This window comes from Brassica rapa, chromosome A06 (genome assembly GCF_000309985.2).
Source record: "Brassica rapa cultivar Chiifu-401-42 chromosome A06, CAAS_Brap_v3.01, whole genome shotgun sequence".
In the NCBI taxonomy this organism is placed as follows: Eukaryota; Viridiplantae; Streptophyta; class Magnoliopsida; order Brassicales; family Brassicaceae; genus Brassica; species Brassica rapa.
In genome coordinates, this window is record NC_024800.2 from 27,624,323 (window position 1) to 28,131,141 (window position 506,819).

A 506,819-nucleotide genomic window follows, 5' to 3' on the forward strand; every position below is an offset into this window, starting at 1 on the left:
TAAACATGGGATAATTTGTATCTCAGGGGGCAGGGCTCATACCGGACATGTATAGCCTAATAAAATTTATATAAAAAATATTTGATGACTTCCAAAATTGTAGGATTGCTTTACTCAGACTACTGTGTGGGCCAACTAGCATAATATTTGTCCACCCATCGAGATAAGTTAGAGATAACCTAACAGGCTAACACCAAAACATCAAGAAAGATGGGTACGTTAGGAACGTAACCAGGATCAAAACATGAAGGAGAGGGGGGCCACTGTACCGAGGGACACGGGAGTGTGAGGAAGGATTAATCAAGTGTCATTAGTCCACGAGACACACATAGAAAATCCATCTTGTGTTTGTTTGTGTGTTTCTTATAGTAAACCAAAATCCACAAATAACCAGCTAGATTCAGCTTCACCACGTGGAGACCTGCTATGGATTCCTTTTAATCGACCATCCAAATGTTTCCAGTCTACTCAATATCTAACGTTTTGTCATTTAGACGGCCGATTTTTTTTATAATGATAATAACTAGAAAAATATACTAGGAGAAAAAAGAAAGATTATATTCTTAATATGTTTACTTAGAAAAATTTCTGATATTATATTTTTATAATAATAATATGGAAATGCAAATCTAAGATTAATTTCTGATGAGAATAAATTTACTTAGAAAAAAATCTCATTGGTTAAAACTAGTACGGAATTTGCCAGATCCAAAATAATTTATAATATATACTGAACATAAGAAAGCTAATGGTTAAAATAAAATGAAATCTTCTAAATAAATCATATATTCTAATATCTCAGCATAAACAAATGAATATTTCCAATCATAAACTGATAAAAGATACATTGATTATTTACTATAAGTACAAGTTCAAAATCTAAGAAGAGAAATTAGGGTATTCAACGTACGTTAACTACAAGCAAGCAGATATAGCTAGAGTTATTAACTCCATTTCTTTACTTTTACTATTTAATCTGTGATCTTTTGTCGTTGCAGTATAATAAAAATCAGTTTTATTTTACCTGATAATATGGTAAGTATGTATGAACGATTGTCGTAGTCCGTAGACTAATGATTAGGTTTGAGGATGAGGAAAAAAGAGAAGATACACTTCAAAGAACAGTAGAAGAAGAGAAAATAATTTTGTTATTCTGAAAGAAAAACTATATACTCTGGCCCCTTCAATATTCTGTCAAAATGCCATTTTCTTTCTTTAATTTCCTTGCTTGGTCCCATATCTTGATTCTCAAAATGAACACACCATCATTTTTCATGGCCATTTGGTCCTCCAATTAACACACACCAAACACCAAAACATACCTTCTTTCTCTGTGTGTGTGGTATGTCTATATATCACTCCCACCATCAAATGCTGAGAAGGTGTATTTCACACAAGAGTCATAACTCTCATCAACTAGAAATTTCCCAAAACCATATTGCGTCTACTCTTTATAGAATCACAAACTCAATAATAAGAAGTCCTTCTCTTATTCAATCAATCACAAATCATAAAGTCACACCTTATGCATCACAATATGCATTCATATATATAGGGACTAACAATTTCCTATTCCCATTATATTTCCTAATCCTTAAGATAAACACAACATAGAAAAGGAAACTTTCATCACAAGTATTATTCAAGCTTATCCAACATTCTCCCTCTTAAGCTTGATGCCATCTTCACTCACATCTTGTACTCCAATAAGCTTTCTCATTTCCTTAAACTTTATTCTTCCAAGCGACTTCGTAAGGATATCAGCTTTCTGTTCACTACCCGGGACATGTTCAACTTCAACTTGTTCCTTTTCAACACACTCTCTTATGAAGTGAAACCTCCTGTGTATGTGTTTACTTCGTCCATGGAACACTGGGTTCTTTGTAAGTGCAATAGCAGACTTGTTATCAACCATGATGACCACCGGTTTACTTTCGCTTCCAACGGCTTCACTTAGCAACTCCTGAAGCCAGATAGCCTGCTTTGCTGCCTCAGTTGCAGCCATAAATTCAGCCTCGCATGACGACAATGCTACTATCTCCTGCTTCGTTGAGCTCCATGTAATGGGACTCTCCCCAAGATAGAATATGTGTCCTGAAGTGCTTTTGCCGTCGTCTGTATCCACATTGTGGGAGCTGTCACTATAACCTACCAGCTTAGCTCCGCTTTGTCGTGAGTAGTGAAGCCCAAGAGAACAAGTTCCTCGCAGATACCTAAGGATCTGTTTCATAGCTGCTGCATGAGAGGCTTTAGGTTCGTGCATATATCTGCTCAAAACCCCAACGCTATATGATAAATCTGGTCGCGTATGTAGCAGGTAGCGTAGGCACCCAATGCTCCGACGATACTCTTTTGCATCAGCCTTTTCTTCCTTAGGAGCTTTGGAGAACATCGCATTTAACTCCAATGGTACTTGAGTCGGATTGCATGAGCTCATGCCAGTTTCTTCGAGTATTTTGCGAGCATACCTATCTTGTTTGAGTAAGATTCCTCCTTCATATTGTATAACCTCAATACCCAAATAGTATGTCAACCTTCCGAGGTCACTCATCTCAAACTTTGTAGCCATCTCACGTTTGAATTCAAGTATCGCATCAAGGGAGGTACCAGTAACCAGCAGGTCATCAACATAGACCACCACGACAAGAACTTCTCGACTTTCTTCCTTCCGATAGAGTGAGGGCTCTTTCGAGCATCTTGTGAACCGCAAGCTGCGCAATATCTCATTAAGCTTTATATTCCAAGCTCTTGGTGCTTGTCGTAGACCGTAGAGAGCTTTCTTAAGCTTGTAAACCTTGTGTTCTTGTCCATCAACGATGAAACCCTCTGGTTGAGTAACATAAACCTCTTCCTTTAGTTCTCCGTGCAAGAAAGCAGTTTTTACATCAAGGTGGTGTATTTCCCAACCGTGTGATCCAGCCAAAGCAATGATCATCCTAATAGTTTCAATGCGAGCCACCGGAGCAAATACTTCTTCATAATCCACACCATGCCGTTGAACGTAACCTTTGGCTACTAGTCGTGCCTTATACTTACTTATTGTTCCATCAGCATTACGTTTGATCTTGAACACCCACTTAAGGCCGATAGGTTTGATTCCTGTAGGTAGTTCCACGAGATCCCAGGTTTTATTTTTTTCAATAGATACGATCTCATCTTTGCAAGCATCAACCCAAACTTTCAGTTCCTTAGCATCGCTGAAACTCCATGGTTCCTCATTTATGAGCATCAACAATTGCTCACCCTCAAGTTCTGCGAGCAGAACATAGTCATCGAGGTAGGTTGGTTTGTTAGAAACCCTCGTTGATCGTCTTGGCTGAAAGTCGTTTTCATCGTCACCCCCAACTTGATTTTCATCATCATGATTATCAAGAGCTTCATGATAATCATTATTGTCGTGATTATCATCATCTGTATCAGATGAAGCTTCGAGTTCGTGATCATCTTGGCCCAAGCCTTTCACGGTGAGCTCAAAGCCCTCACTATCGAGTCTCGTTGTCACACTTTTATCACTCCATCTCCATCGCATTGCTTCTTCGAACACAACATCACGACTTATGACAATTCTCAAGCTCAGGGGATCAAGTAGTCGGTATGCTTTAGACCCCGGCTCTGTTCCGAGATGGACCAGAACTCTGGATCTATCGTCGAGCTTCTTTCTTCCAACCGTTTCTGTCCTTGCGTAGCACACGCACCCGAACACTCTTAGGTGAGACAGGTTTGGTTTTCTTCCTTTCATCACTTCGTACGGAGTTTGTCCTTCCAAGGACCTCGTTGTAACCCTATTAATCAGATAGGTTGCATGTCGTATGGCTTCTCCCCAGAGATGATTCGGCATGTCCATATGTTTTAGGATACTTCTAGTCATCTCCAAGAGTGTTCGATTTCGTCGCTCAACTACACCGTTTTGCTGAGGTGAATATGGCGCAGTCATGTGTCGCTTAACACCATGTTTCTCGCAGTAGGTTTGGAATTCGTTGGATGTGAACTCACCCCCCCTATCTGTTCGTAATGTCATTAACTTAGTATGTGTTTCTTGCTCCACAAGGTTCTTGAAGCGCTTAAATTTCTCAAAGGCTTCACTTTTGACCTTTAATAGTACTGTCCACATATAGCGAGAGTGATCGTCAATAAGAACAAAGACGTATCTGTTGAGTGCTGGTGTCGTCGGGGAGATAGGTCCACAAAGATCCGCATGTACGAGTTCAAGAAGTGATGAAGCTCGATAGCTCGTTGCTTGTGGGAACGGTTTTCGTGTTTGTTTCCCGCGCAGACAAGATACACAAGCTTCTGTGTCGCGTTTGATGTTCGGTAATCCCTCGACATACTCCTTGCTAGCCATCATTCTCATTGTATCTTTGTTGATATGTCCCAAGCGCGCATGCCATAAGTTTCCGTCTCCAAGGCTCTTAACCTGAAGACACTGCTGCATTTTATCAACCTGTAATGTAACCTTATATAATCGATTCTTTGTCCTTGTAGTCTTGATCATCAACTGTCCTTCACGATCGAATAAAGTTAGAACGTCTTCTTTCATTCGAACTTCACAACCCACTTCAGTAGCTTGACCCAAGCTAACAATATTACTTCGAAGAGCCGGTATGTAGTAGACGTTATTTAACATCTTTTTCACGCCTCCTTTGCTGATAAATCGAATGGAACCTTTACCCATTATGTCAATCCTTGAATCATCGCCAAAACGTACTTTCCCAGTGATAGTATCATCTAGTTCGTAGAAGAACATACGATTACCACTCATGTGATTACTGGCTCCATTATCAAGATACCACACATCTATCGTATCTGTATCAGCTTCAAACTTCTTTGGATCTACCTTCTTCTCGTTTAAGTAAACTACTTCATTCATCATGAGGGTATCCGCCTCGTGTGTATCATCATCTTTCTTCTCTACAGTTTCTTGAAGCTTTAGAGCTTTATCGGGACAGTCTGTGGCGTAATGTCCAGTTTTATCACATTTAAAGCAAGTGATATGAGAGAGATCTCCACCACGTCCTTGTCTATACGCTTCTCGTTGTTGTAAGAAAGTTGTGCGACCGCGGCCTCTTCCTCTCCAGTTTGATCGACCGCTGCGTCCTCGACCACGGTTATTGTAGCCGTAAGTTTCGCCGCTTGAATCTGAGTTAGCATACATTAGCTTCCCGGAGCTGTCATCGGTTTCTTCTTCCTCTTCAGTGACTCTTTCTTCGTACGCCTTAAGTCGTCCTACAATGTCCTCAAAGCTCGTTGAGTTAAGGTCAAGAACTTGCTCAAGCGAAGCTACAATATGAATAAATTTTTTTCTTGGCAAGCTCTTTAAGAATTTCTTAACAAGCTTTGGTTCTTCTATCATCTCTCCCAAAGAAGCAGATTTAGAAGAAATTTCGGATATCTTGCCAACGAAGGTATCGATTGTATCTTCATCTTTCATCTTGAGTCTATCGAAATCCGCCATCAAAGTTTGTAACCTAGCTTCTTTTACCCTCTCAGCTCCAACATATCGTGCCTTTATCGCATCCCATACTGCCTTTGCTGTATCTAAGTCGCCTACTTGTAAGATCAAGGCCTCCGGTATGGACTGGAACAGGTATGCGATGGCCATGTTATTCTTTTTTTCATCCTTAGCTCCAGGTTCTATAGCTTCCCAAACTTCACTAACTTTAAGCGCTATCTTCATTCTCATGGACCAGACCGTGTAGTTCGAGGAAGTTAACATTGGAAATTTGATGGTGGCTGGTCCGGTTTCTTTGGTCGTCGCGATCTCTTCTTTGACGTCGGCCATGGCTGTGTAAGATTGTCGAGGTGCTTATTAAGCTCTGATACCAAATATAGAATCACAAACTCAATAATAAGAAGTCCTTCTCTTATTCAATCAATCACAAATCATAAAGTCACACCTTATGCATCACAATATGCATTCATATATATAGGGACTAACAATTTCCTATTCCCATTATATTTCCTAATCCTTAAGATAAACACAACATAGAAAAGGAAACTTTCATCACAAGTATTATTCAAGCTTATCCAACACTCTTCTTCTTCTTTATGTTGGATATCGAATCTGTTTCCGTTCAAAAGAAACAAACCATGAGCATTATTTCTTCCACAAAAACCCAATGTTTACCACTTAAATTCTGTCTCATCTCTTAAGCTTTTTCTGTTTCACACACCATTCTGTTCCGTTTTTTCGGCTTCTTGCTCACCATTGTTGCTTCTTGCATTTAAACCCTTTTGGACCACTCCTCTGAAAAAGAGAAGATAAGCAATTGGGTCAGAGCAAGTTGCTATAAAAGGTCCTAACAGAAACTTTCCCGTGTTATTCATCACAAGCTTCATCACTATTTATAAACTACCACCTTGCCAAGAAAAAAAATCCTTCACCTGCAAGAAACAGCCTTTCACATAGCATTTTTTTTCTTATAAAAGAAAAGATTAACAAGATGCCAATCTCTTGTACCAGAAACTTCTTTGAAAGATTCTGCGTAGAAGATTACAATATTGACAACATTAAACAGAGTAGTTTCCTCTCCGCCGATCTTTTGCCATCTCTTGGAGCTAGAATCAACCACTCAACTAAGCTCCGTAAACATATAATCTCTCCTTTCAATTCAAAATATAGGCAACTTTCTACTCTCTACTCTTTTTAATGTAAATCTTGACTAACCAAGATTATGTTCTATTTTTTTTAATCCTCTGTTTCATTACAGATCATGGGAGATGTGGCTTGTCCTTCTAGTTATTTACTCAGCTTGGATATGTCCCTTTCAATTTGCCTTCATCACCTACAAAAAAGACGCGATTTTCATCATCGACAACATTGTTAATGGCTTTTTCGCCATTGATATTGTCCTCACCTTCTTTGTTGCCTATCTTGATAGCCACTCCTATCTTCTAGTGGACGATCCCAAGAAAATAGCAATAAGGTGACAAATTAACTTAGCTTGAAAAACCTTTTTTTATAAGTGAATTAGATTCTTGAAAAAAAATCTTGAAAAATGTAACGTTTTCAGATACCTTTCTACTTGGTTCGCCTTCGATGTGTGTTCCACTGCACCGTTTCAGCCACTGAGCCTACTGTTCAACTACAACGGCAGCGAATTAGGCTTCAGAATTCTCAGCATGCTCAGGTTATGGCGGCTCAGACGAGTTAGCTCGCTGTTCGCAAGGTTTATTTCAATGTTTAAAGACCATATTCTTCTTAGGGTTTGATCAAGAAGGTGTTTACTCAACTTCTCTAACTCTCCAACTTCACTTCAGGCTTGAGAAAGATATACGTTTCAACTACTTCTGGATACGATGCACAAAACTCATTTCCGTAAGTCAAATATATATATTTTTTTCCAAAGACCAAGAAGTTTTGGGTTCAAAAGCCGTACACACAAATCATATTAAATTAGTTGTTATTTTAGAGAGCAAAATTCCTCCAACAAAAGTTAAATAATGCTATTCTTTAAACATTTAATAGGTGATCCGAGAGTTTTAATCTGCAAAACAGAAAGTATTTTATTTGTAATAATAATAGTAACTCTCTTAAAATATCGATCTCCGGTCTTTTTTTTTGACTGACAGGTCACTTTGTTCGCTGTACATTGTGCTGGATGTTTCAACTACCTGATCGCAGATAGATATCCTGAACCAAGAAAGACCTGGATTGGAGCTGTGTATCCAGATTTCAAGGAAGCAAGTCTCTGGAATAGATATGTGACTGCTCTTTACTGGTCTATTACGACGTTAACTACCACTGGATATGGAGATTTGCATCCTGAGAATCCAAGAGAAATGCTCTTTGACATCTTCTTCATGATGTTCAACCTCGGCTTGACGGCTTACCTTATTGGAAATATGACCAACCTCGTCGTTCACTGGACTAGCCGAACCAGAAGCTTTGTAAGTCTAATCCTTTGATTTTTATTTAGGCATGTTCATTTCAGAACAAAAAAAGTTGGGTATAGCGAATAAAAAACTTTAAAATTAAGTTAATTTTTTTTTTTTGAAACTATAAATCCAAACAAGTTATTCGAGTAGCCAAATAATCTAAATTTAAAATAGACCATTTAAATTATTTTGACCCTAGCAGATCATTTCTATTTAGTTCATTTATTCTCTAACACACTTTTATATTTTTCCTCAAAAATAGAAATGGATTTTGAGAGAGCGTATATTTTTAAAGTGAAGGAATTATATAAATAGAAAAATAATATGTTCCATAAATAGAATAGAGGAAAATAGCATTTTCTGTAAATAGATGAAGAAATAGCATTTTTATTTTAAAGAAATACACGGGAGCAAAATCACCACCATTTATAGAAAATTTAATTTGTGAAGAAAAACATAAAAATTGATTGTAGAAGGTATTACATGACAATCTTAGGTAGTATGTCTATTGTTTAAATTGGTAGTGGTAGGGTTGGGTAACCTGATCCGAAATGCACATGCATATGTTGATTCTCCCTCAAATTAAATGTTCAACCTACTGAAAGTTAGATACACAGTGAAATATTTGACTTGAACTATAATCATCTTCAATATTAATTAGTTCAAACTAGACAAATACTCATTCTTTTTGTTCAACAGAGAGATACGGTGAGAGCTGCTTCAGAGTTTGCTTCAAGAAACCAACTCCCACATGACATACAAGACCAGATGCTCTCACACATTTGCTTAAAGTTCAAAACAGAGGGCCTGAAACAACAAGAAACCTTGAACAATTTGCCAAAAGCAATCCGGTCTAGCATTGCAAACTATCTCTTCCTCCCCATTGTTCAAAACATTTACCTTTTTCAAGGAGTTTCTCGTGATTTTCTCTTTCAATTGGTAAAATTATATTCTCTAACTTTTCATTTAAATTTAATATCAATGTAAACCTAAGAGGTTTCATGAAGTTACCTTTTTATGTTTAAGGTTTCAGATATAGATGCCGAGTATTTCCCACCTAAAGAAGACATAATTCTACAGAACGAAGCGCCTACAGATCTTTACATTTTGGTCTCAGGAGCAGTGGTGAGCAAATTATATCGATTTATAAGTTAAAATGTAAAGAAATGGAATTAAAAAAAGTACCTTCTAACATTTGTGTTTTATTGTTACAGGACTTTGCATCTTATGTTGATGGTCATGATCAAATTCAAGGGAAAGCAGTTATTGGAGATACGTTTGGAGAGATTGGAGTTTTATGCTATAGGCCACAACCTTTTACGGTAAGAACAACAGAGTTATCTCAAATACTACGCATAAGCCGAACATCGCTGATGAGCGCGATGCATGCTCATGCTGAAGATGGACGAGTTATAATGAACAATCTCTTCATGGTACGTGAGCTAAAACCAGATTCTTGAAATTTATGTATATATTTTAAAAATAATAAACAAACCCATGTTTTTTCTTACAAAACTTGCAGAAACTTAGAGGACAACAATCAATAGGAATAGACGCTACAAATAATGATCAAGAAAACAGAGATTTCCAACGAATGGGATGGGAAGAGTGGATGGATTCAAGAATAGATTGCAAGGGTTCAGATGTTTCAAACTCGACTTCCGATAATGGAGAAAAGGCTCTGATGGATGCAATACACAAGGGAGATATTGAAATGGTTAAGAAGCTACTTAAACGAGGGATTAACATAGAGGAACCAAAGGTTCTAACAGAAGCAAAAGGAGGAAACTCAAATAGCGAAACCAAACAAAGAAGTAACGATTCAGATCAATGTTGTAGCTCCAGCATCCAAGCTAAAGTAAAAGATAAGAGGGTTACTATTCACATGTTGTCTCAAGAGAAGGATCCACAGCGCCATAACGGGAAGTTGATACTCTTACCTACATCCATAGAAGAGCTTCTAGGTCTAGCAGGTAGGCTCTGAAAATAATCAAAATGAAGGTAAAAAAACTCTCGTGAAAAAAGTTTCTAACCAAGAAAATATGGGAATTGTGTAGGTGAAAAGTTTGGAGGATGCAGTTTCACAAAGATCACCAATGCAGAGAATGCTGATATTGATGATTTATGTGTCATTCGGGACGGTGATCATTTGTTTTTTCATCAAATTGAGTTTGAAGGTAGACATTGAAACTTGTCTTCCTTCATTAGAGCACTGTATATTTGCGGCAATATAATTTTACCCTGTTTCATAGAACAATTCGATTATCATAAGCATAGTCTCAAAAGTCAAAACTGATATTGATTGACACTAAAATATGTGTAACATCTATTTTTTGAAAAAAAAATAGTTATGTAAAACAAGATAGGTAATGCGTGAATAAATTTCGTACATAAATTATTATTGTTTGTTGTTCTTCTTTTCTGAAACAACTGTACATTAGTTTTGGAAAATGAATTTAAGAACAGCAAAGAATAACCTTCTTTAATCTAAGCTTGATCCGCTCATCCACGCATGTTTATTTTTATCTTTTTATAAATTAATATTTATTAAGCGATAATATATATTTTTAAATTTTAATTTACCCATTTTAAATAATTTTAATATGACATTTATGTACATAATATTTTTATAGTTTATACTGAGTAATTTTATTTTATCTTGTAAACTGTCAAATGTATCATTCACTTTTTTATAATATGACCCGTACGTCCGCGTAAATGTATTTTTTATTTTTTGATCAAAATTTTCTGATAATGTGTATAATAAAAAAAATTTATATACTATTTGAAAGATGGTGCACTCTTCAACATTTATCTACTGAATTCACATTCGGCTATTATTTATATTAAAATATAAATAAAATATTAGATTTATATATTAATTTATATTTTAGTTATATATTATATAAATGTTCTTTTTATGTGACTTTTAATTTTTAGCTATTAATAATAAATAATGAAAAATATAACTATATAGCTTAAAAAAATATTATATTCTAAATTAATAAATTGATACCTAAATCGATTTAGGTGGTGTTGTTTTGTCATGTTTATTAATTAATTATTTGTAATAAAAAATTAATATATATTCTGTCAACTTAACATTAATATATCGAAATCGATTTTTATGGTTTAAGGTCATTTCCGTGATAAATATATCAATATTTTTTCATGTTTATTAATTTTTTAGTTTAAGTTTATGTTTTAACATTAATTAGTTTGAAAATCAATCTAAGTATATCTATGGTTGTTTAATTTGAAAAGAAATAATACATGCTAAAATTTAGGATTATGTAGTTTCTCAGTAGCATTAAATTGTAATTAAATAGTTGTTTTAGTTTAAGATCAATTTAGAAAATTATTTATTAAATAAAGAAAAGACAAAAAATACTTAAAGGTTGGCTTATTAATTATTTTAGTGGTATTTCCTTGTAAATAAATTATAAGTTTTAGGGTTAGTTTTTATTTATAATTATACTTTAATAACATAGATAGAAGATAAATGTTTAAAAGTAACTACGCTCTCGCTAAATGATTATCTTAGTGATAAATTGTGATCACGAGGGATGTCATGGGTTCTCACAATATACTAGATGCGAATCCTTCTTGATCATAACACACCAGCAATAATATATAGCCACTAAAATTTAAATCGTTAAAATATGTATAGACATTCGGTCCTAAAATTTGATTTAAAGTATGTGTTGATCATTTAGTTGTTTGTATTGAGAAACCCAAAGAGGTTACGGACTTAAGGTGTGCTTCCCTTCCGATTCATGTTAACAATTGAAACCAATCAAGCCATCTACACGACATCTTCTTCAAGCTTAGCTAAGACGATTGCATAGGGTGCAAGTCTAGTCGATGTTCACCTCTTTTCACTAGAGCGTATTGAATGCAAGTCATTATTGGGCCTAAAATGCGATAGTCTTCAAAACATGCTATTAAATTGTCGGGATACATCTGATTCGAGTAATCTACAACTGCTATAGGCCACCAACAAAAATTAGAACCTTTGAAAAATCTAAAAAATCAATAGTTATGTTACAAATCAGTTTGTCTTATTAGATTTTGGTAACTGACCTTCACCGACCGCATGCCCGCATTTTGGCGTACAATTTTGTAAAAGGAAACAACATTTTTTTTTTGCTAAATTGTAAATGTCATTCATGAAAATGAAATGAAGGTTTGGTTACAATGTGAATTGAAACCAGAATCTGCTATAAAGCAATTCTGTTTCTAAAGACTGCAAAAAAGTTTTAAAAAAGTCTTTAGAAAATATAAAAATTAGTCCAAGACATTGATGAACTTGGAGCTAATAGAAGATAAGATCAATCAACTACATTACTTCCCACACTAAACACTTCTCGATCCGTAGTGGAACTAGCAAATCAAGAGAATAGCTCATACCAGTAGCTCAAACCCTCACCCGAAAGTGGCTCCCAACGGCTTCGACGGAGGCGACAGGCAACGGCTCCGGTACACCAAAGGAGGAGGACGTCAAGTAACCAGACACGAGCTATCTCGACGGAAGGCAAACAGAGAATCCCCAACAAAGCCCCGATAAAATGAAGAACATAATCAGGTCAAACGCAGGCGGTCTTTGGCTCCTCATCCGGCCACGCGACACAAACAGACGATGGCGACATCAAGGGATTCAAAGAAGATTCGTCGGAGTTTAGAAAAGGGATTGAAGCACAAGAGGAGACATGAGTCACCTCAATAAGCAGGCGCAGCTACAGGACTCGAGGGCTCTGTTTCTCAGCGGTAGACATGGCGCGTTGGGTCGTCCTCAAAACCCTAATCACCAAAGTCCGAAAGTGAGGAGACGAGCCACCAAATAGCTGCTGCTGAACACCATGGTAGTCATCGATTGAACTAGAACAGAGGTCCTCCGAGCAATGGGCCTAGACACCGCCGTTTCTCCTAGACGGAGAGGAGAAGCTCACTGAGACCTTGATACAAGCTGAAACCCAGAGACACACAGGTACAAGCCATAGACCAGAGAGGTAGGAGAGGCAGCGACCCACCACCATCCTCACCGGCGGAGGCAAGATCAGATCTGACCCAGATCTGCTCTGTATGACAGGGAGAAGCTGAAACGAAAGCTCCTTAGGCTCACCAGCAAGCCCCCACCTCGTCAGTGCTCCAGAGAGACAAACACACACATGTGTCTCTGATTAGATCCGATGAAACTCGGAAATCCAGAGAACTGAGCAAGAAAGAAAGGGTAGAGAAGGAGAAGCTAAGGGAAAGGCCGGTGGAACAGCGACAAACGGTGGGGGGTGACCGGAGGTAGAGGAACCCCCAGTCACCGGAGGAGAAGAGGCTTGGCGGATCTAGGGTTAAGGCGGCTGCGGGGGAGAGACCAGAGGGAGAATCGCTTCTCTCTCCTCTCTCTAGGCTCAAAAGGAAACAACATTGCAAAACGAAAAGTCTTTTTTTTTTTTTTTTTTTGTCAACTTGTGGTTTCATTAACCAGAAGCCCATTAGGCAAAGATTACAAACAGACTCAATTTTTGTCCAAAGCCCAAACACCACAGATAACTATTACATGCTAAAAGACACGTGTGAAGACTCGTGGCGTTATCTCCTTTGCCGAGGAAGAAGAAAGGCGGTGCCGGATAACTCGCCGGTAATCCATCCATCTCCATCTCCGTTCAGTTGAGGCTGTTTGCATGTTCTTCGTTCCTTCAATCTTCAGCGAAAGAGAGATCTTCAATCCCAATTGGTAGAGTATGAGTCCAAAGAACACTTCAATAGAAACGAGCACAGAATTTTATTGGAACACTGTCTATATGGCAGCTCCAATTCATCTAAATTCCGGACCGGATCTCGAAGCTTATTCCAAACCTCAGATCTTGACCTTCATGGAAACTCCTTATGACTGAAAGTGGAGCTTTATACCATCTCCGAATCAAAATCTAAGCTTTTCTACCCAAGAAAGAAATCAAATCTCTCAATCAACCGACATCTCTATCTACCCAGAAGAAGAAGAACTATATCTGAAACTTTATTTAGGTTCAACACAAATCAGAGCGAAGATGAGATTGGTAAACGGCTCTGATTTGGCTAACCATAACATACCAAAATCGCCTAACGAAACAGAAAATCGCCAAAGCGAAAAAACACAGTCGATCCTTATGATCGAAGTTACTTACAAAACAAAAACAAAAAGTCAGTAACCGGCGACTATAGAGCCGCCGGTCACCGGAACGTTTCTATGGTTGAGTGTTTCTAGTGAGAAGTCGGAGAAAACGAAAGGAGAGAGAGTTTTTGACTTCTAACCTACAAAACGAAAAGTCTATTATTAAAACTCCTCGTATAATATAACCGTCTTAATTTAGTAAGAATAATTATTCGACGTGATCAGAAATTAACAAAAAAAATGATATATTACACACACGAACACAAAGTGCCACATACGCAGTAAGCGAGCATGTAGATTAACCTACGGTACGCATCTGATTTTCTCTTATTCCTATTGTCCCGTCGCTTTCTTGCTTTGTTCCATTCGTCTTCTAAAGTTCGACTGGTAAAGATTGTAGTTGTTTTCTATCCAAAACAAGAAGAAGATTTTTTTGCTATTTAAATTGTCATTATTAACTTTTAACCGTAAATATTTTGTTTGTTACTTAAGACTGTAATTGTTATTTTAAATATAAATAATAATAATAATAAAAACTGTATAAACTATGAATATTATTTTAAATGCTTTATTAAAACATAACATTACATAAATAACAAAGATATGAAAAAGAAGAAAAAGATATTTCAATAAAAGAATAGAAAATAGAAACTTATTGTTTTGAAAGTCACATTTATTAAGATTTAGAAAATAATTAAAAAGAGGAGGAAACAATAAGAAAAAATGGCTCTTACAAATTTAGAATGATAACGGTTTTTAAAAATCTGGTTGGTAAAAAAAACAGTCGTCTAATCCGATAAGGCTTGACAGCACTAATGCATATCGGGGCGCAAATTCCGTAACTTCATCCAGAAATATTCTCTACCTATAAAAACCATTAAACAATCTTTCAAGTCACATATCACAAATCACAAATCACAAATCTCATATCACAAAACTCATAGAATCAAATCCAATGGCGTCTCAAGAAACCATGACCAACCAAAGAGAAGGAGCTGAGATCGTTAATGGCGCATCAATGTGCAAGCAAAAAGCAAACGAGATGTTATCGTCCATGAATCTACCAAAAGGACTTCTCCCTCTAGACAACATGACAGAGATCGGTTACAACAAATCAACCGGTTATATATGGATCAAGATGAACAACAATGTTCAGCACCAGTTTAAAGCCATCGGCAAAAACGTATCGTATGATGCGGAGGTCACTGCGTTCGTTGAGAACCGTAGGATGCGTGGTCTCACAGGAATCAAGAGCAAAGAGCTTTTCATTTGGGTTACGATCACTGAGATTTATATTGATGATCAAGATACCACGAAAATCACCTTTGCTGGTCGCTCGGGTTTGTCACGTTCTTTTCCCGTCTCTGCGTTTGAGGAAGAGGAGAAGTGATATATGTCTATGGTCTGAAAACTTTGCTTCATAAACTATGTATTGTTTCCCTTCTTTTATTCCATAAATATGTAATATGTATTATTTATCTGCATCTTTCCGATCAGAAATACTTAAAACTATAATTTTATAGAAACTTGTTTATCAATATAATTATTATTTTCTATTTTGAAAATTTAATTCATTAATTTTCCATAATTTAATTAAGTGTGTCCTTTGGTGTTTAAAAAAAGGAAAATTCCTTTAAAATATTTCAACTAAATTTTGTTAAGCTTTTTAATGCCCAAACTTTTTTGCTATCCAATTTAATACCTCAACTAATTATTTGGCCATTTTAATATCCAAACTTTTAAAACTGTGTTCATTTTAATACCCAAACTTTTTTTTATTTTAATCAATAATATCAATAAGTTTCAAACGAAATTTTAAAACCTTTAAAATTCACAAAAAATCTTAAAAAATCTAGTTTTATTTGAAGTCTTATAAGTAAAAGTAACTAAATTGTGGATAATGTTAAATTGTATAAAAAAATTTAAGTTTTAAATGTCAAATTTGTTTTTTTTTTGGAAATAGTGAGATTTAAAAGATTTTTTCTTAGATTTTAGAGGTTTTTTAAATTTTGTATGAAACTTATTAATATTTTTAATTAAAATAAAAATATTGGGTATTAAAACGAACACAGTTTTAAAAACGTATGTATTAAAATGAGCAAAATAATTAGTTGAATTATTAAAGTAGGAATGAAAAATTTTGGGTATTAAAAAGTTTAACAAAATTTAGTTGAGATACTTTTATAGGATTTTCCTTTAAAATAATAATATGTGTCTTTTTAGTTTTGGAATTATTTGTGAGAATCATGTCTATCATGGTCATGGTCATGGTCATGGTCATGGTCATGGTCATGGATAGAAGCACTAGAATTGTTTTTAAAAAACAGGATAGAAGCATTAGAAACTCGTGCTTTCAGCTTTGTAAGAAAAAAACAATAATTTGGTTTTATTATCTTAGTTGGTTTTCAGGCATGAGATAATTTATTTATGAACAAGGTATAGCTAGGGACGCTGATACTAGAATTTAAAAGAAAAATGTGTTTCTGTGTTTCTCTTGAAACGGCTGATTTCACTGCTATCTAAGAACAGCCTTATTGGTATAATATCTTAAGTGGAGTTCTAAAGTACACAAAAAATTTGGAGTTTACTTCATCAGCAAGCTCCAATTGTCGACTGGCATAAGAGCTTATGGTTCAAACACCATACTCCAAAATTTGCTTTCTTTACTTGGTTAGCTATTCAAAACCGTCTAACAACTGATGACCGAATGCTCCTATGGTCTTCTAGTGTAAACCCAGCGTGTGTGTTTTGCAACCAGCTGGAAACTAGAGATCAAGTTTTTCGTATAAATTGTTTAATATTAAAATATGAAAACATGAATTGCTGTGACGAAAAATCTACGACTAGTCGATTACAGGTAAAGTATAAACACACAAAAATTATTAAGGAGGGACATAATATACATATGTATGGGATCTTGGGGTCGAGTAGTAAGGAGAAAGACTTGGAATGCAACACGTTTCAGGTTCGATCCGCCTGTTACGTTAAACTAAGTCATATTACTCATGGACATTAACATGAATATGAGTTTTTGCTTTCAACCTATTTGAATACCAGAGAAAGAATCTATCCATAAGCTGCACCTTTCCAGTATGAGTTATTCTATAGGTTCATAATTCATGTTAATAAAAAAGAATGTATAGTTTAACTCTTTGATGATAATTTTCATTTTAAACAAAAAGTTTAGGAGTTTGTTTTTATTGAAAAAAAATGTAATGTAAACTGATAAAAAAAGTGTCAGTTATCGAAATTTGAATGTATTTGTAACAATAATCTTAGTCTTTTTTTAAATAATGATTTAAGATAAATTTGTATTTGATTAGATTTTCTATAATAAGAAATCTTCATATTATACAATATAATTTACTAGAGAAATGATTTATACCAGAGAAATGATTTACTTTGTGTTTAAAATTATAAAATATGGCTCTAAATTTTAATGTTCACTAAACATAAAAATATTTAAATGCTGCTTTTTAAATCAGATGTTTCAAGTTATTTTTTTATTAATGAATGTGTTTGACAACAAATTTGTCATAAATTTAAAGATATATTTTTATTCATAATATTGTTTTGGTTGTTTGGCAACTCATGTAAGTTTGTTTATGACTATTTTTGCCATTATTTACGATTTTATAAAATCTTTTTTTTTGTAGCGTAAACTGATATAAACAAATTTCAGTTATATAAATTTCAATTTATTTATTCGCAATAATATTAGTCATTTATTAAAACTGATATAGGATAAATTGGTATCCCATTTGATTTTCTATTATAAAAAATATTCAAATATATTAAAAGCTATACTTAAAAAAAAGATATAATATGGGTCTAAGTTTTGAATGTTCAAAAATGTAAAATATTTTAACGCTTCTTTTTAAATCGGATATTTCAAATTTAATTTTTACTATAGAATGTGTTTGACAACAAATCTATCATAAGTTTGAAGATTTATTTTTTATTTATAATATCGTTTTGATTGTTTGACAACTGATGTAAATTGGTTTATAGTTATTTTCATTTTAAATAAAATTAGAACGATCTTTTTTTATCTTTGAGATTTTTAGATTTTTTTTTTGAAATGATGACTTTGTGAGAAACTAATATTTTGCGATTGATTATGATTTATAACAAATTTATAACCTCTTATAAAAGTAGTTTATACATTTATAAAATAACTTAAAAGTTATAGGAATTTTAACTCTTACAAAATTTTTTAAAGAAGTTTAAAATCATTATAATATATTAATAATCCTAATAAATGGTAAAAATAATTTATTATCTCTTATAAATAATTTATAAACTTTCACAATGATTTAAGACTTCATAAAATAGTTTTATAAATACTATTGATGTTTTTCATTTTAAATAATCTACAAGCATGTTAAACTTCATAAATATATTCATAAGCTTCTCTAAATGAGATATTATTCTTTATAAATGGTTTTATAAATCTTTATAAATTATTTTTTAAACTATTATTAATTATAAAATATTCATTATTGTTAATTTAAAAAAATGATTAGATATGAATTGGTATAAATAACTTCTTAGTATTCTTATAAATGATATATTAATCATTATAAATTATTTTGAACTCATGTAAATAATTTATAAACCCGTTTTATAGCTAACATATTGAAATATATATATATATATATGAATATTGCGATTTATATAGGAAAATAAAGCTATTTTAACACTGATTTGCAATAGGGAAACAAATCTATTATATTAGCTTTTATTAGTTATTATTTAAATGATATTAATGGTTCTATATTGCCTTTTTAAAACATGATTAAAATAAATAAAATCTAAAATCATCAATTAATTAAATTAGAACAACTTCTTTAAATTTACCTAGGATTTACAACTATGCAAAGTTACTTCAGTGACTTTTCGTTTAATATATAGGAGAATTGATGTTACAACTTTTTAAAAGATCATCAAATAATATATTGGGGATAAGATAAAGGTAAGAATACAAACATCTTATTCAACTGTATTAAATTATCTTATATAAATTTCAGATTTTGGTTCAAAAAAGTTATTTCTTTTTGACAATACATTAATACATGGGCAGTTTGGTGTGATTTCACTGCTATTATCTAAGCATCTTCATCAATTCCATTCCCCCTTTTATCAACCATCAGTCTTACCTTCCAATAAGATAAAGGTAAGAATGCAAATATCTTAAACTCTATTAAATTATCTTCATTAAATTTTAGATTTCAACGAAAAAAAGTTATTTCTTTTTGACAGTACATTAATACATGTGCAGTTTGGTGTGGTTATATATATGTACAAGTAAAATCACATAGATATCCAATACATACCAATTTTCGTATAATTTCATTACCATTTACAAACAATGATAAAAGTTTATCTATTGTTAAAAGTCATTTTCATAATTTTATCTGTCATTGCGGTGCATCACCTTCCTGTAGCATCCTCTAAACAATGGTGCATAGCAAATTCGACGGAGACAGATGCAGGACTACTATTAAATATATATTTAGGGTGCGGACATAAATTCGTCGATTGTAGACCAATCTACCATGGTGGATCTTGTTTCGAACCTGATACTCTCATTAGCCATGCGTCATTTGTGATGAATGCTTTTTTCCAACTCCATAATCGCACCAAAGAATATTGTGGTTACAACAGTACTGGCATAATCACTAGCACTGACCCAAGTTATGGTTCATGTGTGTATTATGTATCTTAGAAATATACAATTAGTTTTAATAATTTATCCCTAGAAATCTTTGCGGTGGGTATGTGACCAACATAATTATGTAATGTTGCAATATGGAATCAAAATTAATATAATTTAATAAAATAATGATGATGATTTCGTATTTTCTATGTTCCAAAATTTTTATTATTAAAACGTACCTTACGACTCGGAGGTTACTGCTCTTGGTCGGATGCATAGTCTCACCGAGTCACCGGTATCAAGAGCAAAGAGCTTTTCATATGATTTTTGTTGATGATCAAGATTCAAGACCCGACGAAAATCACATTTGGCTGGTCGTCGGGACTGTCACGTTCTTTTCCCGTTGCTGTTTTCGCCGAAGAGAAATGATTTGACAACGGTGTACGTTGAACTTTTTATTTTTCAACGTACGTTAGCTGAAAATCATCTCATGTAATAACGTTTGTATGATTACTTCTGATTTCATATTTAGTCAATCTACAATGACTTAGCGGGTCGAAAATCATAGTATTGACTAGAACTACTTTAAAATGTTAGTAATGAAGAAAAAACCTCAACATTGAACTTATAGTGAAAATAAATATTAACAACTTAAAATACCAGCTCAATACAAAAAAGTAATCAATGGTGATCATCCCACATCTCCATGAGATAACTCTTACAACTACTACCGTTGAGAGACCAAGATCCATAATCTAACCATCTTCGTTTCTTCTGTATTATCCGTAACGACTTTTGTTTCTGTTCTTCTTCTTGTTCCTCGTACGAAGATGTCTTTATCTTCTTGAGATTGTGTCTGTATTCAACAACTATTTGTTCAAAAACTTCGACCTCAAACATGTTCATTTTCACCATTGGGTTTATGTGATCCCTCACAAATGCAAAGGCCAACTGGTCTCTCGGGTTAAACGCTTCTAACTCGTTGAACATGAAGCACGAGAATAGGTCGCTTCTTATTCCGTGTTTTCTCAGTATCAACGCACTATCTGGTACATCTACAAATGTGAACATCAAGGCAAATTGTAAATTCGCTGATCACTAAATATAATATGACAAATCTGATTTTTTTTAAGAACTTGAAGATCCAATAAATATAAAACTTGTAGAGATAATAATATTAGCATCCACATATAAGAAAAGGGAAAATCGCAATTTAAACCATGAGAGTGTCACATTCTCGCATTTTAAACACTCAAGTTTTTTACTAACATATTAAACCTTGAAAATGATATTTTTATCATAATAAACCTCCAATAAAGTTTACTTGTTTTTCAAGTCAAGTATGTAACCAGCACTTTTCATTCCGATGACATGTCAGTTTTTTTTAATAATAATAATAACTAAATAAATAATAAATTTATCAGAAATTAGAAAAACTGGAAAATTCTAAAAGAATCAAAAAATTAAAATTTCAAAATTGACAATAAAATAAAATATTTTTTAAAATATGTTATTTTTACATTAAATAATTTTTTTTATCATTTTCTATATTTTAGAAATATTCATTTTATTTTTAAGTTTGAAATTATAATTAACTCAGAAATATATTTTTTATGCTTAAAGGCTTAAACTCAAAAACATTATTGAAGAAAGCTACAAAATTAATCCAATTATAAACCACTAAATAATATCAGAATTTGAATGGTGATTCTAAATTCTGTTTTTTGGTTTTTGATCTTCTTTTTTTCAATTTTTGATTTATTAATACTTAACTTATTAACCCTTTTATTGAAAAGTGGAAACAATTTTATTGTGAAACTAGAACAAATCTTATAAGCCACGTAAAATGATTTTGACGGTAACTAAAATATTGTAAGTTAGTTTGAAGTATAACTAAGAGATATACATGTATGCCTCTAGATTTGTATATGTTAGGTTTTGGTGTGAGCGGAGCTTCTTAGATAAGTAAGATATATTTTAGTTTCTCTAAAGTTTGATTAGTAATTTACATAATTTTAAAGTTATTTATTATTTTTAAGAAGTTCACTTATAAGTTAATTTCTTTTTAAACAAACTTAAAATTACTAAAATAAATATCATTTTAATAAATAATACCAATAGATCTCTTAATAAATTGTAATCATTTTTTCTTTTCTTTATTTTTAAAATATTTTATTTTATTATTAATTTTGAAAATTTTAATTTCTAGATTTTTTGAATTTTTAAATTTTTTTGTGATTTTTTTTAATTTTTTATGTTTTTTTTTAAACGACGTATCATCACAAAATAAACAGTTCCAATCACCTAGTTGACTTGAAGAACAAGTAAACTTTATTGGAAGTTTGTCAAGATAAAAACATCACATTCAAAATTTAAAATGTTAGTAAAAAAATCAATGTTTAAAGTGTGATAATGTAACACTTTCATGATTTAAAATATAATTTTTTCTATAAGAAAAGGAAAATATGCTTAGTCCAGCTCATTTTTTGCATCTAAATGCCATATATAAGAATTGATCCCAAAAAAGACATACAGTATAAGAAATATATATTGGATCGACAAAAACCATAGAACAACTTGCGTTTTGGGACCCTCACTTCTATCTCTATCACATATTCTCATTGATGTTGTTACATGGGACCACGTCGTGATTCTTTGATTGCAACTATGATTATATATTTTTATTTCTAAAGGAATATGTCCAAGTTTCCAACAAACAAACAAATATAATCTATAGCTAGAACTTAAGCAAGAACACATATTTGTTATCCATTTTAATCTAAATTTTTGTTGTTGTTTATAACCGTATTATCTTATTATATTCCACAGTGTCTATATAATGACCTACATAATAGTATTAATAATTCTCGATTACTAAAAGATCAAGTTATCTCTACAACTTGAATCATTGAAAGTATGGTTTTGATGATTACCCGTGACTCCATTTTTGAAAAGCCACAATTAAAGAGAGCATAACCTAACCGACTAAAAGCCAATCTTCATGCATAAGACATGACTCTTTAGCCTTTATTGCCAAGTAATATATTAGAGTAGACACCAACATTCTAGACAAAGAAAGGTATCTGTATTTCTAAAGATGATTACCTTAAGATCATTAAGACACTTAAGAGCACTATAACTATATATCATACATAAATCAACATTAGGCCAGATATTATTATATATATATAAATAATCAAAATATATATGTGAAAGAAAATCACTGATTTGAAAGATAATATTTAATTTTGAATATGATCTTCGATTTGAAAAGTAAACTAATAAAAGAAGTCACTGGGTTTTATTGAAAAGCAACTTAATAAAAAACAAAGTTTAAGTCTAAAATCGTACCAACATTAAATTGAAAATAGTTATCAGCATAAGCTTGCACAACTGATTCCACTATCAAATTATGTATGCATATAATTGTACGAAAATAATTGTTCGTACTTTGAGATTACTGTATTAGCTTTTTCTTTGAATAAAACCTAACCTAACCTTCCTAAATACATGTAAAGACAACTAATATCTCATTCATTTTGCATTAAAGATGTTTTAAAGCTTGTTCGTTATGATATACTAATTACTACTAGTGAAGATTTTATTACCTGTGGGATATGGCAATTTATGAGAATTCCAAGGCTTCAAACCATGCTCACAATAAGTCTCCATCTGCATCCTTAGCCCATCGACATCTCCCCATTTATTCCACCTCGCCGTAGCCATAGCCTCCTCCATCGTATTTACAAAAAAAGGATGCTTAGATATCGCCATATCAACATCAGGCACTACTAACATAGAATGAATTAGAAGAAGCGGATCGATCATGAGCTGGATTTTGGCGTCAATCCAAATGCTGAACTGTGAGTTTGGAAACAATCTATGTATAAGATACTTTGGTATAACACCGTTCATAGCCGGATTGAGGTATAGATTTTCGGATTTTGAGATTTTGATGATTCTCCATGCGCCCACTCTGTAATCTCTTGGATTGTTTTTAGGGATGACATTGTGGTGAAAGAGAGAGTTTAGTGTTTTGTCGTCAATGAACATGTAGAAACAAACGGTTTCAAGGGTTTTAACTCCAAGTCCCACTGGTTGTCTGATTTTGTCATGGTCGTTAAAAATGGCTGATGCAACTACTAGTCCACATTTCTCCATCTCAGCTCTATCTACCAAAACATATATAGAAAATAGTTAAATAAAACATAAATTATAGATAAAATTTAATCTATTAATAACCAGGAGATGTTATTGAGCTAAATCACAGTCTCTATTAACCCTTTAGACTCTCAAATGTGACAACAAATACGGATATGATTACACCATTTAAAATGCATGCTTAAAATTGTTATATATAATAATAATAATAATAATAATAATAATAATAATAATAATAATAATAATAATAATAATAATAATAATAATAATAATAATAATAATAATAATAATAATAATACAAACAACCATAATTTATGATCCTGTTTTTCTCCAGTTTACTCGGTGTTTTGAGTTTTGACTAAGATAACTGATTTATAGCTCATAAACAGGTTACTGGTTCAACCGGTTAATTAATATCTGGTTTAGTTAAAAGGATGATATCTCACCGGAGTCGCTGACCGGAAAGTCTCTGAAGAAACCACATGGAACTTCGACGTCATTGTCCGAATGATTGAAATAAGAAAATCTCTTCTGTGTACTGAAGTTTCCACCGAAAGATTCGCTATTTCCATTAATGTATCTCAACTTCTCCGACGATGATGAGTCGCTGCATATACTCTGTATCTCATTCAACACTGTCCAGTAATCTGATTCACATAAAAAAAACAAACACAATGTCCAAATAAAAACATTAAATACCCATCTTAAAGAAAACAAACGGGCATTTTAATGATTTTTTAAAAGCTAATAACCTGAAAAGAAAACAGGGGAAGAGCAAGAAGATCTGTGGGTGGGAAGAGCGTATTTGTGTTCACCGTAGGAAGAAGGATAAGAGAAAGTATTTGTTTGGACCGGATCAAAAGGTGAATATCGAAAGACGCATTGGTTTCTTGAGAGAGAGACGTAGAGGAACAGAGAAAGTGTGGTGAAGAAGTAGAGAAGTGAGAAACAGAGGAGCTTTGATCGGACGTAGAGAGGCGGAGACGCGGTGATACTAATGAATTTTCCCATCTGAAGGAAACATTTATGGTTTATTCATCATTCTTGGTGATTTGTTTCTTGAGAATTGGTGTTGATGATGGAGAAGGAGGAAAGGGGAGGATCTTTCATTTAAGTTTGTGCTGATGAACTAACTGGAAGTTAGAAACTTTAGCAGCTTTTTATGGTGAAACGTTACTTAAAAAATATATATTTTCTTATTTATAAAGGCCGAAATTCTTTTATAAATTAAATTAAAATCCTTGTTTCTATATCTTGCATACGGTTTCTATAATTTATGATGTACATTTTGGAAAGAAGAGATTACAGAAACAAATATGGAAAGATGAGATTTTCGAATTTGTTTTTTTTTCTTTCATGCCGGCTAAAAATTTCATTTACCACTTGTCCAGAAATTCTGGACACTGGTGATAGATTTTCAAATTGGTTATTACATTTTTAATAGTTGATACTAATTTATTTATATTTATAATAGTTATAAATTACAGAAATAACAAGAATATTATATTTAAAAAAATGATTATAAGATTTGGATTTCTATTGTTCAAAACAAATTCTTCTTTTTAGTTTAATTTATCTAAGAATGTTATTTATTTTCTTTTATTTTAAAATATTTAATTTTTATATATGATGTTGATATAAATCAATTTATTTATATGATAGTTAGTTTAATAAAAAATATGGTATATGTTTATATGTACCAATTTATTTTTCTAACAATTTTAAGAATCTTTTTCGTGATCATACGTGACTATGAAAACATGTTGTAATGTTCCAGGATTAATATATAGTACTAGATTTCTACCCGCACAACCGTGCGGATATAAATTTTCACATTTATATATATAGATATTTGTTTTATATAATTATTATATATATTTTTAACGTTACTCACATATTTAAATGTTTGTATAACTATGCCAAATATAATAATTTTATAGTTTTCATGCTGTAAATTAAAATCATCACATATATATGTTGCTTATTATATATTTGTCCTATTGAATTTGCGTTTGATTACTAAACTAAATTTTTAATGCATGAAACAACATATATGAAAACAATTTTGTATTTAATTTATTATAATCATGATCTGTAATTCAAATCGCTTGATTTTTTAGTAATTTTTTAATGTTTATTAATTTTATATAATAAATTACTGTATATTAAAAAGTTTAAGATAAGAATTTTTTTTATACATGTATTATATAGTTTACTAATATTAATCCATTCTACCAACATATTATATATTTAGCATAAATATTTTATATTTATGAAAATAAAATATGTTAACTTATCAATTTAAAATAATTTTATCATATCTTGTTCAATATAACGTTTTTATTTTAAAATGATAGATATTATTATAAAATTGATAAAATAAGATATAATTTTATTCTTTTAGTAACATTTCATAACTAATTACAAAATTAGTTAAAAATATTTATATTCAATTTATGACAATTAAGATCTTATTATAATCTTTTTCAAGAGATTTGTTAGAATTTTAATTTTTTTTAAAAAATTAAAAGATATAAAAGATATTATGAATTAAGTAGTTAAAATATTATATATATTAGCATTAGTGATATAAATTTAATAGAAAATTTAAATGATGGTCTAAATAAAAATATTACTCATCAAAAAATCATGATTTTTATTTTATTAGAAAACAAATTTGAAAAAATTAAAATAGAAATAAATATTTATTTCTAAGAAAATCTTTGAAAATTATTAGTAAATGTATTTTTGAAATTAATTAATTTCATTTTATTTAAATTTTCGTTTATAAACCAAAACTATATTCAATTTTAATTTCTAATTATATTTTATGATAATATAAATTAAAACTAACTAATTTTTGAAAGTAAATTTAAAAAGCTTCTAAGAAAGATTTTAAAAAGATTTTGTTAGAACATTTTAAATATATTCATTTGTATTTCAAATAAAAAGTTAAGGATATTAAAAGATATAATAATGAACTTATATAAAATATGATATTTTCTAGGAATTGTCCAAACTAAAAAAATCACACATGAAAAGAAGTCATGACTTTTGTTTTAATATATTAGATAGGGGATTTTTTATTGAACAGTTTTTTTTTTTTGACATCTTTTATTGAACAGTTTATGTGGATGTCTATGAAAGTTTCCCAATAAAATGCATAAAAGATTATACCGGTTTACATATGTCTATGGACAGTCCCTAGTATTCGTAAATTTCGGGTAGGTCCGAGAGAGAGCGCACACACAGTGTGTTAATTTCTTTTTTTTCATTGAAAGGGTTAATAGGGACATCTTCTTCTTGATTTCACTCACCTCTCCCTTAACTTTTCATGTCTCTTCCAACCAAACGCTCTACTTGCTCCGCCGCTTCTACCGACTCTTCTCTCTCTTCCCCGCCCATGAAGAAGTCCAAAAACGGCCTCCACGCCTCCGACAAGGTTGGCTTCTCCATGGATGAAGATCCAGCTCCCTCCTCCGCCGCTAATCTCTCTCGCAAGAAGGCCACTCTCCCTCACCCCACTAAGAAGCTCGTCATCAAGCTCAATAAAGGTCTTCCATTCTTGATCCTAATCCCATGATGTTTCTTATCGATTAAGCTTAGGATTCTGATTGGAAATGACTCTCTTGTACGCTTAATTGATCTCTTAGCTTAGGCTTCTGGATTTTTTTAGGGTTTCATCCGGGCCGGCCCTGAGAATTTGGACTCTAGAATTTTTTTTTAACAAATCCGGAATAGACCATCTCCAATGATTTACTCTATTTTTTACTTTAAAATAGAGTAACTCTATAATAGAGTTTGAGTTTGCTCCAAAGAAAAAACAAATTACTCTATATTTGGAGTATAGAGTGAGAAATAGAGTACCATTGGAGCATTTTTTACTCTAAACTCTATTTTAGAGTGAAAAATAGAGTGATGTTGGAGATGCTCTTACATTTAAAAATTTTGGGGGCCGAGACAAATATTTCATTAGGCTTGGCCCAGGACCGGTCCTGGGTTTGATATGCTATGTAGGTTGGTGGAATTCACTGTTGATTTTTTGATCTTGATATCTGATAATGCCGTTTTGTGGTATGTGTGTATATGTGAAGCGAAACCAAGTCTACCTACAAACTTTGAAGATACTACCTGGGAAAATCTCCAGTCAGCTATCAGAGCTATATTCCTTAAACAGCCCTTTCCTTTTGACCTCGAGAGGCTTTACCAGGTAAAATTTTCTACCTTTCTTTGTTGGGGTGATATAATGTCTTACTTACCCCCTGATGAAATTGGTTTGTCAGGCTGTTGATGACCTTTGCTTGCATAAGCTGGAAGGGAAGCTTTACGAACGGATTGAGAAGGAGTGTGAAGAACACATCTCTTCAGCTTTACAATCTTTAGTTGGCCAAGACACTGATCTCTCTGTTTTCTTGTCGCTCGTTGAGAAATGCTGGCAAGATTTCTGTGACCAGATGTTGATGATTCGTAGTATAGCCTTGTCTCTGGATAGGAAGTATGTGATACAGCACACAAATGTACGTTCGTTGTGGGAGATGGGCCTGCAGCTTTTTCGGAAACATCTTTCTCTGTCCCCTGATGTTGAGCAGAGGACAGTTACTGCTCTCTTGAGAATGATTGAAAGGGAAAGGTAAATTTTTAATAACTCTTGTCTTTCGATAACATGAGAAGCAATGTTTATTTGTCTTTCTTCTGACTGAATCATTGGAAGTTTTGAATGGTTTATGAACTATGTGAGCACTATTGTAAGTCCTTTCTTGTATGACACTGATTGTGCAGGTTGGCCGAAGCTGTTAATAGGACACTACTAAGCCATCTCTTAAAGATGTTTACTGCACTGGGAATATATGCGGAAAGCTTTGAGAAGCAGTTCCTTGAATGCACTTCTGAGTTTTATGCTGCTGAAGGAATGAAATACATGCAGCAGTATGACGTTCCCGAGTACCTGAAGCATGTCGAGGTGCCTTGCATGAATTCATATAGTTTCTCCTTATGATAAGCTGCCGCAGAGGTTATTAGTTGATATTGTCTCTCTAAGGTTTCTACTGGTGATTGGTGCAGGGAAGGTTGCATGAAGAGAACGAAAGATGCATACTGTATATAGATGCATCAACCAGGAAACCATTGATATCAGCTGTTGAAAAGCAACTTCTCGAGCGTCATATACATGCTGTCCTTGATAAGGTTTAGTTCCTGTCATTCTTGCGTATATTAGCAACCTTTTTTCGTTTTCTCTACGCTTATTCTATCTCTGAATATTTTCCAGGGTTACACACCGTTGATGGATGGGCGTCGTACCGAGGACCTCCAGAGGATGTACACCCTGTTTTCTAGAGTCAGTGCACTTGAGTCTCTGAGGCAGGCCCTAAGTTCCTACATTCGGAAAACTGGGCAGAAGATTGTTATGGATGAAGAGAAAGATAAAGACATGGTACAATCACTATTGGACTTCAAGGCTTCTCTTGACATAGTATGGGAAGAGAGTTTTTGCAAGAATGAATCATTTGGCAACACCATTAAAGATTCGTTTGAGCATCTGATAAATCTTCGCCAGGTATTGAAAACTTATTTATTGATTAAAGACTAATCTTTTGCTAACGATTTTACTTTCATCTAAAAGCTACATAGTGATTATTCTGGAAATGTCAACCTTAAACTAAAATGCTCCAATTTGTGAAACTTAGCAGTCTAGAGATTTTCAATGCAGTTTACGTAATGTATTACTATTAAAAAAATCTGAGACATTTTTGGGCACGTTGTATAAATATCGTTTCGGTAACTTGCTTCTTTTTGGGTGCTGGACCCAGTAACAGTAATGTTGTTGACTCGTTGACCACTTGTTGAGCATGATTTTCTTATGTATATATCAAGAATCATCATGAAGAAATTCACATTAGCATTCTGCTCTTTAGTAATTCACCATATTAAATCTATAGGTTTGCGCGTTAGTATGAGCTCCTAATGTATTCTCCTGATATTTTGCAGAATCGTCCAGCTGAACTTATTGCCAAATTTTTGGACGAGAAGCTCCGTGCTGGGAATAAGGGTACTTCTGAAGAAGAATTGGAGAGTACCCTTGAAAAAGTCTTGGTTTTGTTCAGATTTATTCAGGTTATCTCTGATTTCTTACATCTAGTACTTTGTTTGTCTCTGTTTCATTACTGCATTCAGGCCAGTGCATGGTCTGAAAACCAGCTATTTGACCATCTAGACTGAGTTTTGCTAAATAATCTGTATTTTTTTCTATGATCGAAGGGTAAAGATGTGTTCGAAGCATTTTATAAAAAGGATCTTGCAAAGAGACTTCTGTTGGGAAAGAGCGCTTCAATTGATGCTGAGAAATCAATGATCTCTAAGGTAACAAATGGATATCACAAACTCCTGTTGACTATAACTCCTTCTCACTTATTTTTTTCTTATATTGGTAAGTTTTACCCACTGATCCGACCTTGTTGACACATACAGCTTAAGACTGAGTGTGGTAGCCAGTTTACAAACAAGCTCGAAGGAATGTTCAAGGTCCTTTTTCTTTCTCCTTCTCTATTTTTGCATAAAATGTGGGTCTTTTAAGTTTTCTATAGAAACATAAGGATCCTTTTTTATCATCTTACTTTCTGGAGCGTTATGCTTACAAATATATCCTAGTATGCCATATTCTTTGTTACTTTATCCCTGACAATATTGTTGGATGTTCTTGCAACATTCCTACTTTAAGGAACCTGTGTGTATGTGCAACATCTATAATGAGCTTGTACTCTTTGCTTCTTTGAAATTTCTTCAGGATATTGAATTGTCAAAGGAAATCAACGAGTCATTCAAACAGTCGTCTCAGGCCAGGACAAAACTGCCATCAGGAATTGAGATGAGTGTTCACGTTTTAACAACAGGGTATGTGCTATGTATCAAATTGATTCAGGATTATACAGGATAGCATGACACAACTGTAAACTTCTTTAACCTCCCATGCGTGATGCAGGTACTGGCCAACATATCCACATATGGATGTCAAACTTCCTCATGAATTAAATGTCTATCAGGTTTCACCAGAAGTTCCGATATAATTTTCCTTTCCGCAATGGTCTTTTTTCTTCTAATTAATGTGTGTTGTTTCGTAGGATATCTTCAAAGAGTTTTATTTGAGCAAGTACAGTGGAAGGAGGTTAATGTGGCAAAATTCATTAGGTCACTGTGTTTTGAAGGCAGGTTTCTCCAAAGGTAAAAAGGAGCTTGCTGTTTCCCTGTTTCAGGTCAGTAAGATTTTCTCCTTTTTTTTTTTCCTTTTCAAGTTTTTCCTGTCATTCATTTTGACTTTTATTCGTCAGTGCAAATCCATTGCTCAGAAGATGTGTTGTCTTTGATTGTCTCAGGCTGTTGTGTTGATGTTATTCAACGATGCAATGAAACTTAGCTTTGAAGACATTAAAGATTCCACTGGCATAGAGGACAAGGAACTGAGAAGGACTCTGCAGTCGCTTGCTTGTGGGAAAGTTCGTGTCCTGCAAAAGGTTAGGCTAAAAATCTGAACTCTGTTAAACTCGCCTTTCTATTAATGTAAAAGCTACTGAACTCGTGGCTTTGCTTTTTTTTTTCCATATTGATGCGTCCTATGTAAATGTTGTTGCAGTATCCAAAGGGAAGAGACGTACAAGACAGGGATGAATTTGATTTTAATGATACCTTTACAGCTCCTCTGTATCGCATTAAGGTACATGCATTTTTTCTTTTATTTTGGTGAGGCCGCACTTCTAGGTTTTCTACAATCTCACATATATAAGAAAACCAAAATTTTATATATTTTCTGGGTGCAGGTGAATGCAATCCAGATGAAAGAGACAGTAGAAGAGAACACGAGTACAACAGAGAGAGTATTCCAGGACCGACAATACCAGGTTTGATTTCTTCTCTCTTATTTCGATTTACCATATTGTTCTGTAGGAGAGAAGATTTGACATAAGTGACTTTCCCCACTGCATCCTTCTCTTATTACAGATTGATGCAGCCATTGTTCGAATTATGAAGACGAGAAAAGTCTTGAGCCATACTCTTCTAATCACTGAGCTCTTCCAGCAGGTAACTTTCATCATCTCTTTCCTCACGGTATCAGAGTATTCAGCCATATTCTTTTCGTCTCGACCATTGTGCCTATGGTGGGGAGTTCTCTCAGTACTATGAAATGTTTTGTGATTTTGCAGCTAAAGTTCCCAATAAAACCGGCTGATCTGAAGAAGAGGATCGAAAGCCTGATCGATCGAGAGTACTTGGAGAGGGACAAGAGCAACCCTCAGATATACAATTATCTTGCTTAGAATCTCTCTGTTGAACGCCTTTTACAATGTTTTTGTTTCTTCTCTGTATATTTATTCACAAACAATGGCCGACATTGCATTACAGCTTAGTTCGGAGTTTCCGACATAACAATGATAAGTTTCTAAACAGTAAACATCACATAACTGAATGAGAAGAGACAATCAGATACTTAATCGAGTTAAGTCCAATGTCTCTACATGTGACTTTGGCTCGGAAACTAGGCTTTGTAAACTTGTTTCGACGCCCTTTCTATAAATGGAAATATTTCTGGGGTAAAATCATGAAGACCAAGAAGCGGTAATATTAAGATGCAGTCAAAGCGAATTTCCATATTGTTTATCAAGTAGAAAACAAAGTTGAAAGTTTTAGTGTAGCACCAGTGTGGTCTACTGACCCAAACTCTACTTGCGACAAGGCAAAAAGACTTTTCAAGAATCCTATCACACCAGCAAATAATGCAAACTGTAACTTGGAAGCACAGAGACTTTTCGGGAATAAGCCAATGAATGCTGCCTTTTTTTTCTTTTACCTCCTAGTAGTAGTATATGAATTTTTTTTTTTTTTTAATTTGATTCTAAGCAATTGTAGTTCCATATATTTCCAAATAACACGATGATCTGATTCAAATATCTCTCTGTTTTTGGCTGAATTGAAGCTCCTGTTCTCAGGCACACCATACAAATTCAGATGCCAACTTGATTTTGGTTCAATTGGAGATCTTTACATCTCAAATAAACCAGCAAACGTTTGAACATAGATAAGTTTTGTTTTCTTTTATGAAGTCATGAGAAACCAAATTGTAGCGTAGACTACATTTGTTTGGACAGTCACAACCGATGTTATTAGTGTTAAGAAGAAGGATGTGTTGTAAGAAAGTAGTTTTGTTGTGTTTTTACCAAATTACAGCATAACACACGACATATCGTCATTGTTCATTCGAGTGGCTTGAGGAAGAGAATGACCACTGGTCTTACTGATGGTAAGAAGCGTTCAATCCTGATTCTAGTATTGGGTGGTATAAGTGTATAACCAACTGCACCTCCTAAATCTGTTTTTCTTAATTCCAATTTAACTTGATTTCATTATAAACGGAAAATAAATAAAAAAACTTTACTTGTTACAAAAAAGAAAGAAAAACTTTATGGGCCTAATAAATAATAATTTTGAGAGAATCGGACCAAATACCAAAATCAGAAACAAAGTAAGGTCCTGCCTTGATAATTAAAAGTGACCCCACAAAGGAAGTACTATAACCGAAGAGATCATCAAAGTATCTTTAGAACACGTCGCCGTCTTCTTCTTCCTCTTCTGGTACAGACAATAAATCTCCATCTCTCTCTCTCCTCGTTTTCACAAACAGTTAGTACAAAACTCTTTCCTTCAAGTTATCAAAAATACTTTTGTTTCTTCCTCATCTTCAATCCTCTCTCGTATGTTCGTTTTCTATTGAATTGATTTCATATCTGTTTCCTTTTTTTTTAGGGTTCTCTCTCATTCAATTGCATTATTAGGATTCAATTGAATTTCAATTTAACAAAAAAAAAAAAAAAGATTATCACTTTCCTGTTTCAGGGCTGTCTAAATTTGCAAGAGACACAACAATGGTTGAGCGTGGTAATAAGAGAACTCATAACCGTACTGACAACAACAACAACAACAGGAACCAAAAGAGAAGACTTTCACACCAAACCGAAGAAAAACTCAACAACAACAACAAAGACGATCTCGTCGTCTACAGAATCCTCTGCCCTAGTGTGGTCATCGGAAGCGTGATAGGCAAGAGTGGCAAAGTCATCAACACGATCAGACAAGAAACCAGAGCCAGAATCAAAGTCGTTGACCCTTTCCCAGGCTGTACCGAAAGAGTCCTAACGATCTACTGCACGGTCAACGACAAGAAGGACATTGTGGATATAGAGAACAGCGACCACCAGATCACCCCTTTGTGTTCTGCTCAAGACGCTCTGCTAAAACTCCATGATGCTATTGTTGCTTCTTTAGCTACTGCTGCCGAGAACAGTAAGATAGGTAGAGATGATATTAGAGAGTGCCGGCTTTTGGTTCCCACTAGTCAGTGTTCTAATGTGATTGGTAAAGCTGGCTCGACGGTTAAGAAGGTTAGGAGTAGAACCGGAGCTAACGTTAAGATTGTGTCTAAAGATGTCTCTGATCCTTCACATGCTTGTGCTATGGATTTTGACAACATTGTTTCGGTTAGTGTCTTGAAACCTTTATGATTATTCTTATCTTTTTTTGAAAGGCACCGTTCCTGAGATTTTGGAGGCTGTAGGCGATTTAGTAAAGATTTCAATAATAATTTTATATTTTTTACAAATTTGGGGGTCTATGTGGAATGTTTCATTCGGCTTTACCCAGGACCGACCTTGTCTCTTTCTTTCGCTAATGTTTTGATTACTGTGTGATTAAATTATCTCAGGAACGGTACCTTTCGATATCTTTTTTTCTAAAGATATATTTTTTCGAAAGGCACACTTCCTGAGATTTTGGAGGCTGTAGGCGATTTTGTAAATATTTCGATAACAATTTTATATTTTTTACAAATTTTGGGGGTTTATGTATGGCCAGAGGGAAATGTTTCATTCGGCTTTGCCCAGGACCGGCCCTCCTGTCTCTTTATTTTGCTAATGTTTTGATTAATGTGTGATTAGATATCTGGAGGGGCTGAGTCTGTGAAGAAAGCACTGTTTGCTGTTTCTGCAATCATGTACAAGTTCAGTCCTAAAGAACAGATTCCTCTGGATGCAACTGTTCAAGAAGCTCCTGCAAGTATTATAATCCCATCTGATCTTTCCATCTATCCGCAAACCGGTTTATACCAGAGTCAAGATCCTATCTTCCAACATGGAGCCAATGTTCCATCCTTTATAGGGACACTTCCACAGGGCTATGGAGAAACCGCAACGCCGGTTTTCTCTTCCTCCGCTCTTCCTGTGGTTCATCATGGTACTTTTGGCGGTGTGTCTTCTTCTTCTAGGCAAGAAGAGTTGGTTGTGAAAGTTTTGTGCTCTTCTTCCAACATCGGTCGAGTTATCGGGAAAGGAGGTTCGACCATTAAGGGGATAAGACAAGCGAGCGGGTCTCATATCGAGGTGAATGACTCGAGGGCGAGGGCGAATCATGATGAGGACTGTGTTATCATTGTAACGTCCAAAGAGTCTCCTGATGATTTGAAGTCAATGGCGGTTGAGGCTGTGCTTTTGCTTCAAGAGAAGATAAACGATGAAGACGAGGAGAAGCCTAAGATGCAGCTCCTTGTGCCTTCTAAGGTGATTGGATGCATTATAGGGAAGAGTGGCTCGATCATAAGCGAGATTAGGAAGAAGACAAACGCTAATATCTATATCTCGAAAGAGAATAATAAGTGTGCTGATCTAAATGATGAGCTCGTTGAGGTATAAACCATTCATTCAGCTTTTTTTGCTTTTACTTGATTGCTCTAATAATATTTTGGTTTATAAGATATCTGGTGAAGCAAGCAATGTGAGGGATGCGCTTATTCAGATAGTTTTGAGGCTTCGAGATGATGTTTTGAGAGATAGAGAGACGAGTGGTTTCAGGAACCAACAACCTCCTGCAAGATCTGAGAAGAGTAGTAGTTACTTCTCTTCTTCGGAGAGAAGTAATGCTGCTGCTGCTCTTGCACTAACTCCATCTTTCATGTCTTCTGTTCCGCAAGTTGCTTCTGTGGATTATGATAGGAGACCAGAGACTGGCATGAGCGGTGGACTCTATGGTTATGGAAGTTTTCCGGTAACATCTAAAACCGAAACATCTCATTTTCTGTGTTGTATAGTGTAGCTCATAAGTGTTTTTTTTTTGTACAAACAGGTGGGGGATAATAGTTATGGATCCAACTCTTCTTACTCATCCAGTAGATATGGAGGGTAAGTCTGCAGCTAATATGAAGAAGTTTGTTTTGTTTTGTGTTTTTTGGTTATTACGTATTACAACTTATGTTGTGTGCATTCACAGGCTGCCTCAGTCTTCTACTACAATAATGGAGATTCGAATCCCTTCAAATGCAGTGGGTAAAGTAATGGGGAGAGGAGGAGGCAACTTGGACAACATAAGAAGGGTTTGTTTTAATTTACATTTTTATTTTATTTGACTTCCTCGTTCCTCGCTGATCACCATCATATAGCCTCGGTCACCGTCTAACATTTTTCACATGATATGTGCCCTCTTTGCTCTCTCTCTCTCTCTCTCTATCAGATATCAGGAGCTATGATAGAAATATCTGATTCGAAATCATCTTCACATGGTGGTCGCATTGCTCTCATTTCCGGAACGCCTGAACAGAAGCGTACCGCAGAGAACTTGTTCCAAGCTTTTATCATGTCCACTTGAGTATGTGTTCCTGTCTTTCTAGCTCCCTCTCCTTCCATCAAGCTCGTGTTTGACTATGGTTGGATCTGTATTCTATCATCCAGACATTCGATATTTCACCATCCATCCGGTAACTTTTTATAGTATCTCGTGCTATAGACTTTTTCAGGACCATTCTTTCTCCCTTCCCTTGCGAGCTGTTCGCTTAATAAATGATTATATTATCTCTGTGCAATAAAAAAGACAAAATCGTTGTTATTTCAATCAAGCTTTGCCTATTCTCTCTGCTCTATGCTTTAGTCCAAAGCAGTCCCTATCAGTTATGTGTTGGTTTTTCTGTCTCAGCTTATTCAAATGTGATGCCAAGTTATACTCATCACATCTCATCAAATCAAATCAAATCATGTTCTTGTGTGTTTCTCTTAGAAATTTCTGCAGTGAACAAACCATAGCTTTTATAGCCTAGTGAACTTGAGTATTGCATCTTTTCTCCTTACAGACCGTTATCTTAGAATCTGATCATTTCAAAATGCAATGGCTTTTGCCAATGGATAACTTTCTTCCCGTTCTCTGCTATAGTTTACAGCCTTTTTTTGGCTATACCTCCAGTTCATTGATTCATCTTCTTTGTCTCTAGCTCTGCTACCGTTTCTGATTCACTCTGAGCATCTTTTGTCCATACTTGATCATGATCCATCCTTTAGTGCTTGTAGCATACTAGGTTATGAGTAGAGGATTTTAGCAGTAGAACCCGCAACAGTAAAGCTTCACTGATTGTGTTGTGTGTTTCACTCTAGCTTTTGAGGGTCTTGTCTTGTCACTCCGCACTGCGTCTTTAAGATTCCCTCATTAGAGTCAATGTCTTGAGTTTTCTGATTGTGTTGAGGTTTTTGTTTTAGCATTTATGCAGACAAACCCTGGGGTTCAACTTAGTAACTAAAGGTTGCTAGAAACCGGCAACAATTTTTTTTTGTTTTTGTTTCTGCTTTTAGCTTTTGCGGTTTGATCGTTTTCGAATAGGCCCTTTGAACATTCCTAACCATTCTCTGTCTCCACGTTTCTTCTTCCCCGCTTAATCCCAACAGTCTTTCATCAATTGTGACTATGTGTGTATATATTGCTTAGTTCTTAGTAAATAATAGTCTTAAGCATTTTTTTTTTCTATAAAGCAAAAGTTGATAGATTATTAGAAACAGATAGATGTTGATCCCTTTGGAAGCTTTTTCAGAAACGTATATGGTCATTGTAGTAGTAGTCGATGATTACGTTACGCAATTGTAAAGTGAATTTTCCATTTGTTTGTAATAATATATAATGTGATTAATATCAACCCAGCTGGATTTTCTATTCTTCTCATCTCTACTGGATAATCTAAAAACTACAGAATGAACAAACAAAAAAATGATGGTATAGTTTAATGGTAAATATAGTTGGGTTTAAGGCCGATAGACCAGTGCTCTGTTGATCTAATTTTTTGGTGAGCATGGTGTATCCTGCTTTGCTGTTGTAATACTTTGTCATGATATATACATATTTCAATTTGGAAAAGAACAAACAAAAAAATAAGGATAAGAACATGGGAATGTGTAAAAGCTTAGGAAAAGAAGACAACAGATTGTTATTGTCGTTTTCTTAAAACTATCATCAAAAAGCACACACCTCCTTAATTTGGTTTGAGCTTGTGTATTGTACTCCCTCTTTTCAACGAATATAACAAATATAGACTTTTTTAGTATTTTTACGGTATATTAAGAAAACACATTAAATTACCATAATAAATATATTGTTTTTTATAATTTTCAATCTTTAATCAATAATAATTTAATAAAATTAATTAATTTTCTTAAAATTTATAACTTTTTTTATAGAAAATATAAAAAGTATATATTTCTGAAACAAATTTTTTTCTAAAAAATCTATCATTGAACAGAGGAAATATATAAAAAGACCAAAAGAAATCAAACCGAACTAAACCATAAATCCATTAATGAATTGAACCATTTTTTTAATGTGATATGCATCCCGAGAAACAATCACTTTCTTGGAAAACGAACAAACAGAGCAGAAACAGAGAAAAAAAAAACATTTGCGTCCATTTCTGAAAGACTGTAATGGCAGCAGCCACGAGACGATTGATTCAGCGTGTGTCTACCACCAGACTTTCTACCGCCGGAGCACGGCGGAGTTATGGAGGAGTGCCGGAATCGAACTCAAAAGCTCCGTCGTCATCTTCTTCTCAGCGATTGATGGAACTGGAATCCGAATTCAGCGCCCACAAGTAAAGCCTCCGTCTTTTCTTTTTATCTCTTCAAAGGTTTCCTTTTTTCTCCGATTTTGATATTATATCGTCGACGACGTAATCACTTCTGAAATTTCCAACTTTGTCCTCTCTTTTGGGTTCTGGATTTTGCTCCCTTTATATGTTTGTTTTGAAGCTTTAGTTGCTAACCTTTGGTCTGTTAATTCTATCTTTGTGTCAAAAAAAAATTGTAGTTACCATCCAGTTCCGGTTGTGTTTTCACGCGGAAATGGCTCAACAATTTGGGACCCTGAAGGCAAAAAATACATCGACTTTCTTGCTGCTTACTCCGCTGTTAATCAGGTTAATCACTCCAAAGGCCTCACTCCTCATTTAAACATACAACAAATAAGTGGAAAATTTCTTACTTTTTCGATTCTTTTTTTTTTTTTTTTGGTATTTCGCAGGGACATTGCCACCCTAAGATCATCAAGGCACTGCAGGAACAAGTGCAGAAGCTCACTCTAAGTTCACGAGCCTTTTACAACGATAAGTTCCCGGTCTTTGCTGAGCGTCTCACTAACATGTTCGGTTACGAGATGGTGCTTCCTATGAACACCGGCGCTGAAGGTGTCGAAACCGCTTTGAAAGTTGCGAGAAAATGGGGTCACGAGAAGAAACACATCCCCAAAGACGAGGCTTTAATCGTCTCTTGTTGTGGTTGCTTTCATGGCCGTACGTTAGCAGTTATCTCCATGAGCTGTGACAATGATGCTACTCGAGGGTTTGGACCATTGTTGCCTGGGAATCTTAAAGTTGATTTTGGTGACGCTGATTCACTTGAGAAGATCTTTAAAGGTATGCATGCTTTAAGATTTTAGCTTAATGAGTGGATCATGTTATTGTTATGATGATTGCAGAGAAGGGAGATAAGATAGCTGGATTCCTTTTTGAGCCTATTCAAGGAGAAGCTGGAGTAAGTTCCTTCTTTTTTCTAGCAATAATAATCATTTTAGAGGATGAATCACATTGGTTTTGGTTTGGTTATAGGTTGTTATTCCTCCTGCGGGTTATTTGAAAGCTGTTAGAGAACTCTGTACGAAACACAACGTTTTGATGATAGCTGATGAAGTACAAAGCGGTCTAGCGAGATCTGGAAAGATGTTAGCTTGTGACTGGGAAGAGATTCGTCCTGACATGGTGGTATGTTACTTTAGTTTTCGTTATACTTCCTGGAGCAAAGCCATTACATAGATTATCCAAAAAAAAAAATCATTTGAGTTTGCGTTTTTGAAAGATACTTGGGAAAGCATTAGGTGGAGGAGTGATTCCAGTTAGTGCAGTGCTTGCTGATAAAGATGTCATGCTTCATATCAAACCTGGCCAACACGGAAGGTTTGCACAAGCGTTACATCAAATATGTTCTTAGTAACATAACATTTATCAGTCTGTTTGGGATAAAGCTTGTTCCTTTTTTTGTTATCAGCACATTTGGTGGGAATCCTTTAGCTAGTGCTGTAGCTATGGCTTCTTTAGATGTTATAGAGGAAGAGAAACTCGTCGAAAGGTATACCTACTTTTACTTTCTAAGTCGGCTCGGGTTCTTTGGATTGACATTTCTCGGTTCTTGAATCTTGTAGATCAGCAAGTCTTGGAGAAGAACTGAGGATTCAATTGAATAAAATCAAGAAACAGTTTCCTGATCACATAAAAGAAGTACGAGGAAGAGGATTGTTCAATGCGGTTGAGTTTGATAGCAAAAGCTTATCTCCTGTTTCAGCTTATGATATTTGCTTGAGCTTGAAGGAGAGAGGAGTGTTGGCTAAACCGACTCACAACACCATTGTCCGGTTAACTCCACCACTCTCCATCAGGTAAATTAGATACAGCTTAACCGGTCTGGTTTATTGGCGGTTTTATCATTGGTTATCGACTGATTCAATTACTTCTTTTTCTTTTGGCAGCTCTGATGAACTCCGAGAAGGCTCTAAGGCTCTTCGTGATGTTCTTGAGGTCGATCTTCCAAAGCTGCAGAAAATCAATGCTGGTAAAACCCCGGTTTCTCACTTGACCGAGTGTGATCGCTGCGGAAGAAGCCTCTATGCTTGAACCAGACCGGAACTTGATTAGGATCTGGTTTAATTTTATTGTTGTTATTTTAAAGAATGTGTGTATCTCGTAATTTCATAATACACAACACTGGATCGCTATAGCAAAGATAAATCCGTCTAAAGCCGAACCGGGTTGCACCGAGCCCGTAGAGATAACTTTGGCTTATTTCTGGTTTGGCAGTGAATAAAACCGAGTTGGTTGTTTCGACATTTATCGGTTTGGCAGTTATATTTCTGTTAAGATCTCAGAAGAATAATATACTTATATATTAAATAATTCCCATGGCCCTTTATTTTGTTTTATTTTTCTAAATTTGTCTTCCTTCCCTAGTAATATTAAAAGGCCATTTTCAATGTATTCTGAAAATAAAATCCTTTTTAATCTAGATATATTTCTAAGACTTTGGAATTAGAATAATATTATTTGGATGAAAAGTTTGTTGTTTAAAATTATTTTAGTTTTCTAAATAGTGACAAAAATCTTGTATTTTCTTCAGATTATTATGATCATATTTCCACTGCACTGCCTTGTATTCATAATTTTTCCGTATTAATGTGTATGTCCACGTGTTGGCATGTGTATGTGGATATTGATATGGGACATGAAATCATGAATACACATATGCTTGTCTTCTATAATTGCCCAACCCAAACATGTTGAGGCGTGAAGACCCATATGTGGTTGGCTCTCGAATATTTAATTACAATATCATGACCTGATAGCATATGTAATGTGGATATTGATATGGGATTTGCAGAGGTGGGATAAACCATTTTGATACTAACCAGTAGCATAGGTAAAATATTATCTATATTTTTTTCTTTCTTGCAGAAAAAAATACCGCCTACATATGTATGTGTTTTTATTATGTCTAGTAGAAAATCTAATTCTTGTAGACTTAAGTTGGTCTAGATAATCACAACGTGATAATCTAGTAGTATAACTTTGGAAAGCTAAACAACATTGAATGCATTCCATTTGTTCAAGTAGATACGAAGTTATGATTTAGATTTTATTTAAATATCTGGAAAGATGATACATTCATATAATATATATCTATTTAAAAAATTAGTCTAGATTATTTCATAAATCATAAATATATTTAGATTAATAATAAAAAAGTTTAAATCCCATAATTTTATAAATACATCTATTAATTTCGTTTAAAATTTTACAAAAAAAGATTCACGTAAATCTCTCATAACAAAATTATATTAGTTTTTAATTTTAAAATAAAAATTTATAATTATACTGAAAGATATCTTAAAATTTCTTCCATTTGATAATTTTAGCATAAATTTCTGAAGTTTCTAAAATATTATTAATAAAGTTATATTTTTAATATAATCTTTTGTTGAAAATTTTATTTGGAAATATTACTTCTAGTGATTTGGCCCATGTGGAAATGGAAAAGCTAAATGATGTTAAATCAAAAATGCCATTTTTCTCTTCATAAAGACAAAAAACCTCGTGGAATCTGCCTCCTCCATCCATTTCCATCTGTTCCTCTCTCCCGAAACTTCGTCATACGATTCTGATTTCGAATCCTTCCTCTCAAAACCCTAGAAACAAACTTTCCCCCAAATCGAAGATCCGATTCCATGGCCCGTTCAGATCCACCTTCCCGGATCCACCCCGAGCCCCAACGAATCGACCACTTCGACCACCTTCCCGACTCGATCCTCCTCCTCGTCTTCAACAAAATCTCCGACGTCAAATCCCTCGGCCGCTGCTGCGTCGTCTCCCGGAGGTTCCACTCCCTCGTCACCCAGGTCGAAAACGTCCTGATCCGCGTCGATTGCGTCATCTCCGACGACGATAACTCCTCCCTCTCCTCGATCAAGTCCCGCTCCGCCGCGTCGGGGCCCTTCTCCAACCTCTTCCGCCTCGTCGTCGGCGGCATTGTGAAGCCGTTGCAAGCGTTGGGGCAATTCCTCGGCGCGAGGAGATCGTGCGGCTCCTCTTCTTCTTCTTCGTCTTCTCTGTCTATTAGCGGAGACGAAGGTGGAGAGATCGAACAAGGAGGAGTGACGCATCACTCTCCTACGCAGGTTCTGAAGAACTTCGAGGAGATTCGTTACTTACGCATCGAGTTACCTTCCGGAGAGCTCGGGATCGACGACGGAGTCTTGCTGAAATGGAGAGCTGAGTTTGGCTCAACCTTAGATCACTGCGTCATTCTCGGCGCTTCTTCAGTGATTCAACCTAATCCGATTCGAGTTTCTCAACCCGTTGAATCTTCCGATGATACCGGGAGTATACCGGAGTCTTTTTACACGAACGGAGGCTTGAAGCTGCGTGTAGTATGGACAATCAGCTCTTTGATAGCTGCATCAGCACGACACTACTTGCTACAGCCGATCATAGCCGAGCACAAGACGCTGAGGAGTTTAGTGCTCTCTGATTCCGATGGGCAAGGTGTGCTTTGTATGAATAGAGATCAGCTTGAAGAGCTAAGGGTGAAGCCACTGTCGGCTTCCTCGGCTTCTAAGAGGACTCTCGTACCTGCCTTGAACATGAGGCTATGGTATGCTCCTACCTTGGAGTTGCCTGATGGGACTGTGTTGAAAGGTGCGACTTTGGTGGCGATAAGGCCGAGTGAGTCGAAGAAGGAAGTGTCTGATGTACTTTGGGTGTCTTCGGCTGCTTTTGGGGAGCCTTATAAGGCAGCTGTGAAGATGCTGGTCAAGAGAAAGACTTATTGTTTAGAAATGAACTCGTTCTAGCTTGGAATGTTTCAGTCTGAATCTGAGGTAAGTTGGTGTCTGTATGATCTGATTATGAAGTGATTTGAGCATATCCTTTGTGAATGTTCTAAGATGCTCAACATTAGGAAACTTAAACTGTCACTATCTTTTTACTGTGTTGCAACTGATGATTATTTAAGCATTTGTAATCATAGTTTGAATGTGTGTTATCGTCACAAAATTTTCTTTGCTGTTCTTAGAAAGCACATAACTTTTTTTCTCATTGTTATGATTTCTTGTGTGCTAGGGAACCAGATGGCGATTCATGATGATTATTACATATAAATGCTATAATGAGAGGAAGCAGAGAATGAGCCAGTTTTGATGAATACATAAATCAGTTTTGCTGCCTGCTGCATCTGCTAGCGAATTTTTTTTCTTTTAAGCTTTCGCAGGATCTCTCAATCATATAAATACCAACAAATTACTTATTATCTTGTAAGGTTTGTTGTCTGTCTTTGTTAGTTACAATGTCTTGAGCTTTGCTTGTTCTTCTCTCTTATGTGAATATTGTAGTTATGAGAAATACATTTGCTTGTTATTATTAAAGTTAATTTAAGAAAAATAAAACAGAGCAGCGTATTCTGTTTATATTAGAATTGTATAAAAGCAACTTGATGTTTGAATGTTTATATCATAATTGAGCATTCTCAAATTGCCGTTTGTTTAATAATAGATTGTCATGTACTCATGTGCTAAGAGTGATGATATGTATTATCTTATATAACACGACATTAGCTTACAGAAGCATAAGCCTTATTATATTCAAAGTATACGGTGATATGGATAATGTAAACAAGCTGGACCCAATTTGGAAGGCATGAGGGGTGGACAAGTTACTTCATTATTGTGTTTGCATATCTTGGCCATAATGATTATGTCTTAACCTTAGACTTCTCACTTTACTGTCAATTGTGTTTACTCACAAAAATCTGAATAAAGGAATTTAACTTTCCGAGGTACTGTTGAGTTCTTCGCTCTCATCTGAATAAAGATTTTTTGAGATTTTGCAAACGTTGAGCAGCATCAGAAACTTGGGGTATAAGTATGAAAATGAGATGTTTGACCAAAAAAAAAGTATGAAAATGAGTTTACGACCGTCTTGTCTAATCGGCCAAAGTCGAAACTCAGAATCTAAAATATTGCCCAATTGAACATCTCGAATGCATAGATTTTTGATGAGGATCTTAAATAATAAAATAAGTGGAGAGTGGGGCATGGTCATTTGTTTTAATACATAGGAACTCCAAAACCTTTATGGTTTTTTTCCTTTGTTTTAAGATGGTGCCGAATACAAAACACGCAATGCTTATATTCAGTACATTTTATGGTTCACCCAAGCCAATTTTCCAAACAATAAATATTCTTCAATCTTCTTTATGAAATATTTCCAAATCTTTTGTACAAAACTTTTTGAAAATCCTTTCACAATGATTTTTCCTTTCTCCAAGATAAATCTTCGGTTGCTTAGCTTCCAAATAAACTCTAGTTCAACTCTAAATCGGCTTCAATTCCAATTTTCAAATTAGCTATTCAGCTTTTCTTTATGTATCATTTTCGTACTACTTTATGCAAATACTTTACAAGTGGTTGATGAACACTTCATAGAGTTGTATTTATTCAGTTTTTAATACTCAGTGTTCACTTCAAGGCACTAACAAAACAATTTATTGCAAAAATGTCTTAAACCCTTTTGTCAAAAAAGAAAAAAAAATGTCTTAAACCCGTTTTATTCAAATGGGAACGATTCTAAAAGTTGCGGCGGACAAAGGAGCAAAGAATTATTAGAGCCCAGGCCCAATGTGTACAAGCATTGACGAGAGAGAAAGCAGCGAAACTCAGCGACGCAATAGTTTTTCTTTTCTTCTTGTTGCTTAAAATAGCCATACCCGACCAGAAGCCTAACATTTAAATGTTCGGACCGAAAGTAGAAACATACCGGATTACTAAATGTATGTTACTACGGTTATACCCTTTGACTAAACCTGGTATTTACATTTTGTTGCCACTCTTAAACCTTTCCCTATATCCTCCGCCTCGCTCTCTCTCTCTCTCTCTCTCTCTCTCTCGTCACTGATCTCGTTCTTCTGCAACGAATCTGTTTTTGTCTCCATCAACGGCTCGTAAGTCAGCATTTATACGAATCTATTTATCTTTCTTTTGATAATATACTATTATTCTGTTATTATTTTATGATTTTGACATTAAGATCGAAACTTGTGGTTGTAGAAATGGCGGCAGCTTTAGCTTCAAGAATCTCCCGTGGTAAGCGACTTGCTCCTTCCTCATCGTTCTATTATAATTTTATTCGTTAAAGGTTTTGACTTTTGAGGTTGCAACGTTCGATCTTGAGAAACTATTGGGGTTTCTTTTTAAGTTATGACGAAATGAGATTCAATCTTGTAGATTCTGATGGGTTTGGATCTTGATTTCGAAAAATCAATAAATTTAAAGTCAAATGTTTCCAACTTTGTAATTTATTTTGAAAGACAGATTCAATTGATTGAGCATTTGCTGTTGATGTTCTTACCAATCCATGCTCAAAATTTATTTTATTTTTTTCTTTTTCAATTTGATTTATACACTAATAATGAGCAGGAGGACGTTCATTGCTTGGAGGTGTTAAGAATGATTTCTCCGGATCGATTATTTCTTCCAATGGAATGATGAACGAAAGTATCCTCCTCTCTCAGGTCAGAAACCTTCTTCATGTTTAAGTATTTGTTTGGTTTGATGTCTGAAAGATTATTTCTTTTGTTATTTGTTAATAAGCAGCAGCAGCAACAGAGAAGGACATTTATTCAAATGGGGACGGTTCTCAAAGTCGTGGACAACTCTGGAGCCAAGAAAGTGATGTGTATTCAAGCTCTCAAGGGTAAGAAAGGAGCTAGGCTTGGCGACACGATCGTTGCTTCGGTGAAAGAAGCAATGCCAAACGGTAAAGTGAAGAAAGGAGCGGTTGTGTACGGTGTGGTTGTCAGAGCTGCGATGCAGAGAGGTCGTGTCGATGGAAGCGAAGTTAGGTTCGATGATAACGCGGTTGTTCTTGTTGATAATAAAGACAAGAAGACTAAAACTGATCGGCAGCCAATTGGGACTCGAGTGTTTGGTCCTGTTCCTCACGAGCTTCGCAAGAAGAAACATCTCAAGATCCTTGCTTTGGCTCAACACATTGCTTGAGACAACCAACATAAACCACCACCCTTAAACCACTTAGTGTCATCTTTTTCATGTCCTTCTGTAAACTCTCTCATAATTATTTTATTTTGTTTTTGTTAAGTCTTCGTTAAACCCACCGGTTATATCTTTTTTCTTTGTTAATTTTGGTTTATTAGTGATCTTAAGTATGAATCTCTAATAGACCTCTTTACTTATAACATATTTTATTTATATTTTGTATTATTTGTTATGCTGCTTAAGATTATTTTCAAAATACATGTTTATCTTTTTGAAACGAGACAGTAAATTTTGGTTTCGATTTTTTAGTTTGTGTAACCACGTAGTCCTCTTACGCACACCTGTGCAAATCAATTACCTCTCTAATAATACACAATCATTCAGTCCAACTTCTAAAGGTGTATCAACAAGAGCTTTAGACACCTAAAATTCACTGTTTGATTGATGTATGTAAGAGAAGAGATTTTACCACGAGGCATGTAGCTGGCAAACTTTTTTCCAAATAATACCCAAATCTTAAATGGTAGAATCGGCAATACTGAAGTATATTTATGATTTTAAGCAAACAGAACTGAAACTGTTACATGCCTTTTGATTGAAGCACTAATAAATGGACTTTATGAGTGTTGTGGGATGAAGGCGTTGAAGATAGAAAACTGAAAGATAGAAAATGGCTGGCTGAGGAAGACGAAAGCGAAGCATAAAGTTGAAGATGATTATGATGAATTGTATTTGAAAGAGATGTACTAAATATCAAGATGACCTTAAAAATGAATATGAACCCCATATGAATACTAGAAATATAATATATTAATTAAGAGTCTTATTTGAAATTTACCGCGTTATGTTTTAAATTTGGAACAATTGTATATGTTATGACTAAATATTAAAACACAGTAATGGGATGTGATTGTTAAAATTCTTAAATTCTAGTTTCATTGGTTAATGAATTCTATCATTCTTACTAAAATCTAGTGTTATTGGTTTTATGATTGTTTAGTGACTTACAAAATTCCAAGTTATTCAAAAAGTTTAGTTTTTAATGATTCTATAATTCTATCGAATTTAGTGTTATTGAGACTTGATAGCTTCTATACATCACCAGCTACGGGTTAGAAACGCCAAAAAGCTTATTAACATGAAAAATAAGAGAAGTGGAAAGACTGTTACATACAAGGGATTGGAACTTGGAAGTTGTTGTTTGCGAAGACGCTTCTGAGAAGTCTCAAAAGGCTTTTTGGGCATTTTCAGATTGAGTTACGTTCAGGTGGTTAGTTATTCTCTCTGAAAATTTGTCTTTTGATATCTTCCCTGTTCATTTACGGTTTTGGATTGTGTCGCAGCTTCATCGGAAAAAGTGGTCTGAAGATGTTCAGAGCCTTCAACATGTAACTAGAGGTATCCTACCATGACTGGCCTGTGGGAAGTAATAGTCCTTTTCTATTTATGATGAGTTATATCAACTAAAGGTACTTTAGTTAAGAATTTGACAAGAATCATTTTGGGTTAGTATTCATTCTCTGGTCCCGAAAGGCCTTAACTTTTATTATGTAATGCACATAGGAGTAGAAAAGCTATTGAATTTTAGGTGAATGATCTCTGCATACTGAGACAACTTGTGTAGAAAACAATTCTCATGTCAAATGTTAGATTCTCTAAAGCTTTTTCTCTTTTCAGAAAAAAATCCCAACATGAAGAGGATTACACAACAACATGTTTTGCTAAGAAGCCATGACATACATGAAAGCTGGATCGTTGTTTTTAGGTTTTTCTTTGACGTGTTGGTCTTTAAGGATGACAGGTATTATGAGATCAATTATTTATGAAATAAGTTGAGAAACTATGAGTTTGCTTGAGATGAAAATCTTTTTACCTTATCAATTTATCAATAGTCTTAAGTGGCATTCTATCCGAGCGATATTTCCCTATTCAAATCTATGCGTTCCAGTTGAACTCTAAACTTTAACGGATTACTAGTATTTTTATTTGAACCAAACAAAAAATCAAAATAACTAAACCAAACCGAACTCATATTCACAAATAACTGAACGGTTCATATATTTCTTGCATCAAAAACAAAACTGAACCACAACCAAGCCGAAATCCATAAATATAATTTAGAAGTGAACCAAAAAAATTATAAAAAGTTGTTAAATTATAGATTTTTAACTTAAAACCATAACAATTAAAAATATTACCGTGCGGTTGCGCGGATCAGAATGTAGTCTTGGTTTAAAAGTGTGGTTTATTGAACTCATATGGCTTGTCACATATAGTTAGCTGCCAACTCTTCATTAGATAGAACTTACGTTTTGACGGATATGATGTGAAAGCTTTAAGTTAGTGATTTTAATATAGTAGTATTTTTATTTTGTTGTCTGAAATAAATTTTAATATAAAATATGAAATGACTATAAGATATTTCTTTGATAGACAATATTTTTCACAAAGATCTTCAATAAACGGAAATTTTCTACATCATAACGATGATGAATTACTTTTACTCTTAATATGTAGGATTACGACAAACAAATATTTTTATACTTGACCAGATATTTCATGTTAATTCGTCTTTATTAATTAATCCTAAAGAATCACATTCTTGTAGATTAAACCTTCATTTTTTAAAGTAGTAACATTAATAAACTATTTGGTCTTTATAATATGTGTTCTATGGATGCATTTATTAATTTGTAAAATATTAATCTTTAAATAATTGTAGTATGATAATATGGAAATTCTTTGCATCTTCAACCATGAAATGCACCATAAATTCATAAATTCAATAGTTATAATATTTCTTATATCTTATACAAAACATCTTCTTGCATCATTATTTTTATTTTTATTTAATGATGCTACGAGCAATAAATAAAAATACATACTAGGAGGAAAGTAATTATTGCTCTTTATTAATTTAGACATAATAGTTATAGCTTATGCTCTTCTAGTCTTCTTGCATGTCTCGGATATTTTTCATGCATGTTTCATATTCTCGGCGCCTATTGTTTCAGCCGAAAGATCTCGCGGAGAAAAAGGAGATTTATACTGAGCTGGAGGAGTAGGGGTAGATGCAACATGTCTACGTCCACTAGAGGTTTCAAACAAGGGACGATTTGCCTGAACTAAAATGTTCTCTGTTCCCGTTATTACCAGCATCATCATCATAAACATTGCTATATTTTTTGTGTTCATCATTTTTTCAGAAATTGTTTTGATATTACCTGTGCTTTTTTGTTACTATGAATTGTAAAAGTTGATGTTTTATTGTTTTGGTATGGGTGTATATATAGGAAGATGTGAGGGTAAGTTTGTGGTATAGGTGATATATGATATTATTAAGGTAAAATGTCAAAAATAGTTTAAAATCTGGGTACTATTCCAATTATGGGATGTCCCATATATTTAATATTCATTGTTATAATTACTATTTTGTAAGATATATATATATATATATATATATATATATATATATATATATATGTCAATGCCTTTATTATTAATTGGATCTAAAAAATATTAATATAAATCATGAAGATATAGTTTTTTTTTAACTAAATCTCGGATAACATCACATTCATTGTTCCACTAAATTTCTTTATAACATTGTCCTAGTAAGATTTAAATTTATGGAAATCCATTTTTTATTTAAATTAATAAATAAATCTGTTTTTTGTTTATTATATTTTTCCCAAACTTGTAATTAATAATTTTCTTTAAAGTAGTCCAATATCTTTGTCAATTTATTTCTTCTCTTTGTTATTGCAATATTTTCTGTTATGTATCCTGGATAAATTTTAAAGAGATTTATAATATAAAAAAATGTTTTCTGGGTACTATCCCAATTATGGAATAACATATGTTTTATATTCATTGTTATAATTTACTATTTTGTAAGATATAAATATATATGTCAATGCTTTTATTATTAATTGGAACTAAAAAGATTAATATAAATAATGAAGATATAGTTTTTTTTAACTAAAACCCGGATAACATCACATTCATTATTCCACTAAATTTTTTTATCAAACATTGCCCTACTAAGATTTAAATTTATGGAAATACAATTTTACCTTTAAATTAATAAAGAAATCTGTTTTTTTTTTCCAAACTTGTAACTGCTAATTTTCTTTAAAGTAATCCAATATCTTTGTCAATTTATTTCTTCTTGTAATTACTAATTTTCTATGTTGTGGTCAATTTGATGAACAATTACAATACTTATAGCTTTAGTAGACAGAAGAAGCTTATTCTCTCCATCTCAAGTTGGTTAGGAGGAAGAAAGGACTTCCTCGGTATCACATATCTCGTCGTTGTTACCTCTTCATTTATCATATCCATCATCTTCATGCTGCTCCATTTGAAAAATCCAAGGTAAAAGATACACTTGGAGACGAATATGATCTTGTTTTTTTTATTTCACTTGCTTATATGCATCACTGTCAATCTCAGACCTTATGGGGACAATTCTTGGAACAAGAAGAGTCTTTCGGGTTAAGAAGCTGTTGCATTGTTTCTCTGATACATTCCCATTCCAGGTTAATATTATATTCTTGCAAACTAAAGAGCTGTTGTATACGTGATCATATAGATATATAGGAGTATAACCAATTTATGAGCCTATAGTTCTAGAAAACTGATAAGGTTCCTCTGTTTTTTCTATGACCGTTCTGTTTTTGGGTTCTAAAGATAAACTGTTTTGACCCTTTTTCAACTCTTAAACCTCTAATGCTATGCATTTGTTTTGGATACTATCTGTTTTTAGAGTTTCTAAATTTAGCTAGCCTAACAAAAGCATCGCATTGGCGATCTGCAAACCGCACATATTGTTCTTCTGACATCCCGAAAAACATTCATGTTTTCTTCTCATTTTCCATATTTGTCACCTTTAGTCTTCTCTATTTAACCTCTCCCATTCGTCTCCTCCATTTCATAAGCTCTCCCGTCGAAAGATCTTTTCATTTATTAAGTCAAAATCACCTTTCTTCCCTCCTCAGCCGCAAAAGAAACACACCGCTTCTTATTCTTTCTCAAACTAAACCTGCGGTTTGCTTCTACATTGTGAAAAGAAAACTAGGTGAAAGAAGGGGGAGAAAAAAGATGGCCAAGGGAATGAGGTTTGTTCAAACATGGGGAGAGGTAGCACCAAGGCTTATTGTGTCTCACAAGAAACAACAACAACATTTCTCAAACTTGCCAAAGCTTGAGACTATTGTTGAAGAAGGTTGCTGCATTGATAGTTTTGCTGTTAGGGCGCCTAAGAGGATTGTGATCTTTCTTCCTCTTGTATTATCATTGATTATGTACATTGTGTTGCACAAGAGTATCAAAGATTATTGATTCTTAACTGTCTTCCTTTTCTGTTGGTTATGCGACTTTTTAATGTGTGATGGTGAGAAGAAGAGAATGTTCTCACTTCTTATAGAGAGAGATTCAGTTCTCCGGTAAAATAAAAATTTTAATTTAATAAACAAGTTGTAGTTTGGGTTTCCCAGTTTAATTTGAGTTTGCTTTTACAATAATTTGATATAGAATTATATAAATCATTGTTTTGTGAATAAAATTACCAAGAAAAACTAATTACAGAAATAAACAAATTTAAGTCGAAGATGATGGGTAAAATGCTCCAAGAGAATGAGAAAAGAATAAATACATTATTATGCTTTTCATCTGCTAAGATAAGGCAATGCATATTTTCAAAAAAAAAAAAAAAGATAAGGCAATGCATAAGAAATGGCAACAATGTTGTCCACTGGAAGAAAAGACGCAGAATAAAAAAATAATATATAAGCTTTATAAAGAAGAACAACGAGAAGAGAAACTCAAAAACAATGTTTGATTTATACGATACAAAATACTATTGCATTTTTGGTTATTTTATTATATAGATATTCATCGGAGGATTTGTTTACGCAACCGTTGACCGCCCTCGGCCGTAGCTCTCTACGCCGTCTTACCTTGCTGTAAGGAAAAAAAAAAGACATATTAATCATCTAATTACCTAAAATTACAATATACAAAATACTTTTGTTATTAATTTTATAAGAAAGAGACAATGAATAATGATGAACTGACCCGTTTCTCTTCTTCGATCTTGGCCTTAATGACAGAGTAGAGTGCAACTCCAGCAATGGCTATTCCAGTTCCGATACCTGTCTGCGTCGATATCTTGTTTCCTGCAAAAGATAATAATTTTCACAAGTTTATTTAATTTTTCACCATCTATGCCTATAACACCAAAGATGAATGGAGTTGTAGTTTTTTTACCGAAGATAACGATGGAGAATCCGATCACGAAGACACGTTTCAGAACGTTTCCAACAGCGTGAGTCAATGGTGCTACTCTCTCCAACGTGTTAGTAGCCAACTACAACCATACACATGATTTTCTTTAGTTTTACTTCTTTTTTCTATATATTAAACACTAGTTTAAGCTAGTTTTGTAATAGTTTGACTTTGAAAATTTTGCTCAAAGCTCGTTTGTAACCAGATTTAATTTCCGATTGTTAGGGTTGAATAAATATTTATTAAAAAAAAAAGATGGAAACTCTGAAAACTGAATTTTGCGTAACCTGATTGTAGAGATGGTAAAACATTCCAACCCAGAAGAGATCAGAGATGAACTTAGTCATTCCCACTTTAGCAATCGCGTCATTGAAACCGTGCTTCAACAGTTGAGGCCCTTCGACCTACCATATGATAAAACCAATAACCCTAATAAAATTACTTGTCTCTCACGTAACTAATGAGAAACACAATTGAGTATTCAAAAGACTTAACGATGATGGCAGGAGGAAGGCAGACGAAAAGAGCGATGATGGAGATGTAAGCGTAGACATTTGTACTGTCCATATCAGTCTGCAAAAGAAAAAAAAAACACAATCCGATTCTCAACATCAAAACTTCAGAGACATAGTTAAGAGCGTGGAGAAGAGATTCAAGAACCATGGCTTTCTTGGAGAAGATGCTTCTGTAAGTGAAAGAGATGTTTGATATCATGGCGCTGATGAAACCAAGCCAGTTGAATGACAACTCAGTGAGTGAAGCCATTGCAACTCCTGCAATTTTCCTTAAAGGTTAATCCAATAAACTTAGGACAAGAAATGAGTTTAATTAGAGTGGTTACCGAGTACAACAGGAGCTAAAGACAACCATAGTGTTATGGGGATCGGTTGTCCAAGAAGGAATTGAGAAGCAGACGCATTGAAGAATGGCTCCAGTGCTGCGTTTTTGGACATGATAAAATGTTAGGTTTTGTTATTATGTATAAATTAGTATTAAATGGGTTTTGCAAGAAGCTGAGATACCTTTGATGGTGTGAGTGAAGGAGACAGCGACGGCTGCGAAGGACACGTTGCTAGTAACATGGCCTATGGCGTGACACACTGCAACTGGTATCAATACCTTGAGGATGTCCGAGTTAATTGGCTGCGATAAATCATCACGAAAATAGACACAGACACAAGTTAAATACATACAACATAGACAAGATAGCGAGTGGGCGAGAGGTCCCAAATAATAACCTAATGAAAAAATGTAGTGATGAAAAAAAATAAAAAATGTAGAACTTACAGCCCGTTTAGGAAGACCCACGGACCAGCTCACCAAGCAGTAGACAACTCCAACGAACAAGTGAATAACCGATACAAAACTTCAAAAAAAATTTGTCAAAAAAAAAACTTAAAAAAATAACAAATATTAATTTATATTTAAATACAAAAGAATAAATGGATTCTCTTTTTTTTTTAAAGAAAATTACTAAATGTATTCTCTTTATATAACTATTCAGATTCGATTCTTCACTGGACCAACAGAATATGGTTCAATCATATTTAGCCATAAGTTTAATCTAAAAACATTTATTTACAAATAATTAAAATTGAGACAAGATATTAAGCATGTTTGTGTTGTATGTTTGGTCTTAAAGATTAAACATTAATGTAAATGTGTTTTGTTAATGTAAGAAAAAGCTAAATGTGTTTACTTACTAGGGGTAAGGGAAGTAATTGTAGATCTTCTTGTTAAGGATGTTGAAAATCACGTTCAAGAAGTACCTGCATATAAAATCAACAAGGGTTACACTAACTCGATACTAAACTTTGGCGGTAAAACCACATGAAACTGCTATAGTGCGCCTAATAACGTGCGCATGTTATGGGGAGAGGATAATGGCACGTACCACATGAAGAAGAAGAATCCGGTGACAAGCCACGGATACTTCCCGAGGAATCCAACTTTCGTCTCCCTACCAAAAAAACGAGTCAGACCACTCGAGTCAAACGAGTCAACACCGAGTGAGCCAGAAACGGACCTCATTGCTTACCCAGCTGAATCACCACCCTCGGCAGCGGCGGCTCTAACCGGCTTGAGAATCTCTCTTTTCTCCGGCGAGCTCTCGAGAAGGAGCACCGGACGGAGCTGACGACCGGAGATCAGGTTCCCTCCCTCTCCGATGGATCCTATCGGCTTAGCGAAAGCCGTGAACGACGACGACGCAGTGCTGAATTGGCGGTTGATCGCTCTGATCGGTCGCCTCAGCTGCGGGACGCCGGTGACCGTTGCGGTGGCGCGTAGCAGCACGCGTGACTCCATCTCGAGATTGGTTCAGTGGTTTTGCGACGATGAGTTGTGACAGTGAGAGGGAAGGAAGCGGAGTATGAGGCTGTCGCGTATTTCAAGAAGAGACACTTCGTGATCTCGTGCTTCGCGGTCTATTTTGTTACGGTGGAAGTAATAGTGTGATATGATCCAACGGTGGAGAGTGAAGATATTAGATAAGAATCTTGAGATACTGGCGTAGATTGGATTAGGTAGGACCCATCTTATCTTGAGGTGGATGGTTTAAGACAAATAGTGAGTATTGTCCAAGCGAAGTTCCATATCATCATCATCTGTTTCATATTTATTTTGTTCTTTTGTTATTTTGAGGATAATAATAGTGAAATATTTTGTAGATTTTTCCTCTTTTTTACCTTGTGTTGAGTGGTCTTCAAATTATTGAACGTGAAAAAGTCACAAGAAAGTATATTTTTTATAAATATTACTAGTTCAACTGCATGATTTCTGTTAATTTATTTGTTTTTAGTGGTGGCATGTCGGCATTTGGTTTGCAACTTTAGTATGTCTAATATTTTTCCAAATTTTAATTATATAATCAAATTAAATGCTTTTAGTGATAAACTTTTGTAATAGTCCAAAATATAGCTTTTTAATATATAAAAAAATATAATTATGTTCTTTTAATTTTAAAAGATTTAATATAATCTAACATTTCAGCTAAAGCAGCTTTATTTCTGTATTTTTCCAAAGTTTCACTACATGTACAATAAATTTATTTTTGGTGATAAATTTTTGTATACATTAAACAACATGATATCTTATGTTAGATAATGACAAGACAAAAAATCACATATTTTTGTGTGCCCCTCTGCTTGTATGGTCTGGTTAGGAGTCATTGGCAAACTGCCTGGTTAGTTCACTTTGCCAGACTGGTATGCAACTATGCACTCTTCACTCTTTTCAGATTACAAGATTATCTATCGTCCATTGATCCAGTGCAGGTTCCAATGATTTGCAAAACAACTATCTAACCACATTTTGAAAGAAATGAATGGTCAAATACACCATCGAGGATGGACTACTATCGATCAACTAAAGAAACATAGAGCATAGCAATTCGCAGAGTGGTCTCACTCAACTGCAAAATTTCCCTAAGTTCGAAAAATGCTTTGAAGGGGTTTAAGGCATTTCTTTTCTGATTGTTTAAACTTAAACTTGACTTACAATATGTATGTTTTGGATGAATTCTGCTGATGTTTGGTTTTCAAACTTGCACATATTTTTCTTTTGTACATATAGCATCCTTTAAATTGATCAATAAATTTGATATTTTACCCAAAAAAATTGTATACGTCAAAAACTAAACAACATAAGTATAAATAACGAAAAATAGCGGGTTTTGGATATTATAATTTGTAAAATAGTTTCAAATTCATAAAGAAACTTAGAAGAAGGCCATATAGATTTTTTAGGTAAATACATATAGACCTGATATATGTTCATTTGGGTGTTGAGTCATCCTTTTTTTCTGAAACAAATTTTTTTTTTTTTTGAAACAAAAGGTGTTGAGTTATCCTAAATTTGAAAAATACACACAAGATTTGTTTAACATTGCTTGATTACATATTTAATAGCTGTAGTAGAGAGACCCTCTAAATCAGCTAGAGAGACTCAGCCAAACACTTCCCATTGTAAAAGCCCTTTTTGTTTATTTTATTCCTTCCATAAACCCTCATCAAAGTCTCCAAACTGGTTAAGGATTCTTCTCCAGCGATTGGATTCAAGTTCTATCTCGCAACGAGTTTTATCGCTGCTTCATTCGATTTTGGTTAGTTCCCGAGAAGGGTTATATAACTACGAGAAATGTTTTATTGATTTGGGTTTGAAACACTAATGCGCACAAACTGTTCGACGTAATGCGTAGCTGAGATTTTGCAATTCGCCATCTTTTTGTTTATCTTATAATCGTTTTATTATCTCTCTTTATTGTAGAAAGGCGTCGTTTTGTAAGTAAATGGGAAGCAAAGCGAAGATGTTCAAGTGGTCAAAAGACATCACACCTTCACAGGTTATCAAACTGATGCGAGCTGAAAAGGACGTGGAGAAGCTGATCTCTGTTTTTGATTCCGCAACAGAAGAATACGCAAATGGGTTCTTACACGACCAGAGCTCTTTCAGTTACATGGTCTCTAGGTTGGTCTCCGCCAATAAGTTCAAAGCAGCTGAAGACCTTGTTGCAAGAATGAAGGTTGAGAACTGTGTTGTTAGTGAAGATACATTGCTTTCGATATGCAGAGGGTACGGTCGAGTTCACAGGCCGTTTGATTCTTTGAGGGTATTTCACAAGATGAAGGATTTTGACTGTGATCCTAGCCACAAGGGTTACGTGACTCTTCTTGCTATTCTCGTTGAAGAGAATCAGCTGAAACTGGCTTTTAAGTTTTACAAGAACATGAGAGAGATTGGTTTGCCTCCCACCGTTGCCTCTCTCAATGTTTTGATCAAAGCTCTTTGTAGAAACGAGAAGACGGTGGATGCTGGTCTTAAGATATTTCTTGAGATGCCTAAACGAGGGTGTGAACCTGATTCCTACACGTACGGAACATTGATTAGTGGTTTGTGTCGGTTCGGAAGGATTGATGAGGCGAAGAAGTTGTTTGAGGAGATGGTTGAGAAAGACTGTTCGCCAACTGTTGTTACCTATACTTCTATGATCCACGGGTTGTGTGGATCGAAAAACGTTGAGGAGGCAATGAGATATCTAGAAGAGATGAGGAGAAAAGGCATTGAGCCGAATGTTTTCACTTACAGTTCTTTAATGGACGGTCTTTGCAAAGATGGGAGACCTTTGCAAGCCATGGAGTTGTTTGAGACGATGATGGCTAAAGGATGCAGGCCAAACATGGTAACCTATAGCACTTTGATCACTGGTCTCTGTAAGGAGCAGAAGATTCAAGAAGCCGTTGAGCTTTTAGATAGAATGAATCTTCAGGGTTTGAAACCTGATGCTGGATTATACGGGAAAGTAATCAGTGGGTTCTGTAATGTCAGTAAGTTTCGTGAAGCTGCCAATTTTCTCGACGAGATGATTTTAGGAGGAATAACTCCAAATCGTTTGACTTGGAACATCCATGTTAAGACAAGTAATTATGTAGTCCGAGGTCTTTGTGCCAGTTATCCAACTCGCGCGTTTACTCTTTATCTAAGCATGAGGAGTAGAGGCATCTCTGTTGAGGTTGAGACCCTAGACTCTTTGGTGAAGTGTTTGTGCAAAAAGGGTGAGTTTCAGAAAGCTGTTCAGTTAGTTAATGAGATAGTGGCTGATGGGTGTATCCCAAATAAAGGAACATGGAAGGTACTAATAGGTCATACATTGGATAAAACGATTGTAGGAGAAGCTTCAGAATCTCTTCTCAGAGATTTGGAGATCTAAATACAAGAAAGATTAGATGAAGACAGCTGAAACAAACAAGTCGAAGATATTACATTTAGAATCAGAACATCATTTAGCAATGGGCAGAGAGTGGAAAGCCAATTCCATGGCGTGTAGTAGGAAATGTAGCAAACATCATACTGCAAAAGACTCCTATGGCTACGGGCAAAGCTGTGAGAAGCTCAGCTACTTCAGCTGATGGTTTGGGGAAGAAACAGTTGACCACATTATGATCAAACATAACCACGGCTCCAAACACTAGAAGCGTCATAAAGGCATGTGCGAAGTCTATAAACTGTAGTCTGTAGCTTTTGGAACGTTCTTTAGGAAGAACAGCTTTGCCATCGATTATCCAGAGGCCGTTGGTCGTGGCGAATCCATAGCAAACAGTTCCATTCAAGTCCCTGTAAGAGTCAGTGAAGCTGAGTATGAAGCAAGTGAATGCGCAGATGGAAACCAGCATTTCTGTCATGTATCTGCTAGCGAAATCGCAGCGTCCACCGTTAGTGAGAACTGGTGATAAGACCTGGTACGCGAGAGCTGTCCCTGTGGGTAAGTGGTTAGCTAGATGAGCTGTGGTCTGAAAAGTCTGACCTATTGCCTTGTGTATCCAGTTGTTCCTTTCGACTTCAGGAAATTCTTGAGCTTTCAAGAGTGGAGCTTTCTCTTCTTTGATGGCGCCACCAGCACCATTGACCCCAGCTTCTTCATCTACCTTAGTCTCCATGACACTCTCCAACTCTGTTTCTTTCTTTTTCTTAGGTGCTTTGTTGTTTCTCTGTGTGAGCAAATGTGCGAGTCTAATATAACAGTGGCTGCTTACTTAATTATGCATAGCAAGGAAGCAAACCTAAGTGTCTGTTTAAGTGAAGTGTAAACTTTGCTTTTGTTGTCTATTTAAAAAGGATTGTAGTTTTCAGTTTTGGTTTGCATTAGATAATATCTTTTTCTAGGTCGATGACTGTAAGGACCATCTTATCTTGAAGTGGATGGCTTAAAGGGTACCTTACTATTGAGTGGTCTGAAAAATATTTACGATACAGTCGCAAGTAAAACGTGTGACAGTACAGTGACAAGGAAGTGAATTTTCTTCTTGTTTTTTTGGTAAAACTATTTTTTTGTTAAATTTTCAATATGTTTATTTAATTTTCTTTCGGTTTGCTGGTTCAGTGCTTGATATATTTCTTTCATAGTTATAAATGCTTCAAAAAAGTTTTTGTAGTATATGTTCTTTTATTGGAGAAGTTTGACAAAATAACTATTAAAAAAAAAACAAATGCATTTGGACTGTATTCTGTGTGGTATTATAATTAAGGATTATAGGTTTGTAGGAAGAATATATGTTGTTCCTGAACCTTTTTTTCAAAGATTTTTTTTGTGTGATTCTGATTTGAATATACTAAAAAAAAGATTCTGATTTGAATATTCCTAACAACTTGTTTTCTTAAAATGTTTTTTTTTTCTCACAAAAGAATGTAAGCTCAAGCTTTATGCTATATTTCTTTCATATTTAACCAACTATATGTTGCTTCTGAATCATTTTTCAAGGTTTGATTCTCATTTGAATATTTTTTTTTTTTTGACTGGATTCTCATTTGAATATTCCATGAACAATTTATTTGAATCACTCTCTCTTTTGATAAACCAATTTTTTCTTATCATAAAACTTTTGTTTTCTTAAAATGTTTTATTTAATCACAAAACAATGTAATCTTAGTCGGATTCTTTCTATACGAAGACACCTGAAAATGAACATGCCAGGTGGAACAATTTACACAAACATTGAGATACTCTATTAAGATGATCATCTCAGATACAACAGAGAATAAGGTCAGAATCCAAAGAAGTTCCAAAAGATTTTGACATTTTAAATGAATGAACCAGAACATCATTTATCAGAGAGGGAGAAACCAATACCATGACGTGTAGTAGGAAATATAGCAAACAACATACTACAAAACACACCTATTCCTACGGGCAAAGCTGTGAGAATCTCAGCTTCTTCAGCTGATGGTACAGGGATGAAACACTTAACCGCATTCTGGTCAAACATAACCACAGCTCCAAACACCAGAAACGACATTATAGCGTGTGCAAAGTCTATAAACCGTAACTTATAAGTTCTGGCACGTTCTGGAGGAAGAGTAGCTGAGCCATCGATGATCCAGAAGCCATTGAACGTAGCAAATCCATAGCAAGAGTTTCCATTCAAGTCCTTGTAAGAATCTGTGAAGCTAAGTATGAAACAAGAGAAACCGCAGATGAAAACTAGCGTTGCGGTCATGAATCTGCTAGCCAAACTGCAGCTTCCAGCGTTTGTGAAAATTGGTGACAAGATTTGGTATGCAAGAACGGTCCCGGTAGGTAGAAGGTTAGCTAGATGAGATGTGGTTTGAAATGTTTGACCTATTGCCTTTTGTATCCATGTGTTTCTTTCTATTGCAGGAAACTCTCGAGTTTGGATTAGAATTTTATCATCCTCCAGAAGTGGAACTTTCTCTTCTTGGATCACGCGACGAAGTTTCTCTGCTTCTATCCTGCGACGAACTTTCTCTGCTTCTATTATCCGATGAGCATCATCGATCCCAGCTTCTTCATCAACCTTGATCTCCATAACACTCAAGCCGTTTTATCAGGTTCTATGTTTTTTTTTCTATGTTTTGATGAGAAAATGTTTGTGTTTAAATATATATATAAGACTGGATGCGTGCTTTGTTATGTATTGCAAGCAAGTCTGAAACCAAACCTAAGTATTTGTTTATGTGAAGGATAAGCTTTGACCTTGTGTAATGAATTAAACTAATGTGATTCTGATTTAAATGTTCCAGGAACATTTGCTTCAACGACTTTCTCTCTGTCGCTCTAGTCGTTTTGTATCATAAAAGATTTGGTTTTTATTAGAAGCTTTTCACAAAAAAGAAAGTAATGGGTTGTGTGGGATTCATTTTAAGAAAATGATGTTTACGTTAATCTGATAAATGTTCCTCTGACGCGTTTGGTTAGTTTTGATTAGTGTATTTCGTGGAGGCCAAGAAAGACTATTATAATTTGCCAACTTAATTATACCTTTTTTTTTTTTTTCTTAACGTAATATATTAGTATACGATTAGTTAAATGATAACTAACGTCAAAATCAGATTAGTTGCTTCCTTGGGTGTGTCATTGAGATTAGACTTGCACGTTACAATTTTTACATTATGATATTTCAAATATCAACGAACTAATGAACGAAGAAAAAAAGAAATGCGATATCGTTGACAAACAGAAATTTAAACAAGTTGCTCTTCTCAATCAATTTTCTTGGAACAGTTAGGCTAAAGTGAACAAAAGCCCATATAAAAATTATTACAAAATTGGGCTTCAGGCCTGTTAATTGAACAATGATGTAGGAATAAAATTCTCGGCAAGTCCTATAACTCAACTCTATCCTAACGCTTTCGACTCTATTAAACAAGATTCTTGTTTATGTTGCCTCAGATCACTTCAACTGCTCAATCTTTCCCGTGTTGTATCTAAAGACGAAGATGGTTAAGATAGTCTTCTATCGAGCTGACATGTTCTCAAAGACTTGTTTGTGCGAGTATGATGATGACAATAAGGTTCAGTGTGAAAATTGCATTCTTTGGAAAGATTAATCATGGTGTCCAAAAAGGAGATTCTCCTAGGCTCTTGGTTATAGAGTCCCACGGGGATTAAACCACGTTACCGTTAATGATTCTTTTTGGAGACAGATTCTGTTGTAATTGTTTTCACCGAGGTTATTTACCATTTTGATATTTATTCTTCTCTCTGTCTTCTGTTCGTATATGTGATCTCTTCTTCTATATATTTCTATATCCTTCTTATGTTTCACTCGATTGCAGCTTAGGTGTTGTTGCGTAACCGGTTGAAAAGTTATTATTAGTAGTGTGACTGTACACTATATAGTTTGTACGTTAGATATTTGTATCCACATAGGCACATACTATACATAGCTTCTAAATTAGTTAATGATATATCAGTTTTTAATCTCTATGATCTCTAAACTTAATATCGTATCAGAGTTCTAGTAAACTTCGTTCTTCCACATTTCCTTCATTTTCTCATATTAAATAATGAAGAGTATTCTAAGATAATACAGTGTATGTGCCTTCGTTTTGCAAACACAATTCATTACTCTCCTTTTCCTTAAAAAAAGAGAGAATCTACGAACATATTATATACCACAATTCCATTGGCAGTGGTGATCATTGAGCATGGGCTTTATAGATAACAAAACAATTGGTACAACTTATCATATAACATATGTATATTATATCTGTTTGTATTAAGTAATTTCTGAAATTAAGAAAACTTGATGGTGTAACGAACGTACCATTATTCATACGAGGGTCATCAATAAATTGTTAATTTATTAAAAAAATTGCAGGATTTAAGGAGTTTTGTAGATATGAACAAACGTAATATACAATCATTTTTGGTTGGTACAGTTAATAAACATATATGCTATTCTTAAAATGACAATATATTTAAGATCATTTCCAACTTTTGGTCTTTCAAATCTGTGACTGATCTTGACTTTTAACATATATTAGGTTAAGATCCGCGCTTTGTGCATATATTATTTTATGTATTATATTTTTTAAATATATTATAAAATAAGAAATATATATTAAATAATTAAAAAATCAGTAACTATTACTTATATAATTAAATTGGTACACCCATATAATAAATTTAATAATCTAAAAAAATATTTTTCTATTTGATATGATATATAATTAAATTTAAATGGTAGTAACATATATATAGTATATTTTAATATTAATATCTACTAAATAATATTTCTACTCATATGTTTTTTTATCATTTGTATCTGTTATATCAAAAAAATTAAATTACGTATAACAAAATTTTCATTGTGGGATTAATTGTTTAAATAATTTACAATATTTTTACAAAAATAAAATTATATATATATATATATTTATCAAAAAAAATTATTCAAAGTAAAATTCAAAATTAAAATATTTATGCATTTTTATATGACATATAGTTTAATTTAAAATGATATATATATATATATCTTTTAATCTTAATACTTACTAAATGAGACGTTCGACTGATATGATTTTGTAATCAATTGTATCATGTCATAACAAAAATTTTAAATCATGGATCACAAAATTTGAATGTGAAACTTTTAACAGTTTTAGTAATTTATACTTGTTTTTAAAAATTCAAAATATAAAATATACAGAAAATTTTAAATTTTTATTATATATATGGTTAATTTGGTTGTTTAATTTATTTTAATAGTTTAAAATTAAACAAATATAATATAAGATACACTTATTTTAATTAAATCTTTATTATTCAAAAACATTAATTGTCATATACTTCCTCTATTCCTAAAAGATCCATATTCTTGTTTTTTCACACATTTTAATAAAACACATTAAATTTGCATAATTTTTTTGTGCTTATCTTCTTGAGAAAAAGACCAAAATAGCACTACATCAAGTTTTTGTTCCCAAACTAGCACTCAAGGCCAAAAGTCACAAAAATAGCACTCAAGGGGTGGGGTTTAGGGTTTATAATTTAGGGTTTAGGGTTTAGAGTTTAGGTTTTAGGGTTTAGAGTTGAGAAGTGAGGTTTTGGGGATAAGATTTCAAATTTTGAAAAATAAAAAAATTTAAATTTTTCAAAAGATAAAATGCTATTTTGGTCATTTTAGTTTTTGAGTGCTATTTTTATGATATAAACTTAGAAAGGTGCTATTTTGGAGATTTGCCCTATCTTCTTTCCACAATTTTAAGCCAATAAAAAATCAATTAGTGCAATTAAGATTTTTGAAGTTTGCAATTAATTAATAAAACAAGCATTAAAAATGTAAAAAATGAATCTTTTAGAAATAATTTTTTTTCTCTATAATATGTATCTTTAAGGAACAGAGAGAGTATTATTTAACTACATTAGGCAATTCTGTAATTTTATTTAAAAAAAATAATGAAGCAGATTAATAATATATTTATTGTTAATTTAATAAAAAGTTTATTATATATTTAGATAGACTAACATATTTCTCTAAAGATTCTAAGAATCATTCTAGTGATGTCACGTGACTGCAAAAAAAATATTGTTATGCTTCTCAATTAATATATAAGGATTCTTGTCATAGGTTATGTTAAACAATTAATTAGTACATACCTAACATAAAAGTAAAAGAGGGTTTCCTTAACTAATTGAGTTAGTAATATATGTATTTTTTTATAAATATACACTACTAGTTCAAACTGTTGAGCTTCTAAACCATAATCTCTCTTCCACAGAAAGACATCGAGGATGAGATATGAGACTAGTTTAGCTTGTTTTAATCTGAAAATATTAAATATATACAATTTTTATGAAAGAAAGTATACAGTAAGTATATCTTAGTAAACAGCATTAGTTATTCATTAGGTGCAAGTTTCACCTGCCAAAGTTAGATGGGTCCATCTTGAATATTTGGATCTCATAAAATTCATTATAGTTTTTATAACATATTTTGGTACTAATTGGTGACGGATTGAATAATTAATTAACGTTGAGCCATAATCTGGGGAAAGTACATTAACACATCTAACAATAACTAATGCATTTTGCAACTATAACAAATTGAAGACAGTAACGATGATTTGTCTGGGACCTTGTGGTTAGATGGTAAAGAGTTGGATGGTAAAGCGATGGGTTTAAGACGTCAACACGTTTTAAGTTCGATCAACTTGCTTCGCGAAACTAAGACACATTATTCTGAACGCACACCTAGATATATATATATATATTTGCTTTATGTTCATTTCAACATCCAAAGAAAAAAATGTATCCATTACACTTCACTTTGAAAATTAATCTAGGCCTTTCTATAGACATGAATACTTCAAAGTTAGTCAAAAAGATAATGTAAAATATATTGTAATAATATGATCTTTCATATCTAATCATTGTTTAAATTCAGCTATATCATATACTCCCTCCTTTTTTAATATAAGCCGTTTTAGAGAAATTTTTATGTTCTAAAATATATGACGTTTTCGATTTTCTATGTAAAATTTATTAAAACTTAATGTTATATGACTAATGATAATATACTTTATATTTTATTATTGGTTGATTTGTGGTTAGACAAATAATTAATAATGTTTTTGTTTAGAAAATATAAAAAATTAATGATTTTCTTAATCTATGTGCATAATTCTAAAACAATGTATATTAAAAATGGATGGAATATATATGTCATTAAACTAATTATCTCTAACAAATCTCTAGCTAATTTTATTCGTTGCATAGATATTATAGACGTTTATGTTTTTTTCTTTCTCAAAATTGATTGAACACAAATGCATTCTTTATGTTTGTTTTCATTGGTACTTTTTAAACACAAATTCTCAGTAATAAAGATCTTTTATCTATACTCATTAATTGAATTGTAGAAATGCATAATTAATGACATTTTGAACTAAGCAGTTAAAGGAGCGACATTATGGATAGAGGATCAACCAATAACTGAAAATGTCGACATTTGGTAGTTAGTTCCAAATCTATCCTACCTAAAGTCCAACACGCTCATTAATTTTGATAAGCAATTAATAATTATCATTCCGCACCTTTTCTACAATTTTATTTTTTTCATGTTTTTCTTATTCATTCGTATTGTTCTTCTGATGGCTATCAGTTAAGCCTTAAATGTATTGTTAAATACTAATATGAATGTCATGCATGTTTTTAAAATAATCATGTTACTAGGTTAAAAATGAACATTGCATATATAAATTATTTTTACGTATTATATGTTATTTTAATGATAATAAATATATATTGTATAACTAAAAAGTCACTAACTATTACGTATACAATTAAATTGTTGCGAAGACGAAAATAAATTTATTAATTCAAACAATCATTTTTCAATTTTATATAGTACATAATTAAATTTAAATGATATTAACATAGATATATATAGTATATTTTTAATATATCTGTTAAATGATGCTTTCTAGTCATATTGGTTTTTGATATTTTGTATTTTTTATAAGGAAAACTTCAAAACACTAATATCTAAATTGTCATTATGGGATGTTTAATAGTCTTAGTAGTTTATAACTTTTTAAAAAAATTCAGTGCAAAGTTTTAAAACTTAATATTAATTTGTCAATATTTGTTCAAAACTTTTATCCAAAAAATAATTTGTTCAAGAAAATTTTGAAACTAAAATATTTATGTATTTTTATATGGTATATAGTTTAATTTAAACGATAATTACTTCCTACTTACACGATTTTCACCTTAATATTTATTAAATGAGACTTCCTACTTATATGATTTTGTAAATCATTTACATCTTGTAATAGCAAAATTCTAAAAAAAAAAACAGTGTGAGACTTTTAACAATTTAAGTAATTTATAGTCATTTTTAAAAATTCAAAATATAACATATATGGAAAAATCTAAATTTTATTATGTAGATGTTTAATTTATTTTAATAATTTAAAATTATACAAAAATGATAGAGGAGACACTAATTTTTATCAAATATTTATTATTCAAAATTATTACTTTCTTATGCATTGATATATTTTTTTCATAATTAGTGTTATATATTTTAGATTTTTTGCCATATAGCTAATTGTCTTCAAAATACTTGGACCAAATCGTGTAATATGGCTATTTCTGTACAAATATCCGAACTTGTTTAAGATACAATGATTATTTGAATATTTTTAAATTCATATACATCAGAACAAACTCATCCAGACCTGAGATAACCCACCTCGAAACCAACCCAACAAAATTTAATACCCGAGCGGGACCTAATTTTAACAAAAAAAAAAACAGTACCCGAAATAAACGATATGTACCTCAACGGATACCCGAATGTAAATGTCTAACTAATTCTATAAACAAATTAAAAAAAAAACTCTTTGTTGACTGTTTTAAATTCCTGTTACAAGCAAATTTATTTAAACCAGTCAAATTATTATGGTCAACATATAAAATAAATGATGTTAAATTATTCTGGTAAAAATAATTAAAGAATTAGTTATGAAGAACAAAAAAAGAAAGTAAAAATGTAATTAAACACTTTAAAATAGGTAATTTCTGTTTCAAACTTCTGTAATAAATATTGTCAAAATATTTGGAAAAGAATAAATGAAATGGTTAGAATGTGTTAGAAAAGGAAATAAAAATTGTAAGAAAACACCTAAATTTAGGAAAGTATTTTTTGTACTTCAGTGGTATAGTGCTTAATAAAATATAGTTAAGAGTATTTTTGTATAACTTTCCCAAGTATTTGTTGTTAACGTTGGTTCTCATATGGTTTTCCCTAGCAACACTGTTTCTCATTCTATTACTAATTTAATTGGATCGTGAATCCTCTTGTGACCTAATTATTATTTTAAATAAAAATGAATTAGAAAAAGCTCTTTGATTGTAACTAAATATTTTACCATTTCTGATATACAAATAAGCTATTGCTGTAATATATTTTTGTAACTGTAATATTTTGTCAAGTTATAATATATTTTTTTCAGAATTTTTTAACGTTCTCATACATATATGATCTACAAAATTTTAATCCTATACAGGTTTAATTTATGCATAATATTTTAGTTTTATGACAAGTAACGCACCTTCATAACGTACAAATAATAACAAAAAGTAGCATCTTTTTTAATTTAACAAATATGAAATCTTACTAGGCAACAAAATACCTAAACAAATAGTAGTTCTTCCTGCTGTAAGAAAACAAATATTTTCTTCATATAATGAAAAGTAAATATTTTAGTTTATGAATAATATATTCATTTTATGAAAAGTTAATGCATCTTCATAATTTTCTAATGTAAAGAAAATAACAAAATAGCATTTGTATAATTTGACGAATTTAGTAATCTTACTATGTACATAAATACCAAAACAAATACTCCTTCTGTTTTATTTTAATTCTCATTTTAGACTTATGCATACAAATTAAAAAAATATTTAATTTGTATATTTACTAAATAAAAACATCATCATCAATACATATAGCCACAGTTTAACCAATAAACAAATAGATTTGAATATAAAATCAATAAATTTTGTATTAAAATTATAAAACAATACTTATTTTAAAACAAAATTTTAATTCTACAATGACAAAAATATTTCACTCATATATTAGCAAAATGAAAAGTATCTATTTTGGTTTCCCTAAAATAAAAAGACCACAACCCAATATTTATTGACCATTCAGACGTAGTATTCCTTACTTTGTCATTTTGACCTTTATTTTATTACATTTTTCTTCACCTATATACACGCAAACCCCATAATCATAATCAGACATCCTTGAATAAGTTTTTTTTTCTTTCCTGAAATCAAATGGACAAGTCTGAAGAAATCGCTTACGCTTCTGTTCTGTCTATTCTCTCACTCTTTCTTCTAATCCTCCTCATCTTCCTCCTCTTACTATGCAGAAAGAAACCAATCCGGTCCGACGAATCTCTCCTTCCAAAAACCAAACCGGCGGGAACCACTTACCCTTTAACCGAACTAGATTCAGCAACCGACGGATTTAGCCAGCGACGAATCATCGGTAGCGGCCGGTTAGGAACGGTTTACGCAGCGGTTATCCCGTCCCACAAAAACCTCGTCGCGGTCAAAAGAATACACCCCGGTTTGGTTTTAAGCAAACCGGGTTCCGGTTTCACCACGGTTCTCAAAACGCTCTCTTCCTCTCTCCACCCCAACGTCGTCTCGATCCTAGGCTTCTCGGAAGCTCCCGGAGAGAGGATCGTCGTCACGGAATTCGTCGGAGAAGCGAAAAGCCTGAGCGATCACTTACACGGAGACTCCGACTCCGATCTCGAACCGGCGGTTACAACCGTTTTCGACTGGCGTAAACGTTTCAGAGCCGCGGCGGGAGCGGCGAGAGGCTTGGAGTATCTGCACGAGATCGTGAACCCTAGAATCATCCACGGGCGCTTCACGTCTTCGAATGTTCTCTTGGATGAGAAGTTCATGGCGAAGGTCTCAGATTACGGATTCGCGTTCTTGATTCCGCGCGAGAACTCTGAGGTTTCTTGGTACGTTGAAGAAGGGTACTGCAAAGAGAGCGATGTGTACGGATTCGGCGTCGTTTTGCTCGAGATTCTGAGTGGGAGAAGAAGCGAGAACGGGTCGATCGTGAAGTGGGCGACGCCTTTGATCAAAGAGAAGAGATTCGCTGAGCTTTTGGATCCGAGGATTGTTGTTGAGAGTGAGATCAAGTGTTTGGTGATAAGACTAGCGAAGGTTGCTTTGGCTTGCGTCGGGAATTCGCGGAGGAGTCGGCCGTCGGTTTCTCAGGTGGCGGCGATTTTAAACAGTTTGGAGAGGGAAGGAGGGGGAATTTGAACAATTCGGGAAGTTTTGGGGTTTTACGGTGAATATTGAGAATATATTAGGGGTAAGTTAGTTATTAATGAAACAGTTCTGTTAATGCTACTTAGGCCGTGTACATTAATTTTTTTTTACTTTTGGGGGTATATAATCGGTTTCGTATGATTTAATTAATGCTTTTATTCACATCAATCTATAAAATTGGGAATATTATAATCGAAAAAAATAATTTTCGTATGCTCTGTCGGAAACAATTATAGATTACGAGGATTTATAATTAAAATATGGTAAGTGTGTACGAAAGATTGTTTAAAATTTACTCGGGCCCTTCATAATTTGACGAGACTTGGAAGGTAGGTTATCGTCAAAATTAGACGGTGGACCTAATCTTTGCACCTTGTGCTTTGTGGAACAAGTCAGTTTTGTTCTTTAATGGTAAAAAATTTTGGTAGGTATTTATTTAACTTTTGTTCGGTTTAATTTAGTTTTGCTTCATTTAAGTTGGCTGAGTGGTTGATTAAATGTAATAATTGATATGAATTATCAATAGTTATTTATTTGTTTATGTAACATTCACAGCATTTTATTTCTAAACTGGAATTTTTGAAAATTGACGTACACGGCGGTTGCTGTAGACCAGTTAGACTTTTTTTTTTTGAACTGAATAATTTGTTTAAATTTCAACATTTATGAAAGTATGTTTTTTTCTAGAAACAGGAAGAAATGACATAAAAACCCTTCAAAGCTAAGAAAATTATTAATTAAACACTTTAAGAATGCACACACGCCTTTCTAAAACTGAATAAAAACATAGATTGATACTTTACCCTGGATGTACATTACTGCAAAGAACCGTTCTACTTCTTCTGACAACATGCACGTAACATAATTCAACAATAATCTATCAACGATGACTTAACTAAGAGATTATCATATTACGCTAGTACACATATGACATATTAATATATTATACTATTATAGCCTAATTAACTGTAACTGTAGTTATTCAGCTAATTAAGAATATCAATACTGATAAACTCTAAGAAAGGTCTCTTATGAGTTATGAATAAAAATTACCGAAAATTAGAAAGGACGTAAAGAATCATTTAATATATGTCACAATTTTAAATAGTTAATTTTACTTCATATTAAAATTTCATTTAAATAATTTAATGTGTTTCTCTCTGATGATCTAAAATATTTTTCGGCGTCACATCGCATAGGTCCGTCTGGTCATGCATTGATGCATAGAAGACCATATCATGAAGTTTTTTTTTTTTTAAATCTTAGAATCAGTCCATCAAACCTAATTAGTCAATAATGTTGACTGAGAATTAAAGAGTAAAATACCAATATCAAAAGCAAATAGTTGAACAAGATCAAGACAATTCTGAAGAAAAAAAGGTCGACGAATCAAAATGTCAAAACACTAAACCGACTGAAGCCAAAACGCAGCTTAGTACACACATTGACACCCAAATATTTTAAAAATTATAAACATTTTAGTATGTCTTTAAAAAAATTATTCCGAAAACTGAAAACAGTACCAAAAACTAGTTTCCGATTAATCTCCGCGTAAACTCCGATTTTTTGGTAACTCGCTAGGTCCGGACCAACCGCCCGACTAACGCCTAGCATAGTTTCAAACAGGGATTGATATTAACCATTCCAACTTTTAACGTGGGAGCTCGAATGCAACAAATCAATTCTTAGATAATAGTATAGATCTATATACTTGACATATTAATATATTTAATATAATTTCTGTAAAAAGGTATTTATACACATTATTTTGTATGCTATAAAAACATATAACTACACTTAAACTCTTATATAAGTTATATTTTATATTATATTATTTTTTTATTTTATTTTTATATCATTTTTATATAAAAATTTATAATTTTTTTTATAGTTATACATATATATAGTTACTTAAATTAAAATTTATAGTTGAATTATGTCCGACCATTGACCCAATTATAATAATGAGTCAATGTCTGGTTCGGATTTCAAAACTTTGCATTCGTTCAAGTATGATAATTCGATAAATTAGTTTAACAAGTTTGATTTGCATTTATTATGTTTAATCTGCATAATCTGCATTGTTTTGGTTAATCTGCATTATCTGTTGATCTGCATATTTTGATTTGCATTATCCACTTGAAGCCTAAAAACTAAAAGAAAATTACCAATCATTTGTCCAAGTAACAAAAATGTTAGACTTGATGTCACATCAGACATACAAGCCCTCCGTAGAAGAAGAGTAGATAGATCCCCGAGAATTTATCGGTTGGATCTCGGTCGGCCTAATATTCCAGGTCATTAAAAAAAATTGTTAACTGAGAGATGAAAGACAAAAATGAAATCCAAAGCAAAACGGTCAAACTCAAGCTCAACAGAACTCTGAGAACATAAAGTCTACAAATTTCAAAGTCCAACACCAAACCGACTCAAGCTCCCACAACATTAAATACCACAAAAACACTCACAAACCCTACACCTCAGTTTTAATACAACAATGCTTAACTCAGAGCCTTGCTAAAGCAAACTCTATACTAATCTCTAAAGATAGAAACTTCGAGACTAAAACATGTTTCTCCCCTCACTCTGTACAGAGTTCGTCCCACGAAGTAGCTTGTCACTGTCTCTTTCTCTCTTCTTTCTCTAACGCTTTCTTGGGAAGAACATGAGCTTCATACAAAGCGAGAATCTCTTTCTTGCTCTGATGGCCTTTGTTCAGTATCAAATGTCCGCAATCATACTTCGTCAGTTCATGCTTAAGATTCTGCACTGTTAGCTTCCTGTAATCTTCTGCTTCCTCCTCTTCTTCGTCTTGCTGGTTTTGAGTGTCCTGATCGCCTCTAGAAACTGAAACACCATCCTCATAACCACCATTATCATCTCCTCTGGTGCTTCGAGATCGTTTGTTAGTCCTCAAGATTCTATCACTTGTTTCTCCAATGTCCATATCAACATCATCTTCCATTCTGGACCGTTTCCCACGAGATGAACTCGCAGCTCTGATCTTGTTGTCCAATGCAGTTTCTTTCAACCTAGCTTGAGCTAGTTCTTGCTGAAGATTATCAACAGTTGCCTGTGCAGCTTGCAGCTCAAGAGAAAGAGCTTCAGCTCTTCTGTTGGCGGCTATATGAGCCGTACGCTCTTCATCCAACAGCTTCTCCAACGACTTCACGTTATGCGCCCTCTGTTCGTTGGTTAGTTTTAACAATGACTCGATCTCTTTCTCTCTTTCTCCGACTCTTGCTTCTAAGACTGTAACCTTGGACACAGCCTCCATCTCAGACACACGAAGTCTGTGCAATTCATCTTCCAAGTCAGTCTTCTGCCTCTCCAAGTTCTCGATTTGTCTCTGAGCGCGCTCGATCTGAGCAAGTCTTTCCATTGCCAAGCTCTGACTCTCACTTTTCTCCTTTTGGGAAGTGACGGCATCAGCTCGAGCTTTGTCCGCCAGTTCAGTAGCACGTTTAGCTTCTATTTCAGCTGTTTTGCATCTCTCTTGTACTTCATCGAATCTCTCAAAGTCAGATCGGTACTTTTGCTCTAGACGGATTTTCTCCTGTTCCAACTTGTTTGCCTCTTTTTCATATGTCAAAGCCTTCGTGTTGGCACTGTCTAACCTATCAATCATTTCCCTTAACTCCAATTTCAGTGATGCTGTTTCCACGTCAAAGCTTCTGATTTTAGACTCTGCTGCCTGCAAAAGACACCACAATAGCTTAGATCCAGATGCTCAACTGACCAACTTATCAGAATGTACCACATAGAAGGATAGGAAAACAAGGCAAAGCTAAAATAGAAAGCTCACCTTTAACTCTGATCTTAGAACCGTTAGAGACTGCTCTGCCTTCTCAATTTTTGTAGTCTTCTCCTTAATTTCTTCATCCTGAAATCAGTTAACACCTCATATTGATGATTAGAAATCTTAAAGTCATCTCTTTAACAAATTGGGACAAAGAAAGATACCTTTTCAGTTAAAGTCAATGTAAATTCCTCCCTAAGAGCATCTTCTCTCAATTGCGTTTCCTTGCCTGAACGTTCTTGCACCGAAGCAGCCTTTTGAAGAGCCGATCTTGCCTCTCCCACAGCATAATCATACTTTCTTTTCCATTCCTCGGTCTCTTCCTGAGCGGATTTGGCTTGTTCTCTAGCTGCAGAGAGCCTAGCTTCAGAAGTAGTACTTCGTGTCCTAAGAACTTCCATATCAGATTTAAGCTGATCTTCAACAGCTTTCTGTTTCAAAACAAACTGGTCGTACTTTCTTTTCCATTCCTTGATTTCTTCTTGTTTAGATTCCAATGTTTTGACCAAAGTGGAGCATCGCTCATTCAGCGAACTGTTCTCCCCCTGTAGTTTAGTTATGCGTTCTCTGTATATATCTTCCAGCTTCTTCTTGTCGATGTTGGATTCATCATAACGTTTCTGGTATTCCAGCTTGTATCTCTCGCTATCATCCAACTGCTGCTTCAGATGCTTCATCGCATCTTCAACAGAACGGAATTTCACTGCCAGTGAGTTCTTCTCTATAGCGATGTTATCTATAAGCCTTTTGGTGAGATCATATATCGGTCCCTCCAAGCTGCATGATTAAAATTCGAGAATTAAATGGGTAAAATATATGAACAAACCTTTAAAGAAACATACACCGATACACGTAAATCTAAATCGGAGAGGGGGACTAGTAGTAACTACCTTTGTTGCAAGAAAACAGAAAGTTTCTGCCATTTCCCTGGGCCATGACATGATGCTTCGTAGTCTGACAAACGAGCTTCTAGAACCTGATACACAATCGATCCATACATAAGACAATCAACAACCAACTAAAACCACGGGAACTTCCATCCTTGGTACATCTAGTCGAAAAATATATATCCATAAGTAACCAACCTTGACAACATTATCCATATTCGCATTAGAGGCATGGCAAGCTGCTCTCAGCTGCTTCTCCATACTTTGGATAGCACTCGTGCATCGCAAATCTGCCTCCATGAATGCATTTCTTTTGTAATCCTGAATCAAGAAAAGATAGTCTACATCAGCATAACGAAGTGAGAAGAGAAAATTCATGTGGAGGTTGAGGAAACGAGAAATGTAACTAAAACAGTCGGATTTTAAAAACAAGTACTTTATTACTGCATAGCACTGGTTTAGAGTCCATTACCGCAAATTTTTTCTTCAAGTCCTTGTGAAGAAGATCCTCGTATCTTTTTCTTGCTATACCAGCCCCTACAGCATTGGCGTTAAACATAGCCAAGGCTTTTCGAACTGCTTCTTCATGTTCTTCCCTCAGTGCACCCTATATATAAGAATTGGTATGAATCATAACATAAATTACAAATAACGGGAGGCTAAAGACAGGTGCTTACTTCTTCAGGAGCTTTTGATTGGTCAAAGGCAGCCAAATAAGCTTCTATACCAGAATCATATGCTCTTCGACACTCAGTTTCTTCGACATTCTACAAGAACATAATCAAGAAAAATCAATTTATGAAGTATTTGAGGGAAAATAAGTAAAAGGATGCATTAGTAAAAACATCCCAACTAATCCCCGCGATGGTTTCCAAGTACACAAATGTCTGAACGCATTAATCAACCATATGTTTACATTATGTAAAGTGAACCCCGCCCTATCTAGTCAAATCCTTCAAGTCTCAGGTTTTTTTAATCCTTCAAGAAAAGGAATGGCTTTTGACTTTAAATGTATCAAACATCCACGAAGGCAAGAGATCTCAAACCTGCCAAGCTGAGGTTATCGTTGGCACAGCACCATTGTTCAACGCATCCAGATAAGACTGTGTAATAGCAGCAAGTACAGGACCCGTCATCACAGTACCCCCTAACTGCTTGGGCCTCGTCTTCTCAAAAACAAACTTGGTAAATGCATCCAGGCCAGCGGCAAACTCACCTCTCAAATCTTTCAACTGCATAGACACAATGGAATTTATGTAACCAAGTATTATACAAACCTTTAAGCGTAGTATAAGAAGTGAAGGAGCGTGCAAAAAATGATACTAACCGGAATTTGGTCAAGTCTCTGGAGGTCCTTTTCATTGGTCAAAGGCCTTACAAGGGTGAAACATTCTCTGTCCGGAAAAAGTGCACGGATGGAATCTCGGATCTGCAAAACCATTGCTCTCGTTAGCATTGACTCCCAATTGTGCTAGCAAAGAAACATTACACTTGATCACCACACCCAGATTTCTCATAGAGTGGACGACTATCTAAATGAACTTACAAAAAAAATCAAAGCACATGCAACCATTACCTCATTTTTAGCAGCAATATCTCCTCCACCACCTTGAACCGGCCTTAACGCAATTTCTAAATAGTCACGCGGAGTAATCTTGCGGTTATCTTCTTCTAGGTCCAAATAAAAGTCCTGCAAGTAGGCATATCCAAGGTTAATATATAAGACATGGTATCGAAAACAAATTTACATTAAAAAATAGCAGAGAGGATTACCCTAAGGAGCCAGACAAAGATGGGAGAAAACTGTCCAAGTTCAGAACGTGAGCTCGTTCCTTCAGACGCTTTCACACGGATATGCTTTGTCATTTGAGTGACAAGAGAAAGGCGATCGAGTGAAGCTTCGTCAATACCACCCATCTGAAAACACACGAAAGAAAACAACACCTAATAAGCACAAAACAACATCTAAGGAAGAGATACGCACAAAAAGAGAAGTGGAAATTAAACAAACCTGATTGTATACGAACATGCTTGACAAAAGCACAGCTAATGAGAATATCTGAGTGCTGTAGGTACCCTGTGGGATTACATTAGAAGGAAAGTGAATCAGAACATATAAAGGAAAGTGAAGCAATTTCACTGGTAAATTACAAGTTTTTACTCACCGTTTGGTCATAAGCATCAATGCCTTCACTATCTAAGAGCAAAAGATTATACTCAGATCCATCAAGAGCAGTTCGTTTGATAGGAGAACTCCACAACCAAAGCCCCTTTGTACAAGGCTTGTGCGTTGACGCTACTTGAAATCCGTTACTTCGCCCAAGAAGCTACAACAAAAAAAAAAAAATCACAAAATCAATTGAATTAAACAAACTCTAAGATCAAAAGGAGAAAAAAAAAACATTACCTGATTGAGAATAAAGCTCTTGCCTTGACGAGCCCTACCACAAACCGAGACAACGCCGATGGGCTCCTTGACGAGTAGCAGAGTCGCAACTGCTTCAGGGTCCATCCGGAACTTTCCTTTCTCATCGCAGTACACTAGCCGAATCGGTCTCGGTGGTCCCGTCGCAGCAGACGACGAAGGGTATGATCTCGGCGACGGGGAAGCGGAACTAGACGGCGAATCTTTGGCTCCTCGACTGAAAAAGCTCCTCATCTCCGCAAGCTTCGAAGTTCGTGAAGATTCGTCACTTGAAATTTCGCTCGATGTTTGGAGATTTTTTTTTCCTGGATATTAGTGTGATTTTGAAAAAGAGGGGAAAGTAGCGTCAAGATGACGAAGTAGAGACCTAAGATACGTTCGAGACATGATGGATAGCTATATGTGGGCCTTACAGGGCCTAAATGTGTATTTTTCGAGCCCAATGTAAAATAGGTTATTGTATTTTAATGGATTTGAAAATCCGAACTAAATTTATGTTATTGGTTTTATGATTTTCAAATTTGTATTAAAATCGTGTGTTATTAGTTTAATGATTCATAAATTTTGTATCAAATCAAGTGTTATCCAATCTTACGGATTTACTAATAAATTTGATTTTCTAATGAATTTGAATGGATTTATTTGGATTTTTTGTTAATAATACAAAATAGGGTTATTGGTTGTCGTATTTTAATGGATTTGAAAATCCAAACTAAATCTAGTGTTATTGGTTCTGTGATTTTTAAATTTGTATTAAAATTAGGTGTTATTGGTTTAATGATTCATAAATTCTATATCCAGTCAAGTGTTATTCAATCGTACGGATTTATTAATATATTTGATTTTATAATGGATTTGAATGAATTTGTTTGGATTTTTTAGTTAAAAATATAAAGATTCAAATCCGAGGGAAACCTTTGGATTTGCATATTTTACTTGAATTTATAAATACTATATGGATTTCCAAATTAATCAAAATATATAAACCAATAACAACTCCAAAGAAGAAAGCCGAGGATAAGCGACGTTTAAGGAATTTAGTAGGGTAAAAAAGTGTTTTTGGATGAGCCGGTCCTCGGCATATAGAAGTGAGCTGATCTCTCCCTTTTGGTAAAAGAAGAAATTTTTGTATTTTATAGGAAAACATAGCAATGAAAATTATTAAAGAAAAAAAAAATGGATTGGAGATGCTCTAAGCTTAAAACCAACTAGTAAGCGTACAATCAAGATGGTGCATTTTCATAAAGCTTTAACTACATCTCAAATCCCGCTCACGACTGATTCGGTTCTAAACTTGACTAACCTCATCTTCTTATCGATCTTGGTTAGGTTTTACGTGTACAGAGCTGAGATTACTGTTTCAGTAAATGTAAAACAAAAGGAAACGAAGGTGATAGGTAACAACGAGTGTCAGTAGATATTACAACATAAGGGAAATGTCTAAAAGGACTTGCATGGTTTTCAATAAAAAGATCAATCGTCTCGGTAGTTAAACTTCCTTTTAACAGACACACGTTCATCTTCATCATCCTCTTCCTCCACTTCTTCTTCTTGTTCATATACTTCTTCTTCCTCTACTTCCTCTTCTTGCTCAACATCATCTTCCACAGTATTGACCCTCTCGCACTCATCAATCCATTCGCTGTAGCTGCATTAGTTTCACAGAGGCTTAGAAAAAAAACAGGGTGAAAGAAGAAGAAGAAGAAGATAGTGTACTTACATGTCTATAGCTTCACTCAAAGCTGCAAGAAAACAAAAGATTGATCAAATATGTAAAGCAAAAAAAACTGATTATATATAGCAATGTCACGATTAGAGAGCAGCATGAAAAGGAACCTGTGATAGTAGTGCTAAAGCTTTCTTCACAGATTCTACAAGTGGCAATACCAATCATCTCCTTCATATTACTGTTAAGAAAAACGAAATCTTCAACAAATATGTCGTAGCTCATTAAAGCTATAAGAAAGAAGGTTACATTTGGCATTCGACACTAGAGCCGTGATTGCAAAAAGGACAGCTGAAGACAGTGTCAAGCTTGTCCATTCGCTTCGTTGTAGCCGGCTTTGCCCTTGACTTCCTCTTCCCCATTGCTTAACCACCCCTTAGGCCACAATCCAAAAAAAAATATAAAAATCAATACTTTAATCTCTAGATTAAGAAAAATACCCAGAAGGATCCAACTTTTAGAAAATAAAATCGGAAACCCATAACTTGCGAATCTATAAAAATTCAAAAGAATCAGAGCCAAGGCTCAAGAAAATGCCCTAATTAAGATCAAATATTCACAAGCCCAAGTTTGATAATTTGGTAAAGACAAAGGTTGCTGTTCCGAAGCAAACAATGAATTGAGAAACTGACAAACCTGTTATTATTGCACAAGATCGATTCCTCGAAGAAGAGCGAGATACGAAACCCTAGAAAGATGTCAATTGGGGGAGAAAGGGAAAAGGAGTTAGATGCAATTTTGATATTTTTTCTAGACAGCAACGACGCCGTTTTTATCATAACTCAGTGTGAGAACGGAGAAGTATACTGCGTTTAACATAAACGACATCGTTTAACAGTTAACACCAAAAGAAGCTGATGACCGTTCGATCTAATATAGGTTCACGGATCCTTAACTACACCGCGATACAGAGGAACAAATCGCAATTACACACTGAAAACGAACACAGAATCCCCCAAAAGAAGCCACCTTTAGGGTTCTCGTCTCCAAATCGCTTTCGAATCCAATCCCCTGGGTTTCTCTCCTCCAGTTTTCGATTTCAATCTCTTTGTCGTGAGAAGCGATGGGAAGAGGCAAGTTCAAGGGGAAACCTACTGGCCAGCGCCGATTCTCAAGTGCAGCTGATATTCGTAAGATATTTATCGAATTTGCAGTTTCTGATTGTTATATGTATTTTGCAATAAGATCTGGTCTTTAGCGTTGCTTTAGCTTTTAAATTGGATGTGTTGAATTGACTTGTTACTTGTTTGAGAGAATCATGTGTAAAGTCTCTTTCTTGGATGATCTTTTGGTCTTGGGTTTCTCTTCAGATGTGTGATGTTTAGTGTGATGTGTTCTGTTCTGTTGTTGCTTTAGCTGCGTGTTTGAGAGAATCGTGTGTAAAGACTTTGTATTGGTTTGGATGGTCTTTTAACAGATGTGTTCAATTTAGTGTGATCTTTTTTGTGTGCTGTGTAGTTGCTGGAACTTCTGCTGCGCGTCCTCGGTCATTCAAGCAGGTACTTTGGTTGTTTTCTCTTACATGTTTGTTGACTTGTGTTGGTTAATGAATTGGCCTTTTTTTTATGAAATTATCAGAAAGAAGCTGAGTACGAGGAAGATGTTGAAGAGGAGTCTGAAGAGGAATCTGAAGAGGAATCCGAAGATGAATCTGATGTGAGTGTAAAACCCACCCTTAGAATCTTATCTGACCTCCTTCATCTATTCTCATCATTACTTGGGTATAATAATATCAGGTGAAGAAGAAAGGACATGAAGCTCTTATCGAAGTTGACAATCCTAACAGAGCCAAACCAAAGACTTTAAAAGCTAGAAACCTTGATGTAAGCTTTCTGTGTTGGTCAGTTTCTGTGAACCTACTTAAATATGTTTGTCTTAATAACTTTGTGTTTTTTTTGTTCTTTCTCTGTTTCTCATTATTAGGCTAGTAAAACCACTGAACTCTCAAGGCGTGAAAGGTTTGTTTCTGATTTTCTCTCATTCAACATTTCTTATTTAAGGAGCTTCTTACAGTTCCATCTTATATGGTGTTTTGCAGGGAGGAGCTAGAGAAGCAGCGAGCTCATGAGCGTTACATGAGGTTGCAGGAGCAAGGCAAAACCGAACAAGCAAGAAAGGATTTGGGTAATCTACTATGAATCTCATCTTGTTCTCTCTCACTTGTTTCTTTCTATGTTACCAAATGGGTTTGTCTGTGTGTGTATAGATCGTCTGGCTCTGATTCGCCAACAGAGAGAAGAAGCGGCCAAGAAGCGAGAAGAGGAAAAAGCAGGTAATAAACCTCTTAAACAAACCACCTCTTACGGTTTCAAGAAACAGAACGATTTCCTGTTGTTTCTGATTTTTCAATGTCTCTGTTTATTGTAGCGAAAGACGCCAAGAAAGTAGATGCTCGCAAATGAGACAAGTGTTCACCCTTTAAAAAAGCAACCTACCTAAAAAAAAGAAGAATACTCATCGAATTTTACTTTGTTCTTTTTTTCTATTGGTAAACAGATCATAAAACATTTGCCTAATACTTACTACCGTGGGGATTACTCCATCTTAATACATTTGAAGTTAATAATCTCTTTGTCTTGCTTTGTTTTCAATTCTTTTAGTTTGGTTTGCAAGAAATCCTAAACTTAAGCCAAAACTTGCTGTAGTTTGATAAAAAATGTTTGGAGTTAGTCTGCGCCTTCGACTTCTTGTAGTTGGATCGTGCTTTGTTTGATGTCCGTTCAATGGGTTAACCGTACCACTGAAGATGAATTGGTAGAAAATTCGATATTTATTTGGTTTTCCATTCCGGTTAGAAATAATTTTTCGAATTAATTATGTAACTGAAAATTTTAAAGAGGAAAACTGTAGCATTGGTAACTCGCAGGACCAGTTTGCAATTATTTAAAACAAGATTTGTATTTAAATCCAACTTAAAAAAAAAAAGTAAAACAACCAGTGCCACTCCAAGTAGAATATTGGAGAAAGACAAATTTTAAAGAGGAAAAATAAAAAGTCCTTCAAACAGATTTAGTGATACAACCCTTCCATGGTTACCAACTTGCCAAATCGATACCTTATAGATCGATAATGGCATGAGAAAAGAACAGATCCAAACATAGACTATCACCGTAGTTAACCACCACTTGAGCTTTGTTCAAAACAGTTTACCCGCCCTCAAAGCAGATAGCTTATTAGAAGCTCGATGGTTCGTGCAACTCCATCACCCTCTCAACAAATCCCACACCATACCAACACCGACAGTCGAAAACCTCACTAAAACCAGTGAAAACCCCAAAAAGAGCGGCAAATCCTGACTTGAATCTTCAACGGACATCTTTGAGAAAGAATCACCAGATCATGTCCTCTTAAGTCCAGATCTGCGTAAACGTGTTGCTTCCAACCACCTTACAACGCACATAGTAACCACCAGAGAAGAAACGGTGACCCGCCATAAGATCAGTAAATATAACATCACAAAACCAAAGTTTGAAGAACTGGAGCAAAGAAAATGTAAAGAGAAACAACTTTAGGTGTTATACTCTCAGCATTTGAACTGTTATATCGTTCTGTATAAACTTTAATTCTAAATATAATACAATTGTCCAAAAAAAATAAGTTTGATATATTGATAAGTAAAAACAACATAATATATTATTTTTAATTTGCAAGCTGATCAATTATATGTGTGGCATGCAGTGACTGATCCAACTTTATATTTTAAAAGGGTTCACAATTTGATTTTAGCCCAACCTCTAAAATATATTAGAGAAAAGAGTAAAAAAGAATGGTATCAAACAGACTAGAGAAAAGGTGGATCACTATGGGGAAAAAGAAACCAACAGAGCTGCTGAATAAAAACTGATGAATGGAAAAACACTGACATATATATATATATAATTAACCTCTGTCATGTGATCCATTATTTCTCAGCGTGAAACAGCCTCTGGTGGCATGAAATTGTTTATGACGAATAAATCCCTTTTGTCATTACAAAAAAACAAAAAAAAAACGAAATACTTGTATTATTTAAATTCGGAAATATTAGAGGAAAAAGCATGTTCTTGATCTCTTGGTCTTTAAGGGCTTTATCTTCTTCTTTGCCTTTGGTGGCCTCAAAGCTACCCGGATCGCTGTATCAAACACTGACTTCACATTCTGACAAAGGAAAAACCAGAATTCAGCTTGATTATATTTTATTTCAACCTAATGTTTAATATAAATGTACTCATATGAAATCATATACCTGTTGGGTTTTGGAGCTGCATTCTAAGTACCTGACGGCTCCAATCATCTTTCTTAGTTCTTCTCCCTGTTACTCAAATTCATCATACTATTACAGCCACAGTTATGACTTTTTGTAACATATAGACATATATATATTTGTATTTGTAAAAATAAATATGATATTTTTATAAGGATACCTGAGCAGTTGTTATAGAAGCTGCTCCTGGATGATCTTTCAAGAACTGCTTGTCATCCCTCAAGTCTGTAATTTTTCTTTTCAACATTACCTCACTAATAAAAATATACTTTAATGAACAAATATCAAAGGCTAAATAAACCAAGGAAAGTGTATAAATAACACTGGGCTATTGATTATTAGCTCATTAGTAACCGAAAGTGGGCAATGTTAGTTTACTGCATTCTTGTATTTTCCTGTTATCGGGTTTCAATATATAAATGAAAAATAATATATTAATATTTATTGGAACTACTAAGCTAGAAAACTTTATCTAGCAGAAAAATAATCGAATGATAAATATTTTAACATATTGTTTTCACTAGAATTGAATAAAAGGATATACAATATAAAATGATTACATATCGACGAAATATTTCCCTATGTAAATGTTGATGAACTTCTTTATTACCTAATTTGGTTCCGACGAGCACAATGGGGATGGTAGGCGCATAATGTTTCAGCTCCGGCAGCCACTATTATTCAAGAAATTAATATAAATAAAATAATCTTGAAGACAATTAAATATTTTTCACCACAGTCATTTCAAAACAGATGCAAATTTTAAAATGCTACCTTTTTGTAAATATTCTCGTAACTGGCTTTGCTAATTAGGGAAAATGCCAATAAAAATACATCTGCACCTCTGTAACTCAAAGGCCGAAGCCTGTTATAATCCTCCTGCCCTGATAATTACACATTAAAACTAATTATTAATACTAATATATGTACTATTTGTCCATTCATCAGTTTTAGTAATAAACTAAAAAGTTTTATTTTTCTGAAAAAAACTAAAAAGTTTTAACTATTTACCGGCAGTATCCCAGAGGCCGAGGTTGACCGTACTTCCATCGACCACCACGTTCGCACTGAAATTGTCGAAAACTGTCGGAACATAATCCTGTAAATTATATACCTTTTAAATCATTTTTATCCCAAACATATATATAAACAAACATATAGAAAAAAATTAAAATACATTTTATGTAAAATAATTAAAAATACATTTGTTTAGCTTTAGTTTCGGGTTTACGTCCAGTAGTTTCAAATGATTTTTTTTTTTGAACTTATTAAATGAAAATATTCAAGTATCATTGTAAAAACAAAAACCTTAGTACGAGAAATTTCCATGAATATGTATCACAGTACATAACCAGGCTTTGTCAAAACTAAACGTAAAATCTAAATAACACGAAAACATTAAATTACGTAAAAGCCAGTAAAATTCTTCAAGAGACCAGCATAAAACTCTTAAAACATCAGTTTGAAAGTCTTCATGGAAACAAACTGTTTAAACCTAAACAATAAATTAATTACCGTAGGAAAAGTATTGCTGGTATATGAAATTAACATACAAGTCTTCCCCACGGCTCCATCTCCGACAGTCACACACTTGATGAATCTTGCTGTGCTCATTTTTTCTTTTATCTTTCTGTTTGTGATTTTGTGTGTGTGTGTGGTTTCTATGTTCAGAAGAGAAGAGAAGTGGTCGAGGGTTCTTAAGAAGCTTTTTGTGATGATTATAGTTGTTTATTGGTGGAGAGGATGATTACTACTCTTATTGTTAATTTTTATCAGCTTATTTGGTACAGGAGGAAATTTGAAGCAAAACATACAAAACAAACCGAACAAATACCGAATCAATTAAGGAACTGTATAGATAAATTGGTTTATATATCCTCAAATCAAATAAACCAAGTACGCCAAATAAACTCTTACATCCGTCATAAATTAGAGAGAAACGTTAGAATATTTTTAAAATTATATTCTATAAAATAGTTGGATAAATATTATTATAAAGTTATTCAAAAAAAAATTTGGTCTATCTGATTTTCTGAATCAAGTCGACAGATCAGAATGGTTTCCACGGAATTGAACCAGATCAAGCCGAAAAGTGATACTCTCTCACCTTTTGCCTCTCTTATTGTTTAAATATATTAATTAACTTACATTAATGACTTAAAATGATGAGGAATTGAGTATTTCTTTTACTTCAAGTGCAAGATCTTGTGGTCGGCCAAAGTGATGTAGCCGTTTGGTGTTGGTTGTGAGTGGATATTTTTAAGTTTTGGAGAAGGAACTCTCATCTTACTTTCTTGAAGCTTTATTATCTTATATTATAATCATCTATAGTTTCTGTTTGTCTTATTTGATCACATATTAACAACTTTGGATATTGATAGGATTGACTTAACTAGTACGATTTGGATTTTGTTGAAACCGTGTGCTATTAATTCTACATTTCAATAAGATCTTGTGTTCTTATAAGTTTATATATGAATGAATAAAGAAATAAAATTCATGTATATATATTTTTCTTTTTCTTTTTTCAAAAATATATGAAACTTTGTTTTCTGTAATATTATGTGTTTCTGATTTTGTATAGGTAGCTTGGTGTTTTAGTATCCTGTGCAAATCACGTCAAATGTAGTTATCATTTGAGGGTCTATTGCGTAAAACACAAGTTTTTGGATCGAATGATACGGACATCCTCAAAATACAAAGTAATTAAGGATATATTCCACTTGCTTGTAGATGTGTTTATTGTAAATAAAAAAAAAACTAAAATGGACGACATTTATTAACACAAATTAAAAATGAATATTGTTTTATCAAATTATAATTAAAATTTTATTAATAAAAATCCTGCAAAGCGCTGGTGAACCGATAATCTTGTTTCTATTAAATTTGGACGAAAAGATTAGGAACTTTTAGGGATGTAAAGTAAGTTGGAAGCCGCTTGGCTGTATTACATGCATAGGATTGTTCCTCTGTTTGGAGGCATCTGGTTTCGGGTCGTTCGTACGTTAACTGTAGGGGATTGTGCTTTTGACTCTCCCTGAGCTCTTTAACACAGCTTTCCTCTGCTGAATTTTGTTTCTCGAGTTTACTAAAGCTTTTGACCGTATTGGAACAGGACACTTGTTCCTATTTCCATGACTAGTACTCTCGGTTGATGACTGTTCATCATCTGATGTAGGCAATGAGTCTGAAAGAAGAGTCAAATGGTTTGAGACTTGTGGATGAGAACATGGGGCATAGTAACCTGCAGTTTCCAATCCAAGAAAAAAGATATTGAAGCTTATGATAAGAGAATCTGATTTCATTATGATAGCAAACCCCATATCAGTTATACAATGAAGTTCTCAACTTTTACTCAAAGTATCAAATCTTTTGCATCACATAAACTTACCATTTCACAAATTACATGCAACAGAGTCTTAAATTATAACCAACACACACATTTATTCTAAAGCTTAACCGGATATTGAACCGATTTTTTCACATAGTTGGGTACGAAGCATTCATGGCAAGACCACATTGTCCGTGTTTAGGCTTGATATCTTTTTTGATCCTCATGTATCCACGTTCTCCCCATTTTGGTCCCCATGAATTCTTGAGGATCCAGTACTTTAATCCGTTTTTAGATCGGCCGTATCCAACCGCAGTTACCCCGTGATCAAGATGAGTTGTGCATTCTCCGCTGAACACACCGGACGAATAGAATTGGAAACCAATATCTCCTCCCGCTATTCCAATGCTAACCGGGTGGTGTGCCACTGCCTTCATTAGGGCTTTCTCATCGTTAGCCGGGACATCCTCAAAACCTATGATATGTGTAGAAGAGATATAATTTCAAAGCATGAGAACTAGTATCTTCTCATTTCAAAAACCAAACCATGAGCACTAGTATTTAGACATTTGCGTATTTCGATTGGTTTGTTTAGTTATGTTTCGTCAATTTTATTATTTTATTATTTTGATTTTTGTAATTAGTTTTTTGTTTATTCGGTTAACTTTTCGGATTATTATATGAATCTTTTTCTACGACTTTTATGAGGGAATTATTAAAGGGAAACCTTTGATAGAAGTTGCTATCTGTTTAGTTTTATTGAAGTTGCAAGTGCCGTTTGTGCTTTTATAAGGATAATTTGATTCAGAGGTTAAGCCGCCAATAGTTATTGTGTAGTTAAACGCTGTATCCATCAAACCGCCCATGCAGCCACCATCGTTTGTGTCGCAGTCGACAAGCTCTTGTTCAGACAAAGAAATGAGTTTCCCTTTCTTTATCTGTGCTACTCCTTCTATAGCCGCAACAGCTGAAAACGCCCAACAAGATCCTACGGAAAACATTCACTCGTTAGTTTCACTATCCAAGCAACTAACTCTTTGGGTTTGACAATCCATAACCGGAATTCTACAGTTCCTTTTAAAATTATCGGTTCAAATCAGTCTCGGTTTTGGAGCAGAAACTACTAAAATATTCAAAATATTTTTCCATCAGAACTTAAAATAAATATTTCATTTTGTATACAGTATAACTAAACAGATACTTGTAATTAATTTGGATTGGTTTAGTTACACTAGACTTCGGTCTTTGTTCGGGTTATATTCTGTATATATTAACTATTAAGAGATAAAATCGTTCGGGATAAGGAAACCAAATTGTTCGATTATCCCGGTTCAAAATTTAGCTTGGTTTAGTTTATACATATACAAACGAATAAAGCTTTGGCATTATATTACCGCATAAGCCTTGATCCTTGATAGGAGTCACAGCTCCTTTCTTCCTCCAATCAACAGAAACCGGCAACGCATCAGAAGAAACGTTTTGGTACCTAAACGACGTTGGTTTAGTTCGACTAGACAACACAGAGTTTCCTTTGAAACCAGTGTACATAGAACGGAATTCTTCGTTGGTTAGATCAGCAAACTGGTTCACCGCGAGTTTAAACGTTAGTCCGGATTGAACGTCATTTAAGCGTTCAATGCGTTCCACGTTGCGTTTGAAAACAGCGTAGCGGTTGTTTTTCTCGTTCGCATCTGCGTAAACACGGCCGTGTTCGGTCATCCACTCGGCATGTCTCTTTTGCATGGCGACTTCATCGAGTAATGGACGAGAAAGAGTGATCGATAAACTGAATGATGAGACTAGAGAGACAATGAGAAAGATTTGGATCTGTGTTAAAGCCATTTGGTTTAGAAAAGTTGAAGGATATTGATACTAATTTGATTACTCCAAAAGGTTTTGGAAGTGGGGTTTTATAGTGAAAAGGTTTGATGTTATTGGTAATATACCCATGTAGTGATTAGGACAAAGTATTTTAAGTTTACACGTAATGATCATCTTATACATCCATGATCCATATATACATAACCAGATCGATCATGCATGGCTTGTTAAGTTTATTTATGGTTGTTAAGTATTTTTTCTACATCAAAGATCAAACTGAGATACACTCATCCTCTTCACTTTCAGCTTGGCTGCATTTTTCGTTACAGCCGCGGTTTAAGTTTGTAAACAAATACATTTAATAACTAGAAAGTTGAACTTATTAGACTTTAATCTCTCTAGGCTTATGATATTCGAACTTTGAAATCGAAACTGGTTTTAGTTTTGGACAAATATATTTATTTATTTGAAACTGAAAGTTCAAAATTAAGAATGACATGTGGAACAAAAAAAACTGCAAATATAATCTGAAAACATATTTGTTAGAAACTAACCAATTTCAGCTACTCAATGTATGTATGAAAAAAACGTATTCATTTGGTTTTCACATGTTAAATATACTTCTGATGCATCAAAATTATTAATCTCATCAAAACATGGAATCTTCTTTTGTCTTTTAATTAATTAATTAATTAAATTTAAATTCAAGAATTAGATTTCCTTTATTCATAAGAGAACCATCCGTGCAAGTTATAAGCTTAAAACAAAGGGAAAAAAGATTCGACAAATTAATTTCGAATCATAGTCACTCACAACAAAAGTGAACTTCATTGCACTAAGTAGTAAGTATCTGTAGATAAATCTTAAACCATGTGCCCAAAAGTTTCCTGTTTCCCACCAATTTCATCTATTCGAATTTCTATGAACTTTTCCATTTTGTCTATAAAATACAATATAATTGGTAATAAGTTTTAGTTAGGGACAATAGAAGTAAAATTATAAATCGGGCGCTAACACAGATGTTTACGGAATGTCATTTTTGGACATAAATCCATATTATAATTGGCCGAAGCGAGAACGATGTCTAAACGACTAAATAAAAAAAGATACATATGTGGAACTATCATTAATAATAAAAAGATACATCATACATATATACATAAATTTTTAAAAAAATGTTTTACTGAGTAATATAATTATTATCAGACAAAATTTAACTATCATCAAAACTTATTCGTAATTTGTACATACAAGAAATGATTTAAATTGTTGTTTCTAAATTAGAAATCAACTAAACTTAACTGTTTTGATGTCATGAAATGTATCAAACTTTGTCCTAACTTTCAACAGGAAAATTTGAACTACATGCCAGCATAAAAAAATGTTTTATAAATCAACTTAATTTACTTGCTAAGGAGGATTAGAAGTCAAATTGTAACGGCAATAAGAATAGTGATAAGTGAACATCCCAAAATTAAAGCTTTGGGCTGAACACCTTCCACTTAATCATTTTGGAGATATGTTAAGAACATCTCTAGTGGGGAAGGTTATACCCGTTAGAGTTCTAAACAAACATACAAATATATTTATAATAGTATTTAACTATAGAGTTCTTAATTTTATGGAAAACTCAATCTAAATTTTTAAAATCATTTGAGTTGGTTCTTTTATAAAATTAAAGGCCCAAAATTAAATATTAATATTAATATATATACATATATGTTATATGTTTTAAAATTTCAATGGGTAGAACCTCACTGTAGATACGTATCCAATAGCAAGATGTGTATTTTAAGGCCCATGAAATTTATGAAGCCTAAACCAAATAATACTATATAAAATCTATTATGATAAAGATTAGATGATTTAGATATATGTTATAAAATTTAAATAAATTTTATTTTTAATTGAGATAGCTCTATATATTGTGTCTATATATAATTCTCATGTAAGTTATTAAAACACAACACTAAAATATATTTATATTCTCCAATTTTACAAATCACTAATTTGGACTGTTAGCACTAGGTCATGTAGAAATATGCAGCAAGATTTCATGTGGAGTAGGGATGTTCCAAAGAAGGAAAAATAAGCCAGGAGAGACACCTTTATTAGAGTGCGATCATATCTAAACATATTTGGAAGAGAAATGTATATATCAGGAAGGGTGACATCCCCCTAAATATTTGATTTGACGTAGGTTCACCCCTATGATGAATGGTTAAATTCACTCTACTCTTTTTTCTCATAACTTAAACAGACTCTATGAAGACTATGCAAACTAAACTGATGCATTTATATAAACAACAACAGACATTTATTTTCTCGCATTCTACGCCAAACTGTCTATCTTTGTATTCACTTCACTCTTTATAACCAACCAAAGTATCATGTACGACTAATTAAAAAAGACAATAAATTATTTTAAAAAGATGATATAGCTGAAAAAAATGACATCGATATTAACGCCGTCTGCAAAACTATAAATTCTAAAAGCCTAAAGTCTAAAACAATAAAACCTAAATCCTAAACTCTAAACTAAAAACTCTAAACCATAAACCATAATCCTCAAATCTTAAACCCTAAACCCAAAACTTTAAAAAATAAACCCTAAATCCTGAAATCTAAACCCGAAACTCTAAACCATAAACTCAAAACTCTAAACCACAAACCCTAAATCCTAAAATATAAATCCTAAATCCTAAACTCTAAGCACTGGAGTGACGTTACAAAGAGTGGAGTGACATTACAGCCATAAAAAGAGTATAATATCAACTTACCAATGCACTTTAGTTGGTTATAAACATAGATGATGCAAAAAGAGTATAATATCAAGTATGTGTTTTAATGGTTTTAGAGCCAAATTCCTGAATATAAATTTGGTATTATTCACTTGGTTCGAAAAATCAGGTTTATTCAAGTTGAATGAGACAAATGTTGTTTAAAAATTATCAAATCAAATATTATATAATTTAGATGAATTTATTGAATCAATAATTAGTTTTTGTTAAAATTTGAATTGTTATCTTTAAGAATACGTTTTTCATTCAATCGTCAAATTAAAATCTCATGTTGAAAATTTTCTTTTCTCATGGTACTGGATTTATATGAGTAATATAAACAAAATAATTCAACATCAACTGTTCATAAAAGAATTCAAGGATCCTAAAACGAACCTTATTTCCAATAACTTAAATTAAACAATCTTAGAAATATTTTGTATGCTACTCTATTATTAATAAAGGAGAAAAAGGTGGTAAAAAAATAGAAACCTCTGCTATAATTAAGCTTTAATAAACTTAACATTCTTATATTCAAAACCCTATTGAAACTAATTTTAAATTAACAAACAAACGACTTACATTTAGTTCTAGTCTAAAAATAACAATCGGGTTTCTAATATAAAACAAACTCGGTGCTCCACGAGAAAAGTTGTCCTCTTCTCAAACATAACTCAACTTACCGTTTGAAACTAAACTATTATAAAGAGAAACCAAAAAGAAGAAAAGACCACCAAACAAAACACAAAACAAAGAAAAAAAATATTTTAACAAAAATGGCTGCCAAAGCAATCGTCTTCTCTCTCTTTATCGTCTCCACCGTGTGTTTGTCCTCTCTCGCCGGTTTTACTGCCGCAGATGCTGATGATTTTGACATTTTCCAGATTCAGGGATCAGTTTACTGTGACACTTGCCGTGTCCAGTTTGTTACCCGTCTCAGCCAATTCCTCGAAGGTAAATTAAACAATTTATCATGCATGAATGTGTGAATATATTTGAGCCTGTAATAAAAAAAATAGCACATCAAACATACGTTTCATAAAAACATTGTATAATGAAATAGTTTGGGACGAGTATGTGTTTGCGCACTCTATCTTGCATATTATAATTAAGAATGTATGCAACGTCTTACAATAATATATCGGTTTCTGAATCCGAATGACTTGATGCAGTTTGCAAATATTGAATGTTCAAAAAAAAAAAAAAGTTTGCAAATATTTTTGAGCGTAGCCCGACCACAGCTTAAAACTAAATCAATCTCATATTATGTTCAAACATTTAAGTAGTATTTAATTTGGTTTAACATTTTTTTCGTGTTTGTGAAGGGGCGAAAGTGAAGTTGGAGTGCAGAAGCAGAACAAACGGAACCCTAACGTTGACCAAAGAAGCCGTTACCGACAAATCAGGAAGCTACAAGATTGAAGTAACCGGTGACCACGAAGAAGAAGTTTGCGAGCTCGTGTTGGTCCAATCACCGGACATTGGTTGCAGTGATGTCAGCAAAGAGGCTTATTTACGTAACGCCGCTAAGATCAGTTTAACGGCGAATGACGGAATCGTCTCTCACGAGACACGTATCGTTAACCCTCTCGGTTTCATGGTTAAGACCCCGTTAGCTGATTGTCCCGCTGCTTTCAAGGAACTCGGTATTGTCCCTGACGTCATTTTCTAAGCGAATAAACAAAATATATGACGTGAGAGATTTTTATTTTGTATTTGCTTCATCTTCAAGGGGTTTTCGCCAAGTTTAACGATTATTTATTATTATGAATTAATATCCTCCTGATTTGTTGATGTTAATTTCTCGTTTTTGTGTTTAATTTGAATGGTACCTTGTTGTTCCATTGAAAAAAAGGATGTGGCTATTTTTGGGCATACAATGCTGAAGACACTATCTATTATTAATCATTAAAACGGTACGGAACCAAAACCTCCGCCGCACACAAATCACAAAGTCAATCTATTTATAAATGATAAACGATTTTATATACGGTTTCACGATGGATAGATAGATCTCTCTTTCCACAATATAAAGAAAACAGTTCTACATGTATTACACCTACAGTTACCAATTTGTAGCTATTAGCTGTATAATACATCATGTCGAGAGAGAAAAAGAAGAGTCTCCAAGTTCTTGTCTGATCAAATCAAGACTCTACAACTTTTTGTCTAACTACTATCCAATTTCTATTGTTCTATTTATTTTTAATAGATTATATGGTTCCTGATTATAGATACAAAAAACGTTAAAAGAAAAAAGAAACTGGAAAATTTATAGTTTCAAAGAAGTGTTTTTCATAAGTTTTTAATCAAAAAAAACAAAAGATGTTACTTCCACTCAAAACACTGAATATGAAAATATAGAAGATATATGAATAAAAATGATGATAGTGTTAATGTTTGTATTCCTAGAGATGATAATGATTGTGATGATGTTTGTGAGAATGATCTCAAAAATGCTGATTGTTTGAATTCAGATGATGATGATTTAGAAAAAGTAAATGATTATAAGTTTGATATTTTTGATCCAAGAAATTGGAATGTTTTTGAATCTAAGATGATTGATATTTTAGTAGAAAACAGTCCTTAAAGAGATATGTCTATTAAAAATGGTCCAAAAGATAAATTCAATAGATGCTTTTCTGCAAAGTGGTATAATAGAATTTTATTGAATGGAGAAAAATGCAAAAGAGATTGGTTAGTCTACTGTAACTAAATTGATAAATTATTTTGTTTTTGCTGTAAGGTATTTAAAAAATCTGTTGGAAAATGTCAGTTCAAATGAAGGTTTTAAAGATTGGGCACATCTTAGTTCTAGGCTTAAAGAGCATGAAACAAGTGTTGCACATGTTAAGAATATGACAATTGAGTATGATATGCGTTTAAGATTTTTCTCAAACTATTGATAAAGTGGCTCATACACTAATTTTAAAAGGAAAAAATCATTGAAAAAAAGTTTTGTTTAGAATTATTTTGTTGTAAAATTTCTTGCAAAGCATAGTCTTGCATTTTGTGGTACTAATGCTAAACTGTATGAAAATAACAATGGAAATTTTTTAGGATTTATTGAATGTTAGTTGAATTTGATCCAGTTACCAAAGAGCATGTGGAAAGAATTATAAATGATGATATTGATTTTCATTATCTTGGTCATAATATTCAAAATGAATTGATAATTTTGATTGCTTCTGCAATTAAATCTGAAATTTTAAGTAAAAATAAAACAAGCAAAATATTTTCTTGATACTTGATTGTACTCCTGATAGTGGCCAGTGGCCACCAAGAACAAATGTCTATGATATTGAAGTATGTTGATTATTCTTCTCATCGTATTAAAATTGAAGAATCTTTTCTAGGATTTTTACATGTGAAAGATACAAGTGGTCAAAGTCTTTTTGAAGTCTTACAAAATGAATTATTTTATTTGGATTTTAACATACATAATGTACAAGGTTAAAGTTATGATAATGGTGCAAACATGAAAGGAAAACATCAATGAGTACAAAACCAATTTTTAGATGTAAATCCAAGAGCGTTTTATACTCTTTGTAGTTCTCATAGTCTTAATTTAATGTTATGTGATATGGCTAATACTTGTGGAAAAGCTAAAGATTTTATTGGAGTGATACAAAGAATATACACAATATTGCTAAATCTACTAAGAGGTGGGATATTTTAAAAGATAATATAAAAGACCTTACGCTTAAGCCATTGTCATCTATGTTGGGAGAATCGTGTAAATAGTGTTAAAGCAATTAGATTCCAAATTTTAGAAATTCACGAGGCTTTACTTCAAGTAACTGAAAGTGATAATGATTCTATGATTAGAAGTGAAGCTAAATCCTTAGCGACAAATGTATATATTTTTTTAGCAAGAAGTTATTAATATATTCTAATTAATTTATGCACTGAAGCAACAATGATATCCAGACTTTTCAGTACATCGTTCAATGTGTATATTTTTCCTAAATATATTTTTCCTAAATGGAACTTTTTATAAAAAGCTTATTGTCTACTTGTTTAGTGAATGATATGCATAATGAATATTGTAATAATATTATTCTAGTACTTGTGTTTTTTAGAGATCATGTGATGTATAATATTTTTTTTACATTTTAAACACTTTTAGTGGAAAGATGTTAAAAAAAACGTTTTTAGTGGAACAGAGGACACTCAGCATAGTGCTTCGTGTGCATGTTAAGTCAGCTAAGACGTGAACCATTTTAAATTTTATTCGAATTGGATGTGTTTTAATATTGTTTCACCATGTAATAGCCTTTGGACTTTTCCATAAATGGAAAATGTTGTCAAACAAAAAGGTTCTCTCCCCTTTTCTATCATCTTCTTCCTTTCTCTTCTTCTTTGTTTATTCTGTTTTTCATCTTATTTCTTTTGTTTCTTATCACTTTTTCGACACAATTCCTTAAGCACAACATGAGTTTAATATATCTCTTTTGATCACTTTTTTGTATTGTTTATTAAGAAAAATGAACTGATGATTTGTTGGAAGAAAACTTTCATATTTATAATGGAGGATTAACACAAAAGAATGAATGAAGAGATTCATTGAATGTGAGATCCTGTGAGAAGTGGAGAATAGGTATTAATGCAAATGTTAATGAAGATGCATGAACCAAGTTAATTTCCATTACTGCATCAGATTAAAGAAGTCTATTCGCCAAAAATGATGGCTTCCAACTGACATTTATCGGAATCGTTCGTCACCGTTGAAACCGTTGGATTTCTATTGACAATTGACTGAACGGACAATGTTGCACAGCGGCCACTTTCCCTAGGTTTCTTATACAGTTTTTTAGAGAAGATGTATTTGGATTGTAAAGACACATAAAACCCATTAAACTCAAGAATAAACGAAACATTGAGTTTTGATTGACCGTGACACGTGTCGCCATCACAAATTTCGACTTACTGACATGGAATCTGACGTGGATGGCCTAGGAATGAAAAAAATTCTTTTTATGTATATAGATTTTAAGAAATGTAGGGATTATTTACAAGGACAATTACGAATTAAAGGTTTTTAATATAAAACTCAATGCTATAACTTGTTAAGTTTAAGCTTAATCTCAACCTATAAATTAACTTAGTTCCTTCATGGTGTGTGCAGTGTATATAGCTCAATTTATTTTTAATAATTAGATATAAAGCATTATTATCCGCTTGTTCCTTAATTAGGCTATGGATTGTACCATATGGTGTATACTTGTTCGGTAATTGTTGGTATAATATTCGTAGCTTTATATAGCTTCAATGTCAGATCTCTTAGAAACACAAAGAGTTATAAGAACAACTTTTCTTATTAGCTTTAGAAACTACTCAAAACTAAAGCTCTCAATATGTTTCACTTAGATCATATGGAACACCTCTCCATTAGACCTATATTTATATGAAAGACAATTCCCTTTAACATGTGGGATATGGAAAACACAAACCTAACCTAAATAGAAACTTCCTTTTCCTATTTCTAGGTTTCCTTATTGTGTTTATCTTAACATATTAAACATCTAATAATATGTTAAGTTTCCACAAGCTTGGAATTATCCAACATTCACCCCCTTAATTCCAACTTGAATTAGGGAGATCAATTTCTTGAACTCCGATTAAGCTCCTCATTTGCTTGAACTTAATCATCAAGTAATCATCCTCCACCACACCATGGTGTGCGAATCCACCCATTGAATTCACATCTTTCTCAAGGTTAGACCGGATGCTCTCCTTGCTTCCGTACCGCTTCTTCTTAGAATCGGCCCAGTTCTTGTATAACCTTCTCATGACCTCTTCACTTAAGTTGCGATGAGTCTTGTGGCTGAAGCTCACTGCGATGATAACTCTGGTCACATCCGCCATCTTGCGTACATGAGCTCTGGGAAGGATGTCGGCCTTCTGCTCAACACCCAACTGATTTATCTCTGGTTCATCTTCATCCTTTGAGAACCTTGACTCCATTGGTACATGCGTTGTGTCACACGCTTCCACCTTTGTGTCACACACTCCTCCGTGAGTCGTGTTGCACACTCCTACGTGAGTCGTGTTACACACTTCCATCTTTGTGTCACACAGGATTCCTTGAGCATACCTCTCTTGCTTTATTCTGATTCCGTCTGCTCCTTGAATCACCTCTATGCCAAGGTAGTACGTTAGCTTACCTAGATCTGACATCTCGAACTTCTTAGACATCTCCTCCTTGAATTGCCTAATCACCTTAAGCGAAGTTCCTGTCACAAATAGATCATCAACGTAGATGGCTATGATCAAGACGTCTCCTCCTTGAGTCTTGCAGTACACTGATGGTTCCTTCGTGCACTTCTCAAATCTCATCTCCTTGAGAACCTGATCGAGTTTTACACTCCATGCTCTGGGTGCCTGGCGTAACACATGCAACGTCTTGTGTAACACACAAACTCGATCATCTTCTCTTTTCTTCTCAGAACCAGTCGGTCTATCTACAAGCTCCCATATCTTGTTTCTTGTGATAGACTCCAACTCGTCTTCCATAGCTTCAACCCAATCTTCTTCACAAGATAGGTTGAACTCATCTGAGGCAATCTCTCCTCCTCTATCGGTGCATCCTAGATTGAACACATCTGAGGCAACCTCTCCTCCTCTATCGGTGCAACCTAGATTGAACATAGCTGAGGCAAGCTCTCCTCCTCTATCGGTGTGAGATCTTTTGAACCGATAGAATGCCTCACGATTATCTGTTGGCATTGGTGGTGCGATTCGTCCACTCAAATCTCCAAGCAATAATCCCAATGGCTTTGATGTACAAACCATGGCCTTAGTCGGGAATGAATCTCTGATTTGCTTCCCTGCAAAACATGTGTCACACACGCCTTCTTCGTGTGTTACACTCGGGAATGAGTGTCTCGTTTGCTTCTCTGCGAGACATGCGTCACACACGCCTTCTTCGTGTGTTACACTCTGCATTCCTACGACCATCTCCTTCCTTACCATGTTGTTCATCACTCCATAGCATATATGTCCTTGTTGAGTATGCCACCTCCATGTAGCATCTACGTCCCTGACATGTAAACACTCCGGGTAGCTTATCTCCATAGGGGTCTTGTAGAGACGGTTTGGAGATCTTGTCACACGAACTAGCAACCTTCCATGCGAATCTGTGAGCGTTAAGTAGACATCTTTCATGTTAACCTCACATCCGTTCTCTGTTGCTTGCCCAAGACTCAATATATTGTGCTTCAGATCGGGTATGTAGTATATGTCCTTGAGTGCCTTCTTCTCTCCAGTCTTGCACACAAAGGTAACCACACCCTTTCCTACAATGTCAACACACGATCCATCACCAAACTTCACCTTCCCTTTGGTGTTGAGATTCAAACTCGAAAAGAACTCCTTGTTCCCTGTCATGTGATTGCTCGCTCCATTATCCAAATACCAGACACTTGCATTGCCTTTGTCGATATCAAGATTCTTCGGAATCACCTTATCTTCATTCAAAAACACCACCTCGTGTACATAGAGTGCATCAGCCTCTTCTGTCTCGTTTAGGTTAGTTTCTTGATTCTTCTCTGTCTTTTCGGGACAGACAGTTGCGTAGTGACCAGGCTTGTCACATCTCCAACATATCAGCTTTGAACGATTCTTCTTCGAGTTGTTATCTTCGGTGTGTGACGCACGGTTTTGGTTGTGTGACCTACCTCGACCTCTGCCTCTACCGTTCCGTCCTCTTCCTCTACCACGGGAATTCTCATAGCCCCTCTGACTATGCTCTTCATTGTTCGAAAACATCAGCTTCCCTTGGTCTTCTTTCTGAGTTTCTTCTCCTACACGCTCCTCGTACGCCTTAAGCCTTCCTACTATGTCTTCAAACCCCGTCGAGTTGAGATCTAGGACTTGCTCAAGTGATGCTACGATCTGGATATACTTGTGTCTTGGAAGACCCTTCAAGAACTTCTTGACCATCTTGGATTCTTCTATGTTTTCTCCCAACGAGGTTGCTTTGGATGATAGGCCCGATATCTTCCCCGTGAAGTCATCGACCGTATCTGCATCATCCATCTTCAACCTATCAAACTCTGTCATCAACGTCTGAAGTCTCGCCTCCCTTACACGATCAGCTCCTAGGTGTCGTGACTTAATGGCGTTCCAGATCTCTTTTGATGCGGTTTGTTCTCCCACCTGGAGAATCAATGTTTCGGGAACAGATTGAAACAAAAGAGCTATCGCAACATCGTTCTTCTTTTGATCATCTGAACCAGGTTCGATTGTGTCCCACACTTCATGAACACGTAGTAGAACCTTCATCCTCATCGACCAAACTGTGTAGTTTGTCGATGACAACATCGGACATTGGATGGATGTAGATCCAAAGTCCTTCGTGCGTGGAGCCCTAGTCACGTCAGCCATCTTGCCGTCGCGATCTCTTGTTCACAAGCACCAGGATCTTAAGCTACAACTTAAGCTTAGATCGAGTCTCCAACCTGAGGCTCTGATACCAATTCAGATCTCTTAGAAACACAAAGAGTTATAAGAACAACTTTTCTTATTAGCTTTAGAAACTACTCAAAACTAAAGCTCTCAATATGTTTCTCTTAGATCATATGGAACACCTCTCCATTAGACCTATATTTATATGAAAGACAATTCCCTTTAACATGTGGGATATGGAAAACACAAACCTAACCTAAATAGAAACTTCCTTTTCCTATTTCTAGGTTTCCTTATTGTGTTTATCTTAACATATTAAACATCTAATAATATGTTAAGTTTCCACAAGCTTGGAATTATCCAACACAATGGTCAGTGTCGTGATTTTCAAAGCTTTAATGTTTATAATATATACTGACTGAAATTTAAAAAAAATTGAAATAAAGATGTCAATATTTATTTTGCGATCTTAGATAAACATAAACTCGATAATTTAATATGCTTAGTTATTAAATACTATCCAAAATGCTTCACTCTTGGATGGAATTCTGAGATACATGTAAGGATGCCTTGTCCAAAGTTCATTTTACTTCACACTGCAGTTCCTAGTTCCTACATCGAAGGAGGAAATAACCTTTTGAAGACAAAAGGTATTGCCCTTTGGCATAAAAACAATGACTGAAAACACATTTCATCGTGCCTTTATCAAACTAGGCTTGACAAAATTGTATCATCCGCCTAAAAGACCAAGATAAAGAATGGGCTGGGCCGTTTGACGTCAAAAAAAAAAAAAAGAATGGGCTGAAATAGAAAAATAAAATCACAACATATTATTTCCAAAACATCTTTACCACATCAAACCCCACAGACTTTAAGGGTGAGGCTTTATTGGGCTCAAATGGATCTTAATTTTACGCCATCGGGCCTACATCAATACTTTCCGTTTGAAATTAGGTTCTCTCCTTCTAATTCATCTCCCTGTTTTTACTTTTCAGTTGTGCTATTTTTTTTTGGTAAATTATGTGTTTCTTATAATATTGTACAATATCAATGTGTGAATAATAAGTGTGCATCGTGTAAAGGAAATCGACTACGTGGATTCATTATTTGCCACTAACTTCACCACATATATGTCATAACCTTCCAAATTTGACCGCAACATATTCATTACAATGACGTTACAAAGCAAAGTTGTTCCCTACATTTTGATAATTAATAACTATAAAAGTAATCATAATGATTACTTTTTATAGTCATCATAACCAGTAACGTTTAAAGTATTTTCTTTTTAGTAGTGTAGGTTACAATACAACGTAATCTTTTATTTCACATAAAAGTTTTGTTTTCATACTTACATAATACAAGGAAGACAATAAAAACGTAATATATATCTTTTAGTCGGCCTTGTTCTTTAGATATTTCTCATCTTTTCATGTCGACCTAAAAGATATTTCTCATATAAATACTCAAACATGTCGCTTCAAAACGAAGATACAAAGATATTATTCTTAAGTTCTTATACGAGACCATACGAACAACGGTCGATAAAAGGGCACAAGCGTAAAAAAGCAAACAAATGAAAACATCTCAACAACAACATCGTTGCGGTTCGACACTAGTACAAACCATCAATGCTCCATTGCCTCTGGTGTGGTCAATACTACGACGTTTCGACTACCCGCAAGCCTATAAACAATTCGTTAAAACGTGCGATCTAAGCTCCGGCGATGGAGGAGAAGGCTCTGTCCGTGACGTGACGGTGGTTTCCGGTCTTCCGGCGGGTTACAGCATAGAGAGGTTAGATGAGCTAGACGATGAGTCTCACGTAATGGCGATTAGCATTATTGGCGGTGACCACCGTCTCCTTAATTACCGGTCTAAAACAACGGCGTTTGTGGCGGCAGAGGAGGAGGAGAAGACGGTGGTGGTGGAGAGTTATATGGTGGATGTGCCGAAAGGAAATAGTGTGGAGGAAACAACGTCCTTTGCTGATACCATCGTTGGGTTTAATCTTAAGTCATTGGCTAAGCTCTCGGAGAATATATGGCACCCAAGCGAAAATCGTAGTTCTAAAATTTGTAGTAGTTAAGTTATAGTTTTTAAGTTGTAAGAATTAAAACCCTTATTCAAGGAGAGTTTAGAACTTTAGATAGTAACGAAGGTACTTTGTATAATACAGTACAATCTCTATAAATTAATAATGTTAAAACTTTAAAATTTTATTAATTTATAAAAATATTAATTTATAAGTTTCTTTATTTAAATTTTTTATTTTAAAATATTTATTTTAAGAGAAGAAAAATATTTTATTTTAGTGTATAGACATTAATTGTTATTTTTTAAAAATTTGACATTTATATAAATTTTATTATATTATTTGGTGTATATAATATATATTTCATAGAACTTAAATGTATTTTTAGATATATAATTACTAAATCCCATCAAAAATATATTAAGTGTTAAAAAAATAAAGATAATTTCATTGTAAAAAAAATATAATAATATGTATTATTTATATAAAATATATATACATATAAATTATTAATTTATAATTTTAATGAGACCATATATTTATATAAATTTTCTTTTAAAAAATTATTATTTTATTATTCTATCGATTTTGTGTCAAACTTTGATTTTGTGTCTATAATGTTCATGTTGAATGAAGGGTCGAGCCTGAATTATTATTATAGTATAATGGTGTGATTTATATGATGACATAATCGATAATTTGACCACTGTTAAAAAAAATCCCATACAATTTTAGAGATTATTTATTATGTGTTTGTTTTTAAAACAATTATCATGTGTTGTTTAATATCTTTTGTTTATCTGTATATATTTCAGAACTTAGTTGCTTATTGAAGTGAATTATACATGGCATCTAGTCGACAGGCAACAATTACTGTTTCGATTTTAGAAGGACAAATGTTAGATTTTGGTGGCGTTTACTGTGCGTCACGTAACGGAGTAATGGGCCTTGTTATATTCTGGGGCATTCTATATGTGACAAATTTTATATAGTTTTCAAAGATCAATACGATTAAAAAATTATTAAAAGGTAATAGACACACACATATATATATATATATATATATACACGATTAACTAATCTACATTTTAAAATAGTTTCAGCAACAGTTTTTGAATTTCAAAATAAAATTTGAAAAGTTTGAATTCAAAAATATATTATTCAAAAATAGTAAAAATTATTCTTGTATTTTTTATTTTTTATTTGATTATTTTTATTATTTATTTAAATAATTATATATATATATATATATATTTAAATCTATAAAATAAAAATAGAAGAATCTTTTATCTGAACTTTTTTTATCATTTTCTTCTTTAGTGTGAAAAACCCTAAAATGTCATTTGAAAGAATTGCCTTCTATATTTTGTTAATTTGGCTTTTTTCATTTCTGTTTTTTTTTCATTATGTTCTGCCCTATCCTCGTTTGGTGTGTGTTTTGTTTGATCGGTGGTCCGTAGGAATCGCTGACACATGCTCAATTACCAACGAGCCACTTGCAGCCATCACTTGCTTTTCATTCTGTCTAGCACGCACACTTTTGTAATCTTACAACTTTTTTTTTTTTCCATCTGAAATTTCCATTAATATCAAAAATTTGAAGAACCGTTACAAAGGAAAATCAGATCATAAAACTATCTACAGTCACGTTCCATTTCAAACACACCCGAAAGCCACCTTGGTTGCCCCAGCGCAACATACGATTGAAACCTATTCTGATTCACAACACTCTGAGCTATTAGTCGCCCTCCCCTATTAGCTGCCGGGAGTTCTAACATAACCTTGCACTCCAAAAAATTCACGAACAGCATCATAATCTCTTTCACTTTAAAATTGAAGGAAGGCCAAGCTTTTGGTCTATTTATTGCATTAACCAAGACTCTTCCTTCAAACGCAAAGTGAACCTTGAGGATCCTATGTTGTAATCTTACAACTTATATTTGGAAAACTATAATATATATTTTAATTTAGGTAGAAAATAAAAATATTTTTAAAAATGATCACTTGTGAGTTTTTTTTTACTAAAAAATAAAGTAAATAAAAGTGTTAGTTTATATTTGGAATAACACTGCTCACATTTTAATCATTAGTGTAATATATAATGTACGATTGAAAACATTTTTAATTTACTCAATAAATATAGTGTTTAAAGAGAAAAGTAGAATACCATCATCATACATGTTTTTGATAGACATATTACCTTTTATGAGTAAGGATGGACGTTCCTCAATATCTAAGAAAATTATCACGTAAAATATACATAAATTTTCTATGAATTTATATTCATTAAATTATATATCAATAAATTTTATCATTTAAACTGAACCACAATAAAATAGACAAAATTTGATAAAATCATATAACAAAAATAATTTTTCACTTAAATGTATACTGTTATTAGTATCATTAATTAATAGTTATATAAACTTATGCACATAAAATTAGTACATAATATACTAAAAAAAATTAGTACATGATATATACTAAATATAATTCTAGTGTTGTTCTTTATTAATAATTAAAGTGCGTTAATTCTATTTTTATTAACTATCATATCAAATAAACAATTTTGTTCTATATGAATTTTGAATTTGTGGAAAAATTAAACGTGATAATCTTTTGTTTATAAACTATTTTATTGGGCTAAGAGTTACAAGCCTCTCTTAGGTCATCTGCAACGGTAAAAAAGTCTTCCAAATTTCTGAAAACATACTTTAGCATGTAAATTATAATTTTTACTTAAATGATGACACCTAGGTCAAATGTTTCTTTATCATTTAAGAAGAGCTTATTGTTCGTTTCTCTCTTCCTTTTTACTTAAATGGTAACTATTATTTATTAATTTATTGTAAGAAACTTGATCAGAGACTTTAAGATGTGCATGCCCTTAAACCCCCAAGTCCCAACTAATAATTGATCTGACGAAATTCTGGTTAATTCTTAATCAAGCCCAACAAATCCCAACAATTCTTACCAAGAGGAAAAGGCCAAACAGATGAAACATCAAATTCAGTAAGTCACTCTTGGCGATTCCAACTAGTAGCACCAGTATTTAATATTTTAATTATCCAATTAAACCGTAAATTACTCTATCGAGAAAATAACTAAGGTTGATTAATAAAATAAGAATTAATCCAAAAAGGTAGTGGCTGGCATGTACTACTGTTAAGTATCATTCACGTAACTGCGTTCACTATATATGCCAGGTCACTAAACTTCTAACCGTTGGTCACTACATTAAGGAGTAATCCAACGGTGCCAATTAATTGACTTCCTGAATCCTGTGAGCCTCTGGCACGTTGTCCCAAGTCAACGTTTGATTAAATGAAAATAAAATAGTTCCAAAATGTATAATTTTGAAGATAATGGGACCGCCATATATATGTTTACTTGATCAACCGTAATAGATCTTTGTTAATTATCTAGTAATCTTTCCCGCCATATATATGTTTACTTGATCAACGGGGAGGAACAAACGCAAAAATGAATGATTTTCTAATGGAAACATGATGTCAATAATTGTATTTATGAGTAGACACATTTTTATAATTATGAAAAACCTAAAGCAAGTTAATAGGACTTACTCATTAAAGGAAAATTTCAAGAAGAAAAAAAAAACAGAGGCAGTTTTGTGGGGGAAAATTGTTAAAAAAGAAATAGAAAATAGGAAAAAAAAGATTTCAAAGAGAGAGAAGAAGAGAAAGGAAAGGGGGGAGGAAGAAGAGAGAGAACCCACCACCCTTTGGCCCTGGAGAGACCAAAGATGGTCGAAGAGAGAAAACTCTGAGATCATCATCATCATCCTGCAAAAACGAGGGCAAGTTCAAGAACAAACAATACAATATAATTCAATATCTATTAAATTAAATTCTACCTTTTTTAGTTTTTTTAAGAATAATTTTCGCTTTGTGGGGATAATTTTTAGTTGTTGATTTCTCAAACCCTAGCATTTCTTGGTTAAGAAATTTCTTCTTTAAGGTAAATTTGTTTTCTGATAATTTGTTTGGTTTTGTGTACGTAATATTCTGTAATGTTTGGAACTTTTTGTGGGTTCCATGTTCTCTTCACATTGCTTCCTCAAGAGGGTTATTCTTATTCCTTTTCTAAAAATAATTATTGTTGCATACTTTTTGTTCAAATTTTATTTATGTTTCTTGTTGGCTTTTTTCCAGGTATTAAAAAGATTGAAGAGAAGAAGAGAATTTCACGAGTTTTTAATTTTTATTGAAATAAACACTTCTTTGATGATTAGGGTTTCGTGCAAACAATGAGAGACCCTCATTATTCAATCATCAACCTCGTCGTTCTCCTCTTCCCGAGGATTCTGTAAAGTTTGGAATATTTTTATTATTCCTTTATTTGTTCATTAGGAAAAAAAAGTCTGGCTATTTTGTATAAGCTAAAATGGGTTGTCGATGGAATCCTATTGGATTTCAATTCTCTTGCTTCATGTTCTTGATCATTACCCTTCAGTCTCGTTCCTCGTTATCCCTCAACTCCGAAGGTAATTCTCAATATATTAACAATTTTGTCTTCTTTTTGAATTTTTGTTGAAGGGTTTTTCAAATGTTGTAGGATTTGTGCTGTTGAAATTCCTGGAAAGAGTGGACTCTGATCCTCATGGAACTCTTGCGAATTGGAATGTTTCTGATGATCATATGTGTTCTTGGTTTGGTGTAACGTGTGTCGACAATAAAGTCCAGATGGTGTAAGTTCCTGTTTTCTTATATTATGTCTTTGTGATTCTTATCGCAATTTCTGATGAATATTTTGGTTTTGTTATGTAGGAATCTTAGTGGATGCTCTTTGGGAGGAACTTTAGCTCCTGAGCTTAGTCAATTAAGTGAATTAACATCTCTGTAAGGGGTTTTTAAGTTACCTTTTTGCTCTGTTTCCTGAAAGAATGTGAGAAAAAGAAGCTAATTCTTTTTTTTATAGAGTACTATCCAAGAACAATCTCTTTGGTGACATTCCAAATGAATTTGGGACTTTTCCAAAACTGAAGTTGTTGGATTTACGGGATAATAAGCTAAGCGGAGTAGTTCCACCTGAGCTAAACAAAATGTTGACACCAGAGAACTTGTGAGTTAAAGATTTATCAAGCCAAATCAATGTGTCATGACAAAATAAAATAACGTTGGCTTTTTTTTTTGGTGGATTCATCAGGTTGCTTTCTGGTAACAAATTTGCCGGGTTTATGAAGATAAAGTTCCTGAGACTTCAATCGCTATATCAAGTCCAGTTAAACAAGCATAAAGAGCTGTCTTCTGCTTCCAATGCTGTCTTCGGCTGCGTCAATAGAAAACTTGGATACTGGTAATCACCTTTTTTGCATTAGATATGTTAAGATGGTGAAATATTTGAACAATGTTCTTACATTTTTTTATCCATTTTAAAAGTGTTTCAAGGAGAAGATTGTTAAGACTAAACAAAGCACAAGCTTTCGTATTGCGGATTAAAGCAACTTCAAGAATGTAGATAAAAGTTTTTTTTTTCATTTTTTTTCAAAATATAAATTCATTTTGGTTACATTTTGTATTTTTTTATCATTAGTGTTACTGATTTCTATGTTTATGTCTCTTCAGGCTTCAAAGGGAACCTCAAGGGGAGAACTATGACATGAATTATCCCCCAAGTAAGCGCATTAAAAAAAACGGTTGAAACTTGAAACGTATACAAACTAACAGTGTTCCTTTTTGTAGGTTCTTTACAGAATGAAAGTAGTGTCCTCAGGAGGCGTGAGTTACTAGAGGGAACAAGTAATTTAGCAGCTATGCCTGCACCAGATGCTCCTAGTCCTTCTCCTGACACTATAACCATAGTGTTTCCTCGAAGCAGCGGGTCTTTTCCCGCGTTAACCACTGCAAAGAAGAGGATACCTCAATTGATCCCTCCTTCTCTTCCTCCAACAGCTGAGTACAACAACAATACAAGCTCTGACCCTCCAAGGCAATTTGAAGAAGAAACAAAAGGGTCTACTGCTGTTTGGTTGTATGTTGTTATCGGCGTTGCTGCTTTTGTAGCGGTGCTGATAGTAATAGGGGTTATATTCTTCTGCCGGAAAAGAGCTGTCAAGAGTATAGGTCCATGGAAAACTGGTTTAAGTGGACAGTTGCAGAAAGCTTTTGTTACTGGTAAGAAAAATGGTCTTAAATTCTTTTTATTTGGTTCTGTTTTCGGTTTGACATAATGTGAGAAATGTTTTTTCAGGTGTACCGAAGCTAAACCGGTCTGAACTAGAAACAGCTTGTGAAGATTTCAGTAATATTATTGAAGCATTTGATGGGTACACTGTCTATAAAGGAACATTGTCAAGTGGTGTTGAGATTGCTGTTGCTTCAACCGCTGTTTTGGAAACTAGAGAATGGACAAGAGCTATGGAAATGACTTACCGCAGAAAGGTAACTCTAAATATTCATTTCTTTCGCATTTTTTTCGAGAATATTGAATTGACTTTTTGGAGAGCTCAAATTTTCAGATTGATACAATGTCAAGAGTCAACCACAAGAACTTTGTGAATCTAATTGGATACTGTGAAGAAGCTGAACCATTTAATAGGATGATGGTTTTTGAATATGCTCCAAATGGAACTCTTTTCGAACATTTGCACGGTAATAAACATCTTAGTTTGTCTTCATATCAAGATTACTTTAATTTTTATTATTATCTTAAACCTCTATATCTTCATTGTCATCTTGTTCAGACAAGGAAATGGAGCATCTTGATTGGAGCGCGAGGATGAGGATAATAATGGGAACTGCTTATTGTCTGCAATATATGCACGAGCTTAATCCGCCGATCGCGCATTCTAAATTAGTCTCATCAAGAATCTACTTAACCGATGATTACGCAGCCAAGGTTACTTGCTCTACAAGAAAACTGCATTGATGATTTTCGTTTTCTTGCGTGACAGGAAAACTATTTCAATGGTGACCTAATAAAGACTTTTTTTTTGCAGGTCGGAGAGGTTGCTTTCAGCTCACAAACAGGGCTAAAATCGAGAAAACCGATGAGTGGTGATTTAGATCAATCTTCATTGCCATTACCAGCTGAACCAGAGACTAATGTCTATAGCTTTGGAGTATTAATGCTTGAGATTATATCCGGAAGGCTCTCCGAATCAGATGAAGAAGGATCAATTCTGAAATGGGTAAAACTAAAATTCAAAATAAAATCCATTTTCTGAAATTTACATTACTAATGTAACCACTTTTTTTTATGTTTTCTCATAGGCATCAAAGTATCTGGAGAGTGATCATTTGAAAGATATGATTGATCCTACATTAACAACGTTTAAAGAAGAGGACCTTGAAGTGATCTGTGATGTGGCAAGGCATTGTCTGAGAAATGACCAAAGTCAACGACCAACGATGAAAGATGTTGTTGAACAACTGAAACAAGTAATCAACATTTCTCCAGAACAAGCTACACCGAGACTCTCTCCTCTTTGGTGGGCAGAACTTGAGATCTTATCCTCTGAAGCTACTTAACCTGTAGAACGATTCTCTCTCCTCTCTCTCTCTCTCTCTGTCTTCGAGTTATGACTCGTGTCAGAGGTTCACGCTCCTTCTCACTCTCAGTCTTCCCGGTGGACGTCGTCGTGCTGAAAAGTTGTTCTTTTATTTAATTCATCGTATTAAATTTGTTTCTTGGTTGGTTTTGATAGTGTATTTGGATCCAGATAATGTAACGATGTGTTTGTAAAATTATATACTATCATACATATACCTATATATTTGTACGTATTTTGTGGTGAAAAGTTGTTTGTAACTATTAACCTCAGCTTTTAAAAACCATTATGTGATATTTTGTCGTTTTTATGCAAAGTCTGTTCATTCTTCCCCCTTTTTTTGTTGCCATTGCAACAAATAGAGGTAATCTGGCAACAAATAGAGGTAATCTTGATTGGTTTGTTCAATAACAATGGAACAGAAGAAGAAGAGCACTAACATATGTTATGTATTTTCTAATATACGAAATTATATAATCAACTTGATCTTTCTTCTTCCGTTTAGAATCAGAATTTCTTATAGGTGTTCTGTTTAGTTTAATTACTGTTCTTCCGCTACTTGTCTTCTTCGTTCTTCTGTAAAAAATTAAAAATTTGGTATAATAAATTTAACATTTTACCAAAAAAAAAAAAAAAAAAAAAAAAAAAACTTGAACGGACGCGACGGATTCGATTGCAAACCGACTTAAACAAAATTATCCAGTTTAAAAGAGTCCTACCTAACTTCGCTCGACCTATCGCTTCCGATGTGTTTTGCTAACCGAAACATAAAATTTTAAGTATCAAAAATCGTTTTCAACTATTAACGGTACTAAATTTACTTTGTTGCTTCGAATATGCATGGGCGTTCGGAAGCTCCGTTCGGTTGATTTGGATTTTCGGTATTATGCTCATAAGTTTCATTCAGGTTTTATTAATTATCGGATCGGGTTCGATTCGGTTATTTTCGGGTTTAATTTGGATTGTAATCAATGTCTGAAAGCCTAAAATATATTTTTTAAACTTGAAAAATTGACAAAAAAAATTTAAAATATATAAATTATTCATAAATCTAATTAAAATTAGTTAAACTATCTAAACTAACTAAAAAGTATTCAAAGTAATAAATAAAACAAACTACATAAATCTTTAGAATACTATAAAATATCTTAATTAACATATATAAAACCATTAACATATTTAACTATCGGATATCTTATGATCCTAGTTCAGATTTCAGTTCGGTTTGGGTTATATCAAAACCTTAAAGTACTGAGTTCATAAACCCCGTTCGGATATTTTGTATAACGGTTTGAATTGGGTTTGTTTTTTTATTCGGGTTTAAATAGATACTTTGGCTTGGGTAAAAACATTGATACCTAGCTTCGAATGTCAAGATTCCTCGTGCCGCCTCCACACTCTGAAGTAGCTGGTTTCCGATAAACTCATCGAATTGATCTGCATTGAAGCTGTTATGTTTTGATTTTTTTAATTAATGTTAAATTTATTCAATAGCGCTTCTTTACATCAAGTGCAACTTTTGTTTAAAGAATTAAAAAATCAAAAACTAACTGTTCTTCTACTCTATACTTGTGCCAAACTAGTATCTTAAGCCACCTTCATATCTCATGTCTCCCACCATCACAATAGAGCTAAAACGGTTTCTAACTCCCTTATCAATGAATTTAACTAGCTGCACTGGTGTAGAATGAGCTTCCCCATGCCTCCTTTTATTTCTTTCTCTCCATATGCTATGGACAGTTGCTTGAAAGATATACATGATAGTAAAGCAAGTCAGCATATCTCCATCTGTTTCAGATATCAGCTCAATAATATCAGGCCAATCATTTGTGTATCGATCTCCTAGAATTGGTCTCAGAAGTTTCTTCCACACCTCCACTGAGAAGGGGCACTTGAAAAAAAGATGATCTCGTGTTTCAATAGGATCTTGACAGAGGGTACAGCTCCCATCAACATTTTCTCCCCATTTAAGCATGCGGTCCCCTGTTGCAAGTCAATTTTTCAGAGCACACCAAGTGTAGAATGTCGAAACCACACTCCTTTGCTCCATTGACACAGTGGTTGTTGATCTCTGAGTAGCATCCAAGTGGTTTTTGTTGAAAACCTCTTTTTGTACTTTTTTCCAATATCTTGTCACATGTTAACATCCTCTGCATTATCCGCATTTGCTCTCCTCTCGTCAATTTCATCCTTAATTCTATCAAAAATTGTTGTTTTGTGCCTTCTTCTTTTGTGAGACATCATAGTTTTTTGAACTGTAGCGTGAGTAGAAAGACCAAGATCAATTACTCCTCGCTCTCCTAAAATATCTGAAAGACAATCCAATGAAGACCAAGTGTCATGCCAAAAAGATGTATTCTTTCTATTTCTAACTTCAATTCGATGAAAACTTCTTGCTAATCTTTTCAGTTTCAATAATTTAATCCACATCCAAGAACCAGATTTTGTTGTTTCACTTACAGACCAGAATGACCCTTTCCTTATGAGATATAATCTTGATCCATTGAAGCTGTTATGTTGCTACAAATATTTTGCACAAAAATATTTCTCTCACTTGGTCATTTTATTTTCCTAAAGAAAACATGATAGTATTTACTTGTTTTTTGGTAATATGGCCGATTTTTAATCCTTTCATGTGACACAGAGTCGAACGTTGATGTCATACCCATATCACCGGCTCACTTTGGCAACACCGCTTCTTTTAAGTTAGTATAGTCGTGTTCTCTCATCTTCTCGAGGATATTTTTTTTTTAATAAAAACATCTTCTCGAGGATATGAGGTAGAACCGTAGAAGTTGGTCTCTTATGTGTTATCGGACGTGGTTGGGCAAAATCAGAGCAAATAACGCACGAACCGTTTCGACATGCGGTGAAGAAGAAAAAGGAAAGACCTTTTTCCAAGAAAGAAAAAAAAAACTATACGCGTAAGTGACCAAAAACGTAACTTATGAACATATGATCGTATTATCTGTGACCTGAGCCTACACAGACACAGATAGAAAACGACAAGCGTCACGTACTCTTGTTTTAAGCACACCACACGGAAAAAGAGATACGCATAGCACGTGTCAATATTTTGCATACGTGTTGCTACATATAGAAATAAAACCAATTATATCGCTGAAAATGATTTCTGTTTTTGAGAAAATTGAATATTTTACTTAATCTGTGATTTCCATTATTTTCTTTCGAAAATGTGTTATTTTTTTTTCAGAGATTTTTAGATATTACAATTATAAAAAAAATTACAAAGACGATTCGATAACCGACAATACTACTTGCCTTACAATCTACGCCTAACTGCATTATTTGAGACGTCCTATGAAAATCATGCCTGACCGGATTTACTTGCACTATGTTGAGAAACTTCTGTAAACCTTTCGTTCGTAATCGCATAATTGTTGAATAAATCGCTTACTCCGGAAATTGAAACCTAGATTTCCTGTGCAATCTGTAAGAAATTGCATAGTCTGAGATTTGAATCCAGGATCTGGATGTAGAAACCTTTAAACTATAACCAGTAGGCTACGGTGCTTCCACCATGTGTTATTTAGAAAATAAATTCCTCCTCTCTCAAGTTTCCATTTTATCATGCCTTGTTCATTTGATGATGCCTTTGAATAATTTTTTTATTATATGTTCTTTTTGGGCATCATAGTAAAGAGTTTCTGACCGATTTTTTTCTGTAGTAAAGACAAATTCTGGTCGTTAAAATTCATACTTCAAGAGTTTTCTTGGAGAAGAGGACTTATTTCCAATATATTCTACACCTCTTTTTATATCTCACGTTCCAAAAAATGAAAATTAAAACAAAATTTCTAATACTGATTAAAAAGTCACATACAAGATAACAATTTAATACGCCTCCAAGCTAGATATTTATATCAGAAACACATTTATGCAATCCGATTTCTTTCTTTTTTGTTGAAAAAAATCCTATCTATTGTCATTATAGTATTTTATAAGAAAATATTATTGCTGTATATTTTACAGATTCTATTTAATATTAAAAAGATATCTCCTCAAGCTTTCTTTCTTCTTTGAAGAGGCAAAGTTGCCACTTGGAACATTCGATACAATTCTGAATTTCTGATCCCTGAACTAATTTTTGCATGTTCTCTCCTGGCGTAAGTATTAAATTTAGAATGTAGAAGAATCATAACGTAATTTTATCTGAATATATGTATGAAGCATCTTGATTTTTTATCCGGGTCAATGTAAATTTATATATCCTTGTTTTCGAGTGAATGTGTCGGCTTCCGTTACTTAGATGAAAGGGTTTTCACTTTTCATTTTCCCGATAAGGAAGAAGAATATACAGTCAAATTAATCAAAATAATGGAAATTAGCTATTTTTGGAAGGACAAGTTGCATTCTCTGTTAGTCCTACACGTAATGCATGCAAGTATTGTCTTCCAACTTTCAATACTAATATTCGTTAATCAAATGTGTTTAAGATACTATTTAACCGTAAATATTTACTAGTTTGAATAAATTTATAAAAATTGCATGTCCATTTCTGGTTATATATATTGCTCTGTTTGAACTATATCTTTCTTTTTTTTTCTGTTTGAACTATATCAGTTTTTTTTTAAAGTGGTTTTCTGATTTAAGTCTAAAACAGTTAACCGGATTCGAATTATACCCATTAATATTATTGCTATACAATACGTTTAATCAGAGAAAAATGACACTGTTGCATCTCTTATATATTAATTGAGGAACATTTGAAAAGATGTAACCTCAATTTTGTATTAATTAAAAGAGGCCCCAATGAATAGGTGGCACTCAATTAGGTAGTCAATTACATTCAATTGAAAAATAAGTAGGTCCACATTCGATTTTTATATGTTGTTAGATACATAAGTTGGTCAAACTATATGATATAATGATATGATATGATATTTTCTTTCCTTAAATAAAACCTACGGAATTACCATAAATGACTAATATATATATGACAATTAATGAGTTTAATAATAAAGATTTGATAACAATGTATATCTCCTCCATCATTTTTTGTTTAATTTTATATTATTAAAATAAATTAAACAATCAAATTAGCTATAAAAATAAAATTTAGATTTTTTCGTATATGTCATATTTTGAATTTTTAAAAACGACAATAAATGACTAAAACTATTAAAATTATTATGTTAAAAATTAATGATCAATGGTTTAATATTTTTATTATAAGAAGATACACATGATTTTAAAACCATATGAGTAAAAAATATCATTTAATAATAAAATAAATATACACTATATACCATAAGATTACATAAATATTTTAATATTAAAACTTTCAATGAATTTTCAAGAACATTGAAAATTTTGTTATCGATGATTTAAATATTTTGTTATAAAACGATATGAACGATCATAGAACCGTATGATTATAAATTCTTATTTAATAAATAACTATACAAAATATACTATTCCTAGAAAAATAGGTTGGTCCATCTTAACTTATATTACACTTTTTATTAAACTAACTACCGAATTTATAAATAATGTACCAAAAATTGTTTTGCACTTTCCTTAAATAAAAACTACGATACCTAATATGATTAACGTATATGTGAAAATTAATTATAATGAATAATAAATATTTGATAACAATTTTTGTATCTTAGTTCTTTTTTTAATTTTATATTATTAAAATATATTTAAAAATCACATTAAATATATAATAAAAAAAATTTATAATTTTTCTTATATGTTATATTTTGAATTTTTCAAAACGTCTATAAATTATTAGAAATTTGAAGATCCCCACTCAGAAAATTTTGTGATCAATAGATTATTTTTTTTGTCATAATAAGTTACAAAGGATCATAAAATTGTATTAATATGAACTTTTATTTAATATTATAAGAAGATACACATTATTTTAAAACCATATGAGTAAAAAATATCATTTAATAATAAAACATATATATTTATATATATATATATATAGATTATACTATATACCATAAGATTACATAAATATTTTAATATTAAAACTTTCAATGAATTTTCAAAAACATTTATAAATTATAAACTTATTAAAGATTTCACATTGAAAATTTTGTTATCGATGATTTAAATATTCAGTTATAAAATGATATGAATGATCATAGAACTATATGATTATAAATTTTCATTTAATAAATGACTATATAAAATATACTATTCTTAGAAAAATAGGTTGGTCCATCTTGACTTATATTATATTTTTTATTAAACTAACTATCGAATTGATAAATAATCTACCAAAATTGTTTTTGCACTTTCCTTAATTAGAAGCTACGAAATTACCTAATATGATTAACATATATATGAAAATTAATTATTATGAATAATAAATATTTGATAACAATTTTGGTATCTTAGTTCTTTTTTTTTAATTTTATATTATTGAAAGATATTAAAAATCACATTAAATATATAATAAAAACATTTATATTTTTTCTTATATGTTATATTTGAATTTTTCAAAACGTCTATATATTATTAGAAATTTGAATATTCCCACTCTGAAAATTTTGTGATCAATAGATTATTTTTTTGTTATAATAAGTTAAAAATGATCATAAGATATAACGCATATGAATTTTTCTTTGATAAATATTCAAACTAAATAATATATATATATATATATATATATAATATACACTAATGATTTTTTTTTTTAACAGAAACACTAATGATTTAAAGCAACAAGATTGACTGATCAATTTAGTCGTCCAGTTGAAATCTTTCAAAAGTATGTGAAAGACTAAAGTCAAAGTAAATATGGATTTAGAATAGTAGTTATATTTTACTAACCAAATACCAAAAAAAAACGAACCGAACCGAAACCAACCCGATATCCGGATTGAACACCCGTAATCTAAATGAAGCCAGACTATTGTTTCATTCTCCAAAATATAACAAAAATAATAACTTAATCCCGCGCAAGGCGCGGGTCTTATCCTAGTTATCTTTAAGATTCAATGACTGTATATAAACCCCTCGAGATTGAAACAGAAACACACAAATACCTCTAAAACGGTAACATATAATATCATTACTTATACTACAAAAAAAAAGATGGAGGACAAAGGGAAAAACATCGAACAAGCTCAACAAAGTTGTTACCTAGGGTGGATGAGTTTACAATCCCAACGTGTCCTTGACCTTAAACAAGCCTTAGCTCAACGACGATCTCACGAAGGCACAGCCGACGCTGCCGCGGATGATAAGAAACTCCGTGAATTAACACAAAAGATCATTGGAGACTTCAAAGATTACGCCCGAAAAAGAGCCGATCTTTCACACCGATGTAGCTCGAGCTATTATGCGCCGTCGTGGAACACTCCTTTGGAGAACGCTCTCATTTGGATGGGTGGCTGCAGACCATCTTCTTTCTTTAGGCTTGTTTATGCTCTGTGTGGGTCCCAAACTGAGATCCGTGTGACTCAGTTTCTCCGCAACATCGATGGTTACGATGCTTCAGGTAACTTAAGGGTTTGGACATTATCAGTTATTTGGAATTTTACTTCTTATTTTCACTTAGTTTGGTCAGCTCCGGTTCCAACATCCGAATAAAACATTCTTCTTGGTTCCAAAATTAAAAGTTATTATACATACATTTTATTGCTTTTAAACTGTCAATATTTTATTAAAATTAATTTAACACTGTTTATGGTCTTTTGGATCTGGCCGGTCCTTGTTTAGTTTGGTTTCAATTTAAAAATTTTGTTTTTGGTTTAAGAATTTTTAGGTCTAGTTTAGTACAATTCGGTTTGATTCAACAGGTAGTGGTGGCGCATCGCTCAGCGATCTAACGGGGGAGCAGCTGGCGAAGATCAACGTCTTGCATCTGAAGATCATAGACGAAGAAGAGAAGATGACCAAGAAAGTCTCCAGTCTGCAGGAAGACGCGGCTGATATTCCTATCTCCACCGTGGCTTACGCGGAGGAGCACGTTGGAGAGCCTAACTTGGCGGTAGATCAAGCTCTCGACAAGCAAGAAGAAGCTATGGCCACTTTATTAGCCGAGGCCGATAATCTGAGGGTATATACTTTGAGTAAGATCATAGAGGTTCTGGCGCCTATGCAAGCCGCGGATTTTTTGCTGGCCGGGAAAAAACTTCATCTTTCAATGCATGCGTGGGGAGCGCTAAGGGATCGCCGCCGTCGTGAATGTATAATAGACGCCGCAGATGATGCCGGAGGGAAGGAGGGGAAGTAGTCGTTATAAAAGTAGAGATGATATAATACTATAGGTACGTGTCAGCTATGAAATTGCATGATAACAAGATTTATAGCTTTACGATATAGGTACGTGTCCTTATATATATGTCAATTTTATTTTCCCCAGTGTGTAATGCGTTTCGATTTATTTTATAATTACAAATACTCTATATTTTATAGTTTATGATTTTGTTATAAAATAGATGTATCTTGTTAGATGATTATACTTATAAATATACTATTATCTATATATAAACATTGCTTTGTTACGAAACTGTTATAGTTTTTAAGAATAAATCATTAGTACATTTTGATGTTTTAGAGTACTTTAATAACTGGAATCTTTGTTGACAAAAAAAAACTGTAATCTTTGTTGACAAAAAAAATCCGGAATTTTTTCTTTCTTTATCGAGTCCATCCACGTGGTTTTTTTTTCTCTTCAGAAAGACCGTATACTACTCGATGCATGTACAACTGTGAGTAATGGGAACACAGCGACTACAAATAGTTAGAGAAAATGATTTTGGTGTGTTTACGTGTCAGTAAACATGCTCTTTCTCGACAAGTCAGTATAGCATGAGTCTAACGTTTGTATGAAAGATCAGTAACAAGAATTTGCTCTCTTATTAATCTTAAGGAAATATCCTCTCAAACCTTAAGCTCTCTCTTTCACAAATATCAAAACTCACGCTTGGTTGCAACAACCCTGCAACTCCTTTTAAACAAGATTTAGATAACTCCTAACCTTATTTTTCTTTTAGATAACTCCTAAAACTTCTTTAGATAAATCCTAATCCTCATATCTCGGTAGATTAGGACAAGCTTGATCTCCAAGCTATTTCAAGCTTACTCCAACATTCTCCCCCTTAAGCTTGAACCCATTTCTTGATAAGTCTTCAACACCCAGTATACTCCTCATCTCCTTGAATCTGATTCTCGCTAGTGGTTTTGTTAAAATGTCTGCTCGTTGTTGACTTCCTGCGACATGATGAACCTCGATCAAGTTGTTGTCCACACACTCCCTTATGAAATGATACCTCCGGTGAATATGCTTGCTTCGTCCATGAAACACTGGGTTCCTGCTGAGAGCTATGGCCGATTTATTATCAATGTAAATCACTACTCTTTCGCCTTGTCTGCCAACTATCTCGCCAAAGAGATCCTGAAGCCAAATAGCCTGTTTTGCTGCCTCTGTTCCTGCCATGAACTCTGCCTCGCAAGATGATAGGGCCACTGTATCTTGTTTCTGTGAACACCAGGTGATAAGTGACTCAAAGAAGTAGAAAACGTGTCCAGTCGTACTTCTCCCATCGTCCTCATCTACATTGTGACTTGCATCACTGTAACCAGTCAACTTCGCATTCGTTCCTTGTTTAAATACCAAACCATAAGATGGCGTACCCTGCAAGTAACGAAGAACTTGCTTCATTGCAGCAGCATGCGAGGTCCTTGGTTCCGACATGTACCTACTCAGCACGCCGACTGCATATGAGATATCAGGTCTGGTGTGAAGAAGGTATCTGAGGCACCCTATGTTTCTTCTGTACTCCTTTTCATCAACTCGTTTCTCATCACTGGCTTTCGACATAATGAGACTCGGGTCCATTGGCACGTGAACCATGTTGCAGTCCTGCATCCTTGTCTCTTCTAGTATCTTCTTTGCATATCTCTCCTGCTTCAGAGTAATCCCTTCTTCATGCTGATGTACCTCAATGCCCAAGTAATAAGTGAGTTTTCCTAAATCACTCATCTCAAAGCGTGCAGACATCTCTTCCTTAAAGCTTACAATCAGCTTCAAGCTTGTTCCTGTTATAAGCAGGTCGTCGACATACACAGCTACCAACAGAAGTTGTTCTCCCTCCTGTCGACGATACAGAGCAGGTTCCTTGGAGCATCTCACAAAGTTCAACTTGCCAAGCACTGAATTCAACTTCTCATTCCATGCTCTCGGAGCTTGACGTAGCCCGTAGAGTGCCTTATTTAACTTATACACTTTATTCTCATGTCCTTCAATTATGAAACCCTCTGGCTGTGACACATATACTTCCTCCTTCAGGTCGCCGTGGAGGAATGCCGTCTTCACATCTAGATGATGCACTTCCCAACCTTTTGATGCCGCCAGTGACAATATGAATCTAACAGTTTCAATGCGTGCAACTGGTGCAAACACCTCCTCAAAATCAATTCCATGTCGCTGGATGTAACCTTTTGCAACTAATCTCGCCTTGTACTTGTTGATGCTTCCATCAGAGTTACGTTTGATTTTAAAAATCCATTTGAGACTAATAGCTCTAGCTCCAGCCGGAAGCTCCACCAAGTTCCATGTCTTGTTCTTAACTATTGAGCTTATCTCATCCTCACAAGCATCTCTCCAGACTTTCTGATCCTTTGCCTCATCAAAATTCCATGGCTCATCATTGATGTACTGTAGTAACAGCTCTCCTTCGATCTCTGCACAGAGGATGTAGTCATCCAAGTAGCTCGGCCTTCTAGTTTCCCTCTGTGACCTTCTTAAGCCATTGTTTACATCATCATCATCTGACTCTTCTTCAGGATCCTTCATATCACACTGTTCTGCAACTACTTCCTCGGTTTGATTTGCTGGCTCATGATTTATCTCGTCGCTGTCTATCTCACTGATCCCATGATTTCCATATCCCCCAAACTCAACCTGAAACGTAGCGTCAGACTTCTCACACTCTTGCCAATCCCAGCTTTTGCCTTCCTCAAATATTACATCTCTGCTCACTACCACTCTTCTGTTCACTGGATCCAGTAGTCTGTAGGCCTTAGAACCTGGTTCTATACCGAGATGCACCAGTGTTCTAGATCGGTCATCAAGCTTCTTCAATCGATGAGTATCAGTCTTAGCATGAGAGACGCACCCAAAAACACGAATGTGATCAATGTTTGGCTTCCTTCCCTTGTATGCTTCGTATGGAGTTTGAAGCACTAGTACTCGTGTGGCGACTCTATTTATGATATAAGTTGCATGTCTCACCGCCTCACCCCACAAGTAGTTAGGTAGATTCATATGCTTTAATATGCTTCTGGTCATGCCTAGAAGAGTTCTGTTTCGTCGCTCCACAACGCCGTTCTGTTGAGGGGAATAAGGAGCTGTGAGCTGTCTTGTGATGCCGTTTGTTTCACAGTAAGATTGGAACTCGTTTGAAACAAACTCTCCTCCTCTGTCGGTCCTAAGCATTCCAATAGAGACTCCTCTCTCTCTTTCGACAGTGGCTTTGAACTTCTTAAACTTCTCAAACGCCTCCCCTTTTTCACTGAGTAGTATCGACCACATGTAGCGAGAGTGGTCGTCGACGAGTACAAATATATATCTCTTCTTTGATGGCGTGACAGGTGTTATTGGGCCACAGAGATCTCCATGAATGAGCTCTAGTATTTTCTTTGCTCTGAACGTAGTTGCTTGCGGGAATGAATGTCTTGCCTGTTTTCCACGCAAACAGCTTGAGCAGGTATCCTTGTCAATGCTAATCTTTGGTATTCCTACCACAAGTTCCTTGGAGATCATAGTTCTCATTGATTCTTTGCCTATGTGACCCAGTCTAGCGTGCCATCTTGCTGATTCACTTGTCGTCTGAAGCTGCAAGCACCTCTCACTGACCACATCGATAGTAACCTTGTACAGCCGGTTCCTTGATCTCTTAGCCTGTGCTATCAGTTTACCATCCTTGTCTCTCAGTGTGAGATACTCGCCTTTCATCCTCACATCACAGCCAGCCTCTGTCGCTTGTCCAAGGCTAATGATGTTGCTTTTCAAGTCTGGAATATAGTAAACCTCTGCCAAGATCTTCTTTCCTCCATCGTTATTGCAGAACAAAACAGAGCCCTTTCCTTTGATATCGATCCTGGAATCGTCACCAAACCTCACCTTCCCTGTGACAGTTTCATCAATTTTCTTAAAGTACTTGAGATTTCCGGTCATATGGTTGCTTGCCCCGTTATCTAAGTACCACACATTGTCTGTGTTGGTTTCAAAGTCCTTAGGATTGACGTTCTTCTCGTTGAGGAAAACAACCTCCTGCATCATCAACTCCTCCGCTTCCTGTGTGCTTTCATCTTTGGTCTCAGTAGCTTCTTGCAATTTCAATAAACGGTCTGGACATGTAGAGGCATAGTGACCATACTTATCACACCTGAAGCATTGTATCTTTGACACATCAGTAGTATCCTGAGGCCGATCATTGTATCTGCCTCGTCCTCTACCACGGTTGTAGTAGCGTCCACCACGACCACGATCTCTGTAATAGTTGTTGTGATCACGATTGTATGAGCTTGAGCCAGAGTGAGTCTCATTGCTTGCATACATGAGTTTGCTTTGAGTCTCATGTGTCTCTTCTTCTTCTTCCCTCACTCTTTCTTCAAACACCTTCAAGCGACCAATGATGTCCTCGAAGCTCGTTGTCTTGAGATCGAGGACTTGCTCCAATGATGCAACCATATGGATGAACTTCTTTCGTGGGAGGCTGGTCAAGAACTTCTTAACGAGCTTAGATTCCTCAATGGTTTCTCCCAGAGCAGCTGATTTGGATCGAATCTCTGTTAGCTTTCCCACAAATTCATCTATGGTTTCGCTATCTTTCATCTTCAATCTCTCGAAATCACTCATCAAGGTTTGTAATCTCGCTTCACGCACACGTTCTGCCCCCACATACCGAGACTTTATTGCATCCCACACCTTCTTTGAAGAATCCAACTCACCTAGTTGCAGTACGAGCGTTTCAGGTACGGCACCAAAGATTAAGGCTTTAGCCAAATCCTTCTTGTCTTCTTCATCAGATTCATTCTCCACTGCATCCCAGACTTTGTGTACCTTCAACAACAGTTTGATCCGGATTGCCCAGACGTTGTAGTTAACCTCCGTAAGCATGGGACAGCTTACTTTGGTTCCTCCACCTTCCTTTGGTTTCGCCACAACAATATCTCCCATGATGTTGATTTGATCACACCTACAGCTCTGATACCAAATATAGTATGAGTCTAACGTTTGTATGAAAGATCAGTAACAAGAATTTGCTCTCTTATTAATCTTAAGGAAATATCCTCTCAAACCTTAAGCTCTCTCTTTCACAAATATCAAAACTCACGCTTGGTTGCAACAACCCTGCAACTCCTTTTAAACAAGATTTAGATAACTCCTAACCTTATTTTTCTTTTAGATAACTCCTAAAACTTCTTTAGATAAATCCTAATCCTCATATCTCGGTAGATTAGGACAAGCTTGATCTCCAAGCTATTTCAAGCTTACTCCAACAGTCAGCTTAGAGATTTTGATCCAATACTCCATTGGCTTTTTGTGTGCTAGGGAACAGGCAAAAAGAAAATTGTTGGAGTATCTAGTGTGACATAAATAGATAACTATGAACGACCTTCGAACCCCACCAGGTGCAACTTCATTTTCGTGTCACTTTATACTTGGTATTGCAACATACGTGATACGCCGATCCTTCCATATATCTTTTCGAAAATCTTGAAAAATACAGGATTTTATTAAAAGAGAGCCTTCGGATTAGAAACTGATTAGTAAATTTCAGCAATACTAGCTCAGTTGTTGGCTAGGATTAATACTAGCCACTTATTTTGAAATGAAGACATGTTATGTGGCAAAGTCACAACTGACAACTCTTTTAATATTTATCAATTTCGAAAATCTAAAACATAACCACAAAAATGTATTTTGGGATACGATTAGCAATCCTCCACAATATCTATATTTAGTAGAGCATAAAATTTTGTATACCTATTTAGAGCACTCTCAATGAAGTTTCTTGTATTGGGGTCCAAAATTAAAAGTACATATGTATATATGTAAAAATACATAATATACACATATATATATATATATTTTAAGATCCCAACACTTTTTTTTTCCGTCTAAAGTTTATTAAAAGGCAAAGCCCATAAAAACGAAATCACAAGGTTACAAAGATAAAGCCCAGAAACACATGGACGAACCAAACCGTAAACCATTTTTGGGCCGCAAGCCCATCATCCTAAACCCAAAGGCGCCGCTTCATTCACTCAAGGTTCGTGAACGGGACGCGTGTCAAGATCCTCACTGCGAGGGACCACGCATCACCCGGCCGCCACGTGTTGACCGAACCACCATCAGAGAGACACGCGTCGAAAGATCGAAACCCCACGACTTCACCGGTATGCAAACCACCGTCGCCACAATCCTCGGAAATCCACCGGAAGTCGACAACCGCTTCCGCCAGGATCAAAGAGAAAGCGCGACCAAATCTTCACCCTGGAGCCCAAAACCGTCGAAGCTATTGATCTCGAAACATCGATCTACGCTTTAAAATACATCAAACGTCTACGATCGAACCAAAAATCAACAAGGATATTCAGAACGAGAGTCGATTGGACAAAGGAAAGCAAAAGCGTAGATCGAGAACTGATTCCGGATCAAATCGGAGAAGAAGCCGGAGAAAGGACGGTGCTATCAGAGCCACCGCTTTCCCGGAGACGATAGCCGGCGAAATCCGGTGCTGTTAGAGCCACCGTTTCCCGGAAACTAAAGCTGCCGACAGCGGTGTAAAAGGTATCACCGCTTCCCAGAATCAAGCTCGCTAACCGGAGATAAATTGAATGAACCTCCGGAAGAGATTTCATCTCGATCCTTCATCATCCTAAACCCAAAGGCGCCGCTTCATTCACTCAAGGTTCGTGAACGGGACGCGTGTCAAGATCCTCACTGCGAGGGACCACGCATCACCCGGCCGCCACGTGTTGACCGAACCACCATCAGAGAGACACGCGTCGAAAGATCGAAACCCCACGACTTCACCGGTATGCAAACCACCGTCGCCACAATCCTCGGAAATCCACCAGAAGTCGACAACCGCTTCCGCCAGGATCAAAGAGAAAGCGCGACCAAATCTTCACCCTGGAGCCCAAAACCGTCGAAGCTATTGATCTCGAAACATCGATCTACGCTTTAAAATACATCAAACGTCTACGATCGAACCAAAAATCAACAAGGATATTCAGAACGAGAGTCGATTGGACAAAGGAAAAGCAAAAGCGTAGATCGAGAACTGATTCCGGATCAAATCGGAGAAGAAGCCGGAGAAAGGACGGTGCTATCAGAGCCACCGCTTTCCCGGAGACGATAGCCGGCGAAATCCGGTGCTGTTAGAGCCACCGTTTCCCGGAAACTAAAGCTGCCGACAGCGGTGTAAAAGGTATCACCGCTTCCCAGAATCAAGCTCGCTAACCGGAGATAAATTGAATGAACCTCCGGAAGAGATTTCATCTCGATCCTTCATCATCCTAAACCCAAAGGCGCCGCTTCATTCACTCAAGGTTCGTGAACGGGACGCGTGTCAAGATCCTCACTGCGAGGGACCACGCATCACCCGGCCGCCACGTGTTGACCGAACCACCATCAGAGAGACACGCGTCGAAAGATCGAAACCCCACGACTTCACCGGTATGCAAACCACCGTCGCCACAATCCTCGGAAATCCACCGGAAGTCGACAACCGCTTCCGCCAGGATCAAAGAGAAAGCGCGACCAAATCTTCACCCTGGAGCCCAAAACCGTCGAAGCTATTGATCTCGAAACATCGATCTACGCTTTAAAATACATCAAACGTCTACGATCGAACCAAAAATCAACAAGGATATTCAGAACGAGAGTCGATTGGACAAAGGAAAAGCAAAAGCGTAGATCGAGAACTGATTCCGGATCAAATCGGAGAAGAAGCCGGAGAAAGGACGGTGCTATCAGAGCCACCGCTTTCCCGGAGACGATAGCCGGCGAAATCCGGTGCTGTTAGAGCCACCGTTTCCCGGAAACTAAAGCTGCCGACAGCGGTGTAAAAGGTATCACCGCTTCCCAGAATCAAGCTCGCTAACCGGAGATAAATTGAATGAACCTCCGGAAGAGATTTCATCTCGATCCTTCCTCTGTGACTGGTTTTAGAGAGAAGACAGAGCAAAAGGAGAGAGAAATCTCATTTTAAATTTTACTTAAGATCCCAACACTAGAATCTCCATTAAAAGTGTTCTTAATAAACTGACTCCAAACATCACCACAACCACACGAATCTTAGATTCTTTCTCTTTGTAGTTTTTTAGAATTACAATTTTTTATATATGCCGAATTTGAGAGGCAAAGAAAAAAAACAATAAAAATTTGTTATTTTTACCTTCTTTCATGAACATTCCAAGAACCTAATCTCTCTCTCTCTCTCTCTCTCTCTCTCTCTCTCTCTCTCTATCTCTCTCTCTCTCTCTCTCTCTCTCTCTCTCTCTCTCTCTCTCTCTCTCTCTCTCTCTCTCTCTCTCTCTCTCTCTCTCTCTCTCTCTCTCCAAAACGAAGTTATTCAATAGCTCATCCTCTATTTAATTTATCAAGTTCGCTTGGTCTTCAAAAAACCCGTTAAACGACTCAAATCAATGGATAAAAACGGTATTGTGTTGATGCAAAGATACAAATCAGGTCGTCTCCTAGGTCAAGGCACATTCGCAAAAGTTCACCACGCACGTAACCTAAAAACAGGAGAAAACGTAGCTATCAATGTAATCGACAAGAAGAAAATTGCAAAAGTCGGATTAATCAACCAAACCAAATGAGAAATCTTAGTAATGCATCTCGTCCATCACCCAAACGTCGTCTTTCTCCACGAAGTCATGGCGAGCGAAACAAAGATCTATTTCGTGATGGAATATGTTAAAGGCGGTGAGCTTTTTGACAAAATATGTAAGGGACAGCTGAAAGAAGACGTTGCTTGAAAATATTTCCAGCAATTGATCGGTGCAATCGATTATTTCCATAGCCGTGGTGTTTACCACCGTGATCTCAAACCAGAGAATCTACTTCTAGACGAAAATGACGATTTGAAAATATCTGATTTTGGTCTTAGCGCGTTGAGAGAGTCTAAGAAACAAGATGGCTTGCTACACACGACATGTGGAACACCTGCTTACGTGGCGCATGAAGTGATCTCCAAGAAAGGTTATGATGGTGCTAAAGCTGTTGTTTGGTCTTGTGGAGTTGTGTTGTACGTATTGTTAGCTGGTTTTCTTCTGTTTCATGAACAGAATCTTGTTGGAATGTATCGAAAGATATCGAAAAGCGAGTGCAGATGCCCTAACTGGTTTCCTCCTGAGGTCAAGAAGCTATTATCTAGGATCTTGGATCCTAACCCTAATTCACGAATCAAGATTGACAAAATCATGGGGAACTCTTGTTTTCAAAATGGTTTCAAGAAGATTGAAGCGCCTAAATCGCTTGATAGTCATCAGATAGAATCTCTAATGAGCAACGTGCATACAGCATTTCCAGTGCAGCCGATGTGTTACAACGCATTTGACCTAATATCTTCGCTGTCTCACGGGTTTGATCTCTCGGGGTTGTTTGAGAAAGAAAAGAGATCAGAATCAATGTTTACGACAAAGAAGGAACCGAAAGAGATAGTGTCGAAGTTTGAAGAGATAGCTACGAGTAGTGAGAGATTTGATTTGAAGAAGATCAATGTAGGAGTGATCAAGATGGAAGATAGAAGAGAAGGAAGAAAAGGACAAGTTGCGATTGAGGTTGAGATATTTGAAATGACAAAGCGTTTTAATATGGTTGAGTTTAATAAAAGTGGAGGTGCTACGATGGAGTATAAACAGTTTTGTGATCGTGAGCTTAAGCCTTCCTCGGAAGATGTTGTTTGGAAATGGCAAGGAAACTAGCAACAAGGAGAAACATTGTTTAATGTGATATCTTTCCTATTTGTTTTTCTTTAGTTTGATTGCCTGCTTTTATTCATTGTGTGTGAAATCTGTGATTTACGATAATGAATGATGCAATCATATCAAGATTTTAGTGTGTTCAACATGGACATAAAAAAATAAAAATAAAGGATAGTAACAGAAGACAATATATTTTTTGGTCCAAGGAGATTTTGATCGCAAAATAATGAATTTGATCACGCTAATAAGATTTTATCACGATTAAGTCCTTCAAGTCCATGTTTGATTGATAGGGACTGATTGGAATCAAATAAGGCAAGTCACGGACAACAAACCTACCATGGGTATGCAGTCTTAGAAACTCTTGAAACATTCACGGAACCACCATAGCTGAGTTTTCATATTCATTCTTTCGGTCGTTTGATACGAGAAAAGTCCGCTCTATGGCTTTTGAATACGTACTTTATTTTTGTTTTTTTTTTAATTATACAGAGGTATCCTGGCCCCACAAAAGAAATTCAGACTAGTCACGTGTTGCCACGTGTCGGTCCTTTGTCCCTGGCGATGCCGAAATGTTAATTTCCCAGTGGTTGGGATTCGAATCCAGATGGCGTTACCCACAGCTCTGTAAGCCTTTTATTTTTGGGAATGCATAAAAACACTTTTTGATTAAAATGTGTGTTTACGCGTTTGAATTTCTACATCGAAAATGCATCAATTCCAACCCCACACCAAAATACGAAAAGATCAATACGCGAAAAAGTAACGTGTTTTATTCGATCTTTATACATCAAGACTCATATATCTCACCACTCTCTTTAGCTCTAAAGTCTGATGTCTCTTACACCAAGCAAAGAACAAGAAGATCACAATCTCGAACCAAAACCTAAACCAATAAGCAGCTTCAAAAATCCAGTTGAAAAAATAAAAAAGAAAAAAGAAAAAACAATTTTCATCTTCCTAATCAGTATTAGAAAGCATATAAGCTGGCAAAGAACGCGACTCAGAAACCGCTTCTCCATTATCCGCACTCAAATTCTGCAACTTCGGTTTCACTTCCTTATTACAAAACTCATCATACTCCACTTTATCACCACCCTTCTTCTTCATCTCAACAACAACCAAAGCTGGAGTCAACTCAAATATCTCAGCAGCAATAGTCAACGGACCATTCACACTCCCTTCTCTCGAACCTTCAAGACTCATTCTACAATCCTTCTTCCTCACGGTAAAGCTCACAACCTTCGCAATCTCCTCCAGCTTTGATATAATCTGGTTAACCGGAGCCCCAGACACAAACCTCGACCCTTCGCCATCATCATCATCAAACAAACCGGATAGATCAAAACCGGGTGAAAACGAAATGAGATCAAAAGCATTCAAACTAGCCGGTCTAGGCATCAACGGCATTGATCTTCTCCTAGCGTCAACCGACTCAAACTCCGACTCAGACACTGTGGAAGACCGTTCGGACACCGATTCGACCGACTCAATATCATCGTCAGCGCTAGAGAGCTTGTGATCATCCTCAACGTAGAACTTAATATGTTTAAACCCTTTCTTGAACCAACTAGTCTCCATAATCTGCGGCATTGTAAACCGTCTCTCCGGTTTAGTCTCGAGCATTCGAATCAATAACCGGTTAATCTCAACCGGGAACCATCTCGGACACCTGAAGTCTCCTCTGTAAATCTTCTTGTACATAGCCATAACGTTCCGATCATGGAAAGGGAGGAACCCCGCCATCAACACGAAGAGGATCACTCCGCACGACCAGATGTCCACCTTAGCTCCGTCGTAGCCTTTCCTCGCGAGAACCTCCGGTGCCACGTAAGCAGGGGTCCCGCAGAATGTGTGGAAGAGACCGTCTTGTCGTATCTGATCAGAGACCGCGCTGAGACCGAAGTCTGAGACCTTCAGGTTCCCGTGCTCGTCCAGGAGGAGATTCTCCGGTTTGAGGTCGCGGTGGTAAACGCCGCGGAAGTGGCAGAAGGACACGGCGGAGATGAGCTGCTGGAAGTATTTACGGGCGATGTCTTCTTTAAGCCTCCCTTTGGCGACTTTGTTGAAGAGCTCGCCGCCTCTGACGTACTCCATGACGAAGTAGATCTTGGACTTGGTGGCCATGACCTCGAAGAGCTGGACGATGTTCGGGTGGCGGACGCGGCGGAGGATGGAGATCTCGCGTTTGATGTGTGCGATCAAACCGCTTTTGAGGACTTTCTCTTTGTCGATCACTTTGATCGCGACGCTTTCTCCGGTGGTTGCGTTGCGCGCAAGGTACACCTTGGCGAAGGTTCCGTGGCCGAGAAGTCTTCCCATTTCGTATTTGCCCAGGATTAGAGCTTGTGTGTTGCTCTTATCCTTCTTCTTCATAGATTTTACTTTTCTCAGCAATTCCGCCATTTGAAACGAGAGGTTTTTGGTCTCTTTCGTTGTGAAATGGTAGAAGAAGATAATCTTTCTCTCTCCCTCTCGCCTTCCTTTGCGTATTCTTTGCTTTGTCTATGTTCTGTTTTTAGGAGGTTTACCAGAAATAGAATTCTTCTTTGTGTATATTTGGAAACTTGTTTCCGAATTGCTATGCAAATTAATCTCGCTTCTAGTCCCGACACCATCTATGTATGTAGTAGCCAATAGATCCATTTGTTTACTTTTTTTAGTTAATGCCTTTAATTGGCAAGAACATGTTAGAAAAGTTCATTTTGGCCAATGGATGGATAGAAAAAAAAAATATAAATTTTATATTGGATTTATATTTTTCTTAATACAGGTTATGATCGTCGGTTTTTTTATATATATTTTTTATTTGTGTTGTAAGCTTAATTATAATATTGTTGACCTTATATATAGATTTATGAATCTAAATTAATAAAGAGTTAATGTATGATTAATGGAAAAAACATATCAATAATGGCTAAGAAGCGTGTTTTAAAAGATGGGTCAGACTGATTATTCAAAGTGGTAAGAATTTTTTTTAAACAGTTAAAGAAATCACCAATCAAATCAAATGTAATATTCGAGTTGAAATTAAGAGACACAAATAAAGATAAATTTGAATTTCTAAATAGCTTTTTAAAATGGGGGGGGGGGGGGGGGGGAGCTTGACACATGCATCTAGTGTCAAGTTAAAGTTAACAAATTAATGAAGAAAAAAAGGTTAAAGTTAATGAAGAAAAATATATATAAAGAAGCAATAGAAGGGGAGTTTAGGTTAAGCATTTGCACTGCTACTGACCATTTCCTAATACAATTTATTAAGGAGTAGAGAACAAAAATGATCATCATAACTTGGTTACTAAAATCAGGAATTGGCGCTATAAAATGTATTCAGTTATAATAACTTACTAATATTTTCTTTGGAAATGAGACATGGTTTATGTCACTATCATTGTAATGGTATCAAGTTTATATCTTCTATGAGTTTGCTTACACATTTTGTCAAAACAAATTAACAGCTGTGAATAAATGTAGCAATCAGATGCGAGATAATGAACGTGTAGATCAAATGGCAGTTTTCTATTAAAATTTAACACCACACAGTAGAAAATAGCAATGATGTACTAATTGGTAGAAAGGTGCTTAGTCCTATTCCACATGACTAACTCCGAAATTTAAGTAACACATTATAATTAACAAAAAAAGTTAATCAGAATACTTAACGTTGCTACATGTTTATTGCCGATAAAGGTCCGTGATATCGTAAGTCCACGAAACAAAACGATCAAAATTTAAAGATACACAAACTAAAAAAGCTTTCACTTGTCGTGAAATTGAACTAAATGGTGTTTCTGTTAGTTTACCAAACGCAACTAACAAAATCGTATTAAACATCATTAAGAATACCATAAATATTTAAATCGGTGGTTTATATGGACCGTACATTTCGATAATAACGTGCACGTATCAGGTCACGCTGGTAGTTTAGCCAGGTGTGATTCGTGTGAACCAGAGTAATTACTCGCAATTTTATTCATGTAACCTTTTCTCGACTGACACTCAAGAAATGATCACACATACACGCACACACATAATAAATCATGTAAGCTTTTCTCTTTTGAGATTTGGGCTCGCCATAAAAAGGGAAGAGATTCAGGTTAATGCATGAATCATTTACGTGAATACAGAATTATGGACAATTGGGCTAGACTCTATTTTCTTTCATATGGGCCTACAAATTCCAGATAAATGAATTAGGCCAGTCCTACAACTGTTAAGCTCCAGTCAAAGCTCCAGTCAATTTAGATGTAGTATTACATGAGAATAGTAACCAAAATTCAATAAAACAGAACAAGATCGCACACACATATAAGCACATGGGCCAACCTTGTTGGAGGTGGGGTGAGAGTGGTTTAAGGGATAAATGATAAAAATAAGGAATGTGGATTAACTTTTAGGTTGGGTTGCTCAAGGAGAATGTGAATATGTTAGATACTTTGTGGAATATTAGTTGGCATTCTATGGATCTTTTTGTCTTGGGATTTAGTGGATTTGTTTGGAATTTCTCGATCTCATTCTTTCTTTAGTTGTTATTCCAAGGTTATTTTAGTGCCATTAGTTTATACTTTACAAAAAAAGTACATGTTTTTAGACTTATAATACTCTCGACTTAGTCTTGTGAAGAAGGGGAGACCAAGGCAAAGAGTTTTCAGCAAATTCATTACTTACTAATCGAAAACAAAACCCCAGGATCATAAATTTCGTTGTTGTAAGATTAATAATATGGTCATAAACCTAAAAATGGATTAGTAATTAACCGCGTACATATATGTGTTATATGATCTAAAACTTCTTTTAAAAGGTCGATAAATAATTTAATTAAGATGTTACGGAGCCCGAATTATTAACATATTATTGGCATGTGATTAACGACTGTAGGGGAAATAACTACAAAATATTAACACTAGAAAATATTACAAGAAAATCTGAGGCAGCCGATTCCTTTGTTGCACAGTTATCCGAAATAAAAAACCGAACAAATACCAAACTGATAAATTGTAATCAAACCAAAAACTAAATGAGTATCCGGATTTTTAAAACATAGATTTTGTGCCTAATCTTTTCAGTTATTAAAAAAAATCAAATATCTTTAAAATACTATTTATTAACCGTATTACCAAAAACTTTTTTTTATCCAAAATAGTTAAATTATCCGAATTAGATAACATTTCAATCCAAATAATCTGAATTATCCAATATTTGATATTAAATCTGATCATTGTTCAATGTTTTTATCCATATTATCTGAAATTATTTGGAAAACCGTAACCAAACCAAAATCAATTTAGACCTAATTTTTAGATATTGGTCAATTCTCAATTTTGTTACCTAAACCAAAACAAAAGTTAAAATAAATGAACCAAATTATATCAATAATGAATGGTTCCTAAATAAATATGCCAATCAAAATCGCATCAGAGCGCCCATGCCTAGTTGCATGTACCATATATTATGCACGAAAATACGTCCACTATAACATTAAACTATAGTCTTTCTCCGGCGGACTTTTTTCCTTAATGTCATAAAAGATATGCAAATGTTGAAATTTATAACACTAATATTAAATTCACATAATTCGACGCACCTCAGAATTTGTGTTGTTTCTCATGGGAATGTTTTGGACCGCGATACCACCACGATTGTCAATACAATCAAACCCCCCCCCCCCCCCCCCCCCCCCCTCCTTTTTTTTTGAGAAAGGGCTTTTCACAGTCGAACTATTTATGTCGTAATTTTAAAAACGTTGTACGTAAAATAAGTTAAAACAGCTAACTGTAAGTTAACGTAAATTCTGATACTTCAATAACCCAAAAACTAGATCACTGTGACTTTATTTAGACGTCAACTACTGCACCATTATTTACTTTCAACAAAACCATCAACAAATAACTGATCATAATAAATATAACCATTTATTACAAGGCGAATAGAGTAATACTACTCCATTAGTATATTCTGAAAACACTTTTTAGTAGTAAATTTATATGATACCGAACTCACAACACGAATGAAATTAGATAGTTAAATGAATTTTAAAAAAATCATAGGGTCCACCGTCCACGTTTCTATTTCTCATCAGCATATGCATCAACTACCCACACAAAAGATGAGGCACCAACCAATACCCATTTGCTTACTTCACTTGAGTTTCAAAACCATATACGTCAACAACAGAGTTAAAATCCCCAAATTTTAGCAAAAAAAAAAAACAGAGTTAAAATCGAAGTTTAGTTCTATTGTAATATTAAAAATACGCAATTTTGTTTGGCGTATAAATTTAAACTGTCTTATTACATACACTACTAGGTTTTATTTCTGAAATTATATTTTATGAAGTATACAGATTTGTCTCTGATTGGAAAAAGGTGAATTCCATATTTTCAAGATTTCTCTTTTGATTTATCGGATACCAATCATGTACTTATCATCATTATCTTTACGAGGTTTATTTTTGCCTCTCTTTACTTTTGAAAAAGTGAAAGGCAAACTAAAGTTTCTAAAGATATATAACAATCATCTGAATCACTATAACTAGTTGATTATTTGATTCACTAATTTGAATATTTAGTTTCTATATAATTTAGTTATATATATATTTGTTGTTGTTGTTTTTGCTAAATTTTTGTATTATATTTGTTGTTGTGAAAATAGTATAATTCTACCCACTTAATCCAAGACTTGATTAATTAAAATAATTTATGTCATGTATGAACTTTAGTTTAACTTTCTCTTTTTGTTAAAGAGAAAAGAACCTTATAAAGACAATGATGGTAATAACCATGATTACAGAATCCTCAATAATCCTGTAATCGAAAAGATAAATCATTCAGTTTACCTTTAAATTAAATACTAAATATATAAGTAACTCAAAAATCTTAATTGGTTAATTCAACTAACTTATCGCAGTTACCCTTTCTAAGAAAAAAACTAACTTATCTCAGTTGCATGTTAGAGTGATAAAAGAACAGAACAAAACCGTTAATTTTAGATATTTTTCATTTTACATCATCAAATAATGTAAAACTCGTCTCATTTCTATATAAATAATTTATGAAACTCATCATCAAATATAGTGCACAAAAAAAAAAAAAAAAAACTCATCATCAAATATACGAAACCAAATTTCCCACAGCTAATGTCAGCCGCTGCAACACTCACCAAATCCAACACAATAAATATAAGAGTGTAAATCCAACACAATAAATACAGTATAAGATTGTAAATAGGAGTATAATAAATCGAGTAATTTACATAAAGAAATTGACTTTTATTTTTCTGTCACAACCCACGTCATCGTTGGCATTTTATCAACCGTATGTATCTTCATCTCTCTCTATTCTCTGATAAACCTCACCAGCTCCTCTCATATACAGAGAGCAGAGGATACAACCAAACCTTCTCTCTCTCTCTCCCCCCCCCCATTTTTAACTTCCATGGAAGAACAATCATCAACATCAAAATAAGAAACCGAGAAAAAAAAAATGTTTTCAAGACTGCTTCTTATTCTTCTCTTCTCTTTAGTCTCTCTCTCATACTCTTCCACCGTTTCATGTCCTAACGGCACAGACTTCCGTCAGTTAACAAGAGCTTTCCGTTACGTCTCCGGTTTCAACTCCTCCTGGTTCTCTAACTGCTCCGTCGTCGTCACTCACATCGTTCTTCCGTCAAGAAAGCTAAACGGCACCGTTTCATGGACTTCGTTGCGGAATCTCACGCACTTACATGTCCTCGATCTCTCCAACAACTCTCTCGATGGCTCTGTCCCTACTTGGCTCTGGTCTAAACCCGGTCTTGTCTCAGTCGATCTTTCACGGAACCGGTTTGGTGGTTCGATACGAGTAATTCCGGTTAGCGGTTCGGTTTTTTCATCAGTTAAGAAGCTGAACCTCTCGTACAACCGGTTCACTAACGCGATTAACTTAACCGGATTCGTTAACCTCACAGCTCTCGATCTCTCTCATAACAATCTCCGTGTTTTGCCTCTTGGTTTGGGTTCTCTCTCCGGTTTACACCACCTCGATATCTCGAGATGTGAAATCAATGGCAGCGTTAAACCGATTTCCGGTTTAAAATCGTTGGATTACTTGGATTTATCGGAAAACTCAATGAACGGTTCGTTCCCGGTCGATTTTCCTAATCTCAACCATCTCCGGTTCTTGAATCTATCTGCAAACCGGTTTTCCGGTTCGGTCGGGTTTGACAAATACAGAAAATTCGGCAAATCGGCGTTTTCACACGGCGGCAGTTTCGTCTTTAACGTCTCCAAGATCCCGACTCGCCACCGTCTCCATCCTCTCCCTCACCGGAATCCGCCGCCACATCATCGAAACGTCAAAGCAAACCGTTTTAAACGCACTCCGTTGGTGATTGGCTTATCTTCTTCGTTAGGAGCTCTGGTTATTCTAGTCTTCGTCGTCTCTTTGATTTTAATCCGCCGCAGATTGAGATCGGCGAGGACGAAATCGAGATGGGCGATTTCGAGTCCTGCACCGTTGGATTTCAAGATGGAGAAATCTGGACCGTTCGCTTTCGAAACGGAGTCTGGTTCGTCGTGGGTGGCGGATATAAAAGAGCCAACGGCGGCGCCGGTCGTGATGGCGTCTAAGCCGTTGATGAATCTGACGTTCAAGGATCTGATTGTTGCCACGTCACATTTCGGGACGGAGTCCGTTATATCCGACAGCACGTGTGGTCCTATTTACCGTGCCGTTCTACCCGGAGAATTACACGTGGCAATCAAAGTGCTTGAACGAATCAGAGACGTCGATCAAAACGAAGCCGTTACGGCGTTTGAAGCGCTTACACGGCTTAAGCATCCAAATCTTTTGACCCTCTCCGGTTACTGCATCGCAGGTACTATTTTTAATTATTTCCCGGTATTTGTTTTTGTTTTTGTTTTACTCATTATGACATAAGGTTTCGAAATTGACTTTAAAACCCCAGCAGGAATCACTAAGCACTGACCAAGTAACAGATGTAGAAAATAAGTACTACTATATTTTATGCATGTACAATATATGGTTTTCATATACGCTGTATGCTGTAAATGTAACAAAGTATTTTTCTTTCTTTTGACCAAATTTCTAAACAAAGTATTAACGCTAAAAACCTGACAGATTTTCTGGGCAGTAAAACTTCATGCACAAAATTAGAAAGAAACAGCTGACTTTTTTTTTCTGAAAACAATGAATTATTGAACTCATATATAAATTTCTAAATTTTATCAGTATCCTCTGAATTTATATGGCTTATTAGTTGCTGGATTAAGTTCATTTAAACCAAAATATTTGGAGAATTGGAGTTGCTGGAAAATATCCTAACATTATTTTTTAGCTGGGTGTTGATATTTCAAAACAACAAAATATTGAGGCGTAGACGTCACTTAATGAATTTTTGTCTCTACTTTCACGGGTTTCTGGAAAAAACCATTAATGAGGCATTAAATGCTGAACGGTGTCGTATTCATTAGGAGTATGTATGTGTAATTGTGTGTGCTGTACAGACGAAAAAGGTCAGTTGCATGATAATGATACGTCACGTTAAAAAATCTAAATATTTTTGCGCCATGATTGCAAATTTTATGAATTTTCGCGACATTGACGCAAAAATGTATAATTATTCCAAAAAGTTACTCAGAAATAAAGTAATGTTTGTGAGATAGATTTCTTATGACTTATTTTTAGGGTTTATCATTTGGTCTTTTTATGATTTGACTGAGACGACTTTAGAAAATGTGCAGACAAGTCACATCCTTGGCTTTGGCACTCGAAGAGATTATGGCTTGTCCGATTATAGCGTTTTTCTTTTTTTTTTAAATCTTTTATCTTAAGAAATATGCTAGTATAATTTTTGTCCAACTATAATTATTTATTTTCTGGTCTAACTTAAGTTGCAAATTAATACTATTAATTGAGTAGAAAACATAGAATAACAAATTTTTTTTGCTGTTGTTTCAGGAAAAGAGAAGCTTATATTGTATGAATTTATGGCTACTGGCGATCTTCACCGATGGCTACACGAGCTTCCGGCGGGAGAAACCAACGTGGAAGATTGGAGCGCCGATACATGGGAGAGTCACGTTGGAGATTCATCACCGGAGAAAACAAACTGGTTGATACGTCACCGTATCGCTATTGGAGTTGCACGTGGTTTAGCCTATCTACATCATGTTGGTACCACTCATGGTCACTTAGTTGCTACCAACATCCTCTTAACCGAGACCTTAGAGCCAAGAATCTCTGATTTTGGGTTCAACAGCATCCCAAAAGCAGAAAAAGATAATAATAATAACAATGTAGAGTTCGATGTCTATTGTTTTGGGGTGATCTTGTTTGAGCTATTAACCGGGAAGCAAGGGAGTGAGGAACATGTGAAATCAGTTCGACGGTTGTTTAAGGAAAGGAGAGGAGAGGAAGCTCTTGACTCGAGGTTGCGGTTAGCTTCTGGAGAATCGGTTAATGAGATGGTCGAGAGTCTTAGAATTGGTTATTTTTGTACGGCGGAAACGTCAGGGAAACGGCCGACAATGCAACAAGTGTTGGGTCTGCTTAAAGACATTCGTACCGTCTCGCGTTGAGTTAGGAAACAAAGTTTGTATTAGGTTCCGATGTTGTTATGGACATATGTGCGAGATAATGCGTTTTTTTTCTTTGATGGGGAGATAATGCGTTTTGTCAAGTTATTATATGTTTTTGTTTGGAATTATAGGAAACGAATGTTAAAAGTTACTAATTCTGTTCATTAATGTGAGTGTTTTGTTAAAAAAAAAACAGAATATTATATCAAAGCTTATATGTTTTCATAATAAAATTTTAAAGGTATTTATAAATGTTCTTGTCAATATTTAAGTTCTTGCTTAAATAGTTTTGCAAATTGTACAGATAAATTATACATTTTGGTCAGGAAACATGAACGTTTGATAGCGAAGTTATAATATGGTGCTAATTACGAAAGGCAAAAAAAAAAAAATTACGAAAGGCATTTTTTTCATTTTAGCCAAAACGTACTATATATTTGTTTTGTTTTCTATGATCAATCTTGTAAGACTTCGCTCATGTATTTGGGTGAAAAGAATACATTAATGTAAACCTTTCTTGTATACAAATTATAAAATATATAGTTTCTAATGGAAGTATAAAAATATACACTATTTGTCCATAGGAAATTATTAAATATAATATAAATTTATTAAATATATCCACAAAGTTTCTTAATTTTGTATTCAATAAATGAATTTTATTGAAGCATATTAAAATGAATTAACTACTTATCTAACTATTCAATAGTTGACAAAAAAATCTAAATATTCAATAGAAAATTACTAAATATAATATAAAAATTATGAAATATACCCAAGGAAGTATCTTAATTTTATATCATTAAATTAATTTTATTGAAGCATATTAAATGAATTAATTATTTCCAAATATTCTACTCCTAGAATATATATTTTTGGACTCGTACTACGCCACGTGAGAATAATATAGAGGGAAAAATGTTATATGAGGAAGACAAAACGAAGTGGGTAAGGTGGGAAAGTATTTGGTAAGACCATTTCCGATGGATTACTCTATTTTTTACTCTAAAATAGAGTAACTCTATAATAGAGTTTGATTTTGCTCCAATGGTACTCTATTTTAGAGTAGAAAATAGAGTGATGAACAAAAAAAAACAAGTTACTCTATATTTGGAGTAAACCTATTTTTCACTCTATTATAGAGTGAGAAATAGAGTACCATTGGAGCATTTTCTACTCTAAACTCTATTTTAGAGTGAAAAATAGAGTGGGGTTGGAGATGCTCTAAGATAATAGATAATGCTCCTGAGAAGCTGTTGAGTTTAGTTGTTTTTTTGTTAGTTTTTTCCAACGACGTGTAGCGTATTTTTTAGTCTAACCACAAATTAAGTCGCAAATATTACTAGCGTCAGTAAGACTTACCCAACCATAGTCTATAGATAACAGACTCTACTGTAAATTCAATAAATAGAGATATGTTTCTTCTGTTGTTTACAACTCATTTATTGAAAACATGAGTAATGATACAACAATAACACAATCACAAACTACTAATAATGTGCATATATTCGCAAATAAAGTTTATACTATCGTATGAAAATTTATGACTTAATTGGAAGAAGACTCTTATCTTGGCTGTCTTCATTTTTTTTTGGCCGTCTTCATTTTGTTTTATATATTCCACAATTTTTCTTCTCTTCTCTTTGTTTTGTTATGAATTCCACTTTATTCCGCTTTCAATGATTTTTTTTATAAACTAATATTTTGTTTTCTTTTCATTATTATCATGTTTCGATGCGGATATTCTTCTCATTCACCAAAAGAGATAGTATAAAAAGTAAAAACACTTAATATATTCTTAGCACTTCCGTCACGTCTATTTCTTCACATCCTTTCATTCTCTTCTTGACTTTCTTTTTCACCCTTTGGGATTTGATTAAAACTTTTACTTTCTCTTTGAATAGTAAATAAATTATTTGCTTTGATTCTCCTTTTCTTTATATGGTATTTAACTTTCACATAGATATTTCTTTATGTTCTTTAGTCATATAGTTGCAGGTTTTATAAGAACAAATATTTTTAAAGAGTAGAGAATGGAGTTACTGAGCTAACTATAGTGCTTTTGGTCTTATAAACACTTCCAGAATTCTATTTACCAAGTAAAATGCTAATAAAGCTTAGGGCTTTCTCTATCAAACATAACTTTGATGATATCCCCAAGTTGTAATATAAGCTACAATTGGGCCTTCACAAATACGAGCCCACACTAACACTGTTTATATGTGTAATGAGCCCTTTTGGGGTTCTTAAGCAGTACAAAACGTTAGTTACTGAAAAGTTTTTGTCGGAAGAGAAGTATTTTTCCTTCTACTATTTTTCTTCTGTTTAAGAAATAAGAACTTAGAAAAATCTTCTCAATGTCTTAAACTTTTCTCTTATTTGCTTTATTTTTATTTTTCAGCTTGAAGCTTGTGCACATCACCAGAGTCAGTTAAAAAGTTGATACCAGACCATATCAAGAGACAGTTAGGTCTTAGTTTCTTGCATTAAACCGGGACATAAGATATGACAAGACAGGCAACATCAAGAAGGTAATTGCACCTGTATGTGTACCATTAAAGGGGTAGATGAGAGTTAAAACAATGAATTTAAAGCTCTCACAGTGCGGAAAAGAGGGTAAAGGTATTGCATAGAGTGGTCAAGTCAAAGCATAGTTGTGGCCATGTATTTCATCAATCTAGACCACAAGCAAAGTAGATGCATGTGTTGGAGTTTTTGCAGTTACTTTGGGTTCTTACGGTAATTTTGATGTAATCTTCACTCTGTGGATGTTATTACTAAGTTTGTTTATGGCTTTGTTTTGGGTCAAAACGAAGTTTGTTTATGCCTTCTCAAACAAAGCCAGTGAATTTCTGATGAATTTCCATGAGTGAGGAACTCAAGTATTATTTTTCTAAAAAAATTCTTAGATCAAAATTCATCAAATCTTGTTTGCTACAATTTCATCCACATCACACTAATGGCTACAAAACTAATGTGTGTGAAGACATAAGACAGGAAAGATCATTGGGCCAAGCTACCTCTCTTTTGCAGCAGACACTAAAAGCCAAGGTAACCTCCACAAGTAATCTTCTACTTTCTAGTTACATTCCTCTGCCTCTACATAGAATGTCGGCTGTAAGAACATTTCTTACCTCTCACAACAGTTTCTGAGACTCCTGCCCACATCAGCATCATTGTTCTCCACTTCCCTCCAACCTTCTTTCTCGAACGGCGTCTCACAAAACCAACTTCAATCTGATTTCACTTGAAAATTCAATACACATGATGAGACTTTTGCACAAACTCCACTGCATCATAGCAATCATTTCTCCAGAATTGGCAAGACCCAGTCTCCATCTCTCTCTCCTTCCCAATCTTCATCATACCTTACCTCAACATCTCTCTCCTCTTCACAAGTTTGTAACAGTTCCTTAGAGTGACGCTTTTCCAACAACACAAGCTCCAGCATCTTCCTCCGCACACTGTAAATCCGATTTGGCTCAATCAAACAGCCTTTGCTATAAGCTTCCCTAAGAAACAAAGTCTGAGTACTTCCTTTCGTGGATACATAGAAAATCCCCGGATGCTTCAGTATCACTTCCCTCAAGTTCACTTCGATCCCAAGATCCTTACGAAAATGAGCTAGTCTCTCAACTTCAACCATCTTCTCAACAGTCAAGCTCAGAAGCTCGTGGATAACCGCAACAACTCGCTTCTCGAACCTCTCTACGCTTCTTGAAATCTCCTTTCTCTCGTAAGGCTTTACATAAGGGACTCTCTGCCAGTTCCTCAACTCTTCTCTGAACCCTTTCTCAATCTTGAACCCTGTGGGGAGATTAATAGGAAACGCGTAGTTCGTCTCGAACTCACTCAACCATTTCTCTCTGTACTCAACTTCTCTCCATTCCTCAACTTTAGCCACACACAAACTCTCATCATCATCATCTCTATCAACTAGCTCTAAAGTCTCCAAATCAACTAACCTGAACTCTGTACTATACTTAGCTAATACCGAATCTCGAAAATCCTCAGGCAATCCTAACTCTTTCCTCATCAACCTTAAAGCATGAACATTCAGAACACCTTTTCTAGACATCAACAACAGCTTCTTCACCCTTCTTACAGCATCAACCTCAAACTCTCTTACAACACTCTCTTCTTCCTCAATCAAATCCCTCAGTTTCTCACTAACCCTACAACACAAATTCCTCCGACAAGGATGTGTGAAGATCTCAAAGGCGTGAGGATACTTACCCACAAAAGCTCCAACGCTTACATTCAAACCGACGATGTTCTTCCATCGAGACATAAGCTGGAGAGAGACGAAAGGACCACGCTTTTTGTTACCCATGAGTTTTGTTATCTCGAGGATGATGTTTAGCTTCCTGATGTGGACAATGAGCTTGTCTAATCGGTTGTCTCGTGTTCGGTTCTCTAACCTGGTTTGCGCTGAATCCACAGGCTTTAGCCATCTCCTCTGGTTATAAGAGTAGAGAGGAGATAAAGATGATAGCTTTGTGGGAGTTTGATGAGATAGAGCTTCTATGCTACTGTAGCTCAAAGATCTTAGAGAATTCATCTCTTCTAAATCGACAAACACATCACCATTTTTCCAAGGTTGGATTATTGAATTAGGGCTTCACTGACTAGAACAAACGGCAATTTGAGAGAGAGAATAATAATCACGTAGCAGAGGAAGAAGAAGAAGAGCTGTCGATACGGGCCATAAACCGCAGGATAGGCCCAAATAAATCTACCATGGCCCATTAGATTCAAAGATAGTATAAGTTTCAGACATCCAAGGAAGGATGAAAGAAGCAGCATAAACAGACATTGAGCAACTTCTTGTTACACACTTCGCAAAGGATACTTGTTAACTTTCACACACGACACGAATAACAAGGCAGTTTTATCGGAACTAGATTACATTATATAGTACTTAAGTTAACCCTACACAAATCAACAGACGAAAAACACACACAGACATAAAAGAGACGCAGGCTCTTTCAGACCAACTTTCGATTGTTTTAACTTCCACAAGAGAGACACTCCTCAGGGTTTGTCAAAGAGCATACCATTTGTGCCATTTTCGTCTCATTGTCTTCTTCCTTTGTTCCTTCATCCTCTTCAGTTACATTAAGCTTCTCCTGCAGTTATCACAGGCGAATGTCAACTTCGCTCACTACTCACTAGTAACTAGAGAATCACACAGTCACACAAAAGTGTTGGTTGTTTTACCTTTAGCATCGCTGTGTCTACTGTAAACTTTATTGCATCTGCTGCAGCACGTGATCGCAAGTAGTACATCCCCGTTTTCAATCCCTTTCAATTTTCACAAAAATAACAATTTTGTGAGCTCGGGTTATACCGCAAATCAAGACTGAATCTGAGCAAGTGAAGCGAACGCAATCATATTGAACAAATAACTTTTTCAACTTACAACTGATGCAATCATTAAGTCAAGCTTTAAGATAAGTTGATACCTTTTTCCAAGTGTGGAAGTGTAAGGAAGTGAGTTTGGCAAAGTTGGGTTTGTCCATGTGTATATTCAAACTTTGGCTTTGATCTATAAAGCATCCACGATCAACCGCCATATCAACCACTGTTCTCTGCTTAATCTCCCACACAGTCCTGAGTCATTTGCATACAAATTTAAAAAATTTGAACACATGTAATCAGAACATAAAAGAATTGAGGAAAATCTATACCTATAAATTGCCTTCAAGTCATCAGGAATCTCCGGGACATTTATAACAGAACCATTCTCATGTATTATCTTGTTTTTGAGCGTAGGAGACCACAGTCCCATATCCGTCAAGTCGTGAAGAAGATGCTTGTTCACAACTACGAACTCACCACTGTAAACACAGGAAATAACAAAGACTAAGCGAGCCTATGGAGAAAACCAAAAACATAGCTTTATGGAGCCTTCTTGCATACCTTAAGACTCTGCGACTATAAATGTTTGAGGTATACGGCTCAAAACATTCATTATTCCCAAGAATCTGGCTGGTTGAAGCAGTTGGCATTGGTGCTACTAAAAGAGAATTTCTAATTCCATTCTTCGAAATCATATCTCTGAGAGCAGCCCAGTCCCAGCGATCCGAAGGAATCACATTCCACATGTCAGGTTGTAGAATACCCTAAAAATCATAAGACACGCCAACCAAGCAATTAGCTCCAAGAGTTTATGAAAATGTTGAACAGATATTACAAAAAAAAAATTGCAGGTTGAGATACATACCTTACTCACAGGACTTCCTTGGTATGTCTCATATGTACCTTCCTTAGTAGCAATCTCCGAAGATGACTTAAGTGCATGGTAGTATATGGTTTCAAATATGCCTTTGTTCAGTTGCTGAGCCTGAGATTATTCCAAAAAAAAAAAAGCTGCTCAGACCAGAGAACAAAGCCGGTTTGAAAGGTTGATTCAGCCATGCCAAAAAAGTTTACCTCAGGGGAATCAAATGGCATTCCCAGAAGAATAAATGCATCTGCAAGACCTTGCACACCAATACCAATAGGCCTATGACGCAAGTTTGAAGTTTTAGCCGTCTCCATAGGATAGTGATTCACATCAATTATCTTATTGAGATTAACAGTAACGGTTGCAGTCACCTGAAGAAACAGAATATATGTTTTATTAAAATCAACATCAAACTGCAGACATGGAAACTTATAGAAATGAGCTAGTAATTAAGCGCTGACCTCTGCTAGCTTGTCGAAATCAAAGTAACGATTCTTTGAGCCCAAACTGCCTACAATCTTAGATGGATGTGAGTCCAAGGGGACATCCTGTTGCGAGGTGTAAGACATGTCAAGAGTTATGCACCAAGTCACAAAGCAAAATCAACCACTGTAACACCTTTTTTAACTCACCTTCTCCCTAACGAATCGGGGTAAAGCAATAGATGCAAGATTGCACACAGCAGTTTCTGTTGGACTTGTGTATTCGATGATTTCAGTGCATAAATTGGAAGACTTTATGGTACCAAGATTCTGCTGGTTGCTTTTCCTGTTACATGAATCCTACAGTAAATATCAAAAATGAAGAGTGAGAAGTTGAGGTTATATAATTATACCGAGTGGCTACATAGTTACGAGGGTTCCTTACCTTGAAAAGCATGTATGGTGTCCCTGTTTCAACTTGGGATGTCAAGATTTCGTACCAGAGCTGTTGTGCCTGGACAACCTTCTTAGCCTTGCCCTAAAGATAAATACAACAGAACTGGTTCAAATTCATAGAAAGGGGGGCATAGCCGGTATTATGATAGCAAGAGTTTGAATTCTGGAAGTGAAGAATCACTCACCTCGTTCTCATACTTAGTGTAAAGTCTCTCAAAATCTGCACCCCAACAATCTGCCAAACCTGGAGCTTCATTAGGACAAAAGAGTGACCACTGCCCATCACTCTGGACCCTTTCCATGAAAAGATCTGGTATCCAAAGACCATAAAACAAGTCTCTTGCCCTGTGTTCTTCCTGAAGATGAAGTGCATGTCAGAGTGTATGAAACAAACTCCAGATTATGTTGTAGGGAAAGTGAGTGATCTCGAGAGGGTACCTTCCCATGATTCTTACGGAGCTCCAGAAACTCAAAAATGTCAGCATGCCATGGCTCCAGGTATACAGCAAAGGCTCCTTCACCAATTGCAAATAAAATATATATAAGACAAACAGAAGTAGCAATTCAGAAACAATCATGAGCAATGAAATGTATACCCTTTCTCTTGCCACCTCCTTGGTCAACATAACGAGCAGTATCATTGAACACCCGCAGCATTGGAACAATACCATTAGATTCCCCATTAGTGCCACGAATGTAACTTCCAGTAGCACGGATGTTGTGAACAGAAACACCAATACCCCCAGCTGACTTACTTATAACCGCACACTCTTTCAATGTATCATAAATCCCCTCAATGCTATCATCCTTCATGCAGATCAGAAAGCAGCTGCTCAGCTGCCAATCCAAAACCGCACATCAGTAAAACGAATGCAGATGCGTCCAAAAAAAAAACAGAAAAAATAGGGGAAACATTACTTGAGCCCGTGGAGTTCCAGAGTTAAAGAGGGTCGGAGACGCATGAGTGAACCATCGCTGAGACATTAAATGGTAAGTCTGGACAGCTGAATCAATATCCTGTTTATGAATGCCAACAGAAACCCTCATGAGCATGTGCTGAGGCCTTTCAACAACTTTCCCATGGACTTTCAAGAGGTATGATCTCTCAAGAGTCTTGAATCCAAAGTAGTCATATTCAAAGTCACGGTCGTAAATGATTTCACTATCCAGACGAGTAGCATTCTGAAAAAAATAACCAAAAGAAATGAGTAAAATTCAAAAGCAAACGTTCCATCAAAAGACAAAGCTTTATTTATTATACCTTCATAATGATCTCAAAAACATCATCAGCAATAAGAGGAGAGTCAAGTCCAGATCTCTCATTGACATGATTGTACATATCCTTAACCCTGAAGATACCCCAAAGTCAGTTCATATGAATACATAATAGATTAAAAAAACAAGACTCACGTCTCTGAAAACGATTTCTTAGTGTTCTTGTGGAGATTAGAGACAGCGATCCTTGCAGCCAACTGAATCACATAAACAATCAAAAGCTTAAACAACGCAAATTGAGAAGGCAGTTCAAAAAAAAAAGGAATTAAGAAACCGACGGAGGCGTAATCGGGGTGGTTGGCGGTCATAGCGGCGGCAGTCTCAGCGGCTAACTCGTCGAGCTGAGTGGTGGTGACGCCTTTGTAGACGCCGGCGCAGACTTTCTGGGAGACGAGGACGGGGTCGCAGTGATCGACGCTGAGGCCATAGCTAAGCTTCTTGAGACGCGCGGTGATCTTGTCGAAGCGGACGGTTTCCTGCCTTCCGTCGCGCTTCACCACGTACATCTTCGGAGTTTTTTCTTTGGGGAATTGTGTCGAACAGTTGGTAGGCGTGTGAGTTTGATGAAATAGATTTAAAGTGAAAGCAAAGCAGAAATGGGCTTTTGGATTTAGACTTTCACCTAGCGCGCGCGTAAGTTTTAGATTTTTTCGCGCCAGCTTCCGAGAGAAGGAAGTTGAAGCGTTTACCTCGCTGAGTGTGGGTGGGCCCCAGCTCACGAGAAATGTGATACGTAGCCCGATTCTTTGCATGGGCCCATATTAGAAGTTGGCGTTTACGAATTATCATATGTAGTAACTAAAAGCAAATCAAGTGGAGTAATTAGGAGGGAAAATGAAAAACAAGGAAAAAATGAAAAGTCAAAAGAATTTTTTCAGATTTCAAAAAGGGGAAATTGTACGCTATAGTGTCCAACAAAATTATACTTCATCCGTTCCACAAAGTTATATTTTTTTAGTATTTTCACATATTAGAAAAAAACATTAAACTATTATAATAAATGTATCATTTTTTGTAATTTTTAATAACTTTTAATCAATAGTAATTCAATAAAATTTAATTATATACTATAAAAAATAAATAAAATGGTTGTTTTGATTTATTAACTTTTCAATATATTTATAAGACCAATAATTCGTTATTTTATAATGATAAAGATTATGGTTTTGTAAAATGTTAAAACTATTTAATTAACTAATCCTTCGCGTAGGTTTGATCACAGAGGATCTACTCTCACTCACACTGTGTCAGAGACTCGAGATTCAGACAGAGAAGAAAAGAAAGTCATAAGACAAGGGAACAAACCTTTGACAATCTCGAGGATATCTCGCTTCCATAACTAATCTTCAATCTTATTTCATTTTGTCTTCTTCTTCGCTCGAATCAAACTCATAACTCAGAAACCAACCGGGCCACCAAATAATTTAATGAATTAAATGTATTTTAAAATGTTAGCTTCATTGATTTTAATGGCGCTATTGATTTGCCCTAGACAATGGGGCAAAGAACCCATCAGACAAATAATTGCGGCAAAACGATAAAAACACTGAACAAAGTAAAAGAAAGAAAGAAAACTTGTTATCTCTCTTGAAATGGAGATTGTGATGATGAAGTTCATGTTTTTAGGCTTCTGGGCTTTTGATTCTGTTTACGCCATGGACAGTCTCTTATCTCCAAAGGGTGTTAACTATGAAGGTAATGTTTTCATTTTCAGGACAAAATCAATAGTGAAAAAATGTTTTTAACCTTTTTTTTTTGTTTCTTCTTGTAGTCGCTGCGTTAATGTCAGTGAAGAACAAGATGAAAGATGAAACAGAGGTTTTGTCTGGTTGGGATATAAACTCTGTTGATCCTTGTACTTGGAACATGGTTGGTTGCTCTGCTGAAGGCTTCGTTGTTTCTCTGTAAGTATCATCTCACACCACACCAATGTCTCCTCTTCTTCTTATTATTATTGAATCACTTTATGCAGAGAGATGGCTAGTAAAGGGTTATCAGGGACAATATCAACAAACATTGGAGAATTTACTCATCTTCATACATTGTGAGTAAAAAGTGTTTGATCTTTAAAGATGAATGAGATTATTGTATCCAATGCCTTATAACTTGGTTATGTTCGTAGGTTACTGCAGAATAACCAGTTAACCGGTCCAATACCTTCCGAGTTAGGCCAACTCTCTGAGCTTAAGACTCTTGATCTCTCTGGGAACCGGTTTAGTGGAAAAATCCCAGCTTCTTTAGGATTCCTAACTCACCTAAACTACTTGTGAGTTTGGTACAATGATTCTTGGTTTAGTTACACTTGTGGTTTGTTAATATCTTACAAGTCTTGTAGGCGGCTCAGCAGAAACCTTTTATCAGGGAGAATCCCTCAGCTTGTGGCTGGCCTCTCAGGTCTTTCTTTCTTGTATGTCTTGCTCTACCTAACATTGCATTTTATCAGTATACTATTTTGTACAATGTATCTTTAAGACTAATGTTTCTTATGAAAAACTTTGAATAGGGATCTATCTTTCAATAATCTAAGTGGACCAACACCGCGTATATTAGCAAAAGACTATAGGTAAGATTTATCGAAAAACCGCACATTATAAACTGTGTGAAAAGATCCTTAATGAATTGTACTTGCTGTAGGATTGTAGGAAACGCATTCCTTTGTGGTTCAGCTTCCCTAGAGCTTTGCTCAGATGCTGCTACACCTTTAAGGAATGGTATGTTGTCTTGAAAATAAGCTCTCTCACTGTGAAACATAAATAGTTTTTTAACTTGTGGTAATTGATCTGCAGCATCAGGGCTGTCTGAAAAGGACCATAGCAAACATCACAGCTTAGTGCTCTCTTTTGCATTTGGCATTATTGTCGCCTTCATCATCTCTCTAATGTTTTTCTTCTTCTGGGTGCTATGGCATCGATCACGCCTCTCTAGATCATATGGTACACATCTCTTACTCTCTATCTTTGCGTCTCTGTCATTGTCAAGACTTTTCTAAAACCTGTTATCTTTTATGGATGTTATAGTGCAGCAAGACTATGAATTTGAAATAGGACATCTGAAAAGGTTCAGTTTCCGCGAGATACAGTCCGCGACAAGCAACTTCAGTCCAAAGAACATTCTAGGACAAGGAGGATTCGGGATGGTTTACAAAGGTTACCTCCCAAATGGAACCGTTGTAGCGGTTAAAAGGTTGAAAGATCCAAACTATACAGGAGAAGTTCAGTTCCAAACCGAAGTTGAGATGATTGGTTTAGCTGTTCATCGTAATCTTCTACGTCTCTTTGGTTTCTGTATGACATCAGAAGAGAGAATGCTCGTGTATCCCTATATGCCTAATGGAAGTGTCGCTGATCGCCTGAGAGGTTACAAATTATAACATTTCTCATTATGTTTTTTTTTTCTATATGAATAATTAGAAAACGTTACTCATATGACATTTTATTCAGATAGTTATAGAGATAAGCCGTCTCTAGATTGGAACCGAAGGATATGCATTGCACTAGGTGCAGCTAGAGGACTTGTTTACTTGCATGAGCAATGCAATCCGAAGATTATTCACAGAGACGTCAAAGCTGCAAATATACTACTTGATGAAAGCTTTGAAGCCATAGTTGGTGACTTTGGTCTAGCAAAGCTTTTAGACCAGAGAGATTCACATGTCACTACAGCAGTTAGAGGAACCATTGGACACATTGCTCCTGAGTACCTTTCCACAGGACAGTCTTCGGAGAAGACCGATGTTTTCGGATTCGGGATACTGATTCTTGAACTGGTTACGGGTCATAAGATGATTGATCCGGTCAATGGTCAGATTCGAAAAGGAATGATATTGAGTTGGGTAAGTAATCTTTCTGTTACATTCTTTGAGTTGCATATTGCATTGAATCAAAGTCTTTTGGTTGTTTTGGATCAGGTAAGGACGTTGAAAGCAGAGAAGAGATTTGCAGAGATGGTGGACAGAGATTTGAAGGGAAAGTTTGATGAGTTGGTGTTGGAGGAAGTTGTGGAGTTGGCTTTGCTTTGTACACAGCCAAATCCGAGTTTAAGACCGAGGATGTCTGAAGTTTTGAAGGTTTTAGAGGGTTTAGTGGAACAATATGGTTATGAGCAGACACAAAGTGGGTATGAAGCTAGAGGTCCTAGTGTTTCTAGGAATTTTAGTAATGGTCATGAAGAGAATTCGTTTATAATTGAAGCTATTGAGCTCTCTGGACCACGATGAGACTTAAAAAGAAATGACTATAGCGAAAAAAAGAAGGGTAATTCATTGGGTTTTCCTAGTTTTGTTGTCATTATCGTTCTCTGTAAATTATTTTTTTTGTCTTTCTTTGCAACTTTTTTCTATTCTTTTGGTATTTTCGTCTAAATGGTTACTGTACAGTACAATCAAGGAGAACTTTGTTATCTACCATGGTTTGCATGAGCTAATTTGTCAGATCTAAGAGAACCTCTAACTCATGTATCTGTTTTATAATAGTGTTAGGAGGCAAAACTATTTGAATTTTCTTTTATTTATTTAACTAAAACAGAAATTATTATTTTCACTCTTTGTATAGGACAAAATACATTCTTTTATTTTTTATTTTAAAATTGATATTTTACGGAAACACATCGGAATAAATCTATTTTCTATTAGAATTTTTTCCTTTTAGAGCAAGAAATGGTATAAACATTTTTACATTTAAAATGTTATTCTAGTACCAACAAAAAACAAAAAGTAAATTTGGGAAGTCAGACCGAAATAAAACAACCGATAAAAACAAATCAAGTTGAAACCATTTACCAGTTTTAACTAATGAATCATCAATTTTGTTTTGAGCCCGAAGGATGTAGGAGATCTTGTAGGATTAAAATCTTCTTTTGAGTGATGCTTGACCACATCTGAGCCTTCTGCCATATTAGATGATACTAGATAGATCGACTACTGACTTCGACTTCACACATTCTTTTAATAAATACCCCGGGTCGAGTCGGTATTTGAGGTGAGTGTACTGGAGTACGAGGTTATTAAAACTATTGCGAATGGGTGTTTTAAACTTGAATAATGTGTGTGTGAATTTTGCTTAAAATATCCTTATTGTAACGCTACGGAGTGTCACTATTTAGGCTCAAATTTCATTACTAAAGTTACAGTATTTTTCAATTAATCCGATAAAAATTGTTTAATTTTTACTTAAAATTTTCAACATCTTTTCAAAGATTTTCTGATCGGTGCGTTTCATATTTCTCTCGTTGTACGTAACTGTCCTTTAAAGTTTGCAGAAGACGTGGTGATCTCTTGGTTACTGTACTCGTCACTAGAAGATAATCAAGTAAATTGCATATTTCATGATGCAGGAATTCATGTCCATCATTATTTATGCTTTTAATCTTTCAAGTCTATTTTAGTGTTTGGGTCTTATTTTATCTATGCTTTGGATACTTCAATCTTCTACTCATATTATTGAACTCTAATATTAATTTGGAAGTCATCAAATAGTCAACCCAAGTCAACTATGAATCATAAGCAAATATTAACTGTTACACAAGAATGATAAGAACATAATCTTTTGATTCCAAACGCATAGAGTGTTCCAGTTCAGCTACTTAGAGAGTTAAACTACGCATAAAACAGGAAAAATAACTAGCTGGCTCTTTTGATAAACAAAGTGCAAAGTAAACCAAGAGCAAACATGATTGGCCAAACCGAGAACTTAATGGGTGAATCGTCATTATGTGTGATGAATGAATAGTTAACGGCTGTGAGAATGGTTTGGCACAAGGCGCAAATTAACCCAACAATATCTGGAAAGCTACCAAACCTGTTTGATCTTTGAGTTGGATAGTGAAACCAAGGAACGGGCAAACTCCACCTCCACACAACTCTCTCAACTCGGCCTTTATGAAAGAGATCTACGAGGCAAAGTAGACAAGATAAAAATGACATTGACATTGCAGCCAATGCATACAAAGGTTTTTGAGTAGAAGAGATCTGGTCGAAGACACATGAAGGTATTTCCAACATGAGGTTGATAATGACTAGAGACCATTCAATTATGACCTGTATAAGAACAAGACAAGATCTTAATACAGATCTCACATCTGTGAAAATAATTAAATGATCTAAAGTAATATCGAATAGCCATACATCAAGCTGATTCACTCAATCTCAAATATTTTGACATGGATTCAAATCATTTTGGCCAACGATTGTGAGCTACAAAACCTTTAAACTTCATATTAAAATAACCTTTGTTCTTGACGCTCTTAGAAGTTTGCTCTCGATGTCAAGAGCTATTCCATTCACCAACATCTCCTCATCCCTGGCAAAAAAATAAAGGATATCTATTAAAGCCTATAACGCATTTTAATGGAAATATGAATTGGAGTTATACCTCAAGTGGGAAGTAGACCATCCGGGGAGATTAATGGCTTCTGTAAAACCATCTTTCCATTCTTTAATCTGATCGGCTTTATCCTGTCGCTTAGCAAAGGCTTCTCCAAAGCTTCCTGTCTGATTTTCAATGTCCACACGATCAACATGGTAAAGGACAGGTATAACAATCTGACCGAACCTCTTTTTGCATTTCAAGATAGCTACAACTTCATCTAAACAAAACTTCGAATCCCCAAAGTTTTCCGAGAACACAATCACTGAAACTCTTGATACTTCGATTGCTTTTAACGACTCTTCATATCTCTCTTCGTATGGTAGTTCGTCAAACAAGTAGGTTTTGATCCGTTTTCTACGTAGACAGCCGCATAGATGGCTAACGAAGTTGTCACGAGTGTCCTTGACCCTGAAACTTAAGAACACATCATGTTTCATTTTAGGATTTGAATTCATCACTGAAACTTTCTTCTTCTCCAACCACCACTTTTTTCTCTATCATTTATCTTTTTCACGGACCAACCACCGCTTTTTCGTTTTTATAAATAAACTGGAGGGAGGTGACAGGCTATACATTTTTACGTGCACGACCCGGAGAGAAGTCAACAAAATAAGATATAAATGAATTGAATACAATTTTTGGCCCGAAAATGTCTGGGGTAGACGTAAGAGACGGTTGTTGCCAAAAAAAAAAAGACGTAAGAGACGGATTATAGTAATGGTCATGAAGATAATTCGTTTATAATTGAAGCTATCAAGCTCTCTGGACCACATTGAATCGAAACAAAATTATAAACCGGAATGGTGAAGGTTATTCTGGAATCAATTTCTTTTAGTAACTAAAAAGGCCACATAGGCCTATGGGCTTCGTAAACTTGGCCCATTATAGTTCCAAGAAAGAAACCCTAGTTCCGTCCCATATAACTCATTTCACTTCCCACTCGACGCAGCTTTCGTTTCCGCAACTCTCTTTGCTTCTTCTCTCCTAACTCGACTTTGATCTCCTTACAATGGTATTTTCACCCTCTTTATGGATTCCACGAATCAAGCTCTTACTTTGTGTTGTGTCTATATCTATCTATCTATCTATGATTGTAGGCGTCGGAGAAGAAGCTCTCGAACCCAATGAGGGACATTAAGGTCCAGAAACTTGTTCTCAACATCTCCGTTGGTGAGAGTGGTGATCGTCTCACTCGTGCCTCCAAGGTCCCCTTTTGTTTTTCTCTGATTTAAATCGTAGCCATGTTTTTTTAGGACAGTGTTTGTGAATAGTTGTGTTTGGTCTTTATTAGGTTTTGGAACAGCTCAGTGGACAAACCCCTGTTTTCTCCAAGGGTATGTTCATGTTGTTAGTTTTCATTTTTATTATTTGTTAATAATATGTTTTATTGATTTTGTGTAATAGCGAGATACACTGTGAGGTCTTTTGGTATCAGGCGTAACGAAAAGATTGCGTGCTACGTCACTGTGAGGGGTGACAAGGCAATGCAGCTTCTTGAGAGTGGTTTGAAAGTTAAGGAGTATGAGCTTCTTAGGAGGAACTTTAGTGACACTGGTTGCTTTGGTTTCGGTATCCAAGAGCACATTGATCTTGGTATCAAGTAAGTCTTTTTTTTTTGTTAATTTGAACTACATTGATTATTTTGTTTGCATATAGGTCTGCATGTAATGAATGAGACTAGTCTCCAACGATTTTCCGTGCTATGTAGTCATGTGGAGTGTTAACGTTGTGGATTTGATTATAGGTGAAGAGTTCATGGTTTGCAATTTTGGATTCGGGTTTTATCAAATGTAAAGAATTAATTGGTTTTGTATAATGATATAGTTTGGATTTGATAATATATGACGACTTTCTAGATATTATAGAATTTTTTGGCTTGAAAATGATGAGACTTGCTGGTTTTTGTGGAATCGATGTTAAGTTTAGATTTTGATATAAGATGATAACTTATAGGTTACGAAGATATACTGTTTTGTGGAATTTTCAGATTAGTTTTTATAAATTTAAAGACTTTAATGTTTTATTTGTGGAATGGCAAATGCTTGTTTTTGTGATTCTTATCTCTATTCATTTCGTCTGTTTAGGTACGATCCATCTACTGGTATCTACGGAATGGACTTCTATGTTGTTCTCGAACGTCCAGGATACCGTGTGGCTCGTCGCCGTAGATGCAAGACTCGTGTTGGTATCCAACACAGAGTGACCAAGGATGATGCAATGAAATGGTTCCAAGTCAAGTATGAAGGAGTTATCCTCAACAAGTCTCAGAACATCACTGGCTAAACCAAACTTCAATCTTTATTGATTTTTGTTTATTTTAGCTTTGTTTCAAAGTTTCAGTTTTTACTATTTTCTGGATGTTAAAGAATTTCTTGTTGTAGTAAAACCTTTTTTGACATCAGCATGGTATAATCTAAATTTCCAAGAACGTTGGAAGTGTTTTTTCTTCTTCGAATTTAATGTCTTCATTTACAATAAAATCGAAGCAGCTCCCTTGACTGAAATCTCGCATGTTTTTTGAGCTACGTAACTTGCTAATCTCAATTCTTAACAGCCAGAAAATTATGGTCAGCTTTTGGTTTAACTAAAAAAATTCATTTGTTACAAATCCCAGTTCAAATGAAATAAATTTATGGAATTCTAACTAAGTTTGACAAGTAAATATATTTGCCTAAAGAACAAATTTGTGGAAAATTTAGCAAAGTATAGCAAATTTGATTAAATTTGTGGTTCAATTTTTTTTTTTTGTGTTTCAAAAAAAAAAAGAAGAAGCAAATTTGAGTAAATCTGTGTACAAACAAATATGTTTAAAATAAAATAAAATTGCGGTAATATATTTATATTATAATAATTACATATTTATTTATTATGCAAATTAGGGATTCAACTGAAACATATTGAAGTGTGTCAACTTTAATTTTATCGGTCGCAAAAAACAAAAATATGAAAACAATTTTAGTAAATTTATGGAAAAAATAAATAAATCCATGGTTAATAAGTCAACTATTTTATGTGACTTTTTTAGCAAAAAAAAACTATTTTATGTGATTTTGATAGAAGAACTTTTTTTATGATAAATCATAACTTTTCATTTCTTTCTGTTCAACTGAAAATACAATAATGATAATGTTCTAAGTGAACTTTTTGCAAACAAATAAATCATGGATTAGATAGACATCAAACCAGCACTTAAAATAATAAGATTTATTATAGTAATAAAATTATAAATTTCTAATTTTTTTATTAATACTAGAAAATATGAGATTTGGAAGGATGTGAATTATATGATACGTTTTAAATTCATTTATAATAGATTTTTATATATAGACATCATATCTTCACATATTGTAATTTTATGATTAATTTTATATTTAAAATTATATTATCTATAATGTATTTAGTTATTTAGATTGATTTTAATTATATTAATATTAAGATTTTTCTTACTATTGCTAATATTAAAAAATATTAATTAATGCATGTTAATATATTAAATAATCTGATATGTTTTAAAACAATATTATGAGAAATCTTCTAATTAATATGAAAGTTAACATAAGTTTTTCAAATAAACAACACTAAAAATTAGTATATGAGGAATGCAATGGGTATCTGACTAATATTAACAATTTCTCAAATTAATGGACATTAAATTAACTTCTATTGGATAACTAATTGGTATTTCACTGTTGTGGATTCTCTTACTTTTAAAGCTGGTTTCTTGCAGTATATAAACCCTATGCCTCCTTATATACATCTAAGCAGCCACGGGCTTACTTCATACTTAATATCATTTCTGAAATTCTCTGATAAAAACTCTAAAGACCCAACAATGGCTTGCAAACTCCTTTGCCTCCTCATCCTCGTGACCTTCGTTTCTCAAGGTATTTATAATTCTTCATGCATTTATATCTTCTTCTTTTCGGGTGCACTTCATGCTATATACCATATCAAACTTATTATAGCAAAATAGTGTTCATTAGTAAGTTTTGACCCATGTAATGATATTATAACGTCATTCTAACAAAACTCTAGTTTAGATGTGTTCATATATCAAATCAAATTAGGACTTCAAGAAAAGAAACAAATTAATATTTTTCTTATACGATTTTTGCTTTAAACAGAAGAAAATGATAAAATATATTGCCTTTGAAAATTTGGAAGGATATGGGTGCGACCGTAGCAATCTAACTCTGAAACAATCAAAGACCGGCAACTTGTATAAGGACGTAACAGAGTGGGAAGTGAGAGTGACGAACCCATGTCCATGCGATTTCAAGAACGTAAAGTTGACGTGCACCGGTTTCAAATCGGTCTTACCCATCGATAAATCGGTGTTGTCGAAATCTGGTAAAGACTGTCTCCTAATCAACGGACAGTCTGTCGGGTATAAATCAGACTACGTCTTCAGATATGTGTGGGCCACTAGCTTCAACTTCAAGATCCTCGATGCCACAATCGCTTGCCCTTGAATTTGTTTTTAGCGCATGAAAATGATGATTTTGATATCTAATCCAATATTATCCACATCTTTAACTTGAGATAATTCTTTGACCAAAAAAAAACTTGAGATAATAAAGAATTAAAATAAAGCAATGAAGATAAATCCTTAAGATGAACTAAGAAGAAGACAAAATTTAAGTTTTTTTAATAGTTACACTGAAGCAAAGTTAAAAACAGAACCAAATCCTCAAAATCTATCTTTATGTCTCTCCCTTTTTTAGATAATAGAGTTATGGAAATTTGATATCAGAAACAAAATCATTTTCAAGCAAGAACACTGATAGATTTATATAAACAGAAATACATCAAAAGGACATTGAATCAACCACAATAATTTTTCATATTCGATTGACTGAATAAATAAACCATTAACACAAATAGATCTTATGGTAACATTATTTTTTTTTGTCAGCGGCAACATTAAAATTATATTTTGATATTTTATTAAAATTGTTTTATAATATAATGTTATATAGGCTTTATATCATCATAATTTATAATTTTATAATTGCTCAAAAAAATGAATTATATTTAAGAAATTTAGTCAAAAATTTCTGACATTTGTATTATACATATATCAAAATTCTAACTATATTAGATAAACTCAATCCATATAAATACTCAAGTTTTGACTGATTTTGCTGTTACCATCCACAAATACTAGATCTATGAATAATAGCGGTTTTTGGCATTCTACAACAATCACAAAAAATATTATAAATTCTTTTATATTGTTCCAAATCTTGCAAAATCAAAAGCTTGTTCCAGCTAAGCTAACGTTTTCGGTGATAAATAAAAATAAAAATTTTAAACTATATAAATATAAAAATAAAAATATTTTAAATGAGATAAAACAAATAATAATATATGTATATGTATATATATATATTAGATTTTAATTTTATTATAAAACTTTAAAACAAAAGTATTTGCTATAATTTTTAGACATTAATATATGTATACATATATATACCCAATATTCTTTTAAAAAAATTTGATACTATGATTTTATAAGTATAATTTTTATATTTATTATTATAATATAATTTAAATATTTTGATAATTATATAAAGTGTTAACATTGTTAATTTATTATTAAATTGTTGTTTTATTTGGTAGTCAACCAATCATAAGTACATCGCTTTATAACCGCAAACTCTTGCAGCCGTATGCATTTACACTAGAGACCCTCAGTATCACACCTTAGCAGCTGCAGTCTCAGTTCATACTTAATACAATTTCCTAAATCCTTTGATAAAATCTTCAAAGACCCAACAATAGCTTGCAATTGAAGGCAATTTCAGAACTTAAGAGTGCAATTATGAACATAATATATAAGACTGAAATCTAATATATAAGACTGAAATCTTAACTGATGGTTTAGCCGTTAGGTGAAAGGGATGTCAAATAGAAGAAGTTCCTTGGGCGTAGAATAAAGCTGCGGTAGAGGGTGTAAAGTCAAAGCTCTAGCCGACAGACTCGCTATTTTAGACCTAATAAGAGTTGACTAAACAGAGTATAACGATCCATACAGTATCATATACCGTTCACGATGGGCCGTTATTGCCTTCGGACCAGGATCACGTCGTCCTTTAGACCCCTAATTCACTGACCGGCTAACAAGGTCATGGTCTAACTAATGCTACCAGACCAGAACAAAGTCAAAGCATTTTAAAATAAACATTTCATATATATATGTGTATATTTATGTTGATTGATATGCACAAATTCATGTGTATATTTATGTTGATACATATATGTATTGAGTTTTGTCATCAACGAAATCATTTTTCAAGCAAGAGCATTGATAAATTTATATAATAAACAGAGAAATACATGACAAGGACATTTTAATAAACCTAAAGCAATCTTTCAATATTCGAATGACTTTGAATAAATAAACAGTTAACAAAAACCGAGATCCTCCGGTCGTTAACATTAAAACAATAACCACTCACTCACTCTCTTATTAGTTCGAACAACATCCAGCTTTCTTGACAGCAGAAACATCTTTACCAATTTCGATCTTGTCTCCTCTCGACGGGGCGTTAGCTGACTCGCTAGCTGCTTCCATGGCCTTTTTACTCACAATACTGTGGATCTGAGTGAGGACTTGCGCGAAAGCGTCCTCGACGTTCGTGGACTCAAGAGCAGAGGTTTCCATGAAGCAAAGAGACTCTTTCTCGGCGAATGACTTGGCGTCGTCTGTCTGAACAGCCACGAGGTGGCGGAGATCAGATTTGTTGCCCACGAGCATGACTACGATGTTGGGATCAGTGTGGTTTCTGAGTTCTTTGAGCCACGTCTCCACGTTTTCGAATGTGGAGTGTCGGGTTACGTCGTAGACAAGAAGCGCTCCAACAGCTCCTCGGTAATACGCGCTAGTGATGGCTCGGTACCTATTAAAATGAATCCATTAGAAACATTAGAATCTATTTAATTACACAGACCAATCTAGCTCTCTTACATAACTAATCGTTGGATCTAAGACAGAACCCACATGTTTGTTTGTTTTTTTTTCTAGCTGTATAAATACAAATCCAGATCTGTAAAGCCAATGAATGAATCTACTATGACCAATTAACAAAGATCTAATCGAATCCAAGATAATGAGGACAATGGAGAAAGAGAAGAGACCTTTCTTGACCAGCAGTATCCCAAATCTGGGCTTTGATGACTTTATCATCAACATTCAAACTCCGAGTCGCGAACTCGACTCCGATGGTGGATTTGGACTCGAGACTAAACTCGTTCTTGGTGAACCGTGAAAGCAGATTAGACTTGCCAACACCGGAATCACCGATGAGGACAACCTTGAAAAGGTAATCGTATTCATCGTCTGCTTTGTAACCAGCCATTTGGATTCGATTAAGGCAAAAGCAACAAGAGGGAGATAGATCAGAATGCTTTTTTTTTTTTTTTCAAAAGTTTTAAAACCCTTCACGAGATTTACGGCTTCGTTGTATCTCTGAGATCTTTTCGATTTCTACAGAGAGAGAGAGAGACGCGGAATTGAAACCGAAACGAGAAAGAGATAAAGCCTAAAGGACTTGTGTTGTGTCTTTTTAGAAAAGTTTGTTGAATTAAATTTACTAAAACACCCTGCTCACGCGTTTGGATCTTAATCTTTAGCTAGTTGCTTCATTGGAACAATGACTATTTTCGTCATTTCATCAGATCTTATCTTTTATGTTTTTTTTTTTGAAAAAACTTCAAATGTTAAAAATGAGTAAATGCGTCTGCCGGGAGTCGAACCCGGGTCTATTGCTTGGAAGGCAATTATCCTAACCGTTGGACTACAGACGCTTTTGTGCTTCTTGTTTTTTAATCTTACGTCAAACTAATAAGTGTAATCTTAATTGATACCTTTTCTCATTTCCTTGTAATTTTATCTTTTAACTTTCTTGCATTTGTTAAAAGACACCTAAGATTGTGGTGGGATGAAAGAGGTTTGCAAAAAAACACCTAAGATTTTACTTGGAAATTCATACCTGGACCTATTGAGTACTCTGTGACCAGTTTGTTTCAGATCCAACCTGAGATTAGATTTGAACCCAACAAATTTACCCTTTGTTATTTAATAAAAGTAACTTAACCAATCACACAAGATACTAAAGAGAATATATATGTGTGTTCCACAAAAAAAAGAAAGAGAATATATATATATATATATCAAAAAAATTCAAATAGTTTTAAATTTTACACAGAAGGTTGTAAAGTTAATTATAAAGAAAAAAACTAAACAGTTACTATATGTTGAAAAAGAGGGAGTATTTTTCCTATGATCAAAATGAATAGCTCTTATTGTTGGTTAAAAAGGCTAAACATAATTGTCAAAACTGAATACCTTCTGGTTGGAATAGAGATAGTATAAAACTGAGTAGCTTCTTGTTGTTGGTCAAAAATGCTAAAACATAATTGTCTTTTTAACTTTTTAACTTTTGACGAGTACACAGAAGATTCGACTTGCTTTTCAAACTCTATAGTCTATAAGATTCCGAACAAATCACACAAAAAAAGGCTAGCAAAATTCAAAGGTCTCGAAGTCTTTGGTCTCAGATTTTGTCAAATACCAAACAACATTTTATTTTATTGAGTCAATTTTTTTTTTTTGTTAGCCTTAATTGCTTCTTTATTTGTTGTATTTTATTGTTCCACTCCACGCAAACAGACAAAACCGCTTTATTTGGCAATGTGCTCTGCTTCCTCTCAGAATGCCTCTGAGTTCGTGTCTGTAAACAGATCTCAAAAAACCCTTCACTTTTCTCTCTCTAGATTCGCACTCTTTCTCTCTCTCTCTCTCTCTCTCTAAAAGTTAAAAAAAGACACAACCCATTGAAATCACTCTGTCCCTCGCTCTCGAAGACAGCGTATTTCTTGCTTTCTTACCCATCTGACCAAAAAAGAAAAAACTATCGCTTTCTCCAGAGAAACTCTCTCTCAGTTTCTTCATGTGAATGTTTGGTTATAGGAAAAGTAGAGAGACATCCGTGACTTCTTTCGGAAACGGTGTCGTTCTCTTATTCCCTTCTTTTCACTGCTCATTGCTCTGTGGTGGATTACCACTTCAGTTTTGCCTTTTGTCTTCGGTCTCAATTATAAATGAATCTTCGACTGATTCTCTATTCCTCCAAGCTGTTTGTTTATGGTAAGTTCAGCGAATCTTGAGGGGAAACTAGAGCTATTATTACCAAATTCGGAAAGATCAAAGATTTTTTCAGACAAGAAAAATGAGATACAGTTCGGTTCGGTTCTTCTTCTGTCAAAGAAAACAGAACAGTCCTTCTTCTGATCAATGACTACTACGACTAAGGTTGAGCATCTTCGTAACCATATTCATTTAACCAACTGTATCCACTTGAAGAATCATATGCACAACAACAACAACAACAACAACAAACAGAGTTCGGTTTTAACAGACCGGTCTCTTCTCATGAGAGACCTCGTCCTTCTTCAGAGGTCAAGGTCACTCAGAGACCCATCAGCAAGCCCGAGGATGAAAGAAGATAACAAGGAAGGAAAAAGATGATCTACTTATAAGAATGTGGTTAGTAAACCTGGTCTTAGGTTGTGTAGTTCGTCTCCAATAGTGAGTTTTGGTGGTGGTGGTGGTACATCTAAAGTGACTCCTTCTGTTGAAAAGCTTGATGGGTTGAGTAGGAAGAAGAGTTATCGAGTTCAGAAGTACGAGGAAGAAGGAGGACATGGAGAACAGAACATGGCTACAGCTGTTCCTAGACATGGTTGTGGACTTCCGTTTAACTGGTCTAGGATTCATCACAGAGGCAAGACTATTCTTGATATAGCTGGAAAGAGTTTATCTTGTGGAATGTCAGATTCAAAAGGGAGGAAAGGGTTAAACGATACGCCAATCTCCTCTTTGCCTCTTTTAGTAGATAGTGAAGGGTGGCAGCATGATTACACAGGAGAATTAGGTATCTTCGCTGACGATCTGCTCAACAATGGAAAAGATTCAGACTTCAGTGAAAATAGCAGCCGTAGAAACGCTCGTCTCCATCAGAGTTTTACTCAGAAGTATGGACCAAGAACTTTTAGTGATCTCGTGGGGCAGAGTCTGGTGGTGCAAGCTTTGTCTAACGCTGTTGCTAAACGAAGAGTGGGACTTCTCTACGTCTTCCACGGTCCGAACGGAACAGGGAAGACCTCATGTGCTCGAGTTTTCGCTAGAGCGTTGAATTGTCACTCAATGGAACAGTCAAAGCCCTGCGGTGTATGCAGCTCGTGTGTTTCGTATGATAACGGTAAGAACAGGAACATTCGAGAGATGGGTCCTGTGAAAAGTTTCGACTTCGAGAGTCTGTTCATAAAGAAGAGGCAGAAGCACCACCTTGTGTTGATATTCGATGATTGCGATACTATGTCGACGGATTGTTGGAATGCGCTTTCGAAAGTCGTGGACCGTGCACCTCGCCGTGTGGTTTTCCTTCTTGTCTGCTCGAGTCTTGATGTGTTGCCTCACGTTGTTGTGTCGAGGTGTCAGAAGTTCTTTTTCCCTAAGCTTAAGGACGCTGATATCGTCGGTTCTTTGCAAGGGGTTGCGTTGAAGGAAGAGATTGAGATTGAGGAAGATGCGTTGAAGCTTGTTGCTTTGAGATCAGATGGTTCTTTGAGAGATGCTGAGATGACTCTAGAACAGCTGAGTTTGCTTGGGACGAGGATCTCTCTTCCTTTAGTTCAAGAAATGGTAATGATCCTAACATTTTTTCTAAAGATTCAAATTTATTTCAATAGTCTTCTTTGTCATATACAGTATAATCTCTTTAAATTAATACTCTATAAATTAATATACACTAAAAATCTCTATAAAATAATATAATTTTATAGTCCCAAATTGAATTTTTGGTTCAATTAGTATATCGATAAATTAATAAAAAAATTATAGTTTTGATGTAAAAATTTATAGAGCTTTCGCTGTATGTTTTTTTTATACATTATATGTTGTTGTTTTTTAAGGTTGGTTTAATCTCCGATGAGAAGTTGGTAGATCTTCTTGATCTAGCTTTATCCGCGGATACTGTGAACACAGTGAAGAATCTGAGAACAATAATGGAAACTGGAGTAGAACCGTTAGCTTTAATGTCGCAGCTCGCAACAGTCATAACCGATGTCCTTGCCGGAAGCTATGATTTCACTAAAGAAGAGTGTAAAAGAAAGTTTTTCAGACGACAACCATGTGAGTTTCAAATCTTGTCTTCATTTTCTAAATGGGAAGTATAATAACTAATTTTGTTGTTGTTGTTGTAGTGAGTAAAGAAGATATGGAGAAGCTGAGACGAGCTTTGAAAACGTTGTCTGAATTAGAAAAGCAGTTGAGAGTCTCAAACGATAAAGTAACTTGGCTCACTGCTGCATTGCTCCAGCTAGCTCCTGATCAACGCTACTTGGTTCCGCCTAGTCCTTGTAACAACGCTGCACCTAGACCTTCGGTTGAAGATATTTGGTTAGCTGTGATAGAGGATGTCCGAGTTAATGGTTTAAGAGAGTTTCTTTATAGGGAAGGGAAGATCTTTTCTATTAGTATCGGTTCAGGTAAAAAAAAGACTTTTCTTGAACTGTGTTATGTTTGATAATGATTATAACTTTCAAGTGTGTTTGCAGCTCCTACGGTGGAGTTAATGTTCAACTCGCCTGTAACGAAATTAACGGCTGAGAATTTTAGAGATCATATTCTGAGAGCGTTTGAGGCTGTTCTTGGTTCTCCTGTCACTCTAGCGATAAGAATAGAATCAAAGAAAGACCTGAAAAACGTTGGTTCGTCGTCGTTAAGAAGCGAGATCGTTGAATTGGAGGATGAGACTGAATCTGATAGAAGGAAAGACTTGGAAGCGAGCCAGAAACAGAGCATTGTGAGAGGAAAAGCGTCGTTGGGTCAGGTGATAAAGCAAGCTGAAGGAAACAGTTGGTCGAAACGCAAAGCGATGCTGATTGCAGATAAGCTTGAACATGAGAATCTGTAAGAATATTATTAACCGACATTTGTTTTTTTTTTTGAACATTTGGTAACATTGTTTAAGTTTTGTTACAGGAGACTTGAATCCAGTTCAAGAAGCTTGATATGTTGGAAATCGTCGAGAAGCGTACGTCGCAAGGTAATCAAATACACAACTTAGGCCTCGCATTTTACCCAGACATGAACATCCGAACTGAAACTGACTCGAAAATACCTGACCCGAAACCGAACAAAAAATTTATAAGTATCTAGTTGATCCAAAAGAATTGGAACAGAAAGAAATGATCCAAATAGATCTCAAACCAAAAAGAACCGACCCAATAAAAATCTATTCATACCCGATCTAAAACCTTATGAACTTAAAAATTACATGTATTTTTTACTTATAAACCCGAACCGACTCAGACTCAAGAGGAATCATGAACCGAAAATTTCCAAGTATTTAATTAGGTCCAAATCTCTAACTTCCGAAGAACCAATGCAAACCTAATTTGAAGATTCGAACGTCCATGCCTAACACAACCTTTATTGTCTCAATACGTAATTTTTAATTTTTTTCTTTAAAGTTTTCTAAAATGAAAATTATTGAATTGTAGGTATCGAGATTGAAGAAGGTGAGGAGAAGAAGAGTACGACTACATTCGTTGTTGAAGATTGTCATGTGTGGGAAAAGTTTATCAACGGCATCCCCTTCTAGGTTTTAAGATGGGTTTTTTTCTAGTACTAGTATGAAGATAAGCTGTTCGTCCTTCGTTTTTCTTATCTTCTTTAGGCAGATATTTAATGTAATTTTTTGTATTTTTTCTTGTTTTGGGTAAGTAATCTTTGTAGCTGTATTTTTTTAAAAAAGTATTTTCTTTCCACAACTATAAGCAACGATTCGGATGTGAATCATAGTGGATGGTGATTTCGGATATGGCGCACCACTTTTTATGACGATGGTAATGATTTTTATGATTATGTATATGATCAATAAGTTATCCAACAAAAGTCTCTTGACAAACAGGGAACTAAACGAAAATATCGAACGCTTTAACCCTAGAATTTTGCTTTTGGTTTGTGTAATGATTTACCAAATCCGTTTAACGTGGGAACGGTTCGTTTCTCTCTTTTAACGTTTAAGTATAACTATGTGGATGTCGGCGAATTCACGAGACACGAGTATAAATATTCTTTGAGAAATATCATATTTTGTATTTAAATTTAATTATAAGATTAAATATGTTCTTTAACATCCAGATATGAGATATGCTTAGTTTTTTTCAAAAATTAATGCTAAAGAAAACACAGAACACAAGACGATAAATATTAACTATCTCATGAATATATAAATGATTTTATTTTGAACTTGTATGCAAATACAAATAATTTTATCAAAAAATACATATAATTATGTCATAATATAGTTAAGCCGGTGATAACGCTTTTGAAACAGACACACAATGAGCCCATACTTCATCTCTTTTCTGTAAATATTTTGATTCGTTTCCAATTAAACTAGGTCTATCCGCGATATATTTGACAAGGGTGTCGTGACACTCTTTTCCTTCTTGTATAAGCTCCTGGCAACAAGGAATGGATACAACTCCATTACCAAAAACTTGAGAAATGATATTGAGCGCACACTTTGGACTGATTTTAACAACACATTGATCCCATAATTTTTTGGGTTCATTTTCTTCTAAGGCTAATGAAGGAATACATGTACTCGCCACAACAAGAACAACAAAAGACATCATAATAATGTTAAGCTTGGCCATGGTTTTTTGGCTATATGGGGAGTTAATGTTTAATTTTTCTCAATATAGAATAAGAAAATAGCTTTTAAATTTATGATCTGGTTTGAATAAACGATGATAATCCTATTTATAGATATGAATAATCAATATTAAACATTTATTGTAGAGAAATAACTTTGCTTTTGACGGTTTTAGTTCATTAAAATTTGTTAAGTTACATTTTTCTTGATGAAGTTATTAATTGTTTAAGTTAATCATTTATAAACAATTAAATTAGAATTCTTGTAATATAGAAATAAAGACACAAAAAGAAAGTGTTTAAATCAAATAACAAAGCAAAAAACACTTCCTTTAAACTTTTAAAATACTTAGAAAGTGTTTAAATCAAGTTATTAGATAGTCAATAAACACATATAGCTCAAAAAAAAATTTTAATAAAGAAAATAATATTTCAAAATCAGACCCTAATAATACCACAATACTATAACATATGTCACCAAGCTCTAAGCCAATGTCTATCATGGGTTAATCTACATTTACTCATCTATGTTGAAAATAATTCAATTTTAGTAAAACTAAATTTACATCATTTAGAAATGTTTATTATTACATGATTTCAATTTCTTTTCCATCAAAATATTTTTATAAAAACTTTAAATTATTTTAAAAATCTACTGAACAAGAAGACTTACAAAGAAGTCTTCTCAGAGAAGAATTCTTCGTACTCACACGGAGGGTTGTAATAGTAAAACTCAATACATGTTTTTTGTTTGGTCATAAGGATGTTGTTTTTATTTTACTAGCCTTTTGAGTAACTTTAGCATTTGATTGAATTTAGGGTACACTTTTGTATTGAAAATAAAGTTTTGAGTTATTTTTGGTAATTTAGCCTAATTTTATTTTATCTATTTTATAATTTCAATATGCAGAGATGGTTATGACTCCATTGGGATAAAAAAAAAATACAAATTTCAGTTTTTATACAAAAATAATATGTAAAATCTGTATAACAATTTCTTTAATAAAAAACCAAAATAAAAATGAAAACATTGATTCAAAGTTAACCTTGCGATATTAGATTTTATCCGTTTATAACCTACATAATAGTTTAATTACTAGATATATTTCGAAAGAAAACTTATGTCTTTCATATTAAACATATAAATAAAATACACATACTTACATAAATTAATTAATTGAAATATATATTCTTGAAGATATATTTTAGTAAAGAAGAGCCCTTTTAAAAACGCTTTATGGTACTGTTTTGAGGTGCGACTACCGTTGTATTTGGTTCATCTTTCAATCATAATTAAAAATATTTTTTATTAATTATTAAAAAAACATATGTAAATCTTTTTGTAAACTCCAATTTTTTTAAATGGAAAACGTTGTGCGACCAATTGCAAGAGATATCTTAAATGTAATAAGCCTGTTGCGATCTTTTGTTGTCGTGAAAGGCTAGAGTCTTATGATTTCAAATAAAATATGTGTTTTCATATTTTGCTATTTAAGTTAATTAAAATTGTGAGTACATAAAAAATTTAAATAAGTTTTTTTTTTATAATTTGGGATTACACCTTTTTATTTTGTATTCAAAAGTGAGAAAAGAATGAAATAATGGTAAAGAAATCATGCAACACAAGACGATAAGTTTAAATATCTCATGAATATATAGATTATTTTATTTTAAACTTGTATGCAAATCCAAATAATTTTATCAAAATTATATATAATTATGTCATAATATAATTAAGCCGGTGATAACGCTTTAGACACAGACACACAATGAGCCCATACTTCATCTCTTTTCTGTAAATATTTGGATTCGTTTCTAATTAAACTAGGTCTATCCGCGATTTATTTGACAAGGGTGTCATGACACTCTTTTCCTTCTTGTACAAGCTCCTGGCAACAAGGAATGGATACAACTCCATTACCAAAAACTTGAGAAATGATATTGAGCGCACACTTTGGACTGATTTTAACAACACATTGATCCCATAACTTTTTGGGTTCATTTTCTTCTACGGCTAATGAAGGAATACATGTATTCGACACAATTAGAACAACAAAAGACACCATAATAATGTTAAGCTTGGCCATGGTTTTATGGTTATATGGGGAGTTAATTTTTAATTTTTCTCAATATAGAATAAGAAAATAGCTTTTAAATTTATGATATGGTTTGAATAAACGATGATAACCCTATTTATAGATATGAATAATCAATATTAAACATTTATTGTTGAAAAATAACTTTGCTTTTGATGGTTTTAGTTCATTAAATTTGTTAAGTTACATTTTTCTTGATGAAGTTATTAATTGTTTAAGTTAATCATTTATAAATAATTAAATTAGAATTCTTATAATATAGAAATAAAGACACAAAAAGAAAGTGTTTAAATCAAATAACAAAACAAAAACACTTCCTTAAACTTTTAAGATACTTAGAAAGTGTTTAAATCAAGTTAGTAGATAGTCAATAAACACATATAGCTCAAAAGAAAATTTTAAAAAAGAAAATAATGTTTCAAAATCAAACCCTAATAATACCAACAATGCTATAACATATGTTACCAAGCCCTAAACCAATGACTATCATGAGTTAATCTACATTCACTCATCTATGTTGAAAATAATTCAATCTTAGTAAAACTAAATTTACATCATTTAGAAATGTTTATTATTACATGATTTCTATTTTTTTCCCATCAAAATATTTTTATAAAAATTTTAAATTATTTTAAAAATCTACTGAACAAGAAGACTTACAAAGAAGTCTTCTCTAAGAAGACTTCTTTGTACTCACACGGAGGGTTATAATAGTAAAACTCAATACATGTTTTTTGTTTGGTCATAAGAATGTTGTTTTTATTTCACTAGCCTTTTGAGTAACTTTAGCATTTGATTGAATTTAGGGTACACTTTTGTATTGAAAATCAAGTTTTGAGTCATTTTGGATAATTTCCCCTAATTTTATTTTATCCATTTTATAATTTCAATATGCAGAGATGGTTATGACTCCATTGGGATAAAAAAAAATACAAATTTCAGTTTTTATACAAAAATAATATGTAAAATCTGTATAACAATTTCTTTAATAAAAAACCAAAACAAAAATGAAAACATTGATTAAAAGTTAACCTTGCGATATTAGATTTTATCCGTTTATAACCTACATAATAGTTTAATTACTAGATATATTTCGAAAGAAAACTTACATCTTTCATATTAAACATATAAATAAAATACACATACTTACATAAATTCATTAATTGAAATATATATTTTTGAAGATATCTTTTAGTAAAATAGAGCCCTTTTAAAAATGCTTTATGGTACTGTTTTGAGGTGCGACTACCGTTGTATTTGGTTCATCTTTCAATCATAATTCAAAATATTTTTTATGAATTATTAAAAAAACATATGTAAATTTTTTTGTAAACTCCAATTTTTTAATGGAAAACGTTGTGCGACCAATTGCAAGAGATATCTTAAATGTAATAAGCCTGTTGCGATCTTTTGTTGTCGTGAAAGGCTAGAGTCTTATGATTTCAAATAAAATATGTGTTTTCATATTATGCTATTTAAGTTAATTAAAATTGGGAGTACATAAAAATTTCAAATAAGTTTTCTTTTTTAATTTGGGATTACACCTTTTTATTTGGTATTCAAAAGTGAGAATATAATGAAATAATGGTAAAGAAAACATGCAACACAAGGCGAAAAGTATTAAATATCTCATGAATTTATAAATGATTTTATTTTAAACTTGTATGAAAAAACAAATTATTTTATCAAAATTACATACAATTACGTCATAATATAATTAAGCCGGTGATAACGCTTTTGAAACAGACACACAATGAGCCCATACTTCATCTCTTTTCTGTAAATATTTGGATTCTTTTCCAACTAAACTAGGTCTATCCGCGATATATTTGATAAGGGTGTCATGACACTCTTTTCCTTCTTGTACAAGCTCCTGGCAACAAGGAGTGGATACAACTCCATTGCCAAAAACTTGAGAAATGATATTGAGCGCACACTTTGGACTAATTTTAACAACACATTGATCCCATAACTTTTTGGGTTCATTTTCTTGTACGGCTAATGAAGGAATACATGTACTCGCCACAACTAGAACAACAAAAGACACCATAATAATGTTAAGCTTGGCCATGGTTTTTTTGGCTATATGGAGAGTTAATGTTTAATTTTTATCAATATAGAATAAGAAAATAGCTTTAAATTTATGATCTGGTTTGAATAAACGATTATAACCCTATTTATAGATATGAATAATCAATATTAAATATTTATTGTTGAGAAATAACTTTGCTTTTGACGGTTTTTAGTTCATTAAAATTTGTTAAGTTACATTTTTCTTGATGAAGTTATTAACTGTTTAGATAATCATTTATAAGCAATTAAATTAGAATTCTTGTAATATAGAAATAAAGACACAAAAAGAATTTATACAAGTATTTAAATTCCAACTAATAAACTACTGAATATTATTGTTGTCAGCAACATATATTTTGGTGGTTTTATATCAACTTACTAACAAAAACCAAAAGTACAGTCTAACATGTGATAAGTCTCAAAAATGATTGTAATATTAATGTTCGAGTATATATGAACATATATCACTCTGGGGTTAAAAGAAAGAGTTTCAGATTTTATATTTTCCTTATTTCGTGATGTAGGATGCTTGTTAATAATTTTATATTTTCCATTTTATAATTTCATTATGCAGAGATGGTTATGAGTTAAACATGATTCCATTAGGATAAACACTTTCAAATATCAATTCTTCATACAAAAATAATATGTAAAATCGGTATAATAATTTCTTTAATAAAAAACCAAAATAAAAATGAAAACATTGTTTCAAAGTTAAGCTTGCGAAATTAAATTTTATCTGTTTATAACTTACATAATAGCTTAATTACAAGATATATTTCGCAAAAAACTTATGTGTTTCATATTAAACATATAGAAAACATATATATATACTTTGGTTCATCTTTCGATTATAATTCATATAATTTTTTATGATTTTATTAAAAAAACATATTTAATTTTTTTTTGTAAACTCCAATTTTTTTAATGGAAAACATTGTGCAACCAATTTCAAGAGATATCTTAAATGTAATAAGCATGTTGCGATCTTTTGTTGTCGTGAAAGGCTAGAGTCTTATGATTTCAAATAAAATATGTGTTTTCATATTATGCTATTTAAGTTAATTTAAATTGTGAGTACATAAAAATTTCAAAAAAGTTTTTTTTTTTAATTTGGGATTACACCTTTTTATTTGGTATTCAAAATTGAGAATATAATGAAATAATGGTAAAGAAAACATGCAACACAAGGCGAAAAGTATTAAATATCTCATGAATATTTAAATGATTTTATTTTAAACTTGTATGAAAAAACAAATTATTTTATCAAAATTACATATAATTACGTCATAATATAATTAAGCTGGTGACAACGCTTTTGAAACAGACACACAATGAGCCCATACTTCATCTCTTTTCTGTAAATATTTGGATTCATTTCCAATTAAACTAGGTCTATCCGCGATATATTTGATAAGGGTGTCATGACACTCTTTTCCTTCTTGTACAAGCTCCTGGCAACAAGGAATGGATACAACTCCATTTGCAAAAACTTGAGAAATGATATTGAGCGCACACTTTGGACTGATTTTAACAACACATTGATCCCATAACTTTTTGGGTTCATTTTCTTCTACCGCTAATGAAGGAATACATGTACTCGCCACAACTAGAACAACAAAAGACACCATAATAATGTTAAGCTTGGCCATGGTTTTTTTGGCTATATGGAGAGTTAATGTTTAATTTTTCTCAATATAGAATAAGAAAATAGCTTTTAAATTTATGATCTGGTTTGAATAAACGATGATAACCCTATTTATAGATATGAATAATCAATATTAAACATTTATTGTTGAGAAATAACTTTGATTTTGAAGGTTTTTACTTCATTAAACTTTGTTAAGTTACATTTTTCTTGATGAAGTTATTAATTGTTTAGGATAATCATTTATAAACAATTAAATTAGCATTCTTGTAATATAGAAATAAAGACACAAAAAGAATTTATACAGGTATTTAAATTCCAACTAATAAACTACTGAATATTGTTGTTGTCAGCAACATATATTTTGGTGGTTGTATATCAACTTAGTAACAAAAACAAAAAGTACAGTCTAACATGTGATAAGTCTCAAAAATGATTGTAGAATTAATGTTTGAGTATATATGAAAATATATCACTCTAGGGTTAAAAGAAAGAGTTTCAGATTTTATATTTTCTTTATTTCGTGATGTAGGATGCTTGTTAATAATTTTATATTTTCCATTTTATAATTTCATTATGCAGAGATGGTTATGAGTTAAACATGATTCCATTAGGATAAACACTTACAAATATCAATTCTTCATACAAAAATAATATGTAAAATCTGTATAATAATTTCTTTAATAAAAAACCAAAATAAAAATGAAAACATTGTTTCAAAGTTAAGCTTGCGAAATTAAATTTTATCTGTTTATAACTTACATAATAGTTTAATTACAAGATATATTTCGCAAAAAAACTTATGTGTTTCATATTAAACATATAGAAAACATATATATATATATAAATATAATTTGGTTCATCTTTCGATTATAATTCAAATAAATTTTTATGATTTTATTAAAAAACATATGTTAATTGTTTTGTAAACTCTAATTTTTTAAATGGAAAACGTTGTGCGACCAATTGCAAGAGATATCTTAAATGTAATAAGCCTGTTTTGATCTTTTGTTGTCGTGAAAGGCTAGAGTCTTATGATTTCAAATAAAATATGTGTTTCCATATTATGCTATTTAAGTTAATTAAAATTGTGAGTACATAAAAATTTCAAATAAGTTTTTTTTTTTAATTTGGGATTACACCTTTTTATTTGGTATTCAAAAGTGAGAATATAATGAAATAATGGTAAAGAAAACATGCAACACAAGGCGAAAAGTATTAAATATCTCATTAATATATAAATGATTTTATTTTAAACTTTTATGAAAAAACAAATTATTTTATCAAAATTACATATAATTACGTCATAATATAATTAAGCCGGTGATAACGCTTTTGAAACAGACACACAATGAGCCCATACTTCATCTCTTTTCTGTAAATATTTGGATTCATTTCCAATTAAACTAGGTCTATCCGCGATATATTTGATAAGGGTGTCATGACACTCTTTTCCTTCTTGTACAAGCTCCTGGCAACAAGGAATGGATACAACTCCATTGCCAAAAACTTGAGAAATGATATTGAGCGCACACTTTGGACTGATTTTAATAACACATTGATCCCATAACTTTTTGGGTTCATTTTCTTCTACGGCTAATGAAGGAATACATGTACTCGCCACAACTAGAACAACAAAAGACACCATAATAATGTTAAGCTTGGTCATGGTTTTTCTGGCTATATGGAAAGTTAATGTTTAATTTTTCTCAATATAGAATAAGAAAATAGCTTTTAAATTCATGATCTGGTTTAAATAAACTATGATAACCCTATTTATAGATATGAATAATCAATATTAACATTTATTGTTGAGAAATAACTTTGATTTTGAAAGTTTTTACTTCATTAATATTTGTTAAGTTACATTTTTCCTGATGAAGTTACTAACTGTTTAGGATAATCATTTATAAACAATTAAATTAGCATTCTTGTAATATAGAAATAAAGACACAAAAAGAATTTATACAGGTATTTAAATTCCAACTAATAAACTACTGAATATTGTTGTTGTCAGCAACATATATTTTGGTGGTTGTATATCAACTTACTAACAAAAACTAAAAGTACAGTCTAACATGTGATAAGTCTCAAAAATGATTGTAATATTAATGTTTGAGTATATATGGACATATATCACTCTGGGGTTAAAAGAAAGAGTTTCAGATTTTATATTTTCTTTATTTCGTGATGTAGGATGCTTGTTAATAATTTTATATTTTCCATTTCATAATTTCATTATGCAGAGATGGTTATGAGTTAAACATGATTCCATTAGGATAAACACTTACAAATATCAATTCTTCATACAAAAATAATATGTAAAATCTGTATAATAATTTCTTTAATAAAAAAACCAAAATAAAAATGAAAACATTGTTTCAAAGTTAAGCTTGCGAAATTAAATTTTATCTGTTTATAACTTACATAATAGTTTAATTACAAGATATATTTCGCAAAAAACTTATGTGTTTCATATTAAACATATAGAAAACATATATATATATATATATATATATATATATATACTTTGGTTCATCTTTCGATTATAATTCATATAATTTTTTATGATTTTATTAAAAAAACATATGTAAATTGTTTTGTAAACTCCAATTTTTTTAATGGAAAACGTTGTGCGACCAATTACAAGAGATATCTTAAATGTAATAAGCCTGTTGCGATCTTTTGTTGTCGTGAAAGGCTAGAGTCTTATGATTTCAAATAAAATATGTGTTTTCATATTATGCTATTTAAGTTAATTAAAATTGTGAGTACATAAAAATTTCAAATAAGTTTTTTTTTTTAATTTGGGATTACGCCTTTTTATTTGGTATTCAAAAGTGAGAATATAATGAAATAATGGTAAAGAAAACATGCAACACAAGGCGAAAAGTATTAAATATTTCATGAATATATAAATGATTTTATTTTAAACTTATATAAAAAACAAATTATTTTATCAAAATTACATATAATTACGTCATACTATAATTAAGCCGGTGATAACGCTTTTGAAACAGACACACAATGAGCCCATACTTCATCTCTTTTCTGTAAATATTTGGATTCATTTCCAATTAAACTAGGTCTATCCGCGATATATTTGATAAGGGTGTCATGACAGTCTTTTCCTTCTTGTACAAGCTCCTGGCAACAAGGAATGGATACAACTCCATTGCCAAAAACTTGAGAAATGATATTGAGCGCACACTTTGGACTGATTTTAACAACACATTGATCCCATAACTTTTTGGGTTCATTTTCTTCTACGGCTAATGAAGGAATACATGTACTCGCCACAACTAGAACAACAAAAGACACCATAATAATGTTAAGCTTGGCCATGGTTTTTTTGGCTATATGGAGAGTTAATGTTTAATTTTTCTCAATATAGAATAAGAAAATAGCTTTTAAATTTATGATATGGTTTGAATAAACGATGATAACCCTATTTATAGATATGAATAATCAATATTAAACATTTATTGTTGAGAAATAACTTTGCTTTTGAAGGTTTTAAGTTACATTTTTTTTTGATGAAGTTAATAACTGTTTAGGATAATCATTTATAAACAATTAAATTCGCATTCTTGTAATATTGAAATAAAGACACAAAAAGAATTTATACAAGTATTTAAATTCCAACTAATAAACTACTGAATATTGAGAAATAACTTTGCTTGTGACGGTTTTTAGTTCATTAAAATTTGTAAGTTACATTTTTCTTGATGCATGAAGTTATTAATTGTTTAGGATAATTATTTATAAACAATTAAATTAGAATTCGTCAAATATAGAAATAAAGACACAAAAAGAATTTATACAAGTATTTAAATTCCAACTAATAAACTACTGAATATTGTTTTGTCAGCAACATATATTTTGGTGGTTGTATATCAACTTACTAACGAAAACCAAAAGTACAGTCTAACATGTGATAAGCCTAAAAATTGATTGTAATATTAACGTTTGAGTATATATGAACATATATCACTCTGGGTTAAAAGAAAGAGTTTCAGATTTTATATTTTCTTTATTTCGTGATGTAGGATGTTTGTCAATTTTTTAATGTTTAAACATATAGATAACATACATATACTTTGGTTCATCTTTCAATCATAATTCAAAATATTTTTTAATGAATTGATTAAAAAAACATATGCAAATTTTTTGTAAACTGCAAAATTTTAAATGGAAATCGTTGTGCTATCAATTGCAAGAGATATTTTAAATATAATAAGCCTGTTGCGATCTTATGTTGTCGTGAAAGGCTAGAGTCTTGTGATTACAAATAAAATGTGTGTTTTGATATTTTTCTGTTTAGTTAATTAAAATTGTGAGTACAAAAAAATTTAGAATAATTTTTTTTTTCGGACTACACCTTTTTATTTGGTATTCAAAGTGAGAATTGAATGAAATAATGGTAAAGAAAACACACAACACAAGACGATAAGTATTAAATATCTCGTGAATATATAAATGATTTTATTTTAAAATTGTATGCAAATACAAATTATTTTATCAAAATTACATATAATTATGTCATTATTTAATTAAGCCGGTGACAATGCTTTTGAAACAGACACACAATGAGCCCATACTTCATCTCTTTTCTGTAAATATTTGGATTCGTTTCTAATTAAACTAGGTCTATCCGCGATATATTTGACAAGGGTGTCATGACACTCTTTTCCTTCTTGTACAAGCTTCTGGCAACAAGGAATGGATACAACTCCATTACCAAAAACTTGAGAAATGATATTGAGTGCACACTTTGGACTGATTTTAACAACACATTGATCCCATAACTTTTTGGGTTCATTTTCTTCTACGGCTAATGAAGGAATACATGAATTCGCCACAACTAGAACAACAAAAGACACCATAATAATGTTAAGCTTAGCCATGGTTTTTTGGCTGTATGGGGAGTTAATGTTTGATTTTTCTCAATATAGAATATGAAAATAGCTTTTAAATTTATGATCTGGTTTGAATAAACGATGATAACCCTATTTATATTAATGAATAATCAATATTAAACATTTATTGTTGAGACATAACTTTGCTTGTGACGGTTTTTAGTTCATTAAAATTTGTAAGTTACATTTTTCTTGATGCATGAAGTTATTAATTGTTTAGGATAATTATTTATAAATAATTAAATTAGAATTATTGTAATATAGAAATAAAGACAAATAAAGAATTTATACAAGTATTTAAATTCCAACTAATAAACTACTGAATATTGTTGTTGTCAGCAACATATATTTTGGTGGTTGTATATCAACTTACTAACGAAAACCAAAAGTACAGTCTAACATGTGATAAGCCTAATAATTGATTGTAATATTAACGTTTGAGTATATATGAACATATATCACTCTGGGGTTAAAAGAAAGAATTTCAGATTTTATATTTTCTTTATTTCGTGATATAGGATGCTTGTCAATTTTTTAATGTTGAAACATATAGATAACATACATATACTTTGGTTCATCTTTCAATCATAATCCAAAATATTTTTTAATGAATTGATTAAAAAAACATATGCACATTTTTTGTAAACTCCAAAATTTTAAATGGAAATCGTTGTGCGATCAATTGCAAGAGATATTTTAAATGTAATAAGTCTGTTGCGATCTTATGTTGTCGTGAAAGGCTAGAGTCTTGTGATTACAAATAAAATGTGTGTTTTGTTATTTTTCTGTTTAAGTTAATTAAAATTGTGAGTACAAAATTTTTTTGAATAATTCTTTTTTTGGACTACACCTTTTTATTTGGTATTCAAAGTGAGAATTGAATGAAATAATGGTAAAGAAAACACGCAACACAAGACGATAAGTATTAAATATCTCGTCATTATATAAATGATTTTATTTTAAAATTGTATGCAAATACAAATTATTTTATCAAAATTACATATAATTATGTCATTATTTAATTAAGCCGGTGACAATGCTTTTGAAACAGACACACAATGAGCCCATACTTCATCTCTTTTCTGTAAATATTTGGATTCGTTTCCAATTAAACTAGGTCTATCCGCGATATATTTGACAAGGGTGTCATGACACTCTTTTCCTTCTTGTACAAGCTCCTGGCAACAAGGAATGGATACAACTCCATTACCAAAAACTTGAGAAATGATATTGAGTGCACACTTTGGACTGATTTTAACGACACATTGATCCCATAACTTTTTGGGTTCATTTTCTTCTACGGCTAATGAAGGAATACATGAATTCGCCACAACTAGAACAACAAAAGACACCATAATAATGTTAAGCTTGGCCATGGTTTTTTGGCTATATGGGGAGTTAATGTTTGATTTTTCTCAATATAGAATATGAAAATAGCTTTTAAATTTATGATCTGGTTTGAATAAACGATGATAACCCTATTTATATTAATGAATAATCAATATTAAACATTTATTGTTGAGAAATAACTTTGCTTGTGACGGTTTTTAGTTCATTAAAATTTGTAAGTTACATTTTTCTTGATGCATGAAGTTATTAATTGTTTAGGATAATTATTTATAAATAATTAAATTAGAATTCTTGTAATATAGAAATAAAGACAAATAAAGAATTTATACAAGTATTTAAATTCCAACTAATAAACTACTGAATATTGTTGTTGTCAGCAACATATATTTTGGTGGTTGTATATCAACTTACTAACAAAAACCAAAAGTACAGTCTAACATGTGATAAGCCTAATAATTGATTGTAATATTAACGTTTGAGTATATATGAACATATATCACTCTGGGGTTAAAAGAAAGAGTTTCAGATTTTATATTTTCTTTATTTCGTGATGTAGGATGCTTGTCAATTTTTTAATGTTTAAACATATAGATAACATACATATACTTTGGTTCATCTTTCAATCATAATCCAAAATATTTTTTAATGAATTGATTAAAAAAACATATGCAAATTTTTTGTAAACTCCAAAATTTTAAATGGAAATCGTTGTGCGATCAATTGCAAGAGATATTTTAAATGTAATAAGTCTGTTGCGATCTTATGTTGTCGTGAAAGGCTAGAGTCTTGTGATTACAAATAAAATGTGTGTTTTGATATTTTTCTGTTTAAGTTAATTAAAATTGTGAGTACAAAAAATTTTGAATACTTTTTTTTTTGGACTACACCTTTTTATTTGGTATTCAAAGTGAGAATTGAATGAAATATTGGTAAAGAAAACACGCAACACAAGACGATAAGAATTAAATATCTCGTGAATATATAAATGATTTTATTTTAAAATTGTGTGCAAATACAAATTATTTTATCAAAATTAAATATAATTATGTCATTATATAATTAAGCCGGTGACAACGCTTTTGAAACAGACACACAATGAGTCCATACTTCATCTCTTTTCTGTAAATATTTGGATTCGTTTCCAATTAAACTAGGTCTATCCGCGATATATTTGACAAGGGTGTCATGACACTCTTTTCCTTCTTGTACAAGCTCCTGGCAACAAGGAATGGATACAACTCCATTACCAAAAATTTGAGAAATGATATTGAGCGCACACTTTGGACTGATTTTAACAACACATTGATCCCATAACTTTTTGGGTTCATTTTCTTCTACGGCTAATGAAGGAATACATGAATTCGCCACAACTAGAACAACAAAAGACACCATAATAATGTTAAGCTTGGCCATGGTTTTTTGGCTATATGAGGAGTTAATGTTTGATTTTCCTCAATATAGAATAAGAAAATAGCTTTTAAATTTTTGTTCTGGTTTGAATAAACGATGATAACCCTATTTATATATATGAATAATCAATATTAAACATTTATTGTTGAGAAATAACTTTGCTTGTGACGGTTTTTAGTTCATTAAAATTTGTAAGTTACATTTTTATTGATGCATGAAGTTATTAATTGTTTAGGATAATTATTTGTAAACAATTAAATTAGAATTCTTGTAATATAGAAATAAAGACACAAAAAGAATTTATACAAGTATTTAAATTCCAACTAATAAACTACTGAATATTGTTGTTGTCAGCAACATATATTTTGGTGGTTGTATATCAACTTACTAACAAAAACCAAAAGTACAGTCTAACATGTGATAAGCCTAATAATTGATTGTAATATTAACGTTTGAGTATATATGAACATATATCACTCTGGAGTTAAAAGAAAGAGTTTCATATTTTATATTTTCTTTATTTCGTGATGTAGGATGCTTGTCACATATAGATAACATACATATACTCTGGTTCATCTTTCAATCATAATTCAAAATATTTTTTAATGAATTGATTAAAAAAACATATGCAATTTTTTTGTAAACTCCAAAATTTTAAATGGAAATCGTTGTGCGATCAATTGCAAGAGATATTTCAAATGTAATAAGTCCGTTGCGATCTTATGTTGTCGTGAAAGGGTAGAGTCTTGTGAATACAAATAAAATGTGTGTTTCGATATTTTTCTGTTTAAGTTAATTAAAATTGTGAGTACAAAAAAATTTTGAATAATTTTTTTTTCGGACTACACCTTTTTATTTGGTATTCAAAGTGAGAATTGAATGAAATAATGGTAAAGAAAACACGCAACACAAGACGATAAGTATTAAATATCTCGTGAATATATAAATGATTTTATTTTAAAATTGTATGCAAATACAAATTATTTTATCAAAATTACATATAATTATGTCATTATATAATTAAGCCGGTGACAACGCTTTTGAAACAGACACACAATGAGTCCATACTTCATCTCTTTTCTGTAAATATTTGGATTCGTTTCCAATTAAACTAGGTCTATCCGCGATATATTTGACAAGGGTGTCATGACACTCTTTTCCTTCTTGTACAAGCTCCTGGCAACAAGGAATGGATACAACTCCATTACCAAAAACTTGAGAAATGATATTGAGCGCACACTTTGGACTGATTTTAACAACACATTGATCCCATAACTTTTTGGGTTCATTTTCTTCTACGGCTAATGAAGGAATACATAAATTCGCCACAACTAGAACAACAAAAGACACCATAATAATGTTAAGCTTGGCCATAGTTTTTTGGCTATATGGAGAGTTAATGTTTGATTTTTCTCAGTATAGAATAAGAAAATAGCTTTTAAATTTATGATCTGGTTTGAATAAACGATGATAACCCTATTTATATATATGAATAATCAATATTAAACATTTATTGTTGAGAAATAACTTTGCTTGTGACGGTTTTTACTTCATTAAAATTCGTAAGTTACATTTTTCTTGATGCATGAAGTTATTAATTGTTTAGGATAATTATTTATAAATAATTAAATTAGAATTCTTGTAATATAGAAATAAAGACATAAAAAGAATTTATACAAGTATTTAAATTCCAACTAATAAACTACTGAATATTGTTGTTGTCAGCAACATATATTTTGGTGGTTGTATATCAACTTACTAACAAAAACCAAAAGTACAGTCTAACATGTGATAAGCCTAATAATTGATTGTAATATTAACGTTTGAGTATATATGAACATATATCACTCTGAGGTTAAAAGAAAGAGTTTCAGATTTTATATTTTCTTTATTTCGTGATGTAGGATGCTTGTCAATTTTTTAATGTTTAAACATATAGATAACATACATATACTTTGGTTCATCTTTCAATCATAATCATATACTGAGGTTGTAAGGAGTGGGTGTGAACAGGTTTGCGTCTATGGATGTTCTTCATAAGGTAAGGTTGGCCTCTAACGAAATCATCATTAGCGAACTCCCATTTGTCTGGATCGATTTTTCTACAACTCTATGCAAAACACGCAAAAGGTTTAAGCCTAGGAAGTATCATCAAAGAGAGGAGACGAAAGGCAAAAGACTTTACATAAGTATATATGAAGAAATCATCTACCATCTCATATGTTTTGGTTAGGAAAGGTGGGAGTGAGCTTTAAATTCAACGATAAAAGCCTCATAAAGACACATTTTTAATTTCCATCCATAATTTAAATTTCAAAACCTTCATTAGACCTCCTTTTGTTCAGCCACGGAGAAAACACTAATCAAAACAAATGAACAAATTGCTTTTTTCAAACGAGGAGGTTTTACACAAGACAATTGAACAAACAAAGCTATTGGTTCAATGCCTTTCATAATCAAATCCTCTAATTAATCAAATCAACTAATCAACTTAACCAAAAATCATTCCTCTCTTCCGACAAACTCCTTCAGAGCAACTCTCATGTCTTCACACTTCTCACAATCTCCATCAAAAAACTCACCGACCTTCTTTAGCTCAACATCGCTCAAATCATCGTTGAACGGTTTGATCGGAAACGCATTCTCTGGCTGAAGCGCGTAAGCGTTCGGATTATCATCAACAATCACCACGCGCCTCAAATCTCTCATCACAAACCCTAAATCCTTCACCAACCTCCCATCGATCTCGCTACACGCGTCCCTATAAAAGCTCCGCGAGATCACGCGCCGCTCCGGATCCAACTTATCCAGCACCAAAGAAGCGTACTCTCTCAGCCCCGCCGTGAAAACAACGATCTGGTACTTCTCTCCTACCTTCTTCAAGAAGTCATCCACTCCTGGCCGTTTGATCACGAAGAAGGTTAAGATCTGACCGTCTATCTCGGGCCTCACCACGAAATCGTACGGAACTTCGGGTTTCTCCATCGACGAGTGGATAAGCGTTTCGTCTAGGTCTAACACGATCGTCTTCTTCGTCTCGTCGAAGGATTTGCCGGATCTATCGTGAATCAAGGAATAAGGAGTTTTGAGATTGTGAGCGGATCCGTGAGATTTGAGGATTTTGAATCCTCTGGTTCCTAGACGACCGTCGACGCGTGAGAATAAGCAGAGAATGCTTCGTTGACATCTGTAAATCGATTTGTTGATGGAGGCGATGACGGCGGTCGCCGCCGGCGATGTGCATCCGATTTGAGTTTTCCGGTGACGGCGGAAGCAGCTTCGTTGGTGACGGTTGATTGGTATCGCTGATTTCTTTATGATGAGTTTCGTCGCCATTGAAGAAACAAAGAGAGAGATGAGTTTGTGAGATTTAGGACAGAGATAAAGAAGAGGAGAGTGATGGTGGTATTTAAATTAGGCCTGGTGTAACGGTCATGTGGTTGTTTTTAGGTTCGGTCCGAAGCTAGTTTGGGAAAGGAGTGACTTTTTTTTTTTTTTTTAAGTTTGGACCTACAACACAACACGGTGTTTACGTTGTATTATTACCGTTGTGAGTTCTATATTAATTTCCCCAAATTAAGAAAAATATTATATATAGATGGTAGAGAATAGACAAAATAATGCAAATAGACTCATAAATTTCTGTAATGGTACATTATGATACTGGAAATCGTAACTTGATTTGTTTTTGTTAATTATTACTGCATAAGTTCAACAAATTAAACTATATTTATTTTGATCGAAAATTGCCAATGATTAGTTGGTATTAACATTTTACACTTGGAATATATAACTCATACTATAAAATAGATAAATATTTCAACTCATAGAAACAAAATAATCTAGCCCACTTATAAATAAATCTCTTAAAACTTAATTAAGTGAAAAAAAAGTCGTTGATTAATTATGTTATTAATTTGACTGCTAATGATACATATTTCAATTAATATATTTTCAAATTTGACAAAGAGTTTTATGTTTAAACCTAAGTTTGGATCAAAATGGCCAAACCATAACTCAACAAGCAGTCATTCTAAAAAAGTGTGTTATATAATAAGTTATATTTTGAGGATTGTTTAACATAGTCATTTTAGTTTAGGAATTCTAGATGAACATTTATGGATATTTTTGTCCTTTTATAATGAAACAATTGTTTGCATTTATTTTACATCTTTTTATCATTGTTTTATTGAAACTGATTTGCAACATATTACATCACAGAAAAATATGATGATAATAATGAAAAACTAACGGTCTTTCCACACTAGAAAATAGTAAAATCAGACATGATTGATAATTCATTAGCAATACCGAACTAACTTTATTTTAAAAATAAGGTGAATTATGTGTTTTTGTTCCAACAATATCAGACGGATTTCTAAAACCTTCAACAAAATCACGACAATAATTCTCATAGTTTAAATATGTTTTCTTCTTCAATTGTCTTAATCAATGTTGCTCCAATTAGCTTCAGTAAACTATTGTTGAACAAACTTAAACTACCAAGTACAAATTATATAGATAACTGGGATTGTTAGTTCACATCCCAAAACACCAAAACAAAACACACAGACCAAACAAAAGGGACAATGGAAGCGGAATCAGTTTCATCAAAACTAAACATAGAATCAGTTTCATCAAAACTAAATATGATCCATTTTCGAAAGGAGGTTTTACTATGATATCGAGAAGAATCGATATCTCTCATTTTAACAACACTGCGAATAGATCCAGAAACAACATAAAGACGAGTAACTAACCACTACACAATCCAAAGGTTGAAACATAGCTCAGAACTTAAGCAAAACAAGTCCAAATCTAGTTTTTCCACAAAAGTTTGGTATAATTTAAAAGTTCGTGTATGAAAAAACTGGAAACAATTAATTCATTGAGAAACAAACCATTTTCCCAAAACCTGGATAGACAAAAGTTGACGACATAAAAAAGACCTGAGAACATACCAAAACGAGATTTGAGTCTAATTCAAGCATCTCATTTTATAACATTAGTCATAATCGAATTAATAGTGCCAAGTGTCAATAGCCTCATCCCCATCAAGAGCATCATTCACGTGTCAGCTCAATCTCACAGCTAGCCTATTCTTGCCACATCACCACTAAACTCCGATGACGTGTCCCCTCCAAGCTGTCCACATCGCATTTTTCTCATGCAAACAATGACACCAACACACTTACATCCCACCAATATAAAACCAAGATGAAAAGATACATAAAAATTTGTATTATACAGATCAAATGGCGTCGAGCGATGAGCTTCCGGGACCGTATCCGGCACGTGATGGAGGAGACATACCTCCGGGAGATCCGACTACGATGAAGACGATGATGATTGACAAAGGAGCTGCGATGCTTCAATCTTTGAAACCAATCAAACAGATGAGTCTTCATATGTGTTCCTTTGCTTGTTACGGTCACGATCCTAGCCGTCAAATCGAAGTCCATTTCTATGTTCATCGTGTCAACGAAGACTTTCTTCAGTGTGCTGTTTACGACTGCGACTCCGCTAAGACCCACCTCATCGGTCCGTATCTTAATTTACACATATTAATTTTTTTTCTCTAGTATTTTCGTTTTAAACAAAATAATCTTGAACTCGTATAGTTACTCGTTCATTTGAATGGTTCTATATGCATGCGAAATTATGTTTGAAGAGGCATGAGTTATCTTATCTGAAACAAGAATTTAGAAATTTTGACTGTCTTATTATGATTATGATTGTGATTTGTGCATGTACTTGTTGTGATTACATCTCTCAGGGATCGAGTATATTGTGTCCGAGAGGTTATTTGAGAGCCTTTCCTCGGAAGAGCAGAAGCTTTGGCATTCTCATGACTATGAGGTAAATTTCTCTATATGTTTTAACTAAATAACTCAAATCTTATATGATTATTGACGTAGACTGAGATGTCAATCCATGCAAAAGCTTGACTGTATTATTTGTTATTGTAGATCCAAACAGGTCTTCTAATGACTCCAAGGGTCCCTGAGCTTGTAGCCAAGCCAGAACTTCAAAATATTGCCAAAACTTATGGAAAGTTTTGGTGCACTTGGCAGACCGATCGTGGTAACTAATTAGCTCTTCGTATTCTTATGTCGACGTTTTCTTTGTGTGACAAATATGGAATCTGTATATCTAGTAGAAATCTGTTGAGTAGATTGAATATTTTCAAATCGCGCTCTTGATGATCTACTTTTGTTCCCAGGGGATAAATTGCCACTAGGTGCGCCAGCACTAATGATGTCACCACAAGACGTGAACATGGGGAAGATCAAGCCAGGGCTACTGAAGAAACGAGACGACGAATATGGTATCTCGACGGAATCATTGAAGACATCTCGAACTGAGATTGTAGGATTGGAGAGGAAGAACCCGATGGCTGATTACTGGGTTCATCATGGAAAAGGGTTTGCTGTCGATATAATCGAGACGGATATGAAGAAGTGTGCTCCGTTCCCGTAATATAAGTTGGTGTTTAACGAACAATAATATATAATGTTCGTATGTACTATGTGGACCGTTTAAGTATATAATGTAAGTTATAAATAATGATGTGTAATGCTAGGGCATTACTACATCATTGTGGAGGTTGTTTGTTTGTTTTCTTCGTGTCATTTTCTTTCGTCTGAGAAACTATAAGCTTCGTACGTATATAAAATACCGGTTTAACATATTAGTATTTTTGTACAAGAATGAAGAAACAAGATGATGGCTCACAGAGGCAAATACAAAACGAAAAGCTCTATCCAGCTTTAACTATTACCTCAAATGTCAAAGAGAAGAACCGAAGATGGAGGGATAAGACATGAGCCTTCGCAGTGTATTAGGTTTCACTAATTTATCAAAAAGATATTGAACAAAAAATTTAGTAATGTACACTTTAGCATATTTTCCTTCTCAATTTACATCCTTTGCAACCTGCGCCTGAATCACCATATGCCAGTTTGAATCTTCAGTGTCCGTTTCCCACCTGAAGAGAACAAACCAAGACAAAAACTAGTTCAGAAACAAGTCAACGATGATACCATAATAATTATAATATTGAAACAAAATAACTTGATTTTTTGTCAATGATTCGATCAGACCTTCCTTAAATTTATTCCAATGTCTTGTTACCTTGAAAAACAGTGGCCTAGATGAAGAAAATTTAGGTTTGCCGTAAATAGTTAAATTCACCTCACATTTTATAACCAACTAAAATACCATGTAAGATTAGTTAAAAATAAAATAAAATTAAAAAATAAATGGCTGAAAAAAATAACGCCGATGTTATTCTGCAAAACCTAAAACTCTAAAAATTTAAAATCTAAACCCTAAACCTAAAATCTATAATTTAAACCCAAATTCTAAATTCAAAATTCTAAATCTTAAATTCTAAATCCAAAATTTTAAATCTTAAATCCAAAATTCTAAACCATAAATCCTAAACTCCAATCCTAAATCTTAAACTCTAAAGCATAAATCATAAACCCATTGTTTATCACAGATAAAAATATAATTTTATTTTCTGTGATTTTTTTTAATTCAAGAAGTTATGAGTCTAAATCTATTGATTTGTTTAGGCAGGGACAAGAACCGATTGTTTATCTACTCTCCGCAACCACCGAGACTCAAACCTACACTTCTACCATTTAAAAAAACGCTTTAACAGTAGAACTATCAGCTCCGGATAACATTAAACTTTTACTCTTCATCAGAAACAGAAATTTCTACGCAACAATGATCAATTGTTGATCATTATCATCATAGAGTTTTTCTGGTCGGTCCATCAAAATTTCAGATTCGGTTTTGAAAGTATTAAATAGTTGTTTATGGGCATGAAAATTTCTATGAAATACGTGTTGATGAGATAACGTAGTTGAGATATTAATTAGAAATTAAAAAAGAACAAATGAATTTTTACATTTACTGGATTAATTAATCAATGTTTTGTTATAGTTTGTTGTACAACTATGAGAATATATAGGGATTTTTTGTTACCCATGATTTAATAGGTAGATCAGTAGTTGAGGTTGTGTACCTGATAGTAACAAGAAGTTGATTGAACAAAACTCTAACTCATGATCAGAAACTTTTTGTTTGCTTTTCAAGTTAATAGCATCTGCCTTGGTTAACAACAAGATATCTGCATTTTCTTTGCTGAATTGGAGGAGAACATGACCCAACAGTAAATCATAAGGAGCTCAATATCTTCTCTATCCAGCAAAAAATATTCTGAAGGAGATAATAAAAGATTTGTATAAGAATTGACATCTTTGGATTCTTAGTCATCCCTGCTGGTAAACAAAGGAACCACGCAAAATAGGCTTTATTTTCAGCTCATTCTCAACATTAGAGGCCTAATATGAACAAAACAAGAAAGTTGACAATATGAGATTCTTATTAGTTTCATTCCATTTGTTGTTCCATTGATTTTAACAAATGTGTTTAAAGAGTTATAGATTTCATCCTATTGCTGATTTTAGCCTATTGTTTGGTTTCACTTTCTTAAGTTTAAACACATTGCGCAAAAGACTAATACATAAGAAACGAAAGAATCAAATTTATAATAGAGTAAATAAAACATAAAAGATGAAACTCTAACTCCAAATCATTACATAAACACTTATCACATCAAACCATATAGGACATCACTTTTTCTTCACGAGTCCAAACTCAGTAACCATTATCAAAACACTTATACAAGCAAAAACAACAAGTTTCTTTATCTTTCTGTCACTCTCAGCTTAGAGAGCTGCTAGCTGCTGAATATCATAAGGATGAGCATCAGAAGCAGCTTCTCGCCTAAACGATCTTGTTCCAATGATAACATTCGCAGCTTCACCGGGATGAAAGGCATCCCAAAACACATACTCATTCCTATTCAAACATGGGGCTTGACCAGGAAGACAAGTTATCTGCCCATTGTTCCTCCCAACTCCGCAACACCCTGCATTTGTCACTGTAAACCCTACAAACACAAACAAACAAATTTAGAAAATGATCATGAAAAAGAATGTTATTATACTTTGATAACAGTTTTGAAGACTGGTTTAATACCGTAGCGAGCAGGGTTTGTAACGATGTCTTGGAAGATGCCGTATGCGTTGATGTAAGTGAACTTAGCATCAGGAGTGTTTTGGTTAAAACTGTCGACTATTGATATGAGCTTGCTGTTGAAGATTCTGTTCGCAGAGTTGATCCTTTCGTCACATGTTCTCCCATCTCTACTGTTCTGAGCTAGCTCGTTCGGGCTGCAGCCAATAGCACCGACTCCTATCAACGCAAACTTCCTTGCGCCATTATTGTACAATATCTGCTCCGTTAGAAACCAAAAAAAACATCGAATACTTCAGCCTCACTCACAGAAGAAGTTGAGAATATAGAACTTAAGGGAGTGTGTTACGAACCCGGAGTTGCTCGGTGTAACGGGCAATGAGATCGTCGCTATAGGATTCAGGCGAGAATTGGTTACCGGTAGAGTAAAAAGTGGGCATGAAGTAGTTGTTGAGGTAATCGTTACTGCCTAAGCCGATAGAGTAAATGCATTTGCTGAGGTAACTGGAGGCTTGGTCCTCATCGCCGAGTATGTTCACTACTTGTGACACCGTGTTCACGTGATTTGCTACTTGACCTGCAAATGCGATTCTACCTCCCTGAAGACATAACACAACACAAGGTAAATGTTTTAGAAACTCTTAGAACAAGTTGTTTCTTCTCTCGTGACCAAACACACACAAATCTGGTTGTTTTAGAAGTGTTTAACAAAAGAAACCAATTGGTTCCATATTTTACCGAACAAAACCGAAACAAAATTTAGTGTAATTAAACCAAACCAAATATACCAAAAGTCATCTTTCAAATACAGATCCACGTACGTAAAAATAATATTTAATGAGATTAAAGTGTCAAACCTAATCGATATTGATGAAGATATGATTTATGTATAATACTTTGAGGTACTTTTATCCAAAAAGAAACCAAATCTAGATCTTAAACCAAATTTAACCGAACCAGAAATCAAATTATAGTTTGGTCATAAATTCAAAAGAAAAAAACGAAAATAAATAACGGATCCAAACCAAATAATAGAAAGCTAGTCTCTAACTGAAATGATTATAATTTATAAATTTACCAATTGTCTACCGGTTTCTTCTCGGATTCCGGCAGCAGCAGAAGCATAGTTGACTCCACGGAGGATATCTTCTCCTCTAGCGGCGGCATATGGTGTAATGTAGTCGTCAAAACCCAAAAGCTCAGCTACCCAAACGAAACAGGGCACATTAGTTACCTTCTTTGTGTGTTTAAAGTGATAAAAGGAGTGGAAAAGCAAAGGAAAATATGTAGTTAGTTAGACTTACTGATAACATCGACAGTAGTTTTGCCGTTGCTAAACCGACCGGTTGGACCTTGAGAGAAATCAATACCATAAGGAAAGTAATTGGCTCTAGCTAGTGAATTAAGCTGATTATTGTTGCCGTTATCAACCAAAGAGTCACCAAATATGAAGTAACACGGTGCAATTGGATCACTAGCAACCATAGTAATGGCCACAGCAACTATAATCATCATTAAACACATTTTCGCCATCTCTCTCTAACACAAAACTACCAAAAGGAAGAAGAAAGAGAGATGGTTTGATAATGTGAAGAACGAGAAGTGGGTTTATATAATACGGTTTGGAGAAAATGAAGAGAACGAGAAAACGTTATTTTATAAAGTTTTTAACGGTTGAGGAAGCATTAAATGTCCACGCGGCGATGATGTTTGGATGTGTAAATGTGAAAAGAAGAGTAAATGAATGTGTGTTTATATATGTGAAATAATTTAGAGTGTGGTGGATCCACGATCTAGAGACATAACGAAAGATGGTGGAGTAGAGTTAATACTCTCTGTCGATGTTTAAATTTTCTTTACTGTGACCAACTTGCAACGTGACCGGTTCGATTTTAATGCTGTGCTTTGGAGTTTGAGCTCTTGACTTTTCTAAAAGTCTCGAGAAAGTTACAAAACTTGTCTCGGCATGAAAACTAAAGACACTTGTGTTCAACTAACACTCGGATCACTCTTCTTCTGTTCTTTGTTATAACTTCAAAGAAGTCTTTTGCAACGTGGAGCTTAAATCCATATTCATTCCTTCATATTCTCCTATTCAAAAACAGTTTCAACATGTGTTACATATCAAAGTTTGATCTCTAATCTCGACCAATATAGTCACTAACCACTAGACAATAACTGAATAACCTCTTCAAAAAAGTATACAACTCATCTTTGCTTGCCTTATTCTAGCACACTGCCTTTGGAAAAAAAAAAAAGCAACATGACTAAATCTTGACATGAAAATGGCATAATGTAACAAACATGGCAACATGAAATGAAGGGTCCGGTCCACACATGGTCCCTCTTTCTCAACAATACTCAAATCTAACTGCTAATATCAACCTGGCTTGGTCGAATCAACGGTTGAAGAATGATGTAGAGGATATGCCATGTGTTAGGATGGAAGTGAACATTTAATGAAAAAGACAGAGAGTGAGTTCCATGTCATGATGATGTAGATGATTATCATAACATGACCATAAGAACTAAATGTTGAGTAGTTGAAAGTAATAAATTCTCATTTGTTCTGCTGCTTTGCAGTGTTTCTTAAACTGCAAAATCTACTTCGGGACCCAATACAATTTATCAAACCAAGATTCAAACTTTCTGATTCAAGCAGCTACACCCAAAATAACTTAATAAGACGAGGGAAAGAGAAATCTAATAAGTTTTGGTACTAGAGAAATTGATGATGACGTTCATCAATAGATTTGGTTGTGACAGAGCAAATTAGTTATAAAAAGCAAACATGTCCAAAGAAAGAAATATCACTGAGTTTTCAGATCTATTCCACCATTCACCAACCACATGGTTGTTGTATTTATGAACTCTACCAATACTCTAGTGTCAAAAATCCAGCAATGGGAGCCATAAAACACTGAGAGTTTTCAGTTGTTTTATCAATAAAATATTCACTCACTATGAATGGAGCGAACTAACCAATCAAATGATATGTTGGATACCTACAAGGGCTTTAGATATCGATAGACTTGTGTGTTTTCAAAAATCCTTTGTAACGACCTCGACTTTTTCAGTAATATAAAATGGGTTAAATTGATGAAACTATAATGGATGCAATGGAGACGAACCTTGACTTACTATTCTATTAATCTCTTAAACATATATAACTAATCTCTTACGAACAAACCGAGTTACTAGTCTAAAGAATCTCTTACACACATACTACAGACGAACAAACCGTGGTTCAAGTCTACGAATCTCTTTAACTTATCTAGCAAAAAAAATGTACCGAACAAAACGGTTTTGGCGAATTTCCCAGAAGATTTTGGCTTAATGCCTACGTCTATACAACATGGCAAACAAGTCACATTCCATGAAAAAAACACGATGGAAAGAACTCAGATTCAAAGCAGAAAAAAACGTATAATCTACTAATAATATTGTTTACAACAAAAAGAAGATACGTACATGAAAACTCTTCATCTCTGTAGCTATAACTCATCCGAGGAACGGCTTGTAGAAGAAAAGTATTGTAGAGCCATGTCTTTCGCTATTTGAAGCAAACTCTTAACATCGCTACTTCCCACTTCAAGACAGTCATGTAATAACTCTCCATCTACTACTTCAGCTTGCACCATCTCCCAAAACTCCCTCAATGCACCCTACCAATTCATTACACAACAATGCACACAACCTTTTTCAACCTCTAGGCCAAAAGACTAACTTCAATAGCAAAACTGTCCGTTTGATGGATTAAATCAGATCAAGAAACAACCTTTTTTTTTTCTTTCTTTCAAGAAACAACTTTTATGAATCTTCCAGAAGAAACAACTCTTACACTTACCTACTCTTAACAGAACAACAACTAAGCGAGTTATCACTTAAAGTCACTTTCTTTATGATTAAAGTATCAACCTTTAGAGTGTAATGAATCTAAAAGATCGATCTTTTCTAAAAAGGGTTCTTGAATCCATACCGATTTGCCAAAGATTCTAAGGAGACGACGAAGCAACTGCTTCGAGACACGAAGAGCTTTGCCATAACTCCTGGCAACAGAGCTCGCTTTCTGAGCGTTCGATTCAGCTCGATTGAACTCCGTAACAATACTCATAAGCTCGTTGAGATCACCGATCGTACCGTACACCTCACCGTAGTCGATCCCACCCTTTCTCCAAGCGTAGTTCCACACGTAATCCCACCCAACGGACCACGCTCTGCTCAGGAACCCTATCCCCAACCCACGATCGATCTCCTCAGCCATTGCGCGTACCCGAGACGACCCCGACGCGTCTCCGCGGGAGGCGCGAAGGTTCGCGACGCGGAGGAGGAGGGATCGTGAGGTTGAGATTAGGGTTTTGTATTGGGAGAAGGAGGTGAATGGGAAGGAGAAGGCTTTAGCGAAAATGGGTGGTGGGGGTGAGATTGTGAGAAGGAGAAGTAGAACGGAGAAGAGCTTGATCGTTGCCGGCGAAGAGTTTATTCCGGCCATCGATTTCAGTTTTGACTTTTAAGTCAAATGTCAACGTCGAGACTCGACAGATGAAGCAGTGAATAATCGTGCGGCTGACGTGGATTACTTCCCGGTTTGACTTGGTTTTACCGGTTTATAATGATATATCACGATTCAATCCGAATGATAATCTCCCTTTATTTATTTTTGTAGTCTAACTTAGACCATGATTAACGATTCTTAGTTTCGGGTAAGAGACGGTTCTTAACTTTTCTTAGATTTTAATTAAGAAAAATTAAGAACCGTTTTTTAAATAAGAGATATAAGATTATGACTAACTTCAGTTTCTGGAGTTTTTAACTTTGTCTAAGAAACGTTTCTTAGTTTTTTTTAAATTTTAATTAAAAAAACCAAAACCATCTCTTAAATAAAAGATATAAGACTATGATTAACCTCAGTCTAGGGTTTTTAGTTTCGTCTAAGGGATGATTGTTAGCTTGTCTTAGATTTTAACTTAGAAAAGCTAAAAAACTATTTTTTAAATAAAAGATATAAAAATATGATGAACACTGATTTTTTAGCTGGAATTTTTAATTCATGATTTGACACTTTTTTTTTTATATATTTTTCGAATGTAATATTTTCTTCTTGCGGGTTATGATCAAACTTTTGAATCAAAAGAATGACTCAACCGGCAGCGGGCGGGTCAAACCGGGTTGACCCACTTCCCAGCATTACTTGAGCGGACCCAACTTAACGCCTGGGTTTGTGTTTCTGTATCAAACACGATGATCATGTTCACCCAATTCACATTCTTTGGTGTCATAATCTTCTCATCGATCATGTCGGCAATAAATATAATAACCATAGACCTAGGAATATCAGAAACGGGATGCACCATGTGGGATGCACAATCGATGCTTAACACATTCTGATAAAGTTCGGGTACTTATCACATTCATTGTCGCAGAATGAGCTCACTGGGACAAACTATCCTTCGAAAGGCAATTGAGTAAGCAAGGGGATAAGGACCAATCAGTAACCCCCAACAGTGATCGTCTTTTTGTAATATTATAGCTAAAACGGGTTAAAAAAAAGGAGAAACTTGAAAATGGAACAATAATCCAAAGCAACTGTAACTTCAAACACTGCAATCGCTAATATTCTCGCATCTTATCCCAGAAATAGAGTTATAATCAGCAGCTCTAAAAGGAAAAAAAAGGTAGGTTTTTCTTATGCCGCAACAAGATCTGGTGTCTCAGCTTCAACAGATAGCAAAGTGGTGTGGACTTTGTCGACCCAACTGTCCAATTGATCCCTCAAAGACTTGATCTGTGGAATCCCCAACACTCTCGGTTGCGCCCATGAGATGTAAACTGTTCCATTCACTTGATCTATAATCCCCTCAATCAGATGCACCTGAATCAAGAATTCCACAGACTCATAAGCATACACAAAACACCATCCTTCTATTTCGATACGTCAGGAATGTTCCTAGCCCTTTGTTAAACATTGGAAAGACTATATAATGATGTTTCCTATGCAGTTCCTAAACTAGGGATGATTACTATGTTAGTCATTAGACAAAACTCTCCTCCTTGCCCATAGCAAAATGCAAATGGTAACTGCACGAAACGAGGGAAAAAGAGACGAGAAGAAACTACTTACAGAAAGACTCTTCATGAGAAGGTGCTCAACATCTTCAATGGAAAGTTTAGTACGCTCAGCAATGACAGTCAAAGGAATGGTCCTATCTTCAGCAGGTCGGCTGCAATAGAGAGAGATTTTTTATTTATATCAAATTTTGGGAGATACTACAATGCGTAGAGAGAAAGTTACCTGAAGATGATCTCGATCAGACAGAGAATGTTGATCTTCTCCAATAGTTTCTTCTCATTCTCAACCAGAGCTGGCTGGGCAATCAAGGATGCATGGTGCACACGGCACAGTTCTTGATACTGAACTAAGTCACCATGGTTGAATGCTTGGAGAATGTGGTAAAGCCATTCCACATTTGTTCCAAGAAGACTTTTCAACTGTCATAAACGAAATACTTGTAAGATACCCTCTACATGAGAGTTAGAAGCTGTTCTCTATGTTCCCCGAGCAACAAGAGATCAACAAGAAACCTCTAATATACAAGGAATAGTGTGTAGTAGCTTATACGAAGGAGAACTTACAATGGGATGGGCCAAGAGCTCTCCAAAGTTGTAGATGTTCTCTCCAAGTAGAGCTGAAAGTGACAAATCGAAAGCCAAATCCTGAAAGACATAATACGATATGAATTTAGCAACTTCACCGGTGAATACAGGGAAGCTACAGTAGTAAGCACTTCTTTCGCAGAAATGAATTTAGCAATTTGACTGGTGAATACAGTAAAGCTACTACGGTTGGCAAATCTTCTTATCCAAAACATTAGAACAAGATATAAGCACGATTACAAGAACACACCAGCTTAAACGAGTCTGAGAGCGCCTCCACAGAGGTATACGCGAGATAAAGCAGAGCACTTTTGTAGAAATCAGAGAACTCCTGACGGCACTTATGGTACTGAGAAGACACCCAGTAGAAGTTAGCATACACGGAAGGATCAATATCAGTCATGCTATCAAGAGAGGTCTTCGCATCGTCCAAGACCTTCTTGCACTCCTTCTGATCACCTTGCTCAAGCTTGAACAAAGCCTTTTGCGTCTCAATGTAAACGATAGGTTCAGTGATCCGAGGCTCCTTAGTAGCTTTAAGCTTCTCAATCACGCCTTCAAGATAGCTAACCGCAGCTTCTTTCTCAGAGTACTGACGTGAGACCACCACAGCGAAGTGCGCGAGCTTGAGGAGGTTGATCTTCGTCTCGAAGTCGGTGATGAAGTTGTGGTAGAACTGTATCAACGCATCTCCAGCCTGTAATTAATTACAAAATCTAAAAACCCTAAATCGGATAAACCCTAGCTGATCGCTAGATCTATGAACGCTAGATCGATAGGGAACACTACGGAACGAAAGAGAAAGAGTACCTGAAAGACGGAGAGAGCGATGAACTGCTCGAGCTTGAGGGTGAGCTGATGCCATAGCTTTTTCTGATACAGATCTGATAGGGAATCGTACCATTCGTTGAGCTCTGGGTGAGAGCTTTTCAGAGATTCCAAGTATTGAAGAGCTGCCATGACGGAAAATGATTTCGCTTCGCAGAAGAAGATGAAGACGTAGTGTTGTGGTGGATTCAATCTTATATCAGAGCTGTGCGTAAAGAAAAAGAAAAGGGTTTTGTGAAAATAAATAATAATCTTCAAACAAATGGTTTTGGTTGCAATTTTACTCTTTGTTTATGGAATTTGCAACTTAAACCAATAAATCCCGGTTATATCATATTTTTTTGGGCAAATCTTCTGAAAAGCCTACAAAAAGAAATTTGTAACCAAAGTTGCTCACAAAAGAAATTAACCAAAGGCTCACAAAAAAAACAAACAACCAAAATATAATTTATTAAATAGAATGAGCAAGTTATCACTAATGAATAATATATTTAATATAAATACATAATTTTTTAAAAAATATTAAAAATAAAATTATTGAATTTTATTCTTTAAATAATCTTAACCATCATTTTTAAAAACTAAATTCTAATTCTAGACCAATTAGAAAACTATTTTATGTTATTTCTCTACAAATTTAGTAATGTATAATATATAATGTATATTTTCAAAAATTTAAAATTTACCATAATATAATATTTAAGAAAATAAATTATTATGTATTGCTTCGGATCAAATAGTTCAACAACTTCAGTGTTTTACATTTTAATTCTTTTTTTTAAATTACAAATTGATTGTTTGACAATCTGTTTATCAAAATAATTCTCTAAACTTCATCTCTACTCTCTGTTTTATTTTAAATAATCTGTAAAACGGAGTTTTAAAATATATACATAATTTTATATAAATTATTATAAAATTGATCAAGGATAGAATTACATAACGAAACCAACTATGCAGAAAACTATATGGCGCTATATCTAAAGGTGTAAAACTTTAAAGGACTTTATGTAAGATAACAAAATACTAAAAGGGCCCGTTTGTGCATTTAGGGCCCAGTATTAAGTTCGGGTTACGATTATTGGTTTATTGGGTTTCAGGTGTTCGGGTCGGGTCATCGGCAGCGGTACCGCCCATACCCCCCCCCCCCCCCCCCCCCCACTAGCGGCGTTTTAATTTCTCTCTCTCGCTCTCGCTTTCTGACAATCTTTCTTTCAGGGAAAAAGAGAGAGAGATGGATGAAGACGACGAGCTTGGGGATTGGGGCATAGATTTTCTCGACGAAGCCATCAAACTCGAAGAGAGTTATCTCTCTACTCAGCCACCTCCGCCTGCTCCCCCGATTGTTCCGCCTCCGGCTCCGTCGTCGGAGAATGTGGAGTTACATTCCACGGGACAACAACGGCATAAAACTCCAGCTCGCGATCCTTTCGCAAGCTTCTCTCCGCCAAGAGTGCTCTCTCAGAGAGTAGCAGGCGGTTTCAATGACGCGGTAACGGATTACTCTTCGGTGGCTGCCGTTAGACCAATCTCTCCGAGCTCTTCGACTCGTCGTTACGATAGCGAGAAAGATCTCGAAATCGAGCGCTTAAAGGTTCGCTGTGATTACGAAGAGATTGTTTGTGAAAAAGATCTCATGATTGTGTATTGGTGGTGTGTGAATTGCAGAAGGAGCTGGGACGTGTCTCGAAGCAGCTGCTTGATATGGTTCGTTCGTTTTTATCTTGGTGATCTTTGTAATCTTGAAAAGATCTTTGATGGTTTACTACATTGTTCCCAGGAGCAAGAGTGTTCGAAGCTTAAGAAGGGGAAAAGCAAAGAGACTGAGCTCAAAAACTTGCATTCTGAGATTAACGGGAGTGGTGCTACAGTTTTTGCGTCTAGGAGAACTAAGTTGTGAGTGAATCTTGTTGTTTAGTGAGATGAATCATGACTTGGATCCGTTTCTGAGTTAGTTTTGTAGAATATAGCTTGTTAGGTTCCATGTTTTTGGTTTGCATTCTCATCATTTTGACAACGGTTAAGTAGTGTACTGCAATGCTGGAATCAAACATCTATGGTGCATGGTCAGAGCTAGCCATTCGTTACTTTGATTTGCTCTTACAAAATCATCAGTGATGGAGTCTTGTGAAACAGGGAACCAGATGCTCCAACTTCAGTGAATGATGGAGGAATCGATTCTACTACTGGTTTAGATGATAAAAGAAGTATGTGAATTTAGTTGTGCTTGTAATAACAGTTTTGAAGTCTTCTTGTACTGATTAAATACTCATAATTTCTGCTTTGGCATAAGTCAGGCTTCAAGGCCACTGGTGTTCAAGCGGATCTGGCAAACCATTCTGACATTTCAAAGAAGCTGCTTGATATCTGGCGCACCTCAAATTATCAAGACCCTAGGAGAAATCTTATCTCAGAGCTGCTATTGGCTTGTTCAACAGATCTCCAGATTCTCTTTGGTTTCATGAACACTAGTACGCCTCCCCAAGAAAAAGACAGACAAGCAGCCAAAACCTTGTCCAATGAGCAATCATCTAAAGCATTAGAATCTGAGAAAGTATATCATTTATACTCTGCTGTAACAAAGGTACGGCTTTTGGTTCGACATTATACTTGTCAGTATGTATATTATAGGTCATACCATATGATCAAACTGCCTTTCTCTGCTGCAGATCAGCTATGGGCTTGTAAATTTGAAGACCTTGGTTGAGCCACTACTTGATCTTTGTAAGGCGGAAAATGTAAGTCGGATTTATATGGATCTCTTTTGTGTTCTCCCTTTTTAGTGAGTATATCCATTTGTCTGTTCTGCAGGCCATTCTTGTTCATAGATCTCTGCATGTACTACATGTGCTGTTGGAACATGTATGTGGTGTTGAAAAGAAGTTTGATGTCAGGTATCTACTATCTACTATCTCTATCTGCGGTTAGTTTTCCTTTTTTCTCCATTGTCTTGTTGCTTGATATTCGTACGTTTGACACAAAGCATTGGTTGTAATAGTTTTTCCTTTTGTTTCATGATCCCTTATTATATAAAGTTACTATTAAGTTCCAGAAATAGGTTCTTGAGTTGTCCTTCTACAAGATACAGTCTTTATAGCATTCTTATGAACTTTGATTTGATTTTTTCCAGTGCACTCTATCAGGGACAATATCACAGATGAGGAGTCAAGCTCTTGTGAGGTTGCCGAATTTCATGGATACAAAGGAAGGAAGACTAACTTGAGCATTGGAGAGTCAGAAGGAAGGAAGACTGACTTGAGCGTAGGCGACTCAGCTTACTCCTCAAGTAGTATCCCATTACAGGGAAGAGCTGACTCAGAGTCTAGTAAGAAGAGTCAAAAAATTACTGATAAAGCTCAGCCAAGTTGGGATGCAAACTGGTATTCTCTGTTTGAATTGATGAATCAAATCGCTTGTAGAAGAACCGAAGAGAATGTGAAACTGGAAGCAGTGTCGATAATGAACATAATCCTGATGAGAACTAATGCTTATACCGAGAGAGAAACGTAAGCACTTTTCTTCATTCTGGTCTCTGCTAAAATCTGCATTTATATAACGATAATTCTTTTCGTTGACCAGTTTTGTCACCAAGGAAGTGTTTGAGAGCATTTCGCTACTTTTAAAGAAAGAAGCTGGCTTACGTGTGCGTAAAGGAGCTATTCATCTTTTCTTCCTGCTGCTCAACTGTAAGTTTGAAGTTTATTAGTTTATGATATAACCATCTTCATAGAAGTTGGTCTATCTTTCACTTCTGGCCTATTTATCTATCCTAAACGCATTAAGTATCTTTATTGAAGGTCCTAAAGTGTTAGCTAGATTTGACTCTCTCCATGAGGAGAATAAATCTTCAGCTTCTGAGAACAACAGCCAAGGGAATCTGTTTGCTTTGGGAGCATTTCGTAAGATCTTTGAAGGTCTAGCAGATTGTTTAACTTCTCCCAGAAAGACATCAGAGGTACAAAGAACAAAAAAAACTCCTCATGTCAAGTAGTTTAATGTGATTGGATTAACACAGCCTTTCGGTTGATTTTGAGTTTCAGGATCTGGAACTCTGTCGGAATGTAATAATGATCTTGGCCTTAGCAGCTTCTTCAGGAAACTCTGGCTACGTACTACTCTCAAGTCACAACTTACCTCAAGAAACCAGCTTTCTAATGTTGATACTGCATCTCTTAGCAGCGGAGATAGATTCGGAATCAACCGAGCTTCATCCAAACGCAGAAATATTCAAAGCGAGGTATGTATGCATATACATATATTCCCACTCACACTGTGATTTACAACTTAATAACATGATCTGCTTTTTGAACAGGACGCTATTGATGAGAGAGATACTGATATTACTAAACAGACTTGTCTCTGGTTCTTCAAGCTCTTGTACAATTCTGAGGGAACTAACAAAGAGCAGAGACATGGCGAGTCTAACGGTTGATGCAGCCACAAGATTGTCCCGTAAAAGTAACTTACTTGGACAGCTTGAAAGCAGTGTTGAAAGAATGAGGGGTTCGGAGATCACAGATTTAGCGCGCATTTTTAAGAGAAGAGTTTTCGCATTCTTAGGAGACAACAGTAGTTGATAAGCTCTCAATCTCATCATCGGGAGTTTCCTTGTTTTTTTTTTGTTTTGGTGAGCATGATGTATATGTGCAAAGTTTTGATTGAGGGTGCATCTATATGATGTTTTCGGCTATTACAACTGTTGTATTTTTTTTTGTCTGAAACACTTGTAACAAAGGAAATCGACTACTCTAAAAGTACAAGCAAGAGAGACCATGAAAGCTTGGAAGTATAGTTCACTTGACAAATGCTGTTCTTGAGTCTTTGTTCGATTCTGAAGAAACTTGACGAAAGCATGAATCTAAGAAACAAGAAAGGTTTACGAGACTTGAGAAACCCTCTGTTCTGCAGCAGAGGATCCCCTAGAACTTCTGTTTGACGTATGTTGTAGCCCATAAACCTTTATCTTTGGGTTTTCTTATTTCTAGAATAAGATTAGTGTTTCTAGTATTCTTGAGAAAAACAAATAATAATCAAATTTAACTTATCAATCGAAAGTCAATCAAACACAGCAATTAAAGTCAAAAACACAAGTAAGATAAAAAAGAAAAACATAACAAAAAAACCCTAATAATTATCACGCACGATATCTATGAAGATACATAGACACATTTAGGTATCCCTTAGCAACTACACATGGGTCACTATTCAAACCAATGAGGTTGGCCTTAAAAGCGAACTTGTTGCAACTGTTCCAAGGAGGCAATCGAATCTTGGCTCGACCCATCACAACAGTACCATTAGATGTTCCAGGATCTTTAAAACAAGCCCCTCTTTGCAACTCAATGTAGATATATTTGTAATCAAAAGAATGTAAATCAATCACTAATCTTTCATTGAATTGATGGAAGCCTACAAAAGACTTGACCACTTTCGTTCCGTGTACATCTTTTCCGTCTATCCATACCAAAACTCTGTAGTACCCAGGATCCTTGCTAGGTTGTGTAAGGTCTCTTTCATCTATTGTGAATCCTTGATAGATATCAACGACTAACTCTGTGCTTGCTGCTTCCTGAACTCTTTTCCCCTCGGCTTTTCCCTCAGCATCCATGATGTAAGAAGAGAGAGAGAGCGTAACTTTCAAGTTTGTTGTGTTAAAGAGTTTTTAAGAGATATCTCTTGTGTATACATACTTGAACAAGTTTATATATTATTTTTATGTTATGTAAGATATATACAAATACACACGGATATTTATCATCAGAAAAGTATTTCTAAGATTTTCTCGAAGTATTTTAGAAAATATCCTAAACATACCATTTTAAATTTTGGTAACAAATCTAGACTTACTAGTTATGAAAAATTCATTGAATAAAATGTTTAGTAAAAAAGGGAAGTTCCCTTACTAATATACATTGACAATTCTGATAGCTTAATCGTTGCCATGGAAGTAACTCTATCGCCACCATCGCAAAAACAACAGATATAAACAAAAGATCAAAGTTATTTTTGTATTCAAATAGATGCAAGATTTTTTCAGAAAAGTTACATTATGAATTAAAAAATATATATATATATATATAAAATAAAAATATATATTTGCACAATGTAAAAGTAAATGAAAATAAAATATATATATTTGCACAATCTGAACTAGGGATGCAAATATGACCAGATTTACACCGTCGGAATAAAGCATAACAGAGGTCATTAAAACCATTGAAATCGAATTATAAAATTTAATTAATCACAATATAATTTAATTTGATATATTCCAGATAACAATATTTTTTAAAAAAAATCACGAAAATAATGATTCACAGAAAATGTATAACCAGACACTTTCAAATAAAAATATATCTTATTATATAAAATACACAAATTTCTTTTAAACTTTTGTTGTCTCTTGTTTTTTGGTTTATCTCACCGAAAACATATTAAGTTAAACCCGATTGCTATGTTTAATATTTTATTTACATTCAATTTATCGCAGTTTCTAATTTATGGTGACTTCAACCAGAAGATATTTCGGCTATAATATGGAACTTAGTCAACAGTCCGAGAAAACTGATTCTTGGAGAGAATGTATCAAGACTGCAAGAGAGGATCACCCTAGAGGGTGTTTTCAACTGATCTTTTTTCATTTTTATCAAATACAAAATGAAAGGAATGGTACGAGCTCTAAGCTAATACTGGTACACATTAATGTTACAACAAAGCAACTCAATGGAAACTGGCAACAACTTCACGGATCAGAACCTGTTTTGATGGTCTGATTCTGTCCCTCAAGCAAACTTATTTGTCGCCTGAGTTTAGCAATATGAGCTTGAACCTATCCAACAATAATGAATTTAAAAAAAACGAAACAAATCATCAAAACATACACCAAGAAAAATGTATCTTTATTCCATCTTTGTTTAATTAATTAATTAATTAATTAATTACCTGTTGACGAGCAGCCGCAAGCTGTAACAACTCATCAGCTTCAGAGAAGCTCGTGAACCATTGTCCCAAGCTATGATCTTTAGTATCGCCTCTCTTCTTTTTCCCGTTATCATCAACTTGCACTATTCAAAAAATTCAGAGAAGTCATTTTACAAGAACATGAATCAAACTAAAGTAGAATGAAGAGAAGAGAAAGCTTACTAGGAGCAGGCAAGTTGTAACCAGAGGGTAATCTAGGAAACGTCAAAGCGGGGTGATTCTGAACTCTAGCAAGAAAACTTTCACAAGGATCAGGAAACACAATCTCGTCGTAGTGTTCCACAACCACAGGCTTCTTCATTGTCAAAGGACCTGACTCATCCTCTGGGTATAACTTTAAGTGATGATATCTGTTTTTTTATTTTGTATACCAAAACTCGTAAGTGATGTACTGTGTTTCAATCAATGGCATGCGGTAAATAGAAGGAGACTTACAAACTCAATGGCTTGTCACAGACGTCGCTGTGGAAATGCAAAGTAATGGCAATCTCGAATTCTCCCCAGCCAGATTCGGAGACCTCGAACGGAGGCTCCTCGATGACTCTTGTGGGGTTGTTGAAACTAGAGTGGAGCTGGAAGACAACTTTCTTTATTACAACACTGATGTCTTCGTTTGTTGCCCCACGAACATATACAGTCCATTTGTGAGATTGGTATCTGCAGAAACATCCAATTCAGTTGAAGGGTATTGTCAAAAATATAAACTTTTCTTTTGGAAATTAAGATACAGACAGAGAAGAGAAGACTTACTCGCTAGCCTTCTTGCCGAGCCAGTAAGCAATGTTGCCATACACAAGTGGAACGCTTATCTCAATGTCTTTAAGCTTCTTCTGTCCATTAAATAAAACATTACCAAAACAACAACAATAAAAAAAAAAAGATATGATTTTTTTTTAAAGTCTAGAGACAAGACAACACCTTTTCGTCGGATTTGGTCATCTTGGTTCTGAGGGATTTCAAAGTGGGTTCGGAGGTTTCAGGCGGATCTTGAGCTTGTTTCGTCATTCCTTTTGGGTAACTAATAATTTCATTCGGACATAAGTACAAGGTTGGAAAGGAGAGAAACTCAGTTTTTGTTCTTCTCTCTTCAGATCTCTTTTTTTTTTTTCTTTTTAGTTTTCCGATGGGTTCAGAGAAACCCGATCCAAACGGCGATCTCAACAATTCTTTCTCCAATTTTAGGGTTTTTATTTGTTTTTTTTTATTATTATTATTACTATTTTCACTATTTTGCGGCAAGAAGATAATAATCGACTCCTATCTAAAGCCAAGCCCAGTTCGTTTTTTCTTTAGGGTGCAAGCCCAGTGAAATGCCCCGGTCCAAGTGAACAAAGTAAAACATATGCATATTTAGCGGATATAACAGTATAACCACGAATCAAACGGTATACAATATTTGTTTAAATAAAATGTAAATTATAATTAATTTTTATTACTATTTTCTTTAACAAAACATTAAATGAAACAATTCTAAACGTAAACAAACACAAAAGGTTGCAACAGAGGAGGGTCAGTGACAACCAGAATTAAAAGTTAATAGAGAGTGTAAAGTTTTTAGCGGAATATTAAAAACCATTTTCAATCCAAACATATATTTTTTTTTATAATTCTCACAGAAAAAGAGTAATTTTATTATAGAATAACTTTTACTCTACTATAAAAGAAAAATAGAAGGATTTCATTTTTTCATTTTATATTTTGAGTGAAAAATTAAAATTCTTCTATTTTCTCTTAAAGTTATTATACAGTAAACTATTGGAGTAAAATTTAAAATAAGTTTGGGTTGGAGATAGCTTAACTATGCTTGGGATAACATTTAAAGTAAAGACGAATATAATTATCCTAACGCCCAAACACTCCCTAAATCATTTCACAAAAGAGATCGCAGGCAGCTCCGAAACTCAGCTCAGGCGGCCCTTTCAATCTCAAAAAGAAAAAAACAAATCGTCTTGATTGGAGACGACGACAATGCAGAGGCTTTGCACTAAGCTCCGTTCCATTTCACTCCGTTCAAATCGAAACCTCTCTTTAATCGGCGCTCCTCACCGTCTCATCCACCATTCCCCGACTTCTCAGCTAACCCTAGGTTTCGCCACGCCCACGCCGAGCAAATGGAGCTTCCTCCCCGCCACCTCGCTCGCCGGAGCTTCTCCCTTCGTTCCTCATCATGTAAGTCGAATCCTTCGTTTAACTGGAACGCAACCGATTTAGGGTTTAAAAGTGCTGATTGAGAACAAGATCTGAATAGTTTTGATTGCGTGGAACCTTAATGGATCATGTGAAATGGAGTCGCACTGGGTCTGATTGATTATGCGTTGAACCAAACTACTATAGTCATGTTCGTTTGGTTGCCGTAGTTTTCGGCGTAAGCGTCAATAAAAATAGTTGTCGTTCGTAGACGCCGACGCAGTGTTAATCGCAGATGCAGATTTTTTCGGCTATTGATACGCAGCGTTTAGACGCAGACGCAGTACCGGTTTCAATGAAACGAACAAGAGTTTATTAAAAAAATTAACGTCGACGCAGCCGCAGGTAGCTGCGTCAACCAAACGAACAGCACTTATCTCATTTAATTAATACAAAAACGAGTTACTTTGGAATCTAAAAGATTCGAGTTCTTAGTTTAAAGCTGTTACGTTTCGTGTCCTGGCTCTTATCGTGGGTTATAAGTAGCTCTTCTTGTATTTTGATGTCATGCTTAGATATCTTCAGCCTCATTTTATATCTTAATTTTTTCTTCTTTCGACACTGATCATCTCTCTTGTTTGTATTCAGTTTGTTCAAGTACGGAGCATCACTTCCAAGGACAAGATGGCAAAGTGGAAGAAGAAGTGGAGGCCTAGGACTCCAATCACCTCTAAAGTCAAGAAAGTCAAGATCAAGTTCTATTCGTACGTCTTCTTATTATTCCAATACTTTGATATCATCATTAGTGTTTTTTTTGTTGATTTTTTTTTTTTGTTGAATTCAGGTCATACAAAGACAGGTTTAAGCCACTGAATGATGGTACCATCCGTCGTTGGAAAGAAGGCAAGCGCCACAACGCACACCTCAAGGTTACTTACCTATTACACCTTATTCCTCATTTTATAATATGAATCTATCAGTTTATTTATTCATTCCGCCAGTGCCTCTAGAAGAAACAGGATGATAGTAACTAGGATCTAACTGATCAGAACTTGGCTTTCATCTGATTGTGACAGTGAAAGTAAGTGTGACATAGAAAGTGTGATTCCTTGTTTAGCTAGATAGATAAAAATGGTAGGCAACGTTGTATTACAAATACCATCTCTATTGTTTTGAATATTTGTTTCTGGGTAATGTGTTAAAGAATATTTGTTTCTATTTACTTGTATGCAGTCAAAGAAATCAAAGCGTAGATTGAGACAGCCTGGACTAGTACCACCAGCATATGCCAAAGTCATGAAGAAACTCAATTTCTGCAATTGAGGGATAAAGAGCAAGAAACAGTTCAGTCTCTTCCAGATTTTTCCTGATATTTGCTCACTGGCAGTGGCACCTAAAGATTTGATCAAACTTTAGTTCTTTTTTTTTGTTTGTTGTTGTTCAAGTTTTAACCTTGTCTCCAAGTAATAAATTGGTATTTTGCTCATTTTCCTCAGGGTTTTGATATATGTTAAAACTTTTTATACCAATTTATGAAGATTTTAAGTGATTTCACTGAAATGAAGAAGAATAAGGTTTTAAGACTCTTCTACATCTCATTTCTGAACATGGTAAAACCGTAGAAGATTTACGCTTACCATTTAGTTTTAATTGATTCGAAAATTTAATTAAAATTAGACCACTAATAGTTATGTGATGTTAATATTAAATAATAAAATCAATTGGTGTATTGTATACTAGGAATTTATCTGCGCTTTGTGCCGAATTTTTTTACACTTATTTTTAGTTTTAAGTGTTCGGTAATATACTAATATATCATGTGTGAATTTTATATCTATTGATTCTCTTCTTTTTTTTCTTTAATGCATGAGGTTCTAATTTCATAATCGCGAATATATAATAACTTTAGAAAATCATCATACTCTCATGGAAGTATCATCAACATATAATACTAATATGTTTTTAGTTCTATCACTAAAATATAAAATATAAAAAATTAAATTAATAAAGAAAACACATCGTTGAAGTCTTAGAAACACAAATATGTAGTTTTAAAACATTTATTTACTGTGTGTTCTACCTTAATTATGATAATAAATAGAATGAAGTATCTTACAAACATAAATCATCGATTGCTTTTGATATTATACGTTTGTTTCTTGAATCAATCGGTACTTTCTTCTATATAATTTCTCTTAAATTTTGATACACGCATACTGCATACATAATATTTTCAAATAGTATATTTCATAACTAGTTTCATATATGCATATATTGTAATTTGTAAATTTTATACTTGCTATAATTTTTGTTCGTAGTGGTTCTTATATTTTTATACATTGATATTTGTTTTTCACAATTAGTGTTATATATTTTAAATGTGTTATGATATAATTAACTGTATTCAGAATATCTGGATCGAATCAGTTAATATGGATATTTTGGTACAAATATCTGAATCCGTATTAGATATATTTGTTATTTAGATATTTTTATGTTTCTATATATCGAAACAGAACTTATCAAAATTCTTAAGGACTCAACTCAAAACTCACACATAAATTTATAATATTCAAGCGGAGCTTAATTCCAAAACGACATGAAATAAACAATTTATACCTAAATGGGGGTGTCAAAGTATGGGTATTTTATGGGTATCATCTGATGTCTATTGGACCTTACTGGGTCGCTGAGTGAAGGAATCCCACTGAATCATGGTCAAAACAAAATGGGGGTGGCGACTGGCGATAGTGAATCTCTCAAAGCGGTCATCGAGCCACATGTACTCTAGTGGGTCCCGATCCAACAAACGTAAAGACAAAAGACAAAAGAGCTTGTCTACGTGTTCTTTATGAATTTACAGTTAGGCCCCCACCGTCGAACATGTGACTTTCGGATTATTCTATTTTCCTTGTCGACCGGCGAATATTCCACGCTGGCAATCTACGTGACATGCTCGCCCCATGCACTCACTTTCTTTTCGTAAATCATTGATTGTTTAATTTTTTGGTAAAAATCATTGATTGTTTTTTTTAAACGCCAATATTTCTTTTTGAACGACAATGCCAATCAATTATTACTATTATTATTTTTTTATATCCAATCCATTAAAATGAAAGCTTTGTGTCGCTCTCGTTCCGTGACGCCGCTCAACATGCATTGCTGCTCCTAAATGATTTATTTCATTTTTAGTCAACAATAAAATGATGTTTAACCAGAAAAATAAACTTGTATAATGCGAGTTACATGATTGAACTGAACTGTTATGTTTTCTCAAATTTTCTTTTTTTTTTTGCTGTTAGAAAACTATGATATTCATGTGTGTTCTGAAGTTCAAGAAGAATAAAAATCAGATGCCATTGCCATAGATCCGAGTCCGACAACACATAAGAATATAAATATATATGATACCTAAACAAAGGACCAACGTGGAGAGAGATTTGATTGTATGGGAAGGAGACAAAAACTTTAGTCATAAGTTATATATGACTTTTAAATACCGAAATATAGCATTTAACTATTCAAATTTCAAAATTATAATTCCCGAAAAACTATATTAATTCCTTGGACATCATATAATAATCTAGTAGTAAACAAATATGCATGATGCGGGCCATGTTCCTCTCTTCCATGTTACTTACGCTAACTAAAAAAATACAAATACAAATTTATTTTTAATTTTTTAAAAGCGAAGGTTGACGTTAGATGACGAATCATGTCTCCACTTCTCCTCCTCCACCATCATCACCGCGACGACTTTTTATTCTCTCTCCCTTTTTCTCAGATTTTCCCTTAAATGGTTTCTTGATATCTTTCTTCACCACCTGCTCTCTCTTTTCCTCTCATCCTCTCGTTTTCGATCTCTTAACAATTTCTTTTAACACCTAGTTTCCACTTGCATTCCCATTTTTTAATCTTCAAGGTTACGCTTCATCCTTCCAGTCTCTTCCTCAACGTTAGATTCCTTCTGCGTTTCCCGCCATTGTCTATATTTGATCGGAGAAGGAAATGGAGAGAGTGAATCTAGGAGGTTTAGGTTATGAAAATGGTGGAGTGATGATGACTAGAGATCCTAAACCGAGGCTGAGATGGACCGCCGATCTCCACGATCGCTTCGTCGACGCCGTCGCAAAACTTGGTGGCGCAGACAGTAAGCTTCTCTTATTTCTTGTTTTTATTTTCCCTTTCTTCTTCAATAAATTGAGATAACCGGTTTCCCATTATGATTCTGATTTACTCCGGTTTGATTAATATAATTTTTATCTTCTCTGTTATATAAAGGAATATACCGAATTAGGAAAAAGTTATTTCCCTAATTCATTCCTGATAACTTCCGTCGTTGTTTAAAACTTAATTGATTAGATTATTTAATCAATGTAATTATCTGGCTCGATTAGTGATAGATTTATTTGATTTGATCTGCAGAAGCAACTCCTAAGTCGGTTCTGAAGCTGATGGGATTAAAAGGCTTAACATTGTACCATCTCAAAAGTCATTTACAGGTTTAATTTCCATTCACATAGACATATACGAAACTTAGTTATATAATAGAGTAACATGTTGTACACTTTACTATGGTGGCTCTTTTACATAATTCATATACAATGTGTGATTATGTAGAAGTATAGACTTGGTCAACAGCAAGCGAAAAAACAAAATCGAACAGAACAAAACAAGGAAAATGCTGGTATGTTATGTATCCTATGTATGACTAAATGATCATATACAATAGACACACATATTGCATAAGAAAATAAATTAGTTATATAGATAATAGATATAGAGGACTTGGAAGCAAAGGAAGAATTTGATTCTAGTTTACGCTAAAACGTTGCAGGAAGTTCATATGTGCATTTTGATAATTGTTCTCAAGGAGGAATCTCGAATGAATCAAGATTTGATAACCATCTTAGGTAATTGATGCCACTTTCAATGGACTTGTAGATTTCTTTTGTATATATGGTTTGACAATATGTTAACAAACACGCGCAGACAAAGTGGGAATGTACCTTTTGCTGACACGTTGAGACATCAAGTCGATGCGCAACAGCGGTTTCAAGAACAGCTCGAGGTAACTAGAAAGATAACAAGGAGGCTCTTCTTTGTTCTCTTTAAACAATCAAGAATCAATTTGAATCTGTGTTTTGTAATGTATAGGTGCAGAAAAAGTTGCAGATGAGAATGGAGGCACAAGGAAAATATTTGTTGACTTTACTCGAGAAAGCACAGAAGAGCATGCCTTGTGGTGGTAATGGAGCAGAGACAGACAAGGGTCAATTCTCAGACTTCAATCTCGCACTTTCAGGACTTGTAGGAAATGATCACAAGAGCAATAAGGCGGGTTTGATTACCAATATCTCACACGTTAATGGTGATTTGACCGATAATTTTCGGTTATGTGGAGAAAGAGATACAGGAGAAACCGAAGATGCATGTGTTAAACCGGAATCCGGGTTTGTTCATTTTGATTTGAACTCCAAAGATGGGTATGATCTCTTGAATTCTGGGAAGTATGGGATTGAAATGAAGCCAAATGTGATTGCAGATAGACATCAATAAGTCAAAGAGACACTTTCTTTAATTTATTTCCTTTTTCTTTAATAGAATGTTACACATACTGGCTTCAAGTTTTCGTCACTCAAATATCAGAACTCTTTGAAGTCTGGCCAATGAATCAGTGTGTAAAAGACAGATAATTACCAAATAATTTTCTACGTAAATGTCATCAAAAACATGTCTTTGAGTTTATAGCGAGATATTTAATTGGTAGATTAACTTATTTATTAAAATGCTTTCATTTAAATAAATTAATCTCATCGTTAAAAATCGTAAGTTATTGTAATATTTTATGCAATAATTAAAATTATTAACATATGTTAAACATTTATTTACAACTATATATTATCTTTTTGTTTATTTTGAAACCCAAAGCAATATATTATCTAAAAATGGTTATATATGAAATTTAATAATACATAACTAAAATTTAGTTCATTTAATATTTACAAAATATATTACTACAAATAATGAAATTTTAATAATTATTTTTTATGATTTATATATTAATCATGACGAATATGAAGCCTAAATAATAAAATTATAGAATTATACAATATATAACACTACATGTAAATCAAATATTTAAAATGTTTATGATGATATCAAAGTTATACATTTGTAAAAAATGGATCAAAATTTTAGTATTAGTTAAATCCTAATAGCTTTTAATTAACCCAACATGTAATTTTCCTAATATTTTATTTGTAAATTTAGGCTTCATGACATATTAAGAAAAATAATAATATATATTAATCATGACGAAAATTTATTGAATGGGAGACTTCTTCATCTATGTGTAGCCATAGAGTAACCACATGAAATTTTTTGCTAGCGTTTTTGTTTATAAGGGCTTATTAGTTTATTTACCACACTTATTAGCTTCATGTTTTTATGTTTTTCTGAATCAAGCAAGGTAGTATGTAATACTCATGATTTTATTATTGCTGAAAGTAGTAATGCTCTTGCGATATTTATTAATATTTTTACATTTATAAGACCTTATAAAATAATTGTATAAGATTCACTATACAATTATTTTATATACCTGTTGTGCTTACTTGATATCAAGAATACTCTCTTAAAATTGTATTATCTTAGTTCTTAGGCTTTTTTTTCTTAGTATTCATCACATCCATTGCTAATAATGTTACTCAAGTCCAGCAAACTATTTTTTTCAAATCTGCTAACAATGATCATTCCTACCGTTTCTTTAAACCTAGCTTTATTTCAATTCTGATTGGGTTTTAGCTCCCACATTAATTTTTTTATATGAATGGTAAGAAAAGTGTTGATAGTTTCAAGTAAAAGCTCCTGACTTTAACTTTAGAATTATTTATTATATTAAAACTGAAGTACAAAACAATATTTACCTATTTTTAAGTGATTTCTTACATCTTCTTCCTTTTTTTTAACTAATTTAAACTATTTTATTTATTATTATTTTCAAAATTTGACTTTATTTATTACAGAATTCAAAATAGAATTACATCTTTTATATTCATTTTTTTCACTCTTTCGAATTACTTCATTAATTATATTTACTATAATAATTCGACAACAGTTGCTTTACGTGTTAACCAAAATAATTTTACAAGTTTGAATGAAATTCATTCATTCATGGCAAGAATTCAACCGGTTAATAATTTTTATTTGTTTACAAGATCAGTTAGACATGGACATCAAAGTATCAGTTCGGGTATACGAATCGGTTTTTTGGTTTAAAATTAAACTTTGTTCAGATATTATAAACTTTTGGACGGGATTCGGACTCGGATCCGGATAGATTTGTATGAACTTAAAAGAATCCAAATAACTCATTTGTTTAAAAATTTCATTAAACAATTGGTAAAAACATGAAGATTAACACCTACACGGGTGTGCGGGTCTAGTTGGTGTTAAACTAAAATTATATATGCTCAGAAACTAGGAAGTCTAATTTTCCTTTCTTAGTAGTTACTTATGCTCAAAAGAAAAGAACAAAGACGAGCGAGGAATAAAGAAAAGAAGAAAGGAGAAAGATATTATATTTGATTATAAGCAAGGTATAACAAACCTGTAGTATAACATTATCGACACTTGGTGGTACCACCACATATACTTTAAAAAAAAAAACTTTCACTAGCCTAGAACTGTCCCGTGTGAATTAAACTAGTTTCGGTTCACGTGAATCTCTCTCTGCTTCAACAGAAGAAGACAAGATGGGTGATATGTTTCCACCACGTTTGAAGAAGTTTTGGGACAAATGGAACATTCGTGGAGTCATAATGCTCAGTCTATTCCTCCAAACAATCCTTATCTTCTTTGCACCGAGCCGGAAACGCACAGCAAAGAAGCTCTTCCTCGTGCTCATATGGTCAGCTTATCTTCTTGCTGATTGGGCGGCCGATTACGCAGTGGGACAAATCTCAGACAGTCAAGAAGAAGCTGCTGACAAACATGACAAGACCCGTGAGCTGTTAGCTTTCTGGTCACCTTTCCTTCTCTTGCACCTTGGAGGTCCAGACACCATTACAGCACTTGCCCTGGAGGATAATGAGCTTTGGAACAGACACTTGTTCAGCCTTGTCTGCCAAGCGGTCGCTACTGTCTACGTGATCTTGTTGTCCACACCCAACAGGCTTCTGACTCCGACGGTTATCATGCTTTTCGGCGGAGTGATCAAGTATGTCGAGAGAACATCAGCCTTGTTCTCAGCGAGTCTTGACAAGTTCAAGGACTCTATGCTCGAGGATCCTGACCCTGGTGCTAACTACGCGAAGCTCATGGAGGAATATGCTAATAAAAGGGATATGAATATGCCAACCGAGGTCATTGTCGTGGAGGATCCAGAGAAAGGGCGTGAATGCATTACTCCGGTTAGACCCAAGGATGATCTCACCAACCTTCAAGTCGTTCAGTATGCTTTCAAGTACTTTAATATCTTCAAAGGTCTTATTGTTGATCTTATCTTCACTAACAAGCAACGCGACGAGAGCAGGAAGTTCTTCGACTCTCTGAAACCAGAAGAAGCTCTAAGAATCATCGAAGTCGAGCTCAGCCTCATCTACGAAAGCCTCTTCACAAAAGCGGAGATTCTTCATAACTGGACCGGAGCTGTGTTCCGGGTTATAGCTCTAGCGTGTCTTGTCTCCTCACTCTGTCTCTTCAGTCTTAAAAACGAAGCTGAGTACGAAGGATTCGATGTTGCTCTTACTTACGCGCTGCTCATATGTGGAATAGCTCTTGATTCCATCGCTCTTCTCATGTTCTGTGTCTCTGACTGGAGCATCGCTAGACTGAGGAATCTCAAGGAGGACCTGGACGAGAAAGACCCTTGGGCTTGGGTGGACAGAGTTCTCAACTGGATCCTCGGCTTCAGGACGCTGAGGTGGAAAAGATCCATATGTTTCATGGATGGACATGAAGTTCTCGACAGGAACTTTATGTTTCGCAGATGGTCTGAGTATGTTCATGCGTACAACTTGATCGGTTACTGCTTGAAGATACGTCCCAAGAGATTCCATCCTACCAAGGGTATGATACACAGTTTCATCCCATGCTCCGGAACTCGCCAGTTTTGTAGCTTGATCCACCGTACTCTAAGCAACTTGAGCAAGTGTAACTGCATCATCCTTCCAGTTACTTTACTTCGTCACCAGCTTGGACGTTTGATCAGGTCCGTCCTAGAGTTTTTCGGTCTCACCGAGTTGGTTGAGGAGATAAGATTCACAACCAGTGATCGTCTCACGAGAGAGCTGTGGGAGTTCATATTCAAACAGGTGCAACACAAACATCGTTTTGCTGAAGATCCAGAGAGTGCCAAGAGTATATCTTCAGCTAGAGGAGACTGGACTTTAGTTGAAACATCAAGCAAAACGGCAGAAGGAGGACCAGACCATGCGAAGCTTCTGAGATATGTGACGGAAAAGGATTACGACCAGAGCATTCTCATGTGGCACATCGCTACAGAACTTTTGTACCAAAGCCCTGAAGAAAAAGAAGGCATCACAAAGAAGGAAGAATACACTAACCGAGAGTTCAGCAAAATCCTATCTGACTACATGATGTACCTCCTTATCATGCAGCCTGCGCTTATGTCAGCTGTGTCCGGAATCGCAAAGATACGTTTCCTTGACACATGCGCAGAGGCAAACGAGTTTTTCGAGAGGAGGCATATCAATAAAACAAGGCAGGATGAGAAAGAGAACCTGGTGAAAGAAGCTAGCCGAGCTATTCTCTCTGTCAAAACATATGTTGAGCCTATGGATGTGAAAGGAGACCGAAGCAAATCTGTGCTGTTTGATGGAAGCGTGCTTGCACAGGAGCTGATGAAGTTACAAAAGGGAAGAGAGAACATGTGGGAGGTAGTGAGCAAAGTGTGGGTTGAGTTGCTTTGCTTTGCAGCAACTCATTGTGACTCTCAAGAACATGCCTCTCAGCTCAGCAAAGGTGGTGAGCTTATTAACTTCGTCTGGTTGTTAATGGCTCATTTTGGACTCGGAGACCAGTTCCAAATCAATAGGGATGATGCTAGAGCCAAACTGATCGTGGCCAAGTGATTAGTCCAAAAAGAAACTACACAAAAATCATCAATAAACTAGTTTCTTTGTGTGTGTTTTGAATTTGTACTTCCTTGAATAATCTGCACTTGTAGTGTAGTCAACTTATTCGATGTTTATTGAAAATGAAAATCATCTCTTTTGTTAGTTTATTGCCATTGATAATGAACTTGCCATTTTTTGCGTGTGGCATCTGTTTTCATATTAACTAGATTTTGACCCGCGCAGGCGCGCGGATGTACATTTTGAAAAATATGTTGATATTTGTTTTTCATGTAATTATTAAGGTTTTACAAAATGAATCCAAAGAACAGAACCGATACCGATCCGAAAATATAGTACCAAACCCGAACATAAATTGATTAAATATTCGAATTATTCAAAATTTTGTTATTTAGAGAACCAAATCTGATCCGAACCAAAGTATTCGGGTACCCGAATTTATCTAAAAATAGATTTATATACTTATATATATATATTAATTATTTTTAGATTTAACGTATATAAAACATTAAGAATGATACTTTTAAATTGGTTTAAATACTTGAATATATATATATAGATAGTCAAAAGTAAATATCTGCAATAGTTAAAGTATACTCAAATCACCAAAAATACTTCAAATAATTATTGATTCCGTATCCAAAATTTTAAATCAAACCAATTGATATGTTAAGTTTAGGTATTCTGACATATGTTATTCAAATTTATAGGTAATATATTATTTTATTTATAGATTTTGAGAAATTTAAAATAGATAATGATTTAAAACTTTAAAAATAATTTAAATGGGTTATCCAAACGCGAACCAAACCCGCAAAGATCCAAATCAAACTCAAACCAAAATTTAGAAACATCCTAACAGGGCTTAAATCTTTGACTCCGAAAACCCGAAACACAAACCGATCAGAACCAAACCCGTATGGGTGCCCGAAATCTCATCCCTATTCATTATTATATATCGTATACTGTCATCATATAATTAATTGTATTTTATACGTACCATCATATAAGTAATCATATAATTAATAGTATTTTATACGTGCCATCATATAAATAATTACATATATTATATTTATAAAACTTAATAGGAAATATAAAAACGATAATTTGAGTTGGTATTTCAAATTGGGCTTTGTATTGTATTTTTATTATATATATTGACAACATTTTTGTATAATGGTTATTGAAAAATAGTTTAGTAAAAATCCATTTTTGAATATATGTATTAGTTTTTAATCAACTTTAAATTATTATTTTGATTTGAAATATGTGTATAAAGTTTAATTTTGTTTTATGGTTAGTTTAGAAAAGAAAAAGTTTTAGGCGATTAGATTGACCCGTTTTCGTATATTTTAAATCTCGCCCAGATAGATAGTTTTTTATAATATGATGGACTTTTAATTTTTCTTAAAAACATAAGCCCAATACTTTTTTTTTTCTTAATACTACTATCCTTGTTTCCAAACAAAATTAATTTTTTTTTAAAAGACTACAATTTATGTTTCCAAACACTCCAAATGTTTTTAATAGTCCTATTCAAGTCTCCAAACACCCCAATTTTGTACTTGAGTTTTAATAAGATAGATAGATGGATAATTATGATACAATAGTAACAAAAATAGGCCAGGATAGTTAATAAAAATCATTTAAGCCTAATTTGATAGGCAAACAGTTTTTTTTCCGGTGAAAGGATTAGTTCCTTAGGAATAGGTATGTGGAATATTTGTTTTAAATGTAATTGGAATTTTGGATTAAATCGACACATTTCCAATTTTTATAGTATATAGAAAAAAAGAATATTCCATGAATTAGGCAAGTGCAGATTTTTTTTTTTTAAGATTGATATCGTATTAGTTAATGTGATTGCTTAAATATAGGAGTTGCTATTGAATATCATTGATTTTAGTATTATTCTTGCATTAACGTTATATATATACCGGAAATATTTTAAAGCTTAGGATACATGCATTGCGATTATTCTCGGTTTCGTTTGGTAGTATTTTATAGAATACTGAGATCAAATTCCATCACAGAAACAAACTTTAGACATAAACTTTTACAATTGATTGATTTATTGGTGGTTATTTAAACAGTATTTAGATGAATCACATTACTAACATGAAAATCCTTAGAATCAAAGTAATCATACATTGCACTATCGTTTAAAAATGTGGATAATATTATGCTTATTTATTTTGGTTGACAGGTTGGTTATATGTTATAATTAAAGATTTAATAAAAGTTATAGGTCCAACTTAAACAAAGATCAAGTTTGGTAAAAAGAGGTTTAATTTTATTAAGGTAAACGAATTTGGATAAATTAGGAAAGTAGTTAAATGTCAAAAAGGGTCAGTGGCATTATCTTGTAATTATTGAGGAAAACTCAGGGTTAAGTACTATTTGTACTCCTGTTTTAATAGTTTAGATATTTAGTGTATTTGAGATATGTTTCATGCTTTTAGATATAGTTTTACTAAATATTTTGAAGTGGTAAGAAAAATAGAAATAAACTTTATTTTGAATATAAAACTAACAATACAGTGGTTTGTTTGATACTTATATAAACAGTATATACATTATCAATTTATTATTCTAATGGGACTATATAATAAAAGAGAGTATTCTAAAAATATTATTTAGTATTAGCAGAAAATTAGAAAATTAGCGTTTTTAGGAAAAGAAGATGATCCTCCTAAAGAAATTGCTTCATTCAGTATAAATACTATCTATTATAAATCCACAAGAATTATTGATGTTTTAAATATTGTTTTATAATATAAATACTATTATAATTTAAAAATAATTTATATACTTCAGGTTAAAATTAGGACAATTCTCTCAAATAGTCATTTTTAAGTTTTTGTCACCAAAATAAATTTTTTTTTTAAATAACTAAAATAGCTCTTTTATTTTGAGAATTTTATTTTTATTTTTTATTTTTATTTTTTATTTTTTAAATTTTGAAACTCCATCCTCAAAATCCCACCCTTAACTCTGAACTATAAATCTAGATTAGTTAACCATATGATATAAATATATATATTTACTCTTTGATAAAATATTTTTTGGTCATTTTCTTTTTGAGGTCTATTTTGTGAAGATAAACTAAAAACTGTTATCCTAGAAAATTTCTCTTAAAATTAAGTTGAATTTCAGAACTATTTTATTTATTAGTAGTTTTTCAAAATGTCTATTTGCTATCAAAATCATTGGTATACATAAAACTGTTCACAAGTGGCCAAAAAGTCGGTACTATTATTAGTCTTGTTATTATTAATTATTTTAGTGATTACTTTCTATCACGATACTAGTATACTTTTATTTTATTTATTTAGATTATTTATGATTAAGAACATTTTTCACTTCGCTCATGCGTAAAAGTTAAGTTGTTGGACAGAAATAATTCTTGCACCATTTAAGTAACTTGTGTTCGAGACTAAAGTGTAAATTTCTTGATTTTATTATCAACAAGGAAAGAATATTTTATTCTGACACAAAAAACAATGATTAAAGTTAGCGTGGAATATAAGAAAGGAATGCAAAAAGGGTGAAAATATTCACGTGGTATTGAATAGCTTCATTTAAAAATCTCCAGTCAAATATTTAAATATTTACTAACAATTATTCTAATCCTCTAGTATAAATTATGTACCCTGAGTGAAAAACATGGAACTTAAATTTGATACTTAACTAGCTCAAGTATTTTCAGACAACAACAAAAAAAAAGAGTAAGAACAGTATGCGAGTGATACCACCAGCAGTCAAAGAGATCTTAGACAAATGGAACATCAGGGGACTTGTAATATTGTCTCTGGTCTTCCAAACGTCTCTTATCTTCCTTGCACCGCTACGAAAACGTACATCGAAGAAGCTGCTCGCTATGATTCTATGGACAGCGTATCTTTTAGCGGATTGGACAGCTAATTATGCGGTGGCTCAGATCACGAAGAACCAAGGAAAGGAACCAAAACCCGATGATCCTCCGAAGAACAAGAAGCTTCTTGCTCTGTGGGCACCGTTCTTGTTGTTGCATCTTGGTGGTCCGGACACGATAACTGCGTTGGCCCTAGAGGATAATGCCTTATGGGCACGTCATTTGTTTGGCCTCGTATCTCAAGCACTTGCTGGTAAGTATGGTTGGATAAGATTTGAATATCTGAATATGAAATTGTATATGTCCATTGCATATTGTATAACAGTAGTTACCAAGTAGACAAGTAACAAATCACAAATGCAAAATAGGCGTACACAGATTTTTTTTTTAATGCGTATACAGTTACATTAGTTATATATTCCTGTAATAGTGTAGGTATTGTGAGATTTCACTTTTTAACTGATACTATTCTGCAGAATCGTGATTTTAGGTAAATTGATTAAAAAAATAAATAATATCACAAATCTGTAGTAAGTTTTTATTGGAATCTTAAAGCATTATTATTCATAAGAACATCTCAGTAGTGTAGTATTTCCGTGACGCGGAAAAGGTGACGAAAAAAATGTATATCAAACATATCAAATGCAAATCAAACCGCATATCAACTAAATTATACAAAACATATATTTATCAAATGAATTGTCTAAATTATCATATTTGATAGAATGGTAGAAAAAAATAATAACTAAAATTAAATATCTAAACTAAAGTTACAAGTTCTTAAGTACAAATAAAAATATAAATTACCATATTTTATAACTACATTAAATATATTATGAAATAACAATTTATAACTACATTAATTTATTTTTAGATTATATTACTTATTATAAAGAACAAAAATACAATAAATTATAACATATTTTTTCTTTACCATTGTAAGTGTTATATATGATTTTGAGTGACACAAAAATATTAGATGATACAAAAATAACATGTTAAATATTATACTTTTATGTATATAATATAGCGAAAAGTATATAAAATTATTGATACGTTAAATATATATAATTTTATGTAAATGTTTTAAAAAAAATTAGTGACCTAGTGGTAATCAGAGTTGATAAATACACTTGCCTTATTAATAATATTTATTGGCAAGTCTCTCAAAAATATTAATATGGCAAGTGTAATTAAAAATTTAAAAGACTGTCCATATTAATATTTAGTTGGCAAGTCTCTCAAAGAGTGTCCATATTAATATTTAGTTGGCAAGTCTATCGGTTCCAACTTGAATTACTCACGCAAAAAATCTCTTAATTTAAGAAATTTTAGTGTGAATTTTCAGTTATTAATTATTTACCAACAAAATTTCAATTGATTTCTGTACTCATATTTGAGATATTCTATAATCATTCAAATTATATATTAATATAATTTTGGATTGAGAGATAATTGGTGTTCTAATTAAACTAAACTTAATAACTATATATGCAATAGTTATGAACGGTTACTAAATTTTTATAAAGACTTCTCTTACACCCTAAGTTTGTGCTATTATTTGAGACATTTCAAAAAAGATATCGTTTGGTACTAAATTGACAAAATGATCCAAAGCTCGAGATTAATGGTGAGACATATCACATGCAACTTCTATCTGAATTACTCACGTGGACGCATCAGATAGTAATAAATTATCAAAACTCATGATAAAAATATGGATGATACTAAACAAAGAATTGCTAAGTTATGTCTTATATATAAGTTTTCTTGTTAATTCTGTTTTATGATTCATAGGTGTTTATGCGGTGGTGCAATCAATGGATAACCCTTTATGGCCACCAATAGCGTTACTATTCATCACCGCAGTGATAAAATACACGGAGAGGACACGTGCATTATACACAGCGAGTTTAGACAAGTTCAAAGACCAAATGCGTAAACCAGCAGACACTGGTCCTAACTACGCTAAGCTCATGGAAGAATACGATTCAAGAAAAGACTCCAACCTCCCAACGGACATCGTCCTCATCGACGAACCAGACAAGCACGATAGACCCCCGACACTTAAACCGGGACCAGATCCCTTAACCCATCTCGAAATCGTGCAGTACGGTTTCAGATTCTTCAACACTTTTAAAGGACTCGTTGTTGACCTAATTTTCAGCTTCCGTGAGCGAGACGAAAGCAGAGACTTCTTCAAAGAGTTGGCTCCCGAGGACGCTCTTAGGATAATTGAATCCGAGCTAGGGTTTCTATACGAGTCCATGTATACCAAAACCGCGATTCTTCATACGCATAAGGGTACGGTGTTTCGCGTTATCGCGTTTGGATCGCTTCTTGCTTCCTTCCTTGTCTTCCATTTTAGACCTGAAAAATCAGTGGATTTCCACGGAGCGGACGTTGTGATTACTTACACTTTGTTCATCGTCGGTATCGCTCTTGAACTCTCCTCGCTTGCCATGTTCTTGCTCTCTGATTGGATGTTCGCGGTATCGAGCAAGCTTAATGATGATCAAGTGAAAGACAAGAGTTGTATCGACTCTTTTCTCAACTGTTTACTCGCGTTTAGGAAGCCGCAGTGGACGCCGATGGATGCATGCAAGACGATGCATGCATGCAAAGGAAACCGTACGCGCGAAGTGCTTACGACGCCGTTTTTGTTGCGGAGATGGTCAGGTGTGATCTACGGTTTCAACTTCATCGGATATTGTCTGAAAGCTAAAGTCTCAAGAATCAACCGGAGGAGCGAGTTTGTGTGGGAGTTTGTGGTGTCCATGTTCGATTACGTAATCAGAAGATTCCAGACCTTGTCTGGATGGATCAAGGATCTTGAGAGTTCAGTCAGAACCTTCATCAGGAGATGGTCAAAGAAGAACCATATGATTTATTGCACTGTTTATCCGTTGTACCTCGTGTTCTTCTCGGTGATTCCTTGGGCGTTCAGTAAGCTTTGGGGTTACGTTGATCGAATCTTCAGTGTTAAATCTCATATAGACCAGATCAGATTCGTATCGAGCGAGCCATTGACGAGGAATCAATGGGAGTTTATATTCAGTGAGCTGAAACAAAAGTCCGAGTTCGCGGAAACACCTGAACGTGCAAAGAAAGTGTCTTCGGCGAGAGGGGAATGGGCTTTACATGATAGCAAGTTGAAGGAGGTTGAGAGGTTGATGCGTTATGTAGCGAATGTTGATTACGATCAAAGTCTTCTCCTTTGGCATATTGCTACTGAGCTATGTTTTCAAGACGAAAAAGATGAGGAGGTGGAGAATAGGAGTGGAGAGAGTTGCGATGACCGCGAGTTCAGCAAGATTATTTCGGATTACATGATGTATCTGTTGATAATGCAACCTAAGTTAATGTCGGAAGTTGCTGGAATCGGAACTATAAGATTTAGAGACACTTTAGATGAAGCTAAGAGGTTTTTCAAAGGAAGACATTTCAAGAACCTGAGAGATATGAAACGAGGGAGCAAGATGATTTTAGAGGTTAGTAACGATATTGAGCCGATGCATGTGAAGGGAGACCGAAGTAAATCGGTTCTTTTCGATGCGAGTATGTTGGCAAAAGAGCTTAAGAGACTGGACGAGAGTAGTAGTAGTAGTAGTGCTAGTCATGGAGATGGGAAATGGAGGGTGTTGAGCAAAGTGTGGGTTGAGTTGCTATCTTACGCAGCAAGTCACTGTAAAGCTACAGAGCAGGTGGCGCAACTTAGCAGAGGTGGAGAGCTTCTTAACTTTGTTTGGTTGTTGATGGCTCACTTCGGTTTAGCTGATCAGTTTCAGATCAATAAAGGAGATGCTAGAGCTAAACTCGTTGTAGGCGAGTGATTGCTTCTTTTTTCTAAATAAAGGATATGTGTGTGTGTGTTTGTTTGTAGTCTCGTTTGCTCTATTTCAAATTTAAAGCAATGTTCTTTGATTTCTTTGGATTCAAACCTTGATTAAGACTTCAATTCGAAGAAAGGGGGATTGGCTGGTGAAGTGGTTTGACTTCACTTTTCTAACACCAGAAGGAAAAACCTCTTTCATATATTTGAAATTTTGTTTGAAAAGTATTATATCCACTACTGAAACGAAACATCATTTTCGCCGAAAAAGAACAAAACATTTTTTTCATCAACTTAAACAGATTCAATTAAGACTATGTAAAAAATGGTAACTATATGTTCATATGAACGATGTAGGACGATTGATTACTACCACTGCGTACAAGACTGTATGTCTTTGTATTCTACGTTCGGGGAACGTATAGATCTCCAAGTGACTTTAACTCTTTTTCAGGAGGTATGTTTTCCAAACAAAACGTTTTTTATTTATATATAATTTTACATTTAATTCAAAAATGGTTAATAAAAATTCTCCTATCATTGCAGGTTTGTTTCGGTTATAGAATTGTATAGGTGTTTGAGAAATAGGTATGAACCACAAACAAATTCTACTTCAATTTTGTTTCAAAACTTGGTTATGCCTTTTACTTGATTAAAATGACAAAACTAAAAAAAAAAAATTTAGTGGAACCTCATTATTCCAGTAGTTGGGTTAAGTATTTAATATTCATATATCATATATTTGGGTTTTCGAGTCCAAAAAAATATAATCTAGCATCATTTATACAATTTAATAGAGAAAAATTTATTTACGATTTTCCAATATGGTGCAAGCAAAACCGCTTGATATATGGATCTTCGTTAGTCAACTATAATCTGGATTTTGAGCTATTTGGTTTGCTTCATTCGGTTAAATAGAATCTGTTTTTTTTTTTTAGTTCAGCTCAGTTAATTTGAAATAATAATTTCTTCAACGTTTGGGTTTGATAAGTTTGGAGGAAACCTTTGAACTATAATAGCTTCTCTTTTTATTAACTTAGCAAAGTACATAACTTGTCTAACAAATTCCTTATATAATAGAATATGAAATCTAACTTATAAATTGATGCTAACTTTCCTAATAGTTAAATGGAAATATGTTCTAGGTAATCTCCTAATTGTTGATCAAAAAAAAAGAAGGTAATCTCCTAATCACCGAGATATCCTAATAGGGTTACACATTTGGTTTAGTTTAAGGTTGATGAATTTCAGTTCAATTGTTTTTTCTCAGCCCATATCAAATGACCAGATTCCCTATTGCTTACCAGAGAGATTAGAGTCTGATTTGCGTGAACCTTAACCTACACGAGACAATCTAGGGTTTCATATTAACTTAGGGCTTCAAAAAAGTAGTTCGGGACTCGGGAGACTTTTATAAGCTTTTTGAAGAAATTGGTGAGAAGTCGATACGTCGATACGATCTATTAAAGTTTTTGTTTAACCGTGCACGGGCTATGTGAGGTAATTACAACCTTGTGTTTTGCATGGATATGGATACTTTGCTTCTTCCACATAGTGAGTTTCTTCTGTTCCCCTTCTTGGAAACAAAGAACAACTGTATCGGATGCTTTCTTTATTGTTTCTTGTTTCAGCCTGCAAGCCAGCTTCGATGCCACGAAGTAGTAATATAAAGCAAGATTTCTCTTTAGTTTTTTTATTCAGAAACAGAGGATCACACCTGAACGTCACCTTTTAATTAGACAAAAGACTTTGTAAGGTACATTGTTCTTTACCTTTCGCTTTTCTTTATTTTTTTTTTAAACCAGATTAGAGATTGTATATTCTTTCACCTACAAAACTATGGAGTACCAATTCGGGTTAATTGGTAGTTAAAAATGCATGAGACCCATAACTTAGGAGTTAGGATATCATTTTCTTTACCTGCACAAATCTACTTAAAATACTTTGCCAAGTATTACAACATGTGATATATGTCACGCGTCATTCATAGAATAATTTTAGAGTCTTTAGAGAAATATATTTAAACTACTAGAATCATAACAATTCATATCATTATTTACCTAATGTGATTAATATATATATATATATATATATATATATAAATTAATAATTTTGAATAATAAAAATTTGATAACAATTTGTATATCATATTTCATTTTGTTTAATTTTAAATTAATAAAATAAATTAAACAACCACATAACTATATAATAATAAAATATTTTTTGCATACGATATATTTTGGATTTTTTAAAACGATCATAAATTAAGAAGCCTGTCAAAAATCATGCATTGAAAATTTTGTGGTTAATGGTTTAAACTTTTGTTATAACAAGATACATGATAATAAAATCATATGTATTTTAGTATCTTTTAAATTAAACTATATACCATATAAACAATACATAAATATTTTAAATTGAGATTTAAAAAATATATATTCTATTTGAACTGATAAAAATTAAATATTTTTACTATTTTGGTTAATATTTAAAATATTAATATAAATAATTTATTAAATATTATTTTATAAAATCCCTTATATATTAATTGAGAAGCATTAAAAAATTTTTGATGAAAAGTAAGTTGTTTTATCTAAACATATAATATATTTTTAATTAAACTAACTATCAAAATTGATTATTAGTGTACAAAATGATATTCTCGAATCTTTCCAGAAATAAAAGCTACAGAATTACATAATATGATTACTATATATATGAAAATCAATGATTACGAATAATAAAGATTTGATAGTAATTTTTGTATTCTCCTTCTTTTTGTTTAATTTTATATTATTTGAAAAAAATAAAACAATAGACTAACCACATAACTAAAAATTAGATTTTTTCTTATATGTTATATTTTGAATTCTTTAAAACAACTATAAATTATTAAAAATATTAAAAGTTTTACATTGAAATTTTGTTATTAATAATCAATATTATTTCTTATAAAAAGATACAAATGATCATAAAAGCGTATGAATATGAAGTTTCATTTATTAGATATTCATATTAAATATATATATATATATATAATATCGTTTAAATTAAACAATATACCATATAAAATACATAAATATGTTAATTTCAATATTTTCATTAAAAAAGTATTGAGACCTTAATATTTTAATTTTGAAATTTACATTTAAAAAATTTCACATTGAAATTTTTGTGATTAATGGTTTAAATTTCTTGTTACAATAAATATACAAATGCTAATAAAATCATATGAATAGAACGTCTTAATAATAAATATTTATATTAAACTATATTATATATATGGGTCGATATCTTTGAAATTTAATCATATACAATATAAAATAAATAAATGATCTTTTGATTTATTTACCAAAATATTATCGTAAATAAACAAGAGGTATTGTTTTGATTTATTTATTTATTCTATTTAATTATATACATAATATGTAAATGAACACAAAATAAATTATAATAATATGTAAAAATCATTTGTATTCATGATGTTCATCCCGCGCAAAACACATATTTTAACTTAGAGTCTCATTACTCGTTATTACATATTGATTATTACTAATAAAACACATACAAGACGCCAAAGCTATCTTATGAAAAGTTAACAAACCCATGATCCATGGTTTTAGGGTTCTAACCCTGAAACACATGGGTTTTGTGGATTTTTTTAGGGTAGTTTTGGGCTTCTTGTATATGCTTTAAAAAGTATGTATAGAAAGTCTTTTGCTTTCGCTTCATCGGTCTAGTTTTTTTTTTTCAACAGTTTGTGCATATGCTCGAGTGAGACACGAGTTTAGGTTATTTAAATACATGGCTCGCAAGTGGAACTGTTTTCGAAATAAACTTATAACTTCATTGTCTCTATATTTTTTTTTTACTTAACAAGTACTAACATAGAAGGCTCTTTGAGCATATCATCAAACGCTGAATTATACACATCAAATTTAACATTCTTTCTAGAGAATTTGCAGGTGTTTGTTTGTTTCCCATTGCCATTGCCATTTTGACCATGGCGCAAAAATGTACTATCGATCAGATTAAAGACGTCCTATCTGGCCTGCAGTCTCAGTTAGATGCCATACAAGAATCCAAGAGAGATACCGTTCTTGACTTACAGTCTGAGCTAGATGCCCCAACCCAATCCAAGAAAGATAATGCTGTTGAAAAGAATGAGGAACCGGTTGAAGAGAAGAGACCTCAAACATCATCTTGGTGGGGTCGGATCAGAGAAGCAGTTAAAAAAGGTTTTAAAGTGAAGAAAGAGAGCTCAGCCTATGCAAGTGACAGCGTCGAAGGCAGTCAAGGCGGAAGCAGAAAAAGCAAGAGAAACCCCCGCCAAGATGAAAAAGATGCAAACCTCCGCCAAGATGAAAAAGATGCAAACCTCGAGATCTTGAAACTGCAAATCGACATTCGTCAGATGAAGGCTGCGTTTGAGAAACTGGCTCATTTCCAAAGCAATATTAGCAAGTCGTTGGAGATTGAAGTGCCTTCAAATAAACTAAGAGCAATACTATTGAAGACTGATTCAGCCAAGTCCCGGGCTCGGGATCTCAAGGAAATCAGAAGAAAGGTTCTCAACTTGAAGAGTCAGATCCCGTTGTTGCTCAAGAAACAATCATCCATAGGTTTAAGCGTTACAGATTCTCAAACCTTTGAGGAAAATGGTCAGATCATTGAGACAGGGAGCGACATATTCTTGCCTGGCCTCCACGTTTCCGATGATTTCAAAGATTCTTCAGCATTTGAAGAAGTCGTGGACAAGTTTGAAGTACTTGAGTTCACATACATGCTATGTTTGCTGTCCTTCGCCGTGTTCCCGGAGAACAAAGAGGTTGAAAAGACAATGTTGATGTACTGGTGGATTGGAGAAGGTTACATCAGGTACGAAGATTCCGAAAACACAGTAACTAGAATTCTTGATGAATTCTCAAGAAAAGGGTTGGTGGAGCCGGTCGAAGATGAGAGGAAACTAAAACCAGGTGGTTATAAGATGGATCCTCATGTGCACGCTGCAGTTATCTACCTAGCCAGCCATAAGGGGCTAGGGCTATTTGATCTCTACTCCAAAAAAAAGAAGCTTAAGATGCAATCCTCAGAAAGTCATAACGTGTGCCTAGTAAAACGTTCGTCGTTACAACCAGAGGCTAAAGCATCTAAAATGCCACTGAAAGATTTGAACTCGGTTTTCAATTCCTCGGAAAGGTACCCTGATTTCACATTCAAGTGGTTTCCGGAGATGGATTCACTCAAGGTGCTTTATTTAGGAAGATGGGAACGCACTGCAAAGCGTCACATTGAAGTTGAGAGCACAGAGTTTCTCAAGGATATAAAGTCTCTCAAGAGTCTCAGGCTGGCAAGTTTTCAAGGGATCTCGAGGATCGAAAACCTCAAAAAACTCCCATGCTCGCTTCCGAAGCTAGTGATATTGGATCTAAGAGCATGCTACAATCTAGAGGGTCTTCCTGAAGACATAGGCTCGCTTGAGAGTCTGATATACTTGGATGTATCAGAGTGCTATATGCTAGATCGCATGCCTCGAGAGATTTCGCGTCTTAAGACACTACAAGTTCTTAAGGGCTTTGTGATTAGCCAGTCGGATAATGAAAAAGAGTGTGCAGTTAAACACCTTGAGAATCTAAGGAAGCTAAGCGTTACAGTAAACAAATACCAATTCAAGGTGGAGGATTTCATGGAGTCGTTGAAAGACCTCAAGCAACTGGAGAGTCTGAAAATAGCATGGGGAGCTCGGTTCCCGTATGAAGAAGGAGGAGGAAAAATGGAAGAAACAGATGAAGCAAAGGGGAGTAAAGAAACAGCAAACGAGGAGAATCCTCCAAAGGAAGAAAAAGATGAGAAGAAGGGACAGACAAACGAAGATATTAATGAAGAGAGCTTGAAGGCTGATAAGGTCATTGAGGGAGACAATGGGAATGCTGCTCAGGAGGAAGGAAAGAAGCAAGATAAGGTAGATGCAGAGAAATCAAGATCAGAAGATGGTGTTATAAAGGCGAGTACATCGTCGGAATCAACAAACACGATCGAAAACAAGAAAACAGATGACAAACAAAAAGAGAAAAGGGAGAAAGTTAATCCAGAAGAAGGAAAGAAGAAAGATGAGGTGAGCTCGAAACCAGACATGGTTACTGAAGGAGATGAGAAAGACACTGTAAAAAGCAAGCCAGATGATCACCAAAGTGGTGACAAACCAGAAGAGAAAAGAGATGGGGAAGAGGATAAAACGGAAGGAGAGAAGAAAGCAGATAAGGTAGATAAGAAGACAAGTCCACCACAAGAATCCAAAGACACTGTCACGAGCAAGCCAGATGATCATCAAAGAGGTGGCAAACAAGAAGAGAAAAGAGATAAAATAGAAGAAGCTAATACCAAAGATGAGGTGAAAGCAGAGAACTCGAAACTAGATGAGAAGACAAGTCCACCACAAGAATCCAAAGACACTGTAACGAGCAAGCCAGATGATCATCAAAGAGGTGACAAACAAGAAGAGAAAAGAGACGAAGGAGAAAAGGATATAATAGAAGAAGAAGGAAAGAAGAAAGATGAGGTAAAAGCAGAGATGTCAAAACCAGACAAGAAGACAAGTCCAGCAGAAGACACGATCAAGAGCAAGGCAGATGATCACCAAGAAAACAGTAAAGATGGAGAAAGGATCAAGGCTGCTTTAAAGAAGCCTGATGATGAAGGAGAAGCAAAGACTCAAAAGTTAGACAAGAAGAAGCTTGGTAAGAAAGTAAGTTTTTCAGAAGAACCGAGAGCTCCCGTGCAGAAGAAGCAAGCTACCAAGGAATCTGGACCAAGAAAATCAAAACTGTTCACCATCACGAGAACCGAAACCAAGAAACATGGGAAAGGAAGGCAAGAAGATTCGGGGATAGGTACCTCTAAGCTTCCTTCTAGCTTGAAGAAGCTGGAGCTAGAATGTTACCCTGAAAAGGAACCTCCGGTTTGGTTAAACCCCAAAACACTTGACAAACTTGAAAAGCTCTCAATCAAAGGAGGAAACCTTAGCAGTTTCAGCGACCACCCTTCAAATGCAGAAAACAAATGCAGCGTTCAGATCTTACGTTTGAAGTATTTACATGAATTCAAGGCTGAGTGGAAAGATTTGCACACACTGTTTCCACAACTGAAACTGTTGGAGAAATTTAAATGCCCGGAAGTTGCATTCTGTCCCACAGATGGTAATGGAGTCTGGAGATCACAGCCATAGACATCACCAAGTATTTGCTAATTTGATATAACAACTCCTTGTTTCAATAAGGGGAAGAATAGCCTTTGTAACTTCATTAGAGCTTATGTATCTATCTCTCCCACACTCTGAATAAATAAACATTCCTACTTATTTAATCAAATGTTAACGTTAACTGACCCTTTAAACAAGACTGTTATACTAGTATTTGAGAAAGCAAAACAATCATAGCAAAAAAGGTCTAGTGCACCTCCTAGACAGGAATAGAACACCATGCATCGGATTCTACTTCATAAAATATCATATAAAATAGCCTAAGCGACCGTCTAGAACGATTTTTAGAACACCGGAAAATATCATACAAAATAAACAGAAAGAAGGCTGGTAAGATTGATGTTTCAAAGCCGGTCCTTATTCAACAAGCGCAGCAGTTCAGACACACACAGAAGAATACGTAAATAATTACAGGCAACAACGATCCAAATTCTTAGTGCAGAGTGAAGTTGCTCCATCTACTTTGGTGATCTTTTTTCACTCTTGTGGTGATATTTCAGGGGGCTCTACCATAACCCAGTCCTGCAAATACACAGTGTGTAAAATGCTAAGATGAACACTACTAAAAATTGGCAAAAATGATATGCAAAACATAGAATGCGACTTATTTTTGAGACCATTTGGATTCGGAACTGTTCCTTTCCTGATGAATTTTGACATGTGCTACAACGGTAGGCACGCAAAAGAGCATTGACGGTCATTGGTCCTAAATGCTCACTGGAGAGGTGATCAGAATAGAAAGGTGCAACTTACAGTTTCTTGCAACTTTGGGCAATTCTTGACTTGCAATTTCAGGCTACTTGACAGTTCGACTCCTTCAACAACTTTCTCAAGCTTCTCACAATAGTTTATGTTTAGCTCCGCTAGGCTGCTAGGCATCTGTGATGCCTCCGGGAAAAGCGTTTTTATTTTCGGACAGCAATCTATGCTTAGCTTCTTCAGATTCTTGAAGTTGTTACCACCCCAGCAGATAGTCTCTAACAATGGAAAGTTTGAAATCGACAAAGTCTCCAGTGTTCCCAAACTCTCCTCGTCCACTTCAACGAAAAGGTCTTTTATATCCATGCACATCCGTAGCGAGCAAAACTTCACCGATTTGGTCTCGTTAAAGAATGATTTGAGCTTTGTTGAGTCAATGTCCACAAAGGACACAAACTTAGCTTCACCTTGTAGGTCTTTAGATTCATGGATCTTCATCACTTCCTGCTGACTTGCGGAATCAAAACGTGAGAGTATCTCCTTATACATCTCCCTCTCAATGGGGACGTTTCGAAGACGTTCCTTGATGACATCTCTTTTCTCAGTACTATCACTGGCCGGAACTTTATTCTGTTGAACCTCCTCTCTTATCTCTTCACTTGAAGACGTTGCCTCGTCAGATCTCTTACTTTCAATCTCATCCCTTATCTTGCTCCATTCCTCACCTTCGAAACGCCTTCCATCTGCCAGAATAATATGCTTTAGACAAGTGATTTTTGTCTCTTTTGGCAACTCTGGTGTCTTCACTTTTGTTCCAGAGAGATTCACTTCACACAGGTAAGACATATCCTCAAATGATCCTTCGATCGTATGCAACTTACTACATCCTGAAACATCAATGACATCGAGCTTTGTGAGTTTTTTTTATGTTTGGGAGAACTTCTAGGTTGGTGCAATCCTTTAGAAGCAGTTTGCTGAGATTAGACAGCTCCTCGATGGTCGTCGCCAACTCGTTAAGATTGGTTCCCGAGAGATCAAGAGTTTTGAGTTCTTTCTTATCTTCAAAGCACACTTCAAGCATCTCCACTAACTTTGTAGTACCCGAAAGATCGAGAATCTGCAGACCTGACAAGGGCTTCAAACTAGGTAACCTTCTCAGCTTGCTACAGTCACGCAACAAGAGCCGCTTAACGGAGTGAAGCTTGTCGCCCACGGCAGAGTCTTGAAATATCGGTAGCCGCTCTATTTGGCTCTCGGAGAAGTCAAGGAGCTGGAGTCTTGTCAGATGGTAGAAGTTCTTGTTCTTGCTTTTGTTTTTCTTTTCTCCTTTCGTGTTGTCGAAGCAAGTCTGAAGCCCGCGAGCACCGGAAACATCAACAACCTCAAGCTTAACGAGTTCTTGTATATCTGGCAAATCCTCCAGGAGAGGGCAGTCCTTGATGATGAGACAGTGAAGCTCTTTCAGCTCAGAGATGCTGGAAGGAGAAGTAGTGATCTGAAGCCCAGAGAGATGTAGACTTTGAAGTTTAGACAGTTCTTTAAAGAACTCATCAGAGATTTTATTCAAGGAGCTAGCACCAGAGACTTCAAGAGCATTAAGCTCTTTAAGAGCCTTAAGCTCTTCAATATCCGTCAGTAAATCACAGTCCCTGATTACAAGAACCCTGAGTTTGACAAGACTCGAAAAGGCCGAGACAAAAGGGTCCAGCGTGGGCTCGAACAGGCCAAGTACTTCAAGATCACTCAGCTTCTTAAAATACTTTTCAGGAGTCTCACGACGCAGACGGTCTCCACTAACCAGAACGGTGGTAGCCTTGTCTCCTTTCTTCGCTTGCACTGTCTTGATCATATCATCTATCTGTGTGATTTTCCCTATACCTTTCTTCTTGTCACCGCAATAGACTCTAGAGAATCTAAGCCGTGATCTACCAAGAAGCCCGCGTCGTCGAGGATCAATCAAAGTGCTCATGGCCCTCTCTGGTACCACCACATTGTTTTCTTGTATCTTGAGCATCCCGCGGTTTATAAGCTCCATCAAGATTAAGTGACCATCCTGGTACGCCTTTTCAACCGACCTAACGGGATCAAAGTAGCCTTCGAGTATCCATTGTGTGATCAGGTCACGGTAGTAAACGCAGCCACAGTGCTCAAAGAAGTCCAAGCTATGCCAAAAACAGTCTTGGATAGCATCTTTCAACGGGAACCCAATTTCCAGTAGCTCATATGAAAGACACAGAAGTGGATTGTCAGACCTGTCACTGTCAGCAGCTGAAAGAACTTTCTTTATCAGTTTTTCAATCTCTTCTTTTCCTGGATTGGTGCTGCTCTTAGTAATCTGCTCGAGGGAATTGGCTAGCACGGCAACTGCAGCTGGCGATTTCTTGCTTTGTTCCACCATGTCAGATATCTTTATCCACTCTGCTGTGCCAGTAGACACAAATAAATCATCCATAGACTTTTCGATTGAGTCAAGCAAAGCCTTTGTCATCTCGGTTGGCTTTGTAGTTTCCTGCAAGTCAGTAGTTGGGACATCTTTCACATCAACCTCCTGAACCTGTGCTTTGTCCGTGGCTGGGGGTTCACTTCCCTCTTCAGTTATTTTGTCTACTGACGCACTACCATCGTCTTTTTTTACTTCCTCTTCCACGGATCGTGACCCACTACTACCCTTTGTGTCTGTTGCAACATCAGCTTTTATGTCCTCTGACGAACTATCATCGTCATTTGTGTCTTCATCTTCCCCGGACTGTGAGCCATTACTCTTTGTGTCTGTTGCATCATCGTCATTTTTCACTTCATCTTCCCCGGATTGTGACCCATTACTACCTTTTGTGTCTGTTACAGCATCAGTTATTTTGTCTTCTGACACACTATCATCATCACTTTTTACTTCATCTTCCCCGGATTGTGACCCACTACCCTTTGTGTCTGTTGTTGCCACATCAGTAGGCTCCTCATCTTCTTTTCGTCTTGTAATGAGAATTTTAAGACGTGTGTGATCTTTAAGAATCTCATCTATAAGAAACCTCTCAAGCTTCAAATCCTTCATCACCACATCTTCTTTGGTCATGCTTCCTTCATCATCAAGAATCAACAGAAGATATCTCTCCTTCTTTGCTTTTTTCTCAGCAAGCTCCTTTGCTTCCTTCTCAGCCGACTCGTCTTTTTTCTTTGCATTTTCCGGGGCCTCCTTCTTGGGTTTAGCCGCAGCCACCTTAGCCTCTATATCTGCTGCCACCATCTCCCTCTTTGCTATTTCTTTGATGATATTCTTCTTCAGTTCATCCAACAACTCTTTAGGCTTCTTCTCTTCCTCCTCATCCTCATCTCTATCATCCACTTCAGTCTCTTCGAAATCAGAGTGAACAGATAGTTGGGAAGCTATGTTCTCATAAAGCGACAACTCATCCTCCTCCTCGAACTTGTTGTTGAGATGCAAGCAGAGGGTCAGAAAGCAATACCCATTGTTAGCCTCGTCTCTGTAGATGCTTGCGTACTCGCCTACCTTCTTTGCTAGCCTCGTCTTCCCGATTCCAGCTCTACCAGCCAGCAAAACTCTTTGAGACCCATCTTCTCTCAGAACGTTGAGTATCTCTTTACACAACGTCTCGTCCTCCATATCTTGGCGAGCTTGTGCATTATTGGAATCTGGAAAAAGATACTGCGTTAGAGCTGCTTGTCACTCAAAGAAGACACAAATCCACCATCTCTGAAACTTTTTGTAAATAATAATACTTCATCTGTCTAGACGACATGTAAAGGCTGCAAATACGACACAAACTCAACCATGTCTGAATTTTTTTAAACATGAAGCACTTCCAGACTTGTAAGAATCCAACAGAAAGATCTGAAAAATCAAATACGATTTGACTGTAACACAGTTTTATATTGTTGAAATTCAAAAATCAGATTAAGGTAGATTATCAATCCGTACACATCAAGCTCGATGAAATCACACATAGACACACAAATCCATTAAAATACATCAATCAAATTAAAATATTGAAGTAACCTGGGCGGCGACTCTCCGACATGATGAAGATGAGGTTTCTTTGGTGGTGAGTTAGTGTTCGCTCTTGACCCTTTTGCCTTCGTGACAAAGCCAAGTCAACATCTTCTCTCTCACACACACACTCTCTCTCTTATCAGTTTGCAGTACATTATCATATTTATATTTTTTCCTCTATATTTAAAAACTGATGTTCTGATTTTTTTTAACATGATTTTAAGAAACAATAAATATTTGTATTTGTTTTTTTTTCAAATAAATATTCAACAACTCATATTTTACATTTTAAGATACACAAGATTTATATCTTTAAAAACAGAAAATTATTATTTTACAAATTTAATTTAATAGAAAAGTATAATTGTTTATATGTTTTATGTTTTATAAAAGAAATTAAAATTTTATTGGGGAGTTCAAAATTTCAAATATTTTAAAATACCGTTTCACCGTAAATAATAAAATTATCTAATTATATTATGATGTATTTATAATAATACGATAAATATATATAAGATATTATTTAATTTAAATTTTGACTTGTTTTATAAATTATGCATATTTTATTTTTGACATTAAAAAACTATTTTATTATTCAAAGTTAAAGTGGTCCGTGAACTCAGATCAGAATATAACAAACAATAAAAATTAAACTTTTATGAAAACACGAACTATCTTAACTTAAACCATATGTTGTTTGGTTATGCTTCATTGATATGTACCTGATTATAAATTATGCCATGAAAACGAAAAATATCAGAAAACATTAGAAACAAATTATTTATTATTATTTAATTAATGATAAATTTATTGACATTATTATTATTATAAATTAAATTAATTATAAGAAAACATGAAAATTCAGTACCATATTTTTTAAATAACACATGAGGTGAATTTATTTTCAAAAAATGTCTATTTTTAATAAAAATATATTTTAATATTTCTTTTGAAAAATACATTAGATTACAACATAATCTTTAAATACTTGTGAAAATATAAAACATCTGAATTATATTTAGTTATCTTAATATGCTTAGTTATTTACATTTTATAACTTGGGAAATTAGGCTGAATAACAAAAAAAAATATTATAATTGAAAATCTAACTAAAAAAAAATTCTTCTACAATGTATATTATATACCCTTTTATTTGTTTATTTCTACTAGTAAATTATAAAACATTCCTTCAATTATCTTTATCAACAACAATCTACCACCGCAGTCACTTCCATGATCACCACCACCTCCATAGTCATCCTCACGGTCACTATAATGTTACGGTAGTGATGGTTTTGGCTTCAAGACGGTGATCTTTGTTACGGAGTTTTTTTTTTTTTTTTTTTTTTCGTTGACAAAAAAAAAAACTCCGTAACAAAGATCACCGTCTTGAAGCCAAAACCATCACTACCGTAACAACTACCACCATAGTCATCACAACCACGGCTACCACGACCATCACTATCAGATCTGTAATGTGTACATTGTATTTCAAATCCATCTCCGCTTCCTTCATAATCATCACCAAACTCCGTTATGTTCACTTCCAGCGCCGTTGCGGTAACCACTATCGCCATTATAACTTTTGTCTGTACCACCGCTGCTTCCTCTGTAACCACAATCACATCCAGGTCTTGTGAATTAAAGTTAGTCTATACTATTTGTTAATTTAGATAGACTTAGTATAGTATATTTAGATCATTTTCTAATTTTATCAATATGTACTACCATTTAATATGCTCTAGTTATTTATGTTTAATGACTCAAACATATAAATAAACTAGTGGTATTCCGGCGCTACGCGCCGGGTTCATATGTTTTGTTCTTACGTGAATTTACAATTCATTTTATGGTCTTAATAAAAGAAGTATATTCACAGAAATGAAAATGAAAATGAAAATACGTCAAAAAAATGATGCATTTGATAGTGATTAATTAGCGACTGTATTATATTCCTTTGTTTTGAAATAGCTTTGTTCAAATGGAATAGCATAAGTGATCGTGGACAGTATATAGAAAGAACGACATTTGAAATTTTATTTTAGAGATTAATCTGAATTTATACATGTGTAATAAATTTTTGTTCATATATTCTTCTTCTTTTTTTTTTGGGTAAGAAACCAATTCTAGCAATGGAAAATATTAGGAAATGAGGAAAAAACATTTATATGTTTTGTTTAAAAATTAATACAAATATCCAAAACAGTATATTAATGAAACTGAAAATTAGAACATAAGAGACTTCTTTATCAATTGTAATAATGTTGAATCATAGATGACTTTTTTACATATGGGACAACTTATGTTTGTACGAAGCCATTAATCAATGCAGCGGAAATAGAAAGTATGACTGCAAGTAAGAGAGCATAGATAGGTACCATTGTTGTAATTTTCGAAACATACAATGCATGCATCATTTTCTTCTTCTATAGTTGGAGGCCTATTAGTTCACTCAAGATCGGTGATGATAAGGTCAACGTCAAGTCTTGCAGTCGCGTTTTGGTTGTAATATGTGATCGTAAGAGTAACTTCAAGATCATCAGTTATGTTATTGTCTTCGGGTGTTATTTTTAATATTGACGTTTCATTTTATTAATAATATAACTATTATTTATAATTTGATCAGGATTCTTATTTTTTAATTAAGAAACGATATTTGTATTATTTATTTTAAAGTTTTCTTAGGATGCTTACTTTTTAAACCAATTGAATCATATAATGAAGCTTCCGCTAATTTAACTTATTTTTGTTAGGTTTAGAAAAAAACTTATTTTTGTTTAATCGGTAAGAAATTTAAGTCAGGTTTTCGTTCTTATGATCTTACTGGGGCCCATCCTTTCCTCAAGTTCGTTTGCAAACTCAGCATCTGTTTGTCATTTGAAAAATAACAATGCAGCATGTTTTTTGGCCTAAAATGAAAGATATACTGAGATTTCATAATTATGTTTTTTTATAAATTAAGATTGGGTGGACTTTTAAGTGACCAAGCAAAGCAAAATGAAAATTTTGAGAAGATTAAACATAGAAAATATTCCGAAAAGTTGAGCACACAAAAAAATTCAGAGAGGAAGGGACTTGCTAAACATGTTATTCAAACTTAGAAGAAAATTAGAAACAAAAGGAGCATGAATGGGCATTAGGCTTGGACACTCCCAATGATGTGAAGCTAACCATTGTGAGGCTTCTTGACGGTGCAGACATCCTTAGGTACCTGCGTAACAGTGTTGATATTGTTTGGTAGTGGTGAGTTTAGAACCTAAAGTTTGATAAACTGAGATCCCCCAACTGCGCTGGCGTTATGGCACAATGAACATGTGAAGGAAGAGAATCCACGGGCAGGCACCACCCATTAGGAGTTTTAATTCTAACAACTTCTCCAGTGCCAAGGAAATCCACAATCTGTTATAATAACAAATGAGATAATGAAGATATACATGCAGGTCTTTAGCTGATTGATGTGGGATCATTAATTGAATATCAGTCTATGTCTTGAGATGGAACCTTCTCCAAGCTAAGGACCAAATTAAAAGTCCCACAGCTTGCATCAACTCTAGATATCTCTGCTGTTGCAATGGCATTGGCTGTGATGTGGCCAGGACAGCCATAACCTTAATAAGCCCGACCAAATTAAAAAACGAATCTTCCATCCACATATAAAAAAAAAAATAGAAACAAAGCATTTCAACATACCTTAATAGAGCCACCAACAACACCTAAAGCTCCAAGCTTTGGAATGATATGGAACGGAAACTCTGCCTTCTCCCAGTATTGATGAGTAAAAATCAAAGAAAGAAGGATGATGTCACGCAATGATAATATCAAAGTAAACAAACAAACACAAAGATAGACAAACCTCTGTCATAATGGGGGCAACTTCTTTCTCCATGAACTCCCTCACTCTCTTCCGCACAGCCTGCTCCTCTGGAGTCAATAGTTCACTGAAATGATAATAGTCTGAAGCTGTAATAAAGTATACAAACACACAGATTGAAGCAAAAGCACAACAAAACATAACAAAAAAAATGTATATTCTCTGAAAAAAATCCTTACTGCACGTTGGGAACTTAGAGGCTGGAGTTGCTTGAGGAAATGCAACGAATACGTTCATAGCCGGCAAATCAAAATACGAACTCTTCACCTTCTTCTCAGCGTTATCTACAATTCATTCACAAACTCAATAAGATTTCATTTCCTATACAGTTCTGATTCCATAAGTCTATGCAATAATGAATCCCTTGCATGATCTACAAATGAAAGCAATCTAAGAATTAGAAATCGCGAAATTCTCGGAATCAAAAACACAATTTCATTGACAGAACCAATCATATTACTTGGTATATCAGGTGATCGACGAATGAAAACTCAACCAATTCTCCAGAAATGAAACATGACAAGATAACAAAAGATCAAACCAGTAAGCAAAAATAGATGGATCATGAGAACGCAACATGCAAACCATTAGAGAAAAGAGATGATAGCGAACCTCGATCTGTAGATGATAGCACAGTCATGGTGGCGATGATTGCGATTGAAACCTTTTCGTTGGTTTCGTGATAGGAACGAAAGTTGATAATGGAATTAATATAATAACAATCAGGAGTTTTGATCAAGGATCAGACCTGGTTACATGGAGCTTATTGTATTCAGATACTTTATCAAGATAACCAAAAAGTCATCCTGCCTCGGGGAGACGTTACAGATTTCGGATCGACGCGGAGGTCGCATGTGAAAGAGGAAGACGACGACGAACCTTAATATCAATTGAGTCTCTAAATCGGCTAAAGGTACGGGCCTAACCTATTCATTTTAATAAAAGCCCAGCTCTCAAACACTCAATTACAGAACAGCTGAAGTAAACAAATCGCAGAGGCTTTGGTATGGCAACACGTGTCGGGATTTGCCCCTCCCTCTGTGCTGACGTGGCGCAAAGAGGTGAGAAAAAACCCTGTTTTATTATGTAAGAAGATAAAGAGTATTATTGTTTTGTTTATTGTAATGACTGAAACAAACAAATAAATAAATAATATTAAACAATTATTATAATTAAGTTTCTCATAGAGTTTATATATGTCTACTAGGTGTTTTGCCCGCACATGCGGGCATAAACTTCTTATGAATACTTATTAGTTTATCTTTTAACTTATTATGTTGGTTTTAAATAGTTAAATCAAACATCAAAGTATTTATATATGTCAAATATTTTTTTTATCAAAATATATACTTACTATTGTGTTAATTTTTTTTAAAACACTAATATCTTAGAAATAATTTAGAAAATATATTTATATAATTTTTTTGCTTGACTAATATTTAATTATCAATTGTTTTTTTTATCTTAACTTTTTTAACTTTTATAATAAAATATTATTTTCAGATAGCAACACAATATATATAAGAATAATCTTATTTTTATAATCAATTATTTAATGTAACATATAACATATAAACTTTATACTATTAAAATAAAATTCATTTTAATTATATATAAAATTCAGTAAAGATATTGTTTAAAATTCGTTTTTAATATAACATAGAAATTTAATATTATTAACATTCATTTTTAATTATATACAAAATTCATTAAGGATAATTTGTAATTAATATATTAATGACTCATCTAATAACAAATAATAAATCAATGATTTAGTTAAAACCTACTAATAAAAACATGACAAGTAATCAAAATTACCTAAAATCATGGAGAACATGACAAATAAGCAAAATCACTTCATAAATAATAGTATAGATGAGCTTTCAAATAAAACCGCTTAAACCAAATACTTAAATTGGGCCCGGTTAAGGTAGTAAACCGAAAATCTCGTAGCCACTGATAGGGCTGGGTTCGCGGGTCAACCCGCCCCGACCCGCCCTGCCGCGGATCAAATCATTTTTTCGATTCAAAAACTCGATCCGCATAATCCGCAAACAAAAACTTTTATATCCGCACATGTCCCGTCAAAACCCGCGGGTAACCCGCCAAACCCGCGAGTAATACTAATTTTATTAAAAATAGTTATTTTAATTAAAAATGATTATTTTCTAATTATATAATAATTATTTTTTATTTATATAATAGTTATTTTAAAAAAAAAAATACTATTAAAATAATATATTTATAATTAAAATTATATAAATATTTATTGTTTTTTATATATTTTACGAAAAATATTTTTTTTTGAAATTTTTTTGTTTAATTTACGGATTGGCAGATTCTCGCGACTCAAATTCGGCTGATTCACATCTGTCTAGCTCAAAATAATCTTGATCCAGACCCGCATCCATGATTTAAAAATTTCAAATGGTTCGATCCGCATCCGCCCCGCATAGAATCAAACGGGACGGAGCCCGCGGGCAATGATTAAAATTTCCGAGCCCTAGCCACTGACATAGTTGAGCCAAAAATTCATATCCGTTTTTGACAGTTGACTTGAAGTTGCAAGGGAGACGCTTCTTCTCCGGTGAAACGGGTAAGATTCTGTTCCAACGCTTTCTACAGAAAATATATTTCTCCGATCGATTACTGATTTGGTTATGGAATCGCTTCGATCTACAGGAATCTTGAAAAAAAATCCATTACTGTTTTACATATTTTTTCTTTCTTTCTTGATTTTGCTTCTTCTATTTTGTTTCATAGCTTGAGTTGACTTGAGAAAGAAAGAAAGACAGATAGAGAGAGAGAGAGATGGTAGTAAGATTCTCTGTAGAATTTCAGACATGAACTGTGTTATGAGTTGTGCTATTTTCTTGGATATATTTCCTTCTTTTTTTTTTGGAAAAAAATGATGACTTGTTCACTGTTATAACCAACCTTTCTTGTTTTGGTTATTTGTCTGTTTGATTTAGCTTAGCTGAGAAGAAAGGTCGTTGACCACTAGGTGCTCATGGCTTCTGAGGAGCCCTCGAATCAGCAGACAGTGATCTTACCACCGAGGACAAAAGATGATCCAACGCCAGCCATCAGAGACATCCTCGAAATCGTGGATAATTTGCATAAGAAGTTTGTCCCTCCATCCCAAAACGAACAAGTTCTAATAACGTCTAGAAGCGATGTTGCTCATCTCACCAACCCCTCACAAGTCCCTGAGAAAGAAGGGCTGAAGAAAACGACCAGTCTCCCTGTACCTTCTTTAACCGAGCAGGACGATACCGAGCGTTATATCCCTAAGCTGAGACGTAACCTACGTCTGCTCAAGGAGGACGTGGTGAAGCTGCAAGACCTTCGCTGCGAAGTTGCAGATGAGGTGGGGAAACATATCACTCCACTTGAAAAGCTGCTTAAGAAAGTTGAGAAGGTTTCTTCAAATGCTGTGTTGACCAAGGGTATGAAGAAAGATCTTGAGGATATCAACAAGAAGATCTTTAACTTGATGTGTCAGGTCCCTTTGTTGCCCAACAAACGCAGAAAGCCTGGTGGGTTAGACTCTGAGGGTGGCGACGGAGAGAACAACGGCAAAGGTATTGAATGCTTGCCTGCTATCCATGTCAATGAAGAAGATCTCAAAAGACTCGCAGTTTTCAGACATGTAAGAGACAAATTCAAGAACCTTAGTAGTAACCACAAGAAGATCTGTCTGCTGAGCTTCGCTGTGTTCCCTGAGAACCAAGAGGTGAACAGAACGATGCTAATGTACTGGTGGATTGGGGAAGGCATTCTACCTGAAGAGAATGTCAAACCCAAGAAGGGCACTCAACCTGATGATGAGAGGCCTGAAGATGTTGTGAAGGCCATTCTTGACGAGTTCGTTGAGAAAAGGTTGATTGAGCCTGTTGAAAACAAACGCAAAGAGGAGCCAAATAGCTACAAGATGACTCCCTTTGTGCATTCTTCAGTGGTTCTCATCTCAAAGGAGATCAAACTCTTTGATATTTACCGTAAAGGGGAGAAGCCAACCATGCACAAATCAGACTTAAACAAGGTCTGCCTTGTGGAGGGGTCATCAAGCCAACCAGAAGCAAAAGCTACTAAAATGCCAGACGTGAATCTCATCGAGACAGTGTTCAATGTCTCCGAGAGGTTTCCTGATTTCGCGTTCAAGTGGTTCTCTGAGGACCAACCATCAGCCAAGAAGAAGTTTGGTCCCATGTCAAAAACTGTGTTCAAGTCCCTCAAGGTGTTTTACTTGGGCAGATGGGAGAGAACGGCCAAGCGGCACATCGAGGTTGAGAATCCAGAGCTCATGAGACACTTGAAGCATATGACTAAACTAAGACTCTTGAGCTTCCAAGGGATCTCGAGAATCGAAAGGCTTGACGACGCTGTCTGTAAGCTTCGTGAGCTGATCATCTTGGACCTTAGAGCATGCTATAACTTGGAGAAGCTTCCGGAGAAGATAGATTCGCTCAAGGCGCTGACTTACTTGGACATTACGGATTGCTACATGATAGACCGCATGCCTAAGAGGCTGTCTTGGCTGAATAACTTGGTGGTTCTCAAGGGGTTTGTGGTGAGTGATGCTAATGATGAGGAGAAGGTCTGCACGTTGGCTGAGTTGGTGCACTTGGAGAAGCTGAGGAAGCTGAGCATTACGATAAACAAAGGTGATTTCAGTGTGAATGATCTGTTCTTGGCTGTTGAGGAGTTCAAAAGTCTTGAGAAGTTTAAAGTGGCGTGGGGAGGTATTAATGAACATAAGAAAGTGGAAACTACTGGTGGGGTAGTAAGAGAGTTAATAAGAACGATGACATGGGCTCCTCCTAAGGGACAAGCTTCCCAAGAAGGAAAGCTTCCCAAGGTTTCAAAGCAGATTCAGCTTCCTAAGAACCTGAAGAAACTGGACCTGCAGTGTTTTCCTGATAGGGATCTTCCCCCATGGCTTAAGCCACATAAACTTGGTGGTCTTGAGAAACTCTACATTAAAGGAGGAACCGAACTTACTGGATTTGGAAAGTTTGAGACTGAGGAGACAAAGGAGTGCAAAGTCAAGGTCTTACGTCTGAAATTTCTTCCCAGGTTTAAAGTGGAGTGGAGAGAGCTTGGGGAACTCTTTCCAAAACTGGAGTTCTTGGATAAGTATCAGTCTCCTCAAGTTAGTTTCTGCCCCTGCGATGGAATTGGAATCTGGCGCAAAAAAACTCAAGTCTAAACTAAGAGTTTCCAGCTGTCAAAATTGGAATCTGCTATTGTGTGTTATGTTCCTTTTAATTCTCATTGTTGTTGTTGTGTTTTCGCTTCTCATTTTGTATTTGATGTTTTGCTTTCAAGTGGTGTTGTTTGTGAACTGTTTAATAAAGGAGCTTGGTATGTTTGCTTTGCTTTGCTTTTTTTTTGGTGATGCTAGCTACTCTAAATGAGCTATGAAGCATTTTTAAATGCATTATAATTAACTGAAATGATCTACCATATCTCTATCTACATGTGTTGAGAGGCTAATACTGTACTTAAAAACTCTCATAAACTGCAGATGCAAGCGTAGGTAGACAAGAACTGTGTATCTCTCAAGGTTTTGTTCAGTTAAAAGAACAACACTTTCAGATACTAACTTAAGAAACATATCATTCAGTCGCATGTTGCAAAACGTTTATATACATGGCCGAGTCGAGATTACATATATAGCTGTTTTACTGTCCATCGAAGTTGATGAAAACAAGGTTTGGTCCAACGTCTATGAGCTTTGTTGCGAAAAGAAAAGAAAATATACAGAGCCAAACCATGACCGAAACATTAAAACCAGTACAAGGCAGAAGAATAAGCTCCATGCACAAGGAAGAGAGTTTTTGGAAAAGGAAATCAAACATAGCTGTCTTGAAATGACCATGGACCCTCGGGTAGTAGAAGATGATGATAACTTAAAAGAGTGAGTCATCCTTTCGGTTTTAACCAGCGATTCTCCTAGAGTAAGGATTTGGAGGCTGTATAGGTCTAAGGAACATGTCACCACTTTCTCCCACCCACCCTGCCTTCATCGCCGGCCTCCATCTTCCTCCGCCCACCGCTGCATTTGCCACTGCAGTCTCTGATGACCCGCGAGGAAAGACCCACTTCTTGTTCATCGATGCTGCAAATGTGCACCATTTGATTTCCCTTCAGATGAGTAATCAAACTATGCCAACAAAAGAACAAAAGTTTGATGTGAATTTTTTTTACTTACAAGGACACTTCCTTCCAGGCGGTGGTATATACCTAGCATCTCTAACATGATAACTTCCGACAGCCTTCTTGTTCCATGTTGTGTCCTGGTTAATCTTATTAGACATCTCCAGCTTCCGCTGAGCCTGACAAGCACCAAATGGAGGAGCATAACTGTTGAATGGCGCCTTATTAGTCTTGAGGGATTGCTGCTGATGCTCGAGAGGCCCTCTCTCTCCAACAGACTGTTTGGCACGGAGAGATGGTGGAACATAGTAGTAGCAACTCTGGAAGAACGGATGCTGCAAAGCCTCTGCAGCCGTCGGCCTATTGCTGGGATCCCACGAGCAGAGGCGCTCAACAAGGTTAACCACCTCTGCACTAGCATACGGCATCAAGCTTGAAAGGTGTACACCGGGAAGCTGCAAGATAAACAAACAAATCGTTACTAGTGAAGCTTTTATTTTCTCCAGAAACATTGAAGAATTGGGCGAGTGTTTACCTGAGGGAATTGGTAATTTAGTACGCTAGCTAGATTAAGCCCCTCCAACCATGTATGTTCAGTTGGGCTGCCTATCACACTGCAGATTTTATGTATCTCATCTGCTTCACTGCATACATAAAAAAAAAGAAAGAGATTTTGGTAGCTTAACATCACATCCGCAGCATTGTTTATTAAGTAAGGAAAGCTGTAATGCCAAGTACCTAGCTCCAGGAAAAAGAGGGCGAAGAGACAACAGCTCAGCCAGAATAGCGCCCATAGCCCACATATCTGTAACACAAAACGTACACATTGTTAACAAATGGACCAATACCATATGGAAAGACTTCTTTTATTGGTATATTGGGAGTACTAACCAACTTTTGACGTGTATACATATGACCGTAGCAGTACTTCAGGTGCCCTATACCTGTTAGAAACACACTTTTTAGCATATATATATATATCATTGAACTACAATACAGATTGATTTTCTTAGAAAAGCAGCAAGGAAGTGAATCTCACCAGCGTGTAGAGACATATTCTGTATAAGGTGGACTTGAGTTAATCTCCCGGGCCAGGCCAAGATCGGCAATCTTTATAACATCTTTAGAGACTAATAGATTCTCTGCATCAGAAAAAAAATACACATGTTGCACTGACAACGTCTTGAACTACAGACTGCGGTAGAACAACTTGGAAATTTTGATTTGAAAAAGTCGAACTATGTGGTGGTGTTTATTGGTAACTCAAGGCTATCAATGACCTGGCTTAAGATCTCGGTGAAAGTATCCACGCTGATGCATGTACCAAAGACCTTGAAAGACTTGAAAGCACCAATTTCGGATATCAGATTCTGCAAAGAGCTTAGGGCGATCCTTCATAAGCTGGTAAAGATTGCACTCCTGATCGAGTAAGAACGGAAAGAATGTTTAGGGAAATGGAGAGTAAAAAGGCTATAGCAAACAGATCAAACAAAGAAGTAGCAGAAGTATACCATGTACTCGAACACAAAGTATAGAATATCATTTTCCCGGATGACTTCCTTCAGCTTCACAATGTTTGGATGGTTCATTCTGCTAAGCGACTAATATGAGAAAAGAGAGGAATCAGCAAACATACAAGAAGAAAGACTGAGAACATTTTCGGTGAAGGAGTAACAATACCTTCACTTCTCTCAGATTAATACATTCTTCCCACGAGTAATACTTCTTCTTCATCTTTTTAATCGCAACCTGTTCATAGAAAAAACTTCAGTACCATAAAAAGCCTTGATATCTCAGAGAAAACAACTACTTACCACTTCACCCGTCTGCTTATTGACAGCTCGCCAAACATTCCCAAAAGTTCCATCACCAACTTCTTTGATTAAATTATACCTATGGTTGCATAAGGCATCGAAAAGTAAAGAGGTAATATATAAATCAAGGGTCTGCAGCCAAAGATAAGAGAAAAACATGCTAGAAATCAAACCTACCTCTCCATCTCCTCTACAGTATATTATCTCCTTTGGTTTTTGTCTCTAGAGAACTGAAATGTTTCTATAAGTTCAATCTTCCACTTGTTCGTATGCCAGGGAAACTCGAAGATTTTCCCGCTGGGTAGGCTGGCCGTTATTTACTTATGAAAACCAATTGGTTGACCATCAAGGTAAAAGAAAGACAGCAAGAGAAGAAGACAAAACATGTTGAGAACTGAAAGACTCAATGAAGAATGAACCAACAAGTAGGAATGTTGAGAACAATTCACTCAAGAGGTTCGGAGACTCAGAAGACAACACTATCAAAGCTACCACATGTCAAAACTTGAAAAGAAACTGATACGTCCTTGTTCAGTCTTTTACAAGAACCAGATATGGAATAGGGACTAACAGGATCTTTTTTTGACTCTAGGGACCAGGTTTAGATGAGAGACTCTAGGCCTATTCGAAGGAATGATAACTTGCAGACATCAACCCTGCACAAAACAAAGGTGCCACACAAACAATCTTAGTTTCAACAAATATATGGGGTGAAGGAAAATTCAGCAGTGATATAATAAGATGTAAGTTTGGAGTATATGATAATATCCTTTAACTCTATCATATAGTATTCCTTTTTGAGATTTCCTAGATTCTTCATAGCACTTTTTTTCCTTCTCTAAATTTCTTTCTTTTTTTTTCACTAAACTACTAATATTCCAATAATATTCAATTTTTTTTTCTAAGATTTTTCATATAAAAGCTCCATATTTGTTTCAGGAATAGTTGAATCTCAAGAGAGATAATCTTCAAATTAATCCAAAAACACCACGTTTCAAACTGAATTGGGAACGATTGCAACTCTTTTTTTAATACTCTTCTTTATATTGCTCTATTGAAAATAATAGAGTCGAAGAGAAAAAAAGACATACCTGACTCGCACCTTCCATAAAGATGGCGGAGAACACTAAGTGCAGATGACGAAAGAGCCAACAAGGAAGTCTGAAGGCGCAAGAAACCGCAAATCGAGTGCTTCTTGCAGTGACAAAACCCGAAAGTGGTAGCAGCCAGAGCACATGTAATCTAGTTCCATGTCTCAAAAAGAAGCAAATCCACTACAAGTGTAACCTGATAATGAACACAAACAGCAGTAAGAAGAATCAATATCAGAAGCTACATGGAATTAGAAACAATAACGATTTAATAGCAAATGAAATCCAGTTCCAATAGACTCCTAGGAATATCAGGAAACACAATAACAAAACCATAATTGCAAGCAATGAAGAACAGAGTATATCCCACAGAATCGTAACCCTAAAAATCTATTTAGAAACAATTCGCCAAGATCTTTGATTAACCTCAAGGGACAATAGGCATAAGCTCCGTCACGGGAAAAGACTTTATCCAGAAAGGTTCTTGTAACAGCCCGATTCCCCGGAGTCCGACCGGGGTTATCGAAGGGGCGTTATGGACACGTGTCTACTCATCTAGACAACCCTACGTGTCCCGTTACTGGTCCCGAGAGACGAGCGCATAACCTTCTTTGAAATACCGTCATACCCACATCCATATACTTCTACTTACAGTCCTGCGCACAGGAAAAATGGAAATGGAGGGGTGAGCAACAAGTTACTCAGTGAAGTGGTTCTAGACCAGCCTGCCCGCATGACACTCTATACTACTCCATGCGGGAACTAGGACTGACTAGCCACTACAATCAGTTAATGCATTTTCATCATTTCCTAATGTTATCTGCAATTTCCACAATCACTTCCATTCATTTCTAACAACCTAGCGATCAATCAATACAATGATCTCACTCATTGCCACACGCGTCAAACCCTAGACTTAACCGACTCCTCTTGTCCGTCCGACCCGACCCTATGACACCTTTAACTCCCCGTTACCCGACCATGAGCTAAAACCCTACAATGCACATCCTTTTCAACTTTTCATCTTTTCCTCTTTTCCTCTTTTCCTCTTTTCCTCAGTGGGTAGCCCCCCACTAGGCTTCTACCCCATATTCATGTGGATTCGCCACATCTCCTATGGGTGCTTCCATATTCATGTGGATTCGCCACATCTCCTATGGATACCTAGCTTGGACCACTTACCCCACCTACAAACCTTAGACTCTCTATATGCTTTCCCACCCATGCTTAACCTTAACATCCTTCTTTCATACTTTTACTTATCATTTCACTTCCTTATCGTTTTCACTTAATCCTCCCCATTCCCAATTACTTTCCCTTTTCATTCATACTTGAACTTGGACTAAATCACTAGACGCCACCCGTTATCGGTGTCACACACAATACACATCGCATTCAAGTTCTACTTCAATAACGTTTATAATCATTGCTCATCTATCATCCTAGCATTTGTTCCTCTCTAGCATCCTAACTTCAATCACAACAACACATGGGACAACACAACCAAACATACAAGTATCAACTACCAATCAATCATTACCACGACAATTCAATTCAGTTCATCAAGTCCCATTTATCAGTATGAGGGTTCTTATGCATCATGATTCATTCATCTATCATCCTAGCAATACCATGTCCTATCAACCTAACTCCCAATCAGGGTCTAATCAAGCCTAACTCCAACATAAAGGAGTATACAGAACCATGAAAGAAGGTTGGGTTCGAAACACTCCACCTTAGCCTAGATCTGGATCTGGATCTGGAACAGGAGACAAAGGGGATGAGATCTGAACAGATCTGGAACAAGTAAACAAGAGAGACGAGATCTGGTCACCACCACAACACCACACATCCACCACCATCACCACACTCGGACGATCACCCCATCACCACTTGGACGACCACCACCACCACCACCGGCGGCTCGGCTTGCTCTCGGGGGACTCACGGCGAGGAGAGAGGAAGAGAACCAACGGAAAGAGAAAGGAGAGGGAGAGGGAGAGAGAGGAGGCGTGAGAGAAGAAGAGAGAAGAGGAAAAGGGAAGCTTGACGGCTAGGGTTTTCTAGTCTCTCTAAATCTCTGCAGAGCTTCGCTCTAGTTTCAGAATGAGAGAAAAATGAGAGGAGGCAGCTTTATTTATAGGAAAAGGAGGGAACCCTAGGTCATTTACCCTAATGGGCTGCAGTCTTAACGGGCTCTCCTTAAGAAAATTTTTGGGCTAGGAACCGGGCCGTTACAATTCTCCCCTGTTAATCGGAATTCGTCCCCGAATTCCAAGCCCTAGACTTCCAAACTTAACATCCGATAACAAAAGGAACTCACACAATCACACATCATACAAGGGAGGCACACAAGGCGAGAACAACTTTGCTCGGGGATCTTTTAAAAACCAATGAATGAATTAAGCTCAAAAAGAAATTTTGCAAATACAATGGATCCGATCAAAATCATAATAACGTATAGATATAATGGGTGGTTTTGAAATCATTTCCAGGAGTGTTAGAAGAAACAAAACTTTTACAAACTCTTTTCTTTTAATGAAAACAAGTTTTTTTTTTTTTTTTTTTTTTTTTTTTTTTTTTCGAAAACGTCGGAAATGCTGATCCCTTAGGACAGAACTAAGGGATCTTAACCCGCTCTGATACCAATTGTAACAGCCCGATTCCCCGGAGTCCGACCGGGGTTATCGAAGGGGCGTTATGGACACGTGTCTACTCATCTAGACAACCCTACGTGTCCCGTTACTGGTCCCGAGAGACGAGCGCATAACCTTCTTTGAAATACCGTCATACCCACATCCATATACTTCTACTTACAGTCCTGCGCACAGGAAAAATGGAAATGGAGGGGTGAGCAACAAGTTACTCAGTGAAGTGGTTCTAGACCAGCCTGCCCGCATGACACTCTATACTACTCCATGCGGGAACTAGGACTGACTAGCCACTACAATCAGTTAATGCATTTTCATCATTTCCTAATGTTATCTGCAATTTCCACAATCACTTCCATTCATTTCTAACAACCTAGCGATCAATCAATACAATGATCTCACTCATTGCCACACGCGTCAAACCCTAGACTTAACCGACTCCTCTTGTCCGTCCGACCCGACCCTATGACACCTTTAACTCCCCGTTACCCGACCATGAGCTAAAACCCTACAATGCACATCCTTTTCAACTTTTCATCTTTTCCTCTTTTCCTCTTTTCCTCTTTTCCTCAGTGGGTAGCCCCCCACTAGGCTTCTACCCCATATTCATGTGGATTCGCCACATCTCCTATGGGTGCTTCCATATTCATGTGGATTCGCCACATCTCCTATGGATACCTAGCTTGGACCACTTACCCCACCTACAAACCTTAGACTCTCTATATGCTTTCCCACCCATGCTTAACCTTAACATCCTTCTTTCATACTTTTACTTATCATTTCACTTCCTTATCGTTTTCACTTAATCCTCCCCATTCCCAATTACTTTCCCTTTTCATTCATACTTGAACTTGGACTAAATCACTAGACGCCACCCGTTATCGGTGTCACACACAATACACATCGCATTCAAGTTCTACTTCAATAACGTTTATAATCATTGCTCATCTATCATCCTAGCATTTGTTCCTCTCTAGCATCCTAACTTCAATCACAACAACACATGGGACAACACAACCAAACATACAAGTATCAACTACCAATCAATCATTACCACGACAATTCAATTCAGTTCATCAAGTCCCATTTATCAGTATGAGGGTTCTTATGCATCATGATTCATTCATCTATCATCCTAGCAATACCATGTCCTATCAACCTAACTCCCAATCAGGGTCTAATCAAGCCTAACTCCAACATAAAGGAGTATACAGAACCATGAAAGAAGGTTGGGTTCGAAACACTCCACCTTAGCCTAGATCTGGATCTGGATCTGGAACAGGAGACAAAGGGGATGAGATCTGAACAGATCTGGAACAAGTAAACAAGAGAGACGAGATCTGGTCACCACCACAACACCACACATCCACCACCATCACCACACTCGGACGATCACCCCATCACCACTTGGACGACCACCACCACCACCACCGGCGGCTCGGCTTGCTCTCGGGGGACTCACGGCGAGGAGAGAGGAAGAGAACCAACGGAAAGAGAAAGGAGAGGGAGAGGGAGAGAGAGGAGGCGTGAGAGAAGAAGAGAGAAGAGGAAAAGGGAAGCTTGACGGCTAGGGTTTTCTAGTCTCTCTAAATCTCTGCAGAGCTTCGCTCTAGTTTCAGAATGAGAGAAAAATGAGAGGAGGCAGCTTTATTTATAGGAAAAGGAGGGAACCCTAGGTCATTTACCCTAATGGGCTGCAGTCTTAACGGGCTCTCCTTAAGAAAATTTTTGGGCTAGGAACCGGGCCGTTACAGTTCTCCTTCCCAAACTCCACCGCTCTATCTCCTCGCCGCGTATTTTTGTGAGGTTCTTTCGTGATAGTTACTGATAATAAACAAAACGAAACCTACTTTTGGAATATCTCACCGCTCTATCTCTCGTGATAAAAGGAATATTTTATCGTTAGTCAGCAATGTTATGGTCGTGTCTTGTGGGTTGTAGTTCATCTCGACCCTACATTAACAAATTACATGCAAACCGTTGATTTAATCGTTGATGACGTCTTCACTAATTTGAACCGTGAGATTTTGAAAATTTTGATGACCGGCTTCTCCAAACATTTATCCCTTTTTTTTTCCGCTGCCCATGTGAACTAGATTAAGGGCCTGACTTGTTTAACCGCAGCGGTTGCGGTTGCGGTTGCGGGAGTTTGCGGATGCGGGTGGTTGCGGTTTCTAGCGGTTTTAAGAGATTTGTACGACTGGTTCTGCGGTTAAAAATTGGTGCGTTTGCGGGATACTTATGACTGGTTAACTACCAAGTGCAACAGCGGTTAAATAATAAATTAACAATATTTACATTTTATACAATTATAAAAATATCAAAAATAATAATATTATAATAAATATAAAAGTTATATTTAGAAAGTTATAGTTTAATTTTTTTTAAATATAGAAAATATTTTTATTTTAAAGTTTTATAATATTAATTAAAATTTAATAGATATATTTTAGCATTTTTATAATTCTAATTTAATTTTTTTATTGAATATTTTTATTTTTGTATTTATATTGTTTTGGAAAAAAAGAAATTTTTTTTATCCTCCCGCAACCGCCCGCAACCGCAAACGCTAGCTGTAACCAGCTTTTGAATTTATGAGGTTCGGAGCGATTTGGAGCGGTTTGGAACGGTTTGGAACGGTTTGAGCGATTGTTGCAAAACGCCAACAACCGCTACCAACCGCAAAAGCTGCGTTTGCGGGTGGTAGCGGGAAAACCAGTCATGCCAATAGCGATTCTCCGAATAGCATTTTTTCTGTCCGAATTTGATTTATATGAGAACAAATATGTTTTCTATTTTTTGCATCTTTTACTAGCCCGTTCGCATGACCGAATATAAGATAGCCTCACATCTTCAAAATTTTCCCCTGGTTTTCACAACACTTTAATTTCTGTCGCAAAAATTAACCAATTCATCAGGTTCGTGGTCATATCCTCCAAATCCGAATAATCCGTCTCGAACCTTATCGAAAACATCTTCCTGTCTCATATATCCTTTTGTTATTCTCTCTGCTTTTCTTTGCTTTGCTTTCCTTTTTTATTTTTTTTTCCTTTTGTAACATGCTTTGCTTTCCATGCCAACAAGTTGTTACACGTGATAAACATGAAACCTCCTAATCTGAGTTATCACATAATAAGCCTTCAACATCGTAGATTTATAAAATCAACTTCGTCCAACTATATGGGCTTTAAATATACGAAAGCCCAATCTAAAAAGGCCCAATACTAATTTCCAGCATTGTTTAATTTCACCTCCTCTACACACAGAAGGAAGAGTACGAGACAAATCGGGAGAGGAGCAATGGAGTTTTACGACGAAGACAAGCCAAGATTCGTCTTCCAATCTCGTCCTTCCTCTTCTCGCCGCAAGACGGATGACGAGGAGGAGGAAGATCATAAAGCCCCTAGCAAGATCTTCATCTCAATCTCCGTCGTTATCTCCCTCCTCACTCTATCACTCTCCTTCTTCTACTTCGAATCCGAGCCTGCCCAATCGCTTCTCTTATGGCTCGCAATCTCCTTCCTCGTCGGTCCTTTCGCGCCTCCTCCCCTCACCGGTGGCAAAATCCGCGTCGGTTACGGTCAGATCTTGGAGCCGGAGGAGATCAAGGAGGAGCACTCGACGGATAACGAACGTGAATCGAGGAGGAACAAGCGATCTAGTAAAGTGACGAAGAGCGAGAAACCGCCGGAAAATCCACATCCGGTAAAAGTGGATCGCGATCGGAGTGAGATTCATGGATCTGTGAAGGAGTGGAGTGAAGAAGAGATGGAGATTCTGAAGAAGCAGCTGGTAAAGCATCCGGCGGGGAAGCCTGGGCGGTGGGAGGCGGTGGCGGCGGCGTTTGGAGGGAAGTACAAGACGGAGAATGTGATCAAGAAGGCGAAAGAGATTGGGGAGAAGAAAGTCTACGAGAGTGATGATTACGCTCAGTTTCTGAAGAACAGGAAAGCTTCTTCTTCGGATCCGAGATTGGGTGAAGAAGAAGAAGAAGAAGACGCGGGAGGAGATGAGGAGACTTGGAGTAATGGAGAAGACATTGCTCTGCTCAATGCTCTTAAAGCTTTTCCGAAAGAAGCGGCCATGAGATGGGAGAAGGTTGCAGCTGCTGTGCCTGGGAAGAAGTCCAAGGCAGCTTGTATGAAGAGAGTTACTGAGCTTAAGAAAGGGTTTCGGAGCTCTAAGTCTGGAGCCAATTAGTTAGCGAGAGAAGTTGATTTTGAGAGACTCTTGTTGTTACATGTTTTCTGAATAATTGGAAGATGATAATCACTATTCTTGGGTTAATGTTGTTATGTTGAATGACATGTTCTTGGGATAATGTTGTTATCTAGAATGAGAGTAAGGAGAAGAAACTCTAGTGAAACCTACTCTTTAGGTTATGGCTCGTCTACTTTTATCCAATGGTTGTATGATTGATGGTTGGTAAAAGTGTTTTTTATTTTCTTTGGTTTATTGAAAGGCATACTATAGTGGTTTGGGGAGAGGGAAAAGGGGTGTGAACTTGGCATGAAAATGGTTTAGATGTTCATAGTTGTTTTCGGTTTATGATTGATTTCGTACCAAATAAAGGAAAACTCATTAGCCCAGTTCACAAACAAATCTATAATGTCCACTAATCTTGTGTCGTTGGATCAGATAATAAACGACAAAACGGCATGTGATCCCATCTCCATTACCAAATAGTCACGGTTTTCGGTTTGGTTTCTCACCGAATACAACCACGTGCTTCATACAAAAAAGTCTACAACAAAATACTTTAACAACCGGCAATCACTTATCAAGTTCTCGCCTTCTTGGTTTGTAGCAGTTCATGCTGGCGTGCCTTTTATAGCTATGCTCAGGAAGTCTGTGCTGATGCCGAAAATTGCCGTGGCTTTGACCATTGGAGCTTCCATCTTGGGACAGGTCATTGAGTCAAGAGCTGAACGTTACCGTCTCAGAGCGTTAGCTGCGAATACAGTTGCTGAAACATCTACTGTTACCGCGGGTTCTGGATACAACCAGATCTCTGATGATTCCGGCTTTGCTAAAGGACATTATTGGTTTGGTTTGGTTTGCTGAAGTAATCCAAATTCTCTGCGTAGAACATCCAATGAAGAGGTGTCTCTGCTTCCTAACGTTTCAATATCGGAGTTAGATGAACCAGACTTGTCACTGGAACTCTCTACGTTTATTGTGTGAGAATCTGCATCTTCTGTTCGTTGGTTAATTTATTGCCTCTAGTAGAATAGTTCAGCTTTTTAGCTTACACAACTGTTCCTTTAACACGGGGTTCATCACTATAAGCTTCTAGGGAGTGCGTAATGAGCGAGATTAAGATAAATGAAATGAACAACTACAGCTTCTTTAAGTCGTTATGCTTACAACAGAGTCTTTAAGAACAATTATCTTTCTGAATAAGCAAAAATATGAGATACAGAGGCAACTTCCATTTCGTAAACCTGGCCGCAGAAGTTATCGAGCTTTTTCCTCTAAACTTACGACTCGAAGATCCCTGGAAATAAAATAAAACGATGAAGAAACATTAGATTACACTTCAATAGACAACAAACGAAGAATCAATGGCTAAACATTAACCAGAAACTAGCTATAGTCTCTCATACGGTCAATTCACCTGGTTCTGGACGAGGCTTGGCTTTTCAGTAAATCTCATCATCAGGTATCTCAGGAGTCAAGAACTTCATCGGATCTTTGCTAATCTCCTCATAGTTCACCCTCGGTTTCACCCTATCAGGAACAGGCTCCAGAGGAATGATGCTGTCTCCATCAATAACCCCATCGATCAAACCATACTCCACCGCTTCAATCGGAGACATGTACCGGTCCCTATCAATATCCTTCAGAACCTGCTCAAACGAACGGCTAGTACACCCAGCAATAATGCTTGTGACATTGTTCTTGTTGTGCATAACTTCTTTAGCTTGGATCTCAACATCAATAGCTTGACCACTCGCACCTCCAAGAGGCTGATGAATCATTATCCTCGTGTTGGGCATCGCAAAGCGCTTGCCTTTAGTTCCCGCACCGAGAATGATGGAAGCTGTTGATGCAGCAATGCCGAGAGCAATCGTGGAAACATCAGCTCTCACAAGTTGAACCACATCGTATATAGCCATCGTTGCACTACACAGATAACAAAGGGACATAAAGTTAGATAACTCAACGCCAATCAAACAAAGTCACCGAAAAGGTTTGAACTTTCGCATCACAAAACAGCAAAGAAGCGAGGGCAAAGCTAAGAAGCTAAAGACTGAAACTTTTGGTACTAAGGAAGAAACCCAGATCGAGAATTAACCTGAGGGAGCCACCGGAGGAATTGATGAAGAGTTTTATGTCTTTCTTAGGGTCTTTAGCATCTAAGAGCAGCAACTGACTCATGATGGCGTCGGCGACGAAATCGTCGATACTGCTACCGAGGAAGACGATTCGTTCCCTGAGGAGAAGACCCATGACGTCGGATTCGGCGCCGCGAATAGCTGACTCCTGGGTCTGCGACATCTCGATTGAAGCGTTCGCGAATCTCACTGGAGTTCTCAAGGGAGGCGAAATGAGTTTGGTGGGTTTGAGGGAGAGGTTGTTGGGTTTGGAGAAAGAAGAGTAAGAGGCGGAGGAAGATGAGCTGAGTCTTGACGAAACGAGGGAAGGTTTGAAGGAGGAGGAGAGAGATAGGGTTGTCATGGCTGAAGCGAGAAGAAGAGTTTTGGGAGAGAAATTGGGGAAAGTGGATTTGATAAAACTCTCGAGGAGGAGGAAAGAGACACCCGACTTATCGACCCGGTATATGTTGGGTATGGGCCAGACCCTCCCAAAAGGCCCACAGGATAGCTGCGGCCCATTAATGAAAGCCTCAGCTATGAGGCCCATTAATGAAAGCCCGCTCGGCCCAAAGGCATCTCCAATCTCATCGCCAACCCTCTCTCATCTCTCTGTCCCTTCCTTGGCCACATAAAATTAACCGTCGTCACCGGAGCTCCGATCCTCGCCATTCGACAACATGTCTCTTTCCGATGACGAAGACGAGTGCTTCGCCCGCTTCCTCGAATCAGAAGTCTCCTCGGTATTTTTTTTTCTCAATTATCATTTTATTTTTTTCAGTTTCATGTAATAAGATTGCAAATCTGATGTTTTTCGTGTAATTCATATTATCTTTGATTTTATTACATCGAATCTGGGTTTGGTCTGTCTTAATCAAGATCAGATACATCTGGTTCATGTTTTCATATGAAAGGTTGATTCTTTGTGTTTTTAATAGGTTGAGGATGAAGAAAAAACGAAAGAACCTGAACCAAAACGACAACGTATTGACAAGGACAAAGCAAAGGCTGTAGAGAAGGATGGAGATCAAAAGGAAGATCGTAGCAACAGAGATAGAAATGTTGTAAAGAGAATAGAGAGTGGAGTTTTCAGCAAAGTTCCTACAGAGCTGTTTCGTCATATCTTCAAGTTCTTATCCTCTGAGGTGGTACTTATTGTTCATTTGTATTCTCAAGCTATAGTTTTGTGATTCGTTTCTTGATAATCTTGAGGGTTGCGTTTGATCCAAATTGTTTGAATGTGATTATTACAGGATCTTCTATCATGTTCTTTAGTGTGTAAATTTCTCAACTTTGCTGCCTCTGATGAATCCTTATGGCGTCGCCTGTAAGCTCTCTTGGATCTTTCAAAATCAATCCTTTGTACTCAAAAACGTACACCTTTGATTGGTTTTGTTTGCAGGTACTGTATCCGGTGGGGTTTAATGCCTTCAACGAGAATGTTACGTGAGTGTGCTTGGAAGAAGCTTTATATTGATGTGAGTTGTTTTGTTTACATTTTGTTTGTGACATTGTTGAAGAGTACATAAAATAGTGCTGTGAGTTGGTATTAGAGGTGTCATTCTTTTCTCAATGTTGAAATTTAGCGTGACGAGAAGGACATGATTGAACTTGTCAGAAGCTGTCCGACGGATTTCAAAGAGTATTACATTCAAATGCAAGCAGCTAAGCGAAGCCAAGCACCTCTTGCGGCCCAGGTAATTTGTGCTTTTCATAGTTGTTGTTGTTTTGTTTTCTTCAACTACGAATCATAGTTTGATGTATTCTCGCAATGCTTTAGATGGTGGATGACCAGATAGTTCTTGACAAAACTGTACTTGACAAAGTATCTATGTGGAAGAAAAGCAAAGGACTTCCCGATAAGGCTGTTGTTGGCCATGTTTGTTTGGGAACAAAATGTGATTACCATCAGATCGACGACGTTTTCATATGCCAAGAGACTGGAAATGTTCATGGTATGAAATGAAAAGAGCGCTGTAAAAAAATATGAATTTGCTTGTGTTGTTTAAACTTATCCTTTTGTGTTTTGTGGTCTTGTAAACAGTATGTGATGACAACTGCAAGGAAGTAATATTTTGTCGGGAGAGTGGGAACATGGTGTGTACTATCTCAGGGCTTTGTTCTGAAAGTTTGCTCGTACAAGATGATTCAGACGCAGATGAGGAAGAAGCTGAACAAGAAGCTGAAGTATTAACAGGAAGAGGCCGATTTGGTACATATCTGTCTCCTTCTGTTCTGTTTATACTCTTTATCTCCAACATATAAGTGAACGGTGGTGATGTATCTACTTAGGTCGAGCTTTTGAATTTGGATACAACTGCGAGAGTGAGCAGGAGTTAGATCGCTCCTTTGGGTTCTGCTGATCAAAAGTCTCAGCCTTTTCGTTCAGTTTCAGAATCTTTACTGTCTCAATACCAAGTCTGCATGTGTTCTTCACGGTAAAACATCTGTGGAGTGCAATGAATCAAAAGTAGATGATGTTTTCTTTGTAGTCTTTATGTTTCTTTGTAATTTATGCAGATCTGTCTGTAATTTGCTATACAATCGCCCTTACAAAAATGTTTACATGTAGTGATTAAGTTCCATCTTTCTCCAGTATATGATGTTGGTAATTAGTTGATTGATTCCACAATAATGCGTCAACTAAATTTCTATTATCATTTTAATATATCAATTTTTATACATCTGACATTCTGACATAATATATTAACTTAATTTTCTGATTTTCATTTGACTCTTAAACTTCATTTTTTATCTATTAGAACCTTTTTTTTGAACCGCATATCTATACTATTAAAGCAGGATCTTATTGTTCTTTTTACATTAGCATGCACTTTCCTTTACTAACATTGCATGTTTCATTAATGGCAATCAAGTAATATAAATAACACATCTATATTGGGTCATTATTTTCGGATCCAGTCCACATCAGATCTCTCTTGGACCATTTGGGCCGATTAAGAAATCAGATATAATTCTCACATTTTTTTCCTTTGGCCATTGAGTCCAAGTTCGAATAATTTTTTTCAACTATTCTTAATTATTATTATTTTTTTTCTTAATATAATTTAAGCATTCATAAAAATAATTGAATTTTTTCATTGAAAAGTATAAATCTTTATTAAAAGTATATAATTTTTTTAATTAAAATATTAACCAGATAATAAATTAATTTATCAGAGTTATACCAAATTAATTCATTAAAGAAATAAAGTTTAATTTTTTAAACATAAATAGTCATTTAAAATGAAATACGATAAATAAAGATAAAAAGTTTAAGTCTTTTATAAAATAAAACACAAATATATGAAAATGTGACATTTACTAAATATTTGTCAATTGAAAAAAAAAAAAAAAACCTCCGCGCTTTGAAAGCGCGGATCAAAATCTAGTCTACTCTATTAAAATAGAGTCCTATTTTTTATCTACCATACACAAGTCTATATTAGACTATTCATTAAAAATTTAACTAAACATCCTAAAATTACTCATATATAATATTCTCCTAACAAAAAAAAACATCTAAACAATAACATTTCTAAAAAAATATAAATATATTGTCATTAGGTAATTATCATTTGACTGTTTATCATATTTAATATTGACCATATTTTATATATTTCAGTAACTAATTTTGAAATTAAATAGTATAGCCCAATTCTTTTTAAACTATCAAATTAAATTTTTATGTAAAACAAAATAAATAATATTTTATTGGCTGTAACATTTTATGTTTGATATTTTAGTAAAATAAAAATATTAAACTGAAATATAATATATTAAATAAAATAATATTTTAAAATATAAAATAATAATTTCATTTATTCACATAAAAACATTTCGAGAATAAGTATAAGTAATATATGTATTATGTATATATGGATATATGTATATATATATATGTATAATTAATTGTGGAATTTACAATTTTTGTGGAACCCCATAGATAAAGATTCTTAAAAGAAGGTTTTAAGAATTCTTAAAACCCCTTATTTATGGGGTTCTACAATAATTGTGGATTCCATAATTATTTACATATATATATACACATAATACATATATTAAGAACTCTAACAGGAAGAACCTCAATCGAAGATGGTCTTACCTTTTGATGTTTCTCTCTGCTAATGTTTAGCTGTTAATTAATTTTTGCAGCAAGAGATTTTTCCAAAAAAACACCGATGCTGGTGCTCCAAGAGCATTATTAACCCAGCACCCCATTTGGGATGTTTATTTTTCTCTTTTTTCTTTTTTTTTTCTTTTTTCTGATTAAAAAAATTTAAAACCACTCAATATTTGAAAATAGTGGGACCCACTCATCCATTATTTTATTTTTATTTTTAAAGCTCCCATGGTTAAGCTTCCATGGTTAATGATGGCCTAAGAGCAGGTGCTAAGAGGAGTGCTTAAGGGTGGGTTCCACCAAAAAAGGAGAAGCAGCGATGCCAAAAACGCCAGATCTGGCGCCGGTGCTTGAGCTGTATCGCGGGCCCCACTGACACGTGGCGGCCCGCAATTTGTTCGTTTTATTTATTATTTTTTTTAAATCAGAGAAAAAACCAAAAAAAAAAAAAAAAAAAATTAAGCACCCCACTTGGGGTGCTAGGGTTAAAGATGCTCTAAAGAGCTTAAAAGTCAGAAGGGTTTTAATGTGGGATAGTTAGTTGAGAGGGGTGTACAGAAGTCAACCCATATTAATTTGCATATTAATTTTGATAACTCTTTAGCTTTGTATTGATCTCGATCCAATTGGAATCTTATTTTACTTTGTATTAATATCCTAATAAATATAGTCAAAAGAACAGATCTCTTTCCCATCTTCTTAAAAATTATGAGCTCTGCCTTTGTAAATATAGTAAATCATAATCTTTTAGAACCATCTTTTTGAACATCTATATGATATAGAAAAATTATATGAATACTAGCTAATACACATTCATAACAAAAATACACTTTAAAAGATATTACTAAGCAAATAACAAATAAGGAAATTTCAACAAATTTCTAACAGTTAAAATTTAAAATAGATTATAAATGATTATGTTATGCATGAAATCTACTAAAAATTTTAGAATCAATTATATCAAATTTGTACCATATCTCAAATATTCTCACAGTTTTCATGTAATAAAGAAAAATAAATGAAAGTTAGTTACTTTACTTTTTTGAACGAAATTAGATAATTTACTATAGATTATAACTAAAAGCTTCGTCAGAAAAATAAAATTTTTTTTTCATGTATTATACACCCATATCAGCTTCAGTACTACATATTATAGTCAATTAAATCAAGTTTTATAAAGTTTTAGATTTTTAAATAAATCAAATATTAATTAGCATTAGTACAAATCATCATCTTAATTTATTGTACCTATTATTAATAAAACTATTTGATATTAGTCAGAATTCATCGAATATTTACAATGTTTTTTAAAATATGAATATTTTTTTATATATCTTCTCGGTTGATCCAGTCGGCTCCGGGAGGAACACACTTAATGCTGTGAACTGGCTATCACACTATCAGCTCAGAGTTCGGAATAATCTTTCGACTAATATAAAATTATCTTATACAATTTTAGAAAACAAAAACAAAAATTCATTCTGATACAAATATGTTTCTAGTAAATAACAATTATACATCCAATAAGTCACTGATAAGTAAAAACTAAAATTAAATACTAAACACATAAATTAATTGCTTATGTCACTCAAATAACGATATAACTACGAAATATGATTAAAAAATTCTTAATAGTATTTATATGCATCTAGAAATTTATACAACAATAATTAAAAAATATTATATTTACAAATACAATGTTATACTTTATAAATCTATATTATTATTTGTGAAGTGCTTTCGTATTCGAGTTCTCACGTTAAAAGTTAGATTGATTAATATCGTTTATACATTTAGTGAATAGAATATAGTATAAATTAGCCATAAAATAAAAATGAATTTGATTTTTTGATTAGATTGAGTGATTAAAATTAATAATAATAATAATTACCCAAAATCTAAAAATATATTTTAATATAAAAACATAATTCATATATAATATATTGTGCTGTTATCTAAAAAATATTTTAATAAAAATGGTTAATATTATAAAAAAACAGAAAACATATAACTAAATATTAATCGAGTAGAGTAAAATTATTATTAATTTTGTATAATTGAAAACAGAATATTGACTGATTTTTAATATTTATTTCTATATAATCTATATAGTGTACAATCAAATTTTGAAGAAAATTATAATATGTAAGAATTTTCAAATGAAAATGTAGATAATAATATATCATTATATTTTTTAACTATTGATTTATTAACAAATAATTATAAAATATTTATGGACCCAAGCGCTAAGGAAAGGAAACACCTGCTAAACAATATAGAGAAAGTTTTTGATGCACCGAATGCAGATAAACACAAACAGAAAAGAAATGTATTAAATATTACAACGACAAAAATGGTAATAAATCTAGAGAACAAGTTTATATACAGACATAATACAGCAACGCACTAGACTCACAAAGGCCAAAGCTGCAAAACTAGGAAGAGAGATGGAAAACAACAAGTCCTCCGGCGACAAGTCTTCACTTAAACCGATCCGTTGCAAAGGTTAGTGTAGAGGAAAGAAAGGCCCTCTATCTATAAGTGTCGTTCATTGACTAGCGTTGACTTTTATGTTTCTATGGCAGCGGCGGTTTGTAGGAAGGCCGGAGAGCCACTAGTGATGGAAGAAATCCTGGTTGCGCCGCCGCAGCCTCACGAGGTTCGGATCCGAATCATTTGTACAGCTCTATGCCACAGTGACATCACCTTCTGGAAACTCCAAGTATTCTCTTTTTTCTTCTCTTCTATGGTTCATGATTTTAGCTATTATTCTCTGTTTACATGAAAAAAGTTTATTTAAAATCATTGAAGACATCAAAAACGGAAAAAATGAATTTACATGATGTTATTTCTTGATAAAATGTTTCAGTATTTCACGATTTTCGGTAGATCCAAAATTAGTTCTTTAACGTATGTATCAGACTCAGTATTGACCCAATGACCATTGATAGTATTTTTAATTTTTATTGAGTAAAATATTATCGGATTAATATATTGTGGTCGTTGTTACTTTACAATCAGAGTTATAACGTCTTGTGATTGGCTGTTTACGCAGGTTCCTCCAGCCTGCTTTCCTAGGATTCTAGGCCACGAAGCAATTGGGTTAGTCTATACTATACCCATCCAAATTTTATCATGTTTTAAACCTTTTAAAGATGTTACTGATCGAAAACTTTTTAAATATCTTATTGAGATAATATGTACTCTGCATATTTTATGACCGCTAGATTTCAAGCTTTTACAGAAACAAACAAATATATTTGCAATCCTGTGTATGAAATTGAAAACGTATATTCGGTCTTTTCCCAAAAAAATATTTAGGTCAACTTCTCTTCATAATAAATTATTATTATAGGACAAGTAGCAAAAATAAAATTCTCTATGTCAATCAAATACGGTGCTTCATTTCAAACCTCACACGAGAGGTTACAACAAGTGGCTTTTGGACTTTTAAGGACTGGGGTGCTAACGTTAATAAACTTTCGTTGACTGCGATAAAGATGTATAGAGACATCTATTATCGCTATTCAATTAACACAAACATAGATATTTTATTCTTTGAAAATTGTATGGATAGCCAATCATAGATGTTTTTCTGCATGTCTAGCAAGAATAGACAGAAGGTTTTGAATAATCATTGAGACAACTAGACCACCCAACCCAATCAAACAAACTATGTTTTTTAACAGATCATATACATTCATAATATCCACCAACACTGAACCGATCTTCCTTGACCTCGTACCACCTAGACTTCAACTCCAACCCCAATCACTCCCGTATGTTTACGGATTATATTCCCCAGTTACTCATAACTTCATGTTTAAAAACAATTATTTAGTCTGACGCACAATAAATCAGTTTCCATAGGGCTTGATAAGCATGTTGCCAGTATCAACCAAATATTAAACATTATACACTTCCCTTAAAGACTTACGTATTGTTTAAGATCACAGCTCCTAAACCAATTGTTGCAAAGTTTTTTTGGCTTTTTGGCTACATTTTGACTAAGCTACCTAAACCAATTGTTGCAATTTTTTTTTTTTGCAAAGTTATGCTTCAAAGGGTCTAAAAACGCAACTTATTTTTTTGAAATGGAACACAATTTTTATTTTAAATAAATTTATGTCGTGGAATTGAAATTTGAATATACAGAGTTGTGGAGAGTGTGGGTGAAAACGTCACCGAAGTAGTAGTAGGAGACACTGTACTGCCAACATTTATGGCAGACTGTGGTGACTGTGTTGACTGCAAATCTCCAAAGAGCAACTTATGCAGCAGACTTCCCTTCAAGGTCTCACCATGGATGCCAAGATACGAAAACTCCAGTAGATTCACTGACCTGAATGGCAACACTCTGTTTCATTTCTTAAATGTCTCGAGCTTCAGTGAATACACTGTTCTTGATGTCGCTCACGTGGTTAAGATCGATTCTTCTATTCCTCCTAGCCGTGCTTGTCTCCTCAGCTGCGGAGTCTCCACTGGTAAGTCAATAAAACTGTAACAGAGATTTGGCATTTGTTTGATTTCTAATGAATTTTTATTTAGGTGTTGGTGCTGCTTGGAAGACTGCCCAAGTTGAACAAGGATCAACTGTTGTGATTTTTGGACTTGGTTCTATCGGTCTAGCGGTAAAGTCGCAAATTTCAATAAGTTATTTTAATTTTGAGGTGCTGAGTTTGGTTAAGGTTTGTGCAATTTTAGGTTGCTGAGGGTGCAAGACTTTGTGGTGCCTCTCGAATCATTGGTGTCGATATAAATCCTACAAAATTCGAAGTTGGTTAGTGATATTTTATTTTGTCTATAGCTTACCTTGCAAAAATCGTATTAAATCATAATTTGTTTTTTTAGTAAATTAATCATAACTGCTATAAAATCATCATCTTTTTGTAGGCCAAAAATTTGGAATAACTGAGTTTGTAAACTCGATGACATGCGGAAACAAGCGTGTGAGCGAGGTAATGATACTTCGCAGTTGCGTCCATGGAAATGGATAAACATCTATATATTATACGTTTGATTTATATCTTTGTGTTTAGGTGATCAATGAGATGACTGGTGGGGGAGCAGATTATTGTTTCGAGTGTGTTGGAAGCAGTTCTTTGGTTCAAGAAGCGTATGCATGTTGCAGAAAGGTATGATCGCTGATATACGCCTAGAAATAAATTATAAGGTTCAGAGTTTTATTTTTTGGTTGAATCAACGTTTAGGGATGGGGAAAGACGATAACGTTAGGGGTGGACAAGCCAGGTTCAGAAATTTGCTTAAACTCGTCCGATGTTCTTCACAACGGGAAGACTCTAATGGGCTCGTTGTTCGGTGGTTTAAAGGCTAAATCACACATTCCTCTTCTTCTTAAACGCTACATGAGCAAGGAGCTTGAGCTGGATAAATTTGTGACACACGAGATGAAATTTGAGGACATCAATGATGCGTTCCAGCTACTCCTTGACGGGAGATGCATCAGATGTGTGTTGTGGATGGGCTAATGGCGTTTTACCTATTTTCTATCTCTTCATCTTTTAATAAATTTCATATATGTTACATGTTTAAGTTTTTCTTATCATGGTTTGTTATAAAAACAAAATCCAAACAATAAATATAGGGTAATTCTCTCGAATAGCTATTTTTAAGTTTTTGTCACAAAAATAGTTTTCAAAAAAAAAATGACCAAAATAATCTTTTTTATTTTTTAAAATTTTAATATTTAATTTTTATTTTTTAAAATTTAAAACTATATCTTCAAAACCCCACACCTTAATTCTAAATCCTAAGTCTAGATTAGTTAATTCCAGGGTAAAAATATATACCCTTTAATAAAACTTATTTTAGTCATTTTCTACTATTTAGAGCTATTTTGTGACAAAAACTTTTAAAAAAGCTATCCTACAAAAAATTCTTAATAAGATAAAGGTTAAAGCTCGAAAATAAGGATTATTAATCATATGTTGAATTATATAAACTAATGAATAAAAATATTTTGCCTAAAACTTTTTTTTTTTTTTTTTTTTGAACACTGAATAATATAGAAGAAACCCAAACCAAACAAACTAGTTGGTGGGAGCAGAGTACAGAGATGATTTTGCAAGGGCGTCAGCAGCCGAGTTCAAGTTTCTGGAAATGAAAACAAAGGAGATACAATCAAAAGAGAGAGATAGAAACTCGATATCCCGAGTGATTCCGTGGAGATCCGCCGGGTGTTGTTTCGAGGAGATAATAGCAACAAGTGCTTGACAATCTGATTTAATACAGATTCTGGTATAGCCCGCTTCGAGGGCATTGAGGAGAGCTGTTCTGACGGCGAGAGCCTCAGCCATCAGTGGCGATGAAGTGTAGTTGAAGGTACTCGTTCCCTGCTTCAACCACGCATCCCGGTGGTCCGTGAAGATCCATCCACAGCCTGCCTTCTTTGATCCAGCCTGCCAAGCTGCATCAGTAAAACAGACTACAAATGGGGATGTCAGAGTTGGTGGAAGCGTTCGGCTGAGCTGTGGCGAGGAAGATGAATATGGAGATGTTTGCGCGATGCTCCATTCTCTTGCCAATCTGATAGCATTCGCTATGATTTCCTTAGGTGTGAAGACTCTATTCTCAAAGACATAGTAGTTTCTTGCTGTCCAGATTCCCCAAGTAATCCAAGGAAAAAGGTTAGTCGCTACTCCTAATGGTGGCAGATTAGTGGCCGCTGTTGAACCGATGAAAGCTTCCGCAAAGGTGGCATGAAGCCTTGGGTCAAAGGGAGAAGACCAGATGTGTGAGCTCCATATCTGTCGTGTGAAGACACAGTGAAGAAACAAATGATCTGTGGTCTCTGGTTCTCCGCAGTGGCGACATGAGATGTTGTTGAGGATGCCTCGCCTAGCCAAATTTTCTCCAAGCGCTAGTGCTCCTTGCATTATCTTCCAGAGAAATAGATATAGCTTTGGTGGTATTTTACTAGCCCAAATGGATTTGTAAAGGTTCTGATCTGGTAGGGGTCTCGCCTCAACTCTGTTAGCAGCTAACTCCATTGATGCAGCAACATAATATCCAGATTTCGCAGTGTAAACTCCTGACCTCGATGCTAGCCAGACAAACGAGTCCGGAACTCCCATGATGCTCGGTTTTACATTCAGTATGTCAGTCAGATAATTAGGTAGCACTTCCTTGATTCTCTGAATGTTCCAATCTGTATTTCCTCGACATAAAAAGTCCGCCACAACTAGGTCCTGATGTTCTTCATTTGCAGGTCCTATGGGTCTGGTCGGAAGAAGGGGACTCAGCCAAGGATCCTTCCAGATTCTAGTGCTTTCCCCATCACCAATGGCTTTACCCAGGTTAGTTGCCAGGAGGTCTCTGCCTGCAAGAATTCCCCGCAACCCATGGGATGCGGACTTCAGAGGTTCTACCTCAAGAAAAGACACCTTGCTGCAGTATTTGCCTCTAAGAACTCTGGAAAGTAAACAATCAGGTTTCGAGATGATCCGCCAAGACTGTTTTGCGAGTAAGGCCGTGTTAAAAGCTTGGATATCCCTGATACCAAGACCTCCCAATGCTTTAGGTGCAGTGAGTGTTTCCCAAGCTACCCAACACATTTTCCTTTTTTCCGGGGACTCATCCCACCAGAATCTTGTGAGTGCGGATTGAATGCGCTTACAAAGACTCACTGGCAGTTGGAAACAAGTCATCGTGTATGCCGGAGTGGCGGTTAGGACCGACTTTAGCATAACAAGTTTACCGGCTGGAGAGAGTTGTCGGGAGGACCAGCACGCAGCCTGTTGTCTTATACGATCCACTATACCAGTGAAAAGGTCTCTCTTCCGTCGACCGAAATGTTCCGGGAGTCCTAGATACTTTCCTACTCCGCCCTCTTTCTCAATCCCGAGGTGTGATTTAACACGTTCCCGTATTACCTGCGGGGTCATGGCTGAGAAGAAGATGGAAGATTTAGAAGCATTAATCATCTGTCCCGATGACCTTCTGTATTTGTGAATAATTTCCATCAGCGAGATACAACTAAGGTCGTCCGTGCCAAGGAAAAACATAGTATCGTCCGCAAAAAAGAAGATGATTTATTCGCGGTGCAGGTATCGCCACTCGCAGTCCTGAAAGATGTCCGATGCGCTGAGCTCTTAAGCACAGCCCAGAGAGCACTTCTCCGCATAAGATGAATAAATATGGGGACAGCGGATCTCCCTGACGAATCCCTCTAGACGGGATGATCTTGCCGTGGACTGAGTCATTGATTAGGAAGGAATAGGCTACTGAGGTCACACATTGCATGATCAGGTGCACAAAGGGGGCTGCGAAACCAAAACGTGTCAGAACCTCCTCGATAAAACGCCACTCTAAACGGTCGTAGGCTTTGCTCATGTCTGTTTTCACGGCCATGGAACATCGGATAACGGCCTCCGATGTTTTGAGAGAGTGGAGGATCTCGTGGGTTATAAGTACGTTGTCAGATATGGCTCTCCCTGGGACAAAGGCCGACTGTGTCTCAGAGATGATATCTTGGAGAATTGGTTTCAATCTGAGAGAGAGGATTTTTGTGATCACTTTGTAGGCAACGTTGCAAAGAGCTATCGGTCGGTAGTCTGAAACGAGCTTGGCGCCTGTGGACTTTGGTATGAGCCTGACATAGGTAACGTTGGTGACAGTCGGTAGAAGGTCTGTTCGGAAGAAAGCTTGGATTTCCCGGATCAGTGAAGTGCCTACTGTACTCCAGTTAGAGTGGAAAAAACTTGCTGAAAATCCGTCCGGCCCAAGAGCTTTATCCGGATGGATGAGAAACAAAGCGGTTTTAATCTCTGCAGTGTTAGGTATGGCGCTTAGTCTCGCATTTGCTGACTCTGAGACGCTTGGCCTGATGGCTGAGCCTACAATCTCTCTCGTGTCTCCTTCAGTAGCATCACTGTTGAGCGAAGAGAAAATCTCTGTGAAGTAAGCAGTGATCTGGCTTGCGATTTGTTCTTCTTCATAGTAGGCAATGCCATTTGAATCTTCTATTACCGACATTCTGTTACGGGCTTTTCGTCCTTTGGCCACAGCATGGAAGTAGCCAGAGTTTCTATCTCCTAGTGAAAGCCACATAATTCTACTCCGTTGTCGCCAGAATTCTTCTTCCGCTTTATACGCCAGCATAAGTTCAGCATTTAGTAAGGCGATGAGATCATCATTACCCTGGGGGTCAGTCATGGCCTCGTCCAGATTCTGCTTCAGCTTGTTGATCTTCTCCTTACTGTTGAAATGTTGTTCTCTTGTCCAGGTTGATAAGGCTCGACGACACTGAGCCAGTCTTGAGTTAACGGAAGCCTCTGGGTTGGAGTTCCAGGTATTCGCTATCAGTTCCTTGACCTCTTCATTATCTCGGAGCCTACGGTCGAAGCGGAACAGACGATTCCGCCTGCGCTTAGCTGAATCAAAGACCGTGATTAGGGGCCTATGATCAGACGCTTCAAAACCTAGATACTGACATCTTCCGGAGGGAAAGCTATCCGACCAAGCCGGGTTGACAAGTGATCGATCTAATCTGCAGTACACCAGGTGAGTCCGCCTTTTGCCTCTCCATGATAGGCTAATTCCTGAATGTTGGAGATCGAAGAGGTTGCAGCTGGCTAACATGTTTCGGAACGCGCCAAAAGAACCTTCAGCCCTCTCCGGGCCTCCGGATTTCTCGCTGTTATCTACTATTTCATTGAAATCTCCCGTTAAAAGCCACGCAGAAGTTCTTGTCTGAGCTAGATCAATCAGCGAATCCCAAATAATATTTCTATTAGATACTTCAGGTTCACCATACACGAAGGATACATAGACTGTAGCGCCTTTATACGAAATTACAGTATCAATGAGGTTCTTAGAAGAGGAGATAATCTGCAGGTCTATGTCTTGTCTCCAAAATAGGGCGAGTCCTCCGCTGTTTGGCCTGGCTGGGGGGACAAGAAAATGGTGATCAGGATCGAGGAAGTTCAGTTCTTTGAGAACAAAGGGATCCGGATTCTTTGTCTCCATGAGGAATATGATGTCTAGAGATGCTTGCTGACGAAGCTCCCTAATATGCTGGACTGTCATTGGGTTCCCCAGCCCCCGACAGTTCCAGCTCAGTATCGCTAAGGAAGATCGGGAGTTAGCAGAGGAAAATCCGTCTGCTGTCTCGAGATAGCTGGTATTAAAACGATCGGGGGAGCATTACTTGTCGTTGATGCCCTGTTCTGTCGAGTAGAGGTTCGTGATTGGCGAGAAACTCGCGACGTCGATCCTGGAGAGGCTTGGAGACGAACCAAGTTTCTTTTCTTTGAACCCATGCCAGAATACGATTTTGGACTAAGCCTGATCACATTTCTATTGTCTCGAACTTTCGGAGGGCGGCCCCGTTTCCTTGTATGAGTTTCTGGAACATCCGCAGGACCCTCTTCATGGATAGGGATTTCTGAAAGATTGAGTGTTTGTGGGGCAGCTAAGCTGGCTAATGCTGCGGATGTTGAAGCTTGCAGTATGTGGGTTGCCGTTTCCTCCACGACTCCATTTAGCTCACTCTGTAGGACCCTTTGCTTCCTTGCTTCTCTCTCTACAGGATCTGGACAGTTCATGTATTGGAGAGTGACAACTCGAAGCTCTTCCATGACCTCTTCCCTTGAAGGGATTACCGGGAGAGGAGGAAAATCTGCAACATCCAAGTTGCGCTCTACAGAGGTATGTGGGATGAAGGGGGCACTAGGTGGAGTGACCTCCTGGTTGAGTACCGGTGATTTGGGTCGCCATTGCAGGTTAGGGGATCGATGGTTTTGCTCCCTACGGTTATCTCTCCTACGATCAACAGCTTGGCTGGTTCTTCTCCTTGTGTATGGTGGAGAGGTGTAGCTTTGTTCATTCTGTTCTGCGTCTGGCGTCTTAGCACGTTCCAAAGAAGGTCGAGGTTGGTCTAAGTTTGCAGCGATTTTGTTTCTCGGCCCCGGGGGGCGAAGTGAGGCAGAAGAGACCCTATCTCCAAAAGGTTTGCCATGACGGTCAAGCCTTTGTTGGAAAGGTCTGTAGTAGTTAGCAGCAGGGGCACTTTGTTCCTGGGAGGTGCGTGAGGAAAGGTCGAAATTTCTTGTCTATGTGAATGAGTTGGCAGGTTGGAATCTGTCTTCTCATTAGTAGCTGGAGGGGGCCTCTCTGGGCATTGAGATTGGAGGTGAGATAGTCTGTAGCAAATGGAGCAGTGGTTTCCAAGCTTTTCATAGTCTAGAGTGATGATACTTTCCTCTCCGGAATCAAAATCCATAGCAGCTTCCATTATCAATGGCTTCAAACCATCGACCAGTACTTTGACCCGAGCTGAGGATCTTGTAACTTCATATGTTTCGAGTTCCCCAACTCCAAACCTATGTTACGGACGACCTTTTCGTGCCTAAAATTATATATTTGACGTAAAATCAGGGGAATGAGTATCAATCTTCTCATGTGGCTATTTTTAATTTGTTAGTTTGTTACCAAAAAAATAAGAAAATCATAATTAATTTCGTGTAGATTCGATCCTTTTGGCATTTTTCCATTAAAGTGCAACTGAAAAGGCATTTTATTATCCCTACGTATGTGTGTTCGTAGAATCACGGATCCATTACGCGTTCTCGCAACGCTAAAATAGTACGTAACACATATATTCTTATCTCTGTCTCTTTGACCCCTATATTTTAGTTATAATTCACAAACGCCCCTATAAGTACTGAAAAATCGCTCTAATTGAAATCAACTGTTCAGTTAGCCATTCATTTCACTTTGATATTTCAATATATTTTCTAAATTTTCATTAATAACACCAGTACGTGTCGTTATTCTTGTTGAAAATGTGTACCTCATTAATATATATAAAGAATAATTGTCAGATTATATTCATCCTCAAAGTACGAGGACTAAATATGAAATAAACCTTTTCAGAAACTTTGCCGCGTAAGGAATTTTTTTTTCTTTTTTTGCTAAGAAGCGTAAGGAAATATTTGTACGTGTGTAAAGCAAACTCATCAATATATATCTTCAAACACCTTCGTTATATTTTCTATCTTCCAATTCAGTTTCGACATTTCTCGCTATTCGTCTCGGGTAAAAAAGCTCTCATCTCTTTCAAGTTTTATGTCTACTTATTGATTACTCTGATGTATCTGTTTCATACCATGATGAAAAAGCTTGACGTTAATGCCTCTTTTTATGCAATTTGATTGGGAGTACTTACGTTGATCTCTAAGCTAATCAATGATTCATTACATTCCTGGTTTAGCTCGTTACTTGAATCTTGTTTTTCTGCTTGATCGCCTGATGAAAGCTTGAAGTTCACGCTTTGTTTTTGCAAGTTGAATGGGGTTGGATTATGTTGTTGTTTTGGCCTAAACCAAGTGGTGTTTATTGTCTTTTTGTGTAGGTTTTGTTTGTTGATTGAGAGAACATGGGAGGTGACAAAGACAGAGGGTTTCATGGGTATCCACCCGCTGGATACCCGCCAGGTCCTGGGGCTTATCCACCAGCTGGATACCCACCACATCAAGGTTACCCTCCACCACCTGGTGCCTACCCTCCAGCTCATGGTTATGGAGGTTATCCTCCTGCATCTGGTCATGCTGGTTATGCTCCTACTGGCTATCCTGCTCATCACTCAGGTACTGTATCGTCTGTATTGCCTCCTGCTAACGACCTTTCTAGTCCTCCCCTGTAGCTTGACAGTATCTTAAATGTTTTAAATGTCTCTTTGTTAAGAAGTTTAAAAATAATTGAAGTTGTCTTAGATGAAGTAAGCGTAATAGAGTCTTAAATTTAGTATCATATATGTGGTAGATTTTAACTCAAGAAGATGTTGAAAATGAGTGTTTGTATATATGTCGTTACGATAAACAAAGATTTGGTATCATATTTGGTGTTAGATTTTACTTTAGAAAGAAACAGGAACAAAGTATTTTCTGATATCTTTTCTATTAATAAAGATGTAATTTTAAAATTCATATCTTACTATCATGTGGAATTTTACAATTTATGCCACTGATTTTAAACTAAAACACAAGATCTTATGAATGGCATTTTTATAATTTGACAATCCCCTAGAAATATACACATTTCATCCACCTATTATAATTTATATAGTTTAAACTACAATAATCAACACTAACCGCATACATCAACTAACATATATAACCGGGATACAAAAACACTCATAACATAAAACATTAAAGGATCAGTCTAACACGTTTACCATTTTGTCAAAATAACCCATCCCCAACAAAAAGTGCTTCCACTATATATAATATAAATATATAACCATGTTAAATATTTTTAATTTTAAAGTTAACCTTTTCCCATATATATTAAAGAATATGATAATATAGAAAAGGTAATAATTTTCATAAAATTGTGAGACCTTTTCATAAAATATAAATTATTTTTTGCCAAAAAATATTTGGTAAAATAAATATATTAATATACATACTAATTGTTAGATTAACTCATACAAAATATAATATATAAATGATTTATACAATGATAGATATCGAATAAGAAATAACTTATTTATCATATATTTTTGATTTATTTATCAAGATACAATACAATATGAAAAATGTCACACATATACAAATAATTAAAATCATTGAACAACTATAAATATTTGACACTACAAATTGAAAAACATTATTATTTAAAAATATCCACACAGCTGTGTGGGTCAAAGTCTAATTGTATTGTTTTCGTAACGATAGCTTTGTAGATTTATGCTAACTTTATCTGATTTGTCTTTACTCTTGTTTCAGGACACGCAGGAGGAATCGGGGGTATGATTGCTGGTGCTGCAGCAGCCTATGGAGCTCACCACGTAGCTCATAGCTCTCACAGCCCTTACGGACACGCTGCATATGGTCACGGATATGGCCATGGTCATGGCTATGGTTATGGTCATGGTAAGTTCAAGCACGGGAAGCACGGGAAGTTTAAGCATCACGGAGGCAAGTTTAAACGTGGGCATGGGATGTTTGGAGGAGGTAAGTTCAAGAAGTGGAAGTGATGTAAAAGCCCCTTTGATATGTCTCTCTGGACTGACCAGATGTTTCAAATAAATCACAAACATTATAAGTTTAACTTTCGTCGGGTTAGAGATCGCTGGTTCGAATTGCGATAATTCAGGCTTAATAATGAACATGGTATTATTATATGGACGTGTACTATGAAACTATCTATGGCTTTTCTAATGACATATTCTGTTTTTATAGATTTTATATATTATGTTCTTGTATATATTGATTTTTACTTTGCTCTATAGTAGAAGTGATGAGTATGATCAAGGTGACCTATATAATAGTTTCTGATTTCTTACCCAACACTATCGGTGTATTCAATCAGCAATTTAAAAATGTGAATTTCGATACGTACATAATTTGGGTGATTTTATATATATAATTGTTATAATTTATTACTAATTCTTTAAGTATTATCATTTCAAAACCATGAAATTCTATTTTTCAAAAATAAAAACACCTTAAATCAATGCCTATTAATTTTCAACAGTGGTAAATTTGATGCCACTTTCTAATAGGTCGTTCAATCCATTTACACTAGTGTTTTTAAAATCAGACTGGACCGACCGGTTAAAACGGTTCAACTGTGACTCCTTTATTTAGCCTAGTCCGTTCCAAAACCGAATTTCAAGTTGAACCAGTAAAATCAGCCAAAAACCATTGAAAACCTTAGAACCAGTGACCCGGTTTTGCTGTAAAACCCAGTTTGATATTTCAGTTATATCTCAACTATTGTTTTCAGTGGTTTTCACATTAAAGAAGCATCAGTGCATCACTGTCCTCGAGCAATGTCCGGAGCCACCGGACTCTCCGAAAAAGATGCATGTCTCAACCTTGGAGTGACAATCACCCCTTGCTTCAACCGGAGACCACCCCTCAACATTATGGAGAAAGTGAGGTCACCTTCAACCAGAGCCGTGCTTGGTGAAGAAAATTTAAAGCACTTGCTTAGGGCATCAGTTTTATGTTTGTAGGGCACATTTATACAAAAAATATTTTTTATGGTCAATTGGTAAAACATTTATGCGTGACTTTTTTCTTAAACTTAAACCTAGATGACTATTAATATTGTTAAGATTTCTTTTCTACAATCACAATTTAGTTTTTAAAAATAATTAGTTACAATTATATCTACATTTAGTTTTTTTTATTTTATTTTATTATCTCTATATTTTTCTGAGTTTGTTAATTACCTTTTATATTTATAAAGTGTTAAAATAAAAAGGTATTTTGAATCTAAATCACTATTAATATCCTTAGACCACTTTCTTTTTATATATCATTATTATTTATTTTAAAATTGTAAAGTAAGCTTTGTTAATGAAAATTAATATGATTATTACTGTTAAAGATGATATATATTGTGTGTTGCAGCTTTTACAAACCATAAAATAACAAGTTTTTTGGGTAAACTTTTATTTTATAAAAAAAAATGTATTATTTCATTGCAAATCATTCTGGTAAAATTTTAAGAAAAAAAATTCGCCTATGGCATAAGAATCTCTAGGAACGGCTCTGCCTTCAACCATCGCCAATTGCTCTATTCCAGGGAGATAGAACGATTTAACCCTTTCATACCAAAAATTAGAGAAGCGACGAAAAGAAAACAAAAAAACAAATTATGCAAACTTTAGGAGAGAGAATTTTGGCTATTCAGTGGCTTAACCTCTTTATCTTTCATTTGATTCCATATTTTTAGTCATAGGAGAGAAAAAGAGAGAATTTTAGCCTCTTTATCTTTAATTTGATTCTATAGTTTTTCAGTTACATCGTAAAATATATACATAGCGGTATATTTTTTGTATGTACAGTGTATATCAGGTACGATGTGATGTATGCATACGTACGTAAGCTGTTGGTATATATATTTGATATACAAGACCAGCTTTCTCTCTGGTATTAATGTATGTCCTTTGATTATTAAAATTCCAAATGTCCAAAACTGTATCACAGTTAATAACAACAAAAATCTTTATATATGCATATGTATTTATATATTTTGTTTTTATTACGAAAGCACTGCAGTTGTTTTGCATGTTGCAATTCAGATCTTAAGTTTATTTTAAAAATATTTAGATTAACTCTGTATTTATAGGAATATGGTTATATATAAGACATATTTTTAGTTTTGTTAACTCTGTCTGTTATAATTGTTTTAGCTGTATTACATCATAAATGCATAATATATATCAATTAACAATTGCTAGATTCAGGAGTAGATTCATGAAGACAAAAGAAATATTTTCACAGGGAAAAGATATCTTGTATAAATATGGTTCATATTCACAATTTCATCTAATATATAAAATTATTTCAATATTACTGAACTAATCTAAATATGCTGTGCTGAAATGTTTTGGAATATTTCATACGTATGTATTTTAGTTATGATTTGTTACCGGTGGCAGAACCGTAAACATTTTGTACCGGATCAAAAAAAATTAGTCAGGATAACTTTTTATTTTTAGTGGTACAATTTTTTTTTTTTTTTTTTTTTTTTGGTAAAAATGTTAAGATTATCATTACCAATTTTAAGTTTTTGACAGAATACAGAGATAACAAGAATCAGAAAATTTAAAAGCAACTAAACAACAACTCAAACCGAACCAAGAAGTGGAAGGTACAACCAGCAAAGAGCCCACACGAAAGACCCATCAGAAATGGTACAAGTCGCTTGCCGCAAAAGGATGAACCGCAGAGAATTACGAGATCTTGAGCCCGGGAGAAATTGGCGAACCCGATGAACAAGTCTTAATGATAGGTACAGCCAAGAACAGCTCGCTAATGACCATTAAATCCAGTTCCAACACGCACAAACCACTAACTAGAGACCTAAACTCACCTACTAGCCAGCCGAGCCTTATTCCAAACACCAACAAACAGGCTGCAGATAAACAAACCCTGAAAACAACCACGGGAACTGCACAAAAAAGGGTTGAGAGACAGCCGCCAACCCACACGAAGCTCTCCAAACCTACCAGCCTAATAAGCCGGAAGAGCACATCCACCGGAACTGCTTCGCCATGGCGAAAGGTTCCAGAGCAGGGATGATGTGATCAACACATGGAGACACGAGCACCTACCCAAACCGAATGACCACGCGGAGAAGATAGGACTCACCATGGACAGATTCTGAAAACCAGAGGACTGACCGGCAAACGGAGCAAGAACGAGACAAAGAGGCACAGCCGCAAGGAGAAGGACCGGAGAAGACTCACAGCGGAGAACCACCACAAGCGCTTCAAGAGAGAGGCCGCGAGAGGAGGAAGACAAAGAGGAATCACTTGAACCAAGCCGGATCCAGAGCCATAGACGACTCGTTGTCCAAAACCAGGTCGACGGTGAACGCGCTGAACCAGGAACCGCCGGCTCGCCACACGACGAGAACCAGAGATCCGAGGAACACGCCGACGTGGAACAAACGACGCCGCAACCTCCCGAGCAGAAGCAGACCGAGAAACCGCTTTCGACAAGACACCAAGTGAAAGAGAGAGACACGCGCCGCCGCACCACTTCGCCGGGATAACGGAAAGGGAAGAGCAGGTAGACGAGCAGATCCAGGGCGAAGGAGCCACCTCCTGAAGTCACGCGCCGTCAAACAGAGGGAACCGCCGTAGATCTAAAGGAAAAAATGAACGTCCGGCGAACCCAACCCGAAAAGCCGACCACAACCTCCAACCTGCCACTACACACCCACCTCGCAGAGTCACCAGAGACCAAACCAGCGCCGGAATCAGCCTAGGTCTTCCGCCGGCGAGAGCTCAAACCTCCAGAGACGACCACATATCGGCGGGGAACCAGAGGGGGAGAGAAGGGCAAAAAAGAAGACGAGATAAGGGTAACTAGGAGGAGCCCTCCGGCGTCGGAGAAGGCACGACTCGCCGGAGGCAAACGGCAACAAACAAAGGATCGAGCGTTTAGAGAGAAAGTTAGAGGAGAGAGAAAATCGAGCTTCGGATGGTTAAAACGTAGGGTTTTTGTTGTGCATGTGGTACAATTTTTATTATATAAAAACAAGTATTTTACAAATTTATTAAGTAAAAACAAATATTTTTCAAAAAACGTGGAGCAGCTGACCCCATTCCTTCCTAATTGCCTCCGTCCCTGTTTGTTGCCTTGCTTCGTTTATAATTTTTAAAATTATGAACTCATTAATCCAGTTTTATATAAGAAAACAACATATATAATTTGTTTTTGTATCCGGATAAATTCTACACTGGAGAAATATAACTAATATAATGCTAAATTTGATTTGCTTCTTTGTCAAAAAAAAAAAAACTAAATTTGATTATCTCCCTAACCTAAGGGGAGAAAAACGCTACTGCTACACCACACGCTTGGCTTAAAGCATGTAGGTTAGTATATTAATTTTATGAAATTGTCCGTTTGAATATTCTCATTTACGATGTAATAAACCCAGCATGATTGCACGCCATGTTTGATACTAATTAAATTCAGTAGAGATATGAGATATCATATAATAGTTCAGTATATAATTATAATTAAATTAAATTGAGAAGTCGTACCGCGACTACGTACGACGTACCACGAGCAGGGAAGACGCTATCTACGGCCGCGTAACGATGCATCATATTTATTCGACCGCGTATATGTTTCTTGTTGAAGAAACATTAAATTTGTAATGGGTCTATGATCAGCTTCCCCAACCATAAGTCCCTACTCTACTTTTAGAGTTTATGAGTTTTGTAATTATTAAACGATACGTGGAGATGTAGATATTTCTTCAATATGAAAAAGTCACATATCCTTATCTTGTAAGCGGATTAAGGAGGCCACACAACCTTGATAAGACAAATACCACTGAACTCTGTTTTGATCATAAGTTTATTGATCTGATCTGATTTTGACTGTCTCAAATTCAAACTTAATTTTGCGTCAAAGTGTGTGTAGTTTTATATATATAGTGTTCGTGCGGTGCTGCTTTTTAAGAAAAAAATAGGTTTATGTTTTATTTATCGATTATAACATGATCACATATTAGTTTAGATTTCAAGAACCTATTTATAAAAGTTAGAATTCTTTAACTGATAAAAAAAAAGTCGTGATTTACACAATATCTGGTGTATCAAACTGTTATCCATGGTGGGACATAAATGGTGTAACTAGTATGTTTAAAAAATATTTTAGTTACAATTGTTGTTAAAATAATACTACTTCTGAATATATGTATTAATCTTACAAGATATTTGGTAATAGTTAAAGACTAAATTTTAAAATTTATAAGTAGGCAAATAAATACTCAAAGTCTTTGGTCATAGATCCTCCAAGAAAATAGTTATGTTTTTATTTTACAGGCACAAAGTCAGTTGACATTAGATAGAAACAAAACAAAAGTCAATGGATATTAAAACGTTCTCAAACCTAAAATACTTAATGAAGTTGATCATATTTCTATTTTAAACCTACTTGTATGATGAAAAAATAAAAGTCAAACTTAATTCACATATAATATAATTAAGTTCTTATCACATAGGTTTTGAATAATTTGTATGTCAACCACGTAGGTTTTGACTAATTCGTATAAGGTATTAATAAACTAACTATTTTAGCAAAATAAAATAAAACAAAGAAAACTAACAATATATGGCTGTAATGCACGGTGAACGTGGGAGAGAGATTATTATTTATGAATAATCAAATTAGTAACAAGTGGGTTTACTGTTAGTGATATATGATCATGAATATTTAATCCTGAATGTTTTGTATTGTGTCTTTTGTTTCATGACCACATGGTTATTCCATTCACTTCTTTTATCATATTAAGGTGATGATTGTTTTACTGATTTTTAGATTTTGGTTTCTGGTTTTTAGATTTTGGATTTTGGTTTTTAGATTTTATTTTTTGATTTTTGGTTGTTGTTTTTGCAGTAGATATTATTTTTGAAAAACATGATTGGTTGTTTTAGATTTTGATTTTAGTTTTGGGATTTCCTTTTAAAATTAATAAAATAAAAATATTAGCCAAATGTTTCTTTTAAAATAATAATAATACTGTCATAAAAAGACATATAAATTGTTTAATAACATTATAAAAAATATAAATACAAACTAAAACTATCGTAATTCCTACATAGATACATAAATTTGATAATACATATATTTATGTCATAAATCCATTTTAAAATGAAAATTAATTCTATGTGTAGACTTAATTTTTATACGTGAGTATATTTTTATATTTTATTAAACTATTATATATAAAGGTAATAGCTAAATTTTGTAAACACAAAAATAAATTAAAGTGTAACAAATTTACAATATATAGACTTAAAAAATTAATTAATTTTCTATAACATTTATGTCACAAAAATATAACTAAAATTATTGAATTTTTTTTAAAAAGAAAATTATTTTTTGGTCGTAGAGAAAAACCAAGAGACTTTTGATTTGTTTTTTAAGAAAAAATAGATTATCAAAAAAACATATAAACCTTACATAAAAATAAATTTAAATAACTAATTTTATTTTATTTACAAGTTTTAAAATTGTTCGTAATAGAACTTACTTTTGTATTATATTATTAAACAAAGACTTTTACTATAGCTGATTTTTTTTATAGTAGTTATTGTTTTTATTTCTTTTCATGTGTTAATGCATAAATGTAGAAAAAGTTTAAATTAAAAAAAAAATTGAAAACTATCGTTGGATTTTGAAAAAAACCATAAAAACTTCAGAGAAAAACAGTTATTTGAAAAAACTAGTTTCCCTAGATTATAGGAAATCTATTTCTTTAAAATCTTGATTTTGGTTTCAAAAACCAAAAACTACTTTAGAATCTGTAAACAATGAACCTCTTGAGATTTAAGGTATCGGCTAGAGCCAGAGGTCTCGGAGACACGTACATTTGGGCTTTACTGTCCCCTCGGCATTGCAACGAGCCAGCTCACTCCGAAAGGACAAGAACTCCGCAATGTGAGCTGGAACCTCTCCGCAATAAGGAGAACTGATGAACTTCTGCCGGCGACAAAGTATAAAAAATAAAATTACTAATTACAAAAAAGTTTTATTATTAAATAACTAAAGTAAACGAACTTTTTTTCTTGAACATAGCATCACCAGTTTATTTTTAGTATCATAAATTTCATACCGATGAAATCAAAACCATTCATAATGAAATAATCTAAACTTTAAACTAATTTAATTAATACGGTTTGATTTTATTACAAATTAATTTAAATTAACAAATATTATGTATAATAATTTATGTTATTTTGAAATGTTAATTTATATGTTGGAGTTAAAACAAAACTATTTTGTGCTATTTTATACATGTGGGAAGATTTTTACCATAGAGAAGTGTTTATGTTTCAATTTATGGCTTTTATTGTACTTTTATGGATTTTTTTTTTGCTTAACTGCTTTTATGGATTATTACTAATAATTAACATGAAACAAGTTATAGTACGATTAGGTCGGGTGTGTTGATTTTTTTCTAGTGTGATTTTAACCAACTATATCGTTCTTTTCGTCAATATAAATATGTTTATGTAATATATTATTTTATAAATTGATTTTTTATAGTTTTATTCATTCCAAATAAAGTTTTATTTTTCATATTTTACATTTTTTTTTTTGCTAAAACCAAGATTTGCAGTTGATTTAATATATATATATATATATTATATTTATATTATATACACAATAAAGCATATCAAACAGCAATACTAAATTTGGCATGAATCTTATGATATATTGAGTGATACAAACATTTGAACTTAAAAGAATATGTTTAGTATTATCCTTGTTTGTCAAGTATTTTTAGTATTGGACTCAAAGGTGGTTTATGAGCTTTATCAAACTTAAATGAGCTTTTTTATCAAACTTAACTAGTATGCGTATTTTGTTCAGAAAAAAAAAAACTAGTATGCGTGTATGTAGCGCGTGTGGTTATTTGCATATACCATCCTTCAACTTGCATATACCATCTTCAACAGATTAAAAATAGATAAACACTACTAAAACCAAACATTAGAAGTACATGTATCATCAACCATTTCTATTCTTTATGCTTTATCTCAATGATTATTTTTACTTCTAAAAATATCTTAAGTACAGATAAACACAAGAGGTTACTACTTAGTTGGAGCTACAAATTAAACTAGTTATATAATCCTTGAAGTGTAGGTGTAGCCTTCAATAAACATGGCAAACATTTAATTAAAACCGCCCATTACCTCTCCTTTGTCGCTAGTTAAGAGCCAAATTGCCCCTTTCCTTGACTTTATTCTAATTAAAAAACATATTATAGTAATATAAGTAATTAACGATGGCTAATTCTGGTCAAAATCTCACGCGCTATTATTTTTTTTTCTTCTCCTGCATGCTCTTCGACACGTGCGCTCGTCACTCTTGTTCAAATGAGCTGGCTCGACAAAAAAAAAATTCCTTTTAGGAAACTCCCAGTCCTCTCTCCCCTCCACTGCCTATAAAACCAAATCATCTCTCCCACTTGATTCTCCATTTCAAACAAACCTCCATTAGAGAAAATCCACAAAGATATTTCAAGTGACGAATTGGGTTTTGATCAAAAACTTATATTAATGGATTTCTCCAGCATGTTCCTCACTCTCTTTGTGGCGGCTCTGTTTCTCTGTTTGCTCCGGCTAATAGCCTCCGTCGCCGGATCCCGCCGTAGCTCCTCCTCGCAACTCCCTCTTCCTCCGGGAACAATGGGTTATCCTTACGTCGGAGAAACATTCCAGCTTTACTCGCAAGACCCTAATGTGTTCTTCGCATCAAAACAAAGAAGGTCTAACTTTGCACACAATTAAAAAAAAAAAAAACTAAATTTAAAAATTTGCTGTCTGAAACAGAAAAGTTGACTTTTTATTTATTTATTATATGGTAAAACAGATACGGTTCGGTGTTCAAGACTCATGTGTTAGGATGTCCATGTGTGATGATCTCGAGCCCTGAAGCAGCGAAATTCGTATTGGTTACCAAGTCTCATTTGTTTAAACCAACTTTTCCGGCGAGCAAAGAGAGGATGCTTGGAAAGCACGCCATCTTCTTCCACGAAGGAGACTACCATGCTCAACTCAGAAAGCTCGTCTTGAGAGCTTTCATGCCTGATTCAGTCAGGAACATGGTCGCTAACATTGAATCAATCGCTCGAGAATCACTCAGTTCTTGGGATGGAACTCAACTCAACACTTACCAAGAAATGAAAACAGTAAGCCTCCACATCTTTCGTCACTCTTTGTCTTAAAAACAGAGCTTCCCCTGTTTCTGTTTCTGTCTCTGACACGATCTTTTTGTATCAACAGTACACTTTCAACGTGGCGTTGATCTCGATACTCGGAGAAGACGCAGTCTTGTACAGAGAAGATCTGAAACGATGCTACTACATTCTTGAGAAAGGTTACAACTCGATGCCGATCAATCTCCCGGTAACACTATTCCACAAAGCCATGAAAGCTCGCAAGGAGCTAGCTCAGATCCTCGCTAACATCTTATCTAAAAGAAGACAAAACCAATCTACGCACAAAGATCTTCTCGGATCATTCATGGAAGACAAGGAAGGGTTAACCGATGAGCAAATCTCCGACAACATAATCGGAGTTATTTTCGCGGCAAGAGACACGACCGCGAGTGTGCTGACGTGGATCCTCAAGTACTTAGCAGATAATCCAACTGTCCTAGAAGCTGTCACTGTAAGTACATGTTTTTTTAAAAAAAGGACACTTATGGAAAGTCTCATAAAGGAGTGGCAATTTCATAAGTTGATGAGGTTTTGTTGGGTAAAACAGGAAGAACAAATGTCGATAAGGAAAGGGAAAAAGGAAGGAGAGGGTCTCACTTGGGAAGACACAAGGAAGATGACACTTACTTCTAGAGTCGTCCAAGAGACAATGAGAGTTGCTACAATCTTATCTTTCACATTTAGAGAAGCTGTAGAAGATGTCGAATATGAAGGTATGTAACAAGCATAATATTAGATCATGTCTATACCAATGTGTTACTTACATGTGACTTATGCTAAGTAACATGGTTTCTACAGGATACTTGATACCAAAGGGATGGAAAGTATTGCCGCTATTCAGAAACATTCATCACAATGCTGATTTCTTTTCGGATCCCGGAAAATTTGATCCATCGAGATTTGAAGTTGCGCCGAAGCCGAATACATTCATACCATTTGGGAATGGGATCCATTCTTGTCCGGGAAATGAGTTAGCTAAACTTGAAATCTTCATTCTAATCCATCACCTCACCACTAAGTACAAGTTAGTTGCAAATTGTCATTTTTGACGTAGACTTGAAACATAGTTGGATTAGTCTTCTTTTGAAATTTTTTTTCTTCTTCTTATGAGTGATATTTTTGGTAATTTTCAGGTGGTCAATCGTAGGACCAAGTGAAGGAATTCAGTATGGACCGTTTGCTCTTCCTCAGAATGGACTGCCTATTGCTTTGGAACGAAAACCAGAGGTTGACATGTGAAAATAAATTACAGGAATACCTTTTAGCCTTCGAAAGCTAGAAAGTAATGAATTCTTACCATATTGAGAGATACAATCTATACTAATAAAAGGGACCTTTTGAGGCTCCATAGAGAGTCCACATCAGCGGTAAAAACTTCTCCCAAAAAATGACACGTGGCATAAAATATAGTTTTATATTTTAATATTACTAATTTTCAAAAATTATAAATAACATGTAAACATACAGCATAAAAAATAGAAAAACTACATTAAACATATATAAAATTACCATTTTTCACTTAAAAAAAGACGGCTTATCTTCATAATGTAACATTACCGTTTTATAAAAAAAAAAACATTATATATAATTTCAAAAATAATAAAATATGTAAACATACAACATAAAAAATGGAAATACTACATTAAACATATGTAAGATTACCATTTTACATTTTTATTTTTAAAAAATAATATGTAAACATTAAACATATGTAAGATTACCATCTTTCACTAAAAAAGACGGCTTATCTGCATAATGTAACATTACTATTTTGTAAAAAAACATTATATATAATTTCGAAAATAATAAATAATATGTAAACATACATCATAAAAAATGGAAATACTACATTAAACATATGTATGATTACCATTTTACATTTAAAAATAAAAATAATATGTAAACATACAACATGAAAAAAATGGAAAAACTACATTAAACATATGTAAAATTACTATTTTTCACTAAAAAAAAACAGTTTATCTCCATAATGTAACATTACTATTTTATAAAAAAAAAACATAAATATAACTATTTGACTATTTGTCCAAGTTTTTCTATAAAACATTGCCGTTTTACATTAAAAATGAAAAAATACATTAAGATTTAAACATCTATCTTAAAATATAAAATATAGATATTAATAAAATATAAAGTATAAGAAAGATAAATACATAATATATAGAAAAATAAATAATAAGTAAATATTATAAATATATAAATATACGAATTATATATACAATAATAAGTAAATGCACAATTTTAAAAAAATGGAAAGAGTACATTAAATATTAAACATCTATCTTAAAATGTAAAATATAGATATTAAGTAAATAGAAAGTATAAGAAAAAGAAATACACAACTTAAAAACAATGGAAAAAATTATATTAAGATTTAAACATCTATCTTAAAATATAAAATATAGATATTACGCAAATAGAAAGTATAACAAAAGGAAATACACAATTTAAAAAAATAGAAAAAGTACATTAGTATTTAAACATCTATCTTAAAATGTAAATCTATCTTAAAATATAAAATTATTAGTAAATAGAAAGTATAAGAAATAGAAATACACAATATAAATAAAAATAAATAATAAGTAAATATATAATATAAGTAAATACCCAATTTAAAAAAATGGAAAATTACATTAAGATTTAAAAATATATCTTAAAATTTAAAATATAGATATACGTAAATAGAAAGTATAACAAATAGAAATATACTTTTTAAAAAAATGGAAAACGTACATTAAGATTTTAACATCTATCTTAAAAAGTAAAATAAAGATATTAAGTAAATAAAAAGTAAAAGAAATGGAAATAAACATTTAAAAAAATGGAAAAAATACATTAAGATTTAAACATCTATCTTAAATGTACATATATCTTAAAATGGTAGTAAATTATATAAAAATGAAAATACCACATTAAACAAAACAAAAATTAAAATGTACTCCCTCCGTTTCAAAATAGATGATGTTTTAGAGAGTTTTTGATGTTTCAAAATAGATGATGTTTTCATATTTCAAGGTATCTTTTAACTTTATCAAAAACTGTGTAACCAATTATATTTTCTAGTATGTTTTGTGATTGGTTAAATAATTTTTAATTTATATTTTAGTGATACTTTTTAGATAAAAAACAAGTTTTTTAATATTTGTGTCCCAACCTAAAACTTCATGTATTTTGAAACAGAGGGAGTCAAGAAAGTCCATATAAAACTCATTATTCCATCAATATCAACCTCACATATCAAGGAAAACTTCAAAGCACTCGAGCAAAAAAATGGTTCTACCATCAACTATTACCGTCCCAAAAACCCTTAATGACTTTGAAGGAGATTTTTTATAACAACGAACTTTTTGTTAGGTGGATTCATTGTTGGGAAACCCATAACTTCCAAAAGCCAAACTTATTCATGGGAATTGAATTGCTTTCATAGACTCAAAGGTATTCTTACAAATTTAAATTAATCTAATCCATCATTTTATTGTTAATATTCATACTAACTATTTCATGATCAAACTATTACAGTTAATAACCATTCAAGCATTTATCCCGAAACACTTCATTCCACGCCGAATCAGGTATTGGTTCATGTTGGTTTAGTATTGTTTTTGGTTTATTAACAGGTTTAGGATGGTCCTATTGTAAATATAATTTAAGTTAGTTTAGCATATATTATGCTTAAAATAACTTAAATTAAATAATAGTAATATTATGCTTAAAATATAATCTTAGAGAGTTTTCAAATATAGTTTATATAACATTATAGGTGATGAATTTAATTATTAAATTCGTTTATTACTTAAAACTAAGTTATTTTAAAAACATACTGAGTTATAAATATCAATGATGGATTGGTGAGTATAACATGAAGACAAAAATATAAATATTTGATTTTCAAGATAAGAAATTCAGCTTTTACTCAGTTACTCAATATATAATATCTTAAATTATTTTTTTAAAAAATATACATAATTTATATATATAGATTAATCTTCCAAACTTAAACTATTATATTATATATGAATAATGTTTTTAAATAAAAATAATTTCTGATTTAAAAAGAAAATAAAAAACAACAAATGGTTATTTTCAAATAATGGATATAATTTACATTATACTATCATTTAACAAGTATTAGATACGTTTTGATATATCATTATTTTCTATTTCCAGAAAACAATAAATTGTTAAACATCAATATCATCTAGATTAAGTATACGAACAACACAAATTCAAACATCACAAAAAATATTTACATAAACATTATAATACAATAATTTGATCAAAAAATACAATTAAAACAATATTTAAAATAATAGTTATATACTTAATATCTGAAAATCAAAGATATTTTTGCTAAAATTGTACTTACCTGGCCAAGGAGATCGACCATCTTTTTACGGATCGATTGATTGTTGAGCATGTGGTCGATCCGAAAATACTCTACAGTTTAATTTAATATCTAAAACATTTATGTTAACACTCAAGAGATAGTTTTGCTAAATATGATAATTAGATAGCCAACAAAATTACAAAAAATATTTAAATAGTAAAAAATATGTTAATTTAACGTGTTAAAATTTAAAAATAAATTTTAATTATGACATGCATCTTAACATTTATATAAATATATATCATAACCTAAATATAAATAATTTAACAACTTAAATTAGAAAAAAATAAAAATCCCGGGCGTAGCCCGGGTTAATCCCTAGTATACAAAATGAGAAGGGAACAAGAAAGAAAAAAAATACAAACGGAACTCTCAAGTGTACATAGATTTCAGTTATATTCTATCTTTATAGAAATTTTTGTTTAGGTTTAGGAAATGTAGAGGATTAAATAGGTTACAGAGAATTTTAATGTTATTTTGTTCTTTTATGTCATTTCTCTCAATTGTAAATTCTTTTGTTATCGATGTAATGTATATCGATTTATGGAATTAATAATGTTCAAGGCAAGTTTCCAACAAAATTTGCAGTTTGTCAACAAATTCTTGTTTAATAACTAATTTTGTTAACTTCTTTTATCATTTCGTATAACAAAATACTAACTAAATTTTCCATGTATGATATTTGGAGAATTTTCATGTTTAGTACATTGTTGATATTATTGTTCATGTTTATCATCACTAAAGAGACATTTTAAAAAATACATACTTTATTAAAATGTAAAAAATTCTTATACTCTTGTTCTATATATATATAATAAATAATTATTTAAATAAATAAAAATATTTAAAAAACATTTTTAATGTTTCTGAATTATATTTTTTCAAATTCAAACTTTTTATAATTTGCTTTTTTGAAATTTGTTTTTTGAAAGTTTTTTTTTTAATTTCTTAATGAAATTCGAAAATATTTTTGAAACAATTTTTAAATTTTTTAAAGTGTTTATTTTTATATATATTAGAATACTAAACTCCACATTCTAAAAATCATATCATATACCTCAACTTTAAACCCTAAGTCTAGATTAGTTTACCCTAAAGTTATAAATATTTTTTTTTCTTTATAAAAATGAAGATAAAATAGTTAAAGTAAACATGAAAAGTGGTATTATGAATGTGATATTTTTGGCAATTTTCCATGATATTTTGTGTACAAAAATCATTAAACAAAGTTATGGACCTTTTTCTTCTCTTCATCCTTATTTCAGGCATTTTGTAACCATTTCCAAAGGCAATTTCAACCAGGTCAAGGTGCACATCTCGCTGCACAAACAAACTACAGCGGCGGAACCGCAGCTACTACCTAAACTTGGATTATGGTTACTGTGGTGGAAGAGGCCGATCGAGGAAGTTCTGTCTCCCTTAAAATGGTGTTGTTGGTCACTCGCATTCTAGCACTCTGTTTTGGAGTTTAGTTCTTTCGGGTAAAGAACAGCTTTATGGTAACCAATATCTCAAGATTTGTAGGCATTATCATATTGGCTAGTTCGAAGTTCCTTGCTTAAGCCTCAGGAGAGAATGTTGGTTCTCCATGTAGAGCGACACAAAAGTAACATGAACCTTTTGGTATATGCAAACCATTAAATATAGATAAACTTTGTTATTTAATATTCTAATATACATATAAACATAAAGCAAATTTTTAACACTTACAAGTTAAGAATTTCTCTCTTTATATATAACGAAAAAGCACATAAGGCACTATATTAGAAGATTCCTTAAACTCTTGATGACTACAAGCTTTATACAATTATGTAAGTTACTTGCAGAGCCCATCTTCGCCTTTACACCAAGGGAAAGAAAGATACCAAGGCTTTCTCCACCAATTAGTGTTAAGTAACCTATATCCTCTCTCATACCTCTCACCAAAAGAGCCAAGAACTTGGTCCCAGCCTGGATGCTGTCTCATTAAATCAACCAAAACCCCAGACCGAGAGCCACATAATAATGCCAAGATTGTCATCTACCCATGCTACAAGCCCTTTCATCTGGTGTGCCGGCATCATCTGTGCCATCATATCTATTGCTGTGATAATTGGTGGCATTGTAATCTTCGTTGGTTACATGGTCATTCACCCGCGAGTTCCCATCATTAGTGTTGAGTATGCTCACCTCGACCTCTTAAAGTAACGGGTTTCCACAACTCTTCCTCCTTTTCTTTTTTTTTTCTTGAAATCTTGAGCATTAGCGATCCGTTTCTTGTGTTCTTTGCTTTTATTGAACCAGGTATGATATAGTTGGAGTCATGCAGACGCAGTTGACGATTGTGATTCGCGCAGAGAACGATAATGCTAAGGCTCCTGCTTTGTTTGATAAAACCAATTTTAAGCTAAGCTATGAAGGTAAAATAATAGCGTATTTAAAACAGGATGAGTTCGTAGTTGCTAAAGAGAAATCAGTTTTCTCTCATTACGTGGTTCAGTCATCTCCAATACCATTGAGTACACAAATGAAGCAAGCCATAGACTACGCGATTAAACAAGATGTGATTGTTTTCGAACTTAAAGGTGGGTCAAAGGCTCGATGGCGAGTCGGGCCAGTAGGATCGGTCAAGTTCGAATGTAACCTTAGCTGTGAGCTTAGGTTTAGACCGTCTGATCATAATTTCATCCCATCTCATTGCACTTCTTCTCATAAGCATTAGGAACTCTCTTTGTCTCTCATTTGATTTTTCTTTTTAAACTTAGTTAATTAGTTTTAAAAAAATATTTTTGGGGCCGGTTTTTTATTTTTCTAAAATAAATGTAATAAACTGTTTCATAATATTATCAAATGAACAATCTTGCCCTCTCTCCCAAAGATGTAAATATAGAAGAAAAATCATGATATTGGAGTTTTCTTGTCACGAAGGAAGCTTATTTTTCATCCTTACAACATAAAGTTACTTTATCGAAACTTTATATTCTTTTAGCCGTGGAAAGCATAAACACTTGCGTCACGGCACTTACCTACTAACTACTTTTTGGGGGAGGTAAATTGTACTATATTTTACATGTAATTAGGAGTTATTGTATCTTGGACTTGGAAAACGCTGGACTTAACGAAGTTTTGGGCCTTGACCAGAGCCGGGTCCTAAGGTTTGGCATGATAAGACTACGTTGAGAATAATGCTTGGAAACGAAATTTTTATGAGAAGTCATATTTCTTGTGAAAGCAACCTGAAGTAATTGCTTTTGTCATGATTAACATTTTTACTGGATTATTTTTTTGACTTAACACAATAGGATATAATTTACAAAAGAAGATTACAAACTTAAACAAACCAAAACAAAGTTCAAACAACGGTTCCACGTGAGTAACGTGAGAGTTCGCGTAATAATAGTACTTACTTTTCTTTTCACTCAAACCAAATCTAGTTAAAATCTCGGGAAACACGACTGGTGCGAAAGGAGAAGACTTTTCCAAGAAGACACGCGTCTATAGATGAATGGTCTGTTATTCTCATTAAATACACATCAATGGAGGCTAACCTATCCACGATATTTAGATTTAGAGAGAACAAATCTTTGCCAGATATGGTAACTGTTCTCTCTCTATCTCTCTTTCTTCTTTCTATCTTTTCAATTGAGAGAGAGAGAGAGAAGAGAAGGTCCGAGGAGGAGGACTAAAAAGATGTTACGGCGGCCTCTGACTCGCTTGGTGCAGGTCGGGAACTGATTGGCTGACACCGCCACGTGGCTTTCCATGGTTGGCTTGTGAGCAGGGATCGGATCCCGCCTTGTATCAAGTGAATCCGAGTCCGACGTGAAAGAAAAAAAAAAGTCCACAGCTTTCAGATCTGACACACTCATCAAATATCTTGTAATTGGGGATTTATTCTTCTTTGTTAATCTTTTAATTAGTTTTCAAGCATGATGATTAATGGCTATGTTCTTGAAATTTCAGGATCTAAGGTGTTTCTTAGCTATATATAGATCTCGTATTTGAATTCTTCATAGGTTAAAGATTGGTTCATTGAGTTAGATTTTTGTGATGCACACTCATGTGTTGATTCTGAATCTCGAAGCTTTATGCTTAATGGGGGTGTTGAGACTTTTGAATCTCAGGTAAGTTCCTTCTATTGAATCTCTGAGTTTACCTTGGTCATCTGAATCAAAGTTAATGATGCTGTCGGATTCGAGTTTATCATGGATCAGAATAGGAGTTTTTAGCAAGTTTTGAAGAATCTTTTAATAGAAATTAAAGTTGATTTCCATTTTTTTTTTCAGATTCGTTTTGGTTTCGATAATGGTTTATTTCGAATAATATTAATAGTTTCCTTTTCGGATAGTGTAAATATAGAAACAAAATGATGCACAGAAGCATATAGTGTTAACGTGTCTGTGTTGGTTATTGTGAAGGATTATGATTGTTGCTAATGTATGACCGAGAGAATCTTTTTGGTGAATGACATAATAAAGCTGGATTGAACAGAGGTGGAGAAAGATGTAGTTGCACTCGAAATACTTTATTTGAAGTTGAGAGTATGGGTTTATTTTTGTCAATCTGATTCTTTTTTCCTTTACCCTAAAATTACTTTAAACCTTTGTTTTAATTATAAAAGTCACGCATGGCTAAACGCTTTAATCCTCTAAACCCCTGGTTTCGTTTATATACTCTCTTCTCTGATGTCAACACACCGTTAGTAGTAGAGTTTCCTATAATTTGAATAATCTTCTTTTGGTGTTGCTTTAATCACAGTTGTGGTTTAGGAGTTCTTGCCTGATCGGATTTAACAACGCACAATTTTTAAGGTTAAATTACTAACGATCCATTTCTAAGTTCTTCTATGCTCTTCTAACTTATCAGAATACAATGCTGAAAAATCTGAATCTTATCAGAATATGTCTGTAATAGTACAAGAAAAATATGTAACTTTGGACCAAAGTTAAATGACATCATTGAAATCGGATTCGAGCAATTTAGTCAAAAGGTTTTAGGTGCAACACTTCCTGCCCCGTCAATTACCCATTAACTATCTTCTTGTTCTTTTTTTTTCTTCAAAATATACTTTACTACTGACTAAATTCGGTTTAATCCTTTAGTTGTTGCCATGTACAAACAATGATATTCAAGGACAGGACCGAACTCCAACCTAAAGGCTTAGTATTAGATTATTACATTGTTTTCTATCTCCTCTTTACCTGTATTATTTTTGAGGTAAAATACATTTTTTTCATTTTATTATTTATAATTAACAAAAAAACGTGTGCAAGAGAGCATCTTATTTAAAAATGGACTCTCTGTACCTACCAATGACTGACTACTTGTAAGCATAAGTTGCCAATATATATCTGAAAAAGTAGATGCTCTACTTGAGTGGGTTCAGAATAATTGCATTTAACTATTTAAAAATTAAAACCAAAACCAGTATAAGACTCGCCTGTATAATTTTAAAAGTAAATAAATTATGAATGAGGTTTAGATTTTACCTAAACATTTGCAATGAAAAATGTGATAATTAGTTACTCGTATAGAGTGTAGGGGTTTACATATCTAATATCAAATTTAGTCCCTGTGAAGAAGAGGTACATTTTTTTTTGATGTTTCAAAGTTCAAGCAACGACTTGCTTTAAATCCCCTAAAACCCTACAACTTCTATCACTCAATTTTGATTTCTACTCACTCTTTATCTCTGTATATGTCACCTGCAAAAACATACAAATAATTTTAAGAACCACAACTTTAGCAATGTAGACATGCGAGATTGATTGTATGTTAAATCTCACCATGTATACGTTTTATAAAGTAGTCCAAGTCTGTAAAGCAAATAGATCCTTGAACAAGAGGAGAAGGTTGGCTATAAGTGAATAAATATAAGTGATAGCTATCTGGAGGGGTTTTTGGTTTAGCCATTTCATTTAGTCTCATACAATCTTCTCTATCTAAAGAAGTTATCGCATTCTCTCCACCAAAAAACAAGTCCCTTAGTTAAGAAGAATAAGCAAATTTGTCCACTAATCTTTATGGTTCAGTTGTTATAAAGCTAACCTTAGACAATGTCAATTAGGCCGAATCTCAGTGCCCTAAACCCGTCCTATAAATTATTGAGTTTGTGCTTAGTTATAGACGCTTAAAATGAACTTTTCGGATTAAATCCGTTTGGGTTTAAGCTCGTTTAGGATAAAACTGGTTCGCAAAACCTAAAATTTTAATTTTAGTTAAGCTTTGTTGTTGTAGTCGAAACTATTTCTGATATTGGCATAGCGTTTTAATATTTTGATCCAAGTACTAGCAAAGAAAATGCGAAAGATGTGAATTTACCTTACTACTCTTTAATCATTACATTAATCACATTTCAAAATTTTAAATTGTATCTTTTTCTTCATGTAGACATACGTCGTTAAGTATTAGTGTTGTTTATCTATATATTTAGTTTTAATTATACATCAGATTATTTTAAGTCTTGTTATATCTAATTTGATTTTATATTTGAAAGAAAATAGTTCAGAAATTATTGTTTTTATGAAAATTTAGATGCTTAGAATGATAAAAATCTCAGCTATACTATTAAATAATAAATTATTCTAAAAAATCTAGAAAAACGGACTCGGCTTCAAGTATGTAAGCCTAATTTTTTTTTAGTTTGGATTGGATACGAATTGTGTGAATGTTAGGCTGGGGTAGATAAAACTCAAATATTTACAGATCTTATGGATTTTGGACTGTACCGGCAAGGCCATCCCGATTAACATCGCTAACTAACCTCTTGAAGAAAAAGTTCAATTTCTTGTGGGGATGCAAAGTCCTATATTTAAACTCTGAGTGAAGATAAAGTGGATATGTGGGTTTAGATTCTCGTTTGCGTGTTTCTGTTTTGATGATCGTAGTAGGATTCGTTCTTCGCAGGAAAAGTTTCCAGCTGTATTCCCGTCTGGTTGCAGTCCCACGTCTGCTGCTTCTGTTCCCCCACTCTTTGTTAATTTCGAGTGTTTTCTTTATTTTCTTGTATTAGAAAATGGTAGATATCCGTTAGTTTATGTCTTGTTGTGTTCTTTGCCTTTATATTTTGTTTTGGTTTTCAAGAAGTAGTTCATGCTATTGCTTGGTTAATTGGTTTGTTTTTTTTTTTTTGTCAACTTATTGGTTTGGTCTTATAGCTAAGTTTTTTTTTTCCACTAGGTAGGGGTGGGCGTTCGGGTACCCGTTTGGGTTCGGGTCGGATATTTCGGATTTTCGGGTATTTCGGTATAGAGGTCTAGAACCCGTTTGGGTATTTCTGTACTTCGGGTCGGGTTCGGGTATTTTTAGTTCGGATTCGGTTATTTCGGATCGGGTTCGGATATTTAGATTTTGAAAAAAAATATTAAAATTTTCATTTCTCGAGTTTATTGTATTTAAAAATATAACTTTTAGTTAACTAATTTTTTATTTTTAATAGATTGAATGGTTAATAGATTTGGACATAACATTTTAAAACTAAAAAGACACTAATTTAGTTTTTTTTTTTAATTTTGGATATAACTTTTTGTTAATTTTTGAAATAAAAAACTTGACATGCATTTTAAGTGAGTAGCAAATCATTTTTTCCGGAATTGTATGTATATCATATGAACTTAAATTATGTGTAGTATCAATATAAATATTTTATATAAAATGAGAGATATAAACTAGAAATATAAGGTTAATTATACATATGTTCGGTTATCTTCGGATATCCATTCGGGTTCGGGTATTATCCGTTCGGGTTTGGGTATCCAATCTCTCCTTATTCAATACCCGTTTAGGTATTTTGCTACTTCGGTTCGGATTTCGGTTTGGTTTTTTCGGATCGGGTTCGGGTGCCACTTCGGATATCGGGTAAAGTGCCCACCCCTACCACTAGGGGTGGCAAAAAAAAAGACGAACCGAACCAAGTCAAACCGAACCAACCGAACCAAGTCAAACCGAACCAACCGAACTGAAACCGATTAAACCGAACCAAAATCTATTTCAAACCATTCGGTTGAAGATTTCTCCAACCCGAGTATTTTTGTAATTATTTAAATTATAAATATTAGTAATAGCAATATACTAAAATTCTAATACCAAACAACATATTTTCCATTTTTCATTCATTAACATATATTATTCTAACCTAATATGTAATCATCAAAATATTTAATTTAAAAAAATAGAAAACTCTGTACTTTTATATTTTTATATATGTAAACGTGGATATTAAATCTAAATCTTAAACCTAAAGCAAATTTTATTAAAAACAAAAATTCTTCTCCATAGCGTCACATGGAAGATGATTCAGTGCATGCTTTTTAATAATGATATAAGAGACATTACTAATGATGTTGGATTTTTTTTTAGTTAACTTTCATTTGTTTTAATTTTTATATACTTTTTATGACTTTTTAAAAGGTTTTTGTTTCAGTTTTATATTTAATTTAGTTTACATACACAAGTTATGTTTTAAAACATAATTTTTTAAACAAAAAATTAAACTAAGGAGAACTTAATTAAACTGATGCAAAAAACAAACCGAACTAAACCGAATACAAACCAAACCGAACCGAACACAAACCGAACCAAACCAAATTATGGTTTATTTCAGTTGGAAAAATACTAGAACCGAACTAAACCAAACTAAACCGAACCCGAACCAAACTGAGATAATAACCGAAGTGCCCACCCCTGGTGTCCACCACTATGACCGTTTCAATAACTTTTTTTTTAAAATTATAGTAGTCGTTAATCGATTCCAATCATGATAGTAAAAAGATAAAAAAAAAAATTCAAAAGGCAAGAAACGTTAAAAATAATTTGAAAAAAGGGAAAAAAAAAAGAAAAAGAAATGTGGAGGTTGGTTTTGTGTTCCCTCTCGTTCGAACAACAACACTCGTCCCGTAAAAGTCTCTCTCTCTCTCTCTATCGCAGATAGGTGCTTCGTCTCCTTCTTCGATAACTCCGATCACCTAAAAACGTTTCCTTTCAATCAAAGCATCTCTCTCTCTCTCTCCCTCCTTCATTACAAACATTATATCCTCGCATTTCGAGGTACTTACTCTCTCGATCGAGATTCAGATCTAAATTTCAATAATTAGGGATTTCGATTCTCCATCGTCAATGTCGAATTCGAGCTTCGATGTGGAGAAAGTTTCGATCTTTATTGGATTCTAACTTGGAGATTTCGAATGGCTGGTTTTGATTTTGATGATTGTGGCAATGATGTAGTTTTAGCTAAAAGTTGTTTGCTTTGAAGAGGGAAGAAGATGGGATCTGGGCGGAGCAAATCGTGCCGAGCCTCTACGGAACCTGGTGGTGGTGGAGGAAGGAGGAGAAAACCAATGAGTCTCCTTTGCTCTCTTCACTCTTCTTGCCTCGCTTCTACTTCTCACGACAGTGACGATGACGTTGATCATCAGGTTTCGTTTTCATCCTTAGTGCCTATCAATATCTTGATTTATAACTAAGAGTCTTGATCTCTCCAGGTATGTAACGGAAGGAGGAGGATGGAATCTTTGAATCAGGGAGATGCACAAGATTGTTATGATGATGAAGAACTGAAAGATAAAAACGAGCTTGAGCTTGATGATGATTGTGGTGTTGTTGTTGAAGAAGAAGCAGCTGTAAGCAACGTTGGCGGTTCGGTTCAAGAATCTTCCACTCCAAGTCGAGTTTTCTCGCATTTCAAATTCCTTCCTGGTAACATAAGCTCCAGACTTAGCAGAGCTTCAAGCTCTAGATCCTTCAACACTACTTACCCACGAGAAGTATCTGTCATACAACCTGCTAGAGTTGAGTCTCCGAGGAACCCTGTGATTGACAATGTAGTTAGAGACATTGATGCAATGAGATATGGAGAAGATCGTTCTTCTTCGAGAGTAGTAGGTAATGGTATGGAAAGACAAGTTGTTCGTGAACCTTCCGTTGATCGGAATGTTAGTTTTAGCAGGACTCTGAGTGTTGGACGTCTCCGTGACAGAGTTCTTCGCCGGTCTTCACTCTCTGATTTCACATTCCGTCCTTCACATCAAGGAGAAGATGATACTGATCTCTTCTCTGCTGATAACACTGCAGCAGCGGAGGACACTCCTGTGACTTCAGCGTCGTTACTAAACCGTTCTGCTTCTAGCATTAGAAGAACGTTATTCGGAGTTCAAGATCAACAGACGACAAGTCCTCTTGTCAGAGAAGGGAGGTATCAAGGTTTATTAGAACACCGATCAGATTTCCTTGAGAGAAGGAGGAGAATAAGATCTCAGGTTTGCAAACTAGTTTAGTTGTTTCATTCTTTGATGCCTTCTCTGTTCAACTAAAAAAATCTAATCAACTCATGTAACAGGTTCGTGCTCTTCAAAGATTGGGTAGCCGGTTTGAGAGTGTCACAGGCCATCATGATAGGGCTTGTGTCTTATCAGGTCTAGACCAAGCAGGTCGTTGCACATGCCGTGCAGGTACTAACCGTGGTTCCACTACAACAACAACAACACCAACAACCGATGAAACAAACGCTAGAGCTAGCATCTCAAGGATAGTATTGCTAGCTGAAGCTCTCTTCGAGGTATATTACATGTCTTCACAGTAACAACTTCTTGCCACACGGTTCTCTCTCGCTATATGCTAAGGTTTTATAGTGTATTCATTTTTAGGTTCTTGATGAAATTCATCAGCAATCTGTTGTATTATCCTCTCAACAACCATCAGTATCATCAATAGGATCTGTTCCTGCACCTAACGACGTTGTGGACTTGTTACCTATAAAACAGTATACTAAATCACAAAGCGAAGATTCCTCACAGTAATATCTACTAACTGGTTCTTTTACTTACTAATATGTCGAGTCATTATGGTTAAAACATTTTTTTGCCGTAATTTTTCAGATGTTATATATGTCTTGTGGAGTATGAAGAAGGAGACACTATAAGGACACTTCCTTGTCATCATGAATTCCATAGAACATGTGTGGATAAATGGCTTAAAGAGATTCACAGGTATGAAATCTGGATTTGTGATGACAATGTTTTCGATTTTTTTTTCGTGATCTGATGATGCTTTCGCGGCAATGCAGAGTATGTCCTCTATGTCGTGGAGACATTTGTAGACATGATCCATCACCTGAACTACACTGATTACAGTATGAGAGTTTCAGATTCTGCAAAAGATCCAAAAACATTCATTGGGTTTTGTCTGGAACTGAATCTAAATGTTGTATTTTTGCTTGTTGTTTGTAGCTTTCAATTGAAAACAAAAAACAACAAAATTCAAACTTCCTGTATTTTAAACTTCTGTACTTAATTGATTAATTTATTGATGTTGTTGTGTTCCATGATCATCTTTGCCTCTGATTGCAATTTTGGCCGATCTTTAAGAGCACTTGAAAATGGGATTCTAAACAAAATAATAGTATATTAATATAATGTAATTATTGAATTAAAATCTAATACTGGAAAAATTAAGCCATATAATGCAACCTGTGTAATGAGAGTAACTCACCTTTTCTTGTTGAGTATCTCAAACAAAAACTTTAGTGTTTTTTTTCTCTTTCTCTCTCTTATTTGTGTTTTAGTTTTCAGTTTTTAATTACTTAAAATAATAAATATGATATCAGATACTATACAATGAAAATTCCCTTAGGTCAAAAATTGAAAGCTTAATGTTCCCGGTCTATATATATAAATAATTTTTTTTTCTTGAAGCCACCTAAACAAGTAGTAAACCAAAATTAACGGATCATCATTTAATTTTATTGACTAGATTTTGACACGTACTTTTAAATATGTGTAATATATATATAGTTGAGTTAATAATTATATTTTAATACACAAAAAGTAACTCATATAAAAATTATATTTTATCTTAATAATTAAATGGACAAATCTTATTAGTATAATTATTTAAATTATTTAAATAATTATAATAAAATAACAAAATAGCTTATAATAAATTATTATATGAGTTAATAAATATAGGTAAACATTTAATACACAAATACTCAAACTAATTTAAATAATTATACTAAAATAACAAAATAGCACTAACCTGTTCCCGGTCTATATATAATTGTATTTTAATCATAATTTATAAATCATTTAATTATTTACAAATTTACATTTTCACTAGTGTCATTGACATATTCTTTATGTATCACTTAATATCAATATTATTCTAAAAGTAATGCTTATATTTTAATAGTATAAATTCAGAACATTTGTCAAATTACATTAAGATAAAATTTTAGAAATATATATATTTTCGAATTGAAAACCATATTTTGAAGTTTCGATTAGTTGCTATAAATATGGTAAAAAAGGTTTTATTATAATATTATGGAAAATATTAACCACTAAAAATAATTAATTAGTATATATGACAAAATAATATGAACTAAATATATGTAAATAGATAAAATGTGTTTCTGTTTTAATAGTATAGAATTATAGATTCTTTCAATTTTTTCATACTCTTATTATTTATTCCAAATATGTTAAAAAACCACTAAATAATCTACAAGTTTTTAATTATCTTCTAATTAAAAATATCTCTTTTAGTGATGACTAATCTTCATCTACAAATATACCATACTATTTAATATCTAAAAATGAAATTTGCTCTTCATATAAATATTTTCAAAATGAATATAAAATACCATTTGCTATTTCCAATTATTTAGATATATTAACATAAATTTACATGAATACAATATTTTTATTTTTATTTTTTAATTTACAAACTAAAATTATTTGGTTATGCTAATAGTATATATATAGTTAGTTTTTTTCTTTTTTTGGTGAATATTATGACTTGTAATTTAATTAAAATATAAATATGTTTAAAATAATTAAGAGATGTCATTTATCATTGTTAATAAGTTATATTAGTAGAAATATAAAAAAAATTCAATTCCAGTAAAAAAATAAATATATTATACCAAAAAGTAATGGTAAAATATCATTTCACCAGTCAAAAATAATAATTTGTGACAAACAAAGGGATCAATGTTAAATATATGAGATTCATTATAGGAAAAAATCATTTAACAGTTCAAGGCAAGATAATTCGCAATTCATATCAAATCAGCGTATCATTAACTAACATATCTGTTTTAATTTGTGTCTAAAAATAATGGGAAATGTCTTTAATTAATATATGATACGATTAACTCGTTCATTATTGGGAGATACAGTCTGATCATTTTCGTTGACTCATTGTTAGGCTCCTTAATTGATAGAACAATACATGATTTTATATATAGTTTATCATTACGTAGACTGAGAAAATAGTTTCAGAGTATCGTTAGAAAGATTATCAATTACCTTGTTAAGTAGAAATTCACGAAAGTGAAAACACAAAATGAAAAACAGTTGTCCAATTCTTGGTCCCCGATGTGACTTTTGTGATTGTGCTGGTAGGGCATGCCAGTCTCACTTCCCAGGTAATGTTCATGTATCTTTTATAGTATTTCTACTCATGATAATCGAACAATTGGTTTAACATATCAATATCACACCGTAGATTTAATTAGTATTTGTGTTCCAAGTCGAGTCAGTTTCATTTGGAGTACTAAGTTTACAATTTTAGTAAAGAAAAGAATGTTGACAGTACGCATGGGCATTCGGGGTCCTAATCGGGTTTCGGTTTTATCCATTCGGGTTTCGGTTTTTCGGGTTTATCAAAATCAACCCCATTCGGGTTATATAAAAGTTCGGTTCGGGACCGGTTCGGGTTCTATCGGGTTCGGGTCGGGGTTAGTAAATCTTCAAAGAACCGGTATAACCCATTGTACTTTCGGGTTCGGGTCTCAATCGGTTCTTCGGTTTAAAAATACCTGATTTGTACCTATTTTGTAACTAAAATATAAATGAAATCGGTTCTTCAGATTTAAAATACATGATTTGTACATATTTTAATAGCCAAAACATAAGTAAAATCGATTCAAAAATAAGAAAAAACATCAAACGTGATCATTCAAAATCAAGCGAAAGATAAATATAGTTAGTGATAGAAAGAAAACCAGATAAATGAAATCATAAAACAAAAAATAAGTTCTCATGAAATGAGAAACATTATTCAATAAAAACAAAACCAAAATCTAAAAACTTCAGGCATCAACCGCCACATTCCACAATCAACCTTCATGTAACATATAATTATTTTAGAAGTTCAATAATATCTTAAAGTATTTTGGATACATATTAATAATTAAGATCATATTTGGTAGAAGTTCTTTTTGTAATTTTAAATGTTTCGGGTTCTATCGGATATCCATTTAGGTCCGGGTTCGGTTCGGATAATACCCATAACCCAAAATACCAAAAAACAGGATCCATTCGGTATTTATGTCGGGTTCGGATCGGTTCGGATTCATTTTTATCGGATCGGGTTCGGTTCGGATTTTCGGGTTCGGTTTATTTGCCCAGCCCTAGTTGACAGTATTCAATAACAGTAATAGCGGTAAACTATAATTTGTAAACTTGTGATCGTAATTTTTATTTTAATAGTATCAAATATGAAACCAAAGTTAGTATAAAATAATTTTCTACAATTTTCCTTTCTTTTTCCTTTTATTTTTATTTATCCAGTGTTAATAAAAAAATGTATTATTTTTCTTTCACTTTTATGTTGTAACTCAATTTCATTTTAGTAACATTATTGAACTTATAAATATTATATGAATTTCTGAATGAATAAATTTTTATTAGACTAGATCATATCAATTTATTTAGGCAATGGTCCTGATGATTTAATATGACTTTTAATAAAAAAAAATAAACATAATGATTATGAAAGGTTTAAAACTTTATAAAAATCATTTCTTAGTAGAAATATTGAAAAATAACAAATAAAAGTATTTACCAAATATGTATTTACCAACATGAATACCATCTTTTTCTCAAAAAAAAAAAATTAATACCATCTGTAATACAAAATATTAAGCATTTGTAGTTGGTGTTTGTAGGAATGAAGGTGGAGTGGCCAGAGCTAAAAGGAGTGAGCGGAATCGAAGCAAAGAAAAAGATAGAAAGTGATAATCCACATGTGACTGCTTTTATATATCCTCAAGATGTCTATCTACCATCCATCAATTGTTGTAATCGTGTTGTCCTCTATGTTCCGAGCGACAATTGCCCCAACGGTCCAGTCACCAACATACCTATTATTGGATAGTCTCATCCTTTATGCTTTCTAAATTTCAACAATTTTCCTGAATAAAACAGAAATATAAGAGATATTTCTACTATATAATCTTGTATCATCAAGTTTATAATATGTTTCTATTACTGAACAATAAAAAATTTGTTGTGTTTTTATCTTTTACTAATTTTATATCTTTTCTAAACTACTCTTCTTATCTAGACGGGCACTTTTTAAAATATCTAAAATACGTAAAAGAAATCTTCAAAAAAAAATTGTTATAAAAAAGGAAAATTCCATAAAATGCCCTAAATAGATTTTGTTAAGTTTTTAATATCCAAACTTTTTGTTTTCTAGTTTGATAACTTAACCAATTATTTTGCTTTTAGTACATTAACTTTAAACAGTGTTAACTTTAATATCCAATTTTTCTCATTTTAATCAAATATTTATAAGTTTCAAAGAATTTTTTAAAAAATCTCCAAAATTCAGGAAAATCTCTTTACAGTTTTTAATTTTATTAAAGTTTTAGGTATAAGAGTACCTAAACTATAAATAATCGCAAAATTTTGGAATAATTTTTAAGATTTTGTTTTCTGAAATTTTAAACTAAATTATATTTTCATTCAAAATCAAGCTTTTATGAATCTTAAAATTTTATGACAAAAAAATGAATCTTAAAACTGAAATATTTTATTTCCTAAAACTTAAACTAAGACTAATTTTTTTAAATATTTTTCTTTTAAGTTTTAGAGATTTTAAACTTTGTTTAAATTTATTACTATTTATTATTAAAATCAACAGAATTTGAGTATGAAAATGAGTATATTGTTAAGTTTTAAGTATTAAAATGAAAATAATTAGTTAAGGTATTAAACCAGATAGCAAAAAAATGGATATTAAAAACTTAATAAAAAATTAGAGATTTAAGTGGAATTGTTTCTAAGTAAAATAAAGAAATGAACCTCTTTGTATAAATAAAAGTATTTTTGTAGAGTATATTAATATATGTAACATATATATAAAATTATCTGGAAATAATCAATTTTCAATAGGCCACCACCACATATTTACACTGTCAACATTATAACTAATTTTTTTGGTTCAGTTTCATACTTTTTATTTATCAACGTGATGACAAATAGGTCTCAGACTCTCAGAATTCTTTTTTTGATCAAGCAGAAAAGCTTCAATCTCTCCATGTTTTGCCTACAAAAACCGGAGGAGCATCTTCTCCTGTATAAGTTGAAGCTCTGCTTGTCCAATGTGAAGCACCTCCCTTCCATTATCAGACATAACCATAGACGACCAGGGAGGATCAGAAACACTCAACTCTTGACTTGGTCTGACGAATACACATCCATTTTATGATTTATGGTATGCCTCTTAACCTCTAAAATTCACATAGGCGAGAAAATGACATTAAACCACCTACTTTTTGAGTCTGCTCTGCACGCCACCACACATGACCCTCTACTTACAGATTCAAGTACCAAGCCGCCATTCCGGTCCAACTTCTAAATCTGCAAGCAAAGTGATAAGAAATATAACTACCATGTCGTAGTTTGGGAGCCGACGAAACTAAAGAGATAACGGTCTTTTTTTTTTCAATATCTGAAAACGAAATTCTAAATGCTGGCCACCCTTTATACTTCTACTTCACACGATTTGTTGCTGTTCGAGATCCACCTTTAGCCTAATTAGTTTAGGGTAATTGCATCCAGTAAACACAAAAAAAAAAACAAAATTCACTAACTAACTAAAAACACCCTCTCTCTCCTACTTTCTCTTCCTATTTCTCTCTACTCTCTCTCTCAAAATCTAATTTTTTTTTTGGCTATTTAGCAAATAAGCCCATTAATTTAAGTATTATATTTCAACTATAAATCATTATCAGTGTTTCAAAAAAAAAAAAAAACTATAAATCATTATCCTCCAATACTTTTTAATATAATACCAAACCGAAAGAGAAAAAGACTAGGATAACACCAAACCAAGTTTTTATTCCCAAAGTAGCACTCAAGGCTCAAAGTCACAAAAATAGGTTTCATTAAAGAGGTAAATATACATTTATTCCCCTTGGGTTAATTAATCCAAACCTTAGGGTTTAGAGTTAAGGGATGGGGTTTTGGAATTAGGGTTTAAAATTTTATAAAAAATAAATATTAAAATAAAAAATAAAAATTTTAAAAACAGTTTCAAAAAGTATTTTTAAATTATAAAAAGAAAATTTGAAAAAATAAATAAAAAAAAATTCAAAAAAAAATTATAAAAATTTCGAATCTGAAAACATATAATCTGAAACTATAATTTTTTTTTTTAATTTTTTTTTATTTATATTTATTTTTATTTATTTTTTTAATTTAAACCAGGGGTATTAGGGATATTTTACCCTTTAATGAATGTCATTTTTGTGACTTTCTCCTTCTAGTACTATTTTTGAGACATAAACTTCAAAAGGTAAAATGTGCTATTATTGACATTTGCCCAAACCGAAATCGTAGTAGACATTTCGAAACCAAAATAAAAAACCAAATAAATTCGATTGCCGAATAAAATTGATTCCAACTCGGTTTACACCTCATATGAAATACCGCCACGTAAGCCAATACACAACACTCTTGTCTGTATATGATGATTCGTTTATTCTGTTTTGTTTTGTTATAAATATATTTGAACCGTCTGTTTTTCTCAGATTCTACAAACCAGCTAACAAAAAATAAAAAACAATCATCTCCAGTGATTAAGGAACCAACCTCGGAGATTACCAAGACGACGGTGGTGGTAGTTGAAAGAGATGGCGGGACAGTCGCGAAAATGGATGATTCTGGTGGCGACGATCTGGATTCAAGCCTTCACTGGCACCAATTTCGATTTCTCGACGTACTCGTCGGATTTGAAATCGGTTCTAGGGATATCTCAGGTGCAGCTGAACTACCTCGCCGTGGCTTCCGATCTCGGGAAGGTTTTCGGCTGGTCGTCGGGGCTCGCGCTTTTGTATTTCCCTCTCTGGACGGTTCTCTTCGCTGCGGCGACAATGGGATTCGTTGGGTATGGTGTCCAGTGGCTCGTCATCACTAACGTTATCTCCTTGCCGTACATCCTGGTAAAATCATTTCTTCTTTTAAGCATTTTTTATTATATGTCTCTGTTGTTTTAATCGGTGAATCAATTCGATTTTTTTTTAGTTATTGTTATAAGCTAATCTTGATTGTTGAAACATTTATTTGATTCTTCAGCGTTAAGTAATGTAGCCTTTTCTTCAGCTTTGTAGATAGATGATTAATAAAGAACATCATTTTTCTTGACAATATTTACAGAAATATAAGAAATTTATCAAAGATAAATACTTCCTCAGTGTCGATTTAGAGAATTTTTTTCCCTACAAAATAAGTGTCTTTTTCGATTTTCAATGTAAAATTTATTTTTCTATTGGTTGAAATATGGTTAGTTGTATAGGTAATAATGTTTTTTTATAGGAAATGTACAAAATTAATTGTTTCTTTAATCCGTGTGCCGAAATCTAAAACGACACTTATAATGAAACAGAGAGAGTAATTAATATGAACCATGTTGATGAAAGACTCTTAGCATTATGATAAAAATGATTTAGTGTTTTCGCAGATGGAATGAGTTTGATTGGGAACATGTTTAAAAGCCTCTTATATCTTTGAAACTCTTCTGTGTATATATTTCATTTTGTTTCAGTTGTTTGTGACTTAATATATTAAAATCAGAGTAGTGTTTTTAGTAGTTTGCTTCATGTTAACTACGTATTATTAGAGTATTCATATTTTTATATTATAATTTTTTTTTGGTTGCACATGAGACGAAAACAAGATTTGGAAGTTTCTGAAGGTTTGTTGATAGTTGACTGGTGGATTGGTAGTTTAGAAGTTAAGTTGCGTTTGACTGTTTGCTGGCACGTGATTCTCTTTGGTCTGTTTCGGCTTAATCTTGGATTTGATGACTATACAGAGAATTTTTATAGTTTCCTGTGATCGGATCTTAGTTTTGTTTTGTGTATATATTAATATTTTTTCTCTTTGTCGCCAAAAAATACTTAAATACTGTTTTTCCTTTACAGTGGAGGATCTCTGTCTTGTGATGAATATAATATTGAATTCGCATAAAAAGTATTATTGCTGTAGGAAATTATTTGAATTATCTAGCCGTGAGCCTAGCCAATTTAAGAACTTTTTACTTTCTTGGGAGAAATGATTTTTAACTTTGTGACATGGTCTCAGATACTCCTTATGGCTAAGTATGGTTTCTGTAATGTTGTGGCAGGTGTTTCTGTGTTGTTTACTAGCTGGGCTAAGTATCTGCTGGTTTAACACAGTCTGCTTTGTGCTCTGCATCAGAAACTTCCCTGCAAACAGATCACTTGCACTTTCTCTCACAGTCAGCTTCAACGGCCTTAGTGCTGCCTTATACACTCTTGCTTACAACGCAATCAACCCTATCTCCACACAGCTATACCTTCTCCTAAACGCCCTTATACCTCTCATCGTCTCCTTCGCTGCTCTCATCCCTATTCTTCGCCAACCGCCTCTTGAGCCTCTCCCACCAGACGGAGTTCGTAGAGACTCTTTCATGTTTCTCTTGCTCAACATATTAGCGGTTTTGAACGGTGTTTATCTGCTTCTCTTTGGTTCGAAGACTTCTGGTGTAACCTCAGCTCGTCTCCTCTTTGGTGGATCGATTCTTCTCTTGATTCTCCCTTTATGCCTTCCTGGTCTAGTCTACGCTCGTAACTGGTATCTGCACAAAGTCCACTCCAGTTTCCGTTTAGAAGGTTCTGGTTTCATTCTTGTTGATGTCGATGAGCTTGAGATACATAAAGGAATGGTCACACGTGAAGCTAGCTTCGACGGTTATCAGTTGCTGAACGATGATGTAGTACTGCGAACAGCCATTACTCCTGTTCAGAAGAGTTTCATTGAAGATGAAAACAACAGATCCTGTTGCAGTAATCTCATTAGAAGAAACCAGCTTGGAATGCTTGGAGAAGAACATCCTCTGTATCTGCTCTTGTGCAGATCAGACTTCTGGCTTTACTATATAGCTTATTTTTGCGGTGGCACGATTGGACTTGTCTATAGCAACAACCTCGGACAGATTGCGCAATCTTTAGGACAAAGCTCTGAGACAACAACTCTTGTCACGCTTTATTCGTCTTTCTCATTCTTTGGTCGGTTGCTTTCAGCAACACCAGACTATATCAGAGCGTAAGTCCCTTTTTGCACTCCTCTGTTTCTAGCATCTTGAGAAGATTTATGATCTTACTGAATTGTGCAGGAAGTTTTATTTCGCTAGAACCGGGTGGCTAGCCGTTGCTCTTTTCCCAACCACAGTCGCTCTTTTCTTGCTGGCATCATCAGGGAGTTTGTCAGCGTTACAAGCAGGAACAGCTTTAATCGGTCTAAGCTCCGGTTTCATTTTCGCAGCAGCTGTTTCCATAACGTCTGAGCTGTTTGGACCCAACAGCGTCGGGGTTAACCACAACATCCTCATCACAAACATACCGATAGGATCGTTGGTGTACGGTTTCTTAGCTGCTTTGGTCTATGAATCCCATAGCACGGCTGGGTCAAAGACCGGGTCCGTTATATGTATGGGGCGAGACTGTTATTTCCTAACGTTTGTGTGGTGGGGATGCTTGTCGGTGATTGGGCTGGGCTCAAGTGTTGTCTTGTTTCTGAGAACTAGAAGAGCCTATCAACGTTTTGAACAAGATCGGATAGCTTCAAGCATGCTCTATTCTTGAAAATTTGAACTTCAATCGTGTTATATTGAAGGAAAAGCTGAAAATGACGACAAAAACTTGTGCAGAGCTTTGTTAGTGCACACGAGTTTTGATATTTTTATTTTTGGCAGCAATAATAAGAAAGAGAGATCTTAGGGACATAAAGAAGGCTTTCAGTTTTGTGTTTTGTGTCAGTGAATCAGTGAGTTGGAATGGGGAATTGTAACTTTGAGGGCATTGGAAGCAACATGTAATACTTACTTCTGAATTAACCTGACGAATGGAGAGATAGTAAATAAATCTTTGAAGTCCTCCAAAATGTAACACACCGACTTCTTGGATGGAGTGAGACCCACGAACCAAGAAAATAAGCATGCGAGTTCACTCGCTATGCCAGTCCAAGCCTTATAATTCTAGTGATATCCATCTTCGCTCTAATCTTGGAAAGAAATTCTATAACTTTAAATATGAAATTTTTTGCTTTTCAAAAAGGAATTTCAAAACTTCAAATTTTGGATTTTAGAATATCTTTAAAAATACTCTCTATTTTGAAGTTTCAAGTTGTTTTTCTCCAAAAGCAAAATTTCAAATTTAACTTCAAAATTATTATAATTTACACTGCAATCTTTATATTTGTCATCATAATGATAAATCCAAAATTTTTTTATAAATAACTAGCACATATACAAAATACTACACTAATATTAATTAATAAAATTTTACACTAAAATATAAAATTATAAATATAAATACAGAATTAAATATTAAACTACAAACAAAATACCACAGTATTCCATAAAAGTATTTTTGTATTGCTCCATCTTCGGTGACAAACAAAATTTTGACAATATTTTAGAGGTTCCGGAGAAAATTTGTTGTTGTAATATTTAAATTTGTGTAGTAATTATGTTTTCATGTATCTTCTTAAAAAGTTTCTTATTAAGTTTTTTTTTTGTAATATTCTTGTTATCTAATTCTAGTTTTAAAATATTATAAATTTTATTTGAAAATTTTCATTTAATTTTATGTGTAAAATTTGAATTTATAAAAATAAATTTAAAATATTTATGATATACAAAAATTTTAAAGATTAAAACGATAAATAGAAAATATTTAAGAATCATATATGTGGTGTGTAATTAATTATAAGGACCAAAATGCAAATAAAAGATGAAACTTTAAATTTGGAGTTTTGAATTAAGAAACTTCAAATATGAAGTTTCACTCCTTCAAATTCTAAATTTAAAGTTCTAAATTTTTTTTAGAGCAAAAAACTCTATATTTGAAGTTATAAAGTTCCTTTTGTAGATCCTCTTAAGAAGTAAAATTTTGTATTTGAAGTTTCACTACTCAAAACTTCAAATTTGAAGTTTCATTTTTTTATTTGCATTTTGGTTCTTATAATTAATTACACGTCACATTTATGATTTTTAAGTATTTTCTCATTTGTCATTTTAAAATTAAAACTTTTGTATATCAAAAATATTTCAATTTTATTTTCATAAATTCAAATTTTACACATAAATTAAATAAATTTAAAAACAAGATTTAATATTTTAAAACTAGAATTAGACAACAAGAATATTAGAAAAGAAACTTAATAAAAATAACTTTTAAACAGATACATGAAGATATAGTTATTACATATATTTTAATATTAAAACAACACTAAAAAACTAGTAAATTTGCTCTAAAACCTCTAAAATATTTTGCAAATAAATTTTCTGTAACTGAAGATGGAGCATTACGAAAATCATTTTATGGAATGATATGTTATTTTGCTTATAGTTTGATATTTAATGATGTATTTTTATTTATAATTTTATATTTTAGTGTAAGATTTTATTAATTAATATTACTATAATATTTTTAAATATGTACTAGTTATTTATAAAAGTTTTATAAATTTATATTAATTATGACAAATACAAAGACAAGTGACGCAGTGCAGGAGCTAGACTTTCTGATATGTAAGCGTATGGAGCTAGTAAAACATTACTTTATATAATAAGAAGATAAGATTAGAGATGCTGTAAAGAAGAAAACGATTAGGTGATTAGCAACCCCGAAAGAAAATGATTATTAATTTCCTTTATTCTGAAAAAGGAAAGAGTGAATCTGTCTCAGCTTCTCTGGGTCAGTCAGACTCTTTGATTTCAACCCTATCCTTCGTTTATCGCGACTTCTAGGGTTAGGGTTCGTTCAATTCACGTCTTCTTCGTCTCCTCCTCCTGCAATTCGATAAGTAATTTCATCGCAGGTTAAGGTAAGTATCTACCATTCATTCCTTCGTTTACTCACTCTAATTGAATTTTTTCTTCTATGGATTTGGGTCTCTTTTGTTTCCCACCATCAATTGAATTTCCATTTAAATTTTCCCTTTGGATCTGATTGTCCCTCCTCAATTGCTAGTTCTATCGGCATGGTTTCGTCTTCTGAGCATAAAAAAACACAATAAAGATTGAATTTTTACTCGAATGTATCTAATTAGTGATGAGATTTTGCCTTATCAAGTTCTTCACACATCTTTTAGTCAAAGCTAATTTTTCTTAGTGCAATTGTGAAGATTTTTTGCCAGGTTTGGGATAATAGTTGAGTTTAGAAGATACAATAATGGCTGGAGTACTAGCTGGGGAATGTTCGTACAATGAGAGTGGAGTTTCATCTCACTCCAGGAACTCTCATGAAAAGCAAGACGAGGGTTCCCGCTGGTACTTTGCAAGAAAAGAAATTGAAGAAAATTCACCCTCGAGGCTGGATGGTATTGACTTGAAGAAGGAAACTTACCTCCGTAAATCCTACTGTACATTTCTCCAGGACTTGGGCATGAGACTCAAAGTGTAAGTGCTCTTTTTCTTTCATCTTACTTTTGTTTTAAATTGAACTGCTTGGCATTATAATTGTCCCGAGTTGTCCATCAACATTGTGTTCAGAATATAGTTACTTACCCCTTTACACTTAGGTTTAATATAATTGTAATTTGATGTTTTATTTTATCTTAGCGTGTCTTTGACTGACATGAATACAAGGGAAAAGATAGTGACTATTGTTTATTTTATCTCAATGTTTCTTTCATTGACATGGTGAAAACATTCCTGTCACATTTGTCTGAATTTTACTCCCGGTAGTCATGATTTCTGTACTGTTCAAGGCTTTCAAATTACTTGCTTCTCATTTAAAGTGGCTGATATAGTTTTCCGAACAGTCCTCAGGTTACAATAGCTACAGCGATTATCTTTTGTCATCGATTCTTCTTTCGCCAATCACATGCAAAGAATGACAGAAGGGTGAGTTTATTGTTTTGCACCTGAGGCTTTTAAAAATGGGCTTTAGTCTGTGTTATTCCAATCTCTAGGCTGTAGTGTGGAATCCGAGGTATTTCCGTTTCTTGGATCCTTGGTAGTCTTTTGTATATATTGGCTCCATCTCCTTGGCATTTTTCTTGGTAGTTCTAGAGGGTACACTTCTCTGTGAACAGATAGTTTGGCTGTGACTTTGATACAGATTTAGCTTGATTCTTATCCTATGCATGGTGTATGAATTGTGATTGTCAGTGCTGATTTATACTTTTAGAGCAGGAAAAAAATACATAGATTAGATACTGAGCAATTTTTTCGTGTTGGTTTCACAGACAATTGCAACCGTATGTATGTTCCTTGCTGGAAAGGTTGAGGAAACTCCACACCCCTTGAAAGAAGTTATTTTTGTATCCTATGAGATCATAAACAAGAAGGATCCTGGTGCTGCACAGAAAATCAAGCAAAAGGTAATCATCACACTAATGAACCTTCTCAGATCTTTTGCCTCCGTTTAGCTAAACTAAAAGTATCTGGGATTTCCCCATATCTGATGTATATCACTTCTGCAGGAAGTATATGAGCAACAGAAAGAGCTTATATTAAATGGAGAAAAAATAGTACTCTCTACACTAGGCTTTGACTTCAATGTTAATCATCCTTATAAACCGCTTGTAGAAGCAATAAAGAAATTTAAGGTTGCGCAGAATGCTCTTGCCCAAGTTGCGTGGAATTTTGTTAACGATGGGTACGTTGAAGTGCTATTTTCTTCTAAAGCTTCCATTACTTCTATGTGCTTTGTATTTTCCTCTTCATACAATGCAAACTGGCTTGCAGTCTGCGGACATCACTCTGCCTGCAATTTAAGCCTCATCACATTGCGGCTGGTGCAATTTTTCTTGCGGCTAAGTTCCTTAAAGTGAAGTTACCATCAGATGGAGAGAAGGTTTGGTGGCAAGAGTTTGATGTCACACCTCGACAATTAGAGGGTATGTAGATGATGAATATGACTGCTCTTGTTTCATTGTCTGACTTGCATTACCTGTTTGTAATATGATTTCAAGAGTGATCGCCTTTTGTATCTTTCAGATGTTAGCAACCAAATGCTTGAGCTTTATGAGCAAAACCGTGTCCCTGCATCTCAAGGAAGCGAAGTCGAAAGTAGTGTAGCTGGAGCGTCAGCTCATCGGCCAGGCTCCAGAAATGGAGCGTCAACCGATGATCATGTTGGTTCTAGGCAAACATCAGTACGTTCAACCCACGAACATTCAAATTCTGATAATCATGGGGGTTCATCAAAAGACGGCTTGAGTCAGAACAACGATAATAGGGGTGGGGAGGCAGCTAATGCCAGTATTGATCACAAAGAGGAGATCAAGAGAGAAATAAAAGAAAGCCCGCATCATGAAAATCATCCAGCTCATGACTCTAGACCTTTAGCTGATGGACCTGGGAAGGAGAATTCAGAAAGAGAGAGTGGAGAGCTTCAAGATGATGGCGCTGTTCCTAAATCTAGAAAGGTTGAAACAACAGGTGATGCCCCAATCATCCAATCGCCAAAAGACTTGAAATTGCTTCGGGATAAGGTGAAGGCAAAGCGAGAAAAGGCTAAGAAGTTGCTCGGTGAAAGAACGAGGGAAAAGGATGTGATGGATGAGGATGATCTGATTGAAAGAGAATTGGAAGATGTGGAACTAGCTGTTGAGGATGAAAAGGCGAAGCAAAGGAATGCACAGAGCAGGCCAAAGGCAGAGAACTCTGATCTCATGGGTGCAGAACATGGTGAGATTCGAGATGTTAAAGGAGTTAAAAATGCAGAAGAAGGTGAAATGGTAAACGATGTCTCCCCAGTGCATAGCAGAAAGAGAAAAATGGAAAGTAGCCCTCCTGAAAAGCAGACAGAAGGAAAGAGACGCCACAATAGTGAGAACGGTGAAGAAGACCATAAGAGGAGCAGAGGTAGTAGTCATCATGGTGATAGAGAGCACAGAAGACGCTCACAAGAGAACAACCATTCATGAGAGGTAATGATTATTAAAAACTGCTACTCTTGATATAATCTTATGGCCTTTCTAAGACCTGTGGCACTTTGATGCCCAACCATGTGAACTTGACTTCTCTACATGGGTCGGTTCAGTTGTTGGAACCGTGGTCGGTGTATTTTAATGTTTGATTATATATCTATTTGTGGCATTTTATAAAATCCAACGGCTTGAACGAGGACTCATCATCCTAAAAGGATGTTGAGAAGCTAATCAAGCTTCCTTCTAATAAGTACGCTCGATGCTATTGAACAAAAACTATGCATTATATCACCTGCATTTTTCTTTCGCTGGGCAACTCTATACTTCCATTTGCTTAAGTATAGTCATCGTGATAAAGTTTCCTCCACTATGGTAAGATGAGAGTTGTCACTGTCTGAGATACCCCTATCAGATGAAGTGTAAGTTGTGGTCAAGGCCACAATCGCTTTGATTAACATCTTTGTTGTTTAACTGATTTTGCTTTTGATAGCTTCTCCAAGATTTTGTTATTACAGTATCTTTTTAAGTTGTATCTCATGTTAAATAGAAACAGTTGTACGCTATTGAAGCGAGTTATGTAATGAATCTATCAAATTTTTCTAAATGTGATTTGAGTTTGGTCTGAGTGAATACCATTAGTCAACCAGGGATCTGCTGCAGTATACCATTTGATTATATTGGATAAAAGACATCACTTTTACTAGTAAAGTGATGTTGAAAGAAATAATATATCATTCGACTTAGCATTCAAAAAGAGAAGAAGATAAGACCAAAAAGTAGAAGAATCATAAAATAAAAATAAAATAAAAATCAGTGATTTATTTTTTGCTAAGAATAATAATAATAACAATAAATCATTGAATGGTATGAATCAGCAGAAACACAGAGAGAGAAGAAGAAGGTAGCCATGGAAATAGCTGCTCGTTCGATCCTTAACAACCTCCAGCTTTCTTCTTGCACAAAGTCTCCTCCTTTCACTATTCACTCGTCACACGACACTGGAAGAAGACCACGACCAAGTTCCTTGGCTTTTCTTGATTGCCCAGAAAGATCCCAGATTCTCGGAAAATGCCTCCGACTGCAGAGACAGAGATCCTCCGCGCCCTGCTTATCAGCCAGCCGAGATGATGTTAACCCATCTGAAGAACTCGCCGTGATACTTGAGGTTGATGGGTAAGTTCCCATGAAGAAGCAAAGCTTCAAACTTTGTGATGATGAGATTCTATGAACTGGAGCAAGTTCTTGTTTTTGATTCAGTTCGGTCTTTGTTTGGTTCTCAGGGTAATGATTGATACATGGTCTAGTAATCGCCAGGCTTTCAATGTAGGTGCGTCTTCATTTTTCTAGTATTCTTCAAAATCGTCAGGCATTCAATGTAGTTATGATTTGTCTTCTTTTTTTCCTTTTCTTCTGATGGTGTTGCCTCTCTCTTATTTGTGAATTTACAGCTTTTAAAAAGCTTGGCCTTGACTGTGCTAACTGGCCTGAACCAGTTTATGCAGACCTTTTGAGGTATATATAACACCTATGTGACTTGTGTGTTCTTCTAGTTGGCTTTTTGTTTCTTGAAGTTTACTTTTGAAATGCTTAAGATTTGATTCTATTCTTGCATATGTGACCTTAGAGAACCAAGTTGTTTCTTATCATATCTGTTTCTAGAGGGTCTTAATCTTTATACAAGTCTATTAGATACTAAGCTGAATGATTGTGCTGTATTCAAACTGTTTTAGATTCTATTTTCACTTGGACATGAGCCATAGACGATTAGATTTTCATTGTACAATTGCATTTCCTTGTCTTAAAATTTAGTTGATTATTTCCAGAAAAGGTGCTGCTGATGAAGAGAAAATGTTGGTTTTGTATTTCAACCAGGTGAGTTAATCAGTTATTTTGCTTGAGTGTCATTAGCGTAATGCGACAGCTTACGCTTCTTTCTTCTCTCTTGTATAATATCTACTACCTCTTTTCAGATTGGATGGCCTTCCTCCTTGCCAACCAATGAGAAAGGCACTTTTGTAAAAAGTGTATTGCGAGAAAAGGTTGCACTAATACTTTGAACATGATGTTATTTTCAGCTAAGTATTATTCTCTTGGTAATTAAGGTCTGATAACTCCACCAATTGCTTAACTTCAACTTGTTTTGCTGACAGAAAAATGCCATGGATGAGTTTCTGATGTCGAAAAGCTTACCTCTGAGGACTGGAGTCCAAGAGTGAGTCTCTTTAGATATGCCTCTTTTAGATTGAAACAAAAAAGTAGAGACTCTTCTTTACTTGTGCTTGAATCTTTTTGTGTAGGTTTATCGATAATGCATACACAGAGAAAGTACCCATTGCTATCGTAACAGCCTACTTCAAGAGTGGAGACAAAGTAGCCTTGTAAGTAGCTAAGCTCCCAAAACAAATTCTCTCTGGAATTTTAGTTAAGCTCATTAGTCTCCTATACATATTCTCCCTCCTGTCTTTACAAAACAATCCACTAGCATAAGCACAATCCTACGTAGAGTTTTACTCGGTTATGTTGATTGTTATTCTGTCCTTTTGATGTGAGTATTTAACAGATCCATTGTCGAGATGCTTGGCGAAGAAAGACTTCCAAATGTGAAGGTTATCGGAGACAATGAGGTGGAACAGAGTATGTATGGACAACTTGTTCTAGGCAAAGGAGTTTCTTCAAGTCTAGAGGAGCAACTAGTCAAGGAAGTAAAAAAAGCAGGTATAGATAGAGCTCGGAGACAGTTTGCAAGTACTCTTGATCTAAGATCTTGTCTTGTGATTGCAGTAAAAATCTCATGCTATTAAACTTTTTTTTTTTGTGACTAGCATCCGCTGAGAAACAGAGGATAGCAGAAGAAGTTGCATCGATGCTAAAGCTAAGTGTGGACATTGACACAAGCTCATCTGAGAGGTGGAACTTTCTCTTCTTATGTACAAAAAAAAATTAAATTCAATTGAATACTTCAACATAAACAATAACATAATTTCTCGTTTTCTTTATTTGTTTATTTATTTTTCTAGATTGGAGAAAATTGTTGTTGCTTTGCGTGCTGCTGCAGAGTATACTGGGTTACCTGTTAGAAACTGTGTACTTGTTGCTGGTAGTCAATCTGGAGTTTCTGCTGCAAAGATGATAGGCATGCCTTGTGTGGTCATGAGAAGCAGGTTTGGTATTTGATTTGGATGTTCCTTTTATTTCTTTTGTTGCTTATTGGAGCATTATTCATTTGCTCCATTTTTTTTTTCTGCTAGTTTAACTGCAAGAGGTGAGTTTCCATCGGCAAAAGGTGTAATGGATGGGTTTGGAGGTGCAGACTTGACTATTCAAAAACTTAGGCACAAGATCAAGTCTTGAAGAAACAATTCAAGAAAGCTATCTCAGATGATACCGTCGTGTGTTTGTTTATTTCTGGTGAAGTTTTCAGGTTGATGATATTTTATCTATTGCTGCTACATGCTGCTGTAACATATTTGATTCTTTGTAATGTACTGTTTAGGTTAGTTTTCAGACATCAACAAGCTTCTTCTCAAACTAATGTCTATTTTAGATTCCAAAGCTCTACTATTTTTTTTTTCCTTGTCTAGCGTAAGAAGAATGCCAGAGAATATACAAATTGAGCTTCAAGGAAACATAAGTTGGTTATATAGCTAACCAAGATTTTAAAAAACTTGAGTTACTTCTTCAAGGTTTTGTTCGATATGATTACGTTTCCAAGTCTCGACATCAGCTATATATAAACTACAGTACCGACCCATACTCTTCTATGGTAACTCTTTCACTTCTAAGTTGGTTTACATTTCAGAGATCTCTGTTTCTCGGACGTTGCTGGTGTTTCGTCTCTGAGCCAGAGCAGGGCTCGAGTATTCTGCATCATCATCAGCCAATGATGATATGTTTGATGAGACAGATTCTGAGATGGAGTGCGAGGGAGATTGGTGTCTGTAGCTTTGGGAAGCTGAGTATTCTGGTACTCCTTGAGTTGTTTTTCCTTGAGCTTCTTCCGCCAGCTTTCTTAGAAGATTCATAACAGTTGGAAGAAACTTTGATGTGATGGAGAGTACTCCAGCAAGCTATCATAACAGGAAACCTGCTGTTAAAGATAATGTCTTGTGTCTGAAACAATTGAGAGTAATGAGTGCTTACTGCGCCATGTTGAAACTCTCTAGGAACGTCAAGCTGGACCCATAAGGCTTTGCAGAGTAAAAACGCCACAAACAGGCCTAAGAGGTACAAAGGATTCCTGTTCCACAAAAATGAAACACGCCAATGAATCTAACAAGTAGCTGAAACACTTTTATGGAGAATCTGGAATGAAATGTGAAGGAGTACAAAGATAATGGACTTTACTTCAAGAGCATCATTAATTCATTGAAACCAAGGACGAACATCAACACGATCGCCCAAGCAGGTGGAAGCCAGTTGTTATTCCGCTTGTGAGCTTCCTGTATACCAGAAATGGATAAAAAATATACCGTTGATTAGATTATGTATAGAACACACAGAAATTCTGAGGTAGACTTGCAAAATCACCTGTGCCGAGATAGCTTGGGTAACGGTATACTCGGTCTCAGATTTGAACTGTCTCCACAGAGACTTACACTGTACTGGCGACAATAGCACATCTTTTGGAGGAACCTGCATCCACAAAACCAAACATTGGTAGATTCTATCTGACTACAACCGGAAGCGGCATCGGTATTACCATATCATGTGCCACAATGCGAATAAACTTTGGTTAAGTGGACTAATTAATATGTTCAATTATGTATTCCATTTAGTGTGATGCATCAATAATAATGGCATATACATCAACCAGACTGAACTAGAGGTCACTGTATCATGCTGTTTACCTTCTCCCAGGAGCTAGACGCAAGCGGATCAGTAGAAGCTCCCAAGCTTCTGTTGTGGGAAGATGAATCGGATACAGTTCCATCCATGAGAGAAGAAAAAAGAGTACTCTCAATTTTGTCTGGTCTTTCGTCTAAACGTATCGCAGCCATCACAGAGAGAAGACTCAAAGCCTATGGGATAGTAACATATAGAGTGAGTTTCATCACATCAACTTAGCCCCCTTGGCTAGTAAATCTAAGAAGTTACCTCTGCGCGAGCATCTTTTGTGATTGCTCTAATATCCTCTTTTCCAGTCCAGACCCGTGGCATTGAGTCTTTGTCATGACTGAAGACTGTTGAGAACCTGCAATATGTTTGGAACAATTGATATCAAGCAGAGATAACTTACTAAAAGGGCTACTAATAGGAGGCTACTCTCATCTTTTTCTTACCTGTCTTTCATTCGGATCAGAATTTTGGCAGCTTCTTCTCTAGCCTTTTTCTCCACTAAACTCCGAGAATAGTCCTTTAGATTCTGAACCATATCATCAATTGTAGCGTGATCTAGCTCAAAACCAGTAACCACATCCAGAAAATCTGTAACAGCTGCTTCAGTCTCCCGTTTGAGAAGTGTCCTTATGGAAGGCCACGTCTCTTTTCCACCAGCTTCAAACAAAGACTCGACAGGTTCACTCAGTGCTTGAGTTAGCCGTTTCTGAAAAACCCCATGACGCAAAACAAGTATTAATATGACCACTTGACAGCTAAGAAATCAGATGAAGAGGGAACCAAAGCAGAACCTCGTAGTTGGCAGTTAATTCAGATAGTCTAGCAGTCTGTGCAGAAGATGCGTGGGAATCAATATCACGACAAAGCTTCTCTCTGACTTTTGATGCATTCCAAGTTGCTTGTGTAACCGCAGCATCTGATGGGAAACACAGTTTATAAAAGGAGGTAGTCTAGTCCAAAACGTTATTGTATTTTTGGCCAAAACAATTTTTTTCTAACAAGGAGACTCTACTTTTGAAGCAAAACCTGAAATAGGAACCCTCACCTTCACATCCTTTGTCAAACACAAGTAGACAAGACTGCTGGGAGTCCCGCACAGCATTTGCGAATCCTTTTCCTTGATTCAGAGACTGTTCCAGTCGGATCTTGAACGATTCCAGTGCATTGGATCGTAAATGTCCCAACATGGTAGCATAAGCAGAGTACACAAACTGAAAATTTGGATTAAAGTTGAAAATAAGAGACATTAACTATCTTATGTAACCAGTTCCTGAGTCAACGACACTATTAAAACCCAAATACGGAGGAACTCTTACATCCAAAGCTTTGGATTTCAACTGTAGACGCTTTTCTTTTCTTACTCCTTCATCAAAGTATATTGCCTCTGCGTCGTATCTAAGAAGTGTTAAGCGAAACAAGATTACGTTAAATCTCTTTCCTATGGGTTAAATACTTCACGAATCAAAACAATATGAGCTTACTCTGATAAGTATTTTTCAAGGATAGAGGTAAGCTTTCTGCCGAAACCAGGAACCAGACCATCTTCAGCGGCTTTTTGCAACTCCAACCAAGTCTAAATAGAGTCTACCGTGTTATGTCTCACAAACCATTTAAATCAGCAAGATAAGTTAGCGTAGGTAAGGAGGCCACAGAAAAATACCTCATCCGTTGCCAAGTGATGTAGCTTCTCATTGGCTATCTCTTCACACCGAACAGTGGCAACCATTACCTTGCAAGCATAAACAAAACAGTATTAGGTGACAAGACCAGAAAACATGGTTTAACCACATAGAATTTAGTGAATGGAAGACCTTGTGAGCAGGAAGGTCCAAATCTCTATTCTCTTTTATAACTTTCCAAATCTCCTGGGAGCTGAAAGAGAACCCTGAAGCAGGAACTACACCACGTCTATCACCCGCAAGTCCCCCAGGTGAAATGGAATGGAAAAACTTCTGCCTCAACTCAGCAACCTATTTAGAAGTTCGCATGAATCAAGGGAATCAGTCTTAAGATTACTTTGATGCTTCAAAAAGAGACGTGTTTTAGATATAAGAATAATACCTCTTGCTTAAACACTTTTTCTTTATCTTCATAGCTGGATAAGGCAACCACCTCTACCTACAAGCACATATCGAACCAATTACAGAATAAGGAAAAGATAGAAAATTTGGTAACTATACAACATTAACTAGATAGAAGCATCGTCTATGTGGGAAGACTATCAACTTACATTGAAGAATTCACTTAGAGGTGTATTCTTGTGTGCTTCAGGCTTGCGAACTAAATCCCATATCTGCAGTATAATCGGTGCTCACATGAAAGAGGGCGAAACTGAGGGAGAGAGAGTGTCTGTGTGTGTTACCTTCTGAATATCTTCTCTTAGAACAGGCTCAAGCAGCTCCATTGGAGTCTAAGAAAAATAGCATATGTTAATCAAAGAAGTATGACTTCACAGTCAAGAATCATATTCAATTGCATAATCTAAACCTTTGTTTTATCGCGTATGACAAAAAGAAGAGTTGTTTTCCGAGGGCTAAACAATCGCAGCATGACCTATAAAAGCAATAAAGACCATGTTATCGAAGCCATTGATTGAAGATAAAGTTCCAAGTGTAAGCACCTGGAAAACTGTCTTCAGTAATGGTTTGTTGGCAGCTTGTTCCCTTCCGATGTCATGGCACCACCTACGGAGTTCATTATTTCATTAATAATCTAACAAAAATGTTATTAATGGCCCAAACCTTGTATGTTGTGTTGGTGGATCTTTACTAAGCTCACTCAAATCTAACTTTTAACATAGTACTTAAGAGCTAAGATTCAGAAAGGATATCAAATGCACAAGTAGTGAGTGGGGTGATCAATCTGAAACTATATCTATCTTCTACTAACACTGAACGTTAACTTTCTACTTTCATGTAATATATATATACCATCACTCATCAGCAGCAGCAGTTATCAGAAGAAGAGCCAAAAAAAATATGGAGACTCACATGTTTATGAGCACAATATCAGCAACAGCAAGAGCAAAGAGGGCACTTTGTTTCTCAAATGTAGTGTCATCCTGAAACCATTGACAACAATAATAGGTAACCAAAATTATAAAAGTATCTGCAAGATATCAAGTCTCCAGATACTTAGCAAGTGAAACCTTAAACCAATCGTACCTCGCCTCTTTCTCTACCATCAGTACCCTCCAAATCCATGACAAGTGTGAAAGGCACAATCCCAACACACTTAGCCATCCAAATACCTTTGGTTGTTTGACTCCTGTGAAAGAAAAACGAAGGCAAAAAAAAAAAAAAAACAGCAAGTCAAACAAATTTCAACTCTAAAAACATGGCATTGACACATAAAGAAAAGACAAAAACCTTCCGGCAAAAGCATCCATTTCCCTAAAGCTGGTTTTGAAAAGATGATTCAAAAGTGTACTCTTCCCTGTTGATCACCCAAAATCAAAGTCAAAACTTCAAAAAAAGATTCAAAGGCAGTATCTTTAACTGGAGTTAGCTATAATAAGAGAGGAAGAAGAAGAAAACAAAAGTCAATACCGCTGCTTTGAGGACCCATGATAGCAACAACAGCGTAAGAGAGTCCAGAATCAGAGAGCTTGGTCTTGTTCACGAAAGTATCCAAACCCTCCACGTTGAATTCACCCTTCCCATCGATTAGCTGAGTCGGGAAACAATCCTCCTCCTCTCTTTCCCCCATCCTTATGATCTACAACCCTAGAGAACGTCATACAAATTCGAAAACAAAATCATGATGGTGCTTTAGATGATGTTGCATGCATAAGCAGAGTATAAGCTAGTAAGGAGTTTTGGTTTTCTTACAGGCGATTTCGGTGTTGGTAGTTCACAACTGTTGCAGCAGCTGAAGAAGATTAAGAGAGAAGAAGAAAGAGATAGAAGAAGCGCCTAGATTGCAGGTAGGAGGAATATACGAAGCCTTGTTTCTCGAGTTTCTCTGTCTCTTTCTTTTCTTTGCTTTGCTTTGATTTCCTTAAAAAGAATAAACTTTGATTTTTCTACTATTTTTTGAAGATTATTTTATTTGGCTTCACGCCTAGAAGATATGTTTCCAGATAGGTCCGGGACTTCGGATATTTGGATCAAACCTCGGGTAAAATCCACTCGAATCCGGATCTTTCGGATAAATGAATTCTCTATCCAATATGTACTTAGTAGATTTCAGTTTGGATTTTGGTTCGAATATCACTGGTTCTGAATTGGTATCGAGTATCCATTTATTATGTAAATCACATACATATTTACTAAATACAATGATTTATGCGTAAATTGAAGTGATTCAATGGTTACATACTCTATTTTTAGTGTGGCCAACCCGGATTCGAATCTCTAAAATATCATAAGTGATCTGGTGGTAACATAGGCAGGTGATATCATAAGCACTTTTCCAATCTGGATTTGAGTTAATATTCTGGATTTTATGATATCTATTTCGGTTTAAATGGGTATCCGATACCCACATGTATAGAAGCAATGACCCATCGGATAATATGGCCATATTTGAAACCGAACCGGTCCATTTCGGATCAGATCCGGTTCGGTAAACGGTTCCGGTTAAAAGTTCCGGCCCTATTTCCATATTTCTCTTCTTTTTTTTAATTAATTTATGAAAACACCTAAACGTTTCAATGAACCGATTCTTACCAGTATTCCAATTTAACTAAACCGATTCTTACCAGTATTCCAATTTAACTAAACCGAATACAAAACCCCACTCACATTTTTTTTTCTGGGCCTGTAATAAAAAAGTTGGGCATAAGTAGCCACCGCAGGGTTTTATTCATCTCATCTCTCTCGCTTCTCCGACTCTACCTCTTTAAAGAAGCCGACGCTCTGTTAGTATCTCTTCCCATCACCTCTTTCACAGATCAATTGCTTGTTTTTCTTCTAACAAAAGGTGTATGTTTCGGCGGTGCTTATCTTCTCTTTGGTCCAAAAAAAAATGCAACTTTGTTTCTCTTTGGTATCACTTTGAGTCACCATTGTAAAAAACTCAATTTCAGTGAACTTCTCTTAGTCTAAGCTTCTATTTAAACTTGTTGATTATGCTATCTTTTGCATATTATGCTTGGTGTCTCCCTTACCTTTTTATTTATATTTCCTCCATGGATTATTTCAGATAATTGACAGCTGAACTGCAAGCTAAAGAGTGATGGGACTCAGTCACGAAGATCTAGAGTACGTTGCTTTGGTGCTTTCTTCGTTTATGTTATTAAATTGTATGTTCATACATTTTATTCCAATGTGACTCTTTGCAGCTTGACCAACGATGACCATTTCGTTGACAAGCAAAAGCTTTCAGCTCCTATCAAGTCTACAGCTGATAAGTTCCAGCTTGTTCCCGAGTTCTTGAAGGTACACAGGACACAACAATCTTTCGTTTATGGTTTATACGAGCCTGGTGTGTGACTGCTGCATTCCTAAAGAGTTTTGGCTTTTTTTTTTCTAGGTGAGAGGACTTGTGAAGCAACACCTGGATTCATTCAATTACTTCATCAACGTCGGGATCAGAAAGATTGTTCGTGCTAATTCTCGTATTACATCCACTCTGGACCCATCGATTTATCTAAGGTCTAACCTTCTTATCGTCTTATCTGTGTTATGAATATTGTTATGGAAAGAAAAAGCAGAATACTTGATGGCTTTTCAGTCCTTCTCTGACTCTATCCCACAAGATTGCGCGTTAAAAAAACTGAACTTTTTGGTGCAGGTTTAAGGATGTCAGAGTTGGTGAACCCTGTATTTTAAGCATTAGTATGGCGGAGAAACTCAATCCACACATGTGCCGATTAGCTGATATGACGTAATGACCTTCTTCTATTTGCTATTTGAGAATATGCTACATTCTTGACTGTTTTAAATGTATTGTAACATCTTCTTTTACATTTCAGATATGCTGCCCCAATCTTTGTCGACATAGAATATGTTCATGGAAGTCATGGACAGACGACAATAAGTGCAAAGGTAAAAATGAAAAATAAATGTATCTATACTACATTATGCTGCTGCTTGTCAACAACAACTCAGGCTGAAAACAATGTTTGTTTCAGGATAACGTTATTATCGGAAGGATGCCTATTATGTTGCGGAGTTGCCGCTGTGTATTACATGGAAAAGATGAAGAGGAACTTGCAAGATTGGGTTTGTATTTCACCTTTATTTCAAGCCTTGCTTATTTTTGTTACATCACATTTATTGTATTCCGTTTTGGATTCCAGGTGAGTGCCCACTTGATCCTGGAGGATATTTTGTCATCAAAGGAACCGAGAAGGTAACATTACTTCATGCTTTGTATACATAATCTTCGTACAACTATCTTATGGAGTCTATATGTTGGCTACTTGTCTGCACTTTGACTTTTGGATATCTGTTGTGTTTTATATCTCTCTTTAGTTCATACTAGATTTTGTGTTTATTTGGCCATTCAGCACTGTTTTTGTTCTAATTGGTAGTTGACGTTCATTTTTTATGTGAATGAAATCATCCCATATTTCCTTGGAATCCTTTCTTTTTCTCGCGTGACCTGAAGCCTCTATTGATTGTGTTGGTGTTTGCTATTCATTTCAGGTGTTGTTGATACAAGAACAACTTTCGAAGAACAGAATCATTATTGATTGTGATAAAAAGGGGAAGTAAGTGATCTCTTTATTAATTCAGTCCTTGTTGTATTTGCAAGCATCATTCCTCATAACTATTATTAACTGTCAAGCCAAATAAATTTATCATAATTCACGTACCCAAGTTTCATTGTTTGCTGATTCTCTCTTTTACTGCTTGTTCACAGCATAAATGCATCTGTCACAAGCAGCACTGAAATGACGAAAAGCAAAACGGTTATTCAGATGGATAAGGAGAAGATATATTTATTTCTACATCAATTTGTAAAAAAGGTGAAGATACGTCATCACGTCCTCCTCTGTAATTGTAGATCTTCCAGGATTGGACTATTTTCTGAGCGTGTATTTTGTCGTAGATTCCAATTATAATCGTCCTCAAAGCTATGGGAATGGAGAGTGACCAAGAGATCGTACAAATGGTTGGAAGGGATCCCCGTTTTAGCGCGTCACTACTACCTTCTATGGAGGCAAGTGTTATAGCTACCTGCTTTTTCTTCCATGTCATTTTGTTCAACCTGTGGTTCTGATGAACCTTGATCTGTGAAGCGTCATATTTATCCATCGAAAGGCTTATCTATTTTCAGGAGTGTATTAGTGAAGGCGTGACTACACGACAAGAAGCACTGGACTATCTTGAGGCAAAGGTGCAGTATTTTATTCCTCTTAGAGAGTTGTTCAAAAAATTTCCTGTTGAATGATTCACATATTGTCCACTTAAAAAGTTACCTAGAAAACAGAATAGATTTACTGCCCTGTCAAAAAGAGCTCTTTCTAGTGTTTTAAAAGGGCCATAGCTCGTTCTATCAGTATTGAAAAGATATATACAGACTTTTTGTGGTTGTAGTTAGTTGCATCCATTTCATTTTGTGATGTAACGAGAGAAATAAACACCCACTGAAGAAAAGAATAGACTATCCTTTAACAGTAGTTTCTGATTTTTGTCAATTTGCGGCAAGATTGACTGACATATTCTTTTATTTATTAATTTCTGTAGGTGAAGAAATCATCGTATGGACCTCCTGAAAAGGTTTTTATTCTTTACTCCGCTATTAAACTCCTGGTTCAACTTCAGACAGATGGATAAATATGCCTTTGATCCTATAAAATTTTAATATGAAAGCTTTCTTGCTTAGTAAAGAATTTCACATTGTATATTTACATGATCTGCTAGGATGGCAAAGCTCTATACATTCTCAGAGCTTTATTCCTTGCACACGTACCTGTAAGTATCTCAACTTCTTTTGGTTCTTAATATTTTAGTATTTGCTTACTGATTGCTAAATCCCCTTAAGGTGCGTGACAACAATTATCGCCAAAAATGTTTCTATGTTGGGGTGATGTTGAGGCGAATGATTGAAGCAATGTTAAACAAAGATGCCATGGATGACAAGGTAATACCATAACCCTTATATCTCGAAAGTTCTTTTTCTGTACATGTGGAATATATTTGAATTCTGGTTATTTACTTTTAGGATTACTGCTATATAACATGTTAGATTACCTAAAGAGGACAAGTTTAAAATAGGGAGGGACATGCTGAAATAGCTTACAAAATGTCACTAATTTTTTAGACTTACGTGATCATGATGGCTGACTTGTTAGTCTATCATCTGAGAATAAACTAAGGATGATCTGGAGACAAGTCTTATTATAACCCGACAATTTACAGAGCTTTTATCTATGTTCTCAAATGTGTCTTCATGTAGGATTATGTTGGTAACAAGCGGTTGGAGTTATCTGGCCAACTAATATCTCTTCTCTTTGAGGTATCACTGGAACTTATCACCATACGCAGTGTTTACTTGTGTGTACTCTATTCCTTACCTGTGGTTTTCCTCCTTAACGTTGCTACAGGATTTGTTCAAAACAATGACCACTGAGGCCATTAAAAAGGTAGATGGTATCCTTCAAAAACCGACCCGGGCAAGCCGTTTTGATTTTTCACAAGTAAGTGTAGAAATATACTGCCTTGCTAGTTCATGTCTTGCTTTAGCTATGAACGGTCTTCTGTCATAGTTCTGAAGTAAAACGTATTGCTATTTTGAGTAGGCTCATAATGGGTTGATGTTAGCTAGGTGTTAGTGCTATTATGTCGATTGGCAATTGCTTTATCAACTTACATCTCCCTTCTGTATTCCGCTACTACTTGAATTGCTACAGTTAGGGTATTTACTGTTCTATGTAGCTTTTGGCCTAGGAAAACATGGATGGAATCGATTTTACTTTAATGAAACGAACTGATCGTACGACTTCAATTTTCTTTTGTGGTGTGCTTGTAGTGTCTTACTGGAGAGAAGAATCATAATATTTCTTTTGGACTAGAGAGAACCCTTTCAACGGGAAACTTCGATATTAAAAGGTTCAGAATGCATAGGAAAGGCATGACACAGGTCAGTCTCACTCTCTTTATACACATCTGTGTGTATGTCTCCAGCCTCTTTCATGCTACAATGTTCTTAAAGAAATATTTTTATATAGGTTTTGACAAGGTTATCTTTTATTGGGAGCATGGGGTTTATTACGAAAATTTCGCCACAATTCGAGAAGTCTAGAAAAGTTAGTGGGCCTAGATCTTTGCAACCCAGCCAGGTAATGATGCCGTCTTTATAAGCCTATGAGAATTAGTGCCTTCTCTTTGAACTTTCATTTAGTTTGATCTTTTGCACTGTGTTTGCTCTATTAGTGGGGCATGCTATGCCCGTGTGATACCCCAGAAGGCGAAGCTTGTGGTCTTGTCAAGAACTTGGCGTTAATGACTCATGTCACAACGGATATAGAGGAAGGCCCATTGGTTGCTATGGTATGTGGTTGTTATTTTATCAACTTTAAGTCAATTTACTCACGTTAATCGCCCTTTTCTATGGCTTTGAGATGGATACCTCCGGAATCACTATACCCTTCTCATTATCTTTGCCTAGTCATCTGGTTTTGAATCCTTATGTTTTAATTGATTTTCCGGAAACAGTGCTACAAATTGGGTGTCACAGATTTGGAAGTACTATCAGCAGAGGAGCTGCATACTCCAGACTCATTTTTGGTCATATTTAATGGGCTAATAATTGGCAAACATAGAAGGCCACAGGTACCTTTTTTACAAATACACGGATCTGCACTGAGCATTTTACACATCTTTGCACCTCTTCACTAGCTTCTATTGTTTCAGTACTTCGCCAATTCTCTTAGAAGGTTGCGTAGAGCTGGGAAAATTGGGGAGTTCGTCAGTGTGTTCATAAACGAAAAGCAGGTACTTCCTCCAGTTTTCATTTTTTTTCTTCTGGTAATCCAAGTATTTTAAATGCACGTTATAGCTTGTGTCCGTTAAAGCTTGGAATTAAGATTAAGATTTCTGAATTAAAATAGACTCAGGAAGCTACATAAATATATTTGTTGAGTCCTCAGCAGCCTCATCTGAGTGATTTTCAGAGTAGAAATACAGTTGACGAGTGATGATCTCATTTAGAATACTACAAACTCGTAGATTTAGGGAATAATAATAGGGAAACGATTATTCCCTAAATCTCTGCCAAGTTTTTCTCTTGAATACACAAATGTTAACTGGGACTGACTCCGAAGAATTTTTTTTAATCAGCATTGTGTTTACGTTGCTTCTGATGGTGGGCGGGTGTGTCGTCCACTTGTTATAGCCGATAATGGAGTATCAAGAGTTAAACAATACCACATGAAGGAATTACAGGTACATGTGTTTTACTCTCCCAGATTCATGCATACTTGTCTTAGTGGTATAAGTTAATGACATCGGTTGACTAATTTGTATTTCCTTGAAGGATGGTGTTCGCACCTTTGATGACTTTATTCGTGAAGGTTTGATCGAGTATCTTGATGTCAATGAGGAAAACAATGCATTGGTTCGTGCCAGTCTTCGTTTTTTCTAGATGTATTATATTCTATTGCACCATATGCAGTCGAAAATCATCACTGTTCCTTTCCTTGTTTTTAGATTGCTTTATACGAAGGTAGCCCCAAGAAAATGAAAGACATAACTCACATTGAGATTGAACCATTCACCATCTTAGGTGTTGTTGCTGGTCTTATCCCCTACCCTCACCATAATCAGTCACCTAGAAATACGTATCAGGTTTGTGTGCCTCTGACATAAGAAGCAGAGATTTCTGTTGGTTTGCATCGGGTTAATAGTCCTGTTACATTGCGTGCAGTGTGCTATGGGAAAACAAGCTATGGGAAATATTGCTTACAACCAGGCAAGTCCATTTATACTCTCCATATCATTCTTTGAGGCAAAGCTTACTGCTTCCCAGTTTTGAGGACTTAATTAGATTACTTGTTGCCTGTTGTTCTTTATAATGATTTGCTTAATCAGTTGGTTATGTGAACTCCAATCACTAGCCTCTGTCTTCTCCATTGCACCATGTTCTATTATATCTTGCTTTCTCTCAGGCATTGACTTTACCTTTTACAATCTGTGTATATAGTTAAACCGGATGGACTCATTGCTTTACCTATTGGTGTATCCACAGCGACCTCTGTTGACAACAAGGACCATTGAATTGGTAAGTGTCTTTACTCTAATAGGAATGGATTAATAATTTGGTACTAACAAAAAGTATGCTTGTTAACAGGTTGGATACGATAAACTTGGAGCAGGTCAAAATGCAACAGTTGCTGTTATGAGTAATACTGGATACGACATTGAGGATGCGATAGTGATGAACAAAGCTTCCTTGGATCGGGGTTTTGTTCGCTGCATTGTTATGAAAAAGTATGTAGGATTTCTCTTTGAGGCAAAAGTCGGTTCCTTTGAGATATCGTCTCTTACACTAACTATTATTGCTTCTCACGTTTGTGAAACAGATTTGTTGCTATTTGCCAGAAGTATGGTAACGATGCAGTAGACAGAATACTCAGGCCACAAAGAACAGGTCCAGACGCGGAAAAGATGCAGGTACAGACATATCCTAGACTTGTCAAGTCAAATTCAAAGATTTTGCTTTTAGAATTAGTTTCGTTGCAAATGCTTATTCTTAGTGGATATTTTAGATGATGTAGAAATAGTCCTAGGTAATCCACTGAGCACATAATACATATTCCCATTTCTGATTGGAGGGAGCAAACACTATATTATTGTTGCTTTTTTAAATTGTTCCCTTTTTTCTTTCTCAAAATAGAGACTTCATTAGGAAAATTTTGACTGCATAGAAGTTATGACATTACTGGCGTAAACTGTACAAGATGGTCTTATAACATTCCTATTCCGTGCTTTCCATCTGCTAAAACATGGTGGATATGTTTTCATGGTGACTACTATTTTTTCTTTTAGATACTGGATGATGATGGAATAGCATCTCCAGGAGAAATTATTAGACCGAATGATGTCTATATAAATAAGCAAGTCCCTGTGGACACAAGAAATAACATTACATCTCAGCAATCGGATAGGTATTCCACTAACTTTTCCCCACATCATGATTGTTTCTTATAACTCTAAAGGCAAACTGACAATATGTTGTGCACTTTCAGTCAATATCGTCCGGCCCGAGAGTATTTTAAAGGTCCTGAAGGGGAAACGCAAGTGGTAGATAGAGTTGCTCTTTGTTCTGACAAGAACGGCAATTTATGCATAAAATGTATCATCCGGCATACTCGTCGGCCAGAGGTGAGAAATTTTATGCTCAGTACTATTTTCTTTTTAGGCGCCATGTTCTACAATGTTAACCGAGTGTGCCTTGTTTAGCTTGGAGACAAGTTCAGCAGTAGACATGGGCAGAAAGGTGTATGTGGTACAATCCTTCAGCAGGAAGATTTTCCATTTTCTGAGCGTGGAATTTGCCCTGATTTGATCATGAATCCTCATGGGTTTCCAAGGTTATAAAATATTCTTCGTAGCCCCAACTATTAAGAAGTTTTCATGGTACCAAACAAGTAAAGTGGTTCTATCAGTTGGGACAAATTCGTTTTCTGTGTTGGTACCCAACTTGGAACGTTTATGTTAATCCCTTTAATTCAAAAAGTTTGAAGTGTCATTTGAAGTTTTAGATTACTTGAGATCTGTATTATAACTGGGGCGTTTATAAAAACGTTGTTTTTGTCACAGTCGTATGACAGTAGGTAAGATGATAGAGCTCCTTGGGAGTAAGGCTGGGGTGTCTTCAGGTAGATTTCATTATGGTAGTGCTTTTGGAGAAGAAAGTGGTCACGCTGACAAGGTTGAGGAAATAAGGTACAGTTTCTTATATATGAGGCTTCTTCTTGTCTGTTGAAACTTTTTGTTTAATGTCGTTTTAAGTTGCATCATTTCAGTAAGACCCTTGTGAAGCATGGCTTTTCCTACTGTGGGAAGGACTTGTTATACTCAGGTACCGCTTTATGATTCTTCACAACATTTCAGAATTGCAATAATATGTTAAAACCCATTCTAGTGTCGGTTATTATATTCTTTGAATAAAAAAAGTAGTTTAGATTCACTGAAATTGAACAAAGACAAATGAGATCCAAACTTCTTACTACAAAGCCATATAAGGTATTCTTCCTTTGTACATCACACCTGACGATCTTGAGAGTCTCGCAGGTCTCAGTGGTGAGCCATTACAGACATACGTCTTCATGGGGCCAATATATTATCAGAAATTGAAACATATGGTGAGGTTCCTCTAACCTATTTAAACGTAGAGAGTTTGGTTTGTCGGAAAAATAACATTATATCTGCTTTTGTGTACTTATGTTTTGAATAGGTCCTGGACAAAATGCATGCACGAGGGAGTGGACCCCGTGTGATGATGACAAGACAGCCAACTGAAGGGAAATCTAAAAATGGAGGTAAGTTAATATGCCACTATGGTTAAGATAGATTATGATACTTTACACTAGGTTTTGGTGATTTTCCATTTAATAATTAGTTTTGAAGTTTTCCTGTTTTGTATCTTCACTCTGGATTTAACCATGAGTTGTTTGTTTTCTCAATTGCATCTCTAATGCTGTCACAGGTTTACGAGTGGGAGAGATGGAACGAGATTGCCTTATTGCTTATGGAGCGAGCATGTTGATCTATGAGCGGCTCATGCTTTCTAGTGATCCTTTTGAAGTTCAGGTAAATATCATTCATTCCAACATTGTATGAAAAATAAATATGTGTGATACACTACTAACAAACATTTTTAAATGCAGGTTTGTAGAGCTTGCGGTTTATTGGGATATTACGATTACAAGCTGAAGAAAGCAGTTTGTTCAACATGTAAGAATGGTGATAGCATTGCAACTATGAAACTCCCTTACGCATGCAAGCTCCTCTTCCAGGTAAAAACACTGTTTTTTTTTCTTGTTTTGCCTGTCAAACTGAAACTTTCTACTTGGTCCACATTCGTAAATGATAAGATAATTTTGAACTTGGATCAAAATGCAATTTCTAACTGAAATTAGTAAAGAAGCAGTGGTGTTTCCAGTTTTACTGGTGTGGTATTTGATTAGTCTATCTCCACTCAACTCTTTACAGTTTTCTTCTGGCTTGTTTCAGTTGTCATAACTCTTTTTCTCTCTGCTTTATACAATGGTTACAGGAACTCCAGTCGATGAATGTTGTTCCCCGTCTGAAACTCGTGGAGTCTTGAAGAAGGTTTTACTTTTATAATAGTATCGATGGCTTTTGATATTCTGAGGTTGGATCATATTAATTTAAACATTCTGCAATTTTGTTCTCCTTTTTGGATGTCAAGATGTTTTGTTGTCGCTGTTTCTGAAACTTTTGAAACATTATAAACATTGTCTTCATCAAGAAAAAGAAAACCTTAAAAGAATTATACAGGTTTTGTTCTCTATGTTTCTGAAAACATTGTCTTCATCAAAGATAACACAACCTTAGAGAATATTTTCATCAAAGATAACATAACCTTGGAGAATATTAACGCAATGAAAAAGGATTTTAGTGCACAAAATATATAGAAGCGATCACACGCATAGTAAGTTGTGATATCTAATTACAAATAAGATTCAAACCTCTTCAAATACAAGTATCTTTAGATTTCCACAGGGTTGGAAACATCTTGATATACAATGCAAAGCGAAGTAAAGCGACAAGAAGAAAACACATAAAGAGTCTCGATGTTTCTTGCTACTGTGACTAACCAAGAGAGAGGTCTCTTAAGCACAACATGATGAACTCACTGCAGTAGCTGCTGGCCCACTGGGGAGAACCATTCCTGCTGGGTTTTCTGTTGGCTGTACACGTGGTAGCCTTTTTGCTGTAAGAAAAAAAAAGTGGAAAGGAAATGAGTCAAAAGCAAGATACTCGTTTTGAAATTGGTTGCTTGAATGTAAGAAAGACTCACCGATTTCATAGAATATGTCTTTGACATTTGTTGCAGTCTTGGCTGAAGTTTCCATGAAGAAAAGGCTGTTCTCTAGAGCATATGTCTCTGCCTCCTGCAGGTGAGAGACAAATAATATAACTATCATGAACTACGTAACAACACAATTCAGAAATTCCATCACTCGAATCTCTGTCCCAAAAGTGTGAGTTAGCATTTTTCCATCCACTTTGAATTCCAGGAGAGGAAGATTTGGTTTACCTCTGGAGACACTTTCCTTGCATCTAATAAATCAGCTTTGTTACCAGCAAGAGCCATCACCATATTAGGATTACCTATTGACACACACAAGAATATATAGTCAAATCCCCATTATAGCAAATACGCTTCACTAGCAACCCTATATGATGAATCTAGACCGGAACCTTGAGCCTGCAGTTCCTGAACCCATTTCTTGGCCCTCTCAAATGAGCCCTGTGACAGACAATAGCAAAAAAAAAAAAGAGAGTTAAAGTAGGCCCACAGCTGTAAGTTAGCATCAAGGGATAGAGAGAATAATGGGGGTACTTGATTAGTAATGTCAAAGACAATAATGGCAGCAGCAGCACCCCTGTAGTACATAGGAGCCAAGCTATGGTAACGTTCCTGACCAGCTGTATCCCAAATCTCAAACTTGACAGTTGCATCATTCACAGCCAATGTTTGAGAGAAGAAAGCTGCACCTATCGTTGATTCCTGTTCACAACAAGTATCAAAACCTCCTCAAGAATCTCTAGGAAATAAAAAAAACTAATGGCACCAACCTGGAACTCAACAAACTGATCTTTGACGAACCGAAGCACAAGACTTGATTTTCCAGCTCCAACATCCCCAAGCAATACCTGAAGAACTCCAAAACAGAAAAAAATAAAGGAATGATACAGAAACTATCTTCTGCTGCAGAAGCTAACATAGAGAGAGATAACTTAGTTAAAGCGATGATCTTAGATGATAAATTGTTAACAATCAAACCTACTAAGATCATTCCAAGTAGAGATACAAACAAAGAAGCTAAACGCAATCTGCCATTTGAGATCTGATAATCTATGAAAAGATACAACCTTTACTCCAAACCCTAGCTTTCTACTGATAAAACATGCAATCTACGAAACTATGAGATCGGAAGAAGCTCAACTTCCCAAATCGGAAATCAACGATCCAATCAAAATTCTCCAGAGAATTCACGATCCGAGTGTACACAGACAGAATCTATAGCTTAATAAGAGAATCAGCACACTAACCAGTTTGGCGTTGATGTTCTTGTTTCCAGCGGTGGCCATGATTGTTGATCAACGAGATCGCAGTTGAGATAGATAAACGCGTTGACAATCGAAAGACGGAGAAGAGAGAGCTAAGCAGCTTCCACAACAAACAACCGATTCCTCTTTCTCTCTCTCTCTAGCTCTTGACGACGATAGCAAAAAGCAGCAGAGAGAGAGAGAGAGAGAAATCAAAGGAACAAATATTATACTGCTTGTGAATACGCACTTCGGTTATTTTTTCTCGGTTCGGTTCGGGTTCGATTAGTTCAGTTCTAGTATTTTTCTATCTTTTCTAACTGAAATAAATTATAATTAGTTTGATTTAGTTCGGTTCAGTTTTAGTATAATGGCATTACTAACATTTTTAGTTTAAATAATTACAAAAACATATCGGTTTTTCGGTTCGGTTCGGTTCGAACCATTCAGATTGGAGAAATCTTCAACCGAATTGTTTAAAATAGACTTTGGTTTGGTTTGAATCGGTTTCGATCGGTTGGTTTGTTTGACTCGGCTTGGTTCGGTTTTTTTGTCCACTCCTAATTATACGACACAACAAGTATGAAATTACGGAAAGATCCGTATATTTATCTTTAATTCCAGACAACACCCTTAACAAATAGAGGTTAACGAAGAAGTACTAAACTATAGATTTTTTTTATTAAAAAGTTTGTAGTTTCGTATTGCAAAGAGGAGACTGCCTGTTTTTTACATGTTATGATACCCCGTACTTGGAAGATATACACTTCAAAACGCATTAAACTTCCTTGTTGTCAAAAAATGTACATTTTGACAAATGGGGTTGTACAACATTAGCTACAAAAGTTTTTTATACAAATTATTTCTCTATTTTTTTATTTCTAAAAGCCAAACGTTAATATTTGATGTTAATTTACACCATTATTAATTTGAGGGGGAACAAAACAACAGTTGGTCGCCTGGTCGGTCATATTAGTAAGAAAATGACAGTTCAAGGACCAATTAGCAATTTACATCTCTTGGTGTCGTGGTCGCCCTAACAGAGGTTTTAGCAAAGTGTGTGTGAGAGAGAGAGATTTTGAGCGACGAATCAGGTGAAGATGGATGATTCAATCGCGTAATGGTAAATTTCAATTCTTTCGATGAATTGCTAAGAAAAAAAAACCATTTTTTTTAATGAATCTTCCACCCTAGTCTCAGGTTGCAATGATGCGTTTCAGAGCTCAGTTTCACATCGGCGTTGCTCTCTCCTCCATTGCTCATCGAACCCATGTTTCAAAATCCAAACTTTCTACCGTTAGATGTTTCCAAAGTGGTAGATTTGTCTGCGGGGGTGATGAGTCTTCTTTAAGACACTGGTCTCAGTCACCCACACGCGTTTTCGGGAACCGTGTTTCGCGAGCTATGAAGAACGAAGCTCAAAAGGCTCTCTTTGATTACTTGCATCACACTAGAACTCTCAGCTTTGTTGATGCAGAGCATATAAGTCACAACTCCCCTCGGTTCATCTCCTCTTTGTTGTCCAAGGTCGATACTAGGAAAGAGGATATATCTCAGTCTTTGACTAAGTTTCTTAGGTACAATCCCATCAACGAGTTTGAACCCTTTTTCGAGAGTCTTGGTCTGCGTCCTTCTGAGATCTCTCGGTTTCTCCAACGGGACCTTGTGCTTTTGAGTGATGACAGTGTCCTCTTTGAGAATTTCCATGTTCTTTGCAACTATGGGATTCCTCGTAGCAAGATTGGTTGTGTGTATAAAGAAGCTAGAGAGATTTTCGGATACGAGAATGGGGTTTTGTTGTCGAAACTTGAAGCTTATGAGAGATTGGGTCTTGGGAAGCCTATAGTCATTAAGCTTGTAACTTATTGCCCGTCGCTTCTGGTCGGTGGTATTGATAGTGAGTTTGTTGCTGTGGTTGGTAAGTTAAAGGGTTTAGACATGGCATGTGATTGGCTTGGGAAGTATTTGTCTGATAGAAAAACATATAACTGGGGGAGTGTTCTTGAGACGCTGGAGCTTCTTGAGAAGATGGGGTTCAAAGAGGAGAAGCTGAGTGGTCTTTTGAAAACATATCCAGATTTGGTGGGTGAAACTTCTGGGAAGAAAGCTTATGTTATGTTTGATAAGCTGCTTAAAGTGGGACTTCAGATGAATGAAATCGATAAGTTAGTGAGAGACCACCCAGAGATGTTGCTGGAGAAGTCTGCAAAAAGCATTTTGGCGGCTTTGAAGTACATGATGCGTATCAGAATGGAAAAGGAGTTTATCGTTAGTATTTTACAGCAACACATGAAGCTTATCTGTTCATCTTCTCTGCTAGGACCAAAGGCTGTTTGCAGTAAACTGAAGATCGGAAGAGAAGAGTTACATCGGATCATTAAGGAAGAGCCTTTGAAACTGTTCAGTTTAGCTTCTAAAACAACAAACAGAAGGATCGAACTTGATTCTTTAGATTTTAGGAACGCTGAGAAGAGAGCCTTCTTGTTGAAGATAGGATATGTAGAGAACTCCGATGAGATGGTGAGTGCCCTGAAGAAGTTCCAAGGGAGGGGAGATGAGCTACAAGAGAGATTTGATTGCCTTGTGAAAGCTGGTTTGGATTATAATGTGGTTACAAAGGTTGTTAAGAGGGCTCCTCATATACTCAGCAGACCTAAAGATGTCATTGAGAAGAAGATCAACCTTCTAAAAGATTATTTAGGTTATCCAGTGGAATCTCTTGTAGAGTCACCTACGTATTTGTGTTATAGTATAGAGAGAATAAATCAGAGATTCTCAATGTATATTTGGCTGAGGGAACGAGATGCAGTGGTGCCGAGGCTGACACTAGGCACCATTGTGGGTATTTCTAATACAAGGTTTTTGTCATACTTTGTTAATTCCCACCCTGAAGGTCCAGCTACTTGGGAAAGTATAAAGAAATCATCTACCTGAAGAGAGGGTTAGAGAGAATATATGTTGACGCATCTTGAAGTATTATCGCCTTTGAGTTTGACTGAAGCGTTTGTTCATCAGTATAGTGATATAAATGCCCACAAATGGAACAAGGAAAGACTTGGTTGAAAGCGGAAAGAACAGAGATCCTCCTGGATAGCTAATGTTGATGCACTACTAAACTCAATGAAGTGGTTCTTCGCCTGGACTGAAAAGCTCAACAAATTGTTATCAACCTATTGGCCTGTGCTCTGTTGATACCATTTCTTCTGTGGCTACTGAGAGGAGGAAAGGCACACATCATGATGCCAACTTGAAACGCTTTCTTTGTTGAAAGAGACCAAATATTGATGTAGACCAAAGCAACCAGCTAATAACTATTTACTGGGACATACCTGCCACAGTTCTTGTCCAGGATGCATTATTGCAGGTTATTTAGACAATTTGGTTTTGTACTCTATTATTGTCCTCCATTAGTCCATATCTTCCAACTATGTAAAGATAGCTATGACATGTGATCATGTCTCTCATCTATGTTTTATGGTATTCCTTGTTTTGATTTAGTTTCAGGTATCTGAAGAGTCTCTCTTGTATAGTCTGAAACTGAAAGTATATACCAAAATATTAAAATTTAAAAGGTTGCATACTTGCATGTAGTTAGAATGTTTTGGGTTAGTAAGTAATTTTACTGTTGTAAGACTAACTACCCATCCCTCTTTTATTTAAACTGAACCTAAAGTATCTAAACAACACCCAAAACAAAAAAAAAAAACTTTTTCAGCAAAGATATCAAACCACATTGAACTTATACTACAGTTTCATGTTGAGTTCTTCAGTCCATCTCTTAAAGAAGACGAAGAAGAAGGCGAGGAAGAGGCAGAAAGACAAGACCGTGCAATCTTAGACTCTTTGTCTTTGCTATACGCCTTTTGGACATCATCCTTAAGCTCTCTATATCTCATTCTTTTCAATCTTCTCTCCTGTGGAGATCCCTTCTCAATCTGTAGATCATCTAGAATGTCGTCGTCTATGTACTCCTCCATGTACTTATCTAGAACTCCAGATCCATATGGAAAGTACCTACGACCGGTCTCAACTGCATTGTGAAACGAGTAATGAAGTCAGCCAAGAGAAAAGAACAAAAGAAGAGTGAAGATTGTCTTACCTGTTTTCATTAGAGCCTCCATACGAGTAAGAAGTCTTTTGGTTTGCATATGAGGAGTTTCATTTAAATCAACCTGACTCAAGTTTCCAGTTAACCCATTTGAAGGTGGTGGAAGACCAGTGAACTCGCTTGTACCTTCTACATTAGCAATGTCCATAGCCACTTTAGCTTCTGTTGGAAAGAACAACTGAGCAAGCCCCACTGCAAAATCAAATTTGATGCATTAACAAATATGTCATAAATTATCAATAAGAATTCACTAATTATCAGTCCATTACCTCTCTTTTCTAAGTATAACAGTCTCATTTGGAGATCTTCAGGCATAGAAAGGGAACACATTGGTGAATCAACAACCATAGGGTTCCTCCTTACTTCTCTTTCCAAGAGATCTATACATAACCGTGCTTTACTAGCTTCCCTCCCTTTCGCAGCTGTTTTCGTATGATAATCCTTTGGAGTTGTCAATCTTCTACATATATTAACCGCACTGCGTCCATCACACGTGAAGCCAGACGCATTGGCACCTCTCTTGAGAAGAGATATGATGATGGACGGCTCTTTGCGCATGGCTGCGAGATGAAGAACCGTGTAGCCACGTGAGTTTCTGTGGTTGACATCACCCATATCAAGAGTAAGAATCTCGGCAACAACTTTGGGATCACTATACACCACTGAGTAATGAAGACCATTGGCTTCATCTAGAGTGATATCTGACTCAGTCAAAAGCAACTTCACAAGCTCAACGTCATCTGAATCCAACGCCTTGAGGATTTTATCCGAAACCTTGGGACTGTTTTCTTCTTCTTCTTGTGGAGACTTGAGACGAATCTGTTTGATCTTCTCTGCTACTTCTAGAGGAACCTCCTTTTCAATACAGAACCTGTAGAGATCTGACCTAGCCACTCTCTCAATACATTGATCAAGAAGCTGAGTCAGCTTACAGTTGAAAGCTACCAAAAGAATGGGAAGAACATTCTCAACAAGTGACTTCTCCACAAAGTTACAAAGCCGCCGCTGCAACACACACAACATGAAAAAAGCAGAAACTGTTGAAATGAAACAATCACTGAATCAAGAAGACAAAGAAGAAAGCATTTTTTACACACCAGAAAAGACGAAACAAGCTCAGGCACTTGGAGAATAGATGCAGCATACATCAACTCAACGACGAAATCAATAGCAGGTCGACAAGAATCATGAGCACAAACAGAATCAACACAAGTGGAAACCTCCAAAGGGAATGGCTTTAACCTCCCAGTGTAGATATAACTAAGGAAATAAACAAAAGCTTCATGCCCAACAGCTCCATAAGGCAACACCTCTTTCAAATGGTACTTTGGTTTCTCAATCTTGCAACTTTTCTTATCTTTCTTGAACAGCTCCTGGAAGAACTTGCTTCTTGCAGATAAAATGCATCTGTGAACACCAACAGGGACACCATCAACAATGATCTCTGCATCTGTGTAATCACAATCAGGGTTACTACTTAAAAGCTGCTCAAGATTGGAGCTGAGTTTGCTTAGACTAACAACTTCGAGGTTAGAAGCTGAGCTTGGTGAGAAATGGTTAGACCCAACAGAGACATTAGAGAAATGAGAAGACGTGAAGCTTAAGGATGATGATGGCTCAGTTAAAGTAGCCATTTTTTTTTGTTCTTTTTGCAGAAACTTTAACTCAAAAAGCTCCTAACTTTGATCCATGGAGATCAAGATTTTTCAAAGTCATAAACAGATTCAAAGGCCCTAACTTTACATTTCAAATAAGGAAAACAAATCAAACCCAGGAAGAAAAAAGACAACTTTGGAATTTGAGGAAGAAAAAGAATCTGAACAACGATGGAGAATAGATCTATTGAAGAATCAAAACCATGGCTTTGTGATCTGCATCACGACCGCAAGATTAAGAGATCAAAGAGAAGGCAAATGGAGGGAGGAAAGAACCAAATTGGAATCTATTTATCAAGAAAAAAAAGGGAAGAAAGAGAGAGGTTGAGGAAAAGTCAAGATTGAAAGGGATATTATTTAAAAGGATATATAAGAGTTTGAGAAGAAAGAGGACACAAACAGGTGAAGTGACGGTGTAAGAAAGAGACAGCTGAGGGAAACAATTATAAAAGAAAAATATTTAGTAATTCCAAATAAATCAATGATGACGTAAGCTTGGATTGAAAAAATGGTCGGAAATCCTTACTAATAAAAGGGACCTTTTGAGGCTCCATAGAGCGTCCACATCAGCAAAAAAAACTTCTCCCAAAATATGACACGTAGCATAAAAGATAGTTTTATACTTTAATATTACTAATTTTCGTAAATTATAAATAATATGTAAACATACAGCATAAAAATAGAAAAACTACATTAAACATATGTAAGATTACCATTTTTCACTTGAAAAAAAGACGGCTTATCTCCATAATGTAACATTACCATTTTATAAAAAAAACAAAAAACATTATATATAATTTCAAAAATAATAAATATATGTAAACATACAACATAAAAAATGGAAATATTACATTAAACATATGTAAGATTACCATTTTACATTTTTAATTTTTAAAAAAATAATATGTAAACATACAACATAAAAAATAGAAAAACTACATTAAACATATGTAAGATTACCATTTTTCACTAAAAAAAGACGGTTTATCTCCAATTTAAAAGGGACCTTTTGAGGCTCCATAGAGCGTCCACATCAGCAAAAAAAACTTCTCCCAAAATATGACACGTAGCATAAAAGATAGTTTTATACTTTAATATTACTAATTTTCGTAAATTATAAATAATATGTAAACATACAGCATAAAAATAGAAAAACTACATTAAACATATGTAAGATTACCATTTTTCACTTGAAAAAAAGACGGCTTATCTCCATAATGTAACATTACCATTTTATAAAAAAACAAAAAACATTATATATAATTTCAAAAATAATAAATATATGTAAACATACAACATAAAAAATGGAAATATTACATTAAACATATGTAAGATTACCATTTTACATTTTTAATTTTTAAAAAAATAATATGTAAACATACAACATAAAAAATAGAAAAACTACATTAAACATATGTAAGATTACCATTTTTCACTAAAAAAAGACGGTTTATCTCCAATTTTAAATATATATAAAAATAAATAATAAGTAAATAATATAAATATATAAATATACGAATTATATATACAATAATAAGTACATGCACAATTTTTAAAAAATGGAAAGAGTACATTAAATATTAAACATCTATCTTAAAATGTAAAATATAGATATTAAGTAAATAAAAAGTATAAGAAAAAGAAATACACAACTTAAAAACAATAAAAAAGTATATTAAGATTTAAACATCTATCTTAAAATATAAAATATGGATATTACGCAAATAGAAAGTATAAGAAAAGGAAATACACAATTTAAAAAATGGAAAAAGTACATTAGTATTTAAACATCTATCTTAAAATGTAAATCTATCTTAAATTATAAAATTATTAGTAAATAAAAAGTATAAGAAATAGAAATACACAATATAAAGAAAAATAAATAATAAGTAAATATATATTATAAGAAAATACCCAATTTAAAAAATGGAAAATTACATTAAGATTTAAAAATATATCTTAAAATTTAAAATATAGATATTACGTAAATAGAAAGTATAACAAATGAAAATATACAATTTAAAAAAAAAAAGGAAAACGTACATTAAGATTTAAACATCTATCTTAAAATGTAAAATAGAGATATTAAGTAAATAAAAAGTACAAGAAATGGAAATACATATACAGGAAAATAAATAATAAGTAAATAATATAAATATATAATATATGAATTATATATATAATAATAAGTAAATACACAATTTTTTAAAAAATGGAAAAGTTCATTAAGCATTAAACATCTATCTTAAAATAAAAATATATGATAAAAGTAAATACACAATTAAAAAAAAAATGGAAAAAGTACATTAAGATTTAAATATCTATTTTAAAATATAAAATATAGATATTACGTAAATAAAAAATATAAGAAATGGAAATAAACATTTTAAAAAATGGAAAAAGTACATTAAGATTTAAACATAGATCTTAAAATGTACAACTATCTTAAAATGGTAGTAAATTATATAAAAATGGAAATACCACATTTAACAAAAAAAAATAAAAATGTATAGTTTTACATCAAGAAAGTCCCTATAAAAACTCATTATTCCATCAACATCAACCTCACACTATCAAGGAAAATTTCAAAGCACTCGAGCAAAAAAATGGTTTCACCATCAACTCTTGCCGTCCCAAAAACCTTTAATGACCTTGAAAGAGATTTTTTATAACAACGAACTTTTTGTTAGGTGGATTCATTGTTGGGAAACCCGCAACTTTCAAAAACCAAACTTATTCATGGGAATTGAATTGCTTTTCATAGACTCAAAGGTATTCTTACAAATTTAAATTAATCAAATCCATAATTTTATTGTTAATATTCGTACTAACTCTTTCATGATCAAACCATTACAGTTAATAATCATTCAAGCGTTTATCCCGAAACACTTCCTTCCTCGCCAAATCAGGTATTGGTTCATGTTGGTTTAGTATTATTTTTGGTTTATTAACCAGTTTAGGATGGTCCTATTGTAAATATAATTTAAGTTGGTTTAGCATATATTATGCTTAAAATAACTTAAATTAAATAATAGTAATATTATGCTTAAAATATAATTTTACAGAGTTTTCAAATATAGTTTACATAACATTATAGGTGATGAATTTAATTTATTAAATTCGTTTATTACTTAAAACTAAGTTTTTTAAAAACATACTGAGTTATAAATATGAGTACAACATGAAGACAAAATTATAAATATGTGATTTTCAAGATAAGAAATTCAGCTTTTATTCAGTTACTCAATATATAAAATTTTAAATTTTTTTTTAACTATACATTTTTATTATATAAATTAATCTTCCAAAATTAAACTAATATATTATTATATGAATAATGTTTTTAAATAAAAATAATTTCTGATTTAAAAAAATAAAAACAACAAATGGTTTATTTTCAAATAATGGATGTAATTTACATTATACTATCATTTAACAAGTATTAGATACTTTTTGATATATCATTATTTTCTATTTCCAGAAAACAATAAATTGTTAAACTAAACATCAATATCATCTAGGTTAAGTATACGAACAACACAAATTCAAACATCACAAAAATATTTACATAAACATTAATAATACAATAAATTAATTAAAAAATACATTAAAAAACATATTCAAAAAAAAGTTATATACTTAATATTTGAAAATCAAAGATATTTTTGCTAAAATTTTACTTACCTGGCCAAGAGAGATCGTCCATCTTTTTACGGATCAATAGATTGTTGAGGCATATGGTCGAACCGAAAATACTCTACAGTTTAATTAAATATCTAAAACATTTATTCAAATACTCAACAAATAGTTTTTGCTAAATATGATAACTAGATAGCCAACAAAATTACAAAAATATTTAACAGTAAAAAATATGTTACTTTAACGTGTTAAAATTTAAAAATAAATTTTAATTATGACATGCATCTTAACATTTATATAAATATATATCATAACCTAAATATAAATAATTTAACAACTTAAATTAGAAAAAAATAAAAATCTTGGCGTAGCCCGGGTTAATCCCTAGTGCTAATAAAATGACCTTTTGAGGCTCCATAGAGGTCGCCACATCAGCAAAAAAAACATCTCCCGAAAGATGACATGTGGCATAAAATATAGTTTTACACTTTAATATTACTAATTTTCGCAAATTTATTAAATAAATTTGATAATAAATATTAGTAAACATAAGCGAAAAAATAAAAACTACATTAAACATATGTAAATATTACCATTTTCACTTGAAAAAAAGACGGCTTATTTCTCGATAATGTAACATTACCATTTTATAAAAAAATATAAAAACATTATATATAATTTCAAAAATAATAAATATACTGTAAACATACAACATAAAAAATGGAAATACTACATAAACATACGATGTAAGATTACCATTTACATTTTAATTTAAAAAAAATAATAATATGTAAACATAACAAACATAAAAAATAGAAAAACTACATTAACATATGTAGATTACCAGTTTTCACTAAAAAAGACGGTTTATCTCCATAATGTAAAATTACTATTTGTAAAAAAACATTATATATAATTTCGAAAATAATAAATAATATATAAACATACAACATAAAAAAAATGAAAATACTACATTAAACATATGTAATATTACCATTTTACATTTAAAAATAACAATAATATGTAAACGTACAACATAAAAAAATAGAAAAACTACATTAAACATATGTAAGATTTCCATTTTTCACTAAAAAAAAAGCGGCTTATCTCCATAATGTAACATTACCATTTTATAAAAAAAAAAAAAAAACATAAATATAACTATTTGACTATTTGTCCAACTTCTTCTATTAAACATTGCCGTTTTACATTAAAAATGTAAAAATACATTAAAATTTAAACATCTATCTTAAAATATAAAATATAGATATTAACTAAATATAAAGTATAAGAAAGAGAAATACTCAATATATAGAAAAATAAATAATAAGTAAATATTATAAATATATAAATATACGAATTATATATACAATAATAAGTACATGCACAATTTTTAAAAAATGGAAAGAGTACATTAAATATTAAACATCAATCTTAAAATGTAAAATATAGATATTAAGTAAATAGAAAGTATAAGAAAAAAAAATACACAACTTAAAAACAATGGAAAAGTATATTAAGATTTAAACATCTATCTTCAAATATAAAATATAGATATTACGCAAATAGAAAGTATAAGAAAAGGAAATACACAATTTAAAAAATGGAAAAAGTATATTAGTATTTAAACATCTATCTTAAAATGTAAATCTATCTTAAATTATAAAATTATTAGTAAATAGAAAGTATAAGAAATAGAAATACACAATATAAAGAAAAATAAATAATAAGTAAATATATAATATAAGAAAATACCCAATTTAAAAAATGGAAAATTACATTAAGATTTAAAAATATATCTTAAAATTTAAAATATAGATATTACGTAAATAGAAAGTATAACAAATGGAAATATACAATTTAAAAAAAAAGGGAAAACCTACATTAAGATTTAAACATCTATCTGAAAATGTAAAATAGAGATATTAAGTAAATAAAAAGTACAAGAAATGGAAATACATATACAGGAAAATAAATAATAATTAAATAATATAAATATATAATATATGAATTATATCTATAATAATAAGTAAATACACAATTTTTTTAAAAAAGGGAAAAAGTTCATTAAGCATTAAACATCTATCTTAAAATGTAAAATATATGATAAAAGTAAATACACAATTTAAAAAAGGAAAAAGTACATTAAGATTTAAATATCTATTTTAAAATAAAAATATATATTATATTACGTAAATAAAAAATATAAGAAATGGAAATAAACATTTTAAAAAAAACTCATTATTCCATCAACCTCACACTATCAAGGAAAACTTCAAAGCACTCGAGCAAAAAAATGGTTCTACCATCAACTCTTGCCGTCCCAAAAACCTTTAATGACCTTGAAAGAGATTTTTTATAACAACAAACTTTTTGTTAGGTGGATTCATTGTTGGGAAACCCGCAACTTTCAAAAACCAAACTTATTCATGGGAATTGAATTGCTTTTCATAGACTCAAAGGTATTCTTACAAATTTAAATTAATCTAATCCATAATTTTATTGTTAATATTCGTACTAGCTCTTTCATGATCAAACCATTACAGTTAATAATCATTCAAGCGTTTATCCCGAAACACTTCCTTCCTCGCTGAATCAGGTATTGGTTCATGTTGGTTTAGTATTGTTTTTGGTTTATTAACCGGTTTAGGATGGTCCTATTGTAAATATAATTTAAGTTGGTTTAGCATATATTATGCTTAAAATAACTTAAATTAAATAATAGTAATATTATGCTTAAAATATAATTTTAGAGAGTTTTCAAATATAGTTTACAGAACATATAGGGGATGAATTTAATTTATTAAATTCGTTTATTACTTAAAACTAAGTTTTTTAAAAAACATACTGAGTTATAAATATGAGTACAACATGAAGACAAAAATATAAATATTTGATTTTCAAGATAAGAAATTCAGCTTTTATTCAGTTACTCAATATATAATATCTTAATTTTTTTTAAATATACATAATTTATATATATAGATTAATCTTCCAAACTTAAACTAATATATTATATATGAATAATGTTTTTAAATAAAAATAATTTCTGATTTAAAAAAAATAAAAACAACAAATGGTTATTTTCAAATAATGGATGTAATTTACATTATACTATCATTTAACAAGTATTAGATACTTTTTGATATATCATTATTTTCTCTTTCCGGACAACAATAAATTGTTAAACATCAATATCATCTAGGTTAAGTATACGAACAACACAAATTCAAACATCACAAAAAATATTTACATAAACATTATAATACAATAATTTAATCAAAAATACAATTAAAAAACAATATTCAAAAGAATAGTTATATACTTAATATTTGAAAATCAAAGATATTTTGCTAAAATTTTACTTACCTGGCCAAGGAGATCGTCCATCTTTTTACGGATCGATAGATTGTTGAGCATGTGGTCGAACCGAAAATACTCTGCAGTTTAATTAAATATCTAAAACATTTATTCAAATACTCAACAGATAGTTTTGCTAAATATGATAACTAGATAGCCAACAAAATTACAAAAAATATTTAAATAGTAAAAAATATGTTACTTTAACGTGTTAAAATTTAAAAATAAATTTTAATTATGACATGCATCTTAACATTTATATAAATATATATCATAAACTAAATATAAATAATTTAACAACTTAAATTAAAAATAAAAATAAAAATCCCGGGCGTAGCCCGGGTTAATCCCTAGTGCATAAAGAAAGACTCGAATGAAAGTTGTCAAAAGAGAAAACAAAGACTTGGAAAATCCGTGTATGAGGCCAAAAGGTTTCATGGACAAGTTGCTAGGAATCATGGATGGCTACGTTTCATCTTTTTAAGCGTTTACGGTGTAAATGGGAAACACTAAAGTAAGTAAAGTAATTAGGTAAAATGGGATATTACAACAGATAAAATAAAAAACTATGACAGAATAAAGTTAACTGAATTGGTTCTCTGCCTCCGGCGTCGCATCTGTTCCACGGTGGTCGTCCGGCTTTTGCCTCCGGCGTTCTCATCTTCATCTCCGATGAAGACGGCTGGCTATAGTCTCCGCGTCTCACTAGCTTTGGTGTTGACGGCGGCTTTCATCGGATTCATCCCGTTTTTGTTTCGATCTATGGTTCTCGTGGTTTCTAATCCGACCGATTCTCCTTCCTCCATCCGTAAGTCTACGGTTTGTTGGATCGATTGACGTAGGTTGAGTATCTTCTTTGAAGCATAGATCTGAAGTGTCTAGGGTTTCTGTGAAGAACGAGTCTCTGATCCGTTTCTTCGCCGGTTATGCTCCGCTGGCGGCGGAGGTCAATCCTGCCGCTTCTCTTTCGCCGGATGAAGTGAGGTGTCCTTGCCTTGACGCGTGTCCATTGGTTGCAGGGCAACCGAACACGTGGTGGGCTGCTTCATCTCCTTCCTCAACGGGTTTCTTCTATGGGCTTGCGGCCTTTAGAGTTTTGTATAGTTGGGCCTTAGGTTTGGGCTTTGTGTTTTACTGTTATGGACTTTGTCTTGTTGGACTTTGATCCATTAATAAAAATTCCAGATGGCAAAAAAAAAGTTAACTGAATTGGTTAAATATGGAATATATTCATTCTGTTTATTCTTTTTTTTTTCAAATTGTAGAAGATTACTTTGGTATGTTTTCTTTGTAGTTTTTTTTTTGGAATAGTTGTGAAATTGATGTTATGAGAATTTTATGTCATTCAAATCAAGTTGTCAGAATATTATAAGATATAATTAACCATCATTTTATTCCAAAAACTAACAAATCCCGCAGTCTATAAGAAAATTCATTTGTCACTCATGAACTGGAACTAGGTTATTAATTTGTAGCTAAAATATAAAGTGTTATTTGTGATATACAATCACTTCTGAATCTAATTTAGTCTATATTTTTCATTTTTATCATGAAATTTATAAGAAATTTTTTTTACCATTTTCTTGAAAAAACTTATGAAAAGATTTTCGAAAAATATATATTAATAATTGACGTGTAAGTACGAAGAGAAAATATTTTAAGCATTTTTAGTTTTTAAAATATCCTCAAACTAACTAAACGAGTGGATGTTCGTTTTCACTTTTATGCATATAAATATTTGTTTTACATAATTATTGACATATAATTCATTTACCATATTACTAATGGTTTACTATAACATTTACAAAACATAACAATTTATAATTTACATATTATAATTTAATTTATTATTTTAAATTGTTAGTAGTATCTCTTTATTAAAACATGAACATTAATTAAACTAATATTGTCTCTTCATGGTTTTTTCACTTTTTTATGATTCTGGTATCCAAATGTTCCCTTGACCGTCCATCAGAAATTTAGGTATAGTCCGCCGAAGGCATCCATGAGGCTGGTAATCACCCCATGTTAATCTACCAGTGATCATGTGTAGTTTGAACATAGAATTCTCCGTATTAAGCCCAAAGATCTTTCAAAATAATCATCACAAATCCACCAGCAGCTATGCTTCAAACCATTTACCTATCGGATAAGATGCTTAAGTGCGGTCCGTCCACTTGCCACCAGACCATTAACGCGTGGTTTCATGGTTTCTTTATGAAATACCACTCAATTTAACACTAACATTGGACATGTAGTTAAGGGTATAATTGTATTTAAGGTTTTGACCTTACATGTTTCTTAACCAAACTGTTTATATGATTTAGATATTTGATTTAATAGCCTATAATACATCTAATTTATAAAACACCCATTTAACTCAAATTATCAAACCGAAAATTGCAATACACTGTATCTATTTTCCATCCTTTTAAAGTAATATCTCAAATTTTATGCATAATCATAATGAATTTAATAATCATTACAAATCAGTTAAACATTTAAGAGATTTGTTTTAATAAAAATATATATTTGTATTTTAAATAAAATATGAATTTTTTTAAATTCAACGGTAATTTAGAAAAAATATGAGAATATTATTCAATTTGTCAATTTGTTTATTTTAAAATAATTCAAATATTTATACAAAAATTAATTAAGCACACGTAGTGGCGGAGCCACTTTGGGTTGAGGGGGGTCAGTTGACCCCTATGAAATCTATACAAAATTAGATTTAGGCTTGTTTTCAGTGTTATTCTTGTGGTGAGATGGCCAAATTCTATTCCTTTGACCCCCATGTCTTCGGTTCAAAACCCATGCATGATTATTTTTCCTCTAATAAAATAATTTTGACCCCTATAAAATCTACATCTAGCTCCGCCACTGAGCACACGTGATCTAAATAAACATTACATACGAAAAAGTTTATGACTTCTGTTATGATATAAAATACAAAATCATTATTACGCGTTATTAGTGTAAAAAAGTTTTAGATAGTAGGTTTATATCTTGTTTTCACGTGTTGTTTACGTTATTGGTTATAGCGAAACCAAGAAAATAGTATTAAAGAAAGTGCGATCGTCATGAGTGATGACGGAACTGACGTATGCAAATGCGAACGGCATATGTGATGCGGTGGTGCTGTGATGTGCTGACGTGGTAAATTATGTCAGTTTCGAAAAAGTTGTAAATCATAAAATTATATTATCAAATTATTGCTAGTGGTGTAATTTATTGATTTTATAATATTGTTATGAACAAAGTCTTTATTTATATAATTTCATGTGGCTCTACTCTAATATCCGAAGACAAACGTAAGTTTCAGAAAAAGTTGTATGAAAGAAAAGTAAAAAGTAAAGTTCAAAGGAAAAAAAAGGGAAATTGTCATTTAAATCATAAACTTTTAAATTTAGTTAAAAAAATATATAAACTTTTTATTGGACCATTTAAAACACTAACTTAGTTTGAATAATCACTTTAAACTTCAATTTAATTTGGTTTAATTTGACTAAACCAAATTAAAAACAACATTAATTCGGATAACGGATTGATTACACAGCGTTAATCTCCGTTAAGTCTAAAACAACATCGGGGGTGATTGGTTGGGTTGTAGGAAGTGACTTTAGCTTTAATTTTTATCTACAACCTTAAATAAAATCAATCATGCTTTATCTTAGTTTTTAAAACTACAACCACAAAACTAAAGTTACAGCAAAAACATACAAAAAAAAATGGTTGTAAAAATTCTATTTTCTAAAGCCCTATTTTTTTAACTGTAGGAAATTTTAAAGCTACATCTCTTAAAGTTAAATCAAAAAATTCTAGAGACTAATTTCTAAAGTAATTTTTCTACAGTTACAGCCTAACCAATCACCTCCATCATTTTGATTTAAATAATGCTTAACTGTAATTTAAATAACAAAAATGAAAAATGTGAGCATGATGGTGTTCCAAATGAAAAGAATGCTTCTATTTTAAAATTTATTTTTATTGAAAAATATGGATGAAAATAAGGAAGATGAAAGGGAAAAATGTATTACTTGTGTATAGTGAACCAGACCGGAAAAGAAAAACTAATATAGTATAACTCCCTATAAAAAAGATATTCGCTAATGTATCAGACAATACATTTTCAATAAGAGGAATAAAAACAGTTGAGAACATATTCTTTAGCTTTATTAGCTTTTTAAGTTCAGTGGAAAAGATAAACCTTGCTTTTGGATCTTGAATAATCGAGACTAGATCATTACAATCCGTTCCAAAAGCTTAACACATCGATGCCTGTAGCATACATTCCATTACCCATGAAAGAGTTTTGAACTCCGAATGAAGTGGTGAGATTCTTCTTTGTTGGTTTCTTGTTCCCAATAACTGAGTTTCTCCTTTAGAATTTATTCATCTACATCCGTAACCAATGAAGAGTATGTCATGTGTCCATGATCCATCTATCGTATATCTGATATCTCCCATAGATTGTTACATGTTCATGTATTTCCGCTGGTTAATAAGAACTTTTGAAAGTATATATTTCGATCAATATTTTTGTCCTAAAACTCATAGATACGTTGAACCAGTTCATGGACCCGGGATGTCGATAGAGTTAAACGACCAATTCAAATTTCTTCGACAAGTTGTTGACATGTTTTAAAAATTATACATGTTGACAACTTAAATATTAACGTTACCCAACCTTTTGATTATATTAAGACGTTGGATAATCCTTTTGCGTTCAAAACAACTTGACAAAACACACAAGGTCAACCAACACTCAACAAAAACTCTGTTTCTGCTTTTTCTTTCCCCAGAAGCTAGCTCACACATGGCTGCTTCGTCATCAGTTGCAACCCGAATAGGGCCTCAAGTGTTCATCAGCTTCCGGGGAGAAGACGTGCGCAACCACTTCGTAAGCTTTCTCGACCCTGCTTTGAGAAGAGCGAATATAAATGTTTTCTTAGACGAGAACGAGTTATTGAACACAGACCTAGCTAGCCTGTTGACGAGGATAGAAGAGTCCGAGATCGCAATGGTAATCTTCTCAAATAATTACCCCGACTCAGATAGGAGCTTGGATGGGCTGGCCAAGATGAAGGAACTTAGGGATCAAGGTCGTCTCATAGTGATTCCCATATTCTACAATCTTGATCCTTTGGTTGTGAAAGAACTTAGAGGAGACTTTGGCGATAAGTTTAGAGATTTGCAGCGCATACATCTACACCAGCTAGAAAGAACTCAGAAATGGGAGGAAGCTTTAGTTACTATTCCTGACATAAGAGGCATGCCCCGAGCAGAACAAAGGTTGATTTTTTGTTTTTTCTTTTCTTTTGGTTCCTTATATTTTGTGTTTTATTCCTTATCAGTTGTAGCTGAAAATTTTAGTCTAGAATCTAAACTAATAACCCCCCTAGACCATAGTTAAATAAGTCAGTAGCCGACTAGGCAGTTACATCTAGAATCTTATGTTCTTGGTATGTCTTAAGCATGTTACTAGTTCAAATTCTAATTTCAGTCAGAAGCGGATAACTGTTTGAACAAGCATGTTGATATCTCTCACTTGTATACGACAGTGACACTACAGATTACCATTTCATAGAGTCAATGGTTGTCCTGATACAAAGATTTCTGGATCATGTGGCCGTGAGAGGAAACCCAAGAGAAGTGATCCTACAATGAGGTTTCACGGTCCCTGCAATGCAACTAGAAAGAGGATATGAGGGATGTATGCAAGCTTGGTTGGCAACGAGATGAGGAGCCTTTTATTTTTATCATCAAATTGTTTTTGTTTTGAATATTTAAGCAACTCAGTTGTGCAAAAACGTTTATTTTTCTTTTGAATCAACTTAAAATTCATTAAAAAAAAAAATTTAAGTGGAAAGTGAAGCAAATCGTCAAGCAGTGGAATCCAGAAATCTCTTTAAATAACAAATTTTCTCATATGCAAACCAAAAAGAAACACTTTGTAAAATTTATTTTATTCAATTTACAATTTTTTTTTCTAGTAGTGTTGTTTTCATCTTTACCGAAGTTTAGTTTTATAGTTAAAATAGTTGTTCTGGTCATATACTCTCATACTGTATTTTGGGTTACATATAATATTCAGTTCCATATGCGAAACATATTAAGACTAAAAAAACATAATTGTTGTTCACAATGCAAAACATAAACCAATAGGTCAAATGTAAAAAGGGGTTTCTGAAGAGAAAGAGAAGCACACTCTTGAGGTAGTCGATGCTGTTTATTAGGAGAATCTATGTCGGTCGTGAGACAAAGAGTAATCAATGTTTGGTCCATGAGCTACAATCCCAAGAGGGTTTATAGAAGGAAAGCTTCCATAGTAATTTTGCTTGACATGGTCCATCTTCACTGTACTGCTCAACCCGGGGATTTGGTAAATATCTTTCGTGTAGTTAAAGAGATTTGAATACTCCCTTATGAGTCTTTTATTGCATTTGAAGATCACCGTGTAAGCCTACAACACAAACATACGGTAAATTCAACAAACCGTAGTTACAAACCCAAAACATAACAACTTGTTGAGAGCATAAACAACCTCGTCAAATCTTATGAGAGTGACGAATAACCGAATATCTGGTTCAGTCAAAGTGTTTCCACAAAGAAACCGCTGTTTTTGGAGTATCTCTTCGCATTTGTCCAATGCATCGAACAATTGCTTCACTGCCTATAAAGAGAAAACAAAACTTGTTGGAATCAATCTTTTTTAATGCCATATCGATATAGTAAACTGCAAAGTTGCTTTACCTCATCATATGCTGTTTGAGTTGTAGCAGAACCACATTTGTAAACACCGTTATTTATCCCATGGTGTACCCATTCGTTTGTCTCATTGATTAATGATCGGAGGTTGGGAGGATAAAGATCAAGACAAGGGTTTTCCGCAAAATGATTGAACTCGGTGCTGAACATTCGGAGTATCTCAGAGCTCTCATTGTTAACTATTGTCTTAAGTTTCTTATCCCAAAGAACCTACCTCAAACAATGAAACCAATAAAGTAACAGAGCTAGACTTAAAATAAAGACACATCAAGTATATGAAATAATAGTGACTTACAGGAACAGTGTATTTGCCTGTGTAGTTCAAGCTAGCAATGTCATAAAGTTCTCTAACGCTTTTCGCACCATTGATGTGGTCTCGCTCAGCTCCAGGAACCTCCTTATCTGAGTCGGGAAAAACCCATCCCATATGCTCATCGTTTTCTTTTGTGTTTCTCCAAAGAGGTTGAACAGACTAATAAAGAACAAGACCGGTCACATCATGTTTCGTGAAAATTTTAATGGGTATGTCTAGAAAAATGATATATAAACTGACCGTGAAGGTTATTGCTTTATCAAGTCCTTTGAGTTTTAATACTGCGAGGCATCTAGAAGCCCACGGACAAGCGTAAGAGATGTACAAATGGTATCTTCCTGATTCTGCTGGAAACTGAGAATCATGATTCTGTGAAACAAAGTTGCGGAATGATGTTACGGTTCTTCTAGGTTTATCCGAATTCTCGTTAGCTGATGATGCAGCCATTGCTGATGTTCACTGGAGAGTAGAAAACACAATTGTTTCAGAACATCTAAACATTATAAAATTACAAGTTACTTAAATCAAGGTGCAACAACATCGGACAACTTCAGCTGTTGATGATCTTACATCTGTGATACTTATTCTACAAACCAAAATTAAGTGACAAAATTGATCAAGAATGAGTAAATAAATTATATAAAGGGTGAATGTAATAATGAATGTAAGAAAATTGACCAGTGATGTAGCGAGTCTTCAACTGTTTTCTTTGATGGTAAGTAATAAAGGATTACATTGAGTCAACTTTGGCTTGCACAAAAAGCTAATTGGATTAGAGTGAAGAAAGAAAAGTCTGTCTTTTGACAAATATTGGTATTATCTTAGATATTTTTGACATCTTTCTAGTTATAAGATAACATAGATCATAGAAAGTCAACAACAATACAGTAAAATTGGCTTATCTAGAGACTAGACTTCTCAGCTCTCACATACGACAATTCGTCAAACACGTTATTTGCATATTCGATCACGTGAATTTTTTTACTGAAACGGAGATTGCGATCAAAGGATTCAAAGCATGCATTAATCTGACTTTAATTCATGGATGGTTAAACAATCCAGCTTTGTACAGAACATTAACACCTGAAGATTTTTAACATAATTAATGAACCATGAGAAATTGTAATTCATTGTTTTTTTTTTTGCAAAAGGAATTCATTGTAATTCATGATCTTTTTAAAAAAAAAAAATTGTAATTCATGGGAACTTGTTGGAGACAGGTTTTCATATTTGTCAAAACCTTTAATAAAATTCAAATCGGCGTATTTTTAATAAATGAAAATTGGCAAAGAATAGAAAATTAACCTTTTTTTTGGAACTCCAATAGAAAATTAACCATAGAAGATAAAATTAGTACAAAAAAATCAGCGATAAAAAAATAGTTTTAAAGACAAAAGAAAATGTCTAGACGGAAAATGAATAGACACTGATTTCAATTTTGTAAAAATAAAAAAGCTACCCAAAAGGCTAAGAAGGCAAGAAGTAAACCGGGTTTGTTGTCACTCACGGCAAACCTTATGTCAACTCGGTTACATTAAGTATACAAAGAAGCATGAGTCATTGACAGAAAATATTATATAACTAGTAAGAACAAGAGTGTGATTTACTCATCAAAATGTCCAGAAACCTACGAGAGACTAGGTAACTGCGATTTACTTCACATTTTTCATTATTACAACTTTAGTCACTTATTTTCAGAAAGAGGTTTATGCACATTCCTCCTTGTTTCTAGCCATTTTCATGAGCTTACTGTTGATCTTCCCCATCACGCTCTTGTTGTTCTATTAATTCCCAAGTTCAAATCCTAATAAACCTTACCAACGAAATGCAGTTTCACGAGAATTGATCATTCCCTCCTCAAAGACAAATGCTCATGTGCCCACCAGCATCATCAGCTGATGAAAACTTGACATATGCGAGAACGCTTTGTAGATGTGAGAAGCTCCTTGTAGGTATCTAAATCCTCGTCGGCCATAGGAGAATCAGTGAAACTCACAGAAAGTTTCTTGAGTACTGCTGCATTCTCAAGAAAGTAATTCACTAGTTTTATCCCAGTTTCTTCCTTCGTAATCAGTTTGTTAATCTCAACACACTCCAAAGTCGATGTTAAACAACGAGGCACATTGGTAAGATTGATCTGCTCTGACTCCGCTGAAACAGAAAAGTCCTGCAAACAACAAAAGATGAGTTTACCATAGTTCCATTCAAATCAAAGAACAGATTCTTACCAAGACCAGGCTTTTCAGATTCGGGCAGCTCTCAAGAAAGGCTGGCAATAACTGTAACGATGAGGTCGAAAACGCAGCCTGCAAATGATATAATCTCTGAAATTCAGCAACCGGTACCAGTTCGGAATAGCGATAAAGAATCTGCAAGAAGAAACACAAGGCTACATGTGAGAATCATTTCATAGAAAATTAGATAATCATCAAATACTTATATACACCTCTAGAGTAGGCTGAGAGATGATCATCTGTCTTACACTAGAAACCCCCGTGAAAAAATCACGGATAGTATCACTCTTTATAAGATCCTCACTGTCACCAAACTTAACATTAAACCCACTATCAACATCAATCTTCACCAATGAGTTCAAGTTCTTCACCACAATCCTATCAGACTGACAATCTTTAAAACTCATATACTCAAGCCCAGGAGCATCAATCTCAACACCACCGCCCATCCCCGAACGAAACTCTAAACGAAACATCTTCAAACTCTGAGACCTCACACGCAGAGTCTTCACCATATCATCACACTTCCTCACCAGTTCAAGATCTTCAAGAACGGGACAGCCTGAGATAAGCTTCTCCACGCACAAATCACCTTCTTTACCCAGAGGCGTACCTACAATGTATCGAAAAAGAATTTTTTTAGAATCCTAAAATTTAAAATAATTTATAATCTAATAGTTTAAACTTATTTTCTTAAAAACCCTTTCCATATATTAGACTAACTAACCTTCTGAATTCATGTATTTTTTTTTATATGACATAATATAGTATAAATTTATTCTTTTACAGCATTAGATTTGTGTATTTGGTAAAAACGATATATCATATTGCAAATTGTTTTTAATATAGTTGTAATAAGTTTATTTTTAAAATTTGCCTTAAGCCTGTAAGACTCTTCCCACGGCACTGTCTTTACCGTAACAAACGTTCTCTAGAGACATGAGCCTAAGACAAGGCAGAGAAACGACTTCCATCAGATTCCTAACCCTCACGTGGCTAAGTTTCAACGACACCAACGTCTTGCTCTTGTAAACGCTCGCGGGCGTGAAGTCAACGACGTGCATCGGATTCTGAATCTCGACGTCGAGATGGTGGATCCCGCGGAGATCAACGGCTGTGGCGATCCACTCGCTGATCGGGAAGAGGTTCACGTTGCACTCGTCGTACTTGATCTTGAGGCTTTGGAGGAGGGGTGATTCGAAGTTGTGGTCGAGGAAGGAGTCGATGAAGGTCGCGAAGAGTTTCTTGTAAGGTGGAGCGATGTCTCTGTCGTTTAGGTCGAGTGTTGAGACGGTGAGCCAGAGGGACTCCCATCGCTTTGAGAGGACGCTTGTTTTGACGGAATCGATGATCGGAAGGTGGGAGAGGATCTGAGTTAGCAAAGGATCGGGCAAGTCGCTGAGTCTGTCGGAACTCATGGCTAGAGGATGAGGGAAGAACTTGCCGGCGATGTGGCTTTAGGGATAACTAACCCTTTCAGCCTTTCGTTTGTTTCATTCGCTGATCAAATTGTTTGGTGACCAATTCTTCACATTTCGTTAAAATTATAACTATATGTTTTTTTCTTTGAACACCAAAAATATATTTGTTTTTCGGGTTAAATAAGTCGGTTTCAAATCGTGTGTATAAGATCTAGTTATTAGGTCAATTAAGTCGGTTTATATATTTTAATCGGGTCATTTTAGGTTTAATTTGATTATCCATTGGTTAATACTAATATCAAAGAATAATAAACTAATTGTAAATCGCTCTGTATCGGATTTATTTCATATCTTAACTTTTAGGTAGATTCAATTTTCGATTTTCTTATTAGGGATAATAAGTTTTGATATTTATAAAGTGTGCAAATAGATTCTTAACCCTTTTACATAAAAATTCAGACTTTCTATTATTTATCAAATTTAACTAAAATATGTATTTATTTAGCTAAACTTTATAACTATAAGATTTTTTTCCAAAAGTATAGTTGTGACTTGTGAAATATGAGTATTGTATGACCCTCTACTAAAACAAATATATATATATATATATATATATATATTTTTTTTTTCTAATTTTGTATTACAACATAAAGAAAATTTAATTAGTAGATTTTTAATTTAAAAAAATTAGTGAACTTAAATGTTTCTTTGACCCTATATTGTTGGTGTCGTGTCTTTAATCCTAATTATAGAAAAGTCATTTTCTCATTTCCCAAGAAAGAAAGAATTGTTTTAACCATGAAGTAACATTCCTCATCCTCCTCCCTCTCTCTCTCTCTCTCTCTCTCTCTCTCTCAAACTCTCTCGTCAACAAACAAAGGTGCCACCTAATGGATCTCGCGGCGGAGGAGCTACAGTTTCTCAGCATCGGAGGCATACTCCGTGAATCCACCACGATCCCCAAATTCTCCCCGAGAACATTCTACCTCATAACCCTAACCCTAATCTTCCCTCTCTCCTTCGCCATCCTCGCTCACTCCCTCTTCACGCAACCCATCCTTAACCAGCTCGACGCCGCTCCTCCCTCCGCCGACCAGTCCCAGACCAACCACCAGTGGACTCTCCTCTTCGTCTACCAATTCATCTACATCATCTTCCTCTTCGCCTTCTCCCTCCTCTCCACCGCCGCCGTCGTCTTCACCGTCGCCTCCCTCTACACCAGCAAACCCGTCTCCTTCTCCTCCACAATGTCCGCCATCCCTCTCGTTCTCAAACGCCTCTTCATCACGTTCCTATGGGTTTCCCTCTGTATGCTCCTCTACAACTCCGTCTTCTTGATGTTTCTCGTGATCTTGATCGTGGCCATCGATCTTCAGAGCGTGATCCTCGCTGTCTTCTCGATGGTTGTGATCTTCGTTCTGTTTCTTGGTGTTCATGTTTACATGACCGCTTGGTGGCATTTAGCTAGCGTTGTCTCTGTTCTCGAGCCTGTCTATGGGATCGCTGCTATGAGGAAGAGCTATGAGTTGCTTAAAGGAAGGACTCACATGGCGTGTTCTATGGTGTTTATGTATCTTGCTCTTTGCGGGTTCATCGCTGGTGTTTTCGGAGGTGTGGTGGTTCGTGGAGGAGATGAGTTCGGGTTGTTTGCGAGGATTGTTGTTGGAGGGTTCTTGGTTGGTGTGTTAGTCATTGTGAATCTTGTTGGGTTGCTTGTGCAGAGTGTGTTTTACTATGTCTGCAAGAGCTTTCACCATCAGGCGATTGATAAGTCGGCGCTGCACGATCATCTCGGTGGGTATCTTGGTGACTATGTGCCTTTGAAGAGCAGTGTTCAGATGGAGAATTTTGACATTTGAATAATCAGATGAAAGGATAAGTTGTAATGTTTTGTAATGCTTTATAGTGTTTGTTGTTATAGCTTTTATCTTTAATTAATCTGGGGGATAAGACTGATATTACAGATGTGTGTCTGTTCCCTGTAATCTTTGTAGTGTGTTTTTGTTCCAAATTGGAAGGTTAATGAAATAAAAGTTGTTACTAGACAGTTCCTTTTAACTTTATTACTTGATTTGCATTCTAGTTTGGTCTGTTACGTTGAAGCATATATTGTATGTATATGTTTTAGTTCAAGCACTGTCTTTGGTTACAATACCTATCAATATCATTATGAAATGACCAATTTTAACAGAGCCGGTTAGCCCTTCTCAAGAAACTGAACAACGAATAGTCAGGAAGCTGTGACTGTGAGAGTGGATATTGCAGGTACAAACACCTCATCTCCTGGGCAAGTTTTCACTCCTGGAAGAGATGAATACATGAATATCTTTATGTTTCTCTGTATCAAACTGTTTCAGAAGGTAATTACAAAGGTAATAATTGATCTTAACAATCATGTTGTCCGTTCAAACGCCTGCCTAACGAAGAACAAGGGAGGGGTTTTATCAAGCATCTGCTTTTACAAGAATGATCTGGCCCTGAAGAACAAAGATGAAAAGAAAACAGCTATTTGTTTCGCTGCCGCCTCGGGATAATCATTATAAAATTAGTGGAATAATCATTATAAAATTGTTATTTTCTAAAGATATCGAGATAACAAAAGTTTCAAAACTCTTTGACGATCATCGTATATTAGTACATGAGACAACTATGAATTAAAGCAATATTGTTATATTTTTGGATTTTTCTCAAAATCTATGTTTTAATCCATACAAAAATATTGAGTTTTACGTTAAACGCTCTATATACTGAAACTTATACTCTTTTTGTTGTTTTAAATTTTCTAACGACATTCTAAATTATTATTAATGTATGTTAAACTTTTTTTATGGTATATGGGTATCGTTATAATTTCTTATCAATTAATTTAGTAAAACTTCATAATACTATCTTTATTAGTGGAATAACCACTACAAAATTGCTATTTTCTTGGAAACGGTGACATCAAAGGCTCCAAATCTCTTTCAACATCATCATATGTTAGTGCATGATGCAATTATGTATTAAAACAATATTGTCATATTTTTTGAAATTTTTTCAAAATCTATGTGTTAACAACCCCTACAAAATATTGAATTTTGGTTAATGCTTTATATACTGAACCCTATAATCTTTAGTATTGTTTTAAAATTTTTAACCACACTCTAGATTTGTATTAATGCATGCTAAACTCATTTTCATGGTACATGAGCATCGTTCAATTTTTTTATAAATTAATTTAGTAAAACTTCATATACTCCCTAAATTAGTGGACTCACCATTATAAAATCGCTATTTTCTAGAGAAATGAAGACAACAGAAGTTCCAAACTTCTTTTTTGACCATCATCATATATTAGTACATAAGGAAAACATGCATTAAAGCATTATTGTTATATTTTTTGATTTTTTTCTCAAAATTTATGTGTTAACCCCTACGAAAATATTGAGTTTTATGTTAAACGCTCTAAATACTGAAGCTTATACTTTTTAGTGTTGTTCTAAATTTTCTAACCACATTCTATATTTGTATTAATTTATGTTAAACTATTTTTCATGGTATATAGGAATCACTCTATTTCTTATCAATTAATTAGTAAAAAGTCATAATACTATCCAAATCAGTGGAATAATCACTACAAAAATCGCTATTTTTTTTTTGAACAACGGAGACAAAAAAAGCTCCAAACCTCTTTCAACATCATCATATGTTAGTGCAGGATGCAACTATGCATTAAAACAATATTGTCATATTTTTAAAAAATTTCTCAAAATCTATGTGTTAACTCCTACATAATATTAAATTTTGGTAAATGCTTTATATATTGAACCCTATAATCTTTAGTGTTGTTTTAAAATTTCTAACCAAATTATACATTGTATTAATGTATGCTAAACTCTCTTTCATGGTACATGAGCATCGTTCAATTTTTTTTATAAATTAATTTAGTAAAACTTCGTATACTCCTAAAATTAGTGGACTAACCATTATAACATCAATATTCTCTAGAAAAATATAGACAACAAAGGTTTCAAACATCTTTGACCATCATCATATATTAGTACATAAAGCAACTATGCATTAAATAAATCTAGTCAAAATGTGTACTTGCTGGTCTAATTTAATTAATTAGATAGTCTACCGAACAGGATGGTTTTGCGTTTTTTAATAAAGGAAATAAATGGATTAAAGAGAGTGTAAAACTAGGGTGTTTAGATCAGTGGCATATGATTGTAATTATAAAGGAAAGTTTAGGGTGAAGTTTTATTTGTATTTCAGTTTTAATAGTTTAGATTTATGATTTTAGTGGAACTATATATTACATAAGATTTTCTAAGAAAATAATATCTTACTAGGTGGATGCCCGCGATTTCGCAGGTTTGAATGTTTTGTAACAATATTTTTATTATAATTTTTTTAATTAAAATATGTTTTTAACATTATCTGTTTTTTTGTTAAATATTTTTCTAAGAATAATTATTTTCTAAAAAGGATAAATATGACTATTTTAAATACTTTTTGATATTTTTATTGATAATTGTACTAAAATTTGTTATATATAATATTCATGATTCAATTTTTAATAAAATTGCTTAAATTTTGAAGGTATATAATACTGAAACTTTTGAAATATTTTATATAGTTTAGATACACTTGATTCCTAACAATTATTTTATGAAAAATTACATATATTATATAAATCAAATATTTAATTACCTTAAATTATTTTGTGGATTATATTTAGGTCGTTTGGATAATGATAAAACTTGTTCTAGAACTTATTTTCTTACTCATAAGATAATAATATATGAAAGTCATTAATAGATCAAGTTATAATATTATTTCTCAAACTCTCTATTTGATCGACACCTAACAAAAAAATTAATTAAGTGATTTCTCATTTTAATATAAAATGAAATTTCAAAATAGATTTAATAAATTAATTTATAAGCTTGTATAAATGACTTAAAACATCTTATCAAAATTTAAAACATATGATTAGCTAAGATAAAAAAATTATAAATGTATTTATAATTTTTATAAATGATTTATAAAGCTTGTATGAATTTTATTAGACATTAATAGTTATTATAATACTTTATATACAAATATAAGGCTTTATATAAGAATATAAAATCATTATATCAATTTTAATAAAAAAAATGGTTTATTATTTTATGTAGTTTACAAATATATAAAAAAAATGATCAAACATTATTATTCTTTATATATTTTCACCAAATAGTTACCATAAATAATTATTTGTAATATTGGGTAGATTTTTGGCAAATGATATTAACTGTTTATAGACTTATTTTTTATTATTAAATCTAATTAAAAATAAATAAATATTAAAATTTATCGACTAATCAATTTATAACATTTTTTAAAGATTCATAAATGATCTACACAAAAACAAAAATATCTTAAGTGACTTCTCAATTAATGTATAGTAGGATCCCTGTTCGGAATTACGCTAGGCGTAACGCGTGTGGCCGGTCCGGGCCTAGCGAATTGAGGGAAAATCGAAGATTAAGCGGGGATTGATTTGTACAGTTTTACATATATATATTGTTAGCTTGAACTCAACATATGATTTTCAAACCAAATTATACAAGTTTTCTGAAACTCAAACAACCGGAATTCTTTAAAAACTTGCCGACGTTTGCAATAAATCGGTTAACTCGGACTTTACTCGCTCGTCTGCGTTACACTTCCGAACAGTCTCAATTCGCCATGGCGTGCCTCCGGTTTGCGCAAACGCGGCCGCGTACTTGGAGGCTACTCGCCCGAGTTTTAGAACGGGGAGTAGGAATTTTAAAAATTATTTTATAAATTAATTTATAAGCTCTTATAGATGACTTACAAACTCTTATGATAAATTAAAATATACAATAAGCTAAGATAAATAAATACGATAAATTATTATTTAGTCTTCACAAAATATTAGGTGTAATCCTTTTACAAATATTTATTAGTTTAAATTAAACCAATACGATAAGTTATTATTTAGTCTTAACAAAATTTAAATCAAACAATTAATTATTTATATTCAATAAATGTTTTCATTAAAAACACTCAAGTATTAAAAATATTTTAGAAAATATCTTTATTCAAATGTTTTTACTTGATTAATATTTTATTACTAGGTGTTCTGCCCGCATATGCGGACATAGTGTTCTTATAAATATTTATCTATTTATAACTATTAAATCAAAATCAACATAAGAAATTGTTAATTATGTTTTTAAAAAGATAAATCAAACACTAAAATTTATATTTTATAATAAAAATAAATATTTTCAGATAAGACACAACATATTTAGGAATTATCTTATGTTTTACAAATATATTTCATTTTTGTGAATTATATTATATTTACTTATAGTCAATTATCTGATATAACATATAAATAATATATTATTAATATATATTCATTAGTTTTTATCAAAATAGATAAATGGTTATTGTTGTGTTAAATTTTAAAAACATTCACATATTAGAATTATTTTAGAAAATCATTAGCATTTAATTATAAATTGCTTTATATCTAACTATAAATTTTATAATAAAATATTATTTTCAAATAACAACATAATATATCAAAGAATTATCTTATGTTTTAAACGTGTTTTTATTTTTGAAAATTTTATTATATTTATTTATAGTCAATTATCTAATATAATATATAAATATAATATTATTAATAGAAATTCGTTTATAATTATTTATATTTTAGATAATTCTTATGGTTATTAATTTTAATCCCTTATTTAATCAGATGATTTGTTTTTATTTTTGGCTAATTTATATAATTTTTTTATTAAGGGTATAAACGATTTATTATTAATTCTAATCACTTTTTATTTAGATAGATTTGAAATTCGTTTTTATTTTTTGATTAATTTAGATAGTTTATTCATTAAGGGTATAAACTATATTAACCGCTTTAACTTTTAACGTGAGAGCTCCGTTGCAAAAATTTACTTCTCAAATAATTGTACATATTTAATCAGATAATTTGCTTTTATTTTTGACAAATTTATAAAATTTATTTATTAAGGATATAAACTATTTATTATTAATTTTAATCACTTTTTATTCAGATAGATTTCAAATTTGTTTTTATTTTTTTATTAATTTAGATAGTTTATTCATTAAGGGTATAAACGATATTAACCGCTCTAACTCTTAACGTGAGAGCTCCGTTGCAAAAAATTACTTCGCAAATAATAGTATAGATAGATAATTTTCTTATATCTTAATTTTAAAAATTTATAACAGAAAAATATTATTTCAAGATAACAACACAATACAAAAGAATTATTTATTTTTTAAATATGATATTATTAATTTAAAATTCGTTTTTAATTATATAATATATATTTATAAATTCATTAAGATAACAACACAATAATTATCTTATTTGTTTTTAAAAATGATATTATATGTATTGATTTATTTTAATTATATAGTAAAAATATAAAAATATTTATTAAGGGTAACAATGACATTAACCGGTCTAACTTTTAACGTGAGAGCTCCGTTGCAAAAAATCATTTTGCAAATAATATTATAGATCATAAGGTTAAAACAATCGGATTATAATATACACCCAAATCTAATTCTACTTTAGAATTTTTCAGTGCATTTTTTTTTCTGTTTATGTATTTTCATCTCTGTTGCAACTCATATTCTTAATTGTTTCTATAGTATTTATTTCTTAAATTTTAGAATTAAGATTTTTGTCTAAATCTAATAATCTAACTGGATATACATCTAGTTGGATAAGTACATGCGTCCCCTATATGTATAAACTTTTAGAATTAAGATTTTTGTCTAAATCTGGATATACATCTAGTTGGATAAGTACATGCGTCCCCTATATGTATAAACTTGTTGAGTGTATTTTAGGTATAAAATCTGCGAATTTCAGAACAAAATATATGATTGTAAGTATATAAATGTGTCATAAATAGATACAGACACAATACCTTACATTCAATCATTTGACCATCATCTTTTTTGTTTGTTTTTTTAGCAAAAAAATCGTTTTCTTTTGTTAATGAAATCATCGTATCTTCGTCACAGAATGGTACATATAATGTTAAATATATTTTCTCTTTATATAATATATATGTGTATATATATATTTGGATTAAAGTATATATATATATATATATATATATATATATATATATATATATTGTTTCTCTTTGACTTAATATGTTTATTTCAATCTTACCTTGCTTTTGGATATTGTAGGAAATCATAGTACGTGTTGTGTTCGTGTTGACGTTACTCAATTTTGGATTTGTAAATAGTCAAATTTATGATGTCCTTAAATTTGGTGCCGAGGGAGATGGTACAACCGATGATTCAAAGGTATAGGTTGTGATTGTATAGTCACTCTAGCGTAACGTTTTACTCCAAAGTATTATTTACTCTGTGTTTCACTAACAAGTCACCAATCAGGTAGAAATCTTTTTTTTTTTTTTTTTTACTCTACTCACTATTCAAATAAAGAGAAATGCACATCCAACTTTACTCTCTGTTTTTCTAGAGTAATACAGTTTTTTTTTTTACTTTATTGATTTCCACCATTTTAGTTTTACTCCATTTTCCACCTTTAATTTTTACTCTGATTTACTCTAAAGTTACCAATCAGACTCAATATTGCAAAACGCAATCTCGATTTTTCCATTAAAATATTATTTAATTTTTTTAAAAAGAATTATTATAACACGACTCTTTAGTTTGAGCTCTATCAAGGGAAGCTATAATCAAATTTCCAGGAAAAAGAAACAGAAGCTATGAGCCTGTAAAGTTTAGATCACGTTTATTTTTAGAAACAAAAGTGATGACATTGAAATTTTGGTATAATTTTCTTGCAGTAGAAATAATTTTGAATCACAATTCTATTCATTAAATGAAAGTGCTAAAGGATTGGCGATTCCCCAGCCATGATTGGCGCCATGTTTTTGTATAACGGTTTTCTTGTATTAAAACTTTGTGTAGTCACCAAGAAAAAATAACCTAGTCATATGTTTACTATTTATTTTCTATTGTTGTTTGTTCCTACAACTAGATCATAATTGTGTTACAAATATTTAGTTATTTATCTGCTAATTCGTATAAATCTTTTTTTTTTGGTAAAAGGCTTTTGTAGCAGCATGGAAAGCTATGTGCAGTAGTGGTGGGAGTAATAAAACACTCCTTATACCTTCAGATAATACCTTTTTACTACAACCTCTAGTGTTTCAAGGTCCTTGTAACTCTCCATCTGTACAAGTTCAGGTAACACTGAAAGACTAATATTTTCAAGATCCATTTGAAAACTTATTTATTGAAAAAAATTATGTGTTGATTAGAATGTATTTGTGATCAACTTTACAGTTGGACGGAAAGATTGTCGCCCCTCTTAACAAAGCAGCATGGTCAGGCTTGAAGTCATACGAATGGGTCAGTTTTCATAAAATCATCGGCCTAACGGTCCTTGGTTCAGGAACAATCAATGGACGTGGTTCATCTTTCTGGGAGGTGAAATGTTTTTTTATATATTAAAAGAAATGAAATTTGTTTAGCTGTATTTATAATCAGAAAATGTGGGTCTAATGTTTTTTTCTCATATTCATTCAATCCAGGCCAATATGCCAGCATCTAAACGCCCTACTGTGAGTACATATAATTTCTCTATTAAATTGACTTCAAACTCTGCTACAAAAAGCTCGTGGCGAAAGGTTTTATTTTTTTTATTGTAGCAATTGCATTTTAAAGGATGCAATAATCTTGAAATAAATGGAATAACCTCATTCGATAGCCCGAGAAATCATATCTCAATCCGCGATTGCAGACAAGTGAAAATCACGCAGATAAAACTTATTGCGCCTGGTGATAGTCCTAACACCGATGGAATTGATATTTCAACATCAACTAATGTAGAAATATATGATACTATAGTTGGAACTGGTACGTAGTTAGATATCTATCTTTTTGGAATCACTAAATTTCCAATTTCAAATGGTATAATATGATTATTTGTATTTCAATATGTTAAAACATTGCAGGAGATGATTGTGTAGCTTTAAACAGTGGAAGTATAAATATCAACATCACAAGGATGCAATGTGGTCCTGGACATGGAATAAGGTATATCTTTGATTAATTTTTTTTTCCAACTTGTATGTGATTTTGTTAATGCCATCAAATATATATTAAATTTTAGATTTTATAACAAATTTTGTTCTTTATGTTTATATTAGTGTGGGAAGTTTAGGAAGAGATGGAGAAGAATCTATAGTTGAGAACGTCCAAGTGACTAACTGTACTTTCAGTGAGACGACCAATGGAGCGAGAATTAAGACATGGCCGGTAATAAATCTTTACTTATATTTGTCTATATAAGAATTAAATGAAGTTTTATAATAATGATACGATTTGTTTTATTTTTTTGTCAACAGATTTGTTTTACTTATTTGTATTTAATTTTAATGTTTAGAATGGAAAAGGATATGCAAGGAATATAGTTTTCAAGGATATCACGCTCACTGAAACCAAAAATCCAATTATAATCGATCAACACTATATGGACAAGGGACATATCCACGTAGAGGTAAATTATTTTCTTTCTGTAAAATATAAAAATTCTAAGTAGAATTTAAGTTATTTTTATTTATTTATTATTTTTATGTATCTTTTACTTAATAGGAATCATCAGCAGTGGCGATAAGCAACGTGATATTCACAGATATTCATGGAACGTCACAAAAAGATGAGATTATAAAGATAGATTGCAGCGGAGTCACATCTTGCAAAGATATTGTTCTAGATAGAATTGATATTACTACGGTCGATGGAAATAAGCCAATAATTGAATGCAGTAACGCGTATGGAAAGTCGACGAATACTTATGATGGTTGCTTGAAGACAAAGTAATATATCTTTATATATCAAATTAAATTAATTTATAAATTGAGAATAATATATCAGATGAATGTAATAGTATATTATCATTTATCAACTATTATGTATTCATGATTGAATAATTTTTTTGTGTGGAAATAACTCACAAACATGACCGTGAGAATTTGTTTTCTTAGTTAAAAAAGAACACATCAGTTCTCCAGAGGTTTACTAATGATGGGATTAAATGGTTCTATCTTTTAATAAATTAAAAATTTCAAAAATTTCATAAAATATTTTCTAAAGTTCTATATAAAATAAGTAATAATCATGACACTGAAGAAAAGAAGAAAATTATAAATAATAATATATTCAAATTTAAAATTAAAAGTTCATTATATTTATTTACATATTTATATTAAGATTATATTTTATAAACACTTTCTATTCTTAAATGTTCACATATACTGGGAACTTATATGAAAAATCAAATGATGACTTTTTCCTTTTGTTGGTCTAAAATCTAACTGTTAATTTTAAAAATAAAATGGACATATAAAAAAAAACAATAATAACCATTTAATTTTACTAAAAATTTATTTTATATAATTCTAAATTCATAAATTTTCAAATCATCGACAGTAAAATTAATGCACTTGAAATGTGACTCAGATATAAATGTAAGTATTTTGAATAAATTAATGTAGGACCATTTTAAAAAATATTTTGAAACTTTTATAAATGAAGTAGTTAATGACTGTAGGGAAAATTGGCCCAATAACCAAAACAATTATAGAGAAATTTGCTAAAAACAACATATTTATTGATTTTAACAAGTAAAAGTAGGCAATCAAAAGGGGTGGCCGAGTATTTAATCAAATGCAAAACTAATCTAAAGGGGTGGTAAAGTATTATTAAACCCTTATGACCAAAAAAAAAAAACTAAAACGTAATTTTACGATTATGTCTTTCGTAAGTCTACACGTAACAAAAAGTCTACATATATATATACCTCCTAAGAAGTTTACTATCTAGACTTATTTTGTAGTCTACATCATAATTTAATCTAATAATTTAATTTAAAAAATGTATTATAATTTCTGTTAAATTTTTAGTTAATCATCAATATAAGGGTTAATATGAAGTTTAGAAATTAAAATTATTTTGTAGTCTACATCATAATTTAATCTAATAATTTAATTTAACATAATTTGCCAAAAAAAACATATTTATTGGTTTTAACCAGTAAAAGTAGCCTGAATATTCAATCAAATGCAAAACTAATCTAAAAGGGTGGTAAAAGTATTATTTAACCCTTATGACCAAAAAACCAAAACAATAATTTACGATTATGTCATTCGTAAGTCTACACATAACAAAAAAAAGTCTACATATATATAAACCTCCTAATAAGTCTGCTATTTAGACTTATTTTGTAGTTTACATAGTAATTTGATCTAATAATTTAATTTAAAAATGTATATAATAATTTCTATTAAAATTTTAATTAATCATCAATATAAGGGTTAATATAAAGTTTAGAAATTATAAATATTTTGTAGTCTATATCATAATTTGATCTAATAATTTAATTTAAAAATGTATAAAATAGTTTTTGTGAAATTTTTAATTAATCATCAATATAAGGGTTAATATGAAGTATATAAATTAAAATTTAATATAATTGAAAAATTTAGAAGAATATATATTGATTTGGTAACCAAATGTTATACAATGTTTATGGTTCAACAACAAAAGGTTCTAACATGTTATGTCTTTAATGGTTAGATTCTAAGGGTTAGATTTTAGATTGAGATTTTTTTTGTTTTACAATGTTTAAATTTGCATATACAATGTTTAAATTTGCATATTAGTATTGAGTAGTTTATATTTTGTATATTTTGATATTTAATACAATTGAGACTTTTTTATCATCAAGCAAACATTTAGGGTTTGAGTTTTGCATAATTTGATCTAATAATTTTAATTTAACATAATATAATATAAGGATTGAAAATATTTAAATTTGACATATCTTTGTTTAGTTTTTTTATATATTAAACACTTTATAAGTTAATTTTATGTCTAATGAAATGTTTGTTTCTATTTAGTTAGTTATTTGATTGATGAACATCTAATCCTATTGCAACGATTTTAGGGTTTAGAAGACTTCTTGGAAAGTCTTCATGGACGAATAGTAAATTTAGAGTTTAAAAGACTTCTTAGGAAGTTTTCAAGTGCATTTTATGTTAGAAAACTTACCAGAAATTTTTCCGAACAAAAAATATATAATCTAATTGAATTTTTTTTGTTTTCTTATATAAAAAAAAATTAACACATTCTCCTTCTTTCTCAAATGGATGCAGAAAAAATGTAATGTTTAGCACTCTAAAATTCTCCAACTTCTCTATAATCTCTTTAAACTAAAACACCAAACTTTATATCAATTTTTCATCTTTGTATCTCATGTTTTTCTTACTATTTATCTTGTTTTTGCAAACTTTTCATTTCATGGTTTTCATTTTCCACTCTTTGAAAGGTAGGCCTATAAATTAAGGATATATATTTTTGTGTGTTTTATATATTTGATTTGAAAAAGCAAAAGATTCAACCTAATGTGATTTTTTATTTACTTTTAAGCATGAAAATTTATTTTTAAATTTTTTTCTCTGGTTTGAAGTCATTTAACGTTTTTGGATATTCAGATTTTTAAGATCAGAGGATAATATCGGACTTCAGACTTCCTTACTAGACTCTATAGAAGTCTAGTAGAGAAGTGTGCTATGCAAACTGCCAAAATTGTTAAGATTTTTTCTTCACCAATTTGTTTTTTTGTGTGCTAATTCTAAACAAAGTTATAGATTCAACTTAACGTGATTATTTTATTATTATTTAGCATAAATTTTATTTTTCATGGTTTGTCTTTCTTTCTAAAAATAAAGATATAGATTATTAAATTTTTGATATATTCTTTTCTTGTGAAGGTTAAAACCAAATAAAAAATAAATTCAAAATCATTTTGATTTTCTATTTTTATTATTATTTCAGTTGCAAAACATCTAGCTTAAGATAATATAAAGTACAGTTTTGTTTATATATACTAGATGCAAATAAAAATATATATTAAACATATTGTAATTGTTTCTTCTTATTTAAGCTTAAAAGTTTTATTTTTGAAAGTTTTCTAACATTTTTAGATATGCAGATTTTTTTCTCTTTCCAAAACTATACTAGGTGTTTTCCTGCACCATATGCAGTGATAATATTTTTTTAAATTAAATTATATTTAAAATGAAATTTATTAATATTATGTATTTTATTATTTTTGAGTAATATTTAATATAAAGTTGATTATTTAAGCATAAAATTAAGAAAAAAATAATTTTGTTTATTTTAAATTATATTTAATAATATATATGTAATATATTTAAAATTTGAATCTTAGATAAATTTTTTATCTATTTATTTTGGTCAAATGTATTAAATCAACTTGTATAAAATTACTAAAAATCATATAGATTAAGAATTATAACTAAACTATATTTATAAAATTTGTAGATATCTAAAACAAACTAATAAAATTACTATTAACAATTTATTAATTTTTTTAAAAAAGATGTAGAAAATTTTGAAAATATTAGTAACAAAAATTGTATAATTATAAAAATATAATTAAATAACGTATTTCGAAATTTATAATGCATATTTCAATATATTTATTTTAGTGATGATTTATGAATTATTACCATATTTTAAGAATTTTAACAAAAATATAAACCAACATTAAATATAAAGTATTAGTTATTGTCATATTCTATAAAGTTTATCAAAAATATATATAGTAATAAATGTGATTGTCTATGTCATATTAACTATAAGCCATGTCATCAATCTTGATAGCCATGTCATCATTTTTTTGTAAAAATGATTATAGAAAAGAGATGTGGCAAAATTACTTCGCAAATATAGTTTAGGGGATATCAAACTTCACACGAATAAAGCGGAAACTTCAACTGGGGCTCGGTTATTGTCGACTGGGGCTCTCCAATGGTGTGTATGTTGGATGAAGGTTCTGATGAGTGTGTGTGGCTTGTTGGATGAGATCTCGGTGGTCAGGCGATGAAGATGTAGGCCTGAAGTGGTGTTGCCCTAGCTCTGGTTCTGTTCCCGGTGTTTTTCCGGACATGCCCCGTGGAGTTACGGTGGCGATTTGCACGCTGGTGAAGACGGTGGCGATTTGCAGGTAGGTGAAGATGGTGGTGTTGTTTCCAAGCACATGTCCCATCTCTCTCGTGTGATTGACACGTCAATTCGTAGTCACTGAGTTATCTTTAGACTTGGGTTTGATTTGGGCTGGTATTGAGCCTTAGTAGTGTTGTTGTAGGCCTTGTTTGTTTGGGTCTTGTTGTCCATTTGTTTTGGGCTTTTCTTTTGTAATAAACTTTGTTTAATATAAAATACTAGTTGGCAAAAAAAAAAAACACTTGTTTCATATAATGTTATAAACACATAAATAGTTTACAAAAGTCCCTATCATGATAAGTTAAAAAAAAAAAGTAAATAAACGTGAGGAAAGGTCCTATCATGACAAGTTGACAACCACAAACATTTTTGTATTACTTACTATTAATACAAAACACCCACGCGTTTACACTCTACTGGACAATCAGTTTTAGTCAAAGTATTGTATAGTCTTCTATTATTATTTAACTATGATAAGATATACGCCTTGCGCAAAGTTAGTTTATTTGTATATATAATCAATAATTTTTTAATATATTTGATCATTTTATTTATATATATACAACTTTTTTATTGTTATTATATAAATTCTTTCCGATAGACCGGATCAATTTTTATTAAAAATTATGGAACTGAACTATAATTAATATATCATGGGTTGATCGGATTGGACATTAACCAAATTATGACACAAAAATCTTTTTTTTTCGCTGAACACATTCTTGAAAAATATAAACAGTATTGTTTCCACAGTTGAATTATTTTGACTTTTATCTTCCATATGATTTTGAAAGGTTTCCAGTTAACCATCGAATTGATACATGTCATTTTAATATTTTTAGTCGTATACTTAAGAAAAACTTACATTTTTGTAATTTAAAGTCGTTTTAAAAAAATCAAATATAACATATAAAAATATAACATATAAAAAAATATAACATATAAGGTTTTCCTCATTTTTCAATTTAAAGTTATTTCAAAAAATTCAAAATATAACTTATAAGAAAAAAAATATAATTTTTATTATATGGTTAATATGATTGTTTAATTTTTTTAATAATATAAAATTAAACAAAAATGAAGAAAAATCTAAAAATTGTAATCAAATCTTTATTATTCATAGTCATTAGTTGACATATATATATTAATCATATTAAGTAATTCTGTAGTTTTTATTTAAGAAAATAATACATGCTTCTTATATTTTGGGTTAATATAATGTTTCCTAATAATTGAATCTGAACCAATATTTTTTTTAATTGAATCTTAAGCTGCTACGTAACCTAAATTGACATTATAATTAAGTGATACTTAAGCAGTGTTTTTTTTTTAATTAATACAAACTTAATGTTACAATTTTTTAAATGATCATCGATTGATATATAGGGAATTATTATAATAATCAAGCCGACTTTATGAGCTTTCTGGAGACAAAAATCTGGAAAAAAAAATTAAAATTTCATGAACACATTAAATCAACATTTTCGTTGATCGTTGGTTATAACTTATAACCAGAGCCCAAAAAAAGTTAAGTATTGATTGTTCGTAGACTTTGGATGAAGTTTGTTTTTGTTTTTCAGCCTAAAATTAAAAAAAATAAGAGCTTTCTTGAACGAAATCCAAACATCAGAATATATAAGTTTTTCTCTTAAAATGTCTGCAAGTTTTTCTTTTGAAAAAAAAAGAAGTCTGTAAGTTGGCATTTTTTTCTTCTTACAAATGCTACTTTTTTCATCGACCATTGGCAATGGCCGACAAAAAAAATTCAACCATTAGATTAACTAAATGTTATTTTATAGAGTGGCAAAATGCTCATACAAACTTATACACAAAACCCTTATTTTCATAATTGTGTGAAACATTTGTAATTATATGAAATCAAATATATTTATATTTTTTGTCAATTATTTTTTCTTTTATTTTTTAAGTCATTACTTTCTGTAAAATACTGTTTAAAAATATTTTTTTGTAAAATTTAGTTTAATAAATTCTTAACTCAAAAAAAGATTTATAAAATAGTATATTAAAATACAAATACCAAACAAATTTGTGTTTGAAAACTAATATCTACATAAAAATCAAAAACCAAAAATTTAGAAACAAGAAACTAAAAGTCGACAACTAAAATCCAAAAAATATGCATTAGTGTACTACTTGTATTTATATGAAAATAAATTTTCTAGGATAATTTGTTTGTGCTTCAAGAAAAAAGTGTTTCAAAAAAAGAGAAGATAATTTGTTTAGTTTTTTTCACCTCCCAAAAAGAAAAAAGACCAAAAGGGATTTCACTACAATGTAAATAGACATTTATATACATATAGTTAACTAATCTATTATTAGAGTTTAGAGTTGAGTGGTGAAATTTTGGGGATGAGAATAATAATTTAAAAGAAAAAATATTACAAATTTCAAAATAAAAATTTTTAAAACAGTTTCAAAAACATTTTCTAATTTTAAAATTTTGAAAAATTGAAAAATTGAAAAAAGAAAATTCTAAAAAAAATTAATTTATTATTTATATAATTCGAAAACTATACACAAAATTTCTTATTTATTTAAATAATTATTTATATTTATAAAGCCTTAACATAAGAGTCTTTTGCCTCTTTGATGAAACATCTTTTAGTCTTTTTTTTAATAGCTCTTTTATTGAAAAAAAATAAAAATTAGTATTCGAGAGAATTGGTTTATATCAAGGGCAATTTCTTAATAGCAAACTTTTAGTTTTTGTTACCAAAAAAAGCTTATGAAGAGTAAAATGACCAAAAAAATTTCATCAAAGAGATCAAAGATTTTTTTACCCATTGATTTATAGATATGTAAATATAAATAACTATTTAAATAAATAATAAAAAGGGATTTTTTTATAGTTTCAAATTATATATTTTCAAATTTAAACTTTTTATAAGAAATTTGTTTATAAAAATTCAGAAAAAAACTATTGTAAAGAATTTCTCATATATCAATCTCAATATAAAAAAACTCAATAATTAATTAACAATAAAATACAATACACGATTCGACCACTTGTGTTTCTTTTCTTCTGGAATTAGTCCATCTTAACTAGAAGTAAAAAATTAATAAACAAAACAAACAAATAATAATGAGCATTGCTGTTACAAAAATGCCAATCATGACTTTTGGCTTGCTCGTACGTTATATAAGAATTGACAAAACCGAAGACCAAGAAGAAGAAAAAAAAAGTTAAACAATGAGTTCTTCGTCTTCGTCTTCCTCTTCCTCTTCTTCTTGGTCTCGCAGTAAATTTCTTGATTCAGTATTTATGGTCGGACAAAAGGAAGTAACAAGAATCTTGATTCTGTTTCTTGGTTTGACTGCTTCATGTCTTTTTTTTTTTTTTTTTTTTTTTTTTTTTTTTTAAGAAACAACTCTTTATTTATTTTGCAAAAACAAATTACAAACCTTTAGACCTACCTTTACCAAAAAAAGAAAAGGTGCAGGGACTTAACAATGCCCTTAAAAGATACTTAACCAAGTACCCAAATAAGTGAGAGAGGAGCTGCTTGTGATTCTCATGTTCCTAGATAGGGGATCAAGCTTCAGTCTGATGGTTTGTTTAACCTCTTGAATGATGGCTTGAGGGGGTCTACTCACGCTGGAGTGGAGGCGACTATTTCTTTCCTTCCAAATCATGTACACAACCGCTTGGAAGACGAGTTTTATGATCAAGAGGATGTTAGGATCTGTTGAAGAAGTCTTTAGCCACCTGAGACAATCTTCAAACCCTGTGGGAGGATTAACTTGGATGCGTGAGCAGAAGTACATCCATATCTCATAACTGTATACACAATCAAAGAACAGGTGCTGTCTAGACTCTTCACAACCGGAACAAAGGAGACAGTTTGGAGGTACTTCAAGACCCCAAGCTCTAAGCCTGTCTCGAGTTGCCAATCTGTTCCATGCCACCAACCAAGAGATAAACGCATGCTTGGGTATTCTTCCTGTAAACCAGACTTGAGAGTGCCAAAAAACCGGAGGATTTGGAGGGTGAAGAGTAGACCACGTCTTGGCAGTAGAGAAGACGTTTCATGTCTTGTTTTATACAAAACAGCTTATCCTCTGCAACGACTTAACGTCAACAATCTCAGTTCTCTTAACGCTTCTCCATCTTCACAATTGCCAAATATCAACTCATCAGAGATTTCTCAAGAAACAGTAAGTTCTTATACAAAACTCTGTTTCATCTGATCTTTAGGGTTTGAAACCTTAGTTTTTGGTCTAATTTGTTGTTGTTTGCTTCAGGCTAAACCAATGATCAGTTTCAAGGAGATTTTGGAGAATGCGTCGAATGAGAACAATACAGTGATTATAACGACACTGAATCAAGCTTGGGCAGAACCAAACTCTTTGTTCGATCTCTTCTTAGAGAGTTTTCGTATCGGACAAGGAACACAACAACTGTTGAAACATGTAGTAGTGGTTTGCTTGGATCGCAAGGCGTTTGAACGATGCTCACAACTTCATACTAACTGTTACCAAATTGAAACCTCAGAAACTGATTTCTCCGGAGAGAAAGTTTACAACACTCCTGATTATCTCAAGATGATGTGGCGCAGAATCGAGCTTCTTACACAAGTTCTCGAGATGGGTTTTAACTTCATATTTACGGTATTGATCTATGGTTTTTAACTCTTTAATCCTCTGTAATCCTTTTTTTTTTAATGAGTAGGTCAAATCATGTAGTTATAGTATTGATTTAACGGGACTTGATTTAATGGTTTTGATTTGTTTATGTAAATTTATAGGACGCAGACATAATGTGGCTTCGAGATCCATTTCCTCGGCTATATCCAGATGGAGATTTTCAAATGGCATGTGATAGATTCTTTGGAGATCCTTTCGATTCAAACAATTGGGTCAATGGTGGCTTCACATACGTGAGATCAAACAATAGAAGCGTTGAGTTTTACAAACTCTGGCACAAATCTCGTCTAGACTATCCAGAGTTACACGACCAAGATGTGTTCAATAGAATCAAGCACAAGCCTTTTATCACTGAGATTGGGATTCAAATGAGATTCTTTGATACCGTTTACTTTGGTGGGTTTTGTCAAACGAGCAGAGACATCAACTTGGTATGCACGATGCATGCAAATTGTTGCATCGGATTAGAGAAGAAGCTTCATGATCTGAATCTTGTTCTTGATGATTGGAGAAAGTATCTGTCTTTGTCGGAACATGTGCAGAACACGACTTGGAGTGCTCCTATGAAGTGTTTGGAGGATTAAGGATATGTTTAATATAGATATGGATGAAAATTGTATAAAGAATGAAGTGTCTTTAAGGACTCTAATCTAATCACATTGGTTTTCTTTCTGATTTTAGTTCTCTGAAACTTCATAAATGCTAAATTCGTTTTGAGTCGCAATTCATAAAAGTTAAATTGTTTTTAGTAGCAATTCAATTTTATATACGTGTAGGTTGGTACTAATGGCCTGATGGAGGGTGATACCAATACTGATGACAAACTTGGGCTGAGTTGGGCTAAACTCAAGTTCAGAACTGTTTGAAATCCAAAACATTGAAGGAGTTCTGCATTTTCAAATATAAGACTAGGCATGTCTTAACTGACAATATTGGAGAATTATTTAATGAAGAATAGTAAAATTCTTTGCATAATTTGGTCGGAGATATTGGGAATCTGTAACGAAGGGTAGTAAAACCCTTTACATAATCTTGGAAGGATCTTACCTTTCTGTCAGAGTTCCCTCGATATTAGAGTTATTTTTACATTAAATTTATAGAAATTTTACGACTGTTTTTCAAATTATTTGAAATTAAAAATTATCCTTTTAATGTTTCAAATTATATGGCATTGTATACTTATATCCGACTGTATACATAATATATATATATATTTTTTGATACAATACTTATATTCGTGAATTCGCGGACAATCACCTAGTTTCAGTTATATATTGATGGCAATCATTATTTGAGTTATTTTTACATTAAATTTATAGAAAACTTTACGACTGTTTTTCAAATTATTTGAAATTAAAAATTATCCTTTTAATGTTTTAAATTATATGACATTGTATACTTATATCCGACTGTATACATAATATATATTTTCATACAATACTTATATCTGCGAATTCGCAGACAATCACCTAGTTTCAATTATATATTGATGACAATCATTTTAGATGTATTTTTAAATCATTATAAATTATTATAACGTTCTAAATATTATTATATATGGACCAACCAAAAAAAAAAAAAAACTTAAAAGGAAATGGATAATGTGTCAATTATTATGGTCCAGCCCGTATGAATATTCAAATAATTAGATTGTGACATTGTGCATACTGAGTCTCTGGTGCCTTTTTATCAATAAAAATATCCATTTAATATTTTGTCTTCTAAATCTGCCTATGACGCCACCAACTACACAACTTAATATGTCACCAAGCTAATAGAAACCTCAGAGAATAACATAAGTTATTGTGATGTGATAATACAACACAAAGATTCCAGTGGATCATCGATCGACTGCGTCAACCTGATCTTAAACTTTCTCAACACAAATATCTGGGTGACTATTAAAAAAGAAGCTAAAACAAATATATGCCGGCTTGAATACGTGCCCAAAAACAAACAATATGCTTATGGAAGTTCACATGGACTTGTACATATATATAATATGAATGAGCTAAACTCAAATGCCTGGTTGTAAATGCATATGGCTAAGATTGAGGATGGGGAAGTAACATGTTCCTAACACAATATGTATGCACTGTAACAAGCAATTTGGAAATTTAAAAACTTTTATCAATGCAGAAGTAACATGTCCCACTTCTCGCATAATGTGGAAGATGCGATTAAAAAGAGATTCAGAGTGTTCCGTGGATTTGAAAAAAAATTATTTACATTTCTCCAACTCTCACCTCTTTGGTCTAGATTGCTTACATCACAAAGCAACATATAAACATCAATTTTTTTTGTTGGTGTCATGCTAAAATGTGCTTAGAAGATTAACATTTTCTTTGTCGTCAAGGTAATATAAGAAACCATTTCATTCAGTTTGAAAACTAACGAAAATATTAAAGAAAAATCAACTATTATTCAAGATCCATAAACAATGGAATATTCTACCACCACTTGTATTAGTTTTTAGTATACAATATATTACAAACGCCTCAATATATAATGCACGTTTCTGTAACAAGTATACCAATGACGACTTTTTACCTTAGGGTGTTATTACAAGAAGCAACAAAAAACGAAGAAGAAGAAGAATAATTCCAACAAAAATATGAATTCGTCTTCCTCCTCTTCATCTTCTTCTCGCAGGAAGTTTCTGGATACAGGATTTGCGATCGGACAAAAAGAAATAATAAGAATCTTGATTCTGTTTCTTGTTTTGACGGCTTCATGTCTGTTTTTATACAAAACAGCGTATCCTCTGCAACAACTTTCTTTCAACAATCTCACCTCTCTACTCGCTTCTTCATCTCCAGAAACGGTAAGCTCTCATCAGCATTCAGATCTGATTCAAATATTTTACCCCTTAGTCTTCTGTGTATCTGTCTTATCTCATTTTTTTAACTAATAAATTTGAATCTACCTTATTTTGAACCCATTTGCACATGTGGAATCCAGTTGTTTTGATCGATATACTTGTTTAGATTTAGAGGAGCTATCATATTTGGATTATAGCCCTTGAATGTCTTTTTAACTAGTTTAGTTGATTTAGTCGGCTTCATCTGTATAGTTTCCTGTATGATTCAACGTTGCTAGTAGTGGGTGCAAAACTTTAGCACCTTATAATAAATCAAATATTGAAAGATTTTGCAACGCCTAAAAATTTTCAGTTTCATATTCTCAAAATTCTTTATGTCTTCTAAAAATAGTTGGCCATCTGCTTTACTTGTTTTTCAGATAAAACCAGATATCGCTTTAAGGAAGATTTTGGAGAATGCGTCGAATGAGAACAATACAGTGATTATAACGACACTAAATCAAGCTTGGGCAGAACCAAAATCCATATTTGATCTCTTCTTAGAGAGTTTTCGTCTTGGACAAGGAACACAAAAGCTTCTGAAACATGTGGTAGTGGTTTGTTTGGATCCCAAGGCGTTTGAACGATGCACACAACTTCATTCTAATTGCTATTACCTTAAAACCACGAACACTGATTTCTCTGGGGATAAAGCTTACAACACTCCTGATTATGTCAACATGATGTGGCGCAGAATCGAGCTGCTTATTCAAGTTCTCGAAATGGGTTTTAACTTCATATTCACGGTATCAACCTATGATCTTAACTCTTCATCCCTCTGTTGATTTTGTTCAAGATATATACAGAATCAATTGCTATAATTAGTAATATGTTGAATAAAAAAATAGCATAATGGTCAAACGGTCAGTATGCTTATACGTTGTTATTAATCTGAGCTAATCACTTAATTATATATATATAGGACACTGATGTAATGTGGCTTAGAGATCCATTTCCCCGACTATATCCAGATGGAGACTTTCAAATGGCGTGTGATAAGTATTTTGGAAACCCTACCAGTTTTGACAACTGGGCCAACGGAGGTTTCGTATACGTGAGATCAAACAATCGAAGCATCGAGTTTTACAAATTCTGGTACAAATCTCGTCAGAATTATTCATGGTTGCATGATCAAGATGTGTTCAACAGGATCAAGAACGACCCTTTTATATCTAAGATCGGCGTCAAGATTAGATTCTTTGATACGGTCTACATTTGTGGGTTTTGTGAACCTAGCAAAGACATAAACTTGGTTTGCACAATGCATGGTAATTGTTGCCTTGGTCTGGAGAAGAAGATTCATGATCTGAATCTTATTCTTGATGATTGGAGAAAGTATATGTCGTTGTCAAAGCATGTGCAGAACACGACTTGGAGTGCTCCTTTGAGGTGCCTGGAGAAATAATAATTTATTCGATGAAAACTAAGAATGTGTTTTTTGTAAGGAAAACTGTTCTACATTGTAATTTAACAACTCGTTTTTGTTATAATCTTCGAATTTTGATGCATCTTATTTGTCTGAGTCGTAGATTAATTTTTATGTGCTAGAAAATAAAATGATTTTTTTTGTTCTTTGTTGAAGGATTATGTTTAGAGTAAGACTCGGCAATCGGGTTTTGCTTCAGTTCCTTTGAGTTTTAGTTTTTTTTTGAGTTCATGAATATCAGCTTCATTTGGATATTATAAAAGTTTGGGTAAGATTTAGCTCGGGTGTAGTCGGATTCGATTAAGGTTTAGTTACAAGCCCAAGATACGATTTAACCTGAAATAATTTTGATTTTGGATATTAATTGAGTTATCGATTCCAAAATATTGATTTGTACTTGATTAAAGTCAAAATATTTCCAATAGTTTCAATAAAATTTTGTATGTGATCTCCTCAAACCATATTGTTGTCCTTCAAAATCATTTCGGGAATTCTTCCTTGAATTATATGTGACAACATCAGACATATCATAACAAACCAAATATTTAAACTTTAAACAGACAACATTGTTTAAATTTCAGAAGCAAACTTATTCATAATTGAACTTCAAAAGCAATTGTTAAACATACAAACATCATTATTGACCAAATACTTATATATATATTGAACTAAGTATTTGGATTAACTTTTTTAGAATTTGATTTAATTATTCATGTAATAAATAATTATTTTATGTACTCAATAGTATCTTAGTATATTTTAGTTACATATTAGGGATTGATAATGGGTTTGATACAAGTTCTTGTTTGAGATTTTAAAATATTTGGATTTTTTCGGATATCCATTTGGGTTTGGGTACAGTTAGGGTAAAAACTCATAATCTGAAATACCATTAAAAACAAGATCCATTTGGTATCTATGTCAGATACAGATCAGTTCATATTAACTTTTATCATGTCAGGATGTGAAGGATGGAAAGTCTCTGAGTAGTTTAGAAGGTTACCTTTTCCCCAACATTTAATATGCTTTGATGATCATGAATTCCACAGGTTGACTGTGGCTGGAGACTTTACAGGTCAAAAAACAACAGCTCAAGAAACTGACACACTAACCATGTTCGCTCAACTAAACCTATATCTTTGTTCAACTAAAACATCATTCATCTCAAGTTCTGGAAAAATACTAGATTGCCCCTAACCATGTTCAACGACTTGTTGACTTTTACTTTTATTCTCCTTGTTTGCGGTTAATTTAATGTAACGCATGAACATATATAAGCTGGCTTTTAAGACATTAATCAAGAGCACTTCAACGGCCTTCTGGTTCTGGATGTGATATACCTAATACCTAATTTCTATAACATCATTATTGTATAACATTACTTGCCTTTGACTTACGAAAACTTAATTGTTTTATTCTGTATTAAAGTATTAAACTCATTCTTATTGAGATAAAACGATGCACACGAGATTAGAAAGGAATTTGCATTAAAATAATATTCATTTGGTTGGTGGGTCATGCACCAAAGTGACCAAACAAAGCTTTTGATAATGCGTGTTTTATAATTTTTGGTCTGATATAAATCCTTTTTTAATAGGTAACTTTTTATTTGAATTATTTTCAAAACTTGGAAACGAGCGAGAAATTGCTTTCAGAAGAAAAGGAAAAGTGTAGAGAACAAAAAGAAAACAGCGATAAAAAGAAATGAAAGATACTTTTAATAATTTTAAACGCACATAATTCATGTCGTCGGTTATTTTGATAAACAATGCATTTTTGGTTATAAAGCTGAAAAGATATAGTGATTTCTTTGTTAATACAGTAGTATTGTATTATGTTTAAATCTTTTTACCGTTCTGAAGTTGTGTTTATTTACTTAAACTTTACGTTTATGCGAAAGAAAAATATGAATAATACATTCTAAGTTCGTTTTATGATTACTTAAACTATACTTTTTAGGTCAAAGCTTATCTCTTGACCAATAAGTGGAGCTGTGGAAGTTTCCAATGCTATTATCTTTTCCTTTGTTTTTCATAGAAAGCATAATGATGGAGACAGAGAACAAGTATATTTGGTGTATTTGCTTTCTGATCAGTGGAGTGGAAGTCACATTTCCAATAAAAGAAAACTCACTATTACAAAATTTACTTACTTTTTAATGTTTCAGAAATTTGGTTGTCTATAATAATTCCAAATTGAGTAAAGCAACCCCTTCTATATTATAGCAAAAAGAAGAAAGAGAAAAAGAGTAACTCACATATATCCATATGAATGCATTTTAGAAATACAGTGGATATAAAATGCTATATAATGGGCATTTCGTTTTGAATTCAGGTTCAGTTTGGTTTATTTGATTTTGAAAAAAACTTCTACTAAAACCAATCGAAATTGGTTTGTGTTTGGTTTGGTTTAGTTTGGTTTCGTCTATTGCCGTTTTAGTTGAATTGATTTGCTTTTTTAATTTTGTTTTAATTCATTTAAGAAAATGTAATTTATAAATATAAAACAAATAATCATTAATCTTTCAATAATAAAGTTCACAATAAAAATGTAAAAAGTGAACCAAATTTTTAAATCATTATCTTCAAACATAATAATATAACTATCATAAATTGTTTTTGGTTTTGACAATAGCATTTATTGTAGTTCTATTAAACATCAAGATATATCCCATAAGTCCACCGTTAGTTGGAATCGCAGTACAACGAACCACTAAAAAGTAAGTAGTAGTAATTAGCCGTGGAAATAATAGTAGTTGTAATAGTAGTAGTTTTTAGTTTACAAAAAAATAATAATAATAGTAGTTGTAACTAATTTGCTATAGAAAAAAACTTGAATAGCTATGTGCCAAAAACATTTACCACCATGGTGTTTTTTTCTTCTTTTTGTTCGTCTACCTCTATGAATCTATGAGATGTTGAACATAGGAAATAAATCATGATTTAGTAGATGACGACGTCAAACAACAGTTACGCAGCATACGTGTTGTGAAAGAGTACATTATCTAATAACAAACTCAACAAGTCCAACTGTAATCAACAATAAATGTCATTTAACATGTTTCTAAGAATATTTCAACAAACTCGCATACAATTGGATGAGGTTCTAGAAGCTCTTCCTATCATTTTCACTTTCATTTATGTTCTACAAATAATAATTTGGAAAGAAATTATTTTATAAAGTTCCATGGATTAAAGCTTTACGACATAAAAATTGAAAACAAAGAAAATTCAATATTATTATGGCGAAAAATTCAAAATTCTCTAATGATAACATGTTGCATACCAATATAAAACAAGTAGCAATAGAATATCAAAGCCGTCTTAGCTCAGTGGTAGAGCGCGTGACTTTTAATCCCGTGGCCGTGGGTTCGATACCCACAGACGGCGTCATGTTCTTTATTATTCTTAATTTTTGTAACCCAAATGATACTCATGTAAGCCAGTAAAATAAAAAAAAGATTTGTTTTCCTTTCTTTTTACTTTTGATCGTGTGCGATGACGACAGCAAGAATCTCATATACATACATGAAATCAACACAATGGCCAGGGGTAAAATCGTCAAAATTAGGTGCGTGTTTTAGTTGACAAATTGCTTTCTCCACCTTCCTTCCTCCATCTCTCAAAAAGAAAACCAAACCCTCCATTATTATTATTTCTTCGTCTCTACATAAGAAGAAGGATCCAACAAAATGGTTCTCTGAGATTTCAATCAAAATCCATTCTCTCCGTCATGGCGCCGAGTAGACGGGATTTACAGCTTACTCCCCTCTCCGGAGACACTGCTGCGGAGATCGGTGCCATGGAGGAAGTGCGTCTCCTCGATTCCTATGACGACAACGATGATTCTCTGAGTAAGATCGAGGAAGGAAGCGGCGGTTCCGGTTTACGGAAGATTCAAGTGGGAATAACCGGTATGACTTGCGCCGCTTGTTCTAATTCCGTCGAAGGTGCTTTGATGAGCGTTAACGGCGTCTTCAAAGCCTCCGTCGCTTTATTACAGAACAGAGCCGATGTCCTCTTCGACCCTAACTTAGTCAAGGTTTTGCCTTTTTGTTTTTTTTTTCTTAAATAATTTTTTTTTTAATTTATTGTCTGAAAAATCTTAAGCTGTGTTCTTGCTGGATTGAAGCTTTTTTTTTTTTTTAATAATTGTTTCCAAATTTAGATCTTGGATTAAAGATTTGATCTTTATAGGAAGATGACATTAAAGAGGCTATAGAGGACGCTGGATTTGAAGCCGAGATTTTGGCTGAGCCTGTTACTTCTGGGACCAAGACGCAAGCTACTTTGGTGGGTCAGTTCACTATTGGAGGCATGACTTGTGCTGCTTGTGTTAACTCTGTTGAAGGTATTCTAAGAGATCTCCCTGGAGTGAAACGAGCTGTTGTGGCTTTAGCTACTTCGTTGGGAGAAGTTGAGTATGATCCTAACGTGATCAGTAAAGATGATATTGTGACTGCGATTGAAGATGCTGGCTTTGAGGGTTCTCTTGTGCAGAGTAATCAGCAGGATAAGCTCCTTTTGAGGGTTGATGGTGTGTTGAACGAGCTTGATGCTCAGGTTCTTGAAGGTATACTTACTAGATTGAATGGGGTTAGGCAGTTTCGTCTTGACAGGATAACGGGGGAGCTTGAGGTTGTGTTTGATCCTGAGGTTGTGAGTTCGAGATCTTTGGTTGATGGGATTGAAGGAGAAGGGTATGGGAAGTTCAAGTTGCGTGTCATGAGTCCTTACGAGAGGTTGACTTCTAAAGATACTGGAGAGGCCTCAAACATGTTTCGTCGCTTTATCTCAAGTCTTTCCCTCAGTGTGAGTAAACTTATCTCTGCTTCTCATCCTTTATGGAATGCACACACACTCACTCATTTTGATTCTTTTGAATACAGATTCCACTCTTCTTCATTCAAGTGATCTGCCCCCACATTGCTCTTTTTGACACCGTGCTGGTATGGAGATGTGGACCCTTCATGGTTGGTGATTGGTTGAAGTGGGCCTTGGTAAGTGTGATTCAGTTTGTTATTGGCAAGCGTTTCTATGTTGCTGCATGGAGAGCTCTTCGAAATGGTTCAACTAACATGGATGTGCTGGTCGCTCTGGGCACGTCTGCGTCTTACTTCTACTCTGTTGGGGCTCTTTTATATGGGGCAGTCACTGGGTTTTGGTCACCAACTTACTTTGATGCAAGTGCTATGTTGATAACATTTGTCTTGCTGGGTAAATATTTGGAATCTCTTGCAAAGGGGAAAACCTCAGATGCTATGAAGAAACTAGTACAACTTACTCCAGCAACAGCGATTCTAATCGAAGGCAAAGGTAGTTTATCATTGAATTTCTCCTTAACAACATCAATTATTCAGCCTTTTTTTGAGGCTCAGTTCTTTCGTTTTGTAGGAGAAAGAGAGATAGATGCATTACTGATCCATCCTGGTGATTCATTAAAAGTTCTACCTGGTGGGAAGATCCCTGCAGATGGTGTTGTGGTGTGGGGTTCAAGTTACGTCAATGAAAGTATGGTGACTGGTGAATCAGTTCCTGTATCTAAAGAGGTTGATTCACCAGTGATCGGTGGTACTATTAATATGCATGGTGTTCTTCACATCAAAGCTACAAAAGTGGGATCTGATGCAGTTCTGAGCCAGATTATTAGTTTGGTGGAGACAGCCCAAATGTCCAAAGCTCCTATCCAGAAATTTGCAGACTATGTAAGTAGACTATATAAACATGTCACAAATGTGATATAATCTTTAGCATGTGAATAAATGTATCCTCATTTTTTCAGGTTGCGAGTATATTTGTTCCGGTGGTGATCACTTTGGCATTGTTCACTTTAGTAGGCTGGTGAGATCTTGTTCCTTAGCTGATGGAAGACATGTGGGATTAGTTTATTCTCATTTGCTTGAATCAAATGATAAGTGTAGGTCAATTGGTGGAGCTGTTGGAGCTTACCCAGACGAATGGCTACCCCAAAACGGAACTCACTTTGTTTTCTCGCTTATGTTCTCAATATCCGTTGTGGTAATTGCTTGCCCTTGTGCACTCGGCTTGGCAACACCGACGGCTGTTATGGTGGCAACAGGGGTTGGAGCAACTAATGGTGTATTGATCAAAGGAGGTGATGCATTGGAGAAAGCTCACAAAGTGAAATATGTGATCTTTGACAAGACAGGAACCTTAACGCAAGGGAAAGCTACCGTGACAACCGCTAAAGTCTTCTCGGAGATGGACCGTGGAGAGTTCCTCACACTTGTTGCTTCCGCTGAGGTAAGCTGAATCCTCTTCCCTTAGCTTCTTACATTGTTAGTGAGGTAACTAAAGATATTCATAGCATCTTTCACTTTCCATAGGCTAGTAGTGAACACCCGTTGGCAAAAGCTATAGTTGAGTACGCTCGTCATTTCCACTTCTTTGATGAATCTGCCGAGGACGGCGACACAAGTAACAAAGTCTCTCAAAACGCTGGATGGTTACTGGACACATCAGACTTCTCTGCCCTTCCTGGGAAAGGCATTCAGTGCTTAGTAGACAACAAGCTGATTCTGGTTTGAGTTTAAAACTCCATAACATGTTTATATCAACTTCTTGCTTCTGGTCCTGTTCTCGCAACTGTAATAAAGTTTTTTTATCTTTCTCATTGATCAGGTGGGAAACCGTAAACTTATGTCAGAAAACTCCATAACCATCCCAGACCACGTCGAGAAGTTTGTTGAGGAGCTTGAAGAAAGCGCAAAGACAGGAGTCATTGTAGCCTATAGCGGCCAATTAGTAGGGGTGATGGGAGTAGCTGATCCGCTAAAGCGAGAAGCTGCTGTAGTCGTGGAAGGTCTCCTTAGAATGGGGGTTCGACCCATTATGGTTACAGGTGATAACTGGAGAACAGCAAGAGCAGTCGCCAAAGAGGTAAAAGAAATTCATTGTGTTTGGTTTGGTTTGGTTTGGTTATTCTGGTTAATTACATTACGGTTCGGTTCTGCACGAGTGCAGGTTGGTATCGAAGACGTGAGAGCGGAAGTAATGCCAGCAGGAAAAGCTGAAGTGATCCGTTCACTGCAAAAAGACGGAAGCACGGTGGCGATGGTTGGAGATGGAATCAATGACTCGCCGGCTCTAGCCGCTGCAGACGTGGGAATGGCCATTGGTGCAGGGACCGATGTAGCAATAGAAGCAGCTGATTACGTTCTGATGAGAAACAACTTAGAAGATGTTATTACAGCCATCGATCTCTCTCGCAAAACCTTAACACGAATCAGGTTGAACTACGTTTTCGCCATGGCTTACAACGTGGTGTCGATACCGATAGCAGCAGGAGTGTTCTTCCCGGTCCTGAGGGTGCAACTGCCGCCGTGGGCCGCAGGAGCGTGCATGGCACTCTCTTCGGTGAGTGTTGTTTGCTCGTCTTTGCTTCTTAGAAGATACAAGAAGCCGAGACTTACCACTATTTTGGAGATCACCAAGGAGTAAAAGTCTTTTTTCTTTTTTTTTCTTTCTTAATTTGAGTGATTTACTTTTGTTTTGGTTTGTTGTTTGTAATCATGTAACGACGATAAAAATGGGTCTTGCGATGTTTCTCGGCCTTCGTTGTAAAAAATGGCTTCCTTTCTTGTGATCGATTGATGTACAATGGCAAATTAGTTAATTTTTATTTCTCCTACAAAACGGTTAAGTTTATCGGTCTTCGTTGTTAAAATTGGTTTATATAGCCAAATGTGGGTTTTAAGTGAAAAAAAAGTCTGAAGCTAAAAGATGATTTGGACAAAAACTTTTTCTTTTTGATAAACGATTTGGACAAAATTTTAACCAAAAATTCAGTATAAAAATCTTTCAATATATAATCATTTTGAAAAATCTTAATGTGAGACTTTTGATAGTTTTAGTAATCTATAATCATTTTGAAAAATCAATGCAAATTTCTGAATTAAAATAACATGTATTTTATATGGTATCTAGTTTAATTTACACAATATTAAATATATATATATATACATATATTTTAACCTGAAAATTTTATGATCATTTGTATCTTGTATAACAAAAAGTTAAACCACTGATTAAAAAAATTCAATTTGAGATTTTCTTTCATTTTTAGTAATTTATAGTCGTTTAAAAAATTTAAAAATATAACATGTATGGAAAAATATAAATTCTTTATGGAAGTCTTCTTGAGAAATCGTTTGAGTCAAATAGTAAATACAAGGTTTAGAAGTCTTCTAGTACATTTTATGTTAGAAAACTTTTCAAGAAGTCTTTTGAACCAAAAATATTTAACTTAATTGAAATTTTTATCTCCTTATATAAAGAAAATCCATACGTTCTCTCTTTTCATATAAAATGGCTGCAACAAAAAAATATAATGTTTTCCACTATAAAACTCCACAACCTCTCTTCAATCTCTTTGAATTTGAAAACACCAAGCTTTATATCAATTTCTCATATTTTTGTCTCATGTTTTTTCTCAGTACTTTATCTTATTTTTGCATGTTTTTAATTTCATGGTTCATCTTCCACCCCTTTAAAGGTAGATCTATAAATTTTAGATATGTATTCTTGTGTTTTTATATGTTAGAGTTAAGAAAAACTATAGATTGAACCTAATATGATTGTTTATTTATTATTTAAACAAAAAATATGTTTGAAATGTTTCTCTCTTTTGAAGCCATTTTAATGTTTTGAATATCCATGTTTTTCAGATCTGAATCGGACTTCATTAGTAGATTTCTCCAAAATTTTTCTTCACTTCTAGAGAAATCTTCTTGGGAAATCTTTTGTGACGAATAGTAAAAATAGGGTTTAGAAGATTCTTTGAAAGTCTTCTAGTGCATTTTATGTTGGAAGACTTTCCAAGAAGTCTTCCGAACCGAAAATATTTAACCTAATAGAAATATTTTCAATATAAAGAAAATTTACTCATTCTCTATTTTTTTCTCAAATGGGTGCAACAAAAATATAATGTTTCATATTCGTTTTACTACTTTATCTTGTTTTACATGTTTTCTATTTCATGGTTTTTATCTTCTACTCATTTAAAAGTATCTACAAATTTGGACATATTTCTGTGTTTTTATGTTTTTGTAATTGTTTTTTTTCTTATTTAAGTTTAAAATTTTATTTTTTGAAATTTTTCTTTGCATGAAATCATTTTAAACATTTTTAGATATGCAGTTTTTAAAGATATGAAGATTATATATCAGACTTCATATAAGACTTCTCGAAATACTTCACGAGCAGACTTCTCAAGTAGACTTCTCGGAAGACTTCACGCAAATTAAACGGAATACTAAAATTTAAGCAGAAAACTCAAGTTCTCTTTTATGGTTATGAGACTCTTGTTCTGATAGTTTATATAGTATTGTAAATAATATATTCATTTTATCTCTAATATATTAAAACAATATTTTAATGTGTGTTTCATTTATTCATGTTCTTGTAGTCATAAAGTATTGTCTTCACTGTAAATCTTTTGTTAAGATTATGGTTGTGAACAATTAAAAAAGAGCCTTATAATAATACAAGAGTTGACACAAGTTCAACATAACAATAAGTTCATAACTCAATAATATAAGTTTCAAAACATAACAAACATAAAAATACGTTTGTAACACAATGATATAAGTTCCAAAACATAACAATCATAAAATAAGTTCATAACACTAAATATGTATAGATATATGACTTCGAAGTTACTTAAATCTCATGAAAACTAAAAAGTATATCTTATGATCTAAGAATACACATTACACCACATGACTTGATATTCTTGAAATTACTTAATATTTTTGAAAGTTTAAAAATATATCTTGTAGTTATTTAACACTCTTGAAAATACAATTTTTCCAAAAAAACTAACGGAGAAAATATTTTTAAAAAAATTCTTCTCTCAGTAGGTAGAAACATTAATAAACATGAATGTTTGTAGCCTCATAATTATAAACCAATTAAGTTATGAATTTCATTCATGAACCCTAATTTTGACTAATACAGTTGAAATAACATGAGAATTTTAAAATTCATTTTAAATTATAAGAAACGTAAGTTTATTTAAAATATAACTCAGAAAGAAGTCTTCTTTTGCAGTTGGAAATTTACGAAGAAAAAATCTTTCTTTGTAAATCTATGAAGGAAGAGTCTTTCTTTTTAAATATTAACTTACATTTTTCTGAATTTTTTTCGAAAATACAAGAGAAAATTTGTATAGAAGTCTTCTCTAATAATCAAGTTAATTTTTCAATTGACCAAAATTTTCAGATATTTGACTTTTTCAAAGAAAACTTTCGTAGAAGTCTTCTTACCAACACATGAAGTCTTCAAAATATTGCAAAAAGTCTTCATAGATTAGTTTTGCACTTGACCATGTTTAACTTTTTGAGAGAAGAGTTTTATAGAACTCTTACAAGAATCCATGAATAAAACAAAAGAAGACCGCCAAAAGACTTCTTAAGAAGTCTTCTAATTAATATTAAATGTTCAATTCTTTATGGTCAATTGCAATATTAATATATGCAGACTTCTTGCGACACATCGAAGATTTCATGTGACGGTATTAAGACTTCTATAGAAGTCTTTCCCGAAAAGATTTATACAGCAGTTTTTTTGAAAAGTTAAAAATCTATAAAACTTCATTCAATTGGGAAACTAATATGCTTATTAGAAAAAAACTTCTATTTTTTTGGTTATAAAGAAAAGTTAGAAGACTTTCTACAAAAACACACAAAATAGTCAATTACAAAACTAACATACCATGACCAGAAAAGTTATAACATATTTTGATCGCATCAACCATCATCATGAATAAACCAACGTGATCTAACACATAAAACAATTTTATTCAATCATGAATTTATAATGGTTGATCAATGATAATATACTATTACATTCATCTGATATGTTATTCTCAATTTATAAATTAAATTAATTTGATATATAAAGATATATCATTGTGTCTTCAAGCAACCATCATAAGAATTGGTCGACTTTCCACACGCATTACTGCATTCAATTACTGGCTTATTTCCATTGACCGTAGTAAATAATCTCATCTTGTCGTGATGTTCCATGAATATCCTTAAATTTCACGTTGCTAATCGCCACTGCTAATGATTCCTATTAAGTAAAAAATAAAATAAAAACTAAATTCCACTTAAAGGTTTTACATTTTACAGAGAGAAAAGAATTTACATCTACGTCAATCTGTCCCTTGTCTATATAGTGTTGAATGATTATAATTGGATTTTTGGTTTCAGTGAGCTGTGATATCTTTGAAAACCATATTCCTTACATATCCTTTTCCATTCTAAACATTAAATTAAATACAAATAAGTAAAACAAATCTTATCATTATTATAACACTTCATTTAATTCTTATATGGGCAAATATAATTAAAATTATCCATCTGTTGTACAAAAAAAAGGACAAATCCTACTATATAAAAGGGACTAAATTCAAGGCTTTTGACACTATCCACCTCAACCAAAATATTCTCATCTAAAAAGAATTAAAAATAAATATCATTTAGAAAATAATTAACTAACATACAACTTTTGATATTTCTAGAAATTTCAAATTTGTAACTGCTAATTTATTAATAGAATCATATATCTATATTGAATTATGTTATATTTTAATAGTTAGACTTTAAGGGTAAATAAATTATTAATTTATAATATATATAATTTATAACATTATATTGTAGTTATAAATAAAGAGAAAATAACCGGGAAGGATGAAGAAGCTCATGTAAAATTATGTAATTAAAATGGTAAAATAGTGAGTATGATGAGGTGAATCTAAGAAAATTTGTTGTACAAATTATGGTGTTTTATTCGTCCACTATAATGATTTAAAATAAAATATATATTCACATAAATAAGTCAATATTTGTTGTTTTTTTTTGGTAAGATGTTAAGATTATTATTTTCTAAAAGGTTACATTGTTGTTTTTAAACAACTTATTACAGCAAGGAAACAAAAACAACCAACAACAACTCAAGGTAAAAAAAGCCTTAAGGAAGTCTTATACAAGAAATATAAAAAGAAGTAGAGAAGATGAGAAAGAAGAACTTACCGGGTAAGAGAGGAGACGGTCACGCATCATACGGTCGAAAGAGGCAAGGATGACTGATGAAGGTGAGGAGACATGACTGAAAGTAGAGCTTGATGACTGGAGTAGCATGTGCATCTACGTTGACGCGAGGTTGATTGATCTAGGCTGCAACAGAGTGTAGATCAGCCGGAGGAGAAATCCAAACTTCAGCAGCAAAAGGCTCCCATATCAAGCGAGAGAAAGAGCACTCAAAGAAGAGATGATGGTGAGTCTCTATTTCCAGATTACAAAGGGCGCACGTTCCTGAGACATTTAATCCCCAACGCCTCAAGCGATCCTTGGTTGGCAGTCTTCTCCGCAAAGCCAGCCATGATATAAACGCATTACGTGGAATATGTTCCTTGAACCAAATATTCTTGTGCCAATATTTATTGTTGATAGTGTTTATATTCTTTTCTGACATTAGTATCCATATTTTTTGATAAACTGATCCAAAGAGATTAGTTTGTGGAGCTAACCAAACGAGGATTATAGTGTTTACTTTGGAAAAAGTAATAGGTTGAATGATAGATGGCGTGCGTGCCTTTTCACATGGAAATCTGCACATATATTAAAATTATAAGTTTTGAATCATAGAGAAAATATAGTGTATATGACTGAAGTTGGTACATTCCGAAACTAAAGATGGCTGAAATTCTTCTTTGTCAAAATGCATAGATGTGAATCTTATATGAATAGAGTTCTACATTGCTTATAGCAGTGTAATAAACTTCGTGTGTAAAGGAGAAAAAATGTTATATAAGTGAAAACAAAAATTATGATTTTTTTCTTGTGCCTATAGGCTCTTCGCAATTTGAAGAAGAAAGAACATATTGTGTGAAAATCTTTGGCTCGGTCAAATTTTATCCAGTTGTTTACAAAACTGTTGTTATCTGATTCATGTAATTTTTCAGTGTTGATTTAAAAGCCCAAAAAACCTATCTATACTGACTTTTTTATATTTTTTCTGTGATTTGAATTTAAAAAGAGATAAAACTTTCGATAAGTTATGTAAACTCAGAACAAGTATTTAGCTTTAGAAAGCATTTACATGTTTCAAACTTATAATATATACATATATAATGTTTAAAATTATGCATATAAAACCTGTGTAAAATGTGTCTGAATATGTTTCTCTTCTTTAATGTGTTAACCGTACTATATATAATATTATTTTAAAATTTCAAAAAGTTTATGTCACTATCACATACAAAAAACCATCAATAAAAAATATAATTCTCCATCTACAACAAAAAAATGAAAAGTTATTAACATATAAATTTAAATTAAGAAAAACTAACATTGGAAAAACAAGAAGTTAATATAAAAGAAAAAAATTAACAAATAATATTATAAATAAAATAAATTTATAAGACATAATCCGCGCGAAGCGCGGAAAAAATCTCTAGTATAATTAAAGATTTATTACCGGCCATGTCTTAATTCTCGCTCCATTGTTCATCTTATTGAAAGTGCAGTTGGTCACTTGGACGTTCTCAACTATAGATTCTTCTCCATCTTTTCCTAAACTTCCCACACTATATATAATCATTAAAGTAAAGATTATATATAGATGACAAATAATGATTTAAAATATAAAGATTTGATAACATACAAATGTTAATAAAATTATATGAGTAGGAAGCCTTAATTAATAATTATCCATGTTAAAATATACTATATATCTATGTCAATGTCATTTAAATTTAATTATATAACATATTAGATAAATAAAATGATTATTTTTATTTATTTACCAATAAACATTATTCAAAAATAAACAAGAGGGATTATTTTGATTTATTTGATTACTCCAATTTTATTATATACATAATATAGTTACTTCCTTCTTAATTATTCAATATATTTATAATTTTATAATATGTAATGAACACAAAATAAATAATAATATGTAAAAGTAATTTGTATATATAATATTCATTCTGCGTCTTCATCCCTTGCAAGGCGCGTATCTTCACATAGTCATGATATTATTAGATAACCTATCTTGTTGTATTGATAGTCCGGGGTGGGAATCATAAGTCCATGATGCCATATTTATTTTATTTTGAAGATATCTATTTTATTTTAAAAGTTAAAAATTAAATTTTTATACCAACAAAAGGCAAAAATCATCATTTTATTTTGCATATAAGTTCCCATTATATGTGAACATTTAAGAATAAAAAGTGTTTATGAAATATAATCTTGATATAAATATGTAAATAAATATAATGAATTTTAATTTTAATTTTAATATATTATTAATTGTCTTTTTTTCTTTTCTTCACTTTTATTTAAAATTAAGAAAATATTTTATGAATTTTTTAAATTTATTTAAATAAAAAAGCCTAATTTTTGTTGACCAAAACCATTTTAATCCCATCATTAGTCACCTATACAATCATATGGAAGTAAACCTCCGGAGAATGAATGTGTGTTTCATTCTAAAAATATTACTCGCGGTCATGTTTGCGAGTTATTTACACTTGTCTTTTGATTTTAGTTTCCTTTTTCTTCATCTGGTTTTATAATTTTCTACACACCAAAAATTAGAATGCTTGATCGCATCAACCATCATCATGAATAAACCAACATGATCTAACACATAAAACATTTTATTCAATCATGAATACATAATAGTTGATAAATGATAATATAATATTACATTCATCTGATAAATTATTCCCAATTTATAAATAAAATTATTTGATATAAAAAGATATACTATTGTGTCTTCAAGCAACCATCATAAGCATTGGTCGAATTTCCATATGCGTTACTGCATTCAACTATTGGCTTATTTCCATCCACCGTAGTAATATTAATTCTATCTAGAACAATATCTTTGCAATATGTGACTTCGCTGCAATCTATCTTTATAATCTCATCTTGTCCTGACGTTCCATGAAAATTCGTGAATGTCACGTTGCTAATTGCCACTGCTGATGATTCCTTTTAAGAAGATATACAAAAAATATAAATAATAAATAGAAATAACCTAAAGTCTGCTTAGAAGTTTTATACTTTACTGAATGAAAGAAAATAATTTACCTCTACGTCAATACGTCCCTTGTCTATATACTGTTGATCGATTATAATTGGATTTTTGGTTTCAGTAAGCGTGATATCCATGAAAACTATATTCCTTGCATATCCTTTTCCATTCTAAACATTAAAATTAAATACAAATAAGTAAAACAAATCTTATCATTATTATAACAATTCATTTAATTCTTATATAAACAAATATAGTTAAAGATTTCTTACCGGCCATGTCTTAATTCTCGCTCCATTGTTCGTCTCATTGAAAGTGCAGTTGGTCACTTGGACGTTCTCAACTATAGATTCTTCTCCGTCTTTTCCTAAACTTCCCACACTATATATAATCATTAACATAAAGAAAATATTTTGTAATAAAAATTAAAAATTAGTATCTATTTGATGGCATTAACAAAATCACATACAAGTTGAAAAAAGAAACTAATCAAAGATATACCTTATTCCATGTCCAGGACCACATTGCATCCTTGTGATGTTGATATTTATACTTCCACTGTTTAAAGCTACACAATCATCTCCTGCAATGTTTAACATATTGAAATACAAAGAACCATATTATACCATTTGAAATTGGAAATTTAGTGATTCCAAAAGGAGAGATATCTAACTACGTACCAGTTCCAACGATAGTGTCATATATTTCTACATCAGTTGATGTTGAAATATCAATTCCATCGGTGTTAGGACTATCACCAGGCGCAATAAGTTTTATTTGCGTGATTTTCACTTGTGTGCAATTGTGGATTGAGATATGGTTTCTCGGGCTATCGAGTGAGGCTATTCCATTTATTTCAAGATTATTGCATCCTTCAAAATACAATTGCTACAATAAAAAGAGAACCTTTCGATATGAGCTTTTAGTAGCAAAATTTAAAGTCAATTTAATAGAGAACAACTATATGTACTCACAGTAGGGCGTTTAGAAGCTGACATATTGGCCTGGATTGAATGAATATGAGAAAAAAAAACATTAGACCCACATTTTCTGATTATAAATACAGCTAAACATTTTTTTTTCTTTTAATATATAAAAAAATATTTCACCTCCCAGAAAGATGAACCACGTCCATTGATTGTTCCTGAACCAAGGACCGTTAGACCGATGATTTTATTAAAACTGACCCATTCATATGACTTAAAGTCTGACCATGCTGCTTTGTTAAGAGGGGCGACAATCTTTCCTTCCAACTGTAAATTTGATCACAAATACATTCCCAATGAACACATAATATTTTGAATAAATAAGTTTTCAAATGGATCCTAAAATTATAAGTCTTTCAGTATTACCTTAACTTGTACAGATGGAGAGTTACAAGGACCTTGAAACACTAGAGGTTGTAGTAAAAATGTATTATCTGAAGGAATAAGGAGGGTTTTATTACTCCCACCACTACTGCACATAGCTTTCCATGCTTCTACAAATGCCTTTTCCAGAAAAAAAAATAAATTTATACGAATTAGTGGATAAATAACTAAATATTTGTAAAACACTTATGATCTACTTGTAGGAACAGGTAACATAGAAATTAAATAGTAAATATATGGCCTGGTTATTATGTTTTTTAGTTTGACTACAAAAAGTTTTTATACAAGAAAACTGTTATAGAAAAACATGGTGCCAATCATGCTGGGGAATCATGGCACATTCATTTAATGAATAGAATTGCGATTTTGAATTTTTTTGTTGGCTTTTAACTACAAATTATTTCATATCTTAATTTTTAACTTTATAATTAAAATATTATTTCTGGATAATAGCACAATATATATAAGAATTATCATTTTTAAAAAATGTTTTTATTTTTGACAATTTTATTGTATTAGTGCATAACCAATTATCTAATATAACATATAAATTAATATTATTAATACAAAATTCGTTTTTAATTATATAATAAGTTATATATAAAAATTCATTAAAGGTCAACAACATTAACTAGTTTAACAATTTTAAGATGACAGGTTAACTACAAAAAATCACATCACAAATAATAAGTATAGATTTCAAAATTGTTCATACTGCAAGAAAATATATCATTATTTCAGTTTCATCATTTTGTTTTGTAAAATAAACGTGATTCTAAACTTCATAAGCTTCTTTTGATACAGCTCAAAATGATGAGTTGTGTTATAATTTTCTTTCTTTTTTTAAAATAGAATATACTATAATGGAAAAATCGAGATAATACCTCTGAATCATTGGTAGTACCATCTCCCTTAGCACCAAATTTAAGAACATCATAGACTTGGCCATTTAAAAATCCAAAATTGACTACCGTCAACACAAACACAACACGTACTATGATTTCCTAGAACATCCAAAAACAAGGTCAGATGGAAATAAAAATATTAAATAAAAGAGAAACTATATATATTTGACATCATATGTACCATTATGTGAGGATGATAAGATGATTTCATTATCAAAAGAAAAAAATGTTGATATCAGATGATTGATTGTAAGTTATTGTGTCTATGTATGTGTTGTTTATGACATATTTATATACTTACAAATCATAGATGTAGTTCTGAAAATCGCATATAGGGGATGTACTTAATCCAATTAGATGATTATTCTTAGAAGTAAATCTTTTCAAAAATTTAAGAAATATATTCCTTCAAAATAATCAAGAATATAAGTTGCAAGCTAGATAAAAATACATAAACAGAAAAAATAAAATGCATAGAAAAATTCAAAAGTAGAATTATATTGGATGTATATTACAATCAGAATGCATTAACCTAATGATATTTTACAATCATCATTTATATGAAACTTAATGGAGACTGACATCGAAAATATACATATTTATATTTTAATATTTTTAACACTTTAATATATAAATTATTATTTAAGATAAGAGAAAAAAATTGAAATTATATGATAGCCCATTTTATTCTTATACTGACTTTACTTTCTAGAAAATTTTATGAAAGATAATATTAAAAATTATCTTTTTGATTTTTAGTAATAAAAGCAAAGATTTATTATTCATAAGAAAACATGGGATAACTCAGAAATGATCTTGACCATAACGAATAAAAATTTAATCCACTGAAAAGTAAAGAAGGATAAATGTTTTTTTATACTGGTCAAATAGTTAATTACATCATTATATTATTTTAATTTTTATATTTTATGAAGATCAACTACTTGTAAATATGCGATATTGACGAATAAATTCACGGACCACGATTTCATGGTGTAATTTTCTTTGTAACACTCAGATCGATGGACGGTTTTGCATGTACAACATTTTTGATGAACATGATTTCTTCATAGCACACAAAAATTACAAACGGTTCTACCTATAAAAATCTAAAACTTTCGATATGTTGTGTATCCTACAATATTTTAAAATTTTACATTTTCTGGAAATCGAACCCCAAAATATCATAAAAACATTTAAAATTTGATCACTAGGTTACACTACTTCGGAAAAAAAATGTATTTTGAAGAAAATGTATTTTGAAGAAAATAATCTGGCCAGATGGGATCACCGGATATAACATAAGATATATTCTGATTCTCAATCTATTAAAACATTACTATTGTTAGATAGTGAAGACAGTACCTTATAATATCAATTATCTGAAAAAAATTAGTTCAACCTTTATTAATTTATTTCTAGATTAGCTATAATTTTATTTACTTGTTTGATTTTCATGTTGATTATTTATTTATTTCTATGGCATATTGATGTAACACTTTAAGATCGAAACAGACTTGTATGCCTTTTCTTGCAGTCTGTTTTTATTTCTTATTCCAAATGTCATTCGCCAGTTGTTGTAAAAAACCAAAAAAAAAAAAATTAAATTTCGCGAGTGACATTTGGAATAAGAAAGAAAATGAGAACAACACGACTCCAAATTCGAAAATGGCCCAATAATCTAAATTGGCCTCTGGATCTAAAAATGTTAAAAGGCTTACGAGAATTAAATAATAACAATATCAGCTCGCAATTAAATTACATTTATGATCGAAGTAAGAATAAACTTTCCAATTTGGTTTCCCTTAAACCCCCTTGGCGCCGATAACTAGGGCTTTTCATCTTCTCTCCGGCCACACTTTCAGCGAACCTCGGAGACGTCACCAGATTCGTATGAAACCATGTATTTGGTTTCTCGGACGTTGACAAGAGCTCTCTGCTCCTCACTTCACCACTCGAGAGCTGCCAAACTCCCTACTCGAAAATGGGCGATCTCTCACCAAATCCGCTTATACACAGCCATCCGCGCGGCGGAATCATCGGAGGATGTTACGGCGGAGAAAGAGTTGGCTCGGCCGACGGTGATTGAGTACAAACCGGAAATAGCGAAACAGGTTAACCTAACCGGGTTCGTGGATCAACCGGTTCAATTTAAGTGTTACTCCGACGGAAAGTCCTGGGCTGGGACGGTTATCTCTCAACGCTCCGGTTTAAAATCATCTGATTTCTGGTAATTTTTTTTTTGTGAGTGTTGATGAATTGAAGTTGAGATTTTTTATTTATTTATTTTATTTATTTGCAGGATTCCGATTATATTCGAAGGTGAATTAGCTAAAATAGCAGCTCACCATGTAAAGAAAGATGATCGGATTCATATCTCCGGGAAGCTCTTTATAGATTCACCTCCTGCCACTGTCACCTATCCTCAATCCAATGTCCAGGTGAATTTTCAAAATAAAAACAAGAACTTGAGTCTAGATTCTTATTAGTGGTGACTAGATTCTTTAGTCTCCTTTGTCATCCCTTTTATATGTATAGTTGCTTGGTTTCATAATAATAACGTATGAAGGTTGTTTCTTTATAACAGATTATGGTTCAGAATCTCAACTTTGTAGAGGGTGCGATCCCACCCCAAATAGAAGAAATGAGCTTCCCACCATCTGATATAGAAGAACTCAGCACCAAGAAACAGACTTGTATGCCTTTTCTCCAGTCCTTTTTATGATGTTGTTTTGCTTGAACTTGTTATAGTCCTTTTGTTGCTTTAAAGTGGTGGTGGGTCTTGAACAAGTCAAGCTTTTCGATACAATGTTCGAGTTAACAGGTTTGATTATATTGTGTTTTTTTTGTTTTCAGCAAGAACAATGAAGGTTCAAGTCATGGTTGAAGAAAGCTCTGATGATTTGAAGCATCTACTTCAAAATCCTAAAGAGTTGTTGGATTTGGTAAACGCACCTGAGGCAGAAGAAATCAGCATCCCATTGCCTGAATTAGAAGAACTCAGCACCAAGAAGCAGCCTGGTATGTCTTTATGACGTTTTGTTATACTTAACGTTACTTCTTTGTTGCTTTCAACTTGTAGATACATACTGATCGACTCTCTTATGAGCTACCTTTGTTTTTTCTCATGATTCTTTTTTTTATTGTATGTTCAACTAACAGTTTGATTCTTTTTTTCAGCAAGATCTAAGAAGGTTATAGTCTTGGATGAAGGGACCTCTAATCCTTGGAATCATCTACTTGAAAATCCTAAAGAGTGGTTGGACTATCGTGGGAGTAAAGCCAGCGGATTGGTAAACACACTTGATTTGGATTCATTTCTGCCTCAGTCATGATATTCGATAAGATCTTTTCGTTTATTGATATTCTTCTGCGCAGGTGAAACCTAAACATCCTGACTTTAAGGGCAAGGTTGGTGGTGGTCTTTCTCTGTGGCTTAACGATGCTCCGGATTGGGTTTTACAAAAACTCAATGAGCTTGAGTTTGATGTTTTTCTCCCTAAAGGAAAATTGAAACAACTTAAAGGTAGTCAGGTATGTGGCATTTTGTTACGATCTCGTTCTCCTCAAACGATCTGTCCTGCAATATAGGTGAGGAATTTTGGAAGGACTTGGTTCAGAACCCCGATAAATGGTATGACAACAGATCAAGAAAGGTAACATATATGAAGACACTAGTCTCTGCACATATCCCCCTCATGTTTATTTTCAGACCTTTCCCGGTAATGTTTTTAAAACTACGTGTAGACAAACATGAAAGCCCCTGACTTCAAGCATAAAGAGAGTGGTGAGGCACTGTGGATGACTGACTCTCCTACTTGGGTATTGTCAAAATTGCCGCCTCTAAAGAAGAATCAAGAACAACCTCTCATGCCTAATACTATCTCAACGCCAACATCCAAACAAGTTAAAAGTAAACTTCTCCTTTTTATCAAGTCTTAGGCAGCTATGTAACATGTTGTTACTGTCTCGTTTTACTATAACGACATTGTCTTGAGATGCAGGAGAGGAATCTTGGAAGGACTTGGTTCAGAACCCTGATAAATGGTATGACAACAGATCAAGAAAGGTAACATATTTGAAGACACTAGTCTCTAATGTTCATTTTGACATTCCCCAATAATGTTTTTGAACCAAGCGTAGACAAACGCTAAAGCCCCTGACTTTAAGCATAAAGAGAGTGGTGAAGCACTGTGGATGACCGACTCTCCTACTTGGGTACTGTCAAAGTTACCACCTCTAAAGACGAATCAAGAACAACCTCTAATGGCCAATACAGTCTCCCAGCCAACATTGAAAAAACAGAAAAGTAAGTTCTCATTTAACCAAGTCTTAGGCAGCAGCTATTTGGCGCTTACTTACTGTCTCAGTTTTGTAAAATAAGCTGTCTTAATATATGTAGGAGAGGAGCTTTGGAAGGACTTGGTTCAGAATCCAGACAAATGGTGGGACAACAGATTAAAAAGGGTAATCAATAATAAACTTTGTTGCTCGTGGCATCTTAGAAACCTTGAAGATCTCGTCTCTTCCCATTTCGCTTCTTTGTGTTCATTTTCTACTCTCATTAACATTTTGGAAACTACGTGTAGACAAACGCGAAAGCTCCTGATTTCAAGCATAAGGAGAATGGTGAAGCTCTGTGGTTGGACAATTCTCCAACTTGGGTATTGTCAAAGTTACCACCACTAAATGAAGAAATACCAGACCGGACCTAAGTTCGTTTTGCATCCTTATTGAAACATACCCCCATGTTGATTTTGGTGACCCACGATGTAAAAAGGGTGTTTGACTTTTATTTCTACATATTTAAATATGAACATCATGATTTGGGCCATTTTGGGCTCATTTTTTCTTAGTTTTTTAATGAATTATTCAGTAACAAAAAAAAATTGATTAATTCCATTTTTTGAAACAAATAATGTGGACAACAAAAACTAGAGATTAATGTAAGGGTCGCTCAACAAAAAAATCGAGTTAGCATTTCAAGTTCAGAAAATTGATATTTTGATAATTTATGATTTACATAAAATAGGAGAAACCCAACAATGTAGCTTTTTGGTAGAGAATCGGCGCCAGAGACGACGAAAACTTAAGTATATTTTTTACCATGCAAGCTAATACTTAAGTATATTTTTTACTACTGTGGACCCGCCCATATGAGATTAATCTCGCAAACTCCAAAGGAACCCAACGGCTACTTTTTTGAAAATGGGCTAAACCCAACGGCTACTTCTCCGTTTGTAACGGCTCTCTGCTTTCAAAATTTCATTATATAATCTGAGGGAGAGTGAGAGAACTTTTCTTCACATCAAAGTAGCTACATAACATTGCTCTGGTCTCTCCCCGAGCCCGATGAAATTTAGATCTTTCCCTCTCCTTTGCCAGAACCATGGATTCTTCGGCGACGGCTAGTGAAGTAAACGGCGAGTCCGATGAGTTTTTAGCTCTTTCCCTCGAGCGGTGAGGTAACATTCTCCACTCTTCTTTTTTTTTTTTTAACAGAATTTATAAAACCATGAATTTTAAAATAGTATACAAACTGTTTTTTTTTTTTGTGTCAAAGATCTTTGTTTGCAAAATTTTAAAGGTTTTTAGGGGAAATTATTGATTACTTTTGATTGAGAATGGAAAAAACTTATGTGTAATTTGTGAAAAAAAAAATAGAACATGTCTCCGGTCCGAGATTGTTAGAGATGGTTATGTTTCATTTGTCTTGACGCTTAAGATCACTTAGTTAGTCTTTATCAAATCTTGTAATAAATTGTTTCCCCTTGCGTATTTTCACATTATAAGTTTTTGGGGAAAATTCTATATTACTTTATTGATAATGAGGAAAAACTTATGTGTAATTTGTGAAAACAAATAGAACAGTCATCCTGTCAATCCCTCATTGATCGTTAGAGATTGATATGTTTTATTTGCGACACTTATGATCACTTAGTTATTTTTCTAATCGATCTTGAAATAAAAGAGTTATCCCTCTCGTATTTTCCACAATGTCTCATTTGCTTTCTTGTTTTCTATCTTTAAATACATACCTTCTTACTTTTTTGTTTTTTTTTGTTTTTTTGATGATTCTTTTGCTTGTTTTTGAATTTCTTGTTGTGTTTCTCTGCTTTGATAATTGGTGGAGGAGATGAGAAGTCTGCGAGTGGGAAAGATGCAACAGAGAGAGATACATGCAGCGATCATCTTCCACGGACATTCCGATATGCCAGACAGTGTGTGATCCGAAAAGATGTGTACGTTGTTGATTCAAAGGCTGTTTTGTTTGTGTGAAGATAAGAACTTGATGAGCAAGTCTTAGCAATATTCAAATGCTAACCAAAGAAGAACTCAGGTTAAAGTAAGGTTTACTTGGGGTTGAGTTAGCAGACTTTGGACCACAAAGAGAAGGCTGTTTGGCGTTTGGCCTTATCACAATTGTAAGGGAGAAGTCTTTTGGCGTTTTGTAGCTGCACAAGACCAAGGTTGCTTCATCCATAAATAGAAGCATTGGTCCAGAGAGAGAAAGTAGAGTAGAAGCGAGAGTGTTGAGCACACAAGAAGCACTGTAAGGGTGAGAGAAACAAGCTGTAAAGGCGTAAGCCTTGGGTAGTTTCTAAGGGGTTTTACAGAGTGGTTTCCTTAGCAGAATCACTTGTAACCTCTTGTAATCCCTTTGTTCTAGTGGATTCCGAGCATAGTCTCGGAGAGATGTAGCGACCCTCGTTAATGGGCGTGAACTCGTTAAATGTCTGTGTGTTCTCCTTCTCTTCTCTCTCACACTCTCTTATCCAAAGTCCTCTCTCTCTGTTTCATTCATCTCAACATAAATCTGTTCTGTATCTGTAAGTTAACACAAACATCACTGTGAACTTATTTCTTATGTAAAGTCTTTTGTCTGTTGAAGGAAAATCCTAACAGTTTGTTTGTGTCTCGGAATATCAGTCTCACTCATCTCGAGTATTGTTATATTCTATCTTGTGTCTTCTTAGTCTGTTGTGTTTCATCAGTTTATATGTAAATCCCCTTCGTTCCCAAACTTGTAAACTCTGTTTCTCAAATTGCCTTTGTTTAGATTTTGCTCTTGAGTTTCTTGAAAGATGAAATAAATTTTTTAAAGTAAGTTATATCTTGTTTAGTTTATCTTTGCTTCGAATCAATCAAAGTCAACTTGTACATGAAGCTCTGATCAGGCTTTGTTGTTCTTGCATCTTCACCTCTCTATGCATCTTTTTCATATACTCGATAACAGACACTGATAATGGATTCATTACCTCACTACTTTACACATGAGAACTTGTTGGATGAAAATGGTTCATTGCTTTAGTACCAACGGCTCTATGAAGAGTCTTGAGACAAAAATTTGAATCTAGACAAGGTTAAAACCCACAGCTTTATGAAGTTTCTTTAGACAGAGACAATACTTCTTACCCACGGCTTTATGAAATTTCTTTGTGAATCTAAAACAAGATGTATTGACTCGATACTCACAGCTTAAAAAAGGTCTTCGCACAAAGACAATATTTGGACTTGTTGGGATTGAATGGAGAATACAATCAACGACTTATCAGAGAAGTCAGTCTTTCGGCAAAGACTGTATATCTAGGCGAAAGAAGATATCTATGGATCAGACGACCAACAAGTCAACAACTTACAATTAATCATTTAGACAGAGAAAGACTATGAATGGATAAAACAACTTACATCAAGTCATTGCCTGTGAAATCGTATGCATTACCTCTCACTACCTGCAGCTGAGACAAAGTCTTTAGACTAAAACACAACTTGTTAGAAAAATCCTTACCACAATGACTTTGAATTGAGACAGGCTCTTTACTTTTACTACTACCCATTTCTTATGTAAAGTCTTGAGACAAAGACAAAGACTGCGAATACCCACGCTGATGAAATGTATATATAGTACACACGGTATTATGAATATCCTACCAGTTCCAAATCAGTAGCTCTCGTGCTTGGGGCCACATGTAACCCCAGTCCAGTTGCAGAGGACGACAACTCTTTTTTCTACAGAAGCTTGAGACTTCAACTGGAGCAAAACTTGCACTACTTTTCACGTATGTATGTTTCAAGTAAAAGAAAGGGACGAACTAATTGCAAAATGCCTCTTTGCCTTGTGATGAATGATATAATGTAACTTAAAAAATGAAAATACAAGTAGTCAACTGTATAAAAGGACAAAAACCCATGTCACTAGTCTTTAGACTCTTTACTGTCTTTAACACGTACGTACATCATGTGCTTGTAAAGAGACAAAACAGAAGCTGAGACCTAACTAAGTTCAAAATGCCGAGTAATGCTCGACGGCCACAGAAAAACAGCTGCTAGCTGGGTTGTGAACATGAACTTATTTTACTCAGGTCCCCCAAAATCATCACTAGTGGTTGGTTATACCCGTGTAGCCTAAGACCAGCCTGCAGATACCACTGTAGTTAATTGTACAAAACAGAACTTCTCATTGATGGCCAACTCTAATCAGAAAGATTCATGCTCGGCTGCCAATTTCATCATTCCTCTCTTCAGATAGATCTTAATCAATGCGGAATCTGAAACAAAGGGAACCATCGAATAAACATATATACATAACAATAATTGAGACAAGGACAATTCTGCTTTATAGAGTTTTAAGACAAGAAATCTGTATAAACGCTTATGTTCAAGAACTTACTTTGCCGGTTTCAATTGGGTCTTTAGGATTACTGTTGTTGCTCCAATCACCTGCTACATTTCTTTGATTCTCCTGTCGAAATGTTTGATTCTGTCCTTGTCCAGAAAACCCTGCGGATCCATGTGTATTAGTAATACCATAGCTTCCTCCACTTTGCAGATTGTAATTCCCTTCCCCCTTTTGGTTATAGTTCACCGGAACCCCTTGGTTGAAGTTTGCAGATGTCCCTTGACCGGAACTGCTTGGTGTTCCTTGGTGTGGAGGCACCGATGCTCCTTGGCTGTGACTATAACTCGCTTGATATGAAGGCATTTTTGCAAATCCTTGACCTTGCCATTGTCCATGATTTGGTGTGCCTTGGCCTTGATTATAACTCCCCTGATACAAAAGCATTCCACATCCTGGACATTGCCATTGTCCAGGGAATGGAGTTCCTTGACCTTGATTGTAACTCAACTGATATTGGGGCATTTGATTTCCAAACTGTGGAGGACCATAGTTTACACCATTAGGTGGACTGTAATTCCACTGACCTCCTTGGTTGTAATTTTGATGTGGCCCTTGGAGAAAGTTACAATGTGGTGGCCCTTGGTTGTAGTTCACAAACGCCCATTGACCATTATTTCCTGGTGTTCCATGGTTGTAGTTTACTTGGTATGGAGGCACCTGAGCTCCATGGCCTTGGCCGTAACCAATCTGATATGAAGGTATTTGACCTCCTTGCCCTTGTCCTGACATTGGAGTTCCCTGGCCTTGGTTGTAACTCCCTTGATATGGAGACAATAACTGACCTCCTCCTTGACCTTGCCCGTGTCCAAATCCTGGACTTCCTGCTCCTTGTGAAGGACCATAGTTTCCACCACTTTGCAGAGTGTTATTCCCTCTGCCCATTTGGTTGTAATTTTCATGTGTCCCTTGGCTAAAGTTTCCTTGTGGTGGCCCTTGGTTGTAGTTCGCCACTGCTCCTTGACCGTAACTGCTTGGTGATCCTTGATATGGAGGCGCCTGAGCTCCCTGTCCTTGGCTATAACCCATATGATAGGAGGGTGCTTGACTTCCCTGACCTTGCCCTGACATTGGTGTTCCCTGGCCTTGGTTATAACTCCTTTGAGATGAAGGCGTTTGACTTTCTTGATCTTGCACTTTTCCTACGAACGGAGTTCCTTGGCCTTGATTGAAACTCCCTTGAAACGAAGGTATCTGATTACCTTGAACCTGCCTTTGTCCTAAGGTGGGATTTCCTTGATCTCGATTGAAACTCCACTGAAATGAAGGCCCTTGTCTTGAGGTTGACACTTCACCTCGACCTTTCCATTGTCTTGGGGTCGGTCGCCATTGTATTGGAGTCAAAGTTCCTTGGTTTTGTTTGAAACTCCTCTCTTGCTCTGGAGGCATTCGACTTTCTTGATCTTGCTTGAAAAATCTCTGCTCTGGAGGCTTTTCACTTTCCTGATCTAGCACTTGTCCTGAGGTTAGCTCCTGATCTGGCTGCTTTTGAGCTTCCTGAGATTTATCTTCTTCCGAAGCACTCTCCTTCTCTAAAGAATCAAATCCTTCTTTAGTGGGGACAGGAACTGGACCAGGTGTAATCACACCATCCTCGTATTTGTCTCCTGAAAATTGAAAACACAGAGCTTAATAATTACAAACCAATACTCCACAACGTTACAGACTCTAGAAACCAAACAACTCACCTCCATACACCTTGTTCTCAACATCAACATAAGAATCAGGAATAATATACTGAACCCCAGGCAAATCTGTTTCATAAAAACACCAATCAAATCAAAGATCAAATCCAGTCCATTCTAATGCTTCTCTCCTAATCATTACCTCTAAACTTCTCAACTTCTCCTATAGACATAGTCGCTTGAAAGCCTTGGTAACTAGTTGTGCAAATTGCATATATCTTCTTCTTAGCTTCTTCCAAGCTGAACAAAACACACACACACAAAGCAATCAACTTTTAACAAACATCTTACAAAAAAAAACTGAAACTTTCTTGTGATTCAGAGATTCGAACCTTAGACCAAGCCCTTTAGCGCAGGTCTGCTCGAAGATGGAGATCATTTCTTCTCTAGACGGAGGATTCTCCTTTGGGAAGTCCATTGTGATTAGCCAATGGTTGAAGTCGCATCCTTCGTTATCTGGCGTGAACGAGTCTTCTCCGGTGTAAGGATCGTACTGATACTGTGTCGTTGAGAGCAATCTCGCCGGAGATTGAGTAAGCTCCGTTGGTTGCTTCACCGCCAGGGTTTGCCGTAACAGAGACGATACGTGAGGGAAATGGGAGGCGCGAGTTGGAGTGAAGGATCGATGGAAAGAGGAAGGTAAGGCGAGGAGAACTCGCCGGAGACGGTGGGAGAGCATGGCGGCCATTGATGCCGATGAGTTTCCTCTACACGGTGATGGGTTTAGGGCTTTCGTGTGTGTTTTTATTATTTGTTATTTAGTCTAAGACCCTTACATTTTCCAGGTATTATGAAAAATGACCCAACATTTCATAATTATCAATTTAACCACATTTATTGGGCCTAGAGCTACACAGTAACAGTCGCAAGCACTTGTATCATGAGATGAGAGGGATATATAAGGATAATAATAAACTCACGCAATGATGAGCCCAAGAGTGGTTTTTGCTGATCTCATATGAATCCTGTCCTACCACGCTTTTCCTCAACGTCTTTAGACATCTGATTAGTTGTTGTGTCCTGGTTCAAGTTACCAGCTTTGTCATCTTCTTGATCTTGCTACATTTCTTGTTTAGCCAAGGCATATTGTAGTGTTTCCACTTGGCCTTTCTTCTAAGGAAGTTTCTGTGATGAGGAGACATCCTAAAAGATATCAGGTTGGAGGAAGAAGAGACGAATGCTGAAATAACTTTGAGCGATGGTGAGGATGATGCTGATGTCGAAGCTGATGGGTTTTACCATTTTAACATCCTTACTTGTGAGGCTGGTGATACCTTTGAGGAAAATCATTATGCAGCCCTTTTGCTAACCCTAACTTAAAATATGAATATCTTCAACTCTTCATATATAACTTTAAATTATATATAAAGCTACAAATATACAAAGGAGTGTAGTTAATTTACACGAACAACGCTATACTTGTAAAGTGTGCTATTAAATACAATGGGGGTGTTTGTTTCTTGAATGTACCTCCTGTTAACAGGAAAAAGAAAAGAGAGTGGCGGCTCTGATCTTTAAGGTCTGAATCACTTCCCTACGACTGTTAAAGCTGCTTCATGTGCATTCACCACGATTCCCTTAAGGATCCACATTCTTCTGCAATGTCCAAATTCAAAATTCAGTTATATTCATAGCTTTCTTGGTTGGCAAGGAAGGTAACAAATGAAACCTGATGGTTAAACAGGAATGAGAATGTACCTGCAAGTATGCATTCTTCAGTAACATCCAGCCAAAGAGCAATTTTAAAGCATATGGTTTCTTTCAGGAAAGACATTTCAATGTATGCTCAAGCTTCCTCCATAGTGTTCACTGATCAAAGCCTATGTACAGAGAGAAGTCTGTCATTATACAGATATTAACAAATGATTCAATTCATAAATTAGCTTATCCAAAGTGGAAATTCAGTGATTTTTCTTTACATAATGATTTATAATGTAGAAGGAAAACTTCCACTGACCTGAATAAAGGGAGACACAATCTCATAGACTTGGTGGAAGAGTTGGCTCCTCGCTGCTAATCTGAAGGTAAAGTATAATCATCACCAAAAGTGGTAAGAATCTATGAAGAACAACACAAATCTTTGAATCGAATGAAAATAGTCGAATGCCAAAAATGCAATGGCATATCCATGATTGACCACAGCAGTAAGCAAAATCTATGAAATAGAATTTTACCTTTTCAGAAGGCGGAAGCAGAGATATATCTCCTCAATATCACCTTCAACCTTGATCTTAATATACTCTTTAAGAAATTCCCACACATCGTCAACAGTTTTCTCCAAATCATTGATACTTGCATCATGAAAACTCCCCACTTCTGAAATAACACGCTGGAGCACCGTGGATAACATAGGTCTTGACTGAGCCACATTGCAGTATATCTCTGAAATTTTCTCCAGAGTAGAATTGCCGCTAACTTTGAAATTCTCTACCCACAAAGGAGGATTCCCAAACCAGAGAGAGCTACTTGAGAATCCAATCTCATTCTCACCGTCATTTATATATGTTGTCTCCTTATCTTGTTTCTTACAAGTCTCCATGGGAGCATCTGACGATGACTGTTGTCTCGGGTGAGCAGGAAATGCTCCCAATACATCAGCTCTCAACTCTTCAGGTAATTCTTGTAACACAGAGACGTCGACTTGACTAAGGGATAACGGCATCAAATCATTCGTCTCGATGGCACGCTCATTAGGTGCTCTTGCAAAGGGAGGATGCGCTACATGAGGTTCATCCAAGGAGACGTGTGAAGAATCGCTGTTGATTTTTCTTTTGCCTCGTTTTTTCTCAATCAACTCAAACAGCTTTCCGCCGTAGGTTCCATCTAATTCTGTAAGGAGCTCTGGAGGAAGGTTTTCTAGAACTTCCATGTCAAGGTGACACATGGGCGGCAAGGACGAATTTGTATCACCAGACTGAACTGAGGGTTCTGCTGAATTACATTCTCGGAGACTAGAAACTCCACCAGTATCACGCCTCTTACAATCTGCTACAAGATAGTAATTAAGGAAGCAGCTTTCACAGCTATCAACTTAACCAAGACATTGTGTGGACTAAAAAGGAGTATTTATTACCTGGGATTTCTCTAACTTCTGCAGCAAAGACATGATCATCTTTTTCTGTTTGGATAGAGGCAGGCGCAGAGTTGAGCCATGATGTCAAAGTCTTTGAACCTTGAGAGTTAAGTGAACAAATATCAAATGAATGTCGAGACAACAGTGTTTGGGAATTAAATCAACTTTCTTTTCTGATTTTCTAGATAAACACACATACAGACAAGTCACAGTGAACCTTAGAGTTTTCTAAGTTTTAGTAAACTACCTTTATTAGAAGGATCTGCACCCTCAAGCTTAGAGACCTGAAGCCCAACCCCACGTACTTCCTTAACATCTATCTCAAGAGAAACAAAAGTTGAGGGTTAAGCATCCAAATTCAAGGATAGAATCCAAATTCAAGGAATAGCTCAAACGAAAATAGAATAGCAAAAGCTGCAAGCAATTCAACAGTTTGATGTCACCCACAAGGTAATAGCAAATAATATATTCCTCCAAGATTTTCAATCTCAGGGATTTCTCATAGTCGTGTAGTACTGTAAAATATTATTTGCAAACTTTTAAGCTTCTACAAGTCAATAAAATGGTCCCAGAAAATCGATAAAACAATTAAATGCATCTACTTGCGGAAATAATAACTTGACAATAAACAGCCACTTAGGAGAGAATCTCCAAGAGCTTGCCACAGGTTCATCTAATCTTTTCAAACTAGTCTTATGACTCTTGTCCATTTTCCATAACATTTGAAAAAAAATTCAGATAAGCTGCTTCTTGCATTGCATGCGAAGGACTTGAATAGGCTCAATTGAGAGTAAAAGTAACAACAAAACCATCTTTCAAAAGCACATAAGGCCCACTTACCCAAGTTAAACGACCCAAACAACTTCTTTGAAATCCTCTGTAACACTTCTATGTCATCAGTAGCGGCAGGCACCTATAGCATCCATGTTAATCAGCGTGGCTTTAAGGATTACACAAGCATATTTGAAAAATACTGCACTTAGCAACCGTGAGAGAAAAGAAAACTATCATCATGTTTCACATTAACTTATATGGTACCAACTCACAGTGATTGAACGGCTAAAGTTGTCACAGTCACCACAACCCATATACTTCGCAGGTTCTCCAGCATCTTTTTTTCTCTTTTTTATCTGAAACAGCACCACACCACAAAACCTTCAATGTTTTTTCTCATGATAAATGCTTTCATCATGGCATATAATACCCAATGTGAAATAAAAGCATAAGCCTAACTACTTTTACAGCAATAAAATTAAGGAAGGCATCATACCTTAAGAGTAAAAGTGCGTCCTATCATTTCACATCCTTGCAGTCGCAGAGAAACTTCCTTGCATAGGCATTGGAGGAAGTGTTGAACCTGCAATCGTCAGCAACCACACACATTCTTTGTTAAACATCAAATGAATTCTGTTTGGAAAAAAGGCATAATTCACGAGAATACATACATCTTGCTGATCTCTAAACCTTACGCCCCAATTCACTTCAGCCCCTATGGACTTGCTCTCCTGTAAATAAAAAAGTCTCCAGGTTACTGGTTGAGCTAAATTATAAGCTCACATATAAGACATGCTAAAAGAAAAATATCACCTATAGCGAGAAAAACTAGGAAATGTAAAACGAATGAGTGAGTCAAGTGCTAAGCAGACCTGCACCGCCGTAACAGACCGAAGGTCTAGTCCTCTGCTATAACTCCAAAGCATCTCCCCGGTTTTCACGCCAAAATCCTTTTGAAGAGAATCCTGCAAAAAGATGATAGATTTTTTTTCTAGGTTACTGTCACAATTTCACCTTTTCCCAGACATGCTCACAACCACAAAGATGTTTTACCTTTGATATCAAACGTAACTGTCTACAGGTTTGAATATTTTGCATCTCCAGCTTCTCCTTCAACACAGAACCTACACCAGGAAGTGTGCCGACTGCAAGCTGATCTAAGAACTCCTCTACCTGCAAAAACGGCACACACTACCATAAACCGAGCTTCTATACAAAATGGCTTCTACATTCAAGAAAATAACCACAGCTCATAGTCCATAGACCTCTTTCCACTAGTACAAGTCACTGAACAAACATATACACTAAAAATAGAAAGCAGTTTACAGAAATTACCTTCTCTGCAGAGATATGAAACTGACCGGCTGGTTTAGCAACTCTGGTAGCAAGGCGAGCCATTAGCATAGTACCGCCTATCCCAGCACTTGCACTGCATCCAGTAGTGTCAAGGATCTCTTTTCTTATTGTTGATGCTAAGAACTCAGGTTCTACATCCCTCAAATCCGAGACATCTAAAAAGGCTTCATCGCAGCTTACCGCCTAACACCAAAAAAAAGAAACATTATTTTTAACAGTAGGTTAAGGCCAGCAACTAGAAAATGGATCTTTTTGAAGGCTGACCTGAACTTTTCTGCAATGCCTATGCAGGATGTCATAAAACTGATCAGCTACCTACAATTGAGTTGCAATGTCAAACACGCTGTACCGACTCGACAACAAAAAAGACACACTCAACTCCAAAAAAGTACCTCTTCATAGGCTTCAAAGTTGTAAGGAACAATAACAAGCTGAGGACAAAGGTCTTTGGCATGTCTTACAAACATACCTGCCTTCACTCCTAGATTTAGAAAATTGCAACAAGTTAGTACAAAAGCAGAAAAATGACCCATAGCATAACTAAGCTTAAGAAAGATTACTTTAGTATAAGACAGACCATAAGCCCGAGCTGGATAGTTTGCAGAGGAAATTTCCGCCGTTCCTTTCGGACTATCTGAGTGACATACGGCTACTGGCTTGTCTTGTAATTCAAGACGGTTCCTGATTACCACTGACACAAAGAAGGAATCCTGGGATAATATCACAAATTTGAATAATTAGAATGCAACAACTGAAAGTGAAAAAAAAAAGAAGCAATCCTAGATCGCAAGCTCAAGCATTTTTTCACTTTCTTAGGTGGCTAATTTCACGCTTAAACATCTATTTATTGTAATGCGGGAAATGTGTTACGTATGAGGCTAGAAGGCCGCCAATACTGTTCCAGTACGAGAGGAGAAAGAAAGGCCCAGCTCAGAAAGAGTGACTAAGCATCTAGAAGGAATCAACAAAAGAGGAGGAAGGATGAATCACAGCAACGGCCTTGGGCACGAGCACATGGGTTGTCTGTGACGTGTCCCCTGCTTTCTCACTTTATAAGTAGTAGTAAGGAATAATAGTTGGTTATCGAGAGAGAGGATCGATCTAGTAGTGATTGGAGAGAGAGTACTCCTGTGTAAAAACTCTAAATCATTGTATTTGCTTGTTCTTTAAGGAATCTTTATAAAGTTCTTTATACGATCGAGCTTTTACATTATTAGTCGTAACAAACTTGGTATCAGAGCAAGACGAACCTGAGGGCTTGTGATGGGACCAAAGAAGAACGACGACAAGGTGGCCGAGCAGATCCATCGCGATGATGATCGTATTGTGGCGGTGGAGAGCAAGCTATCAGCGGTGGAGGAGCGATTGAACGAGATGATGAAGTTCATCGCCAGTGGGTTTGAGAGGATCGAGCTGCGGAAGGAGGATCAGACGGAGGGAAGGGATCGGCGAGGAGAAGGGCTGATACCCTCTGGTCTGAACTCCAACCCAGCTGGTGCTTCTAAACCGATGGTGCTGCAGGGTGAAGGCTCGGGGAAACAGATCCTTGAAGAACCGAGAAGCATCTCCGGAGTGAGGTCTACGGTGGCGTCAGGACTAGGAGCGGGTTCTGTCAACACCCAACCCTCATACCGGAGTATCTTGGGGGGCAAGGAAGAATGGTTACCGAAGAGAATGGAGATCCCGACGTTTGACGGGGAAGAGTCGGAGAACTGGGTGTTACGTGTGGAACAATATTTTGAGTTGGGAGATTTTACGGAGGAAGAAAAGTTGCGCGCCGTCAGGATGTGTTTTATCGGCGACGCGTTACCTTGGTACCGGTGGGAAAGGAGTCGAAATCCGTTCCTGAGCTGGGAGCAGATGAAGACAAGGGTATTGGAGCAGTTCTCGGCGGTGCGTGACACGAGCGCCGGTGAACGTATCCTGTGTCTCAGACAAACCGGGACGGTGCGAAGCTTTCGCAGCGAGTTTATCGCGTTAGCCTCCAACGCTCCGGAAATTCCCGATCCGATCTTAGAGATGGCTTTTATGAATGGGTTGAAACCTAAAATAAAAGCGGGAGTGAAGATGATGAGTGTAAGGGGGCTAGAGAAGGTGATGGACGCCGCGAAATTGGTGGAGGACTGGTCCGAAGGGGGAGAAACGGCGGAGGAGACGGCAGAGACGCCGTCTAAAACGGGCCGTGTTACGAGTAATCGACATCAGGCCCAAACTAATAAACCGGCCCAATCAACCGGTCAAAGCCCAAACCTCAACAAAGGGAGGTCCACTACCAACGCAACGACGGCGTCGAGCAACACCCAGACAAAACCGAATCACAATCGATTGAAGGCTCCCTTTCGACGATTGACTCCGGCGGAGGTGGCGAAATGGAAGGCGGAGGGGTTGTGTTACCGATGTGACGAGAAGTACATCTACCCCCACCGTTGCGCGCAGCCCGAAGTGGTGGTTTTGATGGTACTGGAGGATGGAACAGAGATAGACGTGTCAAACTGTTCTGTCGAGTTAGAGGAGGAGGAGATCGCAAAGGAAGTGGAAGTAGCAGCGATCTCGATCAGTTCCATTGTGGGAATCTCGTCAACACGCACAATCAAGCTCAAAGGAAAGTTGATGGGAAAGGAGGTGGTGGTTCTGATCGACAGTGGAGCCACCCACAATTTCGTATCAAAGGAGCTAGTGACACAGTTGAAGTTACAGACGGATAGAACTCGCGGTTACAGTGTAATGACAGCCGGTGGAGTTACTTTCAAAGGAGCGGGGTTGTGTAGCGAGTTAGAGTTGGAGCTGCAAGGTTGCACGATCACCTCCAGTTTCCTACCCTTGGAGTTAGGGAGCGCTGATATCATACTGGGCATTCAGTGGTTGGAAACACTAGGGAACATGAAGGTCAATTGGAAGCTACAAATTCTACGTTTCAAGGTGGGAGCGCATAAGTATGTCCTACAAGGAGACCCCAGCATCTGTTGTTCAGCGGCATCTCTAAAGTCTATTTTTAAGACTTTACAGCAGGACGGAGAGGCAATGCTGATTGAATATAATGGTATGCAGATGGAGGGAGAAGAATCCGGGAAAGCGTCCCAGATTCCTCCATCCTTACAAGATGTCCTGAAAGAGTTTCCAGAGGTCTTTGATGAGCCTAGGGGGCTCCCCCCCTCAAGAGGAAAGGCCCACGCTATTGAGCTGAAGAAGGAAGCAAGCCCCGTGAGCGTCAGGCCCTTTCGATACCCTCAAGCTCAACGCGAGGAGATTGAGAAACAGATTGCAGCTATGCTTGCAGCAGGGATCATCAGGGACAGTAACAGCCCGTTCTCGAGTCCTGTGCTGTTGGTAAAGAAGAAGGACGGAAGCTGGCGGTTCTGCGTTGATTACCGCGCCTTAAACAAGGTCACTATCGCAGACTGCTACCCTATACCAATGATAGATCAATTGCTGGATGAGCTGCAAGGAGCAGTCATTTTTTCGAAGTTGGATTTGAAGTCAGGTTACCATCAAATCTTGGTGAAGGCGGAGGACGTGCAGAAGACAGCGTTCCGCACTCACGACGGCCACTATGAGTTCTTAGTGATGCCGTTCGGACTGTCAAACGCACCAGCTACATTTCAGTCGCTGATGAATGAGATATTCCGAAGCTACTTGCGGAAATTCGTCCTCGTCTTCTTCGATGACATATTAGTCTACAGTAAGACAGAGGAGGAACACGCAGGACATCTCCGCCTGGTGCTGGAGATACTAAAAGCGCAGAAGTTATATGCCAACCAAAAAAAGTGCGAATTTGGGAGCTCACGAATCGAGTACTTGGGGCATGTAATCAGTAAGGAAGGAGTAGCAGCTGACGAGGGGAAGATCCAAGCTATGACAAACTGGGCGACGCCAAAAACCGTGAAGGAGTTGCGCGGGTTCTTGGGTTTAACTGGGTACTATAGGAAGTTTGTGCAAAGCTATGGAGAGATTGCGAGACCTTTAACGACATTGCTTCGCAAGGATCAGTTCAGATGGTCGGAAGGGGCAACGGGTGCTTTCCAGCAGTTGAAGAGTGCCATGACAACAGTACCGGTGCTTGCTTTGCCTGATTTCAAGGAGCAGTTTGTAGTGGAATCAGATGCATCAGGAATAGGCTTGGGAGCGGTCTTGATGCAGAAGCAGCGGCCCATCGCGTACTTTAGTCAAGCACTGACCGAGAGGCAACAGATGAAGTCCGTATATGAGAGGGAGCTAATGGCAATAGTCTTTGCCATACAGAAGTGGCGTCATTACTTACTCGGAAGAAAGTTTCTAGTAAGAACGGATCAGAAGAGCCTCAAGTTTTTACTGGAGCAGCGTGAAATCAACATGGAATATCAGAAATGGCTGACGAAGATTCTTGGTTTCGACTTCGACATTCATTACAAACCCGGGCTCGAGAATAAAGCCGCTGACGGCCTCTCTCGAAGAAGTGCAGTGCCAGAGTTATTCGCAGTGTCGGTTCCAGTATCTATTCAGTTGGAGGAAGTCGGTTCTGAGGTGGGAAAGGATGAAGAATTGTCTAAGATTATGGAAGATCTGTCTCGAGATCCGACCTCACACTCTACCTACTCCATGGTACAAGGGAGACTGTTGAGACATGGGAAGCTTGTGCTACCTAAGACGTCTCAGTTGATTGGAGTTATTTTGAAAGAATACCATGACAGCAAGTATGGGGGACATGGGGGAGTATTAAAGACACAAAAACGCATTGGAGCTTTGTTCTACTGGCAGGGCATGATGACTGACATTAGGAAGTATGTAGCGTCATGTCAGACTTGCCAACGACAGAAGTACTCCACGTTGGCACCGGGGGGCCTTCTCCAGCCTTTACCAATACCGTCCAACGTGTGGGAAGACATCTCGCTTGATTTCATTGAGGGCTTGCCTAAGTCGGGAGGAGTCAACACGGTTCTTGTGGTGATAGACCGTCTTACAAAGTACGCTCACTTTGTGGGTCTCAGGCACCCGTTCACTGCTGTTGATGTGGCTATGGTCTTCGTGCAGGAGATAGTGAGACTACATGGGTTCCCTAAAACCATAGTGTCAGATCGTGACAGGATATTCACAGGGCAGTTTTGGAAGGAGTTGTTCCGTTTAGCAGGAACCAGTCTATGCTTTTCAACGGCTTACCATCCACAGTCTGACGGCCAGACCGAGGTTACCAACCGGGGATTAGAAACATATCTACGTTGTTTTGCGGGAGAGAAACCTCGTACGTGGGCAAGCTTCTTGCAGTGGGCGGAGTTCAGCTACAACACGTCGTTCCACTCTGCTATTAATATGTCACCATTCCAGGCTTTGTATGGTAGAGAGCCACCGTCGCTGTTACGCTACGAGAATGGTTCTACCAATAATGCTGAGTTGGAAGCAAGGCTGCAGGAGCGTGATGACAATCTGGTATTGCTTCGCCAGCAGTTGTTGAAAGCTCAGCAGACTATGAAGGCAAGAGCAGATGAGCACAGGAGGGAAGTGGAGTTCCAAGTAGGGGATAAGGTCTTCGTGAAACTCAGGCCTTACAGACAGAAAACGTTGGCAAAGAGGGTGAATGAGAAGCTATCGGCTCGCTTCTATGGGCCGTACGAGGTAGAGAGTCGTGTAGGGAAGGTGGCGTATAAACTACGTTTACCAGCAGAGGCTCGCATTCACCCCACGTTTCATGTTTCACAGCTAAAGAAAGCAGTGGGTGAGTCCTTCGAGTCAGTGACCCTGCCATCACAGCTCACCGCTGACGGGGTATTGGAGGTAGTTCCAGAGGCCGTGCGAGCTCACAGGTTCAATACCACGACGGGCCATGAAGAAGTGTTGATCAAATGGGTCGGGTTGACAGAAGCTGACTGCACGTGGGAATGGAAGAGTGTGATTGAGAAGCAGTTTCCAGAGCTTGACCTTGAGGACAAGGTCAGTTTCAATGGAGGGGGTAATGTTACGTATGAGGCTAGAAGGCCGCCAATACTGTTCCAGTACGAGAGGAGAAAGAAAGGCCCAGCTCAGAAAGAGTGACTAAGCATCTAGAAGGAATCAACAAAAGAGGAGGAAGGATGAATCACAGCAACGGCCTTGGGCACGAGCACATGGGTTGTCTGTGACGTGTCCCCTGCTTTCTCACTTTATAAGTAGTAGTAAGGAATAATAGTTGGTTATCGAGAGAGAGGATCGATCTAGTAGTGATTGGAGAGAGAGTACTCCTGTGTAAAAACTCTAAATCATTGTATTTGCTTGTTCTTTAAGGAATCTTTATAAAGTTCTTTATACGATCGAGCTTTTACATTATTAGTCGTAACAAAATGCAGAAAAGAGGTCATGGCTTTCTTTTGTTTTCCCTACATAGGATACAGAAAACAGGCTAGAGAGTTGAAATTACCAAATCGATGTGGATAATGGTTGATTTATTGGCATTTTCAGCTGTATTCTGGCCAGAATCTGTCCATTTAAGTCCATTAAAAGAGCCGTGGAATCTTTTACAGTATCTGTTTCTCCATGTTCCAATAAAATGCAGCCTTGAATTCTGCAGAAACAAAATTAAATATGGAAAAAGTATCTTCAGAGTCTGCTTTGCTGTAATACTATGCATCCTAATTATATAAATTGACACTGAAACCCTCTTAGTTCCACACCTGAGACTGAGAGGACTATATATCTCAGCCAGAGATAGTTATCATTACATAACTGAATCCCTTGTACAAAAAACGGTGAGCAAAAACAGGCTAACAATATTTCTATAAAGATTTACCTTGAAGTAGTTTTCCACAAAATTGGGGTCCTCGACAGTTGAATGGCGCCTTACAGAGGATCCAGCAGCAGGCGCAACCGGTTTTCCATGGGAGGATTTGTTGTCCGAAGCAGAAGGCAGATTGGAAGTGGGCTGGAGTTCACTAGTAAGTTCTTTCTCTTCCTTGTCATAGTTACCAAGTGTTTCTGCATTCACTTCAGAAGATTTCAGTTTGTCAGTTCTTGTTTGGGCAGTCATTTCTGGAGTAGTCTTCTCAGTATAAACGCCATCAATTTCATCAACAACGTTGTCTCTTGATTCCTCTGAATCTCCTGCTATAATTGAACTTCCCTCTTCAGCTTCACTGTATCCAGTTTCAGGTTGAGAAGATGTAACCGGCGGATTGGAATGTCTTCTGGGTGCAAAAAACGCAGACAACTTTGGCTGGGTATCATTCAGTTGATCTAGCTGGTAAGGAACCCCTAGATTGTGACAAACACAGAAAAGAGCATTCAAACAGATGACCAAACAATTATGTGCAATGAAAAAAATGATCAAATCCAAAATTTTCTACAAATGTTTGCATAGTTCTAAGTGAAACTGAAAAGTCTGGTGTGGACTTACATCCCAAAAGTCTGTTGGCAGAGATAGAGTCCACTATCCATGAGGGTTTCACAACAGGTAACCCTCTGCTGAATGCTCTGATTAGAAAGAAAAAAAAGAAACCTTTTTTTCAATAAACGAACATGGGAGTTTGTAAGAAACTGAGAAGGACACTAACCGTAGATTCTTGACTTTACTATCTGGAAGATTGCTGCAGATGATATGTGTTACAGAAGGCCTAGAAAAGTAGTTCTCGAATCTCCCACCATACCTCAGCATGTAACCTCGCAATTCCTAGACAGATCTAAACACTGTTAAACCACAGATCTATACAAATAAATACTGGATCCTGAGTAATATAAACCAAAGCAATAGAGGTAAACCTGATGGGAAGGAATGGTGAAACCATCCACAAAGATTGAAACCCCTTGGAATATAAGCTCCTCAGAACCCGAAACACCACTAGAAGCCTCGGTTTCAAATTGGTTCTGTAGTTTCCGATTTTTCACTTCCATGTAACTGCAAAACAATGCTCACTGTTTCATGCCTAGTTTATAAGACAAGTAAAGATTACACAGAAAATTAAGACATTAAAATGCCAAACCAAACACTTTCAGAGGGAAAGTCCAAACCTTTACATCGTAATTTCAAAAACCCACCACTACTACTACTACAAGTGTTACATAGAATTTAGAGAAGAACCTTCCGAAATTGGAAAATGGAGAAGAACGATAAGAAGAAGAAGCGGCGCCCCATGCGGCGCCTAGGGTTTTCTGATTGCTCTTCTTAGACTTCTTGCTACTCCCACTGTTCCCTGAAGAATTGGAACCGATGCTACGCTTCATTGCAGAGACGGAGAAGAAGCTTTCAACGCAATTTTTTTCCAAATCGTGAAGTCAGTGCAGGGGGTTTATATATAAAACACGAACTTTTTCAAGTTAGTACTCAAACTTATTTCTTTCTTTCATAAATACCCATTACTTTCAAAATTATCATTTACTTATATTTTTTTCTTATCTCATCCGTAATGATTTAAATTTGGTCTTTGCTATTCGAGCTTACTCAAGGTTCTAAAAGGCACCTAGGACCCACTCTAGGCGGCAACTCGGTTCAATCCGAAACGATTTTTTTAAAATCTGATTTATACTGATTTATACGATTCAAATTGGTTTAAACTATTCTAAATCGATTTAAATTTATCTAAATATATGAAATTAAGCAATAATATTATTATAAATCTACAAATTTGTCTAATTTCTTATGTTTTGCATATTTAATTTTTATAATTCTTCATAATAATTTTATAATTAAACTTAAAACTAAAATATGTTATATAAATATATAATATAAATAAAATAAATCAATATATTGCCAATGCTTAGGACCCGAATAATCCGTCTAATCGCTACTCCTCTGTAAAACGCCTAGTAACCGCCTAGCAAATTTTAGAACACTGAGCCTACTAGCGTATTAAAAGTAAACAAATATTAAAGTCGAGAATAATCTTTACTTTCGTTTAGATTAGATGGAAGGTGTTTTGTAGGTTAGATAGTAGTTCAGGGGCTATATATCTAAAGCAAATAGTTTAAGGGGTTTTTTGTTAATTATTATTTTCGCGCGCTATCCCCAGAAAAAAAAAACCCCCCTTTCTTGTTCCGCTCTCGATTTTCTCTGATTACTGTGTAGAAAAGATTCAATTTTGAGAAAGAAAAAGAAATGCCAGTGGCGAGACCAGAGACATCGGATGCAAGAGTTATCGCTCATGTCGACATGGATTGCTTCTACGTTCAAGGTCTCTTTTACCTATCTAGCCCTAATTGTATACAGTCGCTGTACACTTAAGTGAGAGAAGGTCCCAATGGATTATTATAGAGCTCTTTCGAATTTGAAAAACTGTTGGGTTTCCAATTTCTGGAAAAGGGTTTTGTTTGTTTCTCATTGGCTGTGTTAAAGTTGTCTCCTTTTATTACATGATTAGTGGAGCAACGGAAGCAACCGGAGTTGCGAGGACTTCCTACTGCGGTTGTACAGTACAATGAATGGCAAGGTGGTGCTTTGATTGCTGTTAGCTACGAGGCACGTAGCTGTGGCGTCAAACGGTTAGTCTAATTCAACAATATGCTTCTTTCCCCTCCTCCCAATTGTGTTTATTGTGTGTCTAAAGGATGAAACTTTCAGGTCCATGAGAGGTGAGGAGGCTAAAGCTGCTTGCCCTGAGATTCAGTTGGTTCAAGTTCCTGTCGCTCGTGGTAAAGCTGACCTGAATACATATCGCAGTGCGGGTTCAGAGGTTGTTGGAGGAAGTGGGAGTATGTTGAAAATGTTTGTGTTTGTGTCTAACTATATGCTAAAGTTATCATCCACTTGTATGTCTCTCCGTAGGTGGTTTCGATTCTAGCGCAAAGCGGTAAATGTGAGAGGGCTTCGATTGATGAAGTGTATCTCGACCTCACCGATGCAGCAGAAAGCATGCTGGCCGATGCGCCTCCAGAGAGTTTGGAATCTATAGATGAGGAAGCTCTTAAATCTCATATTCTTGGGATGAGCAGAGAGGTGTTTGATTAAGGTTCTTCTAATATTTTGATCTTAAGTTGTTTCTATTGTGATACAGATTTTTTTTGGCTTTGGTTCAGGATGGAGATGATTTTAAGGAGAGTGTCCGTGATTGGATATGTAGAAAAGATGCTGATCGCCGTGATAAGTTATTAGGTTGTGGGATCATCATTGTTGCAGAACTACGGAAACAAGTGTTGAAGGAGACTGAGTTTAGCTGTTCTGCTGGCATTGCCCATAACAAGGCAAGAAGCTATTTGTTTTGTATGTTTTTGTTTCCTTTTATTGCTAGTATAGTGAGTGACAACATGTAACTTAACAAGCAGATGCTAGCCAAACTTGCTAGTGGAATGAACAAACCTGCCCAGCAAACTGTTGTACCATATTCAGCTGTACAGGAACTTCTCAGTTCTTTGCCAATAAAGAAAATGTAAGTTAGCTTGATCAAATTTACTGACCCCAGTGCATATTTTCTTTATAAGAATTAAATCATTTGTGTTTTACACATGTTAATTTATGTATAAACCTGTAAGATTTGCTTCTTCTTTTTTTGGTGTGTTCTAATAAGTTTAAGCATGTCTTAAATTGTGCTTTGCATCTTTAATCTATGCCCCATGACCATAATTATTAGTTGCTGTCGGCGATTATTTAGAAACTCTAATTATGTATCTTGCAGGAAACAACTGGGAGGAAAGCTGGGAACTAGCTTGCAAACTGACTTGGGAATTGACACTGTGGGGGACTTGTTGCAGTTTTCTGAAACTAAGCTGCAAGAACATTACGGAATAAATACAGGGTAATAGTAGAAAATATAGAAACTTGTTCTCCTGGACTCTTAGGCTAGTGATGATTCTTAAATACTTTTAACGAAATGACTGTGTTTGCCTAAATGTGCTTAACATAAAATTAAAAGGATATGGGACTTCGTACTTGTTTGTAACCAGGTTATTAATACTTGTTTTAATATGGCTTGTAGTACATGGTTATGGAATATTGCAAGAGGGATCAGTGGGGAAGAAGTGCAAGGCCGTCTTCTCCCCAAAAGCCATGGTTCTGGAAAGACATTTCCAGGACCTCGTGCTTTGAGGTCACTCTCAAATGTAAGACTTGAATCTCAGCCATACCATATAACTGTTTTCTTAATGAGATCTGTTATACTTTTAGGTTCAGCATTGGCTGAATCAGCTTTCGGAAGAACTATACGAGCGTCTCAGCTCTGACTTGGAGCAGAATAAGCGAATTGCAAGCACCCTTACCCTTCATGCCAGCGCTTTCATAGTACTTAATTTGCCTCTTGTATTTGTGTTTGCACAAATGTTTGATTCGTTATATCTCTCTGCAAAAGACTTCGACTTAAAAACAATTTTGTTGGCGAAATGTAATGCAGTCAAAGGATTCAGATTCTCACAAGAAATTTCCTTCAAAGTCATGTCCTCTGAGATATGGGGTAACCAAGATTCAAGAAGATGCCTTTAACTTGTTCCAAGCTGCGTTGCGTGAGTACATGGGACCTTTCGGGACTAAACCTCAAGGCAATAAGAAAGAAACATGGAGAATAACAGGACTCTCTGTTTCAGCAAGCAAGATCGTGGATATACCATCTGTAAGTTTCATTTCCACTAAGACTTTTCTAGCTATTGATCACTATCAAACATTTAGGTAGCTGGTTGTCTGCACTGAACTGATATCTTATGACCGTAGGGCACAAGCTCGATTATGAGATATTTTCAAGGTCAATCAACTATTCCTTCTAGTTCAACAAGTGGTTGTCCTCAAGAACATGTAGCGGTGACTCCCTCAGGTATTCCATAGTTTTCCTGTGTATTTGCAGAAGTTACTACTGTTCTTGAATCTGGTAACTTAGTTACATGTTTTGTCTTGTAATATGTGTAGTTAGTGAAAGTTGTTCAGAACAGAAATCAGTAGAAACTCGAGCATCAATACCTGAAGAAGACATCACCATAACTTATACTTCGCCTGATTTAGACAACTCATATAGAGACAGTGACATAGTCCTTGAAAAGGTATCTATACCAGAAAGTATTTACTCTCATATCTCAAGAGATTATAAATGTGAAGAGGTTCGGTATAGTTTGAATGACTCAAGAGCTTGTTTATGTTATCAAGTAACTGTTGTACCCTTGAAGAACCAACTGTGCAGTTTCCTTGTCAGGATGCCTCTTGTCAATCAAATGAAGCAAAGGAGTTTCCAACCCAATCAGGCACACAAACAAAGACAATTGGGCGGAAGATAAACAACTCCAAGGAAAAGAATCGGGTATGCTGGTTTATAACCGTTTCTTTTGCTATCTTCTACCTTTTTCTGAGAATCTGTTTTGGTTTGTATGTTCTTAGGGAATGCCTTCAATTGTCGATATCTTTAAGAATTACAATGCAAGTCCTCAAGCAAGGCAAGAGACTCAAGAAGATTCAACCGTGTCATTAACAAGTAACAGAGGCAACTTGAGTAGCTCCACCAGCCATAATAGTGAAGTGAATCAAGAGGTAGAAGATAGAAGAGACACAAACTGGGGATATAAGGTTGGTGAAATTGATCAGTCTGTTTTCGATGAGTTACCCTATGAGATTCAACGAGAATTCAGGAGTTTCCTACGTCCTAATAAACGGCCTAACGCTGGTAAAAGCAAAAGTGGTGATGGCTCTGCTTCTTCAAGCATTGCTCATTATTTTCAACCATTGAAGAGATAGATTCAGGCTCTTGCGTCTCTATGGTTAACTCTGTATTGTATTGTATAGTCATTTTTTCTTGTTTGAGATGTAACATTTTATTTACAAAATACAAGAGATTATTATCATTCAGTATTCTAGAAAAAAAGGTTAGGCCACTCTAGTTTCTTAGCATGGGGACCTTTTTACTTGTGTGCCTAATCAAAATTTTGTATAAAACGTTATTTTCAGAAAGTCAATAATGTTAATTATATAATTAATCAAACTTCTTCTAAAAGACTTGCCTTATTTTCTTGCCAACAAATATGACTTCTCTTCCTGTACAAAACATGTATCAGTCGACTGAAGCGGCCTCTTGAATGGTTTGGTGCTCTTGGCCGTCTATCCAACGGCTCTCTACTGGGTTTTATTCCAATTCTCTTTCATCATGGTGCCTATTGGCATTTGTCTTTTTCTTTCTTTGTTTTATGGGTTGTGTCTTTTGTAGCAGGGTTCCTATGGGGAGGTCCCTCAAACTCTATATTTTCTAAAACAAATCATCATTAAAAAATCTATACTATACTAAAAGGTAAATAAGCTCAATGCTTAAGGCATCCACATCAGATTAAATAATCAGCCAATTAGAGAGTTTGGTTTTACCATGTCACCATCGATTTTGATTAAAGAAAAGTGAAACCGGGTCTTTGCGTGGGCTTTCAAATTATGTTATGGCCCAAAATTAAACATAAAACGCCTACACCTATGTTCAGTCGTCAACTCCGTCTCTTCCGCTTCGTTTCAACAAATCCTAAACTCTGTCTAGCCGTTACTGCGACCCTTACTTCGTCGATCAATGATGTTCTTTAATCTTTACTCACTTCGTTCCACCTCCCATTGGTCCCACGACCACCAAAATTCTTCGGCTCGCACCGCATCGGATCCGCCACAAGCAGCGTCCTATCATACCTAATCAGAATATCCTTCACATCCTTCTTCGACTGCTCATCCACATACTTCTGGTAGAACGCCACGAGAGCTTTAGCGAGACTCTGACGGATGGTGTAAACCTGGGAAGTGTGACCACCACCCTTGACGCGGATCCTCATGTCCACGCCTGCGAAACGGTGCTTCCCGAGGAGAAGGGGTTGAAGAGCTCGATCGGGCAGCCGTTGAGCTTGATCAGACCGCATCCGCGTTTGCAGTGGGTGACAGCCACCGCTGTCTTCTTCCTTCCGAAGCATTGCACAGATTCAGCAGCTGGTTTGGTCGCCATGGTTAGGGGGTGATTCTCCCACACCTCTGTTCTCACCGTCATTGACGCTATCCGACACATGCTCTTCATATGGCATCAAGTTAGCTTGATGTCTACTTTTAGATTTTCATTGCTTTTCAAAATATATGTGTTGATTTCCACATAACGTTATGTTACCGTGCCGTTTGGTCAATCAGTTTTCCTGACGTGTTTAAAAAACACGTCACCTTGCCGTCAGTTCAATATCATCCCCGCATGTTTTTATGGACTACTATATCCAACCCACCATTGGCTACTTCAACTGGTTAGTGTTTGTAGAGCCAAAATGCTTATAATTGCCAACTCCAAGTAATATTCTAATTCAGCCTCTCTTTTGCGACTCTGACCAATCTTATATTTGTATATTGTCTCAGGTTGGGTTCTAACCCAGAGATTAAAAAGCTGGTGAATCCAGAGGAGGTTACTAAGGCTGCGATAGAGACAGCTGTACAAATCTATGCTTACATCAAAAAGAAATTCGCTAGGGTAAAATTACAGCTCTAGATAACTCACTCGGAAACAGAGGCCTATTTATGTAGATCACTTGCATTTGTCCCATTGCAAGAAGGTCTTTCAAATGCGTATCCACAATTGATGATATGCAGCGAGCCAGCGACTTCTTGGTATTATATTGCCTGCAGCGACTGTAAAACTAAGGCTACCAGAGAACCTTCTTCGTTGTTGTGCCCAAAGTTTGGCAACATTAACGTATCCGGGGTTGCAAAGTATGAACTCTAACCTCTAATAGTTTCAGGGAGACTGTTGTGACATGGATCCTCCGTTTTTGGGAAGCATGGAACCTGAAGAAGGGTGGAGAGGAGAGCTTATGGGGTGGACATATTATATTAAATGAGAAGATATTTGTTCACATCTGAATCTATGTGCTTCATACCTAGATGAGAAGGTTCGTTCTGTTTTTTTTTTATACTACTCGAGTCTTCTACTTATGTCCTGAATCTGACTATACATGTGCAAAGACAGGAAGACAATGAAAGATATCTACACAGATGTAGCTGATCAAGTAGGTATGGAAAGTACAAGTTCGTTTTCCACGAAGACCATAGATGAGATATGTGATGTTACGTGTAGCATTGAAGAATTACGTGTAACATTGAAGAATTACAGTGGTATTCAGATTAGTCAAGCTAACAACAAGGGGTCTGAGACATATGTTATTGGTGTGTGTTGCTATGAGTTGATTAAGAAGTATCAGGTTGGTGAAGATGAGCTCTAAGATTAGTAGACCGGTTTCCTTATCAATGTTATGATCTGTTTAAAAAATATATATATACTTATTTGTCTTGGATGATGACTCATCGAAACTATGTTTGTGTAAGCTTCTTCTATTCATATGTCACTTCTTATATAGAAAGGTGGTGGCAGACTCACCGCCGCCATCAGCTTCACCGAGATGTCTATGTTTGTTGGATACATGTGAACAATGATCAGATCCTCCTCAGCCCTCTCCAGGTAGCTTTCGTGTGGCACATCCTGCAATAATCAAATCAGATCTAACCAGTAAGAAGAGAAAAAGCACTCAAAGTTGTGATAAAGGCTTGACTTGCCTTCTTTGGATGTGTGAAGGAATTTTCTTTTTATTTATTGATCAAATGTGTGAAGTAATTTTCATCCATCATATTTGTAGATGAAATTATTGTCTTCTCCTGAAACTCATCACATTTGGATCCAGTCCACTAATCAACACCTTCATATTTTCTGAGGTAGCTCCAAAGTTTACAGCTTGCATACGAATTTGGAAGTCAAAACACATTTTAAAAGAATCAGATAACTCAGGCGCTACACTTTCTACAAATATTATTCTGGACGTATCTTTATGCGTATGTAATCTTGGATATTTTTTTCCTGGAGATTGCAGCTGCGACAAGAGAAGAAAAGTTTCCCTTGAGTTCTGAGGTGAGAAGAGATGATCCGGGTTCTGAAACCTACTGCATCAGGGTTCCACCAGACATCAATTCAAGAATTTTGAGATTGTTGTTGCCTTGACTTCCTGAGTAATTATACCAAAAGAATGAGAGTTAGTGTTTATCGTTTGCATTTACAAAGTGCGGTGCATAGCTTGCCATTTCCACAATGTCACTGCAACAAAGAACACATGAAATACGTTTTGCTCATTTGGTATTTTAAGTTGCGATCAAAAGCCCAGGACCTGGGTAGACAAAAAAAACTGAAGAAATATGTTCTTTTCAAGACCAATGAAAAATGCAACTTCTGCAAGAGCGGCAGAATGCATCCTGTGCCAGAATCTTCTCCAAACACACCATGTTCACTGACAAAGCCTTTAAACAAATTTACACGAGAGAGGAAAAAATTGAAAAAAGCAGAAAAGCTTCATTTGGTCTCTTCTTGGAATTACGTTTTGTATAATCTATTACCCCTCCTTTGGACCTTGCATGAAGTGCGTTGAATTGATGATACATAGAAAACGACTTGGTTCCCTGTAAAGTTGTAATCTAAATTAGAATGTTAGAAGCAAATAACTCAGTAAAATATAATTCAAATGTACTTATAATACAAAGTAGTCATTTGTATTTTATTCCAAGATGTAGAAAGACTAATATATTATTCATGAATATATTTATTTTGCAGACTAAAAAAAAAAGAATATACTTATTTTTTGTTAGAAAAAAATATTTAGGTTTTACTCATTTTTCTTAATTTCAAAACAATGATGCAAAAAGGATTAATAGCTAAATCATATATTTGATTATTATATCAAAATAACTTCAAATCAAATTAAAAACCATTAGTACAAAATGTTTCAAAATACTCTTATGTAAAAAATAATACATTAATTATGAGAAGATCAAACCTTGCTTATTTTTCAAACTCTCTAAAATCAATGTACAGAAAGTGAAATAAAAACAAAACATCCACATATTTTATCCGTAAGCACACAAAAACACAACTTAGAAGTTGCAAAAAACTACCATATTGTAATAGAACAAATTAACTATTATAAACCAACTTGATTTAGTTTTTAACACAAGAAAAATGAGCTATATTAAAAATACAATAAAATATAACACATAAATAACTGAAACAACATCCCGCCCGTAGGGCGGGCAAACCACTAGTATAAGTTAAAAGGTGATTGAATGATCAAGTCTTACAATTCTATATGTGATTGGTTCGTAGGCCTCAAAAGGCTTTATATGTGATTCAAAATTGGGCTCTGTCTAACTATAGCCCAAAGGCTTGTAAAAATTATAGGTCTTTATTTAATTTAAGAAAGCAGTTTACAATAAATAAATAAAAAAGAAAGTCCTTCAATTGTTTCTTAATTTTTTGTTTATATTTGAGAGTTGTACAGTAACAAAAAAAATCTGTAGAAACACAAAAAACGTGTCAGAGGAATAAATAGAAAACCTAAAACCGGTTTCTGGTTTAAAGACAAAACAGCAGGCCACTATCATGCCATCCAATGGATTATTAATTAATCATTTTTCCTCATTTTTTTCTCATTTTGTGTATAAATTACGATAATATCCTCAAACTTGGTCTCCAAATAAGCAATTAATGTAACCTCAAGAAATCTATCTTAACACCAAAACCAAAGAAGCTTGTTTAAAAAAAAAAATCCATTAGCTGCCAGCCTAATTTGTCTCTGTGTGCGCAACCCACACGTGAGAGAGCACGCATCTATTCAACAACTTCTCTTGTGTGTTTGTGTAATATATATATATACAAAAGGGACTTGGTGATCTCATTTCAGTTTAGCTTTTAAGCTTTCGAAGATATATCACCAACCCAAGTTTCCCCCCGAATCTCAGCTTCTGGTGGGTACTTCAAGTTTCTCTCTTGCTTTTTTGTTTGCTTTCTTGCGATGATAAAGCTTTCGTCTTTGTGTCCCTACATTGATGTCGGATTCGATCATTTATTGCTTTGTGTTTTGAGTCTTGTCTTAATCAATCAGACCACTTTTGGGCAAAACCCATGAAATAGAATCAGATCTTTCTCTGTAAATCTTTTTTGGCAGGCCAAGAAATTAAAATCAGCCATTAGGGAGGCTCACTTGTATTATAAATTGATCATCTTTTTGTGTTAATTATTAACTTCAAATCTTTTGTGTTTTTTTTTTTTTTTACAGGAGGAGGAGCCATGTCTCTTTTATCGAAACTACGGTGTATCACAGTAGATGTAACGGGTACACTCATAGCTTACAAAGGAGAGCTTGGTGATTACTATTGTATGGCTGCTAAAGCCATTGGCTTGCCTTGCCCTGATTACAAACGCGTCCATGAAGGTTTCAAGCTTGCTTACACAGACATGGCTCAAAAGTACCCTTGTTTCGGTTTCTCCGCCAAAATACCAAACGTTGTCTGGTGGAAAACCGTTGTCAGAGATTCATTTGTCAAGGTATTTTTGAATTTTGCTTCTTTAGAAAACGCGCCTATGTATGTATGTCTGCGGCTTACTTTGTTGTTATAATTAGGCAGGATATGAGTATGATGAGGAGACATTTGAGAAAGTGTTTAAACGAATCTATTCAACGTTTGGTTCTGCTGCACCTTACTCTGTGTTTCAAGATTCTCGACCCTTCTTGAGATGGGCACGCCAGAAAGGTCTTATAGTTGGACTCGTTAGCAATGCGGAGTATCGATACCAAGAAGTTATTTTACCTGCCTTGGGTTTGAACAAGGTATTCAACTAGTCTCTCTCATTGTGAAATGTGTTTTGTGATGACTCATTTGATTGGTTGGTGTTTAGGGAGAGTGGGATTTTGGGGTGTTCTCTGGTATTGAAGGGGTGGAGAAACCAGATCCGAGGATTTACAAGCTGGCGTTAGAGAGAGCTGGGAACATTGCGCCTGAAGAGGCTTTGCATATTGGAGATAGTATGCGTAAAGATTATGTTCCGGCAAAGAGTATTGGGATGCATGCTTTGTTGCTTGATAGGTTTAAGACAGAAGCTGCTAAAGACTGGAGGGAAGCTGGAGCTATTGTGCTTCCTGATTTGGTTGCTGTTCAGCAACTTTTGGAGTCTGATAAGTTGAAATGTTAAAAAAAAAAATAGACTTTGTCTTAAGTAAGAATCTGATGTCCCATTGTAGTATTGCACATTTTGGCTCTTTCTTCTTATGAGTAATTAAAAAGAGTTTCAATGTCCCATTTTGGTTACTTCGCTGAGAAGCATTTTGGCTTCAGTTTCTGTATCAAAATTAAGAAAACTTGACCTCAAATCTATGCATCCAAATCTGTTACAAATGAAAGATTCACAAGAACAAAAAGAAAAAGGCCAAGACCTTTATCAAACCGAACTAAACGGCTTTTCTCCTTCATCAAACGCAGAGCCAGACCATTCCCACATAGACACACCTTGAGCCACTGTGCTTGGTTTAGTAATTGGGATCTTTTAATAGACTCATACCTGGAGCGTTTACCCAAAACTGAGTTGTTTACTGGCTCCCAATGTTCCAAGAAAGCTTACTTGGGCACCTCTGACTCAACAAGAGCAAGCTTTGGCTCAACTTTTTGAAATGTGGTCACACCAAGTCACCAACCATACAAAAATTCGTTTCTTTTTTAACTTTTCTGGACTATCCCATTCAGTTAATGTCTATCACTTCCACCATAAAGAAGAAGAAAAATTGATATCTAAAACATATTTATATAAAACATATTTTTTTAGTATTTTTCCGATATTGAAACTGTAGGACCATGATTTATGTTGAATAATTGCAGCATATATTAATACCAACCAAAACTTTTAAAAAATAAAAATAAACTGGTGTAACCTGGTGCAAACTGGTAATAAAGAACATAGTATACCATTTTATAACAAAGTTATTGTTTTTTTATAAATTAAATAAATTCAGAAAAAGTTCAAAAAAAAAATATATATATATATATATATATATATCCCTTATAACTTACTATTTTAATTAAATTTTATAGAAAGTATTTACAGAAAAATAAATAATCATAGAAATATTTGTGCACAAACTCATTAAGGGGGGCTTATTGTATTGATGATTTGCTAGGATTTCATTTTTTTCTCAAATCTCACCTTATTGGATCTATCATTTATGAAAATGATCTCAAATCCTTGGTTATTGGACTTATCATTTATACAAACTCTATCAAATCCTCCCTTATTGGAAAATAAGGATTTCATCTAGTAAAATACATCAGAAATAATTTGGAGTTATTTGAAAATGATTTATAGTTGAAATTTAATGAACATAAATTCCATGTCGTGAGTAGGTATTTGAAAAATTTATCAGTTTTCTTTTTCTTCACTGAATTTAGAAAACTTTTACTTTGCCCTCAGCCTTTGTTTTTTCCATTGAAAAGCAAGAGAACTCATTTCAGAATTATACTTGAGTAAATGAAAGCGATCAGGAAAATTAAGGACTCAAAACAAAAGGCACAAAGAACAAAGAAATGATAATCTTATGTTAAGTTTCTGGGCTTTTTCAAGTTTCTGTTTCAGACGAAGCTGTAAGGCTTTAGCCGCCAGTTAATTAACGCTTAGAGATTCCATACTGGTTTTGGTTTTTGAAGGTAATGTTTTTTGTTCTATGTTGAGTCTCTACAATCTCCACTGATTCATTCTTCTGTATAGAAGCATTTATTTCATGAAGCTTCCATCATTTGAAAACCTATTCAAGTGAGCTGCAGCTTCAGATATCAGATTCCAGTGTTCATGTCTATTAGCATATTTATCATTTTCATCTTCTTCAATAATATCTATGAGTTTGGCCCTTTTTTCACTAAGATAATGAAAGATTATTTTTAGGGGATATCAATACACGATGACTCAGATAATCATCCTTCAAATACTCCCAGCCATTACCCTTCAAATAAAACACGCCACAATGTCAGAATATTGCATGTCACACTGATACGAGCCTGCAATATTTATTTTGATTACCTGGTAAGAAAATCATAAACTAACCATCTAATCTGAACCAATAAGACTGTAACTCTAACTTAAAATTCCCTCACCTCTTCATATATACTTTCTCCCAGCGTTTCTGGTTAGTAGCAACATCCTATCAAAACCAATGTTCTTTCTAACAATATACCATTCTAACAACTAACTATCAGTCTCTCCACGTACAATCTTGGCTTAAAAGTTCATCTCTTTTGCTATGCAATCCCAAGAATATGTATGTAGCGATACTCACAAGACTTTCCAAACATAAATCAAACCTCGAAATTAACCGTTAGAGCTTAGATCTGTTCTCAAATTCTCTGCAACTTGGAGTGAATAACTGAAGAAACTAGTGTATACCACCTGAAGTGGAGCTTCACGGATCTGTTCAATCACTTTCTTAAGCTCTATAGCCATCACAAGTCTTTGATGAACAACAAGGGACAGAACTGGAGATGTAACTGGGAGAACAGCTATGATGGTTGTAAGATCACCTCCACTTGAATCATCCGGGCAAAGCCATTTCGTTTTATTTTTTAATCTAACGAACTTTAACGACGTCGTTACGTATAAAGACAATCCTATGGTTTTTAAAAAAATCCTACCTAAATCACCATCTAAATTACCAACAAAATCCTCAAATCCCTATCAAAATCTTCAAATTCCACTAAATTTAAAAATCCTAGAATTTTCTCAAATCCCAAGTACAATAAGCCCCCCTAAATGTCTGATCTTAATTTTTTATTTATAATACTTAATTAGTTAAATAATATATTGCAGTATGTTTAAATATCAATTTCGAATTATTTAATAAAATTGATAATGTATTCTCTTTATATGTATGTCTTTGGTGATATTATACTGTATTTTTATTGCTTTAATTATTATTATTATTAATTCTTTTATTTATTAGTTTAATCTGAAATTTTAAAACCAGAAATTTCTAAAATCTAAATCATCATTCAATTTTTTTAAAAAAGCTAAAATGTACAGAAAAATCAGAAACTAAAAATTGAAAACCCCAAAATCCAAAAACTAAATCAAAAACCAAAAACAAAAAAAAAAATCAATAAAAATCAGCTTAAAATCAATTTAAATTTTGAGAAATAAGAAAAAAGGAAAGATACAATTAAAAAGGAAACAGTGAACAACGTATAACAGAATCAGCTTCTTATAAATAAGATAAATAAGAATGCAAATCTGAAAATCAATTGAAACTTTGGGGAATAACAAAAAAAAAAAAAGGAAAGAAGAAACTAAAAAGGAAATTAAACATGATAATTTAGTTCAAAAAAATTAAACATGATAATCAACAAAAACAAAAAGGAATAGTGAACAACCTACTCAAGTAGCTTCATATAAATAAGAACGCTAGAGACTCCTCTCTAAAGCTATCATTGATTCGATTACTTGTTTCTCAAACGAAAAGTGAAACTAGAGTCAAAAACCCTAATTACAGATTATGACCAAGACGGCGATGGTTAAGGAAGACAACAACAACAACAGCAAAGCTCCGGATGTTGTTGGCCAATCTTCTTCAGTACTAGAGTTTGTCTGTTTTCTTGGCCGAGGTGGTTTTGGTTCGGTCGCTCTCATAAGAGACTCCAAACACCGTTTACACGCTGAGAAATCATCTCCAATAGCTTACATGGAGAGTCTCAAGAAAGAGCATAGGATCATGCTTCGTTTCCGTAACCATCCACGCATCGTCCAAACCACAAACCCTAATCTTCACATAGATATCAACCTCGACCATTGTTACATCTACATGGAGTTTGCCTCCAAAGGTACTCTCCACAACTTCATCTCCAACTTCAGTGGCCAACCAATGCCTGAGGATATGATCAGACGTGCTGCTCTCATGATCCTTCAAGGACTCGAGGCTCTTCACTCTCGCGGCTACGTTCACTGCGACCTCAAGCCGGCTAACGTTCTCCTCTTCCCTTCCAAGATTGTCGGAGAGCCGTGGGATCTCAAGCTTGCTGACTTCGGTCTATCTAAGGAGCCTTCTTGTACGAATCCAAGGTCCTTGTCTGGCGGTACAAAGGAGTACATGCCCCCTGAGTCTTTGGGACCCAACCGAGTGAAGATGATTGGACCGGGTGTTGACATGTGGGCTCTAGGGTGTGTTGTGCTTCAGATGTTTGGAGGCCATCCAGTGAAGATGGGAGAATGTTTTTACAAGTGGAGGCTTCCGAGACTTGTATCTCCGCTGGCCAACGACTTCTTGAGGCGTTGCATGGCGTTGCACCCCTCACGCAGAGCCACCGCAGCTGATCTGTTGAAACATCCTTTTGTTTGCACCAAGGCTACATCATATGATTCATTCAGTACTGTCCTCCTCCTGTCTTAAGACACAAAAAAGTTAGGTTTATTCAGTTCAGTTCGTGTCTTAATAACAGTATAATTCATGGCTGGTACTTGACTTAATAATCTTTTCATGTATCTGTCTTTAATATCAGAGTATATTTTTCTAGAGTTTGATTCTTTGCCTCAGTGATTGCTATTTAGATGTTTTAAAAGAGACCTCTTTAATAAGTAAGAATCTAATATATTGCACAGTTTAAACTAGTCAAACAGAAAAGCATCATATCACATATTCAACAAGATGTATCTCTCAAAACAAGTTGAAGTTTGTTTGATTTACGATGAGCAATCAAGCAATCATCTCTCTTAACATAGTTTAGACACAACAACAAGATAACACACATAATAAGAAGAAAAAGAAAGAAAGCAAATATGTTGGAGAGTTAAACAGCTGCTTCAGCTATGGAAGGCATCTTCCTTAGAACAGAGATCGTATCACCAACTTTGATTGTCTTGCTGCCTTTGCCTTCACTGTTGCCTATGTTCCAGTTCCATACCATCTCCTTACCAAAGTAAACCTGTCACAAATTTAATTGAATAGGTTAAGCATCAGACTGGATCCAAGTACAAGTCTCTTCCCACACAAAACCAGACAATATCTAACCTTTCCATGCGCCTTCTTGTCTGGCATTAAGACTTTGTCTGATCTGAATTTCATCAGAGTTTCAGTTGGTTCTGCTGCACCTGGAACTCCGGTTTCTTGATTCACAAGTGGTACCTGAAAGAACAACAATAACAGTTTTTTTAAAAAGCCTCAGAGTTTGATAATCTGAGTGTTACTATATCAGATACTCACCTTGCAGCGGCTACACAGCCTAACTCCTTGGAAGACTAATTCGTTAATCTTGATTTCATCCCAAAGATCTTCACCAAAAGGATCACAGTTATCGACAAGAAAACTACAAGAGAAACAAAGAAAAATCAAGATCACAAAATGAAACAACCATCATCATCATCATCATCAAAGAGAGATGAATGAATGATAGTATTTTACTTGGGTCGAAAACGATTAATAGGCACCGGTTCTGGTAGGAGTGTATTCAGCTGGTCTAAAGAAGCCTAGGAACATCAAGCAAGACAAAACGAAATCAAATGCACATTCCCATTAACTGATACTGTAACTATCATTAATGCCTCACCTGAGATGCAAACAAAAACGGAAACATATCTGCAAATGTTGTGGAGTAACCTGCTGCGAACTCAGGAGGTGAAGGTCTGGTTTCAGTTTCTGTATCAAGAAAGAAGTTGGTCAACTATGTGCATTCAAATGTGTTGCAAAATAAAAAGAATAAGAATCAAAAACCTTTATTAAAGCGAACCAAACGGCTTTGTTTGCCAAGATAATCTGAAAACCATTTAGCAGCTTCTTCTCCCTCATCAAACGCAGAGCCAGACCACTCCCACATGGACACACCTTCTGCTATCGAGCTCGGTTTAGTCAATGGAATCTTTAACGGACTCATACCTGGAGCTCTTACCACTGCCAAAAATTAAATAATCAAGACAATCCATTCTGAGTCTAAGGTTCAGACAAGAGTTTATGTAATTTTGAACAGAGTAATTAATTACCCAAAAATGAGTCTTTTGTTGGCTCCCAGTCTTCAAAGAAGGCTTCCTTAGGCAGCTCGGATTCGACAAGAGCAAGCTTTGGCTCAACTCTTTGAGTGTATGCTCTTCCTTTGTAGTTCACCACTAACCAGTACCGGTCCCATTGAAATCCTGCATATATCAGTTTCAACACATTCAGCCATCTTACGGAATCATCGAACATATAACATATTACTCACCAAATTCAAGAAACCAAAAAATGATCTAAACGGCAATTTTCTCATACTAGTTGCTACAAAGAGAAGAAGTTTCTTCTTTAAATTACCAGTTTGAGTTACGGTTGCCTGAGGGACGGAGATTCCACGGCAAGATTTGATCGGATAGATGAACAAAGACTGAATCTTCAGAGCTTCCTCCATCTCTATCTCTCTCTGCGCCGACTCTCTCTGACACAGTCCTACAAAGACTTTAACTAATCCTTTTTTGTATGGGTGGGAGTGAGTGGTAATAGAATGAATAAACACACGTGCACTATATTAGCAGACAGGTTACACCTACCACCATCTCTAAGATTCGTTTTTTTTTTTCTTTTCAACTTTGAAAGACTACCGTTCAATGGAATGTTGTCAACGTTTTACCAAAAAAAAAACGTCAACAACAACATTGGTGGAACACATGTTCTTTGCCATCGACAGCTCATACGCATAGCTCGGGAATTAAATCAACGGTTTTGAGTTATGACACAGCACAAGTTTATCAGCTTGCACACCCTAAAGAGTAAAGAATTAACAAAAGAAAAATAGAGAAACAAAAGCCATATCAAGTCAAAAGGGAAGCAAGTAGCTTTGTGAGATCATTGTAAACTAACGCATAGTTTAAGCATGAAAATTTTATGTTGAGAAGACTTCACTAATGAAGAAAGTTTTAGTTGGCAATTATTAACCAACAGAATCTGATACTGAAAGTGCTGAGCTTTTTTTTTAGGAAGCTACAATCCCTACTTGTTCTACTTGTTACGCTTCGCCGCACGTCTTCCATGACCCTTCTTTGGTGGTCCTTTATCACGACGCTTCAACATCTCAAGCTTCGATAAGCGCCTACAATAATAATACACAAACTCTCAAGTTAGAAAGCTACTAAAATATTATCTTCCACAAAATAAGAGAAAATCAATTCTACTCTCCTAAAGCTACTTTGCGTACACAGCTCTGCATAAGCCTCACATAACACAACCATTCAAGTCATAAGACTACGTGCTTTCTCATGCCCTGAATTTCATAAACTACCGAGCAAACCAGAAATGATTCTCCGTTTGTCGACTCTCTGAATCAATTACGGAAGAAGAACAGAGAACAAACTGAGGCAAATAAAGCCCACCAAAGATGAACACTATGATAAATTCTCCTAAATCAATCCAAAATACTCAGCCCTTCTGCCTGTTAAATCACTCAACCACTTGGATGATTACAATTCTCGTACACTAGACTAACGTCAGGCCTATCAACTACTACCCCACCAACTCAACTCGACACAAATTGCATTAACATTATTTGCAATTGAAGGCATATCTTTATGGAAATATATGAACTAGGCATTGCTTCAGTCTACTCAAATCTACTCTAAGGCATGCTTGATAACATGTCGTTGACTACACTGGTTCGCAAAGTTTTTAAATAAAAGAAGAAGTTTTTAGGGAATACTCTTTTTCTCCCCTAGCCAAGACATTGGGATCCTCGTTCTTAATGTCGTATGGATACCACTCTGCAACCTTATCACCAAAAAGCTTCTTCCTTAAGATCTTATGAGAAGACCTCTGCCCTGTTGGGTTAAGCATATGTCCGAAAATCCTTGCTCTTGCTTCGGTCACACCAACAGTGACTGCTGAATTTACAAGGCTTTTCAAGCTACCACTAGCCATCTTTCCTTCAAAAACTACCTGTTAAAAGCAATAAAACACAATGAAACATCCTCAATCAATTTGCAAAAACCAACACATTTTATGCTGATAAGTTAAACAAAAATGACGAAAGATCTCAATCACGAGACTCAGTGATGTTATTCTTAAAGCCAAAATGGGTACATGGCACATACAAAGGTCCACACTTTAAGCTAAAATACAGGAAGACAGGAACTATCAATCTGAAACTGAAACATCAGCGTGAGATCCAGACGAATCTGGGTAAAGTTTCTACAGTTCGACGGGAAGAATTGGTCTATATTCACGAAAAAGATCATAATGATGTCACAAGCGCAATCAGAAATCACGGAGAAAACAAAAACAGATAGAATCTCTTTATGAATCATCTATGAGACATTTCATCGAACACTTTCCCTACTCGAGTAAAAACAAAAAAAAAGAAGCCGCAGGGAAACATTTCCACCATCGGCGCTGAGACTATCCATCGAATGTCAGCGGAGAAGAAGAAAAGGAGAGGGAAACGTACCGAGAAGAGAAGCGACTAGTGAGTCGGAGACGGCGAGACTGCGAAACGAGAGGCACTAGAAATAAAATAAAAAAGTCGTCGAATGTAGTGGGGGTAGCATTCGGGAGTTTTACGATGAAAAAAAATTAAAATGAAAATAAAATTATAATTGCTTTCATTGAGAGTTGAACTCAAGACCTCCCGCTTACTAAACGGGTGCTCTAACCAACTGAGCTATGAAAGCTTTGATGCTAACTTTACATTTGATATTTATCTCTTGATAACGTTTTTTGGCTGATAAAAAATTGGACATTACTAACCTTACTGATTTAAGATTTGAAGATATTACCGTTCAGAACCAAATTATTAATTAACATATGTTAGTTTTACTTTTACATCAAACAAATATATATACCATTTCGTTATTTCATTTCCTTTGAAAACTGGTAGAGATTCGAATTTTATTGGCATTTACAATGCTTAGTCTTAGTTTAAATCCAAGAACAACATATATAGAAAAAGAAATATATATATGTTAATCGTTAATCTAAAACCTGCAAAACTGTGTCACGTAAAGATGTACTTTCTCCTTAAGTTATGTTACAAGTACAACTGGAGGTAAACTGTATCATCTTTAAAAAAATCAGTAAAGGCCCAAAGCTATGAGATGGATTGATTACCTATATTGTCTTATTTAGGGGTAGGTTTTATCAATAGGGGGCAAATAAAGCCGAAGATGATATTGTTAGACAAAGTGTATGTAAACAAATATAAGCAATTGGATTTGATTCAGCGACCTAACTACATGCTATAAGACAATAAACCATGTAAATTGAGGATAAGCATACTTCAGGAATGAACTCCCCAAATAAGAACATCACACTAAGTAAAAAGATAATTGTTTCCCATGAGATAAGGGTTTCACACTTTATCATTCCCTAAAAAATAACCAAATTGAATATGACATTTCACCTTTTACAAACCAGATATTGATAAACTTATCCATTTTCGAATATGATAAACGTAACATACTTATATACATATCTAAACCACAATTTTTTTTTTTGTTAATCAAAAAGTTTTAACCTTCATTTAAACTTATATCTCTATATCTTTTAATAATAAAAAAACTCAGCAGTGGATCTGCGTTTATCTCAAAGATGACATCTGCAAAATCTTTTATTAAATGGGGATATCAAAGAGAAACAACTGTTTTATATATAGATAATTGAGAGAAAACATTTCAAAGATATAAACAATTTTGTTTAGGTTTTAGAAGCTTATAATATTGTTTGGTTCAAAATTTAGAGTTTATAGGAATCTAGACTGTGGTTTTAATTTCTTCTCTGTAAAATTTGGTTATTCTACAAGGCATAGATTTCCTATTTTTGTATCTAGACAAACAATTATTTAGCATATAACTCTATTTTTTATATTATACTCCCTATGTTTTTTAAAAAGTGTCATGATACATTTAACGAAGATTTAAAAACTGTATAATAGATTAATATATCTTTATTTGATGTACAATTAATTAAATGAAAGATGATTTAAATAAAAAATTATGGTTATTGAAAAAAGTGAAAAAAAAAGAATTACATTAGAATGTAAAATGACATATTTGAAATAAAAAATAAACTAAACATAGAAAGATAACTTTTCTATGCATGAAATTTAAACATAGAAAGACAACTTTTAAATTTTTCATGAGGGCTTCTGGAGTCATGTGAAAGCTAAACACACTTCACAACATAATAATTTTTTCGAAGAAGTACATCTCAACCAAGTCATCGTTCGGTCATCTCAACCACGCTCTTGCATTGGCCTCTCAACCACGCTCTTTCATTGGCCATGGTCAAAGCCATATCAATTCTTTTATTCATTATCATATATATATATATATATATATATGTATATAACTTATACAGTATATTTCATTGTCATTAGTCTCGTTTCACATTATCATTACTTACACAACTAAAATTCTCATCAAGTTGAATTTAGTAGATAAATGGAAATCAGTTTGGTCTTCAAGATGGATAAATCGAAACACAACATCATAGTATTTTTTACGGCATTTTATAAATTTTATAAATAGACACACAAATACACAATAATTGAAAAACAAAGATAAATCTCCACTTTTATTTTACAAAATTTTTTTTTTTTTGCAGGATTTCGAAACCATTTCACAATTTCAAGTCTAAAATCTAAAATCAGTTAATCCGAAACATCTCATTACTATGAGCATTTATAGAAAGAACACATACAAACACTGGCACAGTCGCAACATAAATGTAAGAAACTTGCAATTGCATTTTCCAATGCCTCTCATCTGACCCTCGTTGACCTTCGTCTGCTCTTTCCCATTGCTTCATTCATTTCCCTTTAATCACACACACACACTGTCAATAATTAATCAAAGCGAAATGACAGAAGATATAAAGAAAGACCCGCGTGTCGTCATTGTAAAAGGCTATACTATGTAGTTTTAGGCTTCTAGCCTTCTTTTATAGCCGATCCCAAAGCTTTATCTGCATTTACTTCTCTTGCAACTCACCACACATCAAACATTTGAGCGTGTTATATCTATCTATAGAGAGAAAGAGAGAGAGTCCCCCATGCACCATCCTTACGATCATCTCTGTTCCATCAACTTCAACAAAAAAAAAACAACAATTGTCTTAAACTCTAGGCTCACTTCTACTAATCACCAGAGGAATCTTCATTCACTTTCATACACTTCTTGTTTCCTGAAGAAGAAGAAGCAAAACAATGCAGCGGCTTTCTCTTTTTGTTCTGTTTTTCCTCTGTTTTTTAGTCGGTTCTGGTTCGGGTCAACCGGGTCAAAGCAACGATCTCCAAACTCTCCTCGAACTGAAGAAGTCTCTTGTCGCAAACCCAAAAGACGAAACCGTTCTCCGGAGTTGGAACTCCGATGATCCCAATTACTGCAACGGGACCGGCGTCACGTGCGGTGGTCGTGAAGTCATCGGTTTAAATCTCTCCGGTTTAAACTTAACCGGTTCAATCTCTCCTTCTATTGGCCGGTTTGATAACATAATCGACCTCGATCTATCGTCCAACAGTCTCGTAGGTCCCATCCCAGCTGCTCTCTCCAACCTCTCTTCTTCTTTGGAAACTCTGCATCTCTTCTCTAACCTACTCAGCGGCGAGATACCGAGTCAACTCGGCTCACTCGTGAATCTCAAGTCGTTAAAAATCGGAAACAACGACCTCGCCGGATCAATCCCGGAGACGTTAGGGAATCTCGCCAATCTCCAGACGCTCGGATTAGCTGCGTGCAGACTCACCGGTCCGATACCGAGTCAACTCGGTCGACTCGTTCAGATGCAGTATTTGTATCTGCGACATAACTACCTCGAAGGACCGATTCCACCCGAGTTAGGAAACTGCGCCAACCTCGTTACGTTCTCCGCGGAGGTGAACAGCCTCAACGGATCGTTACCGGCGGAGCTGAGTCGACTCGGTAACCTCGAGTCACTCAATTTGGCAAACAACAGCTTGTCCGGAGAGATACCGAGTCAACTCGGTGATCTCCGCAGTCTCAACCACCTTTACTTGATCGGTAACAAACTTCAAGGTTCGATTCCAAAGACATTAACGGAGTTAAAAAACCTCAGAATCCTTGATTTGTCTAAGAACAGTCTCACCGGAGGGATACATGAAGAGTTCTGGAACATGAATCAGCTTGAGTATCTGGTTCTAGAGTACAATCCTCTCTCTGGTTCCTTACCAAAGAGCTTGTGTTCTAACAACACAAATCTTAAGCTACTGCTTTTGTCTGAAACTCAGCTTTCCGGCGAAATTCCGACAGAAATCAGCAAATGTCGGTCATTACAAGAGCTTAACTTGTCCAACAACACGCTCACCGGTCTAATTCCCGACTCGTTGTTTCACCTCGTCGAACTCACGGTTTTATATATTAACAACTGTAGCTTGCGAGGCACGTTATCTCCATCTATATCTAACCTAACGAACCTACAAGAGTTTGGTCCGTCTCACAATGCCTTGGAGGGGAAGTTACCAAAAGAGATCGGTTTTCTCAGCAAACTTGAACGTCTGTTGCTTCACGATAACCGGTTTTCCGGTCAAATCCCGGTTGAGATTGGGAACTGCACGAGTCTGCAGGAGATTGATATGTATGGGAATCATTTCAGTGGAGAGATTCCTTCTTGGATAGGAAGATTGAAAGATCTTACTTGGCTTCACTTGAGAGAGAACGAGTTTTCTGGTAACATTCCCGCCACTTTAGGTAACTGTCAACAACTGACGCTTCTTGATTTAGCTGACAATCACCTCACCGGTTCGATCCCTTCCTCCTTCGGCTTCTTAACGGCCTTGGACCAGCTTCACCTTTACAACAACTCTCTTCAGGGGAACCTTCCCAGCTCACTTATGAACCTCAAGAAGCTCACAAGAATCAATTTCTCAAACAACACGCTCAATGGCTCCATCAGCCCCTTGTGCGGTTCAAGCTCTTATCTCTCGTTTGATCTCACGGACAACAGATTCGAGGGAGATGTACCTCTTGAGCTAGGGAAGTCTCCGAGCCTCAATCGGTTAAGGTTAGGGAAGAATCAATTCAGAGGAAGAATCCCTTGGACATTAGGGAAGATCAATGCACTGTCTTTATTGGATATCTCAAGCAACTCACTGACAGGAATCATACCAGTAGAGCTCGGTTTGTGTACGAATCTGACACTCATTGATCTCAGCAATAACTTTCTTTCAGGGGTCATACCTCCATGGCTTGGAAAGCTTCCTTTCTTGGGTGAGCTCAAGCTTTCTTCTAACCAGCTCACCGGGTCACTCCCTAGTGAGATTTTCAACTTAAGCAAGCTTCTTGTGCTATCTCTTGATGGTAACTCACTTAACGGCTCTATACCACAAGAGATTGGAAACTTGGAAGCACTCAATGTACTTAACCTAGACAAGAATCAGATTTCAGGTCAGCTTCCTTCAGCCATAGGAAAGCTGAGCAAGCTTTACGAGCTTCGCTTATCGAGAAACTCCTTAATAGGAGACATCCCTGTTGAGATTGGACAGCTACAAGATCTTCAAAGTGCTTTAGATCTCAGCTACAACAACTTCACTGGACACATTCCATCAACCATTTCGACGTTACATAAGCTTGAATCTCTTGATCTGTCTCACAATCACCTTGTCGGAGACGTTCCTGGCCCAATAGGGGATATGAAGAGTTTAGGATACCTCAACCTCTCTTACAACAACCTAACGGGCAGGTTAAAGAAACCTTTCTATAAATGGCATGCAGATGCTTTTGTAGGCAATGCAGATCTCTGTGGAAGCCCTCTTAGTCCCTGCAAGAGAGTTGGATCAAAGCAGCAAGGTCTTAGCGCAAAAACCGTAGTTATAATCTCTGCCTTGTCTTCAGTAGCAGCTATTGCTTTGACGGTACTAGTGGTTGTCCTCTTCTGCAAGCAAGGTCATGATCTTCTAAACAGCACATTCTCATCAAACTCTTCTCCTTCTTCACAAGCTCCCCTCTTTAGAAACGGAGCTGCAAAGACGGATATAAAGTGGGAAGACATTATGGAGGCTACGCATCGCCTTGACGACGAGTTCATGATTGGATCAGGAGGGTCAGGAAAAGTTTACAAAGCGGATTTGAAGAACGGTGAGACGATTGCTGTGAAGAAGATTCTCTGGAAAGATGATTTGATGTCAAACAAGAGCTTCAACAGAGAAGTGAAGACGCTTGGAACGATCAGACACAGACATTTGGTTAAGCTGATGGGTTACTGCACTAGCAAAGAAGAAGGCTTGAACCTGTTGATTTATGAGTACATGGAGAACGGAAGCGTCTGGGACTGGCTTCACGAGAAGAAGAAGCAGGTTCTTGGTTGGGAAACAAGATTGAAAATTGCACTTGGGTTGGCTCAAGGAGTGGAGTATCTTCATTTTGATTGTGCTCCTCCTATAGTTCACCGCGATATCAAAACCAGTAATGTGCTTCTTGACCCCAACATGGAAGCACACTTGGGAGATTTTGGACTCGCAAAGATCTTAACTGAAGAGAGTAATGACACCAACACAGGATCACATAGTTTGTTTGCTGGCTCTTATGGCTACATTGCACCAGGTTTTTATCTTTCTTGAGTTTCCTGATTTTGTTTTCCACTGTTAAAGCTAATGTTCTTTTTGTTTTGTTTCAGAATATGCTTACTCGTTGAAGGCCACTGAGAAGAGTGATGTGTACAGTATGGGGATAGTGTTGATGGAGATTGTGACTGGTAAAAAGCCAACAGATGAAGTGTTTGATGAAGAGACCAATATGGTTCGATGGGTAGAGACGTGTCTTGAGATGCCACCTGGTTCTAGAGCGAGGGAGAAGCTGATTGATTCAGAGCTTAAACCGCTTTTGCCTTGCGAAGAAGCAGCAGCATATCAGCTTCTTGAAATAGCGATTCAGTGCACAAAAACTTATCCTCGGGAGAGACCATCTTCAAGACAAGCTTGCGACTGTCTTCTCAATGTCTTCAGAGCTGCTAGTTATGGGGAGATGCAAACTGGTTCGGAGAAATAATTTTCCTTGAGACATATTATGTAGTTTGTGCTAATAGAATAATGAAATTGAGCATCTAGTGCTTTCTTATGTGATTCTTGAGGGTTTGGTTACATTAGTTCCTGACCATCAAAATTGTTCATGCAAATCAAGAAACTGTCAGTAGAAATCCGGGAACAAAAATTATACATAAAAATCGTTGTATAGGGGACTTAAAATAACATTGGATACTTGGGTCTTGATGGATAGAGTGACAAAGCGTTAGCAATATGTTAGCAAATATGTTTCAGGAGTTATGTTCTTATTAATATAACTATTATAAATGAATAAGTTTCAAAAAGTATTATAACTGATTAATAGATTAGTTTTTTTACAACAACGACTGATTAATAGATTAGTAAAATGATTAATATATAAAATTACTATCTAATGTATAATTTATTTACTTATATATATCTATAGAACAATTCTCTTAAATGTTTAAATTTTTTTGTCACGAAAAGAGTCCATAAGGAAGAAAATGACCAAAAGAGGTTTCATTAAAGAGGCAAAAGACTCTTTTACTATTTGCTTTATAGATATATAAATAATTAAAAATAAGAAAAAATAATAAAAAAACAAAAAATAGATTTAAAAAAATTAATAATTTTGAATTATATGATTTCAAATTCAAACTTTTTATAATTTTTTCAATTTTGTTTTCAAATTTTTTTTTTGAAATTCGAAAATGCTTTTTGAAACTATCTTTAAAATTTTTATTTTTAAATTTTTAATATTTATTTATTTTCTAAAATTTTATACCCACCACCAAAGCCCCTTAATTCTAAACCCAAATTACGACACACCTAGGTCGCATTCGGGTAAATTTGTGTGGGTAGATTTTTTACCCTCGCTCTCACCCTCACCTTTAATCTCATTCTCACCTCACACTCACACTCACACTCACACTCACCCTCACCTTTACTCTCATCCTCACTCACACTCACCTCTCTCTCTCTCTCTCTCTCTCTCTCTCTCTCTCTCTCTCTCTCTCTCTCTCTCTCTCATAACTTTTTTACATCATCACATTATTTTATTTATAATATGCTTTACGTTAGATAAGTATTCTTTTAGATTTTTTGATCAATAGATGTATTTTTTAAATATAATTCTGAAAAAATTCTATTTTAGGAAAGTTTTCAATTTTTTATAGAAATGTTGTAGATTTGGGGTTGTGATTTAAAAATTAGGATAACAATAATTTTTGTTCATAGATGAGTATTCTTTTAGATTTTTTTGATCAATAGTTGTATTTTTTAAATATAATTTTCAAAAATTCGGTTTTAGGAAAGTTTTCATTTTTTCATATAAATACTGTAGATTTGGGGTTGTGGTTTAGAAATTAGCCTTGTTCAAAAATGCGCCCGAGTAGGCGATTACTCGTCCGAGAATACGGTACTCGGAGACCCACCGTGGCGTATTGGGGCTGATCGGTGGCGTTACGCGTTGACCCAATTTTTCCCGGCTTTGACCGTGTAATCGAAGAAATCGGCGAGTAAATATGGAATCAGAGTTATTCATAATCTGAAAATTGTAAAGAATTTATGCTCAAATCTTTTTATCCAACAAAATCCACAATCGGGTGAAAATCAACAAAAAATAATAAGAACAAGTGAAAAGTGTAATAAAGCTGTAATGGAGGCTAGGGTTAATCCCGTAGTGGAAGGGATGAAGAAGACAAGTCTGAAATTAAATGTTTATTCTTCATTTAAAAATATTAAAAAATTATAAAATTGTGCACAAGACTTTCGAACTCGTGACCACACAGCTGAAAAACAAGCTTCTACCATTTAACCCAGCGAACATTATTGTTCATGAGTTACAACGCTATATATATATAGCCTATTATAAATATATAAAAGTTGAAAAACAAATCCCAATAATTTAAGGAACATTTAAAGTAAACAATTCTTTAGAATATATGAAAAAACTATATTTTGTGAATGATAAATACAATTATATATTTAAATTTAATACAAACCTATAAATGCTTTATAAATAAACATGTATTATACATAAAATTTGTATTATACGTAGAAAGAAAGTATTATACATATAAAAATACAAAAAATTCCTCCCCGCGTACTCCCCGAGTTTTTTCCGCTTTTTCAATAAATCGCTAGGCCCGGGTGTGCCGCACGCGTAGCGCCTAGCGAGTTTCCGAACAAGGGAAATTAGGATAACAATAACTTTTGTTGATAGATGAGTATTTTTTTAAAGATTTTTTATCAATAGGTTATATATTTTAGAAAAAATTCTGAAAAATTCTATTTTAGGAAAGTTTTCATTTTTTGTAGAAATATTGTAGATTTGGGGTTGTGATTTAGAAATTAGGATAACAATAATATTTGTTGATAGATGAGTATTCTTTTAGATTTTTTGATCAATAGTTGTATTTTTTAAATATAATTCTCAAAAATTCTATTTTAGGAAAGTTTTCAACTTTTTCATAGAAATATTGTACATTTGGGGTTGTGATTTAGAAATTAGGATAACAATAATTTTTGTTGATAGATGAGTATTTTTTTAAGATTTTTTAATCAATAAGATGTATAATTTAGATAAAATTATGAAAAATTCTATTTTAGGAAAATTTTCATTTTTTTGTAGAAATATTGTTGATTTGGGGTTATGATTTAGAAATTAGGATAACAATAATATTTTTTGATAGATGAGTATTCTTTTAGATTTTTTTGATCAATAGTTGTATTTTTTAAATATAATTCTCAAAAATTCTATTTTAGGAAAGTTTTCAATTTTTTTTAGAAATGTTGTAGATTTGGGGTTGTGATTTAGAAATTAGGATGACAATAATTTTTGTTGATAGATGAGTATTCTTTTAGATTTTTTTGATCAATAGTTTTATTTTTTAAATATAATTTTCAAAAAAAATTTCATTTTTTCATAGAAATATTGTAGATTTGGGGTTGTGGTTCAGAAATTAGGATAACAATAATTTTTGTTGATAGATGAGTATTATTTTAGATTTTTTTGATCAATAGTTTGTATATTTTAAATATAATTTTCAAAAATTCTATTTTAAGAAAGTTTTCATTTTTTCATAGAAATATTGTAGATTTGGGGTTGTGATTTAGAAATTAGGATAACAATAGTTTTTGTTGATAGATGAGTATTATTTAAGATTTTTTTGATCAATAGTTGTATTTTTTAAATATAATTCTCAAAAATTATATTTTAGTAAAGTTTTCATTTTTTCATAGAAATATTGTAGATTTGGGGTTGTGATTTAGAAATTAGGATAACAATAATTTTTGTTGATAGATGAGTATTATTTCAGATTTTTTGGATCAATGTGATGTATATTTTAGATAAAATTCTGAAAAATTCTATTTTAGGAAAGTTTTCATTTTTTTGTAGAAATATTATAGATTTGGGGTTGTGATTTAGAAATTAGGATAACAATATTTTTTGTTGATAGATGAGTATTCTTTTAAATTTTTTTGATTAGTAGTTGTATTTTTTAAATATAATTTTCAAAAATTCTATTTTAGGAAAGTTTTCATTTTTTCATAGAAATATTGTAGATTTGGGGTTGTAATTTAGAAATTAGGATAACAATAATCTTTGTTGATAGATGAGTATTCTTTTAATTTTTTTTATCAATAGTTGTATTTTTTAAATATAATTTTCAAAATTTCTATTTTAAGAAAGTTTTCATTTTTTCATAGGAATATTTTAGATTTGGGGTTGTGGTTTAGAAATTAGGATAACAATAATTTTTGTTGATAGATGAGTATTCTTTTAAATTTTTTGGATCAATAGTTGTATTTTTTAAATATAATTTTCAAAAATTCCATTTTAGGAAAGTTTTCATTTTTTCATAGAAATATTGTAGATTTGGGGTTGTGATTTAGAAATTAGGATAACAATAATTTTTGTTGATAGATGAGTATTATTTCAGATTTTTTTGATCAATAGTTGTATTTTTTAAATATAATTTTCAAAATATCTATTATAGGAAAGTTTTCATTTTTTCATTGAAATATTGAAGATTTGGGGTTGTGGTTTAGAAATTAGGATAAAAATAATTTTTGTTGATAGATGAGTATTCTTTTAAATTTTTTTGATCAATAGTTGTATTTTTTAAATATAATTTTCAAAAATTCTATTTTAGGAAAGTTTTCATTTTTTCATAGAAATATTGTAGATTTGGGGTTGTGATTTAGAAATTAGGATAACAATAATTTTTGTTGATAGATGAGTATTATTTCAGATTTTTTTGATCAATAGTTGTATTTTTTAAATATAATTTTCAAAAATTCTATTTTAGGAAAGTTTTCATTTTTTCATTGAAATATTGTAGATTTGGGGTTGTGGTTTAGAAATTAGGATAACAATAATTTTTGTTGATAGATGAGTATTATTTAAATTTTTTTGATCAATAGTTGTATTTTTTAAATATAATTTTCAAAAATTCTATTTTAGGAAAGTTTTCATTTTTCCATAGAAATAATGTAGATTTGAGGTTGTGATTTAGAAATTATGATAACAATAATTTTTGTTGATATATGAGTATTCTTTACATTTTTTTATCAGTATTTGTATTTTTTAAATATAATTTTCAAAAATTCTATTTTACGAAAGTTTTCATTTTTTTTCATAGAAATATTGTAGATTTGGGGTTGTAATCTAGAAATTAGGATAACAATAATCTTTGTTGATAGATGAGTATTCTTTTAAATTTTTTTGATCAATAGTTGTATTTTTTAAATATAATTTTCAAAAATTCTATTTTAGGAAAGTTTTCATTTTTTCATAGAAATATTGTAGATTTGGGGTTGTGGTTTAGAAATTAGGATAACAATAATTTTTGTTGATAGATGAGTATTCTTTTAAAATTTTTTGATCAATAGTTGTATTTTTAAATATAATTTTCAAAAATTCTATTTTAGGAAAGTTTTCATTTTTTCATAGAAATATTGTAGATTTGGGGTTGTGATTTAGAAATTAGGATAACAATAATTTTTGTTGATAGATGAGTATTATTTCAGATTTTTTTGATCAATAGTTGTAGTTTTTAAATATAATTTTCAAAAATTCTATTTTAGGAAAGTTTTCATTTTTTCATTGAAATATTGTAGATTTGGGGTTGTGGTTTAGAAATTAGGATAACAATAATTTTTGTTGATAGATGAGTATTCTTTTAAATTTTTTTGATCAATAGTTGTATTTTTTAAATATAATTTTCAAAAATTCTATTTTAGGAAAGTTTTCGTTTTTTTCATCGAAATATTGTAGATTTGGGGTTGTGATTTAGAAATTAGGATAACAATAATTTTTGTTAATAGATGAGTATTATTTCAGATTTTTTTGATCAATAGTTGTATTTTTTAAATATAATTTTCAAAAATTCTATTTTAGGAAAGTTTTCATTTTTTCATTGAAATATTGTAGATTTGGGGTTGTGGTTTAGAAATTAGGATAACAATAATTTTTGTTGATAGATGAGTATTCTTTTAAATTTTTTTGATCAATAGTTGTATTTTTTAAATATAATTTTCAAAAATTCTATTTTAGGAAAGTTTTCATTTTTTCATAGAAATATTGTAGATTTGGGGTTGTGATTTAGAAATTAGGATAACAATAATTTTTGTTGATAGATGAGTATTATTTCAGATTTTTTTGATCAATAGTTGTATTTTTTAAATATAATTCTCAAAAATTATATTTTAGGAAAGTTTTCATTTTTTCATAGAAATATTGTAGATTTGGGGTTGTGGTTTAGAAATTAGGATAACAATAATTTTTGTTGATAGATGAGTATTTTTTCAGATTTTTTTGATCAATAGTTGTATTTTTTAAATATAATTTTCAAAAATTCTATTTTAGGAAAGTTTTCATTTTTTCCAAGAAATATTGTAGATTTGGGGTTGTGATTTAGAAATTAGGATAACAATAATTTTTGTTGATAGATGAGTATTCTTTTAAACATTTTTGATCAATAGTTGTATTTTTTAAATATAATTTTCAAAAATTCTATTTTAGGAAAGTTTTCATTTTTTTCATTGAAATATTGTAGATTTGGGGTTGTGGTTTAGAAATTAGGATAACAATAATTTTTGTTGATAGATGAGTATTCTTTTAAATTTTTTTGATCAATAGTTGTATTTTTTAAATATAATTTTCACAAATTCTATTTTAGGAAAGTTTTCATTTTTTCATAGAAATATTGTAGATTTGGGGTTGTGATTTAGAAATTAGGATAACAATAATTTTTGTTGATAGATGAGTATTATTTCAGATTTTTTTGATCAATAGTTGTATTTTTTAAATATAATTTTCAAAAATTCTATTTTAGGAAAGTTTTCATTTTTTCATAGAAATATTGTAGATTTGGGGTTGTGATTTAGAAATTAGGATAACAATAATTTTTGTTGATAGATGAGTATTCTTTTAAACTTTTTTGATCAATAGTTGTATTTTTTAAATATAATTTTCAAAAATTCTATTTTAGGAAAGTTTTCATTTTTTTCATAGAAATATTGTAGATTTGGGGTTGTGATTTAGAAATTAGGATAACAATAATTTTTGTTGATAGATGAGTATTCTTTTAAATTTTTTTGATCAATAGTTGTATTTTTTAAATATAATTCTCAAAAATTATATTTTAGGAAAGTTTTCATTTTTTCATAGAAATATTATAGATTTGGGGTTGTGGTTTAGAAATTAGGATAACAATAATTTTTGTTGATAGATGAGTATTTTTTCAGATTTTTTTGATCAATAGTTGTATTTTTTAAATATAATTTTCAAAAATTCTATTTTAGGAAAGTTTTCATTTTTTCATAGAAATATTGTAGATTTGGGGTTGTGATTTAGAAATTAGGATAACAATAATTTTTGTTGATAGATGAGTATTATTTTAGATTTTTTGATCAATAGTTGTATTTTTAAATATAATTTTCAAAATTCTATTTTAGGAAAGTTTTCATTTTTCAAAGAATATTGTAGATTTGGGGTTGTGATTTAGAAATTAGGATAACAATAATTTTTGTTGATAGATGAGTATTCTTTTAAACATTTTTGATCAATAGTTGTATTTTTTAAATATAATTTTCAAAAATTCTATTTTAGGAAAGTTTTCATTTTTTCATTGAAATATTGTAGATTTGGGGTTGTGGTTTAGAAATTAGGATAACAATAATTTTTGTTGATAGATGAGTATTCTTTAAATTTTTTTGATCAATAGTTGTATTTTTTAAAATATATTTTCAAAAATTCTATTTTTAGAAAGTTTTCATTTTTTCATAGAAATATTGTAGATTTAAGGTTGTGGTTTAGAAAATTAGGATAACAATAATTTTTGTTGATAGATGAGTATTCTTTTAAATTTTTTGATCATATGTTGTATTTTTTTAAATATAATTTTCAAAAATTCTATTTTAGAAAGTTTTCATTTTTTCATAGAAATATTGTAGATTTGGGGTTGTGATTTAGAAATTATGATAACAATAATTTTTGTTGATAGATGAGTATTCTTTTAAATTTTTTTGATCAATAGTTGTATTTTTTAAATATAATTTTCAAAAATTCTATTTTAGGAAAGTTTTCATTTTTTCATAGAAATATTGTAGATTTGGGGTTGTGGTTTAGAAATTAGGATAACAATAATTTTTGTTGATAGATGAGTATTCTTTTAAATTTTTTTGATCAGTAGTTGTATTTTTTAAATATAATTTTCAAAAATTCTATTTTAGGAAAGTTTTCATTTTTCATAGAAATATTGTAGATTTGGGGTTGTGATTTAGAAATTAGGATAACAATAATTTTTGTTGATAGATGAGTATTATTTCAGATTTTTTTGATCAATAGTTGTATTTTTTAAATATAATTTTCGAAAATTCTATTTGAGGAAAGTTTTCATTTTTTTCATTGAAATATTGTAGATTTGGGGTTGTGGTTTATAAATTAGGATATCAATAATTTTTGATGATAGATGAGTATTCTTTTAAATTTTTTTGATCTATAGATGTATTTTTTAAATATAATTTTCAAAAATTCTATTTTAGGAAAGTTTTCCTTTTTTCATCGAAATATTGTAGATTTGGGTTTGTGATTTAGAAATTAGGATAACATAATTTTGTTGATAGATGAGTATTCTTTCAGATTTTTTTGATCAATAGTTGTATTTTTAAAATATAATTTTCAAAATTCAAAATTATATTTAGGAAAGTTTTCATTTTTTCATAGAAATATTGTAGATTTGGGTTGTGGTTTAGAAATTAGGATAACAATAATTTTGTTGATAGATGAGTTCTTTTAGATTTTTTTGATCAATAGTTTTATTTTCTAAATATAATTTTCAAAAATTCTATTTTAGGAAAGTTTTCATTTTTTCATAGAAATATTGTAGATTTGGGGTTGTGATTTAGAAATTTTGATAACAATAATTTTTGTTGATAGATGAGTATTATTTCAGATTTTTTTGATCAATAGTTGTATTTTTTAAATATAATTCTCAAAAATTCTATTTTAGGAAAGTTTTCATTTTTTCATAGAAATATTGTAGATTTGGGGTTGTGGTTTAGAAATTAGGATAACAATAATTTTTGTTGATAGATGAGTATTCTTTTAAATTTTTTTGATCAGTAGTTGTATTTTTTAAATATAATTTTCAAAAATTCTATTTTAGGAAAGTTTTCATTTTTTCATAGAAATATTGTAGATTTGGGGTTGTGATTTAGAAATTATGATAAGAATAATTTTTGTTGATAGATGAGTATTATTTCAGATTTTTTTGATCAATAGTTGTATTTTTAAATATAATTTCAAAAATTCTATTTTAGGAAAGTTTTCATTTTTTCATAGAAATATTGTAGATTTGGGTTGTGGTTTAGAAATTAGGATAACAATAATTTTTGTTGATAGATGAGTATTCTTTTAAATTTTTTGATCAATAGTTGTATTTTTTAAATATAATTTTCAAAAATTCTATTTTAGGAAAGTTTTCATTTTTTCATAGAAATATTGTAGATTTGGGGTTGTGATTTAGAAATTAGGATAACAATAATTTTTGTTGATAGATGAGTATTATTTTCAGATTTTTTTGATCAATAGTTGTATTTTTTAAATATAATTTTCAAAAATTCTATTTTAGGAAAGTTTTCATTTTTTCATGAAATATTGTAGATTTGGGGTTGTGGTTTAGAAATTAGGATAACAATAATTTTTGTTGATAGATGAGTATTCTTTTAATTTTTTGATCAAGTGTTGTATTTTTTAAATATAATTTTCAAAAATTCTATTTTAGGAAAGTTTTCTTTTTTTCATAGATATTTGTAGATTTGGGGTTGTGATTTAGAAATTAGATAACAATAATTTTTGTTGATAGATGAGTATTATTTCAGATTTTTTTGATCAATAGTTGTATTTTTTAAATATAATTTTCAAAAATTCTATTTTAGGAAAGTTTTCATTTTTCATTAGAAATATTGTAGATTTGGGGTTGTGGTTAGAAATAGGATAACAATAATTTTTGTTGATAGATGAGTATTCTTTTAGATTTTTTGATCAATAGTTGTATTTTTTAAATATAATTTTCAAAATTCTATTTTAGGAAAGTTTTCATTTTTTCATAGAAATATTGTAGATTTGGGGTTGTGATTTAGAAATTAGGATAACAATAATTTTTGTTGATAGATGAGTATTCTTTTAAATTTTTTTGATCAATAGTTGTATTTTTTAAATATAATTTTCAAAAATTCTATTTTAGGAAAGTTTTCATTTTTTCATGAAATATTGTAGATTTGGGTTGTGGTTTAGAAATTAGGATAACAATAATTTTTGTTGATAGATGAGTATTCTTTTAGATTTTTTTGATCAATAGTTTATTTTTTAAATATAATTTCAAAAATTCTATTTTAGGAAATTTTCATTTTTCATAGAAATATTGTAGATTTGGGGTTGTGATTTAGAAATTAGGATAACAATAATTTTTGTTGATAGATGAGTTATTTTCAGATTTTTTGATCAATAGTTGTATTTTTTAAATATAATTTTCAAAAATTCTATTTTAGGAAAGTTTTCATTTTTCATAGAAATATTGTAGATTTGGGTTGTGGTTTAGAAATTAGGATAACAATAATTTTTGTTGATAGATGAGTATTCTTTTAGATTTTTTTGATCAATAGTTGTATTTTTAAATATAATTTTCAAAAATTCTATTTTAGGAAAGTTTTCATTTTTCATAGAAATATTGTAGATTTGGGGTTGTGATTTAGAAATTAGGATAACAATAATTTTTGTTGATAGATGAGTATTATTTTCAGATTTTTTGATCAATAGTTGTATTTTTAAATATAATTTTCAAAAATTCTATTTTAGGAAAGTTTTCATTTTTTCAAAGAAATATTGTAGATTTGGGGTTGTGATTTAGAAATTAGGATAACAATAATTTTTGTTGATAGATGAGTATTCTTTTAAATTTTTTTGATATAGTTGTATTTTTTAAATATAATTTTCAAAAATTCTATTTTAGGAAAGTTTTCATTTTTTCATAGAAATATTGTAGATTTGGGGTTGTGGTTAGAAATTAGGATAACAATAATTTTTGTTGATAGATGAGTATTGGAAAGTTTTCATTTTTTCATAGAAATATTGTAGATTTGGGGTTGTGATTTAGAAATTAGGATAACAATAATTTTTGTTGATAGATGAGTATTCTTAAATTTTTGATCAATAGTTGTATTTTTTAAATATAATTTCAAAAATTCTATTTTAGGAAAGTTTTCATTTTTTCATAGAAATATTGTAGATTTGGGGTTGTGATTTAGAAATTAGGATAACAATAATTTTTGTTGATAGATGAGTATTCTTTAAATTTTTTTGATCAATAGTTGTATTTTTAAATATAATTTTCAAAAATTCTATTTTAGGAAAGTTTTCATTTTTCATAGAAATATTGTAGATTTGGGGTTGTGATTTAGAAATAGGATAACAATAATTTTTGTTGATAGATGAGTATTTTTAGATTTTTTTGATCAATAGTTGTATTTTTTAAATATAATTCTCAAAAATTATATTTTAGGAAAGTTTTCATTTTTTCATAGAAATATTGTAGATTTGGGGTTGTGGTTTAGAAATTAGGATAACAATAATTTTTGTTGATAGATGAGTATTCTTTTAGATTTTTTTGATCAATAGTTTTATTTTCTAAATATAATTTTCAAAAATTCTATTTTAGGAAAGTTTTCATTTTTTCATAGAAATATTGTAGATTTGGGGTTGTGATTTAGAAAATTTGATAACAATAATTTTTGTTGATAGATGAGTATTATTTCAGATTTTTTGATCAATAGTTGTATTTTTTAAATATAATTCTAAAAATTCTATTTTAGGAAAGTTTTCATTTTTCATAGAAATATTGTAGATTTGGGGTTGTGGTTTAGAAATTAGGATAACAATAATTTTTGTTGATAGATGAGTATTTTTTATTTTTTTGATCAATAGTTGTATTTTTAAATATAATTTTCAAAAATTCTATTTTAGGAAAGTTTTCATTTTTTCATAGAATATTGTAGATTTGGGGTTGTGATTTAGAAATTAGGATAACAATAATTTTTGTTGATAGATGAGTATTTTTAGATTTTTTTGATCAATAGTTGTATTTTTTAAATATAATTTTCAAAAATTCTATTTTAGGAAAGTTTTCATTTTTTCATAGAAATATTGTAGATTTGGGGTTGTGATTTAGAAATTAGGATAACAATAATTTTTGTTGATAGATGAGTATTCTTTTAAATTTTTTGATCAATAGTTGTATTTTTAAATAATAATTTTCAAAAATTCTATTTTAGGAAAGTTTTCATTTTTTCATAGAAATATTGTAGATTTGGGGTTGTGGTTTAGAAATTAGGATAACAATAATTTTTGTTGATAGATGAGTATTTTTAAAATTTTTTTGATCAATAGTTGTATTTTTAAATATAATTTCAAAAATTCTATTTTAGAGAAAGTTTTCATTTTTCCATAGAAAATGTAGATTTGGGGTTGTGATTTAGAAATTAGGATAACAATAATTTTTGTTGATAGATGAGTATTCTTTTAAATTTTTTGATCAATATTTGTATTTTTAAATATAATTTTCAAAATTCTATTTTAGGAAAGTTTTCATTTTTTTCATAGAAATATTGTAGATTTGGGTTGTGATTTAGAAATTAGGATAACAATAATTTTTGTTGATAGATGAGTATTCTTTTAAATTTTTTTGATCAATAGTTGTATTTTTTAAATATAATTTTCAAAAATTCTATTTTAGGAAGTTTTCATTTTTTCATAGAAATATTGTAGATTGGGGTTGTGGTTTAGAAATTAGGATAACAATAATTTTTGTTGATAGATGAGTATTCTTTTAAATTTTTTGATCATAATAGTTGTATTTTTTAAATATAATTTTCAAAAATTCTATTTTAGGAAAGTTTTCATTTTTCATAGAAATATTGTAGATTTGGGGTTGTGATTTAGAAATTAGGATAACAATAATTTTTGTTGATAGATGAGTATTCTTTTATTTTTTTGATCAATAGTTGTATTTTTTAAATATAATTTCAAAATTCTATTTTAGGAAAGTTTTCATTTTTTCATAGAAATATTGTAGATTTGGGGTTGTGGTTTAGAAATTAGGATAACAATAATTTGTTGATAGATGAGTATTCTTTAAATTTTTTTGATCAATAGTTGTATTTTTTAAATATAATTTTCAAAAATTCTATTTTAGGAAAGTTTTCATTTTTTCATAGAAATATTGTAGATTTGGGGTTGTGATTTAGAAATTAGGATAACAATAATTTTTGTTGATAGATGAGTATTCTTTTAAATTTTTTGATCAATAGTTGTATTTTTAAATATAATTTTCAAAAATTCTATTTTAGGAAAGTTTTCATTTTTTCATAGAAATATTGTAGATTTGGGGTTGTGGTTTAGAAATTAGGATAACAATAATTTTTGTGATAGATGAGTATTCTTTTAATTTTTTTGATCAATAGTTGTATTTTTTAAATATAATTTTCAAAAATTCTATTTTAGGAAAGTTTTCATTTTTTCATAGAAATATTGTAGATTTGGGGTTGTGATTTAGAAATTAGGATAACAATAATTTTTGTTGATAGATGAGTATTCTTTTAAATTTTTTGATCAATAGTTGTATTTTTTAAATATATTTTCAAAAATTCTATTTTAGGAAAGTTTTCATTTTTTCATAGAAATATTGTAGATTTGGGGTTGTGATTTAGAAATTAGGATAACAATAATTTTTGTTGATAGATGAGTATTCTTTTTAATTTTTTGATCAATAGTTGTATTTTTTAAATATAATTTTCAAAAATTCTATTTTAGGAAAGTTTTCATTTTTTCATAGAAATATTGTAGATTTGGGGTTGTGGTTTAGAAATTAGGATAACAATAATTTTGTTGATAGATGAGTATTCTTTTAATTTTTTTGATCAATAGTTGTATTTTTTAAATATAATTTAAAATTCTATTTTAGGAAAGTTTTCATTTTTCATAGAAATATTGTAGATTTGGGGTGTATTTAGAAATTAGGATACAATAATTTTTGTTGATAGATGAGTATTATTTCAGATTTTTTTGATCAATAGTTGTATTTTTTAAATATAATTTTCAAAAATTCTATTTTAGGAAAGTTTTCATTTTTCATTGAAAAATATGTAGATTTGGGGTTGTGGTTTAGAAATTAGGATAACAATAATTTTTGTTGATAGATGAGTATTCTTTTAAATTTTTTTGATCAATAGTTGTATTTTTTAAATATAATTTCAAAAATTCTATTTTAGGAAAGTTTTCATTTTTTCATAGAAATATTGTAGATTTGGGTTGTGATTTAGAAATTAGGATAACAATAATTTTGTTGATAGATGAGTATTATTTCAGATTTTTTTGATCAATAGTTGTATTTTTAAAATATAATTTTCAAAAATTCTATTTTAGGAAAGTTTTCATTTTTTCATAGAAATATTGTAGATTTGGGGTTGTGGTTTAAAATTAGGATAACAATAATTTTTGTTGATAGATGAGTATTCTTTTAGATTTTTTGATCAATAGTTGTATTTTAAATATAATTTTCAAAAATTCTATTTTAGGAAAGTTTTCATTTTTCATAGAAATATTGTAGATTTGGGGTTGTGTAGAAATTAGGATAACAATAATTTTTGTTGATAGATGAGTATTATTTCAGATTTTTTTGATCAATAGTTGTATTTTTTAAATATAATTTTCAAAAATTCTATTTTAGGAAAGTTTTCATTTTTTCATAGAAATATTGTAGATTTGGGGTTGTGGTTTAGAAATTAGGATAACAATAATTTTTGTTGATAGATGAGTATTCTTTTAAATTTTTTTGATCAATAGTTGTATTTTTTAAATATAATTTTCAAAAATTCTATTTTAGGAAAGTTTTCATTTTTCATAGAAATATTGTAGATTTGGGGTTGTGATTTAGAAATTAGGATAACAATAATTTTGTTGATAGATGAGTATTATTTCAGATTTTTTTGATCAATAGTTGTATTTTTTAAATATATTTCAAAAATTCTATTTTAGGAAAGTTTTCATTTTTTCATAGAAATATTGTAGATTTGGGGTTGTGGTTTAGAAATTAGGATAACAATATTTTGTTGATAGATGAGTATTCTTTTAATTTTTGATCAATAGTTGTATTTTTAAATATAATTTTCAAAAATTCTATTTTAGGAAAGTTTTCATTTTTTCATAGAAATATTGTAGATTTGGGGTTGTGGTTTAGAAATTAGGATAACAATAATTTTTGTTGATAGATGAGTATTCTTTAAGATTTTTTGATCAATAGTTGTATTTTTTAAATATAATTTTCAAAAATTCTATTTTAGGAAAGTTTTCATTTTTCATAGAATATTGTAGATTTGGGGTTGTGGTTTAGAAATTAGGATAACAATAATTTTTGTTGATAGATGAGTATTCTTTTAAATTTTTTGATCAATAGTTGTATTTTTTAAATATAATTTCAAAAATTCTATTTTAGGAAAGTTTTTTTTTTTCATAGAAATATTGTAGATTTGGGGTTGTGATTTAGAAATTAGGATAACAATAATTTTTGTTGATAGATGAGTATTCTTTTAGTTTTTTTGATCAATAGTTGTATTTTTTAAATATAATTTTCAAAATTCTATTTTAGGAAAGTTTTCATTTTTTCATAGAATATTGTAGATTTGGGGTTGTGGTTTAGAAATTAGGATAACAATAATTTTTGTTGATAGATGAGTATTCTTTTAAATTTTTTTGATCAATAGTTGTATTTTTAAATATATTTTCAAAAATTCTATTTTGGAAAGTTTTCATTTTTTCATAGAAATATTGTAGATTTGGGGTTGTGGTTTAGAAATTAGGATAACAATAATTTTTGTTGATAGATGAGTATCTTTTAAATTTTTTGATCAATAGTTTGTATTTTTTAAATATAATTTCAAAAATTCTATTTAGGAAAGTTTTCATTTTTTCATAGAAATATTGTAGATTTGGGGTTGTGATTTAGAAATTAGGATAACAATAATTTTTGTTGATAGATGAGTATTCTTTAAATTTTTTTGATCAATAGTTGTATTTTTAAATATAATTTTGATAGATGAGTATTCTTTTAAATTTTTTGATCAATAGTTGTATTTTTTAAATATAATTTTCAAAAATTCTATTTTAGGAAAGTTTTCATTTTTCATAGAAATATTGTAGATTTGGGGTTGTGATTTAGAAATTAGGATAACAATATATTTTGTTGATAGATGAGTATTATTTCAGATTTTTTTGATCAATAGTTGTATTTTTTAAATATAATTTTCAAAAATTCTATTTTAGGAAAGTTTTCATTTTTTCATAGAAATATTGTAGATTTGGGGTTGTGGTTTAGAAATTAGGATAACAATTTTTGTTGATAGATGAGTATTCTTTTAAATTTTTGATCAATAGTTGTATTTTTTAAATATAATTTCAAAAATTCTATTTTAGGAAAGTTTTCATTCATAGAAATATTGTAGATTTGGGGTTGTGATTTAGAAATTAGGATAACAATTTTTTTGATAGATGAGTATTATTTCAGATTTTTTTGATCAATAGTTGTATTTTTTAAATATAATTTTCAAAAATTCTATTTTAGGAAAGTTTTCATTTTTTTCATTGAAATATTGTAGATTTGGGGTTGTGGTTTAGAAATTAGGATATCAAAATTTTTGTTGATAGATGAGTATTCTTTTAAATTTTTTGATCAATAGTTGTATTTTTTAATATAATTTTCAAAAATTCTATTTTAGGAAAGTTTTTTTTTTTTCATAGAAATATTGTAGATTTGGGGTGTGGTTTAGAAATTAGGATAACAATAATTTTGTTGATAGATGAGTATTCTTTTAAATTTTTGATCAATAGTTGTATTTTTTAAATATAATTTCAAAAATTCTATTTTAGGAAAGTTTTCATTTTTTCATAGAAATATTGTAGATTTGGGGTTGTGATTTAGAAATTAGGATAACAATAATTTTTGTTGATAGATGAGTATTCTTTTAGATTTTTTTGATCAATAGTTGTATTTTTTAAATATAATTTTCAAAAATTCTATTTTAGGAAAGTTTTCATTTTTTCATAGAAATATTGTAGATTTGGGGTTGTGGTTTAGAAATTAGGATAACAATAATTTTTGTTGATAGATGAGTATTCTTTTAAATTTTTTTGATCAATAGTTGTATTTTTTAAATATAATTTTCAAAATTCTATTTTAGGAAAGTTTTCATTTTTCATAGAAATATTGTAGATTTGGGGTTGTGATTTAGAAATTAGGATAACAATAATTTTTGTTGATAGATGAGTATTCTTTTAGATTTTTTGATCAATAGTTGTATTTTTAAATATAATTTTCAAAAATTCTATTTTAGGAAAGTTTTCATTTTTCAATAAATATTGTAGATTTGGGGTTGTGATTTAGAAATTAGGATAACAATAATTTTTGTTGATAGATGAGTATTCTTTTAAATTTTTTGATCAATAGTTGTATTTTTAAATATAATTTTCAAAAATTCTATTTTAGGAAAGTTTTCATTTTTTCATAGAAATATTGTAGATTTGGGTTGTGATTTAGAAATTAGGATAACAATAATTTTTGTTGATAGATGAGTATTTTAGGATAACAATAATTTTTGTTGATAGATGAGTATTATTTTCAGATTTTTTTGATCAATAGTTGTATTTTTTAAATATAATTCTCAAAAATTCTATTTTAGGAAAGTTTTCATTTTTCATAGAAATATTGTAGATTTGGGGTTGTGGTTTAGAAATTAGGATAACAATAATTTTTGTTGATAGATGAGTATTCTTTTAGATTTTTTTGATCAATAGTGTATTTTTTAAATATAATTTTCAAAAATTCTATTTTAGGAAAGTTTTCATTTTTTCATAGAAATATGTAGATTTGGGGTTGTGATTTAGAAATTAGGATAACAATAATTTTTGTTGATAGATGAGTATTATTTCAGATTTTTTTGATCAATAGTTGTATTTTTTAAATATAATTTTCAAAAATTCTATTTTAGGAAAGTTTTCATTTTTTTCATAGAAATATTGTAGATTTGGGGTTGTGGTTTAGAAATTAGGATAACAATAATTTTTGTTGATAGATGAGTATTCTTTTAAATTTTTTTGATCAGTAGTTGTATTTTTTAAATATAATTTTCAAAAATTCTATTTTAGGAAAGTTTTCATTTTTCCATAGAAAAATTGTAGATTTGGGGTTGTGATTTAGAAATTATGATAAGAATAATTTTTGTTGATAGATGAGTATTATTTCAGATTTTTTTGATCAATAGTTGTATTTTTTAAATATAATTTTCAAAAATTCTATTTTAGGAAAGTTTTCATTTTTTCATAGAATATTGTAGATTTGGGGTTGTGGTTTAGAAATTAGGATAACAATATTTTTGTTGATAGATGAGTATTCTTTTAGATTTTTTTGATCAATAGTTTTATTTTTTTAAATTTAAATATAATTCAAAATTTCTATTTTAGAAAGTTTTCATTTTTTTTCATAGAAATATTGTAGATTTGGGGTTTTGTATTTAGAAATTAGGATAACAATAATTTTTGTTGATAGATGAGTATTCTTTCAGATTTTTTTGATCAATAGTTGTATTTTTTAATATAATTTTCAAAATTTCTATTTTAGGAAAGTTTTCATTTTTTCATAGAAATATTGTAGATTTGGGGTTGTGGTTTAGAAATTAGGATAACAATAATTTTTGTTGATAGATGAGTATTCTTTTAAATTTTTTTGATCAATAGTTGTATTTTTTAAATATAATTTTCAAAAATTCTATTTTAGAAAAGTTTTCATTTTTCATAGAAATATTGTAGATTTGGGGTTTTGATTTAGAAATTAGGATAACAATAATTTTGTTGATAGATGAGTATTATTTCAGATTTTTTTGATCAATAGTTGTATTTTTTAAATATAATTTCAAAAATTCTATTTTAGGAAAGTTTTCATTTTTTCATAGAAATATTGTAGATTTGGGGTTGTGGTTTAGAAATTAGGATAACAATAATTTTTGTTGATAGATGAGTATTCTTTTAAATTTTTTTGATCAATAGTTGTATTTTTTAATATAATTTCAAAAATTCTATTTTAGGAAAGTTTTCATTTTTTTCATCGAAATATTGTAGATTTGGGGTTGTGATTTAGAAATTAGGATAACAATAATTTTTGTTGATAGATGAGTATTATTTCAGATTTTTTTGATCAATAGTTGTATTTTTTAATATAATTTTCAAAATTCTATTTTAGGAAAGTTTTCATTTTTTCATAGAAATAAATTGTAGATTTGGGTTGTGGTTTAGAATTAGGATAACAATAATTTTTGTTGATAGATGAGTATTCTTTTAAATTTTTTTGATCAATAGTTGTATTTTTTAAATATATTTTCAAAAATTCTATTTTAGGAAATTTTTCATTTTTTCATAGAAATATTGTAGATTTGGGGTTGTGATTTAGAAATTAGGATAACAATAATTTTTGTTGATAGATGAGTATTATTTCAGATTTTTTGATCAATAGTTTGTATTTTTTAATATAATTTTCAAAAATTCTATTTTAGGAAAGTTTTCATTTTTTCATAGAAATATTGTAGATTTGGGGTTGTGTTTAGAAATTAGGATAACAATAATTTTTGTTGATAGATGAGTATTCTTTTAAATTTTTTTGATCAATAGTTGTATTTTTTAAATATAATTTTCAAAATTTCTATTTTAGGAAAGTTTTCATTTTTTTCATAGAAATATTGTAGATTTGGGGTTGTGATTTAGAATTAGGATACAATAATTTTTGTTGATAGATGAGTATTATTTCAGATTTTTTGGATCAATAGTTGTATTTTTTAAATATAATTTTCAAAATTCTATTTTAGGAAAGTTTTCATTTTTTCATAGAATATTGTAGATTTGGGGTTGTGATTTAGAAATTAGGATAACAATAATTTTTGTTGATAGATGAGTATTCTTTTAATTTTTTTGATCAATAGTTGTATTTTTTAAATATAATTTTCAAAAAATATAATTTCTCAAAAATTCTATTTTAGGAAAGTTTTCATTTTTTCATAGAAATATTGTAGATTTGGGGTTGTGGTTTAGAAATTAGGATAACAATAATTTTTGTTGATAGATGAGTATTCTTTTAATTTTTTTGATCAATGTTGTATTTAAATATATTTTCAAAAATTCTATTTTAGGAAAGTTTTCATTTTTTCATAGAAATATTGTAGATTTGGGGTTGTGATTTAGAAATTAGGATAACAATAATTTTTGTTGATAGATGAGTATTATTTCAGATTTTTTTGATCAATAGTTGTATTTTTTAAATATAATTTTCAAAAATTCTATTTTAGGAAAGTTTTCATTTTTTCATAGAAATATTGTAGATTTGGGGTTGTGATTTAGAAATTAGGATAACAATAATTTTTGTTGATAGATGAGTATTATTTTAGATTTTTTGATCAATAGTTGTATTTTTTAAATATAATTTTCAAAAATTCTATTTTAGGAAAGTTTTCATTTTTTCATAGAAATATTGTAGATTTGGGGTTGTGATTTAGAAATTAGGATAACAATATTTTTGTTGATAGATGAGTATTCTTTTAATTTTTTGATCAATAGTTGTATTTTTTAAATAATTTCAAAAATTCTATTTTAGGAAAGTTTTCATTTTTTTCATTGAAATATTGTAGATTTGGGGTTGTTGTTTAGAAATTAGGATAACAATATTTTTGTTGATAGATGAGTATTCTTTTAAATTTTTGATCTATAGTTGTATTTTTTAAATATAATTTTCAAAAATTCTATTTTAGGAAAGTTTTCGTTTTTTCATAGAAATATTGTAGATTGGGGGTTGGTTTTAGAAATTAGGATAACAATTTTTGTTGATAGATGACTATTCTTTTAAATTTTTTTGATCTGTAGTTGTATTTTTTAAATATAATTTTTAAAAATTCTATTTTAGGAACGTTTTCATTTTTTCATAGAAATATTGTAGATTTTGGGTTGTGATTTAGAAATTTTGATAACAATAATTTTTGTTGATAGATGAGTATTATTTCAGATTTTTTTGATCAATAGTTGTATTTTTTAAATATATTTCTCAAAAATTCTATTTTAGGAAAGTTTTCATTTTTTCATAGAAATATTGTAGATTTGGGGTTGTGGTTTAGAAATTAGGATAACAATAATTTTTGTTGATAGATGAGTATTCTTTTAAATTTTTTTGATCAGTAGTTGTATTTTTTAAATATAATTTTCAAAAATTCTATTTTAGGAAAGTTTTCATTTTTTCATAGAAATATTGTAGATTTGGGGTTGTGATTTAGAAATTATGATAAGAATAATTTGTTGATAGATGAGTATTCTTTTAATTTTTTTGATCAATAGTTGTATTTTTAAATATAATTTTCAAAAATTCTATTTTAGGAAAGTTTTCATTTTTCATAGAAATATTGTAGATTTGGGGTTGTGATTTAGAAATTAGGATAACAATAATTTTGTTGATATATGAGTATTCTTTTAAATTTTTTTGATCAGTATTTGTATTTTTTAAATATAATTTCAAAAATTCTATTTTAGGAAAGTTTTCATTTTTTTTCATAGAAATATTGTAGATTTGGGGTTGTAATCTTGAAATTAGGATAACAATAATTTTGTTGATAGATGAGTATTCTTTTAAATTTTTTTGATCAATAGTTGTATTTTTTAAATATAATTTTCAAAAATTCTATTTTAGGAAAGTTTTCATTTTTTCATAGAAATATTGTAGATTTGGGGTTGTGGTTTAGAAATTAGGATAACAATAATTTTTGTTGATAGATGAGTATTCTTTTAAATTTTTTGATCATAGTTGTATTTTTTAAATATAATTTTCAAAAATTCTATTTTAGGAAAGTTTTCATTTTTTCATAGAAATATTGTTTTGGGGTTGTGATTTAGAAATTAGGATAACAATAATTTTTGTTGATAGATGAGTATTATTTCAGATTTTTTTGATCAATAGTTGTAGTTTTTAAATATAATTTCAAAATTCTATTTTAGGAAAGTTTTCATTTTTTCATTGAAATATTGTAGATTTGAGGGTTGTGGTTTATAATTAGGATATCAATAATTTTTTGTTGATAGATGAGTATTCTTTTAAATTTTTTTGATCTATAGATGTATTTTTTAAAATAAATTTTCAAAAATTCTATTTTAGGAAAGTTTTCATTTTTTCATAGAAATATTGTAGATTTGGGGTTGTGGTTTAGAAATTAGGATAACAATAATTTTTGTTGATAGATGAGTATTCTTTTAAATTTTTGATCTGTAGTTGTATTTTTTAAATATAATTTTAAAAATTCTATTTTAGGAAAGTTTTCATTTTTTCATAGAAATATTGTAGATTTGGGTTGTGATTTAGAAATTGATAACAATAATTTTTGTTGATAGATGAGTATTATTTTAGATTTTTTGATCAATAGTTGTATTTTTAAATATATTTCTCAAAAATTCTATTTTAGGAAAGTTTTCATTTTTTCATAGAAATATTGTAGATTTGGGGTTGTGGTTTAGAAATTAGGATAACAATAATTTTTGTTGATAGATGAGTATTCTTTTAAATTTTTTTGATCAGTAGTTGTATTTTTTAAATATAATTTTCAAAAATTCTATTTTAGGAAAGTTTTCATTTTTTCATAGAAATATTGTAGATTTGGGGTTGTGATTTAGAAATTATGATAAGAATAATTTTTGTTGATAGATGAGTATTCTTTTAAATTTTTTTGATCAATAGTTGTATTTTTAAATATAATTTTCAAAAATTCTATTTTAGGAAAGTTTTCATTTTTCCATAGAAATAATGTAGATTTGAGGTTGTGATTTAGAAATTAGGATAACAATAATTTTTGTTGATATATGAGTATTCTTTTAAATTTTTTTGATCAGTATTTGTATTTTTTAAATATAATTTTCAAAAATTCTATTTTACGAAAGTTTTCATTTTTTTTCATAGAAATATTGTAGATTTGGGGTTGTAATCTAGAAATTAGGATAACAATAATCTTTGTTGATAGATGAGTATTCTTTTAAATTTTTTTGATCAATAGTTGTATTTTTTAAATATAATTTTCAAAAATTCTATTTTAGGAAAGTTTTCATTTTTTCATAGAAATATTGTAGATTTGGGGTTGTGGTTTAGAAATTAGGATAACAATAATTTTTGTTGATAGATGAGTATTCTTTTAAATTTTTTTGATCAATAGTTGTATTTTTTAAATATAATTTTCAAAAATTCTATTTTAGGAAAGTTTTCATTTTTTCATAGAAATATTGTAGATTTGGGGTTGTGATTTAGAAATTAGGATAACAATAATTTTTGTTGATAGATGAGTATTATTTCAGATTTTTTTGATCAATAGTTGTAGTTTTTAAATATAATTTTCAAAAATTCTATTTTAGGAAAGTTTTCATTTTTTCATTGAAATATTGTAGATTTGGGGTTGTGGTTTAGAAATTAGGATAACAATAATTTTTGTTGATAGATGAGTATTCTTTCAGATTTTTTTGATCAATAGTTGTATTTTTTAAATATAATTTTCAAAAATTCTATTTTAGGAAAGTTTTCATTTTTCCATAGAAATAATGTAGATTTGAGGTTGTGATTTAGAAATTAGGATAACAATAATTTTTGTTGATATATGAGTATTCTTTTAAATTTTTTTGATCAGTATTTGTATTTTTTAAATATAATTTTCAAAAATTCTATTTTAGGAAAGTTTTCATTTTTTTTCATAGAAATATTGTAGATTTGGGGTTGTGATTTAGAAATTTTGATAACAATAATTTTTGTCGATTGATGAGTATTCTTTTAAATTTTTTTGATCTATAGTTGTATTTTTTAAATATAATTTTCAAAAATTCTATTTTAGGAAAGTTTTCATTTTTTCATAGAAATATTGTAGATTTGGGGTTGTGATTTAGAAATTAGGATAACAATAATTTTTGTTGATAGATGAGTATTCTTTTAAATTTTTTTGATCAGTAGTTGTATTTTTCAAATATAATTTTCAAAAATTCTGTTTTAGGAAAGTTTTCATTTTTTCATAGAAATATTGTAGATTTGGGGTTGTGATTTAGAAATTATGATAAGAATAATTTTTGTTGATAGATGAGTATTATTTCAGATTTTTTTGATCAATAGTTGTATTTTTTAAATATAATTTTCAAAAATTCTATTTTAGGAAAGTTTTCATTTTTTCATAGAAATATTGTAGATTTGGGGTTATGATTTAGAAATTAGGATAACAATAATTTTTGTTGATAGATGAGTATTCTTTTAAACTTTTTTGATCAATAGTTGTATTTTTTAAATATAATTTTCAAAAATTCTATTTTAGGAAAGTTTTCATTTTTTTCATTGAAATATTGTAGATTTGGGGTTGTGGTTTATAAATGAGTCGATTACCATTTATGACACTTTTTTATCTTTTTAACACTTTAAGACAACAATCCGCTGGAGGGACACTTTCTTGAATCTGAGAGCTGTTGGACAGAAATGCCATTGCTCAGAAGAAACGGAAGATGCGCTTATGTTTGGTAAGTATAATTGTAACTTTCTTTTCTATTTCTCTAATGTATTCATTTACTATTTCAAATTCTAAAAATAATAAAACAAAAATAATTATCACATTAAATTATGTATAAAATTCTATCTTTTTAACATCCATTTTCATATATATATACTAATATATATTAAAAAAAAGTATGGAATGGATATCATAGTGTGGATAATATAGTTATAAATTAATTGTGACATGGACACAAACCATATTTATTCATACACTATTTCAGTTTCTGATTAAATAAATATATAATAACCATATAAAAACATGTTTCTTTTTTCTTATTATTTTGATATCCAAATATATATTTTTTATATTTTAATGTCTAACTAAATTGCTAAATTATAATTTATTGGACATATTTTTTGGATGGACACAATATTTTTTTTTTTTTACAAAATTCTTTTTTGTTTTCTATTTTTTTATTTAAAGATGTATATGACCAAAAAAATTAGTATAACAAAGTGATATATATTTGTTATTTAATGATAATTATTTTATTGTTTTATCTAATTTTTATATATATTTTATATTATAACTTATAAGAATGTATGGATATGGATATAAAAGTGTGTACGTAAGATATGTGGACATGGATATAAATGTGTAAAAGAGAATATCTAGACATATTAGTATGACACACAAGTTGTATCCACATCAAAGTTTCTGAAAGAGATCATGTTAAATGATGTCCATTATCGATTTTTGTGAGCTAGTAGGTGTGGACATGGATTAGGATATTTTATATGGACATTGTAATCATGAAGAACATAATTGCATAAAACATGTCTGTGGTGTATACTTGAAAATTTTGATACTAATTAGAATACAAATCTGCACATTTAAAATTGAGGGTGAAAACAAATACTTACATAAATATAAGGACCAAATATGTAAATTCATCATTCTTATTGCAGATCTAATCGAGCTTTCACCCATGGTGATACCAAGCTCAAACCACTGCAGCTTCACCATATAATGGATGAGACTTCGGAAATGAGTTGAGCAAGGCGAGGAGTCAACTTGAGCAGCAGATCCGTGGTTTGGGGGAGGATTTCGACGAGCTCGAACCCCATGGCTTCACTGAGCCACCGAGCTTACCGATGCGATGTTGAGCTCGAAATCCATGTTGAGGCGTTTTCTCTTTCTTTTTTTTTATCCGTGGATTCTGTCATGATTCGTAATAAAAGATAGAAAAACAGACAAAAATAGAGATAGACAAAAGGAATAAGAAAAAGTTGAGAAGAAGGGACAAGCCAAGAGGATAAGAATTAATTGTTTCTTCGATTTGATGAAGGAGAGTGTATCGTGATTATTGGATTTGAGTATGCGTTATGAAAATAAATAAAAAGAAAAAAATAGAGTTTAATAAAAGTGAATCTGAACTTGAATTTTGAAATTCTAAAATAAATAAATTTTTGAATGATTTAATAAAAAGACTTTTGGATTTAGTTATATTTCTAGTTATTGTTAGATAAGGTTGAGGGCATCTAAGACATTGCACATAGAAATTGTGTGCCTCAAGCAACAAGTGTCTAAATATGCAATTCCAAAGACATAATGTGTCCTAGAATGTAAAAAAATCTTTATAAATTAGGATATCAATAATTTTTGATGATAGATGAGTATTCTTTTAAATTTTTTTGATCTATAGATGTATTTTTAAAATATAATTTTCGAAAATTCTATTTGAGGAAAGTTTTCGTTTTTTCATAGAAATATTGTAGATTTGGGGTTGTGGTTTAGAAATTAAGATAACAATAATTTTTGTTGATAGATGACTATTCTTTTAAATTTTTTTGATCTGTAGTTGTATTTTTTAAATATAATTTTCAAAAATTCTATTTTAGGAAATTTTCATTTTTCATAGAAATATTGTAGATTTGGGTTGTGATTTAGAAATTTGATAACAATAATTTTGTTGATAGAGATATTATTTTTCAGATTTTTTGATCAATAGTTGTATTTTTTAAATATAAATCTCAAAAATTCTATTTTAGGAAAGTTTTCATTTTTTCATAGAAAATTGTAGATTTGGGGTGTGGTTTAGAAAATTAGGATAACAATAATTTTTGTTGATAGATGAGTATTCTTTTAAATTTTTTTGATCAGTAGTTGTATTTTTTAAATATAATTTTCAAAAATTCTATTTTAGGAAAGTTTTCATTTTTTCATAGAAATATTGTAGATTTGGGGTTGTGATTTAGAAATTATGATAAGAATAATTTTTGTTGATAGATGAGTATTCTTTTAAATTTTTTTGATCAATAGTTGTATTTTTTAAATATAATTTTCAAAAATTCTATTTTAGGAAAGTTTTCATTTTTCCATAGAAATAATGTAGATTTGAGGTTGTGATTTAGAAATTAGGATAACAATAATTTTTGTTGATATATGAGTATTCTTTTAAATTTTTTTGATCAGTATTTGTATTTTTTAAATATAATTTTCAAAAATTCTATTTTACGAAAGTTTTCATTTTTTTTCATAGAAATATTGTAGATTTGGGTTGTATTAGAAATAGGATAACAATAATTTTGTTGATAGATGAGTATTCTTTTAAATTTTTTTGATCAATAGTTGTATTTTTTAAATATAATTTTCAAAAATTCTATTTAGGAAAAGTTTCATTTTTTCATAGAAATATTGTAGATTTGGGGTGTGGTTTAGAAATTAGATAACAATAATTTTTTGTTGATAGATGAGTATTCTTTTAAATTTTTTGATCAATAGTTGTATTTTTAAAATATAATTTTCAAAAATTCTATTTTAGGAAAGTTTTCATTTTTTCATAGAATAATTGTAGATATTGGGGTTGTGATTTAGAAATTAGGATAACAATAATTTTTGTTGATAGATGAGTATTCTTTCAGATTTTTTTGATCAATAGTTGAAGTTTTTAAATATAATTTTCAAAAATTCTATTTTAGGAAAGTTTTCATTTTTTCATTGAAATATTGTAGATTTGGTTGTGGTTTAGAAATTAGGATAACAATAATTTTTGTTGATAGATGAGTATTCTTTTAAATTTTTTTGATCAATTGTTGTATTTTTTAAATATAATTTTCAAAAAATTCTATTTTAGGAAGTTTTCGTTTTTTCATCGAAATATGTAGATTTGGGGTTGTGATTTAGAAATTAGGATAACAATAATTTTTGTTAATAGATGAGTATTATTTCCAGATTTTTTTATCAATAGTTGTATTTTTTAAAATATAATTTTCAAAAATTCTAATTTAGGAAAGTTTTCATTTTTAAATATAATTTTCAAAAATTCTATTTTAGGAAAGTTTTCATTTTTTCATATAAATATTGTAGATTTGGGGTTGTGATTTAGAAATTAGGATAACAATAATTTTTGTTGATAGATGAGTATTCTTTTAAACTTTTTTGATCAATAGTTGTATTTTTTAAATATAATTTTCAAAAATTCTATTTTAGGAAAGTTTTCATTTTTTTCATTGAAATATTGTAGATTTGAGGTTGTGGTTTATAAATTAGGATATCAATAATTTTTGATGATAGATGAGTATTCTTTTAAATTTTTTTGATCTATAGATGTATTTTTTAAATATAATTTTCGAAGATTCTATTTGAGGAAAGTTTTCGTTTTTTCATAGAAATATTGTAGATTTGGGGTTGTGGTTTAGAAATTAGGATAACAATAATTTTTGTTGATAGATGACTATTCTTTTAAATTTTTTTGATCTGTAGTTGTATTTTTTAAATATAATTTTTAAAAATTCTATTTTAGGAAAGTTTTCATTTTTTCATAGAAATATTGTAGATTTGGGGTTGTGATTTAGAAATTTTGATAACAATAATTTTTGTTGATAGATGAGTATTATTTCAGATTTTTTTGATCAATAGTTGTATTTTTTAAATATAATTCTCAAAAATTCTATTTTAGGAAAGTTTCATTTTTCATTGAAATATTGTAGATTTGGGGTTGTGGTTTAGAAATTAGGATAACAATAATTTTTGTTGATAGATGAGTATTCTATTAAATTTTTTTGATCAATAGTTGTATTTTTTAAATATAATTTTCACAAATTCTATTTTAGGAAAGTTTTCATTTTTTCATAGAAATATTGTAGATTTAGGGTTGTGATTTAGAAATTAGGATAACAATAATTTTTATTGATAGATGAGTATTTTTTTAAGATTTTTTATCAATAGGTTGTATATTTTAGATAAAATTCTAAAAATATTTATTTTAGGAAAGTTTTCATTTTTTGTAGATTATTGTAGATTTGGGGTTGTGATTTAGAAATTAGGATAACAATAATTTTTGTTGATAGATGATTATTCTTTTAGATTTTTTGATCTATAGTTGTATTTTTAAAATATAATTCTCAAAAATTCTATTTTAGGAAAGTTTTCATTTTATATAGAAATATTGTAGATTTGGGTTGTGGTTTAGAAATTAGGATACCAATAATTTTTGTTGATAGATGAGTATTTTTTAAAATTTTTTTATCAATAGGTTTTATATTTTAGATAAAATTCTAAAAAATTCTATTTTAGGAAAGTTTTCAGTTTTTTATAGAAAAATTGTAGATTTGGGGTTGTGATTTAGAAATTAGGATAACAATAATTTTTGTTGAAAGATGAGTATTGTTTTAGATTTTTTTATCAATAGGTTATATTTTTAAAATAAAATTCTCAAGAATTCTATTTTATGAAAGTTATCATTTTTTATAGAAATATTGTAGATTTGTGGTTGTGATTTAGAAATTAGGATAACAATAAATTTTGTTGATAGTTGAATATTATTTAGTATTTTTTACTTTATCTATTTATGCAATTCATTCAGTTCATCTTTATGCGTTGCTTAATTATGTATGAGTAGTTACCTTGTTAGATTTAGGGTTTATTAAGATTTTGATGAATTTTTGAAACATAGAAATGCTAGGGTGATTTAATTGGATCCTTCACAGAATTGATCTAATTGCTTGTATTCTAAAGTAGCTAATTAGAATCATGAACTTAGGATAACTAACAACTGCGAAATTAGGTTCAATTCCTAAAACTAATTCTGATTAGCTAGGTTGTTAGGCGCATGCGAGAGCTGGTTTAATTACTTAGTGAACATATCGATCTGAGTGTTAATGCTTGCCTAAAGAATTATCGATCGACATTATGTAGTGTTGATCGAAACTTATTCCTTATTCACACGCGAGAGCTGTAATATAGGATTTTGACATCTGATTAGACTCGCAGTGAGAACTAGACTGTTAGCATATATATATCTCATAATTCTGATTGTCTGAAACTCTAAGTCTAGTGTATTTCTCATATCAAATTACAACCAATATTTATTGCTTTATTTAGTGCTTTTAATATTCTAGCATATCTTAATCTTAATTCATATCAATGATTCATGTTTTAGAGTTTTCACACTTATTATGAAAACACGTAAAAATTTTGATAATAAATGTATTACTTTCCGTATTTAGCTATTTCTTATAATTTTTAACTAATAAAAATTCAGTAAACATAATTAATGTTTTTGAAGTTTACAATTTGACATTCTTACATACATTGATAATGTAAAATATTGATCTTTTGGAAACAAAATATTTTTTCTAAAACATAGATCATTTAGAAACGGAGTGAGTATTATTGTTATTTGTAATATTTAAAGATTTGTTTATTTACAAAATTGATTAAGCGAGAGAAGGATAATCAGTCAGAATTTATATAAATTCTCAAATTAATTTGTTATTAACTTTCGCTAACCATTTTACAAACGGCGATGATAAATATTTCACAAGGCTATAAGTCTAAATCAGAGAAACTAGAGGTTTCATTTTGTAAATAGCGTAAAATAAAGTAAACCGGTATGCATGAGAAAAACATAAAATAACAAATCTTTGAAGAAAAAGCTAATCCCTTTAATCCTCACATCCAACTCATTTTGGCTGCTAATAGTTTTACTTTTAATTCTTTCCATTACCACATAACTTGCTGTTTGGCACCTGTACAATTTTAAAATATATTTAAGATTTCTGAAAGTTCCTAAAAAAAAAAAAACAAAAAAACAATAATGACATATATACATAAGTACAAAATACATTATTTTTGAGTTCTTGTCCCAAAAAAAATTCTCAAAAATCAAATTGACCAAAATATTTTATTAAAAAAAACAAAGATCCTTTATACCCTATATATATAAATATAAATAAAAAAATAATAATTATGTTTACAAATTCGAAAATTTTAAAAAATTTATTTTTCAAATTCAAAAATGCTTTTTGAAAATATTTTTTATTTTTTAATTTTTGACATTTTAAAGACCCCTATGGATATAGTTATATATTTATTTTTAATGAAATATTTTGGTCATTTTGGTCCTTGAAAACTATATTTGTGACAAAAGAAAATTTTAAGGTGTACGATAGAAAATATCTCTATATAATTAGTAATGAAAATTAACAAAGTAAATAAGGCAAACATGATAAGTAAGCGGTTTTTTTTTACAAAGTATGTGATTCACAAAGTAAAATAAATAATAGTATAATTTAATAAAGAAAAAATTTCGAGGATAACCATTTTTAAGTTTTTGTCGAAGAAAATGATCAAAATAAATTTTATTAAAGGGTATTTTTACCCTTATGGTTAACTAATCTAAACTTAAAGTTTAGAGTTAAGGAGTGGGTTTTTGGAGATAGAGTTTCAAATTATTAAAAGTAAAAATTAGAATTAAAATTTTCAAAATAAAAAAAAGGTTTGATGCCAAAAAATAAAATAAAAGTAAACTATTTTGGTCATTTTATTTCTTGAGTGTTATTTTTGTGATAAATACTTAAAAAGACTATCTGACAAAATTGCCCATTTATAAACAGAGACATTAATTTATCATTCTCTTTTCACTTGTCCTTCTAATTTCTTGTACTTCTCTTTCTCTCTGTGCTCTGTCGCTTTACTTTCTCAATAAGTTCCGATTCGTCTTCTTCTTCATCTTCATCAGTAGAGAGAACAACCCTCGAAAATGGCGAAAGAGAAAGACCAAAACACTAAGGATAATAAAAACCTTCTAATTTGTTTCTTATGGAACTTCTCCGCCGAGCTCAAGCTCATTTTAATGGCGTTACTCGTTCTCTGCACTTTAGCTACTCTTCTTCCTTTCATACCTTCTTCCTTCTCCATCTCCGCTTCCGAACTCAGATTCTGCATCTCACGCATCGCCGCTCCAGACGCCGTTAATTCCACTTCACTCGCCGTCGTAACCGACCCGGGATTAGAAAACGGCGTCATTAAACGGCCGTTAACAGACAAGGCCGTAGTGAATAACGGTGATACAAAACGGCTGTTTTCTGGCAACACGGTAGTGGATAACGGCGATGTTAAACCGAAGTCGGTGTTGAATAACGGCGTTACCAAACGGTCGTTTACTGGCTACGGCTGGGCGGCTTACAACTTCGTGTTAATGAGCGCGTACAGAGGCGGCGTCAACAGTTTCGCCGTTATCGGCTTATCGTCGAAGCCACTTCACGTCTACGCGCATCCGTCTTACCGTTGCGAGTGGGTCCCACTTAACCAATCTGAGAACCGGGTGTTAACCGACGGCAGTATAATCTTAACCGATTGGGGATACGGTCGAGTTTACACAACCGTCGTCGTGAACTGCACTTTCCCGGCGACTGTAAACTCCAAAAACTCCGGCGGGACTCTTCTCCTGCACGCCACCACCGGAGACGCAGATCGGAACGTCACCGATTCGATTCCGGTCCTCACAGAGTCCCCAAACGCCGTCGATTTCGATCTCTACGACACCAACCGCCGCCGCGAAAAATACGATTACCTCTACTGCGGCTCGTCTCTCTACGGGAACCTAAGCCCGCAGCGAGTGAGGGAATGGATCGCTTACCACGCGAGATTCTTCGGAGAGAAATCTCATTTCGTTCTTCACGACGCCGGAGGGGTTCAAGAGGAAGTGCTTGAGGTTTTACGGCCATGGATTGAGCTAGGGAGAGTGACGTTGCACGATATCAGAGATCAAGAACGGTTCGATGGATACTATCACAATCAGTTCATGGTGGTGAATGATTGTTTGCACAGATACAGATTCGATGCCAAGTGGATCTTCTTCTTCGATGTTGATGAGTTTATCGGTATCCCGCCGAACAATACAATCTCGTCGGTGATGGAAACTCTAGAGGAATATTCTCAGTTCACTATTGAACAGATGCCTATGAGTAGTCAGCTATGTTTCTCCGGCGACGGTGCGGCGAGAACTTACAGGTAAACTATTATTGGGAATGTTTTTTTTTAAACCGGAATTGAAAAGTCTTGGTCTTGATTGGTTTAAGCGTTTGGAATCAATCACTAATTTGGTTAAACTGTTAAAGTAGCATCTGATTCTGTTAATGTGTTTCCTGTGAAAAGAGTTCTTTTTTGTTGCACGCTTTTTTCAGTGGTTCGAATAGTGGTCCATGTGGGTAAGAGTTGTCTTCAATGATTCTTGTAGCTTTCAGATTTCCAAAACTAACTTGAGATTTGCTAGGATTTGATTGATAAGTGTAGGCCAGCAAGTTCAATTCAAACGGGTAGTTTGATTCGAATAATTCTGGTTTTGGTTAGTTCCATTTGTGTAAATTTTTAGTGAATTCTACTGAATATAATTTAGTTCGGTTTTAAGTTTTTTATTGGATTATTTAAAAAAAAATAAAAATAGTTGGGTAAAAGGTACAAGTAATTTTGGCTAAATTTGGTTCAAAATTTAAATATATTATTGGTTTTGGTTTAGTATAAATATATGCTTTGGTTAGTATTTTCCATTCTTTGTGATTTTTCTATTTAAAAAAAAAATGGATTGTAGTTTTTGGATGATTGATATTGTAGTTGTGTGTTGTCAGGAAATGGGGATTTGAGAAACTGGCGTACAGAGATGTGAAGAAAGTCCCACGACGGGATAGGAAATACGCGGTTCAACCGCGTCACGTGTTTGCGACGGGAGTTCACATGTCGCAGAATGTACAAGGGAAGACATACCACGGAACTGGAAGTTTAATCCGCTATTTTCACTACCACGGTTCAATCTCGCAGCGTCGTGAACCTTGCCGTCATCTTTTTAACGGGACACGCATCATGTTTGATAACAATCCTTACGTTCTTGATACCACGATGCGTGATGTTGGCCTTGCAGTTAAGACGTTTGAGATCAGGACGATTGGAGATCGGCTGATTAGGACACGGCAATGAAAACAAAAAAATGGAGTAAATTAGCAGTAATGGTTTTCACTTTTGTATTGTAACGTAAATCTTTAAAGGTATTTTTAGGCGAATGGTTTTCAATGGAGTTTTTACTCTCTTTTTTGTAGTATTCTTTTCTTGTATTATAAAATGGGGTTCATAGAATCATACAGCTCAGAGTCACTTGGTATATAAGCATCTCTGTTATGGGATTAATAATATTTTTGGTTATTTGTATTTGGAAAAGTAGTCTCTTTAATTATAAGTATTTGTGAAAGTAGTTGTGGTCTTCGATGGATCTTTGTCGTGTTAATTAACCAAAAGTTTCCACTTTTTCTTCCTTAGAACTGAGTGAGAAAAAAGCATTATAAATTCCATTCGACTTTTAAAAAATTCAAAATGTCACTAATTAAGTTAAAGTTATATTCTCATTTATCAAAATACACACTTTACTTACTTTACCATTTTTATTTAATTGTTTATTACTCAAAAAATTGGAAACACGTACAACTGTTACTGTGAGGCCCACGGAGAACTTCCTTCCAAGTTTCGTGGTTGATAATTGTCGTAAAGGCTGGAAAGTCTCTCACTGCCAAATGCTCAACAATCATACAAATTATTTCCAATCAACAAATCTCCTAACAACGACAACAATTATTCATTCTGTCATTTCATCTCAATTAACATCAAAGTTAACTACATAACAACAAAGGTAGAAACAATATTGCAAATAAAATTTGTAAAAAACATAAACAAGGGAATGTGCACCGACGGTTCCGCATTAAATGTAATTGAAACGAGACATGTAAAAACAAATTGTTTTAGCACATTCACGAACCCTACCATCTTCTCTATTAAAAGAGAAGTACCATTTTTATCTACCATAAAAAAGTCATACTAGTTTTATTAGGTCCATTTCATTAATACATTTATTTAATTATTTACATTAATCTATTAAATATATAAAGATAATAATAATAAATCAATTTTAACTGTAAATTTAAATTTTATTTTTAGTTATAGCAAAATGTTGAGAAAAAATCTGAAAAAATCTTTCTAAAAATTTAAAATATTTTATTTAAATTAATACAATTGATTAATTTCGTAATTAATAATATATACTATTGTACATTACTTTAAATAATATTTTTTTACAAAACAAAATAAAATAAAAGTGTACGCTATTTTTCAAATTTTATAATTATATTATATATATTCTTTATTAAAAGAAATACCATAAAAATCATACTAGGTTTATTTCATCAATTACATCAATTTGATTATTTTAATTAATCTATTTAATATATAACATTTTTAAAAAAATCTTATAAAATATATAGATATTAATAAATAAATTTTAACTGTAAATTTAAATTTTATTTTTACTTATAACAAAATATGTTGGAAAAAATCTAACAAAATCTTAATAAAAATTTAAAATATTTTTGAATTAATGCAGCGATTGATTTCATAATTAATAATATAGTATTATTATAATCTATTTACTTATAAAATCCCACAATATACTAAAATAAATAACATATAAAATATAAATTATGCTAAGAAAATGTTAGTTCTATAGTATAACTAAATAAAATTTTAAAATGTATCGTATTCGGTTTGTAAAAATTAGAAAAAACTGAAGGAGATTCTCAATTTGGTTATTTCATACTATGAATTTATTTTACCAAACTCGAAAATATATTAATATATTAATAATAAAGTAAAATGTATAAAATAAATCATTATACATTAATAATATCGAATAATAAACATAATCAATAACATTATAGATTTACACAATATATAACACTAAAATGTAAATTATATCTTTGAAAGTTTTGCGATGGTATATGTTATATATTTATAAAATGAAAATCTACCCGCACGGATGTGCGGGTGATAAATCTAGTTCCCACATTAATATCCATTCACAAATTACTAATTTATTATTTTAAATGACTTAAATTATGCCATAATGTTCCAACTCGGAAGTACACACACATTCAAGAGAGGTAGCCGAAACTAGATGATCTCTGCATCTGTTATATTCTCCGCGAATCTACTACAGTTTCCATTTATATCAATAAACTTTGTTCAAAAATGGTCTCCTCCATGAATTTTTTGTTTGGAGGACTGTTTCCTCCCTGATTCATTATCCAGAATATGATAATGCAACCACGCGATCTCAACGAGTTTTTATAAATTTGACATTAAAATACTGACACAAATCGCTCAATTCTAAATTTAAAAAGGATATTGATTTCTAGGGAAATTGTTAGCAAAGAAAAAAACATTTTAACAAAGACATCCGTATATTACATCTTATATATTGAAAGTTAAAACTCGAATTATCACTCAAACTGCTTGAGCTTCCAAGAAAGCATTGAGATTCTTGCTGGCTTCTAGCAACCGTGGTGAGATCGCCGGTGACGTTGGGTAAGAAACAGGCGACGTCGTGGAGAATCGAACCTGGCGAAGGGAAGACTCCATCGATCTTCTGTTTTTCGAACCAGACATCTTTAAAACCCCTTTGATCTCTTTCTCAACAGGTTCCTTGTCGAACACGAAAGCCGCTGAAACTGGATCGTCGTGATCGTTTTTACCGGAACCGCTTTTGATTAGCTCGGACGGTAAGTCGAATAAGTGACCACCTCCTTCGTCCCCTCCAGATTCCGAAGCGTATGAGTTGCAGTCGAATTTCTCCATTGAAGCTCGAGCTGAGATCACTGTAGTGGTCGTCGTGGTTTCTCTAACAGAGACGGTTCTTGAAACGGTAACGGACGATGATGACGACGTGGTGGTAGTGGTGGTTCGGGTGAAGGAAGAAGAAGAAGAATCGTCTCTTCTTGATGATCTGACCGGTTTAGCTTTACCAAAACCGGGGAGGTATAAACACAGAGCGTTGCATTTGAACCCGTCTTCTAACGTATTGTTATTGTTAATGCTCTTGTTCGATTCGGTTTTGACGAAGAAAGAGTTTCGAAGAGAGAGTCTCTTGCTCGTAGATCCACAAGATTTGCTTCTCTTCAATGAAGCCGACGAAGACGAGTCTTGTTCCTTGCCTTTGAGCGCACGCATCAGACCAGAACGTTGTTTAGGAGAATTTGTGGTTGAGTTTGGGAGGCTACGGCTCACAAACTTAGTCCGCACTGGCTGCAAAGGAAGAGGCATTGGCGCATCTAAGTCTCTAGGAGGTGACATGGCCGGTAACAGCATCATATCGAAGCTATCGTTCCTTCTTAAGGACGGTGACATAGACAAAGACTTGACTACTGACTTGGGGTCCATCGATATCTCTCTCTCGGAATGCCTCATACTCGTTTGCTTGACCAGAATTTTCTTCTTCGGCTCGTCTCTGCCTAGAACTTGCCAATCCTCGTGAATGCTCCCGTCTCTAAAGCTTATCGTTGGCATAAGAACTGCAGCAGCCATTGTCTTTTTTTCGGTCTGAAAATGTCTAACTAGTAAGATGAGAAATGGCAAAGGCTACGTCTTAAGGCTAAAGAGATAATGGGTACTTATATACACTGAGTAAGCATGGACTGCACGTTCGGTGGCTAACACTTGGTCATGATTTGCACGTCCAGCTTTTCTTCTTACCTGCGTATTAATCTCAGCCAAAGGCTATTGACTTTATTATAAAACACATAAACGAATAAAAAAGCTAAAATTTTATAGCATTTTCACATGAGACTATGCCCAAGATTGAGACAGGATCTGACAAAGATAGATATGCCCGCACGAACCAGACTTATTATAATATTACCAGAAGATTTGGAATATTACCCGAAGTTGTGCATACCACAAGCTGTTGATTAGGGAAGAAGACGATTAAATAATTGAAATTTATTTCATTATATTATGTTACAAAACATCCATGATGGGTCATTGGTGTATGTGAAAAAACGTAAAAGGTTTGGGAATCTACTGAAGGGAATTGTAAAACAAGATTAATACAACCGATATACCGATGATAACTGGAAAAGACGAGACTAAGTACAACGCTCCATAACCCTGCAGCAGAATAAGAACAAAGGCAAGAGAAAAGTATCAATCAGATCCCAAGGTTTTGAATAGGAAAACACTTCAAATGTTGGAAGACAGAGTACAGATTTAAAGGTAAAACCACAACTCTGTGAAAGTTTTGAGAACAAACCATGGCTTTCTTGGCTACTCCAGTGTCATCATCATCGACATCGGCTTCTTCAATTGCAGCAGCTGAATCCCACTCTAGGTTGAGTCTCTTGGCTGCCTCTTTTGGATCTATTCCGGTGTCTGTGGATTTCGCATACAGTGATTTTGTTCGCTGCTTCTTTGAAACCTCAACCTTTTCAAATCCACAAGATAAGGGTTACTATAAAAGGCTTTGAAACAAAGTTGTGCGAAACTAACTAACTAAATGTATATCAGCGGTCACCAGAGAGTTACACACACAAAGATACTCTTCCATCATATTTTAGGAACGATGTAGGAATCAACACCATCAAATAAAACAAAGATTTGAAAGGTTTTGTACCGATATGACATTTCCCCTTGGGGTTATATCAGTTAATACAATAGGCTTTATGTGTTTCTTAAAAGGCTACCTCCATGCCTAGTCAATTCCTTATGTAAGAAATATCGATAAATTAAATGCACCAAGTGTGTATGCTACCATGGATGTCTCATGAACTTTACTCTATAAATGTTTATAAGCTTATGTCAGTTGTTGCATAATGGATTTGGATTGCCTCATGAGAAACGGTTGTCGTTTCCTCTACCAATGGGCCCATACAGACAAAACAATTGTTGTAGGATTAAAAGAAGAGGTACCTCTAAATTTGGCCAACGGACCATTTCCTCGTACAGCATCTGGAGAGTGAGACGATCTTTAGGGATCTTCCCTTCGTTTACCTGTGAGAAGACAGAAAGACATTACTTAAGGATCATCATATACTTAAGCGAAAAGTAACTATTTCCCCAACCCCTTGATACTAAACAAAGCAAACTGCTTAACATGGTCATGTGAAGCGACAGCTTGATACCATAACGAGTAACAGAATCATGTTACAAGCACATATACAGCTTGAGACAATTTTGCATACTAAAAGTCTAAACCTTGGAGTTAGACAGACCAGCATAATGTCCCATTCCCATTTAACCAAGAAATGTAACAGATCAACGATAAATGCAACTCAAGAAAGGTAACCGTACTAAGCTACAGATGCATTTGTATAAATTAATTAACAAAAAAATCACACTCCAGATAGCCAAGCGAGTGATTCACAACTGTATATACTCCTAGAACTGAGCCATATATGAGTTGAGTTCCTTTCTTCTCTATGCGGAAAACTAGCATATCATCGCCTCACAATTCACTCTAAGTAGTGTGACTAAATGAAAGTTTACCAGTTCCAAGGCTTCAGCTAAGTCTTCCCTACTAGGGGCATCATCCTCTTCTATTCCGAGAAGTCTCCTTTTTTCCAATTCCCTTGGGTCCTCAATCATTATGGTCAACTTGACCTAATATGATTTGAAGTTTCACAGACTTATTACTATCCCATCCTTTGTCTCCTCGAAAATAATAATAATAATACAGACACAGAACTTACCTCATTGAACATCATGTCTCTGTTCCTCCTGAGTAGCTCCAACACCTAACCAAAACAAAAAAAAAACGTTTTTATTTCATCAAATACTAATTACATGTCTTTATAACGAATCACGAAAAGTCAAGAACGTAAGGAACGTAGTCCCTAGACAAACCATGAGCTTATCTAATTCTTCAGAACACTTATCTATAAATTTCAGTAAATTAAGAAAAATGGGAATAACAAACCCGTTTGATCTCATTGACGTATTTAAGATCTTGAGGATCTACTTCTCCTTCGTCTTCATCGTCTCTATCTTCTTTCTCCTTCTCTTGTTGCTCCAATGTTAACGGAACCGGAACTCGAATCTCCACCGCGTCTCCTTTCTCCTGCTGAGCTACCAAACTTCCCAACCTCCCACTCTTCCTCTGTCCACTACTCCTACGGAATACAACCGGAGACGGCAAGCAAACACCGTGATAACTCCGTTGGCCCGAAGAAACAGAGTACTGTAACGGTAACTGAAATATCTGCGTCGCAGCCGCCACCATTTTTCCTCTTCTATATCTTTTAAACACCAAAAATAAAAAAAAATCCTCTTACAATTCACAGATTCTGCATCTCTCTGGAGATTGAAGAAGACGACGATTGCCCTATGCCACTTGGATAATACTCCATCACTTAAAAAAAGATATATTAAAAATCAAAGCCTGTAATATTATTATATGGCCCAGTATGAGGCCCATTAGCAAGACCCATCGTACGCTATGGATTTGGCGGGAAAATGATAGAGAGGCCCAGTTAATTTCCCGCCACAACAGCACTCAGCAATGTTCTTTACCCCCTCGTAGTGAGAAACTGGGAAGGACACATTCACTCTCTGTTCAAACGAAAATTAGGGTTTAAGTTTTCCGATTTGAAAATGGAGGCGTTTGGTGGATTTGTAATGGACGAGCAAGCGATTCAAGTGGAGAACGTCTTCTTAGAGTTCCTCAAGAGGTTTGTGGTTTGTTCCGTATCGCTCTAATTCGATTGTAAATTAACGTTTGGTGTTTGTCCTCAGTTTCCGATTAGATGCGAACAAGCCGGAGCTGTACTACGAGGCGGAGATTGAGGCAATCCGAGGCGGAGAATCGACAATGATGTACATCGATTTCTCACATGTCATGGGTTTCAACGACGCTCTTCAGAGAGCAATAGCTGACGAGTACCTCAGGTTTTGTGCTTTTCTTTCTAATTTTAAACAAACCCTAGATTTGTTAATTTGGGGTGGTTGATAATTTGGTGTAGGTTTGAGCCGTATGTGAGGAATGCTTGTAAGAGGTTTGTGATTGAAATGAATCCTTCTTTCGTTTCTGATGAGACTCCCAACAAAGATATCAATGTTTCTTTCTACAACCTCCCTTTCACCAAGAGGTAATGAATATGTCTTTCCTTCCTTCCCTCATAAAAGTCATGACCTTTATCTTGTTTGATACATTTTTCGTGTTTGTGATGATGAATTGAATGCCTTTCTGTCTTAAAAAACTTGAGAGTAGCTGTTCGTTTCTCTCTCTAGCCATGAACTATATGCTTAATATCAACATTCCATTCCAGGTTGAGGGAGCTAACGACTTCAGAAATTGGGAAGCTTGTGTCGGTGACTGGTGTGGTTACTCGAACTAGCGAAGTCAGACCTGAGCTTCTTTATGGAACCTTCAAGTGCTTAGATTGTGGCAGCGTTATTAAGAACGTTGAGCAACAGTTTAAGTACACACAGGTACTTAAACGATTGCTTCTTTTTTAAGACGCTCTTAGCTTTGAAATTCCTTGTTTAACTTTTTTTTTTGTCATTGACGCAGCCTACGATCTGTGTGAGCCCAACTTGTTTGAACAGAGCAAGATGGGCACTGCTTAGACAAGAGAGCAAGTTTGCGGATTGGCAAAGAGTTAGGATGCAGGAGACTTCTAAAGAGATACCTGCAGGTTCCTTGCCACGCTCTTTGGATGTCATTCTGCGTCATGAGATTGTTGAACAGGCCAGAGCCGGTGACACGTGAGTTTCCCTCTTTCGCTAGTTTATGTCCCCATCTTTTAGTTGCATTCGTTTTGAATCCTTCTTTTGGGTTTTTGTCCTCGCAGGGTTATTTTTACGGGGACGGTTGTTGTGATACCTGACATATCCGCGTTGGCAGCACCTGGCGAGAGAGCAGAATGCCGCCGTGACTCATCGCAGCAGAAAAGCTCCACTGCTGGACATGAAGGTGTCAAGGGTCTTAAGGCTCTTGGAGTTCGAGATCTTTCGTACCGGCTTGCCTTTATTGCGAACTCAGTGCAGGTTTGTCAACTAAAGTAACTTTCAAATCAAAACTCAAGGTGAGACGTGTCGACCCAATCTCAATGAATGTTTTCTTCTTTCAGATAGCTGATGGTAGCAGGAACACTGACATGAGGAACCGCCAAAATGATTCTAATGAAGATGATCAGCAGCAGTTCACGGTAAGGCTTAGACTAAATTACATATACGAATCGAGATTGTTATTATTCAGCAGTGTCCGGTTTTACTCTTTTTATGTGAACTCTCACATTGTAACTATATACACAAGTACTGAAATTGTTCTTGTTAAAACATGTTAGGGAGAAGAGCTCGATGAAATTCAGCAGATGAGGAACACTCCTGATTACTTCAATAAGTTAGTTGGAAGCATGGCACCGACAGTCTTTGGTCATCAAGACATCAAGCGTGCAGTTCTACTTATGCTACTTGGTGGTGTGCATAAGACCACTCATGAAGGCATCAACCTTAGAGGAGACATCAATGTTTGTATAGTTGGGGATCCCAGCTGTGCTAAATCCCAATTCCTCAAGTACTGATTCTCGCTGAAAAGACAAAGCGTCTTCCTATTCTTCAGAATTCTGATACCTTAGTGTTGGTTTAATATTTGCAGGTACACCGCAGGCATTGTACCAAGATCTGTGTACACATCTGGGAAGTCCTCTTCTGCAGCTGGGCTGACTGCAACTGTGGCTAAAGAACCAGAAACTGGAGAATTCTGCATTGAGGTAACTTTTGATGTGCATTTTTATAGATTGCTTGCAATGAAACTTTGATTAAACTTTGAACAATGCTAGCCTCCTTTGATACTGTGATTTCTATGTTTCAATTGTAACTGATTTCATCGTGTTCTTTCATAGGCTGGTGCTTTAATGCTTGCTGACAATGGAATTTGTTGCATTGACGAGTTTGACAAGATGGATATCAAAGATCAGGTAAATGTTCATCATTTCTTGTTACAGTACTGAGGATTGAGTTTCCTTGACTGTGGCTAATTGAGATTACTGTTACATTTGCGCACAAAGGTTGCTATTCATGAAGCCATGGAACAGCAAACGATAAGCATTACAAAAGCTGGGATTCAAGCAACCTTGAATGCTAGGACATCAATTCTTGCAGCAGCTAATCCTGTTGGTGGGCGATATGATAAATCTAAGCCACTTAAGGTGAGGTTATCCCCTTAGTTGATTTTCAGTGGATGCATGTTTTTATTTAGTTCTTTGTTTAAGAACTTTCATTGAAGTTTTTTGAATATTTCTAATTGTGGTCTGATCATGTGTTCAGTACAACGTTAACCTTCCACCTGCCATTCTCTCGAGGTTCGATCTTGTGTACGTTATGATTGATGACCCTGATGAGCTAACGGATTACCACATCGCCCATCATATCGTGCGTGTCCACCAGAAACACGAAGCAGCTCTTTCGCCTGAGTTTACTACCGTACAACTCAAGCGCTACATTGCATATGCCAAAACGTTAAAGCCAAAGGTTGTAAATTAACCCCAAAAAGCTTATGTTTTGGAGATGCTAACATCTTTTTGGTATCTTCATCTGTGTTGCAGCTAAGCCCAGAAGCAAGAAAGCTACTGGTCGAGTCTTATGTTGCTCTACGCAGAGGCGACACAACTCCTGGCACAAGAGTCGCATATCGAATGACAGTGAGGCAACTAGAGGCACTGATCAGGCTCTCAGAAGCCATTGCTAGGAGTCATTTAGAAACACTGGTGATTATATAACCTTGTCTCGTTTCTTTCATTTTTCTACAAGTCATTTATTTTGCTTTATCTGAGAACTGTTTCTCAGGTGAAACCAAGTCATGTTCTTTTAGCTGTCAGACTCTTAAAGACTTCAGTTATTAGGTAATTTTTCAAAGCCTCTTCTAGCTCTTGATTTCTCCAAAAAATCTTAATCGTAACGTATTTGTTTCTCTTATCCAGTGTTGAGTCGGGGGATATCGATCTTTCCGAGTATCAAGATGCTAACGGTGACAACATGGACAACGCAGATGACGCTGATAATCCTGCTAATGGAGATGAAGATCAACAGAATGGTTCAGCCGAGGCAGCTCCTGCTACTGCAGGTATTTAAACACCGTGTATGCTCATCATTTTACTTAACTTAAGAACCGTAACGAACAATCCTGGTGTATTATCAGCAGATAATGGAGCAGCAGCTCCAAAGCTGGTGATAAGTGAAGAAGAATATGATAGAATCACACAGGCCTTAGTGCTTCGCCTTAGACAACACGAAGAAACTGTTAAAAAAGACTGTAAGTTACATCACTCATCAGTCCTCGCAACCATTTCTTGCTCTCCTCAACGTTTAAAACAAATGAACTCTTTTTCTTCTTTTAGGTTCTGAATTGCCTGGAATGAGACAAAAGGAGCTGATTCGATGGTACATCGATCAGCAGAACGAGAAAAAGAAGTACACTTCGCAAGAGCAAGTCAAACTCGATATCAAGAAACTCAGAGCCATTATTGAGGTAAATCCAAAACAAATTTTGCAAATGAAGATTATTGTAAAATTTTATGCTTCTACTTAACACCAGAACATATATACATGTGCATTACAGAGTTTGGTATGTAAAGAAGGCCACCTTATAGTGTTATCCAATGAGCAAGAAGCAGAAGGTGAAGAACCAAGAAGAAGAGATGAGAGGATCTTGGCCGTTGCTCCCAACTATGTGATCGAGTGATGTTACGAAGTTTTGTGTTTAATCTCTAGTTCTAAGTAGAATCCTGCCTAAAACCTTGCGTTGTTATATCATTCGGACCTATTTTTATTGGATTCCTTTAGCTCAGTTTCGCTGGTGTATGCAACTTTTTTTTTTCCAAAAACCAAACGGATACAAAAGCAAACTCTTAACTAAAGATGTTATTGATCTACAAGCAAAGTGGTGAGATATTCGTTGAAGTCTCGCATAACTTATGTATAAGAACGTCCAACATGTGTCCGGAATTGAAGACTTGCATAACCGCGGGACGAAAATGTTGGTTTGACTTTTATCACTCTTTGTTTCGTGTAATAATTGAGTGCGTTTGCGATCACATCCTCACATCACATCACATCCTCCTGATTATATACATCGATCATAGTGTTGTTCGTTTGTCAAATGTTGGCAGACTCCTATCAACATCAAAGGCAAATGTTGGGTTGACTTTTTTCACTCTTTTTGTTTCATGTAATAATTTAGTGCTGGTTTTGTTTTAATTTAGCTTATGATTTATGAAAAAAATGTTGTTATATTTATATACTTGAGTAAAAATTTATTACCAATAAAATATAATATTTATGGATGTAAATATATTTAAAATACAATTTCATTTAATATTTTTAAATATAGAATTAGATTTGGAGTCTTATATATATTTTTTAAAATGTTAATTTGACATGTAAGTGTTTATTTATATATATTAAGTACTCAAAACGTTAATTTATTGTTTAATTAAAGGTTTACTGCTATATAATTCAATTATTCGATTTTAGAGTTTGCGTTTAGGAGACTTCGTAAAGAAAGTTTGCCAAGCAGTTATGCACTAACATTCTTCAGGTGTATTATTTACATACATAGTGTAAATTCAGGGTATAAGAGACTTCATATAGAAGTTTTTCAAATCGATTTTTTTATTTAACTGTGAATTGTACTTTTAATATAAACATAACCGAAATTAAACCAAAAAAGTTTCATGAAATAAGAGTTTAATTATAAGTTATGGTGTAAAAGACTTCATGTGAAGTATACTCGATTGAGTAAATCTAATTGAGATTTTTATTATTTACATAGAAAAATATACACAGTTTATCTTTAAACAGTCGTAACAAAAATCTAATGTTTTTCTTTTTAAAACTCTCTAACCTATATGTAATTTATTTAATTTGAAGACACAAAGCAATATATTAATTACTTATCTCATTGTCTCATGTTCACAATTTTATCTTATTTTTCACGTTTTTATTCTGTTATTTTCATTTTTCCGTCTTAAAAAGATAGATATAAGGATTTTAGATGTAAACCAATGGGGCTTAAATCTCTATATCATTTATTTTGTTACTAAAGCTATTAGTATCCAGCAGCTCTGTTGGTAAAGTTTCACCCCAAACCATGGAACGAAATTCAGCGTGACATTTTTTATTTATTTTTTTCTTTATAATTATATAGTTTGAACTATGGGTCCGCCACTGGCTACAGGATATATATTTTTGTATTTATGTCAGGTTTAAAGAATAACTTGATAAGATTGTTTCTTATTATACCAGTCTAAAATTTTAGTTTTTTGAAGTTTTTTCTCTCATTTGAAGCATTTTTTTATGTTTTTGAAAAATAATAGATTATAATTTATCTAATAATCGAATTTACTTAACAGCCGCCACAAAAGTTATTGTTTAATTCTTTATCGTACACACGCTACAAGTTGCACAAAAGTAAACTAGATATTTCCATATTATAAACAAACAAATGTTTTTAAAACTATATTAGAAAACGACATTCACATAATATATACGGGGCATGTCGGACCAACTTTCTTTTAATGTTTGGGAGGTTGTGGATTCGTAAGACGATATATCCCTTAAATCAACTATTTGAAATGTGATTTTCTTTTAAAAATATTTGTTTATATACATCATCACCATATTCATTTGAAAGACAAATGGTTATATAATTTAATCAAAATGATGACATATTTCTTTTTATTTATTATGACATGATTTAATCATAAAGACTTTGACTTTTGATAAAATTCTTAAACTAAGATATATAATTCTATAATCTGGCTACATACCATAAACGTAAATTATGTTTAGAATTATTATTACATTTTTAAAAATAATATAACTGTACCTAGAAAGTTTTATTAGATGAATTTATGATAAAAGTAAGTAATTTTGTATAATTATTTATTTTTTTATCCATATTCATTATAAAATATATTAACAAATAAACTATGACAATTTGATAATTTTTTTATGAAAAGTTAAATATTTAAGTCATACTTGGATCCAAAGGTATATAGATGATTAATAAAATTTTAAATCTATTGAACTTATTTGGATTTAAATGCTATACAATAATTATTGTTTGAGGATTATTGATTTATTGCCATAAACAAAATGTTACAGTTTATTGATGTAATAAATTTTAAATTTATATATTCGAAACTATAGTTTATATATATATATATAAAATAAGTTTTATTTTATTTTAATTTAACTTTACTTAATATAACTAACCAAAAATCAAATTAAATATCTTAAATCAAATGGAAAATAAATAATAAATAATTATAATTATGAATAATTATTTATGAATTTATTTTTAAATTGATAAAATGAAACCTATATTTATATTTATAGATATAATAATTTTGAAAGATCTATTTATGCGTATGGTGGAGGAAACAAACTATTTTCTTAAGAAAAGTCCTAAGCCATGAAATTTATAAAAAAAAAAAAACAGATCATCTTCAGAATCTGTATTAGGTAACACATGTAATTAAATGTTCAAAAAATACCTATAATTTATGAAAATATATCATCATATTAGGCAATACATGAATTTTAGCTAGTAGACCACAGAAAAACTGAAAAGATAAGACTCTTATGACTTCAATGGGTAACTCTTACGTGAAATAATTTGATCTTTTGGGCAGCCTAATACTTATGTGAAATAATTTGAACTTTGTTGTCTATCAAAAATCTATTAAACATAAAAAGAATTATTGAACATCCGCCACATAACTAATTGATTTATCCTTTAGCATATAGTTGAGTTTTCCCGTTTTTTTTTTAAACATAAAATAGATGCTTTAAAATAATTCTAAAATAGTGTAACACGTTACATCATATATTTCTTAAGATAGATTAAAGTCAAATTGATTACTTGTAGAATCTGGATTATCTAAGCAGTTACTTGTTAGACCATGCACAATGTTCTATTATTTAACAGCCACTTTCTTACAATTTTACAATCCATCACCATATTACATAGTCTTTATTCCACATAATCATGAACATTTATTTAATTTTTATGTTATACAATGATTTTTTTAAAAAAAATTTAACATTCTACTACCTTACTGACAAATTAAAATAAATATTTCAGTATTCAATTTCTAAAATTTAATTAGAATTTTATTTTAATATTTTTTTGTTTATTTATATAAATAACAATCTATTAGTAATTGATATCATATTATAATAAAAATTATGTATTCAACTAAAATAAACCAAATATTTAACTTATAGTATAAAAATGATGATATTAAAAACATTTTTAGAAAATGTATTTCCTACAAAAATAATTCACTTGAAACAAGTAGGAAAAATAAAAATCTAAGTTATTTAATTTAAAAAATCAATTAAAATTTAACAGTTATATATATATTTTTTCATAAAATAGAATTTTCAACTTTGATTGGTTTAAATATTTTATGTGGACTCCACTTCTATATTTTTCAACTTTTTGAACAGATTTAACTTGATTAATGAATGTTAATTTTTTTTTCCTTTTCAAACGACATCACTGCAAGTTTTCAACAGTTGAATAAATTTTTAACTATTATTATTATTATTATTAATTCACTCGTTCATCAGTCACCATCTATTTTTTTTTGGGTTTAAAGTCACCATCTAGTTATATTAAAAAATTTGAGCAAACCAGATTATATCAAGTCCTACTTCATGATAAATTACACATCAAAACGGCTCTTGTGTTCTATCCATCAACTCGATTAAAAATGGTAACCATCTCGAGTCTGTTCAAGATTCTAAGTTGCGCGGACCACGTTGACTATGCTATAATAGTGATCGCTCTATCCTCTGTTGTATGGTATATCTGGCTTTACGCCAAGTCCAAACGGCAGCCCCATCCCTTGCCTCCGGGACCTTGGGGTCTTCCAATAATCGGAAACCTACCGTTCCTCAAACCAGAGCTTCACACCTACTTCCAAGGTCTGGCTAAAGAGCACGGTCCCATTTTCAAACTCTGGCTCGGCTCCAAACTGGCGATTGTGGTTAGCTCCTCTGAGGTGGCCCGTGAGATTCTACGAACCAACGACGTCATTTTCGCGAACCACGATGTTCCTGCCGTGGCTCTGATAAACACGTACGGTGGTATTGACATAGCCTGGTCACCATATGGACCAAGGTGGCGGATGCTGAGGAAACTATGTGTTAATAAGATACTGAGCAACGTCAGGTTGGATTCATCTGTTGGCCTACGTCGCGGAGAGACCAGGAGAACAGTTAGGTATTTGGCGGATCAGGCTCGAGCAGGATCGCAGCTTAACTTGGGAGAACAAATATTCGTGATGATACTAAATGTTGTAACGCAGATGTTGTGGGGCGCTACGGTTGAAGAAGAAGAGAGAGAGATTGTTGGAGCCGAGTTCATAGAATTAGTTCAAGAGATGAATGACCTCCTGATGGTGCCCAATATATCTGACTTTTTCCCGGCATTGAACCGGTTTGATCTTCAGGGCTTAGCTAAGCGTATGCGAGGACTGGCTCAGAGGCTGGACCGGCTGTTTGACCGGGTCATTAATCAACGGCTGGGGGTGGATAAGGGAAGTGAAGGGAAGGGTGAAGATTTTCTGGAGGTCTTACTAAAAATCAAGGATGAAGAAGATGGGCAGACAAATTTGAACATGAATGATGTGAAGGCGTTGCTCATGGTACGTAAGATATTCTCTCTAATGGAGTGCTATAAGTTAATAACGCGAAGAAGATTTATTTATTTATTTTTTGCATCAAACGGCTGCCAAGAAGATTTATTAAACTTGGTTTTTTTAATTAAATATATATACATTATAAATCTTTACCAGCTTGATATATATATATATATATATATGATTACTGGAGTAATGATCTTAAACATGTCAACTAAAAATAGGATTATAAAAAAATTAAAGAATATAAATATTTTAGTTTTGGGTGTTAGAGCTTATTATTTTTTAGGGTCTGGGATTTAATTCTTAGACCTTACTAGTTAGTATATCGCTCTTACTCTTAGTATTGTTTGATATAATATTTTCTTTTAAAAAATTCATAATTCGTAACTGTCTCAACTATATATAGAACATGGTGCTCGGTGGTACAGATTCATCGTTACATGTCATAGAGTTCGCAATGGCCGAGCTAATAAACAAACCGGATATCATGAAGAGAGCTCAACAAGAACTTGACGAAGTTGTGGGAAAAGATAAAATAGTGGAGGAGTCTCACATCCCTTAACTTCCATACATTCTTGCCATTATGAAAGAAACTCTCAGGCTTCACATGGTTGCACCACTCCTTATTCCTCACCGCCCATCCCAAACCACCGTAGTGGGCGGCTTCACTATCCCTAAAGATTCAAAGGTCTTCATTAATGTGTGGGCAATCCATAGAAATCCAAATGTGTGGGAGAACCCACTTGAATTTGATCCCAACCGATTTCTTGATAAATCTTATGACTTCAACGGAAATGATTTCAACTATATTCCGTTTGGAGCTGGTCGTAGAATATGCGTGGGAATGGCGATGGGGGAGAGAATTGTTCTCTATAATATCGCTACGCTTTTGCATTCTTTTGACTGGAAACTTCCTCGAGGAGAGAGAATGGAGGTCGAGGAGAAGTTTGGGATCGCGTTGAAGCTGAAGAATCCACTTCTTACGACCCCAGTGCTAAGATTGTCCGATCCAAATCTTTATCTGTAATCTAACTGTCAGATTATGACGGAAAATTGAATTTTCTGATGCATGTTCTATGATTTAATAAAGCTGAACATGTTATAGGGCGTTCGCATGCTGGCAAAGTTTGATTTAGCAGTTAGCACTCTATTTCGTGTTCCAAGTCCTACAAATCTTCTATGTTTCTGTTTTCTTTTTACATATTGGGGTTGTGCTTAGTAAATACCCGCGTTGTTTTACTTGATTTATAAGTCATCATTATTAAGAGTTTCTCGATATTAAGAGTTTCTGCTTTCTCTCACCAACTATATTGATATTTCATTAGAGTTTCGTACGTAGAAACTGAAGAGATTCATGTGATAATCTTTCATTTGAAAAGAAAGGATTATGTTGAGATACTTGCAAGACGAACCATAAAGAAACCAATAAGAGCATTTGATGCAGGCTTAGACTAAATCTTCCATCACTTTGAAGTGATCGTAATGGATTTTGTTATATTAACTTTCATCAAAAACCAAATAACACATTTCAGCACAAGATAAGAAATAAAATGATAATTTCGTTGAAGATGTATTGGATATATGAGTAAAGAAAAGATATAATCCTTCAATTTTACATAATCGCGGTGGCTGAATACATCATCTGCCGTATATAGAACGTCTAATTAATAAGCATCCGAAATTGATGAATTAGTTTAGAATTCGACGGGAAATGTTGGTGATGTCGAAGTAATCTTCGTTGACAATTTTGTTTCTATTTCCAATCATCTTCTCAAGTTCTCTACAGGTTTCCTCTTTGGTAATTCCACGTTGGTTCATGTAATAGTTGATTGCATTTGCAGTATAACTTTAAATTTAAGAGAAATTTTATGTTTACCACTTTTATGGTATCATTTTTCATTTTTATCACCACTAAAAAGATATTTTCAAAAATACATTTTTCATTAAATGACAAACGACTCTTATACCTTTGTTATCTATATATATTAAATCATTATTTAAATAAATAATAAATAATTTTTTTTTTATGTTTTCGAATTATACTTTTTCAAACTCGGACTTTTTTATAATTTTTTTTTTTTAATTTTTTTTTCAAATTTTTTTTTGAAAATCGAAAATTATGTTTGAAACTATTTTTTAACTTTTTTTTTAATTTTTAAGTATTTATTTATATATTTATTAGAATCATAAATTTCACATTCTAAAAACTATACCCACCCCTCAACTCTGAACTCTAAGTCTAGATTAGTTAACTCTATGAATATAATTGTCTTTTACTCTTCATTAAAAGTAAGTGTAAAAATGATTAGTGTAAACATGAAAAATGGTACTATGAAAAGTGGTAATATAAATGTGGTATTTGTGGCAATTTCTCTTAAATTTATTCATCTCGTCCTGGTAAAGAACACAAGTCAATTAGATGGCTAAACATAACCACTGATTCAAGATAAATACAAAGTTTTGAAAGTGGACTGCATGATGGGTAGTAAGATCAGTCCAGTCAAATTGTTATTAATCAAGGGAACTGAAATTGTTAATTTGTTAAGAACTTTGCTTTAATTCATTTAAAATGAAAAGTTTTGTAATTAGATGGAATGGATTAAAAAATACATAGATATTTTTTAAAGAACCTGGTTCATGCGGTTTGTCTGTTATTACTAGTTTAACAATAGTCTTCGGAAACTATGTTTAACGCAAATGAGATGGTAACCTCCATTCCACAAGAGCATAGTATTAGCGAATACTAAGTCATAAGTTTGGATAATATCTGCATGGTCGATGGTTAATTGACTTTCACAACACAGTTCAGTGGTTGCGGTTGGATTGAGATGGATAGCTTTAGAAAGATTTAACTTATGGAGACCCAAAACTTAAGAACGGCGATAGACTATGTTACATTCAGAAATGGAATCACTGAATTGGATAATTGAGAGTATGCTACAATATTCGTCATGTTAGAGCTTTGGAACGGCTTGCAAGGATCTGATCGTAAAGATAAAAGAGCCTTACGCGTGACTAAGTTTTGCAACAGAACTAGTGGCGATAAAGACGTTGCAGATTTGTTTTCTAGACTTCAAGATATCTCATATCCCAAGAGCGCAAAATAGAATTTTGGACTCTTTAGCTAAGAATGCGAGATCTTTTTATAGTGAGTTTTGTTACATCAGTTGTTCTATTCCGGTTTGGTTATCCAGATCATATCAAGTTTGAAATATGTACGTACATATTCTATTCCGGTTTAGTTATCCAGATCATATCAACAATTACAAAAAAAAACTGTAATTAATCATTTATATACCATGTTTGAATTCAAAATATTTACTTTTTATATAACAAATTACAGCTGTAAAATTTTATTGTTTTTAATTCTGTAAATTTGAATTATTTGTCCTAAGTAGTCAATGAATAAACATTATCATTTGTACAATGCTAGTTGTAAAAATAGGTTTTGTCTCTTCGTTTTTATTTGATTAACCTATCTTTTGTATATATAGAAGTGTACACCATGTTGTGCTGGAGCTTTCCTGCTTAGTCCTTAGAAGTTGATGGCGGGATGTCTGTGTTCAAAAAATAATTATTTTTGCTAAATAAATAATCTGCCGTCAGTCTAATTTTATTCATGGGAGATATATATTCGTATCAATATTCATTTAATTTCTTAAATAAAGATACGAAATCTAAAACAGCCAATCCGTTGACAAAATAAGCTAAGAATACAACAAAATATGTACGTTTAGTTAAGCTAAATTAACAAAACTTAAAAATTTTAAGCAAGCTAATCCGGCCCGGATCTAGGCACAGATTAATGAAATATTGGTATTGGCTCCAAAATTTTTGAAAGTTTTTCACATGCGCATAGGTTCTTAAATTATGAAAAAAAGTTTTTACTTTATTTTTTTTTAACATGTTTCAAACCCCCAAAATCTCAGATACGCTTGTAAGACTAATTTAGCTTATAAAGTATAAACTGTAATATAAGATCAGAAGAGTTTGTGTTGTACGTTACAGACTTACAGATCACCATGGGAGGTCCCACTTTTTAAAATTGCTAGCTGTAATTGCAAAATCAGTGCCAGCCGGTAAATATATTGTAAACTATGTATGTCTTCTCTTTGAGCCTTGAACCGGTTTTGTAGTAAAACCGGAAATTCAAAATGGCAATAATACAAAATTTCGGTTCATAACTCATACAAAATACTCAATTAAACCTTGGAAGATAATAGAAGAAAAGGAATATAACAAAATAAAACCATGTGTTGATTTGAATTTCAGGTAACCGATTCCGGTTAAGCCGACCAGCCAGCCAGCAGAAATGATTCTGGCGGCAACGGAAAAAAAAAAAGAGGAGACACGTCGTTTAGATGGAAAACAAAAAAGAGGTAGACACGTTTAGATGGAAAACAAAGGGGGATTATAAGATAATTCCTTCTATAATAGGAAGATCCCCCAAGATAATTCCTTCTATAATAGGAAGAGGGCTTCTTAAAGAACAGAGAAACACAAATTAAACAGTTAGAGAATCAAGAAGAATAATAACTCGTTATCTCAAGTAAGTTTCACCATGCACAAAAATGTATACAAATTACGTTTTCATACATATAAACAAGTTCATTTTCGATTATTTAGACATGAAAAGATGCGTTTTTCTTTTCAGCACTCGTTATTACGTTTCTTTGGCATTCTCTTGAATTCTATTGAAAAGAACTAGGGAGCTAGATACGTAAACCATAGAAATGTGCTAGAACAAAGGTTAATATATGTTGGTATAACCTATATTATGTATATTTATATGCGTATAAATGTATAAATTGCAAAAGTTTAGTTATGTATTTGAATGATCAGATAGTCTCGTCTCGTCCTTATTCGGTTAGGTTAGATGTTAAGATCTTTTGTTTCCATTATGTTCATCTAAACGATAAATATAGAAAAGTTTCTACTTTCTAATAAATTTTTTTGGTTGCAGAATTATAAAATACACAAAAAGATATGGGTTACTGGAAATCGAGGGTTGTTCCAACAATGAAGAAATTATTCGAGAGAATCCCAACAAAGAAGGCTCTAGTTGTTGAGGCTAGCAAGTCCTTAACCTTCGATGATTCTAAGGTATTCACATATATAAATTATAACGACATGATATATGTGTGTGTGATTATTTATAATCTTTTCGAAAAAAACTCTTAAAATATCCATGTATTTAATTAATAGGAAGCAATCAACAAGGAGATCGAGGAGAAAAGGACAGAACTGGAACCCAAGGTCGTGGAAATCTACGAAGCAACGTCTGCTGAACTAAAGGTGCTTATTCAATAATTTTCCTTCTAATTTCTCTTATAAATTTACAGTAAACAGTAATTATTGTTAATTTTTCTTGGATTATAATGTCTATACATTAGGCTTTGGTGAAGGAGCCTAAGGAGGATGGTTTAATGAAACATTCTGCCGAGGTGCACAAATTCCTCGAGGCGCTTGTCGAAATTGGTACGACGTCTAATTCGCTAAACATCATGATTTCCACGGTTGAACTATATAATGAATACAGATGATATTAGATACATTGTATATTGCAAAGGTTATTGTATAATATAGAAAGTGAGTTAATAATCTTTTTATATGACTTATCAACTCAGGGTTCCCTGGTTCAAAGGCTGCATGTGAAGTTTCATCTACCAGCTCCGGACCAGTAACGTTCATATTTGAGAAAGTATGTTTGTTTCTCCCGGCCGAGAAGTCACGGGAGGTGGATATTGTGGAGGAAGTCGTGAAAACTGAAGAACCGGCCAAAGAAGAGGAAGTTATAAGCGGCGATAAAGAGAGAGAAATAGTTGAAGAGAAGAAAGAAGAGGTTCAACCGGCACCGGTTCCTGCCCCAGCGGCTGCGGAGGTGAAGAAGACAGCCGTGGAAGAGGAGAAAAAGGCGGCTGCGGAAGATAAGAAGCCAGTGGAGGAGGTGAAAAAAGAAGTTGTTGCTGCAGCGCCAGTGGCTGAAACTCCATCGACCAAGGCCCCAGAAACTCTGGTGGTTGAAACTCCGGCCAAGACTCCTGAAGCTCCGGCCAAGGCTCCTGAAGCTCCGGCTAAGGCTCCTGAAGCTCCAGCGAAGGCTCCAGAAACGCCGGCGGCTGAGCCAAAAAAAGCTTGATTTTTTTTCATAATACATTTCTTTAAGAAAATATTGATCGTCTTTCCTTGACTTGAATACTCTAATATTGATTGTCTGTGTGGATAATTTATTTTGTTTGTTTAAATTATTTGCTATCCATGTGAATTTTCTATACATTAATTTGCTTGCTTGAATTACATATTTTGTGATCCGATCCAATATCTTTTAACCTCTATTTTATTCATATTGAAATTCAGTTCGAAACTATAACTCTTAAATCTTAAACTCTGAACATGTGTTAAAAGGAATCGAGTTTAATTAGTCCAACAACACGACGTCACCAACTAACCAAAATAAAATATTCGATCGAGAATTTAATTAAACCATACTACAAAATTACTAATTCAACAAATCCAAATTTGAAATGTCAGCCATATCACTGGAATGAATTAACATAGTTATTCCTTGGTACATATACTTTAGAATCTAGGTTATGTGTTATGTATTATAACTTCCAGAATTGGCAACAAACGTGACATCTTCAGATTAATTCGTTTGGTGATGTTAAATCAGCATACGTGCAAGCAAGAAAGAAAATGGATTGAAACGATGCGCACATATTATTATTATTATTAATACTAGGGTTTGGTCCGCCCTACGGGCGGATTAGTAACTTAAATATATCATAAATTTTATTAACACTTTTTGGTGTTAGTTCGAATCACAAGTTCAAACAATCAGAAAAACTCTTGTTTATCATCATTGGAGAGAAGCTTGCGTGTAGTATAGGGAAGGGTTCAATCACTTAATCCGATCAACCCATTTAAACCAAACCCGACTAAACCGAATTTTGTTTATTGAAATATCATTTTTTTATATAAAATAAATTTTGATCTATATGAAATAAACCCATTGAAATTGTATAACTGTATAATTTCGAGTAAGTCAGAAGACATGAACAAACTATTCTAAGTGACAATAAAAGATAAAATTACACAGCAAGTATAATATTCTTTTCTTATAAAATAAATTTTGATCAATATAAAAATGAAATCTATACACAAGTGCCCAAATCAAACTTTATAATGCAATAGTACTTTTCCTATTTTTAGTTGTCTTTCCAAATTCTTCTCGATCTCCCATTATATAAACTAGGGTTTGGCCCGCCCTAACGGGCGGATTAGTAACTTAAATATATCATAAATTTTATTAAATATTTCAAAATATTTAATTAATTTTAAAATTATATGTATTCTTTAAACTGTAATACCAAAAATTATAATTATTCGAGTCATTCAAATTTTTAATATTATAATTATGCATTTGTATATGTTATATGTTTTGATAACTCATTTTTCGCGTTTCACACGTAATATTTGTTAATTTTATAACATTTTTAATATTATAAGATTTTTATATTATAATTTAACACTTAGATCTATGATCTCACAAAAAATATTTAAGGTATTTCAATTCGTATCGTTGCCGTTTACTTAAAGGTGAGAGTTTTTATTTTTAAGTGTTAACGCCCTTGAAACTTAACTATATACTTCTTAATCATTTGGATTTGTACTGTGTACATCATATATTGTTAAATTTTTGACAAATGCAAATTTCGAGTAACTATTTGGAAGTATACGAAGAAGAATATATATTATTTGAAAACAAACATATAGTTAAAGTGTTAAGAAAAAAACATATAATCAAAGTGGAAAAGTTTTCTTTTAATTCAGAAAT

At 33.6% G+C, this 506,819-nt stretch overlaps 88 protein-coding genes, 2 long non-coding RNA genes, 4 other non-coding genes and 2 pseudogenes across 139 annotated transcripts; 58 read left to right on the plus strand and 38 right to left on the minus strand.

Annotated features, from left to right (window-relative positions):
• Positions 1–6,031: 6,031 nt before the first annotated feature.
• Positions 6,032–10,276, plus strand: LOC103827743 (potassium channel KAT1). 2 transcript variants are annotated; one of them, XM_009103282.3, is made up of 10 exons: positions 6,032–6,619; positions 6,708–6,923; positions 7,011–7,166; positions 7,258–7,315; positions 7,570–7,887; positions 8,575–8,814; positions 8,902–9,000; positions 9,090–9,308; positions 9,398–9,848; positions 9,933–10,276. In XM_009103282.3, exons 1-10 carry the CDS (start codon positions 6,441–6,443, stop codon positions 10,061–10,063), a joined length of 2,067 nt encoding a protein of 688 aa, XP_009101530.2. In that variant the 5' UTR covers positions 6,032–6,440; the 3' UTR covers positions 10,064–10,276. The 2 variants fall into 2 exon arrangements, with proteins under 2 accessions (XP_009101530.2, XP_018508029.2); XM_018652513.2 differs by having other exon boundaries at positions 6,032–6,582.
• Positions 10,277–10,623: 347 nt separating this feature from the next.
• LOC103827744 lies at positions 10,624–19,886 on the plus strand. The gene has a single exon (XM_033272439.1). It carries the CDS (start codon positions 14,979–14,981, stop codon positions 15,411–15,413), a length of 435 nt encoding a protein of 144 aa, XP_033128330.1. The 5' UTR covers positions 10,624–14,978; the 3' UTR covers positions 15,414–19,886.
• A 351-nt stretch (positions 19,887–20,237) lies between these two features.
• On the minus strand, positions 20,238–25,634 carry LOC103827746. 2 transcript variants are annotated; one of them, XM_009103285.3, is made up of 4 exons: positions 24,596–25,634; positions 24,290–24,490; positions 23,291–23,854; positions 20,238–20,728 (listed from the first exon to the last, which is right to left on the minus strand). In XM_009103285.3, exons 1-4 carry the CDS (start codon positions 24,852–24,854, stop codon positions 20,364–20,366), a joined length of 1,389 nt encoding a protein of 462 aa, XP_009101533.1. In that variant the 5' UTR covers positions 24,855–25,634; the 3' UTR covers positions 20,238–20,363. The 2 variants fall into 2 exon arrangements, with proteins under 2 accessions (XP_009101533.1, XP_009101532.1); XM_009103284.3 differs by having other exon boundaries at positions 20,238–20,737; positions 24,596–25,626.
• A 1,416-nt stretch (positions 25,635–27,050) lies between these two features.
• On the plus strand, positions 27,051–32,318 carry LOC103827747 (cullin-4). The gene is made up of 17 exons (XM_018652510.2): positions 27,051–27,397; positions 27,938–28,053; positions 28,127–28,473; positions 28,623–28,803; positions 28,905–29,027; positions 29,110–29,397; positions 29,829–29,954; positions 30,099–30,200; positions 30,309–30,362; positions 30,625–30,731; positions 30,820–30,880; positions 30,959–31,090; positions 31,211–31,348; positions 31,468–31,548; positions 31,652–31,732; positions 31,833–31,913; positions 32,036–32,318. Exons 1-17 carry the CDS (start codon positions 27,178–27,180, stop codon positions 32,147–32,149), a joined length of 2,352 nt encoding a protein of 783 aa, XP_018508026.1. The 5' UTR covers positions 27,051–27,177; the 3' UTR covers positions 32,150–32,318.
• A 1,095-nt stretch (positions 32,319–33,413) lies between these two features.
• Positions 33,414–37,824, plus strand: LOC103827748 (KH domain-containing protein At4g18375). The gene is made up of 7 exons (XM_018652514.2): positions 33,414–33,580; positions 33,723–34,363; positions 34,820–35,563; positions 35,631–35,921; positions 36,000–36,055; positions 36,144–36,246; positions 36,384–37,824. The coding sequence occupies exons 2-7, from the start codon at positions 33,752–33,754 to the stop codon at positions 36,516–36,518; spliced, it is 1,941 nt and encodes a 646-aa protein (XP_018508030.1). The 5' UTR covers positions 33,414–33,580; positions 33,723–33,751; the 3' UTR covers positions 36,519–37,824.
• A 708-nt stretch (positions 37,825–38,532) lies between these two features.
• On the plus strand, positions 38,533–41,055 carry LOC103827749 (ornithine aminotransferase, mitochondrial). Its single transcript, NM_001301919.1, has 9 exons — positions 38,533–38,775; positions 38,991–39,099; positions 39,204–39,594; positions 39,657–39,712; positions 39,787–39,939; positions 40,034–40,131; positions 40,223–40,303; positions 40,377–40,610; positions 40,701–41,055. The coding sequence occupies exons 1-9, from the start codon at positions 38,609–38,611 to the stop codon at positions 40,843–40,845; spliced, it is 1,434 nt and encodes a 477-aa protein (NP_001288848.1). The 5' UTR covers positions 38,533–38,608; the 3' UTR covers positions 40,846–41,055.
• Positions 41,056–42,021: 966 nt separating this feature from the next.
• Positions 42,022–44,186, plus strand: LOC103827750 (F-box protein At5g46170). The gene is made up of 2 exons (XM_009103292.3): positions 42,022–43,601; positions 43,843–44,186. The coding sequence occupies exon 1, from the start codon at positions 42,450–42,452 to the stop codon at positions 43,572–43,574; it is 1,125 nt and encodes a 374-aa protein (XP_009101540.1). The 5' UTR covers positions 42,022–42,449; the 3' UTR covers positions 43,575–43,601; positions 43,843–44,186.
• A 1,295-nt stretch (positions 44,187–45,481) lies between these two features.
• LOC103827751 (50S ribosomal protein HLP, mitochondrial) lies at positions 45,482–47,014 on the plus strand. 2 transcript variants are annotated; one of them, XM_009103293.3, is made up of 4 exons: positions 45,482–45,718; positions 45,825–45,860; positions 46,194–46,288; positions 46,371–47,014. In XM_009103293.3, the coding sequence occupies exons 2-4, from the start codon at positions 45,827–45,829 to the stop codon at positions 46,773–46,775; spliced, it is 534 nt and encodes a 177-aa protein (XP_009101541.1). In that variant the 5' UTR covers positions 45,482–45,718; positions 45,825–45,826; the 3' UTR covers positions 46,776–47,014. The 2 variants fall into 2 exon arrangements, with proteins under 2 accessions (XP_009101541.1, XP_009101542.1); XM_009103294.3 differs by having other exon boundaries at positions 46,374–46,775.
• Positions 47,015–49,973: 2,959 nt separating this feature from the next.
• Positions 49,974–52,493, plus strand: LOC103827752. Its single transcript, XR_004448278.1, has 2 exons — positions 49,974–51,149; positions 51,228–52,493. It is a non-coding gene; the product is annotated as an uncharacterized LOC103827752 (long non-coding RNA).
• Positions 52,494–52,538: 45 nt separating this feature from the next.
• On the minus strand, positions 52,539–55,434 carry LOC103827753 (triose phosphate/phosphate translocator, chloroplastic). Of its 2 annotated transcripts, none has more exons than XM_009103295.3 (12): positions 55,099–55,434; positions 54,955–55,020; positions 54,764–54,829; positions 54,348–54,426; positions 54,083–54,203; positions 53,902–53,997; positions 53,721–53,833; positions 53,556–53,633; positions 53,348–53,464; positions 53,043–53,142; positions 52,851–52,951; positions 52,539–52,736 (listed from the first exon to the last, which is right to left on the minus strand). In XM_009103295.3, the coding sequence occupies exons 1-12, from the start codon at positions 55,365–55,367 to the stop codon at positions 52,719–52,721; spliced, it is 1,224 nt and encodes a 407-aa protein (XP_009101543.1). In that variant the 5' UTR covers positions 55,368–55,434; the 3' UTR covers positions 52,539–52,718. The 2 variants fall into 2 exon arrangements, with proteins under 2 accessions (XP_009101543.1, XP_009101544.1); XM_009103296.3 differs by having other exon boundaries at positions 55,087–55,386.
• Positions 55,435–55,665: 231 nt separating this feature from the next.
• Positions 55,666–59,173, plus strand: LOC103827756 (pentatricopeptide repeat-containing protein At5g46100). The gene is made up of 2 exons (XM_009103298.3): positions 55,666–57,162; positions 57,327–59,173. The coding sequence occupies exon 2, from the start codon at positions 57,349–57,351 to the stop codon at positions 58,765–58,767; it is 1,419 nt and encodes a 472-aa protein (XP_009101546.1). The 5' UTR covers positions 55,666–57,162; positions 57,327–57,348; the 3' UTR covers positions 58,768–59,173.
• On the minus strand, positions 58,708–59,795 carry LOC103827755 (protein DMP6). Its single transcript, XM_009103297.3, has one exon. The coding sequence runs from the start codon at positions 59,492–59,494 to the stop codon at positions 58,841–58,843; it is 654 nt and encodes a 217-aa protein (XP_009101545.1). The 5' UTR covers positions 59,495–59,795; the 3' UTR covers positions 58,708–58,840.
• Positions 59,796–60,516: 721 nt separating this feature from the next.
• Positions 60,517–62,555, minus strand: LOC103827757 (protein DMP6). The gene has a single exon (XM_009103301.3). It carries the CDS (start codon positions 61,379–61,381, stop codon positions 60,656–60,658), a length of 726 nt encoding a protein of 241 aa, XP_009101549.1. The 5' UTR covers positions 61,382–62,555; the 3' UTR covers positions 60,517–60,655.
• A 1,978-nt stretch (positions 62,556–64,533) lies between these two features.
• LOC103827758 (serine/threonine-protein kinase-like protein ACR4) lies at positions 64,534–70,604 on the plus strand. The gene has a single exon (XM_033272412.1). The coding sequence runs from the start codon at positions 69,151–69,153 to the stop codon at positions 70,162–70,164; it is 1,014 nt and encodes a 337-aa protein (XP_033128303.1). The 5' UTR covers positions 64,534–69,150; the 3' UTR covers positions 70,165–70,604.
• A 1,921-nt stretch (positions 70,605–72,525) lies between these two features.
• LOC103827759 (guanylate-binding protein 2) lies at positions 72,526–77,639 on the minus strand. Its single transcript, XM_009103303.2, has 14 exons — positions 77,267–77,639; positions 77,025–77,186; positions 76,871–76,936; positions 76,633–76,776; positions 76,436–76,549; positions 76,187–76,288; positions 75,906–76,091; positions 75,537–75,626; positions 75,332–75,466; positions 75,058–75,180; positions 74,863–74,948; positions 74,137–74,749; positions 73,979–74,056; positions 72,526–73,867 (listed from the first exon to the last, which is right to left on the minus strand). The coding sequence occupies exons 1-14, from the start codon at positions 77,516–77,518 to the stop codon at positions 72,791–72,793; spliced, it is 3,228 nt and encodes a 1,075-aa protein (XP_009101551.1). The 5' UTR covers positions 77,519–77,639; the 3' UTR covers positions 72,526–72,790.
• Positions 77,640–78,623: 984 nt separating this feature from the next.
• On the minus strand, positions 78,624–79,811 carry LOC103827760 (transcription elongation factor 1 homolog). Of its 2 annotated transcripts, none has more exons than XM_009103304.3 (5): positions 79,647–79,811; positions 79,260–79,385; positions 79,121–79,191; positions 79,005–79,026; positions 78,624–78,932 (listed from the first exon to the last, which is right to left on the minus strand). In XM_009103304.3, exons 2-5 carry the CDS (start codon positions 79,370–79,372, stop codon positions 78,758–78,760), a joined length of 381 nt encoding a protein of 126 aa, XP_009101552.1. In that variant the 5' UTR covers positions 79,373–79,385; positions 79,647–79,811; the 3' UTR covers positions 78,624–78,757. The 2 variants fall into 2 exon arrangements, with proteins under 2 accessions (XP_009101552.1, XP_033128331.1); XM_033272440.1 differs by having other exon boundaries at positions 79,548–79,741.
• Positions 79,812–79,903: 92 nt separating this feature from the next.
• LOC103827761 (28 kDa heat- and acid-stable phosphoprotein) lies at positions 79,904–81,596 on the plus strand. The gene is made up of 8 exons (XM_009103305.3): positions 79,904–80,140; positions 80,469–80,509; positions 80,589–80,666; positions 80,747–80,833; positions 80,934–80,968; positions 81,049–81,134; positions 81,217–81,282; positions 81,378–81,596. Exons 1-8 carry the CDS (start codon positions 80,074–80,076, stop codon positions 81,410–81,412), a joined length of 495 nt encoding a protein of 164 aa, XP_009101553.1. The 5' UTR covers positions 79,904–80,073; the 3' UTR covers positions 81,413–81,596.
• Positions 81,597–82,854: 1,258 nt separating this feature from the next.
• LOC103827762 (rac-like GTP-binding protein ARAC2) lies at positions 82,855–86,289 on the minus strand. Its single transcript, XM_009103306.3, has 7 exons — positions 84,769–86,289; positions 84,265–84,352; positions 84,028–84,137; positions 83,864–83,927; positions 83,414–83,478; positions 83,236–83,301; positions 82,855–83,147 (listed from the first exon to the last, which is right to left on the minus strand). The coding sequence occupies exons 1-7, from the start codon at positions 84,865–84,867 to the stop codon at positions 83,034–83,036; spliced, it is 606 nt and encodes a 201-aa protein (XP_009101554.1). The 5' UTR covers positions 84,868–86,289; the 3' UTR covers positions 82,855–83,033.
• A 250-nt stretch (positions 86,290–86,539) lies between these two features.
• On the minus strand, positions 86,540–88,493 carry LOC103827763 (senescence-specific cysteine protease SAG12). Its single transcript, XM_009103307.2, has 3 exons — positions 87,979–88,493; positions 87,312–87,572; positions 86,540–87,059 (listed from the first exon to the last, which is right to left on the minus strand). Exons 1-3 carry the CDS (start codon positions 88,424–88,426, stop codon positions 86,734–86,736), a joined length of 1,035 nt encoding a protein of 344 aa, XP_009101555.1. The 5' UTR covers positions 88,427–88,493; the 3' UTR covers positions 86,540–86,733.
• Positions 88,494–91,832: 3,339 nt separating this feature from the next.
• On the plus strand, positions 91,833–93,034 carry LOC103827765 (pollen-specific protein-like At4g18596). Its single transcript, XM_009103308.3, has 2 exons — positions 91,833–92,139; positions 92,511–93,034. Exons 1-2 carry the CDS (start codon positions 91,962–91,964, stop codon positions 92,855–92,857), a joined length of 525 nt encoding a protein of 174 aa, XP_009101556.2. The 5' UTR covers positions 91,833–91,961; the 3' UTR covers positions 92,858–93,034.
• Positions 93,035–99,966: 6,932 nt separating this feature from the next.
• Positions 99,967–101,816, plus strand: LOC103827766 (abscisic acid receptor PYL11). Its single transcript, XM_009103309.2, has one exon. It carries the CDS (start codon positions 101,171–101,173, stop codon positions 101,681–101,683), a length of 513 nt encoding a protein of 170 aa, XP_009101557.1. The 5' UTR covers positions 99,967–101,170; the 3' UTR covers positions 101,684–101,816.
• Positions 101,817–104,171: 2,355 nt separating this feature from the next.
• On the plus strand, positions 104,172–112,088 carry LOC103827767 (protein MALE DISCOVERER 1). 2 transcript variants are annotated; one of them, XM_009103313.3, is made up of 14 exons: positions 104,174–105,607; positions 105,802–106,133; positions 106,205–106,337; positions 106,417–106,488; positions 106,568–106,711; positions 106,796–106,945; positions 107,029–107,103; positions 107,215–107,264; positions 107,332–107,763; positions 107,840–108,030; positions 108,108–108,240; positions 108,333–108,487; positions 108,588–108,779; positions 108,862–112,088. In XM_009103313.3, exons 2-14 carry the CDS (start codon positions 106,034–106,036, stop codon positions 109,117–109,119), a joined length of 2,085 nt encoding a protein of 694 aa, XP_009101561.1. In that variant the 5' UTR covers positions 104,174–105,607; positions 105,802–106,033; the 3' UTR covers positions 109,120–112,088. The 2 variants fall into 2 exon arrangements, with proteins under 2 accessions (XP_018508028.1, XP_009101561.1); XM_018652512.2 differs by lacking the exon at positions 107,029–107,103 and having other exon boundaries at positions 104,172–105,607; positions 108,862–109,119.
• A 3,932-nt stretch (positions 112,089–116,020) lies between these two features.
• On the plus strand, positions 116,021–117,889 carry LOC103827768 (protein DELAY OF GERMINATION 1). 2 transcript variants are annotated; one of them, XM_033272423.1, is made up of 3 exons: positions 116,021–116,622; positions 116,924–117,324; positions 117,806–117,889. In XM_033272423.1, the coding sequence occupies exons 1-3, from the start codon at positions 116,217–116,219 to the stop codon at positions 117,872–117,874; spliced, it is 876 nt and encodes a 291-aa protein (XP_033128314.1). In that variant the 5' UTR covers positions 116,021–116,216; the 3' UTR covers positions 117,875–117,889. The 2 variants fall into 2 exon arrangements, with proteins under 2 accessions (XP_033128314.1, XP_009101563.1); XM_009103315.3 differs by lacking the exon at positions 117,806–117,889 and having other exon boundaries at positions 116,035–116,622; positions 116,924–117,586.
• Positions 117,890–125,644: 7,755 nt separating this feature from the next.
• On the plus strand, positions 125,645–128,025 carry LOC103827769 (annotated as a pseudogene).
• On the minus strand, positions 127,739–133,117 carry LOC103827770 (CBL-interacting serine/threonine-protein kinase 19). The gene has a single exon (XM_009103316.3). The coding sequence runs from the start codon at positions 129,480–129,482 to the stop codon at positions 128,037–128,039; it is 1,446 nt and encodes a 481-aa protein (XP_009101564.1). The 5' UTR covers positions 129,483–133,117; the 3' UTR covers positions 127,739–128,036.
• Positions 133,118–134,310: 1,193 nt separating this feature from the next.
• On the plus strand, positions 134,311–137,816 carry LOC103827771 (calmodulin-binding receptor kinase CaMRLK). Its single transcript, XM_009103317.2, has 2 exons — positions 134,311–135,929; positions 137,033–137,816. Exons 1-2 carry the CDS (start codon positions 134,558–134,560, stop codon positions 137,650–137,652), a joined length of 1,992 nt encoding a protein of 663 aa, XP_009101565.2. The 5' UTR covers positions 134,311–134,557; the 3' UTR covers positions 137,653–137,816.
• Positions 137,817–140,520: 2,704 nt separating this feature from the next.
• LOC103827772 (protein ROOT PRIMORDIUM DEFECTIVE 1) lies at positions 140,521–142,270 on the minus strand. Its single transcript, XM_009103319.2, has one exon. The coding sequence runs from the start codon at positions 142,211–142,213 to the stop codon at positions 140,957–140,959; it is 1,257 nt and encodes a 418-aa protein (XP_009101567.1). The 5' UTR covers positions 142,214–142,270; the 3' UTR covers positions 140,521–140,956.
• Positions 142,271–142,413: 143 nt separating this feature from the next.
• LOC103827773 (ribonucleoside-diphosphate reductase large subunit) lies at positions 142,414–146,789 on the minus strand. Its single transcript, XM_009103320.3, has 17 exons — positions 146,313–146,789; positions 146,170–146,231; positions 146,021–146,108; positions 145,678–145,941; positions 145,356–145,596; positions 145,198–145,274; positions 144,945–145,115; positions 144,749–144,841; positions 144,514–144,663; positions 144,343–144,429; positions 144,088–144,252; positions 143,879–143,998; positions 143,575–143,777; positions 143,343–143,492; positions 143,118–143,265; positions 142,873–142,956; positions 142,414–142,781 (listed from the first exon to the last, which is right to left on the minus strand). Exons 1-17 carry the CDS (start codon positions 146,784–146,786, stop codon positions 142,662–142,664), a joined length of 2,697 nt encoding a protein of 898 aa, XP_009101568.2. The 5' UTR covers positions 146,787–146,789; the 3' UTR covers positions 142,414–142,661.
• A 239-nt stretch (positions 146,790–147,028) lies between these two features.
• On the plus strand, positions 147,029–150,470 carry LRRII3 (probable LRR receptor-like serine/threonine-protein kinase At5g45780). Of its 3 annotated transcripts, none has more exons than XM_009103321.3 (11): positions 147,029–147,729; positions 147,806–147,938; positions 148,007–148,078; positions 148,157–148,300; positions 148,370–148,441; positions 148,538–148,597; positions 148,669–148,745; positions 148,821–148,967; positions 149,052–149,390; positions 149,475–149,866; positions 149,942–150,470. In XM_009103321.3, the coding sequence occupies exons 1-11, from the start codon at positions 147,627–147,629 to the stop codon at positions 150,248–150,250; spliced, it is 1,848 nt and encodes a 615-aa protein (XP_009101569.1). In that variant the 5' UTR covers positions 147,029–147,626; the 3' UTR covers positions 150,251–150,470. The 3 variants fall into 3 exon arrangements, with proteins under 3 accessions (XP_009101569.1, XP_033128249.1, XP_033128248.1); XM_033272358.1 differs by having other exon boundaries at positions 149,920–150,253; XM_033272357.1 differs by having other exon boundaries at positions 149,475–150,470.
• Positions 150,471–151,504: 1,034 nt separating this feature from the next.
• On the minus strand, positions 151,505–153,082 carry LOC103827775 (TMV resistance protein N). The gene is made up of 3 exons (XM_009103323.3): positions 152,403–153,082; positions 152,258–152,330; positions 151,505–152,068 (listed from the first exon to the last, which is right to left on the minus strand). Exons 1-3 carry the CDS (start codon positions 152,852–152,854, stop codon positions 151,652–151,654), a joined length of 942 nt encoding a protein of 313 aa, XP_009101571.1. The 5' UTR covers positions 152,855–153,082; the 3' UTR covers positions 151,505–151,651.
• A 119-nt stretch (positions 153,083–153,201) lies between these two features.
• Positions 153,202–154,854, plus strand: LOC103827776 (60S ribosomal protein L11-2). Its single transcript, XM_009103324.3, has 5 exons — positions 153,202–153,411; positions 153,497–153,604; positions 153,691–153,733; positions 153,804–153,999; positions 154,484–154,854. Exons 1-5 carry the CDS (start codon positions 153,409–153,411, stop codon positions 154,680–154,682), a joined length of 549 nt encoding a protein of 182 aa, XP_009101572.1. The 5' UTR covers positions 153,202–153,408; the 3' UTR covers positions 154,683–154,854.
• A 3,835-nt stretch (positions 154,855–158,689) lies between these two features.
• LOC103827778 (ras-related protein RABA1c) lies at positions 158,690–159,940 on the minus strand. Its single transcript, XM_009103326.3, has 2 exons — positions 159,540–159,940; positions 158,690–159,301 (listed from the first exon to the last, which is right to left on the minus strand). The coding sequence occupies exons 1-2, from the start codon at positions 159,758–159,760 to the stop codon at positions 158,872–158,874; spliced, it is 651 nt and encodes a 216-aa protein (XP_009101574.1). The 5' UTR covers positions 159,761–159,940; the 3' UTR covers positions 158,690–158,871.
• Positions 159,941–160,136: 196 nt separating this feature from the next.
• TRNAG-UCC lies at positions 160,137–160,208 on the minus strand. Its single transcript has one exon. It is a non-coding gene; the product is annotated as a tRNA-Gly (tRNA).
• On the plus strand, positions 160,192–170,180 carry LOC103827780 (protein STICHEL-like 4). The gene is made up of 6 exons (XM_009103327.3): positions 160,192–163,107; positions 163,377–163,596; positions 163,668–163,952; positions 164,022–164,376; positions 164,449–164,512; positions 164,970–170,180. Exons 1-6 carry the CDS (start codon positions 162,121–162,123, stop codon positions 165,075–165,077), a joined length of 2,019 nt encoding a protein of 672 aa, XP_009101575.2. The 5' UTR covers positions 160,192–162,120; the 3' UTR covers positions 165,078–170,180.
• Positions 170,181–181,883: 11,703 nt separating this feature from the next.
• Positions 181,884–184,618, minus strand: LOC103827781 (CTD nuclear envelope phosphatase 1). The gene has a single exon (XM_009103328.3). It carries the CDS (start codon positions 182,961–182,963, stop codon positions 182,130–182,132), a length of 834 nt encoding a protein of 277 aa, XP_009101576.1. The 5' UTR covers positions 182,964–184,618; the 3' UTR covers positions 181,884–182,129.
• Positions 184,619–184,861: 243 nt separating this feature from the next.
• On the plus strand, positions 184,862–186,259 carry LOC103827782 (oil body-associated protein 2A). The gene is made up of 4 exons (XM_009103329.3): positions 184,862–185,168; positions 185,404–185,486; positions 185,597–185,711; positions 185,851–186,259. Exons 1-4 carry the CDS (start codon positions 184,883–184,885, stop codon positions 186,105–186,107), a joined length of 741 nt encoding a protein of 246 aa, XP_009101577.1. The 5' UTR covers positions 184,862–184,882; the 3' UTR covers positions 186,108–186,259.
• Positions 186,260–188,163: 1,904 nt separating this feature from the next.
• Positions 188,164–190,311, minus strand: LOC103827783 (GDSL esterase/lipase At5g45670). The gene is made up of 5 exons (XM_009103331.3): positions 189,986–190,311; positions 189,760–189,884; positions 189,035–189,280; positions 188,685–188,940; positions 188,164–188,595 (listed from the first exon to the last, which is right to left on the minus strand). The coding sequence occupies exons 1-5, from the start codon at positions 190,212–190,214 to the stop codon at positions 188,372–188,374; spliced, it is 1,080 nt and encodes a 359-aa protein (XP_009101579.1). The 5' UTR covers positions 190,215–190,311; the 3' UTR covers positions 188,164–188,371.
• A 1,613-nt stretch (positions 190,312–191,924) lies between these two features.
• Positions 191,925–193,985, minus strand: LOC103827784. 2 transcript variants are annotated; one of them, XM_009103333.3, is made up of 3 exons: positions 192,661–193,985; positions 192,460–192,528; positions 191,925–192,346 (listed from the first exon to the last, which is right to left on the minus strand). In XM_009103333.3, exons 1-2 carry the CDS (start codon positions 193,171–193,173, stop codon positions 192,478–192,480), a joined length of 564 nt encoding a protein of 187 aa, XP_009101581.1. In that variant the 5' UTR covers positions 193,174–193,985; the 3' UTR covers positions 191,925–192,346; positions 192,460–192,477. The 2 variants fall into 2 exon arrangements, with proteins under 2 accessions (XP_009101581.1, XP_009101580.1); XM_009103332.2 differs by lacking the exon at positions 192,460–192,528 and having other exon boundaries at positions 191,958–192,346; positions 192,661–193,466.
• A 236-nt stretch (positions 193,986–194,221) lies between these two features.
• On the minus strand, positions 194,222–196,413 carry LOC103827785 (26S proteasome non-ATPase regulatory subunit 13 homolog A). Of its 2 annotated transcripts, none has more exons than XM_009103334.3 (6): positions 196,146–196,407; positions 195,586–196,032; positions 195,315–195,395; positions 194,974–195,170; positions 194,803–194,902; positions 194,222–194,553 (listed from the first exon to the last, which is right to left on the minus strand). In XM_009103334.3, exons 1-6 carry the CDS (start codon positions 196,293–196,295, stop codon positions 194,368–194,370), a joined length of 1,161 nt encoding a protein of 386 aa, XP_009101582.1. In that variant the 5' UTR covers positions 196,296–196,407; the 3' UTR covers positions 194,222–194,367. The 2 variants fall into 2 exon arrangements, with proteins under 2 accessions (XP_009101582.1, XP_033128289.1); XM_033272398.1 differs by lacking the exon at positions 194,222–194,553 and adding an exon at positions 194,684–194,701 and having other exon boundaries at positions 194,737–194,902; positions 196,146–196,413.
• A 919-nt stretch (positions 196,414–197,332) lies between these two features.
• LOC103827786 (protein SENSITIVE TO UV 2) lies at positions 197,333–200,952 on the plus strand. 2 transcript variants are annotated; one of them, XM_033272355.1, is made up of 13 exons: positions 197,334–197,757; positions 197,832–197,870; positions 197,944–198,059; positions 198,300–198,370; positions 198,461–198,747; positions 198,833–198,901; positions 198,975–199,057; positions 199,307–199,397; positions 199,434–199,669; positions 199,743–199,849; positions 199,961–200,118; positions 200,204–200,400; positions 200,476–200,952. In XM_033272355.1, exons 1-13 carry the CDS (start codon positions 197,398–197,400, stop codon positions 200,738–200,740), a joined length of 2,079 nt encoding a protein of 692 aa, XP_033128246.1. In that variant the 5' UTR covers positions 197,334–197,397; the 3' UTR covers positions 200,741–200,952. The 2 variants fall into 2 exon arrangements, with proteins under 2 accessions (XP_009101583.1, XP_033128246.1); XM_009103335.3 differs by having other exon boundaries at positions 197,333–197,757; positions 199,307–199,669.
• Positions 200,953–202,755: 1,803 nt separating this feature from the next.
• On the minus strand, positions 202,756–204,588 carry LOC103827787 (transcription initiation factor TFIID subunit 14b). 2 transcript variants are annotated; one of them, XM_009103337.3, is made up of 6 exons: positions 204,063–204,588; positions 203,895–203,971; positions 203,580–203,801; positions 203,307–203,494; positions 203,106–203,227; positions 202,756–202,992 (listed from the first exon to the last, which is right to left on the minus strand). In XM_009103337.3, the coding sequence occupies exons 1-6, from the start codon at positions 204,147–204,149 to the stop codon at positions 202,906–202,908; spliced, it is 783 nt and encodes a 260-aa protein (XP_009101585.1). In that variant the 5' UTR covers positions 204,150–204,588; the 3' UTR covers positions 202,756–202,905. The 2 variants fall into 2 exon arrangements, with proteins under 2 accessions (XP_009101585.1, XP_009101584.1); XM_009103336.3 differs by having other exon boundaries at positions 203,895–203,974; positions 204,063–204,576.
• A 410-nt stretch (positions 204,589–204,998) lies between these two features.
• LOC103827789 lies at positions 204,999–206,831 on the plus strand. Its single transcript, XM_009103338.3, has 4 exons — positions 204,999–205,313; positions 205,920–206,035; positions 206,116–206,200; positions 206,505–206,831. Exons 1-4 carry the CDS (start codon positions 205,113–205,115, stop codon positions 206,592–206,594), a joined length of 492 nt encoding a protein of 163 aa, XP_009101586.1. The 5' UTR covers positions 204,999–205,112; the 3' UTR covers positions 206,595–206,831.
• A 225-nt stretch (positions 206,832–207,056) lies between these two features.
• On the plus strand, positions 207,057–210,991 carry LOC103827790 (myb family transcription factor PHL11). The gene is made up of 6 exons (XM_009103339.3): positions 207,057–209,421; positions 209,697–209,773; positions 209,892–209,958; positions 210,109–210,184; positions 210,264–210,342; positions 210,429–210,991. Exons 1-6 carry the CDS (start codon positions 209,280–209,282, stop codon positions 210,828–210,830), a joined length of 843 nt encoding a protein of 280 aa, XP_009101587.1. The 5' UTR covers positions 207,057–209,279; the 3' UTR covers positions 210,831–210,991.
• A 256-nt stretch (positions 210,992–211,247) lies between these two features.
• Positions 211,248–215,555, plus strand: LOC103827791. Its single transcript, XM_009103340.3, has one exon. The coding sequence runs from the start codon at positions 213,029–213,031 to the stop codon at positions 215,366–215,368; it is 2,340 nt and encodes a 779-aa protein (XP_009101588.1). The 5' UTR covers positions 211,248–213,028; the 3' UTR covers positions 215,369–215,555.
• A 1,309-nt stretch (positions 215,556–216,864) lies between these two features.
• Positions 216,865–223,169, plus strand: LOC103827792. Its single transcript, XM_009103342.3, has 2 exons — positions 216,865–219,498; positions 221,043–223,169. The coding sequence occupies exons 1-2, from the start codon at positions 219,111–219,113 to the stop codon at positions 223,076–223,078; spliced, it is 2,424 nt and encodes an 807-aa protein (XP_009101590.1). The 5' UTR covers positions 216,865–219,110; the 3' UTR covers positions 223,079–223,169.
• A 279-nt stretch (positions 223,170–223,448) lies between these two features.
• LOC103827793 lies at positions 223,449–230,439 on the plus strand. 3 transcript variants are annotated; one of them, XM_009103344.3, is made up of 3 exons: positions 223,449–224,833; positions 227,043–229,412; positions 229,563–230,439. In XM_009103344.3, the coding sequence occupies exons 2-3, from the start codon at positions 227,081–227,083 to the stop codon at positions 230,300–230,302; spliced, it is 3,072 nt and encodes a 1,023-aa protein (XP_009101592.2). In that variant the 5' UTR covers positions 223,449–224,833; positions 227,043–227,080; the 3' UTR covers positions 230,303–230,439. The 3 variants fall into 3 exon arrangements, with proteins under 3 accessions (XP_009101592.2, XP_018508023.2, XP_009101591.2); XM_018652507.2 differs by having other exon boundaries at positions 227,032–230,439; XM_009103343.3 differs by having other exon boundaries at positions 227,043–230,439.
• A 147-nt stretch (positions 230,440–230,586) lies between these two features.
• On the minus strand, positions 230,587–235,261 carry LOC103827794 (probable disease resistance protein At5g45510). The gene is given in 4 exon segments (XM_033272341.1): positions 230,587–230,857; positions 231,089–231,958; positions 231,960–234,682; positions 235,047–235,261. Coding segments are annotated over 4 exon segments (3,660 nt in total). The 5' UTR covers positions 235,069–235,261; the 3' UTR covers positions 230,587–230,812.
• A 1,094-nt stretch (positions 235,262–236,355) lies between these two features.
• Positions 236,356–240,361, minus strand: LOC103827795 (acyl-coenzyme A oxidase 4, peroxisomal-like). Of its 4 annotated transcripts, none has more exons than XM_033272437.1 (6): positions 239,660–240,361; positions 239,524–239,529; positions 239,091–239,195; positions 238,894–239,000; positions 238,731–238,796; positions 236,356–238,649 (listed from the first exon to the last, which is right to left on the minus strand). In XM_033272437.1, the coding sequence occupies exons 3-6, from the start codon at positions 239,146–239,148 to the stop codon at positions 238,518–238,520; spliced, it is 363 nt and encodes a 120-aa protein (XP_033128328.1). In that variant the 5' UTR covers positions 239,149–239,195; positions 239,524–239,529; positions 239,660–240,361; the 3' UTR covers positions 236,356–238,517. The 4 variants fall into 4 exon arrangements, with proteins under 4 accessions (XP_033128328.1, XP_033128327.1, XP_033128326.1 ...); XM_033272436.1 differs by having other exon boundaries at positions 239,524–239,575; positions 239,660–240,353; XM_033272435.1 differs by having other exon boundaries at positions 239,524–240,350.
• A 930-nt stretch (positions 240,362–241,291) lies between these two features.
• Positions 241,292–244,290, plus strand: LOC103827797. 3 transcript variants are annotated; one of them, XM_009103346.3, is made up of 2 exons: positions 241,292–241,507; positions 241,884–244,290. In XM_009103346.3, exon 2 carries the CDS (start codon positions 241,922–241,924, stop codon positions 244,121–244,123), a length of 2,202 nt encoding a protein of 733 aa, XP_009101594.1. In that variant the 5' UTR covers positions 241,292–241,507; positions 241,884–241,921; the 3' UTR covers positions 244,124–244,290. The 3 variants fall into 3 exon arrangements, with proteins under 3 accessions (XP_009101594.1, XP_009101595.1, XP_033128243.1); XM_009103347.3 differs by having other exon boundaries at positions 241,388–241,507; positions 241,889–244,290; XM_033272352.1 differs by having other exon boundaries at positions 241,430–241,507; positions 241,874–244,290.
• Positions 244,291–244,535: 245 nt separating this feature from the next.
• On the minus strand, positions 244,536–248,466 carry LOC103827800 (cyclin-dependent kinase F-4). Its single transcript, XM_009103350.3, has 13 exons — positions 248,405–248,466; positions 247,979–248,174; positions 247,065–247,543; positions 246,888–246,966; positions 246,754–246,822; positions 246,585–246,674; positions 246,354–246,492; positions 246,113–246,215; positions 245,965–246,017; positions 245,812–245,878; positions 245,609–245,717; positions 245,129–245,528; positions 244,536–245,035 (listed from the first exon to the last, which is right to left on the minus strand). The coding sequence occupies exons 3-13, from the start codon at positions 247,070–247,072 to the stop codon at positions 244,854–244,856; spliced, it is 1,299 nt and encodes a 432-aa protein (XP_009101598.1). The 5' UTR covers positions 247,073–247,543; positions 247,979–248,174; positions 248,405–248,466; the 3' UTR covers positions 244,536–244,853.
• Positions 248,467–253,880: 5,414 nt separating this feature from the next.
• On the plus strand, positions 253,881–255,084 carry LOC103827801 (transcription factor MAMYB). Its single transcript, XM_009103351.3, has one exon. It carries the CDS (start codon positions 253,930–253,932, stop codon positions 254,827–254,829), a length of 900 nt encoding a protein of 299 aa, XP_009101599.1. The 5' UTR covers positions 253,881–253,929; the 3' UTR covers positions 254,830–255,084.
• Positions 255,085–255,929: 845 nt separating this feature from the next.
• Positions 255,930–257,366, minus strand: LOC103827802 (ATP-dependent Clp protease proteolytic subunit 4, chloroplastic). 2 transcript variants are annotated; one of them, XM_033272409.1, is made up of 3 exons: positions 256,928–257,366; positions 256,247–256,755; positions 255,930–256,137 (listed from the first exon to the last, which is right to left on the minus strand). In XM_033272409.1, the coding sequence occupies exons 1-2, from the start codon at positions 257,308–257,310 to the stop codon at positions 256,272–256,274; spliced, it is 867 nt and encodes a 288-aa protein (XP_033128300.1). In that variant the 5' UTR covers positions 257,311–257,366; the 3' UTR covers positions 255,930–256,137; positions 256,247–256,271. The 2 variants fall into 2 exon arrangements, with proteins under 2 accessions (XP_033128300.1, XP_009101600.1); XM_009103352.3 differs by having other exon boundaries at positions 255,930–256,126; positions 256,928–257,365.
• Positions 257,367–257,483: 117 nt separating this feature from the next.
• On the plus strand, positions 257,484–259,578 carry LOC103827803 (F-box protein SKIP31). Of its 4 annotated transcripts, none has more exons than XM_009103353.3 (8): positions 257,484–257,689; positions 257,885–258,094; positions 258,200–258,273; positions 258,349–258,424; positions 258,533–258,643; positions 258,727–258,901; positions 258,991–259,158; positions 259,239–259,578. In XM_009103353.3, the coding sequence occupies exons 1-8, from the start codon at positions 257,627–257,629 to the stop codon at positions 259,307–259,309; spliced, it is 948 nt and encodes a 315-aa protein (XP_009101601.1). In that variant the 5' UTR covers positions 257,484–257,626; the 3' UTR covers positions 259,310–259,578. The 4 variants fall into 4 exon arrangements, with proteins under 4 accessions (XP_009101601.1, XP_009101602.1, XP_009101603.1 ...); XM_009103354.3 differs by having other exon boundaries at positions 257,885–258,091; positions 259,239–259,517; XM_009103355.3 differs by having other exon boundaries at positions 257,560–257,680; positions 259,239–259,517.
• Positions 259,579–263,222: 3,644 nt separating this feature from the next.
• Positions 263,223–266,695, plus strand: LOC103827804 (alcohol dehydrogenase-like 7). Its single transcript, XM_009103358.2, has 9 exons — positions 263,223–263,574; positions 263,655–263,791; positions 264,125–264,171; positions 265,225–265,553; positions 265,618–265,700; positions 265,774–265,849; positions 265,963–266,027; positions 266,109–266,204; positions 266,280–266,695. The coding sequence occupies exons 1-9, from the start codon at positions 263,517–263,519 to the stop codon at positions 266,556–266,558; spliced, it is 1,170 nt and encodes a 389-aa protein (XP_009101606.1). The 5' UTR covers positions 263,223–263,516; the 3' UTR covers positions 266,559–266,695.
• On the minus strand, positions 263,379–264,118 carry LOC117125838. The gene is made up of 2 exons (XR_004448282.1): positions 263,909–264,118; positions 263,379–263,842 (listed from the first exon to the last, which is right to left on the minus strand). It is a non-coding gene; the product is annotated as an uncharacterized LOC117125838 (long non-coding RNA).
• Positions 266,696–272,944: 6,249 nt separating the features above from the next.
• Positions 272,945–275,281, plus strand: LOC103827805 (glycine-rich protein A3). The gene is made up of 3 exons (XM_009103359.2): positions 272,945–273,126; positions 273,443–273,677; positions 274,818–275,281. The coding sequence occupies exons 2-3, from the start codon at positions 273,467–273,469 to the stop codon at positions 275,066–275,068; spliced, it is 462 nt and encodes a 153-aa protein (XP_009101607.1). The 5' UTR covers positions 272,945–273,126; positions 273,443–273,466; the 3' UTR covers positions 275,069–275,281.
• A 2,042-nt stretch (positions 275,282–277,323) lies between these two features.
• On the plus strand, positions 277,324–289,277 carry LOC103827806 (abscisic acid 8'-hydroxylase 3). Its single transcript, XM_009103360.2, has 7 exons — positions 277,324–283,848; positions 283,953–284,271; positions 284,366–284,752; positions 284,849–285,014; positions 285,100–285,325; positions 285,435–285,616; positions 289,033–289,277. The coding sequence occupies exons 1-6, from the start codon at positions 283,640–283,642 to the stop codon at positions 285,538–285,540; spliced, it is 1,413 nt and encodes a 470-aa protein (XP_009101608.1). The 5' UTR covers positions 277,324–283,639; the 3' UTR covers positions 285,541–285,616; positions 289,033–289,277.
• Positions 287,847–294,059, plus strand: LOC103827807. Of its 3 annotated transcripts, XR_004448269.1 has the most exons (4): positions 289,538–290,892; positions 290,993–292,567; positions 292,652–292,812; positions 293,107–294,059. XR_004448269.1 is itself a non-coding variant. In XM_009103361.3 (3 exons), the coding sequence occupies exons 2-3, from the start codon at positions 290,714–290,716 to the stop codon at positions 291,408–291,410; spliced, it is 597 nt and encodes a 198-aa protein (XP_009101609.2). In that variant the 5' UTR covers positions 287,847–287,894; positions 289,975–290,713; the 3' UTR covers positions 291,411–294,059. The 3 variants fall into 3 exon arrangements, 1 of the variants encoding a protein (XP_009101609.2); XM_009103361.3 differs by adding an exon at positions 287,847–287,894 and having other exon boundaries at positions 289,975–290,892; positions 290,993–294,059; XR_004448268.1 differs by having other exon boundaries at positions 290,993–293,499; positions 293,791–294,059.
• MIR168A (microRNA MIR168a) lies at positions 292,382–292,514 on the plus strand. The gene has a single exon (NR_128642.1). It is a non-coding gene; the product is annotated as a microRNA MIR168a (primary transcript).
• Positions 294,060–297,259: 3,200 nt separating the features above from the next.
• Positions 297,260–299,990, plus strand: LOC103827808. Of its 3 annotated transcripts, none has more exons than XM_009103363.3 (7): positions 297,260–297,733; positions 297,939–298,101; positions 298,168–298,941; positions 299,022–299,240; positions 299,329–299,477; positions 299,560–299,670; positions 299,748–299,990. In XM_009103363.3, the coding sequence occupies exons 2-7, from the start codon at positions 297,949–297,951 to the stop codon at positions 299,806–299,808; spliced, it is 1,467 nt and encodes a 488-aa protein (XP_009101611.1). In that variant the 5' UTR covers positions 297,260–297,733; positions 297,939–297,948; the 3' UTR covers positions 299,809–299,990. The 3 variants fall into 3 exon arrangements, with proteins under 3 accessions (XP_009101611.1, XP_009101610.1, XP_033128262.1); XM_009103362.3 differs by having other exon boundaries at positions 297,261–297,733; positions 297,911–298,101; XM_033272371.1 differs by having other exon boundaries at positions 297,261–298,101.
• Positions 299,991–300,246: 256 nt separating this feature from the next.
• Positions 300,247–303,891, plus strand: LOC103827809. Its single transcript, XM_009103366.3, has 2 exons — positions 300,247–302,111; positions 303,636–303,891. Exons 1-2 carry the CDS (start codon positions 302,030–302,032, stop codon positions 303,842–303,844), a joined length of 291 nt encoding a protein of 96 aa, XP_009101614.1. The 5' UTR covers positions 300,247–302,029; the 3' UTR covers positions 303,845–303,891.
• A 246-nt stretch (positions 303,892–304,137) lies between these two features.
• LOC103827810 (protein NUCLEAR FUSION DEFECTIVE 4) lies at positions 304,138–310,665 on the plus strand. Of its 2 annotated transcripts, XM_033272363.1 has the most exons (4): positions 304,138–305,188; positions 306,507–306,917; positions 308,102–309,042; positions 309,113–310,662. In XM_033272363.1, the coding sequence occupies exons 2-4, from the start codon at positions 306,609–306,611 to the stop codon at positions 309,579–309,581; spliced, it is 1,719 nt and encodes a 572-aa protein (XP_033128254.1). In that variant the 5' UTR covers positions 304,138–305,188; positions 306,507–306,608; the 3' UTR covers positions 309,582–310,662. The 2 variants fall into 2 exon arrangements, with proteins under 2 accessions (XP_033128254.1, XP_009101615.1); XM_009103367.3 differs by lacking the exon at positions 304,138–305,188 and having other exon boundaries at positions 306,171–306,917; positions 309,113–310,665.
• A 901-nt stretch (positions 310,666–311,566) lies between these two features.
• LOC103827811 (cyclin-T1-5) lies at positions 311,567–315,456 on the plus strand. Of its 4 annotated transcripts, none has more exons than XM_009103368.3 (7): positions 311,567–311,826; positions 312,127–312,400; positions 312,766–312,847; positions 313,192–313,326; positions 313,429–313,604; positions 313,694–313,845; positions 313,946–315,456. In XM_009103368.3, the coding sequence occupies exons 2-7, from the start codon at positions 312,174–312,176 to the stop codon at positions 314,875–314,877; spliced, it is 1,704 nt and encodes a 567-aa protein (XP_009101616.1). In that variant the 5' UTR covers positions 311,567–311,826; positions 312,127–312,173; the 3' UTR covers positions 314,878–315,456. The 4 variants fall into 4 exon arrangements, with proteins under 4 accessions (XP_009101616.1, XP_033128255.1, XP_033128256.1 ...); XM_033272364.1 differs by having other exon boundaries at positions 311,576–311,826; positions 312,135–312,400; XM_033272365.1 differs by having other exon boundaries at positions 311,576–311,826; positions 312,139–312,400.
• Positions 315,457–315,710: 254 nt separating this feature from the next.
• On the plus strand, positions 315,711–318,451 carry LOC103827812 (CBBY-like protein). Of its 2 annotated transcripts, XM_009103370.3 has the most exons (11): positions 315,713–316,053; positions 316,161–316,207; positions 316,329–316,392; positions 316,704–316,752; positions 316,851–316,919; positions 317,031–317,092; positions 317,178–317,258; positions 317,441–317,595; positions 317,703–317,787; positions 317,898–318,041; positions 318,129–318,451. In XM_009103370.3, exons 1-11 carry the CDS (start codon positions 315,788–315,790, stop codon positions 318,229–318,231), a joined length of 1,125 nt encoding a protein of 374 aa, XP_009101618.1. In that variant the 5' UTR covers positions 315,713–315,787; the 3' UTR covers positions 318,232–318,451. The 2 variants fall into 2 exon arrangements, with proteins under 2 accessions (XP_033128297.1, XP_009101618.1); XM_033272406.1 differs by lacking the exons at positions 316,161–316,207; positions 316,329–316,392 and having other exon boundaries at positions 315,711–316,053.
• Positions 318,452–318,482: 31 nt separating this feature from the next.
• On the minus strand, positions 318,483–324,162 carry LOC103827813 (protein ROOT HAIR DEFECTIVE 3 homolog 2). Of its 2 annotated transcripts, none has more exons than XM_033272344.1 (23): positions 323,547–324,162; positions 323,265–323,433; positions 323,085–323,151; positions 322,881–322,983; positions 322,707–322,777; positions 322,337–322,400; positions 322,204–322,269; positions 322,079–322,126; positions 321,947–322,009; positions 321,778–321,834; positions 321,528–321,686; positions 321,377–321,445; positions 321,198–321,289; positions 321,033–321,111; positions 320,762–320,927; positions 320,508–320,632; positions 320,160–320,422; positions 319,975–320,071; positions 319,728–319,898; positions 319,408–319,512; positions 319,225–319,319; positions 319,021–319,117; positions 318,483–318,947 (listed from the first exon to the last, which is right to left on the minus strand). In XM_033272344.1, the coding sequence occupies exons 2-23, from the start codon at positions 323,422–323,424 to the stop codon at positions 318,669–318,671; spliced, it is 2,496 nt and encodes an 831-aa protein (XP_033128235.1). In that variant the 5' UTR covers positions 323,425–323,433; positions 323,547–324,162; the 3' UTR covers positions 318,483–318,668. The 2 variants fall into 2 exon arrangements, with proteins under 2 accessions (XP_033128235.1, XP_009101619.1); XM_009103371.3 differs by having other exon boundaries at positions 323,265–323,441; positions 323,547–324,158.
• A 317-nt stretch (positions 324,163–324,479) lies between these two features.
• Positions 324,480–334,150, plus strand: LOC103827814 (DNA-directed RNA polymerase III subunit 2). Of its 2 annotated transcripts, none has more exons than XM_009103372.3 (39): positions 324,480–324,639; positions 324,862–324,920; positions 325,001–325,097; positions 325,192–325,313; positions 325,453–325,545; positions 325,634–325,706; positions 325,793–325,883; positions 325,961–326,013; positions 326,310–326,374; positions 326,527–326,632; positions 326,716–326,826; positions 326,944–327,003; positions 327,354–327,386; positions 327,531–327,581; positions 327,652–327,750; positions 328,066–328,125; positions 328,214–328,306; positions 328,639–328,749; positions 328,838–328,948; positions 329,043–329,159; positions 329,325–329,441; positions 329,523–329,603; positions 329,949–330,053; positions 330,145–330,225; positions 330,318–330,455; positions 330,535–330,579; positions 330,811–330,888; positions 330,958–331,097; positions 331,190–331,280; positions 331,656–331,774; positions 331,856–331,991; positions 332,070–332,200; positions 332,430–332,555; positions 332,636–332,691; positions 332,904–332,974; positions 333,067–333,151; positions 333,319–333,422; positions 333,500–333,628; positions 333,889–334,150. In XM_009103372.3, the coding sequence occupies exons 2-39, from the start codon at positions 324,895–324,897 to the stop codon at positions 333,937–333,939; spliced, it is 3,456 nt and encodes a 1,151-aa protein (XP_009101620.2). In that variant the 5' UTR covers positions 324,480–324,639; positions 324,862–324,894; the 3' UTR covers positions 333,940–334,150. The 2 variants fall into 2 exon arrangements, with proteins under 2 accessions (XP_009101620.2, XP_009101622.2); XM_009103374.3 differs by having other exon boundaries at positions 324,480–324,577.
• Positions 334,151–334,229: 79 nt separating this feature from the next.
• LOC103827815 (ras-related protein RABF2a) lies at positions 334,230–336,187 on the minus strand. The gene is made up of 7 exons (XM_009103375.2): positions 335,916–336,187; positions 335,439–335,516; positions 335,203–335,370; positions 335,061–335,109; positions 334,897–334,970; positions 334,657–334,750; positions 334,230–334,569 (listed from the first exon to the last, which is right to left on the minus strand). Exons 1-7 carry the CDS (start codon positions 335,952–335,954, stop codon positions 334,469–334,471), a joined length of 603 nt encoding a protein of 200 aa, XP_009101623.1. The 5' UTR covers positions 335,955–336,187; the 3' UTR covers positions 334,230–334,468.
• A 247-nt stretch (positions 336,188–336,434) lies between these two features.
• LOC103827817 (transcription termination factor MTEF18, mitochondrial) lies at positions 336,435–339,409 on the plus strand. 2 transcript variants are annotated; one of them, XM_009103377.3, is made up of 2 exons: positions 336,435–337,035; positions 337,107–339,409. In XM_009103377.3, exons 1-2 carry the CDS (start codon positions 337,033–337,035, stop codon positions 338,844–338,846), a joined length of 1,743 nt encoding a protein of 580 aa, XP_009101625.1. In that variant the 5' UTR covers positions 336,435–337,032; the 3' UTR covers positions 338,847–339,409. The 2 variants fall into 2 exon arrangements, with proteins under 2 accessions (XP_009101625.1, XP_009101626.1); XM_009103378.3 differs by having other exon boundaries at positions 337,113–339,409.
• Positions 339,410–339,439: 30 nt separating this feature from the next.
• Positions 339,440–342,055, minus strand: LOC103827816 (regulatory protein NPR3). 2 transcript variants are annotated; one of them, XM_033272360.1, is made up of 5 exons: positions 341,541–342,039; positions 341,118–341,427; positions 340,290–341,025; positions 340,012–340,212; positions 339,440–339,942 (listed from the first exon to the last, which is right to left on the minus strand). In XM_033272360.1, exons 1-5 carry the CDS (start codon positions 341,594–341,596, stop codon positions 339,665–339,667), a joined length of 1,581 nt encoding a protein of 526 aa, XP_033128251.1. In that variant the 5' UTR covers positions 341,597–342,039; the 3' UTR covers positions 339,440–339,664. The 2 variants fall into 2 exon arrangements, with proteins under 2 accessions (XP_033128251.1, XP_009101624.2); XM_009103376.3 differs by having other exon boundaries at positions 339,665–339,942; positions 341,118–342,055.
• A 6,954-nt stretch (positions 342,056–349,009) lies between these two features.
• On the plus strand, positions 349,010–354,853 carry LOC103827818 (protein PHLOEM PROTEIN 2-LIKE A6). The gene is made up of 2 exons (XM_009103379.3): positions 349,010–353,969; positions 354,239–354,853. The coding sequence occupies exons 1-2, from the start codon at positions 353,494–353,496 to the stop codon at positions 354,342–354,344; spliced, it is 582 nt and encodes a 193-aa protein (XP_009101627.1). The 5' UTR covers positions 349,010–353,493; the 3' UTR covers positions 354,345–354,853.
• On the minus strand, positions 354,733–357,035 carry LOC103827819 (glutathionyl-hydroquinone reductase YqjG). Its single transcript, XM_009103380.2, has 6 exons — positions 356,329–357,035; positions 355,999–356,217; positions 355,741–355,917; positions 355,431–355,655; positions 355,222–355,350; positions 354,733–355,140 (listed from the first exon to the last, which is right to left on the minus strand). The coding sequence occupies exons 2-6, from the start codon at positions 356,203–356,205 to the stop codon at positions 354,910–354,912; spliced, it is 969 nt and encodes a 322-aa protein (XP_009101628.1). The 5' UTR covers positions 356,206–356,217; positions 356,329–357,035; the 3' UTR covers positions 354,733–354,909.
• Positions 357,036–357,311: 276 nt separating this feature from the next.
• On the minus strand, positions 357,312–359,959 carry LOC103827820 (putative F-box/FBD/LRR-repeat protein At5g44950). Of its 2 annotated transcripts, none has more exons than XM_033272377.1 (4): positions 358,909–359,959; positions 358,205–358,593; positions 357,987–358,127; positions 357,312–357,925 (listed from the first exon to the last, which is right to left on the minus strand). In XM_033272377.1, the coding sequence occupies exons 1-4, from the start codon at positions 359,408–359,410 to the stop codon at positions 357,650–357,652; spliced, it is 1,308 nt and encodes a 435-aa protein (XP_033128268.1). In that variant the 5' UTR covers positions 359,411–359,959; the 3' UTR covers positions 357,312–357,649. The 2 variants fall into 2 exon arrangements, with proteins under 2 accessions (XP_033128268.1, XP_009101629.1); XM_009103381.3 differs by having other exon boundaries at positions 357,319–357,925; positions 358,205–358,605; positions 358,909–359,702.
• A 245-nt stretch (positions 359,960–360,204) lies between these two features.
• Positions 360,205–361,464, plus strand: LOC103827822. Its single transcript, XM_009103382.3, has one exon. It carries the CDS (start codon positions 360,304–360,306, stop codon positions 361,270–361,272), a length of 969 nt encoding a protein of 322 aa, XP_009101630.1. The 5' UTR covers positions 360,205–360,303; the 3' UTR covers positions 361,273–361,464.
• A 5,237-nt stretch (positions 361,465–366,701) lies between these two features.
• On the plus strand, positions 366,702–375,461 carry LOC103827823 (probable polygalacturonase At3g15720). The gene is made up of 10 exons (XM_009103383.2): positions 366,702–367,487; positions 367,658–367,777; positions 368,552–368,689; positions 368,789–368,932; positions 369,037–369,066; positions 369,154–369,361; positions 369,460–369,541; positions 369,655–369,763; positions 369,891–370,004; positions 370,100–375,461. The coding sequence occupies exons 1-10, from the start codon at positions 367,458–367,460 to the stop codon at positions 370,325–370,327; spliced, it is 1,203 nt and encodes a 400-aa protein (XP_009101631.2). The 5' UTR covers positions 366,702–367,457; the 3' UTR covers positions 370,328–375,461.
• A 145-nt stretch (positions 375,462–375,606) lies between these two features.
• Positions 375,607–379,876, plus strand: LOC103827824 (uncharacterized protein At4g15970). The gene is made up of 4 exons (XM_009103384.3): positions 375,607–377,880; positions 378,579–378,712; positions 378,800–379,165; positions 379,303–379,876. The coding sequence occupies exons 1-4, from the start codon at positions 377,748–377,750 to the stop codon at positions 379,783–379,785; spliced, it is 1,116 nt and encodes a 371-aa protein (XP_009101632.1). The 5' UTR covers positions 375,607–377,747; the 3' UTR covers positions 379,786–379,876.
• A 2-nt stretch (positions 379,877–379,878) lies between these two features.
• On the plus strand, positions 379,879–383,583 carry LOC103827825 (uncharacterized protein At4g15970). The gene is made up of 3 exons (XM_009103386.3): positions 379,879–382,025; positions 382,442–382,807; positions 382,984–383,583. Exons 1-3 carry the CDS (start codon positions 381,816–381,818, stop codon positions 383,464–383,466), a joined length of 1,059 nt encoding a protein of 352 aa, XP_009101634.1. The 5' UTR covers positions 379,879–381,815; the 3' UTR covers positions 383,467–383,583.
• Positions 383,584–386,804: 3,221 nt separating this feature from the next.
• On the plus strand, positions 386,805–386,876 carry TRNAK-UUU. Its single transcript has one exon. It is a non-coding gene; the product is annotated as a tRNA-Lys (tRNA).
• A 217-nt stretch (positions 386,877–387,093) lies between these two features.
• On the plus strand, positions 387,094–391,149 carry LOC103827826 (copper-transporting ATPase RAN1). Of its 2 annotated transcripts, XM_009103387.3 has the most exons (9): positions 387,095–387,528; positions 387,684–388,298; positions 388,376–388,802; positions 388,881–389,191; positions 389,269–389,327; positions 389,408–389,750; positions 389,834–390,028; positions 390,129–390,386; positions 390,471–391,149. In XM_009103387.3, the coding sequence occupies exons 1-9, from the start codon at positions 387,220–387,222 to the stop codon at positions 390,945–390,947; spliced, it is 2,994 nt and encodes a 997-aa protein (XP_009101635.2). In that variant the 5' UTR covers positions 387,095–387,219; the 3' UTR covers positions 390,948–391,149. The 2 variants fall into 2 exon arrangements, with proteins under 2 accessions (XP_033128234.1, XP_009101635.2); XM_033272343.1 differs by having other exon boundaries at positions 387,094–387,528; positions 388,376–389,191.
• Positions 391,150–397,055: 5,906 nt separating this feature from the next.
• Positions 397,056–402,213, minus strand: LOC103827827 (probable polygalacturonase At3g15720). 2 transcript variants are annotated; one of them, XM_033272416.1, is made up of 8 exons: positions 399,914–402,098; positions 399,671–399,814; positions 399,536–399,565; positions 399,242–399,449; positions 399,063–399,144; positions 398,834–398,942; positions 398,618–398,731; positions 397,619–398,518 (listed from the first exon to the last, which is right to left on the minus strand). In XM_033272416.1, the coding sequence occupies exons 1-8, from the start codon at positions 400,025–400,027 to the stop codon at positions 398,291–398,293; spliced, it is 1,029 nt and encodes a 342-aa protein (XP_033128307.1). In that variant the 5' UTR covers positions 400,028–402,098; the 3' UTR covers positions 397,619–398,290. The 2 variants fall into 2 exon arrangements, 1 of the variants encoding a protein (XP_033128307.1); XR_004448267.1 differs by lacking the exons at positions 397,619–398,518; positions 398,618–398,731; positions 398,834–398,942 and adding an exon at positions 397,056–397,101 and having other exon boundaries at positions 399,063–402,213.
• Positions 402,214–402,504: 291 nt separating this feature from the next.
• LOC103827828 (protein OSB3, chloroplastic/mitochondrial) lies at positions 402,505–407,944 on the plus strand. 2 transcript variants are annotated; one of them, XM_009103390.3, is made up of 12 exons: positions 402,505–403,066; positions 403,139–403,277; positions 403,424–403,532; positions 403,693–403,857; positions 404,017–404,129; positions 404,215–404,362; positions 404,428–404,492; positions 404,584–404,749; positions 404,841–404,905; positions 404,980–405,145; positions 405,239–405,303; positions 405,426–407,897. In XM_009103390.3, exons 1-12 carry the CDS (start codon positions 402,738–402,740, stop codon positions 405,549–405,551), a joined length of 1,656 nt encoding a protein of 551 aa, XP_009101638.1. In that variant the 5' UTR covers positions 402,505–402,737; the 3' UTR covers positions 405,552–407,897. The 2 variants fall into 2 exon arrangements, with proteins under 2 accessions (XP_009101638.1, XP_009101639.1); XM_009103391.3 differs by lacking the exons at positions 404,584–404,749; positions 404,841–404,905 and having other exon boundaries at positions 405,426–407,944.
• A 989-nt stretch (positions 407,945–408,933) lies between these two features.
• LOC103827829 (multiple organellar RNA editing factor 4, mitochondrial) lies at positions 408,934–412,298 on the minus strand. The gene is made up of 5 exons (XM_009103392.3): positions 411,531–412,298; positions 411,341–411,438; positions 411,202–411,267; positions 409,508–411,120; positions 408,934–409,385 (listed from the first exon to the last, which is right to left on the minus strand). Exons 1-5 carry the CDS (start codon positions 411,884–411,886, stop codon positions 409,374–409,376), a joined length of 2,145 nt encoding a protein of 714 aa, XP_009101640.1. The 5' UTR covers positions 411,887–412,298; the 3' UTR covers positions 408,934–409,373.
• Positions 412,299–412,526: 228 nt separating this feature from the next.
• Positions 412,527–424,791, minus strand: LOC103827830 (DNA repair protein REV1). Of its 2 annotated transcripts, XM_009103393.3 has the most exons (22): positions 424,419–424,791; positions 424,100–424,235; positions 423,895–424,010; positions 423,738–423,814; positions 423,135–423,595; positions 422,766–422,909; positions 416,979–417,111; positions 416,794–416,882; positions 416,666–416,716; positions 416,381–416,584; positions 416,099–416,218; positions 415,918–416,010; positions 415,717–415,776; positions 415,542–415,628; positions 415,318–415,401; positions 415,112–415,184; positions 414,519–414,587; positions 414,272–414,370; positions 413,373–414,183; positions 413,156–413,216; positions 412,897–413,018; positions 412,529–412,794 (listed from the first exon to the last, which is right to left on the minus strand). In XM_009103393.3, exons 1-21 carry the CDS (start codon positions 424,559–424,561, stop codon positions 412,974–412,976), a joined length of 3,156 nt encoding a protein of 1,051 aa, XP_009101641.1. In that variant the 5' UTR covers positions 424,562–424,791; the 3' UTR covers positions 412,529–412,794; positions 412,897–412,973. The 2 variants fall into 2 exon arrangements, with proteins under 2 accessions (XP_009101642.1, XP_009101641.1); XM_009103394.3 differs by lacking the exon at positions 424,419–424,791 and having other exon boundaries at positions 412,527–412,794; positions 423,895–424,020.
• A 412-nt stretch (positions 424,792–425,203) lies between these two features.
• On the plus strand, positions 425,204–429,085 carry LOC103827832 (DNA polymerase eta). 2 transcript variants are annotated; one of them, XM_009103395.3, is made up of 14 exons: positions 425,204–425,508; positions 425,695–425,815; positions 425,895–426,006; positions 426,099–426,269; positions 426,350–426,514; positions 426,596–426,699; positions 426,946–427,065; positions 427,246–427,369; positions 427,434–427,547; positions 427,657–427,872; positions 427,971–428,070; positions 428,163–428,293; positions 428,431–428,547; positions 428,625–429,085. In XM_009103395.3, exons 1-14 carry the CDS (start codon positions 425,433–425,435, stop codon positions 428,976–428,978), a joined length of 2,025 nt encoding a protein of 674 aa, XP_009101643.1. In that variant the 5' UTR covers positions 425,204–425,432; the 3' UTR covers positions 428,979–429,085. The 2 variants fall into 2 exon arrangements, with proteins under 2 accessions (XP_009101643.1, XP_009101644.1); XM_009103396.3 differs by having other exon boundaries at positions 428,443–428,547.
• On the minus strand, positions 428,954–430,508 carry LOC103827833 (annotated as a pseudogene).
• A 3,276-nt stretch (positions 430,509–433,784) lies between these two features.
• Positions 433,785–435,362, plus strand: LOC103827834 (haloacid dehalogenase-like hydrolase domain-containing protein 3). Its single transcript, XM_009103397.2, has 4 exons — positions 433,785–434,024; positions 434,336–434,604; positions 434,681–434,887; positions 434,956–435,362. The coding sequence occupies exons 2-4, from the start codon at positions 434,347–434,349 to the stop codon at positions 435,247–435,249; spliced, it is 759 nt and encodes a 252-aa protein (XP_009101645.2). The 5' UTR covers positions 433,785–434,024; positions 434,336–434,346; the 3' UTR covers positions 435,250–435,362.
• A 960-nt stretch (positions 435,363–436,322) lies between these two features.
• On the plus strand, positions 436,323–439,917 carry LOC103827836 (mitogen-activated protein kinase kinase kinase 17). The gene has a single exon (XM_009103399.3). It carries the CDS (start codon positions 438,587–438,589, stop codon positions 439,475–439,477), a length of 891 nt encoding a protein of 296 aa, XP_009101647.1. The 5' UTR covers positions 436,323–438,586; the 3' UTR covers positions 439,478–439,917.
• Positions 439,680–441,621, minus strand: LOC103827835 (mitochondrial amidoxime reducing component 2). Its single transcript, XM_009103398.3, has 8 exons — positions 441,365–441,621; positions 441,061–441,210; positions 440,795–440,971; positions 440,631–440,719; positions 440,486–440,550; positions 440,288–440,390; positions 440,096–440,209; positions 439,680–440,009 (listed from the first exon to the last, which is right to left on the minus strand). The coding sequence occupies exons 1-8, from the start codon at positions 441,456–441,458 to the stop codon at positions 439,875–439,877; spliced, it is 927 nt and encodes a 308-aa protein (XP_009101646.1). The 5' UTR covers positions 441,459–441,621; the 3' UTR covers positions 439,680–439,874.
• A 201-nt stretch (positions 441,622–441,822) lies between these two features.
• Positions 441,823–443,635, minus strand: LOC103827838. Its single transcript, XM_009103400.3, has 3 exons — positions 443,484–443,635; positions 442,740–442,975; positions 441,823–442,136 (listed from the first exon to the last, which is right to left on the minus strand). Exons 2-3 carry the CDS (start codon positions 442,955–442,957, stop codon positions 442,046–442,048), a joined length of 309 nt encoding a protein of 102 aa, XP_009101648.1. The 5' UTR covers positions 442,958–442,975; positions 443,484–443,635; the 3' UTR covers positions 441,823–442,045.
• TRNAT-AGU lies at positions 443,633–443,706 on the minus strand. The gene has a single exon. It is a non-coding gene; the product is annotated as a tRNA-Thr (tRNA).
• Positions 443,707–443,874: 168 nt separating this feature from the next.
• LOC103827839 (LRR receptor-like serine/threonine-protein kinase GSO2) lies at positions 443,875–450,619 on the plus strand. Its single transcript, XM_009103401.3, has 2 exons — positions 443,875–449,589; positions 449,663–450,619. Exons 1-2 carry the CDS (start codon positions 446,238–446,240, stop codon positions 450,031–450,033), a joined length of 3,723 nt encoding a protein of 1,240 aa, XP_009101649.1. The 5' UTR covers positions 443,875–446,237; the 3' UTR covers positions 450,034–450,619.
• A 30,297-nt stretch (positions 450,620–480,916) lies between these two features.
• On the plus strand, positions 480,917–483,664 carry LOC103827882 (galactan beta-1,4-galactosyltransferase GALS2). Its single transcript, XM_009103438.3, has 2 exons — positions 480,917–482,474; positions 483,089–483,664. Exons 1-2 carry the CDS (start codon positions 481,222–481,224, stop codon positions 483,432–483,434), a joined length of 1,599 nt encoding a protein of 532 aa, XP_009101686.1. The 5' UTR covers positions 480,917–481,221; the 3' UTR covers positions 483,435–483,664.
• Positions 483,665–485,671: 2,007 nt separating this feature from the next.
• LOC103827884 (uncharacterized protein DDB_G0271670) lies at positions 485,672–487,007 on the minus strand. Its single transcript, XM_033272408.1, has one exon. The coding sequence runs from the start codon at positions 486,858–486,860 to the stop codon at positions 485,784–485,786; it is 1,077 nt and encodes a 358-aa protein (XP_033128299.1). The 5' UTR covers positions 486,861–487,007; the 3' UTR covers positions 485,672–485,783.
• Positions 487,008–487,257: 250 nt separating this feature from the next.
• On the minus strand, positions 487,258–489,675 carry LOC103827883 (ycf3-interacting protein 1, chloroplastic). The gene is made up of 6 exons (XM_009103439.3): positions 489,247–489,675; positions 489,020–489,064; positions 488,817–488,930; positions 488,241–488,321; positions 487,585–487,755; positions 487,258–487,442 (listed from the first exon to the last, which is right to left on the minus strand). Exons 1-6 carry the CDS (start codon positions 489,547–489,549, stop codon positions 487,353–487,355), a joined length of 804 nt encoding a protein of 267 aa, XP_009101687.1. The 5' UTR covers positions 489,550–489,675; the 3' UTR covers positions 487,258–487,352.
• Positions 489,676–494,173, plus strand: LOC103827885 (DNA replication licensing factor MCM6). 2 transcript variants are annotated; one of them, XM_009103441.3, is made up of 18 exons: positions 489,676–489,997; positions 490,062–490,214; positions 490,289–490,414; positions 490,595–490,757; positions 490,840–491,033; positions 491,120–491,315; positions 491,399–491,476; positions 491,615–491,844; positions 491,926–492,040; positions 492,173–492,247; positions 492,338–492,478; positions 492,597–492,800; positions 492,875–493,036; positions 493,116–493,171; positions 493,250–493,392; positions 493,468–493,581; positions 493,667–493,797; positions 493,888–494,173. In XM_009103441.3, exons 1-18 carry the CDS (start codon positions 489,921–489,923, stop codon positions 494,008–494,010), a joined length of 2,481 nt encoding a protein of 826 aa, XP_009101689.1. In that variant the 5' UTR covers positions 489,676–489,920; the 3' UTR covers positions 494,011–494,173. The 2 variants fall into 2 exon arrangements, with proteins under 2 accessions (XP_009101689.1, XP_009101691.1); XM_009103443.3 differs by having other exon boundaries at positions 493,471–493,581.
• A 258-nt stretch (positions 494,174–494,431) lies between these two features.
• LOC103827886 (flavonoid 3'-monooxygenase CYP75B137) lies at positions 494,432–500,264 on the plus strand. The gene is made up of 2 exons (XM_009103444.3): positions 494,432–498,985; positions 499,389–500,264. Exons 1-2 carry the CDS (start codon positions 498,050–498,052, stop codon positions 499,542–499,544), a joined length of 1,092 nt encoding a protein of 363 aa, XP_009101692.2. The 5' UTR covers positions 494,432–498,049; the 3' UTR covers positions 499,545–500,264.
• Positions 500,265–501,213: 949 nt separating this feature from the next.
• Positions 501,214–505,296, plus strand: LOC103827887 (plasma membrane-associated cation-binding protein 1). 2 transcript variants are annotated; one of them, XM_009103445.2, is made up of 5 exons: positions 501,214–503,531; positions 503,946–504,085; positions 504,188–504,277; positions 504,376–504,460; positions 504,610–505,296. In XM_009103445.2, the coding sequence occupies exons 2-5, from the start codon at positions 503,969–503,971 to the stop codon at positions 505,119–505,121; spliced, it is 804 nt and encodes a 267-aa protein (XP_009101693.1). In that variant the 5' UTR covers positions 501,214–503,531; positions 503,946–503,968; the 3' UTR covers positions 505,122–505,296. The 2 variants fall into 2 exon arrangements, with proteins under 2 accessions (XP_009101693.1, XP_033128315.1); XM_033272424.1 differs by having other exon boundaries at positions 501,214–504,085.
• The last annotated feature ends 1,523 nt before the right edge of the window (positions 505,297–506,819 follow it).

Coding starts and splice junctions, on each gene's coding strand:
- LOC103827783 (XM_009103331.3), bottom strand. CDS start 190,214: ATGGCGAAAATGTGTTTAATGATGATTATAGTTGCTGTGGCCATTACT. Junction 189,281..189,759: donor AAGAAACCGGTAGACAATTG/GTAAATTTATAA, acceptor TTATGTCTTCAG/GGAGGTAGAATCGCATTTGC. Junction 188,596..188,684: donor TACAAACCCTGCTCGCTACG/GTATTAAACCAG, acceptor TTGTGTTTGTAG/GGTTTACAGTGACAAATGCA.
- LOC103827743 (XM_009103282.3), top strand. CDS start 6,441: ATGCCAATCTCTTGTACCAGAAACTTCTTTGAAAGATTCTGCGTAGAA. Junction 7,888..8,574: donor CTAGCCGAACCAGAAGCTTT/GTAAGTCTAATC, acceptor TTTGTTCAACAG/AGAGATACGGTGAGAGCTGC. Junction 9,849..9,932: donor AGAGCTTCTAGGTCTAGCAG/GTAGGCTCTGAA, acceptor GGAATTGTGTAG/GTGAAAAGTTTGGAGGATGC.
- LOC103827886 (XM_009103444.3), top strand. CDS start 498,050: ATGGTAACCATCTCGAGTCTGTTCAAGATTCTAAGTTGCGCGGACCAC. Junction 498,986..499,388: donor ATGTGAAGGCGTTGCTCATG/GTACGTAAGATA, acceptor AACTATATATAG/AACATGGTGCTCGGTGGTAC.
- LOC103827771 (XM_009103317.2), top strand. CDS start 134,558: ATGTTTTCAAGACTGCTTCTTATTCTTCTCTTCTCTTTAGTCTCTCTC. Junction 135,930..137,032: donor CTCCGGTTACTGCATCGCAG/GTACTATTTTTA, acceptor CTGTTGTTTCAG/GAAAAGAGAAGCTTATATTG.
- LOC103827748 (XM_018652514.2), top strand. CDS start 33,752: ATGGTTGAGCGTGGTAATAAGAGAACTCATAACCGTACTGACAACAAC. Junction 35,564..35,630: donor TAAATGATGAGCTCGTTGAG/GTATAAACCATT, acceptor TTGGTTTATAAG/ATATCTGGTGAAGCAAGCAA. Junction 36,056..36,143: donor TCATCCAGTAGATATGGAGG/GTAAGTCTGCAG, acceptor GTGCATTCACAG/GCTGCCTCAGTCTTCTACTA.
- LOC103827785 (XM_009103334.3), bottom strand. CDS start 196,295: ATGGCAGCTCTTCAATACTTGGAATCTCTGAAAAGCTCTCACCCAGAG. Junction 195,171..195,314: donor AGCTCTTGGCCCATCCCATT/GTAAGTTCTCCT, acceptor CGTTTATGACAG/TTGAAAAGTCTTCTTGGAAC. Junction 194,903..194,973: donor CTGATCGAGATCATCTTCAG/GTAACTTTCTCT, acceptor TCTCTATTGCAG/CCGACCTGCTGAAGATAGGA.
- LOC103827793 (XM_018652507.2), top strand. CDS start 227,081: ATGGCGCAAAAATGTACTATCGATCAGATTAAAGACGTCCTATCTGGC.
- LOC103827747 (XM_018652510.2), top strand. CDS start 27,178: ATGTCTCTTCCAACCAAACGCTCTACTTGCTCCGCCGCTTCTACCGAC. Junction 28,054..28,126: donor ACCTCGAGAGGCTTTACCAG/GTAAAATTTTCT, acceptor TTGGTTTGTCAG/GCTGTTGATGACCTTTGCTT. Junction 29,955..30,098: donor TTTTGTTCAGATTTATTCAG/GTTATCTCTGAT, acceptor CTATGATCGAAG/GGTAAAGATGTGTTCGAAGC.
- LOC103827828 (XM_009103390.3), top strand. CDS start 402,738: ATGTATTTGGTTTCTCGGACGTTGACAAGAGCTCTCTGCTCCTCACTT. Junction 403,278..403,423: donor ATCCTCAATCCAATGTCCAG/GTGAATTTTCAA, acceptor TCTTTATAACAG/ATTATGGTTCAGAATCTCAA. Junction 404,906..404,979: donor ATGACAACAGATCAAGAAAG/GTAACATATTTG, acceptor AACCAAGCGTAG/ACAAACGCTAAAGCCCCTGA.
- LOC103827812 (XM_009103370.3), top strand. CDS start 315,788: ATGGAAATAGCTGCTCGTTCGATCCTTAACAACCTCCAGCTTTCTTCT. Junction 316,208..316,328: donor TCGCCAGGCTTTCAATGTAG/GTGCGTCTTCAT, acceptor GTGAATTTACAG/CTTTTAAAAAGCTTGGCCTT. Junction 317,259..317,440: donor AGTGGAGACAAAGTAGCCTT/GTAAGTAGCTAA, acceptor AGTATTTAACAG/ATCCATTGTCGAGATGCTTG.
- LOC103827885 (XM_009103441.3), top strand. CDS start 489,921: ATGGAGGCGTTTGGTGGATTTGTAATGGACGAGCAAGCGATTCAAGTG. Junction 491,845..491,925: donor GCTAAATCCCAATTCCTCAA/GTACTGATTCTC, acceptor TAATATTTGCAG/GTACACCGCAGGCATTGTAC. Junction 492,041..492,172: donor CTGGAGAATTCTGCATTGAG/GTAACTTTTGAT, acceptor GTTCTTTCATAG/GCTGGTGCTTTAATGCTTGC.
- LOC103827832 (XM_009103395.3), top strand. CDS start 425,433: ATGCCAGTGGCGAGACCAGAGACATCGGATGCAAGAGTTATCGCTCAT. Junction 426,270..426,349: donor TTCTTGGGATGAGCAGAGAG/GTGTTTGATTAA, acceptor GCTTTGGTTCAG/GATGGAGATGATTTTAAGGA. Junction 426,515..426,595: donor CTGGCATTGCCCATAACAAG/GCAAGAAGCTAT, acceptor CTTAACAAGCAG/ATGCTAGCCAAACTTGCTAG.
- LOC103827834 (XM_009103397.2), top strand. CDS start 434,347: ATGTCTCTTTTATCGAAACTACGGTGTATCACAGTAGATGTAACGGGT. Junction 434,605..434,680: donor TCAGAGATTCATTTGTCAAG/GTATTTTTGAAT, acceptor TGTTATAATTAG/GCAGGATATGAGTATGATGA. Junction 434,888..434,955: donor CTGCCTTGGGTTTGAACAAG/GTATTCAACTAG, acceptor GTTGGTGTTTAG/GGAGAGTGGGATTTTGGGGT.
- LOC103827814 (XM_009103372.3), top strand. CDS start 324,895: ATGGGACTCAGTCACGAAGATCTAGA. Junction 330,889..330,957: donor CAACAAGGACCATTGAATTG/GTAAGTGTCTTT, acceptor GCTTGTTAACAG/GTTGGATACGATAAACTTGG. Junction 331,281..331,655: donor CAGACGCGGAAAAGATGCAG/GTACAGACATAT, acceptor TTTTTCTTTTAG/ATACTGGATGATGATGGAAT.
- LOC103827750 (XM_009103292.3), top strand. CDS start 42,450: ATGGCCCGTTCAGATCCACCTTCCCGGATCCACCCCGAGCCCCAACGA.
- LOC103827883 (XM_009103439.3), bottom strand. CDS start 489,549: ATGGTGGCGGCTGCGACGCAGATATTTCAGTTACCGTTACAGTACTCT. Junction 489,065..489,246: donor ACGTCAATGAGATCAAACGG/GTTTGTTATTCC, acceptor TGTTTTGGTTAG/GTGTTGGAGCTACTCAGGAG. Junction 488,931..489,019: donor GAGACATGATGTTCAATGAG/GTAAGTTCTGTG, acceptor AAATCATATTAG/GTCAAGTTGACCATAATGAT.
- LOC103827823 (XM_009103383.2), top strand. CDS start 367,458: ATGAAATCATCGTATCTTCGTCACAGAATG. Junction 367,778..368,551: donor GTACAACCGATGATTCAAAG/GTATAGGTTGTG, acceptor TTTTGGTAAAAG/GCTTTTGTAGCAGCATGGAA. Junction 369,362..369,459: donor TGATACTATAGTTGGAACTG/GTACGTAGTTAG, acceptor AAAACATTGCAG/GAGATGATTGTGTAGCTTTA.
- LOC103827884 (XM_033272408.1), bottom strand. CDS start 486,860: ATGGCTGCTGCAGTTCTTATGCCAACGATAAGCTTTAGAGACGGGAGC.
- LOC103827782 (XM_009103329.3), top strand. CDS start 184,883: ATGGCGTCGAGCGATGAGCTTCCGGGACCGTATCCGGCACGTGATGGA. Junction 185,487..185,596: donor GGCATTCTCATGACTATGAG/GTAAATTTCTCT, acceptor TTGTTATTGTAG/ATCCAAACAGGTCTTCTAAT. Junction 185,712..185,850: donor CACTTGGCAGACCGATCGTG/GTAACTAATTAG, acceptor TTTTGTTCCCAG/GGGATAAATTGCCACTAGGT.
- LOC103827800 (XM_009103350.3), bottom strand. Junction 246,216..246,353: donor TCACCGAGATCTTAAGCCAG/GTCATTGATAGC, acceptor TTTCTGATGCAG/AGAATCTATTAGTCTCTAAA. Junction 245,718..245,811: donor CCTCTTTTTCCTGGAGCTAG/GTACTTGGCATT, acceptor TTATGTATGCAG/TGAAGCAGATGAGATACATA.
- LOC103827760 (XM_009103304.3), bottom strand. CDS start 79,372: ATGGGGAAGAGGAAGTCAAGGGCAAAGCCGGCTACAACGAAGCGAATG. Junction 79,192..79,259: donor TCTAGTGTCGAATGCCAAAT/GTAACCTTCTTT, acceptor TTTTCTTAACAG/TAATATGAAGGAGATGATTG. Junction 78,933..79,004: donor TTGAGTGAAGCTATAGACAT/GTAAGTACACTA, acceptor AAACTAATGCAG/CTACAGCGAATGGATTGATG.
- LOC103827767 (XM_009103313.3), top strand. CDS start 106,034: ATGGGTTGTCGATGGAATCCTATTGGATTTCAATTCTCTTGCTTCATG. Junction 106,338..106,416: donor GACAATAAAGTCCAGATGGT/GTAAGTTCCTGT, acceptor TTTGTTATGTAG/GAATCTTAGTGGATGCTCTT. Junction 107,104..107,214: donor ATTAAAGCAACTTCAAGAAT/GTAGATAAAAGT, acceptor ATGTCTCTTCAG/GCTTCAAAGGGAACCTCAAG.
- LOC103827830 (XM_009103393.3), bottom strand. CDS start 424,561: ATGAAGCGTAGCATCGGTTCCAATTCTTCAGGGAACAGTGGGAGTAGC. Junction 417,112..422,765: donor CCATTATCCACATCGATTTG/GTAATTTCAACT, acceptor ATATTATCCCAG/GATTCCTTCTTTGTGTCAGT. Junction 415,629..415,716: donor GGTTTAGAGATCAGCAAGAT/GTATGTATTCTC, acceptor TGACGATTGCAG/GTTCAACACTTCCTCCAATG.
- LOC103827791 (XM_009103340.3), top strand. CDS start 213,029: ATGGGTGATATGTTTCCACCACGTTTGAAGAAGTTTTGGGACAAATGG.
- LOC103827775 (XM_009103323.3), bottom strand. CDS start 152,854: ATGAATTCAAATCCTAAAATGAAACATGATGTGTTCTTAAGTTTCAGG. Junction 152,331..152,402: donor TGGTCTACTTCCCACTTGAG/GTATAACTCCAA, acceptor TTTTTTTGCCAG/GGATGAGGAGATGTTGGTGA. Junction 152,069..152,257: donor TAAGAGCGTCAAGAACAAAG/GTTATTTTAATA, acceptor GTTCTTATACAG/GTCATAATTGAATGGTCTCT.
- LOC103827766 (XM_009103309.2), top strand. CDS start 101,171: ATGAAAACATCTCAACAACAACATCGTTGCGGTTCGACACTAGTACAA.
- LOC103827825 (XM_009103386.3), top strand. CDS start 381,816: ATGAATTCGTCTTCCTCCTCTTCATCTTCTTCTCGCAGGAAGTTTCTG. Junction 382,026..382,441: donor CTTCTTCATCTCCAGAAACG/GTAAGCTCTCAT, acceptor CTTGTTTTTCAG/ATAAAACCAGATATCGCTTT. Junction 382,808..382,983: donor GTTTTAACTTCATATTCACG/GTATCAACCTAT, acceptor ATATATATATAG/GACACTGATGTAATGTGGCT.
- LOC103827773 (XM_009103320.3), bottom strand. CDS start 146,786: ATGCAAAGAATCGGGCTACGTATCACATTTCTCGTGAGCTGGGGCCCA. Junction 144,253..144,342: donor ATTTCGACAAGCTAGCAGAG/GTCAGCGCTTAA, acceptor CTGTTTCTTCAG/GTGACTGCAACCGTTACTGT. Junction 143,493..143,574: donor TATAGTCGCAGAGTCTTAAG/GTATGCAAGAAG, acceptor CTGTGTTTACAG/TGGTGAGTTCGTAGTTGTGA.
- LOC103827762 (XM_009103306.3), bottom strand. CDS start 84,867: ATGAGCACAGCAAGATTCATCAAGTGTGTGACTGTCGGAGATGGAGCC. Junction 84,353..84,768: donor CCAGCAATACTTTTCCTACG/GTAATTAATTTA, acceptor TATAATTTACAG/GATTATGTTCCGACAGTTTT. Junction 83,302..83,413: donor CTTCTATAACAACTGCTCAG/GTATCCTTATAA, acceptor TTTGAGTAACAG/GGAGAAGAACTAAGAAAGAT.
- LOC103827805 (XM_009103359.2), top strand. CDS start 273,467: ATGGGAGGTGACAAAGACAGAGGGTTTCATGGGTATCCACCCGCTGGA. Junction 273,678..274,817: donor CTATCCTGCTCATCACTCAG/GTACTGTATCGT, acceptor CTCTTGTTTCAG/GACACGCAGGAGGAATCGGG.
- LOC103827836 (XM_009103399.3), top strand. CDS start 438,587: ATGACCAAGACGGCGATGGTTAAGGAAGACAACAACAACAACAGCAAA.
- LOC103827792 (XM_009103342.3), top strand. CDS start 219,111: ATGCGAGTGATACCACCAGCAGTCAAAGAGATCTTAGACAAATGGAAC. Junction 219,499..221,042: donor CGTATCTCAAGCACTTGCTG/GTAAGTATGGTT, acceptor TATGATTCATAG/GTGTTTATGCGGTGGTGCAA.
- LOC103827810 (XM_033272363.1), top strand. CDS start 306,609: ATGGCGGGACAGTCGCGAAAATGGATGATTCTGGTGGCGACGATCTGG. Junction 306,918..308,101: donor TCTCCTTGCCGTACATCCTG/GTAAAATCATTT, acceptor ATGTTGTGGCAG/GTGTTTCTGTGTTGTTTACT. Junction 309,043..309,112: donor ACACCAGACTATATCAGAGC/GTAAGTCCCTTT, acceptor TGAATTGTGCAG/GAAGTTTTATTTCGCTAGAA.
- LOC103827839 (XM_009103401.3), top strand. CDS start 446,238: ATGCAGCGGCTTTCTCTTTTTGTTCTGTTTTTCCTCTGTTTTTTAGTC. Junction 449,590..449,662: donor TTATGGCTACATTGCACCAG/GTTTTTATCTTT, acceptor GTTTTGTTTCAG/AATATGCTTACTCGTTGAAG.
- LOC103827744 (XM_033272439.1), top strand. CDS start 14,979: ATGGCGTCTCAAGAAACCATGACCAACCAAAGAGAAGGAGCTGAGATC.
- LOC103827822 (XM_009103382.3), top strand. CDS start 360,304: ATGGATCTCGCGGCGGAGGAGCTACAGTTTCTCAGCATCGGAGGCATA.
- LOC103827781 (XM_009103328.3), bottom strand. CDS start 182,963: ATGGCGACGAAACTCATCATAAAGAAATCAGCGATACCAATCAACCGT.
- LOC103827809 (XM_009103366.3), top strand. CDS start 302,030: ATGAAAAACAGTTGTCCAATTCTTGGTCCCCGATGTGACTTTTGTGAT. Junction 302,112..303,635: donor ATGCCAGTCTCACTTCCCAG/GTAATGTTCATG, acceptor TGGTGTTTGTAG/GAATGAAGGTGGAGTGGCCA.
- LOC103827784 (XM_009103332.2), bottom strand. CDS start 193,173: ATGGCCGGAATAAACTCTTCGCCGGCAACGATCAAGCTCTTCTCCGTT. Junction 192,347..192,660: donor TTAGAATCTTTGGCAAATCG/GTATGGATTCAA, acceptor ATGAATTGGTAG/GGTGCATTGAGGGAGTTTTG.
- LOC103827820 (XM_009103381.3), bottom strand. CDS start 359,410: ATGAGTTCCGACAGACTCAGCGACTTGCCCGATCCTTTGCTAACTCAG. Junction 358,128..358,204: donor TCTCTCAGCCTACTCTAGAG/GTGTATATAAGT, acceptor TTCTTCTTGCAG/ATTCTTTATCGCTATTCCGA. Junction 357,926..357,986: donor ATCTGAAAAGCCTGGTCTTG/GTAAGAATCTGT, acceptor TGTTGTTTGCAG/GACTTTTCTGTTTCAGCGGA.
- LOC103827838 (XM_009103400.3), bottom strand. CDS start 442,957: ATGGCTAGTGGTAGCTTGAAAAGCCTTGTAAATTCAGCAGTCACTGTT. Junction 442,137..442,739: donor TTGGCTAGGGGAGAAAAAGA/GTATTCCCTAAA, acceptor TTATTATTGTAG/GCGCTTATCGAAGCTTGAGA.
- LOC103827746 (XM_009103284.3), bottom strand. CDS start 24,854: ATGGGAAAATTCATTAGTATCACCGCGTCTCCGCCTCTCTACGTCCGA. Junction 23,855..24,289: donor CTTTCCGGTCAGCGACTCCG/GTGAGATATCAT, acceptor ATGTTTTGGTAG/ATAGAGCTGAGATGGAGAAA. Junction 20,738..23,290: donor TAAATTGCCATATCCCACAG/GTAATAAAATCT, acceptor TCACATTTGTAG/ATGTACCAGATAGTGCGTTG.
- LOC103827790 (XM_009103339.3), top strand. CDS start 209,280: ATGGAGAGAGTGAATCTAGGAGGTTTAGGTTATGAAAATGGTGGAGTG. Junction 209,774..209,891: donor ATCTCAAAAGTCATTTACAG/GTTTAATTTCCA, acceptor GTGATTATGTAG/AAGTATAGACTTGGTCAACA. Junction 210,343..210,428: donor GGTTTCAAGAACAGCTCGAG/GTAACTAGAAAG, acceptor TGTAATGTATAG/GTGCAGAAAAAGTTGCAGAT.
- LOC103827824 (XM_009103384.3), top strand. CDS start 377,748: ATGAGTTCTTCGTCTTCGTCTTCCTCTTCCTCTTCTTCTTGGTCTCGC. Junction 377,881..378,578: donor TCTTGGTTTGACTGCTTCAT/GTCTTTTTTTTT, acceptor GCAGTAGAGAAG/ACGTTTCATGTCTTGTTTTA. Junction 379,166..379,302: donor GTTTTAACTTCATATTTACG/GTATTGATCTAT, acceptor GTAAATTTATAG/GACGCAGACATAATGTGGCT.
- LOC103827813 (XM_033272344.1), bottom strand. CDS start 323,424: ATGGGGGAAAGAGAGGAGGAGGATTGTTTCCCGACTCAGCTAATCGAT. Junction 321,835..321,946: donor CTCTAAGTGAATTCTTCAAT/GTAAGTTGATAG, acceptor ATGTGCTTGTAG/GTAGAGGTGGTTGCCTTATC. Junction 320,928..321,032: donor TGAAATCCAAAGCTTTGGAT/GTAAGAGTTCCT, acceptor CCAAATTTTCAG/TTTGTGTACTCTGCTTATGC.
- LOC103827815 (XM_009103375.2), bottom strand. CDS start 335,954: ATGGCCACCGCTGGAAACAAGAACATCAACGCCAAACTG. Junction 335,371..335,438: donor ATCAGTTTGTTGAGTTCCAG/GTTGGTGCCATT, acceptor TGTTGTGAACAG/GAATCAACGATAGGTGCAGC. Junction 335,110..335,202: donor TCTTTGACATTACTAATCAA/GTACCCCCATTA, acceptor TGTCTGTCACAG/GGCTCATTTGAGAGGGCCAA.
- LOC103827789 (XM_009103338.3), top strand. CDS start 205,113: ATGCAGAGGCTTTGCACTAAGCTCCGTTCCATTTCACTCCGTTCAAAT. Junction 205,314..205,919: donor CTCCCTTCGTTCCTCATCAT/GTAAGTCGAATC, acceptor GTTTGTATTCAG/TTTGTTCAAGTACGGAGCAT. Junction 206,036..206,115: donor GTCAAGATCAAGTTCTATTC/GTACGTCTTCTT, acceptor TGTTGAATTCAG/GTCATACAAAGACAGGTTTA.
- LOC103827770 (XM_009103316.3), bottom strand. CDS start 129,482: ATGGCGGAATTGCTGAGAAAAGTAAAATCTATGAAGAAGAAGGATAAG.
- LOC103827761 (XM_009103305.3), top strand. CDS start 80,074: ATGGGAAGAGGCAAGTTCAAGGGGAAACCTACTGGCCAGCGCCGATTC. Junction 80,510..80,588: donor GTCCTCGGTCATTCAAGCAG/GTACTTTGGTTG, acceptor TGAAATTATCAG/AAAGAAGCTGAGTACGAGGA. Junction 81,283..81,377: donor GCGAGAAGAGGAAAAAGCAG/GTAATAAACCTC, acceptor TGTTTATTGTAG/CGAAAGACGCCAAGAAAGTA.
- LOC103827758 (XM_033272412.1), top strand. CDS start 69,151: ATGGACAAGTCTGAAGAAATCGCTTACGCTTCTGTTCTGTCTATTCTC.
- LOC103827780 (XM_009103327.3), top strand. CDS start 162,121: ATGGCTACAGCTGTTCCTAGACATGGTTGTGGACTTCCGTTTAACTGG. Junction 163,953..164,021: donor TTCTATTAGTATCGGTTCAG/GTAAAAAAAAGA, acceptor GTGTGTTTGCAG/CTCCTACGGTGGAGTTAATG. Junction 164,377..164,448: donor AAGCTTGAACATGAGAATCT/GTAAGAATATTA, acceptor GTTTTGTTACAG/GAGACTTGAATCCAGTTCAA.
- LOC103827751 (XM_009103293.3), top strand. CDS start 45,827: ATGGCGGCAGCTTTAGCTTCAAGAATCTCCCGTG. Junction 45,861..46,193: donor AGCTTCAAGAATCTCCCGTG/GTAAGCGACTTG, acceptor AATAATGAGCAG/GAGGACGTTCATTGCTTGGA. Junction 46,289..46,370: donor AAAGTATCCTCCTCTCTCAG/GTCAGAAACCTT, acceptor GTTAATAAGCAG/CAGCAGCAACAGAGAAGGAC.
- LOC103827749 (NM_001301919.1), top strand. CDS start 38,609: ATGGCAGCAGCCACGAGACGATTGATTCAGCGTGTGTCTACCACCAGA. Junction 38,776..38,990: donor TCCGAATTCAGCGCCCACAA/GTAAAGCCTCCG, acceptor AAAAAATTGTAG/TTACCATCCAGTTCCGGTTG. Junction 39,713..39,786: donor CTATTCAAGGAGAAGCTGGA/GTAAGTTCCTTC, acceptor GTTTGGTTATAG/GTTGTTATTCCTCCTGCGGG.
- LOC103827753 (XM_009103295.3), bottom strand. CDS start 55,367: ATGGAGTCACGCGTGCTGCTACGCGCCACCGCAACGGTCACCGGCGTC. Junction 53,834..53,901: donor TTTAGCTCCTGTTGTACTCG/GTAACCACTCTA, acceptor GGAAAATTGCAG/GAGTTGCAATGGCTTCACTC. Junction 53,465..53,555: donor GCCTTCCTCCTGCCATCATC/GTTAAGTCTTTT, acceptor ATCATATGGTAG/GTCGAAGGGCCTCAACTGTT.
- LOC103827801 (XM_009103351.3), top strand. CDS start 253,930: ATGGAGTTTTACGACGAAGACAAGCCAAGATTCGTCTTCCAATCTCGT.
- LOC103827827 (XM_033272416.1), bottom strand. CDS start 400,027: ATGTGCAGTAGTGGTGGGAGTAATAAAACCCTCCTTATTCCTTCAGAT. Junction 399,450..399,535: donor CAGCTTCTAAACGCCCTACT/GTGAGTACATAT, acceptor TTTTTATTGTAG/CAATTGTATTTTGAAGGATG. Junction 399,145..399,241: donor TGACACTATCGTTGGAACTG/GTACGTAGTTAG, acceptor TAAACATTGCAG/GAGATGATTGTGTAGCTTTA.
- LOC103827756 (XM_009103298.3), top strand. CDS start 57,349: ATGGGAAGCAAAGCGAAGATGTTCAAGTGGTCAAAAGACATCACACCT.
- LOC103827797 (XM_009103346.3), top strand. CDS start 241,922: ATGGCTTCTGAGGAGCCCTCGAATCAGCAGACAGTGATCTTACCACCG.
- LOC103827778 (XM_009103326.3), bottom strand. CDS start 159,760: ATGGCTGGTTACAAAGCAGACGATGAATACGATTACCTTTTCAAGGTT. Junction 159,302..159,539: donor GATACTGCTGGTCAAGAAAG/GTCTCTTCTCTT, acceptor TCATTTTAATAG/GTACCGAGCCATCACTAGCG.
- LOC103827787 (XM_009103336.3), bottom strand. CDS start 204,149: ATGACGAAACAAGCTCAAGATCCGCCTGAAACCTCCGAACCCACTTTG. Junction 203,802..203,894: donor CTCGGCAAGAAGGCTAGCGA/GTAAGTCTTCTC, acceptor ATGTTTCTGCAG/ATACCAATCTCACAAATGGA. Junction 203,495..203,579: donor TGTGACAAGCCATTGAGTTT/GTAAGTCTCCTT, acceptor ATAAAAAAACAG/ATATCATCACTTAAAGTTAT.
- LOC103827887 (XM_033272424.1), top strand. CDS start 503,969: ATGGGTTACTGGAAATCGAGGGTTGTTCCAACAATGAAGAAATTATTC. Junction 504,278..504,375: donor CAACGTCTGCTGAACTAAAG/GTGCTTATTCAA, acceptor TCTATACATTAG/GCTTTGGTGAAGGAGCCTAA. Junction 504,461..504,609: donor CGAGGCGCTTGTCGAAATTG/GTACGACGTCTA, acceptor TTATCAACTCAG/GGTTCCCTGGTTCAAAGGCT.
- LOC103827829 (XM_009103392.3), bottom strand. CDS start 411,886: ATGGCCGCCATGCTCTCCCACCGTCTCCGGCGAGTTCTCCTCGCCTTA. Junction 411,439..411,530: donor GCTAAAGGGCTTGGTCTAAG/GTTCGAATCTCT, acceptor TGTTTTGTTCAG/CTTGGAAGAAGCTAAGAAGA. Junction 411,268..411,340: donor AGAAGTTGAGAAGTTTAGAG/GTAATGATTAGG, acceptor TTTATGAAACAG/ATTTGCCTGGGGTTCAGTAT.
- LOC103827835 (XM_009103398.3), bottom strand. CDS start 441,458: ATGGAGGAAGCTCTGAAGATTCAGTCTTTGTTCATCTATCCGATCAAA. Junction 441,211..441,364: donor GGCAACCGTAACTCAAACTG/GTAATTTAAAGA, acceptor TGATATATGCAG/GATTTCAATGGGACCGGTAC. Junction 440,972..441,060: donor AACAAAAGACTCATTTTTGG/GTAATTAATTAC, acceptor AATTTTTGGCAG/TGGTAAGAGCTCCAGGTATG.
- LOC103827818 (XM_009103379.3), top strand. CDS start 353,494: ATGGCTGCTTCGTCATCAGTTGCAACCCGAATAGGGCCTCAAGTGTTC. Junction 353,970..354,238: donor ATGCCCCGAGCAGAACAAAG/GTTGATTTTTTG, acceptor TGTATACGACAG/TGACACTACAGATTACCATT.
- LOC103827772 (XM_009103319.2), bottom strand. CDS start 142,213: ATGAATTCTCTAAGATCTTTGAGCTACAGTAGCATAGAAGCTCTATCT.
- LOC103827776 (XM_009103324.3), top strand. Junction 153,734..153,803: donor AACCCCTGTTTTCTCCAAGG/GTATGTTCATGT, acceptor TTTGTGTAATAG/CGAGATACACTGTGAGGTCT. Junction 154,000..154,483: donor CACATTGATCTTGGTATCAA/GTAAGTCTTTTT, acceptor TCGTCTGTTTAG/GTACGATCCATCTACTGGTA.
- LOC103827819 (XM_009103380.2), bottom strand. CDS start 356,205: ATGGCTGCATCATCAGCTAACGAGAATTCGGATAAACCTAGAAGAACC. Junction 355,918..355,998: donor ATAAAGCAATAACCTTCACG/GTCAGTTTATAT, acceptor GTTCTTTATTAG/TCTGTTCAACCTCTTTGGAG. Junction 355,656..355,740: donor CAGGCAAATACACTGTTCCT/GTAAGTCACTAT, acceptor TGTTTGAGGTAG/GTTCTTTGGGATAAGAAACT.
- LOC103827763 (XM_009103307.2), bottom strand. CDS start 88,426: ATGGCTTTAACACAGATCCAAATCTTTCTCATTGTCTCTCTAGTCTCA. Junction 87,573..87,978: donor CAAGGATCAAGGCTTATGCG/GTAATATAATGC, acceptor TGTTTTCCGTAG/GATCTTGTTGGGCGTTTTCA. Junction 87,060..87,311: donor GATAGCAACTTCTATCAAAG/GTTTCCCTTTAA, acceptor CACATATCATAG/GTTTTGAGGATGTCCCGGCT.
- LOC103827811 (XM_009103368.3), top strand. CDS start 312,174: ATGGCTGGAGTACTAGCTGGGGAATGTTCGTACAATGAGAGTGGAGTT. Junction 312,848..313,191: donor ATGCAAAGAATGACAGAAGG/GTGAGTTTATTG, acceptor TTGGTTTCACAG/ACAATTGCAACCGTATGTAT. Junction 313,846..313,945: donor CACACCTCGACAATTAGAGG/GTATGTAGATGA, acceptor TGTATCTTTCAG/ATGTTAGCAACCAAATGCTT.
- LOC103827882 (XM_009103438.3), top strand. CDS start 481,222: ATGGCGAAAGAGAAAGACCAAAACACTAAGGATAATAAAAACCTTCTA. Junction 482,475..483,088: donor GGTGCGGCGAGAACTTACAG/GTAAACTATTAT, acceptor GTGTGTTGTCAG/GAAATGGGGATTTGAGAAAC.
- LOC103827759 (XM_009103303.2), bottom strand. CDS start 77,518: ATGAGGAGCTTTTTCAGTCGAGGAGCCAAAGATTCGCCGTCTAGTTCC. Junction 77,187..77,266: donor AGAGCTTTATTCTCAATCAG/GTAATGTTTTTT, acceptor TTTTTGTTGTAG/CTTCTTGGGCGAAGTAACGG. Junction 76,289..76,435: donor ATATTGCTGCTAAAAATGAG/GTAATGGTTGCA, acceptor ATGGTTTTGCAG/ATCCGAGATTCCATCCGTGC.
- LOC103827765 (XM_009103308.3), top strand. CDS start 91,962: ATGGCTGCCAAAGCAATCGTCTTCTCTCTCTTTATCGTCTCCACCGTG. Junction 92,140..92,510: donor TCTCAGCCAATTCCTCGAAG/GTAAATTAAACA, acceptor GTGTTTGTGAAG/GGGCGAAAGTGAAGTTGGAG.
- LOC103827795 (XM_033272436.1), bottom strand. CDS start 239,551: ATGACTGTGCTATCATCTACAGATCGAG. Junction 239,196..239,523: donor GCTATCATCTACAGATCGAG/GTTCGCTATCAT, acceptor AATGAATTGTAG/ATAACGCTGAGAAGAAGGTG. Junction 238,797..238,893: donor TTGCCCCCATTATGACAGAG/GTTTGTCTATCT, acceptor TACTGGGAGAAG/GCAGAGTTTCCGTTCCATAT.
- LOC103827807 (XM_009103361.3), top strand. CDS start 290,714: ATGCCAAGATTGTCATCTACCCATGCTACAAGCCCTTTCATCTGGTGT. Junction 290,893..290,992: donor GCTCACCTCGACCTCTTAAA/GTAACGGGTTTC, acceptor TTATTGAACCAG/GTATGATATAGTTGGAGTCA.
- LOC103827816 (XM_009103376.3), bottom strand. CDS start 341,654: ATGGCTACTTTAACTGAGCCATCATCATCCTTAAGCTTCACGTCTTCT. Junction 341,026..341,117: donor AGCTTGTTTCGTCTTTTCTG/GTGTGTAAAAAA, acceptor TGTGTGTTGCAG/CGGCGGCTTTGTAACTTTGT. Junction 340,213..340,289: donor GTTATACTTAGAAAAGAGAG/GTAATGGACTGA, acceptor TTGATTTTGCAG/TGGGGCTTGCTCAGTTGTTC.
- LOC103827757 (XM_009103301.3), bottom strand. CDS start 61,381: ATGGAGATCAAGGTTGATGAAGAAGCTGGGATCGATGATGCTCATCGG.
- LOC103827802 (XM_033272409.1), bottom strand. CDS start 257,310: ATGACAACCCTATCTCTCTCCTCCTCCTTCAAACCTTCCCTCGTTTCG. Junction 256,756..256,927: donor TCCTCCGGTGGCTCCCTCAG/GTTAATTCTCGA, acceptor TTATCTGTGTAG/TGCAACGATGGCTATATACG.
- LRRII3 (XM_033272357.1), top strand. CDS start 147,627: ATGGAGATTGTGATGATGAAGTTCATGTTTTTAGGCTTCTGGGCTTTT. Junction 148,301..148,369: donor CTAACTCACCTAAACTACTT/GTGAGTTTGGTA, acceptor CAAGTCTTGTAG/GCGGCTCAGCAGAAACCTTT. Junction 148,968..149,051: donor ACGCCTCTCTAGATCATATG/GTACACATCTCT, acceptor TGGATGTTATAG/TGCAGCAAGACTATGAATTT.
- LOC103827803 (XM_009103353.3), top strand. CDS start 257,627: ATGTCTCTTTCCGATGACGAAGACGAGTGCTTCGCCCGCTTCCTCGAA. Junction 258,425..258,532: donor GGAAGAAGCTTTATATTGAT/GTGAGTTGTTTT, acceptor GTTGAAATTTAG/CGTGACGAGAAGGACATGAT. Junction 259,159..259,238: donor AACAGGAAGAGGCCGATTTG/GTACATATCTGT, acceptor GTATCTACTTAG/GTCGAGCTTTTGAATTTGGA.
- LOC103827826 (XM_033272343.1), top strand. CDS start 387,220: ATGGCGCCGAGTAGACGGGATTTACAGCTTACTCCCCTCTCCGGAGAC. Junction 387,529..387,683: donor TCGACCCTAACTTAGTCAAG/GTTTTGCCTTTT, acceptor TGATCTTTATAG/GAAGATGACATTAAAGAGGC. Junction 389,751..389,833: donor CACTTGTTGCTTCCGCTGAG/GTAAGCTGAATC, acceptor CACTTTCCATAG/GCTAGTAGTGAACACCCGTT.
- LOC103827808 (XM_009103363.3), top strand. CDS start 297,949: ATGGGATCTGGGCGGAGCAAATCGTGCCGAGCCTCTACGGAACCTGGT. Junction 298,102..298,167: donor ACGATGACGTTGATCATCAG/GTTTCGTTTTCA, acceptor TGATCTCTCCAG/GTATGTAACGGAAGGAGGAG. Junction 299,241..299,328: donor TAGCTGAAGCTCTCTTCGAG/GTATATTACATG, acceptor ATTCATTTTTAG/GTTCTTGATGAAATTCATCA.
- LOC103827755 (XM_009103297.3), bottom strand. CDS start 59,494: ATGGAGACTAAGGTAGATGAAGAAGCTGGGGTCAATGGTGCTGGTGGC.
- LOC103827786 (XM_009103335.3), top strand. CDS start 197,398: ATGGATGAAGACGACGAGCTTGGGGATTGGGGCATAGATTTTCTCGAC. Junction 197,758..197,831: donor TCGAAATCGAGCGCTTAAAG/GTTCGCTGTGAT, acceptor TGTGAATTGCAG/AAGGAGCTGGGACGTGTCTC. Junction 199,058..199,306: donor GAAAAGAAGTTTGATGTCAG/GTATCTACTATC, acceptor GCACTCTATCAG/GGACAATATCACAGATGAGG.
- LOC103827804 (XM_009103358.2), top strand. CDS start 263,517: ATGGAAAACAACAAGTCCTCCGGCGACAAGTCTTCACTTAAACCGATC. Junction 263,575..263,654: donor TAAACCGATCCGTTGCAAAG/GTTAGTGTAGAG, acceptor TTTCTATGGCAG/CGGCGGTTTGTAGGAAGGCC. Junction 266,028..266,108: donor GAAACAAGCGTGTGAGCGAG/GTAATGATACTT, acceptor CTTTGTGTTTAG/GTGATCAATGAGATGACTGG.
- LOC103827768 (XM_033272423.1), top strand. CDS start 116,217: ATGGAGGACAAAGGGAAAAACATCGAACAAGCTCAACAAAGTTGTTAC. Junction 116,623..116,923: donor CGATGGTTACGATGCTTCAG/GTAACTTAAGGG, acceptor TTGATTCAACAG/GTAGTGGTGGCGCATCGCTC. Junction 117,325..117,805: donor GTCGTGAATGTATAATAGAC/GCCGCAGATGAT, acceptor TTTTCTCTTCAG/AAAGACCGTATACTACTCGA.
- LOC103827806 (XM_009103360.2), top strand. CDS start 283,640: ATGGATTTCTCCAGCATGTTCCTCACTCTCTTTGTGGCGGCTCTGTTT. Junction 284,272..284,365: donor CTTACCAAGAAATGAAAACA/GTAAGCCTCCAC, acceptor TTGTATCAACAG/TACACTTTCAACGTGGCGTT. Junction 284,753..284,848: donor CTGTCCTAGAAGCTGTCACT/GTAAGTACATGT, acceptor TGGGTAAAACAG/GAAGAACAAATGTCGATAAG.